The 407,029-nt window shown below is 35.6% G+C and overlaps 76 protein-coding genes, 7 long non-coding RNA genes, 2 other non-coding genes and 12 pseudogenes across 221 annotated transcripts; 43 read left to right on the forward strand and 54 right to left on the reverse strand.

The window, feature by feature from the left end:
- Positions 1 to 11,467: 11,467 nt before the first annotated feature.
- LOC104730453 (tetraspanin-20) lies at positions 11,468 to 13,273 on the forward strand. The gene is made up of 6 exons (XM_010449617.3): positions 11,468 to 12,054; positions 12,180 to 12,279; positions 12,371 to 12,451; positions 12,547 to 12,651; positions 12,741 to 12,926; positions 13,010 to 13,273. Exons 1-6 carry the CDS (start codon positions 11,729 to 11,731, stop codon positions 13,049 to 13,051), a joined length of 840 nt encoding a protein of 279 aa, XP_010447919.1. The 5' UTR covers positions 11,468 to 11,728; the 3' UTR covers positions 13,052 to 13,273.
- Positions 13,231 to 17,939, reverse strand: LOC104730452 (uncharacterized). 4 transcript variants are annotated; one of them, XM_010449615.3, is made up of 7 exons: positions 17,532 to 17,873; positions 17,159 to 17,225; positions 16,572 to 16,719; positions 16,300 to 16,379; positions 14,435 to 16,147; positions 14,182 to 14,335; positions 13,231 to 14,090 (listed from the first exon to the last, which is right to left on the reverse strand). In XM_010449615.3, the coding sequence occupies exons 3-7, from the start codon at positions 16,708 to 16,710 to the stop codon at positions 13,417 to 13,419; spliced, it is 2,760 nt and encodes a 919-aa protein (XP_010447917.2). In that variant the 5' UTR covers positions 16,711 to 16,719; positions 17,159 to 17,225; positions 17,532 to 17,873; the 3' UTR covers positions 13,231 to 13,416. The 4 variants fall into 4 exon arrangements, with proteins under 4 accessions (XP_010447917.2, XP_087335685.1, XP_010447916.2 ...); XM_087479559.1 differs by having other exon boundaries at positions 16,300 to 16,390; positions 17,532 to 17,818; XM_010449614.3 differs by lacking the exon at positions 17,159 to 17,225 and having other exon boundaries at positions 17,532 to 17,939.
- A 1,611-nt stretch (positions 17,940 to 19,550) lies between these two features.
- Positions 19,551 to 19,937, reverse strand: LOC147930209 (uncharacterized). Its single transcript, XM_087476768.1, has one exon. The coding sequence runs from the start codon at positions 19,935 to 19,937 to the stop codon at positions 19,551 to 19,553; it is 387 nt and encodes a 128-aa protein (XP_087332894.1).
- Positions 19,938 to 25,013: 5,076 nt separating this feature from the next.
- LOC104730455 (photosystem I reaction center subunit IV A, chloroplastic-like) lies at positions 25,014 to 26,222 on the forward strand. The gene is made up of 3 exons (XM_010449618.3): positions 25,014 to 25,484; positions 25,842 to 25,907; positions 26,006 to 26,222. The coding sequence occupies exons 1-3, from the start codon at positions 25,221 to 25,223 to the stop codon at positions 26,111 to 26,113; spliced, it is 438 nt and encodes a 145-aa protein (XP_010447920.1). The 5' UTR covers positions 25,014 to 25,220; the 3' UTR covers positions 26,114 to 26,222.
- Positions 26,223 to 26,380: 158 nt separating this feature from the next.
- On the reverse strand, positions 26,381 to 28,126 carry LOC104730456 (protein LOW PSII ACCUMULATION 1, chloroplastic). The gene is made up of 4 exons (XM_010449619.3): positions 27,729 to 28,126; positions 26,871 to 27,449; positions 26,737 to 26,787; positions 26,381 to 26,649 (listed from the first exon to the last, which is right to left on the reverse strand). Exons 1-4 carry the CDS (start codon positions 27,956 to 27,958, stop codon positions 26,511 to 26,513), a joined length of 999 nt encoding a protein of 332 aa, XP_010447921.1. The 5' UTR covers positions 27,959 to 28,126; the 3' UTR covers positions 26,381 to 26,510.
- A 58-nt stretch (positions 28,127 to 28,184) lies between these two features.
- On the reverse strand, positions 28,185 to 30,220 carry LOC104730457 (glutaredoxin-C5, chloroplastic). Its single transcript, XM_010449620.2, has 5 exons — positions 29,798 to 30,220; positions 29,464 to 29,537; positions 28,805 to 28,879; positions 28,610 to 28,636; positions 28,185 to 28,451 (listed from the first exon to the last, which is right to left on the reverse strand). Exons 1-5 carry the CDS (start codon positions 30,076 to 30,078, stop codon positions 28,375 to 28,377), a joined length of 534 nt encoding a protein of 177 aa, XP_010447922.1. The 5' UTR covers positions 30,079 to 30,220; the 3' UTR covers positions 28,185 to 28,374.
- A 5,797-nt stretch (positions 30,221 to 36,017) lies between these two features.
- Positions 36,018 to 37,785, reverse strand: LOC104730458 (putative indole-3-pyruvate monooxygenase YUCCA8). The gene has a single exon (XM_010449622.3). It carries the CDS (start codon positions 37,658 to 37,660, stop codon positions 36,377 to 36,379), a length of 1,284 nt encoding a protein of 427 aa, XP_010447924.1. The 5' UTR covers positions 37,661 to 37,785; the 3' UTR covers positions 36,018 to 36,376.
- Positions 37,786 to 57,791: 20,006 nt separating this feature from the next.
- LOC104730459 (myosin-14) lies at positions 57,792 to 68,029 on the reverse strand. 18 transcript variants are annotated; one of them, XM_087479563.1, is made up of 40 exons: positions 67,910 to 68,029; positions 67,574 to 67,710; positions 66,987 to 67,112; positions 66,725 to 66,868; positions 66,491 to 66,636; positions 66,226 to 66,382; positions 66,066 to 66,124; positions 65,778 to 65,937; positions 65,342 to 65,491; positions 65,123 to 65,259; positions 64,867 to 65,013; positions 64,652 to 64,753; positions 64,336 to 64,393; positions 64,142 to 64,243; positions 64,018 to 64,055; positions 63,804 to 63,930; positions 63,533 to 63,703; positions 63,319 to 63,450; positions 63,128 to 63,237; positions 62,987 to 63,047; positions 62,704 to 62,881; positions 62,413 to 62,618; positions 62,139 to 62,258; positions 61,748 to 61,846; positions 61,389 to 61,601; positions 61,142 to 61,281; positions 60,945 to 61,044; positions 60,825 to 60,869; positions 60,663 to 60,740; positions 60,399 to 60,569; positions 60,072 to 60,224; positions 59,786 to 59,986; positions 59,560 to 59,688; positions 59,400 to 59,470; positions 59,217 to 59,316; positions 59,062 to 59,118; positions 58,876 to 58,932; positions 58,693 to 58,773; positions 58,410 to 58,492; positions 57,792 to 58,307 (listed from the first exon to the last, which is right to left on the reverse strand). In XM_087479563.1, the coding sequence occupies exons 4-40, from the start codon at positions 66,800 to 66,802 to the stop codon at positions 58,196 to 58,198; spliced, it is 4,329 nt and encodes a 1,442-aa protein (XP_087335689.1). In that variant the 5' UTR covers positions 66,803 to 66,868; positions 66,987 to 67,112; positions 67,574 to 67,710; positions 67,910 to 68,029; the 3' UTR covers positions 57,792 to 58,195. The 18 variants fall into 18 exon arrangements, 17 of the variants coding, with proteins under 17 accessions (XP_087335689.1, XP_087335693.1, XP_087335688.1 ...); XM_087479567.1 differs by having other exon boundaries at positions 61,389 to 61,523; positions 67,910 to 68,000; XM_087479562.1 differs by having other exon boundaries at positions 60,825 to 60,884; positions 67,910 to 68,000.
- Positions 68,030 to 69,257: 1,228 nt separating this feature from the next.
- On the reverse strand, positions 69,258 to 72,330 carry LOC104730460 (uncharacterized). 8 transcript variants are annotated; one of them, XR_015575306.1, is made up of 13 exons: positions 72,125 to 72,304; positions 71,974 to 72,043; positions 71,780 to 71,869; positions 71,614 to 71,691; positions 71,422 to 71,496; positions 71,281 to 71,333; positions 70,910 to 71,060; positions 70,542 to 70,657; positions 70,328 to 70,454; positions 70,128 to 70,225; positions 69,911 to 70,049; positions 69,764 to 69,816; positions 69,258 to 69,445 (listed from the first exon to the last, which is right to left on the reverse strand). XR_015575306.1 is itself a non-coding variant. In XM_010449628.3 (13 exons), the coding sequence occupies exons 1-13, from the start codon at positions 72,274 to 72,276 to the stop codon at positions 69,362 to 69,364; spliced, it is 1,284 nt and encodes a 427-aa protein (XP_010447930.2). In that variant the 5' UTR covers positions 72,277 to 72,330; the 3' UTR covers positions 69,258 to 69,361. The 8 variants fall into 8 exon arrangements, 4 of the variants coding, with proteins under 4 accessions (XP_010447930.2, XP_010447931.2, XP_010447928.2 ...); XR_015575305.1 differs by having other exon boundaries at positions 70,128 to 70,228; XR_015575304.1 differs by having other exon boundaries at positions 71,974 to 72,049; positions 72,125 to 72,295.
- A 978-nt stretch (positions 72,331 to 73,308) lies between these two features.
- Positions 73,309 to 74,288, forward strand: LOC147930210 (uncharacterized). The gene is made up of 3 exons (XR_015574070.1): positions 73,309 to 73,795; positions 73,952 to 74,098; positions 74,189 to 74,288. It is a non-coding gene; the product is annotated as an uncharacterized LOC147930210 (long non-coding RNA).
- Positions 74,289 to 74,383: 95 nt separating this feature from the next.
- On the forward strand, positions 74,384 to 74,912 carry LOC147930211 (uncharacterized). The gene is made up of 2 exons (XR_015574071.1): positions 74,384 to 74,507; positions 74,611 to 74,912. It is a non-coding gene; the product is annotated as an uncharacterized LOC147930211 (long non-coding RNA).
- A 5,731-nt stretch (positions 74,913 to 80,643) lies between these two features.
- Positions 80,644 to 81,939, forward strand: LOC104733249 (meiotic nuclear division protein 1 homolog; annotated as a pseudogene). Its single transcript, XR_015573649.1, has 7 exons — positions 80,644 to 80,688; positions 80,800 to 80,920; positions 81,042 to 81,080; positions 81,180 to 81,287; positions 81,369 to 81,431; positions 81,515 to 81,566; positions 81,710 to 81,939. The product of XR_015573649.1 is annotated as a meiotic nuclear division protein 1 homolog (transcript).
- A 1,214-nt stretch (positions 81,940 to 83,153) lies between these two features.
- LOC147930212 (uncharacterized) lies at positions 83,154 to 84,326 on the forward strand. Of its 2 annotated transcripts, XR_015573932.1 has the most exons (5): positions 83,154 to 83,177; positions 83,357 to 83,419; positions 83,508 to 83,549; positions 83,732 to 83,809; positions 83,885 to 84,326. It is a non-coding gene; the product is annotated as an uncharacterized LOC147930212 (long non-coding RNA). The 2 variants fall into 2 exon arrangements; XR_015573931.1 differs by lacking the exon at positions 83,154 to 83,177 and having other exon boundaries at positions 83,301 to 83,419.
- A 1,777-nt stretch (positions 84,327 to 86,103) lies between these two features.
- Positions 86,104 to 87,163, reverse strand: LOC104730462 (uncharacterized). Its single transcript, XM_010449631.3, has 2 exons — positions 86,681 to 87,163; positions 86,104 to 86,517 (listed from the first exon to the last, which is right to left on the reverse strand). Exons 1-2 carry the CDS (start codon positions 86,764 to 86,766, stop codon positions 86,268 to 86,270), a joined length of 336 nt encoding a protein of 111 aa, XP_010447933.1. The 5' UTR covers positions 86,767 to 87,163; the 3' UTR covers positions 86,104 to 86,267.
- A 958-nt stretch (positions 87,164 to 88,121) lies between these two features.
- On the reverse strand, positions 88,122 to 89,501 carry LOC104730463 (ammonium transporter 1 member 4 pseudogene; annotated as a pseudogene). Its single transcript, XR_015575097.1, has one exon. The product of XR_015575097.1 is annotated as an ammonium transporter 1 member 4 pseudogene (transcript).
- Positions 89,502 to 89,887: 386 nt separating this feature from the next.
- Positions 89,888 to 91,961, reverse strand: LOC104730464 (RPM1 interacting protein 13-like). 2 transcript variants are annotated; one of them, XM_010449633.3, is made up of 3 exons: positions 91,456 to 91,961; positions 91,073 to 91,159; positions 89,888 to 90,980 (listed from the first exon to the last, which is right to left on the reverse strand). In XM_010449633.3, the coding sequence occupies exons 1-3, from the start codon at positions 91,720 to 91,722 to the stop codon at positions 90,060 to 90,062; spliced, it is 1,275 nt and encodes a 424-aa protein (XP_010447935.1). In that variant the 5' UTR covers positions 91,723 to 91,961; the 3' UTR covers positions 89,888 to 90,059. The 2 variants fall into 2 exon arrangements, with proteins under 2 accessions (XP_010447935.1, XP_087335487.1); XM_087479361.1 differs by having other exon boundaries at positions 91,461 to 91,496.
- Positions 91,962 to 93,273: 1,312 nt separating this feature from the next.
- LOC104730465 (putative acetyltransferase At3g50280 pseudogene) lies at positions 93,274 to 94,852 on the reverse strand (annotated as a pseudogene). Its single transcript, XR_015575096.1, has one exon. The product of XR_015575096.1 is annotated as a putative acetyltransferase At3g50280 pseudogene (transcript).
- A 7,592-nt stretch (positions 94,853 to 102,444) lies between these two features.
- LOC104730466 (putative acetyltransferase At3g50280 pseudogene) lies at positions 102,445 to 103,731 on the reverse strand (annotated as a pseudogene).
- A 616-nt stretch (positions 103,732 to 104,347) lies between these two features.
- On the reverse strand, positions 104,348 to 105,012 carry LOC147930213 (uncharacterized). Its single transcript, XR_015575309.1, has 2 exons — positions 104,721 to 105,012; positions 104,348 to 104,604 (listed from the first exon to the last, which is right to left on the reverse strand). It is a non-coding gene; the product is annotated as an uncharacterized LOC147930213 (long non-coding RNA).
- A 1,096-nt stretch (positions 105,013 to 106,108) lies between these two features.
- Positions 106,109 to 107,687, reverse strand: LOC104730468 (putative acetyltransferase At3g50280 pseudogene; annotated as a pseudogene). Its single transcript, XR_015575307.1, has one exon. The product of XR_015575307.1 is annotated as a putative acetyltransferase At3g50280 pseudogene (transcript).
- Positions 107,688 to 108,857: 1,170 nt separating this feature from the next.
- LOC104730467 (tyrosine decarboxylase 2) lies at positions 108,858 to 113,682 on the reverse strand. Of its 2 annotated transcripts, XM_010449638.3 has the most exons (13): positions 113,498 to 113,682; positions 113,089 to 113,344; positions 112,252 to 112,324; positions 111,893 to 112,123; positions 111,474 to 111,637; positions 111,246 to 111,386; positions 110,986 to 111,045; positions 110,584 to 110,748; positions 110,405 to 110,461; positions 110,121 to 110,185; positions 109,899 to 110,022; positions 109,595 to 109,732; positions 108,858 to 109,484 (listed from the first exon to the last, which is right to left on the reverse strand). In XM_010449638.3, coding segments are annotated over exons 1-13 (1,623 nt in total). In that variant the 5' UTR covers positions 113,500 to 113,682; the 3' UTR covers positions 108,858 to 109,337. The 2 variants fall into 2 exon arrangements, with proteins under 2 accessions (XP_010447940.1, XP_019088908.1); XM_019233363.2 differs by lacking the exon at positions 110,405 to 110,461 and having other exon boundaries at positions 113,498 to 113,631.
- A 1,279-nt stretch (positions 113,683 to 114,961) lies between these two features.
- On the reverse strand, positions 114,962 to 117,796 carry LOC104730469 (cysteine-rich receptor-like protein kinase 46). 2 transcript variants are annotated; one of them, XM_087479578.1, is made up of 8 exons: positions 117,339 to 117,796; positions 116,830 to 117,145; positions 116,611 to 116,736; positions 116,386 to 116,516; positions 116,076 to 116,286; positions 115,743 to 115,989; positions 115,529 to 115,645; positions 114,962 to 115,392 (listed from the first exon to the last, which is right to left on the reverse strand). In XM_087479578.1, exons 1-8 carry the CDS (start codon positions 117,759 to 117,761, stop codon positions 115,353 to 115,355), a joined length of 1,611 nt encoding a protein of 536 aa, XP_087335704.1. In that variant the 5' UTR covers positions 117,762 to 117,796; the 3' UTR covers positions 114,962 to 115,352. The 2 variants fall into 2 exon arrangements, with proteins under 2 accessions (XP_087335704.1, XP_087335705.1); XM_087479579.1 differs by having other exon boundaries at positions 115,082 to 115,396; positions 115,499 to 115,645; positions 117,339 to 117,771.
- Positions 117,797 to 117,974: 178 nt separating this feature from the next.
- On the reverse strand, positions 117,975 to 119,203 carry LOC104730470 (photosystem II reaction center PSB28 protein, chloroplastic). Its single transcript, XM_010449642.3, has 2 exons — positions 119,003 to 119,203; positions 117,975 to 118,606 (listed from the first exon to the last, which is right to left on the reverse strand). Exons 1-2 carry the CDS (start codon positions 119,070 to 119,072, stop codon positions 118,122 to 118,124), a joined length of 555 nt encoding a protein of 184 aa, XP_010447944.1. The 5' UTR covers positions 119,073 to 119,203; the 3' UTR covers positions 117,975 to 118,121.
- A 2,335-nt stretch (positions 119,204 to 121,538) lies between these two features.
- LOC104730472 (MDIS1-interacting receptor like kinase 1-like) lies at positions 121,539 to 125,205 on the forward strand. The gene is made up of 2 exons (XM_010449644.3): positions 121,539 to 124,528; positions 124,618 to 125,205. The coding sequence occupies exons 1-2, from the start codon at positions 121,903 to 121,905 to the stop codon at positions 125,031 to 125,033; spliced, it is 3,042 nt and encodes a 1,013-aa protein (XP_010447946.2). The 5' UTR covers positions 121,539 to 121,902; the 3' UTR covers positions 125,034 to 125,205.
- LOC104730473 (auxin-responsive protein IAA11) lies at positions 121,714 to 127,304 on the reverse strand. The gene is made up of 5 exons (XM_010449645.3): positions 126,704 to 127,304; positions 125,949 to 126,217; positions 125,708 to 125,840; positions 125,553 to 125,614; positions 121,714 to 125,451 (listed from the first exon to the last, which is right to left on the reverse strand). The coding sequence occupies exons 1-5, from the start codon at positions 126,967 to 126,969 to the stop codon at positions 125,435 to 125,437; spliced, it is 747 nt and encodes a 248-aa protein (XP_010447947.1). The 5' UTR covers positions 126,970 to 127,304; the 3' UTR covers positions 121,714 to 125,434.
- A 961-nt stretch (positions 127,305 to 128,265) lies between these two features.
- LOC104730474 (ABC transporter B family member 23, mitochondrial) lies at positions 128,266 to 131,250 on the forward strand. Its single transcript, XM_010449646.3, has 2 exons — positions 128,266 to 130,221; positions 130,634 to 131,250. The coding sequence occupies exons 1-2, from the start codon at positions 128,635 to 128,637 to the stop codon at positions 131,108 to 131,110; spliced, it is 2,064 nt and encodes a 687-aa protein (XP_010447948.2). The 5' UTR covers positions 128,266 to 128,634; the 3' UTR covers positions 131,111 to 131,250.
- A 2,969-nt stretch (positions 131,251 to 134,219) lies between these two features.
- Positions 134,220 to 137,132, forward strand: LOC104730475 (protein PHOSPHATE STARVATION RESPONSE 1). The gene is made up of 8 exons (XM_010449647.2): positions 134,220 to 134,486; positions 134,925 to 135,525; positions 135,624 to 135,813; positions 135,915 to 135,991; positions 136,074 to 136,116; positions 136,203 to 136,260; positions 136,343 to 136,412; positions 136,574 to 137,132. The coding sequence occupies exons 2-8, from the start codon at positions 134,932 to 134,934 to the stop codon at positions 136,805 to 136,807; spliced, it is 1,266 nt and encodes a 421-aa protein (XP_010447949.1). The 5' UTR covers positions 134,220 to 134,486; positions 134,925 to 134,931; the 3' UTR covers positions 136,808 to 137,132.
- A 6-nt stretch (positions 137,133 to 137,138) lies between these two features.
- On the reverse strand, positions 137,139 to 140,775 carry LOC104730476 (protein NPGR2). Its single transcript, XM_010449648.3, has 6 exons — positions 140,285 to 140,775; positions 139,646 to 139,926; positions 139,273 to 139,540; positions 137,981 to 139,185; positions 137,755 to 137,908; positions 137,139 to 137,660 (listed from the first exon to the last, which is right to left on the reverse strand). Exons 2-6 carry the CDS (start codon positions 139,910 to 139,912, stop codon positions 137,338 to 137,340), a joined length of 2,217 nt encoding a protein of 738 aa, XP_010447950.2. The 5' UTR covers positions 139,913 to 139,926; positions 140,285 to 140,775; the 3' UTR covers positions 137,139 to 137,337.
- Positions 140,776 to 142,930: 2,155 nt separating this feature from the next.
- On the forward strand, positions 142,931 to 143,833 carry LOC104730477 (14.7 kDa heat shock protein-like). The gene is made up of 2 exons (XM_010449650.3): positions 142,931 to 143,094; positions 143,293 to 143,833. Exons 1-2 carry the CDS (start codon positions 143,034 to 143,036, stop codon positions 143,643 to 143,645), a joined length of 414 nt encoding a protein of 137 aa, XP_010447952.1. The 5' UTR covers positions 142,931 to 143,033; the 3' UTR covers positions 143,646 to 143,833.
- Positions 143,834 to 144,465: 632 nt separating this feature from the next.
- On the forward strand, positions 144,466 to 146,107 carry LOC104730478 (uncharacterized). The gene is made up of 3 exons (XM_010449651.3): positions 144,466 to 144,633; positions 145,059 to 145,439; positions 145,530 to 146,107. The coding sequence occupies exons 1-3, from the start codon at positions 144,579 to 144,581 to the stop codon at positions 145,904 to 145,906; spliced, it is 813 nt and encodes a 270-aa protein (XP_010447953.1). The 5' UTR covers positions 144,466 to 144,578; the 3' UTR covers positions 145,907 to 146,107.
- A 1,537-nt stretch (positions 146,108 to 147,644) lies between these two features.
- On the forward strand, positions 147,645 to 149,398 carry LOC104733250 (thioredoxin-like fold domain-containing protein MRL7, chloroplastic). Its single transcript, XM_087476770.1, has 5 exons — positions 147,645 to 147,660; positions 148,139 to 148,508; positions 148,783 to 148,831; positions 148,984 to 149,095; positions 149,181 to 149,398. Exons 1-5 carry the CDS (start codon positions 147,645 to 147,647, stop codon positions 149,273 to 149,275), a joined length of 642 nt encoding a protein of 213 aa, XP_087332896.1. The 3' UTR covers positions 149,276 to 149,398.
- Positions 149,399 to 152,328: 2,930 nt separating this feature from the next.
- Positions 152,329 to 154,082, forward strand: LOC104730481 (thioredoxin-like fold domain-containing protein MRL7, chloroplastic). Its single transcript, XM_010449654.3, has 4 exons — positions 152,329 to 153,141; positions 153,404 to 153,488; positions 153,648 to 153,759; positions 153,845 to 154,082. Exons 1-4 carry the CDS (start codon positions 152,414 to 152,416, stop codon positions 153,946 to 153,948), a joined length of 1,029 nt encoding a protein of 342 aa, XP_010447956.1. The 5' UTR covers positions 152,329 to 152,413; the 3' UTR covers positions 153,949 to 154,082.
- A 63-nt stretch (positions 154,083 to 154,145) lies between these two features.
- On the reverse strand, positions 154,146 to 156,439 carry LOC104730480 (magnesium transporter MRS2-6, mitochondrial-like). The gene is made up of 4 exons (XM_010449652.3): positions 155,479 to 156,439; positions 154,996 to 155,402; positions 154,653 to 154,907; positions 154,146 to 154,580 (listed from the first exon to the last, which is right to left on the reverse strand). The coding sequence occupies exons 1-4, from the start codon at positions 155,747 to 155,749 to the stop codon at positions 154,302 to 154,304; spliced, it is 1,212 nt and encodes a 403-aa protein (XP_010447954.1). The 5' UTR covers positions 155,750 to 156,439; the 3' UTR covers positions 154,146 to 154,301.
- Positions 156,440 to 156,624: 185 nt separating this feature from the next.
- On the reverse strand, positions 156,625 to 159,560 carry LOC104730482 (long-chain-alcohol oxidase FAO4B). Its single transcript, XM_010449656.2, has 4 exons — positions 159,066 to 159,560; positions 158,699 to 158,974; positions 157,186 to 158,612; positions 156,625 to 157,110 (listed from the first exon to the last, which is right to left on the reverse strand). The coding sequence occupies exons 1-4, from the start codon at positions 159,273 to 159,275 to the stop codon at positions 156,771 to 156,773; spliced, it is 2,253 nt and encodes a 750-aa protein (XP_010447958.1). The 5' UTR covers positions 159,276 to 159,560; the 3' UTR covers positions 156,625 to 156,770.
- Positions 159,561 to 162,335: 2,775 nt separating this feature from the next.
- LOC104730483 (uncharacterized) lies at positions 162,336 to 163,821 on the forward strand. The gene has a single exon (XM_010449657.3). The coding sequence runs from the start codon at positions 162,336 to 162,338 to the stop codon at positions 163,710 to 163,712; it is 1,377 nt and encodes a 458-aa protein (XP_010447959.1). The 3' UTR covers positions 163,713 to 163,821.
- Positions 163,749 to 165,322, reverse strand: LOC104730484 (CRIB domain-containing protein RIC7-like). 2 transcript variants are annotated; one of them, XM_010449658.3, is made up of 3 exons: positions 164,736 to 165,322; positions 164,457 to 164,569; positions 163,749 to 164,344 (listed from the first exon to the last, which is right to left on the reverse strand). In XM_010449658.3, exons 1-3 carry the CDS (start codon positions 164,794 to 164,796, stop codon positions 163,901 to 163,903), a joined length of 618 nt encoding a protein of 205 aa, XP_010447960.1. In that variant the 5' UTR covers positions 164,797 to 165,322; the 3' UTR covers positions 163,749 to 163,900. The 2 variants fall into 2 exon arrangements, with proteins under 2 accessions (XP_010447960.1, XP_087333784.1); XM_087477658.1 differs by having other exon boundaries at positions 164,457 to 164,563; positions 164,736 to 165,306.
- A 423-nt stretch (positions 165,323 to 165,745) lies between these two features.
- On the reverse strand, positions 165,746 to 168,793 carry LOC104730485 (uncharacterized). Of its 7 annotated transcripts, none has more exons than XR_015575310.1 (12): positions 168,549 to 168,725; positions 168,244 to 168,408; positions 168,049 to 168,144; positions 167,865 to 167,968; positions 167,543 to 167,742; positions 167,302 to 167,424; positions 167,128 to 167,216; positions 166,935 to 167,040; positions 166,744 to 166,841; positions 166,306 to 166,564; positions 166,120 to 166,203; positions 165,746 to 166,037 (listed from the first exon to the last, which is right to left on the reverse strand). XR_015575310.1 is itself a non-coding variant. In XM_010449660.3 (12 exons), the coding sequence occupies exons 2-12, from the start codon at positions 168,352 to 168,354 to the stop codon at positions 166,023 to 166,025; spliced, it is 1,272 nt and encodes a 423-aa protein (XP_010447962.1). In that variant the 5' UTR covers positions 168,355 to 168,408; positions 168,549 to 168,793; the 3' UTR covers positions 165,746 to 166,022. The 7 variants fall into 7 exon arrangements, 4 of the variants coding, with proteins under 4 accessions (XP_010447962.1, XP_010447963.1, XP_087335707.1 ...); XR_015575311.1 differs by having other exon boundaries at positions 166,306 to 166,612; XR_015575312.1 differs by having other exon boundaries at positions 166,306 to 166,612; positions 168,244 to 168,323; positions 168,549 to 168,699.
- A 19-nt stretch (positions 168,794 to 168,812) lies between these two features.
- On the reverse strand, positions 168,813 to 172,361 carry LOC104722028 (casein kinase 1-like protein 6). 2 transcript variants are annotated; one of them, XM_010449664.3, is made up of 14 exons: positions 171,891 to 172,361; positions 171,709 to 171,749; positions 171,364 to 171,433; positions 171,092 to 171,240; positions 170,910 to 171,005; positions 170,683 to 170,753; positions 170,525 to 170,586; positions 170,386 to 170,449; positions 170,212 to 170,296; positions 169,984 to 170,110; positions 169,811 to 169,893; positions 169,664 to 169,727; positions 169,441 to 169,574; positions 168,813 to 169,321 (listed from the first exon to the last, which is right to left on the reverse strand). In XM_010449664.3, the coding sequence occupies exons 1-14, from the start codon at positions 171,976 to 171,978 to the stop codon at positions 169,013 to 169,015; spliced, it is 1,443 nt and encodes a 480-aa protein (XP_010447966.1). In that variant the 5' UTR covers positions 171,979 to 172,361; the 3' UTR covers positions 168,813 to 169,012. The 2 variants fall into 2 exon arrangements, with proteins under 2 accessions (XP_010447966.1, XP_087335706.1); XM_087479580.1 differs by having other exon boundaries at positions 170,386 to 170,586; positions 171,891 to 172,296.
- Positions 172,362 to 173,438: 1,077 nt separating this feature from the next.
- LOC104730488 (uncharacterized) lies at positions 173,439 to 175,946 on the forward strand. Its single transcript, XM_087479582.1, has 3 exons — positions 173,439 to 173,691; positions 174,055 to 175,325; positions 175,590 to 175,946. The coding sequence occupies exons 2-3, from the start codon at positions 174,097 to 174,099 to the stop codon at positions 175,699 to 175,701; spliced, it is 1,341 nt and encodes a 446-aa protein (XP_087335708.1). The 5' UTR covers positions 173,439 to 173,691; positions 174,055 to 174,096; the 3' UTR covers positions 175,702 to 175,946.
- Positions 175,947 to 176,568: 622 nt separating this feature from the next.
- On the forward strand, positions 176,569 to 177,466 carry LOC109128060 (5-methyltetrahydropteroyltriglutamate--homocysteine methyltransferase 1 pseudogene; annotated as a pseudogene). The gene is made up of 2 exons (XR_015573650.1): positions 176,569 to 176,802; positions 176,909 to 177,466. The product of XR_015573650.1 is annotated as a 5-methyltetrahydropteroyltriglutamate--homocysteine methyltransferase 1 pseudogene (transcript).
- A 5,596-nt stretch (positions 177,467 to 183,062) lies between these two features.
- Positions 183,063 to 186,658, reverse strand: LOC147930214 (uncharacterized). Of its 3 annotated transcripts, XM_087477945.1 has the most exons (7): positions 186,451 to 186,658; positions 186,310 to 186,367; positions 186,019 to 186,227; positions 185,863 to 185,910; positions 185,606 to 185,767; positions 185,455 to 185,503; positions 183,063 to 183,327 (listed from the first exon to the last, which is right to left on the reverse strand). In XM_087477945.1, exons 4-7 carry the CDS (start codon positions 185,870 to 185,872, stop codon positions 183,267 to 183,269), a joined length of 282 nt encoding a protein of 93 aa, XP_087334071.1. In that variant the 5' UTR covers positions 185,873 to 185,910; positions 186,019 to 186,227; positions 186,310 to 186,367; positions 186,451 to 186,658; the 3' UTR covers positions 183,063 to 183,266. The 3 variants fall into 3 exon arrangements, with proteins under 3 accessions (XP_087334071.1, XP_087334070.1, XP_087334069.1); XM_087477944.1 differs by lacking the exon at positions 183,063 to 183,327 and having other exon boundaries at positions 185,188 to 185,503; positions 186,019 to 186,224; XM_087477943.1 differs by lacking the exon at positions 183,063 to 183,327 and having other exon boundaries at positions 185,188 to 185,503.
- Positions 186,659 to 196,297: 9,639 nt separating this feature from the next.
- LOC104730489 (NAC domain-containing protein 46-like) lies at positions 196,298 to 200,770 on the forward strand. The gene is made up of 3 exons (XM_087477519.1): positions 196,298 to 196,833; positions 198,773 to 199,038; positions 199,914 to 200,770. Exons 1-3 carry the CDS (start codon positions 196,623 to 196,625, stop codon positions 200,493 to 200,495), a joined length of 1,059 nt encoding a protein of 352 aa, XP_087333645.1. The 5' UTR covers positions 196,298 to 196,622; the 3' UTR covers positions 200,496 to 200,770.
- Positions 200,771 to 202,383: 1,613 nt separating this feature from the next.
- LOC104730492 (12S seed storage protein CRC-like) lies at positions 202,384 to 204,647 on the reverse strand. The gene is made up of 4 exons (XM_010449667.2): positions 204,108 to 204,647; positions 203,634 to 203,965; positions 203,090 to 203,527; positions 202,384 to 202,937 (listed from the first exon to the last, which is right to left on the reverse strand). The coding sequence occupies exons 1-4, from the start codon at positions 204,409 to 204,411 to the stop codon at positions 202,533 to 202,535; spliced, it is 1,479 nt and encodes a 492-aa protein (XP_010447969.2). The 5' UTR covers positions 204,412 to 204,647; the 3' UTR covers positions 202,384 to 202,532.
- A 1,043-nt stretch (positions 204,648 to 205,690) lies between these two features.
- On the forward strand, positions 205,691 to 207,146 carry LOC104730493 (prohibitin-1, mitochondrial-like). The gene is made up of 5 exons (XM_010449668.2): positions 205,691 to 205,864; positions 206,121 to 206,237; positions 206,401 to 206,571; positions 206,655 to 206,867; positions 206,952 to 207,146. Exons 1-5 carry the CDS (start codon positions 205,691 to 205,693, stop codon positions 207,144 to 207,146), a joined length of 870 nt encoding a protein of 289 aa, XP_010447970.2.
- A 530-nt stretch (positions 207,147 to 207,676) lies between these two features.
- Positions 207,677 to 210,169, reverse strand: LOC104730494 (NAC domain-containing protein 73-like). Its single transcript, XM_010449669.3, has 3 exons — positions 209,110 to 210,169; positions 208,815 to 209,004; positions 207,677 to 208,489 (listed from the first exon to the last, which is right to left on the reverse strand). The coding sequence occupies exons 1-3, from the start codon at positions 209,257 to 209,259 to the stop codon at positions 207,909 to 207,911; spliced, it is 921 nt and encodes a 306-aa protein (XP_010447971.1). The 5' UTR covers positions 209,260 to 210,169; the 3' UTR covers positions 207,677 to 207,908.
- A 1,185-nt stretch (positions 210,170 to 211,354) lies between these two features.
- LOC104730495 (receptor-like protein kinase 5) lies at positions 211,355 to 215,101 on the reverse strand. Its single transcript, XM_010449670.3, has 2 exons — positions 212,150 to 215,101; positions 211,355 to 212,065 (listed from the first exon to the last, which is right to left on the reverse strand). The coding sequence occupies exons 1-2, from the start codon at positions 214,737 to 214,739 to the stop codon at positions 211,668 to 211,670; spliced, it is 2,988 nt and encodes a 995-aa protein (XP_010447972.2). The 5' UTR covers positions 214,740 to 215,101; the 3' UTR covers positions 211,355 to 211,667.
- A 1,341-nt stretch (positions 215,102 to 216,442) lies between these two features.
- Positions 216,443 to 217,365, forward strand: LOC104730496 (protein DMP7). 2 transcript variants are annotated; one of them, XM_087479586.1, is made up of 3 exons: positions 216,443 to 216,657; positions 216,758 to 216,870; positions 216,954 to 217,302. In XM_087479586.1, the coding sequence occupies exons 1-3, from the start codon at positions 216,580 to 216,582 to the stop codon at positions 217,258 to 217,260; spliced, it is 498 nt and encodes a 165-aa protein (XP_087335712.1). In that variant the 5' UTR covers positions 216,443 to 216,579; the 3' UTR covers positions 217,261 to 217,302. The 2 variants fall into 2 exon arrangements, with proteins under 2 accessions (XP_087335712.1, XP_010447973.1); XM_010449671.2 differs by having other exon boundaries at positions 216,443 to 216,870; positions 216,949 to 217,365.
- LOC104730497 (uncharacterized) lies at positions 217,339 to 225,740 on the reverse strand. Of its 2 annotated transcripts, none has more exons than XM_087479584.1 (4): positions 224,851 to 225,740; positions 219,259 to 219,294; positions 218,209 to 218,639; positions 217,339 to 217,919 (listed from the first exon to the last, which is right to left on the reverse strand). In XM_087479584.1, the coding sequence occupies exons 1-4, from the start codon at positions 224,977 to 224,979 to the stop codon at positions 217,484 to 217,486; spliced, it is 1,032 nt and encodes a 343-aa protein (XP_087335710.1). In that variant the 5' UTR covers positions 224,980 to 225,740; the 3' UTR covers positions 217,339 to 217,483. The 2 variants fall into 2 exon arrangements, with proteins under 2 accessions (XP_087335710.1, XP_087335711.1); XM_087479585.1 differs by having other exon boundaries at positions 219,259 to 219,299; positions 224,854 to 225,388.
- LOC147930215 (uncharacterized) lies at positions 223,116 to 224,738 on the reverse strand. Its single transcript, XM_087478627.1, has one exon. It carries the CDS (start codon positions 224,736 to 224,738, stop codon positions 223,116 to 223,118), a length of 1,623 nt encoding a protein of 540 aa, XP_087334753.1.
- LOC104730499 (26S proteasome non-ATPase regulatory subunit 2 homolog B) lies at positions 225,618 to 231,534 on the forward strand. Its single transcript, XM_087479583.1, has 23 exons — positions 225,618 to 226,217; positions 226,511 to 226,611; positions 226,763 to 226,883; positions 226,978 to 227,037; positions 227,211 to 227,321; positions 227,493 to 227,558; positions 227,734 to 227,855; positions 227,954 to 228,068; positions 228,168 to 228,242; positions 228,335 to 228,493; positions 228,598 to 228,705; positions 228,784 to 228,885; positions 228,978 to 229,118; positions 229,203 to 229,307; positions 229,391 to 229,612; positions 229,706 to 229,819; positions 229,901 to 230,116; positions 230,199 to 230,258; positions 230,350 to 230,463; positions 230,559 to 230,644; positions 230,733 to 230,841; positions 230,926 to 231,104; positions 231,215 to 231,534. The coding sequence occupies exons 1-23, from the start codon at positions 226,101 to 226,103 to the stop codon at positions 231,285 to 231,287; spliced, it is 2,676 nt and encodes an 891-aa protein (XP_087335709.1). The 5' UTR covers positions 225,618 to 226,100; the 3' UTR covers positions 231,288 to 231,534.
- A 304-nt stretch (positions 231,535 to 231,838) lies between these two features.
- LOC104730500 (PAMP-induced secreted peptide 1) lies at positions 231,839 to 232,413 on the reverse strand. The gene has a single exon (XM_010449675.3). The coding sequence runs from the start codon at positions 232,306 to 232,308 to the stop codon at positions 232,090 to 232,092; it is 219 nt and encodes a 72-aa protein (XP_010447977.1). The 5' UTR covers positions 232,309 to 232,413; the 3' UTR covers positions 231,839 to 232,089.
- A 1,811-nt stretch (positions 232,414 to 234,224) lies between these two features.
- LOC104730501 (uncharacterized) lies at positions 234,225 to 237,572 on the forward strand. Its single transcript, XM_087479587.1, has 16 exons — positions 234,225 to 234,430; positions 234,519 to 234,608; positions 234,707 to 234,818; positions 235,061 to 235,088; positions 235,202 to 235,300; positions 235,390 to 235,459; positions 235,559 to 235,593; positions 235,675 to 235,749; positions 235,838 to 235,933; positions 236,036 to 236,099; positions 236,204 to 236,257; positions 236,361 to 236,446; positions 236,546 to 236,671; positions 236,791 to 236,896; positions 237,036 to 237,124; positions 237,230 to 237,572. Exons 1-16 carry the CDS (start codon positions 234,365 to 234,367, stop codon positions 237,390 to 237,392), a joined length of 1,359 nt encoding a protein of 452 aa, XP_087335713.1. The 5' UTR covers positions 234,225 to 234,364; the 3' UTR covers positions 237,393 to 237,572.
- Positions 237,573 to 237,739: 167 nt separating this feature from the next.
- LOC104730502 (uncharacterized protein At4g28440) lies at positions 237,740 to 239,245 on the reverse strand. Its single transcript, XM_010449678.2, has 2 exons — positions 238,835 to 239,245; positions 237,740 to 238,241 (listed from the first exon to the last, which is right to left on the reverse strand). The coding sequence occupies exons 1-2, from the start codon at positions 239,106 to 239,108 to the stop codon at positions 238,051 to 238,053; spliced, it is 465 nt and encodes a 154-aa protein (XP_010447980.2). The 5' UTR covers positions 239,109 to 239,245; the 3' UTR covers positions 237,740 to 238,050.
- Positions 239,246 to 239,339: 94 nt separating this feature from the next.
- LOC104730503 (reticulon-like protein B18) lies at positions 239,340 to 241,665 on the reverse strand. Its single transcript, XM_010449679.3, has 7 exons — positions 240,860 to 241,665; positions 240,612 to 240,765; positions 240,445 to 240,519; positions 240,220 to 240,361; positions 240,055 to 240,124; positions 239,895 to 239,960; positions 239,340 to 239,806 (listed from the first exon to the last, which is right to left on the reverse strand). Exons 1-7 carry the CDS (start codon positions 241,389 to 241,391, stop codon positions 239,466 to 239,468), a joined length of 1,380 nt encoding a protein of 459 aa, XP_010447981.1. The 5' UTR covers positions 241,392 to 241,665; the 3' UTR covers positions 239,340 to 239,465.
- Positions 241,647 to 243,785, reverse strand: LOC104730504 (putative aminotransferase TAT1). Its single transcript, XM_010449680.2, has 6 exons — positions 243,397 to 243,785; positions 242,943 to 243,282; positions 242,641 to 242,859; positions 242,329 to 242,544; positions 242,147 to 242,240; positions 241,647 to 242,052 (listed from the first exon to the last, which is right to left on the reverse strand). Exons 1-6 carry the CDS (start codon positions 243,720 to 243,722, stop codon positions 241,889 to 241,891), a joined length of 1,359 nt encoding a protein of 452 aa, XP_010447982.1. The 5' UTR covers positions 243,723 to 243,785; the 3' UTR covers positions 241,647 to 241,888.
- Positions 243,786 to 247,001: 3,216 nt separating this feature from the next.
- On the reverse strand, positions 247,002 to 249,131 carry LOC104730505 (S-alkyl-thiohydroximate lyase SUR1-like). The gene is made up of 7 exons (XM_010449681.2): positions 248,759 to 249,131; positions 248,293 to 248,638; positions 247,983 to 248,201; positions 247,789 to 247,848; positions 247,564 to 247,719; positions 247,299 to 247,392; positions 247,002 to 247,202 (listed from the first exon to the last, which is right to left on the reverse strand). The coding sequence occupies exons 1-7, from the start codon at positions 249,106 to 249,108 to the stop codon at positions 247,078 to 247,080; spliced, it is 1,350 nt and encodes a 449-aa protein (XP_010447983.2). The 5' UTR covers positions 249,109 to 249,131; the 3' UTR covers positions 247,002 to 247,077.
- A 1,115-nt stretch (positions 249,132 to 250,246) lies between these two features.
- LOC104733251 (S-alkyl-thiohydroximate lyase SUR1-like) lies at positions 250,247 to 255,992 on the reverse strand (annotated as a pseudogene). Its single transcript, XR_015575171.1, has 7 exons — positions 255,630 to 255,992; positions 254,871 to 255,210; positions 254,560 to 254,778; positions 254,207 to 254,266; positions 253,973 to 254,128; positions 250,478 to 250,572; positions 250,247 to 250,371 (listed from the first exon to the last, which is right to left on the reverse strand). The product of XR_015575171.1 is annotated as an S-alkyl-thiohydroximate lyase SUR1-like (transcript).
- On the reverse strand, positions 250,907 to 253,153 carry LOC147930216 (uncharacterized). Of its 2 annotated transcripts, XM_087479454.1 has the most exons (3): positions 252,982 to 253,030; positions 252,556 to 252,873; positions 250,907 to 252,384 (listed from the first exon to the last, which is right to left on the reverse strand). In XM_087479454.1, the coding sequence occupies exon 3, from the start codon at positions 252,377 to 252,379 to the stop codon at positions 250,907 to 250,909; it is 1,473 nt and encodes a 490-aa protein (XP_087335580.1). In that variant the 5' UTR covers positions 252,380 to 252,384; positions 252,556 to 252,873; positions 252,982 to 253,030. The 2 variants fall into 2 exon arrangements, with proteins under 2 accessions (XP_087335580.1, XP_087335581.1); XM_087479455.1 differs by having other exon boundaries at positions 250,907 to 252,654; positions 252,763 to 253,153.
- A 7,886-nt stretch (positions 255,993 to 263,878) lies between the features above and the next one.
- On the forward strand, positions 263,879 to 264,656 carry LOC104730507 (uncharacterized; annotated as a pseudogene). Its single transcript, XR_015575313.1, has 2 exons — positions 263,879 to 264,305; positions 264,510 to 264,656. The product of XR_015575313.1 is annotated as an uncharacterized LOC104730507 (transcript).
- LOC104730506 (putative protein phosphatase 2C 58) lies at positions 264,567 to 266,819 on the reverse strand. Its single transcript, XM_010449682.2, has 5 exons — positions 266,333 to 266,819; positions 265,623 to 265,871; positions 265,243 to 265,519; positions 265,011 to 265,165; positions 264,567 to 264,914 (listed from the first exon to the last, which is right to left on the reverse strand). Exons 1-5 carry the CDS (start codon positions 266,363 to 266,365, stop codon positions 264,777 to 264,779), a joined length of 852 nt encoding a protein of 283 aa, XP_010447984.2. The 5' UTR covers positions 266,366 to 266,819; the 3' UTR covers positions 264,567 to 264,776.
- A 2,129-nt stretch (positions 266,820 to 268,948) lies between these two features.
- LOC104730508 (uncharacterized) lies at positions 268,949 to 269,648 on the reverse strand. The gene is made up of 2 exons (XM_010449683.2): positions 269,376 to 269,648; positions 268,949 to 269,274 (listed from the first exon to the last, which is right to left on the reverse strand). The coding sequence occupies exons 1-2, from the start codon at positions 269,553 to 269,555 to the stop codon at positions 269,113 to 269,115; spliced, it is 342 nt and encodes a 113-aa protein (XP_010447985.1). The 5' UTR covers positions 269,556 to 269,648; the 3' UTR covers positions 268,949 to 269,112.
- A 3,035-nt stretch (positions 269,649 to 272,683) lies between these two features.
- On the reverse strand, positions 272,684 to 273,567 carry LOC104730510 (uncharacterized). Its single transcript, XM_010449684.3, has 3 exons — positions 273,313 to 273,567; positions 273,042 to 273,205; positions 272,684 to 272,944 (listed from the first exon to the last, which is right to left on the reverse strand). Exons 1-3 carry the CDS (start codon positions 273,523 to 273,525, stop codon positions 272,905 to 272,907), a joined length of 417 nt encoding a protein of 138 aa, XP_010447986.1. The 5' UTR covers positions 273,526 to 273,567; the 3' UTR covers positions 272,684 to 272,904.
- A 924-nt stretch (positions 273,568 to 274,491) lies between these two features.
- LOC104730511 (uncharacterized) lies at positions 274,492 to 275,302 on the reverse strand. The gene is made up of 3 exons (XM_010449685.2): positions 275,062 to 275,302; positions 274,807 to 274,973; positions 274,492 to 274,676 (listed from the first exon to the last, which is right to left on the reverse strand). The coding sequence occupies exons 1-3, from the start codon at positions 275,281 to 275,283 to the stop codon at positions 274,634 to 274,636; spliced, it is 432 nt and encodes a 143-aa protein (XP_010447987.2). The 5' UTR covers positions 275,284 to 275,302; the 3' UTR covers positions 274,492 to 274,633.
- Positions 275,303 to 275,558: 256 nt separating this feature from the next.
- On the forward strand, positions 275,559 to 277,627 carry LOC104730512 (ADP/ATP translocase 3, mitochondrial-like). Of its 3 annotated transcripts, none has more exons than XM_010449686.3 (4): positions 275,559 to 275,689; positions 276,030 to 276,534; positions 276,626 to 276,997; positions 277,077 to 277,627. In XM_010449686.3, the coding sequence occupies exons 2-4, from the start codon at positions 276,061 to 276,063 to the stop codon at positions 277,371 to 277,373; spliced, it is 1,143 nt and encodes a 380-aa protein (XP_010447988.1). In that variant the 5' UTR covers positions 275,559 to 275,689; positions 276,030 to 276,060; the 3' UTR covers positions 277,374 to 277,627. The 3 variants fall into 3 exon arrangements, with proteins under 3 accessions (XP_010447988.1, XP_010447990.1, XP_087335720.1); XM_010449688.3 differs by having other exon boundaries at positions 275,624 to 275,743; XM_087479594.1 differs by having other exon boundaries at positions 275,635 to 275,847.
- Positions 277,628 to 277,874: 247 nt separating this feature from the next.
- Positions 277,875 to 284,122, reverse strand: LOC104733253 (transmembrane E3 ubiquitin-protein ligase FLY1). 6 transcript variants are annotated; one of them, XM_087479593.1, is made up of 16 exons: positions 283,889 to 284,093; positions 283,513 to 283,751; positions 282,896 to 282,968; positions 282,641 to 282,768; positions 282,371 to 282,547; positions 282,187 to 282,253; positions 282,034 to 282,111; positions 281,771 to 281,928; positions 281,616 to 281,675; positions 281,428 to 281,521; positions 281,002 to 281,169; positions 280,255 to 280,583; positions 279,975 to 280,091; positions 279,737 to 279,889; positions 279,343 to 279,412; positions 277,875 to 279,143 (listed from the first exon to the last, which is right to left on the reverse strand). In XM_087479593.1, the coding sequence occupies exons 2-14, from the start codon at positions 283,651 to 283,653 to the stop codon at positions 279,788 to 279,790; spliced, it is 1,692 nt and encodes a 563-aa protein (XP_087335719.1). In that variant the 5' UTR covers positions 283,654 to 283,751; positions 283,889 to 284,093; the 3' UTR covers positions 277,875 to 279,143; positions 279,343 to 279,412; positions 279,737 to 279,787. The 6 variants fall into 6 exon arrangements, with proteins under 6 accessions (XP_087335719.1, XP_087335718.1, XP_087335717.1 ...); XM_087479592.1 differs by having other exon boundaries at positions 277,875 to 279,152; XM_087479591.1 differs by having other exon boundaries at positions 283,513 to 284,122.
- On the forward strand, positions 277,976 to 279,341 carry LOC104730513 (pollen-specific leucine-rich repeat extensin-like protein 3 pseudogene; annotated as a pseudogene). The gene has a single exon (XR_015575314.1). The product of XR_015575314.1 is annotated as a pollen-specific leucine-rich repeat extensin-like protein 3 pseudogene (transcript).
- Positions 284,123 to 287,367: 3,245 nt separating the features above from the next.
- LOC104730514 (early nodulin-like protein 3) lies at positions 287,368 to 288,359 on the forward strand. The gene is made up of 2 exons (XM_010449690.3): positions 287,368 to 287,650; positions 287,728 to 288,359. The coding sequence occupies exons 1-2, from the start codon at positions 287,464 to 287,466 to the stop codon at positions 288,162 to 288,164; spliced, it is 624 nt and encodes a 207-aa protein (XP_010447992.1). The 5' UTR covers positions 287,368 to 287,463; the 3' UTR covers positions 288,165 to 288,359.
- A 2,254-nt stretch (positions 288,360 to 290,613) lies between these two features.
- LOC104730515 (uncharacterized) lies at positions 290,614 to 292,905 on the forward strand. Of its 17 annotated transcripts, none has more exons than XR_015575355.1 (6): positions 290,614 to 290,813; positions 290,967 to 291,077; positions 291,202 to 291,263; positions 291,366 to 292,156; positions 292,250 to 292,321; positions 292,611 to 292,905. It is a non-coding gene; the product is annotated as an uncharacterized LOC104730515 (long non-coding RNA). The 17 variants fall into 17 exon arrangements; XR_015575358.1 differs by having other exon boundaries at positions 292,732 to 292,905; XR_015575346.1 differs by having other exon boundaries at positions 290,655 to 290,813; positions 290,954 to 291,077; positions 291,184 to 291,263.
- A 4,077-nt stretch (positions 292,906 to 296,982) lies between these two features.
- TRNAK-UUU (transfer RNA lysine (anticodon UUU)) lies at positions 296,983 to 297,054 on the reverse strand. The gene has a single exon. It is a non-coding gene; the product is annotated as a tRNA-Lys (tRNA).
- A 6,415-nt stretch (positions 297,055 to 303,469) lies between these two features.
- On the forward strand, positions 303,470 to 308,220 carry LOC104730516 (uncharacterized). The gene is made up of 2 exons (XM_010449691.3): positions 303,470 to 304,725; positions 305,016 to 308,220. The coding sequence occupies exons 1-2, from the start codon at positions 303,708 to 303,710 to the stop codon at positions 305,048 to 305,050; spliced, it is 1,053 nt and encodes a 350-aa protein (XP_010447993.2). The 5' UTR covers positions 303,470 to 303,707; the 3' UTR covers positions 305,051 to 308,220.
- Positions 308,221 to 311,411: 3,191 nt separating this feature from the next.
- On the reverse strand, positions 311,412 to 311,482 carry TRNAG-GCC (transfer RNA glycine (anticodon GCC)). Its single transcript has one exon. It is a non-coding gene; the product is annotated as a tRNA-Gly (tRNA).
- Positions 311,483 to 317,700: 6,218 nt separating this feature from the next.
- Positions 317,701 to 320,098, reverse strand: LOC104730517 (putative L-type lectin-domain containing receptor kinase VII.2). Its single transcript, XM_087479595.1, has one exon. The coding sequence runs from the start codon at positions 319,946 to 319,948 to the stop codon at positions 317,900 to 317,902; it is 2,049 nt and encodes a 682-aa protein (XP_087335721.1). The 5' UTR covers positions 319,949 to 320,098; the 3' UTR covers positions 317,701 to 317,899.
- A 509-nt stretch (positions 320,099 to 320,607) lies between these two features.
- On the forward strand, positions 320,608 to 321,648 carry LOC104730520 (uncharacterized). Its single transcript, XM_010449694.3, has one exon. The coding sequence runs from the start codon at positions 321,080 to 321,082 to the stop codon at positions 321,557 to 321,559; it is 480 nt and encodes a 159-aa protein (XP_010447996.1). The 5' UTR covers positions 320,608 to 321,079; the 3' UTR covers positions 321,560 to 321,648.
- Positions 321,649 to 324,370: 2,722 nt separating this feature from the next.
- LOC104730522 (mannan endo-1,4-beta-mannosidase 5) lies at positions 324,371 to 326,928 on the forward strand. Its single transcript, XM_010449697.3, has 5 exons — positions 324,371 to 325,524; positions 325,610 to 325,807; positions 325,906 to 326,028; positions 326,117 to 326,328; positions 326,419 to 326,928. The coding sequence occupies exons 1-5, from the start codon at positions 325,162 to 325,164 to the stop codon at positions 326,819 to 326,821; spliced, it is 1,299 nt and encodes a 432-aa protein (XP_010447999.1). The 5' UTR covers positions 324,371 to 325,161; the 3' UTR covers positions 326,822 to 326,928.
- Positions 326,833 to 327,626, reverse strand: LOC104730521 (uncharacterized). Its single transcript, XM_010449696.3, has one exon. The coding sequence runs from the start codon at positions 327,624 to 327,626 to the stop codon at positions 327,024 to 327,026; it is 603 nt and encodes a 200-aa protein (XP_010447998.2). The 3' UTR covers positions 326,833 to 327,023.
- A 648-nt stretch (positions 327,627 to 328,274) lies between these two features.
- On the reverse strand, positions 328,275 to 331,082 carry LOC104730523 (uncharacterized). The gene is made up of 3 exons (XM_010449698.3): positions 330,041 to 331,082; positions 329,526 to 329,813; positions 328,275 to 329,408 (listed from the first exon to the last, which is right to left on the reverse strand). Exons 1-3 carry the CDS (start codon positions 330,182 to 330,184, stop codon positions 328,353 to 328,355), a joined length of 1,488 nt encoding a protein of 495 aa, XP_010448000.1. The 5' UTR covers positions 330,185 to 331,082; the 3' UTR covers positions 328,275 to 328,352.
- Positions 331,083 to 332,488: 1,406 nt separating this feature from the next.
- On the forward strand, positions 332,489 to 333,601 carry LOC104730524 (uncharacterized). Its single transcript, XM_010449699.3, has 2 exons — positions 332,489 to 333,130; positions 333,323 to 333,601. The coding sequence occupies exons 1-2, from the start codon at positions 333,005 to 333,007 to the stop codon at positions 333,437 to 333,439; spliced, it is 243 nt and encodes an 80-aa protein (XP_010448001.2). The 5' UTR covers positions 332,489 to 333,004; the 3' UTR covers positions 333,440 to 333,601.
- A 134-nt stretch (positions 333,602 to 333,735) lies between these two features.
- Positions 333,736 to 334,717, reverse strand: LOC104730525 (GPI-anchored protein LLG3-like). Its single transcript, XM_010449701.2, has 3 exons — positions 334,486 to 334,717; positions 334,340 to 334,399; positions 333,736 to 334,241 (listed from the first exon to the last, which is right to left on the reverse strand). The coding sequence occupies exons 1-3, from the start codon at positions 334,565 to 334,567 to the stop codon at positions 333,895 to 333,897; spliced, it is 489 nt and encodes a 162-aa protein (XP_010448003.1). The 5' UTR covers positions 334,568 to 334,717; the 3' UTR covers positions 333,736 to 333,894.
- Positions 334,718 to 337,553: 2,836 nt separating this feature from the next.
- Positions 337,554 to 339,399, forward strand: LOC104730526 (E3 ubiquitin-protein ligase RMA2). Of its 5 annotated transcripts, none has more exons than XR_015574529.1 (3): positions 337,554 to 337,792; positions 337,883 to 338,076; positions 338,650 to 339,399. XR_015574529.1 is itself a non-coding variant. In XM_087478439.1 (3 exons), the coding sequence occupies exon 3, from the start codon at positions 338,655 to 338,657 to the stop codon at positions 339,240 to 339,242; it is 588 nt and encodes a 195-aa protein (XP_087334565.1). In that variant the 5' UTR covers positions 337,565 to 337,792; positions 337,993 to 338,076; positions 338,650 to 338,654; the 3' UTR covers positions 339,243 to 339,399. The 5 variants fall into 5 exon arrangements, 4 of the variants coding, with proteins under 4 accessions (XP_087334565.1, XP_010448008.1, XP_010448007.1 ...); XM_087478439.1 differs by having other exon boundaries at positions 337,565 to 337,792; positions 337,993 to 338,076; XM_010449706.3 differs by lacking the exon at positions 337,883 to 338,076 and having other exon boundaries at positions 337,690 to 337,792.
- A 571-nt stretch (positions 339,400 to 339,970) lies between these two features.
- Positions 339,971 to 342,454, reverse strand: LOC104733254 (uncharacterized). The gene is made up of 4 exons (XM_087478440.1): positions 342,129 to 342,454; positions 340,458 to 342,047; positions 340,235 to 340,366; positions 339,971 to 340,146 (listed from the first exon to the last, which is right to left on the reverse strand). Exons 2-4 carry the CDS (start codon positions 341,832 to 341,834, stop codon positions 340,093 to 340,095), a joined length of 1,563 nt encoding a protein of 520 aa, XP_087334566.1. The 5' UTR covers positions 341,835 to 342,047; positions 342,129 to 342,454; the 3' UTR covers positions 339,971 to 340,092.
- A 2,012-nt stretch (positions 342,455 to 344,466) lies between these two features.
- Positions 344,467 to 346,861, forward strand: LOC104730528 (expansin-B3-like). The gene is made up of 4 exons (XM_010449708.2): positions 344,467 to 344,838; positions 344,975 to 345,275; positions 345,860 to 345,989; positions 346,286 to 346,861. Exons 1-4 carry the CDS (start codon positions 344,676 to 344,678, stop codon positions 346,487 to 346,489), a joined length of 798 nt encoding a protein of 265 aa, XP_010448010.1. The 5' UTR covers positions 344,467 to 344,675; the 3' UTR covers positions 346,490 to 346,861.
- Positions 346,862 to 349,103: 2,242 nt separating this feature from the next.
- Positions 349,104 to 349,619, forward strand: LOC104730529 (uncharacterized). The gene has a single exon (XM_010449710.3). The coding sequence runs from the start codon at positions 349,233 to 349,235 to the stop codon at positions 349,494 to 349,496; it is 264 nt and encodes an 87-aa protein (XP_010448012.1). The 5' UTR covers positions 349,104 to 349,232; the 3' UTR covers positions 349,497 to 349,619.
- Positions 349,620 to 350,013: 394 nt separating this feature from the next.
- On the forward strand, positions 350,014 to 351,731 carry LOC104730531 (uncharacterized). The gene has a single exon (XM_010449712.3). The coding sequence runs from the start codon at positions 350,283 to 350,285 to the stop codon at positions 351,516 to 351,518; it is 1,236 nt and encodes a 411-aa protein (XP_010448014.1). The 5' UTR covers positions 350,014 to 350,282; the 3' UTR covers positions 351,519 to 351,731.
- LOC104730530 (external alternative NAD(P)H-ubiquinone oxidoreductase B1, mitochondrial) lies at positions 351,724 to 354,794 on the reverse strand. Its single transcript, XM_010449711.3, has 9 exons — positions 354,471 to 354,794; positions 353,914 to 354,172; positions 353,609 to 353,815; positions 353,280 to 353,530; positions 352,873 to 353,197; positions 352,490 to 352,753; positions 352,284 to 352,405; positions 352,077 to 352,196; positions 351,724 to 351,984 (listed from the first exon to the last, which is right to left on the reverse strand). The coding sequence occupies exons 1-9, from the start codon at positions 354,548 to 354,550 to the stop codon at positions 351,897 to 351,899; spliced, it is 1,716 nt and encodes a 571-aa protein (XP_010448013.1). The 5' UTR covers positions 354,551 to 354,794; the 3' UTR covers positions 351,724 to 351,896.
- A 906-nt stretch (positions 354,795 to 355,700) lies between these two features.
- Positions 355,701 to 357,282, reverse strand: LOC104730532 (uncharacterized). Its single transcript, XM_010449713.3, has 2 exons — positions 356,845 to 357,282; positions 355,701 to 356,535 (listed from the first exon to the last, which is right to left on the reverse strand). The coding sequence occupies exons 1-2, from the start codon at positions 357,263 to 357,265 to the stop codon at positions 355,847 to 355,849; spliced, it is 1,110 nt and encodes a 369-aa protein (XP_010448015.2). The 5' UTR covers positions 357,266 to 357,282; the 3' UTR covers positions 355,701 to 355,846.
- A 49-nt stretch (positions 357,283 to 357,331) lies between these two features.
- LOC104730533 (uncharacterized) lies at positions 357,332 to 360,300 on the forward strand. Its single transcript, XM_010449714.3, has 6 exons — positions 357,332 to 357,818; positions 357,917 to 358,591; positions 358,926 to 359,375; positions 359,459 to 359,631; positions 359,711 to 359,894; positions 359,987 to 360,300. The coding sequence occupies exons 1-6, from the start codon at positions 357,426 to 357,428 to the stop codon at positions 360,077 to 360,079; spliced, it is 1,968 nt and encodes a 655-aa protein (XP_010448016.1). The 5' UTR covers positions 357,332 to 357,425; the 3' UTR covers positions 360,080 to 360,300.
- A 34-nt stretch (positions 360,301 to 360,334) lies between these two features.
- On the forward strand, positions 360,335 to 361,315 carry LOC147930217 (uncharacterized). Of its 5 annotated transcripts, none has more exons than XR_015575316.1 (4): positions 360,335 to 360,547; positions 360,696 to 360,766; positions 360,875 to 360,937; positions 361,033 to 361,315. It is a non-coding gene; the product is annotated as an uncharacterized LOC147930217 (long non-coding RNA). The 5 variants fall into 5 exon arrangements; XR_015575315.1 differs by having other exon boundaries at positions 360,336 to 360,547; positions 361,030 to 361,315; XR_015575317.1 differs by having other exon boundaries at positions 360,372 to 360,547; positions 360,860 to 360,937; positions 361,030 to 361,315.
- A 94-nt stretch (positions 361,316 to 361,409) lies between these two features.
- Positions 361,410 to 363,810, reverse strand: LOC104730535 (protein ULTRAPETALA 1-like). Its single transcript, XM_010449715.3, has 3 exons — positions 362,900 to 363,810; positions 361,912 to 362,236; positions 361,410 to 361,827 (listed from the first exon to the last, which is right to left on the reverse strand). The coding sequence occupies exons 1-3, from the start codon at positions 363,108 to 363,110 to the stop codon at positions 361,653 to 361,655; spliced, it is 711 nt and encodes a 236-aa protein (XP_010448017.1). The 5' UTR covers positions 363,111 to 363,810; the 3' UTR covers positions 361,410 to 361,652.
- Positions 363,811 to 365,270: 1,460 nt separating this feature from the next.
- Positions 365,271 to 366,348, forward strand: LOC104730536 (uncharacterized). Its single transcript, XM_010449716.3, has one exon. It carries the CDS (start codon positions 365,445 to 365,447, stop codon positions 366,213 to 366,215), a length of 771 nt encoding a protein of 256 aa, XP_010448018.1. The 5' UTR covers positions 365,271 to 365,444; the 3' UTR covers positions 366,216 to 366,348.
- Positions 366,349 to 368,455: 2,107 nt separating this feature from the next.
- On the reverse strand, positions 368,456 to 369,086 carry LOC104730538 (putative cell wall protein pseudogene; annotated as a pseudogene). The gene has a single exon (XR_015575219.1). The product of XR_015575219.1 is annotated as a putative cell wall protein pseudogene (transcript).
- Positions 369,087 to 369,980: 894 nt separating this feature from the next.
- On the forward strand, positions 369,981 to 371,866 carry LOC104730539 (uncharacterized). Of its 2 annotated transcripts, none has more exons than XM_010449720.2 (6): positions 369,981 to 370,553; positions 370,631 to 370,851; positions 370,937 to 371,117; positions 371,204 to 371,289; positions 371,380 to 371,471; positions 371,549 to 371,866. In XM_010449720.2, the coding sequence occupies exons 1-6, from the start codon at positions 370,476 to 370,478 to the stop codon at positions 371,734 to 371,736; spliced, it is 846 nt and encodes a 281-aa protein (XP_010448022.1). In that variant the 5' UTR covers positions 369,981 to 370,475; the 3' UTR covers positions 371,737 to 371,866. The 2 variants fall into 2 exon arrangements, 1 of the variants encoding a protein (XP_010448022.1); XR_015575217.1 differs by having other exon boundaries at positions 370,177 to 370,553; positions 370,941 to 371,117.
- Positions 371,867 to 373,676: 1,810 nt separating this feature from the next.
- On the forward strand, positions 373,677 to 375,015 carry LOC104730540 (ethylene-responsive transcription factor ERF054 pseudogene; annotated as a pseudogene). The gene has a single exon (XR_015573857.1). The product of XR_015573857.1 is annotated as an ethylene-responsive transcription factor ERF054 pseudogene (transcript).
- Positions 375,016 to 376,093: 1,078 nt separating this feature from the next.
- On the forward strand, positions 376,094 to 390,047 carry LOC104730544 (uncharacterized). 50 transcript variants are annotated; one of them, XM_087479612.1, is made up of 61 exons: positions 376,111 to 376,209; positions 376,329 to 376,401; positions 376,577 to 376,631; positions 376,741 to 376,831; positions 376,950 to 377,004; positions 377,095 to 377,160; positions 377,253 to 377,377; positions 377,617 to 377,678; positions 377,981 to 378,052; positions 378,138 to 378,206; positions 378,325 to 378,406; positions 378,760 to 378,833; positions 378,912 to 378,989; positions 379,103 to 379,184; positions 379,276 to 379,447; positions 379,540 to 379,633; positions 379,729 to 379,821; positions 379,892 to 380,035; positions 380,134 to 380,247; positions 380,340 to 380,416; positions 380,513 to 380,567; positions 380,760 to 380,830; positions 380,922 to 381,047; positions 381,138 to 381,172; positions 381,337 to 381,450; positions 381,530 to 381,549; positions 381,625 to 381,725; positions 382,051 to 382,141; positions 382,247 to 382,311; positions 382,392 to 382,519; positions 382,613 to 382,691; positions 382,818 to 382,902; positions 382,997 to 383,113; positions 383,212 to 383,252; positions 383,339 to 383,388; positions 383,498 to 383,599; positions 383,687 to 383,801; positions 383,909 to 383,988; positions 384,106 to 384,171; positions 384,320 to 384,397; positions 384,468 to 384,551; positions 384,675 to 384,775; positions 384,882 to 384,971; positions 385,036 to 385,163; positions 385,254 to 385,316; positions 385,465 to 385,590; positions 385,682 to 385,739; positions 385,889 to 385,974; positions 386,070 to 386,135; positions 386,229 to 386,286; positions 386,429 to 386,477; positions 386,574 to 386,694; positions 386,789 to 386,820; positions 386,983 to 387,098; positions 387,251 to 387,337; positions 387,427 to 387,531; positions 387,704 to 387,773; positions 387,883 to 387,944; positions 388,045 to 388,141; positions 388,236 to 388,336; positions 388,443 to 388,811. In XM_087479612.1, the coding sequence occupies exons 25-30, from the start codon at positions 381,355 to 381,357 to the stop codon at positions 382,499 to 382,501; spliced, it is 483 nt and encodes a 160-aa protein (XP_087335738.1). In that variant the 5' UTR covers positions 376,111 to 376,209; positions 376,329 to 376,401; positions 376,577 to 376,631; positions 376,741 to 376,831; positions 376,950 to 377,004; positions 377,095 to 377,160; positions 377,253 to 377,377; positions 377,617 to 377,678; positions 377,981 to 378,052; positions 378,138 to 378,206; positions 378,325 to 378,406; positions 378,760 to 378,833; positions 378,912 to 378,989; positions 379,103 to 379,184; positions 379,276 to 379,447; positions 379,540 to 379,633; positions 379,729 to 379,821; positions 379,892 to 380,035; positions 380,134 to 380,247; positions 380,340 to 380,416; positions 380,513 to 380,567; positions 380,760 to 380,830; positions 380,922 to 381,047; positions 381,138 to 381,172; positions 381,337 to 381,354; the 3' UTR covers positions 382,502 to 382,519; positions 382,613 to 382,691; positions 382,818 to 382,902; positions 382,997 to 383,113; positions 383,212 to 383,252; positions 383,339 to 383,388; positions 383,498 to 383,599; positions 383,687 to 383,801; positions 383,909 to 383,988; positions 384,106 to 384,171; positions 384,320 to 384,397; positions 384,468 to 384,551; positions 384,675 to 384,775; positions 384,882 to 384,971; positions 385,036 to 385,163; positions 385,254 to 385,316; positions 385,465 to 385,590; positions 385,682 to 385,739; positions 385,889 to 385,974; positions 386,070 to 386,135; positions 386,229 to 386,286; positions 386,429 to 386,477; positions 386,574 to 386,694; positions 386,789 to 386,820; positions 386,983 to 387,098; positions 387,251 to 387,337; positions 387,427 to 387,531; positions 387,704 to 387,773; positions 387,883 to 387,944; positions 388,045 to 388,141; positions 388,236 to 388,336; positions 388,443 to 388,811. The 50 variants fall into 50 exon arrangements, with proteins under 50 accessions (XP_087335765.1, XP_087335724.1, XP_087335723.1 ...); XM_087479608.1 differs by having other exon boundaries at positions 388,454 to 388,811; XM_087479599.1 differs by having other exon boundaries at positions 387,037 to 387,098; positions 388,454 to 388,811.
- On the reverse strand, positions 388,782 to 392,102 carry LOC104730543 (diacylglycerol kinase 6-like; annotated as a pseudogene). Its single transcript, XR_015575320.1, has 13 exons — positions 391,888 to 392,102; positions 391,435 to 391,672; positions 391,058 to 391,174; positions 390,849 to 390,977; positions 390,675 to 390,760; positions 390,458 to 390,572; positions 390,323 to 390,371; positions 390,096 to 390,178; positions 389,853 to 389,920; positions 389,665 to 389,739; positions 389,500 to 389,587; positions 389,293 to 389,409; positions 388,782 to 389,197 (listed from the first exon to the last, which is right to left on the reverse strand). The product of XR_015575320.1 is annotated as a diacylglycerol kinase 6-like (transcript).
- Positions 392,103 to 394,078: 1,976 nt separating this feature from the next.
- Positions 394,079 to 395,594, forward strand: LOC104722095 (transcription factor MYB41). Its single transcript, XM_010440199.2, has 3 exons — positions 394,079 to 394,368; positions 394,469 to 394,598; positions 394,857 to 395,594. Exons 1-3 carry the CDS (start codon positions 394,236 to 394,238, stop codon positions 395,449 to 395,451), a joined length of 858 nt encoding a protein of 285 aa, XP_010438501.2. The 5' UTR covers positions 394,079 to 394,235; the 3' UTR covers positions 395,452 to 395,594.
- An 895-nt stretch (positions 395,595 to 396,489) lies between these two features.
- On the forward strand, positions 396,490 to 398,597 carry LOC104730547 (putative GPI-anchored protein At4g28100). The gene is made up of 2 exons (XM_010449728.3): positions 396,490 to 397,574; positions 398,064 to 398,597. Exons 1-2 carry the CDS (start codon positions 396,978 to 396,980, stop codon positions 398,382 to 398,384), a joined length of 918 nt encoding a protein of 305 aa, XP_010448030.1. The 5' UTR covers positions 396,490 to 396,977; the 3' UTR covers positions 398,385 to 398,597.
- Positions 398,598 to 403,296: 4,699 nt separating this feature from the next.
- LOC147930218 (uncharacterized) lies at positions 403,297 to 405,895 on the forward strand. Its single transcript, XR_015573626.1, has 6 exons — positions 403,297 to 404,515; positions 404,645 to 404,705; positions 405,002 to 405,153; positions 405,284 to 405,386; positions 405,479 to 405,550; positions 405,689 to 405,895. It is a non-coding gene; the product is annotated as an uncharacterized LOC147930218 (long non-coding RNA).
- The last annotated feature ends 1,134 nt before the right edge of the window (positions 405,896 to 407,029 follow it).

The following is a 407,029-nucleotide window of genomic DNA, read 5'->3' on the forward strand; positions in this document are numbered from 1 at the left end:
GCAGCCGTTTATTTCGTTAAAAAACATCACGGTTGTTAAAACGACAGCGTTTTGCTTCGGTTTAAAACAACACGAAGTTTAAAAATCATGTTGTTTTACAGACCAAAAACGACATACCTCTTCAATCTTTTAATAAAACTTAATTTGGGAAAAATCAAAATTAGGGTTCATCCTTCAATTTGGGGAAAAAAGGAGAGATAGTTTCGTGAGATGTATGAGGGTTCATCGTTGTAGAAGTTAATCATGATTAAATGGTCAAAGATAGGCTAAAGGGATTCATGAAAAAATATTTCTCTAGGAAATTCAAAGGCCAAGGTAGAGTTCTCGGATCTTCTTCTTCCTTTGCACCTCGACCAGGTTTAACTCTTCCTCCTAACCGGTTTAGCTCTTCTTAAGCTCCAATTCCGACTCCTAGACCCAAACCCAATCTGAATCCCACTTCAATGTCGTGGCCTGAGAAACCCATATCCTCCACTCAAAGGATAGTGGGTCTACAAGAAACCCGAATTATAATCTGGTTCGTGTTCTCCACGAGACGGGTTCAGTGCTTTGATAGCGTCTTTGCACAGATCCCAGAATGGTTATCCTCTGAATTGTTGGTGTGTCTAATGTATAAAATCCATTCACATAAGAGAAATAAGTCTTTTTGTTGTCGAGATGTCTGGGAACACTAGTGGAGAAATTTTTTAATTTGAGAAGTATCATAATGATAATCTGAAATTGAGAAACTTGTGGTTGTGTTATCTGCAATCGATAAACCTGAAATATCCATAAGGATGAACCCTAATTTTGATTTTTTTCCCAAATTAAGTTTTATTAAAAGGTTGAAGGGGAAGGGTGATGAAAAAAAAAAAAAAAATTGAAGGGGTATGTCGTTTTTGGTCTGTAAAACAACATGATTTTTAAATTTCGTGTTGTTTTAAACCGAAGCAAAACGCTGTCGTTTTAACAACCGTGATGTTTTTTAACGAAATAAACGGCTGACACGTCATCTATACAAAGAAGGGTTATATTGCGGGTTACTTTAAAGATCATTGTATTGACTTGCATTTATCCAATTTGGAGGGTTGTTTTGCAAAACAAAACTATTTGGAGGGTTTTTTTGCACAAAACCCTACTTTAAATTAAGGAAAGTTAAATATTTGGCTTGGTTTATATTTTTAAAACTAGAGTAATTATATGTCGGTTTGGGTTAACAAATGAAGTGGTTAGGGTTTAGATTTTACAATTAAAACGAAATTATATGTCGGTTTGGGTTTACAAATGAGGTGGTTAGGGTTTAGATTTTACAATTAGAATGAAATTATATGTCGGTTTGGGTTCACAAATGAGATGGTTAGGGTTTAGATTTTACAAGTAGAACAAAATTATATGTCGGTTTGGGTTCACAAATGAGATGTTAGGGTTTAGATTTCACAATTAGAACGAAATTATATGTCGGTTTGGGTTCATTTTGATGATTAGGGTTTAGATTTTACAAGTAGAACCAAATTATATGTCGGTTTGGGTTCACAAATTAGATGGTTAGGGTTTAGATTTCATATATGTCGGTTTGGATTTATTAAAAAGCGGTTTAAGTTTTTAATTTTATAATAATGTATACAGATTTTATTTCCTTATTTTATAAGGGGGTGAATGGAGAGGTTCACCCCTAGGGATGAACCCAAGTATTGTTCAACATTATATATAGACATAACCAGATTCAACCGAAGTCAAATCAAACGAAAAACATAGCTTGGTCCAAAACAATAAATGATCAGCTGGCATCAAAAAGTATCTAACACACTTAAGTATTTTGTATGAATATCTATTTATATATATGATATATGTAAATTTATTATTATCATCCATACATATTTGTATTTCCAATTAAACAATAGCTTCATAGTATATTAAAGCCTAAATTAAAACAAGTTGTGATAATCAGGGTTTATTTTTTGGCTTGTTTCAACACAGAGAAACACAGATTCGTTGAAATAGGATCATAAAATAATCCAATCTCGTCTCCAACAGCAAGCTCCATCAATCTCCATAATCCTCCAATGTAATATAGATCAGACTTATGATTGTACGCGAAGATGACATCGTGCTGGCTCCCCGTATCGTAGTCGTCAATCTTGATCTTTATAGCATCTTTTTTCACTCTACTAATAATGGACTTGCCCAAATTTCTCAAAATATGGTTCTCAATATCGTTGTTATTATCAAACTCCAACGAACCTTTGCTTTTCTCGGTTAAGATCTTCCTTATTTTCCACAGAGATGTTTTGTTTTCTTCACATACATTTTTCAAAGTAGACGAACTCGATGACTTTGCCATATTTTCCTTCTCTTTTACTGTTTATAACCTTTTCGATTATGTTGATTATTTCTTATTGGATGATGTTAACATTACACACGCACATATATATATGAGAATTTTTAGATTAGGTGTGCGATACTCATTGATTTAAAATTAATTAAAAATATGATCTATGATTTAATATCATCCATCACTGATTTTTGAATTAATTACAAGATGTTTTCTAATATCTTCCACTTAATTGAAAATCTTCTAAAATTCCAATTTCTCATTTAATTTTATAAATTAAAGAACAATACATATACTACCTTTTGATTTTAAATAGCTGATATGTAATTTTTTTTTAATACTTGCATATCTTACAAAAATATACTTGACTTTTATAATTCTGCATTATCTTACAGCTTTGTTACTTTTAGTTATCTATATATACATTTTTTGAGATATTTATGAAATAAATCCTAAAGTTCATACCTATTTACAAGCATGCCATTGATATTAATTATCAATTTGTTTTTCATTTAATTAATTAATATTAAGTTTCTATTTTTGAAAAAAAAAATTCTCATCCTAAATAAATTTCCAAAACAATCAGTTATTAAGTTTCAAATTATATTCATTTATTATCAATTATTTTATATTTTTTGATAATAACTATAATTCTTTATCTATATTAAAAATACATTTTATTTTTTTGAAAATAAGAAACATATCTAATTAAAAAAAATTGGTAATTACACTTAAAATCTTTTATGGTTATAATTTCTTAGTTTCTAAATTAGACAATTATAACAAAAGATAGTTAATGTGATAGCTAAATTCTCAAAATTAAAGCAAAATGATAATATGATTATGAATACAATTATTTTAGAGAATCTAATTATTTTTAAAAAAACTCTATAAAAATATAAATGGTTTCCTATAATTTTTGTTTTAATGTCATATCTTATTATATGAAGCTTCATGTCAAAATTACTCATTAACAAGATCATAACACGTGTCAATTGTATCATTCAGATGTTGACACATGTCAATTCTAAATTTATTAAAATTTTCAAAAATAAAAATGTAAAAATTCAAAGCCTACCAAAAAAATATTTTATATAAAATTAAAATAGAGAAAAGAAAACCTAATTTTATTTAAAATCTTTTAAACAAAAAGAAACCTTTGTAAACTTCCAAATGTAAAACAAAAGTTTTGTTTTTAACAGTTTTAAAAATATTAAAAGATAATTATAAGAAAATTATAAAATTTAAACAGATTTAAAATTTAGAAAATATCATTATAAGAAAATTATTATATATATATATATATATCATAAAATTTGAACTTATAATATTGTTTACTTATTTTAATTTTAAGTTGCTAATTTTACAAGAAAAATTAGTACTTTTTATATAAGATAAAAAAATGATTGTGAAAATTATACAATCAATTACTGTTTCTAAAAATGTAAATATTCACCTTTACATAAAGAAAAAGATTGTTGAAGTAAAAAAAAAATAGATCATCTCATATTTTTTTCACCAATCAAATAATTTATTCAAAAATAGTGCTATTGTAATATATAAGATAGGAGTATGTAAGATTAACGTATACGTTTTTGTAACTATATAAATGTTAAAGTGAAAAACATATAATAGGTTATTTAATGTGTTCATAAAGACAATTTGTTGGTAGTAGTAAAGACTATAGAGTGTATTTTAACAGTAAAATATATTTGTGTGTACAAATATACTATTAGTGCCTAGTGGTAATGTAGATAGTAGATTTTTATATGGGTATACATTAGTGTATTATAGCAAAAAAAATAATTATTTTCTATAACTAAAAGTTTATCTCTTTACTTTTATACTTTGTTTTTACTTACAAAAAGAATTAAATATATATTCTTTGTTAAATTTAATTTTGTTTAATAACTTTGAACTCATCTCCAACTATTTTCTTTAACTGAAAATGTATCTATTTACTTCTTTTTTTTCAAACAAACAATAAATTAAAAGAAATTTTCTCGGTTAGTTGTCCAAGCCGGAAAAAGGGGTTTACAAAAGAAACTTCAGAGATAAGAGAACACGAAGCACGAGCAAGACAATTCGCCTTCGTATTTGACGCATGCGGGATCCAAGAGATGGAGAATAGTAGGAAGGACTCCAGGGAGTTAAACTCATCGAACATGTTGGAGAAGGACGGCCAATATTCAAAGGACTGCACCATAGTGAGTAACTCAGCACAATCAGTCTCAAAATATTAACAAGCGATCCCTGCAACACGTATCCGCTCCATGGTCCACAATAACGCTTTTAACTCTGAATGCAGGGGGAGGGGCCCCGTCTTAGACATTTGGCCCTCAACAACAAGGTTCGCTCCTCACCAACGCAACACCACCAGCCCAATCTTGAATGCACATTGGTTGCTTTCCAAGAACCATCATTTTGACAACAAGGTGAAGAAACCTGGACATCCGAAGATGGAGATGGAGCTGACATAGCCGCCGTAAAAGAGAGCGCATCTTCCCAGGCTAACTTATCGTCCAAAGCCTGAGTAATTATATCATTCGTCTAGATCTCTAAACCTTGAAAAACTTTTTTATTTATGGTATTCCACATTGCCCATAAAATTCATGGTAATTGAAGAAGTTGATAATGATCACCCTGTTGAGAGGCATCCCTCCAGAAAAAAAAAATCCAAATTCCAGTATACCTACTCATATGGAAAACCTTCTGACGAGACCGGAGTCGGAGATAAACTCTATACTTCAAACGAGCGAGAGCATTCAAAGAAAACTTGATTAATAATAGTCTCAACCGCAGAATCACACCTTTTACACCAAATATCACATTAGACACCTCGATTTATTTTATTACTTTTATAGATAGTTTTTACTTATTAAAAATATTTACTTTATATTCTTGTTAAATTTTATTTTATTTTAAAAACTTTAAACCGGCACATCGGGCGGGTCCTTATATAGTCTTCCTATAATATTGAATTCAGATTTTTTTGTCTTTGATTATGATAGCCTCACGATAACCAAGTGGTTTTTTATGCTTGATTGGTAATCTTTAGCCAGATGGTTTCTACTTAACAAAAAAAGTTATATTAATTAAAGACAAAATGTGATTTTGAGAAGAGAATTCTTTATAGATAATAAAATTTCCATACAATTCAGATTGTTTGTAGAAAATAAGTGTTCTACATAAATTCGGTTAAATGTTATAGGAGCAAATGCCATTAATTTCGGTGTTATTGTTCTACATAAATTCTGAATTTAAACAATCATTCAAAAAAAATTAACTGTATGATTTTAAAAGGTAACAAACATATTTACCATTCAATTTGATATCTTATTCAAGGAATAATAATCATATATACAAAAGTGGAGTTTCAGTCTCTCCTTATTGGTCCACTTGGCAATGCAATTTTAACAAAAAAAAATTATATTAAAACACAAATTTAAAACAATTAATTTTCACATTTAACTCACATAATATAAAACTGAAATCTTTATACCTTCTCCCTATAAATTATGCATTAACTTTATTTCTCCACTAAATTGTATTAATCAATTGTATTAAAACAAAACAATAAATTAGAATTGTAACTCTCATTTTTCTAAATGTAATTTTTCATCATTTCTCTTCCTATAAATACTCATTACCTTATTCTCTTAGTCTATTACTCTTTCATTCTCTCATCTTCTTCCACTACTCTCAAATCTCTTTTTTGTTTTGTTTTGTTTTGTATTTTTTTTGTTATTGTTGTTGTATGGGTTATAAAAAATCAAATCAAATATCATTGTAAAAGCTTAGTTTTAGAGTTTGTATGATATGTATATCTTATATATTTATTTTAATCTTTTAAAATGTTTATCTCTATTTTCTATTTTATATTAACATCTTATAAGTCATTATTTTCATACTTCCTTACAATATTCACCACACAATAATATCATAAAGTTGAAATGATCCATATATAATTATCTATTATGTCTATGGTTATCTCACATACTCATGTATCATTTTAAATAATTTATAAAGATCAATATAATATTTAAAGATCAATATAATTATCCATGTATCCATTTATAAAGACTATTTTGTTTTGTGATCCAATTGTTAAATCTGCAGAGATCAATATAATATAGATATATTTTTTTATGATTTGAGGTTTTTAAAAACAAAAAGAACATGATTAAACAATTGGTTTTTTGTGTCTTTAATCAAAATAAAAAATGATCCAAAAAACAAAACATATTCAACTGGAACTTAAATATAAACATAAAATATAATTTTAAAATATCATTTCACTAAATTCTCTAAAGATGAAACCATTAGTATGAAATCTAGTACTATAAATTAAATTGATGAGTGAAAACCAAAAAAATATAAGTTATCCTTGGGATTTTAAAAATTATTGAGATTGAAGAATTCATATAATTTTATAAGAAAAAAAAATTATATTAAAACACAAATTTAAAACAATTAATTTTCACATTTAACTCACATAATATAAAACTAAAATCTTTATAGCTTCTCCCTATAAATTATGCATTAACTTTATTTCTCCACTAAGTTGTATTAATCAATTGTATTAAAACAAAACAATAAATTAAAATTGTAACTCTCATTTTTCTAAATGTAATTTTTCATCATTTCTCTTCCTATAAATACTCATTATCTTATTCTCTTAGTCTATCACTCTTTCATTCTCTCATCTTTTTCCACTACTCTCAAATCTCTTTTTTGTTTTGTTTTGTTTTATTTTGTATTTTTTTTGTTATTGTTGTTGTATGGGTTATAAAAAATCAAATCAAATATCATTGTAAAAGCTTAGTTTTAGAGTTTGTATGATATGTATATCTTATATATTTATTTTAATCTTTTAAAATGCTTATCTCTATTTTCTATTTTATATTAAAATCTTATAAGTCATTATTTTCATACTTCCTTACAATATTCACCACATAATAAGATCATAAAGTTGAAATGATCCATATGTAATTATCTATTATGTCTCTGGTTATCTCACATATTCATGTATCATTTTAAATAATTTATAAAGATCAATATAATATTTAAAGATCAATATAATTATCCATTTATCTATTTATAAAGACTATTTTGTTTTGTGATCCAATTGTTAAATCTGCAGAGATTAATATAATATATATATATATTTTTATGATTTGAGGTTTTTGAAAACAAAAAGAACATAATTAAACAATTGGTTTTTTTGTGTCTTTAATCAAAATAAAAAATGATCCAAAAAAACAAAACATATTCAACTGGAACTTAAATATAAAAATAAAATATAATTTTAAAAATATCATTTCACTAAATTCTCTAAAGATGAAACCATTAGTATGAAATCTAGCACTATAAATTAAATTGATGAATGAAAACCAAAAAAATATAAGTTATCCTTGGGATTTTAAAAATTATTGAGATTGAAGAATTCATATAATTTTATAAGAAAACTAATTTAGTTTGTCACTTAAAAAGTAATATTTTTATTTTGAAATATTATGTGTAAGTGTTGAGTTTATATCAACAAACAACCAAATCATGTGAATTTTGATTCAGCCACTTGGTATTTCTTTTATTTTAGGTTATAAAAAATTAAAATATTTATTTATAATTAAAGACATGTAACTCCATTTAACTCAAATGTAACTCCTATCCAATAATTGTACATTAATTCATTCCTCCTACTAACTTATTATCTTTCAAGAGAAATTATTTTTGGTTAAATTTTAATATTTATATTTATTTTGGTTGGCTAAACTTATATTCATATTTTGGTTGGCTAAATTAATATATTTCTCATGTAAAATTATTGTTTATAATATATTTCTCATTTCAAAGTTTAAAGCAATATATCATATATATATATATAAGTAAGGTTTTGGTCTCTCCTTATTGGTTGATTTTCATTTAATGTTTTCTAATTTTTTTTCATTTTTTCTTTGCTTTCTAATTGCTTTAAACAATATTTAAGATCCAATAAACACAATACATTTAACTCACACATTAAAATAAAATTATAACTGAAAATAAAATAAATTATGCATTAATCATATTCTACCACTCAATTCTATTCAAACACAATAAATTACTATTGTAACTCCATAGTTCTAAATGTAACTTCCATAATTTCTTATCATATAAATAAGCATTCTCTCAATCTATCATTCTCTCATATTGACATTTTTTTACTATCTCATTTTCACATTCTCTCATTCTCTTCTACAATACCTCAAATCATTTTTCATTTTTTTTTGGTTATTTTTGATTTCTTATTTTTGTTGTATGGGTTGTAAAAAAAAATGAAATATCATTGTAAATTGTTAATGCTAAATTTTAATTTTAGAGACTACATGATATATATTTTACATTGTTCTTATTTTAAAAGATTTATCTCCTTTATCTAATTGGATTATTATCTTATAAGTAATCATTCTCTCTTCCTCTCCCACCAATATCAAATGTTGTTATATCTCATATGTGTTGTAAGAGTTTGATTCTATATTTTAATTTAGAAAGTATTATATATATATAGATATTACATTGTTCTATTTTTTAAAGATTCATCTCCATTATCTAATTTAGATTACCATCTTATAGTAAACATTCTCTCTTCCTCTCCTACCAATATCAAATGTTGTTATATCTCATATGTGTTGTAACTTGTAAGAGTTTGATTCTATATTTTAATGTAGAAAGTATTATATATATTTAACATTGTTTTCAATTTTTATTTTATTTATATAAAAAATATTTCTTTTATATTTCTTGCCTTTCTAATCTATTCATATTTATTTTTTAAATTTGCATAGTTAAATTTAAATTCACATATGTTGGTTTTAACAAAACAATCAACTTTATATGAGAATTAGATGTTCCTATTCATTTTTAAACGATCAATGTGTAACATATAAGCATTTTGTCTTGCAATCACAAGTTCCATTTCCATTGCTTAACTCCATGATTAAACTATAATATATGTTGTCCTATTTGTAGGAATAACAACATACTTATTTAATTTATTTAAAAGAGCAGATGATTAAACGAAATAAACATTTCTCCAAATTTTATAATTCAATCAGTGAGTGTACTTATTACTATGAAAAACTTTTACATTTAAGTTCATAAAATCATATAAGAAAACTAAAATACTATATCACTTCAAATTTGGAAAGAAACACTTGGTATTCCTTTTTAAAAAAGTCAAGACACATATAAAAATTTATTAATATTTAACTCACTTTAAAGACATTAAAGGTCATTTAACTCAAAAATAACTTCTATCCAATAATTTCATACATTCCTCCCACAAATGAAAAAAAAATATATATATATATATATATATGTTCAAGATTGTATTTAAATATTACATAATTTTTTAGTTAGCTAAATTTATAGTCACATATATACAATATATATACATAAGAATTTATATTACTTATTAACACCATAATTCGACCCATTATTTGCTTAACTCAATATTGGTTTCAAAGCCAACTAAAGAAAAACAGAAACGATCTTATTGATATTAGACTAAAACATGGGCATACAAACATAATTACTTACACGGAAGATATTTTAAAAAAATAACTTATTATTGCAACATCAACGTATGAAGGATTTACATAAGCAGTTAATTAGAAAATCTATAATACAATAAATGTATTGGAAACAATATCAGTCAATGATAAGATTGGATCCTCAAAAGCAAGAAACAACATCTTCATAATTCATAAAAAGTAAACGCCACAATTATACACATCTGAACGAAATGGTATAAACATATAGTGTATAAATAAAAGTGACAGCAAAGCCCGTATATGCCTAATTAAAACGAAATAATACAAAAGAGAAAACGAAAAAGACCAAAAAAAAAACAAAAAAGTGCCAACTACACCACAACCCACGCGTTACGTGGGGAAGCAGCTAGTAAAATATAAAAGATATGCTTGCTCACATATTTATTTTTATTTTTATTACGTATTTAAAACTAATTTTTACATTTTCGAGTTTCGTATGATCAGTTTTTACAGATTAAAAATCTTTGAACTTGTTGTCTGACCCGCCTAGCGTGGCGGGTTTGGACTATAGAACCAACACTAAAACTATTAGTTTATCTCATATATATTATAGATTTGTAATCATAGTTTTGAAAATTAACTTATAAATTATTTAATATATGAACTATAAAATATTACACATACTATAACACATTCTTAATATTCCAAAAAAAAAGAAATAAATAAATACACATAAAAATATACACTAACATACTATATAGACATATAATTCTCTGAAAACAAAACAAATTTAGGATTGTATATTCTATCTAATAATAAATTCAATGTAATTAGGTTATAAACTTTATAAAACGTGAGAAGAAGAAAAAAAATTCTAAACAAAATTCTAAACAAAATTCTAAATTAGTTAGACAAAAGTTAATTAATTGAGAATTTAAAAACTAAAAATAAATTAAAAATTATTATTTATAATACAATAATTTATAATTTAGTCCCGCAGTATACTGCAGGTGAAATCCTTGTGGACTTCAAAAATCCTTAGTTTTTCATTTTGTTTAAAAACAAAAAAAAAAATACATGAAAGTTTGAAGTAATCACCTAAAAATACGATTTATTTATCTTACGTAATAAAGAGAGGAAAAACACAAACAATAGCACATGATGACATGACATCTCTATATATATGGTTTATTGCAAAAACATAATAATATCAAGAGATCTAAAACAAAAAGCCAAGGCCGTCCAATTATACTGCCAGTTTGCAAACACTAAACATTTATGTACTCAAATCAATAAATAAAAAAGGAAATAGACATAAAAAAAAAAGGTTGTAATAAGTTGGTTTTATAATAAGTGGTTGTCTGTCTATATCTGTCATCTAACATTCACATGCATACTTATTAAATTTAAAACTCCTCTCATCCTCATACCGTTGTTGTTATCATCGCCATCAGCATCACTCACTCGTAAGCTGTAACCTCTGGACTCACTTTTAAGTCTCTTCGTAATGAGCTTTCTTCTTACCCTAAGCCCATTTATTATATAGCCCACTTCCTTTGTTCAGCCTCATCAACTGCAAATCACTTCTTAATAAATTTATTAAATAATAATTAATATTTTCGGAAAAAAAAATACAACAAGAACACGACACCGTTTTGGTATGTTTCTTAACTAACAAAACTACACTAATTTAGTAATTAAGCTTCTTCGGATTATTCTCTCTTATCTGTCAAGAACAGCTTTTTTTATACTTTTTTTTTTGTCTCAAAATCATGTCATTGTTCCATCAATAAGTTCGAGATCGCTGATCAGAATTTGTGTGTTTTTTTTTTTTTTTTTAAATTTCTGGTGTCTCATCATCTCCGATCACGATTAGTTAAAAATGCGGCACAATTGCTGTCATGTCTCGTTCGCTTCTATTCTCAAGATCCTGAATTTTCTCCAAGCTTTCATCGGTGTATCGATCATAATCTACTCGATTTGGATGCTCGATCAATATAACCATCACCTTCCCCCCGTTGATCCTCCTCCTTCTCAGCCTCCCGCGGCTTCATCTCCTGATTCTTCTACCTTCTCTTCTACTTCAGGAATTGAGATCAACGGTGATTCTTTGAAGAATCCGATGAGTTTCGTATCGGGTATCGTTCTCGGGTCTGGTACTGATTCGGGAAGTTTCAACCTCCGTTCCTTAGATCTTCCTGCTCCATGGTATTTCAAAAAAAGTTTCCATTTTTAGGGTTTTCAATTTCAATCTAATTTGACTAATCTTGTATGATTCACTGTGTGACCTTCTTATCAATTCATGTTTGTGTTTTTTTTATATTTCAATGCAGGTTCATCTACTCTTTTATGGCGATTGGGATATTAGTCTGCATTGTCACTATCATTGGTTTCATTGCAGCTGAGGCTATCAATGGCTGCTGCTTGTGTTTCGTATCCTTTTTACAGGGCTTCTTCACTTTTATGCTTGTGTTAATATTTTTATTCAATTGGAATGTGTTTTTAATCCTTGATACGTTTTTAGTATTCTATCCTCAAAACTCTTTTGATCATAATTGAAGCGGTTCTATTGGGATTCATAGCTATTGACCGTCAGTGGGAAAAGGTGAGAAGGTGTTTTTATTTCTTACATTTGAGAAGCTTGTTGTATCTTCTTGTGTGTTGTTTTGTTAACGGTCTTATACTGGTGTGTCTCTTTAGGATCTTCCTTATGATCCAACTGGAGAACTTAATAGCCTTCGAGCTTTCATTGAAGAAAACATTGATATTTGCAAATGGGTTGGCATTGTTGTGGTAGCGATCCAGGTAACAAAAACTCAGTTCTGACGTTTTGAGTTATTTCATGATTCTTTTTATGTTTTTGTATTCATTCATTCAATGAGTTGGTGTTTCAGTTTCTGTCATTGCTACTGGCTTTGGTTTTGAGAGCTATGGTTTCACCCCGGCAGTCAGAGCTTGATGATGAGGATGATTTTGAGAATCCTATGAATAGAGCACGTGACAATCTTCTTGGTCCACAGGCAAACCAGGCATCTTCTGCTAGCAATATTGACAATTGGAGGTCCCGTATCAGAGAGAAGGTAAAAAAACTAAGCTTCTTGGTCGTTTGAAGATTTAAGCTTCTCATTCATTGTCTTTACATTCTTTCTTTTTCTTCTTTCAGTACGGATTGATCAACGGTCAGAGCCAGACTCCACCAGCTTAACTCAAAAGACCTAGCAATTGCGTATGTCGATCAGTACTTTGTTCCTCTCTCTCAACTTTCGAGTGTGCATAGATAATTACGCAACTATGTTATTGTTTGATGTTTTTTTGTTTGAAACTCTGTTTAGAATGGCAACATAGCTTTTCATTTCGGTGTGTCTGTACAAAAACGTAACGAGATTTGTGTTATAAATGGGAACAACTGCTTATTGATCTGCTTCAACAATGGCTACACAGCATTTTGTTTTCTCTCTCAATCGTTACAAAAAAAACCGAGACACAAATCTTCCCACAGACAAAAAAAATTACACTTAACACTATCTTACATTTTTATTGAACGTAGTTATATATATTGCACTAGTCTCATCATCGTGTAAAATCGATAACGGCTTCCTCTATGAGATCTTGCAACAATCTCCTCTCAATTTCAATCCCAAAGTCGTCTATTTCAACTTGTAAGCTATGAGTCCATGTCCTCCCGACTATCTCATTCTTTACTAGACTCTCTGCAGCCAAACTGTTTGCGTCCATGTCCTCTCCTGAGTCAAGCTTGCTAGGCTCATCTAAGACCCAGTCCTTTAACTGTTCCCACACATGTTCCATGAGGTCAAAACATGGAGAACCATTGCCCGTGCTTGTAGTTGTTGTTGTTTCTGAAATGATGGAGTTAATACAGTCGAAAATGAGTTTACGGGTTGATCGTTGTTGTCTACGTTTGCCTTCATGGATGAACTCTTTGATGTTGTTGTTGTTATCAGGGTTCGTGTATTTCTCTCTGAGTGAAGGGTCTAAGGGACTATTTGGCAAGTGCCATCGTGAGATGAGCGGGTCATGAGAGACGGTGCAACCTCTGCTGAAACCTGCAGCTGTCAAGAGCGTTTCTATAAAGAAGTACCAGTCTTCATCCTCATGGACTCCTACCACTGCGGGTTTAGATATGTTGTCTGTGCAAGAGTCATCATTCCATGAGAGGATCCTAGCGATTGACCCGATTGGTGGTGACTTGTCTATTAGATTAGATTTAAGAGACATTGCCTCTCCTGTTGAGAATGGAACATTTGGATTAGCGTAAGAGGGAAGTTAAGTAAACATGAATCTATGAAAAAAAAGCTAAGCAACGGAGAACTAAACCTTGATTCGTCCATAGCTTGGTTGAACCAGAACATTCTGGATTGTCAACATTTTCCTCTTCAAATGGCGGAAACAAAACAGAAATTGGACTTGGCTGGTCATGGTTTTCACTTGTATTCCCAGCAGCTGGAGGTTTTGGTGTAGTCACTTCCTCCTGAAAACAAAAATCAAAATGGTTGATGTTTTAAGCATGAATGTTCAAAGTCATCCTCCTCGAGTACATTGCGAGAGGTTTAAAGAAACGGTGGGATACCTCGCCTGGGTTTATACTTTGCTGTTGTGATGATTCAGGAGGGTGACAATCTCTAGGAACCAAACAATCTTCGCTGGTTTTCCCGGTAAGCTTCACAGAAGATGGTGTTGCTAACTGAGACGTAGAGCTGTACTGAGATGTATCTCTTTTCTCCTTGCTTGCTTTATTATTCTTAAAGAAGAACAAGTTCGAGACTTTCCATGAAGATTTCAGGCTTCCCGTCTTAGTAAGCTCTCGTGCTTTGGACATCCCCAAAACAGATGTTTCGCCGTTGAGTCTAACGTCAGAGACTGATTTTGACCTTGAAAGGATATTCAAAGAATCACTTGCCATTTCCACTTGACTTAGATCACTAGTTATGCATGATGTTGACGCCCTTGTTGCTGGTGCTACTTCGTTGATCTCTTCCTCGGATCCAGTTGTCACTTTGGTCTCTGAGAGTGCAAGCATTTCCCCTAGAGTGCTTGAGGCTCTTGGAACATGTTTATGCGGTTGATTTCTTCCAGTTACTGACATCAATGCCCATCTTTCAGAAAGTCGTTTTTTGGCTTCTCTGCAGACAGATGACTCTGGAGAAAATGAAGCCCGGCTGAAAGAGGAAGGAGAAAAAGGACTTTCAAACCTATTTGGACAGTCCCATGAATGCCTAGAAGCTGGTGACATGATCTCTGAATCGCTAAGGTTTCCTACTAGATCTTCATTTTCAGACTTGTTAAAGGAACTGTCATCACCGTTATAACCATTGGATAGGACAGAAGAAGACTGAGTCTCATTCCTGTGGTGACACATCAGATTTTCGCGTACTTGACGAGTAATTTCCTTTGCTACTTCTTTAGTCTCAACATCTCCAGGCTCATCAAAATACCTCGGAGATGATGGGGATGATGAAACAGCCTTTATATCTAGAGACTTCCCTAGACTAGGCTTCAAGACGACAATTCGAGTTGGCTGTACAGGGTACTCCTCAGTTCCCCGGTTGACATAAGATGACGAGTAACCAAGATCACGGTTTCCCCATCCAGTTTCTTGACTTGATGAAGCCAATTTTTTAACTTGCTTGGTCTTCCTGCCTTGAAGCACAAACTTTTCAGTTTCAACAGCCTTTGAAGGTCTCAATACTGTGATACGCTTTGCATCTGGATGAGAAGGAACATGGTGAAAGTCAGAAAGGTTCTGCTGAGAGAATGAATTTGATTCCTGGAGAAACTCAACAAACAAATCCTTGTTGGAGCTTAAAAATTCAAGTGCATCTTGGAACTCTTTAGATTGGTGAAGATTGTCATCTGTTACAAGGCGTTTTGCTTCAGTGAACTTTTGACGAACAAGAGCCATCTGTTTCTCAGTCGTACTTTCATCAAATCTTCCTTTTCTAGGCGAGCTATCCCTTGAGCGACTCACCTTCTGAGGCGACTGCCACATTTCATACACGTCTTTAAACTCTCTACTGAGATCCTGATACTTTTGGACCTCATTATCCATAGAAGACACTGAATGATTCGGCGAAGCGTATGAATAGCTTCTGGATTTGCTTCGCTGTGTAGCAGCAGTCTCAAGATGCATCTGGGGAAGTGTTTCCAAACCCATCAACTTAGCAACCACATTAGTTGGGCTCTGTTTTTGTTCGACATCTTTTGACATTTCTCGAGCAATGAGTTTCTTCATCGGTGTACCACTTACTTTGTTAGAAGCACTTCTCCTCAAATCAGACATAATCTGTGCAAACGTTGCAGGCAAGAGATATCAGATGCCGTGACCATTATATTAAACAACAACTCGTGCAAATAAGGACAACAATCTGAATATAAAAAATTCTGTGTTGCTGACAATGGCATGCATAACATTTTTTATTATTTAACCAAACTTACCAATTCAGCTTCTGAATGGCCTTTATAAGAAGGGCTTGGCATTCTGGTCACATCAGATCGACTCCTTGACAGAGAGGATCCTGCCAATGAACTACATCATATTAATAACACAAATAACACATAGGTGAATACAAAACTCAGACAGAGATAAATTAAGGATAATAGGACATAAAACTTGGTCCAGAAACACATAAAAAAATGCACTAGTTGTAATAATAACACAGACTTGCATTGGGTGGACAAGCCAGTCACAGGAAGGAGATAGTCATTACCATCACGATGTGGTTTATCTGTAAGCAACTTATTCCCGTTAACAGCTGTTCCTAGATCAAATAGATTAACCATCTTCCCCAAGCATCCTGGAATCGGACTTTCAATATTTTGAACCTTTCTGCCTCGGAGTTCATTCATTTTTGGTCCCTGCAGTTACACAGCTATAAGTTATTTATCTGAGGTTTGTATCCCATCAGTGAAAAATGCACTTGTCACTTGAATTAAAGCAGGAGTCCTAGAGAGAGAGAGAGAGAGAGAGAGAGAAAGAGAAGAGTTACAAAATATAAACCTGCCTAAAAGACCCAGGAAAAGGGAAGAGAGAGAGAGAGCAGAAGAACATAAAACTAGTAGCAGCAAAGAAGAAACAGGCCAAGGCATAACAAAACAAAGACTTTGGTAAAGAAGGAGGAATAAGATTCTGTAATCAGAGGGGGACATTTGATAGAGTGTCTGAACAAAAGGAAAGACAAAACCAATTAACCAAAATTTTCACATGACCTATCACAATCAAAAGACAAGACACTTTTTTTTATATATGCTCTGAAGTCTGAACACAAAGCACCCTTGTGAATCAAACTCAACTCACCCTTTATAAACAACTCAAATTCCGAGAATGGTGATAGAACAAAAACAATCCTCAAGGCACTCTGGATCTGCATTAACAAGATTCCCCAGCATAAGTAAATCTATCTATGAGCTCAAATTTGTCTCTCCCCCCCCCCCCCCCCCCCAAAAAAGGAGCAACATTTGAGTAATAAAGGCTAAAACTTTGACAAAGAGAAGAGTGAATTCAATCAGAACTCGAAGAAAGCAAAAGCAGAAAAGAACCTAATCGGGACAGAGAGAGAGAGAGAGGGTAAAGATCAGAATCTAATTGAAGTAAGAACAGGGAAAAGCAAACAAAGAAATCGAAACGAGAAAATAGGAAAAGTGAGATCAGAGAGAGAAAAAGGAGAGACCTTTAAACAGTTTAGGGAGCTGACTGAGCAGAGCAGAGCTAAGCTAAAGAGAGTAGATACATCGGGAACTCCGCCGGAAGAAGATACCGCCGGAGATGATGAATGAATGAAGTTGCCAAATTTGTTTCCGTGTCTCTCAAAATCTCTCTCTCTCTCTCTCTCTTTCACGCGCACACCGACTGAGAGAATCTCACAACGTACAGACAAAACAACGAATCAAGAGAAAGAAGGAGAGAATGGGGGAAGCTGCTTTGTACTCTCTCTCTCTTTTGTGTTCTCTTCTCCCCAATTATTAAACTTTTTTTACTTTATTTTTTGTTTTGTTACAAATTGAATAGTAATATTGAACTGAAATAATCAAGTTTTTTTTATAACCACATCGGGAAATCAAAATTTATTTTTGGTTTTTTTCATTTTTTGCAATAAGTTCCAACTAAATAAATGTACTCTTGACTCTCAGGTTTTGTAAGTTACGGTGAAAAAAAAAAAGTAGGTAAAATTTTGTTGGTATGTTTTGAGGGTACAACAAAATTTGTTTATGTTTTTTGTAAGTTACAGTATGTTTATGTTTAGGTAAAATTTTGTAAGTTACAGTATGTTTTTTGTGACACACATAAATTTGTCCATACAAAACGATTGTTCATGTTTCATAATATTCCTTAGACTAAGATTTGGTCGTTAAGTTAAGAGTCATCATTTTTTGTGATACGAAAAAACTCACAGAAGGGTTAAATTAATATTCTAGTAATGATGTAAGATACGACAAAAAAAAAAGTAGTAGCAGTATTCAATAGTATTTGGAACTATGTATTGTAGTATTAGTGAATGATGGCAAAGACGTATGGAACATGAAAACTTTTCACATGTGTAGTAAAGAAAAGAAAATAGAAAAGAGATGTGTTTCTTAAACTCCAATGATTAACAGATTAAGGGCTAAAAAGCAAAAATTAGATTACATGATCATATATTTCATCTATTTCTACTTTTGGTTGCACGGATAGTTCGTCCCAACTTCACAATCACAATGAATGCTTTTGATGAAAATCTGGTATGGCACACCAACCAAATCCCTTTGCTAGCTTGTGCTACTTTCACAATTACTACTATAGTACCGGCCGTGTCATTTTTATTCATATACATTTGCATTTCAATGCAACAATTCAATTGCGATAGATATATATATATGTTTCCCACTAACGAGTGGAAACTTAATTAGCTTACGCAGAAGCGAATAAATATAACTTGTCCTTCTCATGTATGGTCGAGTGGGCAATGGAATGAATGACGATCCATTTCTTTGTTGTCAGATTATCGTTGGTTATGGATATCGGTTTCTCCATACAATTTATTGTTTTCTATACAATATACATTCTCATAACCAATAACGTGAGATCGAAATCAAGATAATGTGTAGAACATACGTAAGCCATGTAGTAAATTATGCAGTCATAAAAAGAATGACTATATAATACGCGAAACAAGAATCGATATATGGTTTCGAGCCTTCGACTAATAAAAAGATAACGACTAGACTACTATCGTTTTATTATTGGTTCTACATGTTTTATATACATTAATCAAATTGGGACCAAATAAAAGAAAATCTGAAATGGACCAGCCAAAATATACATCTTTAATATCAGTTAATAAAAGGACAGATAACAGAAAAGAGAATTAAAAACATAGAGTTCGACAGAACATTATGGATGGCTTTATCATTTATCAAGAAAAAAAAAACATTATGGCTTTAACTGATAATAGAGTAAAAAGCTTTGCCTATTCACGATTTTTTCAGCCACAAAATTAGAAGGCTCTTAAATCCACCAAATATAGAACCATAATGATATGTTGATGGAAATTTGATATAATCTTACACATTTTAGTTTTAAAAAATTTATTTTTCTTTCGTTTTTTTTTGAATGTAATGTTAAATTATATTCAAAGAAAAAGATACTGTTTACAGAGCTTGTGTATAGAAAGTCTTAAACAGTTTTGAAAAATGAAATCAAGAGAACATATCTAGTAAAATCTGGCAGCAAACCAAGCTTGGATGCTAGTATCCTCGCCTTTCATAGTGCTTAGCCGGTTCCAGACGTTTTTATCAATCAGCTTGACTAACTTCTCCACCGTAGTAGGTTGGTCTTCATGACGCCGACCATTCCTCTCCAACCATAGCAAGTGTAAAGTGTTCTGAAAAACATAACCAATAAGAAGCTTTGTGGTCTTGTCCAGATCAGTGCCTCCAAGCAAAGCCATGATTTCCTTCCAGTCGACAGTATACTTGTTCAAGAGGATCTTCTTCACTAGCGGTTCCCAAACCTGTTGCGAGAAGGAACATTGAAAGAAAAGGTGTGCAGTAGTCTCCATGGGACAGCTACAGAACACACAGCCGGTGTTTACAGCCATTTTTCTTTCGTTTTTGTAAAATAAATAACACTTTGACTAAGTTGGTTATGAAAAGAAAGGATGAAATATGTAGATGTCTTTTCATGAAGATTTATATAGTACTTGACTTAACATCTTACGATCAAAAACTAACTTTGAGGCCCTTGTGTACCTTTGAATATAGCGAGTTTATTAGTGACGGGACCCTTTGGCACTCCATGTGGGTTATATTAAACAGCGTAGCCAATCACATAAGTTGGGGAACACGCCAGTTGGATTTTGTATTTTTAATAACTGTTGTCCAAACGTGTAATCTCCAACTTTTTAGTATTCGTTTCACTATGCTAATGAGTAATGACTAAGATACTATATATATTTGAAGATTATAAAGACAAAAATCAAGTAGTAAATCTTGAAAGAATCAGAGAAGAAAGAAAACAGCATGGCCATTTGTTGGCACTAAATAATTGGTTTATGGACAAAAGTAAGACAATTCACTTCATGTGATCATGAGTTCACACCACTAGACAGTCTACTCTCATTACAATAGTCAATAGAAGACCAACCAACCCTTTTAATATAAGACCGATACATACAACTAATAACTTGTTTAAAACATGAAGGTGCTAATATTTTAATCTTTTATGAAACGATGTTTCATGTTTGTATCCGTTTTAAAGCTTTTCTTTTCTTTTTCTTTTGGTAGTTGTGTCTCGTATATCGATCGCTATATATGCATGAACTAAACAATGTCGACAATCTAATCGAGTTAGCGGGTTAAGTGATTAGTAGTAATATGCATTACTAGTTTTCGTAAGAAAGTGCTAAATAATAGTATAGTTTTTGTGTTCGTGTCCTATAACTGAGAAAATATCTTATAGATAGTAAATTCTTGGTGGCTAAAATAGGAGATAAGGATCTCATTTTCAAGAAGAAAAGGAAATAAGAGATAAAAACTTGTTCGTATTTACCTAAATATATATGTGCTGGTTCTTAATTCAAGTTAGTCAAAATAGTACAAAACCACAAAAAAAAAAAAAAAAAAACTCAGCGTACTAATGATAAAAATTTACTATATTACTATAATAGAGGAAATAAAAGATAATGAAACCACGAATGTAAACCCGCGGTACACCGCAGAGCTATAGTTTTATTTAGGAATGCATAATATAATTTATTTTTTATACTTTTTATATATGTAACTAATATGTTTTATATTTTTTAAATGTACTATAGTTTTACATAAATATATTATGTATTGTATAATTTTCATTGTGTATATTTATTGCTTTATTATATAGTTAAAATATTCTTATTGTTCATATAATTTACTTTAGTCAACAAATATACTGTTTTTATGATTTTGTATATTTATTTACAATATATGGATAATAATATTTGAAATTATATATATATTATACTATAATTTGACTTTTTAATTTAGGTTGTTACATCTGTATATCATTTTAACACCTTTGTATTTATAGGATCCAAATATTTTCATAATTTGAGTTGAGATCAAATTAGTTATTTGGTCAAATGTGCTAATTTTATTTTTCAGATATGATGTCTTATCACGATTTATTCTGCTGATTGAGGGCCTGACTGGTTCAAACGCTGCGGTTGCGGTTGCGGTTGCGGGAGATTGCGGAAGCGGGCGATTGCGATTTTAAGCGTTATTAAGCGTTTTGAACGACTGGTTTAGCGGTTTAAAATTGGTGCGTTTGCGGGAGGTTTACGACTGGTTGACCGGCGGGTGCAATAGCTGTTGGAACATAATAAATGTGATATATAATTATATAAATGTTTTAAAATATCAAAAACTTTATTAAACTTGATTTATAATTAAAATTCATTAAAAATACTAAAATAATTATTAAAAAATAAATAAATTTCATAATGAAATACTTATTACTTTATGCATTTGGCTTTTTACCAAAACTTTAATCAAGTAATTTGATAAATGACTAAACATATGTTTTAGATCGTAGATCTTTTTTCTTAAATCTCACACACTCAATAAGTTCTGTGGGGTAGTATTTGCATCGGTAGTAATGATCAAACGAGAGTTGAGAAGAGTCACTCGTGATTTGTTTTTATTTTTCGCAAATAATCTTATTTTCTTAAAATTCTGATGAAACATCATATTTATTTAGATTTTTTTGAACTTATGTGTGATGTGCCATTAAATTTACATCAAGTTTTCTGGATTATTGTTAATTGAAATATTATTTTCTTTCAATTGTTTATTTTTTTAATATTTTCAATCGTATCCGTACTTCATTTTCTCTCATCCTTAATGAATAAAATAGTTAGGTAAAAAATATATAAAAAATATATTTCATTATCATTGATCTGTTTCAAGTTTTTTCTCAAAAAAAAAAAAAAATTTTGAAACGCAAACGCCCGCAACCGCAAACGCTTGCGGGAACCAGCTTTTGGAATTCAGCTGTTGGGAGTGATTAGGAGCGACTGGGAGCGATTGGGAGCGATTTGTGTGATTGGTCCCAAACGCTAGCAACCGCCCGCAAACGCAAACGCAGCGTTTGCGGGAGCTAGCGGGAGAACCAGTCAAGCTCTGAGTATTAGCAAAATTACATAATGAACCATCCTTTCCATATACTTTCTGGTTAATCTGTTATGTAAAATTCGATTTGGACAGATCATTTATTAATGTTTTAAATGGCATGAAGTACGATTGTGTTGATACCAGCAGGTTTGTTATCTGAAAACATGTAAAGCTTCTATTTTACTAATACTATGGGTTATATTTAATCGAATTTTAAGTAAGTGATGTTTTTAATATTAATCTAACCAATACTTATGTGTTTTATGTCAGAGTTTTCCCCAATGGTGAAATCATCATCAAGTGGAAACATGCAGTAACCAAGAAATAAACACAGGTCAGTTCTCTATGTATTTTTAGCATATTATATAGCTACGATGTAATGCTTATATTTTACTATGGAAATGGTTCGGGAAAACGTCCTGGTTCCCCATGAGAACTATGATATCGTACCAGATGGAGCCCGATCTTTACCCCCGTCCCAGATGGCTCTCATGAAATTCTTCTCAATCTATATACCCATATATCGGGATGTTATCGGTTTAAAGAGTGAACCGATACGAAACCGTTCATACCAAATAGAAAACCAAAAATAAAACCTGACTGATGTTAATAATCCGACCCGAGACGATACATCTATAACACATCTATAACTCCATTAAAATCCCCAAATCCTCAAACCCTAAAAGCATAAAATTCTTAAATCGATCTTTGCAGTCGTGCAAACTGTTGTTCATACTCATACTCTATCCATCCCAAAGCCTTTCTCCGAGCAGCTTGACATTGTGGCCTAGTAGCGGATATCTTCCACCTTTCCATGATAATCTGTTCAATCCTCAAAGGCTTGTAATGATCCGGTTCCTCTCTAATCTTATCGAGAAAAATTCTAGCTATGACTGGGACCTTAAACATCTCACACTCGCCATTGGGGGTACAACAATGCTTATCAATGTATTTCGTAATCTTCCACAAAGATGCGTTTGGAAGAAGTGCAGCAAACACTTTCCACTCACAATTGCCCTTATCCCCAACACATCTAAACCCGAGTTTATCTTTGTCATATCTGTATTGCTTCAAATTGTAACCAGTATGTAGTGCATAGTCCAAGACACTCTCCTTGAATGCGACCCCATTGTAGAAGGATTGGTCTTTCCACAAAGTTCCATCACCACGTCCGATATCCGTAAACACCCTCTCTGGACCCGCACCACGACCACGACCCGCACCACGACCACGACCTTCTTCCTCGTCGTCACTTTCTGGGTACGTATCATGACGAATCGACTCTTCAGCATCGGTAAATTCCTGAGCAAGCATATCGACGTGAAATTCATCTCGATCCTCTCCTTCTTCATCGTACTCTCGTTCTCCAACACCATCTCTTTGCCCAATACCATCTTGTTGCCCAAAACCAGATCGGATTATTAAATCCATCGATTCAATTTGAGAAATCGATGGTGAAATTTGATTTTCTAGGGTTCGTCGCGAGAGAAAACAAAAAAGAGGTTAAAATGTGATTTTAGGGATTTCTCGGTTGAGGGTTATGTTTCTAATCGGGTCAAAATCAGGTTTTAATCGGGTCGAAATCAGGTTTATTTTGGTTTGTAAACTTCGTCACTCGGTTAATCAAATAGTAAACCAATTAAACCTATAGCAATGGTGAAATAGATGATATCTTCTATTCTCATGGAGATACAAAACGTAAATTACAGATATATGGGTATATAGATTGAAAAGAATTTCAGGAGAGCCATCTGGGACGGGGGTAAAGATCGGGCTCCATCTGGTACGATATCATAGTTCTCATGGGAAACCAGGACGTTTTCCCAAATGGTTCATTATATAGTTATGATGCAATCGAAAAAGTTATTATGAATCAGAAATGGAAATTTTTTATTGAAACAATTGAATCATTTAAAGAAAGAGCACTTATTTGCGGCAAACCATGTCACCAAACTAAGAAATACCAAACTTGGAAAGTTTTAACATGGAAAGGAATAAAAGTAAAAAGCAAAAACTATAATGTAAATAAAATGGGGCTTAGTTGGAGAGAGTTATATCGTCGACCCAAAGTATGAATTTCAAATAATTAATATCAGTGGTATGATTGTAAATAAGTTTGAACTTCAGAATTTATTTTATATATGTCTTTAAAAATGTATATATAGATATTTGAGAAATTTTTGCTTGGATAGAAATTTGCAGCAAAAAAACACACACACATTTAAAATAATAACGATGTTGCTTTAGTTGACGAATTTGAAAAAAATGGCTATGAACCCAATTTGAAAAAAGCAGGCATGTATCTTAAGATAATATGTTTTGGCTTATCGATTGATTTACTGATTAATTTAATTATAATGAGAGTAATTATGGATTAAGTTTTTTTTAAAAATTATATCGTAGAGAATGAAAGAAAAACTAATTTTTTACAGGTTGCAAGGAAACACTAAAAACAATTAACCCAAAAAAAAGAAAAGGAAAACACAATTGTAATAACGAAATCTGAAATAAGAGTAACGTAATTCCACGTCATGACATTATCTTTAAGAACAGATATGTGATGTACACGTGGCAGATCTCAAGTGGATGGAAACGATTCGTTTAACCCAACCACAACTCATCTCTTCCTCTTTTCTTAGCCTTTCGAACATATTACTTTGGCTTTACTACCACAACAAAACAATCAAGAACCACTCTTTCGTGTCGCCAAAACAATCAAGAAAGAAAAAACAAAGATGGCCATGGCGTCAGCATCGACGGTGTTTGTTCTTCCGGCCAACGTCACCGCGGCCGGTGGCGCTTCGTCGTCCAGGAACTCCGTGTCATTCTTGCCCATGAGAAGCGCCGGTTCTAGGCTTGTAGTCAGAGCAGCCGACGATGCCGCGACTCCGGCTACCTCTTCGTCTAAAGATGCTCCTGCGGCGCCAGCTGCTGCTCCGGCTGGAGCTGCTGCCACCAAACCCAAGCCACCTCCGATTGGCCCTAAGAGAGGGTCTAAGGTCAGCCATCCTAAACCGTCTTAACATCGCCATTATCTATGTATATCACTAACATACGCATACGCCTTAGCTACTTAATCTCGATCAATGGATTCATTTGTAGGCTTATGTAGGCTTTACCAATTACTCAACTAGGAGGAATCGTTAATTGTGAAATTGTAGCTTTTGTTCATATTTTGCTCATAATTAATCTGTTTTTGTTTTACTACCAAGAGATAAAAACATTATGACCGATCCTAGTTGCTTGTATTAGTGCCGTCACAATGTCATAACTTTTGGTTCAAATCTACTAGTGTAGTGTTTGTGACTTTGTGCGTGTGTGCCGGTATCTAATACAAATATATTGGGGTTTCGTAGGTCAAGATTCTAAGGAGAGAATCCTACTGGTTCAAGACCGTTGGATCAGTTGTGGCTGTTGATCAGGTAAACGCATTTAGTCTCAAATTCGTCATACGTTTATATCTTTGATCACCACGCCGGTTTTTACAGATTTTTTTTGACCCTGGCTATAAAATGTGCAGGACCCTAAGAGTAGGTACCCTGTTGTGGTCCGGTTTGCGAAAGTGAACTACGCCAACATATCGACCAACAACTATGCATTGGACGAGATCGAAGAAGTTGCAGCTTAAATGAGAGAAATAAAAAAACTCTTGTGTATTCTATACCATCCTATCCGTTTGTAACTTGACCCGAACCATATGTACCCAAAAGTTTACAAATTATTTCTCCTCATCTGAATCTCTCGAGCCAGTTTTCTTATTTTTCACAGAATGTATTTGGAAAATTCTGTTGACTCTCATTCTACTCAGGGTTAGATGATCTCTTAACCATCCTCATAATAAACATTTTGAAGCCACTCGGTAAACTCCTATATACTTGAGCTGGTCTGACTCAGATTGATCGAAAAATCGTATTTCAAATCAATTTACTACAAAGTGACAATTTTGATTTCATAAATCTGTTCATAACTACACTTGTATGAGACTAAGAAACATATAACTTTGTATCCCTAAGTATTTAGAGTATTTACACTCTACCATCCATACCATCAAGAAGACCGGTCCAGATTCCCTTAACCGGAGGAAGCTGTGCAACAAAGGCTTGCCATGGAGGATAACCCACTCCACTTGCCCTTACACGCCCGTCCAAACGCAGAGACAAATACCTAAAACCAACATTCATATTCAGCTCAAGAACCGGTGCAAGATTCAGTTTTAAACTGTTTTCAAATCAAATGCAAGGAACTACTTACACTGGAGAGTCTGAAGATACATTAGCAAGCTTCTTTTGCTCAGCTAACCACCTGCTCATACAAAAGAACAGAGAGATCAAGACACACCTTCAAGTTCCATTCTTTCAACTATCTTTATGTGGAAAAATTCTTACTTTTCCCATTCTGGGACAAAAACAGGAGTCACTCGCCACAATCTCTTCCTTCTCTGGCTCGATTCTTCATCCGCAATGTCAGTCTCATCAAAGTCCAAAACCGGCGTATTCCCATCCGTAGAATAAGCTACCACAACCACACCTCTCTCCACAAGCCCTTGTGTGAACTCTTTACTTCTATTAAACGCTTCTTCGATAAACTCTGCAGGACCAGAGCAGATGACAAGCCTAGCAACCCCTCTCAGATCTCCTACCGAGATAACTTTATTGTTCTCTTCGACCCTCATTTTGAGTTTTGCAAGATTCTCTTCTCTTGAGAGCCTAACCATTTGTGCATTCTTGGTCTTGTTTTCTCGGAAGTAGAGGAAAGCAAAGAGAGAAGCTGCACCAAAGTCAATTCCCAAACCTTTTATGATCTCAAGAACTTCGCCTGATCTAGCCGGATTTGCAAGTGCACCAATGAGCCTAGAAGTGGCTATTAGTCCTCCTAGTGAACCACTAGCTATGAAGGCAAGGTAGAAGAACATACGGACTGATCTGAACGGAGACAGAACCTCACTACGTATTCTAGCATCAGCACTGAAACCATAAACAGAGATAACTAACTGTTTCATTACAACAAAAGGGTTTCAATAAAAGTGTCCAAATTGTAACATCTCACAGAAAAAATGGTAGCAACAACAATGAGATAACACTCTTGCGTTTATGCAGTTGTTCACTTACTAAAGGTTCAAACTTTCATCAATCTCACTGAGCATATTCCATACACTTAACTGATTCAACAACAACACAGGTAGAACCAGAACCCAAACCCATTTAAACTCAATTTAAAACGGGTTAGAAGAATTCGAATCTTACCTGATTTCGGAAGGCTCGTCTGCAGCAAAACACACGGTATTGAAAGACAAAGGTTGATGCTTTCTAGTTATTGTCAATCTAGGCGTCTTAGGATAAAAATCAAGTCTTTCTCTGTGATGATGATGACGGGAAAATCTACAAGGAGAGTATGATTCTTTTGCCGGATAAAGAGCTCGTTTACTCAGACGACAATGGTAGATGTAAGTCTGAGACGAGACCAGAGTAGCCATTGGTCTCCCTAAGATTCTATTCTCTGCAACTTCCTCTGTTCAGAAGATGACTTCTCCTTTCACTCTCTGGATCATTTTTGATTTTTTGTTTTCTCTATCTACCTGTGATCCTAAACTTGCCACGCTTCTCAGCTTCAACATTTTTGTCTTTTTGGATTCTCTTTATTAGGTAACTTTTTTCTTCTTTATTTACCGGTTCTAGTTTTTTTTGGGATTACACTTTGAAGGCTTGAAACTGCGTGTTACCAAGTGGTGATAGTAAAAAAAAAACAAAGAGAGATTAACAATTACATGACACAGTATATGTTATGTTAATTACTTATTGTATACAAATGATGATAAAGAAAGATATAAAATTGTTTTGAGTTTCCAAAAGCTCCCATATGCAAAATCTCCAAACCAATTTCATCATCTCCTCAGGTCTGACCGTTTTTACCGTTGGCTTCAGCTAACATCAGTTCCAGATCTCCTTTCCTGTTAAGCTTCACTGTCTCTGTAGTACAACAAGAAGAAGATAATGCTGAGAATTGAATTGAAACAACATCGAATATTAAGGAAAAAAACACCAGTGAAGTCTCAGAGAAGTAGAAGGAACATGTTCTCCTAAACTGCGTAATATCTACCAAGAGGCGAGGGGGAAAGAGAACGTACCTGTGCAACCACCAACGTGCTTGCCTCCTGTTCATTAGGACAAAAAGATTTAGACACTGTTATGTGTTGTCATAAACAGGAAACTATCTTGTTCACTTCTTTAGAGCATACAAAGGTTTCATCTTTTGAAGCAGAACATTAGGAAAACAGCATTCAATGCAGATATGATCGATGTAAAAGGAGTAAACTACTTACCAACAAAAACATTAGGAACAGTGTGTTGCCCAGTAAGTCTTTCCAGTACCTTTTGCAGCTGTGGCCCTTGTGGACCTAAAATGAGCCAGAGATGGTTTAGTCAAACAGAACTAAGCACATAACAGATAATATTCTGCTGTCCAAAATCACCAAATCTTTAGACAATTGTATCTTCAGCTGTTTTCAGAGAGACACATAAACTACCAAGATATAGGTAAAGACTAGTAATTCGACAAGAAACAAAGGCAGAATATCACAAACACAAAAGGCAGACAAGAGTCCCCATAAAGTAAGTTTCTAACCCATAGTTCAGAAACAGGAGTTACAGCTTACACAGATAAAGTTATGAACCAGTTCAAATCTGAAAAGTAAACCAATTGAAAGGTAAACAAGACTTTGATTCTTTCAACGAGTCTAAATGCCACAACATAATCTAGATCAGTAAAACACAAATGAAACCAAATCCAAACGATAAAATGCAATACTAATAATAATGGATACTTCTAATTCTCAACAACTAACAAGCATTACTTCATCCTCTATCAAAAGCCATGACATAAACTATAAGTTTACTAATATCATAATCATATCAATTAATCAAGCTAAGCTGACTAAATATATGACAAAACATAGAAGATGTAAAGCAAATGTAAACATACCAAGTTGATCCAATTCAATAACCAGTGGCTGAACCCCAAGTCTCTTGAACAATGTCTTCACTTCAGAACAGTATCTTCAAAACAACACCAAACACCAACAAATATATATATGTTCAAAAAGTAAGCAAAAGAGTCATAATTTGTGAGAAAGGTCAACAGCAAACATTAAGATCTGACGATCAGCAAAACCCATAACTAAAAGGAGTAAACTTTACAATGATATTTAACAAACCCATTCTCCAATTAAGAAAAGAAGCAAGAAAAAAATTCCTAAATTTAGATTATCTGAGACTCAAAAACTGAAAAAAGAGAGAGAAGTGAGAAGAAACCATACGAGCACCAAGTTTTGGAGTAAACAACAACAGTGTTCTCAGTCACTGTTTTCTTAATGTTCTCCTCCATTCTCGATCCAAACGAAGAAGAAGACGACGCAGCCGACGAAGACGAAGACATGGCTCGAACAGAACATGTCTGTTTTAGACATCTCTTGAAAGGAGATCCGACAGATACAAAAGAGAATGAATAAGAAGAGGAAGAAGAAGAAGAAGAGATTGAAGGAATCGGATCCAAAGACGACGATGCAAGTTTCAATGTGTTAAATGCTGTGACAGCCATGGCGAGTTCTGAACCTTAAGAGATTTCTCAAAAATTCTCAAAAAGACAGATTCTTGGAGTTGGAGCTTCTTCTTTGCGTGCTATTTTGTCTCCTCCGTGACTTGTCCTTCTTTTTCTGAAATTTCGTGAACCAACAAAAAAAAATCTGAAACTAATATATTTTATTCTGCGGGATGTACTACTTAATGGGCCTTTAAATGCCCTTTAGTTTATTACTAATGGGCTTTGAACTCTTCTTATAAAGCCTATAAGACCCAGAAGAATAAGAGGGAGATTGCATGCATACTATATAATAAAAGCGTTTTGATGATACATACATACAGTAACTCGTAAAATTATTTAGTCCTCCAATCCATAGTATATAAAAATTTCAACCACTATACCACAATTGCTTAGTAAAATTATAATAACTCGTAAGACATACGATATCTGAACGTTACTTTGAGTTTTTATTCTTTACATTGAGTTATTTCAGTTTTTACATAAGGAATTCAGTATTTGATCGACTAGTATAATGGTTGGCAAGTTTTGTCATTTTACACATAAAGGAAGGCCAATAACAAAATTCGTGAGAAATTTATGATATAAGAAAACAACTCATCCAAGGACCTACCTTGATAAGATCATGTGGGGACTTTTGACTAGTTGTAATGTCATGGGTTCGAATTATTTTCATTTGTTGCTCAATTTGTTTTTGTCCATATCCCACCAACATTTTTCTTCATTCATTTATAGCCCAAATCTTTGTTGCAATAACATACAATCATACACATATACGTAATGTATTATATATATGCACACATACTTGATAAGTACTGTACATGATATATATTAAATATTATTATTATATACGTGCACACACACACACAAAATAACTCGCTTTTAATTATAAACATTTGTATTAATAAAAGTGACTTAAAAAATTGGCAAGTACTCTCATTTGTACAAAGTTCCTTTGTGTTGTCCGTGTCCATCCATGTGTATTTGCATTTTATATATTAAACATTGGCAGTTTGGCACAAATCAAAATACTTTAGAAAAATCAGATATATGGTCTCTTTTCGGAAAATGAACATCTAAATATCCAAATTCAACTATTTAAGGTATTTAGTTAGAATTGTGGTTGTGGGGTTTCAGACATTATATTCTATATTTCCAAATTCTTTTACACAGACTAAAAATTGATGTACTAATTAAGATTTGTATTTGCTTATACAAAATCTTATAATAGAGAAGAAAACAAATCTTGTAAGAAAACTTATTTTACACAGAAATATCAAATTTCTGTATATAGTTTTAAGAAACTATAATGAGGGAATGACGGAATGTTAAACATAATCGGAATGAATCTCGAGCCGGATTGGAACTAAATTGCCCATACTACATAGATGTGTGTGTGGGGTTGCAAGTTCATAAAAAGTGATATAGAGACATGGGTACTATAGTGTTCCACTCGAAACTTTACCATCCCAATGATTAATTCCAGTACATTCGAATTCTTTCTCTTTACGTACCTATTTGGAGTAAAGAACTAAAACTTGATAAACTATATATATATATATATGTATCTTTCTTTTTGACGCTTATCTAAACAAATTATATGGAAAACGTTCGTAGCCCTTGTGATATACTTGTATAGTTAGTTGTTAGAGACGTTGGTCCTCTACTTCAATAACATACATTGTGCAGTTTTACAAAAAAAAAAACATATACATTGTCTATAATTATATTTTATTGATGTATATATATATATATATATATATGTAAACGTTGAACTTGGAAAAATCAGTTACGTACGGAAATTAAAATTTCAGAGATTGTATATATGTGTGGTGAAATGTTAGTTTTTCTTGGTATCTTCTTTCTTGTGTTTAGCGTAGAAGATTGTTTCTACAAGTGGTAGTTCATCTAACAGACATAGGCATGTGAAAGAAAACAAACCCTAGTTTTTTGCAGACTTCGGTAATGTGTAAGATGGACAATATGGGCCCTTGAACATGAGTGATTTCTCCATTGGAGAATTTGTGATCATTCCCATGTGTTACCCATTTACTCTTTGTCACTGATATCTTTGAAGCAAATTAATCTCAAATCATTTGACCCATATAGACATGCCTAATCGTATATACCATTCAAAAGTAGATGTGTCGATATAATGTTTGAAAACATAATTATTTGGTCGAGATAGTTCAAATCGGTCTGATTGACAATTTTAAATCAAAGTCGTACAAAATCTTGTTACGCAATTTCGGAAAAAGTAAATGAAATTGTGAATGTAAGTGGACATATATCTACCTATGTGATGGATTCCTAGCTAGCTAGGTCTTCATAACCAAAATATAACTAGAATATAAGATAATGCCTATCAAGCGCTAGGGCTTTTGCTAAGGTAATGAAAATAGATTGAGACTACGTGTGAATATGAGGTGACAAGTGACAAGTATGGTATGGTGATGACTGATGTCAAAAAAAGAAAGATGACAAGTATGGCAAAAGAAAAGAAGAAAGCAAAAAGATAATGGTCACTCAAATTCAACATCTCTCAACTTGTAGTTTCTAAATAGGTAACATGCGGTGAGGGTACATGAGGCTAGATGATCACTCCTCCATGGCCTTTGAATAAAATAGACTTCACACGGTGTACACGCCATTATACTTCCAAGATATTATAGACATTTCCAGTTCAAGTATTCTGGTGGAACTTAAAATTTACCATTTATGGAGCTAGTTATATTCTTTTATGGGATTATATAATTGTTATGTCCTCAAATTTTCAATACCTACCTACGTAAATAAATGAATAATATTATATTAGACTTTTTATAATCCAAATCAAATATGTATATATAGTCTGAATTTATTATTAATCAAAGTCAGTTTTATTGTATACAAATGAAAAAAAAATCGTAAACTTTTGTAATTGTCGAGTTTGGCGTGTGATTTATCGATCGCGATACATGTAATATAATACATTTTCCTTTGAATTTTCCATCATAGAGGATAATGTTTTCGTAGAATAAAAATAGGATAACAAATACCAGCAAGAAAAAATAAGAATTTGTTGAAAACGAAGTCTTGAATTGTTATAAATTCTATATATATCAATAATAATGACAATAATAATAAATGTACAAATGCTGTGGTCGAAAATGGTTTTGAACTGCTGGCTTTATCCTTTGACGTTGGACATAGGCCGATCTACATTTGATGTGACATTGTAAGATCTCTTTTATTAGTGGATTTTAAATCTCTTCATTGGACCCAACACATGTGGGTTTTTAATGTCATCACAAAATTTATTCACTTTTTCTCTTTGTTTTTTCCCCTCAGACATTTCACTATATAATATAATATATATGTATCTATATATAAATATATTGTTTTCTTCTCCCTGGTTTCGAATTTTGAACAACTGTTTTCTCTAAATTTTGACCAGTTGTTTTTTGCTCTACAATTGTTAGTATACTTTAAACTATCATTTTATGTTTTTTTCTTTCTTCAAATTTATCACAAATTAAAAATATATATACTTTAAGAATATAGCATGCAAATGTAGTTTGGAAAAGGACATTCTTATTTTTCTTTAACAATGCTTCACACTTGAAATTTTCCTTAAGATAGGATACGATAAATATTAAAACGAATCAGATCCACCAGGTTTATAACAGACTGCATATATGTTGTTAATCAGCAAATGCTTATAATATAGTGATTCACTGATTCTTCTGTAACATTGGTCGACATTAGAAAATGTTCTATATGATGCATATGATTGGCAACTAAAATAATAATACTAGTATAATGATTTTTTTTTTCTGGGGGTCAAATTGCATAATGGTTGAAGGCTTTTAGATGAGTCCTAACTTGGATCGAAGGAAATTTAATTACCTATTTAGTTTCCGTGCAAAGCGGGAAATCGATGCATGAACCACGACACTAATAATTTCATTAATGACTGACTCGAACTAAAGTGGGATTTAATTATGTGTTCTGTTTATTAGGTTTTATCACCTAATTAATTAGTTTCAACCCACCAAAAACACATAGAGATCACATGTATTTGAGAAATGAGAATCATCTCTAAAATTGTGTTTTGACAATTTTAGTTACTTACAAAATTCCCATTAATTAAGTATTTTTTTTTTTTGGCAGTAACAAAAATACATTATACCGGATTAATTTGACCTGATGAATGGTAAAAAAATTATAATAAAATGAAGCTGTGATGTGATTATGTGTATAGTAGCTAGCTGTGATGACCTATGTTCGTGAGCTTTCGTATTTTGCTCTACTCTAGATTTGTTGCGTAGTTCATTACTATTATTATTATTATTATTTTTTTCTCCGAGATTTTAAGAGACTTGTCAATTGACCATAATAATTACTACAAGAATTTTGTTTATGATTTTGTTTCTGTTTTCAATTCATACAACACTGAAAGTTAGTTCATGTGTAATATTCCCACAAAACTGAATAATTAAAGGGAAAAATGTCATTTAAACCATGAACTTTCAAATTTTGGCCATTTAATCCATGAACTTTGTTGTAGGCCATTTAAAACATCAACTTTTGTTGATTAGTTTTTTTAAACATGAAATTTCTTTGACCAAGCCAAAAAAGACATGACGTTAAATCCGATAATTGACTTACTAACAGACGTTAATATGCCGTTAATTACTCCGTTACTAACAAAACGACAACGTTTTAATAGAAGTTTTAGTTCGAAAAATGTCATTTAAACCATGAACTTTTAAATATAGGCCATTTAAACCATGAAATTGTCAATGCATGTCATTTAAACCATGAACTTTCAACTTTCTGTCATATAAATCATAAACTTGCCATGGGCCTTTGGTGAAAACTAGACAACCTGAAAATTTTGGTTACTGTAGCAAACCGAAAATAGAAAGCCTAACCGTTCGGTGCAATTGATTTGGATAATCGTATTTCGGTTCAATTTGGTAATCGGACCGATTGGTTTATTAGAAACCACAATATATAAACCTAACCGGCTAAACCGTTTAACCCTAGTTTAGTTTCTCTCTTCTTTCTTCGACTCTGTCTCATGATGCGATTCTGAAAAAGAGAAAGAAGAACATCAATTCATCCTTCTTTTTCGATCTTTGTCATATATTTTGTGTCTTTTTGTATTTGTCTTGAGTCTTCTTCATTTATTAGGACACTACACTAGAGTTTAAAGGATTGATCATCTTCTTTTAGGACACTACACTAGAGTTTGAATGATTGATCGTCTTTTTCATGTATTATGGTTTAAATGATATAAATTTGAAAGTTCATGGTTTAAATGACATATATTTACAAGTTCATGGTTTAAACGGCCTATATTTAAAAGTTCATGGTTTAAATGACATTTTTTCGAATTAAAACTTCCATTAAAACGACGTAGTTTTGTCAGTAACGGAGTGATTAACGGCATAGTAACGTCTGTTAGTAGGTTAACTATCGGATTTAACGTCATGTCTTTTTTGGCTTGGTCAACGAAATTTCATGTTTAAATAAGCTAGTCAGCAAAAATTGATGTTTTAAATGGCCTAAAACAAAGTTCATGGTTTAAATGGCCAAAATTTGAAAGTTCATTGTTTAAATGACATTTTTCCCAATAATCAAATCAGTTATTTGTAAAGTTTTTCCTTTGCACTTCCAGAATTTTCTAAGTAGAAAATGACTTACGTCGCATGTTTTTTTTTTCAATTCCTTTATCACCTAAAAGAGGGTTTTCATGATGTTTCAACAAGGCCATAGTAGAGAACTAGAATCCGCAACTCTGAAAATGATTCATAGCAATGATAGCATCAAAGTTTTATCCAAACTACTGTCCAAATTAAACATGCTTGTTCAATACCGACATGGTCTAAAGAGAGCTTCTCTGATACATGAAAAGTAAAAGAGCAGGGCCAAACTACAGAAAGATGGTAAAATTGAAATCAAAATATTTTTGGCTTAAAGAATATCAGAAAAGTGTACACAATATAGATTGTTAACTATGCAAAAAGAGGAAAAACATAGACTTGTACAAAAGAATCAAAGAACCCACCCCAAAAAAATGAATTGTTAAAAAGTATATAGAAAAGAACAAGTAAACAAAAAAAAAAGGAAAACAAAAGGCCACATCTTCCTCTGTTTACACAAAACGCCCAAAACAAACAAGTGGAGGAGGTAACAAAAAAAACACGCACAACACCCTTTGATTCGTTTTGGGTCTTCAGGAGAGGGCTCTTCTCATTTCTGTGATCTATCTCTGCATGTCCTAAACTCTAATCTTTTTTTTTTCCTAAAGTTAGAACTGTTGAGAGATACATCTTCGATGAGAAGCCGTTGAGCGTTTTGTGGGTTGTTTTGTTTCTAGTTTCCAAACAGAGCCTATGTCTTGTGCGATCCTAACCGCATCCATTGACGCACCTGAGAGCCCTTTCTTCGTAAACCCAACTGCATACAATCCTGTCCTCCCTTTCCAACCGTTGTTATCAGCTACTGTCTTTGGGAAACCATTCTTTGCAAAGAACTCACTCTCTTGTAGCCAATATGGGACGTTACTACGATAACCAGTAGCGAGGACTACTGAGTCCACGTCTAGTTGTTCTCCGTTGACAAGTTCGACTTGGTTTCCGTTAAACCTTTTGATCCCTGGAACCACATCGATCTTTCCTGATTTGATCTTCTCCATAGCTCCGATGTCAAGCACGGGTGTTTTGCCTTTGACACTCTTTAGCTCCATCGGACCCATCTCGGGTCGTTTCAACCCGTACTTCTCGATGTTTCCAAGCACCATCCAACTCAAAACCATTAGTATCTTGTCCACAAGCCATAGAGGAAGCCATCTTAACATCTTCATTGCAAGCTCGAACGTGGATTTACCCATTACTTCCCTCGGCATCACGTGAAGGGAGCTTCTCACGACCATGGAAGGCTTAGCGAAATGGTTTGCTAGGTCAAGTGACACTTCCATGCCTGAGTTTCCACAACCGACGACCAGAACTTTTTTCCCGGCGAACTTCTCGCCGGACTTGTAGTCACAAGCGTGAATCACCTCGCCGGAAAACTCGGAAAGTCCCTCAATCTCCGGCATCACTCTTTCCGCATTCTCTCCAGTGGCCACCACAAGCCACCGGCAAATATACTCGACCTCCGTCCGAGTCGACTCGGTGTTCGACACGGTCTTGACTCGCCACAACCCACTGGTCTCATCGAACCGAGCGGTCTGCACACACTCGTTGAACTTAGGGTTGATCTCGAACCGGGTTGCGTAGGACTCAAGGTAGTCGATGAACTGACGCTTCGTCGGGTACTCAGGGAAGTCCTCCGGGAAGGGCATTTTCGGTAATTGACAAAACTGCTTGGGAAGGTGAAGCTTGAGACGATCGTAAGTACGTTTTTGCCATAGAGAAGCAATACAGTCTGCTCTCTCGAGAACAACGAAAGGAACGTTTTGTTCATGTAAACAAGCCGCGGTGGCTAAACCCGAAGGTCCTGCTCCAACGATGACAGGTCCATTGACCCAAATACACCGGTTAGGTGTTGAATCTTGATGATCATGATCCATCAAACGAAACATACTCTCCATTTCTTTTTTTTATATAAGTTTCTTTAACGAGTTTTAGAGTTAGAGAAAGTTTTTGTAAAAGAAAAGAGAAAGTGAGAGAGAGAGATAGAAGCAATAGAGGTAATTGGAAATGGTTATGAATTTGGAATGAAGATAGTGTTTGAAGGTTATGGTGCTTATATAGAAGAATAGATCATCCCATGTGGCGTTGAATATTTTTCCACTCTCGACGATATTTATTTTATTATAGTAATATATAATCATGAGCTTCTGATATTTGTTTTTTTTTTAATAATAACAGAGTATTTGTGAGTATGATTGCTTAAGAGTTGTACTTAATTTATTTAAGAAAAGCTAATGGGTGTGTGTGTGTGACGGTTGAGCACTTGTAATAAACAGTGGTAATGCTTGACGACGAAGTAATAGTGTCATACTAATATTTTTTTTTGGTATTGGGAAATACAAATTTCTACCGACCATTTGGTGTGTGTTACTATTATTACTTAATTACATCTTTTAATTAGTAACTATACTAGTAATATTATTGGTTAATAGTAATACTATTATTAAAAGAGAGAATGAATGTGGAAGTGATGGAATTAGGGAGCAACGATGGTGACTGTTGAGAGAGAAGTGATTCTTCCAAGGAGGATGAAGCCACGTGGGAGATGACGTGGACTGGAGAAGCCACGTGGAGAGGATGAGGGAGCCAAAGCTCTGTTATTATTTTTCTCTTACATTGTGTGGAACCAAATGAATAAATCCACATCAACCCCATTCCCTTCAATTAGAGAGCTTCTTCTAGCTCCACTATTATTATTATTTTTGGTCCCGCCATCTCCACATTTTTCCAATTTTTTTAAATAATATTTTAATAAAACTATGATAAATTTTAGGTACGGAAAATGTGATTTTACTAACAACATATATATCCTTTTATTATTATGTTAAAGACAAATCTCACATTTTTTTTATTTTAGTTAGATCAATAACCAACTAAAATCTTCTACATTGATATCTTTACTACAAGTTATTGATCTAGTGCTCTCACTACTGACTATCACCTCTGTCTATAAAAGATTGATTTTCTAGTTCCACAAAAATTGATTTTTAATATATTTTTAACTAATTAATAATAATTTGTAAACTTCAAAAGTAATCACTTTATGAATTGTTTTTAGTTTATAATTAAATAATCAGTTTTAGTGAAAGAAAATAATATATTTGTTAATAATTAATACTCATTATTTCTTAATTTGTGTGAAAAATTTTAAACATAATTTTTTTAGGAACTGAGAGTAATTTATAATACTAGTGGATGATCATTGTGGACACTTTCAAATGATATGAGAAAAAAAAGTATTTAATTTTTGCTTCTTGTTTACTCAAAATCTCGACCTAAAGAAGTATCAAAATTATTTTTAGTGTAGTGTTTTCATATTAAATTTTAAATTAGGCAATAGAGCCCATCAAAATAAAATATGTGATAGGTAGTATTTGATTAAGGAAGCCTTTTATTAGCTTTAATAAAGTTGGAAATTACACGATTTTAACTTTTGTAACTAAAGCTATGCTAGCCAAGTGATGGTGACTAACTCAAGCTAGAATCGTAAAGATTTTTTTCCTCTTCATTGGTACTTGTAATCGCAATTGTAAAGTGCATTTTCTTGAAAGTAATCAAGCAAAAGCGACTCATATTGGTGGCTGGCTATGAGTTAAGTTTTTGAGTTTGTCAAAAGAAACTTTCTATATTATAATAGAAAATCAGAGGATCCCACCAAAACCCACTAGAAGGATTGTGGGAAGAAGAAACCTAAAATTAGAGATGTAAAGCCATGTGCATGGAACCTTGGTTTCCATGGAGTTTTCTCTTCTTTTCATGTCATCACATTTTGGAAGCTTTGAGTTTGGCATATCCACATATAGACACACTCACCAATATCCATGCTCTATGTGTATGTATATGCTTAAATAATAAACGAAAAGATATACACTCATTAAACGTTATTAGCTTCCTTTTTAAAAAAAAAACGTTATTAGCTTAACCGGTTGAAATTGTTATTTTCATCGTTTTCGGATCGGACTTGAAATCTCGTTCGGAAAAGAGATTCATACATTCTTTATAAACTCATCATGGTATTAAAAAATGCATATGCATTCACCTTTTTCATATAGAATATTAGGGTAAGCACTTTAGGATATGGGTTGGGTTACTAGAAAAGCTTATTAGGTATGAATCAATGTATTATCATCGTGCATTGAGTCACGACCACTTATAGTTATTAACCTTTTTTTTTTTCTTTCTAATCACGATAAACGAAATGTACCAAACTCTTTTATTAGAATTATTAATTACAATATCATTGTGTTATAACTTAAAGTTGATAGTAACCATAGATTCAGAAAGCTTTAATTATTTGTGTGATAGAGAGAGCGAAAGATTGCTCGATCAATTCTCTCACGAATGTCGATCCCTTTATTGTACGAGTTTTTGTTTTTGTTTTTTTTTTTTTTTTTTTTTGCTTTTGTATACTTATTTTTGGTTTTTGTCGTTGTTTGTAATGAATTCGCGTTACTTCACAGGCCAGCTACTATCTTTTTATTTTATATGCCAATTTAATTAATCCGAGGACATGTTCTATTTTAGTTTGGAGAAAATAAAGTTAAAAACACTAGCTAATATTAAAAAGACTATATACTGTATATGTACTAACATATTCAAGCTGTAGAAAAAAAAGGACTCAACTATTCATAACAATACTAAAATAAATATTAGCAAACGTATATATGTTTAATCAAATACGTGAAAAATACTCAAATACGCAAATAAATAAATCTAGTAGATGTTTGTTTCAACTATTGCTTAACAAATTAATGTATAGCTAGCTTTCGTAGTTAGTTTGTAAATTATTTGATAAACGTGAAATACTTGAGTCCGCGTAAAAATTGTCGTTTATGCATGCATGATTTTAAGCTGTATATATAGCATACTACAAGGTTAAAAGAAAGAATTAACGAAAATTAGTTAGAAATATTGAAAAGTATTAGCATAAATAAATATGGAAACGATAATCAATCATATGGATAGTCACGCGTAAAGAAAAAAAAGAGAAGGATGAAATCATTGGAATACGAAAACGAATCGTTTCATCACAATTAGGCGTAAAGTGAATATGCAGCTCATTCGCCGCAGAAAGTTTTTAATTTAACTTATTATTTTTTTTAATCATAAGAACATACTATACAATTTATTATACATTTCTCATCGCTTCCTACAAGGCTACAAATGGCGGTGCACTCTATCTCAAAGTATTACTATATTATGGTATAACCTTTACGGTTGGTACGTATTAATTAAGTTATTCAAGAATTACACAATACCTTTTGGTTTGTGAAGTTGTTTTTTTATTTCATGTTTGATTTGATTTTTACAACAAAATTGATCAGATAATAAACTGAAAATAACATTTTTTCATAACAAAATCTCAAAATTTATGATTCCATTAAGAAGTTAATTAGTCACATAATATCTAGCTATTTCTAGTCTAAATGTGTAGATGTATAATCATTCACCACTTTTTTAAACTCATACTCCCTCCATTTCAAAATATAGGATGTTTTAAGCAAAACACGCATATTAAAAAAATTTTACTTTTAATAAGTTCAACCAATCAGAAACAATACTACATAATATAAAATACTATACTAATCTAAAAGTTACATTGAAATTTTATATATTATGAAACAAAAAACTTCTCTAAAATATCTTATATTTTAAAACAGAGGGAATATAATACATTTTGATTAAACTAAAACATAAATAATCACATAATGTCCTTTGTAATTAGTTTTTAAAGAATTGTGATCTTATCTTTTATTTAATGATTGTGATTTTGTAGTCTGCTGGATGGTGTTTATAGTTTAGTGTGTCAATCTGTATTTTATTTTTTCCATACTGCTTCTGACCAACCATTAGTATTAAAGAGAATATATGTACTACTACTGCTTATAAAATACACCTATAGTAAAACAGATATGAAAAGTGGGTATTTTACTACCATTGCACAAAATGTAATTTAGGATTACGCTCAGAGCATAATTGTAAAGGGAGGGGCCATTCCCGAGATTAGAACAGCTTTTCCCGATTTAACAATTGATTTTGCAACGATAAAAGGACTCTTTTTTATCTATTTCTTTTTACTTAATTTATCTATATAGCAACTAGTATATGCTCATTAGACCGCATTAAGTAGGTTCCATAGAATCATCTTCGCAATCCGATGATTTTGATTGGTCACATGTATAGTAGTATACTACTAGTAGAGAACAACTGAATAACATAAAAGAGTTCACCTTTGCGAAAAAAAAAAAAAAAAAACTTAATAGAGTTCACTACTTCATTGAGTAATTGTAATCACAAGATATTTCAAAATTCCAATGTCTTTTTTTTTCTACAGATGTAAAGGAATAATAGTAAAATGAGCTGTGAAATGATAAAATAATATGAGACAGTGAAAATAAGAATAAGAATAACTAGCATTTAAGGAGAAGAAATAAGAATTACAACAGGTCACATGAAATTAAAAACCTTCAAAAGAATATGAAAATATTAATAATCATGTAGAAAGGAACAAGAGATCTTGAAGAATCTATAGGAGCCAAATAATAATATTTATTAATCCATTTTATTACATCTCATATTCTCATTATATACAAAAAATGATTGGCATATTAGAACTCCATAGATTTTCCAAGATCTTGTGAAACTAACTCCCCCATACATAACTCAGAAGTCAGATCTGACTAGCATTATACCTAATATGCATATACAATATATATATACACACACACTATACAATTAGTGGTTTAAATAATGGACAAAACCTCATAAACTTCAAATTCGAATATATGGATTGTTATTTTGAACTGTTCTTCTAGATCGTAATACATATATGGATTTTATTTACACAATTATATAGTTTTGTTGAGAGAGTTTGAAGACAGGAGATCTTGATAAAGATTATAGGCACCAAAACCTTAGCAACATTATAACACATTTTAATGAATCCGATTGGTACCACGTTTCAAAATGTTATCGCTTCTATTTATTATGTGTCAAGTAGCTAGAAGGAGCAGATCTCAGCAGGTGATTGATATGAAACATTTGACAGCTTAATTGGTCTGAAAGTTTTGACCTTCAGTGAACTGTTAGAGATTATTATAGTTGATATCTTTGTTAGATAAGTCTCAAGCGTCTGGTTATATGAGAATTTGTGCTGATCAAAATATCTATCAAAGTCATTAATAATTTATATTCTTATAATAAAAATAAATACTAATTCGTAACGACGGGAACATATCAAGGTTTCCACCAAACAAATCTTTTGAACTTGACCAGGGGTGATCATACTTCATTATGAACCAAAACATATGGTGTTTTTCTTTATTTGTGCATTTTATCTACATCATTGACCAACATATGATTAGTTGAGGTAGAATTATAATCTATAACTATTTTAATATTTTATGAAGAAATTAAACATTACTTCAGTACATATGATATAGCAAAAAAGAATTCTTAACTCGTATTACTCTGTTTCTTCTGTAAGATACAAAAAAGGTTATAATAAGACACATAACTCACTAATGATATTAGTACATAATTGATATGTAATCTTATAGGTATGATATGCTCAAAGTAGTTGAAACATTTTTATAACAAAGAAAAGTAAAACTAATTGAAACATATCGAGTTATTGGGTGGAACATTCAAGATATAGTGTGCGTCATACCAATATCATCGAAGTTGTCACATGCTATAGAATATGAATTTTTTTTTTAATAAAGTAATTAAGAAAATTATAACAATTAAACAACCTATTTGTCACACTAATTACCACACTATTTATACAACCAAAACATACGAAAAAGATTCTTGCCTACGTAGACGATTCTCAACAAGAAAATAATCACCGCATGTTGATAAGCTTTGAAGCTTAAAGACCAAGTTATCCTTACAATGGAGAGATAAGGATAAGAGAAAGTCTCAAGATATATTCAAGTTAGAATTAGGAGTTATCTAGTTCTAAGTCCTAATAGTAATAGGAATATGAAAGCCTCTATATATATATCATATGTTGAGTTGTGACCATGATATGAGATTAAGAGAGAGCTTCTAAGTGTTTAGTTTTGAGAGGAAATTTTCTAAACATAATAATAAAGGAGAGTGATTCTTTTATAAAGTTCTGTTCTTAAATCTTTTATTTGGTATCAGAGCTAGGATTGAATCAAAACCAAAGGACCGGATCTTTGATTCAATATGAGCGAGCTGGCTACTAATACATGACAAAAGGATGTTGAAAAATCTGTCTCGATTCAATGTCCGCAACTCACATCTTCAAACTACACAGTTTGGTCAATGAAGATGAAAGTTATACTACGGATTCAAAAGGTTTGGGAAACCATTGAACCAGGTTCTACAGATGCAGATAAAAATGATGTTGCAATAGCCTTATTGTTTCAATCAATTCCTGAGTCTCTTATACTGCAAGTTGGAGACCTTGATTCGCCAAAAGCTATTTGGGAATCGATTAAATCGAGAAACATGGGAGCTGACCGTGTTAAGGAAGCTCGATTACAGACTTTAATGTCTGATTTCGAAAAACTACGGATGAGTGATTCAGAGAAGGTTGATAGTTTTGCTGGAAAGCTATTGGAAATCGCAACACAAGCATCATCACTCGGACAAATAATCGATGAGTCTAAGATGGTGAAGAAAATTCTTAACAGTGTGCCAAGAAATAAGTTTATTCATCTTGTTGCCTCTCTAGAACAAGTATTGAACCTCAATACTACAAGCTTTCAAGAGATAGTTGGAAGACTTAAAGCTTTTGAGGAGAGGGTACAAGGAGAAGATAAACAAGAAGAAACACAAGGAAAGCTGTTGTTTGCAGGATCCGATCAACAAACTCAGTCAAGCTACCCTCAAAGCTTTAATAACTATCGAGGCAGAGGCCGTGGCCGTGGAGGCAGAGGCCGTGGCCGTGGAGGCAGAGGGTACAGAGGACGCGGCAGAGGAAGGTATAACAGTCAAGATCGAACTGATTACCCCACAAATCAGAACCAAACCCAGGAGAAAAAGGAGAAAACGATAACATGTTTTAGATGTGACAAGGTTGGTCACTATACTTCTTCTTGTCCCGAAAAACTACAGAAGATGCAAGAAGCAAATAAAGTCGAAACAAATGAGACAGAGAAAGCTGATCAAACTCTGTACTTACATGAGGTCGTTTTTCTCAATGAAGATAAGCTCATCCCGAATAACTACAGTAAAGAAGAGGGTATGTGGTATTTAGACAATGGAGCGTCTAATCACATGACTGGACATGAGACTTATTTTGCAGAACTCAATAAGAACATTAAAGGTAAAGTAAAGTTTGGGGATGGATCATGTGTGGAAATAGAAGGCAAAGGATCGATCTTATTTGAAAGCAAGAACGGTGAGCAAGTTCTTGTGACTGATATCTACTTTATCCCTGATTTGAAGAGCAACATCCTCAGTTTAGGACAAGCAACTGAGATAGGGTGTGATGTGCGAATGAGACATAATTACCTCACAGTTCACGATCCAAGCGATAGGCTTCTTGTGAAGGTAATGAGATCCACGAACAAGCTATACAAGGTTAGTCTCAAGATTGGTAGACCAACATCACTACTTACTAGACTTGAAGATAATACGTGGAAGTGGCATGCTCGCCTGGGGCACATTAGTTTTAAAACCATCAAAGCTATGTTCCAGAAGAAGATGGTTTACGGTCTAACGGAGGTCATAGAAGAGAAGATGCTATGTGAATCTTGCTTAGTTGGTAAGCAGACCCGCCAAGTGTTTCCCAAAGCTGCCCTGTTCAGAGTCTCACAACCTTTGGAACTACTTCATGCGGATCTTTGCGGTCCTATTTCGCCTGCAACACTAGCAAATAACAGATACGTCTTTGTTATCATTGATGATTTTTCAAGATATATGTGGTCTATCTTGATCAAAGAAAAAAGTGAAGCTTTTGGAAGCTTCAAAGGATTCAAGAGTGTTGTAGAAAAGGACCTTGGAAGAGCAATTAAAACTCTTAGAACAGACAGGGGGGAGAGTTCACTTCAAAAGAGTTTAATGATTTCTACATATCTGCTGGGATAAAAAGAAATCTTATTGCACCTTACACCCCTCAACAAAACGGTGTGGTAGAAAGGAGGAATAGGACGTCAATGGAGATGACTAGAAGCTTACTTAAAGCAATGGAGATTCCGAATTACCTTTGGGGAGAGGGTGTTCGCCATGCTACATACTTGATAAACAGAATTCCAACCAAAGCTCTAGATAACATCACTCCGTATGAAAGCTTGCGAGGAAGGAAGCCCAACATTGATCATCTAAGAGTGTTCGGCTGTAAGGCTTATGCGAAGATTGATGGTGCACTTCTTAGAAAACTTGATGATCGTTCACAGTCACTAGTTCACCTTGGAATTGAGCTAGGATCAAAGGCTTATAGGTTGTTTAATCCATCTACCAGAAGGGTAGTGGTAAGCAGAGATGTAGTTTTTAACGAGAAAACTACATGGCCTTGGAATACGTCAGTTGCAGAGACGGATAGGGAGCCAGGAATGTTTCACATGCGATGGGGAGAGGTGGAGGATGCTGGAGAAGGACCTTTTGTCACAAATAATGACTTTGATAATCATGAAGAAGATGAAACAGAGAGTGTATCATCGCAAGAAAACAACAGTGACAATGAGGTAATTGTTACTCAGAACTCGCAACAACAGGAACAACAACAACCTCTACGAAGAACATCTCGTCAAACCAAGAAACCGAAGCACTTAGAGGACTATGTGCTTTTCTCGATGATTGAAAGTGAAATACTCCTATTTCTTATCAACGATGAGCCATGTTCTTATAAGGAAGCTAAAGGCAAAACAGTTTGGAGGATTGCTTGCAAAGAAGAGATAGATTCGATTAATAAAAACAAGACGTGGACTCTCGTTGACAAACCAAGAAACGTGAAGTTGATAGGACTCAAGTGGGTTTTTAAAGTCAAAAGAAATGCAGACGGCTCTATTAATAAGCACAAGGCAAGATTAGTGGCAAAAGGCTATGTCCAAGAAAGTGGGATTGACTTTGGAGAAGCTTTCGCACTAGTAGCTCGTATAGAGACTATACGACTCCTAATTGCCTTGACTGCATCAGATGGATGGGAGATACATCACTTAGATGTAAAAACTGCATTTTTACATGGTGAGCTAAAAGAAGAAGTGTACGTTGATCAGCCAGAAGGATTCGAGATCAAAGGGGAGGAACACAAGGTTTACAAGTTATCTAAAGCCTTGTACGGCTTAAGACAAGCTCCACGAGCCTGGAACACAAAATTGGATCAAATTTTGAAAGAGATGGGTTTCAAAAGGTGTATTAAGGAGACTTCTGTTTATCGAAAATCAAAGGATGGTAATCTGCTTCTAGTTGCTGTCTATGTGGATGATCTACTTGTGACAGGCAACAATCTAGCGTAATAAAAGAGTTCAAGGAAGGAATGTCTGCAAAATTTGAAATGACTGATCTCGGTAAGCTAACCTACTATCTCGGCATTGAAGTAAGTCAGGAAGAAGATGGGATCACTATCAAACAAGAGGGTTATGCAAGAAGAATCTTAAAGGAAGCGGGTTTAGAGAGCTGTAACTCGACTTTGATCCCAATGGAATTCGGACTGCAGGTTTCCAAAGCTCTTGATGAAGCAGAGATAGAGCCAACTCGATATCGAAGGAACGTTGGTTGTTTGAGATACTTGTTATATACTCGTCCTGATCTAGCGTTTGCAGTTGGGATAACAAGTAGATATATGCAGAGTCCTCACAAGTCACATGGTGAAGTTATGAAACAGATACTGAGATATCTACGCGGAACAGCTTCATATGGCTTGAAATACAAATGTGGTGGCTTAAAGGAAATCATAGGTTACAGTGACAGTAGTCACAACATTGATCAAGATGATGGAAGGAGCACGACAGGTCACTTGTTTCTTTTTGGAGACACACCAATCACCTGGTGTTCGCAGAAGCAGGACACAGTCGCAATGTCTTCATGCGAGGCCGAGTTTAGGGCTGCAACAGAAGGAGCAAAGCAAGCAATTTGGCTCCGAGACCTCTTGAGTGAAATTACAGGTTGGAAAAGCAAGCAGATCATGTTGTATGTCGACAACAAGGCACCTATTGCTCTCGCAAGGAACCCTGTTTTCACGGCAAGAGTAAACACATTCACAAGAGGTTTCACTTTATTCGTGAATGTGTTGAGGGGGAGTTAATCTATGTTGATCACATCCCTGGAGTTGATCAGAAGGCAGATGCATTAACCAAGGCATTAGCAAGAGTACAGTTTCTGGAAATGAGAAGACTGCTAGGAGTTCAAGACATTGCAAAGAGTGATTCAAAGCTTAAAGGGGAGATTGTTGGATAAGCTTTGAAGCTTAAAGACCAAGTTATCCTTACAATGGAGAGATAAGGATAAGAGAAAGTCTCAAGATATATTCAAGTAAGAATTAGGAGTTATCTAGTTCTAAGTCCTAATAGTAATAGGAATATGAAAGCCTCTATATATATATCATGTGTTGAGTTGTGACTATGATATGAGATTAAGAGAGAGCTTCTAAGTGTTTAGTTTTGAGAGGAAATTTTCTAAACATAATAATAAAGGAAAGTGATTCTTTTATAAAGTTCTGTTCTTAAATCTTTTACCGCATATAATTTTTTTTTATAGAGAACCGATGGTCACACACATCAAAACTAATATCGTCCTTGTTTATCTCTTTTTTTCTTAATTGGAAACAAATCTCTGTTTTTTAATTTGACCTTTAATTGAGCGGCAGATTGAAGATGAACGATTAATGCTTCTTATAAAGAACCAGCATATTATTAAGTTATACTTTAAACTTGTAAATATATATTTCCATCGAATGTCTGAAACTACATCGATCATTGCAAACGATTAGTAATCATTTAATAAAGTTAAACCCTGTAAATACAGTATTTGATACCGTGACAGGGCCATTGCACCTGGCGCAACCTAAGGTTTCTCATGTGGCACCCCAGGTTTGTATTTTATTAGACTTTGGGTTTTCATATTATTAATGGTACTCACTATGTAAGATTGTAAGTATATTTCAGTTCAAAATATAACAAAAATATTAAAAGAACTAGAAACTAGGTACCGCCCAACTTCGAATGAAGAGACAGATAAACCAATAGACTCAATCCTCAAGGATTTGTGGTCCCGAATTTTATCATGTTTAGCTGTAAACCGGAATTAATGTAGTTAAACCGTCAGTTGGACCAAAGCTATATGTATATCTTATTTGATTTTTTTATTTTTAATAATTAATCCAGCAGACTGATCAAATATGTATCGTCTAATCATTTATGAAAAAGGTAGTATATATATTTATGATACCTTCGAAAATGCAAAACATTAATCTTCAGTACATCATTTTTATTTATGGTGTTTTATTTCGCATTTAAATGGTTATAGTTTTTTTTAGTATTGTTTTTCATTCATTTTTGCTGAAAAAAAGACGACGATATAGCAACATTTTGACTGAATCTATATATATATTTGGATAAGTTTCAAAAGGTTCGAAACTAAAAATAAAGGCCATGAAGATATAGGAGTTTATATATGTCCCTTTATACTTAGATGTTAATATCCATGCCACATATATTTTATGGTGGATTATTTCATATAATAATATCTTAAAACTAGTAGGATTTTTGATGAAAGCAAGAAAGATAAGAACGTAATTTGATTGACATTATAGATTAATTAAAAATTTAGAAACATGTGGTTAGACTTAATGAGACGTGGTGGATGGTGATTAACTTCAGGTCCATGGAAGAGTTTTCTTGCATGGTACATGACTTATATCCACAATTCCACATGCTGTGCTCATACAATTATATAAACATTATGTATGTTTATATGTTAATATGTTTATATATAACAGCGTGGCGAAATGGGTATCAACCATGTTCTTTACTCCCACATTATGGTAACCAACTAATGAATATAAAGTTATTTTTTAATTTACCACCCTGCATGCAGATTATTTAAGAGTTTGTTTTTTTTTTACCATCTTTCGGCTGTATGTTCTCTTATTATCCAATTTTGTTCTGGGTCGACAACGTTGTTCTTAATTTATATGTTAGAATAAATATATTGATCCAAGTTCTAACTTAGCATTTGCTAAATATATTAGGCTATTTTTTGTTGGTATCAAACTTTTAAATACAGAAATATAGAGATAGAAATAATTCAATCATAATATATGAAGGATTTTAGATCAGATAAATAATTTATTTTGATGGTGCTAGCTAGTTACGATAACATGTCTCACAAATGTTATTGGTTAGAATAATTTGTTTTAGAAAAATAATAAATCTACATATGATATGACTATTGCAACTTTGAAAGCAATCCGTATGCATGTTATATCATTGAGGTTATGCAGGTATATAGAATATTGTTTATGGTTTTAGTTTAAGTTAGTTGGACCAGCCGCCATTCATCCAATTTTCCCTATGAAGAAACTTATAACACTTTTTAATAGATTATACAAATTTGGGAGAATTATTATTTCACAACAATTTCTTTTTTTATCAAGATATTATTCCGGTTCAAGAAATAATGACTGAGAAAGGAATAGTCGTTACATTATGCATTGGTTTTATAATCGTCCGAGAACACTAACAAGAGTGGATGGACATGAACCGAAGGAAAACTATAAAACTCTTTAAAAAAGAAAGAATTATTCATCTCGATTCTGTTAGTTAGAGAATCGAGATGAAGTTTGGAATGCCAAAAACTTGTCGACGCACAAAAAGGATAATGCATGAACATTCATGAAGAGACACGTCCTTTCACCATTCGATCAACCCTTGCGATGCTCTAGGGACATTTGTTTACTTCACTAATCTCATTTTATTAGTTTTCTATTAGGACAAATATATAGTACATATATGGCATGAATCTGAATGTGCCACATGCAAATACTTCGTATACTATACGTCCCGGGCATAACGGTATATTTCTTTTTATCGCCGTGACACTTCATATATATGCTATATATAAGTATTTAAACTATGTATGTTTGCGTTATCGTCGTAAGTTACACGATTTACGTAAGGAGTTCATCAGCAGAGACCGTCCATAACTAGACATGATATTATAATCTGATTTAACTTAAGGTCAAATTAGAGTCCATTTGCCTAATCCCGTAAGGCCATAACTAAAAAGTTGGACATGTGGGGATAAAATTGGACTTTCCATAACTAGCAAGTCAAATTTCTTACGTTTCTTTTCTTGTTAGAAATAATGTTCATAATAAAGTCTTATGAGCAAAACAGTTAAATAAACAAATATTTTCAAACACCATGCAGATTAAGCATTCCAAAGATATTTTATCGTTTTGGTTGGCACAGAGAACTGACTTTACGAAATGAGAACGACTTATTAATTGGGTTTAAAAGCTTCCGCAACATGTATGCATGCATGCTTTGTGACACATGAATATTATAGACGATAATTAACCTTTTTTCTTTTTTTTCTTAGCAATGTTCTTTTGAGTAACACTTTAAAAGTCTCAAAATAATTTGGTGATAAGTATGTACTTTGGTATATATAACTTGCGAATCATGCATGATCCATTACTGCAAATAAACAATATATAATTGCAATTTGCAAATAGTTTCTGAATTCTGATATACTGTGAAAATAATGACACAAGTAGTAGTGGTACTATAATTAATTGTATGACCCATAATTGTATTATTATGTTATAGTCCATCTTTTTAAATTTCTTAACCGCCACAACGTTGTAGTTTGACTCTATAAAGAATATTCAATGAATATGTATATATATCCATAGAGTCAGATGATAAACTAAACAACAGAAGCTTAAAGTCAACTAATATTTTTATTCATCTTAAACATTCCTTACAATTGTTATCAAATGAACCCGCGTCTAACTAATGCAATTCCGACATGTTAAATATATCGATCAGATAATAATCCTCGCAACTTAAAAGTCAACTAATATTTATTATATTGGGAGGAGATTGGTCCAGTTGAGTCTACGAGTAATAATGAAACATTGATGATATTGATCCATATAGGAAGAAAAAACAAAAAATGAAAACTTGAAATGTACCACGACCACGAGGGAGATGGTGTTTACCATGCCATATCGCAAGAAAATTATTACAAAGGTTTTATTTTATGGTCCCTCGATCTGGTTAGAAAAAAATCAATATGGTCCTAGAAAGATCTAAGTGGACTCTTTTTGAATAAATTCACTAGCTTAAATTGTATTCCATTACAACTGTGATGTAAATATTGTTTTGAGATACAAATTTTAATACACGTACGTATAAGATCATCTATATTTAAGGATGCCCTTTAACAAAAAAAAAAGTGTCATTAATCTTTCTGTATGTATATATATAGTTATCGAAATTTAATCAGCAAAGTGTTAAGCTATCAAAAAGAAAAAAGAGAGAGCATATATACTAAAAAAGTTGAGATATAATAAAAAAAATTACATACATTAAGTTTTATTTGTCAATATAAAAAATATGATTTTTGTTAATACTTCTGATTAGAAAACGATCAAATCAAGCCCAAAACTTCGTGGAGATGGCCAGATGGGTTCAGTCGAAGTTAATGGATCCTCTACTGCTCGAAGTAATTTATTGATACTTAAATCCAAATATTTTTTCTTAATTGTAGAAGACGCATGTAAGAGCTACAATAAATTAATAATTATAATAATTTTGAGTGGTATCTGGTATTAATTTTATGTATAAATGTACTTGTTGTGCCAGAAAAGAAGTGGAAACACGAACACATTAATTGACATTAAAAAAAAAAAAAAATTGTTGTGCAAGGCAAAATGAGTTCCGAAACTACAAACATTATCGTATGGGGCATCATCGTATTCATCATCGTCATGTTGGGTTTTGTGTCGTGGCGCATTAGCTTCATATTACGAAAGAATAACACTTGTAGTGGTTGTGGTAATGATTAGGTGAGTTAATGTTTTTTTTTTTTTGGTTCCGAACTCGATACACAATCATTTGAAGATTAATGGTTTTGAAGATACAAATTAATGCATTTGAAGATACACAATCACTCGATTTCGTTCCCTTTTCCGTGTGTGTTTCAGTAGTCAAATAGGAATCATTAATGGTTTTGAAGACACAAAATGAGAGTCGGGCAACCGATTAAAATTTGGTGTAAAGAAGATTTCGTTAATAACAATTTTATTATGTTAGAAAAAACTAATGACAAGTAGAAAATCTTGAAACTTAGCATATTAATATTTTTTACTGTTAAATAGCTCAGGTGTTAGTTGCAACAGTCACACGTATGTGGGTAATTTGTGACTGTTTTGTAACTTTTTCGTCAAGGTAGTCCCAGCTTGCTACTATATTTATGTGACTTTTAAAGCTTCAGCCAAATATAATCAATTTATAATGTTTACAAACACTCAAATTACAATACTAAATAATTTCAATCAGTTTAATGGGTAAAACCATAAAAGATTTTAAGTTTAATGGGTAAAAACAGAAAAGAATTAAGTTTAATGGGTAAGAAATTTCAAAACTTGACTTATCAAATGCGTCTCCAATTCTGTTTCCGGAGGTGTTTTCTTTTGTTTAGAAAAACAAAGTTAATTCCCTTTTCCCAATCTTCGTAAAGTACTTAGCTCAATTTGTGTAAAGTTTCCTGTTTTTTTTTTTTTTTGTAAACGCGTTTTGATTTTGCCATTCTTATGTTGAGAGCAAAACCCTTTAAGAAAACCCAATTAATAAGGCCTCAAACCCAAGTATATATATATTTAAATTAAAGTGTTACATACCAAACCCTAGATAAACCCGTCGTATCTAGATCGTCAATCGTCTCCGGCGAAAATAATTAATGGTTCTCGGATGGGTAGTCTCAAGCTACACCTCCGTGGCTGAAGCGATCATGGCTCTCTTCTCGTCTGGCGAAAACTCTGGCTCTCGAAATATCAGGCAGGAAGAGTTTATCAAGACAATTGAAGAAGAGATAGCTTCTAGGGGACGGAAGTGGGCAGAGCAGATGGATCATCTCAACAAGACGGTTGCAACAAAAGAGCAGGTAAGCGTCGATCCCTTCTTTAATTGTGGAATTGTTTTTCAAGTCTGTCTCATAAGAATCTTTGCATACTCAACGAATTGAAGACAATCATCAATCTTTTTAGGGCAGAAATCAGAAATCAGCCAACGAGATGCTAAAATAGATGCGACTCTGCAATTAGTGTTGGAGAGGTTTACTGAGGTGTCTAAAGGTTCAAGGCGAGACGGACACTAAAAGTTTTAATTTAACTTAAAAGGGTGTTAAAATTGATTTGTTTTCAGTGTTGTTTTTATTATTTTCTTCTTCTTTTTCCCTTTCTGATGACTTCTATATATATTTAGAACAATTAATGTCTTTTATAGTTTTATATAATCTACACTGATGTCTTATGATGATCTTTGGTTTTGCTTAATTTAATAACACATGCATCAAGTAATCAATAGTCCGTTTACAATATTTTTAGCCATTAGAATATCATATATATAGTCACTAGCACAGTAGCGTATATCATTGGAATATTACATACCAAACCCTACATATTATTATAGACCTTAACTCGCTCATTGTTGAGTACAAAATCAAAATCAAAATCAATAATATTCTGCACGTACGGAACCCGTCTCAAATCTTAACTCTTTCTTCAAACTTGTACCCGTCGTATCTAGATCGTCAATCGTCTCTGGCGAAAACAATGGTTCTCGAATGGGTAGTCTCAAGCTACACCGCGGTGGCTGAAGCGATCATGGCTCTCTTCTCGTTTGGTGGCGAAAACTCTGGCTCTCGAAATATCATGCGGGAAGAGTTTATCGAGACAAAGACAATATTTCAAAAAGTTTCAGATATGTGGGAAGAGGAGATCGAGAGATGTGAAGAGATTCGAGCTTCCGTGAGCTGTCTGAAGGAGGAACTTAAATTAGTCTCACTCGATGATCTAAGGAATGAAGTAAGGAACACATCGTATTTCTCTTCTCGTATAGGCCTTAATTATATATATTACAAGGACTATAACTAAGTTTTTAGTAGGGAGTATGTATAAACTATTTACTTAGTCCCGAACTGTTTATTCACATGTAGATTGGGGTTTTGTTACGACCTAGCTCAATTTCTTCTTCTATGGGTTCGTGTACTAGTTAGTTGTAGTTCTGATTACACCAAAAATTATTCTAAAGTTAACCGTACGCGATTCTTGTTTATGAGATTACCTCGTCAACTGTTTAATGATCATTAAAGCTTTATAAATTTTGCAGGTCAGGGAATGGAGAGCGGAAATGAGAGCACTTGCTGCTGTTGATCAGCAAATCATGCTAAAACTCCTGGCTCACCATTGTTCAAATACGGGTGAGCATGATATGAGCTTGGTGAAAGAAATAGAAAGCGAGTTTGGTGAAAGAGCTACGTGATTCTTGTTTATGAGATTACCTCCTCATCAATGCTTTATGTAACTCAAAGGCTTCTATTGGAAAGGAAAAAAAACACACATGTTATTAGCGCTTTGATTTGGTGACCGGGTGTTTAATTTGATAGGATTTTAGCGTTTTTTTTTTTGTCTGACTGCTATATTTAGAACAATGTCTTTTATAGTTTTATTTAAATCTCTACACATACTGAGTGATGATCTTTGGTTTGTTAAATTTAATAACACATGCATCAATCAATAGTCCGTTTATTTTAGCCATTAGAATGTCTTCTGATGAGGCAAATCTAGTGGAGTCCTCGTGATAGTGTTAGCGGGACGAGTGAGTTCTTTGGCCGAGATCTCGAGCTTAGGGAGGCCAAGGGACAAGAATATAGTTGGACTAAAAGGTTGGTCCAAGAAAAGAGGAGAGAGAGTTTGGTATTGATTTACTGTTGTTGTAAGCTTGAAATGAGTTAAGGATAAGGACCTAGGAGAATCTAAATATACAAGAAATAAGGTCAAAGTATGTTTAGAAGAATCTATTATACAAGTTTGGGAGTTATCCAATTGGGTTTTGGTTTTGGTTTTTCCTATATAAGAATGTGCTAAATTGTGGCATAACTTATGAGTTTGTGAGCTTAAGATTTTGAAATATTTTCGTTAAAACACTTGTTCTCTGTTCTTGGTTTCTACATTTTCGAGTATATGGAGAATGGTAGCGTAGATAAGCGGATACTTGATTGTAACGAGATGTAGCCTCAGGGATGTTTGGGTGGGAGTCAAAGTGTTACGTAGATATATATAAATGGCTTTATCATCTGTAAAAGCTTTCTTTTGAAGTTCACTAAATTTATCCTTTGAAGTTTCATTAGGAAGCAATTTGTGGAAAGTTTCCTGTTTTTTGTAAACCGGTTTTGAATTTGCCATTCTTATGTTGAGAGCAAAACCCTTAAAAACCCCCAAATAATAAAGCCTCAAACCCTAAGTATATATATACATATTTAAAGTGTTACATACCAAACCCTACATATTATTATAAATCAATTATATTCTGCACGGAACCCGTCTCAAATCTTAACTCTTTCTTCAAACTTGTACCCGTCGTATCTAGATCGTCAATCCTCTCCGGCGAAAACAATGGTTCTCGGATGGGTAGTCTCAAGCTACACCACCGTGGCTGAAGCGATCATGGCTCTCTTCTCGTCTGGTGGCGAAAACTCTGACTCTCGAAATATCATGCGGGAAGAGTTTCTCAAGACAACTGAAATTAAGATAGCTTCCATGGGACAGAAGTTGGAAGAAGACTTGATCGAGCTTGAAAAGAATCTAGATTCCATGGATGAGAAACTTAAATTGTGGTCAGAACGTAAATTGATCTCAGTCCATGATATAAGGAAGATGTTCGATGATATAATTAAGAAATACAATACCGTAGTTCCGGGAAGCTACGGAAGAACATTTGCAAACGAGATAGCTCCTTTCGCTCGGACGTTGGAAGAGAAGGTCGCTTCCAATGAACGGATGTTGGAAAACGAAACTACATTAATACGACTAGAAGTAAGTTTTAGTAGGGAGTATATAACAATTTAATTAGTCCCGATCTGTTTATTCACATGTAGTAAGTAGATTGGGGGTTTGTTACGACTTATTTCTATTTGGATTTAGCTAGCTCAAATTTTCTTCTATGGGTTCGTGTACTAGTTATAGTTGTATAGTAGTTCTGATTACACGAACAATTATCTTAAAGTTAACCGTACGTGATTCTTGTTTATGAGATTACCTCGTCAACTGTTTTATAAGTTTAAATCTTGCAGGTCAGGAGACAAAAAGCGATGGTCAGTAGAATGATAACGATAATAAGAGAATACCAAGTACGTGATTCTTGTTTATGAGATTACCTCCTCAATAATGCCTTTTTCTTTGATATACTTCTACTTAATGCTCACATGATATACAATTTTTATATAAAAAAACAAGTAATCTATTTACAACCATCATATCTTTTTTTTTTTACTACAAATTAACCACTTCACATATAATCAAATCACTTTTCTTAAATCTTATATATCTAAAACATTTTTCTCTTCTTTTTTTTCCATTAAAATTTTAAATCTCAGGATGAATTTCACGAGTTCGTGTGCCAACGTCGTCTACAGCAACTACGTCCAAATTGCAGACATTCAAGGCGAGACGGGCACTAAAGCTTTTATGTAACTTAATTAAAGGTTTCGATCGCACTAAAGTTATTAGCGATTTGATTTGGTGACAGAGTTAGTTTTTAGTGTTTTTTTATTTATTCCTGACTTTATATTTAGAACAATGTCTTTTATAGTTTTTATTTAATCTACACTAATATGATATTTCTTGACGTTTTATATGAGCGATGATCTTTGATATATATTCACTATACAAACCACTTCTAGAGTTGTTTTTTTTAACAACCTCCACTTCGATGGTTTTTAATGTTTTTTGCTAACATTTTCTTGATTGATTTTCCTATAACATTTTTTTAGCCATTAGAATGTACCAAAGCCAGTCATCCTTATACCCACACCTAAGTTGTTTCCTTTTGTACAAACCAAAATATGAGTTATTATATCTTTGCTATAACAACTGGTGCACTTCACCAGATCTATAAAATTCACCAAAAATTAAAACTAAAGTTGAACCAAAACGAAGAAAGAAGAGAAACTGCACAAGAACAAAACATAGAGTTCCATGTCTCTTCTCTCTTCCTCCCAGACAAAATAATATAACAGACCTTAAGGAACTTCTGGGATGATCAGAGACGATGAGTAAAAAAAAAAAACGATATGGAGAATCAATCAATCTATGTCTCGCCATGACGGTGATGAATGAAAAAAAGAATATGGGAATCTCCGGCACATGTTGTTTTTCTTCTTCATCATGCTTCCATTGGTGTGATCTTGAAGGGAGAAGTACACCTGCAGCTTCTTTTGGTATTTCACCGTTATAGTAAGAAACTGAAAGCTGGGTTTTCTCCAAGTTCTTCAGCTGGTTTCATTTCTGCAAAATCCTTCTCTTGCATTGAACTCGATAGATCATCAGCCGAGAAAGGAATGCTGAGCAGGCCAAAAAAAAAAGAAGGAAAATTGGTCTTGATCCTAAGAAGTTTAACAAAACGTCTAAATAGAGTTTGGATTTAGGGTTATTTTGTCACGTACCTAGAATCTTCGTCTAACAAGAAGGCATTACTGTCAGCGTTGTTTGATTCTTCTGTCATAAGCACTTTCATGCTTGATATCACCTGTTCATGAACATGAATTTAGCAGAGCTGACCAGAGCAAAAGCATAAGAAGAACAGATTGAGCAGGAGAAAGAGAGAGAGAGAGAGAGAGAGAGAGAGAGAGAGAGAGAGAGAGAGAGAGAAGAGAGAGAGAGAGAGAGAGAGAGAGAGAGAGAGAGAGAGAGAGAGAGAGAGAGAGCTATTTCTGCAGAAAAACTTACATCTTGGGATACACTTCTTGTGTTGTAGCTGTCATCCCAGTACAGTGTACATATTCTGTAAAGTTGCTGGACACTAAGGATCTGCAAAATTGAACACAACGTTCAAATTTAGAATTATCTTCTATGCACGTGCACAGTATCCATCTATTATCGAGTAAGGGTCAAGCCGATGGAAGGACTCACAGGGCATAAATCATGTGCAATGTCATCGTATGAGATTCTATACTTCTGATGGATGACCTGTTGGTAAATGCCAATTCAAAGGACAATCATGAGAGGTGCACAAACCTATTACCACCAAAATGTTGGAAACGTGGAACATAGAATAGATGATTTTTCTTATAATCAGACAAGTGTAAAAGAACATACCAAGAATCCAACAGCTTGCCTGATATGTTTAAGTTCATCCCAAGATGAGCCAGCATACTGCAGTTAATGAGGACAGGTATAATGAGCCAAATTGTGCTACACATAAATCAATCAATAAATTCACAAAACTAGAAAGGAGATTCACTAGGAAATACTTCTTCTTTTGTTTCGGCGCACCACTCCTCTAGCAATGCTAGACCAGATTTTACAAATTCTCCGTTGCTAAATGTACAACATTCTCGTCGCAAAAGAAGGCTACAGAGAAGAATGAACCCTGTTATAATAATGCCTTATATAGACATGCCTAGTTATTGATAGACAATAAACCAATCTATTACCTGTTAAATAATTGGACATTGATGAACGAGAATGTCTGAGTAAATATATTTTGGATAAGAACAGGAGGAACCTGAAAGTGGAAAAAACTATCAAGAATTTCCAGACATTAAAGAGAAAGAAAACGTAACTGGAGAAGACGAGTTTTATTAATTTCCATACAAAATTCTCCTTCAATGTGCTTAGAATTGCGTTCAAGCCTTCATTAATCCCCTTCCAGTGGTCTAAAGGAGAATCCTTGCCCATTGACTTTGCAGATCGTAACGAACGTCCTGTTGATGTCCGCGGCGCCTAAAGAGGTCCATTCATATCAGACAACCACATATGTATATTTCAGGAAAAGAAGACTAATAGTAATAATGGTATAGAGAACAATGATTTAGCCAACCTGGATGCAAAGGGAAAGCAAACTTTGCAACTCATTTTTCAGGTTATCCCGAATCATTCCAAATATCTTTTCAACGTAAGCTGTAAGCTGCTGTTTGAAAAGCAAAGCTGGATCCTTGGCCACAACAGGACGAATCACTGCAGCCGCTGCAGCTGCTGCTGCTGCAGAAGTCTCGGCAGAGGAAGGCGCTGAACGGAAACCCTGGTATTTTAGAAGATAATGTTTCAGAAAAGTATTAATTTTGGAACAAAACTTCATTAACATAGAAAAACAAAGGCATATATACCATGGCCATTCTTCCAAACAAGGAGGTTGAAACAGGTGGTTTTTGCTGTGGAGTGGCGCCAGTCGCACCCGGTTTGAGACTTTGTTGGATCATGAACAACAAGGTTGAAGTATTGGACAACCAATAAGCCAAATGATCGTTGTCATCTTCATCCTAAAAGTAATGATCGTAAAATCTCAATGTAATTATTATATGTAATCTACGTTTCAAAGTTAAGAAACACCAGAGTACCCTGTTTCAAATAAATTGATGATAAAAGAAGAGCAAAATACCCCATCCTTGTGTAATAATGTCTTAATAAGAAAGACTTGACATGTAATTTAGTACCTCAATAGCAGAACCAATCATTTGAACAAGACGATCAAACACACTAGTCCTTTCAGCTTCAAAGGATTTCCAATGAAGAAGACATTTGTATATCGTAAATGCCGCTACAGGCTTCCCCTGGTTGAATCCAATATTATTTACTACGCAGTTGATAAGAGCATCAACATTCTCCTATAGCACGAAAAATCTCGCTCTTCAGTAAAAAAAGGCACATCTGATAGATCAGAATTAAAGACAGAATGGAGTAATTCAACTAAAACATACACGTTGACGATCCAAATGATACTTCCGACTTCTTGCATCAGATTCTTGGGTTCTTGCCAGTGTTTCAATCTCAGATCCCTGCAGAGATGTCTTTTTTAAGGACATACAAACAGATTGAACATAATTTAGGGCAAACGAGATAAAAGGCAAGACACGACTTACATTGAGCAAACTTTCTTTGCTACTAAAATGACCATTTTGTGAGGCCTGCAAAGAGGAGAGCTATACTTTTAATTATTAATGATTGTGAAGCCACCCAAGTATGTATCTGCTCAGATATACCTTAACCGGAGTCGGAGGGAGATGTGCCGATGTCTGGATGAGGGATTTCTGCCTCAATATTTTGTTCTCAGATTCCACATCCAATATTTTTTCTTGAAGTCTGCAAATGAACATGTGTAAAATATGCTTAATGTTGATTGAGTGCCAAAGGGATCTTGGTGAATTCAATAAGATACCAAAAGATGTAGAGTGAGTACTCGTGCACAGTAGTTTTCAAATTAACAATAATAGTTTCAGCCTCTAAAGCCTGCTTTAGCCTCTCCTCGCTTAGTTTGCTTGTCTCCTCGAATTTTTTCTCTGTTTCATCAATCTTCAGGTCTAGTGAACTTACCAGGGACTGAAACAAAATGAGAAATAAAGGAAATGTGAAGCCTTCCTTGAGATATTTCACAGCTTTGACATCCTTAATAGACGCAAAGAACTAAAACAAAGCTAAATTCCTACCTTGAGCTTCTCATTTTCACTAGTTAGCTTCTCCACTAGCTCTGTGTCAACTACAGGAACCTCCTGCAACACAGGAACAACTTCTGCCGTATTTTTAGCAGCTTCCAGTTCCTGTAAGAGCTTGACTTTGGTTTCCTGGAATTGAAGTTGCAAATCATCAAAAGCTGATCGTAGTTTTGCGTTTTCTTGTGTTTTACTTTCTTCCATGTCCGTCTGAATCGTTAAAGCCACAAAATAGATGACGGATATGTTATTGTTAAGTATCTGAATCCAGTTATTCGAGAGAAGGGCTTTTGGAATGAAAATACTACGATGATAAAAGGTACGCCAAAAGATATGAAGAGTGCTTTATTATTTACCCTCATGCGTTTCTCTAGCTGCAATCTCCATGTGAGTTCTTCTACTTGCTTCTCAAGCTTATTCTTGGCCGCTTGAAGGGCTCCCGTTTCCTTTGCAGCCTGCAAGAAAAATGAAGGCATCGTTATTGCAATTTTTCATATTTTGGGAAAAGCTAACATCTTCTGCCTAAAATTCGCAGACCCTCAAACGAAAAAGATAACTTCCAGCAGTTGCGTCAAAAGAGCTAGCTCAATTATAAAACCTCACCTAATCCATTATGTAAGCTCATGCATATATCCATTATATAAGCTCAACTTAAAACAAACAATATCTGAAGTGTTGCAATTGCTATAGCCTATACATAATGAGCTGATACAAAAAAAAAGAGAGGATACACAATAGAAAGCTCACCGTCTTAAGCTTACGCAGTTCTTGACGGGCTAACCTTGCTCTCCATGCACTTTGTGTTGTAATTGTTGCTTTCTTTAGCCTCTGGTAGTGCAACTTGGCCAGGAATTTGCGGCAATGGCTCTGTTATATACAAAGAGAACAAACTCACAGTCATGAACTTCAAAAGAAGTTGGGAAGAAGAAGGAAATCCCATAACATCTGGGAGATGAACCAGAAAAGCAAGAAAAGAAAAATGTAGCCATTCACAATCTTCCACCAGAAACGTGTACAAGACCTGTATCATAATTGCCGCCTTGTTCTGCCTTTGGAACCGTAGCTCGTCACGGGAAGCCATACCGCGAATTCCTGATTGAATGGAAACAGCAGAAAAATATAATTCTTTGTAAGACTTCCTAGCAAGGTGCATCCGTATGTCTCTCTGAATCTTCAAAACAGCATCCTCTCTCCGCAATCCCTCAAAGGTACGTCGAGAAAGTTGACCTATAAATCACAGAAAACAAAGCAGAGAATGAATAAATAGAAACATTTAGTAAATCGGATATTATTCTTCAAACTTTAAAAGTACCTCTGCACACAGCCTGCATATTTATTGCAGCCTTGCGAAGCATTGTAAAAGTTTTGCGGGTCAAGTACGCGCGGAATTTTCTCTGGATGCTGCTGGCTGCTGTGCCTAAGACCTCATTCCTCCGAGCATCTAAGTCAGCCATCTGTCCAGCCCTGAGGAAAACCTTCGTCTTACCAATCTGAAAGAGCATCACAAAAGAAGAATCAGTCAGACGCTCTTCATCAGAATTTTAAAGCTCAGCCACATTGCAAAGTATTTAGAATATGGTGCTTCAAAAACGTACCTGGTATCCTTGGAGTGCAACTTTTTCAAGAAGTTTCTTGCAGGCAGCTACATCATCAGAACTAGAACGCAGGCCAACCAAAAGTTAGAACGTTTTGAATAGCTACTTAGTTTCCAAACTATATATTGAAGAGAGAGGAACCTCTTATCCAAAACTTCAGGTGCAAGGATGCTAAATCTGTCTAGGAACTCTTCAAATCTTTTTCTTGTAGGAAATCCAGCACAGCTAATCCTGATTGCCTCCATCACACCCTGAAAGATATGCATATTCAGAATTTTAAAAATGCACGTACAATCACGTTTATCAGAGAAAACAAAGTACGGAAATCTCACCCCACATCGTAGCTGTTGCAAAACATTTTGGTTCTCAAAGATCAAAGGCTTCAGAACATTATTGGGCTTCACGCAGCGAATATAGTGAGGCTCAGTAGTACTCAGGGTTTCAAGCAATGTCACCAATTGTTGCTGCATTAAGTAAGAAATAAGCTTCAGTAGTCATGAGATCAAATAGAAAATAATTCGCTTAAAACTACCTCATTTACTGCACCTTAAATCGTGAACCAATCGAAGAGAACTTCGATTTTTTGTTAGCATCTTCCGCAAGAAGAGGAAAGAGACATGCAACAAATGCGCACCTCGAAGCATTTAGCAGAGCCTGGTGCTCGGCAACAACATAATCTTTGTTCTTTTCCAGGAACTGTTCGGTCTGATAAGTGACCTGAAAATAAGAGGTAGTACTTATTAGGGCATGAAAAACTAGTTTTTGGGCATTAACGCATTGTACATATTTAAACATCAAAGCAAGTGTGTATACTCACATCACCAGCATAGTGGCAAATTGTGAAGTCAGTACGAGCTAATTTTGGCTTACTGAAGTGCTTGTGATCTTTGAACGTTTGATACATCTTTTCAGCAAATGTTTCATGCGTTGATCTTGGGAACATGCTGCAAGATACAGGTACGAAATTTAGATATGAAAGGAGAAAGAGAAAACACGTGTAGAACAATATCAATTCAAGTTGTTAGCCATACCAAGCTTCATCCAGGAGAGCAATGATACCACCACGTTTCTGAGCATGACAAAATAATGATGAATAGTGTATTATAAATAATACTAAGTAAGATGTAGCAGATATAACATGGTGAAACTAGTAACCTTTTCAATAAGGTCCAAAATATCTTGATTATCTACAAACTCAATGTAACTCCAATCAATTTCTTCTTTATTATATTCATCTTGTTCCATTTTGAAGACGTGCTGCCAGAAAAAAAGAAAACGTGGATCACTATTAGAGAAAATGCGGGCTGAAAAATAGCAGCAATCCGAATATGAACAAACCTCAGACAAACCTGATTAAAATGTTGCTGAAGTTTCTCATTGGTCAAATTGATGCAAAATTGCTCAAAACTGCAAACTGCATGCAAAATCTATTTGATATACAGTATTCACTTCCCTTCCGTTTCATAATATATATGTAAGAAAGGAGAGAATTAAAACTACCCTTTGCATAGCTTACTAAAACAAGAAATCCATAGAAAACAAACAAAACAACAGGACTATCATGTGAAAGTGCTGAGACTTATTTTTCTATCACGCTAAGTTCCAAAGTGTTTCTCTAAACTGGTTCCATTCCCTTATCAAACAAAAGGCATACCGCTTAAGCACCTGTTTGTCTTGAAACTCTCAAACCCATATATATCCAGCACTCCAATCAAATATTTTGAATTAGGATCTTGTCCAATTGAGTTATTGATCTTGTTCACAATCCTGAAAGACAAATAGAGCAAGTTAAGAAAGTTTAATTAAACTAAGTTTGCAATATGCAAAGAAAGAGAAGCATCCAGCAACCCAAATTCTGAATGTGTTAAAACTAGACATACCAATCAAACAATCTTGAGTACACAGTTTTTGCCAATGCATCTCTGCTGAGTGCTGCAGATTCTGGATCCAGACGTTTCGTAATGGTTTCATCACGTGTCACAATTACACGTTTACAAAGAGAATCTTCTAGTGCCTGCTCATCACACCTGACGAAATTCAAGGAGTCAGAAATGACTTCTTTATTCAATATTCAATGAACCAGTTTCAGGAAGGGTTTCACATATTAAAGTCATAGATAATCAATTAGTTACTCACATGAAGAGCTCAGCTGCAGTCTTCAGATGGTAGTTGGATGTCTCATCTTTCGGGGCTGACGAGTCTGCTTCTTTTCCTTTTCCAAATTCAACATTACCTAGATGAAGAATAGCAGCCACAACTCGAAATATTGCTTCCTGACATAAAATTATATCAAAAGATACTCATACATATGTCGATAGCATAATTTTTACCAAGGAGATGACAAAACAAAACTACCTGCTCCTCTGAATTTATTCCAACAACATCCATTGCCTTTCTAGTTTCACGATACTCCTTCGCATCATCCATTCTCTCCAACTCAATACATTGAGATTGATTCAGGTAATGAAATTTTCTTGGATCCGCCAATTTCCATTTTTTAATGTCCTGATTAAATAATAAAAGGAAAATGAGAAAACATCAGGCAAGAATTTCGACGACACCTCCTTCATGAAGACTGCGCAATCCTAATGATGCTTCTAACAGACTTTTAATCAACGTGAACCAGAAAATCCAAGCAATTGAGTTATTTACTAAAGAATATTAACATAGTTGGGAGTACAGAGCAAATTCTGATCCATAGCTATTTCAAATACCAGATCAGATTGTGACATTCCCAAAATGAGAAGAAATGCTTGGAAGAACTTTATAAGGAGAGAGAACCCATATGTACCTCAGGTGGTGCAGCACAAAGCATGTAAAAACAGTGATAGTTCCTCTCAGGATCAGAGACTTGACAAACCCGCGATCTCTCTAACAAATAAGTCCTGATAGCAGCTCCTGATATTCTTCCCCTTTGATCGAACTGAATCTCCACAAATTTACCAAATCGACTGCAACATATAACGATTATAAACATGAATCAATATGGGCATAAGGATATTCAACACAAAAGAGAAAGAAAAAAAAGTACATAAGCACACACACATGCATATGAAAACATATATTATACTATATAAACCTTGAATTGTTATTCCTGACAGTCTTGGCATTTCCAAATGCTTCTAGGACAGGGTTAGACTGCATACAAAGAAAACATCAACATATCTAAGAATGATTGTCAATTCGACTTCACGAAAACAATCCAGAAGGTCTATACTAAAAGATATGCTATGGATAACCTCCAAAACTTTCTTTTCGACAGTCCTTCCTTCGGAAACAGCTCGACCTCCCATGTCTGCCAGATATTGCATAAGCAATTTAGTAGTCTCAGTTTTTCCTGCTCCACTTTCACCACTTACCAAGATTGATTGACTAATGCCCTGATTTTTCATTTGTCTACCCCCAATGTAAACAAGCCAAAGAATGTCAAACAGGAGAGAACCAGTACCAAAAGGAGAGAAGCAAAAAAAAAAAAAAAAAACTCCAAAATTACATGGCAGGCACCTGTAAGCTGCATCTGCAACTGCAAACGGGTGGGGGCTCAGTTCACCAAAGCCTGCCCCTTTATATTGTTGCATCATATGGTTGTTATAAAGATGCGGTAGTCTTCTAAAAGGGTTTACAGCAATCAAAATATTCCCTGTGTAAGTCTGGAAGAATATATACATATACATATCAGCGCAAATTCCTAACAAAAGTGAAAGACAAATATTGCCACCTTCAGATAGGAATACTCACATATATCTCGTTGATATCAAATCTTGATTTCATATTTTGGAGGACTCCTGGTTCATGTAAATATGCTAGCCTAGTCATATCATCCACTCCAGAAGCTGGAGCTTCAATATCTTTTGGGTATGCATTTGAAACTTTAATAGCCACCTGAAAAAATGTAACGAAGTAGAGCTTAAAATAAACATAATCCTCACCAAAAAAAGAAAAAATCGAAACTTGAGAAGTTGATGCATATTTTTGATGATTCGAAAAGGTGAAAACATACCGTCCTCCCTGAGGTACATAGGACCTTAATATCATTTCCTTTAACTTCGATAACTTCACCGTCTATTCATGCCACCTCTGGATCTTCAACCCAAACGGAAGAGCCAACATTAACTGTAGTACAAGCCTGCAAAACCCAACAAGTTCCCAACTCTATTTTTAAGTTACAAACCATATTGCAATAGAAAAAAAAAAAAACAAATCAAAATCATAACCCGAGAGAGAGCATCTAATGAGGGAAATACAGAAACTCATAACATTGAAACACCAAATCAAAAGATTCAAATGAATTCAAAGATGACTATATATCAAAATTGAAACGTGAGGTTCATCTCAACAACTCTAGTAAACCAGTCCTGACAGATTAAAATCCTGGTCAATGATGAATCAATGAAAAGTCTTTACCATCCCTGATTTCTCGGATTTTCACCTTAAGAAGTCTACATATCACAAAAGACCAATCTGTGCATGATGAAACCAAAGATACGAAGAATCGCCATAGAATCAAAGACAAGACAACTCCGAAATTTTAAAACTCCTCTATAGAATTGTGAACGGAACAAAAAAAAAAAATAGAAATTACAATACCATTTTCTTAACCGGAGATTTAAACCGATCAGAAACTATTGAGCTTGGTGTTGGATCTAAAAACGCATGAGAGATTCCTCCGATCGTCCACAAACGCAAATGTCAGTATGTAACTTACGGCAAGGAGGAAATGAACTCTGCAACTCCAAACCCCCCCCCCCCCCCCAGATTATATTATATCATTCAACAGAATAATACAAATACCCACACACACACACACACACACAAAAAATGCGATTGAATCTAATGGAAGTGTATCAGAAGCTTAGAAACATTCAAGCGAACAAATAAATTCAAATTGGGTCGAGAAGAAGAAATCCTAATAAGCAAAAGCACCTCTTTTTTGTATTAGACGCTTTCGTCGTTGTTGTTTTTTTTTTTTTTTTCTTGTCTCTTTTTTTTTCCGATATATCAGAGCATTAGTCATAAAGTCTTTGAGCTTTTACTTATTAGCTTATTAAGGTGAAGTCTTTTCCGAGAGAGTAATTAAGGTAAGTAAGCGTTAATTTACCATTCAATTGATAAGCTTCCCTTAATGACTTTTTCTCTTTCTTTTTTCCATTAATTCTTAGATTAAAAATACTAAATTAATTTCTTTAAACTAGGACTAAATCTCCTAGATACTATTATTATCTTTTTAAAAGATATTTATACCATAAAAAACGGCTACCATGGCTAATTATAATTGAACTTGTTATGAAAAAACGGTCTCTTATAAATTATAATCTCATAATGAATATTTCAACCACTGTCTGTCATAATCAATTTACTTGTAACGGGACATTTTCGGATAATATAGCATCGTACAAATTACAAGAATATTCAACAAGTGGATTAGTAAACAATGTCATCTTTGATCTTGTTGCCCGATTAACAAAACACAATGTAATAATCTTGTTTCATGTTATCATGTAACAAATTGTACAACTTGCTGACCAGAGATCCATACCATGATCTATATATTTTCTTCATAACTAATAGATAATACACTTTGCGTGGATTGTTGATTGATTGAAGAAAAAAACAAAAGTTACGTGCAAGACCGCTTCATATCCTTAATTTACTTCGAGGGGATGCATGGAAACGAAGAACTGGTACTTGGTAGAGTTGTTGTCATTGTCAACAACGCAAGAAGGACTTTTGAGGAATATCATTCTTAGTAATTATCTTTGTTTTCACTCAAAGGAAACGACTTCCAAAACCTATGGTCAGGTCAGCTATTGTCTTTTTTTACCATTGGACTGTTCCCACTTTCTTTTGACATACTAACATTTGCTTCTTTCACAGTTCACACGGCCGATCATCTCGCCGTCACTAAGCTCGTGATAGACACGGCAATAGGCTCCACATTGTTGGCCAATGAAAGGGGCGCGTGAACTCAACATTTATGTTTATGATTTTGTCGTGTTTAAAATCATCGGCAAGTTGAGAGAGCAAGTGACGACACACGTAGAAAATGGAGCGTGGGCGTGGCAATCCACCGTTGACTTGGAGCAGTAGTCGGGCTTGTAGCGCTCGGTGCAATCCTAGCCGTTGATAAAATAAACGCATTCACGGACGCGATTAAATTTGAAGCGGTCACATTGCTAGCATTTAGTAGTTTAGATTAGAATAACACCACTTCGTATATGTTTCGTTTTTAATAATTGGACACATTAAAGTCAAACCTAACCAGAATATATTATTTGACACCAAGTCTTTTTATTTCATCCAATAGAACATTTAGAATACTGAAAGTGGGAGTTGGAGTAAAGTGACTCAGAACTTGACATAGGAACACAGATAGTGTCAAACCAGAAAGGGTACAAGTCTAGGATCTGTACGGTGAGGAAGACCAGTGCGAGCTCCCAAAGCTCGGCAGCTGCAACCAGCCTGCAAATATAAAGCTAATTGTTACGAAGATCGGAATGAAAATTTTATGTGTTCCATTTGGAAAACAACGGGTTTCGGACTGAAGGTGATGGTTCGATGAGGTTGGAAAAAAACATTGGAAACAAGGGCCATTTATACGAGTCTCAAACTAATGGTAACCAGGGAATTCACATGGCGGCTCAAAAGTTCGAGTTTGGTCTGGGTTTTGCCTCGGTTTTCCAAAACATTCCAAGATTCACATTATCTAATGTAATGTTGAAGTTTCATATGCATTGGTTGGTTTAAACAAAACAGAGAAGTTCAGTTTTGAAGAGTTACCACTTGAGCAGCGAATGGTAACATTTTCTCTGGGGGCATGCCAGCGCATATGGCTACAAAACAAGGAAACAAGTAGAGGTCGGTCAGTTTTGGGTTTTGAGTTCTGTTTTCTGAGGGAGTGTACAGGAATCTTTGCAAATCTTTTACCATATAGAACGGCTCCTATGAATGCATCCCCAGCACCGGTGGTGTCAAGAAGCTCGTCTGGAGGAATTTTCTCTGCTGTTCCGAGAAACAATCTTCCACTCACTGTTCCTATCCCGTCGGCCTTCAACTTTGTTGTCTCCTGCATGAAAATGTGTGGATGGTTGGATTGTCTTCATTTAGGTGAGACGTTCTTTAAGGAGCTATAACTTTTAGTTACCGATGAAACGCATGTTGGAAATGTTGTGGTTGAGTCTTTTCTATGTGTCAGTGTCTCCACCAAGCTCTCGATATCCGTCTCCTGAGATTGTAATACTTCTGCTGAACTCGACAAAGACAAAAGATATTCATGACCTGGGAAAAGGATAATGCAAGACGTTTTGATTTCTAGTGAGTGACATGAAGTCTCAAGTTTTGTACCTTTTGAAGCTCTTTCAAGCATTAAGCATCCTTCTTCACCTAATGTCACGATCACAAATTTCAGTTTTGGCAATCTCAACAACATGGAAATGAGTGCACCAGGAGTTGAAGACGCCTCTGTCCATACCTGCACAATGTGAGAGACTAAGAACGTGTGGCCTTAAATGCTGAGAAAAGATGCCGGAAAACGAAGAACAAACCGAGACTAACTTGCCTGAGGGAATTTTGCTGTGCAGACAACGTAATCGGCGAATTGCAAGAGATCATCTAATCCATCTCTTTTCTTCTCTGCATCAACTAGAATAGGTATCTTCTTGCGACCTGCCTGCTCTGGATAAAAGCAACAAGCACAGAAGGAAATGAACATGTAGGTTGTGTGGCATATTATGTTTTTGTAGACAAAAGATAAAAGAGATAATCTTGTGAAATCCTCATACATCATGAACTTCGTGACGACTACTCTTACAAATCAATTTACTATTTGCATGACTAATAAACCCTTGTTTTGGTGTGCTTGGGGGAAATCAAGAAACTTGTGAAGCCTAAAAACTCATTAGAAAGGGTAAAGAGATGCATGCTTACCTCTTTTGCAATCACCAAGGCCGTTTCGTGTAATCTTACATCAAAGTATACAATGTTTGCTCTGTCTAGAGCTGATAACATACTAGATTGAGAAAGGTCAGCCGGTAACATGGGTGGGTCTCCTGGCGTGTGAATACAAGTACGGGTTTTTCTGAAAAACATAACCATTGAAGATCTGATTATATGCAGACAAATCAATTCCAAGCTTACAAGAACCATTTCATTATATAGCAGTCAGATTAAATATTGCTTGAATACTTAACTAGTAGATTTGACACAAAGAAGTCAACATCACTCCTATGTTGTAACTATTTACGAAATGAAACAGGTCCTCAAATTCACAAACAACATCAGGGAAAAGAAACGCTCACGTTTGTTTGTCAACAATGATATAGGTAAATGGTGAATTGCCCTCTTTAGAGACCTGCCACAAGATCATCATGATTAGGAAATTGAAGACAAACTTTAGCAGTAGGAAGAATACACAAGATCAAAAGATTGAGCATTATTACCACAAGAAAAGAAGTATCCACACCATCCTCTTCCAGCTCTTCCAGCATACCTTTTCCTTGAGAGTCATTCGCTACCTAAACATGTATTCCATTACTAATCAATAAGCATCGCTACACTAATGCCCTCTACTCGATTGTTGAATCTTTTCATGCCAAATCTATCAATTCAGAAAAGGAGAGAAGTCAACGGACCTTACTAATCAGTCTCGAAGTCAAGCCCAAACGTGCTGCACAGGTTAACGCGTTTGCAGCATTACCCCCTCCTTGCACCTAACCATATTTTCAAATCTCTAAACCTTAAAATCACTTCCAAAACAGAAGACCATTGGGAGGGGAGAGGAGGGAAGACTTTACTTACCTTCAAGCTAGTGCTTCGGATCTTATCGTCAGGTTGAGGATAAGAATCAACCGTCGCTAAGAAATCTACAGCGATGCCACCACAACCAAGCTGCCAAAAAAAATCACACGAACAACGACCATTCAATTCTCCTATAAGCGTGATTCAAGTCAAAAAAAACCCAATCACGAGAGTCGAGGCTTATAAGAACTCACGACGATAGCATTATCCGGCGGAGAAGGAACATAATCGATGGAGGAGGAAGAAGAGGACATTCTAATAGACCTGAAACTGAATCAATCAGATACTCGGTAAAGGATAAAAGTACACAACTGATATGCTCAGAGACCGAGAAATTAGAGTTACCTTGTGAATTGACGGGAGACCGGAAGAGATAGGGCGGAGGAGGAAAAGAGAGGAAGAGGTGGGAGACGAGTGAAGCAGAGCGTTCCTGAGAAACACAGAGAGGTTGAGTGAGGTGCCATGTGTGTGTCAGGTGGCAGGCGGAGGTGGCTCATGGTTGGAATATCCAGACGCTGTTTCTAAATTTCGGGTTGACCCGCGGTTTGATTGGTTTGAAATTGAATCAATCAAACCTTTTAGTTGACTTAGAAGGTTTGGAAAACAAAAACAAAAAGCTTTTCCTTTTTTTCCACAAAACAAAAAGCTTTTCCTATTAGGAAAGTATTTAACTGAAAATTTCACAATTAATTAGGTCCCATTAATTATATCGTATCCATTTCAAAATATGTTGCATCACACTAATATACAATATCTATGTCTCGCAATATACAGCAAAATTTCTATAAATTAATAAATTTTGTTGGTCACAACCAATATAAAAAATAACAAAATTTGATAAAATAATAAAATAACAAATTTTTTGAAATCTTCATATACAATATGGTCTCAATAATATTATAAATTAATAATCATAAATATATATATTTATATAATATATATAATATATATATATATATGATATAATAATATATGCTTTAAAATTTTGAATTTTCTCCTATAGATCATATCTATAAAATAATTATTATGTTATATTTTCAAATTATAATGATATAATTTACTCTATAACATGTCATATAAATAATTTCAATTTTTTTGATATGCATCATTTTGATAGTTATATAGGCTATTAAAATACGACAACTGATATCATTATTCATAAATTTGTCTATAGTATTTATAATTTATTGTTAGTAATGTTTTCTAGATATTAAAATTCAATTCAAAAACCATAAAATTTATAACATCCAAAAGTCTAATCTTATTTTGCTAAAATTGTCTCCATTCACAATTTTTAAGAAGTTAAATAATATAAAAATATATCTATAAATTATTAATTATTAATCTATATATATAAAGTTGCCTTTTCCTCTCTTCTTGTGCAGCCACCTCAGCAAACTCCAAATTCATCTTAGAGCATGCCACATCATCTAACTCTTTCTTAATGCAACAATTAACAACTACAAATTAACCAAACGACATCTTGCAAAAAAAAAAAAAAAAAAAAACAAAACAAAAAGAAATCCGCTAAGCATATGAAACGTTAGCCTCAAAACCCATTGTCTCCCCACATGGCCATGATCTCCGTTTCAAGCTTCTCTCATCTCCTGTGGCTTCCTGGCTTCTCAATTTATATCCCACCAGATAAGTTACGACTTCACTAATCTCATCTTTAGTTATAACTTCTACGTGCAATTTTTCTACGCTGGAAGACCACATGTAAGAAGATATGGCCTTTCTTCTTCTTGCTTCCTCTTCAGTTTATGGGCTTTTTAAATTCACGTCCTGTTTTCTCATGTTTACTGTTTTGTTGTCTCTCTAGCTCATGGAGAAGCATTGGGTTGGAGGTTGATCAACAATCTTAATTCATGTTTACTAGATTTCAGTGTCTCTCTTAGGTGTCAGAGAAGTTTTGGTTTTTGGATGATATGATGATGTTCAAACTCACACACTCAGACCATTGTCGATGATAGCTAGCTCTTTGAAGCCGAATTCTCAAGCACACAAGAGTTCGTGGTAAGATCTTTTTTTTTTTTTTTTTAAATTAGGGATCTTTCTTGCTATTGCATAGTCATACACCATAATTCTCACTGACTTTGTCTAATTGCATGAGAATAAGTATAAAGATAAAAACAAAAAGTGTCGTCATATATTTTCTATAATGATATACAGAACTTTCTCAGCAGCACTAAAGCTCAAAGCCCTCAAGCCTCAACTGAAAGAAAGGTTCAAAGACTTAGTTTACCAATACAGGACAAACAATTTCAACGAGAGTTTATTGGTTCAATCAGCCACACTTGCTTATTTTAATCAGTTTAGGTGATTTATCATGATCCTATTATTTGTCTGCTTTTATTTTCTGAAACGGTTAACGTTTCATTTTTCTTCTAAAACTGTTCCACGTTAAAGGTTATCAATCAACTGGTAGTTGAGACTTGAGAGACGTCTTTACTCTAGATGCACACAGAAGATGACAATGGCCATAACGTAATTAGCTTTGGTTTCATGGTTCGTTTCGTCTGAACTCTGAATATATATATGTTTAAAAGAGCACACTTTATTTTTATTTTTGAAACTTAATACAAGCTAAAAACATAGCAGTTCCAAAGTCTTTCTCGCGAAAAAAAGTTTAGTTAGACCATTTCCTTATGCATGTAACATATGCTGCTTCAGGGGATAACAAGATTTCAAAGCCTTTAATCAACTACACATTTCATGAAACGTGAAGGTAATAACAGATTTGCAGGTTTACATTAGTTTTTATTTGGTTAGATTAAGAAGAAAGCAAGTAAAAACATCTTATATTAAAAGTTAGTTCTCTGGTAATGCAGGCACAATTTCTGCATTCTTAAGTTGTCAATAAAGTAAAATAACGAACAGAGAATACTCTATAGCCTGGAGATTATACTCTATGGCCAAGAATCTGAAAGATTAACATGAAAGCGATAAAGCAAATACATCATGCAACCATACGATCGTACCGACGCAACACAAATTTATCATATTTTAACTATAAAAATCTTAATAATTCTTATCAACATATTAAGAAATATATGTAAATAACAACTTCTTAACTAGAGAAAACAAATAAAAATGAAGTTCCATACCAGTTCCTTAGTGTTGTAAACATGGTAATGTTCTAATATTTTTATCTTACAAAGTTAACAAATGCACTTCATATTGTAGGCAAAAAAAATTTAGTATATTGAAAATATGGTTTGTATTACAAAAATAAACATGAAAAAAAAATCAATATTTTTTATTCTGTTGGATACTATCCATAAACATAATTATAAGATATGGTTTACAATTTTTATTTCTACAACCTGATGAAAAATATTCTAAAAACAATGAAAATGCACCCCAAAAAATATTTAATTATAAAATAAAAGAATGTGATGCCAAAAGTATTGAAAATATAATTAGTTTGCATTAGAAGCAGCAATAAATTTGGAAAGGAAATAAAGATTGTAGAAAACTACTTACACAAAAATAAATGATAGCAAACAATAGTCATATAATTATTCTGTTGGGTTTAAATTGTTTAATAGATAAATTAATTTGGTTTAAATAGAAAACAAAAAGGAGGCCATAATTATGTCCCATATAAATTACTATGTTAATTATATGGTGTAATTGTATCATATATATATATAAAAATAATATCCATTCACCCTTTAAAGTATATTTCATTTTAAACAAAAAAAAATAACACAAATCCCGTGCGTAGCGCGGAATATTTAAATATCTATATATATATATAAAGTGTAGTTTCCTAACTCCTGATGCTGCCACCTCAGCATACCCCTCTTTTTAATAAGTCCATATTTTTGAAATAAGCCCATATTTTTGACATTACCCACTAAGCAATTATTATTTATTTCTATCATATTTTTGTAAAGGCCCAATTCATTTTTCCAATTTTGCGACATTATCCACTAAGCCGTGTTTTTTTGGCTCGCGGAATAAAACCCCTTTCCACGATACTCCACAGCGTCGTCGTCTGTTGTGGACCTGAAGCGTCCCTGCCCTTCTCATTCTTTCATCTCGGTTCACCTAATGGTTATATTTGAAATAAATGTTCTCCACTCCTCCACACCCTTTCGCTGTCTTCTCTCTCTTCCATCTCCATTTTAACGTTTTTCTCTATTACTGTAATTCATCCCGTTCAATGCTCGCTCTTTCAATTCAAGACCCACTACTCTATCTTTAATTGGTGTAAGTCCTATATAATGTCTTCTCCTCCAATTTCATGCTTCATATATTTTTCTTCGTCTCTTTAATTTCTCCTCACTAACATGGATTCCCCAGTCGTTTCATTCAAAAATCTCAAAGATGGGCGCCTTCACCAACAGATCATTGGAAGAATGCTTCATCACTGGCCTGATCGCAATGTCAAAAAAGGAGGCCAACTCATGGGCGTCGACGTCCTACTCATTGATGAGAAGGTTTTTTCCATCTTAACTAGACTTTTCATTTATTCGTTTTTTACAACTCTATCTAATTTGAAGTTTTTCTCTAGAGTTGTGTCATCCAAGGATCGGAGATCCATGGATCACAGACGGTATCTCCCCATGTGGTCGATCAATGTGACCCACCTTTCAAAATTAGAAAACTCGCTACGTGATAGGGCAATATATATTTTGTCCGACTTTGAAGTCACAAGAAGCAACTCCCGTTGTAAGCTAACAGAATCCCCTTTTTCAATACGCTTCACACCAACCAAAGGCAACACTTCACAAATCAATCACCAAAGACAAAGAAGCAAAGAGATGAACACACCTTTAATAAACTAAAGAGATTCAAAAATAGGAATGCCACAATATGATAACCGTAACACTAAATTATATAAAAAAAAAAAACGAGCCAACAAAAAAACAACCCAGACTTTATAAAATTACAGCAAGATAAACAAGAAAAATAAATTTTCCCAAAACACAATTCACATCAACTCGAAACTCAGAGGACAAAACGGATAGAAAAAAAATTACAACTAAGAACACAAAAACAACTCACAACTTAATTAGGAAATCTAAGGAAGCCATCGCATTTTCATATAAACAAATTTGCAACCCAATTCACATTTACCTTTAACGAAATCAACAGGGGATAACCAAATATCCCCCTACAAATGCGAAGCGAGTGGAAATCAACCAAATACGCAAACCCTAAAAAAAATGAATATTCAAGGGAAAACGATTACGAAAGGGATGACTGAAAAAAATGATTACGAGCATCAAAAAAATAAGTTCAATACTCATATTGTCCTCTAGATCGCAAACATTGCTCTTCTCCTATCCATTCACGAGGACATCAAATTTTGAAAAGGAACAAATCCATTACAACCTCAATAACATACAAATAATGATCCAATAGACCAACAAGCCTTAAAGAAAAATTGGGTCCGGCTGAAACAAAGAAAAATAGACCAAAAAAAAGAAATGTAAGTTATTGATTTTATTTATTTTTCTTAATAAAATCCACAACCTTTTTCACACTAAACACTAAAATGACAAACAATAATAAATTAATCACAACTAAAAACTACAGCCAAACAACAACTTCAACTACACAATGTTAACTTCTAATTATAATTTTTTTTAAAAAGCATTAAAAACATACAAGATGATCTCAATTTTAAAAAAAAATAAACAGCAAACTAAATTATACTTACTGAAAAACCTATTTTTATAGAAAAATAACCAACAAAACAACATAAACAACCAAAATCAAATAAAAAACAAACGTAAAGATGAATTTACGTAACCAAAAAAATAATATACATAACAAATTCCGGAATACACCTTAATCTAACTACCGCGCGTAGCGCGGATCAATTACTAGTTTACACTATAAAATTATGTGATGATTGAGTTTTTTATTTGCTGGTGAATTAGGTTACTTGCTGGTAAATTTAAAATAATGTCTTTCATTTTAGAACAGATCCTAAGTAGGATACAATTTCTTGATTGATTATTCTTTTAACATTTTTAGCCATTAGAATGTCATGTAGTTTTCTGGGTAATTTTTGTGCTGAATGCTAAGAATCAAATAATGGTGACTAGCATATTTATCAGCATAATTGTGTAACTATTTAACGCATATGATGTACTGCATTTTTTTTTAATTGTGGACGAACACCATGTAGGTTAAGGAAGTAATGTCAATGGTAAAAGCAGGCAGGGAGGAAGTGCAAGTGATAACCGAAGAATGATTACGGCCTTTCTTCGTGCAGCTGGAGCAGCCTTACCAGACGGAACAATCATACCAGTGGCTCCAGAGGTGGAAGGGGAAGACAAAAAGTGAGGAATGCCGAACAATAACTCGGATTATATTATATTCACAATTCGGAATGTAGAACAACAACAATATCCCACTTATCTTTTCTGAATTTTGAGTATTATATTAACAACTCGGAATGTATTATTTTTTTTTTAATGTGGTTATAATTTACTGAGTTAGTAATAATTTTTTTTTTTTTTTTTGAATAAAACTGAGTTAGTAATAATAAGTTGGAAAAATGTTTGTCAGCTACTTGAGGTATACCCCAACACATAGCCACACATACAAACAATATAAATGTTTTCTTAACTATGTCAACTATTGTCATCACATAAGGACATCCATAAACAAACATAGGTTATGTGTACAACACCATAAACATTCTACTCCGGTGGTTAGTTCGCCGGAATCCGGCGTTGACCAGTATTGACCAATATTGACCAGTTTTAACCGATGTTGACCAGTGTTGACCGGCGTTGACCAGAAAAAAAAAATTCAAAAAAAATATTTTTTTCTTTTTTCCTTATAAAATTATTTTTTCATGTATTTTTGATAAATAAATAAAAAGATAAATGATTTGTATAATTACAAAAACAAAATATAACAACAAAAAGTTATACAAAATAAAATCTTATATGACAAAAAAGTAAAAATTATATACCAAAAAAAAGTAAAAATTATATGACAAAAAAAATTGTGGTATATCTAGTAACTAATTTTGTTAATACAGAAAATATACAAAAATAATATAATAAAACTATACCACCAAAATTTTATATGTAGTAGATTTTTTCATAAAACTATAACAAATATATACCTTTTTTTTTCAAAAATCATTTTTTATTTTGTATTTTCAAAGTTGGGGATTATAAATATATATATATATATATTTACTTATTTATAAGATTATATCATTTGAAATATATACAAGACATTGCCAACTATTTCTTTATTTTTAATAAGAAGAAGAAAGGAAGAAAATAATGAAAATTGTATTTATTTAAATGAAAGACATATATCTAGAAAATACTTAAAAAATAAAAGTTGTTTTTGTAAAATCAAAGGTTGGTCTTGTAAAATCAAAGGTTGGTCTTGTAAAATCAAAGAAATAGTTGGCAATTCCTTGGATATATTTCAAATGACATAATCTTATAAATAAGCAAAAAAAAAAAGATATATTTAAAATCCCTACCTTTGAAAATTCAAAACAAAAAATGATTGTTAAAAGGAAAAGGTATATATTTGTTATAATTTTATGAAAAGATCTACTACACATAAAATTTTGTTGTATAAATTTTTGTTGTTATATTTTGTTTTAGTAAATTATACAAATCATTTATCTTTTTTTTTATTTATCAAAAATACATGAAAAAAAAGAATATTTTTTTTTGATTTTTTTTCTGGTCAATGCCGGTTAACACTAGTCAACGCCGGTTAAAACTGGTCAATATCGGTCAATACTGGTCAATGCCAGATTCCGGCGAACCAACCACCGGAGTAGAATGTTTATGGTGTTGTACACATAACCTATGTTTGTTTATGGATGTCCTTATGTGATGACAATAGTTGACGTAGTTAAGAAGACATTTATATTGTTTTAATGTGTGGCTATGTGTTGGGGTATACCTCAAGTAGCTGACAAACATTTTTCCTAATAAGTTATAAGATTTACGTTGACTTCGTTGTTATAAGAGGCCATGCCGTTTTGGTATCTTATAATTCAACTCCGTGTCGTTTTTGATGCAATTCAAATTAACTGAAAAAAATAATGAAACAGAAAGCGAGGGATAAATAAGCCGCTTAATTTTCAAGTCTTCTTCAACAATTTTCATTTCGAAATTTCTGAGAGAGAGAGAGAAAAGAGAAGAGAGAGAGAGGGTAGAAAAGCTTCAAATCCTTTGGATTACATTCATCAGGAGCAAGAGAACACACGATGGTAATATACTCTGGACGATTGATCTCCTACTCTCTCTACTTGTGATTGATTTTGTTTCGCATAAGACCCCTCTGTGATTCGTGAATCGTTCCGGGAAGATCGATCGAGTGAGTGATCCTCCGAAATTTTATGATCCATAGTTATCGTGCTCATGATGAGCTCAGCTTGTGTTTTCTTCGGTTTATAAGATAAATTTTTGATGGTTTCGATTCGACCTATTTGTTTGAATGTTTTGCTACCTTCGATGTGTGTTTCTATTATTCTTCGCGAAACTTCATATAAACTTTTCCTTAGTTTGGATCCGTAGCTCTGTTTCTTTCTTCGGTCGTATAGTTACAGATTTGTTTGAGGAATTTTCACAAACACTTGGTTTGCATGACGCGATTCCACTAATATTTGAAATCAATTTAGAGTGTTTGGATTTTGAAATTTCGACTCGATTTCGTCTTACAAACTCTGGAGATTTTGAAAATTTTCTTAATCTAGTTTGTCGTTTCAACTAAATCGCTGCTTTCTATTGTTGATGATGTTCAGTCAAAGAAACGAGGGCTTTCGATGGAGGAGAAGCGGGAGAAGATGCTTCTGAAAACTTCTCCCGCCTCTCCTCCATCGAAAGCCCTCGTTTCAGACTCATAGCCCTCGTTAACAAGCATTGCTTCAGATATTCTATGAGTCTCAAGACTTCTTCCTGGTGAGCACTTTTTAAAAGTTTTTTACTACTTGTTAACTTAGCATTAGCATTGAACTAATGGATTTGAAATACCAGCTATGGATCTCTCTACTTTTGTTCATATTTTTTCAGCTCAAGGAACTTGAGAAGATGGGGCCGAAGAGAGCAGTAATTAGTCAGTCAGTGAAAGATTGTTGTTATCCAGAGTTTAGTCGATGATGATCTTGTTGCCAAGGACAAGATTGGAATTTCTGTGAGTTAGCTTTTGTGTTCTTATGTTGGCATCTTTTCACATCTTATTTCATTGGTTTCCGTGTATAGCCTTTGTTGCTGTTATATGTCGTTTGACAGTTTTCATAATTGTCCACATGAAGATCTACTTTTGGAGCCTTCCCAGCTGTGCTGGCAACCAAGTGAGCTACCGTTCTCATCCTGATATAACATCATAATGATACTTATTAACTTGAGTGAAGCAATGTTTGTTGATTTCTGATCTCATTCTGAATGAACAGCTTAGGAGTATTCGCCAGAAGCTTGAAACTGATCTTCAGGGTAGTAATAAAAGGCTAGCAGAGCTTGTTGATCAGTGCGAAGCCCTAAAGAAGGGAAGGGAAGAAACCGTAAGTAATTTTGGTATTGCAGAATTAATGATTGGATAACCTTGCATACTCTTTTCACCATAACTGCTGTTCTTGCTTCAGGAGGAACGAACAGAGGCCTTGACGCAACTTAAGGATATTGAAAGGAAACACAAAGAGCTGAAGGTCAGATTACATTTGGCCATCTGTTTGCATAGAGGTGTTCAACATTCTTAGCACGTTGCTTATGGTTTCTTCTTCTTATGCAGAACGAGATGGTACAATTTTCTGACAACGATCCGGCTACCTTGGAGGCAAAGAGTAAGTTCTGCATGATACGTTACTTTTGTTTGCTGTAAAATGTCCTAAGTCCTAAGGTTATCCCGGTCCTCGTGGCAGAAACAAGAACCAGTCTTGTGCTTTACTAGCAACAAACAACCTAAATGTTCTTTTTATTTTGACAGGGAATGCAATTGAAGTTGCTCACCAATCAGCTAAGAGATGGACAAATTTTTCATTTCTAAAACTTGGATATTTATGTTCTTAAGTTTTAAACTAGGAAAAACTTATGTTTCCTTGTTGTCGTAATAAAATATTAAAACAGAAGGCATAGGACATAGCCGACTGATACATGGAAAATCATAGGCATTAAAAATCTTATATGGCCACAAAACTGTGGTGAAAGAGTTGGTAATCCGGAGTTTTGACTTATGACTTATCTGGTCACAAACAATGACAGACCGTTGCAACCTTTTAGGACTACTAATAAAGAATCAGAAGATTTTGATTTTAGCTAGAGTGTCTTTAACTGTTATGCTGTAAAGTATTAAAACTAAGCTTCATCTTCTACTATCAGCTTCATGGGATGAGCTCAAAGGGAATGCAGATAGCTCTACTGACGACTTTGATTACATAGAGCTATCTGCATTCCCTTTGAGCTCATCCCATAAAGCTGATACTGCAAGGCAGCTAGTAGAAGATGAAGCTTAGTTTTAATACTTTGCAGCATAACAGTTAAAGACACTCTAGCGAAAATCAAAATCTCCAGGCCAATTTTGGATGGCTGTATTACACAATTTCATATTCTTTATTAGCCGTTTTTTTCAGTCGTGCGCAGCACTTATATTATACACCTCCAGGCCAATTTTGGTGCTCCCAGAAAAGGAAATAGGCGTAGACTTTGTACTTTCGGGTAGTTTGTGTTTCTGTGTTATCTTAATCGCAGGTTGTCTGTTTTGACGATGATGATCTCAAGCTTTACAAAATTTCTATAAATTAATAAATTTTATTGGTCACAACTAATATAAAAAATAACAAAATTTGATAAATAATAAAATAATAATTTTTTTGAAATTTTCATATACAATATGGTCTCAATAATATCATAAATTAATAATCATAAATATATATATCTATATAATAAATATATATGATGATATAATAATATATGCTTTAAAATTTTGAATTTTCTCCCATAGATCATATATATAAAATAATTATTATGTTATATTTTTAAATTATAATAATATAATTTACTCTATAACATGTCATATAAATAATTTCAATTTTTTGATATGCATCATTTTTATTTTGATAGTTATCTAGACTATTAAAATACGACAACTGATATCATTATTCATAAATTTGAATATATATATATATATATATGGCATATGTATAAGCGGATTTGTCTATAGTATTTATAATTTATTGTTAGTAATATTTTCTAGATATTAAAATTCAATTCAAAAACCATAAAATTTATAACATCCAAAAATCTAATTTTTTTTTTGCTAAAATTGTCTCCATTCACAATTTTTAAGAATTTAAATAATATAAAAATATATCTATAAATTATTAATTATTAATTTACACTATAAAATTATGTGATGATTGAGTTTTTTATTTGCTGGTGAATTAGGTTACTTGCTGGTAAATTTAGAATAATGTCTTTCATTTTAGAACAGATCCTAAATAGGATACAATTTCTTGATTGATCATTCTTTAACATTTTTAGCCATTAGAATGTCATGTAGTTTTCTGGGTAATTTTTGTGCTGAATGCTAAGAATCAAATAATGGTGACTAGCATATTTTGGTTCTTTTTAACAGTGGAATTTGGTGTCACAGTTGAGCGCTAAAATGATTGAAAGCAAGCCAAGGTTCAGACTACAGGTTTGTGATATATACCTACTACTCACCTCTCTATTGTAGTAGGCTAGTTCTTCGATGGTGTCTAACTTGAAAAACTGTGTGTTTGCAGATGTGCACCCAGTCAAGAGAGGGACCTGTTTCGTGCCTTCTGGTATGTCAGAACGTCTTAATTTGATACTCTGGATTTGTGATAGAGTTGAAACTTCTCTTTGTTATGCTTGTCTGTTGATTTCTTTTGGAGTGGTTCTTTCTTTCTGGTGCTGAACCTGGATAATGCTAGTATCTTAAGAGTTTTTTTTTTTCCTTTTCTCATGTTGCGATGTAATATGACAGGTGATGCGGGATCCTAATGGAACAAGCAAAGGCTCGGGGTTTGTTGCTTTTTCAATTCCCGAAGAAGCAACTGAAGCTGTAAGTCAGTTGTATTGTCTTGCTGAGTTATTAAATGCTCTTTTTGGTTCATATTAACAGTTGAATTCTGTATAGGTGTCACACTTGAACGGTAAAATGATTGAAAGCAAGCCAAGGTTCAGACTACAGGTTTAGGCTAAACCCTAAAATCACTTCCAAAACAGAAGATCATTGGGAGGGGAGAGGGGGGAAGACTTTACTTACCTTTAGGCTAGTGCTTCGGATCTTATCGTCAGGTTGAGGTTGGTTGAAGCAAACCTTTTCGCTGGGCTAGAAGGTTTAGAAAAAAAGAAAAAAAAAAACTTTCCCTATTAGGAAAGCATTTAACTGTAAAATTTTCCAATTAATTAGGTTCCATAATTTCGTATCCACTTTATAACATGTTAATCATATGTTATTTGGTTGCCCAAATTATATTAACTAGCTAATATATAATAAGTTCTTTTAAAATAAACAAAAAACTAATACAGTAAAACCTCTATAAATTAATAATATTGGGACTATGACATTTTATTAATTTATAGTGATATTAATTAATTTACAATGTAATTAAAAATTTTAAAATAATAATTATTAATTTATAGATATGTATTTTTATTGTTTAAATAAGATTATAATTTTGGATATTATAAATTTTATGATTTTAGAATTGAATTTTTCATATTTAGAAAAGATTATTGACCATAAATTATAAATACTATAAACAATATCACTTACACACATGATATACATAAATTCAAATTTATGGATAATAATATCAATTGTCGTATTTTAATAGCCTATAAAACTATAAAAATGAAAATGATGCATATCTAGATATTTGAAAACTAAAAAAAATTAGCTATTTTTATGACATGTTATAGAGTATTTTATATTATTATAGTTTGAAAATACAACATAACAATTGTTTTATAAATATTAGCTCTTGGAAAAAAAAATTAAAGCATAAATTATTATATCAGCATGTAGATATATGTGTGAAATTATATGATTATTGATTTATGATATTATTGGAACCATATTTTAAAAGGAAATTTCAAAAAAATTATTATCTTATCGAATTAGCAACAAAATTATTAATTTATAGTGTTTATTAATTTATAAAGTAATGATTTATAGAGGGTTTACTATAGCAGTATACAAGTAATCACTTAATAAGTGATGTAAAGTGAATAAATAATTATATAAGTTTTAACAACCTAAGTTAAATTAATTTAATTTTAGCATATAATTTACTAGCAATACAGGTAGATGTTGGACAAGTCATTCTCTGCGTCCTTTATATGGTGCTTAATTCCATGGCATCCTCCCAGTGGTTGTCATTGCCAACAGTTATTGTGTTGGTCGTATGTTCACCAAATACTCCAGTAAATGCATAGCATGTTTAACATCTACCCGACAAACTTAATCAGATGTTTAAAGTTTCGTTTACATTTTAAAATATGTTGAATGATACTATGATAGTATCCAATATCCATGTCTTGCATTATATATATTTATATTGTTTTCATGTTTGTTTACACAAATCTAAATCGTTAAATTTAGATTTTATATTTCATTATATTTGTTTTAAAAGGAGTATGTCTTTTGATGATGTTATGTGACATCATCGTTTTGAATGGTAACAAGTTGAATAATTATGATAATGATAGTAAAATATTTATAGTGGTACTTACTTGATTACATTAATACTATCAACGCAACAACGATTAGCTTTTAAACTTAAAAAGCAACATGTTTAATACTAACCAGCATTAGTTTCATGACTAATAATTTAACTAGTAGTATCATTACCGCACATTATGAATTATTATGATTGATTATTCTGTAACATTTTTAGCCATTAGAATGTCATATAGTTGTTTGGGTAATTTTTGTGCTGAATGCTATGAACCAAATAATCCAAACAGTAAAAACAGAAAATATTGACGACAAAAGTAATGGGCTCGCTCAGAACTCAGAATGCTTTTAGGCCCATTGATAATAATATTTTCACGAGTTGAGCATCTTTCTTTATCAGAAGAAAACCTAAATTGTTTGGTTTAAAACTATGAGATGTGATTTACCTAAATAAAGCTAAACAATATCGAAATTTGACTGGTCAATGGATCTTGAAGAATGTAATTTATTATTGTAGAAGCAGTTAAGGGACAAATAAAGAAGATCAACTCTTGTTGACTAAGAGAATCCAACGTTTACGGTTTCATTATTTCCAAACATTTGAATTAACTTATATGAGTACTCCTATAGATAAGGTTTTATTAGTGGTGAAGGCTTTAATTATAGAGATGCCATTGCTAATGCACACACATGTATATTTCTTATTAGAAATAAACGACAAAAAAAGAACATCAAATACAACAACAATTACGAATCAAAATGTTAGAAATACAAAAAAAAAATAAAGAATCACAAAAGAAAAAGGAATTTAAAAAAAAAAAACAACTAAGAAGAAGAATTAATGGTGGAGAAAAATGTAGTGTTTGTCAACAGATTGAGATACATCCCAAGTACACGAAAGTCCCTTTGGAAAAGTGACAATATCACCTGCCCCAAACTCTACACACCATTCAACTTCTGCAACCGACGACGGTGATGATGATGATGATGGTGGTGGTTTAGGGTAAACCTTAACTCTACCCCTCAAAATGTAACATATCTCTTCTGCTTCATATATCAAATGGTATTTCCCTGGTGAGCATCCCCACCTTCAACAAACAACAAAGAAAAAAAAGTTCCAATTTGATACCGTAAGTGGCAAATTTTTCTAATCTTATAATCTCATGCAAATTAATTAATTTGCCAAATCGATCTCACACCATTCATTAAAAGAAGTAAGAAATTGAAACAAAGGAGAGAAATGGATCTTACTTGGGCCATGACTTGAACTTAAGTTCGTCAAGACGAGCTTGAGATGGTTTCTTCTCGACGATGATTCTTGGATTTTGATCTGTCATCCTCCTTTTTCTTTTAATCAAAGTGTCTTTATTTTCCAAAGAGAGGAGAGAAATGAGAAACGTAAAGAGAAGATAAGTATGAGAGTGTGTGTAATAATAATAGTTAAGCCTTTCTTTTGATGTATTTATTCAGTCAAGAGTTGGATCGATGGAGTAAGAAAGAGAAAATATATAATTAATTGACTAGAAAAAAAAAAAAAAAGAAAAAAACAGATTGCTCCAGTAATGGATATGATGATGATGATGATGATGATGATGATGTTAATCAATGATAAAAGGATAGACTTAGATACTCTATGAACCAAATAGGTCTGTGAATCTAAGATTACAATGATGAATAAATAGACAATAATATGATATAAAACATTGCCATAGTTTCAACTTTCAATTGTTATCTTTAGTTGACTGATAATAAAACACCATAAACTAAAAAAAGTTAAGGAAAATTTGTTATAAAAAAAAAAGATCATCTAATTCTAACTTATAGATATGGTAGTAATTAAATTTAACTCTTTTTCACAGATTCATAATCATATTTTAAAGTAAACATGCATGTGTGTATCTTGGATCCACTGGGTCAAAGGTTTGACTGAAAATCTAGTATGACCATCACGTGGCATAACTTGACTGGGGTGTGGATAGTGCAGTATCTGACTAGATAAGGGAATCAATGGTTCTCGAAGATACCGACATTAATACTCAAAGTCTGAATTTGTAGCCCACTTTTTACTTTCTTTTGTCTTTTACTTGATATATATATACCTTTGCAAATTCATACAACATCACACCTAATATGAAAGATCACAACACTACTCAAGGATATTAAGGTTTGACAGTTTTCTTGAACTAAAAAAAGATTGGTTTAACCCTTCAATAAATCATATGTTGGAGTGATTTTTACATATTTTTTTGTTTTTGTTTTTGTTTTTCTTTTTTTCTCCACGTTTTATTTGATATATAATTAATATTTTGGCCATTTATATATCTCTTTCAAATACCCGTGTGTGTGTTTTGTTTTTTTATCAACTTTACTTTTTTTTTTATTGTCGTCTTTATTTGCATAAGATGATGAATCATGTCCTTTGTACTTGTGTCTCATTCGGACGTGTCCTATAATATTTCTCATTTTTTAAATTTTGATACGTTTTGAGTCAATTTAACATATTTATGGATACTTAGATAGGTAGGCATGTGAATACTGCGTACCATTTGTACATCTATATAATGAACCATTTAAATGTGTGCAACTAGAATAGGTCCTGGTAGCTACTACCTGGACTACCCCTAATATTAACTACAGAGGCCCATTCATTTAGTTAAAGGTGAAATCCAAAATTTGACACAGCAATTAGAAGTAAACAGCGAAACTAATATACTTTTTATTCCCATGCGTTACTAAGATCACAAAGCTAAATAAACATTACTAAACCAAACAAAAATCAAACACCTAATTGTTGTCCTTCACCCTCCTTCTTAACCATGATCCCATTCTTGATCTCATCTTCTGTGTACATATACGCCAACCCTCCATGACTCGTCGGATCCACTCCGGCGATCTCATCCTCCGCCGGTATCCTCAACAGTTTCAGTTTATGTAAAATAAAAAACAGAGTTCCCATCGTCAAACTAACCCAGAGTTCCCATCGTCAACCAGCTAACGTAGTCGTCACGGCAGTTCTACCAACAGCGCTCCATTGTCCGTAAAACGAGTTCCCCGGAGACGCACCATACGATTTAAAAATAGTACCGAACGAGCCAGGGTTGAAACCATACCATCCAAACCATAACAGAAACGTTCCTAAAACAACCAACGTGGCGCTATGACCACGCAACGCAACCGGTTTACCCGAATGACCAAACCTACCAATCCGTGGTCCTTCGATGTAAGCTCCCCATAAACCGGCAATACCTCCAACCGTATGAACAACACCAGATCCAGCGAAATCAATCACACCTGATTGAAACAAAAGGTTCTCAGATCTAGCTGGAGAAGCCCAACCATCAGAAGACCAGAACCAATGCGAGACAATAGGGTAAACAAGACCCGTAAGAAACGACGAATAGATCAAATACGCAACGAACTGAGTCCTCTCTGCGATGGAACCGCTCGTGATCCCAGCAGCAGCGATGGCGAACGTCCATTGATAAAGAAAATAAGGATAATCAAAAGAAGGTTTAGGGAAATCATTCATCCCGAAGAAATGTTTTCCGATGAATCCATTAGAAGGAGATCCATAGGCGAAGGCAAAACCGAAGAGGTAATAGAAGAGACCTCCGGCCGCAGCGTCGATGACGTTGGTGAGCATGATGTTCATCGTGTTTTTAGCGCGTACAGATCCAGCACAGAGCATGGCGAACCCTAGCTGCATGGCAAAAACGAGGTAAGCAGAGAAGAGGAGGAAAGTGTTGTCGATGGCGTAAGACGCGTCTGTGAATTTCCCGGCGACTGTATCGAATCTCCCGCAGATGTATTCAGCTGCTGCTGCTGCGGCTGTTGCGTTGGCTCCACCTGATAGTAAAGGAATCAAATCAGAGGCGGAACAAGAGAGACTCGCCGCCATTTTTTGCAACGTGTAAGAGAGGATTTGATAATCTTTGTTTTTGAGAAATGAAGAAGATACAGAGAGAGAGAGATTAGAGTTTATAGAGGTTAGAGAGATTCACGAGATTCTGTTGAATCTTTATTAGTGGGGGAGAATGTTTGAATCTTTCAGATTCTTTTCTTTTTTTTCATTATATTTACTACTATAAATTTAGGATTTGTTAACAGTTTTATTCCACTATTCTAGGTGTTAGCTTTGACTTTTCTTCTTTAAAGGCAAAAATTTCATACTTTTAATTAAATTACTGCTGCTCTTTTTCCAAAGTTCAAAAATATATTTTGTGTAATGTGTGGACTATAATTGCCAAACCAAAAAAACAAAACAAAAATTGTGGACTATATTTTTTAGTTAATTTTTTTTTTTTGGGGGTAACATTTATGTCTCTGTTAGTATCTTTGACTACCATAAAAGTTGAAGTTACGTTATTTTAATGGATGAATATTGGGTGAGTAAATACAATGTAATTAATTTGGTTTAATACAATAAAAGAACTATTTAACAGGATAAATCAGGAGCCGTTTTTAAAAAAAAAACTTCATCAATTTAACTTGTACGTTTCTAAAAGAATTGATGAATTTATTTATGTATATGGGTATGAAACTCCTAACCAGAAACTCTCGATTAATACTACTCTGTACAGATTTAAGCCTATAACTGAGTTAGGAAAATCTAGGACTAAATCCTAAGGTCTCACTTATTCAAGAAAGTTTCGAAATCGAATGCGGCTGTAGTAGCATTGTCTTGTCCAGACAACGGACACACCATTGACGAGTCGTCCAGGAGCCAGTCTTCAAACTCTGACAGTAATTTATCATTACTTGTTCCTGATTGTTTTTGTTGTTGTTGTTGCTGGTTCGCCGCCGGAGGATTAGGAGTCATTGACGGTACTACATTTGTCTGAACATTACCAGAATACATATTCCGGTTAAAATGTCTTGCCATCTCTTTCATGTGAGAAACTGACAAATTTGAAACATAACCAGTAACGATCCTCTGCTGTGAATTGTCTTGTGAAGCAGTGGGAGGTCCGTGTGTAACAGGTAGCTGCTTGTAAGCCTTGAACATTGCTTGTAAGCCTTGAGCAATGTTCTGTACACCGTTGTTTTCCGGATGAGAAACACCTATACTTAATCTTCGAGTCCGCAATGGAACGGAAGGAACAGCTTGAGGACTTGGATTACCATTATAAGAGCCGCCGCCTCCTCTGTTTTTTGGTAATGACTGCACATCACGAGGTTGTGACCCGGGATGTTTCAGAAGGGTTGTTTTTGATTGCCTAGTTCCGTGACCGCGTCTGGTGTATGTGTATACGTTTGGGTGAGTCGCAACCTTAGTAGTTGTAGTAGAGCAAGCCTGGATTCCAGACTGAGTTACAGGGGTAGACGAGTTTCTTGGCATCGGTAATGATAGAGGCCGTGAAACACGTTTACATTGTACTTTGGTCAAAGCAGGTTTTGAAACAAGCCGGGGAAGTATCTTTCCGGTCCTGAGAGATTCCCGTTGATTGTTCCACATCTGATCTTTATCATTGGCATGACAGTGATCAAGGATGGAGAAGCTACTAAGCCAGTAAGTACACGGAGCTCGGGTATCACAAACATAACAGTGACACTGTAAGAAACAAAGCAAAAAAAACCAATAAAAGGAATTAGCAAGAAAGGCATCAAAAGATACCAAAAAAGACAAAAACTTTACATTCTCACCATCTCACAGAACTGCTCGTGTAATGTGGAATTGAATGGGTACTTAGCACAAGCGTGACGCGGATGCGGGAAGTCCCTACAAGCTATCTACAAAACCAAAACAACTTCCTTAGAGATGTTTCTTACAAAAACCGTATAAAGACTGAAACAGAGCAAAACTAGTTTTAATGATTTCAATATTCAAACTATATACACTTAGATAAAAACTTAACATTGAATATTGAAGAATCCAATACTGAGTGGCTGCACATATCAAAACTCAAGTTTCTATCTACGGTAAAAGAACAAAGATTCCTAAAAAGTTCCCAAGTTAAAGTTCTTCTACTCTAGCCACAATAGATGAATCAATTCAAAATTAATGAAGTAAAAATCAAAACTTTTACCTCACCCTTTTGTCCTACAACAAGGACTTCATCGGTTCCGCAAGTGTCAACCACATTCTCCTTAGCGGTAGGATCACAATCCAAAATCACACAATCGTCATCATCACCGTCTTTGTTCTTCACCATTAGATGAGACAAATCAGTACTTTTGGGCTTCTCATCGGAAAAATCGAGAATTCCGTCAAACGAACCAGAGTAAACCACTCGTTTATCATCATCCTCTTCGTCTGAACTTATATCTACCACGATATGATTCATCGAAGTCATCTGAATCCAAACAAAGTTTTTTTTTTTTTCAAAACAAATAAACGAAATTTAAAGAAGAAGAGAGTTCAACAATGCAGGTCGCATGTTAGAGGAGAACACATGACTCGTTTTGCTTCATTGAGAATCATTGACATGAGCCAGGCGCAGAGATGATAGGAAAAAAATAAATTGGATTAGGGTTTTGAATCGGAGAAGATAGCAATTAAAAAAAAATTAAAAAAGTTTCCATATTTTGAGGAAGAGCGTAAATATGTCAATTAATTTTAAAATAAGGCCAGGCCCAGATCCAATAAACTAATCTCGTTAACCAATCCCGATAATTCCGTACTCATATGCTTTGTAATTTTGAATGATACGATATAATATAGTATTATTTGATGTTTTGTGTATCATTAACTCTCTTAATTCTAAATTTGTAGCAACAATCAAAGCGTTTTCATTAATTTTATTCCAATTACAAAGAGGGACTTTATTGAACGAAATAAAAAGATGACAATGGGTTTCTTTTAAATATATCCTTAACAACGGCGAGTCGTAAATATTTAGGGGGTGTATTGAAACAATGATTTTGGATGATTTTTTGAGATTTAGGAAATTTGGAATTTTGATAGATTTTAGGGAAGTTGATATGATTTATGGTAAAATTCTTTCAAATCCCACCTAAAACCATGAGATTTGGATTTTTGTATTTTTAACTAAACAAATCTCTCAAATCCTCCAGAATCCCTAAAACTTATTAAAATCCAAATCCACAAACTGTTTTAAATAACAATGGATTTTAAAGTAGATTTTTAAATCATCAGTTCAATAACAGTGGATTTCAAGAGACTTTTTAAAATCCATGATTGAATAACATATGATTTGTAACTTTTACACAAATCACTTAAAATGTCATGTTGAATACACCCTCCCTTTGTTGTTTTTATCTAAACTTTGTTAGTTCTCTCATTCTTTTATGAATGTATATCTCTCTAATTGTTACACCCTCTGTTTTAGTTCTTGTTTAGAGAGAAACACATTTCACTTTAATCTTCTGTATTGCTTCTCACACTTGCACCCATGCTTTGCACCATACTTCTAGATCCTAAACTCTCTTACACAAGCAACCTTAACAACTACAACAATTATTACACTTAGCCCCTGCTCCTAGCTATGCTTTAGACAACTAAACAACTCTAACTATTCACTTACTCTAACTTAACTAGACTTAAACCAAACATACAACAAAACATGAGTTGGGTCTTTCTTCACTAATAACCCACTGTCTCTTATTACAAAACAGCACAAGTCCACTTCTTCTTCTTGTGTTGACTTGGCTTCTTCCTCTTTGTCCTTGACCTATCTTCTACCTCAGTTGAGTTTCTTCTTCTTCTTCTCACTGATTAAAGCTTTTTTTCATTTGCTGCATGATTTTATCAAGAACTCTATTCTCAACACTCCCACTTGAGTTCTTGAGAGGTTGCCACTGACTCGAGGTCTTAGTCTTAGATTACCAAACTATAATCTAAAAACTACGATGTAATTAACTCTTATCAACCAAAACCAAACATATCAGATAAAATTCACATATTATTCAAATTCAAGATACGAAATACATTTGAGTTGACGTACGGAATAAAAAAAAGATACATGCATATAATTTGGATGATTATACTTAAACAAGACATGCATGTTTCAAAAACTCAGCATCAGATGATAACTTTGCCAAAACACTAGAGGATAAACACGTCTGAATCTCGATGTTTCCTGGTTCGATTCCCGGATAAGCAACGAGTTTGCCATCATGAGTAATCCCTGGTCCAGCTCGAGCCACGATAGGTTTACCCCAACCGAAATCATTTCCATACACATTGAACCGAGGAGAGCTAGTAACGGCTATAGAATTGGTCACAGTACTGACATCTAGTAAACTCGGGTTCTTGACCCAATCCGCAGCAAACTCTCTGAACTCTTCATTCGTTTGCGAAGCAACACTTTTGTTTATTTTCAGAGCAGCCCAACCAAGGCCATTGTTAAACATCTCCTCGACGGTGGTCGTCGTAAGAGCGGTCCCGACCATATTCCCGCAACAATCTTTCTCAAGTGGAGGGTCTAGCCTTCGTCTCAGATCCACCATTAACCCGCAACAAATCACTTCTTCCGGACTCAAATCACTGTTTCTAACTATCGACCGCCACATATACGCCGAAACCGCTTGAAGCGAGGAGATTTTACGGTCATCGGGACTAACCTCGCCGTTGGCTTTAGCTTTGAGCTCAGAGATGTTTTCACTCGTGAAACGGAAAATCTTCTCTTGTAGTAGTATCGACGATGAAGTACCAACAACGTCCAGTGTCTCCGGCGTCAATGAGGCCGGCATTCTAATCGGATACTCAATCCCGTCGAGAAACCATCCACGGTGAACCAAAGGAGGAAACGTTCTCCGATGATCGGAGCCGTTAAAGCAAATCTCCGACCAAATATTGGAGAAGTTCCAAATCGAAGTACCGTCGGTAACAAGGTGGCTGTAACCAACGCCGATGAAAACTCCATCTTTAAGTTCCGTTACTTGAATCGCGATCAGTGAGTCAGAGATACCTTCAAGGCTTTTAACTCCGGTGCACGGGAAAAAACGTTTCAAGAACTCAGGGACAGTACCATCGACAGGTTCTAAAACATCACTCATGGAAATAGAGCTAGCTGAAGCGTGGACGAATCTTACACCTGAACCATTACAGTCGACGTAAAACGACGACGTTCCATCGTCGTCGTTTTCGATCTTCACGAGACGACTGGCGAATGGGTAGAAGATCTTCAATGCGATAGAGAGAGAGGATTTTAACCGAGGGATTATGTTGGTCTCCGGGTCAGAGGGTTGAGGGAAGAGGAGACCTTTTTGTGAGTATTCGGATCCAAGAAATAAGAGATCCCATGGAGTAAGATGGATCTTAACCCGATCCGAATCCTCGTTGTAGCTCTCGGGTCGAACTATGCTCTTAGAGATCACTTCAACTTCTTCTCCATCTCCCATTTTTTGTTTATTATCTGAAAATGTTCATACTGCATTTTTATTTGGTAGTGTTAAGTACATTTATTAATACTATTATGATTTATGAGTGTTTCACCTAGGATTACAAAAATATGCCGTGTAGACGTTATCTTCTTATCGTATTGGCTGGTTTTGGATACTATGTTATTTCTTTGTCGTAGTGTGTTTCACGTGCATAAAAACTGTGCCACATACAGTGCCGTGCTTACAGGGAAGAGGAGGGAAAGAGGAAAGGGCATCTGCCCTAAGCCACCAAAAAATTTAAATTTATTAGGTCACAAATTTTTTCTGTTTAGGCTTACGTATTTTAGCTGTTTAACATAAATCTATACTATTAAAACAGAAGTATTCTCTAGAGTAAAAATGAACCATGACTTAGTTTTGGTAGGTTTTTCATTAAAAATATTACATAATCACAAAATTTAATCTAATTAACCTATAGTTTCGATTTCTTTAAATGACAAAAATACCCTCGGTCGATTGCTTAAAAAATTGCCGGGTTGGGACGCGGATCCTTACATATCCGACTACAGAAGGAAAAAAATCTGCGGATCTGTTTGTACTCCAGAATAATATTTTTCGGATCCAGTATATTATTTCATTCAAGATTAGTTATTTAAGATCCCAAACAGAGTTATTCGTTATAGGCAAACACTCTGATTTCATTTTCCTTTAAGGTATGTAAATGAAAACCATAAATTTTAATTACCAAAAATTCGGATATTTCCTTAATTACCGAGATTGATCTTAACAGATAATCTTTTAAAAGGAATATTTAGTGATTCAATTAAAATCTTTAAAAACGAATATTCAAGTTACCAAATCTGACTAAATTGCTTGATTTCTGATATTATAATATTTCCTTAACAAAATTTTAGTAATTAATTGTGAGTAGTATAGATAGAAAGAATTAAAAACGCAGAAATTATATATATGTAAAGTTGTAAACTAATTTACAGAAAAGGTGTATTGTATATCCCACATCGACTAAATATTATGGAATATAGTTCATAATCACTATAAATATGTGACTAAAATGTTTTGAGTACAAATGAGCAGGAAGCTTGATTTATCATGTATCCAAATTTAACAGTTTAATTTGGTTCTATATTTGAAAATATTTAAACTTTTAAAAAGTAAACATATTATAATATATTTACGTTTTAAAAAAAAGTTTAAGATATTATAAATATTTAAATTTTTTATACAATGTTTAAATTATTATAAATATTTGAACTCCGTCGAAAGTTTAAAAATATTATAATATATTTAAAGTCTATAAAATATTTAAGTAATATTAATATTTTAATTCTTAAAAATTTAAAATATAAATTTTTTTTGAGATAAATCCGTTAAAACATGTATTTTTATTAAACTATAAATTAAACCATTGAAGCAAGGTGTGTCTATCCTCTTACAAAACTACTATCCGATATTGCAGAGTGTTTATTCTTTTACAAAACTACGTACTATCTACTATTGTGGTGTGTCTGTTTCCGTGAAAAACTACATTTTACAAATTACTTACTCTATTAGGATTTCCAATTTACTGTATAACTCCAAATATACAAATAAATACTATATAAACAAAGAAAATAAATTAAAATAAAAAACTATATTACAAAAATACAATTTACAAAAAAATAACTAACAAAATATATAATCCCGTGCTGTAGCACGGGTATCACCTAGTATGTATGTAAAGTGGGTGTTTTATTTGAGAAGTCCATGGCATTATAATAAAATAAATATGTTTTATGTATAAGAAAATTTCTGCACATACAATAAATATGTTTTATAGTTATAGTTATAACTATAATATAATACTAATGGAAAAATAGTAATAATAATAATAATAATGGAAAAACAATTAGAAAAAGATAACTGAAAATAAAAGAAAGGTGTGTTTGAAAAAATATATAAAAGTTGTGGCTTAAACTTTATTTTATAATCTTATGATTATTGTTATCTTTGAAATAATAATTTTTTATTTTAATATTTTTAATAGCAAAGACCACATTTTTTACACGCCCTAGGCCACAATTAGCAGCACTGGCCACATAAAGATCATCTGCTTATAGATTGGGTTATACTTATAATATTAACAGTTTATAGGCTACAAAGGCGCAGATATAGATTTCAACCAGAGAAGATAGCAATTATGAAAAAAAGTTAAAAAAGAAATTGCATATAGTGCTTCTCACACTTACACAGTTACACCCATGCTTTGCACCATAAACTCTCTTACACAAGCAACCTTAACTACGACAACAATTATTACACTTAGCCCGTACTCCTAGCTATGCTTTAGACTAACAACAACTCTAACAATTCACTTGCACTTGCTCTAACTTAACTAGACTTAAACCAAAACAAACCATAAGTTCCGATCCATAGTTGAGCCTTTCTTAACTAATAGCCCATTGTCTCTTATTACAAAATAGCACAAGTCCACTTCTTCTTCTTGTGTTGACTTGGCTTCTTCCTCTTTGTCCTTGACCTATCTTTCTCGACAACGCATCTTCTAGCTCAGTTGAGTTTCTTCTTCTCTTGCTTTTCTTCTTCTTCTCTTCACTGATTAATGCTTTTTTCCTTTGCTGCATGATTTAACCAAGAATTCAATTCTCAACACTCACTCTTGAGTTCTTGAGAGGTTGCCACTGACTACGATGAAACTCTTATTAACCAAAACTAAGCATATCGATACAAATTCACATATATATTATTCAAGATACGAGATCCATTTGAGTTGACACAAAAAAAAAAAGATACATATAATTTGGATGATTATACTTAAACAAGACATGCATGTTTCAAAAACTCAGCATCAGATGATAACTTAGCCAAAACACTAGAGGATAAACACGCCTGAATCTCAATGTTTCCTTGTTCGATTCCGGGATAAGCAACTATTGAGGATTGTTCGGTTCAAATTAATTAGTCGGTTAGCTTAGTTGGTTAGCTGGTTATCTCAGAATAGATATTTGTATATATTACAACTCACATGTACATTTTATTGATTAATTGAATGAAGAAAGTATTCAACAAACTTTTCCTTTCTTCTTCTCTCTCTTGTTCGTCATATGGTATCAGAGCCATCTGAGCTCATTTTTTCTTCGATTTTGATCTGATTTCTCAAGTTACGAGCTCTCATCTTCGTCACCATGGTGACTGCAGTTCGTGCGAATCGGAAACCAGCTCGATCGAAGGCTTCTACAAGTTCCGCTGCTCGTAGATCAACCCGATCCACCTCCGATGTCAATGATTCTCCCCCGATCTCACCACCAGTGACCGATTCTCAGGTTTCTGGGGTCTCGCGAGTTGTTGCATCATCTGCGATCGTTGATCCTACTCATTCTCCCTTCTTCTTACACAGCGCAGATCATCCAGGTTTGAATATCATCTCTCTTCGTTTAGAGGAAACGAACTATGATGACTGGAGTTATGCGATGCGTATTTCACTAGATGCAAAGAATAAGATCAAGTTTATCGATGGATCTTTACCTAGGCCTCTAGTTACAGATCCAAACTTTGATTTGTGGTCTAGATGCAACAGTATGGTCAAAGCATGGTTGCTTAATGCTGTTTCTCCTCAGATTTATCGTAGCATACTGCGTATGAATGATGCTACAGATATATGGCGTGATCTCTATGGTCGTTACCATTTGACCAACCTTCCACGCACATATAATCTTACTCAGGAGATTCAGGATTTGCGTCAAGGTTCTTTGTCCTTGTCAGAGTATTATACTCGGTTGAAGACATTGTGGGATCAACTCGATGGCTCAGAGGAGCCAGATGATCCTTGTGTCTGTGGTAAAGCTGCTCGTCTGCATTTGAAGGCAGAGAGGGCAAAGACGGTTAAGTTCTTGGCTGGTTTGAATGAGTCTTATGCTATTGTTCGCAGACAGATCATAGCAAAGAAAGCTCTTCCTCCACTTGTTGAGGTCTACAAGATTTTGGACCAAGATGACAGCCTGAAGACGTTTACTACTGTCACTCCACCTACAGCTTTTCAAGTGTCTCAAGTATCTTCGGATCCTGCACTCTCTCCTGCTCCTACTATCTTGTATGTTCAAAATGGTCCAAACAAAGGTCGACCAATTTGTTCTTTCTGCAATCGAGTGGGACATATTGCAGAGCGTTGCTACCGTAAGCATGGTTTTCCACCAGGATTCACTCCAAAAGGGAAGTTTGGTGAGAAATCACAGAAACCACAGAATGTTCAACCAGTTGCTGCCCAGGTTTCCTTGTCTCCTATGCCTGCGAAACAATCTATTGAAGGCATGATTGGTAATCTCTCTGAAGATCAACTTCAAAACATCATTGCTCTTTTTAGCTCTCAGCTTCAACCTTCGACTCCGGTTGTTACTCAGGCTGAAGCAAGCACCTCCCAATCGCCTCTAGATCACCCTGGTATCTCTTTCTCTAACCCAGTCTACTCTTTTATTGGTATATTGGCGGTTTCTAAACACGTTTTATCAAACGACACATGGGTGATTGATTCTGGTGCAACTCACCATGTGTCACATGAGAAAGATGTTTTCGTATCTTTAGATACTTCTGTGGAGAGTTATGTGAATATGCCGAATGGACAGCATATTAAGATCAGTGGAGTTGGCATGGTTAGGTTGAACAAGGACATTCTCCTTACCAATGTCTTGTTCATACCAGAGTTCCGTTTAAGTTTGATCAGTATCAGTTCTTTGACTGACGACATAGGCTCTAGAGTGATCTTTGATCCTACTTGTTGTGAAATACAGGATCCTACCAAGGGGGTGATGATTGGTAAAGGTCGCCGTATTGGAAAACTCTATGTGCTTGACACAGGCTTCTCATCATTTTCAGTTAATGTTGTGGTGGATGTCGGTGTGTGGCACAAGAGGCTTGGTCATCCTTCTTACACCAGATTGGATGCTATCTCTGCAGTTTTGGGCACTAAAGGACAGAAGAATAAGAAGCCTGCTTATTGCCACATTTGTCATTTGGCTAAGCAGAGGAAGTTATCTTTTCCATCTGAGAACAACATTTGTAATGAGAATTTTCAGTTGTTACACATTGATGTCTGGGGACCCTTTTCAGTGGAAACAGTTGAAGGATATAGATATTTTTTAACTATAGTTGATGATCACTCCAGAGCAACATGGGTTTATTTACTCAAGAACAAAAGCGATGTTCTAACCGTGTTTCCTGCTTTCATCAAACTAGTAGAAACACAATACAATTCAAAAGTGAAGAGTGTTAGATCAGATAATGCGAAGGAATTGCAATTCACAAAGCTTTATCAAGATCAGGGAATCATTTCCTATCATTCTTGTCCAGAGACCCCTGAACAAAATTCGGTTGTAGAGCGTAAACATCAACACATACTGAATGTAGCAAGATCTTTGTTCTTTCAGTCGAATGTGCCGTTGACTCTTTGGGGGGATTGCATCTTGACGGCGGTTTTTCTCATCAATCGGACACCATCTCAGTTGCTTTCAAATAAAACTCCGTATGAAGTTCTCTCTGGTAAGATGCCTGACTATACTCGTATCCGGTCGTTTGGGTGTTTGTGTTACACTTCAACCTCGCCTAAACAGAGACATAAGTTTCAACCTCGGGCAAGAGCCTGCATTTTCTTAGGCTACCCTGCCGGATACAAAGGATATAAGGTTATGGATTTGGAGAGTAATGTGACATATATATCTCGAAATGTTGAGTTTATTGAAGATGTCTTCCCATTGGCAGATTCTAAGAAGCTTGAGGTTCCAAATGTGGACTTCACACCAATGGATTCTTTGTCTTCAGGTATTTCAGATCCTCAACCTCTTTCACCACCACAAATTTCTCCATCTCCACCACAAATTTCCACTTCGAGAATTAAGAAACCACCAGCTCATTTGAGTGATTATCATTGTTATTCTCTTGACAGTGATATTGCTCATCCTATTTCCTCCTTTCTTTCTTATTCACAACTTTCACCATCCTATAAGAGTTATATAAATAACATCACTCAAATTCCAATCCCTCAATCCTATGCTGAGGCAAAGAATTCCAAGGAATGGTGTGAAGCTGTTGATAAGGAGATAGGTGCAATGGAGAGAACAAATACTTGGGATGTTACCAGTTTGCCTCCAGGTAAGAAAGTGATTGGATGCAAGTGGGTTTTCACCTTGAAATTTTATGCAGATGGCAGTCTTGAACGTTATAAATCACGTTTGGTTGCTAAAGGGTACACTCAAAAGGAGGGTTTGGACTATAATGAGACTTTCTCACCGGTTGCAAAGATGGTCATCGTGAAATTGTTGCTCAAAGTTTCAGCCTCGAAGAAGTGGTTCTTGACTCAACTTGACATTTCCAATGCTTTCTTGAATGGTGATTTAGATGAGGATATCTATATGCGGTTACCTGAAGGATATGCAGAGATTAAGGGGGACCCTATGCCTAAGAATGCTGTTTGTCGTTTAAAGAAGTCTATTTACGGTCTCAAGCAGGCATCTCGTCAATGGTTTCTCAAATTTTCAGAGTCTTTGCTTCGGTTGGGTTTTACTAAAGGTCATGGGGATCACACCTTGTTTACTCGGAGTTATGGTTCTGATTTCCTGGCCGTTCTTGTGTACGTTGATGACATTGTCATTGCCAGTACCTCCGAGACTGGAGCTCGTCAATTAACAGAGGCTTTGAAACAGAGTTTCAAGTTACGTGAACTTGGTCCCTTGAAATATTTCCTTGGATTGGAAATTGCCCGTAATACTTCTGGAATTTCTATTTGCCAACGGAAATATGCCCTTGAACTTCTAACCACCTCTGGTATGTTGGCTTGTAAGCCAATGGATGTTCCAATGATTCCACATCTCCAATTATCAAAGACTGATGGTGCAATTATTCCTGATAAAGCGATGTATCGGAGTCTTGTTGGCAGGTTGATGTATTTGACCATCACTCGTCCGGATATAACTTTTGCAGTGAATAAGTTGTGCCAGTTTTCTTCTGCTCCTCGCACATCTCATCTCACGGCTGTGTATCAGGTTTTACAATACATCAAAAGCACCATTGGCCAGGGTGTCTTTTATTCTGCGGACCCAGATCTCCAACTTAAAGCTTTTGCTGATTCTGATTACGCAGGTTGTAGAGACAGTCGACGTTCTACTACCGGTTTTACAATGTTCTTGGGATCATCTCTCATATCTTGGCGCTCCAAGAAGCAACAAACGATTTCCCGCTCTTCTGCTGAAGCAGAGTATCGTGCTTTGGCTCTTGCTTCGTGTGAGATGATGTGGATTACTACCTTGCTTTCTGATTTGAGGATCAAGTCACCATCTTTTCCAATTCTCTTCTCAGACAGTACAGCAGCAATCTATATCGCTACCAACCCTGTTTTTCACGAACGCACGAAACACATAGAGGTGGATTGCCACACTGTTCGTGAAAAACTAGACAAGGGTCTTATCAAGCTTCTACATGTACATACTGAAGATCAGGTTGCTGACATCCTCACCAAACCTTTGCTTCCTCATCAGCATGATCATCTCAAATCCAAGATGAGTCTTCATAACATATACGTCTCATCTTGAGGGGGACTATTGAGGATTGTTCGGTTCAAATTAATTAGTCGGTTAGCTTAGTTGGTTAGCTGGTTATCTCAGAATAGATATTTGTATATATTACAACTCACATGTACATTTTATTGATTAATTGAATGAAGAAAGTATTCAACAAACTTTTCCTTTCTTCTTCTCTCTCTTGTTGGTCATAGCAACGAGTTTGCCATCATAAGTAATCCCTGGTCCAGCTCGAGCCGCGATTGGTTTACCCCAACCGAAATCATTTCCATACACATTGAACCGAGGAGAGCTAGTAACGGCTGTAGTATTGGTCAAAGTATTGACATCTCGTAAACTCGGGTTCTTGACCCAATCCGCAGCAAAATTTCTGAACTCTTCATTCGTTTGCGAAGCAACAGTTTTGTTTATTTTCAAAGCAGCCCAACCAAGGCCATTGTTAAACATCTCCCCGACGGTGGTCCTCGTAAGAGCGGTCCCGACCATATTCCCGCAACAATCTTTCTCAAGTGGAGGGTCTAGCCTTCGTCTCAGATCCACGATTAACCGGAAACAAATCACTTCTTCCGAACTCAAATCACTGTTTCTAACTATCGACCGCCACATATACGCCGAAACCGCTTGAAGCGAGGAGATTTTCCGGTCATCGGGACTAACCTCGTCGTTGGCTTTAGCTTTGAGCTCAGAGATGTTTTCACTCGTGAAACGAAATATCTTCTCCTGTAGTAATATCGACGATGAAGTACCAACAACGTTCGGTGTCTCCGGCGTCAATGAGGCCGGCATGCGAATCGGATACTCAATCCCGTCGAGAAACCATCCATGGTGAACCAAAGGAGGAAACGTTCTCCGATGATCGGAGCCGTTAAAGCAAATCTCCGACCAAATATTGGAGAAGTTCCAAATCGAAGTACCGTCGGTAACAAGGTGGCTGTAACCAACGCCGATGAAAACTCCATCTTTAAGTTCCGTTACTTGAATCGCGATCAGTGAGTCAGAGATACCTTCAAGGCTTTTAACTCCGTTGCACGGGAAAAAACGTTTCAAGAACTCAGGGACAGTACCATCGACAGGTTCTAAAACATCACTCACCGAAACAGAGTTAGCTGAAGCGTGGACGAATCTTACACCTGAACCATTACAGTCGACGTAAAAAGACGACGTTCCATCGTCGTCGTTTTCGATCTTCACGAGACGACCGGCGAACGGGTAGAAGATCTTCAATGCGATAGAGAGAGAGGATTTTAACCGAGGGATGATGTTGGTCTCCGGGTCGGAGGGTTTAGGAAAGAGAAGACCTTTTTGTGCGTATTCGGATCCAAGAAAGTAGAGATCCCATGGAGTAAGATGGATCTTAACCCGGTCCGAATCCTCGTTGTAGCTCTCAGGTCGAACTATGCTCTTAGAGATCACTTCAACTTCTTCTTCATCTCCCATTTTTTTGTTTTCTTTATTTATTATGTTTGTTTTTGTTTATTATCTGAAAATGTTCATACTGCATTTTTATTTGGTAGTGTTAAGTTCATTTATTTTTCATAAAGAATATCATTCGGACACAATACACATAGATTAAGAAAATTATATAAATTTCTATTTTACCTTTTATAAATACACTAAAACAAAAAAATTTCTAGTTAATAAGGTGAAATAGTAGGAATAAAAATGAGATTTAATATTAAAAACTGCAATGAAAATATAAAATAACATTTTTTTTGTAACAAAAAAAACTGTGTCATAATGACAATTTTTATAAAACGAGAGTATGATTTATGAGTGTTTTACTTTAGGATTAAAAAAATATGCCGTGTAGACGTTATCTTCTTATCGTGTTGGCTGGTTTTGGATACTCTGTTATTTCTTTGTCGTAGTGTGTTTCACGTGCATTCCACTCACCAGCTGGTGTTCCAATTCCGACCAAAAAGAGGCACAACACTATTAAGATCAATCATATACTTATCCTCTCTTTGTGTGGTTTAAATTGTATGTGATTGAAACAATAATACACATTGGTGCAAAAGGATGTGAATGGGCCAATTGATTTTCTTATATCACATTGGTGCAAAAATATTATTTTATTTTATTTTATCTAATTGTGTCATTTGATAAGTTTTATTTCAAATACAAAGAAGGACTATATTAAGCCAAAAAAAAAAGATGATAATGGGTTTCTTGTAAATATTCTTAACAATTGCCGTTGCGGTTAAATTTGGTGGCATGTTTTTGTATAATCTGCCATGCTTCAGTGACATGTTTGTCCTCTGTTAACGGTGCACCAACGGCGAATCGTAAAATGAACTTGCCCGATAGTGCCTGTTGATAATATTTAGTTAAATGTTAGTTTTCATTCAGTTATATGCATTCTTACAAAAAAAAAAGAAATAATGAGATTTCGTTATTGTCATTATATCTTTATATATAAAACTCACCGTGTGAGAGATGAAAATCTTGCCGGTGGAGTTAATGGCGGCAAGCAGTTCACAGTTGCGTTGGTTACACTTGTCTTCATCGCCGTCAACAGGCACAAGGCGAAAGCAAACGAGTGAAAAGTACTGAGTAATGACAACTTTTAAAGTCATAATTAAGAAATACAAATTATTTTATCTATTTTTAATAGGTGGAGACTGGACTTGTTTGTAGATGTTGATGGGATGACTTATCATATATAGATGTGACGTTCATTGATGTTTTGATGAACCTATTTTTTCATACGAATTGATTACCTCGAAATGTGGATACTGAGTTACATAATCTTCAAATTGCTTAGCCAGATTGACATGTTCTCTAATAAAGTTTCTCAAGTTCTCGGAACCATAGAGCCGTAAAACCATCCATAACTTCAACGATCTGTAGGAATCAAATTCGTGAATACCATGTGCTTCTGTAATAATTTGTATATAGGTTTGCGTTAGACTTATATAGGACCAACAAATATAACATCAAATGTAATCAACCTGAATCTCCGAGAGAGAGAGAAATTTGCCAATCTTTATAATTCACGACGGCATCTCTTTCAGAAATCTGATATATCCATTAAAATAAAATTATCATCTCATACAACATGTTTTCACCATCCTAAAAAAAACGTTCTAATGATATATGCTGATATACATCTATTGAACAAACTCTAAGAACAACTACTAATTTTTGTTCAACATTTTAATTATCAATATGTATATACATGTATATATATGATATATGATGCGCTTTATTAGTAGAATCTTCAATATAGAAAGATGGTTTTTTTAGGTTTGCAAGGAAATGATGATTAAGAGAGACCTTGACCTTATATTCTAGATACTCAGGATTTGTTTTCAGAGCATCAATGAGAGCGTATCGATCCTGTTTGATTCCAATATACACAACAATAAAAGAAAAGAAGTCCCTATATAAATTGACTATTCACTTACTCTAACTTAACTAGACTTAAACCAAACATACAACAAAACATGAGTTCCATATATAGTTGGGTCTTTCTTCACTAATAACCCACTGTCTCTTATTACAAACAGCACAAGCCCACTTCTTCTTCTTGTGTTGACTTGGCTTCTTCCTCTTTGTCCTTGACCTCTCTTTGTCGACAACGCATATTCTACCTCAGTTGATGAGCTTCTTCTTCTCTTGCTTTTCTTATTCATCTCCTCAGTGATTAAAGCTTTTTTCCTTTGTTGCATAATTTAATCAAGAACTCAATTCTCAACACTCCCACTTGAGTTCTTGAGAGGTTGCCACTGACTCGAGGTCTTAGTCTTAGATTACCAAACTATAATCTAAAAACTACGATGTAATTAACTCTTATCAACCAAAACAAAACATATCAGATAAAATTCACATATTATTCAAGATACGAAATACATTTGAGTTGACGGAATAAAAAAAAGATACATATAAATTTGGATGATTATACTTAAACAACACATGCATGTTTCAAAAACTCAGCATCAGATGATAACTTAGCCAAAACAGTAGAGGATAGACACGTCTGAATCTCGATGTTTCCTGGTTCGATTCCCGGATAAGCAACGAGTTTGCCATCATGAGTAATCCCTGGTCCAGCTCGAACCGCGATAGGTCTACCCCAACCGAAATCATTTCCATACACATTAAACCGAGGAGAGCTAGTAACGGCTATATAATTGGTCAAAGTATTGACATCTAGTAAACTCGGGTTCTTGACCCAATCCGCAGCAAACTCTCTGAACTCTTCATTCGTTTGGGAAGCAACACTTTTGTTTATTTTCAGAGCAACCCAACCAAGGCCATTGTTAAACATCTCCTCGACGGTGGTCGTCGTAAGAGCGGTCCCGACCATATTCCCGCAACAATCTTTCTCAAGTGGAGGGTCTAGTCTTCGTCTCAGATCCACCAGTAACCCGCAACAAATCACTTCTTCCGGACTCAAACCACTGTTTCTAACTATCGACCGCCACATATACGCCGAGACCGCTTGAAGCGACGAGATCTTCCGGTCATCGGGACTAACCTCGCCGTTGGCTTTAGCTTTGAGCTCAGAGATGTCTTTACTCGTGAAACGAAAAATCTTCTCTTGTAGTAGTATCGACGATGAAGTACCAACAACGTTCCGTGTCTCAGTCGTCAATGAGGCCGGCATGCGAATCGGATACTCAATCCCGTCGAGAAACCATCCACGGTGAACCAAAGGAGGAAATGTTCTCCGATGATCGGAGCCGTTAAAGCAAATCTCCGACCAAATATTGGAGAAGTTCCAAATCGAAGTTCCATCGGTAACAAGGTGGCTATAACCAACGCCGATGAAAACTCCATCTTTAAGTTCCGTTACTTGAATCGCGATCAGTGAGTCAGAGATACCTTCAAGGCTTTTAACTCCGTTGCACGGGAAAAAACGTTTCAAGAACTCAGGGACAGTACCATCGACAGGTTCTAAAACATCACTCACCGAAACAGAGATAGCTGAAGCGTGGACGAATCTTACACCTGAACCATCACAGTCGACGTGAAACGACGACGTTCCATCGTCGTCGTTTTCGATCTTCACGAGACGACCGGCGAATGGGTAGAAGATCTTCAATGCGATAGAGAGAGAGGATTTTAACCTATAGATGATGTTGGTCTCCGGGTCGGAGGGTTGAGGAAAGAGAAGACCTTTTTGTGAGTATTCGGATCCAAGAAAGTAGAGATCCCATGGAGTAAGATGGATCTTAACCCGATTCGAATCCTCGTTGTAGCTCTCGGGTTGAACTATGCTCTTTGAGATCACTTCAACTACCTCATCTCCCATTTTTCTCTTTTTTATTATGTTTGTTTTGTTTTGTTTTTTATCCGGAAATGTGCATACTACATTATTATTGGTAGTGTTAGTACATTTATTTATACTATTATTAGTGTTTCACTTAGGATAACAACAAATATGCCGTGTAGACGTTATCTCATCTTTTTGGCTGGTTTTGATATTCTGGTTTTTTGTATGCCGTAGTGTTATTCACGTTCACAAAAACTGTGCCACATATACATTATCTCCTTATCTTATTGGCTGGTTTAGATACTCTATTACTCTGGTTTTGTATGTCGTATCCGCAAATGGCAAATGTGCATACTGCATTATCATTGGGTAGTGTTACTATTAGTCTATTATTAGGGTTTCACTTGCATAAAAAAGTGTGCCATGCAGACGTTATCTACTTTAACTTAATTACTGGCTGGTTTTTTTTATACTCCTTCCGTTTCACAATAAGTATCATTTTGACACTTTTTTTTTTGTTACAAAAAGAGTGTCAATTTATGTTTCCAATACAAATTTTAATCTTAAATATATTTTTTATCCCTATTATTTGAGCTTATTAATTAGAAAGAGAAAAAACTTTAGTGTATTTATAAAGGATAAAACAGAAATTTAAACAATTTTCTTAATTTGTTTATATTATATCAAAATGACACTTTTTGTGAAACAGAGGGAGTCTTATTTGTTTGTCATAGTGTGTTTCACGTGCATAATAAATGTGCCATGTAGACGCTATCTCCTCAGATCTGCTGGTTTTTTATTTTATTTATTGGGTTATTATAATATTGACGGTTCGTAGGCCGCAGATATTAGGAAGAACAAAATTGAATGGTTTTGAATCGAAGAAGATAGCAATTATGAAAACAAATTGATTCAAAAAAAAAAAAAAATGAAAACAAATTGCATAGTTTGAGGAAAAAGGTAAATATGTCGATGAATTTAATAGTAAGGCCAGGCCCTGATCCAATAAACGAATCTCGTTTCCCAATCCCGATAATTCCGTACTATGTATCATATCATATGGTTTGAATGATACTCTATATTATTTGATGTTTTGTGTATCATCAACTCTCTTAATTTTAAAATTTGATTGAAGACACGTTCAAAGCGTTTTCATAAATTTTTATTCCAAATACAAAGGGGGACTTTATTGAACGAAATAAAATAAGATGGGAATATGGGTTTCTGTTGACATTTCAGGATCTTACTCTCACTTGTAAGATCAGTTTCTCTCATCTCTCTACTTCTCTTTGTGTTTGTTTCACTCTCAGTTTTATTTAAGTGAAGAACAAGAAGCTTAGAGAGATAACATAAAAGACTAAATTTTCTTTATTGGATCTCAAAGATACTTTCTTACAACACACACATCATACTTATACTACTTCTACTAGTTGCACCTCCCACATGCTCCCATACTTAAGACCATCATGACTCTTACACATTAGACCACACTCCTAGTTACTAACTCTTACACATCATAGGCTTGCTTTCTTACACACAAGCCACACTACTACAACAACTCTCAACAACCACTCTTACACACTTAAACTCTTAACAACTAAACACAACAAAACACAAGTCCATTATACTTTAACTTAAATGGGCCTTTCTTCATCTCTGCAGCCCATTACAACAACACACAAGTCTATGTTGACTTTGCTCTTCTCCTTCCTTGACTCCTCTCTTCAGGTCGTCTCTTCTCCGACAACATGAGTTTTGCTTCTTCTTCTTTGTTCTTCGACTCACTGATTTCTTCTTTCTCTTTGTTGCAGATTTAATCAAGAACTCAGTTCTCAACAGTTTCTTTTAAAATATTCTTAACAATTGCCGTTGCGGGTAAATTTAGTGGCATGTTTTTGTATAATCTGCCATGCTTCTCCTCTGTTAATGGTGCACCAACAGCGAATCGTAAAATGAATTGTCCCGATAGAGCCTGTTCATGATATAATATTTAGTTAAATTTTAATTTTCATTCATTTTCTTGGGAAGTAATAAATCAGTACTCTTACCAAAAATTATCTTCATATATAAAATAAAACTCACCGTGTGAGAGATGAAGATCTTGCCGGTGGAGTTAATGGCAGCAAGCAGTTCACGGTTGCGTTGGTTACACTTGTCTTCATCGCCGTCAACAGGCACAAGGCGAAAGCAAACGAGTGAAAAGTACCGAGTAGTGACAACCTTTAAAGTTATAATTTAGACATAAAAATTATTTTATCTATTTTCAGTAGTTGGAGACTGGACTTGTTTATAGATGTTGATGGGATGGCTTATCATATATATATATAGATAGATGTGACGTTCATTGATGTTTTGATGAACCTATTTTTTCATACGAATTGATTACCTCGAAATGTGGATCCTGAGTTACATAATCTTCAAATTGCTTAGCGAGATTGACATGTTCTCTTATAAAGTTTCTCAAGTTCTCGGAACCATAGAGCCGTAAAACCATCCATAACTTCAATGATCTGTATAAACCAAATTCGCGAATAGTATACACATATGTAATAATGCGGTTAATGCATATACGTTTGCATTAGGCTTATGTATATCAAATGTCACTAACCTGAATCTCCGAGACAGAGAAATTTGCCAATCTTTATAATTCACGACGGCATCTTTTTCAGAAACCTGATATATCCATTGAAATATAAGTATCATCTCATACAACATGTTTCACCGTCTTAACTAATACAACGTTCTGATGATGTATGATGATGATAGGACAACTATTAATTTTGTTCAACATTTTTATTATAAATATATGATACGCTTCATTAGATCTTCAATATAAGAGGAAGAGGGTTCTTTTAGGTTTGCAACGAAATGATGATTATGAGAGACCTTGACCTTATATTCTAGATACTCAGGATTTGTTTTTAGAGCAGCAATGAGAGCGTATCGATCCTGTTTGATTCCAGTATACACAAAAAATAAGGATATAAATTGACTAAATAGAAACAATAACTGAATAAAAAAACTTAGATTATAATTATTTAATAGATTAAGGAAAAAGAGGTAAAACATACCTTAACCCAAAGGGGTGAACAAGTTTGATTAGCAAATAACCATTTATGAGCATTCATGTTAAAGGAGTCTGCGTTTTCAACCCCGTCAATAAATTTTCGATATTCTGGACATATACACGCATTCCCTGCATAAGCTGCATCCACGTGCATCCATATCCCATATTTCTAACAAAACATACACAATTTGGTTTTCAATGACATGTACTAATTATATATATATATAGTCAGGCACCCAATTTTTTTATTTATCAAATTAAATTTACTTATTCTAAATTCAGATGTCTAATAATTGCGGTTGTCGAAGCAGTAGTGGTGATTATTGCGGTGGATGAAGTTGGTTAGAAATTTAGTGATGCAGTCCACAAATTAGTTGATTATTTATCAGATATTATGTTTAAGTACCTTTGCAATTTTCCCCAATGGGACCAAAGGATCAACCGCCGCTGACGACGTTGTGCCAACCTGAAAGCCACCACACTTTTATAGTTAGCAATGGACGGAATACCCTAAATTATAAAGAGGTAGGTACACAGTATATATATATATATATATATATATATATACTTAATTTGCTGTAAATGGTAATAAACTATTTATATTCAACACATGCATAATGTGGATTTTAAGTTTGAGTTAAAAACTGTGGGGTTATAAGTAATTACAGTAGCACAAATGAAGAAAGGGATAAAACCCTTAGCGAGATCATGAGAAATAGCTTCTTCAAGTGATTCTGGAAGCAAGCCATAGTTCGTGGACGAATCAGTTCTGAGCAGCCTAATGTTATCTTCATGTATCCCACCAATCTATAAGTATCATCATCACAGTTAAAATGATTAATTAATCAGTAAATTAGTATTTTAAAACGTAAAAAAATAAATATTACAACCAACCAGACAAGCCTTTCGGAAACTAGAATGGGTTTGATCAGAGGCATAGACAACAAGTTGTGGAAGTACTGTTTTGCCAACTTGCTTTAAAATTCTGTCTCTAGCAGCTAATACTACGACAAGCACTGCTTCACATCCTGTCCCTTGGATCACTCCTCCTCCATGTCCTTTTTCAATCATTCAATCATTGAAATTATTATATTGGACACAAAGAAAAATGCATTAAAAACAATTCTTAATTATTAAATCATTTTAAGATCAAATAACAGTTTAAATAAAACTTTCTATTAATCAACCTTTTGTTCTATTATCTTTTTTTTTAACTCCGTCAAGTTTTATATTTCTTTAGTCCATTAAGCTCGACGGATGTGTGAGTGGACTCTTTCAATTTTTAGAAGAATGAGATCAGATTAATGACGAACCTGTGGAGAGAAAATGGTCGGGGAGTTGTAGCAATTTAGCAAGCCAATCAAGAACGATGATTTCGAGCTCAGTAGCGGCCGGGGAAGTTTGCCAGGTGAAACCAACGACGCTCAGGCCGGCGTTGAGCATCTCTCCCAAGAATCCGGCCACACTCGTGCTTGATGCATAGTAAGCAAAGTAACTCGGGCTTTGCCAGTGAGTTATTCCCGGCATTATCTTTTTTGTAACGTCTATAAATTAGAATTATGACCCAAAAAAAGAAGCCCATTTAAGTAACATATGTATATGATTACTAACTTTGCTCGTTAACAACAAAAATGTTACAAATTATGCTTTATAACAAAATATTTATACGTACCGTCGAGAAGTTCGTTCAACGATTCAGGTTGGTCAGGTGCTGAATTAGGCAACATGTCACGGAGATAACCAGGCTGCGTCGAATAACCGACAAAGTATTAATTATATTTAAAACAAAAAAGAAAACGTATTAAATATTTATACATACATCCAAAATATTTAACAGTACCTGAATACTAGATTTTAACCGTGATATAATATATGCATACAAAAACAATTAATACGCGGGAAATTTAAAAAAAAAAAATATATTTTAATTTTTTATATATTTAGTTTGTTTTGTTTAGTTAAATAATAATTTTGTTTGGACTGTCAATTATTAGAATAAATAATTTTGTTTGGATTGTCAAATTAGGTCTAATTAAGTAGTTCCAATAATGGAGTTTCTATGAAATGTTATTTTAGGAAAATTGTTAAGGGTTAATGTTGTAAATAAAACAAATTAAATAAGCAAAACTTAACAGGACGTAAACCAAAATGTACTTCAAAAATGTTAATATAGATACAGTCTCTAAAGATTTAATAAAATAGGTTTGAAGATTTTTATGGGATAAAAAATTTAATGCATAGAGTTGTTTTTGGAAAAATCGAAATGTATAAATGTTGTCAAGCTATTTATGGTAATAAACGTATCAAATTAAGTCGATTTAAATAGTTCCATTAATTGAGTTTCTACGAAATGTTATTTTAGGAAAATCGTTAGGGGTTGTAAATAAAACAAATTAAATAAGCAAAACTTAAAGACCGTAACCTAAAATGTACTTAAAAAAATGTTAATATAGATGAGTGGTCACATTTATAGACACGTAGTGAAAAAGTTGAGAAGATGATTGGGAACCTGAACTTGGGAAAGAACAGGGAAATCTTGAGGCGAGTCTTGAAGGTCTCTGTAATAGTCAGCAATAAAATCAACCATTATGTGACCTTGCTCTCTCAGCAATTCACTGTCCATTGGTTTCATCTTTATCACATTTGCTCCTTTAACTTTTTCGTTACCATTGCCATTGCCGTTGCCGATGCCGTTACCATTTCGAATGCCGTTGCCGTTGCAGTTACAGTTGTCGGTGCCGGTGCCGTTGCCGTTGCCAAATTCCCTGTCATGCATGTGTACGTTGGATTTTTACAGAATATAATTTTCTTTTTGAAATTTCATGCATATATTTATATATATGTGTAACACATTAAATTAGAAACGATAATATATTATTTTTTACATAGAAAAGGTAGAGATTAGAGGAGATGCTTACATCTTGAAAAGGTACTGGCAGCTATTGTATCCCTAAGAATCTGTGTGTATGTTTTTATCAAGGAAGCTTTGTAAATTGCATGACTCAATAGGCTCACCTTTGAGGGTTTATATAATATAATATGTCACTCTCTATTATCATAATTGTAGAATTTATCATAATATTAAATATATAATAATACGTACACTTCGAAAAAAAATCGAATAAACACTTATAACACATGCTTACACAGTTGCATCTTTTTCTACTTTTGGTTTTTCTTTAGATTTTTTTTTTTTTTTTCGTTTATGGTTTATTTATTTATTCATAAATGATGGACACCACACAAATTATTTTCTTTGTTAGAACATTTTGTACTTTTGTAACATTCTCGTGTCTTTTCTTTAGATATTGGCATTCTTCTTCTTTTCCCATTTTGGGTAATTTACTTAAATAATACTATTAACCAGTAGAATAAGCCAAAGTAATATATGATTTTAATAGTACATTCTTTCGTCAGCTTATGGGTCACACTCATACAACAATGTCTTTCACACTGATGATGGTATGTTGTTTAATTCACATCCACTACTTTGTTTATACAATGTATTTTTTGTCAACCTTCTCCTATAGAGATCTATAGATCTAGAAGCTCACAATATTAATAACACTATATTCTAGATCTTCTATATCTCCATATAGTGGTTTGAGTTCACAATACACTTTTCATCGTCACCAACCCCGTTTATGTAAACGGTTCTCCAGGCCATATAAAATAAAACAATGTACAATAATAAAGTTTTAAAACGATAGCTACAGTGTCATCAATGTAGTACTAATTAAGTAAGAGAAATCTTAAATCGCATATTACAAACTTGAAATTCCCCTCTCAACATATTTTCTCAGAAAAAAAGAAAAGAAAAATTAATATGAGTAATAGCTACAGTGTTAGATTGTAATATGAGTAATAGTCGTTCCCTATACAAATTGCAAACATAACGTTTCCATACAACGTACGATACAGTTGACCAAAAAGAAATCATACAATGATGCATTCAAAAAAAAAGTAGGGGACTAGGGACAGAAACTAATCATGTTAAGTGAGATTTCAACAAGGGTCAAATAGATGAACTCTTCACCATGGCCAGGGTATGGGGGACTATGGGTTGGTGGACGAATCTGTTTGGTCTGTTGAGATGTTAATGGTATATGTTTGTCATTTAAAGTGTCAATCTATATTAGGCAATGATGACTAAATCGCCGTGAGATATAGATGACTTAACGGTAACCCACAAAATGAATGCTTCAAGGAATCAAGGGGCAATGGTGTGGTTGAAGTTCATCTACGTTAGAGGTTTTATCCTCCACTTTAATTTTTAGTATATAATAATGATACCAAACCAGTCTTATGCCTATTTTGTGATTAATCATATGTAAGCAAATACACTAGGTGCATTCTCATATATTTATAGTTGTTCAAATAAATAATAATGGGATAAACTACTTCAAAATATATTTTTAATTTATCTGTACATATAACTTAGAAAGAAAAGGAACATACTTACATACTGTTATTGACTTACTGTACGAAGTACGAACTATATATAAAAAGATTTTTTCTTGTTTTAGTTTTTTTTTCTCCTTGTAATATGTTATTAACAATAAGAAAGTGAGGATTTATATAAATTCTACATAGAATCATGAAGGAAAGGTGGTTTAGTAGGAGTGGGCAATACAACATCTGTGGAACTAACCATTTGTATAACCTTAGACATCGTTGGACGAAGTTGTGGAGACTCTTGTGTGCACAACAAACCGATCTGCATCACTCTCTTCACTTCTCTCTTATCTGTGTCTTCTTCCATATCTTTGTCTATCATCTCCTCCATCTTGTCTGAAGCAAAACATTTCCAAACCTGTTCAAAAAATTAAGGGGTAAATTAGAAAAAATGGGTCATGAAGGTAACTCGAAGTAGCTAAGAAGTTTAAAGATTGATGTGATGAAGATGGAGACTCATTTGAGTAACTAAGGTTTCAAGGGAGTTATCAGACCGGAACTTATTGTTTCGAAAACCGCTTGTTATTTCGAGAACAAGGACTCCAAAGCTATAAGCATCGATTTTATTGCTTAGTCTTCCGTTGCTAATGTACTCAGGAGCCATGTATCCTCTGTTAAACAGCCATGAAGTTACCTTTTCAGATTATGAATCAGACCAATAGTGGTAAGGGCCTCTTATACATAAGTTCTTGCGTTGGAAAGACTTACAGAGTGCCCGCGATTGAAGAAGGAGAAGGAGAGGAAGAAGGGAAGTCTTTGCCACCTTCGGGATAAAACTTGGCTAATCCAAAGTCTGAAATTTTGGGTTTGTATTTTAAGTCTAACAAAATGTTGCTAGCTTTGATATCTCTATGAATGATCTTGCATGTTTCGTGAAGATACTCTAACCCTTCTGCTGTTCCTAAGATAATTGTCCGCCGCTTCTTCCAGTCCAGCTCTTTCTTCTTCTCCGGGTCTTTACTTCCATGTCAAGCAAAAAAAGTTTAGAAACTTTGCAGACAAGTAAGAATATATATAAAAGTGTTTTAAAAGGGATCTTACTAAATAGGACATGATCAAGGCTTGTATTGGCGAGGAACTCATAGACAATGAAACTATTCATGTTAGTGAAGCAGCAACCTAAGAGCCTGACCAAGTTCTTGTGTTGGCATCTACTAATTACATCTATTTCATTATGGATCTCTTCCCGTGGCGTCTTTCCTGTTGTATGCAGCCGTTTGATCGCAATTTCTCTTCCGTCAGACAGAGTTCCCTGTCCAAAAAAAAAGACAATAAAAAAGGCTTTTCTAATCAGTTACGTTCACATAGTAAAATGTAGAGAAGAATAGTTATATATAGCGAAGAGAGAAACCTTGAAGACTTCTCCATATCCTCCAACGCCAAGCTTGCAACTCTCATTGAAGTTGTTGGTTGCTTTTTTAAGAGTCGAATACTCAAAGCTCATCAAGTGTGAGTCATTACGTATAGACACTGACTCCTTCTCTATCCTTAGATGTCCAAACAAATGAAACTTTTTTAGTCTTAGTTCCTGTGAGATAACCACACTTTGACACAATATACCACTCAAGGAACTTACCTTTAAGCTTCTTCTTTGGACTATCTCGCATATAGATGCATTTTCCACACCAAAATCCAGCTGCAATAGCCAAGACACCCACCATAGATAGATAGAATATGTGCACTATGATTTCTTTGGTCAAAACTACAAGAAAAATACACAAGAAATGTTGTCAAGATCATCAAATTACTGATTCACAATTTGAAGAAATCACAGAATAAATATACAAATACTTACTCATAAAAAGCAATTCACGTTCGTTATAGAAAGTATAGTTAGAGTAACGCAAGTAGCAGCCTGCATTCAAGGCAAAGCCTTCATTGGAAGGTAAGCAACTAGACACCGATAAAGCTCCATCTGCTAAGCATAATTTACACAACTCATCGTCTAGCGTTCGCCAACATATTCCCAATCCGTAAACCATTAGGTCACGGGTGCCCATTTTAGCCACCGAGAAACCTTGATTATATGGAGCCGTCTCAACAATGGATTTGGTCACTTCCTTTACGAAACCTTTGAATTCATCAGACTTCTCCTTGTCACTACTACATATCTAAATTCCCAAAATGGTCGACATATTAGGATTTATCTTCTTGATATTCCTACAAATCCGATCTCTAAATCCTAGCTCTTAGTTATGTATTAGACAACATATGTATAGGTTTGCAACTCAAATTTACATATCATATGTATAGGTTTGTATTAGATATGAGATTTCTAACATAACATACCATCTAATCAAATACCTTGGTGTCCTGATGAGAAACAGGCTCGTGATAGAAGCTGTAATTATCAGCCCTAACGAAACAACCGTCCAAGTGAAACCAACCACCGGTGGCCGGTATACATTGAGAGAGGAGATTGGTGGCACGTGACCAACAAAGAATACATTCGTCCGGTGAGAGATCGCTAACACACTGCGACAGAACGAACATCCTCTGCGGAGGATCTCCGTGTTGATGGATCCCGAATTTGACATGCCTCATATCATCTCTGATGCCGTCAAGATTGAGCTGATATGATCTCTTGTAAGCCTCGACGTCGGAGACGGTGCCGTTATTGCAAATCCAGCCGAGGACATCGATTCTAGAGATGTTCACGGATAATGACGGATTTAATAACGTTAACAGCATGAGAACGACCAAAGAAGAGATGAACGTTAATGCCATGATCAGAGGAAACGATACTTTGATCTGTCTCTCTCCATAATAAAAGTTCCTCCTAACGACTCTTGGCTATATATATTAGTAACCAAATTAAACCGAATATGCTCTCAAGTTTGGTTTAGCTTCTATTTTTAAAAATTTACACGGTTTTGGTCTACTTGGACAGAACACACACAAACAGCTTACGTATAGATTGATATCAAATTCAATCAGAACTAAAGAAGAAAACGAACTATATATAATGCATATACCATTGTGAGTTGAAGAAACTCAAGTAAAGATCAAAACTAGGGAGAGTTAAAGATTATAAATTTAATGTAACATACACAATTTATATATGCTCATTGGAAAAAGTCTCACACCTCATTGTGACTTCTTAACGAACTGCAAACCATTCTGGTCAGAGTACCGTTCCATAAACCTCATGAACCTATCCCACTCTTTCGGTGTTCGCATGATGTGCTTCGCCACAATCCCTTCAGGTTTCCCATTCACGAATCTAGCGTTCACATCCGTCGACTGAATCACACCTTCCTCATCAATCATGTACAATCCTGTTATCTCCCCAACTTCACCGCTCGAGTCAAAGACTGATGGCTGGTCGAAAGAGAAGAGTGCCATACCGTTACTTCCGTCTCTTGATCGAGTCAGCTTAACGTCAGGGATTGTCATCTCATCTGTCCCTTGGATGAATTGGAGAGCCGGCTTTACCATCATCGTGATTGGGATGGGTTTCCACGGTCTTAGCGCTGTTCGAGATGAGGGTTGTACCCGTGGGAGAGACACAGGCGAGCCAGTGAACGATGAGCCTTTGATTGGTAGAACAGAGCATGAAGATACAACAATGCCTGCAAAACAGAACGGATCAAAATGTGTTTTTTTTTTTAAGTACATACTGTAAAAATCCAATCTTTATCCACATGGACCGCATCTCAATAAAACATGAACCCTAATCCCCAATTACTCAGAACACACTTTGTCTCATGATCAGATTACAGCAAATTACAACCTAAACCCACTTGTTCCTCGAATCGAAGCTATCATGAGTTCGCCAAGAAACTCGATTTATACCGATTCGAATCCCATGAATCGATTTAGTTTGAGATTATCATCACTCGTTACAGTTTCGGAACCAGCATTGTAAAGTTTCGAAATTTTTGTAGTTAAAACCATAATCAACCTACATGCAACACGAAGATTCAACTACAGAACTCAAAGATTACAATTTTATGGGTTTGGCGTACCTGAGCGAGGAACATCTCGAGGAGAATGAGTAAGGGAAGTTAAAGACCCAATAGACCGAACACAAGCCATTACTGTTGATGTCTGTGTGAGGAGATTAAAGAGAGAGAGGACACAGAAGAGAGATGTAGAGGAGGAAGATGATCCTCTGGTGTGGTGGCGGGAGATTAGTGACGTGTCACTACCAAGGCCGTTCCTTTGATTGGATACCGTCATCGTTTCAACTAATGGGCTTTTAATTTAGGCCCATTTTGTCGCATAATAAGCCGGTTTCGGGAAACGGAGAGTCTCTTGCTGTCACAGAGGGTTTTGTACAATGCATGAGACACAGGTGGCACATGCGTGCAGATCGTAAAAGAAAAGCTGGACTGTGATGCCATAACGAATCCCATCCCATGGCCATGTGACGAATCGTCAGCATACATACTTACTTCTTTAATTATATAATTAGTGGAGTATATTGTATATGTTATTTAATAATATAACCCACGAACCACCATTTGCAAAAGAGTTTTATGTATGTGTGTGGTGTGGGATTAGGTTTCTCTCTCTAATAATACATAATTTAATATTTAAGTAAGTCATTAAGGTGTTTGATCCACATGCATCCCATTAAGCCTTTCAACCTATTGTAATTTGAACTTGTAATAGTAGTTATCTATTTATTTACGATCTATATACTCTATACATTACACTCTCACATAACCATCCAATGTTCTTTTCGGTAATAATGATTATGGGACTGAAGAAAGTGTATTACTATTACTACTAGACTACTAGTTATGATAATTAGTTTAGTAATAGTAGATAATCATAGAATTAAGATGGAAATGAAGAATTTAACTAGGGATCGGAATGTTTTCTTCTACTAAAAACTACAAATAATATAAGAAAGGAAAAGACAATTTATGTTATAAAAAAGAACCGGGCCACATGAGTGCATGTGAAGCGACAGTTTCTGTTTTAGTCTCGAATAAGAAAGAAGGATGGAAACATGAAATCAGTAAGAGGAGGAGTGGGTAATTGTTGGAGTATTAACAATAATTTGATTTGATGAATCATGAATATATATGCGTGTGCATATCTATGCATGCCATTTCCCACAATTCATTTTGTATGTTTAACTTATCTTTTATTTCTCAAATTGACTTGCTTTTATCTACCCTCGAACCGTTCTTGTCCTCTTGATATGCATATATATTTGTAGTTTACTTTATTTTTCCTTAAAAATTAAGATTTTGGTTTGAGTTTTAAACTCCTTCTTGTTCTATTGAGTTTGTCACGGACACACGGTTAATTATGATTTATTTACAGTTATAGATTTTTTTCCTTCTACTTTTATCAAAAGTTTAAAACTGATAAACATATGCTACATAATCTAATGAGGCACTCTCTATATATGAAGATTTTTTAAACTCTCTTTTAACTTACTTTTTATTTTATTTATTGTTTAGCAAAAAAAAAATTTACTTTTTATTATTCCGTCTTCATTTACTTTTTTTTTGTTCCTTCTTTACCTTAAAGGCATTGACACTGACTTTGGGTGTTGTACATGCTTTTAGTTTTAGACATCATGTGGTAGAAAAGTTTATGAAATTAGAAATTTTAGTTATATTAATCTGAAGAACGTTTCAGAAAGTAGCATTTTAATGAGGGACAATTTGCTGATACATTCAAGTATTGGTCAGTAACCTAAGTTATAAGTACTGATCATCAATCCAACTTTTTTTTTTATTTAGTATATTTATTTGTTATATCCGGTTATCATTGATTACTGATATCTTATTATATACATATATTTACACAACCTGTAACATGGAAAGATTCTTTTATCTACTCAATCATGCAAACGAAGGAACAGTAACAAGCCTGCACTCTCTCAGTAGTGGCATACATTATATAATATACATATATTTGTTACGCATCATGGTAACTATGATTGAATATGGCGATGAGGTGTGTTCGGGTTTATTTTAAATTGACGTAGAAAGAAACTTTACCAAATTCAAAAGGGCCAAAGAAGAAACCGTGAGAGATCGATCGTGGGATCATCTTCATTATTGCTTGATATTAAAATAATTATTTGGACCTATCTGAAATTAAAATATGTTGAGAAGGGCATAGGATCATCTATTCATCTTCATCACATGTGCAGGTCACCCATTCTGATGCTTCCAACGTTCACCTCGATGGCTACATCCTACATTAACAATGTATATCTAAATCACGGATTTAATCAATTAATGTGTATCGAATATATGCTAAGAGCTAAGTTCAAATGGTATATATATTTTTTACCTTAGAAGGCAAGCATGAAAAGAATAAAAGAAAAAGGAAAAGGCGAGAAAATAGATAAAAGACATTCTACAAAAGCTGAATTAGAATGAAGTTAAGCATAAGCTACCTCTATGGCACACACCAAGTGTATTGTATTAAAAAATATTCATTAGATTAGTATTAGTATTAAGATTAAGCTTAAGCTATCAATGGCACATTCACAAGTTACATATACAGCAAATCAATAGTTGACTAAAATTTATATTAAAACACCGAACACATTTTTGGATTAGTTGTAATTGTGAAAAGAAACACATTCTCTCTTCACATGTTCAATGTCTTAAGAAATTTCTGAAATACTTCCAAGATCTTGTTTTATTTTTTATTTTCTTAGAACATGGTAACCCTACCATACCTTTTGATCACTAGATCCACATAAAACCAAGATTCATTTTATATATTTCACATAATATATACAGACAGAGCAAGCATATATACTTGCCGAGTTTCTTCTTATTATACTCTTCTTTCCCCCCTCCACCTCCTTGCATGTTCACGAGTCTTGTTCTGGGTAATGAACTAAGGAGACAAGTTTCAGTCGAAGCTGCTGAGACAGAGGAAGAAGATGAAGATGAAGATGAAGGTTATGGTTCTCTTCCTTTACTACTGTTACATTGGTTCAACTTCCTCTGTTTTAGCTTCCATCGACAATGAGGTCTCCGTTTTGCTCTCGGTGAAATCAACTCTTGTGGATCCTCTCAACTTTCTCAAAGATTGGAAGCTTTCAGCAACCGGCGATCACTGTAACTGGACCGGTGTTCGGTGCAACTCCCATGGCAATGTTGAGACTCTTGACCTTTCGGGAATGAATCTCACGGGCAAAATCTCAGATTCGATCAGACAGCTGAGAAGCCTTGTCTCGTTTAACATCTCATGCAACGGATTCGACTCGCTGCTCCCGAAATCAATCCCGCCTTTGAAATCTATAGACATCAGCCAGAATTCATTCTCAGGGAATCTTTTTCTATTTGGCAATGAATCAGTTGGACTCGTTCACCTCAATGCCTCAGGTAACAATCTCGTTGGAAATCTCACGGAGGATCTTGGGAACTTAGTCTCTTTAGAAGTTCTTGATCTCCGGGGCAATTTCTTTCAAGGGTCACTTCCAAGTTCATTCAAGAATCTACAGAAGCTGAGATTTCTCGGACTATCCGGAAACAATCTCACCGGTGAGTTACCAAGAGTTCTCGGCGAGCTTCTTTCACTTGAAAGCGCCATTCTTGGGTACAATGAATTCGAAGGTGAGATTCCACCGGAATTTGGGAACATTAACAGCCTCAAGTACCTCGATTTGGCCATAGGAAAGCTAAGTGGTGAGATTCCGTTGGAGCTCGGGAAGCTCAAGTCACTTGAGACGCTTCTCCTCTACGAAAACAACTTCACCGGGAAAATTCCAAGAGAGATAGGAAACATTACAACGCTAAAGGTTCTTGATCTCTCCGATAACGCATTATCCGGCGAGATTCCAAAGGAGATAACAGAGCTGAAGAACCTGCAGCTACTGAACCTGATGCGCAACAAACTCACCGGCTCCATTCCCCCCGCGATCAGCAACCTTGCGCAGTTACAAGTCCTCGAGCTCTGGAACAACACGTTATCTGGCGAGTTACCAAGCGATCTCGGGAAGAACTCTCCATTACAATGGCTTGACGTTTCTTCAAACTCCTTCTCCGGTGAAATTCCTTCCACCCTATGCAGCAAGGGCAACCTAACCAAGCTCATCTTGTTCAACAACACCTTCTCCGGTTCAATTCCAGCGACTCTAACAACTTGCCAGTCGCTAGTTCGTGTCAGAATGCAGAACAATCTGCTCAACGGTTCTATTCCCATCGGCTTTGGCAAGCTTGAGAAGCTACAAAGACTCGAACTAGCTGGTAACCGTCTCAGCGGAGGGATTCCAGGAGACATATCAGATTCAACTTCGCTTTCTTTCATTGATTTCTCAAGAAACCAGATCCGATCCTCCCTCCCTTCAACAATCCTCTCCATTCACAATCTACAAGCGTTTTTAGTCTCCGAGAACTTCATCTCCGGCGAAGTCCCCGACCAATTCCAGGATTGTCCTTCACTCTCAAACCTCGATCTCTCATCAAACACTCTCACAGGTACTATCCCTTCCAGCATTGCTTCATGCGAGAAGCTTGTAAGCCTCAACCTAAGAAACAATAACCTCACGGGAGAGATCCCAAGACAGATCACAACAATGTCAGCATTAGCCGTGCTCGACCTCTCCAACAACTCCTTAACCGGAGTACTCCCGGAGAGCATCGGAACATCTCCAGCACTAGAACTCCTCAACGTCTCCTACAACAAGCTCACAGGTCCAGTTCCTATAAACGGCTTTCTCAGAACAATAAATCCAGATGATCTGAGAGGTAACACCGGTCTATGCGGCGGCATTCTTCAACCGTGTAACAAATTCCAAGGATCATCATCAGGTCACAAGAGTTTCCACGGGAAACGAATCGTCGCCGGATGGTTAATTGGAATCGCAACGGTTCTAGCTTTAGGGATTCTCACCATCGTTACGAGAACTCTATACAAGAGATGGTATACTAACGGATTCTGCGGCGACGAGACGGCGAGTAAAGGTGAATGGCCGTGGAGACTAATGGCGTTTCATAGATTAGGGTTTACAGCTTCCGATATCTTGGCTTGCATCAAAGAATCGAACATGATCGGAATGGGAGCTACAGGAATCGTATACAAAGCAGAGATGTCACGATCGAGCACAGTCCTCGCCGTTAAGAAGCTATGGAGATCCGCCGCCGATATCGAAGATGGAACCACCGGAGATTTCGTCGGCGAAGTAAACCTATTAGGGAAATTGAGACACAGGAACATCGTGAGACTCCTAGGGTTCTTATACAACGACAAAAACATGATGATCGTATACGAATTCATGCTTAACGGAAACCTCGGAGACGCGATTCACGGCAAAAACGCCGCCGGGAGGCTTCTCGTTGATTGGGTTTCGCGTTACAACATCGCGTTGGGTGTAGCTCACGGCCTCGCTTACCTCCACCATGATTGTCATCCTCCGGTGATTCACCGAGACATCAAATCAAACAATATCTTGCTCGACGCGAATCTCGACGCCAGAATCGCCGATTTTGGCCTCGCGAGGATGATGGCGAGGAAGAAAGAAACCGTTTCAATGGTCGCCGGTTCTTACGGTTACATCGCTCCCGGTATGATTTTAATACCGTACCGGTTATTTAATTTGGTTACGATCCGGTTTGGTTATTCTGTTTGTTTATTTATTTTGATCATGTTGCAGAGTATGGATACACATTGAAGGTGGATGAGAAGATAGATATATACAGCTACGGGGTCGTGTTATTGGAGCTTTTAACAGGAAGAAGACCGTTGGAGCCGGAGTTTGGGGAATCAGTAGACATTGTAGAGTGGGTGAGGAGGAAGATAAGAGACAACATATCACTAGAAGAAGCATTAGATCCTAATGTAGGAAACTGCAGGTTTGTTCAAGAAGAGATGCTTTTAGTTTTACAGATCGCTCTTCTTTGCACCACAAAGCTCCCGAAAGACAGACCTTCGATGAGAGATGTCATATCGATGCTCGGAGAGGCTAAACCGAGGAGGAAAAGTAACAGTAATGATGAGAACACTAGTCGTAGCTTGGCTGAGAAACATACATCAGTTTTTAGTACTTCACCTGTAAATGGCCTTCTTTAGGACAAGATTTATGAAGAGAGAAAGGCCGATAAAATTGATTCGTTTGATTCGTGTTCTTGTATGTAGAAAGAAGGGAGAGTGATCTTGATCCTCTTATTTCATTTTTTTTTCCATGTAGAATAACTTTGCTTTTGTTTTTACAGATCATATTAACTTTGTGCATTGCTCTGAACTGGTTTTGCAAGACAAGGGGTTTTGTTATAGCTTTTGAAGTGTGTTGATTTACAATGAGAACATATAAACTAACTAAAAAGTAAAAATTGGCAGAGCCAAAAAAAAGAACTGTAAAAGGGAGAGAAGAAGAAGAAGCTTCTTACAATGTTTTTGTCTTCTCTTTGATCTGTGATCTGTCTTATTACTGCTTTCAAACATAAAGGGTTCTTTGTAGATTATTATTTGCTTCATAAGATCATTTGAGCTGTAATCATGGAATACACAAACAAAGGTCACAATAACAAAAAAAGAAGAAGGAAGATTTCAATAAGGATACCAGGATTTGATATAATCAGTAAAATGTACCTTTACCAGTAGCCTCTGATGTTTTCATTATTCGAAGCCTCCTCACGGAACCAATAAACATCCTAGACACAAGTAACACATGGGTTCAGCATCCAGACGTTTGAGCTTACATAGGACTCAACATGGCAAGCATAAGAATATACATGTATACATACCCCCACGGAACATCACCAACAAGCATCCAATCTCCTTCCTTATCTTCATATGTTAGTACTAAACCAGAAGACCCATCCGGTAGTATCTTGACCGGTGTTTCCATGCGACCATCAGTTTCTCGTGTGCGTAAACCTGATTACAGAAAGAATCACTATTTCAATCTCAGACTAAGGAAAAAAAAAACACAAACTCAAAAGCAACCAAAAAAAGAAGAAGAGCCACAAGATTCGAAAAGGACACCTGTTTTGGGTTTCAGAAACATTTCTTCAAGAGTGTTAGACAATGATTCATAGCATTTATGAGCATTCAGATCAATTTTTCTTCCAATTGGAATGCCATCCATAGTCACTTTCACAAACATGGAATTTCTCATATTTGTAGCATCAGTTCTATTCTTGTTTACTTCTTGACGAATCTCAGAGTTCTGATCTTCAGAGGCTGAAACCTTTGTTTGGTTAACCATACTGTTCATTCTGTAAGTCCTTATTGGTGGCCATCCTACAACTTGCCTGCAAATTTTCATAGGCATAGGGTAAATCACAACAAGACTAAACAATTCAATAGCCTGTCCAATTATCTCACACGAACCAGGCTCACATCAACACAAGTTTACACAAAAAAAAAAAATCAGAGAGCAAGAGCATCACTCTACAGGATGATGAACCAGAACCTCTCCATTCCAAAAGAAAGAAAAAGAAAAATTCACTTTCCCTCTACTACAGAATCTAATAATAAAGAGATTGTTCATCTATAGAGATAATGATAGTAAGATTCAATTACCACAAACAGTGACCAATCCAAACTCTATATGATCAGGAAGACACATTCAAAGTCATCTAGGTAAATAAAGGTCGAATTTTTCAAGATAACAGAACATTCTGTCTAATCATATGATTGATCAACATGTAAATGCCTTTTTCTAGAAATGGAATGGTTAAAATTCTAAAGGATAATCAAAAAAAAAAAAGAAAGGAAAGAAAGAGAATCTCACTCACCCACTAGTTGCGGCCATGGAATCAGCTGTTTGCTTGATCCCAGCAATTACGCTAGCTCTGCTCAGAGAAGAAGATGATGAAGAAGAAGAGGAATCATTAGCGTAAGCAACCCTACAATCTGGATACCCTTTTCGACCAAGGCTCAAGGTAAGACCGAGCTCAAGCTGCTCATTCCCTACAGGAGAAGAAGAATCCTCACAAGAAACGACGAGATTTTCATCGTTAGATAAAGCCGAAGCTGATCCACTCACGCAACCGGCTTCCATTTGAATTCCAAACCCAGAAGCTTAGAAAGTGTAACAGAGAGATTAATCAATCAATTAGTGGTTGGAGATTTAGATTGAGAGGGGAAGGGGGAAGAAGAGATGGGTTGAATTTGAAGCAAAGTTTGAGAGACTTTAAGTAAGGCAGAAACAGTGAGAAAGAAAAAATAAAAAGGGAAACAAAGGATGAACAAGAAGACACGACTGGTGGGTTTTGTCTCTTTTTCACTTCCCTAACCCTTTTTTTTTTTCTTTCTTTCTTTTTTAGTATTCTTCTTTCTCACCCAAAAAAAATATCATATTGTAAGGAAAATAAATATTGTTTGGCAGAAACGAAATAAATTTCTCACTTTATTCCGTGAATATATTAACTTGAAACTCTTTTTGTTTTTCTTCTTTTAACAATATCCACTTATACAATTTCTTTTTAAAAAAAAAAACTATATGTGGACTAATCCCATTCATTGTGTTTAAAGAATCTTTTACCATTGAAATGGTAGACAATTTTTTATTTTTATTTATTTATTTTTGGTAAATGTTTATAGTGAAGTTATGCAATCATGTCATTTATATATATAAAAAACTAATAAACTCAGCTATTTAACATAATTGATAGTATACCCTAATAAAATATAATTAGATTAGTATATTCTGAACAATAAAATGATTAGGTGCCAATGACAAACATGATTTCAAAGTGTATAAAAATGGTGCAAAATGTTCAGATGTTTTTAGTTGGTATATTGACTCCATAATCTGATATAAGATAGATCGGATAGATTTCAAACAAAACTATGATATCAAAACGGTTGTATCCGTGGGATTAATAAAAACAATTAAAAAGTTAGCTGGAAAATAAAAGAATCTCATAAATAAAAAAAAACTATATATATATATCTATATCTTGCTCTAAAATAAATAAAAGAAAAATAAGAAGTGGGGGCTCACATGTCAGCTTCAAAGGATTCAATCGGACGGCTAAAAATAAAGATACTTAGCATTAGATGGCTACGTGGAACCCACGTGAACAGAGGGGGGGACTCGTGCCCACGTCCTTTGGTCCATCTCTTCCACATCCGACGGTCGCTGATTACTTCCCTTGATTTAAAGCTTCATCACTACTATATTGTTTTTAATTTAATCATAGTGGCAATCTAATCTTTAATCACGTAATTAAAATTGAATATTTAAGACCAAAAAAGGAGTTTAGCTGTCTATTTTTAGTGGTGTCCGAATAAAAGCCCTTGTCGTCTGGAGGGAAGACATAACCGACCGTTGCTTTCTTTTACTATTTCAATTAAACCGTTCAATTTTTTAATTTAATTGAGAGAGTTGAAAATTTCGAAAGTGTGTCCGTGTTGTTAGTTGTCCATGTGGGTCTCCCCCGCGATGAGAGATTCGCTGCGGTGTGCACCACCGTAATTAAAAACGTATCTGATTCTCTCTCAAAAGCCCAGTGGCTATCAAACCAGGACCGGTTAACTCCGAGATAGCTAATTTCATAACTTTAATCAAAATCGATAAACCGGATCCGGTTATTTCCGAGTTTGATATCTTCTTCTTCATCTTCTTTCTTCTTCTTGAGCTACTCTGGTACAGAACAAGAACAGAGAACACAAAGAATCGATTTGGACCAAACTGTATGTGATTCTTTTGGGACAAGAAGCGATGATGAGAGGATCTCGGATCCTCCTCTGTCGCGCTTCTCTTTCTTACCGTCTTCGCTCCGATCATCATCATCGTCAACATCAGAGTTTCTCTAGTTTCATCAAACGTAACTCAACTCGGAGATCACCATTAGCTATCAATGCGTTCCTCTCCGATCCATCGCCGTCTCAGGTCAACGCTCGAGTTTTGTTCTTCTCCACTTCAGCTTCAACTCCAAATCAAGATCCAACCACCTCAAAACCTCATAAACAAATCAACACGACGTCGTCTCAGAAGATCCTCCGCACGGTTTCGAGCTACCTATGGATGAAAGATGAGCCAGAGCTACGATTCAGAGTCGTCGCTGCTTTAGCGTGTCTCGTGGGAGCTAAGTTCTTGAACGTTCAAGTTCCTTTCCTCTTCAAACTAGCTATCGATTTGCTCTCTTCGTCTTCATCTTCGATCGCCGATTCAAATCCTTACCTACTTGCTGCTTTCGCTACTCCTTCTTCAGTCCTCATCGGCTACGGCATTGCTCGATCTGGATCTTCAGCTTTCAACGAGCTTCGTACTGCTGTTTTCTCCAAAGTATCTCTCCGCACGATACGATCCGTATCAAGAAAAGTTCTCTCGCATTTACACGATCTTGATCTTCGTTACCATTTGAACCGTGAAACTGGTGCGTTGAACAGAATCATCGATCGTGGTAGCAGAGCGATTAACACGATCCTCTCAGCTATGGTTTTCAACGTTGTTCCCACGATCTTGGAGATAGCTATGGTCTCGGGTATATTAGCATACAATTTCGGAGCTGCTTTCGCGTTCATTACTTGTCTCTCTGTTGGATCATACATAGCTTTCACATTGGTTGTGACGCAGAGGAGAACCAAGTTTAGAAAAGCTATGAACAAAGCTGATAATGATGCTAGCTCAAGAGCTATTGATTCTCTTGTAAACTACGAGACTGTTAAGTATTTCAACAACGAAGACTACGAAGCGAGAAAGTACGATGAGTTACTTGGAAGGTACGAAGACGCTGCCTTGCGAACTCAGAAGAGTCTTGCCTTCTTAGATTTTGGACAGAGTTTTATATTTAGTACAGCTTTGTCAACATCAATGGTGTTGTGTTCTCAAGGGATTATGAATGGTACGATGACAGTTGGTGATTTGGTGATGGTGAATGGTCTTCTCTTTCAATTGTCTCTTCCTCTTTACTTTCTCGGTGGTGTTTACCGCGAAACCGTTCAGAGCCTTGTGGACATGAAATCCATGTTCCAGTTGCTAGAGGAGAGATCCGATATCGGAGATAAAGATATAGACACAAAGCTCCCTTCTCTTGTTCTCAAAGGTGGAAGCATTAGTTTTGAAAATGTACATTTTAGTTATCTGCCGGAGAGAAAGATTTTAGATGGGATTTCATTTGAAGTACCGGCAGGGAAAAGTGTCGCCATTGTTGGTAGTAGCGGAAGTGGTAAATCGACGATTCTTAGGATGATATTTAGATTCTTTGACACAGATTCCGGAAATGTAAAGATCGATGGTCAAGATATAAAGAAAGTGAGATTAGAGAGTCTTCGAAGCTCCATTGGAGTTGTCCCTCAAGATACCGTAAGTAGCCATTTCACTAGAACTCCATAATCGTTATCTAACACAACAGTTAATGCAAGTATGCTAGCATATATTTATATACTGTGACAACTAAGGTTTGATTGGTAAAATCTATTCTAGGAAAGTTATAAACTCCTTTGTTATCTAATCATGATATTTTACACTCCCCTAATGCTTCTTATTAAGAAGTTCTTAACCACAACTAATTAATTATCTTCATTTTAATGCAAGTATGCTAGCATATTTTATATAGTGTCACAACTTAAGGTTTGATTGGTAATAATATTAGAAGTGCTTAATCATAACTAATATTATACATCTTCATTTGAATAAACCATGTTGATTTCATGGTTACACTAACATAGGCTAAGGTATAATCATAGCCTTAATTCACTACTGACATTATTGGCAGGTGCTTTTCAATGACACAATATATCACAACATCCACTACGGAAACCTTTCAGCAACAGAGGAAGAGGTGTACGATGCAGCTCGACGAGCTGCGATCCACGATACGATCATGAGATTTCCGGATAAATATTCGACCGCAGTGGGAGAAAGAGGGTTAATGCTGAGTGGTGGGGAGAAACAAAGAGTAGCACTCGCTCGTGCCTTTTTAAAATCACCTGCGATTCTGTTGTGTGACGAAGCGACAAGCGCACTCGACAGTAACACCGAAGCAGAGATAATAAAAACACTCAGGTCGCTAGCGAGTAACAGGACTTGCGTATTCATTGCACATAGACTGACTACTGCGATGCAATGTGATGAGATCATTGTAATTGAGAAAGGGAAAGTGGTGGAGAAAGGGACACACGAAGCGTTGTTGGTGAAATCAGGAAGATACACCGAATTGTGGAGACAACAAAATAGTAAACCGGAGGGTTGAATTGAATCTTACTTAAGAAAGCTATAAGTGTTGTAATGTTGACCTTACAGTATTTTGTTAGTCATCATATGATTAGTAGGGTTGTTAACAAAACAAAGGGAAAAAATTTGGACGGTTTATAAAAATTTGCATTATGTTTACTATATGTGTAAATCGTACCGCCCGGTCCCGAAGGTAAAAATAGATAAATATGACATGTCTTTATTATATATTTGGTCACTCCTTCCTTTAGTTTAGCATTTCTCTTGAATTCTAGCTAAATAATGATGTCTTATAAAATAAGATAACATCCAATAACAATTGAATTTAATAGACTTAAAAAAACAACAACTTGAATAACACTAGAATCTAAAAGATTTTAAAAGAATGATTAAATCCCCACAGTCCAATAACACAAGACTTTAAAAGAATTTATAAAAGGTTTGATCGAATAACACTGGAATTCATTATTCTATTAAATTCTTTCACATCTGGCAGTTACTCATGAAGAGAGTTGCTCAGATAAAATAATATGATAATTAGAAAGAAGGGAAAAAGTAGAGAATCGTTTCTTGGATTGCTTCCATAAGAAACGTTGTTCAGATAAAATGGACATATATAGTCTTTTTAATGGATACAATTAATAAAAAATAAAATATATATATATTTAATTAAAATATTTTTTTTTTAAAGCAACCTTCTCTATGTTGCTGGGCTAATGATGGTCTTAGTACTCCGTCAGCGTGTTTTTTACAAAACAACGAATTTAGGTTTTATTTTACCTATAACAAGAAACACCCGATGCAAATATATGTTATTGGGCATTTAGCCCAACGTTATGATAAAAACCTAGTTCGTTATATATCGCTCTCTTTTCTTCACATATCCGTATCCACCGTCCGGCCGATACGCCATTGTTAAATGGGCTACTCCAAACCCTATAATAAATGGATATGCATAACATTTATAATGATATTAATTTAATAATTATACATTTATAGATATATTTTTAATTATTTAAATTTATAAAAAATTTGAATAGAGATAATTTTAGTAAAATAAAATTAGACTTTCGGATTTTATAAGTTTTGTAGTTTTATAATTGAATTTGTAATATTTAGAAAACATTATTGACAATAAATTGCAAATTCTATAGAGAAATTTACTTATACACATTACGTACATAAATTTAAATTTATGAATAATAATATCAATTATCGTATTTTAATAATTTATCAAACTATAAGCATATCTAGAAATTGATAACTTTTAAAACTTTTAGCTATTTTAATGATTTGTTATAAAGTAATTTCTATCATTATAGTTTGAAAATACAACACAACAATTATTTATAGATATGAGTTCTAGGAGTCACATATATTGTTATATCAACATATATATATATATATATATATATATATAAATTTACATGATTATTAATTTATGGTATTATTGAGACTATATTTTACATGAGAATTTCAAAAAGATTATTATCTTATTATCTTATTAAATTTTGTTATTTTTGACAATGACTCGATTTGGAACTAACAAAAATTATTAATTTATATATTACAGTAAAACCTCTATAAATTAATAATGTTGAGCCTGTAGAAATTTATTAATTTATAGAGGTTTTATTTTATCGATAAATTAACAATTATTAATTTATAGAGAGATTGTCCATATTTGGTAATATTTTTTTAAAAAAAAAAATTAAAACTAAGATTTAATTGTTATAAATAATATTTTATATAATCAATTACAAAGAAAATAACAATTCTCATGTTTTGAAGAGAAAACAAATAGTTTTTGACATAGTAGAAATATTAGAAATAAGGTCTAACAAAAATTAATGTTCATATATATACATATATTTTGATAATTTTATATAATTATTAATTTATACTATTGTTGGGATCATATATTTACAAATAATTTTCAAAAAATAATATTATTTTATTATATTATCGAATTATGTCCAAAATTATTTATTAATTTACAGAGAATATTAATTTTTCTAGTATTAATTTATAGAGGTTTGACTGTATTAATATTATAGGTTAAACTATATATACCTTTTAAATTTGTTTTTGGTAGTCCAACTCCGAAGTCCAAACACAAACATGAGTGGCTAGTGTTTGTTACACTATCTTTCATTGGATTTTTCATTACTTTGTCTCACTTTGATTATCAAGCAGAACAATGATTCTCTACAATTAGTAAATTACATTAGGCTGATAAGTAAATCAACACGAACCAACGAGAATCTTAAACAAGATATCCGAACAAGCTCATGTTATAAAACTGATGTGAAGTTTAACGTATATGACAAACAGAGCACCGAAGCACCCCTCAAAACAAAGAAAATAATGATATATGAACACAAGAAGATAAACTAGAGAAAAGTTTTCAACACAAATGTATGCATATGGTAGAATCAAGTCTAGAACTAAAGCCGAGACCACCATACCAACATGCATATGTTGCAATATTTGACACTTGCATGCATAAAAGTAAAAATGAAATAAAAAATAGTAGTAGTATGCACAAACATGCGAAATTAAATGAAATTTTTATGGAAAAAAAAAAAGAGAAGAATATTTGGTGGAAGCTACTATTTTTTATTTCATTTTTACTTATATGCATGCAAGTGTCAACCATATCAGATACGATGTAGCCCATGAATCCTGTGAAACTCGAGACTAGCAAAAAACACCAGAGAAAGACAAAGTCGCATCCTGATGAGAGCGTGAAGTTGAAAGCTCCCGAGACTTGGAAGATCTCTTGCTGCTATAATTCCTTGCAATCATCGAGCTCCACTTCCTCATCATCATCTTTGGTTTCTCTCTCGATCTCGTTCTCGTTTTCGCTTTTTAGGGTTTTTGCATTCGATGGCGATAATAAGCTGTGATTTTTTTCTTTGCCAATCTTAAAAAAAAAAAAAAAAAGCAAATTTGGGCCTTAAGTGGGCCTTATAATCGAGTGGAAGGAGCAGAGAAACTAAAAAGATTAAAATAAAATAAAAACGAAAAAGACAAAGCCCAGTTAAAATGATTTAGATGATCCAATAAACAACGTCCACGTATGTTCAGACAAGAGAGTAATATTCACGCGATGTTACAACGCGCGTGAAGAAACGACGGCTGATCCATCATCCCTTTTGTTAAGACAGCCACCACCACCTCGTTCGTTCGTTCGTCGAGGCAAATTTTTACAAACAAAGAGCGAAGGAAGAAAAAGAAAAAAAATCATCACCGTCAACTTTGGCTCTTGCGGACAAGATTGATTCCTCCGATTTCTCTCAAAAGGAGGGATTTTTTTGTTTTATAATCAATTTTATTTCTCGGATTCGATTCTTCTCTCTGCTCTGCTCATACGTCCTCAAATGAATCTCTAGGTGAGAATTTTCGTTTACTTTGGTTCTGAATTTCATATCTTTCGAGCATAATTTGCTTTCTTTGTTTATGATTGGTGGATTCGGATTCGATTTTAGGTGTTTGTTTTTTTATTTTCGAGCGAATTTGGTGTTTGGTTCGATAATGTGTTTGCTTTGTCGTTGATTCTCGATGCTTGTGTTTTCTTTCATTATAATTAGTGTCTTCTTCGTTCTCACTTGGTCGATTCCTTCTTCTACGCTACATTTCGTGGAAATAACAACAAAAAAAAAAAAACTACGACTTTTATTTAACATCAGTTAGTGAAAAAAAATCATATATGCTCTCTCACGAGTTTAAGTCTTATGCTCTGTTTCGTTCTTCTGTCTCTATTTCTTAGAGAGATCGCATCTGTGTTTAACTGAGGTTTTCCATACTCTATGATATTTTTGTTGTTGCAGGACAAGAATGGAGGCTCGTCCAGTTCAGAGATCAGGTTCGAGAGACCTCAGTAGTAATAATAACCTCGCCCGCACTTCTTCTATTCCATCATCATCTACACCAAAACCTTCAGCAGCAGAAGATGTTTTTATGAGATCAGAAAACAACAACACTCAGTTAATGTCGAGGCCTTTAGGACAAACCTACCATTTGCTTTCTTCAAGTAACGGTGGAGCAGTTGGACATATCTGTTCTTCTTCGTCTTCATCTGGTTTCTCTACTAATCTCCATTACTCTTCTATGGTGTCTCATGAGAAACAACAACACTACACTGGAAACAGCAGCAGTAATGCTGCTACTGTGCAGACATTGAGCAACGATAGTTCTTGGTGTCATCATGGTTCACTGCCAGGAGAGTTTCTTGATTTTCCTGAAACCCACGCGGCGATTCAAAACAGCAGTCATGTTGAGGATGGTGGCATTGGTGCTGCGTTTGATGACATTCAGAAACGAAGTGATTGGCATGATTGGGCTGACCACTTGATCACTGATGAAGATCCGTTGTTGTCTACTAACTGGAATGATCTCTTGCTTGAAACTAGTTCCAATTCAGATTCAAAGGTTGTTTAAAACTTCTTGTTCCACCAAGTCTTTACTTTTTTCTATTTGATATCCGTATTCTCATCTTGTTTTCAATTTGATACACTTGACTGTTTCAGGACCAGAAATCACTGCAAATTCCGCAGCCTCAGGTTGTTCAGCAGCAACCTTCTCCATCCGTGGAGTTACGACCTGTTAGCACAACATCTTCGAACAGCAATAACGGAACGGGCAAGGCTCGTATGCGTTGGACTCCAGAGCTTCACGAGGCTTTTGTTGAGGCTGTGAACAGTCTTGGTGGCAGTGAAAGTGAGCATTTGTTTTTCTTTGCTTTCACACAAATTTTGTTGAGGCTGTCAACAGTCTTGGTGACAACTCTTTTCTTCTGCTTAACTCATATGTATACGCAGGAGCGACTCCTAAAGGTGTACTGAAGATAATGAAAGTTGAAGGCTTGACTATATATCATGTCAAAAGCCATTTGCAGGTTCTTACTAATATTTTCCTCCCTACTCATGCTGCTACATGTATAGAATTTGTCTTCTAATAAAAGATATTGTTGTTTTCAGAAATATAGGACAGCTAGATATCGGCCAGAGCCATCAGAAACTGGTAGATACCGAACTCGTTCTCATCTTACTTGATGATTTATTCTGTAGAAATCAGTTTAAAATTTAAAGTCTCTTTGATCATTACAGGTTCGCCAGAGAAGAAGTTGACACCGCTTGAACATATAACATCTCTTGATTTGAAAGGGTAAGGTTTATTATCTCTGGTGACATCGCAAGTGCTACACCATTATAAACAGATTCTCACCTGGTACATATTTATACTGCAGTGGGATAGGTATTACAGAGGCTCTGCGACTTCAGATGGAAGTACAGAAGCAACTCCATGAGCAGCTCGAGGTATGTTATAGTAAATGCATTGCGAGCTTTGGTTTCTGTGTCTGTGTTGTGAGCTTTTGATAGTGTTTGGATGGTAGCTGAAAAAGAGTAAAAATGTGAAACCTGATTCTAAGTATTCCAAGTTTGGATAAAAAGAATGTGTTCTTCTCCTGTGCCTGCAGATTCAAAGAAATCTGCAACTCCGAATAGAAGAACAAGGCAAGTACCTGCAAATGATGTTCGAGAAGCAAAACTCGGGTCTTACCAAAGGGACAGCCTCAACATCAGATTCTGCAGCCAAATCTGAACAAGAAGACAAGAAAACTGCTGATTCAAAGGAGCTTGCAGCAGAAGAAACCAGGGTTTGTGAGGAGCCAGAAGCTCCACAGGCAAAGCGCCCCAAAACCGACAATTGAAAGAATATCTCGTGCTGGACAAATTCAGAGTTCAACAGTGAGAGATCTCTTGGTCTTGAGGTTCTTCAGGACTTCTCTCTCTACTGTTTGGACTATTTTTCTGATGGAAGACTCTCAACTCAGCTGTGTAGACAAACAACAGATCCCCAAGGAAGAAACTAAAATAAAGTAAAGATTTAGTTTGGGAGAATCTTCAACATTCGAATGTTAATCTAAATGCTCAACTCATCATCATTAGTTTTACCGATACAGATTCTTATGTTAATCTTTTTTAGAATATTAAAACCTTGGAGGTTTCCTCCACAAAGTGCCTCTTTTATAAAAACCTGGCTTACAAGATTAAACTCACCAATCCTATATTAATCTTTGTTTAACTGTGTATTACATAATGTTTATAAACTTGACATCAAATGATACCACACATACATCTTTATATCTTCTATTCATCTATAAAAAGAACAAACACAAAAAAATCAGAAAAGGAGAATTCATAACCAAAATACAAAAAAATATGATTTGAGACGGCAAAATCATCTGAATGACTCCACTGGCATTGTTTCCTCCAGTGTAACAGCAGCTTGAAAACAATCCACAGCTTCTTGCATCGAAGAGACGGATCCTTCGGCTTTAAACATCTTTCCAAGATTGTACCAAGCCGAGTGGTTCAGCCTATCAATCCTTAGAGCCTCCATTAGAAAGCTTCTTACAACCGCTATGCTTGTTCGGTTCCCAAGCTCCAGTACGATCTCAGCCTTCGATATTAGGCTTGGGACATGCATCGGATCGATGTCTAAAGCGGTTGTGAACGCCTCCATTGCTTCCTCTATTTGCCCTTGCCTCTTGTACAATACACCTGCCAAGTGGTATGATGAACAAGTTATCAACCATACCGTCTTGATGTGTTTCAAATAGTTGTTTCTAAATCTCATTTGGGAAGAAGGTGATACCTTCGGTGTGGTATCGAACAGAAGAGTAAGGCGCGATGAGTCTTGATTTCGAGAGACATGACTCTGCATCACGCCATTGTGAGAGGTTGATGTAGATATGAGCCAGATCATGCCACGTCCCAAGCTCCAGACTCCTCAATTCTTCTACATATCCCTGCAACGAATTAACCTGTCTCAGGGTTTATCCTGCACTGTTGAAGAGTTTGGAGGAGAAATGAGAAGTTACCTTTGGCAGCTTCTTTGCAGAATTGAAGCTTTTGCTCTGAACCTGAAGGAGTGCGAGAAGTTGAGTGTAAGTCTTAATTGCATCCTTCACTTCTCCTTTAGCTAAACGAAGCTTTGCCTTCAAACGCAACAGCTTCCCCTGTTCCCATTTCCCTGTCTCGTTAAGCGCAGCATCCACTATGGTCTCGGCGTCTGAAAACCGCTTCTGCGCAGATAAAACCCGAGCCAAAAGCAACCACACTTCAAGATCCGACTCTGCTCCTAGTTTCAACGCATGTTTAGCATATGCTAACGCAGAATCAAGCTTCCTCTGCTCTGTATGCTCTAAAGCAAGACGGTACACAACTCTTGGATTTGTCATATCCGCAGATTCTAGTGCCAGAATCCCCTCAGATTGCCTAGCCATCCGCTCTGTCTCAGTAACCGCCATTCTCGAGCTTTCAGTGAGTGTAATCCCTAACACGAGACGTGCTGCTCCATCTAACTGACTGCACTCGTTCCCCAAGTTTTCAATCGCTCTGCGTGCATAATCTAACCCTTCCTCAGCAAGACCAGCTCTCTCACCACATATCTTGGAAGCCATCAGCAAACCTGAAATCCGGTTTGGATCCTCCCGTTCCGAAAACAGCTTCCTCAGTAAACCGAGTGCAACAAGACCTTCCCCTGCACCTTGGTAACACAGAGACAATGTATGATAAAGTTCCCTCTGATCCATGATCTCGGGGCTAAGCTCTTCCAGTTGCTTAGCAAGAGCAGTAAGATCTCCTGCGATTGTAAGAGCGAAGGAGAGATGGTCCAAGATTGCTGCATCCCACGAGATTCTCTTCAGATTAACTTTCATGAGAAGTAACATCAGAAGAAGAATAGCTTCTTCCACATTGTTCCTCGGAATGAAGGAGCCCTCAGTCTGAGAACGCAGGTTCGGCGGCACTGCTTCTTCCCCTGAATAGAGGAGAAACACAGCATACTCTTTCTGAATTCTCGCCGTGGTTTCTGGATCTATTTTCCAATGATTGAGAAGCGCTCTTCTATACGACAAGATAGCATCACGCGGTGAATCAGCAAGCTTCCACAATTCAGGAAGCAGCTCAACCGCTTTCATCAACGTCTCCTGCAACTTTATATCGCCAGTCACATTTTCTGAACCTCCTTCCGATAAAGAAGCCTCAACTATATCAAGAATAACTCTGCAAGACTGCGCAGCCTCTGCAAGAAGAAGCACCAGATGTTTCAGTTTAGCCAAGAAAGACCAAACAAAAAAAGATGGAATCAAAAGAAAAGGTTGGTTACTACCTTGGAACCTTCCAAGACGCTGGAGAGATTTCGCTTTGAGATAAATGGCTTCGAAAATCAAACTAACAGCATGTTTGGACATAGAAGGTGGAGGAGTAGCAGCAAAGCCGCCTTTAGACCGTCTTCTATGTTTTCGTTCTTCTCTTACTGTTAGAGCAGTTTTCATCTTTACAGTAATCCCATTGATATCTATCCCTTCAAAGACTCGCAATGCCGCTTCTATATTCCCTTTCTGATACTCAATTCTTCCCAAAAGCGCTCTCGCCTCCTTAAAACAACATAAAAAAGAAAAAAAAAAAACACAATTAACAACATGACTCGGCTTGTTTGGATCAACAAAAAGCTCATGAGTGATCATAGAAAACGTTCGGACCTCATAGTTCAAGGAACTTGTCTCACGCAGAGATAACTCAGCTTCTTCGATATTCCCATTATCTAGCTTCTTAGCAGTCTCGCTCTCCGCAACTGATAAACCTGAGTTTCCATTGTTAGATAACTCAGATTTCTTGTCTTCATCCTCTCTAAGTCTCATTTGTTCACCAGAACACAAACACTTCATTCTGATCTTCCTCAGACTTTGTCTTAGTTTACGCAAATGCAACTTTTCAGGCCTAGTACTAGTAATCTCCTTGTTCTTCATAGCTTCTCAACGACCTTCAAAATGACACCAGAGACCATTGGTTAAAATCAACAACGAGAATCAAAAAACAGAACAGAAGAAACAGGGGATGAAACATTCACATTCATGCAAATATGATTCAGTTACTACCACAGACAGAAAAATCAGAACTTTATTATACAATAAAAAAAATCTTGATTATCGAATTAACGCCAAGAACTCAAATCCATGAAACACAGTTCAATTACCCAAAAAGCTCGAAAATTTAAGAATGAGAATTGAAAATAAAAGGATAAAAACCCTAAATCAGATCGAATCGCATATGTATATACCAAATTGAAGAAGTGATAAGAACGATCATCAAGAGAGAGAGGAAGGAGAAAAAGAAGAGACCTTTGATATCGAGGGAAAGAAGAAGAGAAAAGAAGAAAAGAGACAGCCATGGCCGCCTCGAGATTCTTGAGACTTATTCCAATTCGAAGCAATCAAGCAAAGGGGCGAAGGAAGGAAACAATCAAAAGAAAAGAGAAAAATCTGATCTTTCTTCTTCTTTTTTTTTTTTTAATTCTTCAGCCTTTTACTTTTTCTCTCTTCTACTACGCCTTTTTGCCTTTGTCGCTTTCTGTATCGTTGTGAGTGAGTTTTGGGGTTTGCCTCTTTGTTTGGTGTTTTCTTCACTAATACCCAAAAAAAGGTGAGAAATTGGGGGACTGCAAAATGTGAAGAAGAAGAAGAAGAATGAATGAATAAGTGCAGAGCGAATAAAAAGAGCAGATGTAATTTTTTCGAAGCTCTCTCTTAAGGACACGAGATGTGTTTTAGACTTAGTTATTACAAAAATAAAATAAAATTAAAAACAAAGACATTTATTACCTTTTTATTTTCTTCCTTTTCTTTTTGTTTCCATCTTTAATTTTAATTATTTTGTTTGAAAATGTCTTTTGAGAGGGGTCCCTTGATTTTTGGTTTTCATTAATTATTTTTTTTTTTATTTTGTTTCCATCATTAATTATTATTTCGATAATTTCTTTTTATTATATTTTCATAGTGGTCAGCTAAATAATTAAATTGCAATATGTATAAAGTGGATTTATATAATGATGGAGCATATGAAATTTAATAATAATATATATTAGTAATTCTGTGAATTAGCAAATAGCGATATTTTACTAATTATATAATTAATGTACTCTAGTATTAACATTAAAAATGAATTGAAAAATACATTTTTGTTATTTTAATATTATCAATATGTGTGGTGGAGAGGGAGTATTGACTCTGGTTAGGTAGATGTTTAGGTGAAAATAGTTGGACTTTATTAGTAGATTTTTACAGGAACTTAGCTAGCTGTCATTTTATGAAAATCTACTTCCAGAATTGAAAGTTCATTATTGTATATCATACAGTATATGGGTTAATTAACCCCATTATCCATATACTTTATATTTCCTTTATTCAATCTTTAATTCATGAATATTTGTCATAATAACAATTAGGCAGACGAGACGACCAACGACAAAAATTAATAAGTACCAAAGAAAAATTTGAATATCAAGAGTTTTTAAGACCATGATGACTTGGTTAGAAATCTTATCTTCCTCACAGTGGAAATAATTGCATACTTTAAATGAAATTGGTGCGAGGTCCATTTTAAAAAAAAAAGTACATCTATGTGTAATCATTTTACAGTACTTTGGATGTTTATAAAATATCTTCTTGTTTTTTGAAAAAACGTAATTAGTAAAATTAGTCATGAAAGTTCCATTTACAAATATTGATATGTCACGCACTTCACATTCGTTATGAAAAATCCTAGCAAGATAAAACAAACATCCTCACAACCATACCACTTCCGGTGGATGGATAATTCGGAACCATCAGGGAGAAGCCATGACTTGGGGAGCAGCTAAATTACCAGTTTCAGAATCGGTTTTGGAAGCAGAAGCAAAAGCCCTCTTATTGGCACTACAACATGCGTGGATACGAGGGTATACTTCCATAATTTTCGAGGATGATAGTGAACTACTGATTAAAATATTGAATGGGCAGTATGTGAATGCGGTAATCTTAAATTTAATCTGTGATATTCAATATTGGAGGTCAAAATTTCAAACATCTCCTTGTACTTTTGTTAAGAGATAATGTAATGTTGTTTGCTCATACATTAGCAAAATTTGGATGCCAAGATGTCAGTTATTATGTAGAATCTTGTACAAAGCCTGAATGGCTAATCGAACCACTATGTAATGACTATGTTTAAGTAATATAATTCTTATTTGAGTAAAAAAAAAAAAAAGATAAAACAAACACATTTTAATTACAAGATTCAAATTACATGTTGCACATGGAACCCAAAGCTAACCCCAACTTGTAAAATATACTTTGACATCGCACTTTTTAATGGGCCACGAGTCTGAATGCATGTGAACCAATGATTGTTTAGTGACCACGTGTAAGTCTTTGATTTGTGAATTCCGTATGATCAACAATTTAACCATGTCATCTGTTCAAACATATAAATTTATTTCTTCTGTGTTCCCCTAGACCAAAGTTTTTGGCATATCGAGTTTTCCATAGTTAAGAGGTAGAAAAGAAGTTGTTCTTTTAGTTCACGGGTTTCGAATGCGGTCCATAAGTGTTGTGTCCTCGAGAGTCGAGACTGTCATGGTACTACTAATACATTACAAAATACTATAATAAAAAAATTCAGAATGAATACCACAATGGTAAGTACTAATAAGTAGTAAGAAAGAAACACAACAGCAGATATGAGATGCCACTAGAGCAACTTGATGACAAATCACAAATGTGTATATAGCCCATATAGGAGAAGAAATGGTAGGGAAATTAATACAACAGTATGATGTAACCTACTTAGCTCAATTTCAGTATTTCACCAAATCAACGCAATTTCGAATACGGGACTACTAGGAGGGCTCAACACTTATTGGGCCGATAAATGGGCCTGATGATAGGTGCTAACTCCAGACCTTTCCCAAACGTTTTAGGCTATAGTCCTCCTCTCTCGGCTACTAAAATAGCAAGTAGAGAGAGTAGAAGAGAGAGAGTCTCATCAGTCACACACAACTTCCTTTGCCTTCCAAAAGAGAGAGAGAGAGTGAAACAGTGTCGTTTTGAGACAATGAGTAGGAAAATGAAATCGAACGCAGGCAGCTCCGCCGAGAACAGTTCTCCGCCTCTATGTAAGTAAAGTTTTCATCTTTCGCTGTTATTTTCTTATATAATAGGTTAAAAATCGAAACTTTTGGATAAATCTGTACTCTTTCTAGCTGTAAGGTTAAAAATCGAAACTTTTGGACAAATCTGTACTCTTTCTAGCTATTAGGCTAAAAAAGTCACTAATTTTTGTGGTGTTTGTTTGGTGTGTAATGTTAATGTAGTGAGGAACGCATTTCAGAAAAGTGGGAGTCAGGCGGCGTACGAGGTGATCGAGACGAAGAACGCGTGCGTGATGAGAGCTGACTTGCCTGGGTGTCTCGAGTCAGACCTCACATACTCCGTCGACACCGTCGGCAACAGCGTCCACTTCTTCGCCAACGAACCAGCCATGCCCGAGTACGAAAGCGCCGGACGAAAGTACGGAGGCTCCATGGTGGTCGACAACCCAGAGGCGTTCGACGTGAAGAAAGCTAAGGTGAAGCTTATCAACGGAGTGCTCTGGATCACCGTCCCTAAGTTCCCCGGCACAAAGACCTCCGTTGGTGTCGTTCAGAAGAAGATCATTCGCACCTGATTCGTGATTTTGGTTTGTGGTCTAGCTAGCCTAGCTAGCGTCTCTATATATCTATCTATCAATAATAGCTTGCTCTCATGCAGCGCTGGTTTATGTTTATCTAATTTCTTTGATGGTTTAAGTACGCTCTTGCTTGTTGCTTCTTCTTTTTGTTTTGGTTTTAATCTTACATTATAATTTAGTTATAATCCATCAGACTATATAGATTATTTCCATGATCAAACTGGATAAAGACATAAACCTTTTGAGAAATTTTTGAACAATATTAATGGAATCGCCTAGATCTTTTATATATATGTATGTTAGGTTTTTTTTTTTTCAACAAAATAAAAGAACAAATTAAACTTTTAAATTGAGTTGAGAAGAGAAAAAAACTGGATAAACACTAATTAATAACAACGGTTGAAAAAATAAAGAAGGATTGACAACAGCTCATAATAGTTTTTTGCCCATGAAGATAGCTGACGTCAGCGTCTTCTTCACTCACTGTGAAAAAATGAGATTGGCATGGAACAGTTTTACTTTTTTTTTTTTTTTTTTTTGTCGTATGTATAAAACGAAAGCATGGGACACAGCTCATAGAGTTAGGTGACGTCAGCTCTCTTTCTCTACCGTAGAAAAAAAATACAAAATTCAAAAGGGAAAGCAACTTCTTTTGTTTCTTTTTACCGAGAGATAATACATTTAAGTTACTGACTAGCGTGTGGACGTAGTAAAAGACCAGTCAAACTTTCGCGATTGAATTGAAGACGAGAAAAAGCCAGCTGGAGCGTGCCACGTCACAGATCTGTACTACTACCCTCATGCTCATCATCATGGTGCTAGGCTTCGTCTATATATATCAACACCAAAATATAACAAACAAAAAAACGCCAACATAGAACTCTAGCTAGACGAGAGAGAAAAGAATTAGAAGAAAGAAGAGAGAGAGAGATGGGTGAGCCAAATGCAAAATTGTTGGACTTGTCAAGAGTTCCTAAAGTTCGAGGTATCTCTCTTTCTTCACTCTTATCTCTCTTTTGTTTTCCTTTTAATTACCTTACCAGCTATATAGTCTTAATTAGATTTCCCCCAAGAACATTCATGTTATTTTGTCTTTTAATCTCTCCAACAAAAAATGTGGTTCTTTTATCTAGAAAAGTTTTCTCCTTTTTCTTGTTTACATTTTTGTTGTGCTTGAACATTAAAGCTAGTTCTTTTTTTTGTTCATGATAGTTCTGTACTGATTTAATTAGTTTCTCGTTCGTTCTCGATGGTTCTCTGTATACATACATGAAATAGAAGTAGATCGAGTTATAATAAGTTTCTATGTTTGATAAATGTCTTTCCTTTAAATTGTTCTCTCTCTCTCTCTCTGTATGCTTTTCTGCTTCTTCACCAAGTTGTTGACGTAACGTTTTTCCATATTTCCAGAGGGATTCTACGCGACGAACAATCAGTTTCAGAAAGAGGGTCCAAAGGGTTTCATTGAAGTGAAGGTTTTGGAGAACGACAAGCTCTATGTTCGTGTGCACTTGCCTGGTCTCCCAGACGACGCCGTTCGCGTCAGAGTTGACTCCGTTAGACAAAAGGTTGTGTTTTTCTCCGGCGAGACGGTCATCAACAAGATGGAAGGCGTGCGTGAGTACTCTGGAACTGCCGGTCTTGGCTGTGACTGCTGCGAGATCACTGGCGTCGACGATGTCAAAATGAAAGATGGGGTTTTGAGGATGATTCTCTCAAGGGTTAAGGTCAACAAGGATGCTCAACACAACAACAACAACAAGTGTACTCTCACTGTGCCTCCTTTCACAGGTTCGATCTCTCTCTAAAGTGATCACCATCTTTTAATTCTTGTTGTATAATAACACAAACACACACGGATCTAATATTGTTGTTGGACAGGCCAATCCGGAATACGTTTGGAGGATCATCCGTATATCGTGAAAGGTCGCAAGGATGCACTTTTCTTTGCACCAATAGGGGAAGGAGGATGTTTCTTTGCAGTAGACTTGCCAGGTGCTTGTGGGGATGATGATGTAGTTGAAGTTTCTGCTGATGAGGATACAGTCGGTTTCAAAGCTGAGGTCAAGAACGTTTGTGAGAATGATGAGAGCGCTCGAACCTACCTCGGAAGCATGAAAAGTCCTTTTGGTTCCTCTGATCAACCTTTGAATACCACCCACGCCATCGATTGGGATGTAAGATTTGGTGTTCTCATGATTCTGGTTATACCTCTTGGCGACATCCCCACCATCACCAACAACAACAATGACGCCTAAGGAAGAAGCCCTGTTTTAATAATCCCATCTCCCTCTGTTCTGCTCTACGTACTTTGTTTTCATTTTGGGACTATTAGTTGCATTCACTAGTACTTTTATCTGTTTTAGTTGAGACAATAATGGTGTTTGAGAGAGAGTGAGACTCGTTATGGATTTTTAATTTGTGTTTGCTATGGAATCAAGAGTGTGATTCATATGTCATTTCTTTTCACAATCTTAACTACTCTTTTCTAATTTTCTTTTGTGTTGATGATTGATCAGAACCCCTAAAGCTGATATTGACAATTCTCTTAACTACATGGAACATTGGAACACTACGCTCCTCTGTTTCTTCATTTGCTGAATATAATGCCCCTAATATTTAGCTCCCTAGGTTTTGCATTTTGCCTGTTTATGAACACAAAGACCATTCCTGCTGCTTGGTTTTGCATCTCTCACCAATGTACCGGAAGAGATGGATCTTTATATCCACATTGATCTCCATCATCCTGACTTAATTGATTGATTGACCCCGTACATACTAGTTAAAGAAACACCCACTATATATGTTCTTGGGAACTCAGTAAATGCTAAAGTCATACCCGTGCAAGAGATACATGAAGCCTCTTAGAGGTGGGTGTATCAGCAGCTAAAATGTATTGAGTTACTTCTCCTAGTCTCCCACTGGCCAATAATGATACACTTTGTATGTACCAAAGGCTATACTTTGATGAGTCTTGCTTTCAAGGATTTCAACTAAAACAGCTTCTAAGAGGCTTTTCATTCATGTATCTCTTGCACGCTTATGATCTTACCATTTACTGAGTTGCCAGATTCTCATTAGGGCTAAAGAAGCTGCTCTATAGCTTCTTGTTTATACGTGAGATGAACTGGTGCTCTTCTTTTTACTCTTGAAGTTGTTCTGTGGCATCTCATATCTCTGCTGTTGTGTTTCTTTCTTACCACTTACCATTGTGGTATATTCATTACATGATCATCTCTTATTTTGTTGTTGCAGACACCAATCATTGTTTAGTGACCACGTGTAAGTCTTTGATTTGTGAATTCCGTATGATCAACAATTTAACCATGTCATCTGTTCTAACTTCTAACTATATAAATTTATATCTTCTGTGTTCGTAGACCAAAGTTTTGGCATATCGAGTTTTCCATACATGTTCTTAAACATCTATACCATGCATCTGCAAACGTAATAATATAGACCGCACACTTATGCAGTGCAGGCCCTGATGCCAAACGTATTATCTTGATAAGAAAAAACCAAAAAAAAAAAGAGAGAAACATATCAAAAACAATCATAACAACACTTTTCCTATTTAATAAATAAACGTCTTAGAACATATGTTATTTCATTATGTTTCTCCAAAAAAAAAAAAAAGAGAAACATATCAAAAACAACCATATATATAACAACTTTTTTTTCATCTTTAACAAAGTAAAAAAAAAATAGTTAAGTGGTAGAAAAGAAGTTGTTCTATTCGTTCACGGGTTTCGAATGCAGTCCATAAGTTTGTGTCCTCAAGACTGTCATGGTTGGTTCTACTAATACATTACAAAATAAAAAAAATAAAAATTCGAGTCACTAAAAAACTGATATATAGTATATTAGACCGAAACATTTTAGACAATTGACGTACCTCGAATTAATCCATCATTATTAGTATTCGGTGGTGGTGATTCACAATCACGCTCCTTATCTTGTTCACAAAGGTAACCTATGAGACGACAAAGCAACACGATGCAGGTTACCGCGAGTAACACAATCATTCCCAAAACAATCTTCTCCATATCTTCTTCTTCTTCAGTTCGTTCCCCTTAAACAAATTATTAGGTTTTTCAAATCGTGTCTCCTTCTTCTTTCTTGCAGACAAATTATATTTATATGGACACTTAGTCTATGTGGTAATTACTGTTATCCAGAAGTTTAACATTTTGAGGTCATAAAAGGAGTGTAAACTTTACATTTTTGTGTCTTACAATTATGGAAAGTTTACTTCTTTTATCAAAGGTATATCTAATACGTGATCAAATCTATACTGTACATATATACTGTAATATATGGATGATGTGATCACATACATAAAAGAGAGAAAATGCCAAAAATATACCAAATCCTTTAATTATTGCCCAAAAAAAAAGAAGTTCATCATTGAAGTTTTAATTACGGTTTTCATTTCGGTTTGCTTAACCGTTATTGATTTAAATCTGTTATATTTCCCAATACTTGGTTAGTTCAAAACGGCGTCGTTGTAGTCGTCTCCCTTATTAGACGATTTTTAAAAAACCCAACTTTTCTCAAAACACTCTCTTCGTTTGAATTTGGGGGAAAACAGAGAAGTGAGTTTTCTCACTGTGGCAAGAGCTTTTATGCATCTCACCGGATTGAATTCGAGCTCCTCCGATGTGAATCGCATTCCACTATCGGTTCGGAGTACTTCGATACACATCCAATCAAAAACGTGGTTGGAGAAGATGGTACTGAGATTGATTGGGAAGGTGAGATTGATGATAGCTGGGTCAAAGAGATCAACTGTTTGGAGTGGGAAAGCTTTGCGTTTCATCCTAGCCCACTCGTTGTTCTCGTTTTCGAACGATACAAAAGGTAAATAAAAGCTTTGTTTTTTCATTCACGAATTTTCACAAACACTTGGTGTGCATAGAGGAAAGGTTTGAAAACTATGAAAGCTTTGTATTTTTAGTTTATAACATGTTCCAGACTGTTATTATACGTTGATATATCCATTTTGGAGTTAGATTCCTTGTGTATGGAGACATAACATACTTTGAAGTCTCAGAGTGAGCATAATGTATTATGATAGGGTGTATGATGAGTGAGCCATTGGAATAATCATTTGAATTGATGGGTGTGTTTATAGGGCTAGTGATAACTGGAAGACATTGAAGGAGCTTGAGAAAGCGATTAAAGTATGTTTGAAGAAGCCTTCTCTAGTTTGCTGTTTTTCTTTAGCATATTACTCTCTGTGTCCAATGAACTGTGGTCTCATTGTCTCTTTTATGGATGTGATTATACATACGTTGTTCTCTGTTAACAAGAATCACCATGTTTGATGAAACAGGCGGTTAAGATTGACCTGAACATTGAGACAGATTTGGCTTATGCTCTTAAAGCTAAGGAATGCCCACAGATTCTCTTCTTACGTGGAAACAGGATTTTGTACAGAGAGAAAGGTAATTAGATGTGTTGCTAATGCTGTTTTCATTTTGTGATATGTATGAGCAATGGATTAACAAACCGTGTTTGAACTTGATGCAGACTTTCGCACGGCGGATGAATTGGTCCAGATGATTGCACATTTCTACTATAAAGCAAATTGGGTCGACAAGGCTAAGGTAACCCCGTTGTGTTAGTTTGCAACGGGAACAGAGTACTAGTTTTTCTCAAAGGTCAGTCTAGGAAAGGAGTACAAAAAAACTTCAAACATATAGATTGTAACATTTTTGTATGTTCTATGCAATATAAAGTTGTCAATCTTTCTGTTCGTAGTATTTACCTAAAACGTTGATTCGTAAGCTCTAGTACATATATCAAAACAGGGAAATTGTTTTAGAGTAATGTATTAATTCAATAATCCATAACATAAAGATAAAGAACCATTAAAACCATAAGAAAACAAAAATAACACGAAAGAGGATTAGAAAATGGACGTTGTGTTTAGAGTCTTAACAGTCGAGCAGCTTCTTCCACTTGGTGTAACCAATGATGGCCATGAAAAGCACAATGCAAAGCGCAGCAACACCCCACACGAAGTAACCAAAGACGTTAGGTGTGTTATACAATGCAATCGGTATGTTCATACCGAACAAGTTGACCACCAATGTCCCTGCAGTTATTGCAAAATTGGCTATATTCACCAACAGCAATAGGTTGAACATTCCGTTACGTCTACTATTCTGTAGTATTTTCACGTAGTCTTCCGTGTCGTCAATGTGCTCCTTCATCTGCCAATTTTGTTTTGTTAACAAATATATCCAAAATAACCAAGACCGTTCATAGAGGTACATTTACTACTTACCATAAGAACTTTGTTCCGCATTCCCTCCACTTGTATGAAGTATGCCTCCAGCAACATCTCCACATCATCAGCAAAATCTTCGTCAGTTACCATGCCAGAGCTTTTGTTTGATGTGAGGCGTTGAAGATTTGATGGGGCGACAATGCTATTTGTATAAATCTGTGTATATGTATATAATTATTATATATAAATTTGATAACATACATTGTACCGTGGTACCGTGGTGACTAATAACAACACTAATACAAATTACCAAAATACATATTGTAATCAACCTAATTTCTATATTTTTTTAAATTATTTGCTTTATTGTTCTTTGATAATTTGATTTTTTTTTGGAACTGTAAAATTTTATTAGTTTTACTTAGAATTTTGTAGATTTATTTTAAAAGTTGACATTGTGTGTTTTTTTATTGTTGTTGTTTGTTGTGAGAGAAGTGAAGATGAAGATGAAGATGAAGATGAAGTTGAACTTGATAGAAGAAGATAAATGATTCATTTATCGTATAAAAAATAAATCGAGTCAAAGTATTTTGAGTTGGCATTTTGATTTTGAATGGTAATTCACAAATGTGACAATGGTAGTAAAAGAGATGAAAAATTGGTTCAAAAAGTTAGATGATAGATATTGGAAATTCATTATAGCGTACACATATCACAATAATCAATGCATTTAAGTATCCTTCTTTATTTCTTTTTACGTCTTTATTAACTTTTTGAATTGTTTTTACATTAGATATTACATTGATATATCATCATACTAAGATTAATTTTTTAATATATATTTTGTGTGTTTGTTAACAACATACACATTGTACCCTAGTGACTCAATAACAACACTAATACAAATTACCAAAATATATATTATGATCAACCTAATTTCTATACTTAAAAAAAAAATTTGTTATTGTTCTTTGATAATTTGATTGTAAATTATCGTTAACAATTGTCATTTAAAAAGTAAATCAATTCAAAGCATTTTCAGTCAACTTTTTTTTTTTTTGAATGGTAATTCACCGAAATGGAAATAGTAGTAAAAGAGGTGAAAATTTGGTTTAACGATAGATGATATAGATATTAGCAATTCATTATATAACTTACACATATCACAATAATCAATACATCTAATTGTCATTCTTTCTTTCTATTCCACGCCTTTATTAATTTTGTGAATTGTTTTTTTTTTTACATTAGATGCTACATTGATAAAAAAATGGGTAGTTTATTAAGTTATGCATTTTCTACCAAGAGTTAACTCAAAGACGATATTGCTCTTCTGCAGTTTAAACTCAACAATGGGCAGATCCTCTACTTTCGATTTCTTATGCTCAGACAAGGGATACAACCCTGTCACTGCAAAGAAGAAGAACGATGTCCACTCACCGTGGCTGAAAGCATCCGAAGAAGAAGGTATGATGGTCTTGGAGCCAAGATCTGATCTAGGGCCTCCAATCCTATCAACCTAATCTCCTCGACCTCTTTTCGGTGAGTTCATCTCCATTCATTACCTTGCTCGCCAAGTCAGACCCTACTTTCACCTCATCTTCCTTCACTTCTTCACACTCTTTCACCTCTGTAACTTCACCACAAGAGGATCCAGACCCTTCCTTTGATGTAATTCACCAAAGTGGAAATGATAGTATAAGAGGTGAAAAATTGGTTTAATGATAGATATTGTAAGCTTATTATTAGGTACACATATCAATGCTTTTAATTGTCTTTTTTTCTTTTTTCTCACATCATTATTAACGTTGTGGATTGTTTTTTGTTTTTACATTAGATGCTACATTGATAAATCATCATACTTAGATTAATTTTTATTTTATTTTGTGTTTTGTTAACAACATACATTGTACCCTAATAACTCAATAACAACACTAATACAAATTACTAAACTAAATATTATGAACAACCTAATTTATATATTTTTAAAATTATATTTGTTATTATTTTTTGATAATTTGATATTAGATTTTTCAAATCGTGTCTCCTTCTTCATTCTTGCAGACAAATTATATATATGGACACTAGTCTATGTGTTACTGTTAATCGTAAGTTTAACATTTTGAGGTCATTAAAGAAATGTAAACTTTACATTTTTGGTTCATAAAATTATGTAAAGTTTACTTCTTTTATCAAAGGTATTCTAATTTGTGATCAAATATATATTGTGAAGATATAAACCATATATGGATGATGTGATCACATAAGTAAAGGAAAAAATGCGAAAAAAATATACCAAATCCTTTAATTTGCCAAAAAAAAAAGTTTATTATTGAAGTCTTAAATTACGGTTTTCATTTCGGTTTGCTTAACCGTTCTTGATTTTAATCTGTCATACTTGGTTTTAGTTCATAAAGTTGAAAACGGCGGCGTTTGAGTCGTCTCCCTTAGAAAAACCCAATTTACCAAAAAAAGAAGGGTCCCAAAAAAGAACTCTTTCTGCGTTTGAATTTGGGGGAAAAGAGAGAAAATGAGTTTCCTCACTGTGGCTTGCTCCGCGCCAAGAGGTTTTGTGCATCTCACCGGCTTGAATTCAAGCTCCTCCTCCGATGTTAATCGCATTCCACTATCGGTTTTTCCGGCGGCTCTATCGTCACGGAGCGTGAAGCCTCCGGTTTGCCTCGCCGCTGTGTCGTCTGATTCCGTACCCGACCCTGAATCCAGAAATCAAACTCGGTCACGTCGTCAAAAGAAGGAAGTTGTCACGCCAAGTGCTGAAGACGATAAGAACGATAAGTTTCCGACAAAGGTCCCGCGTAAATCGAAACGCGGGCGGCGGAGCGAAGCAGACGCCGTGGAAGATTTCGTGAGAAACTCACTCGAGCGGACGTTCTCAACGATACGTGAGCAGAACCCTGAAGTTTTCGAGAACAAGGAGAAGGCTAATTTCATCAAAGACAGAGGCGTTGATGAAGACGACGACGAAGAGGATGATGAAGAAGAAGATAAAGAAGAGATGGTGGTGGAAGAGGAAGATCCAGATTGGCCTGTAGATACAGACGTTGGATGGGGAATCAAAGCTTCGGAGTACTTCGATACTCATCCAATCAAAAACGTGGTTGGAGAAGATGGGACTGAGATTGATTGGGAAGGTGAGATTGATGATAGCTGGGTTAAAGAGATCAACTGTTTGGAGTGGGAAAGCTTTGCGTTTCATCCTAGCCCACTCGTTGTTCTCGTTTTCGAACGATACAAAAGGTAAATAAAAGCTTTGTTTTTTCATTCACGAATTTTCACAAACACTTGGTGTGCATAGGGGAAAGGTTTGAAAACTATGAAGGTCTTGTCTTTTTTACTTTACAACATGTTCCAAACTGTTATTATACATTGATAGAGCCATTTTGGAGTTAGATTCCTTGTTTATGGAGACATAACATACTTTGGTTTTCAGTTCAAAGTCTCAGAGTGACGAGAATGTACTACCGTTGGAATAATCATTTGATTTGATGGGTGTTTATAGGGCTAGTGACAACTGGAAGACATTGAAGGAGCTTGAGAAAGCGATTAAAGTTTATTGGGATGCTAAAGATCGATTACCACCACGGGTATGTTAGAAGAAGTCTTCTCTAGTTTGAATGTTTGTTTATCTTTAAGACTTGTGCATATTACTCTCTGTCTCCAATGAACTGTGGTCTCATTGATGTGATTACATGTTGTTTAATACTGCTCTCTGTTAACAAGAATCACCATGTTTGATGAAACAGGCGGTTAAGATTGACCTGAACATTGAGACAGATTTGGCTTATGCTCTTAAAGCTAAGGAATGCCCGCAGATTCTCTTCTTACGTGGAAACAGGATTTTGTACAGAGAGAAAGGTAATTAGATGTGTTGCTAATGCTGTTTTCATTTTGTGATATGTATGAGCAATGGATTAACAAACCGTGTTTGAACTTGATGCAGACTTTCGCACGGCGGATGAATTGGTCCAGATGATTGCGCATTTCTACTATAAAGCAAAGAGACCTTCGTGGGTCGACAAGGCTAAGGTAACCCCGTTCTGTTAGTTTGCAACGGGAACAGAGTACTAGTTTTACTCAAAGGGTCAGTCTAGGAAAGGAGTATAAAAAAACTTCAAACGTATAGATTGTAACATTTTTGTATGTTCTAATGCAATATAAAGTTGTCAATCTTTCTGTTCGTTCGTAGTGCTTACCTAAAACGTTGATTCGTAAGCTCTAGTGCATATATCAATACAGGGACATTGTTTAAGAGTAATCTATTAATTCAATAATCCATAACATAAAGAACCATTAAAACCATAAGAAAAAGCATATTAAAACCAGAAGAAAAACAAAATTCTTATAATGACTAAAATAACACGAAAAAGGATTAGAAAATAGACGTTGTGTTTAGAGTCTTAATAGTCGAGCAGCTTCTTCCACTTGGTGTAACCAATGATGACCATGAAAATCACAATGCAAAGCACAGCAACACCCCACACGAAGTAACCAAAGACGTCAGGTGTGTCGTACAATGGAATCGGTATGTTCATACCGAACAAGTTGACCACCACTGTCCCTACAGTTATTGCAAAATTGGTTATATTCACCATCAGCAATAGGTTGAACATTCCGTTACGGTTACTATTCTGTAGTATCTTCACGTAGTCTTCCGTGTCGTCAATGTGCTCCTTCATCTGCCAATTTTGTTTTGTTAACAAATATCCGAAATAGCCAAGACCGTTCATAGAGGTACATTTACTACTTACCATAAGAACTTTGTTCCGCATTGCGTCAAGTTGTATGAAGTATGCCTCCAGCAACATCTCCATATCATCAGCGTCATCTTCATCCGTTACCAAGCCAGAACTTTTGTTTGATGTGAGGCGCTGAAGTTTTGATGGGGCGACAATGCTATTTGATGCTACCTCTGCTTGCTGCAGGTTCTGGATCCACTTCCTTGTTAAGTATAAGTCTGCCATGTCATCCTTGTCATCTAAGTATTGTTCGATTTCATCTCTCACCTAGACAATGTACAACAGCTTTATGTTTCCGTCCATCACACTCACACAACATTAGAGTATCATGGGAAAGAGGTAGTAACCATATTACCTTTTGTACACGGGCTAGCAAGTGGGTGAGATTACTTTTTAAACTTCGTAGGGATTGAAGATCCTCGATGCTGACCTTCTTGGTTAGTTGATCAAGAATAGACCAAGCTTGTGTCTCAAGAGCTATCACATTGCTGTCGATAAATGAGCAGACGACCTCGAGTGCAATCTCTAAGACCTGAACTTCAAAAGGAAGCTCACTCTCTAAACCCACCCCATCATCAGGAGAAGATTGTACGATTGCAGAAGCTTGCTCTGGACCTGGACCGTTCCTCTGAGGAAATTGTTGCTTGAGTCGGTCACTGAGTGTAAGAACTTCAGGACGTAGAGGATCCAGCAAAAGAACTTCATCCGCGGTAACTATTCCCTTTATGACCTCTAGATTGAGGATTATAGCCTTCTCTCTCGCTGCAGAACAGAACATAGATTTGTTATAAGTAGTCAGTGAAAAAAAAACAGAACAAACAAGCTTCAGAACGTGTACCGAGAATTTTAGTAGAGTGAGAGAAAGCAGTTCTTAAATCCTTAGGCGACACGGAAGCACGTTTGATGATGGTGATCTTGTCACATCCAACCACTTGAGAGGCTCCAGTCCGATCAAACCTCATCCACAGATAAGCTTCTCCCCTTTTCTTCTTCGATTTCCCCGTCCCTCCCACACTTGATTCAATAGGCGAAGGAGGCGGTAGAGATAAAAGCGTTTTAGGCATCTTCACCGCCGCACCCTTCTTCCGGTAGCGGTTGCTCGACCCCATCGACTTCTCCGCCGCAAGTCAGAGATCTGGCTGATCAGCTCTGCCACTTCTTCTCGGCTTTCTCCTTTTCCGATGAACCGGAACCGGAGTAGGGTTTGTATACTGTGTGCCGTTTCGGTTTCGGCCATGCGTGTGTTGCACATCTAGGGTTAGGAGTGTTAATTGATGTTAACCTTTATATACAGGTTATAGAATTAAAAATTAAACTTTAAAAAGATTTTTTAGATTTTTTTAAGAATTTGTCAAAGAGTTTTGCATATGGTCATAGCTTTAATTAAAAGATAATTACAAACTCTTGTAGAATTATTCTTCAAGATCTCGCATAATTCGTTATACTCTTGTTGAGTTTATATTCTCAAAACACAAAACATCTAACAACACCATATATAAAAATATAATTGTTATTAAGGATATATAATCTATTTAATTCAAAAAAAAAAAACAATGTAGCTTTAAGAAAAAGCATATTACATCAAAGGCAAAAAAAAAAAAAAAATTAACACCACGACGGATAACGCTCGCAATTCTCTTTAAGATATTTGCGAAGCTTTCCACACCAGCACGCCATAAGGGCCGTCAGGATGACGAAGAGGACGACGAAGCTGGCTAAGACATAGGCACCAACACTACTCATATTGTTTCTTCACAACTCAAACGAATTTTTTTCTCTGTTTATGTGTTTTCTTCTTTGATAAGACTATAGGGATTGGATTATATTTATAGACAGGCGTTTGTATGTTAATAAGGAAATTCATATATATTTTACATTTTCATTAAAGTTCACGAAATCTTCCGTAAATATTAACTTTACATTTTTTCGACAAAATTTGGACATTCTTTTGGTTTTCCATATTTTGTTTTCACTAATAAGGAAATAAAGTGAAAAGTATAGTTTAATGATAAAATTACAAACAAGGGTTTTCAATTTTTGCTTATTCTCTCGGACACAAATACAAAATCACAAGTAACCAAACCATTGATCAACTCAACTAAAGACTCTGTTCTTCCTTTCTATTGTTCTCTATACTTTGCTTTGCTTTACAATCGAGTTAACTATCCTTGTGGAGATGCAATAAGCAGTAGACTGAATGGTGATCATTGGGTTTACCCCAACAGCTGAGGGCAATACACTTCCATCACAAACAAACAATCCCTCTGCTTCCCAGCTCTCACCGTTCTCATCCAATGCACCTTCCTCCTCGGTGGCTCCCATCCTGCAACTACTCATCTGGTGGGCTGAGAAGTATGACGTCCAATACTCCCCTTTTGTGCTTACTCCACCAACCGCATCAACTTCGTCTAGAAACTCTTCCATGGCTTCTCTAGTAGTTCCCTCACACTTCATCCTCTGTCCATCACTCCTGTAGAATCCAATGGGGAAATTATAATACTTGAAAAGAGTTATACGTGATAAGTTGAACTAAACTATAGCATACCTATATGTTCCGACTTCAACTGCACCTGCTGCAATCAAAACACGCAAAGCTTGTCTAAGCCCTGCCCTCAGATTCTCCCTATCTTTCTTGGTCGTCCTGTACGTAACCTCGTTTTCTTTCATAACCTCACCTGAGCCGATGTCCCGAACCAAAGCAAACAAATGAGCTGTTCTTCCGTACTTCATCATCCGCTCTTTAAGGTCTGCTCCTGAAACCCACGGGCTCAACCCTGCATATGAAGCTGGTCCTATCAATGGATTCTCTAGTATTGCTTTGCACCCTGATTCAGCATCATTCATATAATGAAGGGACGTGATGATCCCTCCCTCGTACATTTTCCCAGAGAAATCAGAATCTTTCTCCGGGAAGTATCCCCATGTCATCAAAACCGGGTGCAGCCTTAGGTTCCTTCCAATGTTCTGGTTCTTTAGCCCACTCGAAAGCATCAGAGGCGGTGTCAACAGTGATCCCGCAGATGAAACTGTTACTCGAGCTTCGATTATGAACTTCTTCCCAATCTTTCCTCCTACAGAGCTCGCAATGACTCCCACACAACGTTTCTGTCTCTCCTTGCTACTACTATTGTTGTCTACTAATATAAATCTCTCAGCTTTGATGCCTGTCAGGATCACTGCACCATTCTCTACAGCATCAACAAGCCAGGTTCCGTCTGTCCCGTTCTTGTGTCCTGCTGTACATCCGTACCCGCACAAGCCGCAGTAATGATCCTCACGTGAGTTTCTTGGAACTGACTCTACCTTCAAACCGAGTCTCTCGCACCCTTTCCGCAGAACCTGGTTCTGAAACCCTTCTTTGACACACTTTTCCGTGACACCAATCCTTGTCGTAACTTCATCCATTGCAGTCTTGTACTCTTTGCTACCAAAGAACTTGATCTTACTCCCTTCCGACCATTCCTCTAAAACATAATCCGGGGTCCTTATCGATGCGGACCAATTAATCGCTGTACCTCCTCCAACAGCTGAACCAGCTAAGACCATAAACTTCCCATCAACAGTCGTCAAAAACCCTCCTTTCTCATATAACTCAAGCATAGAAGGACCTTCAAGACCCGAGTAATCTTGAGCTGTAAAGTAGTTTCCTTTCTCTAGAACCAAGACTTTTAATCCGGCTTTAGCAAGGTTTGCAGCTGCAACACCTCCTCCACTTCCCGAACCAACTATAACAACATCACATCTGATCCTGTGCACATTCTCATCATCGTCTCTAGCGGCATGAACACCTTTTCCAATTAGAGTTTGTGTGATAGTAATGTCACTCTCATGCAACGTCTCAATGATCCCTGACTCGAGAGGTCGTCGCTTCTCATCTGCTTCACTCTTCTTATTGCTGTTACTTGAAGAATCTTTAGTGTCTAAGCAAAACCCTATGGCTTCTAGTGCAGGATTCTTCAGATTCTCATCTGTCTACGAAGAAACAAAGGAACAAACTCATTACTAATACTCATTGCTAACACCTAAACTTAAATATTTTTGTGTTTTGTTTTGCTTACGTGTGAGAAGAAGTAGAAGAGGGTGTAGAATTTAGCAAGGAAGAAAGTGATACGAAAGGGAAGTAGGAATCCACTCTGTCTCGACCATTTCCTCAAGATCTCTTCTCTTCTATCCAATGGAAGCTCAGAGAATTTGAGGACAAAAGGCCAACTCTTGTCAAGACAGAGAGAGCCACAAAGCAATAAAGTTCCAAATCTGAATGACAAAACCATCAGTATGATTCTCAAAACCTTGACTGCTTCTGATCGTCCGTTTTTTACTATCATCTCAGCCACCTAGAGAGAGAAAAAAAATCCAAATATGACAACAACACCAAGACCAACCCAAGTATCTATTAGTCAGAGCCAGGGAGAGAGAGAAGAGAACCTCGTCAGTGAATGGTGGTTGAGTAGAGGAGACGACGTTGAAGGAATCAAAAGACTGTTTCCCGGAAGGAGGGAGGAGAGTTTGACAGATGACGGCGAGAGATTGAATCTGAGAAGGTGAGAAGCCATGGTTATAGCCTTCTTCTTCTCCTCTATTCTTGGATCTCAACAGAGCATGTCCTCTGTTTCTTCTTCTTCCATCTTCTTCCATGTTATTTTGTCTATACTGTAACCAACTTTGTCGGAGGAATTTTTGAGTTAATGATATGGATTAGGATTTTACGGAGAAATTTGTGAGAGGAGAGCTTATTGAAGAAGAATCAGACAAGTCTTATCAGAAAGTCTTCCTTAGTTTATGTCCTTTGTGGGTTCCAGTTCCTTTTTTTTTTATGATGGAAACGAGTTTTTATGATATAGTACGTTTTGTAGGTTAGACTTTGGTCTTCGAGTAATAATGTGACATCTTTCCTAAGTTTTTTTTTTCACGACCTCTCTCGAATGTGCTTTGTCTTTTGTCCCAAATATTAAAAGACTTATTTTCGAATGTGTTTCTTTTTGTTTTACATGAGATATTTTAGTTTCTTTTCTCATTCAATTATTCTTATTCAGCATAGGATATAAATGTTTTGGTACGCCCGAGAAAACTCTCTACCATTCCCAAAGAGAGTCTTGTGACAGTGTTTATTGTTGTGAATATATTACTACTAATAAACACCGCATAGCGACAAGTTTTTGTTTTCTGTGTATATATATTGCTTAAACTTTTTAATCAGGTCCATCGAGTTACTTTGTTATGTGTCGTTTTTACATCATACTTTTGGTATCACCCACAATAAATAATGAATCTGAATCACTTCATAACCGTTAAATTATCCTAAGCAGTAAAAATAAAAAAAATAAATGTATAATGCATTTATTTTGACTTTATCAGTTTTTTATGAGATCAGGCTCCATGTCCAAATAATTACCCCCACTAGACTTTAATGAACACTATCAAAAATTAAACCACTTAGATAAATAATTAGCCGTCCACCTGTCAAACGTGGGGTAAGCAAGGATGACCACGCAAAGCACGATCGCCACAATCCACAGAGGGTGACCATCGAGCAACAACGTCGCTGCAAGTAGAGCAAGCGTACCTATGGTCAGCACTCGCTTCAATCTCATCAGTTCGTTACGTTTATTGACATAGTATTCACTCGCTTCATGTCAGCACTCGCTTCAATCTCAAGCGTACCTATGTGCTCCCCCACCTTCCAAAACATTATATATATAGCTATAGGGTTACAAACCAAATTATCCACTAATTGTTTTTTTTTCCACTTCCAACCATGAATCGGAATAAGAGTTTGTTTAGTGAACAAGACAATAATACAGAACTTGATTTGTTAATTACTAGTACTATGTTTAAACTAGTAATCATGAGAATCAAAACACTATTTTAAATTGATGAGGAAACAAAAGGCCGATCATGCATATATCTCAAGAACTAATTAATGACGAAATATATGTTTTGAAGTCAACCTAAAGCTAACTCACACCAAGAAAATCAACTAACTCATTGAGACCTAAACGATCCACTTAATTGAGAAACTGGCATCTCATAATCGAGTAAAACGTCAAAGAGAATAAGAAATCAAACCTCATCACTATCATCATCATAATCAGAAAGTAAGGGTGAATGAAGCGTCTCTGTATCTGCAGCCATAACAACAAACTCAGGGGATCCTACGAGTAAAGCGTCTACGTAACTGAAAAGCAAGATTAGGAAATCTCAAACCCTAAATATGTATACATAGAGACGATCACATAATTTACAAAAGAAATAGGGTTTTAGAGAGGACAAGGTTATTATCATAATATAATGGGCCTTCGTGATATACCTCGACCCATATTGTTTTTGTAATCCTTTATGCACTAATTGTAACCGACATACTGTATATTATTTTTATAAAATATTGTAGTATTTTTTTTTTAAGATTGGAATGGATATATAGAAGAAGTCGTCGTGTATAAGAACGTTGCATAAAATATCGGAAATATAAGAGAAATCATTAAACTGGTTTCAATACTTATAGGAAAACAACGAGGACCAAGAACAACTGCAAAAGCAGGCATTGTACATTTTTGTCGTACAAAAGAATTTAAACAGTGACAGCTATTAAAAAAAAAAAACTTTAGATAAGTAAAAAAAAAGAGAAGGTAATAACTGAAGGAAGTGAAGGGGTCTGAATTCTGAAACACTGGGCACAGTGTGGGGACAAATGGAGGGCAGGAACCGGAAATAGAAAAAGGCATGCGTGAGACCACCAGACTGTGCCGTTTCCGGTAAAGAGAGAGCGAGACATGTGTCAACACCATATTGGAAGACTCCTTAAACACGTCGCTTTCGTACGAACATATACACTGTTTCCCTTCGGCGGCTACGGCGCGTCTTTGTCTTCTCTCTCTCTCTCTCCGCCGTTTGCCCCCCCTCTCCTCTCTTCTGTCTCTGTTACTTTGCATCCAGCTTTTTGTTTTATTTCATTTTTTTTTTCTTTTGTCTTTTATTTTCTTTCTTCCTTATTTATTTATTATTATCCCTTATGCATGCAAGTGATTTATTGTGCAGCTTCTTCCCAATATTATTTTAAAGTTTGGAATTTGGTAACGAAAAAAAAGTGGAAATGGTAATTATATAGTTTTAATATACTTCTAAAATAAAAGGGATTTTTGAAGTTTGACAATCAAGTTAAGAAAAACTGAAAAAGAGAGAGATTATTATATAAAGGGTGGTTTTGGTCAATGTGCAACAAAAATCGAAATGGTGTCGTCTTCTGTCTCTCACTGCAAATTTCGTCCCGGTTTGGTATGGTCCCAACATGCTTTTTTTACCCACGGAACGTGAACCTTTGTACCGTTTCCTCTTTGTTTACTATCTTACCCCTCCCTTCTTTTTTTTAACCACAAATCTTTTTTTTTTTCTTTTTGATGAAACAAGTAGTAATGTGAATGTGAATGTGAATTGTTAATACTACAAAGTACATAGATTGGTAAAAATGTTGTTGTTTTTAATCTAGCAAATAAAAACAAAAATTGTGGTTTCTTTTAGAAACAAACAAAAAGAGATTCATTAAATATCATTTGGTTTTGCAACTAGGGGTCTTTATGTAATTAAACAGAAAGAGACATTACGAGGCATGAACCCATAAAAAGGTACGTATCGCTCGTTAGCAACAAACCCAAAAAAACAAACAAAGCTGCGACCTCTTTTTGCTTTCTCTGTGCTTTCATGGCGTCTTCACGTCCCACCCTCTCTCTTCTTCTCCTCCTCCTCTTTCTCTTTACCGCTACAATCATCACCACCAGCCACCAAACCGAAGACGACGACGACAGCAGCTCTTCATCACCTCAACTCGCTCTAAACCCATCGGAGCAAGAAGCGGTCTACCGAGTTCTTGACTCAGTCAACTCAGCCATCTCATGGCGAACCATCTTCCCTGACGACCTCTGCGCTTCACCACCAGACGGCGTCGTTTGCGATTACCTCTACGTTTCTCAAAACGGCGTCGCGACGTCCGTCCACGTCACCGAGCTCCACTTGGGCTACCTCTCTGACTACACGCAAAACCCTCCTTGCTCTTCCAACTCCACACTCGATCCTCTCCTCTTCACTTCTTTTAAACACCTTCGTAAGCTCTTCGTCTACAAATGCTTCACCGTAGCTCGCGTCTCGTTACCGGATTCAATCCCGGAAGGTTTCGGCTCTGTTCTCGAAGAGTTAGTATTCATCGAAAACCCATCTCTCGTCGGCGAGATCGGAGCCATGATCGGTAATTTCACCAAGCTGAGAAGATTAGTTCTCACCGGAAACGGGTTTCACGGCTCAATCCCGGGTCGGATCGGCGATTTGGCCAGTCTAGAGGAAGTCACACTCTCCAGAAACCGCTTGAGCGGTGGGTTTCCGACGAACGCCACGTCACGTCTTAAGAACCTTAAAGTTCTAGACTTTAGCCATAACTTTCTCAACGGAAACGCCCCTGATTCAATCGGAGACTTGACGGAGCTTCTCAAGCTAGATCTCAGCTTCAACGAGTTCACCGGAGAGATCCCTTCCACCGTCGGGAAACTTAAAAAGCTCGTCTTTTTAGACCTGAGTTATAACCGTTTTGGTAACTTCGGCGTTCCTCTGTTTCTAGCGGAGATGCCCAGATTGAGAGAGGTTCATCTGAGTGGGAACAAGCTCGGTGGGCGTATACCACTGGAGATTTGGAAGAATCTGAAAGGTTTATCTGGAATTGGGTTGTCGAGGATGGGTCTTCAAGGAAACATACCAGCTTCAATGGCGTCGAGTCTTAAAAATCTCTGCTTTATAGCTCTTGACAACAACAACCTCGACGGAGAGATCCCTGAGGAGTTCGGACGTCTGGAGTTTGTCGGAGAAATCAACTTTGAGAACAACAACCTAATCGGAAAAGCTCCGTTCGCTGATAGTTTCAGAGACAGAGTCGGGAGAAAACTCAAATTGAGCGGGAACCCTAGTCTACACTACGGCAAAAGATCTGATCCTCCTGTCCCTGGACCAGCTCTCTCTTCATCAGCGGCGACAAGGTTGTTGGTTTGCTTCCCAGTGGCGTTATTGGCTCTTTACATTTCAATGAAACAGTAAAAAAACAGAGAGAGAGGAAGATGAACAAAGAACAGATTAGGGGAAAAAAGTTTTAATTTTTGGTTTGTAATTATTAGTTTTCTGGTAATGAAGATTACTTTGGAGTTAATCTTTAACAGTTTCTATAACATTTCTTTACTATTACAAAACTTACAAAAAAAGTCTCTGTTTTTGTTTGTTTTAATCAATCAAAACCCATTTCTGTCATCTTCGAATTGAGGCATAGATCTAACGGAAGCAGTATCAGACATATAATCCGACATTTTATCAGTTTCTGATTTTCGAGATGATCTCGATGACCCTCCTCCTCCGTTACCAGCTGCTTCTTTAGGTTTCTTCCTCTTTGACTTCTTTGGGATCTCAGGTTGTGACCAAGAAGTATTTTCATCCTTAGTTCTCCTAGACGATGATGATGATGATGATGTGCCTTTGTTTGAAGTCCGACGTTTGGTCTTGTCTGATCTCTCTTTCGTTGGAGAACCTTTCTCTGACGATGACTTTCTTGTGGATTTTGGTAGTTTTGGTAAATCTCTGGATCGACCACCGTATTCTGATTGACATTTCACTGAGGAGTCGTCTTCTCCTAATCCTTGACTTGATTCCATTCCCGGTGAACTCTTGAAATCGTTCATCTTCCCACAGATTTTTTTTTTTTTTTTTTTTTATAACAAATAACGTTACAAATTTTAAAGATATATGTATTGTAATGAAAGAGATAAGGGGGTACGTAGTATAGAGTAGTACCCAGCTAGGTGCAGTGGCATTATCCGATGGTCCATCCCAACCAATGTGTGCAACATGCTTTACGTCCGTTGGATTTCCAATTTGCATCTCTTGTTCCTTTTCACCTTCTATTGCTTAATATCATAATTTTTTTTACATTGCAGTTACATTAGTTCCATCAAATGTAGTAGTAATTTTATTGAATGTCAACTTGCTACGCTTAAATGTGTTTGTCTCATAGTTTCACATTCAAGAAATTATTGAATACAAAAAAGGAAGGAGAGAAGAATAGAAACTCACCAAATACTTGAGATATATATCGGAGCCCTTTCAATAGGCTTTTCATCTTGGTACTTGACATTAACTGTGAGTTGCATAGGATCTCTTCTCTTTGTGGGAAACAAATCTCTATCCTATGTTGGTTTTTCTTTAATTTTTTACAAAACGAATGAGGAAGAGCGGTAACGCAATGTTCATGCAATAAAAATATCCAAAATCCCTAGCTTATTAAACAAGTAAAAAAAAAAAACTACAAAAATGATCTTTATATATTTACAAAGATTTTTGTGACGATAAAACTCCTAACAATTGAAGGGAGGATGAAATGGAAATGAGAATCTAATGGTTAGCTCAAGAATCCACAGTTTTCTTTAGAAAATAACAAATGACCATCTTGAAAGTTTCATGATCATGCATGTTTTTGAAGGAACATGAAATAAAAAGAAGAATATATAGAAAAATAATTCAAACGAGAAGAAACTATTGCAACTTCATCTAAAAAGATCTACAAAATTCCTGATAAGACCTAAAAGGGTTCACCAAGATAAAGATTTGAAAACAAGGGGAAATGTTTCTTGAAAGAGGTGTGAATAGAGCAAAATGGCTAATGAGAAATGAGGGGGAAAAACAAAGATTGTTTAGATTGTTTTCCTTAACTCAATGGTTTAGAATTTTTGAAAAAGGAAGGGAGGAGATTGATTTTGTTAATTAGTTTGTACTATTTTTTTTTTGTTTTACATACCTATTTTTGGAATATGACATTTTTCTAATGGTTTAACCATTAACGTATTATGTATTTTTGTGTGCTTTTCTTTTTTTTGTTTGTTATGGCTATGTTTTTTGCATTTTGTCGTATTAAGAAAACTTACGAATCTTGTAAACGTCATACTATTTGAAAATTTAGGAGCTCTTAACAAGATTATTTCGGTATACCGTATAGTGTGGATACAAAAATGACACTCATTCTTGCCGCAATAGATTTCTCTTGCTAACGTGCGTGTGTGATTCATAAACGATGTGCTCATGATACATCAAGAAGTTCCTTCTTTTAGAAAAGAACGGCACGCATGTTTAGTTTCTTTAAGCACACGGTATCAACAAACGAATATGTAAGATATACAACCGGGAAACTCAAATGCATAGAAATATAAATTACAGAAGTGAAAGAACAAAAGAATCAGAGCATTCTCAACGATCCTTCCCACAAAATTTATCGGCGTCCACCGGCGACCCAATCTCAAGCCAAGATAGATATTAAGATCGGTAGAACAAAACCAGAAAATGGATGGTTAAAGGTTAGGCAATGTCCTATTGCCTATTAGCCTGCAAGAACAATATAAACATTATTAGCAAGTAAGAAGTAGAACAAGAATTAAAAAGAACATGAGTAGAGAAAAATAGTAACCTTTTTCAGGAACTTTTCATGAATCTTCAATGCTTCTTTACAAGCTTTCCTCGCGTCCAAATTACCCGCTATATCGCCCAATATCTGCAACCAACCGAAGAAGAAAAACATAACTAAATCGCCATAATACTCGAGAAAGAGTTGAAATTTCTCAGAAGGTGTTTTGGCACAGAGAGAGAGAGAGACCTGAACAACGTCGTCTAAGCCTTTAGCTTCCTTCAAGAGACGTTTGTTTTTTGTTTCAAGAACACTTGCCACTACGAAAACAGCGAGCGTGTTGTGTTGCTCGTTCTGTCCACTCTTTACGTATTTCCTCTCAAACTTTCCATACTTCTTCAGTAACCTTGGATCCTGTTCTGAGAAGTTGCCTCTGTTCTCTGGTTTCTCGTATGATGCAAACAAGTTTGGATTGTACTCCATAGCCCACATCAGCTGAAACAAAATTCTATCTCACAGTCTTATTATCAGCTCAGATCAAGATACACTCTAAACCCTGAAAGAACATGAATTGAGTTCTCTCAGGTGAACGGAAATCAATTTTCACATCCCCTGAATTAGTTTATGACATTAAGAAAATGCGAATGAGTAGTAACCAAAGTGGAAACAAATACAGAGTCTTGTTACCTCCCAAAGGTACAAAGCATCAAGGAAGGAGAACTCTCTCCTGAACAATACCATCAACATTCGTATAGCAAACAGATACTCTCCACCGTCGAGATCCTCTGTCATGGGAAAAAAAAGTATAACGTCTTCACTAACCATGAGAAGTGCACGAGAGAAAACGTAGCTCAATGGAAGGCAAAAGGAAGGAGTACCTAGATGTTGATGGAGCCGAGGATCAACGGTTTTAATAACCTGTGAGAGCATACCCAGCTGAGTCTGAACTCCCATTGATGTTGCCGTTGTCCTGAAATTTTCTCTCTGCAATTCAAGAAAACCAAAAACCATGTAAACAACAACAAAACCCAGTGATGACACAAAACAAGACAATAAGCTTTAGATCTTTACTAGTCTTCTCATTGCACGCTCAAAGCACCAGAAAGCGTCGGCTTCATCTTCGAGTAGGATTATCATTGGGGAACATATGTCGTTCATTCCTACACAAAATTGGTGATTAAATCCCTTTGCTTTCATATGTTCACCTGTATTAAAGACTCAGCATTAACAACAAGGTGGACTTACCCTGAACATAGCCAATATCAGGATTTAACCATGTGTATATGGAAAGAATATCCCATAGTCTTGCTTGATTACTCTCATTCTCATAAAAGGAGAGATACCGATCTGTTCTAACAACATCAAGACCTGTAACATAATTATAGCAGTTCTTTAAGATCACTTGCCATATTTATGAGTTCTGAATTCTGATACTTATACAGAATGCTAAAGAACGTAAACTTATATATGAGTAGGTAATAGTTACCGATTTGACTCAACACAAGCATCCACTGGAGCAGACGCTTGTCTGTTATAGCGGTTTTTACAAGCCATCCTTGATTTTCTACTGATGATTCTTCTAATGGCTGTCCATCTTCCGCAACAACCGCCATCGTAACAAACTTTCCACTACCAATAAGAGGAACCATTTGTCGACATTCTTCTTTCCAAGCATAATACTGCTCCCTTAGATAACAAGTAGAGCAATATGAAGTGCAATGTCGAGAGGAAACAAACATTACTTCAAAAGAATCTACCAAACTAGTGCGCATTCAGTAAAAGGATAGCACACAAGACAATAATAGTACCTTCTGTGATTCCTCAATATGTTCCTTTCTTCAAAGGTACTGTCCGGATCGTAACCACCTAACAAAAACTCCCAAACCTCTCCTTTGATCGAGGGATGAATCCCCTGAACATGTATCCCACCAAGTAAATAAACAAGGCTGTAGACTCAAACAAGAGAGAATATAAAACCAAAATATGACTTACCCCTCGCTGTATACGTCGAAGAACTCTTTCCATATCCAAATGTCCATCTTCAGTAAACGCAGCATGCCATCTTCTAGCACTTAAAGTTTTGCCAGCCTGATCAAAAATCCCCACAATGACAAAGACTCAAACTTTGAAACAAGCTTTACACACATCAAGAACATGGACTGGTATGAAACAAACAAAAAGACAAACCCTTGATTTGAATCTGGTCCTCGGAACATCTGCTACACATTCTGATCTAACTGGATAGAAACCTTGCAAATCTTCTCCTCCTGATTTCCACATGTATCCACAACAAATCATTCAAGATTTCACCTTTTTTGGTTTTTTGGGGGTCAATCCAGATTCAAAGCAAACCTATATATAATTAAATTCATCAAACATCAAAATTGACCCTAGAGAATCTCTTCTTTCTTGTATGCACCTTAAAAGTCAAAACTCTCCAACAACAAACAAAGAACAAAAACAGGAACTTTTTAACGCAATTAAGTTTGTACCTTGCTGGATTCAAAACAATGAACTAGAATTTTAAATCGATCTCCCTCTGAGTCATGGACACGATCACCGACGGAGCTGCCGTTAAACTTGACGCTTTCAAAGAGACGATGACGATATAAACGTTACTTTGTGTAGAACACTTGAAACGACGTCGCTTTTATGAAGAATAATGTCATACTTGTCCCCTCTCTCTCTCTTTTTTTTTTGTTTTGTTACAAAAAGAATAAAATTAGTTTTAGAGTTCAATGGCATTAAGCGTAGAATTAAAGCTCAAGAAGTTGTCGTGATTACAATTAAAAAGCGTGTAAAAATTGATACAAAATCCAGAGAATGACAATAATAATTATAATAATACATGAAAAATTGGGAGTTACGTGGAAACGGAGAGGAGGAGGACCAAACAAACAACATATATATGTAAACAAGAATCCAATTTACAGATAAGAAGAGCCCATTCAAGGCTTCATTTGCGGATGGAAAGAAGCTCAAAGCTTCTGAGAGCCTCGTCACGTGCTGTCCTAGAAGCAGCCACTCTGTCTCGGTTAAAAGCAGAGGCTGTCTTTGATTCGTATCCACTCACAGCAGCAGCTGCTGCTTGTGTTCTCTGAAAGACAGATGGTCTCACATTCCCACCACCGCTTGATGCCACTCGGCTAGACTCCCGGCTCTCTCTTTGTTCTCCTGATGAGCTCGGCCTACTACTCGAGGCTACTGCTCTCCTTGAAGCACTTCCGTATCTTGAAGTGTTTCTTCCTTTCTCAGATACCATATTCTGACAAATAAAAATGACATATCAAGAATGAGCAAATAGTTAAGATTCATTTCATGCACATTCTTTTATCAGAATTGGTGATTGTATATAAAACTGGGATGGTTATATTGTTTTTTTACCACAGCTGGTTTCATTGAAGGAATCTCGTCAAGAGTTCGATGTCTGGTATGGTTTTGATGGGGACTTGGTCCTCTAGCGTTCCTTCTAGCAAATGCTTCGACCGCACCTGAGAATTTATCGCGGATGTTCCCTACTGTAAGAGTATAGACAGGATCACAAAATCAGAACCGACAACCTCTTATCTGAGGAGAGTTATATATTTGGAAAAAGTTTTAGGATTACCTGAAATCCTTTCAGGTTTTTCAGCAGACGGTCCCGCAGCCATCCCTGGTCTGCTGGTTCGATGCTAAAGAAAGAGATCAATACATCAAAGTGAGTATAGACACTTGATACTCGATAGAGAAATTTACAGACAACATGTGTACTCACCCTTTCGTGGGAGCTGGAGTGGGATCTGGAACTCTGAGGGTGTTTCAATGCAGTCCAGTCGAATACATAGTCAAACTGATAACCTGATACCGTGAATCCATTTTATTATCAATAAGAGTGGAACATTTATAGAGATATCAACAAGTAAAAGTTTAGCCACAGAAAATGCAAACCTTCACGGATAAACAAGTCTCGGAATAGCCTCTTTAGATATGAGTAGTCTGGTTTGTCTTCGAATCGTAAAGACCTGCAATATTGAAAGTATGATACGAATTCCGGTGGATGTGACTTGCATAAGACCTGTTACAAGTATAGTAACAAACAGTTAACCTGTGATCTATGTGACAATGAGATAGAGATCCAGTCAAGAGTGTCTAAGCCATAGTATGTCGTTACCATACCTCTATAGGAGTTGAAACTTTCTTCTCGCTTATTCTGTCATACTTCTGCTTCTTTGTGCCAGCTTTTAGTCCTTGCCATGGGAGGCTGAACCAAGAAAACCCCAGAAAAAAAATCAGACCAGAACAAGCACGTGCAAAGATATAGTAAGACAAAATAGGATCTCTGTGCACAACCTTCCTCTCAGGAAATACATGAGCACGTAACCAAGAGACTCCAAATCATCCCTCCGACTTTGTTCTGCCAAACAGCCACATTTTTTAGGAATTGTATTACACAAATTTGGAGCAAATCTCAAGTGGGTGAATTGCTTACCAACTCCAAGGTGAGTGTTGACACTAGCATACCTAGCTGTCCCAGTAAGGTTCTTATTTTCCCTATAATGAAAACAACATGAGTATATCTGTAAGAATTAAGTAAAAATAAAAAATGAAAGGTCTATATAACGTGCCCATGAAAGCACTATAAATCACCTATAAGGGATGTGCCTATGTGTTTGAAGATCCCTATACTTCTTTGCAAGGCCAAAGTCAATGATATACACCTAGATACAAAATCAATCAGGACATGATTTCAGCATACAAAAAAACAAAATTATGCTTCTTGTACGGTAGGAAATCTAAAGCAGAAACTCAAGTTTAGTAACAAAGAAGAAAGATGGAATCTAGCATAACAGAAAGTGTACACAAAAAAAAAGCACCTGGTTTGCTTTGCGACCAAGTCCCATTAAGAAATTGTCAGGTTTTATGTCACGGTGAAGAAATCCCCTTGAATGCATGTACTCAACTCTGCTAATCTACAAAAAAATCAACAAATACATTATTTTTCTTCTGCCTTGACAAAGTGAAAGCAGCACCACACCACTTGATAATTAATACTAACCAGTTGATCTGCAAGCATCAAAACTGCTTTCAAAGTGAGCCTCCTATTACAATAGTTGAACAAGTCTTCCAAACTCGGCCCAAGCAGATCAATGACCATCGCATTGTAGTCTCCCTGAACCCCAAACCACTTGAGGCTAGGGATGCCACCTTTAAATCCAAGAAATGCGATATCAGATGAGCACAACAGCTAAAGCATATATTTTTTTTAACATATAGCAGCAGCTACAGATTTTGACCAGAAAAAGTCATATCAGAGTTGTAAACACTTACTTCCTCCTTGTAAAAGCATGTATATCTTCGACTCATAATGAAGTTGGGGATGCTTAGTTTTCGCAGGCTCCTTCAAAATTTTTTACAAAACGTTAGATATAATCCGTTTGTCTAATCCCCAAGCAACGAAATATATATATGAGTATTTTTGATACTTAAAGAAGCTATGGATGATACATTAGCTGATAAACGCACGCAAATGGGACTCTATTGATACAAATTGACGGGAGAAAGCTTAAAAAAAAATTCCAACTTTTACTCGTCGTCTCCTCAAAATCTTAAACCACATGAGATTGATACAAAACTAATGAGAAAGAAAAGATAAAAGATATGAATAAATAATACCAGCTTAACAGCTACTTCCTCTCCGGTTTGCAGACTTACAGCTGAAAGAAATATACATATTCAAGAACAAGATTCAAATCAAACGTAATCCAAAAAAAAATTGAATACTAACAAAACAACACATAAGAGAACAGATCACATTAGAAACGATTTAAACAAAAAAAAAGGAACGATTTTGATACCTAGAAAAAGCTCTCCAAAAGAGCCACCACCGATCTTCCGACCAAGCTTAAACTTGCCCCCAATTACATTATCCATTTTCAAGTCCATTCAAATTTTACCTTCTCTGTTTTTACAAACCCGATTAAGAGCCCTTAACTTAGAATCAACAGCACCATTTCCAGATCGAAAACAGGTCAACGGGACAAGAAGAAGATGAATATATGAATCGTCTCTCTCTCTCTCTAATGTCGTGGTCGTGGGGGTGACTCAGGGCGTTGAAGAAGAGTTGAATCGCCGGAACAAACGAATCAGACAAAAAGTCATAGACAAGGCAAAAAAAAAAAAAAAAATCAGACAACCCAGATTGATGATTTTTTTTTTTTGTCACATTCCCATATCAAAAGGTGACGAATTGATTTCTTGGTGAAAAAAAGTTGACCCAGTAAACCATTGTTGATGATGAGAGAGAGAAGGAGACAGATATGGGCCTCAAACTTTTTTTACTAGGCCCAATCCATAGATAAAGGGTCAACTTATTATGAAAAAAGTGGAAATCTCGAAAAATCATCTAAGGGGTGTATTCAAGTTGACATTTTAAATGATTTGTATAAAAGTTACAAATCCTATGTTATTCAATCATGAATTTTAAAAAGTCTCTTAAAATCCATTGTTATTGAAATGATGATTTTAAAATCTACTTTAAAATCCACTGTTATTCAAAACAGTTTGTGGATTTGGATTTTAATAAGTTGTAGGGATTTTGGAGGATTTGAGAGGATTTGTTTAGTTAAAAATACACAAATCCAAATCTCATGGTTTTAGGTGATATTTCAAAGAATTTTACTATAAATCATATCAACTTCCCTAAAATCTATCAAAATTTCAAATTTTCTAAATCTCATCAAATCTTCTAAAATCATTATTTCAATATACCCACTAAGTACTATTGCCAAAGACCTAACTTGTGATGGAGACTTTATGCATTTTTCCTTTTTATAAACTCTCACGGACACATTGGTCTACACAGGTTACAATCAAGGTCCCAAAAAAAAAAAAAAAATAGTTGTTTTTTAATATATAAACAGACGAGATAGTAGCTTTTGAGAATTATTAATTATGACATTAATACCAATCATAAATGCCTAATAATTCATGCTTAGGGTTGTAATGTTATGTACCTATGCGTATGTTGTCTTGTCCTTATCATAGAAGCGACGTTGTAGTCACTGGGCCTGATCCACTTGTCTAAGGCCCACTTTGCTACGTGTGATATTTTGGTAGTGTGTAGAGAGAGGGGGAGAGGGGATTTTTTCTGCTGCTGCACACATCAAATGTGTCTCTCGACAAAGGCTATTATTGGTCACAGATGAAGTCACGAAGAAGGTATACTTGACCAAAACGTCTATGCTCTGAATTATTAATTGGGGTATAAAATCATGAGACAACATACGCATAGGTACATAACATTAACAGACAACATACGCATTTTTACACACTAACGAGGAAATTCTGTCGTATTCGTTGGTTCAATATATATAACCCACACCACCACCCCTAACAATTAACAGTGCTCAACTATCGAGTAAACCAAATATTTGAAAGGCCCATGAAAGCCCACTAGAGATTTTGAGACTTCGGGTGGCTTTTTTTTTTTTTTTGGTTTTCCCGTGGCTGTGTTGTTTGCTAACCGTCCGGCTTCACGACCTCAACCTCGTAACTTCTTCTTCTTCTTCTTCTTCTTCTTCTTCTTTTCCTCCGTCCCGCCTCAGTTTCCCTCTCGCATTAATTCTCTGAATTGCAATCCCATCAATCTCCGGACCTGTAAGTTCGTTTAATTTTTCGTCGATTTCTTCTGGATATCTATCTCTCCTTCAAAATCATCGAGTGTCTTCGTGTTTTAGGTTTTGTACGATTTAGGTTTGTATAGCTGCTGTCGTCTTCGTTTTTTTTTTTTTTAATTTCATGTGGCTGATTTAGATCCCCTAACTACGTCGATCCAAGCTTTCACATATAACTCAAGATTTTTTATAGGAGATCGATCCCCTTTTGCCTTTTCTCGAGCGTCCTTTGTTTATTTATGTTTCTGTGCTTTATGTGATATATAGTGCCTTTTCCTGGTGAAATCACTAATGATGCTAAAAAAGCTTGAATCTAAAATCCTTTGTATTATTTTTTATGCTGCAGAAACAGATAGCTTCAGTTCGGGGTTACTCTGCAAGTGCAAATATGTCTGTCACGGCGGGGGTGAGTAGTGATGCTGCGATTGCTGTAAGGGAGAAACTACGAGGTGGTATTGGACAGACTAGAGTGAGAAGGTATTGGCCTGGAAAAGCTCCCGAGTGGGCTGATGAGGCCGAAGATGATGATGACGATGTTAGGATGATGCAGACGACGGTTTCTGTTTTGGATAGAGCTTTTCCAAAGAATGATGATGATTTAGGGGTTTCTTCTAGGAAGGATGATCCAAGGCTGCGCCGTTTAGCTCAGACCAGAGTTGAAGACCGTGACCAAGTTAGAGCTGATCATAGGCGGATTAGAAAGGCTGAGGTTGTATCTACGGAGGAAGAAGAAAGGGAGCAAGAGGATAGAGATGATGATGATGATGATGATGATGATGAAGATGCCTTGGAAGAAAGAAGAAGAAGAATTAGAGAGAAGAATCTTAAAAGAGCTCAAGAGGAGGCTGCTCTACTTCCTTTAGAAGAAGAAGATGATGAGATACAAGAGGAAGAAGAGGATGAGGAGGAGGAGTCTGAGTACGAGACTGATTCAGAGGATGACATGCCTGGTATTGCCATGATCAAGCCTGTTTTTGTACCAAAAGCTGAGAGAGATACCATAGCAGAGCGTGAGAGACTTGAGGCTGAAGAAGAAGCTCTCGAGGAATTAGCTAAGAGAAAACTGGAGTTGAGGAAAGTAGAGACAAAGCAAATTGTGGTTGAGGAAGTTAGGAAAGATGAAGAGATACGGAAGAACGTGCTGTTGGAAGAAGCAAACATTGGAGATGTGGAAACTGATGACGAACTCAATGAAGCTGAGGAGTATGAAGTCTGGAAGACTAGAGAGATCGGTAGGATCAAGAGAGAAAGAGATGCAAGGGAAGCTTTGCTGAGAGAGAGGGAAGAAATAGACAAGTTGAGGAACATGACTGAGCAAGAGAGGAGAGAATGGGAGAGGAAGAATCCGAAACCTTCTTCAGCTCAGCCTAAAAAGAAGTGGAACTTTATGCAAAAATACTACCACAAGGGTGCCTTCTTCCAGGCTGATCCTGATGATGAGGCAGGTTCTGCTGGCACTGATGGTATATTTCAGCGCGACTTCTCTGCTCCAACTGGAGAAGATAGGTTGGACAAATCCATTCTCCCCAAAGTTATGCAAGTCAAGCACTTTGGTCGTAGTGGAAGAACTAAATGGACTCACCTTGTCAATGAGGACACAACAGATTGGAGTAACCCGTAAGTTTGTTTATTTGCTTTCTGCGTTTCTTTTCTTGCATTTTAGTTAGGATAGACTCTTGATATGAAAATATAGCTCTCATTTAGGCTTCTGAAATCTGATTTTATATAGCATTTGCTTAGAAACATTAAGCTGAGAATTGAACTGAATCTTTGTATGCAAATGTAAACTGGGGGATATGTTGGGAGAATCTTGCATATGTTCTTTCGTTTAATGAGCTGCAGATTTTGACAATTTTGCTTGCGTAATGAATGATTGTGCAGGTGGACTTCCAATGATCCTCTACGCGAAAAATACAACAAGAAAATGGCAGGCATGGATGCTCCTATTGCAAAACCAAAGGGGAGCAAGAAGATGAAAGATTGGGAGACTTAAACCCGCACCAACATTCAGTTGAGTTTATTCCAAAACGATGTAGAAGTGGTATGTAGTAGTCAAAATCATCTTAACATCTTCTTACTCAGTTATGTCTGTGACAACCATAAGCTCGTGGCCAAGAGACATCTGGTCTTTTGTATCTCGGATCATGTTAAGTGTCTGCTTGTATTACGAATTTTTGTTTCCATGGTAGCAGTCTGATGGGAATTTGAAGACACCGTAACAAAGATAAAATTTTAACATTTGCCAAGGAATGATTTATAAAACATTTCTGAGTACAGTAAAAATTGTAATGAAGAGCACCTCGTAAAGATTATTATTATCTTTAAACTCATATAAAAATTAACATGTCACATGTAATGTTTGTACTTGTAACTCAGAAGTCAAAACATTGCATAATGGAGGCTGCCCATATTAGACGATGGAGGTATGGTCTCTTGAGTTTGGCCAATGTTCTTCTTCTATATAAACGAACCATTTTTATTCATGTAAACACACACACACACAAAACAAGTTTCAGCAATCTTTGATTTTGCACCCCACATATATTTTATATGTTCTTGAACTAAGAAAATAGTAATGTAAATACTATGTGAAAAACAAAAATAGCTTTCAGCCTTTCACAACCATTTTTTTTTGCTTCAACTCCAACAAATGTAAGAAATCGGAGCTTGGTAACAACAAAAATGGTAACCAGCAGAAACTGTTACGAAAGCTATTTTATAAATTTACACATTGTATTTTAATTACATCTTTTTTTTTTAGTTTAAGCACAATATAAAATATGTGTATTTATGTGCTTGAGTGTATCTTATATAAATTGCAAATTAGAATTGGAATTTTTATTTTTTATTTTTTTTTTAAATCATAGTGCCGAAAGTAGCCAACTTTTGTAGGCACGAAACCTGTTACCAGATCGCTTTGGCCATCAAGGACGAAGTCGAGGATCTTGAGAAGGGTGGAATCGGTGTCATTCAGATTGATGAGGCTGCACTTAGAGAAGGACTTCCACTCAGGAAATCCGAGCATGCTTTCTACTTGGACTGGGCTGTTCAGTCTTTCAGAATCACCAACTGTGGAGTCCAAGACAGCACCCAGGTTTGCTTCAAAAAACAACATACCTACTACCTAGTCTCGCGTAGTGTAACGCTTTTATGGTTGCTCATTATTTATATGCTTCTGGTGGTTTTTTTTTTTTTGGCAGATCCACACTCACATGTGCTACTCCCACTTCAACGACATCCACTCTCCAAGAATACCATCTTCTGAGGAAATCGCAGACAGGGTGTGAACAAGATGCTTGCTGTCCTAGAGCAGAACATCCTTTGGGTTAACCCTGACTGTGGTCTTAAGACCCGTAAGTACACCGAGGTTAAGCCCGCCCTCAAGAACATGGTTGATGCCGCCAAGCTTATCCGTTCCCAGCTCGCCAGTGCCAAGTGAAGAAAAGTTTTGATTTGAACAAGGAAACGTTTTTCTCTTTCTCTATAAAATGCTTTGTGTTTTATTTGGTTTTTAATAACTTTCTTAAAAAGAATATTTTAGAAGAAGTTAGATTATGATGCATATGGTTTTTTTCTCGTCGAGAGAGAGAGGATATAGCATCTAATCAAAATGTGTACGCATGTCTATGTAGTCCACGTTGTCCAGTTACCCGAAACGTCTGAATTTAGTGTTTTTTTCTTTCAGTTTTATTATAGTATGAGTGAAGCTTGTAAATTACTCATCATTACTTTTTATTTTATTTTTATTTTTGTCGCAATGGTATCTTGATTAGTTTCAGCTAAGGAATATGCTTAAGTTTGAAGATCTTTGACTCTTTTTTTTTTCTCCTTGATCGTCGTATAGGATAACCTAGTTTAGTAACACTTATTAGTCGCCATTTTTATTTATAATTTATTTATCTTTGAGGGGATTTCGGATGGATCCGGACACATTTATGTCATAATCGTTTGATAAAGTTATTAGTAGTTGCGTTTCCTTGTGTAATTAATATTCGTGTGTCATTCTGTTGGTTGGGAGTTATACAAATTAAATATATTTACTTTAGTAGTATATTTTATCTAATGTCGTGGGGGTGACTCAGGGCGTTGAAGAAGAGTTGAATCGCCAGAACAAACGAATCAGACAAGAAAAAAAAAAATCAGACAGAACCCAGATTGATGATTTTTGTCACATTCCCATATCAAAAGGTGACGAATTGATTTCTTGGTGAAAAAAAGTTGACCCAGTAAACCCATTGTTGATGATGATGAGAGAGAGAGAGACAAGGAGAGAGATATGGGCCTCAAACTTTTTTTTACTAGGCCCAATCCATACAAAAAGCCTTCACTTATTATGCAAAAAGTGGAAATCTCGAAAAATCATCTATAAGTACTATAGTATATTTGATTGCCAAAGACCTAACTTGTGATGGAGACTTTATGCATTTTTATAAACTCTCACGGACACATTGGTCTACACAGGTTACAATCAAGGTCCCAAACAAATCTAAATAATACTAAACAGACTAGAGAGTAGCTTTTAAGAATCATTAATTATGACATTAATACCAATCATAAATGCCTAATAATTCATGCTTAGGGTTGTAATGTTTATGTACCTATGCGTATGTTGTCTTGTCCTTATCATAGAAGCGACGTTGAAGTCACTGGGCCTGATCCACTTGTCTAAGGCCCACTTTGCAACGTGTGATATTTTGGTAGTGTGTAGAGAGAGGGGGATTCTTTCTGGCTTTCTGCTGCTGCACACATCAAATGTGTCTCTCGACAAAGGCTATTGGTCACAGATGAAGTCACGAAGAAGCGTCAATGGGCATGTCTATGTAGTCCACGTTGTCAGTTACCCGAAACGTCTGAATTGAGTTTTTTTTTTCTTTCAGTTTTATTATAGTATGAGTGAAGCTTGTAAATTACTCTTCATTACTTTTTTATTTTTATTTTTGTCGCAATGGTATCTTGATTAGTTTCAGCTAAGGAATATGCTTAAGTTTGAAGATCTTTGACTCATTTTTTTTTCTCCTTGATCGTCGTATAGGATAACCTAGTTTAGTAACACTTATTAGTCGCCATTTTTATTTATAATTTATTTATCTTTGAGGGGATTTCGGATGGATCCGGACACATTTATGTCATAATCGTTTGATAAAGTTATTAGTAATTGTGTTTCCTTGTGTAACTAATAATTCGTGTGTCATTCTGTTGGTTGGTAGTTATAATACAAATCAACTATGTTTTTTTTTTTAATTTAAGTACTCCCTCTGTCTCATATAAATTGATGTTTCAATAGTTTCACACATATTAAGAAAAAGTTAAGCTTTTTATTTTTAAACTAATTTATAATTATTTTATAGTAGAAAGAGAAAACATAATCCACTAAATATTATGCCACTTGAAATAATTTATGCCACTAAATAGTATAAAGTAAAAATATAATTTTAGTTTTTTTTATTTAAAAATCAATCTTTTAGAGACAAAAAATATTCTTTAAAACATCAATTTATGTGAGAGCAGACAGAATAATATTTATTTCATACAGCTTTTTTGGTACCAAGACTTAGAGACTTGGATATAATATGTTTTGTATTTTTTGTTTTCTTAGTAATTCTAATTCTTATAGACACGAATCGAAATAAGGTTCGGGACACAATCCCAAATAAAGAAAAAGGTACCGTTTAGATTGATTGTAAGGAAAAGAAAAATCATAGTACATATGGATAAAAGTAACCCGACCCCGAGAGATTGAGTAAATTTCTCAATTAAGAAAAGTTAATAAGTGAAAAAAAAAAAAAAAAAAACTTAAAAAACAACAAAAGATTCGTTAGTGGTCCCATGAGGTTGAAGTTCGAAAAGCGAAAACAATATCTAAGAAGTGATGTCTCTCTTTTATTTCTCCTTTCTAACTTTATTAGATTTCTTCTTCTCCTTTACCTCTCTTCGGTTGGTCTATAGCTTTCAAATGCTATAGGCTTAGGCGAAAGACACACACAAATATACATACACACAAATAATACACATTATCTATATAGTGGGTACGTATTTATTATATAGCTAGGGCTAGCTCTAGTGTTTTGATGAGATGCTTTAGGCCTATCGATGCATGGACCTTATGCTATCCACGTTGTCCCATCTATCTCTCCTTAGATGATTTATATGAATTCAGCTTTTTATGGCTGCAATCCCTACGAGACAAACTTAAGCTAATTATTGATACGTAACTGTCATATAATCTACTTGTGATAATAATAAGAGTTTATTTCGTGGAACTAATTAATCTACATATACGATAAAGTATCTTTAAGAAACTATCAAGGACGTTAAACATTTTTGTTAATTAGTTTTGCCTGACATACCTTCATATATATAACACAAACAGTTGATTGAATACAAACTCTATATATAAACATAATACCAGAATACACAATATTATAGTGTATATATATATGCTCTATTATCTTTTTAAGTTTGGCGCTAAAAAACCTTAATTGTTAACTTTACAAAATGCTTTAAATGTACTTCCTCATAGAATGAAGAAATCAACCAATGATAGATTTAGATACCTTGATGTTTTATCAAAAAATAATAACACAATTAATGAGACTTTGATGTTTTCAGTTGTTTATGGATGATTGATTGATGCTCGATGCAGTTGATACATCCTATCATAAGATCAGAATGTAAGATTTGTGAACCATAGCAAATGAGATTATTCAACACATGTGATGAAATGGTCAGTTTGTTTAAGTCATCTATCAGTATTCTCTTTTTTTTTACGTGCATTCTAAATATATCTTGTGGTACTTTGTCAAAGTCATGAGTTTTTAATCCAAAACAAAATGAGCAATGAATAACTAATTAATTTGTACACCAGAAAATATATGTTAAATTAATTAATGTAGTATACTCTTTACTAATATCTCAAGTTCCATCTTATTTTCCATCCGCTTATATATATGCATGCATCTAGTAATATTACTACACAGATCGCATATAATTTGACCTCAATTGTTATTTGACGTTCAAATCCCGCATATGTAAGAGGGTATATGAATACATTATACATGTTGCAATTACAGTAGTTGGCTAAAATGCAAAGATATATATATATATATATATATATATAATACTATATCATTTCATGTGATTATGATGGAAAACCTGAAGAATTAAATTGACCACATATATTTTTATTATCCTAATTTTTTATTGTTATCGTAAAGGAAACTATGAATAAGTCCAATAGCATTGCGGCGGCAGAACAAAAGAAATATTAATTAATCATAAACTCAAAGTTCTCGATCACACGCTTCTTCAACCTCCCCCAATCAAACTTGCCCCTCTTTCATCAACACTATTTTCTCTCCCTATCTCTTCTCCCTGCTAGTATTATACACTGTATAAAATTTAAAAGAAACTACTAGACTTTTGAAATAAGAAACTAGAAAGATGTAGTTCTTATAAATATCTCTCTTATTTATTTACTTATTTTATTTTCCTATATACAAAGACATATGAATGTCACTTACACTGATTAATTACAAACACATACTTATTTTGTGAATTATACTGGCGCACGTTATCCATGTGTCGGCCTTATAAGCATCCCAACTTACACGTCTACTTAAATTACACTAATGATTGGTGTGTATATATATATATATATATATATATATATTATTGTATATGGGGAATATTGATACAGTGGAAACTCTATAGAAAACCCTTAATGTTAGTAAGCAAAATAGGTTTCAGCTTTATCTGTGTCATAACTTGGCCCCCGTTTGTTTTTTTTTTTCTTGGTGCAAAAGGCCCCCGTTTGTAAAATGAAATTATACATGCATCAGCCTTTTTTTACATAGTTAGTAATACCATTTCATAACATATAACGTACTAGTATTTTAATTCGTTATAAAATGTATCGTCAAGAAGAGTATAAGACAGAACATTTATCTTTTCTAGTTATCTATATTAATGTTTATCTGGTGGTTAAATCATGAATATGTATATATTTGGGAAAAAAAAAATAACAATGAAAAAGTTAAGTTTTTTTAAAAAAAAATAAATGAAAAAGTTAAGTTAACGAGAGAAAAAAAAACAATGAGAAAGTAGCTTTTTATTGAGAGGGAAAAAAAAAAGATACCATTTGGTGATCCATAAAATTACGATGTCTCGCTTTATTCTGACAATGAAAGAAAGTATATTAAAGCATCATGCATAAATTATTCTATACGATTATTTCTCCAAAGTTTTTTTTGTGAGCCTTTCGTCAATTGGTGAGTCTACTCTTTCGTATATGTGGTTTTAGTAAAGTTATAAAGTCACACGCAGTAAATCTATTTTTTAAAAAAATTGTTAATAAACATAACATTTTCCTTTTTATTTTAATTATTTATAAACTTAATCATAATCTCTTTTACAAGAACATAAATTGCAAACTAGTAGCAAAAATGTATAGAGTTCAATGCATTATGAGATTGATGTATATATGTGTATATATATATATATTGCGCTGCCAATCACAATCGAGAATACAAGATGCTTATTACTTGTAGATAACAATTTCCCATGTTTCTAAGTTATATCATTCCGAATCTTTTGATGTCAATTATACAAATTTCATCTGTATTCTTTTTTCCTTTTTTCACGTATTTTATTTATGTTTTACTAATAATATCGAGAAATTGACATAAAGTCTAGATTAAGAATTGTCTCGTGACTTGTACACACATCCTGATATTAAGTGTGTCGTTTTCATTTCCCTGTTTTGAATTATCATTGTTAAATCGTGTTTTTAAGATAGAGCTTACGTGGTTTCATATACGATGAACATCTGGTTACTAGAGAGTATTTGTGATCTAATTACCTGATATTTTTTTTGTTAGGAATCACATTATAAAAAAACAACAAAACCTAAAATGATATAGACTAATCTTTAAAGTATCAATTGATTTTGAGTTGAAAATTTATAAACTAATAACTTTATAGTAATGATAATATAAAATAAGATGGATTAAAGAATTAAAGGACTCTTACAGAATATGTCGTTTTTGGCTCATCATTTTTTGGATTTGTCATTTTATTTCGAATATTTTAGAATTGTTACTTTTTGCCACTTTAAAATGTTGAATTTTTTATCCATAATATACATACTAAATAATAAACACTAAAAACTAAAAAAAAAAATAGAACAAAAAAAAACTCAAACATAGAAATGTAACTTTGTGTTTAAAATCTTAATAAATAGCAAATCCATATATAAAATTTTAACCAGCAAAAAGCTATCTATAAATACATTAAACCAGATATTTCCTCAAAGAGAAACATAAACGTGGCAACACGTGGTGCCACATCAAGAACTGTTGTTGGGTTTGACAAACACAAAACAAATGGGCCTTAATGGGCCAGACGAAATTGGCATTAAGGAAAGGAGAATAAGATTCTGGAAATGATTTGGCCCAATGCATACATGTATAAGTGTGTTTCATCGATCAATAAAGTGGAGGTAGGTGAGAGACAAGACATCAAGGAGAGTTCTAGAGAAAGAGAAGAAAAGAGGGTTCTTCTTCAAGAAGCTTTCTCCTTATTTGTTGTGTTCTTGTTCTTGTATCCTCTTGTGTACCAAAATCTGTAAACCAAAGAACATCACAAGTTAGTGGTGTGTGTAACCTCTTCATATAGTGGAAGTTGTGGGAGACAATTCCCACCCGAGACGTACGGGTTAGAGGCCGGGAACTCGGTGATCAAATTCTCTTGTGTCATCATGTGTCATGTTCAAGTTTTAGATATGTGAATCTTTAATCGGGTGTGAGGCGATGAGGGACCAAAAGCAACAATTATCCTCACAAGTGGTATCAGAGCACAGGCTCTCTGATTCATAAGATCTAAAGGAGGAGGAAGAAGATGACAGTTAAAGGTTGAAGTCATCTTGTGTGGAGGATAACAGATTCTCAGGTGAAGGTTGAGTCTGTAGCAGAGATCTCAGGTTAGGAGATCAGAAAGATCCTCTAATGACACGACACAAGAGAGTTGCATCAAGGGAGAGTTATGGTTATGGTTCAGGTCCAAGTATGCCAGCATAAAAAAAAAAAAAAAAAAAAGTTGGAGACTAGTGCAGAAGACACAAGATCTTGAAGGCGTTCTTGATCTGTGAAGACTAAATCAACGGTGAGTTGGTTTAAGGTGGAGTTTCTCTGCAGTAAGTTCGATTCAAGTTTAAGAAAGCATGGGTTAAGGTGACTAACTCAAGGCTGTGGAAAGAGGAATCGAATAATCATCCAAAAGGCTCAAGTCGGCGCTGCCATCACAAGGTATTTGTGATGTTCTTTACTGAAGTTTCAGGATACTCAAGGCTGCTTAAGTTGAAGGAATCTTAGCTTGGAAGAACACAAGGAGATAGACTGAGTTTAACAATGGAGAAGTCAAGATTTTTTGCTGTGAATCAGATTGTATCTTGCTTGTCTGGTTGTTGAAAGTCAGTAAGTTTGGTGTTCAAGAAGGATGTTGAAGATTCAAGGAAAAAAATCAGAGCAGATGAGTATGAGGCTAGAAACTGCTTGAGGCAAAGCAGGTCGATAACTCTGAAAGAATTCAGTAAGGTTTGAGAGGTGTTGGGTGAAGAGTTTTAGTCTCAGGTTTAATGGAGGTCAATGCATGGCTGCATTGACAGAAGGAAAGGTTATACTTGTTTTCCTTTGGCATCACAAGAAGAGAATTGAGGGCTGGTTGTGAAGCAGGCATTGATGTGTTAGTGGATTCCCAAATACTAAGGAAAAGTATTGTGTAGAATGGTGTTTTACAGCGGTAAAAGGGTTGTCACAAGTGTGGTGTGACAGGAAGTTGCTGTAAAAGGGAAGTCTTTGGTGTTATGGTTTAGCAAATTGATAAGAGATTGATATTGAGTTTCCTAGTGGAGAAACCTGCTAGTAAAAGAGGATATTTAAGCACAAGAGCTGAATGAAGGTTGTATCAAAAGTCTTCCAAATGGGATCAGTTTGGAGGCGGGTTCCATCAGTGATGATGATGGCGGTACAAGATGGATTCAGGCTATGGTTGTTGAAACAAAGGCAGTAAGCTCAATCTCAGTTTTGCTAAATGTGGTGGTTACAGCAAGGAAGTGTGGCAAAGGCTGTAAGCTGGTGATGAGTGTAAGACAAGTTCAAAGGAGGCAGCAATGGTTTTGAATTTGTGAGTGTGCACTGATGCAGAATAGTTTGAGCAAAGGATGAGCAAAGAAATTTGTGTCGAAAGTCTTCCTAGCTAGGTGGAGTTAGGCGGCGTGTTCTGTTGATAACAACAGCGGTACAAAGTGATGCTCAAATCAAAGGTGCTCAAACAGATGAAGAGTAAGTCAAAGACTGTTTCAAGGAAATGAAGCATGAGTGACTTAAGAGTTATTTCTGCAGTTGATTCAACAGGAAGTTTACTTGTCAGCAAGATTCTGTTTAAACAAGATGTTTGGATCAAGGTTTGTGTCGAAAGTCTATCTAGCAAGATGGTAGCTTGATGGCGGGTTCTGTTAGGCTTAACAGCGGTACAAAGAAACGTCCAAGGCATAAGAGTTTAAACAGAAAGGTGTTGGAATCATGGATTGTCTTAAGGGCTGAGGCAAGTATGATTCAAGTTTCTGGCAAGTGGTTTACTAAGGGGTTGAATCTAAGATCAGGGCACATGTGACATAAAGGAAATCAAAACAAGGTTCCACAGCAAGTCACGGTTCCAAGAAATCCAAGGGAATGGAGAAAAGAAAAGGTACCTGTGAGTAATCAGAAGTCGCAAGGTGTAGACTCTGATTGTAGGTGGAGCTGTTTTGAAGAAAGAAAAAACCAAGTTAAGGTTTCATGGTGTCTTACAGAATTAAAAAAATCCAGAGACAAAAGAAAATGATTCAAGGTACAATTGTTTACCTGGAGTCATTGGAACAGCAAAAAGGACGAAACAGATCGTCGGAGTTGCTGCAAAGGAAGGAAAATGCAGAAGTGTGAGGAAGGGAAACAAGCCTGCTATGATCTCCTCAATGTCGTCTGAAGGAAGATACAGCTCCAGGTAACCCCAATCGACATTATACGCTGACAGGAAGAAGAACAGAGAAACAAGTCAGCTTTGGGAAATTAAAATTAAAACTATGTCGATAAAAGGAGATTAGGAGGGTTAAGGGAGTTACCTGTAGGCATCTGGTATTACTGTGAAGAGACTTAGATTCCAGGTGGAGCTGTTGGTTAAGATTCAAGGAACAACATTTTAGTTCTTCATTGTTAGTTCTTGAATTTGAAAGTATGAGCCAAGAAAAGGTGACCGATAATAAGAGGAGTTTGGTTACTTGTGGAGACTGGAGAATCAGTTGTCGAGAGTTGGAGACTGATTCCAAGTGGAGTTTCTGAGATGAAAATTCAGAAAATCCAAGTAAGGATTTTGGTGGCTCAAAGGGGGAAAACTCCAGCAGCTAGAGAGGAAGATGATTCATGGTTAGGAGATTACTTGAAGTCATCAAGGAGAAAGAAGAACATGGGATGTTCAACACTAGAGCTGCTGTGAGAGTAGACATGAAACTGAAGTTAGAGTTTCATGAGTCTTTTGGAAATCGGAAGAGACAGGGCTGTGAAGGAGTTACCTGGAAAAGGTTGTGGAGCCATGATGGAGAGTAATTGGTTCCAGGTGGAGCTCATCACCTAAAATGGATTCAAAATGGCAATTCTCAGAAGATCCTAATCACTAAGTGTCAGGAAGAGACAAGAGAGAGATTAGAGGGTACCTGAGCTGGACGGTGACGGCGATGGCGTGATTCGCGGGTGAAAACGGAACAGCTCGGGAGAAGAGGCATGGATAAGAGACAAAGTTGATGTCTCGGGTTCTACAAATTAAATCACCAAAGAGGAAAGAGAAGAGCTCCACCGGTAGTGATCGCAGCTGAAGGAGATTGCCAGCGAGAATGGTGGTGATACATGGTTCATCGAACCAAAGTTGAGATAATGTCTCTTGATTCACCGGAATTGGGAGCCGCCGTGAAACAGGTGGAGACTGAAGCTTGGCTTCGCCGGAAAACATGCAGGGATGACCGGAATTAGCCTCCAATTCCGCTATACCATGGGGAAGTAAGAAGCTACATCTTCTCCATGTCGAGAACGAGAGGGCTCGGTGAAAGAAAAAAAAAAAACTGGTTGCCACCGGAGAAGAGAGATGCTCACCGGATAAGGAGGCGGAGTTTGTCGGAGGAGGTTCGCTGAAGTTTGGCTTCACGAACAGAAGAAGAGGAGAGGTTGGTTTCAGATTTCTTGTTGTCGATGAGTGTTTTGTTTTGTCAAAAGGTGGAGATTGTTGTTGGGTTTGACAAACACAAAACAAATGGGCCTTAATGGGCCAGACGAAATTGGCATTAAGGAAAGGAGAATAAGATTCTGGAAATGATTTGGCCCAATGCATACATGTATAAGTGTGTTTCATCGATCAATAAAGTGGAGGTAGGTGAGAGACAAGACATCAAGGAGAGTTCTAGAGAAAGAGAAGAAAAGAGGGTTCTTCTTCAAGAAGCTTTCTCCTTATTTGTTGTGTTCTTGTTCTTGTATCCTCTTGTGTACCAAAATCTGTAAACCAAAGAACATCACAAGTTAGTGGTGTGTGTAACCTCTTCATATAGTGGAAGTTGTGGGAGACAATTCCCACCCGAGACGTACGGGTTAGAGGCCGGGAACTCGGTGATCAAATTCTCTTGTGTCATCATGTGTCATGTTCAAGTTTTAGATATGTGAATCTTTAATCGGGTGTGAGGCGATGAGGGACCAAAAGCAACAATTATCCTCACAAGAACCATCCCGAGCATTTGATAATTTTTTTGTCTTCATCAACATTTTTCTGCCTGTTGGCCCTTTTTATAATGGCATTCTAATTATCTATCATTTCACTAACCTGCATGATATTTATATGATGATATACATTATACATACCTCTACCGTTATATCTAGGTACATACATTTCGCTTTTTATTTTATCAACACGTTACCTTAATTTCATTATTCGTTTGCGACTCTCAGATCATTTTTTATATAATTTCTTATAAAAATTCAAATGTATTTCCCCAAAGATTCTTGATTCCCGGGTTGATCACGGTCAAGAAGCTCGATCAGACGTGTCCGCTCTTGTCAGCTTGTTAAACATAGGTTTATCCCTTTATGGCTTGCATATATTCCTATTAAGTTCGCATGACCGCCTTTAACTAAAAGTGAGTTTGGGTCCATGCCATCATTAAGGTTCATTTCAGTAGCATGTCATGGCGTTACGACCTAGTAATCGTTAAGCGAATAATGATCAATCTGCCATCATGGTTTATAATTGTAAAATAATAATAGTTAGATCTTTAATCAACATAATGCAAACGTTACACAAAGGCCGGCTTACCTCTTTAATCCTTATTATCGGCTTTGTGTTCGCTATTTTATGCTTTAGTCACATTTGTTGGTTCATTCCAGCATTTATCCTAGATGGAAAACGAGGATTATACGTTTTTTTACAAAAACAAATAAAAAATCATATTTATAGATATATATATATATATATATACTGTATATAATTAAAATTTATGTTTAATTTGTATTTAATGTTGTAAAATTCTCATTCATACATCTGTCGCGTTCTTTTCCTACAATGATTAGAGATTATGTTCCAATCAAGAATTTATTTTCATATATATGACAAAAATAAGACAGGACAAAATATTTTGTCCACTTATTTGATTATAACTTTAACATTTATGTAAGGAAATTATAGAGAACATATTATTCAAAAAAAAAAAAAATAGCATAGAGTACCAGTATGTATATATATCATGTGTCAAATGTTAGTTCTTTATCACAATCAAAACTATTTCTTTTGAATCATATAATTAACTAACTTAGTGAGAGTTTTAAAATATGCTTTTGAGATACAATGAATGTTCTTATATCTATTGGAGTCATTAATTATTAGATTCCATGAATTAATACTCCCTCCGGTTTTTTTTACTTGTCGTTCTAGAGCTTTGCATACAAATTAAGAAACTAGATCAATGTTCTATTATACCCTTTCTTTAATACATTTTTTAATTTTTTTATTGGTCAAATCATTTAAGTAGTTGGAATAAAATTGGTACTTTTGTCAAACATATGCATTGGAAACCTAAAATGACAAGTATTGGAAAACAAAAATTTTAGTCTAGAATGACAAGTAAAAAAAACCAGAGGAGTACCACTTTGGTTGTTTTTTCTTTTTTGTGTGTTGAACTTAATACCCATTAGATAGTTACAAAATATTTTCCTTAATATGTGCTTCTTTAAGAAAGATGTTGATGTAAGTAGAAAAAAATCGACACATAAAGCATACAGAAAAACAATCACCAATGGTCATAAAGTCAAAGTAGAATCCAACGAGTATCGCATCTAATAGCATTCTTTCACTTGAATACAAATAAATATTGGTGTATATGGTATCTTCTCTATTCCAGTATTTGGCTTTTTTACATTAAGAAATAAACAAAAAATCATCGGCGAATTTATTCTGTATGAATTCATATTTTGGCCCTCAATGCGACGGCCTTAATATAGTCTTACTAGCTCTCACCCCACATTATTCCGTTGATATTGCGGTCAAAAGCAGAAAGATCGATGTTTGATAATACGATTTATGTTACTTTTGTATATTAGTATTGGCTTGGTGAACTCAACTGTATAGTTTGTGTCGTATCTCATAAATGCGGAGATCTCACACCGCATAAAAATGTGTATTCGTAACAGAATATTATCATATCAGTGATCATATGAATGGATATCTGACTCATGTTAGCATACACTATGCCTCTAAATTTTTTTGTAGAGACATTATAGAATTAAGAGAGTGGAGTATTTGACTAAATTATTTGTAAATGATTTAATGAAAATTGAAGGCATAACAGTAAATATAATGATGAATTATTAATAGATTTATTTAGAGGCTACAAAGAGAATATACATAAAAAGTCTAGCACGAGTCAATTTCAACAAATGGTAGAAAACGAATCATAATGATATTAGGATTTGGTCTGCAATCTGCAGGAATAGTAAAGGCATGCCATGTGCACTTATTTAGAGCACATATATACTATTTGATCCTGACCTTGGTGTTTTAAAAATGGGAATATGTTATAATATTGTTTTCGTATTCCTTGACACTTTGACAGCATGTACTTTGCTAAGCGAGCATTTAAAATTTGCCATGATGTTCTTACCAAGCGTTCATGACATAACCATGTTTTCTTGTTCATTCATTCTCTTCTTCTTTTGTTTGGCAAGCCTTGTTCATTTTGTTTTTAAAATATCTGTATATATACATCTTAATAGTTGGCAAAATGATTTGTCTACTAGTTAGATGTAACCCTTTTGGATATCAAAATCTAAATAATGAATTTAATAATTTAATAATTACAAATTATATAACGTAATCAATTAACTGTATCTCTCAACAGATTTATTCAGAATCATACAAAGATATCAAAAATATTAAATAATACATAAACTTTGTTATATCTAAATCATAATCTTGTATTTTAATGCTTAAAGACTAAAAGACAAAATTTAACATTATATTTCTGTAAGTTGTGATTAATTTATGGAGGTAATCCAAAATTTCATACAACAATTAATACTAAAATACAACAAAAACATAGAGTTTTGACAATATATAATATCTATATATATGAAGAAGAAGGCTGCTAAGGAATACGAAAGACGAATAATTAGATCACGACAAAGAATGTTAAATCCGTCACTCTTTCTCCAATCAAACACACATAATCTTCCTTACTTGGCAATAAACTCTTCCCCTCGAGTTTACCCCCCTTATTCCCATCATTTTTCATCAATAATACATTTCTCGAGACTCTCATATACCTATGCGCGTGTATATGTGTGCACATCATTCATGCCGTGGGATTGGTTTCTCCGATCCATATATATACGTGTTCATATCGTGTATATTTTTCTTCTACTATCATATGTATGCTATTGTGTTGTTACCCATGGGGCCAATATATATGAATGATTTGATTTTAATTTATAGGTGAAGTCTTATAATTAAAGCATCTATATATTTAATGTTAATTATTTTTTAATAGGGTGATGTATGCTCAACAAAACTAGAACAATTGATATGACTATTTTTAATTTATATGAAAATTTATTATTATTGAAAAAACCCTCGAAGGGATTTTCAGAACTAAAATTAAGTTAGATTAGGTATCATGTTCATGTTTAACCTGAGAGTCTACTAGCTTCAACGTATTGCAAGTTTTATGCTCAAGAACTTGAAATATTTTTTTTTTTCAATCGACTCTAGCTAGTAGTTATGATCCTTGTTGTTTAGCTAACCGCTCTTATATTATAGGTATAATATAATTCTAACATGATGTATACCTGCACTCTATAAGACACGCCCATTGTACAAGAAAACATGATATGATGATCCGATGTTGAACTGAAAAAAAAACTCTTTTTTTTTTGCTTGCCCTATTGTTAGGTAGCTTTCCTATGTCCAAAGAAAAAAATGTAGCTTTTTCCATCCGAGAACAAAACAAATACAAAGGCATACTTTTAAAAAGGAGTAATGAGGACCTAAGTTTTAACTTATCGTCTAGATTAGTATAGTTGTCGATATGTTAACCGAATTTTGTAGTAAGCATAAAATGTTGTACTGTTTTCTATTGACCTAACATCAGTTAAAGAGAATCCCAGCATAATCGGTAAGCCCCTAAGCTCGGTTAAATTGTTTATATATAGTACATCGTTTTGGTAATTTTTTATTTACTACATGACAATAAATATTTAATATGATTCTCTAATTAAAACAAATAGTTTTTCCTGAAACAGATGATTTTTTACCATGTAGATTATGAAATGTTTGACCCGGGATTCCATTAATAACAAAATAACAATTTAGTTAAATACCGGTTGAGCCATCATAATTCATAAAGGCACTAATGAAACTTTTGTATGAAACGTTGACTTAATTTCCTAAATTCTAAGCAATCGGAAATGTCTCGAGCAAATGGAAGGACGTGTGTAACCTAAGATATATACGGCTCACCAATTTCCCCGCCGCATTTGGCTCGCTCTAATTAAGGGTTTGCATGGAAAAAACTAAAAATTGATATGATACACTAAAAATCTACAACTCATAGTCTCTTACCTTGACGTATAGAAAACAAAAACATAAAATCAAAATTTTCAAATGATTTGATCCTATGATATATACATATATATATATATATATATATATGCTATTCATCCTGTGCATGAGCAAATTTTGATCGATAGTGCAAACTGTAAAGGACCTTTTCCATTTCATTGGTAGCTTTCCTCCTTTATGTTTAGAGTTAACGTTGAACCATCTAAAAATGTTGAAACTTGATCGCATAGAAAACAATTTGTTTTCCAAAACTCTATTACCCTATATATATGATCCACCATGAACATAATTATAGTATTAGATACCGTTTCTAAAACAAAAACAAAAGAGAAGGTCTCTTTGTATCCTATAAACAAAACTAACCGATTTTTTATGATATGAACCAAACTAAAGATCTCATAATAATTTTAATATAATTTATGTGAACCTCTCATTTTTATATCCTGAAAAAAAAAAAAAACTGAATCTGAATCTGAATTTAAAAGTAGCCAAAAAATTAAAAACTAGTCCTAAACCAATTATTTGAAAATTAAGTATATTTAACCAAAACCTAAATACTAAATACTAACCAAATCGTTATTAGATGATATTTATTTTGGAAATTGTTACTGAAAACACAAATATTTTAAATCTGTAAGAAAAACCCCACCAAATAGAAATTCGGATACAACAACACGCGATTAGTAATCTTCAACTGAAATTTTTTTACTAATACTTAAAATAATAATTAATCCACTAATTATATCATTGGGACATCATTTAAGTATATACAACTATTTATAGAGAGTGATATAGGATCCACCATAAGCATATAATTATTAAAGATCCAGCGCATCAAAAGGTTTCCTCATCAGGAATAGACACAACAAACCTCAAGGATAGGCCTTTCTATATATATTATCACATCTGATCCATAGTATAATAATATGATCAGATTTACAAAAAAAAAAAAAAGTATAATAATATGATTGTTATTTTCATAACTCATATTGATTTCGTTTCAGCTTGATTTTATTAAATTATAAACAATCCAAGTTATTTATCAATATAAAAGAATGAAAGGATGGTTTGTTCAAAAAAAAAAAAAAAAGAATGATGATTTAGTATGTGATACCATCTTAGTTTAGAAGACCATATGATCGAGTATATATGATTTTACCAAGATTCTACTAAATTAAAGTCACCTACAAAAATGAAGGTAAGATCGTGGTGTTGTCTTTGTGACCCATTTCATTCTTCTATATTGATGCCAAAATATATATGTGTCTGTGTACTGTGTACAGCTGCCAATAATTATGAGAAACATAGGAAACATAATGACAAAATTGAGTTTTGTCCACACCTCAATTATTGTGGCAGTCTCTGAAATAAATCCAAGATTTTCCGAAACATCAACAAATGAGTTTTGTTCGAAGATCACTGTGTCTTCTTCGGTTTGATCATGTTCATCATTAGTGGGCCCTTACTCCCATCAATTGTTTCTATTTCCAAAAAATTATATCTGTTTTCCTAATTAATGTATAAATGACGTGTATGTATAATATACACATACTGTATAGTTAACTTTGATACATCCATAATTTTAAAATAATACTAGTATTATTATTTTATTGTTTTAAATTTATATATCTCTACTATTTTTTACATATACTACCATCATTTTTAAAAGTAAAATATTAGTATTGTCATTGCCCAAAGAATGCGACGTGATTTTCATGAAAACAACAATCTGTTATTCCGATTAGGTTAGTTTAAAGTACAAATTGGTCATAAATTGCGACAAAGAGGTGGCTACAATTCTGTCTCAAGTTACTACCAGTTTGTAGTTTGTACTGATCATTTGTGATACATTAAAAAAAAAAAAGATTACCGTTGTGAATTAAAATATGCTACTAAGTAGTGAGTGATGATTTGAACCCAAAAAAACAGTGCAATGAATACATATTTACGATTTATTAACCTCACTATATATTGACTCTACGGTCTGTTGCTTCTCTTAATTTTACAGAGTGCACTGGTTCGCCTGATAATGTAGAGATTGAATCTCTGAGATTCTCTAAACCAATAGAATTCTATATTTGAAAAGTTTTCAACTATCCTAAACTTTAGAACTTAATATAAGATCTATTTTTGAAACTCAACTTTTCAACCGTTTTAAAATTCACATCATGCATCTCCAACATTAATATTTAATATTTATTGCTAATTTTACATCAAATTCATGACTACATTTAAAAACAAAAAAATTTGATTCGCGTTTTTTAACTAATTCTAGTGACGCCTATAATTCTAATAAATTATAAAAGAAGTATTTTTATATTAAATTGTTAAACAATTGGTGGTGAAAGCTCCGCGAATGGGTTGGTGGGATGGTTTGTATTATAAATCATTACTAAGTAAAAAAACTAAATATTTTCAATGATTATTTTTGAAGTTTACAAAATATTAGTGCTACTTAAGTAAAAACTACAGAAAATCAATTTTTGTAAATTATGAAAAAATTATAAATCGTCAATTTCGTATGAACATGAGGGATGATTATAGTTTTACGAAACATTCAATGATAAAGAACGAAACCATGAATAGCGATCACCATAGAATAAAGGCATGACCGCAGACGATAAATAAAACCTACTACCGACTACCGAGTCGGAGACAAAAAGATCACACAGTTTTATCATGAGTCGGGGAAAGAGCCCAAAGAAGCATGGTAAAGTATATATTAGTGTGTAATCGAGCCTTTAAACTATTTTATTATGATGGTGTATATTATATAATCGTGCATTTTATATATAGTTGACCTGGTAATTATTGATTAATATTTGGTACGCATACATTCTTACATATTGGAAGTATATTGTCTCTAACGTTTTAAATAAATTGCCCTCTCGTCACATATATATGCCACATTTGCATGTTAGGCGTAGATTAATTGTCTAAGTATTAATTGTCTAAGTATTAATGTCAACTTATTAATTCAAATGATTCAGTGTATTTGGTCTAATCTAATTGATACTCCATTAAAATGGAAAACTAATTCAGTTTTAAATCAACCAATCCATTCCATAGAGTTAATTTTTATATTCATTTTAACAAGGTCCCTATTTCATTCAAATATCGATAAGACATGATTTTAAGAAAAAATTAATCAAAAAAAAAAAAAAAAAACTACGTGGGGAAAAAGGAAACTATACGTGTAATCAGCACCAACATTATTACGACGTAGAATATAAGTTAGACAAAAGAGAAAAAAAAAAGTAGCTTGTAAATTTCCGGAAGTTTGCAAAATCCGTCCCAAACATGAATCGTTACAAAAAGAAGTTTATCACTAAAATTAACTTGAGAAAAACTAAAGTAAAAATCAGTATTAGTTATAGAGATCAAAATAAAACATTTCATAGCCCATAAAAGGGACTCAGACTCTACATAGAGGGGATATATCTCCGGGAGCTTCTCATACCTACATACAGTGTTGCCATCCGCCGGCACTATCCAACCATGTTACCCATGGAGTTAGTTTTAGGAAAAAGTCAAGCATTGTAAGGTGTAAAATTAATTCCCTAGTTAACAAAATTTCCTTTAAGTAAGAGGTATATATGTATATTCTTGCATGTTGTTTACAACTTTACATCATGCCTTGCCAATCCCTTTTCCTTTGAATTTGATTTCAAATCAGAAAAAAAAAAAAAATCCCATTATTTGACATACCAATTAGGTCCACATGACTATAAGAGGATCACCAATGACCACTTAGAGTATAATGTTATATTTCCTATAAATATATGGCCAAGAATAATTGATTTAACACAGGAAACGTAAAGTATTCGTGGCTAATTAGACTACTTGATCGTTGGCAGCAACAAAATTAACTATATTATGACTTTCCTAGTGATGTATTTGATATGAAAAAAAATAAAATAAGATTCATACTTATTTTGGAATACGTATCACCAAATTTAAATCTTTAGTCTAAACCTAACTATTATAAAACAATGTTACGAATTTCATAAAAAGTTTCTTATGATATGTGTGTGTACTTTTTATTAAGTAATTTTTTCATAAAGCTAAAACTCTAATTACTTTTTTTTAGTAGTTTTCAGGATAGGATGCTATCAATGACAAATGTACGAACTAATCTGAACTAGTGATCGATCTACAAACGGAATTTACCGAATATTTACATTTAAAAAAAAAAAATGTTATCTAAGTGTAAACGGTTATATGAACAATAAGAAAAAGAAGGGAAAAGTTTGGTCTGTTTTCCCTAAGTGGATAACAATGAAACCAAAAGAGAATATTGGATAATAGTGTCCCATGAGACACCTCACAACTAAGATTTCTTGTGACTTTGGTTTTTCTTGAAACTTCCCACCATAACTAACTACATATATTACACAAGCATGGACCCAACTAATCTTACAATATTGTAAGAAACTCTAACTTGTCATCTTCTATCCTTAGCTAGCTACATGCATGTTATATATTATTCTATTTCCATCATATAAGCTAATTCCCCCTAACTATAAATATATACATTTTAAACATATATATGTATCTCTAGCTACCCTCTCCCTCTCTCTCTCTCTCTCTCTCTCTCTCTCTCTCTCTCTCTCTCTCTCTCTCTCTCTCTCTCTCTCTCTCTTTCTCCCTCTTCCTCTAACCTTTGTCCATGCCCTACTAATTCTCCTAAAGGTTTTTACATTTACATATAGCTATTAAGCAAAAAGTATTCACATAATGGGTTTGAAAGATATTGGGTCCAAATTGCCGCCGGGCTTTCGGTTCCATCCAAGTGATGAAGAGTTGGTTTGCCATTATCTTTGCAACAAGATTAGGGCCAAATCTGATCAGGGTGATGTTGAGGATGATGAAGTTGATGAAGCCTTGAAGGATGCTACTGATCTTGTGGAGATTGACTTGCATATTTGTGAGCCATGGCAGCTTCCCGGTACGTAACATAATGATTCTATAATTCTGAAATTTAGTTATATGTGTACCTTTGATTGCTAATTATGTGTGATGTGTCTATGAGTTTGTGTATACACATATTTATATGTGTATATATGCTCTGTCCACTCCTGGTTTTGGGTGGGTTTTAAATTGCTTTTGTAAAGATTCTTGAAACTTTCAATCGAAAAGATTATGCTTGACATTAATTGAACATAAAGAAGAAAACAGATTCTTTAAATCAGATTTGTTTCTGGGGATCGATTAATTGGTCATATTTATATATAACATATTTGTGCTATACAATTAGAGCTTACTTATGTGAATTAGTCAGATACTATTGTACATGTATACACACATATATACATACACGTGCGTATAAATACGCGTCCCTGTCGTTATAATGATTGTACATATATATACAGATTTTATATATATATATATATATATATACAGATTTACCATATGATTATAATTGAAACCGAATCTTCTTAATGATTTGAAAGATTAAAAATACTTGATTGTGTCAACTGAAACGGGGTATTCACATAGATTCTAGATTTTTTAGACTCACTATAATTGCATTAATAATACTTTGAGACATGCATTATCCGGAGTGTCTTAATTAGTTGAGATGCATGCTAGCTAGTTTTTAAAAATATAATGTTTAGATTATTGATAAATAAAAGTCTGGAGGCTATACAAAAGGAAAAGATAGATAATTATATGTCCTCACCGGTCGTTATAATATATATATATATATATAAGAGTCTATATATAATCGATCCTTATAGAATTCTCGTAAATTATATTACAAATTATATATAGAGATATAGTAGTATATATTGTTTGTATGCTTATAGTGAATATCATTTTTCTCTGTGGTTCTTTTTTATACCTTGAGAAATTGTTGAAGCTTTTTAAAAAGGGGACCGAGAATCCTGTTGTCATATTTTGTTTCTTAACTTTTTAATATTGTTTTCTTCGTAATTTTGACTTTTCGGTACTCTGTTAAAGATAACTTGCCGAGTATAAAATCCAAAGTTTGTTAATTTGTTGCATTAAAGAATATTAATTAACATGTAATCAGAGAATAAACAAAAAAGTAAGCTTTGTGTGTAAACACGAAGACCTTTTTTGCACTATATCACAAGCAACTTTAGAGACTCAAGAAATCTTAATTATAGTTACTTTCATGACCACCACGATCTTGTTGTGTAATTATTGAATATATATTAATATAAATAAACAAGCAATATATACTATTAAGGATATAGTTGATGATAATTATGTCTACGAAAAAGAAATTGTGGTCTATTACTCTTCTTCTCAATTAAGGTAAAATAAAGGAATCTTTTGTTAAGTAGTCATCACATCCCCGTTATCTTCCTGATCATCTTCTATTAAGGATCAAATTAATGCGAAACGGATAGGAGGAATGTTTGAGAGAGCAATAATTTCCTCCGTTGAAGTCAAAATCGTAATTATTTTTTGCCAAAACTAATAATACAATGTCTCCCATCCTCTGTCTTGTCCACATCACAAGTCTTATGTCATCACATTAACCTTTGACATATCACTGTTTATATATGGACGTTTGAAATAGCAAAATAAAAATAAGTTTATAGGTACTTTTTTTTTTTAGTATTTGTTTATGATATCCGGTTTTAAAGAAGAATAGCGTAAATTTAAATTTCTAAATAAAATTTTTATAATGTTTCTTTCTGATTTAGAAAGCTTAATTTATTTACTTTTGTTTTTTCCAATCTAAATGCTAAAATAATTAGACTCATATAAACAAATCATTAAGAAAATAAAATAAAATTATGAACTTATAACCAGACAAACGTTTGTGATTTACTCTATAATTTACATAATATTCAATATTTAGGATATAATTTTATTCTTACAGTTTTCTACTCTTGGTATGTTATGTAAAGATGTGGCAAAGCTGAACGCAAAGGAATGGTACTTCTTCAGTTTTCGCGATAGAAAATATGCGACTGGATATCGCACAAACAGAGCGACAATAAGCGGATATTGGAAAGCAACAGGAAAAGATCGAACAGTGATGGATCCACGCACTAGACAATTGGTAGGGATGAGAAAAACACTTGTGTTCTACAGGAACAGAGCACCAAATGGGATCAAAACTACCTGGATCATGCACGAGTTCCGTCTTGAGTGTCCTAACATCCCACCTAAGGTACTTGATTATTCCTTCTCTCTTTGATGCTACTAACCATAATTAGTATAGTCATTATTTCATAATAAATACGTCTTAATGAGCATCACTTGCAACGTGCCTAAACTCACGATGACATGTGTCTATTCGTGGATGTCCCATGCTGCCATACATAGATATAGTAGATACACCAAATTAATGGTACCAGCGTATTGGTCTTTTATGCCAACAGTATTTCTTAAAGGAAAACGGGAGATATCAGCAGTTTTTTTTTTTTCTCTTTTTTTTTAGTGCAAAATTATACTGGTAAGCTCACTAGAAAAATATTAACTTGATCAAGCCTTTTTTGATTTTTTTCTCTAAGTTCATCAGAAATCGTCATAATCCATTACTCTATATTTATGTACATGCATCCGATAGAATTCATGAGATCTATCTCAATATAAACCGAAAAATATATGGATATATATCTTTTTTTAAACTAAATAACTGGATGGATTATGGATAACCCTTATGGTTATATCATCAAGTTTTTTTTTTATTGATACTAGTATTTGGCCATTTTCACGCTCAATATATATGAAAACGTGAATATATCTCATATAGATAAATATAAACCAAGCATTAGTGTATGTATATATGAATGCATGGCTGTGCATGGCATTAGCGCATGATGAGATGGCAGCAAGTACAAAGAATGACACATATATGCAGAAGAAAACAATAAATAAATGGAAGAAAGAGACAAAAGTGACTTTAATGCGTGTTTGGTTATTTGCATGCACGAGACCGCACGTAACGTAAAATTTCATGCATTTTTATATACACAATTATATGATTTTATTTTTATTTTTATTGACAATGTCCTCTCGTTTTCTGTCGGTATGGGGACACAGGAAGACTGGGTCTTGTGCAGAGTGTTCAACAAAGGCAGAGACTCATCACTACAAGACAATAATTATAACAATGATCATCAGACCCAAAGGCTTGAAATCATTGACGCTCCGAATCTTAATTACTCCCGTAATTACAACAATCAGTTGCCACCTTTATTATCGTCTCCTCCACGTCATCAGCAACAAGAGAAGATGAAAATCCAAGTTTGTGATCAGTGGGAGCAGCTAATGAAGCAGCCTTCAAGGACCACCGAACATCCCTATCATCAACATTGTCTTCATCAAACCGTAGCATGTGGTTGGGAGCAGATGATTATCGGTTCACTGTCCTCATCGTCGAGTCATGGCCCTGGTCACGAGTCCTTGATAAATCTGCTTTACGTCGACAACAACAGTACTGTCAACATCACTGATGATGATCATCAAAATTATGAGAAGATTTTGTTGTCACCAGATATGACGAGTTTGGAGCATGACAAGACATGTATGGGATCATCGTCGGATGGTGGTATGGTTTCTGATCTTCATATGGAATGTGGTGGCTTAAGTTTTGAGACCGACGATCTCCTCCCTTTTCATTGAACATACTATTCAAGGGTTTGGCCGATTTGTTGATTCATGATTTACAACTATTGCATCTATAGATTTACATTATTATGCATATGAATTGTGTGGCATTTGGGTATAGGGTTTGTGATTCTAGGTTTCTTAGGAAATTGTTATAATTAGCTTGCTTTTAGGTTTTCTTCATTTTTCATTTTAAAATTATATGTAATTCCTTTGCCTATGACTATTAACGTCATTATTAGTCTTCTTTGTTGTAAATATATAATATTATAGATACTCATTATTTATCATCGGTCATCTTACATTTTCAGATTATATTTTCTTTTAGAGTTTGTCATTTGGTTAATTAGTTTTTTTTTTACATTCCCTAGCAAACTATATTAATTTTAGATTTACGAAAAAAAAGTTCAATCAAAGATAGGAGCAGTGTAAACGAGAAAAGATTAGCTAATTATGCTTTTTCTTTGCCTCTTGGCTTTTCTGTGTTAGACGAATGGCCGGATGCGGTGAATTCGTTGTTGTTGGAGGATTTGAATGGAACTTCGGTTCCTCATCATGTTCGGATGTAATTCTTTGTCTTAGTTTAAATAAAATGTAGGAGGTCGTTGCCTCCTCTCACTTACCAAAAAAAAAAATATATATTCCTTTTACTAAAAGAATATCTAACTGATTGAGATGTTTTTAGAGTACCTCCATTAGTAGTATATAAGTTAGATACTCTTATTAAAAGAAGAAAGTGAACAGAAATATGTATCTTTTCATTAAAACATTTGAATAGTCGTCTGTATATAATTAAAAAAAAATCTGAAAATTTTAAATTTAAATAAAAAGCTACATAGTATTTAAATTGATAAATTAGGTTGGTGCTGCTCTTAGTTTTGTTAATAAATTAGGTTGCTAGTAAATAACGTGTAGCCGTGAATTTTGTACTTGAGTTTAGCTAAAAAGAATCTCTTCCAAGCTTATCTTCTATGTCTTCAGTAATTCGTTATCGTTTTACAATTTAAAATTTTAACCTTATCCAAACTGTTTAAATTTTGACCAAGAAAAAAAACGTTTTTTAAAATTAATAAAATATAAGATATATTTTTTTAATTTGTGTGAAAAAAGTGTTTGAACACAAAAATATTTTGAAATGAAGAGACTAGCTAGCTCAGCTTTAGAAGCTAAAAAAATTAAAGAGTGAGGAATCTTGAAGTGTCAAAATCCAATATTACTTTTCTCTTCAAAAGTCGAAACTAACAAAACCTTTTCTCCGGGAGAGTAAATTAAAATCAAGGTAGAGTAGATGAAGGTTATATGTAATGATGATTAATAGACACAAAATGAAAAGAGAACAAAAGAATTTTGGAAATTCCATTTCCGACGTAAAGCAAAAGATACGCATACGATTTAACGAAGATTGTTGTTTGGACTTTGGGGTTTGGACATCAATCACGTGACGGAACTTTAGTTCGTTTGGGCCGTCCTTCAGGTCCATATAAACTACAATGCCGTAATTTCAAACAAAATGTAAGATGCGACGACAAAAAAAAAAAAAAAAAAAAAATGTAAGATGCATGAAAACAACTCTATTTGTACTACGAAATTCGGACTTTCTACCATATATTTCTGATTAAAGAAAAAAATCAGTTTAAATAAAGATAAAAGAAAAAAATTTCTACAAAAATTTATGTTTTGTGGAAAGAAGAATCCATGTAAAATCAATAAACAAAATGTAAGATGCATGAATGCAACTCTATTTGTACTACAAAATTCGGACTTTCTACCATAAATTTCTGATTAAAGAAAAAAATCAGTTTAAATAAAGATAAAAGAAAAAAATTTCTACAAAAATTTATGTTTTGTGGAAAGAAGAATCCATGTAAAATCAATAAACAAAAATAACTGGCGCAACGTTGTATATGTAACTCGAACCTTTCCTTTATTTATGAAAAGAAAGAGTTATTACAAGTAAGTGCCGCAGACACATAGTTTACACAGACGCTAAAGGCAGTGGGACATGATTACAAACTGACCATACTTTTATTAGGAAAAAGAAAGACGATTTATTTAAGCCTCGACGATCTCCTCGATATACTGTTGTTGCCTACCTGAGGATCGAGTTAAGGTGGTCTCAAGGGTGTTAAACTTGATCCTCCTAGCTTCCTCAGGAGACACCTGGAAACCATTTGATATGACCTCTAGTGGCAATCCCCTCAATAGCGAGGTTCGACCTGCCAAAGTGCTGATCATCGCGTTTTCATTAGTCTTGAAAGAGATCCACTCGAAGTTGTTTCCGTGGGACTGGACGACGTATGCGAACCCTTGTGGAATGACCACGAGTTGTCCCTTCTGCAACTGCTGGTCCAACACATTCTGTCCGTTGTCGTTCACAACTTGGATCCTTCCTTGTCCTCCAGTGCAGTACAAGATCTCGTTTGCGTTCATGTTGTATTTCGGAAGCACCATCGCATTCTGCAACATGTGATAAGAACATGTGATCAGTCATCGGTAGCCTACGATTTTATTACGTTTTGCTAAAGAAAATAAATTAATTAAAAAATTCTGACGAAATTATTAACCACGTAAATATAATAGATTAGATAAATATATAATGTAGTACTTACATCCTGGATAACGCCACGGGTGGCGCTGAGCCTGATGTACTGCAAGATGGGCAAGGTATAGCTGTTGACGCTGGTCACACGACCAATGTTGGGCTTGTACACGTCAGCACGAGCAGGGTCGTCAATGTTCTCGTGGGCCCTCATGCTGCAGATAGTCTCCTCAAGGCCGTTGTCTTGTGGGCCACGTGGGCGTCTCCTCTCTTCACTCTCGTAGGGCTGTCTCAGAGGCGGCCTCACGACCTGGAAAGGTCTCTTAACACGAACGATGTTTCCTCGGCTGTCTTGTTGGTTCTGAAGCTCCTGAGCCAACTGAACGTCGATTTTCAACGCCTGAGCTATGATCTGTGCGTCGAAGCTGCTCCACATGTTTTTCTGTTCTTGCTGTTGCTGCGAACCGCCAAAGCCACCCTGTTGGTTGTTCCCGGCCAAATGGAACACCTATAACATAGAATCAACAATTGCAAAACATGTAAATATTAGTTAAACTGATACGGTGGTATAGATCTTCTAAAACTGAATGTGCGTCTTGTGTATATATGATTACTCTAGGGTTGCGGTCAAGTTGGTTTTGGTAGTTTGCAATGTCTATAAGAGCGATGATGACAAGTGGCTGTTCTCCGGTGTTGTAGATCCAGTGGGCAGAGCCTGGAGTGATGGCAAAGACGTCTCCCTGTCGAACATGTTCTACCTTCTGGTGCATGTCACGGAACCCTTGTTGTTGCTGCTGTCCTTGTTGCCCTTCTCCTTGTTGTCCCTGTCCTTGCCATGGCTGTTGTTGTCTTCGTCCTTGTTGTCCTTGTTGCTCGCCTTGCATGGGCTGCGAGTCCATGAAGGTCTCCGCACATCCAGGGACCACTCTTCCGCTAATACCCCTTCCTATAATATAAAATAATTTTATATATAGAAAGAAAGAAAAGAGTTATCGTACAGTGAATCAATTGTATATCTCATTAATTAGAACGTGAGATATACAAATTTGACTAGAAGGGGTATTATGTATGTAGAGATTGATAAAGACCTTGAACAACGTAGGAGATTTTTGGAGAAGTGAAGAAGGTGGGCAAGTAGAGACCGCCTTGTTCAATTACATAACGAGCTACGGAAACACCAGCACATCGGAGGTGAGGGTGGTTGTGATCCCAGTACTCGATCTGACCGGCCTCACTTTTGATAGTTTCGGTGGCTTCAAGAACATCTAGGTTATCAAGGTTACACTCGTTCTGTAGCTGAGGAGGAACCCGAAGAGATTGCCTCGCAAAGCAGCCGTTAAGGACGAGGAGAACCCGGAACGTCGCAACGAGGAGATTGCTGAGCTTAACCATTTTCTTTTTGTTTGTTGTGGGAGATGATGGATGAAGAGAACGGGACTTATCAGGAGTTTATATATTGTCAAGTGAGCTCAATGTTTGTGCCACCTAAGATTGGGTTTGCATGGGGTCATGAGTCTATGTTTTTTACACGTCAGTCTGTGAGCTCGAGCAAGTGTCTCTTGACGTTCATGCGCGTAGCTCACTCTCCGCATATGCTAAAACACGACAAATTCAAATGTATCTATCTCATTTTTAGCTTCGTTATCCATCCGTATAAATAGAAACTCTACTGGATTTATCTATAATCATCGTCTTAGAATGGCTTAACCATGATATGTAATTTATCTTAAACGGGAGAAGAAAATCTAACTTTAACAATTAACACATCGTTACATCACCGCTGTCCCCAAGTATTAAATATTTGGCGATGTGATCGAAGAGCGTACTAGATACAGCCAAAATATTATTTTATTAATAAAATAAAAGAACTTTAATGAAAGAAATATAGAGACAAGAGGTAAACAAGGTGACACATGAGAGAGACGCGGCGACACTAGGCGTGTTTGATCCGTTGTATCTGCTGCGGACTTGACTCGACAACTGTTCGGTTGCATGTGTTAGCCGCGATGACAAGTGTCTTATATTCTCTACATGGGCTTTATCAACACCAAACCCAATAAAGTATTCTTCTTATTCACAATTAAGCCCATCTAAAATATCTAATGGACTATAACGTGAGCCCAAAGGTTTTTTTCCCGAACAAAAAAAAAAAATGTGACACCGTCCTCATTTCTCCAATAGAAGCGAGGGAGCTTAAACCCTAAACCCCCTTTCTCACGATTTTCCCCTTTCTCCAGTAGTAAAGTTTTCCAGGTACGTGTTTCTCGCCATTTCGCTTGTGTATTTTGTTTTAATGGGTGCGTATCAATCGATTCTTCTCGAAATTATAGTGAACAATTGAATTTTGGAGGTGGGTGAGTGAGAGAGAGTTTTATGCTCGAAGTTCTTAATCACTTGTTATTTATTATTATGCCAAAGATGCGAGTACCACTGTTTGATTAGAACTTAGAAGTATTTTTGAGCATGTGGGTTCGTTAAATTTGCTATCTTTATGTTTTGGTGTGCTGAATCTTACTTGATTTGGGTACTTTGAGTCTTTTTGGATGATATAGAGTTTAAAGTTGCATAAGTGAGTAGATCTGAGTTAGAATTTTGAGTGCATGTTTGTTTATTCTGTTTCTCCACACCTGGATATTGATTTTGATTTGTTAAAATTGTTTCAGAAAGAAGGATGAATCTCAACGTTAAAGTTCCGAAGATACCAGGTGGTGGTGCCATTTCTGCGTTGCTTAAGGTTGGGATTATCGGTGGGCTTGGTCTCTATGGTGCCACACACAGTCTCTACAATGTTGATGGAGGACATCGTGCCATCATGTTCAATCGTTTAGTCGGTGTTAAAGATAAGGTTTGTCACTTTTTTCTTCAGATTGGGTCTTTTGGCTTTGTAGTGTATGTATTTTTCCTGATGAGTTCTTTTGCAGTTTGTGACATTTGGATGAAATTGTCTTGGTTGATCTGTGGTCTATTAATCCCCAGGGATGATTTGTTGTCCATGTTTGGTTTATCACTCATAAAATTTTGTTGTTCTGCTGTTCCCATTGAGCATAATAACAGTCTTCTTAATTCACAAGAATGTAGTTAGTAACCTTTTTATTACACAGGTTTACCCTGAAGGTACACACCTTATGGTTCCTTGGTTCGAAAGGCCGGTCATCTATGACGTTCGCGCTCCACCCTACCTTGTTAAGAGTACATCCGGAAGCCGTGATCTCCAGATGGTACTCTGCTTCAACTCCTCCCATTTTCAGTCACTTTTGTTTTGAGGATTTAGAGAATGTGAAGTCCTTTTCAACCATTATATGGTTTGCATATATGCCATTGTGGTGTAATGTCGACACACAACTTCGTGAGCTTTAAATTTGTGGGTTTTGAAACTTTCAGGTGAAAATTGGGCTAATGGTTCTCACGCGTCCCATGGCAGACCAACTACCTACAATCTACATGAGCCTTGGTGAGAACTACAGCGAGAGAGTTCTGCCTTCTATAATCCACGAGACTTTGAAAGCTGTGGTTGCTCAGTACAATGCAAGCCAGCTTATTACTCAGAGAGAGGTATACAAGTGACTGTAAATATATGATCATCTTTTACTCTTTCTTAGTGAAGTTTTCAAAGATATTTTTCGTGTTACTCTTAGGCGGTCAGTAGGGAGATCAGGAAGATTCTGACTGCACGAGCAGCAAACTTCAACGTTGCGCTTGATGATGTGTCCATCACGACCCTGACATTCGGGAAGGAGTTCACGGCTGCTATTAAAGCAAAGCAGGTGGCGGCTCAAGAGGCTGAGCGCGCTAAGTTCATTGTTGAGAAAGCTGAACAAGACAAGAGAAGTGCAGTTATCCGTGCCCAGGTAAAGAGAGTTTGTCTACATTTCCACTTATCTAAAATCTGAGACCGAAATTGTTGTGTGACAAAATCGTCATGGCTTGTGTAGGGAGAAGCCAAGAGTGCTCAGCTCATTGGTCAAGCAATTGCAAACAACCAAACTTTCATAACGCTCAGGAAGATCGAGGCTGCAAGAGAGATTGCGCAGACAATAGCAAACTCGGCGAACAAGGTGTACTTGAGCTCAGACGATCTGTTGCTTAACCTACAAGGGATGAATTTGGATGTGGATGCAAAGAAGTAGAGAGGTTTCTTAAGTAAAAACCTATGTGGTTCATGTCGTCTTTTCAATTCCTCAGATCCTTTGGAACAAAAGCCTGATATGTACCACCAAACACCTTTTAAAGTTGCTCTTGGGATCTCTCTTATCTCAAGGTGAAAATTAATCTTCAAAAAAAGAAAAAAAAAACTGTTTGCTGAATGAGTTAATTGTAATAAACTTGTCGTTTGGGGTGAAAATATATATGAGATTTGCATTTGGAGTTAAATGGCAATATCGCGCGAATGAAGAAAATGGTATATTGTTAATGCTTTTATTAATTTTTCAATAAAAATGATCTTGTAGATGTAAAACCAAGTTAATTGATTAGATAGACGATGTCAAAAGTATAAGAATTAGGGTGTCAGTTGTCTAATGCACATAAGAATTAGAGTTATTGAGCTATCAGACCACGTCCAAAGTATGTTGGTGCTATTTATGTTAATCCACCCACATGCATATCTCTGCCGACAAGATATCAAAATGAATGAATGTACCAAAAGACAAGGGAGATCTTTGTACATTCTTTTTCATTATCGTCCAAGGAATTTAAATTGTACAAAGCAATAAAAAGGGTGAGAAAAATGTTTTATGACAAAAGAAAAGACAAGTTACGTATATAAGTTTGCACAGTAAATTTAAGTTATTTTCAATGTATGTATGTGTAGTAGTATGAAAGTATAATGCTTAGATTATATACCCTTTCTCTTATTTTACGACGGTCGATATAAAATTGATTTATCTCTTTTAAGGGATAAAAGGTTGAGCGTCATGAACCAAATGGTTCTGTACCCCGGTCTGATTAAACGAGATAAGAGCCGGAATATTGTGATAATACTCACCGGCTCCGGCCGTTCCTCCTCCACCGCCGTTGCTCTTGATGTTACCATTGTTTTGATGAAGATGGTAATGAAGGTGGCGGCCACCACCTCCACCGAGGCCGTGGAGGTAAGGACGGTCCTTAGCGGTGGCTGCTGCAGCGACTGAGCCACCACATTGGCGTGGTTGAGTCTGGTAAAAGACTTTGGAGACAACGAGCTCGCCTTCTTTCTCTTCCTCGTTGATGCCAAGATGATATTGGTGCATCACCCAATTAGTCTTCTCGGGCTTTTTTTGTTTGCCGTAGTTTGTGTAGAGCACTAGGATTTTCTTGTAGCCTCTCACTCTTCCTCCGGCGAGAACTGGCCGTGTTTTGCCGGTTTTGTGCCAACGTGTCTCCCCACCGACTTCGGAATCGGTGTGGACTTTACGTCGTTTTCTTGTTCCCGTCGTGTATGCCTTCGACGGTCGGTGGAAGAAATGACGGACCGTCCCGTCCTTGTTCACTCCTATATAGTATATAGCATATGTATTCAACGACTAATTAGCATTCATCAAACTTAATTAAATTTAATAATTGGTTTAGTTACATTTTCTTTTATTTGACCATTTTATCAAATATGATTTCATTATTTTCATCTAATAGAAATTTAAACATTTAAGTCTATATGTATATAAAAAAAATAGATATGTAATCAATTTTAAAAAGTATCATAAAAGTTTTATGTTCTTTTTCCATGTAAGATAATTTATTTAGATTATATGAAAATGAAAATATAATTATATGCTCATTTAAATAACAAAGTTATTGATGATTTAACAACATAGAATCACCTGGCAATTTCTCAGGATGGGTATAACAGATGCCGTTTTCACCATCGATGGTACGGATAAACTCATCGATGAGAGGATGAAGCTTTCTTGCGTCGTCTTTTACCTTTCCTTCAAGATGCTCCAGTACCTCTTGATCCGTCGGATCAAATTTCACTCCAGCGGGTAGTCCCGGCAAGTCATGGATCCCAGCCTACGTAAATCGGGTTTTTTATAATTACTCATGATCAGCTACTATACATGATCGAACAGTTTCTAAATGTAGAAACTTGATGTAGCTATTGAGAGAAACAAGAACCTGTTCATGAAACTTGAAGTTATGGCCACAAGAAGGACAAGTTTTGTGGCTTGACACCGGTAATGAGGCTCTCGGAGACTCAGCCGACGTCGGGGAGGGAATGATTCTTTCAACGGTCTGAACATCGCTACGGTCATTGCACCAAGTCATGTTGTTTTATGTCTTCAAGGTTCCTCTTGTGCATATCGCTCTTCTCCTCTTCTTTCACTGCTCACAACTTCGTCAGAATAAACAAAGGCATGAGAGAGAGAGGGAGAGGAAGAGAGGAGGGAAAAAAGAGTTAAAGATAAAGCATATATGTTGTTTCCTAAGAAGAACTCTTTGAGGTTATCTTGAGAAGGAGGAAGGAATTGAATTCTTGTTCATCACTTTTTAAGTTGAGTTAATTGTCCTTTATTGCACTTGATTTTAACTTTGTACTATCCATGAGAGAGAGATGAGGTAAGCCTAAAAAATATATTATTTAAGCCTCATTTTATATTGTGTACAAATGTACCATACACTACATATAGTAAGAAATAATTATATAAAGACTTAGATTTGTTTAATAAGTATGTAGAAACATACATGCTAAGTAACAATGAGAGGAAGAGGTACACCTACAACTCAACTTGAAAGTGAAGTGTAATATATAAATGTAAAACTCTCAAACGTTTACTTTTACATACATGTAACACTGACAAGTTATTGGAAGTTTTCTTCTTGTTTTTCTACAAGTATGCATATAGAAATGACATACTTAATTTGTATCTTCTAGAGTTAGTCTTGAATTAAACAGATTTAAGTTTCTTTCTAAAACTGTAATGTGATATTCTTAATAATAAATGAATGAATGATCAGAATTAAGAAAAGAAAGAAAAAGAGATTGCTTGGGTTTTAAGTTTGGTTTGGCTTCTACATCGCATGTATGGTGTGTGAGAGAGAAATAGACAAAGACGACTGATCAAACAAAAAAATTATATGAAAAATAAAATCTTGTGAGAGAATATATATATGTGAAGGTTCCTCTTTTTTTTTTTGACAGTGACATTCTTAGTTAGGTTTGGTTCTACCGTTGGTCGTATATATTTTGTGTGTGCGCCAATCTTTATATATATTCAATATATTAATTTGGTAATTTACTGATATTTAGGATCTAAAAACGAGTATGAGATGGCGTGTGTTTGAGGCAAGGTTTTGTTGCTGGTCTGTGAGGGCTCAGACGTGATATGGTAGAACAAAACATATATAAGAAAGAGAAGTTAAGGTCCAATGTCACCCTAGAGTGTATGTAAAGATATTGTTCCATAAGCTTATACTTATAATTCACACATGATCTGTGTATACATATTTTTCTTGTCTCAACGTCTCCATCATTATATACAGTCTACTGAAGTCATATACTGATATATATATATATATATATATATAAGTTTAGTATAACATTAAACTATTTTTTATTGATATTAGTTTCTGATGGGTAGTGTACGCATCTAATATAATGTTAAGTCGTGAAGAAGTATAGTATAGTTAATTTCATATTTCCCCTTTAATATATTATTGTATGTTTCAACTTTTGTGAAATAATATTCTAGGATAAAGTTAGAAGCGATATCGATATGAGTTAAAAAAGAAGTTAGAACTTAGAAGCGATATATGCGTATACTTTTTTTATTTTATTTTGAAAATCTTACATGTCAAAAATTATTATTACGATAACAATCTCAAAAATTGCAAGAAAATTATATTCCTTGAAATGTACAAATTAAATCTTTAGTGCTATGTGGAAATATGAATTAACATTACACTTTCAGTTGCGATAAGATGAATATATATAAAAGTAAGAAGCTATATTAATATTGATAAAAAGAAAAAGAAAGTTTAAAAGCCAGTCATTATTCTATTTCTTCACGTAGACTTCTCATGCATAACAAGGAACCTCAACCTTTATTTTATTTTTTTCTCTTTGTCGTCTGTTTTTTTTTTTTTTTTGTGATCTCCCTTGTGAGTTGTAAAACACATGGTATACTACCTATTCTAATCATCAAGCTAAACAAAAACTATGTAAAAATGTTCCACTTCTGTGTCCGTTGGGATATTTTGTGGTTAGCTTGTTGTTTTCATGGATGGATAGAAAGCGCAGCAAGGTGACAATCAAGAAAACCAATCACATTACTGACATGTGTTTGTCTATGCTTGGATATTTCGTATATATCATTTGTAATGGCATTATCAGTTACTTTAGCTTTCTAAAAATACAATGCAATTTGAGAAAATTATAATGGCAATATGGCATATCCGTTTACAAATTAGTGCGGCTACGGGCCCGAATATGACTAAATGAAAGGTTGACTATTGGGTAGACCAACCAAACATAGGTTACAAACATTTCGTTAATTTGGATAATTAATATCCAAACTTAGTAATAAATCAACTATAGTAGCTTTATACTAGCATTATCAAGAGCTATCACCTAATTAGAAAGCTCTACTTTTCTGTTTTTGATATCAGTTCACCAAGCATCACAACATCAAACCGTTATCCCCGGCCCAAAGCAAACTCGGCCCATATTAGAATGCTCAAACGCTGTTCAAGTCTTCTGTGTAGTATGGCGAGAGTTTCCCACCGCTCTTAGAGCGTTTAGACGCGTTTGGACTGCTACAAAAGACAGCACCAGAGACCTCTTGCAGCATGATCACTACTTTCCTCATTGAAGGTCGGTTTAGAGGGAGAGGACTCGTACAAAGAAGAGCAATGTGAATGACTTTGCTAATCTCTTCTTTGAACTTGATATCGAGTTTAGGATCTATCACGGGTTCTAAACCGCAACGGTCAAGTGTAGTGCACACCCATTTCCCCAAATCTTTGTCTCCAAGTTCTGTATCTGTTGGTTGCTTCCCTGTAACCAGTTCCAAAAGCACCACACCAAAGCTGTAGATATCGCTCTTTTCATTCACCCGAAGTGTGTATACATACTCTGCGAAATTTAGAACTCCGAATATAAGTTCGACTGTTAAAAGAATGTATCATTCAGTTCAGATGATATTGTATTGGTTAATACCTGGTGCAATGTAACCGCAAGAACCAGCGATCCCAGACATAGCTTCTGGCGTATTAGAACCACTCATCTGACCAATTTTGGCAATCCCAAAATCAGCGACTTTGGCCCTGTATTTTCCATCAAGCAGTATATTACTCGACTTCACGTCGCGGTGCACAATGGGAGGAACACAATCATGGTGCAAGTATGATAAACCCTCAGCAGCATTCACAGCGATTCTCAACCGCTCTGGCCAAGCCAACAACACCCTGCCTTTGCGGTCACTGTGCAACACATCAGCTAAGCTCCCATTAGGCATATACTCGTACACCAACAACTTACAATCACCAGAGCTGCAACAACACCACAAACGCACAATACTCTTATGCCTAATCGTTCCCAACGTCTCGACCTCCGCAGCAAAAACATCTCTATTCAACGAATCACTATATTCATCTCCTCCATTAACAGTTTTGTTAAGTTTCTTCACAGCTACAACTTCTCCACCACTAAGCTCCGCTTTATATACTTTACCAGAGGATCCAAACCCGATTACATTCCGTTCGTTAAGACAATCAACGATCTCGTGCTCGCTGAAACGAAGCTTGTGAAAGGATCTCCATTTAGACGCAACGAGTCTAGAACTCTTCAAAGCTCTAAGCCTTTGACACTTGGCAACGAACATAACGATCCCAACAACAAGAACCAAACCCGCAAGTGTGAAAATCAATAAGAGAATCCAAACGTAGCCAATGTTTCTAGACCGTGTGATCTTCCTACAAAGACCATCAACGTCAACGCATAAACCAGGGTTTCCAATGAAGTCATGCGCGTAGATTTTGTTCGCGTACAGAGGAGGAACGTCACCAAAGAGACTATTATACGACAAGTTGAGAACGTTAAGCTTCAGATTCTGCAGTTCCACCGGAATCTCACCGGAAAACTGATTACTTGAGAGATCAAGATAGTTAAGAACAGGCAAGGTTCCAACTTCTTTAGGAATCTCACCGGAGAGATGATTATTAGCTAAATTAAGCTCATTTAGATTCTTCCAACCACGTATACCTCTAGGAATCTCGCCGGAGAGTTGATTTTTACTGAGATCAAGCCTACTCAATTGCTTCAACTTCACCAAGCTACTCGGAATCACACCATTGAAACCATTCTCCGCTCCGGAGAACTCTACCAGTCCCTTAAGCGAACCTACTTCGTCAGGGATTGAACCTAAAAATCGATTCTTTGAGATTCGTATCGTCGATAGATTCTTCGCACCGGAGATCGTCTTCGGAATACTTCCGGTGAATGAGTTCTCAGAGAGTTCGAGTAGTGACAAGCGAGGCAGTCCCCAGAACTCGTCAGGTACGTGACCAGAGAGCTTGTTGTTACTTACCCGAACCCGAGTCAAGCTCTTGCATTTTCCTAGACTTTGCGAGATTTCTCCGGTGAACGAATTGTCTATAAGAATTAGATACTCAAGCTTCCCTCCGCCGCAGAGATTCGCCGGTATCTCGCCGGAGAATTGATTGAACGAAAGGTCTATATACTGTAACGGCGAGTTTACCCCGAGTTGACTCGGTAAAGTTCCGGTGAGTCTATTGTTGAAGAGCTTGAGTTCGTACAACGTTTTGGAGCGAGTTATACTCTCCGGTAAGGGACCTTCGAGCATGTTCTCGAAGAGGTTAAGTGACTCGAGGTTTAACAGATTCAAGCCGTTGGGTATCTTCCCTGTCAGCAAGTTCGTCGACGCGTCGAATCTTTTTAGCGACGTCATGTTGCCCATAGATTCCGGTAACTCGCCTGAGAACGAGTTGTTGAATAGTTCGATTTGCTCGACGCTTCTTAGCTCTGTGATCCAACTTGGGATTGAACCGGTGAGTTTATTGAATGTCAAATCCAAGTTAACCAAACTGGTCAATTTGGATAGAGCTGGAGGTACCGGACCGACGAGGTTGCAGCCGGCGAGCCAGAGGATTTGAAGGTCCGTGAGGTTTCCGAGTTGACTCGGGATGAGACTCGGAGAGAAGAAATTGTAAGCGAGTTTGAGTTCTTTGAGAGTCGAGACGTTACCGAGTGTGGGAGGGATTGTACCGGAGAGGAGATTACCGGCGAGGTTTAAAGATTCAAGCTTTTGAAACTCTCCGAAGGTGGACGGAATCGTGTCTGATAAGTTGTTACCGGAGATATCGAGGAACTTGAGGTTTGGGAGATTGAAAGGGAGTGACTTTGGGATGGATCCGACAAAGAGACTCTCTGACAAATCGAGATGTTCGAGATTACGACACGACGTGAAGTCATCGTCGGAGAGAGAACCGTTTATGGAGTTGTCGTAGAGAGAGAGGAAGGTTAGAGAAGGAAGAGTGCAGATGATGGATGGGAAAGGACCGATGAGCAAGAAGCTGGAGAGATTGACGGAGACGACGGATGACAAAGCGTTGCACTTGACGCCGTTCCATTGACACGGCGTGACGTCGTTGTTGGACCATGAAGAAAGGGATTGGGCTGGGTCGGTTAAGCCCAGTTTGGCTTGCCGGAGAATGGTGGCTTCTTGGTTTAGTGATAGACTTAGATACGTAGAGGAGAGACATAGAAGGAGAAGAAGACAGTAAAACATTTTTTAAACAACAAATAAATGTTATTGTTCTTTCATGTTTTTGGATTTGTGAATAAAAACGATATTATGGGACTGGTAATTATAAGGATTTGTGGAAGCAAAGAGAGAAATGAACACTGTGACAAGACGACATGTGTGAGATATAATTTACAGTGAACATATACAATTGTTCAATTGAAAAGAAAGAAACAATGGTCACTCTCCAAGTCAACTGAAATGCTAAGATGGTCAACATGATGGAGAAACATGGGCCATATGATGCTGGATCTATGTTGACTTTTCGAGTTTGGCCATAGACTCTTCTGGATTGGATTAATCCTATGTGTGAAGTGATGAGGATCTAAATGTGTTATTTTTTTGTTGAACGTTTATTATTATTATATCCTATGATTGCACTGTATATCAATCTATAAAATCTGTTAAATTGAAAACCTTAAACACCTACGATCCCAACCCTATATTGAAAATGGACAATCTTTTGTTTCTATAGTGATGCTTCTTCATGTGCGTTTGTAAAGCCGCGTGCGTGTGTGTATGTAGACAAGGTCAAATTTGGTTGGTCGGGAGAACATGATCCAACAGTAGATTTTGTTAGATTACTTTCATTTCAAATAGGAAAAGCAACAATCACACTTTTGATTTGTTTTGAAAAACTACGAGATTTAAGGGGGAGAAAGAGAGAAAATGATGGATCTTGTCTTTTAATATGTGATCGAATATCACGAGTTTTGGCGATGGTACAACGCACTATACAATAATGATGTCACCTTAATCCAATAATGTTTTGAAGAGTCTTGGTCTCCCAACGATAATTACCACCACTCTTCCTAGTTTGCATTCCCTTTACGTCTCCTCAACTCTCAAGTAGTTTGCCTTCTTTAATTGCTTTAGACCTTTGGCCTATATTCACATAACGTTATTCTCTTAAGTTCTGTTAACTTTTGGAAGCTTAATTGTTAACTAATTTTACCGTATACCCGAAAAACCACGTTAAAAAAGTCATAGTACGTGATAAATTCCCATATATTAATATCGTTTTAAGAACCCATGTTTCATATCATCGTATACGTATGGTTTGGGTGTATAATATATGAGCAGTGAGATAGAGGATAATGACGTATTCGTTTTTGAACAGTTATAAGCATATACATTAATACATACAAGTGAGTTGCACAGGTCCATTTCACAACCGATAACCTCATTTGGCCGAAGAATAAATTCGTGCATAGACCAATTTAATACAATTTCTTTATGGACCATCCGTTATACACAGATTATAATTAAGCCACGTCTTTGAAGAGCACGAAACTTTATTATTTCGTATTTTTGGGGCTTCCCATTTTAAGACCACTGAATTATTTTTCTATTTCAAGAAGGGCATAAGTGATAACCATTGTATTCTATTTTATTTTCATGTAGTTTGATAGACTTTTTGGTTCGTGTAAATTATATGAAATCACCTGTAGATTTTTATCACATCAACATCATAAAAGTATATATGTCTTCATAGCTAGTTTTATACTAAGGAAACGGTTAGTTAAATCCTTTCTGTTACGAAAACCCATATACTGCATTTCTTGTTTCGTTACTTAAATAATGACTTGGTTTTTACGTTTTTTTTTATTGCTAATCCTGACCTGCAACAGAAACATAAAAATGGAAGAACAGAATATCAACCTTGAAACTTGAACAAACAACTCAAACGGAAGCAGCCACAAAAAGAAAGAAAGAAAGAAATCGAAATCCATAAAATCTTGTGCAATTCTTTCAAATCAGAATAACCATATCATCATAGAGACAAAAACAAAAGGGTGATTAACCACAAAAAAAAAGATCAGTGATGGAGGAGACAAAGCAGTCGTTGATAGCATCCTTGCCGGCAGCACCAAGAAAACACAAGTCGAAAGCACAGAGAGTTGTGAGGAAAACATTCAAAGGAACTACTCAATTGTCAAATCTACTCCCGACCGGTTCGGTGATGAGTTTTCAAATAATGTGTCCGGTCCTAACCCATCAAGGTCAGTGTCCCACCATCACTAGTCGCTGGCTCACTTGCTTCCTCGTCTTCGTATGCGCCATCTCTTGCTTCATCTTCTCCTTTACCGACTCCATCAGAGACCCAAACGGCAAGGTATAATATACATATCTCTTGTCACATTTACATACCATCCATAACATTAATATGACATATCAGAACTCAATGTTGTAGGTTAGGTACGGACTGGCGACATGGACAGGGCTATATGTGGTGGATGGTTCGATTACTCTAACGGAGGAGGAGAAAGAAAAGTATAAGCTGAAGATTCTTGATTTTGTGCATGCAATCATGTCAATGCTAGTTTTCTTCGCTATCTCCATGTTTGATCAGAACGTAACCCGTTGTTTATTCCCTGTTCCTTCCGCCGAAACCAGGGAGATCCTTACCAGTTTACCATTTGTCATTGGTGTAATTTGTGGTGGCTTCTTCCTCGCGTTCCCCACACGCCGTCATGGCATTGGATCTCCCCTCACCAAAGAGTAAATTTCATACTTTAGACAAAAAAGACGTAAAGTTTTTGCGACCTTCAATTTTTGTTTCTAAATGACATGTAACAGAATCTTTAAAGAATTATTCTTTTTTTAAAAAGACTTGTTTTAACAACACAAAATTAATCCAAGAGGGAGAGAATTCCCTATAAATCGTATATAACCAAATGATCCCAATCTCCACAAATCACAAGACATAAGCTTTAATCATCAGTTCATCACCCAAGAAGCTTCTTAAACCCAGCTTTCTGTTCTGCAGTCAATCTAGCTGGAAACTTGATATTGAACTTGATCCTCAAGTTCCCTTTCTTTGTCTGATCTTTCTGAAGTGGCATTCCCTCTTTAGGAACCACCTCTTCATACTCTGCATGGATCACATTGGTAACCGGGATAGCAAGCGTACGACCATCAAGGGTCGTTATGTTTGCGGTGTAGCCTGTTAAGGCATCAGCTAGTGATATCTTCTGTGTGACAATCAGATCGTTGCCCTCACGAGTAAACACTGGATGAGGTTTCTCGTCGATGATGAATACTAGATCCGCTGGAATCACACCCGGATGCTCATTGCCTTTCTCTGGGAATGTGATCTTTGTGCCTTTCTTCCACCCTGGTTTCACTCCAATCGTTAGAATCTCTTCCACTTGCATTGCCTTGCTGCATTTCGTAGAAGAAAAAAAGAAGCAGACAGACTTAGATACTGTCATCAAAACAATAACTAAGGCAGAGGAAGTTTATATTCAGCATTGACCAATTCCTTTCCCATGTTAAAACGCAATGCATAATGTTACAGAAACTAAAAAGCTTGAAATTTTTGTTTCATATGTGTTCATACTTGGGAGGTTGTCATTTAAATCTATGCCTTATGTTGACTAGTAGATAAGATAAGCCAGATACAAAAACTTTGCAAGTGTGATAAGATTGGTATCTAAGTTTGATAACTTACCCGCTAACATCTACAATCTCCCTGGAGATCTTCATCTTCTTGGTGGTTCCTTTGTAAAGATCTTCAAGGCTACAAGGTAACTTGTTCTCGATAGGAGCCACTTTCCTAGCTGCAGGAGCGTGATGATGGTGATGGTGATGATGAAGATGTCCAGCTCCACCTCCATCACCAAACATATCATCACCAAACATGCGGCTAGAGAACCTCTGCCCTCCACTGCCACCACCTCCACCACCAAACGGGGTCGAGAACCCGAAAAACTCAGCGAATATATCATCCGCGCTTCTGGGGTTGAATCTGAAAGATGAAGGTCCATCTCCTGTTGAGAAGTAGGAAGCTCCACCACCAGCATTGGGAGGTGGCACGTTCCCTTTTAACCCTTCCTCACCGTACTGATCATACACAGCTCTCTTTTGAGGATCACTAAGAACCTAAAAACAACTCACATCCAAGACCAACATTAGCCACACATTGAAAACAATCTTAGTGAGACTGTAGTAATAAGATCAGCATAGGAATCACAAATTACAAACTTTGGGGATCCTAGTGGCTAAACTCGATTCGTTCCATAAGGCAGTGACCGACCTCACATACTCTAGTTAGCCCAAAAATAAAGCAAGTGTCTTTTTACTTTCAAGACCAACATTAGCCACACATTGAAAACAATCTTAGTGAGATTGAGTAAATAAGATTAGCATAGGAATCACAAATTACAAACTCTGGGGATCATATTGGCTAATTCGATTCATTCCATAAGGCAGTGACCTCACATAATCTAGTTAGTCCAAAGATAAAGCAAGCATCTTTTTTACTTTCATACTATGATTCGTAAACACGAAACCTGGAAACCCATAAGGCAACACAACATCAAACCCTGATCTTCTACTAATTGCATATCAAATCAAAAAATTAGAGACAAGTTCGTGGCTGCCGACAGAATCAAAGGGAGGAGCAAAAAAACTCTGTAAACTAGGAATAAAAATCAAAACTTTGGGAAGCAAATCATAGTTTTAATAGAGAGGCAGTGATGGTTGGAATCAAAAAACGTACATCGTAGGCTTCAGAGATCTGCTTGAACTTAGCCTCAGCGTCTTTTTTGTTTTTTTTTTTTTTTTTTTTTTTTGTAAAACTGTGAATTTCATTAAATGAAACTTTTGCAGTGTTTTACAGCATCGATCTATAATCTTGAGACCATCCCTTGCCCAAAAAAATAAAAACAGGAAGGGTCTATCTATTGTGACAATGAGTAGAACAGCTAATCATAATTAAGCCAGATTTGCAGGAGATTTTTGAAGTTCCTGCGAAACTGTTTTGCCAAGATCGCATCCCGGATTTGTCGGTCTAGTGCTTTGAATAGGACTAGAGCGTCAGTGGAAATAGTATTGTGGTATCGACTGTTTCGTTCCATCCAGATTGCATAAAGTGTGGCCTGAGCAACGAGTCTACGCAGAGTGCGAGGAGTCGTATTGTCTTTGGTGTCTAGCCATGTCGAGAAAGCTACCCAAGTGTGGAAGGTAATCGGACCATAACCAAGTCGCACATTTATCATCCTCCAGAGTTGTTCACTTACCTCACAGTGGAGAAACAGATGATCCCTGGATTCCAAGTAGGAGGCACATAGACAGCAGCTAGGATCAATTTCCATTCCCCAATTGGCGAGCCTTGCTCTTGTGGGGAGTCTATCTAGGTGCATCAACCAAAATATGAAAGCCTGCCTCGGAACATGACCTTTGTACCAAACCTGATCAGTCCACTGTTGGGAGGCCGAGCGTTGACGTAGTATTTCCCAGGTCCGCTTAGTGGAGAAATTGATAAGCTCAGTCTCCTCTACCTTCCACACATAAGAGTCAGACTCCAATGAGAGAGGGAGGTGAATGGAGGTCAGGTGTATATGTAAAGCTTCAGCAAGAGGAGAGCGAGCTGGTCTGAGGTTCCATCCTGCATGATTACAGGCGTCCGAGACATTAGCTGTTAGGGGGATCCCCGTCTGAGTAGGCCCTGATGCTCCCATAAAGTCAATCAGTGGTCCAAGGGGAGTCCACCAATCAAACCAGAAACTCAAGGAATTACCGTTACCCAAGACACCTCGAAGAAACTGGCGCGCCAGAGGACGCAGGTTGAGGATAAATTTCCAAGTCCAAGAGGTTTGCTTTTTAGCGTCAATATGCCAGAAGATATCTTCTTTGATCTTTGTGTTTCTCAGCCATAAAGCCCAAAGAGAGTCTGTTGCTGGGAAGAGCCTCCAAAGAAGCTTAAGACAAAGAGTTCTATTCCAGTCAGTGAGTAATCTAAACCCGAGCCCACCCTCCTGCTTGGGACGACATATACTTTGCCAAGCGACTTTGACTGAACCCTTTTTATTAACATCACCGAACCAAAGAAAGTTTGAACATAGACTTTCAATTTTTTTAAGGCAGCCTTTGGGAAGGATGAACGCTGACATCCAGAAGTTGATCGTACCATAGATCACAGAAGATATCAATTGTGCTCGACCAGCGTAAGAGAGAGCTCGGGAAGGCCAGGAGGTGAACCGGTTTGATAACTTTTCAAGAAGCGGATGGTATTCAGAGATCCTAAGTTTACGATGCATGAGGGGCAGACCGAGATATCTGATGGGAAGAGAACCAATCTTGAAGCCTAGAGATGCAATCTCCGAAGCTTCAACTTGGTTCACACCCGCAATAAAGAGCTCAGTTTTAGTAATATTCATGGAGAGGCCTGAGATGGAAGCAAAATCTTCCAGAACTGCAGCAATGTTACTCAACGAGCTCTTCATACCATCAAAAAATACCATGATATCATCAGCAAAGGCCAAGTGGGTGACCTGCGGATCACTGGCATTTGGATGAACTCCTATGCGATTGTTACCATAGTTTGTTGAGAGCATCTGAGAAAAGACTTCCATGGCAATCACAAACAAGTATGGCGACAGGGAGTCTCCTTGTCTCAAGCCCTTGGCTCCCCTGAAATATCCACACAACTCCCCGTTTATGCAGATTGAGAAGCTCGTGGTGGAGATACACTCATTAATCAGCGAGATGAAATGTTTTGGGAAGTTCATTGCTTCGAGAGTATTGATTATGAAGCTCCAATGAACTGAATCGAAAGCCTTTTTGAGATCCACCTTTAGCATCCCTCTGTTGGATATGTTTTTCTGGTTGTAACCCTGTACGAGTTCTGTTGCTAAGAGGACATTTTCTACAAGCAGCCTACCTTGAATGAAAGCCGATTGATTGTTTGAAATCAGGTCAGGGAGAGCTTTTTTCAGTCTGTTTGCGAGGATCTTTGAAACAACCTTGTACACGGTATTGAGACAGACTATAGGCCGGAAATCAGAAGGTCTTTGAGCATTTGGAGACTTTGGGATTAGGGAGATGATAGTAGAGTTCCATTGCTTCAGGAGCTTGCCTGTGTGGAAGAATTCCAAGACTGCCGCAGTGAGAGAATGACCTACTGTGTCCCAGTGAGCTGTGAAGAACTCTACACAGTAACCATCTGGGCCAGGAGCTTTATTCTTAGGAAGAGAGAACACAACATTCTTAATCTCAGTTGCGGTGACAGGCGAGGAGAGAGCTTGGATTGTGAGGGTTGAACAACGCTGAGGGATTATGGCAGCTAAATCCTGAACAGTGACCGTTGAATGGGCCTGCTGCTCACCAAGGACCTTTTGAAAGTATTCAATTACCAGGGTTTGAATCCCTTGACTAGTATCCACAATCTGATCATTTTCATCAAGGAGGAAAATTATTTCATTCTGGGCTTGTCTTGTGAGAACTGACCTGTGGAAAAATCTTGAGTTCTTAACCCCTTCCTCCAGCCAACATATTCGAGATTTTTGCTTCAAGTAAGCTTCCTCCGCTAACGCTAGGGTACACCATTTGTGGTGCGCATCTTTTTCCTGCTGTATTAAGTTCGGGGAGGGAGAAGAGAGGAGTTTCTGTTGGCAGTTCAGCAGATCAGAATAAGCTTCCTTGACTCGCTTCTCAATCTCTGAATAGTGCTCCTTACTGAACGCTTTGATAACTGGCTTTAACTCCTTAAGCTTCTTAGAGATTTTAAACATTTCTGTCCCTTCAAAATCTAGACCTTCCCAGTAGAGTTTGATCAAAGAGGAAAAATCCGGGTGTTGATTTAGGAGTGTGAGGAATTTAAACGGCTTTTTCCTCTTAGGCTTGTGACAATCAAGGAAGAGGCAGCTGGGGCTGTGGTCTGAGAAACCCGGTTCCCCAAAGACGGCCAAAGAGGATGGAAAAACTGAAAGCCATTCATCGTTTACAACAATCCTATCAAGCTTTTTAGCCACGAAGCCCACATCTTGCTTGTTAGACCACGTGAAAGTATTACCACAGTAGGGGAGATCACAAAGGGCAGAATTTGTGAAACATCTAGTGAGGTCTTGCATACCACTGGGGAAGGATTGAGGAGCCGCGTTTGAGTGTTCTTGAGGCAGTAAGACTTGATTAAAGTCTCCTAGGACAGTCCAAGGCTTGTTATCAACAGTTGTGGAAGAAGCCAAGTCTTCTAGTTCCTGCCACACCTCTTTCCTAGCGGCACTACTGACTGAAGAAGCGTAGATAATAGAAACCACAATATCCAGGGACACGAAAGGCAGCTTAACCAGACAAGTGATCAACTGCAACGACTTACTGAGAATGGTTACTTGAACCGAAGGATGCCAAATAACCCAAATCTTACCAAGATCCGAATATTCATAATTACCGACAAAAGACCAGCCAGGGAAAACGCTTGAAACTATATGCTGCGAGTTCGAAGGGCTGACATGGGTTTCTATAAGCCCACCAAAAAGAGGTTGATTATTACGCAACCATTTCCTAAAAGTACGCCGCTTTACAGAGTCATTGAAACCTCTAATGTTCCAACAAAAAATATCCATATAGGAGGAACAGTTAGAGGTTTGGAGGGCCTCCAGCCCTAGCTTTACACTGTTTCTGTCGCATCATGCGCTTTGAGACAACCTTCAGAAACCTATCTGACTCTGCATCAGGGTTGTCATCGTCGTCCGAGAGACTGTCTTGACTAGAGACCGAGTTATCACCATCGGGATCTAGCTCTTTAAAGGACTGATGGGAGAATAGGTTTGATCTAAGATCGATGCAAAGGTCCCCTTCGGAGCGGGTTGAAGATTGGGGCTTATTTGAAAACTGTTCCTTAGGAGGGATGGGAGGCAGATTTGAAGCCAGCGGTACCGCCTTTTCAGGGAGAGAAACGGAGGAGCTCACTGGTAATTTAGATATCACTGGAGGGATTCCTTTATGGTTCTCAGCAACCGGAAGAGGGTTTGTATGACCAATACCAACAATGGGGAGTTGAGATTCTATTGGCCGCTTTCCTTGTTGTTTGTCTTGTTTGTCTTTTTTTGCTCTTGGACAAGTGAGGGTGGGATGTTTTGCAGAACCACAAAGAGTGCAAGTGACAGGGGCCTTTGAACATCTTGAGATAGTGTGTCCCACCTTTTTACAATGAGCACAAAGAGATGGGAGCCAGGGACTAGATACCTGAATTCTCTTGATCTGACCTGATTCAAATCTTGCATTGACCGCTTCTGGAAGTGGTTTCCTTGGATCAATGACTGTGTAAACCTTTGCAACTTCAATGTTTGTCAAGTTTTCCGTTTGGGGATGAAGACAGATTGGATGGCCCACTAGACCCGCGATGTATTCCAGACCTTCTCTGTTAAAGAATTCCAAAGGGACTCCCACAAAATCAAGCCAAACTGGTACCATAGAGAGCTCGGGCTTAGTAGGTTTTACTTCCGGAGACCATTTTGCGACAAACATTGTTTGTCCATCAATTTGCCAAAGACATTGGCTAAGAATCCGTCGTCTCACGTTTGGACAAGGGACCCGAAAAAGGAAGGAGTTTCCTTCCATTTTTGAAGCAGTGATATCCCTACGCTGGCGACTCCAGATGCCGTTTACAATCGCTTGGACAGCCCCTCGTGGTGGTGACTCCTCGTAGAACTGACCCAGAATAAAACTATCCCAAGCTTTCCTGTTTTTTTCAATAACAGAGTTTGGGATTGTGACACAGGATTCACCAGAATCGAGTGTAAATGGTGTACCTTTCTTTTCCAACTTCTTCGTACTTCCGTTGACCAGGTCTTTCCAAGGGAATTCAGACTTAGATGAGGTGTTGGCCGGGGCATCCGAGGTGGTACCCGGAAGAAGCTTGTCTGTGGCCGTACCATTAGAGGTAGCAACGACAACGTTTTGAGTTTGAGCAGCCACAACAGGTGTGTCAATTGTAGCTGAATTTGGGGAATTAGGGTTTGCGATTTCAGCTACAGTATCCTCTTTGGGAGAGGGGTTGCAGGAATCGGAAACTTCTTTATTAGCCGAGACTACCGGAGACTCAGGTAATGACTTAGGGGAGCGGATCTGGGAGGATTCAGCACCGGCTGTATTTTTGGGGACAGGCGATGAAGAAATCTCTTTGGGGGAATCGGTGGACGAAAGGGATCCAGTGGGGATCTCCTTAGATGATTTAGGTTTAGGCTTCTTTTTGGCCATGGTGGCCGGTGGGAGCCAACGCCGAGATCGGCGAAGGTGGGGAAAGAAGGAAGTGGGTCGCGTTTTTTTGGGAGGGAAAAGTCAACACTTCAGAGAAAAGTCAACCTTCTGAAGCGTCTTTTTTGTTGTTAGGGTTCTTGTCGGGATGCCATTTCATAGCGAGTTTTCGATAAGCTTTCTTAAGGTCATCGTCGCTAGCGCTTCTATCAACCTGTAGAACCTTGTAATAATCAACTCCCATCTCACCTTCACCTTCTCCTTCTTCTTCTTCTTCTTCTCTCTTTCGCTTCTTCACTTTTCCTGAATCCGATTAACCATAAAGGTCTTTGATTGATTTTTTTCTTCTTATTCGTCTTCCGTCTCTCTAGTCTCTTCGTCTTTGGGGTTTCGATGGCTCTTTAGTAAGAAAAATCTTGTGGAAGGTTCGAGAAAACACGATCTTGTCTTTCCGTTGACAAGGAGGTGACGGTGTTTGTTTGTTTAATCACAGCTTTGCCCTCTTTTGGTTCTTCTTGCCTTCACCATTCTTTTTTTTTTCTTTAATTATCGGTGAAGTTTTAAAGATTCTCCATTTAATTAAAAGGAACAAAATCGAAAAAAAAAACAAGTAAATGTTATTATTTCCTTTTTCATTTATGTAAAGTAGTAATAAGTATTTGAGTTGGACAACAATTGCGAAATTTATCTAAAATAGCCGTGTAGACTAATACATGTAACGTCTTTTAATAAATGTTTGTTACTATTATTCTGTTGTTCGAATTTTTAAATCCCATCCATTTTGTTGCTATTGTTTCGTTCTAATTTAAAATTTGATCAAATAAATAAAATGGATGTTGTTGGGATATTTTATTTATTTAATTTTGTGTGGACTCAGCATTCTTTTTTTTTTTTGTTTTCTTCCTTGTAGATCAATGAAATCTAATTAATCTATAGTTAGGTGGCACAAAAAAAAACATAAAAATTTAGATTTTATTATTTTAACCCCCAAAAAAAAAGAAAAAAAAAAAAGAGAGAAGACAAATATAGAAGAAAAGTAAGGCCCAATGAAAAGCTCGATAATATATGGGCTGAGCGGCTGAGCCCATAACAGAATTCTTGATCGAGGGGTAATCTTCTCCGGTATAAGTGTTACAGTGACTTTTTTATTTATTTGGTAATTGTCTTTTCTACAGAAGAACCTTATTTTGCTTTGAGTTCCACCGAAGAAACAGAAAGGCATAATTCTTCTTCTTCTTTAGTCTCTCAACGTTTAATTTTCCGACTTAGGGTTTCGGCGAGAGTTCATAACTACTCGATCGGTTCGGGTTTCGATTATCATTGTTTGTATTCGTCGCGTTTGATCGGGTGACTAGTCTGACTATAATGGCTCCAGTTCCGGATCCGAACAATGTTGGCGGTGGTGCCAAGCGTGATGAAGCTACGACGAAGGTTCCTTCTAAGGATCCTAAGAAGAAGGATGATAAAAAGGAAGATGATCTGGTGAGTTCTCTTTTGGAATCGTGCTTAGTTGAAAACAGTTTTACTTGGAATTTTTTTTAGTATCGGAAGAAAAATTTCACGATTAAGCCGTAGATTTTTCCCAGATTTAGGGTTTTGCTGATAAGCTGTTCATCGCTTCGGTAGATTGAATGTCACATTGTTATTTAGAAACCAGGATTACGAAGTTCTGGGGAGATACAAATTCTTGTTGGGGTTTATTATACTCTATACCATGTATGGCTATAGCCAGTTTGATTACTAGCTGACTCGGTTTGTTTTTTATGTAATTGCAGTCTGAGGAGGACTTGCAACTAAAGCAGAACTTGGAGCTCTATGTTGAGAGAGTTCAGGACCCAAATCCTGAGTTGCAGAAGGCTGCTCTTGAAAGCATGAGGTAATACTTGTATCTATTAACATTCGCTGGATAATCTTCGTTGGATTTTGTTTTATGGATTTATGGTACTTCGTTTAACTACCGTGTTCATGTTTATTTTTCCTTCTTATTTCGTAGTCTAATTTTGATTCGGTCTTTTTTTGGTTTGTAGGAAGGAAATTCGTGACTCAACAAGCTCCATGACATCAGTTCCAAAACCACTCAAGTTTCTCCGTCCTCATTATGCAACTCTCAAGGAATTTCATGTAACAATGGCGGAGTCTGATCTCAAGGTAGGCTTTCAAACATTTTAAGTCGTTTCTCATCTTCACCTTCTTGCTCTTCTATTGAGTATGGATTATAAGATCGTATTCGCTGTTTTTGCAGAAAATGTTGGCTGATATACTTTCTGTTCTGGCATTGACCATGTCTGCTGAAGGTGAAAGGGTACGCTTTCTTGCTATTGTTGTAGGAGTTTCTTACCTATTCCTATTAGCGTCACTCTCCTTTTTGTTTTCCTCTTATGATGTGCCTTACCAGATTTGTATTTCATGGTTCTTGGTAAAGTTTGACAAAGTTATTTGTTGCTAATCCTTGGTTATACTATACTCTTTTTTCAGGAAAGCTTAAACTATAGGTTGACTGGATCAGAGGGTGACATTGGATCGTGGGGTCATGAGTATGTCAGGAATTTGGCCGGAGAGATTGCAGAAGAGTATACGATGCGTCAGGTTAGAAAACAATTTTGGTCTTTGGCATTGTTCTTTCACTCGTGAAGTCATGGATAATCTTTGGTTTTCTCTACCGGCCTGTTGATGAATTTTATGGCAGTGGGCTTTCAATTTTGTTTAGAATCGTTACTGAAATATGATTATATATGCTCATTCTTTCTGTTGTGTCAGGGTGAAGAGTCCTCTATTGAAGACTTAATGGATCTTGTGCAGCAAATTGTTTCATTTCACATGAAGGTGAGATCCTTGTCAATGTTTTCATAGTTATTTTTCTTGGTTCGATGACCCCTTCCTTGTAATGAGAAGGGGTTTCCATTGTATATCTAAATTAATAAATGTTCCATTGATAGGCTTGAAACTTGCACCTCTTGTTTTTTCCCATCTTTGAAGGATTCCATTTTGTTCTTTGCAGCATAATGCCGAAACTGAAGCTGTTGACCTTTTAATGGACGTTGAGGATCTTGATCTCTTACTTGAGCATGTTGACAGCACAAATTTCAAGAGGACATGCAACTATCTCACGAGTGCAGCAAAGTAAATCCAATATGCGATTCACCCTCATTTATGGTTTTAGATCACCCATACTGTTATTTACATGATCAGTCCCTTTGATGTTGTATGTTTTTGTTCAGGTATCTTCCAGGACCAGATGACATGTTGGTTCTGGATATCGCTTACATGATCTACATGAAGTTTGCAGAATATCCAAACGCTCTGCAAATTGCATTATTTCTTGATAACATGCAGGTTTGGGTTCTAATCTTTAGATAGAACTTACTATACTCTTACTGAAACATGGGGGCAGCTGGGAAAACCTCTCCTCTGACTTATGTATCTTTCTGGCAGTATGTGAAGCAAGTATTTACCTCATGTACCGATCTGCTAAAAAAGAAACAGTTCTGCTACATGATTGCACGTCATGTAAGTTCTTAATAATTTAAATCAGCATAACGGTGCATACCCGATGATTAATTTTCTTGTATTTATTTTTCTGTTGTTATTTCTTCATGCAGGGTATCACCTTTGAGCTTGACGAGGAGATGGTTGCAAATAACGATGACAAAGATGCCCTACAAGATATTGTTAACAACACTAAGTTGAGTGAAGGATATCTGACACTTGCTAGGGATATTGAGGTCATGGAGGCCAAGACGCCAGAAGACATCTACAAGGTATATCAGTTTTATTGAATATTATGCCTGTTACTGGTTTATTTGGTTACATGATATGTTCATGCCGGTGCCTCTTACCTTACCTGTTCACTAAAATTTGGCAGGCTCACTTGCTTGATGGCAGAGCTAGCGCTGGTCCAAGTGTTGATTCAGCTAGACAAAATCTGTCTGCGACTTTTGTGAATGCATTTGTAAATGCTGGTTTCGGTCAGGTATGATTACAGAATCTTATGTTGTGCAAAATAAGAAGAAATTTGGAACCTGCCTTTTGATATATTTCCATATTGCAGGACAAATTAATGACAGTACCATCAGACTCAACGACTGGATCGGCTGGAAGCTGGCTCTTCAAAAATAAAGATCATGGCAAGACCAGTGCAGCTGCTAGTCTGGTATGCCTCTTCGTACTTGATAAATTGACTAACCTATGTTCATATATTCGAAGTAAAAATTGTATCACGACCTTGTTGTTTCACAATTATAGGGTATGATTCATTTGTGGAATGTGGACGACGGACTAGCTCAACTCGACAAATATTACCATGTTAATGATAATCCCGTCATTGCTGGAGCTCTGCTGGGAGTTGGGATTGTTAATTGTGGCATTAAGAATGATTGCGAACCTGTGAGTTGATTTCATTTTTTATTCTATGGGAATGTGTGTTCATTACTTTTTGCCATGCATTCTCACTCAGCCTCTCTTTCTCAGGCATTGGCCCTTCTTGCAGATTATATTGACAAAGAGGATTCATCTGTCCGAATTGGTGCTATTATGGGTCTTGGGATTGCATATGCGGGTTCCCAAAATGATCAGGTGAATACATTTTATTTTCTTACCTATAGTTCTAAGTTGAATGTTCTGTTGACAAGACAACAACATGCTCGCTGTTTGAATAGATAAGAAGCAGTTTGTCTCCAATACTAAATGATGCAAAAGCACCTCTCGATGTGATTGCGTTTGCTGCACTTAGTTTGGGGATGGTTTACGTTGGTTCGTGTAATGAAGAGGTTGCGCAATCTATTATATTTGCTTTGATGGATCGGAGCGAGGCAGAACTGGGTGAAGCCCTCACTCGTTTCTTGCCTCTTGGACTTGGACTTTTGTACCTTGGCAAACAGGTAGGCAGAGAGTCGTACTTGATTATTTTCTTGTTCGTGTACCTGATCATTATTTCCCGCTTATTAGTGTTAACTTGTTACAATATCGAGCAGGAAAGCGTGGAGGCTACTGCAGAAGTTTCAAAGACGTTCAATGAGCAAATCAGAAAGTATTGTGATATGACACTTCTTTCATGTGCATATGCTGGAACTGGGAATGTCCTTAAGGTATCTGATCAAGTGTGCTAGTGGTTGAATTAGATTACTCACTGCTTTCTAGTTTAGTCGCTGACCCTTCAAATTATTTAGGTACAAGACCTTCTGGCTCAGTGTGGAGAGCATCTGGAGAAAGGTGATATCCACCAGGGTCCAGCTGTAATTGGATTAGCAATGGTTGCTATGTCTGAAGAATTGGGTCTTGATATGGAGATACGTTCTTTGGAGCGTGTGCTTCAGTATGGAGAACCTGATGTTCGGCGTGCAGTGCCTCTGGCTCTTGGTCTCCTATGTATATCAAACCCAAAGGTGAATGTTATTTTTGTAAAACTAATTTTACTTTTCTACTTAAGAATACTGCTGTTACTCTCTTAACTTCTTTATATTCCAGGTGACTGTTATTGACACTCTGAGCCGGCTAAGCCATGACACAGATCCAGATGTTGCCATGGTGAGTTATCTTTTTGCCACATGGTTGAGTTAGTAGTTATTTCATTGACTTGCTATGCAGCGGTAGATTGATGTTTCATCTGGTCCTACAGGCAGCAATTATCTCCCTTGGTTTGATAGGCGCTGGAACCAACAATGCAAGGATAGCTGGCATGCTCAGAAATCTCTCCAGCTATTATTACAAGGATGCCAGCCTTCTCTTTTGTGTAATGTGTTATCATTATTTTATTATATTTTTATGCAAGGAACTTAGTTTCAACGTATTCTAGGTTAGTTCTCATTGTGTTAAGTCATAATGCAGGTGCGTATTGCTCAGGGGTTTGTGCATATGGGAAAGGGTCTATTAACTCTCAGTCCCTTTCACTCTGAACGGCTGTTGCTATCGCCGTAAGTGGTAACGTATATTTTATGAATATTTGGCTTTCATAGTTGCACCCTGTGAATCCTAAACAAGGGTGTTGTGTTTTGTACCCAGAACCGCTCTTGCTGGTATAGTGACATTGTTGCATGCATGCCTTGACATGCAATCCATCATACTGGGGAAATACCACTATGTGCTCTACTTCATTGTTTTGGCGATGCAGGTGAGTGCAATGTTCTATCCATGACTTTTTGTAATGGAACTAAGCAATGTTTATCTACTAACACAATGCGGTTTGAGTGTGTAGCCAAGGATGATGCTTACGGTGGACGAGAACCTGAAGCCTATCTCAGTGCCAGTGCGGGTAGGGCAAGCAGTTGATGTGGTTGGACAGGCGGGTCGACCGAAGACAATCACTGGGTTCCAAACACACTCGACACCAGTTCTCCTTGCTGCTGGTGAGAGAGCCGAACTCGCAACCGAGAAGTATGTTGTTCCTCGAAACCCCTTGTGTTACATTATCATACTCGAAACAAAAACTCTGTTTTACATTTCAGAATCTCAAAAATCTGTTTTTCTTTTGGTGGGGTTTACAGGTACATTCCGTTGTCACCCATATTAGAAGGTTTCATCATATTGAAAGAAAATCCAGACTACAGAGAAGAGTGAATCCAAAGTCGGAAGTGCGAGCGAGCTTATTGAAGATAGAGAGAGCCTTTGAATACTTTCACTGTGGTTTTATGTGCACAAATTAGTCATTTTCTTAGTTTATTCGCGTCTGTTCCCAAGAAATGGGTTCACAGTCTCCTTTTCAAAAAGAAAAATCGCTTAATTGCATCATGTAGGAACTTTTTGTGCACTTCAACATTGGATAAGTTTTTCAAATCCAAATTTTTAACCTGGTCTTACCCTTAAATCGATTACTTTTACTTCTTATTCCCTATAACTGGGGAAGAAAAGTAAGCTTGGCATAGTGAGTGTGGGCTCTTTGGTTTGATCCCCGGAAACTTCTACTTCATGCTTTGTGCGCACTCCAACTTCAGTTTATGGCATGCAAAGGCTCCTCTCCTTGTCTTGAGGATTTGGCAAAAACTTAGTAATAAAAAATGTAGAAAGGTGACCCAGCCGGCTACATATTACATATAAGGCGTGCACGACTCACTCGTTTTTCCCTTCTGTCTTCTTCTTTTACATAATTTTCGTTCCCAACAACCACATCGTTAAACCAGATGAATCAAAATCTTATTAAAATTAGCAGCAACCAGCAAAAGTAAAATCATGTACAAGTATATTGAGGGTTTTAGTTTCTGTGTCACTACATATATAATAAATTTTGCCTAAAAGAACTCAAAAAAAAAAAAAAACAAATGAATGGAATACAGTATTTCACCGTTTGTTCTGGTATACACATATGGATTATATCGAGATACATTAATCTCCTCCAACCAGAAAAAAAACTAAAGAAAGTAATTTAATGGCCTCGACCTCTTGGACTCGGACCGGACGCCAGACGTTGAAACCACGAGTCCACCGTCGACTTCATCTGCTCCACCGTCATCCTCGCACTTCCGTTATCAGATTTGTCTGTTAGAACCCTCCCCGCCGCAGCTGGAACCACCACGTGTTCTACCACAAATAACGCCACCATCAACACCACGATCAAAACAGTAGACCAACTAACTCTTCTCATTTTTATCTTACTTTTTCTCTTCTTTTAAGTTGTACCGACAAAGTATTACAAAAAGTTCCTGTTCTTTTTTTTTTTTGGGTTTGGTTATTGAAAGAAAATAGGAGATATGGTTATGTGGTAATCAAATAAATGAGAGGGAGTACGTGTATATATACATAGTTACGAGGAAGCGGTCATGACTCGAGAGTTCGTCACTAAGGTCGGATTCCCCCGGCGCTAGCTCAAGATTGGCGTGTTGACCAAGTATTAAATTATGACTTGAACGGGTCGCCGTGCGAAATTTACATTTATACCCATTTTGGTGTCACTCTTTCGAGTTTTGTGTTTATTATATAGTCAATGCGAATTTTTGTAAAAGAAAGTATACTAAAAACAAAGTATACTATTATTATTCAAAAAATACTATTAACCAAACTAACAATTACCAACGTGCACTTTTATCATATTAATCTGTTTTAGTAATATTTTAGCTATTAAGATTGGTTTTTCGATCTGCTAAGATTTTTTTTTTTTACTTTCTATTCATTGAACGACATTGCAATATGTTTAAATTCCAAGAAGTTTGCACATTTTTATCAGGAAAATAAACATAAACTTTAATTTTAGTTTCGAAAAGTTCTGGTTGAGTTTTGAAAACTTAACGCGTAAATCAAGATTGACTAATTAAAGTACCGCATGAGGACCAATTCACAGTTTCACTTTCACCTAAATAGTTATTCTCTTATCAGTTTAGGTTGGGGATAAAGTATTGAAAATTAATACATGAATGTATTTTAAAACTTAAAAGTACTTATAAGTTGTGTTAATACTTAATAGGTGTTTGTTAGTTTTGATCATATATTACATATATACAAATGAATTAAAGAACCAAGTAACAGTACATGTGCTTGGTAGGTCGGTTTTTCAGTTTAAAAGTACTTGGGAAATATCATGTGTTTTTTTTTTGTTAAATAGAAAATGCTACAGATAGCTATTGTAGTCATACAAGCATATCTATTTAAAAAGTGAGTCTTACAGTTCACCTATTTTTTTTTTTTAATGTGTATCTAAAAGACTGTTTAATTTTTATATAAAAATCTTGAAATTCAAAACATGCGATTATGCGAATATTGACTTGTACGAATTCAAGGGATATAGTCTTGTGCTACTGCTACCAAACTAGTAAAAAAGTCCGATGGTAATGATATATATTCAAAGCTCATGCATTTTTAGTTAAGCAGAAAATTCTTCTTCGTTTTGTTTACGAATTAAAATGTCTTTGGATCGGGTCAAAATAGTTATATAAAAAAAAGAGTTTAAATCAATTGTATTTCCATCGACTGTACTCGAATTAGTGTTCTTGTAAATAGGTTTACCTTTGACAGAATCTTATGAAACACCAACCAATTTAAAATACATTTTTGTATAATATAAATATTATATTTGAATCCAATTTATATGACTGTTTTATTCATCATGTGAGCTATAAATAAAATGTTGTTGAACATCCTGTTAAGCTTACTGGATTTCAAACTATCTACAGTTAGTATAGTATATAACTACTCGTAGATCTTCTCTTACATCAAACGTTAGATTCATAACATTTTTGAAACTCAAATTAATTGTACTAATGAGTAGATAGAATGACTAATTCAGATGTTACGTTGTCATTCATTAATTAGATATCTGTCGTTATGATTTCTTCTAACAGTAGTAACAAAAATATCTGAATATTCTACAAGACTACAAATCTTAAAGATTAGTTTGGACTTTATATCCAATTATATTAAAAGAAACTAAAATAAGTTTTGCAATGAGACAATTATTATTGGTTGGGTTGGGGTTTAAAAACATTAGCTTTTCAAAAGATTTTGGGCCATCATAATAAATTAGAAACGGCCCATTAATAAACAACTAATTGTTTAATTAGGCCCATCACAGAACCAGTTCAGTAAGCTGTGTTGTCGTCTTCTTCAACTCCTACCAAAACCCTTCTTCCTCTAGGGTTTCTCTGTCCGGAAGCACATATTTCTCAGTCTCGATCGCGCCGTGACCTTTCTTGTGTAAGTCGTAAGCAATGAAGATTAAGACGTTATCGCGACCGGTTGATGAATACACTCGAGAAAGAAGTCAGGATCTTCAGGTAATTACTTTCTGCATATCAGGATTCAGTTTTTTTTTTTTTTTTTTTTATTGTCTTATAGATTCTTATCAAATTCTGTGATTTCCAGAGAGTCTTTCACAACTTTGACCCAAGTCTTCGACCTATGGAGAAGGCTGTGGAATACAAAAGAGCTCTTACTGCTGCCAAATTAGAAAAGGTTTTTGCAATTGCTTATCTCCCTTGAAGTTTCAGTGATTAGGTTTGTGAAAATTTCTTAAAGTTGTGTATGTTTTTTTGTTTTTTCTTGGTGTGTAGATATTTGCAAGGCCGTTTGTAGGAGCAATGGATGGTCATCGTGATGGAGTCTCGTGTATGGCTAAGAACCCAAATTACCTCAAGGGAATCTTCTCAGCTTCTATGGATGGAGGTAAAGTATATTTTTACCTTCTTGTTTTCTCCAAGTTGTTAACTTTTTTGTGGAATCTTTGATGGTGATGATTTGATCTATATTGGATTAGTTGGTGGTAGCATTAAAGCATAGGGATTTTGCTCAAAGTTTGGTGATTTTAAGTTTGCTATCACTTGGCAAAAGTAATTTGTGTAAGCTGTCTGTTTGTGTCCTTTATAATGTTACTTAAATTGATACTATATTTGTTTTCTTCTCTGCAGATATTCGTCTTTGGGATATCTCTTCAAGGTTAAAATTCTTGAAAACTAAATCTCTTCTGAACTAATTTGATCTTCCTTTAGTTTTTTTCTCTGTATAAACTGTGTTTTGTGTGAATGAACACTGGAATTTGGAACATGCAGGCGTACAGTTTGCCAATTCCCTGGTCATCAAGGTGCTGTGCGTGGCCTTACAGTGTCAACTGATGGCAATGTACTGGTTTCATGCGGAACTGATTGCACGTAAGATATGATAAGCATTTATTGTTTTAAAGTTTCCAGTCTTTGTTAAGATTTTATGCCGCCAAACTAAGATGAATGGATTTCTGCAGTGTTCGTTTGTGGAAAGTTCCTCGTCCTACACTTGAAGATTCTAGCGTTTCATCTGAAAATTTCATTGAGGTACTTCTTATAAAATCCTTTTCTTTCTTTGTAATAATGTATTATTATGTGCTTGCTCTTACTGGTATCTAACTACAAGCTTATTACACTTGTTTTCAGCCAGCTGCGGAATATGTCTGGAAGAATGCTTTCTGGTAGACTTCTTAAAACCTCATTCAGTTTCTCATGATTCTATCGGTCCAAAAAAACGTGAGCTAATTTTAATTTATTTCTAGGGCTGTTGATCATCAGTTTGAAGGTGAGCTTTTTGCTACGGCAGGAGCTCAACTGGAAATATGGAATCACAATAGGTACTCAGGCTCCTTGCTAAAAGAAATCTTTGGTGCATGTTATAATTTAATCTAAACAGTACTTATGGTTTTACTTTTTTGTAATTAGAGCTTCGCCAGTTCAGAGTTTCCAGTGGGGAACAGACTCTGTAATATCTGTTCGCTTTAATCCGGGAGAGCCTGATATATTGGCTACATCTGCTAGGTAATATACTTTCTACTTTATACGTTTATCTGTTATGTGATTGTCTGTGCTAGACCTTCCAGAGCTTTCTCTAACACTGTTAGAGGATTTCTCATCTTTCAGCGACCGTAGCATAACCATATATGATCTCCGCATGTCTTCTGCAGCAAGGAGAATCATCATGATGGTATAGTTGAAACTTGTTCAGCCATTCTTGTCATATGAAACCATTTTTACTCTTCAAACTTAAAAATCGCAACTTTGGTCTTGGAATTGCTTTCCTTTTGGCAGACAAAAACAAATTCAATTGCATGGAATCCCATGGAGCCTATGAACCTGACAGCTGTAAGTGATAATCATAAAGTGAAATTTCCTCTGATGGGTTATGCTAAATCAGCCTTTGTCTTTTGCTATTGTGCTAATTGCATCTCATGTTGAAACTGAATAGGCTAATGAAGATGGAAGTTGCTATAGCTTTGATGGTAGAAAGATGGACGAAGCCAAGTGCGTGCATAAAGATCATGTTTCTGCAGTGTAAGAATGAAGAATGATAAATCCCAAGTATCAGCTATAATATGTAACAAGATATTATCCTAATGCATTATGATTTATCTAATTTCATCATTTGTACAGGATGGATATTGACTTTTCACCAACTGGTCGTGAATTTGTTACTGGTTCATATGATCGATCCGTGAGAATCTTCCCATACAATGGAGGTCACAGCAGGGAAATCTACCATACGAAGAGGATGCAGAGGTACAATCTAGTAAACAAATCTGTATATACTTGAAATTCAGATGTTCTTCTGGTGTACCAGCCTTGTTAATTTGTTTTAGTCTAAGCTTTTTCTATACTTAATTGCTTTTTTCTTGTAGAGTATTCTGTGTCAAATATAGCTGTGATGCTACATATGTATTATCGGGCAGTGACGACACCAATCTCAGGCTATGGAAGGCAAAAGCATCAGAACAATTGGGAGTTGTAAGATTCTGTGAATTTTCTTGTTACACTAGCATTAGATTGATTTATACAAAATAAAAACCGAAAAAGTTACCGCAGACTAAGCCATGATAGTGCATCACTGCATATTCTCAATGTTGATTGGTGTTTTGTGTTGCAGATTCTTCCAAGGGAACAAAAGAAGCATGAGTACAATGAGGCTGTGAAGAACCGGTACAAGCATCTTCCAGAGGTCAAGCGCATTGTGAGGTACATGACAAACAAAAAACTGTGGTTTTATCTCATTATTCTGACTTTGGAGATTGTCAAATGATAACAGTATTAACATAACGTTTTGGATATTGTGAAATACAGACACAGGCACTTGCCAAAACCAATATACAAAGCATTGGGGATCATCCGAACTGTGAATGATTCCAAGAGAAGAAAAGAAGACCGAAGGAGAGCTCACAGTGCTCCAGGAACAATTGTCACAAAACCTCTGCGCCAAAGAAGAATTATCAAAGAAGTGGAGTGAGTTTAATCTATCTTCTTTTTTTTTTGTTCCTATCAAGGATGATGATGAGACGTTAGGTAACTGTTGTATTGGTATAGTGAGGTAAGATAATGCCCATGTCGGGTTTTTTTTTCTCTTAACTAATCATTGTGTTCATGAATTATTCCTTTTTGGGTGTTATAAAGCTCATCTTCAAAGTAATATTTTGATTTCAAAGATTTAAAGGATACTTAACAGAATAATGGGTACTTAGAATTATGTACCGTAAGTAGATGTAATACCGAAAGAGTTTAGAGAGTGTACACCCCAGGGTCGACTAGTTAGTTCAGGAAAGGGCATGTCAAACTTATTATGAGATGCCAAAAGACTTAGGAAAGTATAGGAATGAAAAACTTATTTTACTGTATTAGATAGTGAACAAAGCTCCCAATGGTCTTTTAACTTACATAAACACAAATTAAAAGGAACAATTGCAATACCGCAGACTCGATAGTTTTTTCAGAGCAAGATCCTGACCGCATATTTTTAGGGTAAAAAAAAGGAAGCATTCCTACAAGCATCTCTCTGGACCAAGTCATACAAACTTCATAATCTAAAATCAAAGACCTTCACGGTAGAAAAAATCAGAACCCAACACTCTCTCAGGGGTTAACACTTGCGTAAACAGACTAAAAAGAGATCACTGATCACCAACATTGATCAGTTCATATTCAACAAGAGACAGATTGTTATCCTCCTTGACTGAGAAAGACGCGGGTTCAGTGACTTCAATGCGCCCCCATTTATCAACTCCTAGCCTCATTGTACCCTTGAACATATCAATCCTTGAATTGCGCAGAATCACAGTTGCTCCTGGCTTCATAAGATCAACTATACACAAAGAAAAGAATCAGTACCATCATCAATGTAATCAGTAGACCAAAGTAATTGCACAATAACTAGTACAACACTAGCTATTATACAGGGAAAGCTATGAAAGTTTTGCGAGATAATGTAAAACATTCAATTGAACATAACTCAACATCACCTTTACTAATGGCAAGACGGATACACAATATACAACTCCAGTCAAATTTAAGGAATGACTATACAGACCTCAAGGCCAAACGACTTTTCAATTGCACAAAGACATGACTAAATGATACTAGGCTTGAACAGACCATTCACAGTTCACAGTAGTTCCCTACTTCCATTTCCATATTCAGACACAATGATAGCTTTTTGAATTCTTTCCAGAAACTGACAAAGACACATTCCTATTTTCAGATACAACAATAGCTAGACTACCAGAACCCATTTTACCATTTGCTCAAGAAAAGAAAAAAAAAAAAAAAACAAAAAAATTGACAAAGAAGATAAACGAGTAAACAACAAAGGATCCGACTTTATAACTCTAATAAACTATGGTGTGCCGTTTCTATCTCTTAAAACCAAAAAAAGAAAAGAGAAAGAGTGAGAGTAACCTTGGTCGTTACGAGCAGTGAAGAGGATACATCCAGTTTCGTCACCGATGAGACACTCAACGATTCGACTGGGCTGAGACGGCCTACTCATAGAACTCGAAGGACGAGCCTTCCTTGCAACAGGAACCACGATATTAGCATCAATGACCTTCACAGTCAAAGTGTGACCAGTCGTTCCAGGCTTTAGCTGTTCCACCTTCACAAACACTGGTTTCCTCTTCACCGTGGTCGTTGTCCCCGTCGCCGCTACCGCCGCATTCCCAGTACTCGCCATCTCTCAAACTACAAAACCCAAGATTTCGCGTTCGCCCTAATCGCTTAAATCGAAGAGAAAAATAAAAACTTTTAGGGGAAATGAAATGGGAATTTAGGGTTTATAGAGAACGACGACGATGTGCTCTCTCTCGCTCACTCCCGAGACTGACTAGAGTTTTAATCACCTACTTCTCGATACCATGAACTTGCCACGTGTCATTTTATCATTTGATATTTATTACTTATAACATTTATGAATCTATATGCTATTTAATTTTTATTCATTAATGTATCATTACAACATTACAAAAGTCATATTCGCTGAAATTGAAAAAAATGAAAACTGAAGAGACACTCACTAGTTAGTTACTAACTACTAATCTAAAGCTTTCTTTGGTGCTTCAGTTTCTTCTGCAACTACCACCAACGCTTGCTCTTCTTCCTCTGTTGTCTGTGGTGGTGACGGTGACTTTTCCTTTGGCAATTTTTGTTGCTCCGGTTGAGTTTGTTCTTGATGGTTCTCCTCCACTTCCTTGGAATCTAACTGGAGATGATTCTGCCGTTTGTATCTGATTACTACCACTATGATAAACACTGCTATAAAACGGGTCTTGAGACTGGTTAGGTTCCAGAATGCAGTAACCGCAGAGCCTGCCACGAACTTCTTGTGTGTGCAAATCCCCCAAGCTTCTACTATTCTCTTTTGTGCACTTTCAACTACACAACATAGCAAAGAGATCCGTTTATGTCACATTGGATTTGGACACATCAAAGAGCAATGTACAGTCTGTTAATTAGAGTTTACCTTGTCGACTAATCTGACTCGCATAACATGAGTATAGTTTTGGAACTGTGAAGCTGAGGAAGAAACCTGTTTCAACAACAGTGAATACTCTTTAGTCAATTCTACTAGATTCAACTACAAGAACACAATTAGATTTGATTTAGTGTTCCAACAATCATACCAAAAGCACATAACCTCCACAATGTTATGAGGTAACCATACTCAGCTCCCATTAGAACAAACGGTGCCACCTGAAATCAAAGTTAAAACCGCATAAGAAGGACTAATCCAACATTCATTACAGAAAAGTTTTACGAGTATGTTGAAGTTTTTGTAAAACACATACTTTGAGTGTCATTGCAGGTTCGCCAGAGAAAAGCTCGCTCATCTTTGAAATAGCTAAGTTGGTGATGGGAAGCATTCGTCTTGCTACTCGTAAGACATCCTCTTCACTCAGTTTAACCTCTCTCCGCGCTTCTTCAGTTACCCTTCAAGGTAAACAAATGGATAAAAAAGCTCTTCAGTACAAGCTGATTTCAATATGTACTGTGTGACCTTAAAAAGTATGTACCTTTGGCGAAGAGTGTTTGACAGGAATGATACCCCAAGAAACAAGAGTCCAAGATAGGAGATCGCTGAAAAAACACTTCAAACCAACAAAAGTTTTATAATTACTTCATGAGTGTGACAAATGATTGAAGCTAGAAACACAAATCTTGCTAATTTTAGTCAATGTACCTAAAGTTGAATCCTTTAGCAGCAAAGCAAGAAGATAGGAAACATATACATCCAAAACCAAACCAGAGTGTTGATTTAGCAACATCTCTCCACATAATCAAATCACTTATATTCTCTCTAATCCGCTCCAAATCACCTTGGCTAACATCTTCACCTGATTAAGCAGCCACAACACACAATTGTTAAGCAAAGTATTCATTCATAGTAGAACAAGACACTGACTGAACTCACTATAGTAAAGAACTTACTCAGATTTGAAGATGGAGCAGGAGAAGGTAACAAAGTAACAGAATCTTTCTTCTCCTTCTTAGACCGACTCGTCTTCTTATGTTTCCTCGGTGTCTGGCTTTTCTCATCAACCAACCCAACAATAGTTTCCTTACTATCTTCCTTCGTTTCAACCATTACCCCCGACCTCCGTCTAGCTCTCCGGCAATTCCTCGGCGATGCACAACTCAAATTACCATTTTGCCCTCCCTTAGTCCTACACCGCCGTGCAGCCACAGCCGCATCCGCAGCTTCCATATCAAACCGATTGCTCAAACGGGTTCTCGATTTACGAAGTGGAGAAGGAGACAAGAGTAGGATTTCGCGAAGAGTAACAGGAGAAGATGGCGAGTTGAGAGAAACAGGTGATGGGTAAGGAGTACCGTTGCTCTTCGGAGAGGAGAGAACCAAATCGAGAGATGGAATATGCGACTTGACGAGTGTGTTGTTGGTTCGAGCGAGACGTGACGCGGATTTAGGGTTTGAACGGAGAGAAGGAGGTGTAGTGTCCATTATTATGAAGAAAAAAGGAATGATTATTTCGAATCTGAGGTGAGTAAATGAGAGGAATCTCTGGGAATTTATTAGGGTTCTTGAAGATCTTCGACAAGTTTAAGTTTTTTTTGTTTTGGGTTTGTTGAAAGGTCTCTGCTTTTTTCAATTCAAAGAAAAGAAAAAAAAAGAAAGGTCTCTGCTTTTGTTTTCCGGCCACTGTGGATCAGAGAGCCGTTGACGAAGAAAGCAAAAAACAAAAAAAAAAAGACAATCTTTGAAAACTAACGGCGGTAAAGTGGGTCCGTCTCTTTTAACGGCAAATATATCATTGGGATATTTTCTCTACTTGAATAAGATTAAAATAACCAAAATAGTTTTGTTACTATTTTGAAATGCTATTGATTAAAAGCAAGAACCCTCTTTGTTGACTCTTTATTAGTATTACACTAAAAAAAAGTTTACAGCTTTTATTTTGGTTTTGTTGAGTATAGATAGTCTCTGTAGATTGAGTTGTTTTAGATTTTGCCATTCTGGCTTGGCTTCAAAGCTTCAAAAGAAGACTTTGTTTTCTTGAGATGGCGTTTGTAGAAGCCATTGAGCCTCTCAAGTGCATCTTCCAGCATCTGAGCTTCTACTCCTAGTGTTATCCTTATCCAGTTCTTCAATCCCAAAGCCACTCCTGCAAAATTTCAAGATTCAATCTTCAAACTTTGAAACAAATCATTTTCAAGATTCAGTTTTTTTTGTGTACTCTTTTGATTGTGTTTAGTTACCTGGTAGTAAGACGAGGTTTTCTTCTTTGGCTAGCTTCATACAGAAATCCATGTCGTCTTCGATGTCCTCCAACAATGTGAGGTGTAGCTTCGTCTGCAGTTTAATCATGGCCTTTTTTAAGAATCACAGTAATTGATCAAGAGTCATGAAAGAGTATAAGAGACGTTGGTGGTGGTAGTACCAGTAAGTAAGTGCATGACTCAGGTTTCTTGTTGCAGACCAAGCAAGGAATGTCTTTGAGTCTATCGCAGACCAATTCCAGGTTCTGTTTCAACATCGAATTCTTCTTCGCAAACATCTTTTTGTTGGATTTCCCTAGAATCTCGGGAAGTGCAGCCTGAACAATGGTTGTAACATCTGGAGTTATGTCAAGATTCTGTTGGATGGACTGTACCATCTGTTACATGAAAAAAAAAAAAACAGAGTGATTACTTGTGACACAAGCTATAAAAAAAACTCTAGTTAGAATGATAAGTAGGTTAGAAAAACAGACCCCTGTGGACTTGAAAATGCCTTTGGGATCATTCAAAACGGTCCAGCCAATTCTCCAACCAGGAACAACAAATCCTTTCGATATACCGCCTAAAGTGATAACAGGAACTATCGATGAGAACGTTCCCATTGGAAGAAATTGATTGTCTCCGAAGATTGTTTCGCAATACACTTCGTCTGTGATCACCATTATTCCCAGCTTCTGAGCCGTCTCCGCCACCTATAAACGTTTCATTCATCATCAGCACCATATTTTCAAGTCTCACGCTAGTCAAAACTATAATTGTAATCATGAATCAGGACCTTCTTAAGATGATCGTAAGAGTAAACATTTCCACAGGGGTTATTAGGGTTTATGATAACCATTGCGACAGTGTTCTCATCTGCCATGGCTTCGATGCCTGGGAGATCAATCTCCCATTCTTTCTCGGGAAGGAGATCGAACTTGCGGACCTCAAGTCCACTAAAGACAGCACGAGCCTCGTAGTGAGGGTAACTAGGCCGCGGGAGAAGGATGTTGGCGTTTGGTCGAGCCAACGATTGAAGCACTACTTCTATCCCTTGGTTGCATCCGACAGTTATGAATACATCATTAGGCTTTACCTTGTTCTTCAAGTCTCGGTTCACGTAATCGGCAACAGCCCTAATTAACAAAACAGTCAATGAAAATACTTAGGTTTTGAATGGTTTGCTCGTGGATGAAACAAAGTAATTCGACAATCGACACTAAGAGTAAAGGAAGAGAGAATAATATTACTGTCTAGCGGGGAGAATCCCGGCGGCAGGGCCGTAAGAGTTACCCTTGCCGGAGCGGACAACGTCAACAACAGCGTTCTCAACGTGGATGGAGGTGCGGTAGCATGGGTACACAGAAGGGTCACCGTGTGCAAGGGGTAAAAGAACCTTTCCCACTTCAGGGCTGCATTCAGCGAAGAGCTTGTAGACTATAACTCTCATCGTGACGCTGGAGGCTTTAGCTGCAGTGTCGCTTCCCCTGAAACGCCAGACGCTGATATCGTTATCATCTTGCGTCTGTGTTTCGGTTTGAAAGGTAGGAAGTACGAGGTTGCTGTTGCGGTCCATTGTTTTAATAAATATAGCTGGGAGTAGTGTGTATGTAGTAGATATTTAAATCTGATGGTGTTTATGTGATGAAGTGGCCAACAAAAGTATTTATAGAAGAAGTAAGAAGAAGAACTATCGGAAACTATCTTTAGTTAAAAAATACTAATTATACAGTAGGCAGGGTAGACTTTGTCTAAGTCAGAGAATTACGAAAGCAAAGTAAATTGAAGTAGCAGACTTTATGTACCTTTGAATTGGAATGATACCTTTGAATGAAGATTTAATAATATAAGTAGAAACGGTACATCACTAACGTTAGTGCGTAACGACAACATCAAAATGCTATTAACGTGAAACTACCGTCGTTAGTGTTTCCATGAAACAGAATATTAGAAGAAAATTACTTAACGTGAGAATATCGGTATTTATCTGTGACCGGTTCTACGTATTTAAATGTCCTACGTAAAAAGACTATTCTTTTTATTTTATTTTTCGTATAAAATAAAATAAATATTATATAAAAATTTCACAAAACATTTACATTTACCAAATACATATATCGTTTGTAACAAAGCAGTAACATTAGAGTTATATTTTATTTTTTTTGGTAGTTGTCAGGGCCTGTCCGAAGGTCGGTGACGCCTAAAGCAGACCAGAAAATAATGCCCGTTAGTCCCAACTAATATATATTTTTTTTTTTTGAAAAAGAAAAAATTGTTAACACACGAGGTTCGAACCCGTTACCATTTCACGCATAGCATAGGTTTTTACCAGTAGATCCTACAACCATACTTAACTAATTTTTTTTTCTTTCTAGTTTTTATGTAAAAGATCACCCAAACGTCCACTCGTACCCTTAGAGACTCATCACCACTCATGCTTTTCTACATGTTTATCCTCAAACAGTCAAACTGTTCCCTTTTTGTTAAGTTTAACATACAACGAAAAAGTAAAACTGTAGAAAAAAAAAAATACATGGAGAACAGGGGAAGAATGGTAAACGGCGGAGATTGGCGATATAGAAGATTAGGAGACGAGAAAAAGAAGAGGAAACGTCAAAAAAAAAAAGGATTTTTTTTTCGTTTTGTTTACTATAATACTAGGAAATTTATATAAAACAAAATACTTTGGATTAGACAAAATAGGGCAAAATTCGATTGGATTTAAGGTTAGGGTGGTTTGAAGCCGTGACAATAGAGAAAAAATCAAAGTAGAAAACCATTTCACTAAAGAGAACTATAATGTGAATTTGTTGCCCTTAAAATCTTTATAATATTTGGCGCCTAAAACCTTTGCATCATGAGCTTTAGGTCAGGGCCAGCTCTGGTAGTTGTTTAACTTTTTCTTCTAAAACCAAAATCTCACTGATAAATTTATTAACAACACACAATCTATATATAGTTTGTTTTAATCTAAAGAAGATTTGGTAAACTTAAAGCCACAAATATGGGTAAACGAATTTCAATGAAAATTTCATTATATTACTCTTTTTACATGAAAAAAAACATACAAATATTTGTCTAAAAATAAATACCCTATGATATTGCCATATTTGTCCACCCCACCGACCTAAAAAATCATGACAGTTTTTGGAAAAGTTAGCCGTCAGTAGGATCACACTTATCTTTTCCATTCCTCTGTGTATATAATAACACTCTTATCTTTTTCATTCCTGTATATAACTATATTATAATTATAAATTCCTTCTAACAGACATTATTAAACAATCAACGCTGCAACAACATATGATAAATTATTAATATAGTTTCATCAAATGATCAGGTGTAAGTTGTCAGCAAAAAGCTGTAAATTAAGTAGATGTATATGCAGTGGTGGACCTATGTAGAGTTTAGGTGGGTCAACTGACCGGGTAAAATGTTGAAATAGTATTGTTTTACATGTAAAATTGTAAAATTTCAGTAGTATAATTGGTTTTCCATTAATAGGTTGACCCCCCAAACCTCGGTTCGACTCTCCCTTACTACACCGATTGTCTATTTTTTCTATTTAACTAGCTTTTAATTTTCTTTTTGACCTGGGTAAAATTTTCTCCTGGGTCCGCCACTGTGTATATGCTTTGATAGTTTAAGACCTAAATAAATTTGAAAATTATGTATCATTTTTTAAACATCAACTATAAAAGGCATTTTAAATATAGTTTTATCCTCAAATATTCTTTATTCTCAACTACATATTTAATATTTTTTAAAATATATATTATTGATTATATTCGATGCTATGCACCGGTATAATTTACCTAAAATGCTAAAACTAAAATTTATCAATATATTGCAGTCTTGTCAAACTGCCCAACTGGACTTTAAAAATATTTAGTTTAGAAAAGAAAAAGAGTATTGGGTTTGATTGGTAACGTAATTAAAACTGTATAGAAAAGCTGTAAGCTTTTACGGAATAGTGCAAAGCTGTAAGAAAAAATTGTACAGGAAAACTGTACAAAAAAACTGAGTTGGTAAATTTTTTGTGATTGATAAAAAATTAAAACTGTACAAGTGGTAAAGCTTTGTTTGTGTCGCCAATCAAAACCGAAATCTTAATAGAGGATTAGAGAAAAAAAGCCAAAAATGGCTGAAACCTTTAGATGACAAATATAATAATTGATAACAATGAACGATTATGAAAAATAATATCAACGATGCAAATAAAAATACTCATTTTAATGCGAATTTCAGAAAGTTTTGGTCAATTAGAAACTGCTTTAAACCAATATCGTGATAGAAAGGACATCGATGGAGGCATGGAACCGTTTCCTTACACTAGCAATATCGATTATCGTGATAGAGAAATTAAACGTATGTGGAGGCATTGAGTAGAACGGTATTCCTTACTCTATCGTAGAATAATGAAGAACTGAGGTTTTGGCACATAGATGTGATTCATACGATATGTTGACGAAGATGAAAGCCACCTGTCGTATATTGCAACGAGTCATAAACATAATTCATACGAAGATATACTGACAGGTGACTTTGACTCGTTGCAAAGATGACTTTGTCACATAAACATGCATGATTCAAATTAAGTCAAATTTTATATTATGAGAGATGAATGGTGGTAAATGAAAACTAAAAAAATTATACTTATGAATTTATGATACGTTCAGTTTTCTTATATATATATTTTTAATTTTAATAAATTGTCACATGTCAAAAGATTTACTGGTTATGTGTCTTGTACTTCTTCTTTTTTTTTTTCCCTCAAATGTAAAATCAGAATTGTACTTGAAAAGATAAATGATACATCATGTTTTTTTTTTTCTAATTGAAAACAAACACAAGCGGAAAAGTAAACAAACAGAGAAATAGTACAAAAATACAGAAAGATAGTGTCAGGTTCGGAGAATGTTGCTGAGTTTTTAACTGAGTCGTGTTTTAATATGGCGAGCGTAGAAGCCTTTGAGCCTCACGAAAGCATCTTCTAGCATCGACCTCTCCACTGCGATCGAGAGTCTCACCCAACCCTTCAGTCCTAATACCTCCCCTGCATTATATTCCAATATATATATCCCTTACATTTTATATGTATAAAATTTTAAAAATATCTGAAATATTATACAATAATATTGATTATTATTACCAGGTAAAAGGACGAGATTCTCCTCTCGGGCCAGCTTTATGCAGAAATCAAAATCATTCGTGATGTCCTCCAAGAGGGATAGATCCAATCTTGTCTGCAATATATATAATCTACGTTAGGATCTTATTATATGATTATTTGTTGTTGTGTGGTGTGTATGTAACATTCATTACTAGTGGTGTTTACATAACAAAACAATGGTGTTAAAATACTTAAGAAAATTAATACTTTAGAAAAGCTGTATTTGATAAAGAGAAATTGGTACCACTAAGTAAGTACACGACTCGGGTTTCTTGGGGCAGGTGAGGCAAGGAATGTCTTTGAGAGCATCGAATGCGAAATCTACGTTTTGACTTAGGGTCGAATTATTCTTTTCGAAGAAAGATTTCTTCGTCTTCTCCAAGATGTTTGGAAGTGCAAACTTCCAATTAAACAAGGCAACACATTAGCTATTGCATTTGTGCACGTGTCATGGATCATTAAGACAAACCTGTAGAATTGTTGATGGATCTGGACTTATGTCGAGATGTTCCTTGATGGATTCAACGACCTATTTTGACAACAACGTATTGTTTGATGTTTAAATATATACTCACGTTTACAAAATGTTTTACCATGTCCAATAAGACAATGTTTACTTCTAAGTTCTAATAACTTGTGACGGTTGAGAAATTGAAAACCGACCCCGGTGGTTTTAAAAACGTTGTCGTGATCATTTATTGCGATCCAACCAATCCGCCACCCCGGGACGAGCCATCCCTTGGATATGGACCCCAATGTAATCACAGGAGCAATAGATGAAAATATCCTCATTGGGACAAATTTATTCTCTCCATAAATAGTTTTATTATAAACTTCATCAGAAACCACCATTATTCCTAGCTTTCTAGCCACCTCAGCTACCTATATGTCATAATAAAATGAGAACATAAGCAAAATTTTGTTCAAAGAAAGATAATCCTAATTAAGTTAGGTAGTTTCACCTTTCACGTACCTTCTTTAGATGTTCATATGTATAAACATTTCCACATGGGTTGTGAGGATTAATTATCACCATAGCAATGGTGTTTTCGTCTGCTAAGGCTTCGACGCCTTGAAGATCTATCTCCCAGTCTAGATCGGGAAGGAGATCGTATTTGCGAGGCTCCACTAGGCTATGGATTGCGTGACTGTTGTAGAGGGGATATATTAGAGTCGGGATCAAGATATTGGCCTTTGGTCCAGCGAGGGCATGAAACAATGTCTCTATCCCTTGGCAACACCCCACCGTCATAAATATGTCATCTGATTTCATCTTACGTGGAAGGTCCCACTCCCGGTTCAGATAATTTGCAACCGCCCTAAATTAATATTAGCATAGTTACACATGTTACAGTGAACATAATAGAATTGTTGTAATAAAATCTGGGAAATTAAACTAAATATCGTTTCAAATTTATTTATTAAATGAAACTAATTACCTCCTTGCTGGTAAAATACCGACCCCCGGGGCATAAGAGTTGGCGGAGCCAGACCGTAAGGATTCAACCACCGCCTCCTCGGCATCAACGGAAGTGTCGAAGCAAGGGTACACGGAAGGGTCGCCGTGACCCAGGGGCAAAATACTCTTTTTAACGTCTTTGCTGCAGCAGTCGAATAACCTAAAAAGAGTACCTTTCATTGAGACACTTGCTGCTTCCTTGGCCGCTTTGTTGCCTTTGAACCTCCAGACACCACCACCGATGCCTCCGTTCTCCGTCGTCTTGCGTGCAACGTCTTCCTCTTGATCCATTTCAAATGAAGGAACGAACAGGTTCATGCGTTGACTCATCGCTCCGATTGATCTTCTTTCTCTTGGTTTGTTTTTTTCTTTTGTGATAGTGGAGTCATATGATATACCTATATATATGCATGTAAGCATAGACTATAATATCATTTTGATTATATCTATATAAAGAATAGATTAATTCGTCATGTGCTAGTATTATTGGTACGTCTTTGGATCTCTTCATGATATTCAATATACAAAATTAAACTGTTAATTCCCCTTTTATATATAAAAGGAAACTTTCATTGCCGACATAGGTCCTTTGATTGTTGTCTTTATTGATACTTTAGGAAAACTATAAATATATACCTCGTAAAATGAATGACTGGAGTATTAGTTAGTAGTAAGAGATAGAAGAATGGCCATATATTGTTTTACAGAACGAAGTGTAGTTTTTGTCAAAAATGGAACTATTTTAAGAGATCAAAAAAGGTTTTTGATGTCCACGAGAATAACAACCGGATCTGCCCAATGGTCTGACCAGTTCAAGCTACGAGGAACATTGGGATCTCACTTCTAACGTATTCTGTATAATTGATTAATTCTGAATATTATACTGTAATTATTTGTAATTTTGGACTTTTTATGTTTTTACATACGATTATACGAATTAAATTATTACTAATACAACCTAAAACTTAGTTGAATGATTTGACATAAACTTCGGTTTACAATTTTCGAAAACCAATTTTATTTTCTCTTCGAAACGGAAATTTAGATCGACATAATTACAAAATTTGTAAAATGTTTTGTGAAATCTGTGAATTTTTTTATAGGAATATTGGATATAATTTATATTATGAGATAATTGGTGGTAAATAATATAAAAGTTACATGTAAAATTTTTGATACGTTCAATTTCTTTGTTATATTTATTTTATTTGTTTTGATAAACTTGCCGCAAGTCAAAATTGTATTATATGACTTATCATTTTTTTCTTTTGATATAAAGGGTCAAGAGAAATAAGAAAAGAAGACTAATCTGGATATTCCAAAGATAAAACGACGTTCCAACGGTCAAGATAAATCACGCACACAGAAAGCCAAAGTTCCGAACACAATCCAAAAAGTAAACAAACAGAGAAATAGTACAAAAATACAGAAAGATAGGGTGTCTGGTTCCGAGAATGATGCTGAGTTTTTAAGTGAGTTGTGTTTTAATATGGCGAGCATAGAAGCCTTTGAGCCTCATGAAAGCATCTTCTAGCATCGACCTCTCCACTCCGATTGAGAGTCTCACCCAATTCTTTAGTCCTAGTACCTCCCCTGCATTATATTCCAAATCAGCCCATATATATCCCTATACATTTTACATGTATAAAAATTAAAATACCTGAAAATATTGTACAATGTAAATAATATTGATTATTACCAGGTAGAAGGACGAGATTCTCCTCTCGGGCCAGCTTCATGCAGAAATCAAAATCAATTCGTGATATCCTCCAAGAGGGATAGATCCAATTTTGTCTGCAATATATATAATCTACGTTGGGATCTTATATATGATTTTTTGTTGTTGTGTGGTGTGTACGTAACATTCATTACTAGTGATGTTTCGGTTACATAACAAAATATTGGTGTTAGATACTTAAGAAAATCTATTGTAATCGTTTTTATCTTTTTTTATGCCAAGAATCAAGATCACTCTCTTTGTAATAAAATTAATAGTTTAGAAAAGTTGTAGTATTTGACAGTGGCGGACCTAGAAAATTTATTCGCTGGGGGCAAATATATAACAAAAATTTAAATATTAATATCTTAAATCACATATAAAATTGTCATATGAAAACTCTCAAATATCTTATAAAACTACCCTACGCTCATTCAACATCTGAAACCTTTCTATCACTTTTTTATTTGTGACAGAATCAAGTAACTCTTTTTCAATATAGCAAACAAGACAATCACTTAGAAACTGGTCTCCAATTCTATTGCGTGTAGTCGTCTTCACCAATTTCATTGCCGAAAAACATCTCTCAACACTTGCTGTTGCAACTGGTAAAGTTAAGACCAACTTCAGAAGCCTGTAAACCAAAGGATGTGCAAGATGCTTTTGGGTTTTTACCATTAAACAAGAAAGATCTCCAAGACTTTTCAAGTTTTTAAATCTTTCATCTCTGCGTACATTGTCAATGTAGATATCAAGATGCTGCTCAAGACACAAAGTCTCCCCATAACTAAAGTCATCTGGATAAAACTTAACCAACTTCACCAACTTTTCCTTGTCAAACTCGCAAAATGAATCAAGAGGACTTAAAGAAGCCATACATATAAGTAGATCAGTGTTTACCTCCGTAAAATGATCATTGAACTCCTGAAGCTGTAAGTCTAGAATAGTGTAGAAGCAGTTAACCTTATAATGATGCAAGTTGGTTATATTGGTTTTCCTTCTTGGTTTCCTTAGATCAACAAAGACGTCTTCCATGACAAGCATTTCAGCATTATGTTTCTCGCAAAAAGATGAAACTTTATTCATAAGTGAATCCCATCCATTATCCCTAAGCTTTTGCAATTCTCCCTTAGTAGATTCCACCAATGACATGGCATTCAAAATATCTTGATCTTTCCTTTGCAAAGCCATTGACAAATTCTCAGTTAATCCCAAAATAAGTAGCATTAGTTGCATGTAGAACACACAATCAAAAGTGTGAAAGTACTTGAGAAGACCATAGGCTTGACGTTTTTTGGAGTCTTCAACGCCTTCATTTTGGATATACTCAAGAACCTCAATGATAGTAGAAAACAACTCAACTAATCGTTCCAATGTTTTCTGATGAGAACCCCATCGAGTATTTCCAGGTCTTTGAAGCGAAATTTCTTGATTCAATCCTGTACCAGTGTTAATCTCACCTCTACTAATTCCTTCCTGCACTTTTCTTCGATAATTTTCTCGAATCATATCTTGCCTTTTGCAAGAAGCTCCAACTACATTCAATAATGTAGAAATCATATCAAAAAAATCACCAACCTCAAAGTGTTTTTTAGCGATAGCAACCACCACCAACTGGAGTTGATGAGCAAAGCAATGAACATAATAAGCAGCATTATTTTCTCTAACAACCAATGCTCTCAAGCCATTAAATTCCCCCTTCATGTTGCTTGCTCCATCATAGCCTTGCCCTCGCAGCCTTTTCAGGCTCAACCCGTATTTAGTAAACAAATTATCAATAGCAGACTTCAAAGATGCAGATGACGTTTCTTTTACATGAACAACTCCAATAAACCTTTCTTTCACTGCTCCGCTCTTATCAACAAATCGGAATACAACAGCCATTTGTTCTTTGTGAGATATATCTGCAGACTCATCAACTAACAGACCAAACACACCATAATCAATTTCTTCAATAATTGACTTCACTACTTCTTCTGCAAAACAATTCACGATCTCTTTCTGAATCTTTGGAGAAATCATCTGGTTATTTTTTGGAGCATTATTCAAAATAACCTTACTTATAGCATCATTTTGTTCTCATGTGTATTTCACGAGTTGCAAGAAATTTCCTCTATTGGCAGATTCTTCTGACTCATCGTGACCACAAAAAGACAATCCTTGTCGCAACAAATATCTGGAAACATCAATTGAAGCATTTAAACGAATGTGATACTCCTTCTTCACCAAATCGTCTTGCTTAAACAAGGCATGCACAATAGACTGACCTTGCTTCATCAAGTTATCACACTTTTCAGCAGCACAACAATGAGAACTGTTGGATGATTTACCCATATGAGTGTCTAACCTGTCAGGCTTATTCCAAGTACAAAACCCTTCTTTCACAAACGCATCATTCCCACCTTTCTTTCGTACATCATCTTTAAATAAGTAGCAACACAAACAAAAAGCTCTCTCTGTTGATACACTATACTCTAGCCAAGTACCATACTTCTCAAACCAAGCTGGATTAAATCGCCTCATTGCATTACTCATCTTTGTTTTTTTAAAAGGATGATCATAAGGTTGACATGGACCTCTAACAAGATATCTGCGTCTTATCTTGTCTCTTTCATTCGGATGATAACTCATTATCTCTTTCCTCTCAGCAGGATCCCATGGCAAATCATCGACATTGGTGTTGGACGTTGAACCAGAAATTGGTTTGAAAAATCGTTGCATATTGGTAATTTATCTATAAAACAAAAATATTTCACTAGTTAAAAATTAGAAAAAAATACAATAATTTATCACCACAGTCGACAGTCATCACAGGAATTCAGTAAAATAAACTACTTAAAGAATACATTAAACTATCTCTCAAAAATGATGAATTTTATATTCATTGAATTATGAAAAAAAATTCCATAAAAGCATAATCATCAGTGTTTGCCAAAAAAAAAAAAAAAAAGCATAACCATCGATTAAACATATATCTGCCAATAAAAAACAGTAATTCAAATACACTTATAATGTTTTATCGTTCTGAAATAATATAAACCAAACAATAAAAGTGTCGAACTGTTGATAAACAGTTATAAAGGAGCAAAGAAAAAATAATTTACCAGTTTTCTGTTTTTTCCTCTGCAAAACGCTAGGACGTGAAAGAGAGACGACAAAAAATTAGTTTAGGGTTTTAATTTGTAAAGCTAATTAGTTTTAGTTTACAAATTAGGCTTTTATTTATTTTAAAATATTAATAATGTGGGCTTTTGGCCTTCTAAAAGGTTTAAACAAAAGATGGTTGGACCATTGAAACAAAAGTTAATTTTGCTTTCGATGATGGGGGCAGCTTTTTTGTTTTTGGTGGTGGCAATTATTTACATTTATAAAAAAACTAATAAAAACTCATATATATTTTTTTTTTACTGGTGGCAGCTGCCACCACCTTGGTTGCCGTAGGTCCGCCCCTGGTATTTGATAAAGAGAAATTGGTACCACTAAGTAAGTACACGATTCGGGTTTCTTGGGGCAGGTGAGGCAAGGAATGTCCTTGAGAGCATCGAATGCCAAATCTACGTTTTGACGTAGGATCGAATTATTCTTTTCGAAGAAATCTTTCTTTGTCTTCTCCAAGATGTTTGGAAGTGCAAACTTCCAATTAAACAAGGCAACACATTAGCTATTGCATTTGTGCACGTGTCATGGATCATTAAGTATCATAAGAAAAACCTGTAGAATTGTTGATGGATCAGGACTTATGTCGACATGTTCCTTGATGGATTGAACGACCTATTGACGAGAAAGTATTGTTTCATGTTCAATTAGACTCACGGCCAGGCCAGTGTAAAAATCGAAAAAATTGTAAGAGTTTCTGTTCATTTTTTGAAAAATTGACCTAAATTACATATAATTTTTTTTTGGGTCTTAAAATACACTATTTTATATTAATTTAAAGTGGTCCCATTGCACCTCCCTATCACCGGCACTGCTACGGCTACAAAATCTTTTACCATGTCCAAATAGGACAATGTTTACTTCTAAGTTCTAATAATTTATGATGATTAAGAGATTGAAAAACCCACCCCAGTTGTTTTGAAAACGTTGTTGGGATCATTCACTGCGATCCAGCCTATTCGCCAGCCGGGAACGAGCCATCCCTTGGATATGGACCCCAGTGTAATCACAGGAGCAATAGGTGAAAATATCCCCATTGGGACAAATTTATTCTCTCCATAAATAGTTTGGTTATAAACTTCATCAGAAATTACCATTATTCCTAGCTTTTTAGACACCTCAGCCACCTATATATAGTTCATAATAAAAATATGAACATAACAGAACTTTTGTTCAAAACATTTAAGTTAATCCTAAGATAGCTTCAGCTTTCACGTACCTTCTTTAGATGTTCATATGTATAGACATTTCCACATGGGTTGTGAGGATTAATTATCACCATAGCAATGGTGTTTTCGTCTGCTAAGGCTTCGACGCCTTGAAGATCTATTTCCCAGTCTAAATCTGGAAGGAGACCATACTTACGAATCTCGACTAGGCTATGGACTGCGTGACTGTTGTAGAGGGGATAGATAAGAGTCGGGAGCAAGATATTGGCCTTGGGTCGGACGAGGGCATTAAACATTGTCTCTATCCCTTGGCAACAACCCACCGTTATAAATATATCATCTGATTTCATCTTATGTGGAAGGTCCCGGTTCAGATAATTTGCAACCGCCCTAAGTTTATATAAGCATAGTTGCACATGTTACAGCAAATATAATAGAATTTTTGTGATATACAATTTTGGAAAATGAAACTATAATTGTTATAAAACATCTAGATCTATAATATCTCAAAATTGTAGGTGCGTTGCCTGAGCAAGTTCCGTCTAACCGCCTTTTTCAAACACTGGCCTGTATTGCGTTTTCTTTTTCTTTCAGATCCAATTATTAATTTAATTTAATGTGTTTTCTTGTTAATATTGTGTTTGGTTCAACACTTCAACGTAACATCAAACTAACTATAAAACTAATGTACTTTTTATCGGAATTCTTTTTGTGGAAAACTAAGCACAAACACAAGGCATATTCACTTAACATACTAATAATTAAAGAACTTAGATCAACTTTGTCATATATAGTAACTAATATATTACCTCCTGGCCGGTAAAATACCGACCCCCGGGGCATAAGAGTTGGCGGCGCCAGACAGTAAGGATTCAACCACCGCCTCCTCGGCATCAGCTGAAGTGCGGAAGCAAGGGTAGACGGAAGGATCGCCGTGGCCCAGAGGCAAAATGGTCTTTTGGACGTCTTTGCTGCAGCAGTCGAATAGCCTAGCAAGTAGCAAGGGTACCTTTCATTCCAACACTAGCTGCTTCCTTGGCCGCTTTGTTGCCTTTGAACCTCCAGACGTCGTCGCCACCAATGCCTCCGTTTTCTGTCGTCTTGCGTTCATCGTGTTCCTCTTGGTCCGTTTCAAATGAAGGAAGGAGCAGGTTCATGTGTTCACTCTTCATCGCTGCGACTGCTAGTGAACTTCTTCCTCTTGGTTTGTTTTTTCTTCCGTGAAAGTAGACTCATATATATAGCATTATCAAAAGTCAAAACAAACAAAACAAAAAGAATAAAAAGAACAAAGTGGACTCATATATTGTAATTGAATATGCATGAAACATAAATTAGATTATTGTTTAGATGAGAATAGATTAACCCGTAACATATATTATGTACATGATTATTAGTACGTCGTCGTTATCTGTTCATGATATTCAATATGTAACGGGCCATTCTGGCATTCCCGAGGTAATTTAACTTTATTCCTCTTTTAGTTAGTGGTTCTTTTTTTATTAAGGGTCTTTAATTATTATTGTTACGAAAACAGACTGTGTGAATGGCTGGCTATCGGGGACTTCCACAGTATGTTACTAAAAAGATGTGATTTTAAGTTGTTATTCGAGAACGTGATCTCCAAGTTCAGCATTCGAGAACGTGATCTCCAAGTTCAGCAAAATCTCACATTTATCTCCTTCTTGAAGTCTCTTTCTATTTTGTATATGAATGTATATTTTAGATTCCTTTTGTGAATCGACTCTTGTATTGTATATAAGAAAACACCAATCAATGGAAGAACAGAGACAAAGAGACAGAGTTTTCCCGTTAGCTTGTGTTGTTTTACATGGTATCAGACTTTTAGTTCTAATAACTAAATCTGAAAACACGCAATGGTTACGGGATCGAACAACGATTTGAAAAACATTGTCCAGAAAATTGAGAGTGTTGCACCAGTTTATCAATTGGCTGCAAATGAAAATCCTGGTGCCATCATCGCACAAGTCCAGTTCAATGGAGAGAACTTTGATGAATGGGCACAAGCTGTGAGAACAGCCCTTCGTGTGAAGAAGAAGTATGGGTTCGTGGACGGCAGCGTGCCCAAGCCCAAGGTGGATTCACCGGAATTTGAAGATTGGATCTCGGTGAATTCAATGGTGTTGTTGTGGATCTTGAACACGGTTGAACCAAAGGTGCGGAGAACACTGACAAACAAGGAGGATCCGCAGGAGCTCTGGAAGGAAATCAAGGATCGTTTTTCCGAGGGAAACGGACCAAGGTTTCAGGTAGCCCTGGGCATTCGGATTTTTGGTTCGGATCGGATCGGATTATTCGGGTTTCGGATTTTTCGGATTGGGCTGTATAAAATCCGTTTAGAATCCGACTATATTTCGGATCGGATCGGTTCGGATTCATTCGGATTCGGATCGGTTTTCCATTTTTTTTCAAAATCCGAAGCTAATCACAAAGTTGAGGTAGCTCAGATGGTTTCAGCGTGTGTCCCTTTACCTTTAGTTCTGAGGTTCGATACCCCTCTCCAGATATTAAATTTTTTTAATATCTCACGGGCTCGTACAGAAGCCCAAGTATAAGCCCAAAAGAAATATAATGTCTAAACCCATAGAAATTAATTATGTATTCGGTTTAGCGGATAACCGATCGGATTTCGGTTCGGATCGTTTAAAACCGAAATCCGAATTACAATCAATATAAAAACCGATCGGTTTTTCTGTTAAAACCGGATCCGATTTAAATCGGTTTTTTCGGATCGGTTCGGTTTGGTTTTTTTGGTTTCGGATTATATGCCCAGGGCTAGTTTCAGGAGATCAAAGCAGAGCTTGCAAACTGTAGACAAGGTAATCTAAGTGTAATTGATTACTATGGAAAGCTTCAAGTGCTTTGGGAGGACTTGATGAATTATGAGAAACAGTTGGTGTGCAAGTGTGGAGGGTGCTCGTGTAATCTCAGCGGGCAACTGGAGAAAAAGAGAGAAGAGGAACATATACATCAGTTTCTCTTGGGTCTTGATGATGACATGTATGGGTCAGTGCGGGCGTCTATTATTAGCACTGATCCGATTCCTAACATGAATCAAGTGTATTCAAAGGTGAAATCGATCGAGAGGATCAATATAGTGATGAGAGGAAGAGATACGAAGGAGGACAAGTTGCTTTTGTGGCACGAACCAATGGAGGTGGTGCAAGTGAAGGCAAAAGCAAATTGACTTGCATTAAATGCAAGAAGACCGGACACACAGCAGAGATGTGTTTCAAGATCATTGGTTACCCAACTTGGTGGGGAGAAAAATCAAGAGGTGGCGGCCGCGTAGGAGGAAGAGGAGGCGGTCGTGGACGTGGGAGCGTTCGAGCCAATGTTGTGTCTGTTCATGATGGTGGAGAGACAAGTATAGAAACTGAGAAGAACGGGTACACAGGGTTGAGCAATGAACAATGGACAACTTTGATTAAGTTGTTGGAGGAGAAACAAGGGTCAACCTCTCGTCTAAGTGGTAAGTGTATCTCTATGGATTGGGTACTTGATACGGGTGCGTCTAACCATATGACAGATTATGAGGATTTGGTTAGTGACTCTAAATATATGTTGCCTTGTGCTGTGGGGTTGCCAAATGGAGCATATAGTATGTCGAGAAAGAAAGGAACCGTTGTTTTTGATGATGGGTTTAAGCTTAAGAATGTGTTGTTTGTCCCAGATTTGAAGTGCAATTTGATCTCTGTTTCCCAACTTATTGCTGAGTCAGATCTTGTGATGCAAATTGCTAATAAAGGATGTGTGATTCAGGACCGTATAACGAGGAATCTGACTGGAGGAGGTGAGCTCAAGGATGGGCTGTATTTCTTTCGGCGTGTGACTGAATTTTCTGCTTTGCGTATGAATAAGGATGGAGCTGAAGATGTGTGGCATCAAAGGCTAGGACATCCATCTAATTATGTTTTTGATTTGCTTCCTACTGTTGGTGGTAGAACTAGGGATTTTTCGACTTGTGATACTTGCTTAAAAGCTAAACAATGTCGTGATACGTCTGTTTCAAGTGATAATAAAAGCGCCGATGTTTTTGATATGATACACTGTGATTTATGAGGGCCTTATCGAGTTCCTAGTATTTGCAATTCATATTATTTCTTAACCATAGTGGACGACAAGTCAAGGGCTGTTTGGATGTATTTGATTCATGACAAAACACAAGTAGGAAGAAACTTGAGAGATTTTGTTGCAATGATCCATAGACAGTATGGAAAACAAATCAAGATTGTAAGGAGCGACAATGGAACAGAATTCACTTGTCTCACTTCAGAATTTCGTGAACAAGGGATTGTTCATCAAACAAGTTGTGTAGGAACGCCACAGCAGAATGGGAGAGTAGAGAGAAAACGTAGACACATTTTAAATGTGGCAAGAGCTTTGTTGTTTCAGTCTTCATTGTCAACAAAGTTTTGGGGAGAAAGTGTGTTGACTGCAGTCTATTTGATAAATAGAACACCGAGTCGTCTATTGGGAGGAAAGACACCGTATGAGATATTACATGGGGTCTCTCCTAATTATGATAATCTTAGAGTCTTTGGGTGCTTGGCATATGCGCATAATCAAAGACGACGTGGAGATAAATTTGAGTCAAGAAGCAGGAAGTGTCTTTTTATTGGTTATCCATTTGGGAAAAAGGGATGGAGCCTTTATGATTTGGCCAGTGGAGAAGTGTTTGTGTCGAGAGACGTTGTGTTCGTTGAGAATACGTTTCCTTTGTTGACTGAGAAAGTAGAAGAAACATGGAGACAGGAAATGGAAGATTTTGATTGTGTAATAGCGGGAAATAGAGAAGCGGAGTTTGTTGGAACAGACATAACAAGGAACGCAAAAATTTGTTGTGATGTCGAAGAAGAGGATGTTACAACGGGTGAAGAACAAATAGGCTTGTTGGAAAAAGAGACAGAAGTTATTGTTCTACCTCGATCTGTTGCTGCAAACGGAGATGTTGAATCTCAAAATCAGTCACATGAGGAAAGTGTTGGTCTCTCACATTCTGGTGTTGACAGTGGGATCGATGAAGACGGAGCTCCTCGTAATAAAATTTTAGAGGCAGACCCAAATATTGCAGAAGCACCTGCAGGAGAACAGAGGAAAAAGGTCAGAAAATCTACTCGATCAAAAACTGTTCCTGTCAAGCTAAAAGACTATGTTTTACGTACGGGGGCTGAGATCGACGTGAGTGGTGATGAAAATAATTTTTCTATTATGAAATTTGTTGATATTAGCGAGTTTTCAGCAAAACACAGAGCATTTGTTGCAGCAATCACAAAAGGGATCGAACCAAAACACTTTCGTGATGTTGTTGCAATTAAGGTGTGGTGTGATGCGATGCAAAGTGAAATCGGTGCTCTAGAGGTAAACAAAACATGGGAAATAACAGAGCTTCCTCCTGGGAAGAAGGCTTTGGGGTGTATGTGGGTCTATAAAATAAAATATCGAGCTGATGGAGAAATAGAGAGATACAAAGCTCGATTGGTGGTGCTTGGGAACAAACAAAGAGAAGGGATCGATTATTCTGAGACCTTTGCACCGGTAATTAAAATGACCACCGTACAACTGTTTCTAAGTGTGGGAGCAGCTCGACAATGGGAGTTCCATCAAATGGATGTGCATAACGCTTTTCTACACGGTGACTTAGAGGAAGAAGTGTACATGACGTTGCCTCCGGGGTTTTGTACGACGGAACCAGGTAAAGTGTGTCGACTGAGAAAATCGCTTTATGGCTTGAAGCAAGCTCCAAGATGTTGGTTTGCAAAGTTTCGGTCATCTCTTATGGATTACGGGTTTGTTCAGTCTTACCATGATTATTCATTATTTTCTCTTCGTAGAGGGGCCTCAGAAATTTATGTGTTGGTTTATGTGGATGACTTGATCATTGGAGGAAATGATTCTAAAGGAATTGCAGAGTTTAAAGAGTACTTGGGGAGATGTTTTTACATGAAAGATCTTGGAAACTTGAAATATTTTCTCGGCATTGAAGTTGCTAGAAGAAGTGAAGGTATTTTCTTGTGTCAAAGAAAATATATTTTGGATATTGTGAGTGAAGCAGGACTGTTAGGAGGGAAACCTGAAATGTTTCCAATGGAACAACAACATCACTTAGCTCTTTCCGATGGACCGTTGTTGGCTGATCCGGCATGGTATAGACGGCTAGTAGGACGGCTCATTTACCTGTTAGCTACTCGACCAGACTTGGCATATTCAGTGCATGTGTTGTCTCAGTTTATGAAAGAGCCTCGTGAGGATCACTTGAACGCAGCGTTGAGAGTGGTTCGTTATTTGAAAAATACAGTGGGACAAGGAATATTTTTGAAATCGGATTGTGATTTGCAGCTGCATGGTTGGAGTGATTCAGATTACGCAGGATGTCCGCTCACAAGACGTTCTTTGAGTGGGTGGTTTGTTACTCTCGGGGATTCATTGGTGTCTTGGAAAACCAAGAAACAAGACATCGTCTCACACTCCTCGGCTGAGGCAGAATATCGGTGTATGTCTCTAACTACAAGGGAACTTAAGTGGTTACGAGGTGTACTTGGTGATTTTGGAGTTTCTCATGATCAAGCAATGGATTTGCATTGCGATAATCAAGCAGCTCTGTATATAGCGGCAAATCCCGTGTTTCACGAACGAACGAAACACGTCGAGGTTGATTGTCACTCTGTAAGAGATGCGATTCAAGATGGGTTGATACGAACAAGGAAGGTTCACACAACTGATCAACTAGCTGATGTGTTCACTAAAGCTTTAGGCCGGCGTGAATTCGAGTCTATCATCGTCAAGCTTGGCATTTGTAATCCATATGCTCCAGCTTGAGGGGGGGGGGGGAGGGGGGTGTTATTCGAGAACGTGATCTCCAAGTTCAGCATTCGAGAACGTGATCTCCAAGTTCAGCAAGATCTCACATTTATCTCCTTCTTAAAGTCTCTTTCTATTTTGTACATGAATGTATATTTTAGATTCCTTTTGTGAATCGACTCTTGTATTGTATATAAGAAAACACCAATCAATGGAAGAACAGAGACAGAGAGACAGAGTTTTCCCGTTAGCTTGTGTTGTTTTACATAAGTTTTTTATTCTTGTTTCGCAAAGATGTTATTTTGTATTTTCTATGCAAAAATTTAAACAAAATCTTTATTGAAAATCTAAGACAAAATCTAACATAATGTTGTATAAATAGAAGTCAAACTTTTATAGGATCTGTGCCGTGCTTACAGCCACCAAAAATTAAAAATTTGTAAGGTCACATTTTTTTTCGATCTAAGCTTATGTATTTAAATTGATAAGATAAATGTGTATGTAAAGTGGGTTTTTTTGTTTGAAAAGCCCATGACAACATTAATAAATCTAATATATAAGGAAATTTCTACATATGTTTTATACTCTAAATCTAATAATAATAATACTAATAAAAGATTATTAAGAATAAAGGAAACTACTTGTAGGGTTTAAGAATAGTGAACAATTGATAACCTATTTTGCTCAAGATGTGAGTGTTTGTGTCGTCTACTCGTCTCATAAACTTTTTTTGCTTCACTTTCTTTAGCCATAATATCTATAGAGAGAGAATTGGTTCGAGAGCTTGATTATGTAAGTTTGGTGAATAATTTTTTAGGAAAAAATGATAGAAAATTATGACTTAGAATTTTGTTTTCCTTCAACGTTATTGTCTTTAAAACAATATTTTTTTTTTAATATTTCTAATAGTAAAAGCCACATTTTACTTACCCGTTCTAAGCTACAATTCGTTTTAGCATGGCACAAGTTTTTTTTATGAACAAAATTTTATATTCATTAAAAAAACTCTTTATTTTATTCTAATATTTTAAAGTTATTGATATAAAAGGTTATTTAACGCATTAGCAAAAACAGAGAATAGAAATTGTAAAAAATTGTGTGAAAAAACATCTATATTATTATAAACACTCGAAACAGAAATTAAAAAAAAAAACCCCTTTGTTTCGAGAATAGTTGACTAGTTGTTGTAAAAAATGGAACTATTGAAGCTGTACGCGAGGAAAACAACTGGATCCACTAAACCAAGTTAATAATATCTATTATGATTATCTGCGTAGTAATTAGAGTTAATTAAACAAAGTTGAATAAATTCAACACAAAGAAAACCAAAAAAAAAAAAAAAAAAAAAATTCAACACAATTACACAATTCAACATATTTCGGTATGAACTTATTTTTGTTTTGATTTTTTTCTTGTCATATGTAATTCACAATTTCACACATACACTAGCCTGTTCAAACGAAATTTATAACACATTGGCGACACTAGTACAATAATTATGAATCTAGTTTCAGATTTCTTTTTTGAATTATTTGTATACGTTTCACAGCTAAAAACAAATCTCATGCATTAGGGCGGGTGTATTCAATTTGATATTTTAAGTGATTTGTGTGAAATTTACAAATTCTATGTTATTCAATCATGGATTTTTAAAAGTCTATTAAAATCTACTGTTATTGAACTGATGATTTAAAAATCTACTTTAAAATCCATTAAAATCCCTTGTTATTGAACTGATGATTTAAAAATCTACTTTAAAATCCACTGCTATTCAAAATATTTAAAACAGTTTTGAGAATTAGGATTTTAATAATTTTTAGGATTCTGGAGGATTATGTAGGATTTGTTTAGTTAAAAATACAGTAATCCAAATCTTATGGTTTTAGGTGGGATTTGAAAGAATTTTACAGAAAATCATATAAACTTCCTTAAAATCTATCAAAATTCTAAATTTTCTAAATCCCATCAAATTCTCCTAAATCATGTGTTAAGTTTTTAACTTTGGCCATCTCATCTCACAACTTGGCCAACTACAAAAATTTTTATTTACGTTGTTGTCTCTACCAAATATCTTAAATCATCAAATTGACCAAAATCACCGTTTTCTCTACCAAATACGAGAAACGCTTAAATCACCGTTTTGTTTTTAAATAGCTCGCACGCGGCCGAAGACCAATTAATCTCTCGCATGCGTTACTAAGTTGAACTTTCTGTTTAAGTATTTAAGATAGGGTCACGTTTACGTTTATTAGGTAGATAGATATAATAAGACCAACCCACACAAAAATAAAACAAAAAACAAAAATATTGGTGCATGGCTTGGATGATGATGAAAGTAGCGTTCGCGATGACGTGCGTTCTGGTTGCAGTCACAACTGCCGACGCAGTGTACCGTTCTTGGCCTCCGGAGTGCGTAGACGTGGCGAACGTGATGGTGGAGCAGTGCAAAATGTTCTTCGTTCATCAGGAGTCTCCACCCACAGTCGAGTGCTGTCGCTGGTTCAGTAGTCGCCGTGAGAACGCGAAGGAGAGGCGAAGGCTTTGCCGGTGTATGGAGTTTTTGACAACAGCCTTCAAACAACTCAGGCCAGACGTTTTGGCTCTCTCAGACCAGTGCCATTTCAGTCCTGGCTTCCCCATGTCTAGAGACCACACATGCGCCTGTAAGTGTTCATTGCTTTGTACCACCAAAACTTTTTTTTTCTTCTCTGTTTTTGAATTGGATTTTTGGTATGGTTTTGGATGAGCCAAACCAGATCATTTTTTTGGTGTCATTGGATATCTCTCTAGTCAAAAGTGATATGCTTGTTTGCTTTTTGTCTTAAGGTTGACTATATAACTCGTTTCTTATTTCTCTGTTTCTGCAGAGCATGGGAGACTCAAGGAAAAGATGATGACACGGCCTAGAAGACGAACAATCTTACTTTTGTATTTTAAAGTGTGTGGCGATTTCTTATTTCCGTTCATTTGTGAAGAAAAGCATGCTTACATAATATATTACATCTTCTGGGAAACCTCATTACTGGGTTTTTACATACACAGTTCGAGCATATATATATCTCTATCTTGCAAACTCAATGGTAAACTATAGACACAAAAAAAGAAAAGAGTCTAGAAAGAAGAAGGAGAAGGGATTAGTGGAACTTTACAACGATACAGGAGATGTCGTCTTTGCTCTTCTTAGCTATAGCTTCCTCTATCAAGTGCTTTGCAGCTGCATGCGGATCTTTGATACTCTTGATCGCATCAACTGCTTCTTGGTTCGATAATACCTGTAGTTAAACACCGACCATCATGTTAGAATAAGTATTAGTAACAGGTTAACCCACGGTTAGAACCAGAGCAAGATACTAGGTCATTAGACTTACCTTCCAAATACCATCACTGGCGAAAAGGATGAATTCAGTGTGATCATCAATTGCCTGGTGTGTTATGTCCGGTTCTGAGCTCAGATGTATCTTTAAGCTCTTATCTCCAAACGCTCTAGCAACTGCTAACTGTCCATCCACTCGTGGAACATCCCCTGCAACGTTAATCATATATTAACATCTCCCAAAGAAACCGAAAGCGTAATAGTCACAGGGAATTACATAGCTTTACCTGGAATATTCGATACAAAGCCGCCTCGTTTCTCAATCTCTTTTTTCTCCCTACTTGGCTCATGATCGACTGAGAGCTGATGCGCAACGCCATTCTTAGACATCACTGCTCTTGAATCTCCAACATTAGCAACAACTAGCTTTCGACCATCAATTAGAATTCCCGTTACAGCCGTTGATCCGCCTTTACCAAGCTTAAGAGATTGCTGCAGTATCACTGCATCTGTCGATTTGTATGCATTCCTTATAGCATTCTCAGTGTCAGTCCAAAAATCCTTCTGAAAGAAACACACAAATTATATATCAGTCAGAATAATTCACAAAAGGATTTGCCTTTTAAGCCACCCAAAGAGATTTCTTGACCAATATTAAAGATTTTACCTCTTTTAGAATGTTGTCAAAGAGATTAGTCTGTAAGTATTTGGCCACATCATGACCCAAATGACCTTCAAAGATAGCAAACAAACCCAATTCATGGCCTTCAAGTTTCTTGAATTCAGAGACTACATAGTCCTCCATAGGATGGCTAGACTTGCCCTTCACACAGTAAAAACCATGTGTGATGTTCTTCCACATCTTGCTTTTACCTCTTCCCATATCAGGAGCTGATCCGCAGAACCCAGCCTTTAACTAAATATTTTCACACAGCAAAAACAACAGAGTTAAATAATACTGCAATCACTCAAGATCCAAAACAACTGTCTATCCACAGATCCTTCAAACCAAATCAGTGATCACCCATGAAAAAACCCATAAGCACAACAGAGATCTATACACAGATTACAGAGCCACCTCTCAAGTTTGGGTTTTTATCAGTAAAAGCTAACAGGTGTGTACAATTTCGTCAGATTCATTTATACCCATGAGCAGGACAAAGCAAAAATCATAAATTTATCAAGGAATCAAACTCGAAACTGCATTAGTTAATCTTACTAACTCACTCACTTAAACCCTATTCTATTCCTCAAAAGAAAAAGTTTCAAGCTTTACTAATAGAGAAATAGCTAACAACAGAGAAACTGGTTCCAGAGAAACAGTAAACACTAAAACGAGATTCAGATCAAGGAGATCTCACAGTTAAAAGCGTATACCTTCATCTTATGGAGAATATTACTGCCTGCCATTTCTTAGAGACGATTCCTCTGTATCTATCTGTGTGATGAATGAATGACGCAAAAAAAAAACTGGAGAGAGGAACAAGACTTTGGGTTTATAAAAATGGTTTTGACTTTTTGATGTCTAAAGAAATGTGAACTGCTCTCTCTCTCGGTGACTGTAATCGGCTGCTGCGTCCTCCAATGCGGACGCGTTCTCTCCCTACGACTTTTCTTCTTTTTCCCCCTCTTGTTCACCCCCTTTTGCTTATGTTACTATTATTATTTTTCTTTACCATTAATTAAACTTTTAATTGCACCCACTAATACATTATATTATTCTAATGACGTCCATTTTATCTAATACTACAAAAGCAAGGTTTATATTACATTCTTAATTATTTTTCTAGATATGGTTGGTTATCTAAATAAAATATAATCCAATGATATAGTTGGTCATCTAAAATAATTCACAGTTGTCCTTAACTTAATCTTTGTTAATTTGTTTAATAAAGACGTCCTTTTCATTTTTATTTGTTGCGAATTGCGATTGATTATTATGTTATGCGTACATTTTGGTTCCTTATTAATTAATGTAGCAAGCAAGTACGTACTCCTACCATCCACCACCATATAGTATATACTTTTGTTTTCATTTTCTTAATTCTTCCATAAATTCTTGTCGGCTCATTCACTAGATTCACCTTTCAGAGAGTCTTCTTGGCTCCTTCCAAGGTCTTTCGTCATCCGTCCAATTTTTTCCACATCTTAGATCGGTTTTTTCACGTCATGCAATTAATAATGTATTCATATTTTTTTTAATGAAAATGTCAAGCAATTAGATTATCACATTTCATTGTGACTGATGAAACTCAAATATATGGTCATTATTTAAAAACGTCAATCATCTCAAGATTTTTATTCAATGTTGATCATCAAGAGGATAAAGATCTTACTAACAATCACACACATAAACGAGGGGGTCAAAGAGTTGGTGATTTGTCTAATCAAGATTTCTTGATTGATATGATCACACTCACATAACATTAGGAATCGAAGAGTTTAGTGATTAGTTTGGTCACCCCTTTTATTGATTGATTTATGAAACATTTATTTTTAACAGTAGTATGTTTTAACATTGTTTTCACACCTATTTTATGTGGATTGGTATTTTATTTTGTTCTTATCTTCGAGTCAAGCTTTGTCAATATGGACGACTAAAAAGACCAACTTGCTTCATTAATTAACTTTGGATATCATATGATGGAAACGTTTATTTTGAGAGAGTTGGGTGGTAGGTAACATATAAAAGTCGTCATTAGAAAAAGGGAAAATTATAAATAAAGGATCTTTTTCTAAAACTTACTTTGGCCATCTACGCTTTTTTTTCAAAAGTTTGGTTAAATAGGTTTTATGATATAAAATTAGTTAATTATGCTTTTAATTGTTTTTTCAGATAAATTTTGTTGATTTTTTGTCCCCTGAAATTAAGAAAACATCAATTAATCGGTTTTTGGGGCTTCATCGAGTGGGTCTAAATTGTTGTTTTGGGTTTTGACAAAGTAAGGGAAATTGATCGATTGGAAACCAATTAAGGTTAAAAAAATTTCCCAAAAGGGCTAATCGATCACGTTAAGGTATAATGTCGATTTTTCTTAATTTGTTTATCTTCTAAATAATTTAGAATACGCATTCTAAAATGTATTAGAACAAATCTAAACAATAATTACGAAATCTTAACCATAAATTAAGAATATTTAAAATTATTCACTTTCCTTATTTAATTTATTTTATTTCTATTTTAGGGTATTCTAAGGTTTACAGATTACAAATTCTAAAAATTTCTATGATATATCTTCTACTTCTTTTAGTATATAGGGTAAAACGTAGAAAACAAATTCTGAATTGATGTAGAATGAAGAAAAACGTAGAATACATATTCTTAATTTTGTAGAACATATAAAATTCAGGTTCTGAAATTTTTAGAACAAATTTTCCGTCTAAACTTCTTAGAACATGTACAAACTGTAGAATGAACAATCTAAATGTTTCAGAAAGAGAAAAAATCGTAGAAAGTCTATTCTAAACAATTTAGACCAGAAATCAACAATTTACAAACTGATTTTTGACACCCAAAACTTTTTTTTTTCAAATTTTTTTTTTAACAGTTGTATACTAACATGGGTTTTCTGTTTGTTTATTGGTTCAAATTTTTCAAAACTTCACTATTTCTATTAGTAGGGGCATTTTCGTCACAATTGACAATCTTGAAAAAAAAGTGTAGATGGCCAAATTTTTGGAAAAAACTCCTTTATTTATAATTTTCCCTTAGAAAAATGGAAGACAAACTTTTTTTTTTGTCATTAATTATGAAAAGCAGAGCACCACTGTTTTCTTTTTTGTAAGTGGACAATTAATTTATTTAGTTTCAATAGTACTGAATAAATTTACTATTATCTAAATAAATATGAGAATTAGTATAAAATTGCTAATTGCTCTATTTTTCAGTCAGACAGAAACAGGGACATTAAAAAGGAAGTGAAGATAATGGAATCTTGACAGAAGTGAAGAATCCACTAGAGGCAGAGATACATGAGAGAACAGAGGAGATACAAAAATAGATTCTTTCTTTTAAATATTTCTTTTGTTATTAGATTTTTGATTAGGATATAAATTAAAAACAAAGGTAAAAAATGCTACAAAACTAGTATAAGATAAAAGGAAAGTAATTAAAGATCAAAGAAACTATCATCATTCTTAAAATGGCTAGATATCTATCAAAGATTCCAGCTCAACACATGTGATTCATCTTGAGTTATATTAGGGTCTGGGTTTTGTGCGCAAGGTACACATCTTACTTTCCATATTACCTCTAATTCAGGGCAATCGCACCGTATCCTTACCTCTTCCTTACCATTTTTCTTCTTCAATCCCTGCAACTACATATAGTAACTTCGGTTATACTGATCCCACTGGTTTAAAGAACCAAGAAATTAGAAAGGAAAAACAAAAAAGAAAAGGAAGAGAAGAATAAATTTACAGTAATTGGAGACGTAAGTTTGAGGACGTTATTCAAACGGCTCACTCCTCTACAATACTGTGGAGACGGCTGCAGAGGTATTCCCTCAATGAAGTTCTCGAACATGTCCCTGCACTGCTCTTCCTCGCTCATGGAAACCGCGGACGTGATCAGTATCATAAGCAACAGAGCACGATGCATCTTAAATTATTCTCTAACTAAAATGATTATTAGGGCGACTGATGAGTACTAGACAAGGTATTAGATGATACGTGTTCCATCACAAATCTATATATGTATTATTATTGGTTAATTAGTTTATATGGAAATTATACTATGGTTAGTTTTAAGAAACATGCAATTCTCGTGCTTCCTTCCGTAAGTAATCATGCAATTTGTATAGGTTAATTTGTTAGACCTAACCAACCACAGTCCTTATTATTTTTCCCAACTTTATTTTTGTAAGTACTGTAGTATAATGCTGAAAAGGTCTCTAAAACTTCTTTAGGTCTGATATTTATGTTATGACTGATGAGGAAAATGCATGATTCTTTAACACTGTTGCCTGAGTTATTTTAACAAGATATATAGGTTATAAGGGTGACTCATATATTTCTATTCACTGCTAAATCAAGCCAGAGCCGGACTCAGATGTTACAAGTAATGACGAATTATTTTAAGCAACTTTAAATAATTTTAATATTTAAATTAAAAATTTGTAAACTAATACTAGTAGTTATTTTTAAACGGATAACTAGGATTTACCGGTGGTATACCACGGGACAATTTTTTATATTTTTTGTTTGTTTTATAAATCAATAACCCCATGCATTCTAAAGAAATTAATTCGAATATTTCGTTATAATTAAATTCGAATATGTTACTATAATTTCGAATCAATAAATTAGTTCTTCTATTTTTAACTATAGTAAATATAGAAAATCTGTAAGAAATAGATTTCATTAAAAGCGAATATTTGTTATCGAAGAATAGGAAAGTTTTTGATTTCGACTAAGATAATAATGAATGAAGATGCGATTAGTGTAATCGGTTTTTTAATTAAAACCGACTCTGCAATTAGGATTACTCCAAAAATATTAAAATAGATTTTATTATTTTTATTCATAACCAATACTATTAATTATTTAAAGAACATATACGAACTATCGAAATAATGCACAGTGACATACACATAATTTAAAATTATGTAGTAAACCTCATTTCATCCATTGTTAATAGATTTAATAATGAGTCTTTATATTGTAATTAAAATATATTGAACCAAAACCAAAATAATTAAATCAATCAGACCCTAACCAACTTGGTTCTCTAAGTAAACTAACCAGAGTACCAGATCCTCTTAAAAAAACCAACTCAAGCTTCTTTTCAACTCTTATCACACCGATTAAGTTTTTTTTCTTTTGTCGACAACACGATTAAAGTTCTAAAAGACAGATTTTGGGGGTTTTCAATTTAGAGTTCTTATCGATGGTAGGAACAAAATCGAAAAAAAAATCCCGACCAAGTCGATGATAGTGAAAGAGTATCAAAATCAAACAAATAATTGTTTGGGTTGAATTGATTGGAGAAAATATGATTGTTTATATTATTTGGGAATAATGTTAAAAAGCTGTTAATTTTTTGAGGAAATTAGCATTGAAGTAGAGATAATTTACAGATAAAAATTCTCGATTAAAGATTTTATTTGATTAAATGCCTGATTTTAGGTAGATATATTTCCGTATACGTTTATTTCGGAATATATATCTATAATTAACTACTCCGATTAATTAAAGATTATTTAGGATGTTATTAATTAAGGATTATTTAGGATGTTATTAATAAGGATTATTTAGGATGTTATTAATAAGGATTATTTAGGATGTTATTAATAAGGATTTAAAGCATGATCCGATTAGTGCAATCGGGTTTGTTTGTATGAATTAAAACCGATCCGTTTTGAAAAAAAGAGGATGACACAAATTTTTAACTTCAAAAATGTTAAGATAGATCAAATTTTAAGTTATATTTATGTGTTAGTTTTGTTTAGTGCAAGATAATATAATTGTATTTTACTGTTAATTATAGGATTTAACCTGCAGTTTTCCGTAAAATAATTTGTTCTCTACATTATCATAAATTACTCAATTTAATATATATAATATTCTAATATTGATAATGCTAGCAAAATAATGAAATGATAAAATTATCCGTGTAACACCAAATTAATGATAATTAAATTAATATTCATATTGATCTAAATCCTTCGCACAATATAACTCCATCGCATGATATTTTAACTTTAAGTGTAAATATTCGTTATATATTAAAATAACTCAAATGTAAATTAATCTATATCCGAGTATACTTGTTTGGTTAAAAAAATCCTAAAGCAATTTTTAAAATATATATCCGCTTATAAAAATTTAATTCACATCATATGCTAAAAAAAAATTAAAATTTTATTAACTTTATGTGTTAAATAGTAATTCAAATAATTAAATATAACATTAAATCAAAGTGAAAGGAGAATTATATTTTAATCTAACATATTGCTTTAAATTAGGTAGATAGATTTTAGGAAATTTGAAATTAATATTATCAAATAAGAAAATGATTGTGTTTGGTTGTAAGGATTGTAAAGAATTTAGTTGGGACTTGTTTAGATATAAAGAAAAAAAAAAGAAAAAAGCACAAAAAATATACTCCAAAAATGTTAATATAGATATTGTTTTAAATTAGGTAGATAGATTTTAAGAAATTTGAAAGTAATATTATCAAATAAGGAAATGATTGTATTTGGTTGTAAAGATTGTAGAGAATTTAGTTGGAACTTGTTTGGATATAAAGATAAAAAAAAATAGCACAAAAATGTACTAAAAAAATGTTAAGAAAGATTGACTTTACATTCTTTTTCTTAACTTTTTCAGAATTTCAAAATTTTGTGAATGAGTCATTCGGCCTATTGCACAAAAGTCCAGTCAAAATATGTATTTTGGTTTAATCTCTTATTGTTAGAGAACTCTATGAGCTTATTCATAATTGACGTTAAACTTAGAAATATTAACGTCAGAATATTAAGACGCTTTTTAAACCGACGGTATTGATCTTACGTCACTTTATACCGACGTTAAGTAAGATATTAAATAATGTAATCAGCCGTATTTTTTTTTAGTGTAATTCTTTGTAAAAGCTTTCGTTCTGTTATACTACCAGTCTACTATATTTAAGTGTCCACGTTTCTATTCTTATCCGTATTTGGTATGACTATGATCGTCCTTTTGGCTATGTAAGTGTAGAAACGTTGCGAGATCAAGAAATTTGGTCAATCGTTAAAGCAATTTATGGTTTTGTTTATTAATGGACAATGCCCACTTTTTTCCATAACAACGGTTGTGTCACTTACGGAAATTAAATTCTATTTACTGGTGTTACACTAGCTAGGCACCATTACAAGAAACTCAAGTACATATCCTTTTAACTATATATTGCTGTTACAAGGCTTCCCATTCCAATATTCATACATATATATATATGTATATCCTTGCAATTAATTTAATCTTTCAACGTCGAGATTCTTGGCACTTAACCTGTAACAAAAAAAAAACCCAGTTAATTTGCTCATTTATGCATAGGAAAAGACTACACCAAGCAATAAAAAAATGTGGGGAGGAGAATGGAAATAACCGAGAACAGTCCATAGCAACGGAGATGGGGAAGCTGAGAGTAAGAGAACAACGGAGGGGAAGGTTACTAATGGCGTTGGGGAGAAAAGGAAGATGATTTGCATTTGCCATTATCTCTATGCACACACACACTCTCTCTATCTCTCTATGCTCCTCTCTCGATCCCTACATTAGTCATTAGAAATAATTAATAATATAATTCATTAACGGTGAAACCGTGAAAAAGAAGTAACCAAAATCGAAGAATCGAGATAGAGAGTAATATATATAACTGGAGGGGGTAACTTGACGCCGTTGTTCAAGTGGCGCACGCCTCTGCAGCATTCTGGAGAAGGTTGCTGGAACACTCCCTCGACGAAGCCCATGCACGGCATGAAACTCACGAACACGTCCCTGCACAGCGCCATCGGATTAGTGTCCTGAGAAACGGCGGTTTTCATAAGAACCAAGAACGTTACGATCAGTATGGTACGATCTATCGTCATTGATCTTTTAATTTTGACTGGGTACACTAGCGAAGATGAGATGATTTGGGTGCGATCGCACTATATATAGTAGTTTAGTACTAATCAATTTGTTTAGTTTAATGAACTCATGTACATCTCATGCTTCCTTCTTACTCGGATTAGTTCCAGTTGATGAGTTTTCTTGAATCTTTTGATATAATTTAAAATTTTTTCTTACATATATATGTTTAACATTCTATGTATTTCTTTAGGTAATTAGTAGGTTATAATTGCATGTAATTCGGGTTTATTTATATTGCATGCATTCCATGTGTGAAATGTGTGAGGTGTCATACTGTCATGTCATCTAATATTAATACATGCATGAGCCGATATCATTGCCTATAATCTGGTATCATCAGGACAATTTTTAACTAGTTTTGGATCACAAATTCGAACCACATCACCTTGATTGTCTATAAGGTCTTGTCCGTATGAAAAGGAGAAAAAGATATAGCAACCTTATTAACAAGTCTTTACTATCTTATAGATTCAAAACATCTAAATTAATGTTTTACTATAATTAAGATGTACATTCAGTTTTAGTTCATTCAATAAATAAATAATTTGGGTCTTTAGCGTTGCGCTGTGAGTGGATATATTACCGTCAATCCTCTATAAGAAAGAACTCTAATATTATCACCTCCTCTTTGTAAAAACCTCACTATATATGTTCTAATATATTTACCATTTTTAAAAATTTCTTTTTTAAAAAAATAACTTATGTGTCGATGATGACTTTTCTATTCGGCTACTCATGTCCCATAATCGGTTAAGAAATGACCAAGTGCGAGAAATTTGGTTGTAAACACTTCAGTTTACGATATTGTTGCTTAAATTGATGGACAAAACTCTCTTTTAATGGTTAATCAGGTTATGGTAATTAATAATTATGAAGTAGAAGCCAGTTGATGAATGTAATGCACGTATACACACAAGCACTAATTATTAAAGAAAACACTATTTGCTTTTGTGACATAGTCACTAATACAATACACTCTTACATATAACTTTTAACTATATTGCTGTTGCATGCTACAAGTCATCCCTTAACAATATTCCTGTGTATATCTTGAATTCTTGGTAGTTAATTTGAGATTTCAGCGTTGAGATCCTTCGTGTTTCTAAACCTGTAACAATAAAAGTATCAATTTATTAGTTCATACATCGAGAAGAAATGTAACAAAATGCCATTTTTTCTCCCAAAAAGACTAAAAAACTAAGCAAAAAAAAAAAGAAGAGAGGAGAATGGAAAATAACTGAGAACAGTCCATAGCAATGGAGATGGGAAAGCTGAGAGTAAGAGAACAACGGAGTGGAAGATTGCTAATGGCGCTAGGGAGAAAAGGAAGATGATTATTTGCATTTGCCATCATCTCTATGCATGCACACACTCTCCTTGTCTCTCCATTCCCATGTATCGTTCCCTACGTTATTCATTAGAAATAATTAATTAATGGTGAAAAGAAGAAACTGATCGTAATCGAAGAATCGAGAAAGGGAGAGAGTAAATACTGGAGCCGTGAACCTGACGACGTTGTTCAAGTGGCTCACGCCTCTGCAGCAATCTGGAGAAGGGTTCCGGTATATTCCCTCGACGAAGCCCATGCACGGGCCGAAATTCACGAACACGTCCCTGCAAGGCTCTATCGGCGGAGGGGGGTCCATTGGATCACTGTCCTCTTGGGAAACGGCTGTCTTCATCAGGACCAAGAACGCCACGACTAGTATCTTCATTGATCTGTTTAACTGAGTACACTAGCGAAGGTGAGATGATTTGTGTGAGATCACACTATATATAGTAATAGTACCATATAACCAATTTGTTTAGTTTTAATGAACTCATGTATTTCTCATGCGCCCTTCTTACTCGGATTAAATTTTGGGTTCATTTAAAAGAATAGAGGATAATATCAAAAATAGTCGTGACGACTCGGGTCCCTTAAATTGGGCCCAGAAAGAAACGGGTCAAAGGAGTCCAGTAGCATTTTCGTAATGTTAGATAACAATATGCCCTTTTTCGTCTTTTCTCATCTAGGACCAGAATCATGTAGAACCTCCTCCTCTCGCCTCTTTCAAGAGCTCTCTGTCTCGTTTAAGGAATCAGTGATTGTTTTGGCTCTATCGACTCCAAAAATTCTAGGTTTATCATTGATGATTCTCTTACTGCTCTCTCTGTTTTATTGCTCTGCTTCTCGTGAGAAATTATGCTTCTTTATGCTACCTCGTTGCTTTAATCTTTAGAAATGGAGGATTTCATTTGACCTGCTACTAGGTTTTGGTTGTGGTGGTATTTGTGAAGTATGTCGCATTGTAGTTGATAGATTGTAATGGTGGCTTTATAGAAAAGTTAACTTGGAAATGGCTTCTCTGTTTTTGTTCCAGTTTTGGTTATGATCATTGTCTTGAAGCATGTATAAGTATATAAATGTCGAGAAAGCAAGAATCTTTGGTGTTTAAATTGTTGTTTTGTTACTTTGCAGATCACCTTTTTACTTCGTTTTACTAAATACAATGGATGGAGCAAAGCATCCATCTGTGTTTCAGAAGCTTTATGGACAACCTTACTTGATAAGTAGGCTTTCGCCGAGTGTGCCAGCTCGTGAGTACGGCGTCTCTGATGCTTATGTCAATGGAGGTTTGAAGAGTCTATTGCAGTCGACTAACCAAGGCGTTGGCTTTTCTCTTCTACCACATGGTTCATTGCCTGTTGTATCTGTTCAAGCCCCTAGTGAGAAAACTGGCACTGGTTTCTTGATCGATTTCCTTATGGGAGGAGTCTCAGCTGCTGTTTCAAAGACCGCAGCAGCGCCTATAGAGCGTGTGAAACTCTTGATTCAGAATCAAGATGAAATGATCAAAGCTGGCCGTCTCTCTGAGCCATACAAAGGAATCAGTGATTGTTTTGGCCGAACAGTCAAAGACGAAGGAATGGTTGCTCTTTGGAGAGGCAACACTGCCAATGTTATCAGATACTTCCCCACTCAGGTGTAGTTTTTTCTTCTTCTTCTTCTTTGGCGTTGTATTACGGGTATAGATGTTGAGATGGGTGTGTTAAGCAAATATTTCTGTTTTGCAGGCTTTAAACTTTGCGTTCAAAGATTACTTCAAGAGGCTTTTTAACTTCAAGAAAGACAAAGATGGCTACTGGAAGTGGTTTGCAGGGAACCTGGCGTCTGGTGGTGCAGCTGGTGCATCATCTCTGCTATTTGTGTACTCTTTAGATTACGCTCGTACCCGTTTGGCCAATGATGCCAAGGCGGCAAAGAAAGGTGGTCAGCGGCAGTTTAATGGCATTACCGACGTGTACAAGAAGACTATAGCCTCTGATGGCATTGTCGGCCTTTACCGTGGTTTCAACATCTCATGTGTTGGAATTATCGTGTACCGTGGGCTTTACTTTGGATTGTATGATTCCTTGAAGCCTGTGGTTTTAGTTGATGGTCTCCAGGTACAAAAACAAAGAAAACTCTTCGTTTCAACATATTGAGTCCTCTGTTACTGTTTACTCATTCCTCTAAGCTGTACAGGATAGCTTCCTTGCGAGTTTCTTGCTGGGATGGGGAATTACCATTGGAGCTGGACTTGCGTCTTACCCAATCGACACAGTGCGTAGAAGAATGATGATGACATCAGGTGAAGCAGTGAAGTACAAGAGCTCTCTTCAGGCCTTCTCTCAGATCGTCAAGAACGAAGGGGCCAAGTCACTCTTCAAGGGTGCAGGTGCCAATATCCTCCGTGCTGTTGCTGGGGCTGGTGTGCTCGCCGGCTATGACAAGCTCCAGCTCATTGTGTTGGGCAAGAAGTATGGCTCTGGTGGTGGCTAAATGATGAAGATAATGAAAGATAAGCCCTTAAGGTCTATGAGTGAATAAGTCTGTGTTCCTAAAAATGTTGCTTTACGAATACTGAATGAGTCTACTCTGTGTGCAGTCGTGGTGTACTCTGTGTAAAGTCGTGCCCCTTTGGCCTTAGTCTTAGTGTAGTTCTGTTGACTTTTCTTGACAAAAGAATAATATAAAGAAAAACCACTGGACACAGACACAGTTCGTAAATAAAATAAAACCTGTTTTTGTTATCAGTTTGATTGTGGATAGTATTCACTGAACACGTACATGCTGAGAGATCCGAAGAATTTAAATGTAATGTTATGCCTATTTTTTGTATAATTCAGATAGGCTTTTCTTGGGTTGTAAGCGAATGCGTGATCTAAGTCCAACACTAAGATTTGGTCTTGAAAGGTGTCAATTTCAGATCCCACTTCAAACCACTTCAGATAGCTACAAGTAAGGAGGTGAGTCCTTTTCCTTGATCTTATACCACCAGTAGATTCATCCTCTGCAATAATTACTTTAAAGAATGAAACATAAAAATGTCTGTCTATATAAACCAACATACTTAAAACGAAGGATCTATAACTTGTCTTTCAATGGCTCTCTCTCTAACATTTCACGTCCTTATCTCAGTTCTTGTTCATCTATCTCTAGTATCAACTGAAAAGCATAGCCATCACCACCACGCAAGTCACACTCTTCACCCACATACCCCAAGCCCTAACCAGCAGCTTCAGCAAGCGTATCATGCACTTCAAGCATGGAAGAAGGTCATCTATTCCGACCCAAAGAACTTAACTGCTGACTGGGTTGGTCCTTCAGTCTGCAGCTACACTGGCATCTTCTGTGCCCCATCCCCTTCCGATCCAAACACTCTAGTTGTTGCCGGAATAGATCTCAATCACGGTGACATCGCTGGTTTCCTGCCTGAAGCCATTGGCCTTCTGTCTGACCTTGCTCTCATCCATCTCAATAGCAATCGCTTCTGCGGCATCCTTCCTAGTTCGTTGGCCAATCTATCGTTACTCTATGAGCTGGACCTCAGCAACAACCGCTTTGTAGGTCCTTTTCCAGATGTCGTCCTTTCACTCCCTTCTCTAAAGTACCTTGACCTTCGTTACAATGAGTTTGAAGGCCCCTTGCCTCCAAAACTCTTCAGCAATCCCCTTGACGCCATTTTTGTGAACAACAACCGGTTAACAAGCCTCATTCCTCGAGATTTCACTGGAACAACCGCCTCTGTTGTCGTCTTTGCCAACAATGATTTTAGTGGTTGTCTACCTCCAACAATAGCCCGCTTTGCAGATACCTTGGAAGAGCTTCTCCTAATAAACTCAAGCTTATCTGGGTGTCTACCCCCTGAAGTCGGGTATCTCTACAAGTTAAGAGTCCTGGACGTGAGCTACAACAGTTTAGTTGGTCCTGTACCTTACAGTCTCGCTGGGCTAGGCCATCTAGAGCAGCTGAATCTGGAACACAACATGTTCACTGGCACTGTCCCTCTTGGAGTCTGCGTTTTGCCCAGTCTACTGAACCTTACTTTCTCTTACAACTATATCAGTGAAGAAGAAGGCATCTGCAAGAACCTGACTTCTAGAGGAATAGCCGTCGATGATCGCTACAACTGTCTGCCTGACAAACCGCTTCAGTGGAGCCAAAAAGTATGTGATGCTGTACTTGACCACCCCATAGACTGCTATGACCACGAATGCTCAGCCATGGCTCCTCTGGTTGCTCCATCTACCGCAGGACCTTCCATTGCTCCTGGTCCATCTGACACATAAGGATTCACTTGTATGCGCACAATGACAAGATGTTATGTATGCAAAGAAGATGAAAGAACAAGAAATGTGTGAAAGATTTAGTTGTGGGGTGAAAGAATATGCACTAAGATTGTAAAATTATACAATTATACAGAACACAAAGTCAATCCGCGGTATCTAGCCGCAGTTACAGATTCCACCTTTACTCTATTTTCATCTAAAAATCTTCTAAACCTCTCCAAGGACCTGAAATTAGAAAACCAGCTCCACCTGTTTCAGAGACAAATTTTTTTTGCAGCAGTTAACTTCGTGATTTTGAGAAAACTCACACTCTAAGAATGTTTGACAAATTATTCTGACAAAATAGGAACCAAGAAACCTTGAAAACACTAAAATAAAAGCATGATTCCTCATAGGCCGACCATTTACAGAGCCTGAAATTTCTCATTCATAAAATCACATTCAAGTTTGTTAACAATAAGTTTCCTTCAGACAGAACCAAAACACAATCTATATACCTAATAGGCAAAGCAACTACCAAGAAAAAACAGATTAAAAAAAACTCAGGTTAGGAAGTTCATTTTGAGTTGTTACCCGCAATAAACTGAGTGAAGCAGGTACATCCTAACAAACCGAAAACATCCTCTATGCTGGAGGAAGAGAACGCCGACAAGTTGGGCACTCCATTTTTATATCCATCCATCTCTGTAAGCAGCCCGAGTGGAAGAAATGTTCACATGGAGTTACCTGTTCTCAGAACAAACACGCTAATGATTATGTCTGTTAGGGGAAAAATAATGTAGTTATGAGAAGCCAAAAGAAACTGCTGTACCATGCAATCACTGGTATGCTGTCTGAGATCAATAGCGGTCATGCAAATAACGCAATCAGTGTTGCGGCTTACGTCCCGATTAATTCTTCGGTGATAGTTGTATTTCTCTGGTAGCATCTGAGTATAGGCGTAAACGATAACGAAAGAGATTAGCTGTAGGCAGAAACAATTTAACAAATAGGAAAGAGACCTAAAATATCCAAATTAAACAGAAACCGTAGTGTAAACCTATATAATGAACGTTCCATATGTAGTTTACATGGAAAAAGAACAAACTAACCTGACGGGGAACAAAGCAACGTGAACCAAAATAATGCTGAAGAAGAAGAACGACAGCTTGCAACCCCATGAATATGCACAAGCATACGCACCAGAACTTGTTGGGCTCTACACGCATGAAGTTGTGTGGGCATCCAAAAACATATAACGGTATAGCTAACCGTGTAGCTGTCATACCCAAGATGTAATAAGGGTGCAGAGGCTTTCTTGAATCCCGGACGACATTGGCAACTATCTGTGGTATCCAAAATGAGTACATGAGAAGAAGAATCGGCTGCATGTAGTTGTGGAACTGGTACATTATCAAAATGCCTCCAAGAAGAATCCCATCTGTTATAATATAGTGATAATGATGAAACATCAGCGTTAACATCTCAATTGCGTCAAAGATTTCAGCTAAATGAAAACAAAAGTCACATAAATGGTGAGGAAGTTTAGTGCACAAGATTCAGTGCAGATAATAGTCATTAGATTCAAGTTAACTTACATTGGCAAGTGAGTGTAACCAAGCAGGTATAATTAGGAAATTTTGAGGAGACAAGTAATACCATTTTTTCCCTACCAAGGTTAAAATAGAGTTTCCTAAAATGCAATTTTCTTATCGGGAGATTATATTTTTCTGTGTTAGATGTTTGAAAGAAAGAGGAGAAGAGAATCAAGCAGTCATATGACTCATATCATAAAAGTGGAGGAAGACAAGAGTTTGAAGCTTGAATTGATAACAAAGACCAAATAAGGAAGTACTCACAGAAACGGCTGTACAGAAAGGACAGTTCTCGCCTCATTGTTTCCCAACCCTCTCCGCTGTTGGAAGGACGGGTTGCTTTCCATATCGCCAAAAGATATCTCATCTCAAAAATCGAAAAGACTACGAATTTGAAGAACGCAGCGGTTGCAAATGCATTAAACAGAGATTCTGCATGAGAAAAACATATATCACAATGTCAACTAGCATACGAGCCAGTCAGACAGCAATAGAAATTCCAAAACAATGAATGTGTAATTTATCAAACAGATGCATTAGCAACAAAGACTATTATCAAATTGCAGGGGAAATACACAGTAAAGAAAAAAAGCTATCAAAAACATGTTACATGAAAAATGAAGTCATATATGAGATTTTAAAAACATGGCATCCTTCAACGCATGAGTACAGTTATAAAGATAGACATACCGACTAATATACCGGCCGTGAGATGTAAAAGGCACAAATAAGCATCCATGATCGCTTGTTGCCCAATCATCACAATAGATACCTTGGCAGCACCCTTGAATACACAAGAACTTCCAGAAGTTAGTTTTTTAATTCATTCTGTACAAGAATAACAATAATAGAACATCTGGTTTACATCAGTATCTTACAGATTGTGTGTTACCGTGCTCCATCTGTCGGATTAACAAAAGAACCTGGAGGAAAGAGACCTAAATGCAATAGAAAGTTAAGGAACACGCTAAAATTGCACAAGCTCTCAGCATTATCTTATGAAAGGGTGGACGACTATTTAAGTAAAGGATACAAAAGTAACCATCAGTGTATAGTTCACAGCCTTGTTATAGTAGACTTCGACGTTTACAGAAGTTGCATTCAGTAACAAAGGCGAGAAACAATCTCCGTCATCGCCTACCCCAGGACTTTCCATCAATCCTTCCATGTGATAATAATTTTTGTCTCCATCTACCAAATTATGGAAAAGCTCCTCAACATAAGACTAAATGTGACTAAGGAGACAAAGAATACGCCAGAATCAACTCGATGTCTATAGTTAGAAAGAATGCATACTATTTTCACTAGAAGCCACACGGGATACTTGAGCTGCTATTTCGATATTACAGTGCTTCTCCATTTCATTTACTGGAGCTGAAGTACAAGAGAATTGAAGATCAGAGTCGCGGAAAAGTAAACCACACAGGAAAAAAATAGGATACTGCTTACAAATTTTGCGTCTCAGTAATCTGTCTCTTGGAGATTCTTGAAACACTTGAGAAGAGAAAATTCCTAGCTGTCCAACAGCAGAAAGTCGACACTAGTAAGCTCTTGGAACATTTAAACACATCAAACCAGCCATCACAAGAAAAGCACTATCATAACTGGGTCGAACTAGAGTCTTATGCATTACCAAATGATAGGGATTTGAGAGAAGATTATTGTCTTCTTGCCCTGAGTCACTCTCCTTGCCGCTATTAGCCACAAGGCGGAGTTGTCTAAAAGGCCATATATATACACCTTCGAGATTTATTTGGGCACCACCCACATTTTGTTCATTGTCAAATACGTCATGGAAAACAACAACACCCTGTTCCATGAACTTTGTTAGAACCTCAAATATTGCATGCTACACAGTCAAGGGAGATCCCAAAATACAGACTTTAGAAGCTGAACTGTTCACCTGAACATAATGCACACCAGTTATCTTTGTCGGAACTGCCACTAACTCAACCACAGAATTACCATTTTCTTTTTGAAAGTCTTGAAACTTTGAAGAGCTATTTACGGAATTCAGAAACTTCCAAGTTCCTGAAAAATACCCACAATAGACCTTTATATTCCATACGGAGTCTAAAACATAAAGCAGTAGACATATACCCACAACACAGTAGACAATCCTGAAGTGGTAAAAAATGAAGAAGGACATGCAACAAACCTCTATATGTTCCTGTTATATTCCACGCGGAAAACGGTCCTACTTCAGCTTCTTGTTTTCTACCAAAGAGCCACTGCAAGTTCATGAAAACCTCTCAAATAAGACCACTACCCAAACATTGCCTCATTTACTCTGAAGTACTGGTATCTTGTTCACTTTGCACAGTCTGCTAAAACCACTAGCAATACAAAACCCAAAACTGAAAATGTCATCCTAGATTCCCCACTACCAATGATTCTACTTCTGTAACAACTAACCAGCTTCTACCTAAGAGGCTAAGGCACCATTATGGCCTTATGGGTCTCATCTCACCACACTATCGAAATTCGAAAGATTCACCAGCCGAACAAAACTTGGATACTAATGGGCTAAATCAAGCTAAGATTAGATAACATAAATTATTTCCAGCTTACTCAATCAAACAGTATGATCAATGTCCTAATATCATTTTACTCTGATCAGCTCAATTTTGCTAGAAAAAAAAAACAAAGAAGATAATCTCAAACTTAGATCATACTGTTTGATTCATCAATTAGGACCAATCATTCAGCAAATCATGAGCACAAACAAGTCAATGAATTTTGAGAAATCATCAATGAAAAAAAAAAAACACAAACCTCGTCGCTCCATGATCGAGTTTTCTCCCTAATGGGTCTCAATCCATCCGCTTGTTGAGAAATCGCCGTCAACCAAATCAATAAACAGAAGAGAACCTGACACTCGAACCCTAATCCCAAAACCTCCAGCTTCTTCTTCATATCACTCAAAAATCCTTTCTTTTATGACTTAACCACCCAAAATCAAAAGATACGACTGGATCAGAACTGATACGAGTCTTGCTCCAAAAACCACATCACTGAAGAAAATAACCCATTTTTAGGTCACAGAAGCAAACACAGAGAAGAGAGATGAAGTCAAAACAAAAGGATTGGTGCGCTGTATCAGACAAGCAGATACAAAGATGTTTACAGATAAACAACAAACAACAACAACCTTGAGAGATTTGTAATAACAATTATTAAAAAAAAAACTCCAAATTGAAATTAGAAATTTTGTTTCTGCGGTCGTTGAAGCTTCTCAATCAACGTACTCTCTCTCAATAACTCTCGTTTGTTGAACAAGTCGAAACCTTCTTTTTTTTTTTTCTCTGATTTATTTTTGAGTTTTTTACTTTATTTAAGTTTTTTTTGGTTCTGTTAAAAACGAAGGTTCAATGTTTTTAATTTTAATAGATAAAAGATGTTAGTTGAAGTTTCATATTCTCAGGTCTTCTTCCTTTACGCCTTGAAACATCTTGTTTCCCAAAACATACAAAAGAAGACTAGAATACCAAAATTTACGTTTTTCCTTGGATTAAAACATAAGTAGAAAATATTAATTATGATCACTTTAGGAACATTTTTATTAATTAGATCCTTGACCCCTTGCTAAGATTCCTAATTCCCATTATAGAAAGTAAAATTCTTGTAATATTGTCCAACTAGTTCAGCTTTAAAGTTAGATATGAGAAAGTGTGTAAAAATTACCAATTTCTCTAATTAGGAGAAATGATATTATGCACACTACTAATCTAATAATAGAGGACTAGCTAACAACCCGCACATAGTACGTGCGGATAAATCGATCAAATAAAATTATTATTTAAGATCTAAAAATCGTGTGTGTAAAACAAAATATATAACTAATTTTTATTTTATTTTATTCAAATTTGCTATTATTTTGTGTAAAAATATATTTCACCCGTGAAAACTATGAATTTTAACGTGGTAGAGAAATTTGTATAGACTTTATTTAATAAAATATGTGTAATTATCAACTTAAGAAAATAATTTGTTGTTTCTTAAAGAACAATAATATAGATTCAAATTAAATGGCTACACATAGTTTTAATTGATGTAATGAATTTTGATTTAAATCTATAATGGCATAGATGTAATTAGTATAATTAATGATGGTTATTTGCTAAAATGTGGTTCGAGCTCTCTGACGATGACACATCAGCATTTTTCAAGAATGCTTCTCTGTTAATATAAACAAGTGAATTATTATTTAGGAACTAAAGTCCTAGTCATAATAATAGGTTTGCTCATATTTCTGTTTTATTTAATTTGCATTTAATTATTTTGTGTAAAATATGTTTTACCCGTGAAATATGGAAAAATTTTAAACATAGTGGAAAAAGTTTTGATAAAATGTTATTAGTAATGCTAATCTGTTTTTTTGTGTTTTAAAAAATCAAATTAATATATTCTTTATTTCACATTATTATCTACATTGATATGCCAATAAATAGATAAGACAATATTTTTAGAATAATCAATTTAAACTAATCCTAAGTTTAAAAATACCATGAGAAAATATATTAAAATTGTAAATAATATTTTTTTCTCCAAATGGTAAATAATAATAATAATAATAAAGTGTAGTAGTGGTGAAAATTTATAGGAAAAAATGAATGTCTAGGGGTTTCAAAAAATTCAGTATCATGTTAAGATCGCTAAATCACCATTTATTATTAAATTATTAAAAATTCAATATCTTATTATTATGATTATTGCGATAGTTATTTTTGATAAAAAAATTAAATATATTTGAATAGTCATTGGAATTTTTAAATAGGACACATATTTTTTTCAAAAATTTAAATTGGTGAATAAATTTAAAATTGTTTATGAAATGCTATTTATTTTTAAGATTATTGTGATAATTAATTTTTAAAATATACTTGAATAGTCATCAGATTTTTTAAAATTGGAGAATAAGTTTTGCATTTCAAAAATTTCAAATAATGAATAAGTTTTTAATAGTTTGTGAATGTAATTAACTTATAATTAAATATGTTATGAAAATGATAATTAAATGATTACCTATATTTTATGGTCTTAATAGTCGATTAAGTCGTTCATTTTTTTAAACTAATATAAAAACATTATCCTATATATTCTAATGACATATTTATGTAAATAATAATGAAAAAAATATTTTCTTATATATTTTAATGACACATTTAATAAATCAAAAGTCTTGTTTTTGTAAATATGTTTATCTTGAGATGCGTAACTGCAATTAATTTTTCAAATCGCTCTGGCGACGATACATCAACATTTTTAACAAAGTGCTTCCCTATATTATATACAGGGGATATAGGGGATTATAATGATTCTTCTACTACTAATTGGGCTTCAATAGTAGACCCAATCTATTTGAAATGTGTAAAGCCTTTCTTACAATATTAAACCCAATCTATTTGAAAAAAGCCCACTAAAACTTTATTAATATTGTACTAGGTTTTCACTCGCGGTACACCGCGTGACTAAATTATAAATTCTTGTATTTTAAATAATAATTTTTAATTTATTTAGTTTTCAAATTCCTAATTAATTAACTTTTATCTAATTAATTTATAATTTTGTTTAGAATATTTTTTCTCCTTCTTACGTTTTATACAGTTTAGAACCTAATTACATGAAATTTGTTATTAGATAGAATATAAAATTTTAAAATACTTAGTTTCATTTTCAATAATTAAACTGAGGTATATACCTATATGGTATGTTAGTGTATATTTTTATGTGTATACAAACTTTTTTCGGAATATTAAGAATGTGTTGTAGTATGTGTAATATTTTGTAGTTCATACACTAAATAATTTATAAGTTAATTTTTCAAACTATGACTATAAATCTATAGTATATGAAATAAACTAATAGTTTTAGTGTTGGTTCTATAGTCCAAATCCGCCATGATAGGTGGATCACACAACATGTTTAAATATTTTTAATTTGCAAAAACTAATCATACGAAACCCGTGAAAGTAAATTATAGTATGTGAGGTTAAAAGTAATTTTATCAAATCAATTTTTCAAATTTTTATCAAGTAAAGAACAATATTTGGGTAATACAAGGGGTGAACCTCTTCATTCACCTCCTTCTAAAATAAGGAAATAAAATATGTATAAATTTGCAATTATGTTTGTTACCTTTTAAAATATTTGGTTTCTATTTAAAAAATGGAATATAGGTAAAATTAATTTGTTTATTAAACAAATTATTTAATTTTAATGGCATGTTTGTAAATAAGTGCCAACTTCAAGATTTATTTTATAAATGTATATATAGATTATTGGGTGTATATATAAAAAAATTATATATAGAGTAGAACAATATGTAACGTAAGTTTGAATAATAAATATAATAAATAATAAAGGATTTCAGTTTTTTAATATAGATGGCTAAAGAATTATAAAGATCTGAGTGAAAAAATTGGTTGTTTGTGAGAAAGAACGTGAAAAATTAAAGTTAGATAGCCGTTAAGTCCATTGCATGTCGAGACGTGTAAAGAAAGAAGAGATGAGAGAAAAAAAAAATCGAAACGCTTCTAATTAATTTGCATTTCTCTAGGTAATTGATGCACTACACTGCCAAAAGCTTGAGCTAACGGCTACATCTTCTTTACTTTCACCATAAATAAGCACTTCTCTTCTTGAGGTTGCAAATAAACACAAACAATTTATAGAGAGAGATAACCTTCTAATTAAGAGAGAGTTGATAAGAGTTTTGGATCAGAGATGGGTTTGGTCAGGAGGTTCGACTTTGATCTTTACTTGATCATTGTGATGTTGATGGGTTTGGGGTTTACGATGTCAAATGGGTACAAGTTCTATGTTGGTGGGAGGGATGGTTGGGTCCTTACTCCTTCCGAGGATTATTCTCTTTGGTCTCACCGAAACCGGTTTCAAGTCAACGACACTCTTCGTAAGTCTTTCTCCTCTTCTCTTCCATATAGACAATGTGTCAATACTAATGGAAAAATAATTTTGATTTATACAAAGATTTTAAGTACGCCAAGGGAAAAGATTCAGTGTTGGAGGTGAGTGAACAAGAGTACAACACATGCAACACGACTCATCCATTGACTTCCCTCTCAGACGGAGACTCTCTCTTTCTACTTAGCCACTCAGGTTCCTTCTTTTTCATCAGTGGCAACTCTCAAAACTGTCTCAAAGGCCAGAAACTAGCCGTCAAGGTCTTGTCCACCGTCCATCACAGCCACTCTCCTCGTCATACCTCTCCCTCCCCGTCTCCGTCACCTTCACTGTCTACAATCCATCAGGGTTTGTCCTCGCCGGGGCCTTCTCCAGGACTGGAACCATCATCTGATTCACACACTCATGTTCCGGCTCCAGGGCCAGCGTTGGCTCACAATTCGGCCGGTATGTTTGGTCCGGGGTTGGTGGTTTTTGTGATTATGATAAGTTCTATGTTTTAGGGGTTTTTAAATTGTCGCTGGTCATTAAATTTGTGAGAGTTCCCTCTACAGTTGAGTTTCATATTTACCTGCAATTCTGCATGTTTTGTTGTTAGTATGTTTGAAGCATATGTAACCATTTTTAATGTGTTTCCCCTGTCTCGTAATTTGTTCTTGCTTAAGAGAATATTTAAATAGAGCTTTTGTATTACTTAATTAGATGCGAATTTTTTTTCTTTTATGTTTTAATTATGATCATGCTATAGCTATACGTACGTATCTGCTCATGCAAAACTTCTCCACATACTTAAATCTTGTCGTTGAAACATAGTTTTGTATATTACGAAATTAAAAAAAAAGAAATTGTTACCGTACCCGGCCCGCTTAATTATGCGAGCTTATTGAGCTACATGCCATATCAATCCAGCAGTGAGCGACCAAGTTCAGTGCTATTCTTAGTGACCGATTGAGATATGATCAAACTCTTTTTAGTTACAAACAAAAAAATTAAGCAATCAACTCTAGAAAACATTGAATAAGTTATGGAGTAAGAACCGGGCAAACGACATATAATAACCCACTTGAAACCAATACCCTTTTAATAATCATTTTCTCTACTCGATCTCGATAAAGCTCTATTAATTATCGCTGTGATCATCCCGGCAGCTGCAGCTCCGGTGCTGGTGAGAGATTTGCATCGACGGTGGGGAAGAGAAGAGAACAATGGCAGGATTTGAACTGTAGAGCCGCAAGATATATTTAGCTATGGTGCGTTGAAGAAGAATAACGTACCGTGCAACGACGTGGTCGTTCCTATTATAGTTGTGGACCGGGCAAAAAGGCTAATCCATACAAACGAGGTTGTAGTGTCATTACACATTGTTACCGGTTCACAAGCTAGTACCATTTTTCTAATCGTTTACTTAGATAATTATGTTGCTATCACTAAGAGCACCTCCATTGCATATACTAGCAGGATGTCTTTAGAAATATTAAAAAATTGCAGTTACAAAAATATCTCCTATTTAATAAAACGGAAGTACACGACTTTAAATTGGTAGACTATATAATATTAATATAGGTTATAACTAAAATTAATTATTTGATAGGTTATATGGATTAATAATTTGATAGGTATTTAGGATTAGGTTCCTATGAAAAAGAATATTCCAAAGAATAAAATAAAATCTCCAAAGAATATTCAACTAACCTATTTAATAAAACGGAAGTACCAACTTCAAATTGGTAGACCATATAATATTAATATAGGTTATAACTAAGATTAATTATTTAATAGGTTATATGGATTAATTATTTGATAGGTTATATAGATTTAGGATTAGGATCCTATTAAAAAGGATATTCCAAAGAATAAAATAAAATTTCCAAAGAATATTCAACTAACCATATCTAGGTAAAAAAATCCCAGAAATTAATAGAAATTAATCACTTTTCCGCAGATTACAAGTGATTTCCGATTATACTAAAAATAAAATCTTACCTAACTTTGTCGGAAAATTTTAACTGACCAACGGTAGAAATTTGAATATTTAAGTTCATTTCTTATATTTCTTTTGTTGAATTGTATAGTTTTATATACTATAATAAATTTTATAAATAATTTAATTTGGAATCTTTAAAAATAGTTTAATTTGATATTTTTAAGAATATCATAAATATATGATAGATCAAAAAGTTAAAAATTAAAAACACTCTAATTTGTTATAGCGCAGGTCAATAATATGTCACTATAATATGAAAAAAGTTTCAAAAAATATGGTTTCTTGCTATAGCACGGGTTAAAATTTTAAAAATATGATTTTTGAATTAAATTTAAGTTTGGAATAATATTTTTTGGTAAGCTTTCTCGGTCATGATGATTTTGACAAACATACATTACATATTTGGTCCTAAAATTAATGTACGTTATACTATATGTTAAGTCATAGAATTAACAATCAAAATACAATATATAATTTTAAATACTAAACAAAATTAACAAACAAAAATTATTTTTTTATCACGTAACTTAATCTGCGTTATACCACAAAATCTAGATATATTAGAATATATCTTTCAAAATAGATGTTATTTTCATAAGTCATATTCAAGATATGATTTCATGGCATAGTGTTCTATTTAAAAAAACATTTTAGAACAAATAAAATAATCACATATACGATACCAAACAAACAAAAGGAAGAAATTTCAACCCGTACTCTAGCACGGATCATATTCTAGTTATTAATCCCTACTATTATTTTGAAACACAGTTTATGGACTAAACCTTCGTTTTGTAAGAAATTACAAGGGTATGCCATTGGAGATATGACCAAATATTCGATTTTTTTAAAGGGTAACGACAAAATTTCACACCCCTCTAAACGGATAAACACGCGGATCCTAAACGACCCGTTTTAAGAATTTGGATCCTTTTATTTAATCGTGACCGTTGATTCATTTTTATCCTGTCCGTCGATTTAAAAAACCTAAAAAGGTGTTTCTCTCTCTATACTCTTTGTCGCCGTCAATCACTTACACAAAACTTTTTTCTTTAGCCTCTCCTCTCTCGCCGTCTCTCCCAAATGGATTTTTTTTTCTTTTTGTCGACAAAGTCGAAGAGATGTAGTCATGTAGAGGAAGAGAAGACGGCAAGATTTCATGGCTAAGGTTTTTGTTTCTCTTTTAACTAAATTTACATTTTAAGTCTATGTTTTATGAGTAAATTCCAAGTTTAATTGGAATTTTGTTTCAGAATCTTGATTTGTATAATGATTTTGTGTTTGTCTGATCATCATCACGATTTTGAGATGATAACCTCAGTCTCATTAATTCGCAATAACTCAACCTTAGAAACATGCGTGATTCATCTCTCCGGTCAAGTAAGCCTTGCTCTGTCGCCGCCGTCAATTTATGGTTTCATGCTCGCAAGAGGTAATATACCGTTATTAAAGATTATGTTTATGCAGAAGATTAATTCTGAACTAAATTACTTAAGGCAATAGAGAGTTTCATAAATGTTTACATGTATGACATGTAGTTTTTTTGGCCATGGAAGGTGCAGAGGATTTCCTTAGAATATGAAACATTTCAATATTATCAAGCTCTGGATGTGAAAAGGTTAATTTCATTTCTTTAAGCCAAATTTATAAAATATATATTCTACCACTTATAGAACAAACGTTGAGGTTTAACCTAACTTAAGGGACTTTTTGTCTCTAGGATTAGAGAGGTGACTTATAAGAAGAGAGGTGAAGATGATTCGGTGATCAATTTGAAGAAGAAGAAGAAGATATCGACTCCGAACATGAGTCCAATCCTCAGCCTAAGCCTAATTACGCTTCTATAAATCTCTCCCTCTTCTATGTCATTTAATTCGCCATGTTTTTTTTTCTTTTCAGTTTTTGCATATTCATGGGCAATGATTTTTTTTATCACACGTTGGACTGATTTCATATGCAATGGTTTTATTTAGGTGAATCTGTATGCAAGCTATTATTAGTCCATATTTTACTCCGTTTTCTTAGTTTCAAGTATAATCTTCTTCTTGACCTTAGTACACGTTGAACTTAATTCACTAAGGTTAGTTTTATAAAACATTTTACTTTTAATAGTAGGGATTGGTGATGGTTCACTATCTGTATATTTATACATCCTTGAATGGTTTTAGATTTGAAAAACCGATACTTATAAGTAAACAGATCCTTATGATATTGGTGATGATTCGGTTTGTCTAAGTTGTATATTGCATGTTTTGGTAAATTAATTTGCAGAGTTTGGTTGTATCAGTTGCAGGTTCTGTTTCTAAGTTGTAGGTTTATTTTGAAATATAATTTTGTTTGGTTTACAGGCTTGATGATTCACGTTTACAGTTGAAATTTGATTTGCTTTAGATGCGTTTACGAAATGCTAGGAAACATGATGAGGAACTTGACACAAGTGGGACAACAATTCTCGAGAGTGCATCTAATTCCATGAAACGATTTGCAGTCCATCTAGCTCATCCTCTTAAGGTTTGAACTCTTTAACCAAATCCCAAAATCTTGATGTGATATTTCTCTTATCTTCAATCTTTGAAAGGTACTGATTTACTTCTGTAACTTCAGCAATGCAGAGTCCTCCGGGTTGGAGAAGAAATCGGGATACACATACCACCACTCCTCACCATTTTCTTTGAGGTACGTATTACTATTAAATTCTTTTTGTTACCTTTTTCCTGAACCATTGTTAATATTTCTGGTTTCTTACCTTTTTGTTGTGTAAGTTTGCAGGTTTTAGTTAATTATTTTGTAGGGTTCGGTTAATTAATTTGCAGATTTTGATTATCTAAGTTGCATGTTTGGTTTGTCTAAGTTATATAGATTGCAGGTTTCGTTTGTCTATGTTACAAATTGTAGGTTTTTGTGAATTAATTTGGCTTTATAAGATGCAGGTTCAGGTTTGAGAAAATGCAGGTTTTCTTTGCAGGCTTGATGATTCATGTTTGCAGATGAAATTTTATGTCCCATAAATGCTTTTCAAAATGACTAAATGAGGAACTCGACAGAATTGTTACATTATATCTTCTTAGCAGACTTCAACAATGCAGGGTTCTCCAGGTTATGAACTGGGGAAATTTACAAGAAATATGTCAATGGTCGAATATGTGGAGCTGTAAGCTGCTAGCAAAAAGACAAGTTTCGTTTTTGTTTTTTTCCATTATACTCATTCTCTCTGTTAAATTATTTTGGAAATCATTAATGATATTTTATATTTTGTGTGATCCAGTTATCAAAATTGAATTTTGATCCATATTTTGTTGAAAGTGGGATTCTATATGGTTAATGTTGTTATAATGTTTTTGTACTCGAATTAATTTGTGAAACCAAGACTTTTTGATCTGGGAAAATCATTTATGATCATGTGTCTTTTGTCGACAATTTCCTGAGAAACCGGTTTGGACGACCTAAGAAGTAGCTTTAACAGAGAGAATTATAAGAATATGTAGACAAACAAAACCTTTAATGGAACAGGCAAGTTAACCCGGTCTTTTAAATTTAATCTGTCAATTTACTGAGAAACCGGCTTGGGCGACCTTTAATGGAAAATCGTTAATGATCTGGCTCTATGGTATTATTTTTATATAAATGTTTGTAGAACGGGTTAATTATTTTATCACTTTAATACGTTAAAACTGAACTTACAATTATTTAAACAAATAACTATATAAATCTTTGATTTTAATATATCAATGTTTAAAATGTTAATAAGATATGTCAATTAAAGTATATAAACAAATTTATTAAATAATTTTTATTAAGATTAAAATTATACTGTTCAACCATTAAAAAAACATTAAACTTTACAATTTATGTTGTCTACTATGTAATTATTTAAATGAAAACATTAATGGAATATAAAATTTCTAACGGGATGGATCGAGACGAGATGGGATAAGACTGGACTGGACGAGATTTAACATCCCATTAAAAAACTTATTTTAACATTTTCAATAAAAGCGGGCTTTGCTTGATTATTACGGATGGATTGCAAAAAAAAATATATTTTCGAGGTGATGAAGATGATGATCATATTTATTTTCGGTATGAGTAGCGGTATTCTACATATACACTAAAATATTGACAAAACACCGTAAAAGAGTGGCCAAGTAATTTTTATGGAAAATTCTAATATTATAGAATTAAAATTTTACAATCTAAAAAGGGTTATTATTTGACTGAATATATGTTATACCAGTGTGTTTTTGAGTAATTTAATTAACTAATTAAATACATATACTTTTCAAAAATTAATAACTGAAATTTGAGAAAAGGTTCATTCTATTCATGGTATTAAGACGAGAAATAATATGTAAACTGAAACGGGTAATTCACATAATGAGAACCAATATATTAAACAATTTTTTTTTTTTAAAAAAGGTCTTAAATTTTAGATAAAAATAGGAAATTAAAAATATAAGTAGATAAAATTCAAATGTCAAGTTTTCACTTATTTTGAATACGGATTGACTATGGAACATATAACTAACTATTTTGGAACAAGCAATTTTAAAATTTTGGTATTTTTGAAAATAGTTATATAGTTTTTGAAAATTATAATTTTTTGATAATTTCAACTTACTAAATAAAAATATATTCAACGAAGAACTCTGGTATCCCATTTTTATTATTACCCCATCTCTTTTAGTAAACATTGTGTAACGATTAATAATTTTTTTAAAAACGAACATTAGACAAAAAATTATGATTGATACGAGACGAGACAGGACTAGACGAGACGGGATGAGATGAGACGAGAGAGGATGAGTTGTGATGTGAGGAGATTGGACAGGACAAGACGTGTTTCCTGTTCCAAAGTAAATACGTTTAGGTTTATTTAAAAAACAATCACATTAAAATAACGCATCTTTACTACAATACCTGGATTAATATAATTCTTAGTCAACACCTGAATATTTTGTCCCGTGCTGTAGCACGGGTTACTACTCAACAAGTGACAATGAATTTTTCATTACCAAAATGACAATTGCTTTGGCTATATAACTTCACTAGAATTCCAAAATTTTAATCTTGACATTTTTTTTAAAAAAATGTTAAAACAGAGAGTTGTCCTTACATAAGTTAATTTTCCTATCTTTTTCTGTCTATCACATAAAATATAGATAGTAAAACTTTTACTGAAATGTTAGTATTCCACTTATGAATTAAGCCATTCAATGTTTTTTTTTAAAAGAAATATATTATTGGAAAATTATTTACCCTGTTAATTAACACCAATATTAGAACACTGATTTGAACATGCTTATATGTCAACCACATGTCCTAATATGAAAAAGGGAAATGACAATGATCAACACAAAAATAATCACTATATTACATACTAAAAAAAATAAAACTATAATAAGAGATGCGGCGAGACAAGACATGATAAGATGTGATGTATTTTCTGTTACAATTGAAAAAGACTATATAATTTCAACCGAAATCTAATTAAAAGACGATTGAAAATATTTAATCATAAGATTTATTTAGTTTTTAAATATACTCTTAATATCACCAAAATTATCTTAATGTTTCTGCACATAATTATATAACAGAATGTAAATTAAATTATAATTAAAAGTCCAATTTATTTATGGCATTACGATGAGAAGTAGTGGATATAAGACATAAATGAGTAATTTGTATAATAGAAAAAATGGTACTTAAACGATTTACAAAAAAAATGTTGACTCTGTGACATGTAAATAATTACTTTGAGACGGGTAATTTGAGAATTTTAGATATTTTTGAAAATATTTGAGAGTTTATGAGAATTACAATTTCTACTAACTATATAAATTAAACATTCAAATGGAGAATACATGTATTTCGTATAAAGTTTTTAGCCAAAATTTATTAATAACATTATTATATGGATAATTATTTAAAAGAAAATGGTTATGGGACATAAAAATTATAACGGAATGGATTAGGACGGGATGGGATGAGATTATACAAGATTTAACACCCGTAACCAAATTCCTTTAATATTTTCAACAAACACAGACTGTGATTATTATGGATGGAATGCAAAAAAATATATATCTTCCGGTTGATGAAGATCATGTTTACTTTCAGTACGAGTTGCACTGTTCTATATATACACCAAAATATTGACAAAACACCGTAAAAGTGTGGAAACCTAATTTTTATGGAAAATATTGATATTATACAATTAAAATTTTACGACCTAAAATGGTTTATTATTTGACCGAATATATGTTTTACCAGTATTTTTTATGTAATTTAATTTACTAATTAAGTACATATACTTTAAGAAACAATAATTAAATTTTGAAAAAACCCAATTTATTTATGGTATTTATTAAGAAATAGTATACGTAAACTGAAACGGGGAACTTTGGTATTCCATCTAAATATAATTTTTGAAAATTATAATTTTTAATTTCAACTAAAATAATAAAAAAATATTCAACAGAGAACTCTGGTATTCCGTCTATAAAACTTACCCAATCTCTTTTTGTAAAAACTGTCTAAATATTTTATATACAAGATAACGAACGTAAGACAAAAAATTCTGATGAATACGAGACGAGACTAGATGAGATGAGACAGGATGAGATGGGATGGGTTGGGATGTAAGGAGATGTGACAGGACGTTTTTCATTACAAATTAAACATGATTAGGTTTAATTTTTTAATTTACACATGTGCTGTAGCACTCGGATTAATATATTTTTTAGTCATTTATATGAAAATATTTTGTCCCGTACTGTAGCACGGGTTACTACCTAGTTAAATGTAAAGAATCACTAAATTAAAGACATCCTTCTACTAGAGACATTTTAGACATTATATCTTAAATTTGTAGACACTCACATTTTAAAATAACATTTTATTAGTGGAAGACCCCGTCGTGTGAGATGTGGGATTGAGATGGTCAAATAGAAGCAAGCTATTGTTTTTTGATTCTTTCTATTCAAGAAACATTCTCAGCTTGTTTTATATTAGTACTTTTTTGGTAGTCTAAACACAAAATTCAAAGGATATCAAAACTTTACAAATAACGAAGACTCTACATTTGAATCTCTTGTTTGATGAAGACTACATTTCACTACATTCCTATCAATTCAAACACGTTTTGTTTATATAAGTCAATTCTAACATTTACTTAGCTTTAATATATTGATTAAGTTAAATTGTACAAAGTAGACATGGTTTATTATCTCGGTTTGGTTGTTACTTCCTCATCCTCTTAAGTCTAGACTAAAACAGAAAGTAACTATAACAAAAATAGAAAGAAAATCATATACGTGTGAACAAAAAATTAATAAAACCGCCGTCTGTGGGGATCGAACCCACGGCCACGTGGTTAAAAGCCACGCGCTCTACCACTGAGCTAAGACGGCTTCGGCGATTCAATAAACTTTTCTTATTATATATACTGTATTACTCTTTAGGTCCTTTGCAAAGAACCTCTAAGAAATTTTTTTTAACGTCATAAATAATCAAACAATACAAAACATAACGATAATGATATAGGAATATTTGCATTCTAACACACTTTTCTAAAAAAATTGTATTCTAACACATTTTTGGACCACCACACACTTTTCCTATAGTGTTTTACTTTCTTACCCTCTAACTCTTTCTCTCTAAACACATTACTTCTCAACACACATCTTTCTTTTATTTTTTATTTCATTTATCTTTCTTTCTCACCTTCTCTAACTCTCTCTCCATTTCCAAATAATTTTTATGTTATTTGTTTATCTTACTCTCTTGCTTTGATATATGTGTTTGAATAATCTTGAGTAGTAGATAATAATATATATATTTCTTAGCCACATTTATATTTTTTTAAAATTTTGCATTTCGATATATTTATCATCTACAAAACCAAATCCAGATGCTTATATGTTTATGATTATTTAGTTTCATGTTCAATACATATAATATCATCCATCAAATCTTTTTCATATGTTATTGATCATCAGTTTTATGTTTTCTAGTAAAAAATCTTCATATTTGGCTACATTTGTTACAATTACTATGAGATTAAATTTATGATCTAAAATTTAAGATTTAGGGTTTAGGGTTTAGAGTTTTAGGGTTTAGGGCTTAGAGATTTAGGGTTTAGAGTTTAGTATAGGATATAATGAACGGTTTCATGCTTAGGTTTTTAAGGGATATGATGATATTAAAATTGTTTGGTAGTTAACAATGACTAATTCACCAAAACACAAGTAGTTTTTAGTGGACGTGTATAATTTAGCGTCCACTTGGACTTGATTTTATGGACATGAAAGATTAAAATCGTTTGATAGTTTACCATGACTACTTTACTAAACCACAAGTTGTTTAACTAATTAGGTATTCATATGTTTTTTTCTATGGTCATCCAAAATAAGTATCCATCTATGCATGTTAACCATCCAAATAATAGCGAACAACATCAATGAATTTGGAAATTTATAAAGAATGTAATGCAAGAAGTCAAAATTTTGCCCTAATTTAAGGTTCAGGGTTTACAGGTTGGGGTAGGTCAATTTCATTTTTTTATAGTAAAAAATCTTCATATTTGACTACATTTGTTAAAGTTTCTATGAAATTAAAGTTATGATTATGGTTTATGATCTAAGGTTAAGGTCTAAATTTTAGGATTTAGGTGTTAGAGTTTAGGCTTTAGGGTTTAGGATTTAAGGTTTAGGATTTAGGGTTTAGGGTTTAGAGGTTTAGGGTTTAGGGTTTAGGATAGGATATAATAAATGGTCTCATGCTTAGTTTTTTAGGAGATATGATGAGGTTAAAATTGTTTGATAGTCAACAACGATTGTTTACCAAAACACAAGTAGTTTTTAGTGGACGTGTATAACTCATCATCCATGTGGATTTGGTTTTAGAATAAGTATCCACATAAGTGTCCCCAAATAAGACATTAGTATCAACAAATATGTATCCACATAATAAGACATTTTTAGCATCGACATAACAATTAACAAATATTCAACTATAATTGGATAATTCGATATTCATATATTTTTCTCTAATCATCCAAAAGTAAGTATAACCATCCACATAATAGCGAACAATTATTCAAATATAAATAAATAATGTATAACTAATCAGTATCCATAGCACCTCATCCACATGACATCAAATTTTCATTATACAAACCTAGTTTTTAAGATACCAATACAATCCGCTCCATACAAATTAATGGAAAACAATTTTGTAAAGAATGTTGTCCACATAAACAATACATAATGGACACCATTAGAGATAGAGGTTTTTGGTTTAGAGTTTAGGATATGATATGATGAATGGTTTCATGCTTAGGTTTATTGGGGATATGATGAGGTTAACATATTATGATAGTTAACAATGACTACTTCACCAAAACATAAGTAGTTTTTTGTGGACGTGTATAACTCATCGTCCATGTGGGTTTGATTTTAGAATAAGTATAGTATCCACAAATAAGTATCCACATAATAAGAAATTGTTAGCATCCGCATAACAATCAATAAATATTCAACTATAATTGGATAATATGTATTATAATGATTCATTTTAAATATAGTAAAATGGATCTCAAAATGTAGAAAAAATAAAATTATAATGAATAATAAAAACAAAATCAAAAAAATATGTCATAATAATTAAATAAAGTGATTACAAAGAGAGTAGGAGAAAAAAAAGTGAAGAATAGAAAAAGAAAATGTGACAGAAAATCTTGTCTATTGAATTTTAACTAATAGTTTCAATCGAATGGTTCTTATTATTTATGACAAATACATTCAAATCTACTTTTTAAATTTATTAGTTTGACTCATGTTGTGGTCTGTTGGATCAAATTTTTAGTTAAAATCGGACGGACTATAATACAACTGTTTTTCTCTCTCTAGTTATACCTCAACTCATATGATGAGGGTTAAAATAGTTTAGAACTTATGTGAAGTTGGCAAAAAGTGTCCTATGGACAAAAAGTGTGTCAAATGAACATACTTTCATAGAAAGTGTGTCTCAATGCAAATCTTCCAATGATATATGCTATTATGCTAGTGAAATACTTTTCCAGGAAACTATATGACATTCATTCTTCTAATGGCTAAAAATGTAAACAAACTATTGATTGATGCATGTGTTATTAAATTAAATAAAACCAAAGATCATCACTCAGTACTGCCTTGCTGCTGGCCACGGCTTTCACATACCTGAGTAACCATGTTCACCAATAATTGCTGAGTTGCTTCTAATTTAGCATCATGTTCCCTCATTTCTGCCCTCAAAAGGTTGATGCATTCAATCATGTATGCATTCATTTTGTTGACCTGCAAGCAATGGACAATAAATGAAGTGATCAAATCTGCTCTTCTGTAGCCATTGTCTTGTTTAGATGATCCAGCATTTTACCCATGGCGTTAGACTCTGAAAGAGAAGGCGCAACAGTCGCTGAAAGAGAAGACGCAGACTTCAACATCTGGAAGAACTTTGCATAGATTGCATCCAGATCTCTCTCCCTCAACCCAAACCATTGCTTTAAATAATTCCGACCATTGTTTAATGTTCAACCATGTATAACCCTACATTGGTTGGAAACATATATTTATCTCTTTTTACTTTTGGGATGGTGGATTACAATTACACATAGTAAATAATGCAAGTTTCTAAACTGTATGATGCATCTAAATTTGAAAAGTCATTTTGAAACTTGGAATAATGTATTAGATTTGACTCATCAAAAGATTAGGCCAAAGGTATAGATAATTAACAATTATTTCATTCAGATTGTACATGCCATATTAAAAATTGTCTTAGCATATATGATCCATCCATATTCATTAAAAAATGTATTGAAGAAATCTTGTACTCCCTCCATATAGTATCACTTGTCATTCTAGGTAATTTCACACATATTAAAGAAAAACAATTCAATTTTCTGTTTTACTCTTCAATAATACATTATTTCATTTGTTTTAAGTAATTAATAAGCTAAAGTGAGGAATAAACTAAAAATGTGATTGATACGTAAATATCAAACGACAAGTAATATAAAACAGAATTTTAAGTTTAGAATAACAAGTAAATAAAAGTCAAGTAAATAAAAGCGGAGGGAGTATTAAATAAATAAAAAAGTAACTGATAATAATAATAATTGTTTTAAAAAATAATAATAATAACTTTTTTTTATTTCGATTGGAAATAATTACTTGTATACTTTTATGAAAGGATCACTTGTTATTAATTTTTTTTTTTTTGGTTGAAAAAATGTAGTTATTATCTAATTACGGTATACAAATTCATGCTGATAATGATATATGCTACTTTGTTAGTGACACTAACAATATTCAGCGGCCCACGGGAAGTACTTAGCTTATCCAGAGAACAATATGACATTCGAATGGCTAAAAATGTAAACGGACTATTGATTGATGCATATGTATCATGCATTTGTTCACTACAAGAAAACATTGTTGATTCCGACCAAATTTCCGACCGATTTATTAGTCAGTAAATTTTTCGACCAATTTTCAACCGTTAATTGACGGATATAAAATTTGGTTGTGAATCAGTTGGTAATTTTCAACCTTTTTAAATGATTGGAAATCGGTCGGTAAATTCCGACTGATATATCCGTCAGTATTTACCGACCGTTTTCCGACCAATTTTCCAACTGCTTATAATTTTTGGTCGAGAATTGGTCAGTAATTTCCAACCTTTCAAAACGATTGGAAATTGGTCGGTAATTTCCGACGAAAACTCCAACAAATATATCTGTCGGTTTTTACTAACCGTTTTCCGACCAAAATTATTCTAACAACCCTAATTAAAGGCAACCCTCATCCTCTCTATATTTTCATTTTGTATCTTCTTTACTCTATCTCTACGTTCTTCATCTTCTCTGGCCAAATTTTTTTTTTTTTTCTAACCAAAATCTTTCAAAGCAGATGAATCAATTGATGGTACTGAAGTGAAGGAAGACAAGTCTCGCAGATCCAAGCAAGCTTAGGTTATTTTTTCTTCCATCATAGATGTTTAAATATTTAGTTTTTTGAATTGATTTCAATTTTGTTGATTTCATAAGAACACCAGTTTAATTAGGGTTTTCAGTTTCATTTATTTTGATGTTCTACTCAGAGAATCCAAATTAGAAACTTTGATTTTTAAAATCAAAATTAGGGTTTCAAAATGAACTGGATTTTTTTTTCCAGATCTATGGTTTAGTTTTTTTTTTGTTTATAGAATCAAGAATTAGATTCTTGGGTCATGTACTCTCTTTTGTGATTTTACGTGCTCTTTCTCTTTTATGCAGATTTGGTCATGAAGTCAAAACATGGAGAATTCAAGGTAGAAACCATGTGTGAAACTCCATTGAAGAAAAAGAAAAAGAGTAAAGTAGATCCAAGAAGAAGATGAAGATGAAACTCAAGAGTAGATTAATAATTTAATTTAACTAAGTGTATTATTTTAATTTCTTTTGTTGAGATTTCAAAACTATATATTTTTCTGGTTTTAATTGACAATTTGACTTATTTATTTAGCCTTTCTAATTTTAATTTGATATAAAAATTCTAAATATCAATTATTAGCATCCATACGTTTTAATACTTTTGGTTGGAAAATACTTCGGTTGGAAAATCGTCGGTAATCAGTCAGATATTTCTGACAAATTTTCGACCGTTTATTACCAACGAATTTTCAGCCACCTTTTCGGTTGGAAATTTCCGATGGATTTCCAACTAAATAAATTTTCGACCAGCGATTTCCGACTGATTTACTGTCGTTGTTTAATGGTTGGAAATACTTGTTTCCGACCGTTTTTCGACTGATTTGACCGTCGAAACTGCTATGTTTTCTTGTAGTGGTTATTAAATTTAACAAAACCAAAGATCATCACTCAGTACTATAATTCGATCAAGAAACATAACACATTAAATAAAACTTTAAAAAAAAAGACTAAAATTCCATCAATTAAACACCCTATCACCAAATCAAAATGCTAATAACATGGGTTTTTTTTTCTTTCCAATAGAAGCTTTTTAAGTTACAAAAAAGCTTTAGTGCCCGTTTCACCTCGAATCTCTTGCAGCTTGACGTAGTTGCCCGAGTAGCTCGTGGATCTCATTCTAAGATTTTAAATTTTCACGGAAAAAAAATTGTTTCAGATAAAAAAGATTTAGGGGATTTGTAGTAAAAAATTACGATGGTTGTCGTAACTTGTAAATAGATTACTTGGTTGCTTTTAAGATTGTATATCATGTGAACATTAATTAGAATATTAGAAGTATATCAAAGAAAAAGGCATTGATGAGGAGGTAATCTCATAAACAAGAATCACGTACTTGGTGGTCTTCTCTTATTATCGTTATCATTCTACTGACCGTCGCTTTTTGTTTCCCGACCTGCAAAATTTAAACTTATAAAACAGTTGACGAGGCAATCTCATAAACAAGAATCACGTAGGGTTAATTTTAAGATAATTTTTGGTGAAATTAGAACTACTACAACTATAACTAGTACACGAACCCATAGAAGAAAAATTGAGCTAGCTAAATCCAAATAGAAATAAGTCGTAACAAACCCCCAATCTACTTACTACATGTGAATAAACAGATCGGGACTAATTATAACGGGATTCTCAAATCATATCCCGCATGTTTGGTTAAGAGATTATTTACTTTCCATAATCTTTAGTGTATATTCGTAGAGATCTGTAGCATTTACGATATGGATACGTTCTCGTGTATATATGTCTATGTAATCCTCTTTCAATAAAAGATCATCGATTCCATACTCTGTTCCGTTCATGGTATCAGAGCTAGAAGCACAAATTTTTTCTTTCTTTTGTTAACTAATCATGGCTGGTACGAACCCGACGAACACAAACTCGACGACCCCGAACCCGACGAACACGAACTCGACGACCCCGAACCCGATGAACACGAACTCGACAATCCCGAATCATGCCACTGTGGAGGTACGCCGTACAATATCTCCATACGACTTGACTGCTGCCGACAACCCATGAGCTATCATCTCTCATCCGCTGTTGAAAGGGATGAATTACGAAGAATGGGCGTGTGGTATGAAGACGACACTCTGTTCTCGCAAAAAATTTGGATTCCTCGATGGATCCATTGCTCGACCAGCTGATGGATCATCCGATCTTGAAGATTGGTGGACCATTCAGGCGCTGCTAATCTCCTGGATCCGGATGACCATTGATCCGGTGTTGCGTTCCAATATTTCTCACCGAGACGTAGCCAAAGATTTATGGGATCACTTGAAGAAACGGTTCTCCGTTACCAATGGTCCCCGTATTCAGCAACTCAAAGCGGAATTGGCTTCGTGCAAGCAACGAGGACTTACCATCGAGAGCTACTATGGCAAATTGAACCGGATCTGGGATAGCATTGCACATCACAGGCCATTGCGTGTGTGCAAGTGTGGGAAGTGTGACTGCAATCTCAACGCATTGCAGGAACAAGATCGAGAGGAAGACAAGGTTCATGACTTTCTCTCGGGTCTTGATGAAGTCTTTAACACGGTGAAGTCGACTCTGGTTTCACGTATGCCGATTCAACCTTTAGAGGAAGTGTATAATATTCTTCGTCAAGAGGAAGATTTGAGGAACAATGTTAAAAAGGAGGATAATGTGGCTGACATCACCGCCTATGCGGTCCATCAACGGGGTCGCGTTTCTTCATCCGTTCGTGTTGATGATGGAACAGCCGTGTGTAAACACTACCACCGTAGTGGTCATTCATCGGATAGTTGTTTTGCTGTTGTGGGTTATCCAGAGTGGTGGGGTGATCACCGAAGGAGTCGCATGGTACAAGGACGAGGTCGTGGAAATTATTCTGGTGGTTCATCGGGTGGCCGTGGTCGTAACATGACTTATGCCAATGTGGTTCACGTGCCTCAAATGCCACCTCCAGAACGTGCAAGTTACGTAATCACCGATAAAGATCGTGATGGTGTTAGTGGACTTGACGACAAACAATGGGAGCGTCTCATGAAGCTTCTCAATGCTGGAGGAACTGCTGGAGCAAGCTCTAGTCATGAAAAGGTTTCGGGTAAGTATTCTACTCCCTCTTGGATTTTAGACACAGGGGCATCTCATCATTTGACGGGTAACTATGATGTTCTCACAAATGTGCGACCCATGGAGCCTGTCCTTGTCATTTTGGCTGATGGGAGGGAGCGAATATCTTGCACAGAGGGAACAGTTGTTTTGGGGTCAAATCTGCTTTTGAAATCTGTTTTCTATGTTAAAGAATTTCAGTCTGATCTCATCTCCATTGGACAACTCATGGATGAGAATAAGTGTGTTGTACAGATGGCTGATCAGTTTCTTGTAATCCAGGACCGTGCTTCGAGGATGATGATTGGTGCGGGTAAGCGGGATTGTGGAACCTTTCGCTTTTGTAGAACGGAGTTGGGTGCGTTGGTGACTGATAAAGCGGCAACAACATATGAGCTATGGCACAATAGGATGGGTCATCCGTCTCCAAAAGTTATTGGTTCACTTCCAGCTGTTTCTGTTGTTTTTGAATTTTCCAATAAAGTTTGTGATGTATGCTTACATTCCAAGCAAACAAGATCATGTTTTCCAGTTAGTGAGAATAAAACTTCATCTCCGTTTGAGCTAATTCACTGTGATCTCTGGGGTCCATATCGCACCCCTTCTTCCTCTGGTGCTCGATATTTCCTCACACTAGTTGATGATTTTTCCAGAAGTGTGTGGATTTATCTTCAACACGACAAAACCGAAACATCCTCCAATCTGAAAAGTTTGATTTCTCTAGCTGAAAGACAGTTTCAAAAACAAGTTAAGCGCATAAGAAGTGATAATGGAACAGAATTTACAAGTATGAGCAGTTATTTTCGAACTCAAGGGATTGTTCATGAAACTTCTTGTGTGGGAACTCCACAACAAAATGGCAGAGTTGAGAGGAAGCACCGTCATATTTTGAATGTTGCCCGCGCTTTGCGTTTCCAGTCCAGTTTGTCGATTGATTTTTGGGGAGAGTGTATATTGACTGCTGGATATTTAATCAATCGAACTCCTAGTTCGGTTCTTGGGGGAATCACGCCGTATGAGAAGCTCCATGGTACACCTCCAAATTATGATCATGTGAAGGTGTTCGGTTGTCTTTGTTATGCACACAATCAGTCACACAAAGGAGATAAGTTTGCTACAAGAAGTCGAAAGTGTGTATTTTTTGGCTATCCTTACAGTAAAAAGGCATGGAGACTTTATGATCTTGATAAACATGAATTTTTTTGCTCTAGAGACGTGATTTTCAGTGAAACGGAGTTTCCCTTCGCAACTCCTCCCGTCTCTGTCGCTGAAAAAGACTCCGATGAGGATAATGTTGAGCTATGGGCCACCAATTTATTGGGTCCACTGGTAGAAGATCCACAAAGGCCACTCGGCCCATCAACAAATTTAAGCCCATTTGAGGTTGGCTCTTCTCCAACTACGATTCCCTCATCACCCGATCAGTCGTCTTCATCTTCACCTTTGCACGAATCCTCCCCTGCTGCTCCGACATCCCCCTCGCCATCACCTACCACAAGCTCTCCGACTCCAACGTCGTCGCCCTCTCCCGTCGTTAATCCTTCAACATCGTCTGTTCCTACCGATGATGACGATGTCCACCAACCAGTCGTCATTGAACTGCGGCGAGGTCTCCGACCACGAAATCCACCAGCGAAATTACAAGATTACAAAACGTACAACACACAGACACGACTATTGGGTAACTCTACTTCTCTTTATCCGATTTCGAATTATGTGAGTTCCCATCGGTTTTCTTCAACGCATCGAGCATATTTGGTCGCCATTGGGGATGCGGTAGAACCACGGTCATATAAACAAGCTGTAAAGAGTAAAGTGTGGACCAATGCTATGGGTCTGAGATTGGAGCTCTCGAAGAAAACGAAACATGGACAATTGAGGATTTGCCCCCAGGAAAGAAAGCGATTGGATCAAAATGGGTTTACAAGATTAAACACAAATCTGATGGTTCAGTTGAACGTTACAAGGCTCGTTTGGTTGCTCTCGGTAACAAACAAGTTGAAGGAGTTGATTACGGTGAAACCTTTGCTCCGGTTGCGCGAATGTCCACAGTCCGAATGTTTTTACAAGTTGCTGTTGGGAACAATTGGCCTGTGCACCAGATGGATGTGCACAATGCCTTTCTTCATGGAGATCTTGTTGAGGAAGTCTACATGAAGCCACCTCCTGGTTATCTCATCAACGACGACAACAAAGTTTGTAAACTGCGCAAATCATTGTATGGATTAAAGCAAGCACCTCGCTGTTGGTTTGAGAAGTTAACCAAGGCTTTGCGACAGTACGGTTTCGTTCAATCTCTCTCTGACTATTCCTTGTTTACGTTTGACAAAGGTGGTATACGGATCAATATTTTGATCTATGTTGATGACATGATTGTCTCGAGTAACTCTGATGAAGCTTTGCATCTCTTTAAAGGCTACTTGGCTTCTTGCTTTAAGATGAAGGATCTTGGTCCTTTGAAGTATTTTTTGGGTATTGAGGTTTCTCGAAGTATCAAGGGGTTTTATTTGAACCAGCGAAAATATACTTTGGAGCTTCTTGACGAAGCAGGGTTGTTAGGTTGTAAACCTGTGGATTTTCCGCTGGAACAGAATCACAAGTTGGGTCTCTCCACCTCGCCACTACTTTCCAACCCCGAACAGTATCGCCGCTTAGTTGGAAAACTGATATATTTGGCAGCAACAAGACCGGATTTAGCTTATTGTGTTCATGTCTTGGCACGGTTTATGAAAGCTCCACGGCATGATCATTGGCATGCGGCTTTACGAGTTCTTCATTATTTGAAAGGTAATCCAGGCCAAGATATTCTGTTACGTGCTCAAAAAAATTTTCAAATCACAGGTTGGTGTGATTCCGATTGGTCTGGATGTCCTCTTTCTCGTCGATCTGTTAGTGGTTATATTGTTCAAATCGGTAGTTCTCCAATATCATGGAAGACAAAGAAGCAAGATACAGTGAGTATGTCCTCCACAGAAGCAGAATATCGGGCAATGGCATACATCACCAAAGAGCTTCTTTGGTTCAAACGGGTTCTTCGTGACCTTGGAGTTCTCCATGATCAACCGATGCGGCTATGCTGTGATAGTAAGTCCGCAATCTACATTGCCACAAACCCCGTTTTTCATGAAAAGACAAAACACATTGAAAATGACTGTCACTTTATCCGGGATGAGATTAAGCGAGGTGTTCTTTCGCCAGTTCATGTACCCACCACCTCTCAGCTTGCCGACATTTTCACCAAACAACTTGGTCAACCGGCGTTTGAAGCTTTCCGTTACAAACTGGGCATTCACAATCTCCATGCTCCAGTTTGAGGGGAGGTAACGGGATTCTCAAATCATATCCCGCATGTTTGGTTAAGAGATTATTTACTTTCCATAATCTTTAGTGTATATTCGTAGAGATCTGTAGCATTTACGATATGGATACGTTCTCGTGTATATATGTCTATGTAATCCTCTTTCAATAAAAGATCATCGATTCCATACTCTGTTCCGTTCAAATTAAATTGTTATATACTCCCTACGAAAACTTACTTCTTGTCGTACTAATGTAATATACTTTTCCAACTTCTGTTCTATGGAAGCGACCTTCTCTTCCAACGTCCGAGCGTACCGAGCCACAAGAGCCATCTTGTTTGCAAATGTTATTCCGTAGCTTCCCGGAAATACGGTATTGTATTTCTTAATTATATCATCGCACATCTTCCTTATATCAAGGACTGAGATCAATTTACGTTCTGAAATCAATTTTAAGTTTCTCATCGATGGAATCTAGATTCTTTTCACACTCGATCAAGGCTTCTTCCCACGTCGGTCCCCTAGAAGCTATCTCAACTTTCAGTTCCCTCAACTGCAAGATTTAGACTTAATGATCATTAAACCGTTCACAAGGTAATCTGAATCACGTAAACAAAAAAAAAAAAAAAATTGGTGTAATCAGAACTACAACTAGCTAGTACACGAACCACATAGAAGAAAAATGGAGCTAGGTCGTAACAAAACACCAATTTACATGTGAATAAAACAGTTCGGGACTAATTAAATAGTTATACTCCCTAGTAAAAACTTTCTAGTCCTTGTGATATAATTAAGGCCTACGAGAAGAGTAATACGATATGTTCCCTACATCATCGACTGAGATGAATTTAAGTTCCTCCTTCAGACAGCTCACGGAAGCTCGAATCTTTTCACATCTCTCGATCTGCTCTTCGATCTGCTGCTCTTCCCACAACTGAAACATTGTCTCGATCTGCTAACTGATCAATTTCAATATTTTTCTTGATAAACTCTTCCCGCATGATTTTTCGAGAGCCAGAGTTTTCGCCCCCAGACGAGAAGAGAGCTATGATCGCTTCAGCCACCGCAGTGTAGCTTGAGACTACCCATTCGAGAACCATTGTTTTCGCCGGAGACGACAGACGATCTAGATACGACGGGTACAAGTTTGAAGAAAGAGTTAGATTTGAGACGGGTTCCGTGCAGAATATTATTGATTTCGATTTTGTTCTTAACAATGAGCGAGTTTAGAGGTCTATGATAATACTAGAATTTGTACCGAGCAAGCGCGGGAATTTAATTTAAATCTTTTTATATTAATATAAATTTTTGAGCTCGAATATAATCATTCAAAATTTTGAGAGTAAATCTTTATAAATATATGTCATGTGGTAATATTAGAAAAAATAAACGACATTGATGACTACTTCAAGATCTTTTATCATTAAGAGAGTTTATTTCTTATTCATATATTTCATTAAAAACATTTTTTAAAGGTTTTGATGTTGATCTTTCAATACTTAAATTTGGATTAGAAGCATTTGATTCAATTAACAAAACATCAAATTTTTTTTCCTTTTTGATCATGTTATAAAGTAATATTTCACTTTTAATTTGATGTTTCCTGTTTAAAATTTTATAAATACAATTACTGAATTTTTTTTATTCTTCCATAATTTTAAATTTTACTTCCATTCTACAACTCAATAATACACAATTACATAATTTTTTTTGTTCTATCATAAATTTAAAATTTACTTCCATTCTAAAACTCAATAATACATTTATAATTTTAATTATGATCAGTTTAATAGACAATTTTAATTATATTATTACCACTAATAAAAAATATAGTATTGTTTTCTTATTTTAACATTTTATTTATTTTACTAATTATATATTTTATTTAAACTTTCTATTAGTTATAATTAACATAAATATGCGCTAAATGAATATTTTAAAGTAAAAAATTGCTTAGGTGATATATAATTACAAGATCAATGGAGATTCTAATCATAGTTCTTGTCTTCTTGCTAAGAAAATATTTTATTTGTCTCTTATAATTATGTGTCTTAACCATATGATGCACGTACATGTAAAAGAACTAAGCATGCATAAACGATACATGAAAAGTTAGGTACGAATTGGTAATAATATTATTCCAAATTTAGTGTTTTCCTTCATATATATCGGGTAGATGCTCTATTCTTTTCTTTCGTTTTTTATTTTTTATGGTTGAATAATAAAATAGAGTTTAGTTCACATTGCTGAACTTTGGATGAAATATTATAAGGTTGAATCCACAGAATTTAAAAGTAGTGATGGCCTACAGATTTTGGATTAAATCTAGTGGATCAGTTTGTCATTTGTATAATTGTTTAAAGACTTTATTAAAATCTGTAAAGCCCACAAAAATTAAAGAGAATGTGGCTGACCTGGCAGCACCAGGAGTGAGTAAAGTGAACTTTATATATATAGATGTAGGGTTTGGTATGTAACACTTTAAATATATATACTTAGGGTTTGAGACTTTATTGGATAGACTAATTGAGTTTGTTTAGGGTTTTGGTGGGTTTTTTTTTGGTCGGGCTTTTAATGAAACTTCAAAGATAATTTAGTGAATTTCAAAACAATTAAGCTTTTACAGAGGATAAAATTTTCGGAGGATAAATGCATGGAAGCAAGAAAATATATATTAGTAAACTTGGATGAGTAGAAATCAGGATCGATCAAGTATTCAAGTATATAATACAAACTATAAAGTAAGATTTGTGGGAAAACTATAAAGTAATAATGCACAAACGCATTTGTTAAGTCAATACCCCGGTGTCGCCTAACAATCATAGTTATAGTTATTGCAACAATAGTAAACGTGGCCGAGGAGATGAATCTGAAATCCCCTGAAATCGGGTCTCTAGAAGAAAGATGCTCAACTCGTGAAAATATTATTAAAGCCCATTACTTTTGTTGTCAATATTTTCAGTTTTTACGGCATTTCAATCTCATAATTTTTAACTTCTGTTCTGATACATGTATAATGATTAATGAATGATACTGTATTAGCTAAGATAACATCACATACAGAATGATAATCTAGGATTACATGCGGAACTATATCAGGATTTAGGACACAAAAATGCATGGAGTGAAATTTAGAATCCATCCTGCACTTGTCAACATTAATAGTTTATGTTGCTCTGTATTGATTTCTTTGGTAACCAATTTTGGACTTTCAACGCTTCTAACTGTGCCTTCCACTGAAAACTTCATAACTCCAAAAAAATTGGTCTCGTCTCATGAACTACTACTTCGGTTTCATAAGTTAGAGTGCCCACTGCTTATTAGTCGTTTAACTTTTTTTAGTTGTGCCCACAAAAAAAGGAGACACAAAAATAAACTTTGCACCAGCCGGGAATCGAACCCGGGTCTGTACCGTGGCAGGGTACTATTCTACCACTAGACCACTGGTGCTATGTTGTACGTTTCAAGAAAATAAAACATGATATCTCAAATAGTATACGACTACAATCCAAATCTCAGTGTAGAAATAGCTACAACCCCAAACAAAAATGTATTGATTCATGCAATTTTTTAGTCAAGATTCATACAATCTTTATATACAGAAGAATTACATAACATGTATAGTACACAAATTCAATAAAAATAACTCTCACGCTAGTTAGTTCCTCATCAATACAAAAGTTCTGCCTTTCTGGCTCACACTCGCTATCAAGATCCTAAAATTACAAACCGATCACCAATACCAAAAATTGGTTTAATTTGGTATTTAAAATTAATTAAACTATGTTTAGTTTGGTTTTAGTTAACTCATCAACCATTTCAACCCAATTCATTAAACTCATAAACCATTTTGATCCATCTATACTAGTATTTTTGCAGCAGTTTTTGCTCAAAAATACTTTTTGGAAAGTTTTTACATTTAATGCATTGACTTTAATATTAGTTACTAAAACTTCAAAATTAATTATAGCTAAGATTTTTAAAAATAAGAAAATCTTTCTACGTTATTCAAACATAAATATATGATTCCCTTTTATTTTTATTTAAATTTATATTTAAATTATCTTGAATTATTCTATGATACATTTAGTTAATAAAAATTGTGATTTTTTCCTGTATATGATGTAATTTAAATTTTTAAAAAAGGACATATATTACTCAATAGATGAATGAAAAATACGATACAATATCCCACATCGTCTAAAAAAATCGTACAATAGTTTAGAGTCATACTTTAAAAGAGACCAAAATGATTCTGAATACAAATGAGTAGAAAGCTTGATTTTATCAGGCATTCAAACTTTAAAAACTTTTATTTGGTTTATTCCGGTTCTTTATTTTAAAGATTTTTAAAAGATTTAATATGAAAAATATTTAAAACTTTTAAAAAATTAAATATGATAAATATTATACTGTATATACACAATAAATATTAAAAATTAAGATGATATAGTGTGAGTTAAAATATCTCGGGACAGGGTTATATAGCGGAACGGGGTTTATATAGCCGGACGGATTTTATCGATATTTATATAAATTAAAAATATCATTAATTCGGTGTTACACGGGTTAAACATCATTTCATTATTTTGTTAACACTGTCGATATCAGAGAATAGACATATCTAATTAAATTGATTAAATAAATATTATATATAAAAAATATATTGCAGTATTATATGATTTATTTAAAAATTATTGTATAATAAAAGCATATTTATCAAACAAATACAACTTATAATTTAAATATTTTAGTGCAAATAATTTTGTCTCGCGGTGTACCGCGGGTCTTAATCTAGTTAATCCATTAAAACTCAAACTATCAATCCAATAAGGTTTTAGATTGGTTTAATTTGGGTTGATCCATAAATTTGGAACCATTTTGACACTCCTACTTCTTCCATAGATTGGATTACTCCTTTTATACATCATCCATCCATCATATCTTCCTTCAGTTTTCCTAATATCCTGCTTCACAACAAGTTACGCAGACCTACGTCCAAATATCTTCAGAAACCGTGTGTACCAACTACTTGTGGTTCTTGGACCCCTATTGTTCTGTGTTCGTGGGAGGCATCTAAAACTCGATGATTGGTGGCAGACTCGATCAGGTTCGCATGCACGGTCTAGAATTGCTCCAACTCCTACAAATCTGTCACGCCTGGTGCTCTGATTTGGCTGTCTTCGATGTCCAGATTCAGAGTTGCACATCGGAAGTTGCTCTGCTCCAATTTCTATAATTGCATCACTGTTGTTGCTTTGAATTGCTCGACGTTCAACCTCACTGATGTAGACCGGAATTTGTGGTGCTGCAAGACCTGCTCCCATAGCATAAGCATAACCTCTAGTTTCCACTCTTAAAGCATCCACATTTGCATTGAGGCGGTCCAGTTGTGCATGATTTTAACTTTATTAAATTAGTGCACCAGTTTATTAACTTAATAGATTGAACAACTCGGTTTAGCATAAACTGAAAAACGATTGTTATTTTATTTTCTTGTTTTTGGTATGAGTATGAGCAATGTATTTCGGTGAATGGAGATCTGAATGATTTATATTAAAAGCTTGGAAGGGTGTTATGTAAGATTTTATTTTCAACTGCACGATAAAATCTTGGAAATCACGATTAAGTATGATTAATTGCCAAGATTTTTTTTTTTATGCCTAACAGTATATTTTTATGTCGAACCGTATATATTTTGTAATAATGAAGATTGGAAAATATTATTTTTTGTAAATTATAGAAATCATTAGGATATTCTCTTTAAGAGGATTCTTTGAAATATTCTTGAGTATATTCATATAGTCCACGAATTGACCAATTAATCTGTAATTTTTTTACGTAACCAACTTATATTTACTCTATAATCTATTTTGTAACCAACTTATTAAAATTATAAAGTCTTAAAAAAAAATTGTGTACTTTCGTATTATATAGGAGATCGCCTACAATTACTTCATTCAGAATGTACAAATTACAATCTATCGAAGAAATCTTCTATTAGAAAGAAAAAAAAAACTGCTCTTTTTAATTTGGTTGGAAAATAGTTACTTTATTTTTTTGGGCAAAAGGTTGGAATATAATTTCTTGTATACTTTTTACTAAAAGAATCACTTGTTATCAGTTTTTGTTTATTTATTCTTTTAACAAATTATTATTAGTTACTTAATATAATGTTGGCAAAAAATACAAAACATGTAGAAATAATATTATTCATAACTAGGATATGTTTCTAATCATATGGGGTGTTTTAGTTTGGCTGAGTGATATGATCCTGAGCTGCTACAAAAGTGTTGAAGAATATAGTGCGCCAAGCGAAACCATCTTAGTTAGTAAATTAAGCCTATATATATTGAGGGAAAAAAGCCGAAAAATACCTCATCTATTTTTTATTTGGACGTTTAATACCTCATCTTTTTGTGTTGGAAGAAAAATACCTCGTTTAATTATTGTTGGCTTAAAAATATATAATGTTTAAATTGTTGCCAGATTCTAACCCGCGGTATAACAGTCTTTATCGGGCGTCACAGAACATTAAACGGCTGTTAAAATGAAATCACACGTGTCTATATAGATATATATATTTCGTTAAACTTAATCAAGCAATATATAGTCTTAGTGTAGTGGTTAGAAGTGAGTTGGTTTTGTCTCCTAGCCAGGGTTTGAACCCCCGAAATTTTTTAAATTTTTTATTTTTGTCAAAAGAATTGTTGAAGAAGAGTGTTTTGATTCTTAAAAGTCTTTCTGTCAATACTCGCTAACAACTATTCTGTTTTGAGATTTTCCGAATCCGATCTGACGAATCAAATCTGATTTTTAATTTTTTCATCTCCAGAATCTGAAGAGTCATACAAACTCTCCCCAATGATCATCCTCGCCGTTGTTTCTAGTAGATACATCGACGATTGGCTAAGAGGAGAAGAAGAAACCGATGTCGTTTATTAGATCGGGAAAACCATTTGTAATGGATGGATTTGAAAGTTTTGGTTTTAGTCGGCCACAAGGTTAGGGTTGCGATTAGTGAAGACGATGAAAAAAAAGAAAAAAAACATCAAAAAGTGTAAGATGGTGAACTCGAACTCGCGTGCTAAGAGTTCAGTAAGACAAACGGTACCACTAGACCATGTTAACATAATCAGTAAAAGTAATACAAAAGTTTTATATATCTATATAAACAAGTGTGATTTCATTTTAACGGCCGTTTGATGTTCTGTGACGTCCGTTAAAGACTGTTAAATCACGGATTAGAATCTTGCAACAATTTAAACATTATATATTTTTAAGGGAAAAATGTCATTAAAATCCCCAAGTTAGCATTTTCATTGATTTAAAGCACAAATTCTGGATTTAGAGGTAAAAAACACCAATCTTTTGTTGACTTCCAAATAATTCGCAAACTCTTGTTGACCTGTTGAGGCACAACGTTATGTGGCTAAATGGAAAAATTAGATGGGGTTAATTATCTGTTAACGAGATCCGTTAATAGCAAAACGACGCTGTTTATAACACCCTAAATCCTCCAAATTGAGAAATTGATTCTCATTTTCCCTAAATTTCAAACCCCAATCGATAATCTATTTTCTTTTTCGATTTCTCTTTTCTTCTTCGAGTTCAACATATGAGTTCTAGCACAGAGATATCAGTAGTAGCTTCGTTTGATCGTGAAGTGCCATTGAAGTGTGTTTTTGGAGCCCGAGTCATCAGTTGAATTTGAAGAAGAAGATCTAATCGAAGAAGAAAGGAGGAATCTCAAATTAGGGTTTGTGATTTGGAAATTTTGGGAGGAATTGATAATCGGGTTCGATTTGAGGATGTAATTACAGAAGAAAATGACGTCGTTTTACCAACTAACGGATCTCGTTAACGTCTAATTAACCCTGTTTATTATCTCCGTCTGGCCAGTTAATGTTGTGCTTCAAACGGCGAAGTCAACAAGACTTCATGATTTAAATAGAAGTCAAGAAAAAAGTGAGGATTTTTTTCAACAAATGAAGACTTCGTGATTTAAATCAACGAAAATGATAACTTGGGGATTTTAATGACATTTTTTACATATTTTTAAGCCAACAATAATTAAACGAGGTATTTTTCTTCCAACATAAAAAGATGAGGTATTAAACGTCCAAATAAAAACTAGATAAGGTATTTTTCGGCTTTTTTCCCTATATATCGAGTATAGTAACCAGCAGGACTCCTTATGTCCTTCAAGTGAAGGGAGGAAGTTAATCGACGAAGTTGATAAGATGTGAGTATGATTCTCCTTTATTGCTGTGGCCTGTGACCACTATGAATCTGTGCAGGTTTGATCGTGCATGTTTTATGGCAACATCTCAATCATCGGTAAGGTCTCAAATACGAAGAATTTAAGCCAGATGGCAAGGATTCAGCCTTGAGCAAAGTGCTGATAAGTTTATCGAATAGGCAAGATTCTTCTTGTATAAACCTCAATGCCATGAAGCTCTGCACTCTTTCTGGTAACTTCCGTACGTGGATGATTTATGTCTTGCTGCTGACTTTCTGCAGCATGCAAGGACCTGCTTAACTAGATGTAACAATATGTGGACGATGAGTTATGGTTAAGGGCTTAAGGCAACAACTAAGTAAAGAGAAATCGTAAGATTGCATGAAAAAGGGTCTTTGAAGAGCTTTTTTAAAAACTGTTGTAGGAGTTAAAGAAGACACCCCTGCTTTATGGACTTGAGGAGTGAGGACAGCCTTAACTTTCTGACGCTTTGGGATAATCTTCTGCTCTTCTTCTTTACCATTACCCAACAGAGCAGGAGATGACAATGGTGATGAAACAGGCTCTTCACCCGCCTTTAATTGTCTTGAGGTAGAAATTCCCTGTAAACATAGAACTTCAGATCATAGAACAATGAAGTAGGTCCTTGAATTCTCTCCAGATGCATGCATAGTTCCGAAAGATGAGTCTTTTCGCCTAATTTACACATAGATAATACAAGTAGTCATCCCACTAGCATACACTCTCACTTCCCTTTATTTCAAAATTCGAATCGTAATGTAGAACTCAGGCAACAATAATAAAAGCAATCAGTTTGCTATTATCTAATTACAGAAGCAAATTTCTCAAAAGAGGAAACCAAGAAACTCTACACTCTAATTATAAAAAGTATTACCAGTTGCTGTAGGTGTGATGATATAGTGTCTTGAGGAGTAGTTTGGTCTCAGAAGACGCTGCAAGTAACCTAATTCACCAGCAAACAAAAAAACTCAATCATCACTCTCACTCAACTCAAACCACAAACACACTATACCAGAACAAATCTAAGATAACACCTCCTACCACTACAAGCACATCAATTTCAGAAATGATTTTACTTTCTAAACTCAACGGTATCAAAATGGTAGGTAACATTCGCTACCTTGTGAGACAGGGTATTCCAAATTTCCGAGTCGAAGAGTAATTTGCTGTAGAAATGTGATTGTTCTTCACTCTTCTACCAACTTGACGAATAACAGTTTTTAAATTCCTCTGCCAACCCGCCATTGTTTTCCACCCAAAACCCTCTTTTAAAAAATATCTCTGCTCGCTTCTTCTTCAGTAGTAAACGTGGACGAGGGAGATGAATCTGAAATCCCCTGAAATCGGGTCGGTACCGTGGCAGGGTACTATTCTACCACTAGACCACTGGTGTTATGTTTTACAATTCAAGACAAATACACTTTGATGTCTCATAATATTAAACGACTACAATCCAAATCTCAGTGTAGAACTACAACCTCAAACAAAATATACTGTTTCATGCAGTTTTTAGTCAAAATTCATACAATCTTATATACATAAGAATCACAGAACATGTATAGTACAAAAATTCAATAAAAATAACTCTCACGCTAGTTAGTTCCTCACCGTCCATGAATAATGGAACCATAACTTTGGAAGGAATTAGAATAAGCAGACGAGTTCCTCACATCTTGGATTGTGGGATGTTGTTGTTGTCTGCTTCCCTCACCAGTTTCCAACAAGTAAGAGCTCTTCACTCTCTCCAACAAGCTCATTTCCCTTTCACCACCATCCTCCACTAATCTCCCTTGTTCTAATATCTGCACCACTTGTCTCATCTTCGGACGCACTCTCGGATCAGGATGCACACACAACAGTCCTATTCTCAAAGCCATCTCTACTTCTTCGGTCTTGAACCTTCCATTCACCTTTACTCTCTCGTCTAAACCATCAACCACTTTGTCTTTCTCCATTAGTCTCCATATCCATTCGACTATCCCTTCTCTTCCTTCCTCTATTGGTCTCCTCCCACAAACTACCTCCAACACAAACACTCCAAAGCTATACACATCGGTCTGAGCCGATGCTCTCCCTGTCTTAACCAGCTCAGGCGCCATATAACCTGCTGTTCCAACAACATGTGTCGTGCTAACCATCTCTTTACTAGTGTTCTGCAACTTAGCCAACCCGAAATCACCTACCCTCGCGTTCATATCCTTGTCAAGCAACACATTGCTTGACTTTATATCTCTATGTAACACCTTTGACTCCCACCCTTCATGTAGATACAACATCCCTGAGGCCACATCTCTTATCACTCTCATCCTTTCCTCCCAATTTAACATCTCGTTACAATCAAACATCCGCTTATCTACGCTACCATTCTCCATATACTCGTAAATCAATACCAAACTCTCTCCTCCTTTCTTAGACCAACCTTTTAGTCCAACTATATTCTTGTGCCTTAGCCTCCCTAAGCTCGAGACTTCGGCCAAGAATTCACTCGTCCCGCTAACACTCTCACGAGGGCTCATCATTATTCTCTTAACCGCCACTTCTTTGCCTTCCAACACTCCTCTGTACACCTTAGAATTCCCTCCGTATCCGATCATGTTCTCCTCCGAGAACCCTTTCGTTGCTTCCAAAACGTCTTTGTATTGCACTCTGTGAGGCCAATACTCTGTTTCCCAATCTTCCACGTCTCCTTCTAGTCTCTGCCTTCTCCGCCTCCTCACAACGTAGAAACAGAGGAACCCAATAACAGAGAGTAATAACACAACACCACTAGAGACCCCAGCAATGAAGCCTTTAGACTTTGAAACAGAGTCATCTGGCAGTTTAAAAGAAGGAAGATTCCTAGTGATCAAAGCATCACCAATGGAGAAATTGGAGTTGCTAAAACTCCATGAAAGAATCCTATGGCTCTGCACTAGCTGTCCTGTGGATGCGGTGAATCCAACGAACATATCATCAAGTAACACCCCAGTAAGATTCAAGGGTATGCTTATGAGTGGTCTAATGGGTTTCCTAGTGCCAGCTCTAGCCATAGTTACATTGATGGCTGACCCATTAAACTCAATCCACGCCTGGTAATTCTCACCACTGTTAAGCCTCAGCTCCGTGAATCTCTCGCCGTCTCTACCTCCATAGAAACCAGCAACTTCAGAAGAAACAGAGTTGAGGGAATTGACGTCGACGCCGACGTGGTTGTCGTTGATGTCGTTGAACTCTTGGTTAGCGAAAACATCAAACTCTACGGCGAAGATTCGGTTGTTAGTTGCGCCGTTATTAGTCAAGTTGAAGAGGCCGAGATGTTGAGAAGAACTCGCGGCGGATGTTTCGGAGAAAGGGAGGAAGACGAAGGCGAAGCCGTGGCCAGGGGAGAGGTGTTTGTAAGGAGCCATGGAGAAGATGAATGATGTAGCGAAAGGTAGAGGTACGGCAGAGGCGGCGGTGGAGATTCTTGAATGGTATAGACCACGTCCAATGGAGAAGATGGTTTGGTTGGTGAGGGTGAGGATCGACGGAGGAGAATCAACGGTGGCGGAGCCGACGAGTAGTGTGTTGTTGGTGGTGAAGTTTGAGTTGTAAACGAATTGGATGCATGAGGTTGATCGGAACAAGAATTGTGTTATGAAGAAGAAGATAAAAATAGAAACTTTAGAGACCATGGTGAGAGACAGAGAGGTCTTTTGGGTACAAGTCGTGTCGTTTTGAAAGAAGTATATGGGAAGATGAAGAAGAACAAGAACAGCTTGTCAGAAACTCAAAAAGAGAATTATTATGTTTTTCTTTTGTGACGGTGTCTTTTATATATTCAAAAGAGCCAATTATTCAAATAGATGGTATGAACTGGAAAGGATCCATTCCAAGAGTCAAAATTATTAACAGGATAATATATTTGATTGACAAGATGGTGACAAACAAATAAAAATACGCCACAATATCAGCCGTGATAATTTGGTCTTTTGTAAATTTTGATAATTTTCCTATGCATTTGGAGTTTTTTTTTTTTTATTGTATTTTTCTTGATGCGAGCCACTTGGAGTTAATGGTGAAATTGGACTTGGTATTTTGCTGTCAACATTTATGGGGTATGAATGACCTTATTGGTCAAAGAAGTCAGCTTTGAAATGTCAATATATTCAATTCTTTCAAACATAATCGCACATAACTCGAATTATTCGTTGTTAACTGTAAGCATCATACAGTACTAAAATCTAGTCAAAGGCCTAACAGTAACTATCAACTACTTTCTTGAATTGTTGAATTCTTGGTATCTCTCATTTCATAATTAACTTTAATGTACATGATCACATTCAACTTTACACTAAAAAAACATTGCAGTCCCATATTCTTCTTTTGAAATGTAATGTGTGTTAAGTAATGTCGCTAACCCACTTGGTTTATAAAACGCTACGTTTTTGAGAGATGAGCCAAAAGCACGAAAAAGAAAAAATGGACACAGAGCTCTCCAACTGTCAGTTTGCAGGAAAAGGCAAAGACTTTAACTGGACCGCTAAGACAAAAGGCACGTGAAGAACACTACCCAATAAGCAAGAGCGTGCTATTCACGTTACGACAGATTCGACTAGGGTTAAGTAGAAGCAAAAAAAGAACGTTCGATCACTTTCCTTTTCTCACAATTCTTCACCGCAAACACTCACCCCCAAAAAAGGAATCATAAGAAGAAGAAGCTATAGACAAAAGAAGGGTATTTTACTATTTACCCTAAACTTTACTTTACCAACCACAGACACAGAGACACAGAATCATAAGATCAGATCTGGTGGTTTCAAACAATGGCGGACAAGGAAGAACAAGAGACGATGACCTCGTACAAGCTGTTTCTGAGAGTTATAAGCAAGAGAAGAACATGGGCCTGTCTGTTTCTTGTGGTCTACGCGATCCTCTTGTCTTCTTCGTGGAATTCGCTGAATTCGATAGTGAATTGGTACGGTGATAACCACCAGACGTCATCTGGTTTGCCTGCGCTTTACGCCTCGGTTCTTTTAGGTGCTGTGTTCGGAGTTCTCTCGATGGCGGCGGCGCTGTTCATAGCTGTGCCGGCGATCGTTGTGATCTGGATATCGGTGGTGGTGTCGATGGCTTTCGCTGGGAAATCGAGGAAGAGAGTGGTGATCGAAGGGAGGAAAGTGACGAAAGAGATCGCTGGTTTTGTGTTTAGGGTTCTTCTTAAAGAAGGAAACTTCGTGGCTCTTGTTTGTGCTCTTCTTGCTTACTTCGTCTTCTTTAACTCTTACTCTTTCACTTCTTCTTGATTCAATTTTTATTTTTTGTTGCGTTTTGTCATTAACGAAAACATCTTACAACTAATATATCCAAATCGATCTTTAATTTCCTCGTTTAATTTTTTTTAGTTTTAACAAGATTTGGTGGTTTCTTGAATCTGAAAAATATCGATCTTCTTTGTTGGATTGATGTGTGTGTTTTCTGATGATGTCAGATCGAATGCTTCCACGTCACAATACCGACACGTGAAGTTATTTGTCACTTCTTTTGTTTATTTCTTTTAGAGGAACACAGATTCTTCTTTTGGTCTCTCTGTTTGTCGGTCGTTCTCTGTCTCTGTCCGTAGAAGAGAGCTTCTCAAACTCTGAACTATAATATGGTGTTGAAGGCCTTTTTTGGTGGGCTTACCGGTTTTACCATCGATAGCCCATTTGTTGTAACTTCCATAGATTAATGGAGAACTGTTTAGTGAAAACGTTAGGTATATTGGTTTCACTAATCTTGTTCCTGAAGTTTTTGGTCTCTTAAATTTCCTAAGCCATGGTTTTATAGCTTTATTTAACAATTGAAGTATTTGAAAAAGTCTGAGATGACTCATGCTAACTTGATATATTATATGGTACTAACAACTAGATCATTTGTCAACATTTTTTTAATATACTTTTAAGACGTTTAAATTACTTTGTATAACTGAATTTTATTTTTTTCTTGTCAAACAACTTATATATGATTTAAAAGATGACAATGACCCAGAAACTATGAAACATATATATTGTGACAACAGAGGAGAAGATAAATTGTACTTGAAGGAGGAAGTGCACGTGATTAGGTATGGTCCAGAGTCCAGACTAAAGTTGTTTGGTGAAAGCTTATAACTAAGTGATGAGTTTCACCTATTCTTCAATCTTCATCATGTAGCATTAATAACAACTGTTAGAACCGTAGAAGGTGCCCAATCCAAGTCAAAGGATAGTTTATAAAACAAGTGAGCGAAATAATTATGCATATTTGACAAAAAGGATATATATGTTGAAAACATGTTACCATATTCTTGATCTATAATGAATATAATTCTCAAGAATCTTTTAGTATTGTCTTAGATTTTGTTTGCATTTCTCTTCACGTGTTATTCAATCTCGTTGCTTATGTTCAATAAAAATCCTTTACCATTATATTATGAATGACTCTACAGTTCCGGGTGTTAAAGAAAAAACTAGAAAAGCGTCACCGACAACATTCAAGAATATTTTACTTCTGTCTATTATTTAATTATATACCGCAGTCCACACCCTTTACTTGTAAACTTGTCGATTAGTTAACAATACATGTCGGCAAAAAAAAAAAAAAGTAGTTAAGAAAACATTAGAGAAGTACAAAAGCGGAGACGATTGTGATGAACTGGTTCACAAATTTTGTTATCGTAATTTAATATTTAGTTTTGGCTAAACTACAAGGATAAAAATAAAATCTTTCCACAAATGTAGTTGTCATGCTTATCTATAGTATATGCTATCTACCATCATATTCATTATAAAAAAAACGTGGGCAACACCTCGAATGATTTCATTTTCATCAAAGAGACATAGATATATGTAGGGATGTTGTCGTGGGTTTAAAAATCCAGCCCAACCCAATTGTGGGTAAACCCGTGGGTATCCGAATTATTTATCTTATGTGATGTATTTTGCATTTTATATTACATATAATTTTATCTTTAACTTTTTGATACCAAATGTGATTTATATTATGTATTTTGTGTATTTTACTATATCTGTAACAATTTTCAAAAATTTATAATTTTATATAATTTAAATAAAGAATAGCAAATATATTAAAAAGTTTTGTTTTAAATAGATAAAACAAAATTTATTATTATATATTAGATAAAACTAAAGTTTTGTTCATAATTTGCTTATTTCATATTAAATTTAAATAAATATTTAAAAATGAGAATTTGCATTTTTAGTAGAAAAATGACATTTTGCAGTTTTGGCAGAAAAATATGACTTTTTAGTTTTGGCGGAAAAACATAATTTTATGGCTTCGGTGGGAAAACGAAATTTTGCAGTTTTGGCGGAAAAACGAGATTTTACGATTTTGGCGAGAAAACGAGATTTTGCGGTTTTGGCGGAAAAAACGAGATTTTACAGTTTTGGCGGGAAAACGAGATTTTGCGGTTTTGGTGAGAAAACGAGATTTTGCGGTTTTGGCGGGAAAATGAGATTTTGCGGTTTTGGCGGGAAAACAAAATTTTACGATTTTGGCGGGAAAACGAGATTTTGCGGTTTTGGAAGTAAAACGAGATTTTGCGAGTTTGGTAGGAAAACGTGATTTTGCGGTTTGACGGGAAAATATAATTTTGCTGTTTTGGCGGGAAAACGTAATTTTGCGGTTTTGGCAGAAAAACGAGTTTTCGTGTTTTGTGTTTTTGGTAGGAAAATGTGATTTTGCGGGTTTAGTGTAGGTGATTAGACTTGACAAAAAAAAGTATAGGTGATTAGAAAGAAAAAAAAACCCAATGGGTACCCATAACTGATAGGGTAAACCCGTGTAAGACTTTATAGTTTTGGGTACCTGCCCATTTTTAACCCATTTAATTTCTTAGAAAAAAAACAGATCCCAAAACCCAGTTTTAAGCATGGGTTTCGGGTATCCACTGAGTTTTTACCCACTTTTAACATCCCTAGATATATGTTGACTCTATGCAGAAGCTATGTCTGAATGAGTTGGTAATAATAGTATGACTTAGTAGTAAAGGGAATGATATTGTAAACAGTATAATTTCAGAAGTGAAAATTATGAAAAAGGGTTCATAGTTAAGGTATTCACGTCACATGAATGAACAACAATGAACATTTCTCAAAAGTCTGAAGTTGATGACACTCCAACGCATGTGACCTGTTTTATATACTTTTTTTCTTAGAGAATTCAAATGTTTTGTTAAGTCTCCTTTAGTTTTATTATGTCTTATAAAAAGTTAATTTCTGTGCTTTCTTCTCTTCTTTGGTAGGTCAATTTCTGTTCTTTTCTCTTCAATTACTTACTTATTTTATATATACATCAGTAGTTAAAATATCAAATTTCTAGGAAGATACTGTTTTTATAAGTAATTACAATTTAACAAAATCATAGTAACTTTTTGTAGAAAACAAAAAACATCACTATATGCCTTGTCCCTTTTGACAGGTAAAATCCAAATACCTCTTTGAATTCTTTCACAAAAGATACACATCAAATTACTTCATTGCAAAGAAAAAAAAAACATAGTATTACAGAAAACTACAGTAGTTTGGGGTCCATTTTTTTGTTTAATATATAAAATTTGTGTAGAATAAACACAATTAAACTAATCCAAATACAAAGATATATAGAGATCTGTGTCTCTGTGGTTTCATTCAATTATTCAATTCATAAATATATTTTTCTGCCATTTTGTTTCAATTAGGAGCCATTTTTTTTCAAATCTGGTCAATTTATTATTAAAGGATTTGCAATTTCCATCTGGGTTTCATAAAAAAGTTTGGATTTTGCGACTCATCCACTGAACAAAGCCTCAGACTTTTTTTCTTCTGGGTGGCCACCGACTCTATTCTGAGGATTGAAAAAACTTCTGGGTTTGTGGGAGAAGGGCATGATGGTGGCTGCAAGGAACAGGCCAATGCTACGAATCCTAGGTTTTTTCATATGCGCAGCTTTCATCTATCTCACATTTAGGGATTTGTGGTTGAATCACAAGAGGAAACCAAAGTTAGGGTTTGTGAAAAGGAACGGAACTCAGTTCGTTGTTGATGATATGCCTCTCTATGTCAATGGGTGGAACTCGTATTGGTTCATGGCTCATGCCGTTGATGAACAAAGCAGAAACCTTGTCGGTGAAATGCTTGAAGCTGGTGCTAAAATGGGTCTCACTGTTTGTCGTACTTGGGCTTTCAATGACGGTGGTTACAACGCTCTTCAGATCTCTCCTGGCCGATTCGATGAGCGAGTCTTTCAGGTATCTTTTATCTTGTTTCCCTTTGAATTAAGCGTCTGTGATGTGTCTCTTGTTTTAATGGGAATTTGTATAATGTTTGGTTTAGGCTTTGGATCATGTAATAGCAGAGGCGAAAAAACATGATGTTAGGTTGCTGCTTAGCTTAGTGAACAATTTGCAAGCTTATGGAGGGAAGAGTCAGTATGTGAAGTGGGCATGGCAAGAAGGTGTTGGTCTTAGTTCTTCCAATGATTCCTTCTTCTTTGATCCATCTATCCGCAGTTACTTCAAAAATTATCTTAAGGTAAATGGTCTTTTGCTGCTGCTATGATTCAACATTGGAGAGCAAGAGCCTATATGAAGGGTTAAAGATTGAATTTTTATTTTGCTGATTTGTTTCAGGTTCTGCTCACTCGGAAGAACTCAGTAACTGGAATAGAGTACAGAGACGATCCTACGATTTTCGCTTGGGAGTTGATCAATGAGCCACGATGCACTACTGATGTCACTGGCAAAACTCTCCAAGTGAGTCCCTCCATTTCACCTAGAATCAATCATTCACATTGTTTCTTATTCTGCAGATATGTTAGTGTGTTTCTTTGTGGGATCACAGGACTGGATTGAGGAAATGACGGGGTACATTAAATCGATTGACGACAAGCATCTCCTCACAGTAGGCTTGGAAGGTTTCTATGGTCCTGAGAATCCAAAACGGCTGACTGTTAATCCAGAACAGTGGGCCTCTACGCTTGGATCAGACTTTGTTCAAAACTCTAATTCCTCAAACATCGATTTTGCATCTGTTCATATCTACCCTGATCACTGGTAAGTCAGCTCTGGAACAAAGAAGCAAGATTATGATTTGACTGAGCAGTTCCTACAATCTTACTTTGCTACATATATATGTATGGGCAGGTTTCATAATCAGACCTATGAAGAGAAGCTAAAGTTTGTTGTGAAATGGATGCAATCTCACATTGAAGATGGGATGAAAGAGCTAAAGAAGCCAGTTCTATTCACAGAGTTTGGACTCTCGAACCTGACCAAAGACTACGAACCATCACAACGAGATAAGTTCTACAGAATCATCTTCGATGTAGTTTACAAATCAGCCAAGAGAAGGAAAGCAGGAGCAGGGACATTGGTGTGGCAGCTATTCATGGAAGGCATGGAAACGTTTGGTGATGAATTTGGCATTGTTCCACATGAACAAGACTCTATCTACAAACTGATGATCGAACAATCTTGCAGGTTGGCTAAAGTTACAGGACGTCGTAATGAACATAAGTTGAAAAAACTTTGTTCTCACAGACATTGAGAGAGAATCACTTGTAAAAAAACTGTTATCATTTTTTTTCAACAGTGAAAATCTGATTCTCAAATTTTGTTGTATACAAAGAATCAATCAAGTTACTTTGTTTCGAATTCATGGAAAAAGCAGAGAAGTTCATATTTTATAAGCACAAATACAAAAAAAAAAAGACTATACTACTCTTCAGATCTAAACACTACGTAGAGATTTAAGAACTAAGCTTAGCCAATCTTGGTGATGTCCTCGTTGAACTCGTCTTGTTCACTTTCTTCTTCTTCTCCTTCAAAATCTTCTCAACCAATTCCGATTTTATCGATTTCTTGTTCACTTGGGGATTGTTATCTTCAGCGACTTTATCAAACTCATCAGAGAGCTTTCTCCTGATACTAACCACACCTTCGTCTTCTTCAGATCCGACCTCTTCATCATCAGAATCGTTCAGATCTAAGTATCTCCTTCGTTTGACAACAACGGGAGGCGGAGGAGGAGACTCAGAACCAGATCTCTTCTTCTTCTTCCTCTCAGAAATACCGGATTCGAGTTTGACAGGGGTAGATTTCTCAAGCTGAGCACGGAGCTTGTTGACGTTTCCTTCGATTCGGCCTTGGAGACGGAGACGAGTGAAATTGAGACCACCCATGGACCAGTGAGCGTCTCTCGCCCATGTGAGGAGAGGATCTAGAACAGAGAGCGGCGGATCAACACGGCAAGAGTTGAACTTGGGATTATCGAAGAAACGAGGTCGGGGGAGCCCGTTGCCGTAGAACTCAACTGGTCTGATGGAGAGATGTTTCTTCACCGGCGTCATCATCTTATTGATTTTATGGAAGAGACAGAGATTGAAAGAGAAATTGAGAGAGATCGAGAGATTGAGAGATGGAGGATGATGAGTTAGTGATTGGAGATTGGGGGAATTAGGGTTTATATTGAAGATGAGTTTTGGCGGGTGTGGTTTAGTGGCGCCAGACTCTAACCGCGCTGCTTGAAAAATAAAAACTTTGCCGCCTCTTCAATTTTTGCTTTCGCGCAGTTCTTTTCTCAGTTGATTTGGTTTTAAGGATTCGCGCAAATCTATTTCCTTTCATGGGATATGCTTTTTTTATTTTATTTTTTGACAATCATGCTTTTTTGACTTTGTTGGTATAGAAATATTGATTTCATAATTATCAAATTAAAATTAGAAGCTTGCCCTTTAAAGAGTATTTTCAAAAACATTTATGAACGAGATTCGATATAAACCAAATCTGCGATCAAACACAAAGCTGCTCTCGATGCACACAAGATTGAGTAAAAGATAAGCAAGCACTCATCACAAGGAACATTGAAAGTAAAAAACATACACATAATAATAGGGCTTTTTTAAGAAAACGTAAATTGAGTCGCTTAAGAAGAATACACAACAGACCCAATCTATTGGCCCCAATAAAACTAGGGCCTTATAGAGTAACTCAAGAACAAGGGAGGACAAAGCACAGTTTTTATTGTAAAAACTAAAAAGATACAAGTAGAGAGAAGGAAGAGAGATTATGAGACTTCATCACCATCCTCCTCTGGGAGGCCCTCCTGAGGACTGTCCACTCAATCTGTCTAGTAGGGCGTTAAAGTCGATGGGTTGGCCACTCTCCTCCATCCGCTGAATCACGGCCATCACATGGTCTCCTCTGAACCCCATGCTCACTAGCTTCTCTATCAGTTCTCCGTATTTTGATCTCATCACAGGTGGTGCACCAGTGTTACCGCCACCTGCCTGGTGAGGCTGGGGAGCGTATCCACCACCTTGTGGACCTTGCAAGTAATGGGTCTGTTGCTGTTGCTGCTGCTGCGGTTGAGGTGGTGTGTATTGCATTCGCCCACCTTCATACATGGCATTGGCATACCCGGCAGAAGGAGGAGGAGGTCCTGATTGTAGATACCCATCGCCTGTCTGGGGGCTATAAGACATCTTTGTCTGCTGCGGAGCCTGTGGTGGTGGTGGTGCACCGTATCCGTAAGCTTGCATAGACTGTTGTGGAGGTCCAGAGTATGGTGATTGCATCTGCATGCTGCTTGGCAACGATTCTACAGGGGATTGGTTGCTTGGTGGTGCAGGCGGGTATGTTTGGTAGGTTCCACTTGACGGTGGTGGCCTAGCCTGTGGCTGGGGAGGCCAGTTTTGCTGGTACTGCGGGAATGACTGAGTTTGGGCTGAGCTTGGGTGGGATGGAGCAGGAGGTGGAGGCATGTACTGACTCTGTGCTGGTGGTGCTTGAGGTTGTGATGGTGGAATGGGAACAGGTGCAGGTGCAGGTGTGTTTTGAAGCTGTGGAGGAGGAGGAGGCATGTAATACTGCTGCTGCTGTTGTGGCTGCGGCTGCTGCCCTGGCGGTTGTGGGGCTATTTGGTGAGGCAAAGCAAGTGCAAGCTGCTGGTTGTGTGGATCTGATGTGTTCTCGCTCTTCTTAGGCTCTGGAACAGGAGTGGCTACTCGATCCTCACCATGCTGAGAGTGAGACGAAGAAGATGACTCTTTCTGCACAAGTTGAAGCTTTGCTAGCTCTTTCTGAGTGTCTGCTAGCTCCTGTTTATCTCTGAGAATCTGGACTGACCTATGCACCTACAACAACAGAACATATATCATGGTTATCAAACTTCCAATGCTGATCATAGTCCTAAAATTTAAAATTAACAGAAAAAAAAAAAAGGATTCATAAACATTGCAAAACACACAAACCTCTTGAAGATGTTTGTCCAAAGATCTAAGCTTGACATCAGCCTCCTCGTGCTCATGAGTCAACTCCGATCTCATTTCCCCAATTGTCTTATCAAGGTTATAGCAGTAAAGTTCAAGCTGAGACAAACGTGAGCTGATACCTTCAAGAAAACGCATCATGTTATCAGCATACTTCTTCATGGTTCTTTCGACAGTGTCAGTAAGGTCTTGGCTCAAAGAGTCCTCCGGTGGGCTGTAAGAGCTTGTCGGAAAAATCGAAGACCTAGCCATCCTCGTTTTATGAAACTCCTGCAAGCAAAAACATGAAACGACAAACTAACTCAGTAATCATCATCATCAATTTGAAATACAATTTGCTCTTCCGGTTCAAACAGAACCTAGCTACTCATCAATCACAATCTATCTAGCAATCATATACCAAATCGAAACCCTAAAATTCCCAAATACCAATGATTGAGCAAAGCCTATAGACTAAAATTACAGAACGGGAAGAAGAAATAGGTAAGTGAGTTCACCATGTTTGAAGCAGCGATGGAAGGATCGGAGTGAGGACCATTAGAAGAGTCCTGGTTGGTGTAGTCGGAGCAGAGGATATCATCGGAGCCAAAATCGAAGCCTTTAGATCCTGAGTTGACCCGACCCGAAGATCCAGACGCCATTTGAATCCGAATTCTTAGAAAAACTAAGATCGAGAGAGAATTAAAATCAAAGGAAATCTCGATTTAGAGATCAAGTCTTGGGGGAAAAGCAAAAAAGAAAGAAAAAAAAAAGGTTGCTTCTTCGTTCTCTTCGAACCTTTGAGAAAACGCAAGCAGGAGAAAAACGTTTTTTTTTGGTTTGTTTAATTACAAAAAGAAAAGAAAAGTCCCAAGTGGAGAAAAAAAAAAAATGGAGTTGTTTAGTTTTCAGACTCGAGAGAGAGAGAGAGAGAGAGAGATAAGGATGAAGGAAGAAGGAAACAGCCAAACCGACTTTACTCTTTCTTTCTTTATTCTTATTTATTCTTTTAGTCCCTAAGGATTTTAATGGTTTTGATTTTGCCCCTTTTGTTTTAGTTAAGATAATTACATCCTTTGAATTTAAGAACTACGTCGTTTCGCTGGCGCTGTGGTTTAATATTCTCTAGGTATATATATTCTTCAGTTGGTTATGTGTCGATGAGCGTTTGGAGAGAATCTCTTCTCGACTTCAAAAGGCGTATGGAAGATCTAGTTCGTAGAAGAAATGAGGGAAGTGAGGCATATAACGTTTCATTCTTCAGCATTTCAAAAACGTTATGTAAGAAGAGCCAGTTTCCTAGAAGAAATTGATGAAATGAGGCGTCTCGGACTCACAGATCATGGAGGTGTCGATCAGAAAACGCTGATAGGACCTGAATGAAATGGAGATTCGATTTTGGCTGAATGTGATTACATAGTTCAGAAGGGATTTGAGGACCAGAGCTGCTTTTAATTTCATGATGCATTGAGGTAACTTGGAGGAACACCAAGTTTTGATTGATATAGATGAGAAAGGAGTGTTAAGGGATTGGTTTTGATGTTTATATGGGGGTCTCTTGTCATCGAATTGAAAGTGACAGACGAGACGATATAGTTTTGGTGCTCTTTGATTCCATAGTGACTATGTGCAGGAAACTAGCTTCTCAACGTTGACACTATTCTTCCTTGATATCTTTATGGATAGCAAGGTTACTGTTTGGAGAGTCTCTTGGTCTTGTGTAAGCCTAGCAAGTAGCATCTTATTTGTCTTGTCTTGTCTAATCTCAGCATCTTCTAGGCATTGTCTCCTGCTTGTTTTTGGGATCTATAGTAACATTGGTCAGCTAAACTTTTCTGAAGAACATATTCTAGTTATCAGTTGTATCAGAAACATGAACCGGTTATGATTGGACGTACACCAAGAGTGGTTTTGTTGGATCAGGATGATGTATCTTAGCATCTGCATATCTGTGACTCAGAGATAGTTGGGACAAACTCTTGTAAAGAACTTGTTTGAAGCTGTAATGAAACTAGTCCTCAGGATTGCCCTGTTGCGTTACTTACAATGAGTCCACAACATATATACCCTTTAAATTGTTTCGTTCTTTTCTTGGACATCTTTGTAAGATCTTATTCAACATATTGAACTCCTCTGGGCAGATATTCCACATTCACTTTGGTCAGAAAATGTTTTTACATTCTTTTATCTTGATCACATTTTTTTGGGGACACCAAATATTTTACATTTAAGAGTAGAACAAGTTGTTTGGTTCTTGGTCTTGCGGCATGATCAAATGATTCACGTTAAGATACGGATATGGACCGAATAAGTTTTTTGGCCGGTGAGAAAAGTAAAAGATAGATATGTGGACAAGATTATGAGAATGCGCAAACGATAAAGTAAGTCCTCCAAAAGTAAAGTTTAATTATTAAGAAACCCATCCCTACAGAAAACATAGCCGCAAAGCGCTTTTTATTTGTATCCATACATCTTCTATGAAAACTTTAGTAATTAATTAACAACTTAATTGGGGGGATCCTATACGCTACCATAAGATGCTAAGTAGTACGATAATGTGTTTGTTACCATGTCAGAGTTTGATGGGTTTAAAACATTTCACTACTCTGTTTCTCTCTTCAAAAATAGTGACCGGGCATAATTTATTGCTATTGAGCATAGGCTGTGTCAATTGTCATGTCTTTATCAAAGAATAAATGTGTTAACACATAGTATTAAATTTGACACAGACAACATCTCACCAGAAAACCAACATGGATTTGTTAAGTTCATATCCACAATTTGCATATGGGATTAGGTTCTCAAAAGACAAAAAATAATCAGAACCACTTGTCCAACACCCTTGTTCCCCCGTCGTACTATTAGTGTCTTCAACCTTATCTTATGAACATTTCATTTTCTCGAACCTTATCTTATGAGGCATAGAATAGCAACAGTAAATAACGAGAAAGAAGATGGGTATACTTGTCCAATACAAGAAAGCTGACTTCTTTACTACATGCTCAAAAAAAAAAACACCAACTCACAGTTGCAACAATTGTCCGGACACGTGGGTTACTTTACCAACCAACGATGGACCCATTTTCATTTAAACAGATCAACCAATCATGTACCTCTCTGTGTGGTTCTAACTTCAAAGGTCTCAAAGTACATTTATTTTTTCCAATTTCTCATAACAATTCTTCTACTAGAAGGTAAATCTTTTTTTCTTTCTAAATTACGATTACCAATGATCTTAATCGTAATTAAACACGATGAAAACATACTTAAGATACATGGGAAAAGGGCAAAATGGTATAGATACGTAAAAATGGTCAACTAGCATTGCGTATATAAACCGTCGGCTATAGAAAGCAAACACCTCAATTTTTTTTTCCCACATTTTTCTCTCATCTGTCTACGGTTGCAAATTTATCTTATTTAACACAGAAACAATAAAAAACAGAGTCCACGAGTTTGGGATAATTTTGTTCACCCGAGACATGAAGAAATCTGGAATCATTGTTGCTGCCTCAATCTCTGTTGCTGCTTCAGCCACCGCTATCTCTGCTGGCTCTACCAACACCTCCGTCTCCTTCTCTTCCCCGGAATCTAATCATTCCCGTCAGGTAAAACAAAAAAACAGAACCAATCTCTTTGTTTCTCGGTAGCATCAACGTTCCCTCCTCTGTTTTTGCTCTGTTTCATCAAGTACTCTTACAATAAGTAATCTCAAACAAATTAATTGAATAACAAGGTTGGATAAGAGGTTTTGTTTTCATGGATTCGGAAGTGTAACGAGTTATGTATATTCTGATTAGGATTCAAAGGGAAAACAGAGGAAGAAGGAAGGTTCAGAAGATGGAGGAAGTGACAAGTTTGCTCCAAGGTTTGATGGGTTACGATTCATCGAGACGCTTGTTACTGCTCACCGATAATCTTTGCATTGTTCTCATTTGGAATTGTTTACCCTATTGATCTACAACAAAAAAAAAATTACTGATTTTTTAGTGTTTCGGTGCTTTGGATTAAAGTGTTACTGTACCCACCAAGACAAGAAGCATGATTTATGTTTATGAGGAGTTCATGTTTCTATTTAATTACTTTTTCTTGCTAAATTATATTCTACTGACCTTTATAAGGCCTTGGAGATTATTTAACTCAGCCCATTTATGTTCAAACACACATGTTCTTGATCCACAAAAACATGTTGTTGAATGCTAGTTGTATCATGTGTTTGTAACAAACGGTTTTATTTACTTGGCGCAACCAAAGAGTTTTAGGCTTTGGGGACCATCCATAAAATATGTGCTCACACAACAACTAACTTGACATATATATAAGATTGTAGTTTATATATAACTCATATCTTGACATATATATAAGATTGTCTTTAGAAGAGGCAAAACAAGATAAAAATGGTGATTAGCAATGCAAGTCTCGGAACAAGAGGGATCAATGCATGGGAAGATGATGTAGTGGGCTTGACGTCGGTGCAATCGAGGCCTTCTTTGCCTTCTTTGCACATATTAGCGAATATTCCAGGAGGATAACGACCGTAGAGATTGATGTAGCTGAACATTGTGGAAGCACAATCTGTCTTCTCATCGTTAAGAGCTTCCGCGAATGGGCAAGCAAAGTCCTTGAAGGCTGAGCAGCATACCTTGGCCGGATAATTTGGTCCTTTGCATTTACTCGTTATGACTGTGTAATTCTTGGTCGCAAAATCTTCTTTGCACGCTGTTAAAAATGTTATAAACGCAATCATTGACCATGATTTTTAAAACACACAAGATTATGATCAGTATGATACAAATTTGTGGAAGTTAATTACTTACTTGCCTTTGCCTGAAGAAGGGCTCGGCTTGTAGCTTGGTGTGACTCAAGTTTATTATCAACTGCATGCACATAGAAATATCAGATTTTGTCATAACAAATTTAAACAATATTTTAATAAACAATATTAAAGAATTGTGTAAATTACGAGAGATGTGGAGAGACAAGGCAAATCCAGACAAAAGGAGGATTGAGAGAAGAGAAACCAAACAATGATGAGCAATCTCCATGTTTATGTTTCCTCCTCCTTTTTTTATTTCTCTTTTGTCACATTTGATTTTTTTTCTTTCTAAACTTCTTTGCTTTTTTTGTTTTTTCGTGTTTCCTTTAAAAGTTATAGGAGGAGAGAAAAATGTTGCGGATATACCGGATCATTGGTTAGAAGAACCAATAGTATGAATCAGTTCATGCAAAAACAAAGTTACCGTTAACTAATTTAATCCATTGAGAAAAACCAAGAAATGTCATAGAGAAGTTTAATACTACAGTATAATTAATTTTGGTTCAACTACCAATGGCTGATATCCATAATAAATTGAGAACCGCCCATTTCCTTGGCTCAGTTCTCCGGTCCGGATCGTTAAATGCAACTTGCTCCAATAATTTCATATGATAATTTGAATACATTATCACGAACGTGTATATATCATTATAATATTCATATATTTATACGTTTTCTAAAAATAGTATTTGTATATTTACAAGTTACAACTGTATTTAACCCCAGATATAGAAAGCTAGCTACAACTGTATCCCAATTTTGTTATTGTCGTTTTTAAAATGATAAATGTATTTTCTCGGGATGTTTTGTCAGTCAATCGAATAATCTATCTATCTTACATTTATATTAACATTTTTGAAGTACATTTTGTGTTATGCCCTTTAAGTTTTGCTTATTTAAATTTGTATTTACAAGATTAACCCCTAAAAAAATTCCATAAACAATATTGCAGAGAAACTCAAATACTAAATTTTCTTAAATCGACCAACATTTGTTACATTTATATTGCCATAATATCTTAACAATATCTATACATTATGATTTTTCCAAAAACAGCTCTACCCATTAAAGTTTTAATCCCATAAAATCACCAAAACTATCTTTAGAGATTTTGTTTGTATAGACTTTCTATAGAAATTTTTGCTTTACATATTTTGATTGTAAAATGTAGATTTAGTCATCTACATTACTTGACTTGAGGTACTTAGGGGTTTGATTCCTCAGATTTCTCACATTATAATAAATAAAACTAACTAATTATCCCGTGGTGTTTCTATAAATTGAAGTACATTTGGTGTACTTTAAGTGATACTTATTTACAAAGTTAATCCTTAAAAAATTGCACATACAAACAGAATCAATTAGATTCCCAAAATGTCTCTACAAATTTGGTTTATAATTTCCTAAAACAATTTATATATTAAGAAATTTATTACACTTAATAACATATACCAAAAATATCTATACAATATTTTCTTCTTTTAAAAACTCTAATATTCAGTAATAACTATATTGTTTCATATGAACAATTAAAACTTTAATGGTTATTAATATGCTGATAAAAAATGTAAAAATAATTATTTTACGGGTTAAATCTAATAAATTAGAGTATTTATAATATAAAAATTAATATGTGGTATACTGCATAATAACTTTTATGGATATAATTATTTCACGGGTTAAATCTAAATAACTTTAAACTTACGGATTAAATTTAAAAACACTAAAAATTTAAAAATATAATAATGTAAGAATAATTCTTTCACGGGTTAAATCTAAAAGCAGTAAAAATTTATATTTTTATAACCATAAGGATACAGTACAAATGTAACATTAGTATAAATAAAACTAAATAATTGTCGCGTGTCTGTGGTATACAACTGATCAAATTTTATAATTAATTAAAATACAATTATACAATCTTAAACACTAATCAAAAGAAACAAAATTAACAAACAAATACAATTTTTAAAAATTTAATATTTTTTTGTTGTAAAAATATTGTCCCGCGGGTTAAAATCTAGTTATGTAATGTAACAATAAACAGCTAGGGTGAAAATTATCTTTCTACTCTGTATCGGTTTGATGAAGTAAATTCTTAGTTTCTTTAAGTCTTATATGTTAAAACAAAAAAAAAATAGGTAAATGACTGACTTTATATCGAAAAGATTTTACCATTGTCCAACACATGGCTGCATGATATCTACATTCTACATTATTGATGTTTTAGATGAAAAAGCATATTGTTCATTTTTTTTTGTGAATTAAACCGAGATTTTGTTTTTACGTGCTTTGGTATATCGTTTTCTAAAGAAATACTTTTCACAATAATGAATATAGTGAAATTACGTAAGTCGGACGCAACAAATAAGTGATATAATTTTGGATGATTATATAATTTGCGTAATTGCTCATGATAAAAAGAGAGTATTACAAACGAAACTGTAATTGATAGTTTTCCTCTAAAAAATAGTACTCGTAGACTACAAATTTATATAGTGCTATAAGTTATTTATTCAAAATTATAAAAAAAATTAAAATGTGATAGTATATACTCCTATATATAGCACATATAAACTCATCTAACAACCTTAATTAAGCTTCATGATCATAATCAGACATAACAGTGACGAGACAACGTATACGAATTTAAGGCAATGTTTTACTATAACTGGATTTTTTGGGGTTGCCTTCTTCTGCAATTAATATATATAGTATATGTGGAATATTAAATATGGTCTGGTGACACCAATGGCTCCTTTTGCTTCCGTGACGTGTAACCTAATTATCTTTGTGGTTTATAAACTATTCAACCATTGGTTGAATATGACCTTTAATTAAGGCTTTCATTTAAACTTTTATCATTCTCCTCCTCATATTCCAACTTTGATTAAACAACTTACCAAAAAATTCCCATTGTTATTCATTCAACACCTAATAATTACAAATTCTGAAAGTAAGGCACCGAAATAAGTAGAATTTTACAAATATTACATGATTTTTGTATGATGGTGTAACGGTGCAGCCATGGAGCACCACGTCATAGAGCTTTGGGCAGTATCTACTGTTGTGTTGCCAGAAACAGAAGCTGCCAACTTCTTATCTTTTTTTTTTCAGAGCCAAATTCTTATCTTGTGAAATATGATATTTTTTTATGGGGGAATTTTGCAATATTATTATTTTTCCCCCTATAAAGTCATGGTCCATTGGACTCATGGGGACATTTACCATATTTCCACTTGTTTTTTGTCAACAAAATTCTATTCAAACTGAAGAATTAATTTTCTATAAATATACTTAGTTGTGAATATATTATGGTTTATATTATCTTGTTTACTTTTTTAAAACGAAGCTGATCCGTTGCTGACCTTTTCATAAAATATAAAAGACAGAGGCTGGAGAAAAAAAAAGAATGGCGTTTCGTTACTTTATCTACTTATTAGTATAATTTTAGGTAAACGTTTCTTCTCCTGATTTTCATTTTGCACCTTACAAAACAAAAATAATACAAATAATTGTGTGTGTGTGTTTGTGTATATTATAGGGTCTCGTGCTTCTGCACCACCCTCGATCTAATATTCTTCTTACCCATTCTGTGCTTCTCTCTAAACCCCAAAATAAATCATTTCCTCTGTTCTCTTCTGGCCATTGTAGCATAAACCAATACAAGCTCTCTCTCTCTCTCAAGTTTCCAAAGTCTCTAAAGATCCATCGGTGCTTTTACAATCTCTACAACGAGTACGTCTCTTTCTTGTTTTATGTTGTTGCGTGTGTGTATATATAAAGACATCAAACTAATAGATCTGCACTTTTTTTGAGTTACTACTCAAGAAAGATTATTTTTTGTTTTTTGGTAAACTGTATCAGTTCATAGATCATCATACGACTCAACTCTTTTGTAGATGTGTTTTTATTAGTTTGTTAACTTATTATCACTTGTTTCTGTTTCATCAACCACTCCGTTTCTTTTTTATTATTTGGCTTTTTTGTTTTGTTTTTCTTATAAGATAACGTGTTGTAGGATTTAAGTGAAAACAGAGCAAAGCTTTCGAAACCGAAAGTGATTAATTAGGTCAAGTCTTCATAACTTCAGCCTGTCAAAGAATAAGATCCTTACCTTCTTTTTGTTTTTCTAATCCTTTACTTTACGTTGGTGTGTTAAAATAAGTTTAGTTTCAAGATCGATCATGATATTTGTATATACACAATTCTCTTAAGATCTATATAGAGTTTAGTGTTTTACAAATTAGGTGAAATCTCATTAAATAAGCAAACCACTGAGTGAATGTGTTTTTGTCTTGTGTGTTTCAGTAAAAATGGAGATAGAGAACGAAGACAACACAACATTAGGTGATTCTGGAGGAGGAGACTTCGACTGCAATATATGTTTGGATCAGGTCAGAGACCCGGTCGTGACTTTATGTGGCCACTTGTTTTGTTGGCCCTGCATTCACAAGTGGACTTATTCCTCCAACAACTCAAGACAACGCATCGATCAATACGACTGTAAGAGGGAACCCCCGAAATGTCCCGTCTGCAAATCCGATGTCTCCGAGGCTACCCTTGTTCCCATCTACGGCCGAGGACAGAAAACTCCACAGTCCGGTTCAATAGTACCAAACAGACCATCCGGTCCGGTTTACAACGTAAGAACAGGGGTTGGTCAACGTTTAGGTGAAGGGGAGAGTCAACGGTACATGTATAGAATGCCTGATCCGGTGATGGGTGTTGTATGCGAAATGGTACACCGGAGGCTATTCGGTGATCCGTCTTCAAGCAACGTGGCTCCTTACCGTGACACTAATGTCCGGTCGAGGCGACGAGCAATGCAGGCGGAGGAGTCACTAAGCAGAGTTTACTTGTTCCTACTTTGCTTCATGTTTATGTGTCTATTTCTATTCTAATTATAAATATACATATGTGTATATATATACACCAATTGGAATCAGTATGCATATATATGTAATAAGAGTGTGTATGTGTATATGTGTAAGAGTTGTTGATTCCTTAAAATTGTATAATGAGCACATTAATAAAGTCCAAATAAAGTAACGACACAAATTGGCTTGCTTCTCTATGCTCGATTTATTTATATGTGGATATGTGATGATGTGATGAGAAGATGAGAGAGCGTGGGTGAAAAAGGAGGCTTATCTTCAACTCAAGATAGATCTGTGCACCCAAAAAGATGATAGTGGCATTAGAATGCGACACAAATGATGTTGTTTATGGTCGGATTACGATCGTTTAAAACAAAAATAAATTTTTAAAATAAGAATATAAGGGAAAGGGGGCCCCTAGATTTGATTGATAACGGCGTATTAATACTGTAAGATAGAAGAAGTAGAAACTTTTAATTTCAACTATGTGTTTTGGTACGAGTCTTTCTTTATACATTAAAAACGTTGCCAAGAAAAATTGGTAAAGTGAGTGGATTGGGATTGGAATTAGCTGGTTTCATTAAAAGCATAGACTAGTCTGAGATGAGTTATGGGTTTAGGGTCTGCACGAGACAATCCCTCATTCACGGGATCCATTTTTTTCTAACTTCAAAAGTTGCAATTTAGGTTTTTTAAAATGTTCGAATTTTTCTTGTCGGTATCTAACGACCATAATAGAAAAAAGAGTGAAATGGGCTTCAAAGTAGTAATCAATCAGAGATAGTAAACAAAGTAATTGTAAATTTACAGAGAACTGTAAAACGTGAGAGACGAAGCCCTTATTTACATAGGAGGAAATGAGTTGTTTCCTACATTACAACTCCACTCGGTAGAAACGAACCAGCTTCATCATCTGTACCCTCTCCTCCTGCATTTCATCCACATTTTTATATTTTCATTTACCACCCAAGTTAAGACGATCAAAATGGTCCAATTTGTGGTGCTATAATATTTACCTGAACCGGAACCTGACCAGACTCATCAGGCTGCTGCGGAAAATGAAATCCTGTTGAGCAATTCTCCAACCTCTCCGGATTTTTCACCCATGCTTTTCTACCTTCGCTCACTTTCACCTGGAACCTCCATGTCTACCAAATCATATACAAAAATATGTAACGTTAGATTCAAACACGTTAAGAAAACTGCTCTTTGAGATAGTGGAGTGTAGCACACATATACCTGAGAAAGCGGAAACGTGTCTCTCTCAATCACACCTCCTTCAATGTTTATGCCGGTACCTTGGCATTCTGGACAGAACACCGAAAATATTTGCCAGCTGACGTCGTTTGCCAACTGATTCCACTTCACACCAGTCTGACCATTATGCTTTGTGCATCTCTTTTTGCCTTTTCCACTCACCATCTTGCTCCCAAGTATTTCACTCTCACAGAAGAGAAACCAATGTACAACACAAGACACGTGAAAGAGGTGAAACGCCCCCAAGAGGTTTCTGCTGCCGCACACAAGATTTCCTGTCTTTAAGTTAAGTATTGCTGCCGCATCTTTTCCTGGAAGCATCTTTTGCTTACAGACTTCACATATTCTTTCTGAAAATATCCGCTGTTGTCTCCTCAGCTCTCGTCTTACCGTTCTGTTCTTCACGACTCTCTTGCTCATGAGACTATCATCATAATCAGCAATTAGAGCTCTTGAAGAGTTTGAATTACGACTTGAAGAAACCTCCTCAGAAGAGTCATACTGATTACACAGAGAATCACTGGTGTCCTCAGGATCCGAAAAAGACTTCTTTCTCTTCCTGCAACTGTCCTCGCCGTTACATGATTCTGGCGACTGACTAGATGTGAGAAGTCGGCTCGGATCGTCGAGCAAACCCAGCCTGCCCAAATTGTAGAAGTAGGAGAACGTGACGATAGCAAAGTCATGATCTGGGACCGTAGCCTTCTCCTCATCAGAAGGACCCTCATCTCCTAACCACTCGCACCATAGTTTATCAATCCAAGTTGTGCGTCCTTTGCTTTCAAACAACCTGGCAGCTATTCTTCCAAAGCCAATGAACTTTGCTTCCACATCAAGAGTTTTCTCCTTGATCAGCACACCAGAAATCATCAGATTATCCGCACAGTGACTAGGTTCATCATCAGAAACCTCAGCAGGCTGGTTATCTCCATTTGTTTCAATGACTCTGTTCTTATCATACTCGACAATAGCAAATCTTTCTTCATCACCGCAATGCTGCAACTGACAGGGAACATCTTCACCACCAGCGATTGAACTTTTATCTTCTTCTGCTCCAGTTGAACTATCAAAGAAAAGGACACCATCACTGAAAGGCCAAGGATTCGTTCTAAGAAGTGTGATCCTCGCACATGCCAATCTCTCCTTGTGAAGGTTACCATTCAAGTGTCCAAGCAAGATTGTGTCGCTGTAGCATGGAGCAAGACACAAAGTGCAGAAGAATACGAAACGTTTGCCATCCTCACGTAGCTCAATGTACGTGTGCCCTTGTAACCTAAGATTCTTCAGAGTAGTTTTAGCCAATTGCTCTTTCAAATTGACACTAGTCTTTTGTAACCCTAATTCTGTCTTATCAGCCATTTTCAGAGATCCAGCAAAGACAAACACAACTTCACGATTTCAACAAAACCTAAAAATAAAATAAAATCCCCAAATTCCACAAGACTGAAAACCCTAAAGTGTTTGAGAGTTCGAAACAAACCCCAACAAGTCACAATTCCCACTAAACACAAACTTCTAAACCCGTAAATGAACAAATTGTGGATCACTGACCTATAAAAAAGACACTACGAGCTTCGATTGGATCTCGGAATTCAGATGCAAAGTTAACAAAAAAAAACAAACCAAAGGGAAGAAGAAGAGACGAATCAGCACAAATTGTTTCCACATATTCGAGGCACACTCGGAACAGGACTTTTAGAGAATCGTTTCATTCGAACACCGGCGAAAAGGTCAACGCGAGCAATGAAACGATGAAGATGATGGAGAGAAGAACGCGAGTCCATCGCTGCCAACATTTTTATGTATAATTTCACGCGGAATTCGCCAACACAAGAAGAAGAAGAAGAAGAAAAATCTCTCTCGAAGGAATCTGAATTGACCGGAGAACGGAGAAGAAACGACGGAGAGTTGAGCTAATAGAAGAAAGAAAGAAAAAAAGTTTTTTTTAACTGAAATTGAAGAGAGGAGGAGGAGGACTCGTGAAAATTAATTCTTGTATTTAATAATATTCACGAAAAAGCAGGTGTGCGTCATTTACTAACCGTTGGATTAAAGATGGGCGGTTGAGATGTAATTTGGAGCTTTTATTATAGGTGTGGGAGATTCGAATTTTCCGAAAAGAGATGCTCTCGTCCCGAGATGAGATTTTTGGATAAAGTTCAACATGATTTTTTTTAGTTTATTAAATGAGTAAACTAATTCAACTTTTTTTTTTAGTTCGACTCCTTGGCTTTTTATGCTTTTCGGTATTAAACCCCTAACTTAAGTTATCTTCGACATTTTACCCCACATATTATATTACTACACACGCAACATTGTTTTTTAGTTGTGTTATAAGGCCTGCCTTTAAATTGGGCCGAAAGTGATTGTTAGGTGGCCCAAACGGAGAAGAGAACAAAGGTGAGCGAAGTTTTAAACCGGCTTGTAACGAAGCAGAACGAGACATGGACATTCACTCAATAAAATACTCATTACGAAAAGATAGAACCAATCCTGTTTAGTCGTCACTTGTTGTCCGAGCTGTCTGCAAACAAAGGAAACTATTTTAACAAAACTACTTGTTGAAATGGTTTGTCATAGATCTGTTAATCGCTATTTGAAACTAGGTTCTACTACATTTAGTAATTAAGTTTATAATGTTGGATTCAAAGATCGGTTATTTAATTGGTAAATAGTACTATTAAGTCAAAGTCTGGTGTAAATTGGAACAATGGTAGAGAGGGTTTGGTGGGAGCGAGGAAGAATGATCTGATTCTGATGTGAACTATATAAGATTCGAATGTACAGTTAAACCCGCCTAATTAATTATTCATTTACTTCATGTGAATCAGTTGTACATTTTGACTTTTAAACACCACTCTTTCACATTCTATAATCGTCTAATAGTACTTAAATCAATAATTAGTAGAGTATTTAGTACACAATTGACGAACTGATTCTGATTTTTCTGTGTAGTAACTAAATGAGGCAATGATTCGAAAACTCTGATTACAAAAAGACTACACATGGAGAGAAATCTTTGAAGTAAAAACTTTGCAAGCATTATTTGAGTGCATATATACATACACCAAACAAATCAGTCATGTCTTTTTTTTTTTATATTTTTTGGCACTACGCTTTAAAATACCACCATGTCTACATACAATCATTTTTATACAAACCGTAATTGACGCTACAAATATCTCCTTTTAAAATTTTATTTTTTTTCCCCATAGCTTTAAGAAAGTAACGTCACAGAAATGTAGGGTTGTATATTATAAAAATAGATGAAAGTAGAGTAGTCATGTGCATTGTGATAAAACAATCAAATCGTGGTTCCACTTTCATAATTATAATCCGGCCTGAATGAGAAATAGTTATAATCTATTTGCCCCACCAAAGTTAATACAAACAACAAAAACAGAAAACCTAATTTGTCATTAGTAAGCTAAGGTGGTTGTTCGTTACATCATACAAATTAGCGCAAAAACCGTTGGTATTATTATAAACCGTTGGTAGTATATTTTCATATATTTATAATGAAATGATTGATGCGGTGTGCACACGAGATTGGCCATCAAGATTTCGTTTGCGTAATATATCCTTTACTCTATTCAACTTTTTTTTTGTTTATTCAACTACATTACTCTATTCAACTACATTCAATTATACATATAAACATTACTATATAGTATAAATGTTACTGAAAAAATTAGTATTTGTTATCTTCGTAACCAAATAAACATCAATAAATGAATGAAACATATCTATAGAAGAATTGAAGATTGAGTCAGGTCTGAGTCTCTCTTAACGGATTCTTATTCTCTACCACAGAATCATGCCGGAAATTTTCAACGGTCGAATCTTTTAAATTACGAAAACACCCTTTTAGGTCCCCTCCTGACAATGACACGCTGGATCGTGCGAAATCGACGCCTTAACTGTCGGTGGGGTCCGACTCCTAATGGCATCTTACCGTAAATAACACCTATGGCTAAGGGACTAAACCGGTATTAAATAAAACTTTACAAAACAAAAAGAGAAACCACAGAAAGCAGTTTGCTTCTTCTACCTTTATTTGGTCTATATAATAACAACAACAACACTGACATATCAATTCTTACATAACTCACTCACTCTCTCTCTCACTCACTGTCGGTAAACTAACTTCTTCACCTTTTCCGGCTCCGATTCTGCTCCGGAAAACAACTTCGGCAGAAAATGCAGCTCTCTCTGGTCATGTTAGCTACACTCTGCATTGTTTTCCTGCAGCTTCTCGTTAGCTCGTCCGGTTTGGCTACGACCCATCGCCACGTGTCTAGCTCTCGTTGGCTTCCCGCAGTCGCTACCTGGTACGGAAGCCCCAACGGCGACGGCAGTGACGGTAATTATATAACGCATTATTAATTAATTAATTACTTAATTAGCGTCACACACTCACACTCTAGACTAGTAGTGATAGACATTATAAACAAATTAAATAATTATTAGTTTATATACTACCGGAATTGCGTATGTAGGAGGAGCGTGTGGGTACGGTACGTTGGTGGATGTGAAGCCGTTACATGCGAGGGTTGGAGCGGTGAATCCTATCCTCTTCAAAAACGGTGAAGGCTGTGGCGCTTGTTACAAGGTTCGGTGCTTGGACAAGAGCATTTGTTCCAGGAGAGCTGTTACCGTCATTATCACTGACGAATGTCCCGGCTGCTCTAAAACCAGCACTCACTTCGACCTCAGTGGTGCCGTCTTCGGCCGCTTGGCTATTTCCGGAGAGTCTGGCCCTCTCCGTAACCGTGGCCTCATCCCCGTCATTTACCGCCGGTACGTATATATATATTTATCCTCAATTTATTTTTGTTGATAAAGATATAGTTCTCAATATTATTTAATGCTTATGCTCATTCAATAACTAACTCGTGACAGTGCACGAGCAGTTTAAAGAAATACTCCCTCCGTCTATCAAAGACTGAAGTTTAGTATTTTACACACATATTAAGACAGAGGGAATATATGATTAATTTATAATTTATTATTTTCACTTTTTCACATTTCCATTTTTACACTCCATACACTTTACAACATCAGTAATCATTAAAACAAAAATTATTAAAAATATTCAAAACATCAATCTTTGAGAAACAAATAATTTTTTCTAAAACTTCAATCTTTGTGAGACAGAAGGAGTAGGAATTATTTAGGTAATGGGGCTAAACAGGGTTAAACAATTAGATTTTTTTTCACAATTGGGTGTGAATGTATTAAACAAAAGAGGCAACTTTAACGGCGATCTCGTTTTTTATGGTCCCAACACCATTTTTGACCATTGACCATTTTGATCTGTATCAATCTCTTTTTTCTCACTGATAATATATTTTACTTTTCTTCTTTTGCATAATAAAATAAAGGACGGCATGCAAATATAGAGGGAAGAACATAGCGTTCCATGTGAATGAAGGATCAACTGATTTTTGGCTATCTCTGCTAGTTGAGTTTGAAGACGGAGAAGGTGACATTGGCTCCATGCACATTCGCCAAGTAACTCTTCTTCTTTTCTTAATAACCAAACTGCACTCACTTCTTTAACTTTCCTTTTTTCTTACCACAAAGTCACTTCCACTTCAAAAGTCTTACTTTATTTATAGTACTAAATAAGAAAAAAGGATGAAAAGATCTTAGTGGAGTGAGCATAATGATGAGTCTTTATTGACCAACTAGCTAGAAAAGACACACCACACCACTTAAAAGTCTTCTAAAAAGTAACAATAAAACAGACTCAAAGTGTAAAGACTAAAGACTTATGGGTTTTCTCGTGTTCTGAATGTTTGGTGCAGTCAGGAGCTAGGGATTGGTTAGAGATGAAGCACGTATGGGGGGCCAACTGGTGCATCGTTGGAGGACCACTCAAGGGACCATTCTCCATCAAGCTCACCACTTTGTCTGCCGGTAAAACACTCTCAGCCACCGACGTTGTCCCTAGAAACTGGGCTCCCAAAGCAACTTACACTTCCCGCCTCAACTTCTCCCCCGTCCTCTGAACCAACTAATCTTCTACATTGTCAAAGACTATAAGATTCCTACTACTACTTGTGTGATTGCTTTTTTTTTTTCTTTTTCGAAGAGAGAAACAGAGAGTGACTGCTAGCCGTGGGATGACAAGAAAGAAAGTTCATCCTAATCCAACGGCTCTTGCGTTCTCTCCTCTTCCTTGTATTGTGGATTTGTGTGTTGTTTGCGTGTGATGTGTCGGTGAGAGTGTTAGGAGTCAGAGTAGCCATCTCCAAAGGGGAGATTGAGCTAGGAGTAGTATATGGTGGAGTCATGTCTGTTTTTGTTTTTATGTAATTCTTGTCACTATCTCTTTCTATTATGGGACATGACATAGTATATCACATGAATATTTATCACTATCTCTTTCTATTGTGGGACATTACACAATAATGTATCATATGAATATTCAGCACACTACTTTAGAGAGAGCATTGAAATTTGAAATTGTACCAGAATCTCCAGAGTATCTCGTCTTACGTTTCTCTCTTAAAACCCAATTACTATACAATAGGCCCGAAGCTACGTTCCACTGCTGTTTCAGAACTGCGTCTTTGGGTTTGTTCTTAACTGATTTTGGCTCCTCTCTAAACCATTGTCCTGATATCGGTTTTCACTTTTAGTATATCTTTCCGTTTTTATTGGAGTCTTAGGATGGAGGAAGTGGCATTATACGTGGTGGATCATTCGTCTTGAGCTTCAAGAAACTCTACCACATTCTTGATTAGTCATCCCAGGTTTAGGACCTTAACTAAATTAACCATCACTGAAGGTTACTACTTGTTCTTCTCTCTGTTTTGCTCAATGTTGGAAACCACACATGGGATGATTGCTTTCCAGCAGTGCTTGTCAACTTATTTGTAGAACTTATCTTGGTTAGCCAAGAAAAGCTGCAAGATACACCAAATCCACTCAAGTGTTACATCCGGCAGTATCCCTGAATAAAACAAAAAAAAAGTGAAGTCAGAGCAATGTGACAGTTTACTGCATAACCTTCTCCCTTTTCACGGTCATGAGCCTTGTTGGTCTCAAGTGATGTTCTATTCCCTTTTCTTATTCCAAGCTTTCTTGAGTTCTTCTGCTTCATCTATGATCTGATCACGCATTTCATTCTCTCCCCAATGTGACATGGCGTTCTAACTTGACCAACTAGAGCCAAACATCAAGATCAGACATTGAGATATAGTCCATATATGCTTAAAGTCATGGTCATGACTCATGATTATAGTCTCATCAGATTATAGAACTGCTTATATCCAAATGCAAGAAGATAGATAGTTTGAGAAGACAATAAATGTGATGATATGGTTATAACAAGAAGAATCAGACATGGCTAATCTCTATTATCACAAGATTGATATCACTTATAAAAAAAATACAATCAGAATCACCGAAGAAGATTAAATCTGAACTACATACACATAACATATTACGCAGGTTCTTAATTCAAAACAGATTAATGGAGGAGGCTTACAATATTGGAAAAGATAGAGATAGTGTATAAACGAGGAGGATCTTAACACTAGTTGTGTTAGATGAAGAAAACAGACGTTCGTTCATCGTTACGTTTAAAACTTTGCTTGGTAAAGAAGGCTTGGAAGATCTAGTTAATCATAATAAGAAGTGGAGTAAATCAAGAACAGAGCACTGTTCAGCGTAGAAACACTCTTCCTGAATCTCGTTATGGATCTGGAAGCATCGGACTCGAACATTGCGTCAGCTCCATGAGGAAGGAGATCCAATTTGTAAGCCTTGCGGTAAAGAGAAGCCTTCACGGGGTTGATGGGCCGGAAAATCTTGGTCATCAAAACTGGCCAAGCTTTTTAAATGGGGATGCATGTTTTTTTAGCCTTTGCTCTAAAACGGCGTCGTTTGTTTTAACACCGGAAAAGGATAACAGTACTAATCTCTCATTATAAAGTTGCAATCTCTCTCAGCATTCATTATATCCTAGTTAATGTCTTAATGAGAGTACTTTTTTGTTCCACTTCCACAAACGAAAGAACTCTGATTGGTTGTATTGTATCAAAACCACTTAGCAATAGAATTGTTAAAGGAAGACAAGAAGCAATTGATGTTATAGCACGTGAAGACGCACGTGACGACCCAATAAGCGGTTTACACGTCAACGAACCCCCTCGTGGTACTCTCCGCCCGAGTCCTCTTCTAGGAGGGCATCCCCCCCACATAATGTAGCCAAAGTATTGTTTTGGCCTACCCATCGCTACATTACATTTTGAGTATAAAACAAAACAAACAAGAGACAATTTACATTAAAAACTCAAATTATAGGAAAAAAGAGTGGGGCCTACACGGGGGGAATCGATAATTGAAGCAAACAAAGGAGGGTGATGGATGACTCATCTTGAGGATAGGACCCTCTAAGGTCGCCACTTGGTACCTTCCTTACTCAGCCACTTTCAATTTCTCTCGAGATTTTCACGAGTAATCTATCTATCGCTCTCTACATCGCTTTACAAAAACCTGGATCCCACCCACTGATCCATTCCACGGTATCGCTATTTTTTTTTTAGATATTTTCAAAGTTACATATTTACCCTCATTCTCATACCCCTCTGGCTATAAGTACCAACCTCACCTCTGCTTTACCTTCCTACAAAAATCATCCATTTACAGAAAAAAACAACAAGAGCTTCTCAAAGTCTTTCAAAGCTTCTCAAAAGGTTTCTCCAATTCACGAAGATATTAATTATATACCAAAAAAAAAAAGACATGAGTTATTTGAACAAGATTTGGATGGCAGCATCATTCGTAGCAGTTCAAGGAAACGCCGATCACGGCGTCAAGTTGAAAAGCGGAATCACCACCGCTCACCGTCTCCAACGCAGACTTTCCTCCGATCTCCGTCCTCTCGCCGCCGCTGATCTCGCCGGAGACAGTATCCCATCTGAAGAAAGACGTCGTAACTCTTCTTCAACTACTCCCGATGAGTCTCTCCGCCAAGTCATGTACCTCAACTGCTGGGCACAAGGCTAAAATTCTTACATTTTCGATCTCCCATCTTCAGATGATGGTGATGGATACGCTTATGATGAACGAACCCCGCTTGAGTCAGATTCTTGATGCAAACTGTATATATAAGTTTGGTTTCATCTCTGATGGTTGACTCTCGCTACCTGCTCATGTACTCGCTTAGCTTGAGTCATGTTTTTTTTTTCTTTCTGGATGCAACTGTATGTATATAGTTTTGGTTACATCTATGTGAATATTAGAAATGTTTGAAAAAATCAAAGCAAGCGTTTCGATTCGATTATGCAAAACTCTTTTTTTCTAGAATCTTGATTGCGATTACCACTTAACATTATCCACAGTGAAATGCGATTATCTCAATTTTTAAATAAATTAATAATCCCAAAAGATTCCAAAACCATCGTTATCCAATGAGACAGACAAGTCAGTCACTCCATAATGTTATTTATTTTTTTAAGGTGGTTGTCATTATTGAGAGTTTTGGTCTATTATTATACCAAACGAATAATTTATTCACAGGCCCAAATATATATAAGGAAACCACTGGGCGATATTGGCCCAATAGCCCATCTATGTAACCGAAATCGGAGCGTGTCAGGTTCATCAAACGGTTCAAATCACACGACGCTCCTCACTAATGGAGAAAATAATGAGTAACGTCTCTCATTCATTTCCCAACGGTCAAATAAAATCCTCAAGAAATACTCTCAGCTTCTCCTCCTCTTCTCCATCTTCATCTTCATCCTCAAAGTCTTTCTCATCCAAAACCCTGATTCGATTCACTTCAAGAAAATGACTTCAATCGAGGCTAGAGAAACGATTGACGCTCCTCCAAAGCTTCAGATCTGGAACAACGCCGCTTTCGACGACGGAGATTCCCAGATTACTTCCGCAATCGAAGCTACTTCTTCTTGGTCTTCTCACCTCAACGAATCATTCAATTCCGATGGTAGCAAAGAGAATCATTTCTCAATTTCGGTTTCCTCTTCCCTCCAATCCTCAGTCTCGATCACCACCGATCAAGAAGCAGCTGCTCCGTCGGCGAAATCCAAAACCGTCAAGTTCAAATCCGGAGCGGATCGGTGTAAACGAGACATCGATACAGAGATCGAAGAGGTAGAGAAAGAGATCGGACGGTTATCGACGAGATTGGAGTCGCTCCGGTTAGAGAAAGCTGAGCAAACGGCGAGAAGCGTTGCTATAAGAGGAAGAATCGTCCCGGCGAAGTTTATGGAATCTCAGAAACCAACAGTCAAATTCGATGATTCGTCTCTCCAAGGAACCAAATCAAGAAGAGGCGTTAGTCTTGGACCGGCGGAGATATTCAATTCCGGGAAGAGATCCGAAACCGTGACTCCGATTCAATCGGCTCAGAATCGACGCAAGTCTTGTTTCTTTAAGCTTCCTGGTATAGAGGAAAGCAAAATAACGAACAGAGGTAATAATAATAAAGGAAGAACGAGTTTGAGTCTGAGTCCAAGATCTCGTAAAGCCAAGACGATGACGACGGCGGGTCAGAAGCAAGCAGCGACGACGGTGGGATCAAAGAGAGTGGTGAAGAAAGAAGAAGGTGTTCTTTTGTCAATCCAGCCTAAGAAGCTATTCAAAGACGATGAAAAGAATGTTTCTTTGAGGAAACCGTTGAAGCCAGGGAGGGTTGTTGCTAGTAGGTATAGTCTAGTGAGTAAGGGTGGAGGAGAGAAAGATGTGAGGAAACGTTCGTTGCCTGAGAATGAAGAGAAAGAGAATCATAACAGGTTGGAGAAGAGAAGAGCTTCTGATGAAAATAGCAACAAGAGTGAAGGGAGAGTGAAGAAGAGATGGGAGATTCCGAGTGAAGTTGATTTGTATAGCAGTGGTGTGAATGATGATGATGAGACTCCTATTTGTGAGAAGCTACCTAAGATTAGAACGCTTCGTCGTCTTGGAGGGAGCCCTCGTGATTCAGGTGCTGCTAAAAGAGTTGCTGAGTTACAAAGCAAGGATCGTAATTTCACTTTTTCCCAGCTTCTGAGGTTTGAAGAATGAATGAACGTTCCGGTTTATCAAAATTGAACCTCAACTCTTGTTGTGGTGATTTGATTGTGAATTTGGTTGGTTTTGATTTCCTTTTCTTCTGCTTTCTTGCATCTGAATTGTAGAGCAAATAATCTTTGTTGGAATGCTTACTGTCTTCTCTAAAATACACAAAGATTGTGAGTTTTGTTATCTTTTGTAAAATGAAGAAAGATTCTTTCAAAAGGTTTTGCTTTGCCAAAAACAAACAAGAAGGTTATATAATCACAAGGATGGCGCCACAGCTTTGTGAGATTTACACAAAAAAACAAACAACAAAGAGATAGACTGAATCTTTGGTTTCCCCTTAAAGACAATCTCACAAACACATAACAAATTTGCAGTAATGTCTCAGATGCGGCTTGAATCCCTCCCGAATATGTACCTCCTTGTCCAGTCTGACACCACCAGAGCCCTTGTTCGCCAGCTAACTTGCTTGCTGCATTCATCACATCATTTTTGTTTCATATGTTTCAACGCTTAGTTCTATACATCTGCTATAACGAATAATAAGAGTTTCTCACTATTTACCTTGCATAAACAGAATACCAGAGCCACTGGGTGCTTTTTCCAGCTGACACCCAGTCTCCAGGTAGTTCAGCAGCTGCTTGGTCCCCTCCCAAGGGAGCAAATTGTCCAAAGTGCTTGTACCTGTAATCAAGCAAATAGGTGTTTCATCTCTATATCTTGAAAAGTTTATGAGGATGCATGGTCCTGAGTTCATTAGATTAGACATACTGGAAGGGGCGAAACTGATGATGCCCGCCAGTTCTGAAGCGCTTAGGACCTTCAGGTTGCTCTTTACACTGCTCCATCCTGTTGAAGCATTTTGCAAGATAAGCACCTTGCTGAGCAGCGACCTATACAAAACAAAAAGCACATCATTGACCCAGATTTCCTAGACAAAACCCATGGTTATACGCATTGGTCAAGGCACCAAGTACCTGAGCAGTTGCAGGCAGGGTCTTCATCTGTGAATCAACCTCCGAGAGAGCCAATTTGAATGCCTCGATGTCTACTTCTTTCCTTTCATTTCCTTCAGAATCTGCCAGCAGATCGTTAACATTCCTCATATGCTTGCTTTTCAGGTATAGCTCCACCTGCGGGTACCTCACAAGGATATCATCAACCACGTCTCGCAACTCTTCCATGGTCAATGTTCCAGAGTTGTCCACATCTGCAGCTTTGAATATGTTTGCAATATCCTCCTAAAGTAATCACAACATCTATCAAGATTCAGCAAGCATCAACAGTCTAACGGTACGACATCAACATATGAAATAAAAGGGACAACATCAACAGTCAAATGAGTTCACAGAGTACAGACCTTGATTTTGCGTTGAGCTATAGAAGCACAATCGCCAACTGCATAAACATTTTCACATCCTTTCACTTGTAACCACTCATTAGTTGCCAACGCACGTCTGCCTCCTTGATCAACTTGCTCCATGAAGTCGCTGATAACCGGACGGGTTCCAACTCCAGTGGACCACAATATCAATCCATGAGGAAGACTTACGACTTCTCCACTTGATTTGATTTTCACAGTGATATCTTTATCAGACACAGAAAGCACACGCATTCCTGTCTGAACATCAATACCATCTCGCAGGAATTTTTGCTCAGCAAATGAACTGATACGTTCATCAAATCTGCAAACAACCATTTAGTCATCAAACTTAAGCCTGGCTGAAGAAATGGCGAAAAGGATCCACAGTGTTGTTTTCTACTTACGAATTCAAAATATGATCTCCAGATTGAATGAGTGTTATTTTCACGAGCTCTTTGACTGAGGGGTATATTTTGGTTACATCCTCTCGAATAAAGTCATGTAGCTCAGCTGCAAACTCCACACCAGTAGGACCTCCTCCCACAATAACAAAATGAAGCTTTCTTCGTCTTTGTTCCTCAGTGAGACCAGGAAGGAGTGCTTTTTCAAAGCAATCTATCACTCCTCTACGAATCCTCTGTGCATCCTCTACTTCCTGCAGTGTTTTTATTTATTTATATGAATTGAAGTATGAAACTGGAAGAATTATAAAAATAGAAACCAATGAAGTTACCTTGAGAAAATGGCAGTTCTCACGTACACCAGGAGTGCCAAATGTGTTGACTTGTGCTCCCACTGCTACGATCAAGTAGTCATACCCGAGTGAAAAGTCTTGGCTTGCTTCAGGATCATCCTTGAAAACTGGTCGACAGTGAACCTTTTGGTTAACAGGATCGATCTTAAAACAATCTGCTTCCCACAATTCAATTTCCCCATTTTTCTGCAAACAAACAACAAAAGCTACATAAACTTAGCAGATGATGATGATGCCTCTCTCTCTCTGCATACAGTTTGAAAGAGAGATCCAAAGTAACATACCTTCTTAGTTATATTACGAACAGACTCCACAATGCTTCTAGCTTCAACAGTTCCACAGGTTACGCTAGGCAACAATGGTGTAAAGGCAAAGTAGTTCTGCGGAGACACAACCTGAACATCGTAGGAAGTTATATCGAGATCTTTAAGGAAAGATATACCAGCCCATCCAGTCCCAAGCACAACTACTTTCTTCTTCTTTTGCTCTTCCTTTTTGTTAACTTCTGTATTAGAATCAGAGTATGCCACTATACTTCCACCGCTGCAAATGTGTAAAGAATACACAACACACCCTCAATGAGCAACTCCAAAAAGTGATATTTCCCAAAGGCACAGGTTTTGTTCACACCAAGTAAAGAAGTAGCTAAAGATTTACAGAGCAAGCTAATCAGAAGTAGTTCTATACTAACGGTTTTTTAAGAAAAAGACTAAGATAAAAGGCGGTAAAGATTCTAAGATACAACGGATTGAGAAAACGAAACAAATAAAGCAAAGAAAGGTCCCGACTTTTCGGAAAGCGATGAAAAAGTTAGAATCTTAGGTAGTAGAGACAGTGAAACCTGAGAGTGCTGAGGAGAAGAAGCTTAGAGGCAAGTGGGGCAGATCGAGAAACTCTTCCGAGAGAGGAAAGTAATGTCATTTTTTTTTCTGGTTAAAGCTTGGACAAAAGAGGGTTGATTCTAGGGGGACCAAGTTGAAGAGATCCAGGAGAAACAATGGAGATATAGCTATGACCAAGTTATTGAACTTTGACAGAGACTTTTTTAGAATCCTGATGTACTGGATAAAAAAGTTTATAATTTTAACTACCGACTGATTCACGTCTTAGTTAATTTTATTTTATAAGTTTGCAATCCATGTAGAACTTGTGACAAATTCTAATCAAACTTAAAATCATTATCGATTTTAATTTTAACCACCAACCCCAAGGAGGCATTATCTGTAATTCTGTATTCTGTAATTTTTATTAACAAACCCATACCACAGGCACAGATTCAATATTTTTTTCAGCAAAACGAGATTCGGTAGATAGGGTCAGTTTAAGTCGAAGTCTCTCGAGAGACGCAGATATTTAAAACCCGACTAATTCAAGCTGTCCTCGTTTTTAGTTATAACTTAAGCCATTCGACCCCATTTCATATTGGATATGAATATATACTTGTTCAACCAGCTTATGAACAGTCAAATAGTTTAAAATCACGGGTGTTCCAAATGATTCTGATAACAATCTCTTCAAACAAATGATTCATATATTTGTTTTGGTTTTTTTGGTTTCTGGTTTTCCAAACCAAGTCCAGATCGGGAAACCAGAAAACCAAAAAGACTAAAAACGAATATATGAAAAAAAAAGTGAATTTAGCGGATAATTTTAGAGGCTAAACTATGATGAACAAGTATGCCTCCACGTTTTAGCACCGCAACTCAATATATGCCTCGATGACTAGCTTTTATTTTCGTGGATTTTTATATAGAAAATAAGCTAAAGGTGATGTGAGGCAATTATATATAAACAAAAACGCAAAATCCTTTCTCTCCAACAAAAACCAATACATAAAAATCACAAACAGAGCCTCCAACAATAATAACCAGCAAAATGAAAAACAAAGAACAAAGAAAAAGCGGACGAATGAGGTTTGAAGAAGAAGCTGACTCTATTATATAGGGATCATCGCGAAAGCCCTAATTATAGCTGTAATCTATTTGGACTGTTTCTAGCTAGATATAGCCCACGACCATTCCACTAAATGGGCTTTATTTATACTAATGGGCCGTATTATTAACAATCATTATTTGATCAGCAAAATAATCCTTTTTCTTGTATTATCAGAAATTTCTCGAAATTTCTCTTCAAACATTGGGAGAGCCGGAGAGAGGTACAAGTACAAACACAAACTAGTTTTGATGGTCTCTAAAATTTCTTTGTTACAGCAGAGAATCAAACAATCATCCAAGTCAAGTGTCTGTATCCAGCCCATTTTGCAGCAAGCCGGACGCCAATGGCTAATGCTGCAGCCAACAAAGGTATTGGTGGTGCCTTCCTTAAGTTCTGTGTCTCTTCCTCTGAGGAGGTTTTAGTTGAATTGTGATACATGGCTAGAGCCAGATACCCTGTGATGGCCACCACTCTCACCCATGGCTCCCCTACTCCTGCTAAAACAGCTGCAGAAGGAAGAGCCGAGGTCACATCGTCTCTCTTCTTTATCAACCGGGAATAACCATACAAACCCAACAAAACAGTCCAGAAGAATGGCTCTGAGATGTAACTCTGCACAGCTGCGTACCCAACAAGACCCGCGATAGTTACCACATACGGCTGCTTGCTGATAGAGTTTGGCGCAACTGCTTCTCCTATAGCAAGCACTGAGGATGCAAGAAGGATCACTGTGGTTAACTCTCTCACAGGCGTGTAAGCCACAATCCCAGAGTAGAACGCACGGATACTGTACATTGCAGTCTCAATAAGGCTGATAAGAGAAGTGATGGGATCGCCTATAAAGTGGAAGACAAGAGCCAATGCAAACTTGGAAAGGTCTCCCACAAACCCAAGGATAGCAAAAGCTGCCTTTCTCCAGTTGGATAACTCAAACAAGACTGCTCTCCACGCATACATAAGAAACCCTAGCGCTGCAACAGATGATCAACATGTTACTTAATCATATCCAAAAGATCATTCATTCATGTTACTAGAATTTATTCCCCTAATCCAACTATGCAACAAGGTAATATACACAAGAAACCTCGAACTAATAAACTATGTTCAAATAATCCATACGAAATTAAAACTAATCAAACTCTGAATCAGAAATGCTCCAGCAATTGAGAACAGAACAACATCAAAAATGGAATTTTTAAATTCAAAATTTGATCTTTCCGGTTTAATTCGAGTTATTAGAACAAGACCACTCAAACTAAGGTAAAGGTAATGAAAAGTACCAACAAACCAAGGCCATATAACAGGGCTGTCCGGAGCTTCTTTGGTCAAATATCTGAATCTATCAGGCATCGTGCTCTCTCGCCTCGCAAATCGCTCTGCCTCATCTTCAATCCCACCGTTTGGTGCATTTTCTTTCTCGCACCTCGTCGAAACCCTAAGTCTAACACTCGGAAACTTCCCCGGAACCCCTAAACCACGGAGACTAACGCCGGCATTTGAAAACTGCGGCGGTTGAGCAAGTGTGAGCTTATTACCACCATTAAGATAAGAAAGACGCGACGAAGGAGAAAAAGGAATACGAGAATTGCGGCAGAAGATGGAAGAAGAAGAAGAAAGAGATGAAGAGAGAGCTGAGAGCGTCATCGTCGTCCTGAGCTTCTCAAGCTTTTCCCCAAGAACAACAAATACTCTATAGCTCATAACATCAGTCAAAAATGGGCCATTAAATATTGGGCTTAGGCCCAAATATATTCTTACTCTTACGGCCCATATATAATAAGTGAAGAAGAAGAAGGAGAAGAAGCATTAAGCGTTTGCCCTACCGTTACCAGTCCCCGCCGAGAATCGTCTAGCAGCAGCCATGGCCGACGTAGTTCAGTACCGCCTCGAGCGGATGGTTGACGAGCTTGATGATTTAGAGCGTAGAGGAATCTTCACTCGTTCAGAGATTGCTGAGATCGTGAAGCAGAGACGTAAGTTCGAGTACCGATTAAAGCGTCCGAGCCCACTCAAAGAGGATTTCATAGCCTATATTGACTATGAGGTGAAACTCGACGAGCTTCGTCTGCTACGGAGGAAAGCGGTGAAGCGTGACTCTACGAAGAGAAAGAAGAAATCGGTTTCTGATTTCGCCGGTGTGGCTAGGATTGTGGAGATTTATAGATTAGCTACTATGAGGTATAAAGGAGATATCAATTTGTGGTTTAGGTATCTCGAGTTCTGTAAACAGAAGAGACATGGTAGAATTAAGAAGGTAATAATAAAGCTTTCGAATTTGATGAGATTTTTTTTTGGAAGATAACAGTTTTGTTAGGTATGTGCTGATGATTTGATTTGTGTTTTTATCTTTAGGCCTTGGCTCAAGCTATTAGGTTTCATCCAAAAGTTGCTGGAGTGTGGATATATGCTGCAGCTTGGGAATTTGATAGAAACTTGAATGTTGCTGCAGCTCGTGCTCTTATGCAGAATGGTTTGAGAGCGTGTTCTAACTCTGAAGATTTGTGGGTTGAGTATCTGCGAATGGAACTTACTTACTTGAATAAGCTGAAAGCTCGTAGAGTTGCCCTTGGTGAGGATAAAGGAAGTTTGGTGCGTGACACGAAAAGTGTAGAGGATGAGAAGTGGAAAGATGAAAACAAAGAGTTGTTTATGTCGCTAGATGAGAAGGAAGGGAATGAAAAGGAAGAAAGTGACGACGACTCTAATGTTGAAGATGTTGAGGATGGGACTGAGAAAGTTGACTTCTTTCGGGAAAAAGGGTCTAATGTTCTTCAGGCTATCTATAGTGGAGCTGTTGAGGCTCTTCCTTCTAGTTTTGACTTGAGGAAGCGTTTTTTGGAGATTCTAGAGGCAACAGACTTGGCCCATTCAGATGAAATCCGGAATACGATTCTAAGTGACCTGAAGCGTGATTTTTCAAAGGACCCTGAATACTGGAATTGGCTTGCTAGACATGAAATGAGTGGTTGCATTAGCAAAGAGAGAAGCTTAGAGTTTGCCAATCCTCAAATGCAAAAGGCTATTCAGGTAAAGCTCATGTCCACTTATGTATATACTTAATAACTAGGGACTATTAATTTCAGTAAATGCCGAAGTCTGTTGAAATTGGCAACCTTAGTTGTCTTGAATGTTGAAATAGAATATATAAATCGAAGTTTAGACTTTGTTTTCCTCGCACTCCTTTTTGTTTGAACTTGAACTCAAATTCCCTCGTTTGATAATGTCGGAGAGGATGGGAGGGACATTGGTTATGGGGGATTTGTCTTTAGGACTGTCCTATCTTACTCTAGCACATTCTGTATTGGCTGACTAGTAAAAATAGAATATCTGATAGGGCTTAAACCTTGTCTCCTGAATGCAGGTTTTTGAAGAGGGCTTGCAAACTGTTACTTCAAGTTCTATGTTTGAAATTTATATCAAGTTTTTGATGGAGGCTATTGTACAGTCAAATGGTGACGATGATGAAAATTCCCTTTTGGCTAATCCGGTTGGGGACTACATTTCACATATCATAAACGTGTACCAAAAGGCTGATGAAACGGGGTGTTTGACTGAGGTGCTTGCTGATGAATATGTTTCTCTGTACTTGAAACTGGGAAAGACTCATGAAGCCCAGAAGCTAGCAGAAAAACTTTGCTCTGGAAAATTTAGTGCATCAGCTAAGTTGTGGCTTTCAAGAGTTTCCATTGAAATAAGATCACTTTCAGGGAACTCAACTCCTAGTAAAGCAGAATTGCAGACAGTCTTTGAGCTCCTTTCAAATGCTTGGAAGAACGTACCGATCTCAGAATCTGAGAGCCTGTGGCTAATGGTATGTGACTAATATATTTTCTAGACAATACCCTAGTTTGTTGATATATAAGACTATCCTAATAAAATGCTTTTATATTGCAGGCTTTTAAGTTCTTTGCTCATCAGGGAACTTATTTTGACAAGCTTGTAGAGATGTCCATCCTAGCAGTGGCCAAAAACCATGGGAGTGACCAGGTTTTTTCTCTTGCTTCCACGGTGGTGAAATTTGTTCTTGAAACAAAAGGGAGCCACAGTGCGAGGAAGATATACAAGAGGTGAGTCACTACTCCTACTCCATTCCCAATGAGTCACACATGCCAATTTATTCTCACCACTGTTGCCGTAAATTCGCAGGTTCTTGGCTCTTCCCGGTCCGAGTCTTGTTCTATACAAAAATTGCATTGAAATAGAGACCAACCTTTTATCACTAGGTAATAAAGATAGTCTCAGTAATGCCCGGAAGCTATATGATTCTGCTGTTGCAAGTTACAGTCAAGACGTGGAGCTGTGGAAGAATTACTACTCATTGGAGACAAATGTAAAGTGGATTCTTAACACCATGACTAAAAAATCCATACTTTAACTTAATGTTAAGTACTCTACTGACCATGTATCTGGTGTTGATTGCAGATGGGAACGTCAGAGACGGCTAACGGAGTGTATTGGCGAGCGAGAAAGACTCTCAAGGACTCTGCGGATTTCGTAGTTGGATCTGATTTGTAGGTAGAGCGTATTCTGTGGATGTTGGTTTCAATTATGCGATTTTAAATTATGTGATCCTTAAGAAGATTTTGGTTGTAAAAGAGCAGAAGACTATGTACTGCTTTATGATTCTAGTTCAACACTAGACACATTTTTGATACAAAAACTGCTGAAAAACATGTTGCCAGCCTGAGTTTTTTTTGGTTTCACCTTTCATATGAATACTATTTTGTTGGTTCTAACACGACCCCTTTAGCCTTATCTTTCTAAGGTCGAAATCCGACACCGTTTAGAGTCCAACTAAAAAAATCACTATTACTCGGGTCTTCTTTCGTTGTTCACTTGATCGTCCCTTTCATTTGGGGAGAATCAAACCTGCATCAGATTCGAGCTCGATGTCGTTCTTCGTTCGCCGTGCCACGAGGTTAGCTCAGATTCAATCTCAATCGGCCTCTATTACTCAACGCCATGGTCTCGCCAGTGCCGCTGGTACTCTATCTATGATTGCTTTGGAATTGCTTATTTGATCATTCACACACAAAACAAAAAGAAAGGTTGAAACTTTGGGAATGTGGCTGCTTTTTTTTCGTTTCTTCTCTCACTGCATGAAATGTTAGATATATATATTAATGGTCAGGTGATCATGGAGCTGCTAAGGTTAGCTTTTGGGAACAGCCCATGAACCCACGAAACTGGAAAGAAGAACATGTATGTATTTGTACTTATCTAGTAGTGATATGATTGATTTGTGCTTGTAGAGAGTACCCAAAACGTAAGTAAGATTGATTCATGCTTTTGCAGTTTGTACTTATTTAGCTATCCGGTTGGGGTCTGCTTTTCTACAGCGGTTACAAACTCTTCACCGGAGACAAAAAGGAGGTTATACTTATACACTCATTGGTTCTATTACTATACCGCTCATTTGCTGCATCATACTTCGTTCTTATTTATTCCTCTTCTTCACTTTGCAGCAGCCTGTAAATGCTAATGCTACGCAATGAGAATGAAGTACATATCTAATAAATGGAGCTCTGTTTCTGATGAATTTACGATTAAACTAGTTTCTCCTATCCTCTTTGCCTGGTGACGACGACTTGGTGGTCTATATGTTAAACCCAACTTGTTTGTTAGCAAGGTTAATGATAATAATACAAAGTACTTTACATCACCTTTTGTTTGGGATTCCATTTGGTAACTGTGTTCGAAATAAGAGCTCAGGGCCTTTTGGGTATTAAGAAAATGTCTCTTTCCATGTCCCATCTCCTAAATCACAGACCGTAGTAGCTGTGCCATTGACAACTTCGTCTCACAAAGCTGTCAACAGCTAATAAAATAAAGGGTAACAACAAAATATTAATAACACTTTTATGTTTTTTTCTCTGCCACTAGCCAAAAATCAAGACATGCACTAAACTCAGGCATGCTCGTCTGCATGTTCTTCTTGGAAATCAACTTTTTTTTTCCTACTTTTTTTCAATTTGCTCCATTCACAACCATGAAGATAAGATAAATAAGTTTGGAATTTTAGGATTCAGTTATTAAATGCAACGAACGAAGTCTGAGACACTTTTTTTTTCTTAGTTGACTGCCTTCTTCAAGCTTTCACATTGCTGGTGAAGTCGACACAAGTCTGGCAGGTACAATCTGAGAAACGGCATAACTCGCAGCCAAAACAGACGCAGGATGTGCAGCCTTTGCAAGTAGGTGAACGTGTGCAGCCTCTGTACACCTTCCTGCTCCCTCTCTCTTCCTCCCCCTCGCATGTTATCCTGCAACCACCACACCCATTCATTATTATAATACCATCATTTGCACACAACTTAGAACACATACGAGGAATTAACGAAACCTACTTGTCGTATGGAAAATCTGAGCATTTCCAGTTTGGATCGGCCATTGCATTGTGGTGCACGCGGCATTCGTCTCTGCTCCTCAACCTGAATCTCCTCTCTTTCCCGCAATCGTTGCATCCAACAAACTCATCTCTGTGGCAAACTTTTCCACCCTGTGATTTGTTTGATCTGCTGCACTTCTTTGATGCTTCATTGTAGTATTTGAGCAGTACTGTCTTTGACAATGGAACCTTTTCACCTCCCATGATAACCCACACATTGTTCTTCCACTTTCTAGCCGTTTCTCTTCCAGAATGCTTCTCAAACGCAGCTGGTGTCAACTTGTCTACAATCATGGAATCAAAACTGTTCAAGTCAGTCAGATCACTTTTTTCGAAAGATAACTCCAAATGTGCATCCATAGGTGAAAAGCTAGAGATGGGTTTGGTAGCAACAGGAACTAGTGGCAATGAGGTTGCATCAAGCTTTGAAATCAGAGGTATACACGTATGCACAACTAAGAGAAGCATATCGTATGTCAATAAAGCTACCATTCTGCCAATAACAAAGAGACGCAAGAGCATTACAGTAACACAGACGGCCTAAACATAACAGTAAAGCAAATCAAGGACCGATCTACTACACATCATCGACCGTGAATGTTATCAAACGTTATCCAAAGACATGGTAGCTAGTTTAACTGCTAAGAAAGAAAAGAGCAGTCTTGTTGATAAAGATGTAATCATGCTAAAGACCTTAACTTTACAAGCCCATTGTAATATTAGCTAGGCAGAGACCAACCAGCACCACCTAAAGAACACAATGAAGAGAGAAAGGCCAAAGCTTTCTTAAATGTTAGAAGACAAGTCAAGAGAAAAACGAGAGGCATCAAAGTTTTAATCTTTACACACATTCACATGTAACATGCACAGAAATCAAAACCCATTTCCCCAAAACCATCAGAAAGACACACGAGAAAGAGACGGAAGAAAGAAAAAGAGAGAGAGACCTTCATCGCAGCCAGGTGTGCATTCACAGGTGATTTCAAGGTCTCCGCTTGGGAAAACCCTAAGTCTAGCAACAGCATCGCCGTATCGGTGACTGGTACAACCACACATGACCTCAACGTAATCGCCACCAACATTGACCCCACTCATCTCCTGTAGCTCCTCTTGCTTGAACAACATCGACCCACATTGTACCTCTTCCTCGTTCGCCATCACTTCTCTCTCTGAGATTCTATCTCCCTATAAGCGTATGAGAAAAAGGAGAGAGAGAAGGAAGAGGAAGGGGGTTAGAATTAGTAGATGAGAGAAGAATGAAAGGCCTCGTTTTGGGGTATAAAAGGAAAGCCCTAAAGGAGCACGCATCTCAAAAGCCGCTTAAGAGAGAGAGAGATCTGATAATATATCAAAGCAAAAAAAAAAGCTTATTAAGGGCTTTTCGGGAGAAGAGAAGAGAGAGAAATAAATAAGAAAAGAGTGCGCCTTTGTGTTTAAGCCAAAGCCTCCCCCTTTGGCTTTCTCTTTGCCTTGTGGATTTTGGGGTTATAGAGAGAAGAATACAAAAGGATGTGGAACTAGCTGGCCAACAAAACAAAACTCGTGGGGCATGGGACCTTTGGATTATACTATATACTATTTTATTTTATAGTATTTTGTTTATACAGGGCTATGTATAGTAGTAGTATCAATATATATATCACCTACATAACAGTGTAGGTGATGAGAGAGAATGTAGATGGCTGATAAGAGCAGATTCAGAACAGAGGCGGTGGTGGTGGGTGAGAGAGAGATAGAGAGAGAGAGAGGCTTTGATAAGACACAAGAGAGAAGAAAGAAGTTGAGGAATAGGGTTGTGTCAAGTGTTTCAGGTCCTCTTTTGATTTTATAATGTCATAACTCCTTTTTTTTCGTTTGTACTTACTTCTTCTCACCTTCTTCTTGATTTTGTAATTTGAAAGTCCTTTTTTTTTTTTTTTTCTTTCCTTTCTCTCTTTGAGGTTCTGCAAATTCTTGGGCTCTACTACCCTTCCATCAGGATTCATGGGTTACCGAGTCATCATTTCTCCCCCTATTGGCTATTTTATATATATAAAAGTTGAGGATTTGTATAAAGTTTGGTTCTTTAATTGAAAAAAAAAAAGAGTTAATCAAGCTTGTTGTCTATAAAACAACTAGTAAACCAAGTACATGACGACGACGTCATTGACATCTATGTCTGTTTAGGTATTCTGTAATGCGCTCTAACCCCAATGTCATATCTATATTTGTAATGTATATGTCTGTGTTCGAGGAACTCATTTTTTAAATATAGATGGAGACTAGTGTTAATATGTAGACTATATGAATTGTATGTATATGGTATAGTATGTTGTTATTATCTCAAGTACATAATGGATGGGGTTGCACACAAAAAAAACATAATGTACATACAATATAATGGTTAGATAAAAAATGTCGCCAAACAAAAAGGAAGACAATGAAATAATCTTTTTTGAGGGACATGAACATAAATAAGTTGTTCATCAAAACATTTGTTGTCTAACATTTAAGACTCTAATAAGTAGGAGTAGGAGTAGGAGTAGTACTTCTTCCTTCCTTGAATTCCTAGTTGTTTCCCAAAAATATGTGGCGGATGGGAATGAACTTATGGAGGAGTCTCAAAGCATTTATTTCCTGACAAATAAATGGGCTTGGGTTTTACAAAATTTATGAGCCTTGGCCTTTTCTGATTTCTACTTTCTTGGTTTTCCTTACTAATATTGCTACTCAATCTCTTTGTTTGATTTGTTGAGAATTCGAGTAATGAATTTTAAAATCCGACTTATGTGTGTTTAACCTTATAGTTGAACTTCTCATATTTCTTTTTTTTGGCATATTTAAAATAATGTTATACATAGCTGAATATTTTATTTAGTTTGCAGCAACAATGTTATTTGTTAGGTCCTTTCCATTTCAAGTTTTGGTAAACACAAAAACCAACAACGGATTGGTCCGTTCTTGTTTCAAAAATGAGGTAAGAAATGATGGCCAGTTCAGTTCTTATCTAATTCTTATAAGTATGACCCAAGTTTACGTACTTCATAACATGTCATTGTCCGTGGCAATCGGTATGTCCTGGTTGTGTGGTTAATTTGTCCCAACTATGATGGGTCACTATCAAGCGAGATATTTGTCCATCCTGCATACTTTTTTTGAATATTTTTTAAGCCTCTTTACACCAAAACAAAACAAAACAAAGCACTAGCGTTCTTTTGTCTTTACAATATGAACGAGACAAATATAAGATTCGAGCTTAATGGGTCTGAGCTGATTCAGAATTTCAGATACTAAAATCTTATAATATTGCGGCTTAAAATATAATTAAAAAACGAAATAACACTTGAAAAAAGCATAATGGATCCCAGAGTGAGTCTGGGCCGCCATAATGAAAATAGGCCCATTAAGAATAATTAACCAGTATTTACATCTCGAGAGAGTGAAGTAAGAGTTAGTGAAAGAAGAGGAGAGAGACACATTCATTAATTACTAAAAAAAAGTGTAGTAAGAAAAATGGGATGCTGCTTTAGTACCGGAAAAGTCACAGCTCCACCACCAGTCACCGCCGCCGCCGTTCAGATTCCTCCACCCATTGAAGAAGAATCCGTGAAAGAAGTCGTGGTTCAGACAGTATCTGTCTCCGTCCCCGTACCTGTCACAGTTCCGGACATCGTTCCCTCCGCACCTGCTGAAGTTATCTCAGATTCAGAACCTGAACTTCCTCATCCTCTCTCACCACCTCCAGCTCCGGAGATCTCTCAAAGCAAGTCAGACATTTGCAGCGTCTCTGTCTCTCACAGCTACTCAACCGCTACTACTGCTACAGCTGCTTCCATCCTCGAAGACGACGCTCTCAGCAAACCCCACCGTCCTCTTCCTCCTCCTTCTTCTTCTACCTCTCGCCGCAATAGGCCTGACAGAGTCCTCAGATCTCCAGGAGATAGACATTCTCCCCAAGGTGGGAAACAGCTCCGTCCTAGGTTAGTCCGAGAGAGACAGTCTCGTCAACCAAACCCTACTCACAACCGGCGAAATGCAGATTCAGGTCCACTCCCACGGAGCGGGTTATCCGATAACCACCCGAGGCGTCGCTCACAGTCTCCAGCCACTCGTGCCCCGAGTGCTGCAAGGAGAAGCCCCATGAAGAAACGAGTTGGAGCTCATGAGAAAGACGGAGCAACAACAGAGGTAAAGAAGGAAGAAGAAGTTGAGGTAAAGAAGGAAGAAGATGGAGAAGCTGTGAAAGACCCTGAAGTATCAATGGAATGCTTCATCTTTCTCTGATGAATCTCTTCTTCTCACTAATTTCATCATTTAACTCTGATGTGATTGATTGATCTTAGTTTTTTTTCTTTCTTTCCCCTGTTTTGATTTGTAAATTGCGGAATGTATCATATAACCAAATCTTTTGCGGATCTTTTCCTTTTTTGTTTGTTTATTGTTCATTGACTAGTAAAAGTAAAAGGAGAAGCCTACGCACAACGCTTCACAAATTCCATGGCTTTATTTTATGGAGATTGCTGCTCTTTTTCTTTGCTCTGAGATAAGCAGACACAGAGACAGAGAACACTGTTCTGTTTATCACTCACTCGACTACATAAAGACTTGTCTTTTTTGCTTCATAAAGAAAAAAAAAAAGTCCTAAATAAGAGTAACCACTAGTGGTAAAAATCAAGAAGGTCTTGGTTTTGAGAAAGAGCTGCTTGATGATGAGGACTGAGGACATGGCTTAGCAATGAACGTTGGGATATCTTCTCCAGGCATCAATACTGATATCTCTCTCTTACATACATCCATCTACATACATACAAAACACAAAAGATTATAATACTACATGACATCATCATCCCACACAAAAGACAACTAGTGTGTAGACAAATCCTCTTAACATATACTACTATCTTATTTTCCTACTCTGCGTGTATATATATATTCAAACCTCGTTGCATGAATCAAGGGGTTTTGTATCCCCATAGAATAATTATACATTTAATGTAATCCTTTTTTTGGACTTTGCAATATTTTGTAAGATACGACAAAAAAAGAGCTTCCTCCTCCAGCATAAACCCTGCTAAATAAATCGCCATCTGCATATTTATACACACTAATCAAGCAAATCCTGACTACTTACAGAGTTCATCGAACTTATTCTATGCATCGGCAAGATTATTTTATCTTAATTTCACCACTTAACATAGTTATTTGGGATGATCACCTCATTAGATGCAAAGATAAACGAATGATCAGTTTGTTCACTTGAGTAAAGAGACTTTTAAGTAAAAATCAACACAACCAAAAACGTAGGCTAAAAAAGTGAAAGAAGAGAGTTGAGTGGGAAAGTGAAGAACCTTGGGGGAAGAAAAAGGAGGAAGCTTTGAGTCGAGAGGTGGTAATGTAGGAGTTTGCTTAAAGAAAACAAACTTCTCGAAGATAGCCATTAAGACGAAGAGACAGATTAAAACTGCGGTTGCCACCAAACAAAACGGTAAAGCACTCACCGATCTCTTAAAAGGTCCTTCTCCTTCTCCCTCCGCTGCTAGAGGAGCCTCCGTTCCTAACTTACGATGGTCGTATCCGCCGCTCATTTTTTAAACTTGAATGAGAATACTAGCTAGTGAAAACAGAGGAAGAAGTTAGAAAGAAGATTATTGCCAAAGTTCTCACATTACTATTTCTATTAGTTGACTAGTCAACAACAACACTCAACATTTCTTACTACATTCGTATTTAGGGCTTTATTCTTTGATGATGGGCCTTCCCTAAATGGGCCTATCTTGCTCAAGTTATAAATATCTCATAATACACGAGGGACGAGTCGATCGCAGAAGAAGAGCAGAGCAAATCTCTCGGAATCCCGCGAAAACTTGATCGGCGTATATCATCACGGAGACAATGGTGAAGATTGTGCTTTGTGCCCATTGATGAGGATGAGATAGAGGGAAAGAAGAAGATGAAGATGAAACACCGAAACCATGGATCCACGAACTTCTTCGTGTTCGTTGATTACATTTTCCTCTTTATATTTTTCTGCTTCCTTTGTTTCATCATCTTCAAGGTATTGGGTGTGTGAGAACCAACCTTTCATTTCCTTTGGTTTGATCATGGTGATCTTGTGGGCAAATCATTTTTTTGGTTTGACGCTATGAACACGGAAACTTCTATTCGCATCCCTCTGTCCATAATCTCATTGTCTTGTTTTGTTGTCAGAGTAATACATTTTTGGTTACAATTTTCATTGGTTTTGGTAATGCTGCGATGATTTTTGTGAATTTCATTTCTTCTTTTATCAACTTACAAATCTTTACACTCTGTTAAAGGGATTATTTCTTTTTTTTTTTGTTACTTTTGAACCAACTCATATTTTGTAACAAAAATGATTTGATTAGAGAGACTGTAACCTCGTATAAGGACTAAGGAGTATAGGTATATATATATATTTCAACTTTGTTTGTCTACATTTCTTCCTCTTCTCGATCTATTCGTTTCTGGCTCAAAAATATTTGCAGCAATGTGGAGTCATTACATTTTATTTCGTAATTATCTCATTATTTTTAGATAGTATATGAGCAAAAAGCTCTGGAGTTCAATCAATACAATATTTCTTTCTTTCTTAAGTAGAGAAAGAGAGAGAGAGAGATCACAACGATATGAAATGACTAGTAGATTTATAATGTATACCAGAAGAAGGTATCTAGCAGATGCTTATATTTGTTGACAGGTTGAAGAAAAAACTCATGGTTGAGGCATTGGTGGAACTTGATCTTCCATTGAACTCGGACTGCGAGATTTATATCCAGTGTTTGAGGCAAAACGACTAGGAGGAGTTGGATAAGAGGTGGTTGGGGCAGCAGCAAGGGGATCTTTGTAAGGAAGGAACGGTAGCTTAGGTGTGGGAGGCTTCAAGAACCTTCCAAAACCAGGAATGAGACCAGATGGTTGGGGCACCATGTTCACTAGAAAGTCTGAATGTTTGCTCTCACTAGGAGCGGGGGAGTCGGAAATGTAACGCATTCCGCTCACTTGCTCTGTATACCCAAGAAGCACGCTTACCAGAACAATTGTGGCTGTCAGTGTTTTCAGGGTAGAAGCCATTGTGTTGTGGTAGTAGATGATAAAGATAAGAAGAGCTTCAATGTTTGGTTTGTGGAGGGAAGAAGGTTGTGAGAGTTGTGTGTATTATAGACTAGAGTGAAATGGTTCAAGCTAATTATGGGTACATTAAACGAACCGTATACAAAGTGCATTATTTGTTAAAGAGAGAGCATAAAAAGTCTGGTGGCATCTTTAGTATTGGCGGTGAGTTAAATGCATGATGAATGATCAGTCATCCCATTCCCCAAAAATGCCTAAATTAGTAATTTTTGGTTGTGTAAACCCAAACTGATGGGCTATTAAACTGTGTGCAAGTACAACCAGGTCGCTGTCTTCTCTCTCTGCAGATTTATTTGGCTTTCACTTACAAAAAAAATAACCGAAGAATGAGTCAGCGAGACGACGGCTTCCACTTTGAAAGAGTTTGATCTGTTTTCTTTTTCTTTTGTTCATTCAAAGTTGGTAAAAGAAAATGCAACCTTCAACTACTTTGACCTCTTCTATAGTTTTCGTCTCGGATTAAATATTTTTTCTTCTTTATGTTTTTTGTTTATTACATTTCACGTACGGCTCATTAATTTTACAGTTGTTATTAGAAGTAGAAAAGAAACTCAATAAAAGTCAAAGAGTCTTATCCGTACTTTTTATTATCCCCAATTCCCCATGTCTTACTATTTGAATGTGTCAAACACTCAAACTTGTATTGTTAAGTATTTGGTTTTAACCAATTGTTTGGTTTACAGCATTTGCCGACTGATCTTGTCACACATGTCCTTTATTTATGTTAATGATTCTTTTAACACCATATGAATTATATAAAAAGAAAAAAGGACATGAATGAGTCATTGACCTTGTTTCTCTGTTTTTCCTTAGAGTATTGTTATGTGATCGATCCAGTTTGAGGATGTGTCCTAAAGAAGAAGACTTTATTAGGGATCTCGCTCTGTTTTAGTCACCGAAACAATAAACTCAAATCTCATCCGACAAAGTTAGAGAAACGAACATATTAAAATGTAAATGAAAATAAATGGAGAAGGTGGAGAGTTGTGAGAAGGACAGGTGAATCTACCAATAATCTCCTGCCTTAGAAGAATAGGTCACATGGAGTTTTGGCTTTCTATATATTAAACCTATTTCCCAACTCTATTTTTTTCTCTCAAAGTAGATACATTTACTTTTACCATTTCTCAAAACAGAGTCCCGTTGTCGTTTTTTTTTTTTTTTCATAAAAACGTTTGTCTCTTTTCGTTCAGTCTTTTGCGGGATCTCTCGGTTTCTGACATTGCCGTGAAAGTCTCAAATGCTTGTCTAATAAAGCAAACATTTTTTTGTCCGAAAACTGAGCTCTTTGATACGTACAGAGAAAGAGAATCCCGCAAAACTCTCTCCTCTCTCTCTCCTTCTCTTCTCTGTTTTTGTGGGTAGAGTTTTTGGTTCTTTTCTTGGATCATAATGGGTTTTGATGAATCCAACCTAGACCGATTCCTACGCTGCACTACACCTATCGTCCCTTCTCGTTCCCTCCCAAAGGTTCACACTTTTTTCTTCTTCTTCTTCAAACAATTCTCTGAAAGATCTGACTGACATTGTGTGTTTGAGTTTGGCAGACACAGATCAAGAACCTGAATCCTCTGTGGTACCCGTTGGAGAGCGAGAGCGTGGAGTATTTCAGGTTGAGCGACTTCTGGGATTGTTTCGACGAGTGGAGCGCTTACGGTGCAGGTGTCCCCATTGTCTCGGAAACGGACGAGACATTGGTCCAGTACTATGTTCCTTACCTCTCTGCAATCCAGATTTTCACCTCTCATTCTGTTCTCAGTGCTTTAAGGTAATGATCATTTATGCCATTTTCAGAAACATAAAAACAAGTTTTTATGAATCTAAGATGTTGCTGCGATGAAATGATGATTGAGGGAGAACACAGAATCTGGGGATTCAGGGAGCGAGACATGTAGCGAGGAGTGGAGATGGGAAGGATGTTCTTCTTCAGAGGAAGGGTTTGATCATCAAGAACCTCTTGATCGCCTTGGTTACTCTTACTTGCAGTATTTCGAGAGATGTACACCTTACTCCAGAGTCCCTCTCATGGATAAGGTTTTGATTCTTTCCTTGGAGTTGAATCTTTAAGTACTTTCTTGATCATTTTTAAAATGTTATATGAAGTCTTTGTCTGCTTTCAGATCAAAGAATTGGGAGAAAGACATGCAGGGTTATGGTCATTGAGAAGTGTTGATCTGTCTCCTGCTAGTTGGATGGCTGTTGCTTGGTCTGACTTTTTCTTCTCTGTGTGGTTTTCAAAAAACAAAGTTAAGGTTAATGTTTTTCAAATGGTGATGGTGTTAAATTATATACGTAGGTATCCAATCTATCACATCCCCATGAATAGAAACATTAAGGACTTGTCTACTTGCTTCCTCACTTACCACACGCTTTCTTCATCTTTCCAAGGTGCGTTTTCACTTTCCTCTTGGATGTGTATTAACGTATAGTACAATCATGTCTAAAGTCCCATGGCATTGAAACAGATGTGAAGAAAGAGGAGAGGAAGAGGATAAGTGTGAGTGCATTTGGGATGGCCACTTACAAGATGCAAGGGAGGCTATGGGACAATGATAGATTGCTTTGCCTTAAAAGCGTAGCAGATTCTTGGCTAAAGCAGCTAAGGGTCCACCACCATGACTTCACCTACTTCACCACTACTCCTCATTACTGATACATTAGTGTTTTAGATTCATACTTGGTTAACAATCTAGTTTTTGTTGTTTAAGAGTAGCACATATCAATAATGTTGGATGTCATTTGGGACTATTTGGAAATAATAGACATTGACTTTTTCATCAAAATGTTTTTTTAATCTTAAGTTTGGTTTGGGGGTCTGATTGATGATGATGGGCTCAATACATTTACTAATATTTTGTGGCTTAAACGCAAGTTCCCTTGATTTTGGTGGTTCTTTTATGAACAACTTGCTAATTTTTTTTCATAATGAAAAAGAAAGTTACACATACCTATAGAAGTTAGAACGGTCATAACATTCATGATATAACACGGCAAATGTATTTAATGGACTAGCACTAAGTCTCTAGTCTCTCTAAAACTTTGTACCATATACATATTTGTTAACAAGTATCTAGAGTATTCTACAACAATAATGTTATAAGATATTTACTACTTGGTATTGTTTATTGGTTTATAGATTGTTTCTCAAGATAACTCCAGATCATGTTATGGTTTCTTTTGGATTTTTGTCCAAATTTGAGTAAATTTATTACTGGCCCTTAATTAAGTTTGTTCCGCGATCAAATTAATTTCCGTATATTTTACGAACATAGATGATTACTTATCTGAAGGAGTTATTTGCATTTTTTTATGGAATTAGACAAATTAATAGCTTTGTGTAATTTTTTTTGCTACTTTGTGTTAATCCCATGGAATATTAAAACTTGTTATAGCACGTTCTGATTGACCTAAACTGAAGTGTGTTGTCCAAATAAAAAACGTACTTGTGGAAATATCTATAGATGATAATTGATTAAAACAATAATGCGTAATAATTTTTGAATAATAAAAGAACGTTATATGTACTATGTGTATATATATTTATTTTAAAAAATGATTTAAAACTGTTGTAGTGGCATTGTTTTGGTCAATCATTTGTTTTAGTATTGGTAAAATATTTCGAAGATATACGTTTCGATGCAAATTCAATGTCAGTGGCCCATGAGTCTCTTAAGGTCGAAATAGGTTTTATTTGGTATATAGATTTTTATATCCATGTACGTTATACTAAAATTCGGTGCAAGTTTAGATTGATGAATTTTGGGTCAGTTTGGTTCGATTTCGATTTTATTTTATATAGATACGCACGTGATGAGATAATATGTTGAAATTAGTTACCAAAAAAGAATGATTTTGTCTAACAGATGAAGTTCCTCTAAGTTTGTTTTTTTTCAAACATGGTCGGTCTTGTGAGAGTATCTTTTTGAGAGGGGAGGTGGGAATAATAATAACCAAAAACATCACAATAGAAAGTGAAAGATGAGTTTGACCAATCACCGACCCGAAAGATTGAAGAAAACTATAATAATTAGGTACTACTACGTTGGGTTGGTTGTCAGCAAATGGGGTTTACTCTTCTTATTGAGGATATTATCCTTTAGCCGCGGCTAGCCGACCATTACACCACCAACATCAATTCTTTTTCCATTTACAATTTGCATAAAACCTCCATAATAAAACTCTTAAGAAAATTATCAATTTTTTTTTTTTTTTTTCACAGTCTAATCTTATCTTTTAAGCTTGTAACTTGTAAGTGGTGGTGGCCTTTATGAAACTAATTAGATAAAGTGGAAGGAGAGATAGGAACTTGGAAGCATGAACTAATGAATGTGTTCACCGTCCAAAAAAACAGAGGATGCCACGTACTCGTACGGACGTGAATGTTTTTTTTCTTTCTTCATCTATGCGCGTTGTATTCTTATGTGTCAATCAATATCACATTTTCTTTTTTTTTTAAACGCTAATTTCTCAACTTCCAATTGGCCAATGAATTGGAGTGAAAGCAAAGGAATAACCCCAAAAAGATAGTATTGAATAGTCAATAACTAAATACATAAATACAAAAGCGGTTGACAAACAAAAAATAAATATCTAATCTTGCCCTCATATATAAACCAATGGTAGAGTCGTCCCTCTCTTAGCAATAAGAACAAAACCACACAATATTCTCTGTTTCTCTTCTCTCAAAGTTTTATTTCTTCCACTGCTCTCTGTTTTGACAATTTTTTTTTTATATACAATCGTGTAAGCTAAGGTACCAGAAGTGAAGCAGGTATGGACTTTGATGAGGAGCTAAATCTTTGTATTACTAAAGGTAAAAGTATTGATCATTCTTTAGGAGAAGCTTCCTCCACGTCTCCGAGATCTATGAAGAAGATGAAGAGTCCTCCTAATCGACCTAAACCTTATCTCCAGTCCTCTTCTTCTCCTTATTCGTTGGGGGCTTTCCCTTTTTATCTCGATCCGACAATGCAAAATCAACAACACCAATTCGGATCATACGTTCCGGTTGAGCAACAATATGACCCGACAATGCAAAGTCAGAAGCAAATGATATCGTTTAGTCCTCAACAACAACAACAGCAGTACCAGCAGCAGCAGTATCTGGCCAGGTATTGGAGGGACACATTGAATCTGAGCCCAAGAGGAAGAATGATGATGATGAACCAAGAAAGTGTTCAACCCTCCAGCGCAACCAAGCTATACAGAGGAGTGAGACAACGTCAATGGGGAAAATGGGTCGCAGAGATCCGTAAGCCACGAAGCAGGGCACGTCTTTGGCTCGGTACCTTTGATACAGCTGAGGAAGCTGCCATGGCCTACGACCGCCAAGCTTTCAAGCTGAGGGGTCATAACGCAACGCTTAACTTTCCCGAGCACTTCGTGAATATGGAAAACGAGCTGCATGATTCAAACTCTTCGCCGCATCAGAAACAAGATGAAACGCCACAGCCAAGCGAGGTTAACTTGGAAAGCAAGGAAGTAGCAGTGGCTGATAATGAGAGAGAGGAAGGCATGGCTGAAGCGTGGTACAATGCAGTCACATCAGGATGGGGTCCTGAAAGTGCCCTTTGGGATGATTTGGACAGTTCTCATCAGTTTTCAGAAAGCTCATCTTCTTCTTCTTCTTCTTCTCTTTCTTGTCCCATGAGGCCTTTCTTTTGAAAAAGGTTCTAAGCCCACATTGTAGGTTTTTAGTTTAGGTTTTTGTGCTCATTGGCATTTGGATGGAGACAGTTTTGGTGATCTCCCACTCCACACATGACACATCAGTTATTATATATCTCTACTTTCTCCCTATATATCCATTGTTATCATTAGTCTTAATATATATGTGTGTATGAGTGTTTAATTATGACTACATACATAGATGTCCTCTTTGTTCATCGAGTTTGTTTGTTTATCTATAATTTTACAAGTTGACACCGTCAAATATTCTCCAGAGTTTATATTCATTGACCTCTGCCTATCATGGAAGATATTTGTGCATCTCTGATTGTGTCTTAGAGCGTCTCCAAGAAGTGCACTCTGGGGAGGCTAGGGCAAGTGAAACCTCCAAAAGAACTAGAGAGGGTTGGATTTTAATGAGCAAGAAACAAGACCCAAAAGTTTTAAGACCAACAATCATTAATGTATGCTCTGCTCTCCCTTCCTGTGAATTCATCTTGGCTTTTCTTGGGTCAAAATTGATTTGAAACCGAACCGTTGGACGTAAAAGTAAAACCAACATTATTTGTTTGAGAGAACCGGATCTGTTTTCTTTGGACAACATTTTTTTTGGTTGAAAAAAGATTAATAGGGTAATAGTTTTCTCTCTAAAATTACAAATAGCTTTTTTCAATATTAGAAAATAGGATTTCTTTTTTTTTTTGGTGACGAGGAAGAGTAAATTTCTTTTATTTGTTTATTTTACAAATAAGAATTTTCTTCATTTTTTTTTTCACAACAATGTAAATAAATAGTCTCTCTGATTAGTGATTATAAAATACTCTCTCATGGTAGTAATAGACCCAAGCTTGAGATAAAAAATTAATTTGAAAAAGGATAACTAGAAAAATCATGGAAAGTTACTACGATTATGTAACAAAACCAGGTTATTAACCGGTTTATCTGGTCACAGATTACATACAAAATCATCAAATCCAATTCTACAATCGTTAATATCAAACGACAACGTTTAGTAAAATAGCAATATGGCGGCAGTAAAGTAGTAAGCCCAGCCCATTAAATGTCGGTCCATATATTGCAGTATTGTTGTCAGTTTCGTTGTTTGGTTAGATTTTCGTCAGTGAAAAAAAGATACTAAATTCAAAAAAGAAAATAGATTTTGTTTTTGTTTAAAAGAAAAAAAGAAAGTAGAGAAAAAGGAAAGAAAGGAGTCAAAGATGTTTGACTAAAGGAACTATTTAATCTGGAGCGTTGAAAATTAAGATGATGAAATCGTGACCGTCATAAATAATTATAGACTTCTTTCTTCATCTATAAATAATGCTTCTTCACTCTTTCCAAAGTTCTATTTTCCTTTTTTGTTCTTCGGTGTGGTGTGGTGTGATACTCTATTCAACAATCTCCCTGATTTTGTTTTCAAACGGATCATCTTCGCTACTTGTGATATTCTTATTCTAGGGTTTGGTGGTCTCTGTCTCTCTCTCTCAAATCTCAATTGCATTGCTTCGATATTTGCTCTGTTATTCTTCTTCTTCTTCTTATTCTTAACGCTTCCATATATCTTTTGTCTTTTTGCAGATGAGTTTTAGAATCGAATTTATGATGACCCGATCATCGATCGCTTCTACCCTTCTGAATTCTTTCCCCTAGGGTTTGGTCTCTCTGATCTCAACTGTTTTTTTTTTTTCTTGTACTGTGCATACCTTCCAATTTAATCACTTCTTCGCTCTGTTATAATATCAGACGCAGAGCGTCTCTGATATTTTTTGTTTTGGTTCCCTAAGTAACTAAACTAAGTAAGTTTCTTATTCGTCCTCTTATTGCAGGTGTTTTGATATCGAATTTATGATGATCCGATCACTCATCATCGCTCCTCCTACGGTTTGATTTCTAAAAATCTTATTTTTGTCACTCGTTTTATCTAATTTGCTCTCTCTCTCTCTCTCTCTCTCTCTCTTATGAATTTTCACTTTGTTTTGTTTGATTTTAGGTTTATGGAGGATATATATTACGCTCTGATTGGTGATTTACTTTGATTGATCGTTTGTCAAGCGTTCGTCTTCTCTTTTTGTTCTTGGCAGGTTGTTTTATCTCTTTGGATGTTTAATTCCCCACACTTCTTAATTCCTATGTATGCGATTTTCTTGTTGTTGTATTATAAGCTAACAAAAATATATCTTCTCTCTCACTTTGATGCAGATTGCACAGTGGGGTTTGCTCTGTTGTTGAATCTTTCTCTTCATCATCTGTTTTGGTAAGTTTCTTCTTCTGATATATATCTTGTGCTAACATCTTCTTCTTCTTTCCCCTTAATGACTTTATGAGATTTGTTATTGTTGGTGAGGTTTGATCTCTCGGTGGGGTGATGGTTCTGATGGATCCTTGTCTTCTCTGCGCGCTACATCTTCAGGTAGTGTTCTTCCTCTTACCAAATTTGTTTTTTCTTTCTTTCTTTGTTTCTATATAAGTGAAATTACATATATCTTTTTCTCTTTGATGCAGACCATCGTGTTCTCCTGTCTCTTTTTAGTGTTTTTTTTTAGATTCTTTTGATGCATACAGACATTCAGGTAATCATTCAATGACCTGAAGTCGCAGCTACAAGAGTTAACTCTCCGGAACAGCAGGTTAGTGTAGACCACCTTTACATATTTTTTTAAAGATGAAGTCGTCAATTATATCTTCTGATGCTTGAGGTTGTTCTTAAATCCCACTACTTACATTGAATATATCAAGTCCTCATCCTTCCCGTTCTAAGTGTGTTGGCTTGGTGCAACAACTTTTTTCATTATTTCAGGGTATACACTTTGAGGGGCTTGTCTTGTGTTTGATGCTAATCCATTGGTGTTCTGATCTATGTAACCAGGGGCTGCAACAATCTTGCTCAGCGATTCAGATAGGCTTCAGATGCAAAGCTCTACAGACCTGGTAATTTTCTAGCTCCTTTGTTTTGTATTTTTTTAGCTTTTATTTGCATCTCTAGCTCATTTCAAATGCTTACTAACCTTCACATGCAAGTTTGATTTATTAATATTCCAATAATGCTTGAGAGAATGGTCTTTATTTTTCTGTTTTCTCTTTCCCTTTAGTAACCTGATGCACAACGCCCTGTCTCTTTCCCCTTTTTGCTCTGTATCTCTAATGCTGCACATATTTCTAGCGTTTGATACTTGTTTGATCTTATTATTATGTTCATCTTCTTATTTTACCTCTTGGATCTGTTATTTTAGATTGTGGAGGATGCTTTTCTCGGTGGGTGATGGTTCTGATGGATCCCTGTCTTCTCTGCGCTACCTCTTCAGGTAGTCTTCTTCCTTTTTTGCCTATCAGTTTTTTGATGTAATATTGGCTAATTGTTGCTCCTCTGTTGCTTTTGTATATTCCCAGATGACGTTCTTGCTGTGTACACGACATTCAGATGAGAGATCGATGATCCGCAGATTATCCCCTATGCGAGTTTGTTCTTAAACTTTGTCCCTTTTTAACTATTATTTGTATTCAATGTCTTTTTAATGAATCTATATCTCTCTTTGATGCCTTTTTGTGTGTGTTTTTATTGCACATATTTTACAAGCCGACATCATTGTTCGTGGTTATGCTGATTGGAATTCTAGGTTTGCCTTGAAGGTCTTAGACCAAGTCTCCCTAAGCCAAAGGTACACTCTCTTCTTTTGACACTCTTGTAGTGTTCTTCCTCTTAATTTATGACTTAATTTCTTTCTATATAAGTGAAAAAACTTCTTTCTCTCTTTGATGCGGATTACGAGGAACTAAGGTTTCTGTGTGGGAGTGCGTTTGATTTCTAAGTTCAACTTTCAGGTTACCTTACATCTATACACCTTTTTGCCTTATCAGTTGTTTTATTTAATTTTGGCTAGTTGTTGGTCCTCTGTTTCTTGTGTGTTTCCAGATTACGTTGCTGTCATGTCTCAGTTTATCTTGAAGGATTCCTTTGCTCTGTCGTTACTTCATGTTGCCTCTTTGACAGTATCCCTTTGTTATATCCCAGACAGCATCAAGAACATGAAGCCTCTTTGACAGGCTTTGATGGAAACAAACTTCTATGTGCTACGTCTTCAAGGGGTTTTGTTCTTCCTCTTAATACATCTTTTACTTTCGTTTTTTGTTCTGTTCCTTACGTTTCTTTGTTTGTTTTTGCAGGTGTTTTGGAACCCAATTATGATATGATCATGGCGTAAACTTCTCCAGGCTGCTACGTCTTTAGGCACGTTCTCACAGGTTCCTTCTTCTAATTAAACCCATCTCTATTTGATTATGTCTTGTCTCTTTGATTCGGTGGTTTTTTTCTAATTACATGTTATTAACTTCTCGTTTTTGTTTTGTTGGTTTAGATTTGTGAAGGATGGTACGATTGATCGGTGATGGATTTGACTGATCGTTGTCACTCTAATTCATGTTGATTTTTCTTCTAGGGTTTGGTTTCTAAAATTGAGTCGTTCAAGGCCTTTTTTTATATTATGTTTATGCGATTTTTAACTCTTCTTCGCTCTGTTATATATTTTAGATTGTGGAGGAGGATGCTTTGATCGGTTGGTGATGGTCTTGAACTTCGATAGATCATTTTTGTCTTCTCTGCGCTACATCTTCAGGTAATCTCTTGGACCTTGTTGTTGCTGTTTTCGTTGTGACCATGGCGTTTCTCACTACAACTAATCTCATCTTCAACTCCGACCAAGGTATACAAATTTTTGTGATATTCAACTTCTTAGCTAAGACTAGGTAGGAGCTCTCTTTCTATCTGACGTTTCTTCTAAATTAAATTGTGCAGAAGCAGATCCGAGATGGTTTTGAAGAATTGGAAACTCTCATAACATACCTCAACAAGTTCGTGTTCTTCGTAATCCTCCTGCTTCACCATCTGTGTAAGTAACATTCACCACCTGACACCTGTTAGATTATTTCATTATATTTATATAATTCTCTTGTCTTCTAACTCTCTGAATCTTTGGTGACCTAGAGATATGGTGCAAGCCAGTGTCGTTTTGCAAGTGTGGATCGGAGGACCTTGCTCTGTCCATGATAGCAACGATCCTCTCTCTCGGAACAACCTGTAAGTGGTAACATTTTTTTTCTGCTTCTTATCTGAGTCATTGCTTGACCTACTTAGTTTTGTGTGGCAGATCTTATGCAATTTGCAAGGAGAGCCCACGAGAGGATAATAAGAGTCAGATGAATTTTATTTAAAGAGTTAAAGAGATGTTGGAGGACAACAGTTGGCTCATGCGTTCAATCCGGAGGGATCTGTGCTCGCTGCTGGTGCAGAGGTAAAAAAAAACTCTTAGATGCAATCATCTCTTTTTATAAATGACAGAGAAATCAACTTTAGTGGATCTTATGCATTCTCTTTTTTTATGCATTACAGGATGGGACTTTGAATGGCCTAGCTTGCATGAAAATATTGCTTAATGGTGGTCCACTTTGCCGGATTTCGGAGGTGAGTGCTTCTACTGCTGTTCTCAGTCTATCAAAGGAGAAGGTTAGTTGGGTTTTGCTCTTAACTTTTAACTTTATATACAAACTTTCAACATTTTTGTATTGGATCTGATGTGTTTAAATACTGAAATGCAGGTCGAGGTGTTTGCCTCCTGTAGATTTTACGGAGACAATGCAGCCAAATGAAATTCTTTACATTGCTGCAAACACTTGTGAACTTATATTCTGGCACTGCAAGCTTTAAATTCTTCCACTTTGTTTTGTTGTTTTTGTACAAAAGCTAAAAATATCTTCTCTCTTTAATGCAGATTGCAGAGTGGGGTTTTCTCTGTTGTTGAATCTTTCTCTTCATCATCTGTTTTGGTAAGTTTCTTCTTCTGATATATCTCTTTGCTACATCTTCTTCTTCTTCTTTTTCTTTCCCCTTAATGAGTTTATGAGATTTGCTATTGTTGGTGAAGTTTGATTTCTTCTCCAGTGTCTTATTGTGTTTTCTACTTTCTATTGTTTGATCATGTTCAATGTGATTTTTACCTCTTGGATCTGTTATTGTAGATTTTAGAGGATGCTTTGCTCGGTGGGTGATGGTCTGATGGATCCTTGTCTTCTCTGTGCTACCTCTTCAGGTAGTCTTCTTCCTCTTAACCAATTTGTCTTTTCTTTCTTTCTTTTCTTTCTATATAAGTCAAATTACGTATATCTGTTTCTTTGATGCAGACCATCGAGATTAATGTGTGTGAGGAGGGTTTGAAGAGAAGGAATAAAACATTGTAAAAGTGAATGGTTTGCGTATGGAGCTAGAACCATACAAGGAGATTGTGTCTACTGCTTTGTTTAACTCAGGTTACAGTTTCAAATACTTGTCTTACCAGTCCACAGTTCTGTAATTGTGGATTTACTTCAGATTTTTGTGTCTTCTTTTTTTTCCTTCAGGATGCAACCATGCAAGGTTATTGGTGGGATGAGAGGTATGACTGGATTGCTTTGGGAAACCTCATTGCTTTATCCATATGATAACTCTTTCTACTTATAATTTTACTTGGTTAGATCATACATTTTGAATATATCAATTCCTCATCCTTTTCGTTCTAAGTGTGTTGAGGTGATGCAACTATTTTTTTCATTATTTCAGGGTATACACTTTGACGTGATGCTAATCGATTGGGGTTCTGATCTCTGTAACCAGGGGGCAGTAATCTTGCTCAGCAATTCAGATAGGCTTCAGATGCAGAGCTCTACCGACCTGGTAATGTTCTCCTTATAATTGTTGTTGCATATAAGCTCTACCGTCCCACTTTGCTCATAAGTTGTTTTTCCAATTTCAGGACCGTCTGAAGAAACTCAAGTCAGAATATATTTCTTGCTATATGGCTAACAGACTTTTCATATGACTCTTTTCTTCTACAATTTTTTTTTGCAGACTCCAGGACGTGAATCTATTGCAGCCAAGCTTGTGTGGAAAATTTGACATAGCAGGTGAGTTAGAAGTCTTTAATGGTGGACAACAGATTGACTCAGCAGGTGAGCTATAAGTCTGTATCTATCTGCACATATTATCTTTCTGTGTCCCTGCATGTGAGATCATGTAGTTTCAGCTTTTATTTATTTATGCCACAACAACTCGTACTCGTCTGTCTTAACATCGATTAAATTTTACTTACTTCCCATGCTTGTTCGTAACATATAACTCTGCTTTGTTTTTTCTTTGATGGTCTCTGTCTGATTTTGCAAACCAATTCTTTTTAAGGTGCTGCAACTTGAGATCTTTGATTGAAACTTTATCTTAAGATATGTCTTTTTGTGAATGATGTTTTTTAAGTATTCTGATGATGATTTCAATTTACAGCTTGCTTATGGACCGACGTGGTTATATATGGGGAAGAGTACACTCTTAAATCATTACAACATGATGACAAAGTAACACGGATATGCGACAGGTTTTTTTCTTGTTCGATCATCTTTTCTTAAAAGTTTATATTATTTATCTTATCATTGTGTTCATCTGATTTTAACTCTTGGATCTTTTATTTTAAATTGTGGAGGATGCTTTGCTCGGAGGTTAATGGTTCTGATGATGGATCGTTGTCTTCTCTGCGCTACATCTTCAGGTAGTGTTCTTCCTCTTAATCTTTTTTTTTTCTTTCTTTCTGTATAAGTGAAATTACATATCTCTGTTTCGTACATGCGGACCATCGTACATGCGGACCATCGAGATTAATGTGTGTGAGGGTTTGAAGAGAAGAAAAAACATTGTGGAAATGAATGGTTTGCGTATGAAGCTAGAACCATATAAGTAGATTGCGTCTGCTGCTCAGGTTACAGTTCCAAACACTTGTCTTACCAGTTTATGTTTCTCTACATTCTGTAATTGTGGATTTACTTCAGATTTTTGTGTCTTTTTTCTTCAGGATGCAAGCAAGGTTATTGGTGGGAAGAGAGTTATGACTGGATTGCTTTAGGAAACCTCATTACTTGATCCAAATGAGGGTACTGATAACTCTTTCTTTATAGTTATAATTACTTGGTTAGATCCTACGTCTTGAATATATCAAGTCCCCATCCTTCCCGTTCTAAGTGTGTTGACTTGATGCAACTATTATTTCATTATTTCAGGGTATATACACTTTGAGGGGCTTGTCTCGTGTTTAGTGCTAATCGATTGGTGTTCTGATCTATGTAATCGATCACTGTTGATAAGGTATGGATTCCTACGATTTTTATCTGCTCTGTTTTATTATGAAGGCTTTCTCTTACAAAATATTGTACTCCTTTTTTATGTGGTATTTGTGAAGGTACTTGGTGGAATGGAAGGGATGACTGGATTACGCTAGGAAACCTTATTGCTTGTTCGTGCTGTCTACACACATTCAGATGAGAGATCGATGATCCACAGATTCTTTCCTACAAGAGTTTGTTCCTTAACTTTGTTCCTTAACTTTGTTCCTTTTTTTTACTAGTTTTTATATTCAGTGTCTTTTTAATGAATCTATGTCTCTCTTTGATGCAGATCGTGGAGGGGGAGTGATATGATAAATTTCGTACCTTTATGTGTGTTTTCATTGCATAACCACAGGCTTACATCAAGAGTTGTTGTGGTGTGTGATTTGAAATTTCTTTTGTCTTCTAATTCTCAGTTGAAGCATTATAATGGTGACGAGAGAGCAAACAAGTCAGAGAGAGAGAGGTATGTATTCTTTTCTTTTCTTATAAATTCTATGATTCTGACTTAGTTAGTGACTTTAGTGTGTGTGAATATAGTTTTGTATTTGTTTCTTTTTGGTTCTGTGAAACAGGTGGGCGTTGATTGATTTATTTGACTCTTTCGTTGATGATTTTTTGCTGAAGAATGAAGTAGATTCAGAACACAATCGTCGTTAACGTGCTTGCTTATAAAGGTAACAACACCAAACTGGTTCTACTGATTTGATCGATAAAATTTGCTTTAAAGTTGTTGTTGTTTTTGGTTTCTTTTTCTTTTTAAGGAGATCATCATTATTCAAGCAAGCTAGAGACCATATGTGTACAACTAATTCCATTGAATGACACCATTCCATCCATGAGCCAACAACAACAAGAAGAAGAACACCTCCACTCCAGGTTTTGTTTCATAATCATCCTTCACTTATGTCTGATTTTTGTGTTATTATCTGATCATTGTTAATTTTGCAGTTTGATTTAAATGGGAATTTTATTATTTGTTGTAGGGACCCTGAGAGACGAAGTGGAATTGATAATGGTGCTGTTTGTTCCTGTTCTCCTAGTTTTACCCACCACATTGCTATAGGTATGTCTGATTTACCCTTATTTATGACGTCAAACTCTCTTTCTATGTGAATTCATTATCTTCATAAAGCTCGTCTGTACATTTATGTGTTTGTGTTTTGATTGCATATATTTACAGGCTGACATCATTGTTCGTGGTTATGCTGGTTGGAATTATACGTTTGCCTTGAAGGCCTTCCCAAAGGTACACTCTGATATGGTTAATTTTTCTTCTCGTCTGTTATTTTTTTTATTATCTTCTGGTTACCTCACATCTATACACCTTTTAGCTTTATGTTATGATCTCTTTGTCTCACTATCTATTTATGTGGGTTTTGGTTGCATATCCACAGGCTGACATCATTGTTTGTGGTTATGCTGATTGAGATTTTAGGTATGTCTTGAAGGTCTTAGACCAAGTCTTCCCAAAGGTACGCTCTCTCTTATTGACACTCTTGTAGTCAGTCCATCACTGATCGGTTGGTTTTGTTTGCCTTGAAGGTCTTAGACCAAGTCTTCCCAAAGGTACACTCTCTCTTCTTATTGACACTCTCTCTTCCCAATGTCCAAGAAGAGCACCTCCAGGTTTTGTTTCATATCATCCTTCACTTATGTCTGATTTTGTTTTTATTGGCAAATCCTCTTTTCTTCTCTTCTCATTTGAACTACAGTATTTATTACCTGATGATTTTGTTCGCTCTCTCTCAGGTTCCGGGCCAGCCAAAACTGCAGCCAAGCAATATATGTCCAAGGAGATGGCCTTGTTAGCCTTCAATCGGGCTCTTACTTTAAGCGAACTAAAACCAGAGGTTTGCTTTTTTTACATCTTCGCATATAATTTGGTCTCATCCCTCCTCACTTCACCATGTTGTTTCTTGTTGGATTTGTCTAACTTTCTTATATCTGGTGTTTTAGGATCTCTGATTCTTGGTGTGGGTTTTAGAAAGAGCAAAGAGCAAGTTGAAGTGCTGTCAAAAGAGTTGGCTCATCGTCCGGCTGTGCCAGGTTTGCAGTTCATGTCTCTGCTCTGTGTTTTTGTCACCTCTAGTTTCATGAATTAACATTGCAGGATGTACAAGTATTGTAGCATCATTCCATTAGATGATTCTTTGGGTTATGCTGCAAAATTTTCACACATGCTGGGATATAATAGTCCTCAGATGAAAGAACTCATGAGGCTTATGTCACCATCCACAGGTTTCTTCTAGCTCTCTCTGTTTCTACATGTCAATTTTGTTTCCCTTATTATATGATCCTAAGGTACAGTTTTATCTCTTTTCGATGTAGGTGCCAAGCAAAGAGCAAGTTGAGGTGCTGTCAAAAGAGTTGCTCATCATGCGGCTGTGCCAGGTTTGTAGTTCATGTCTCTGCTCTGTGTTTTTGTGATCTCTACTTTCATCACTCATCAAAGCTTAGCAAATAAGCCGATGCTAATTATAAACTAGTGTTATGATTGTTTCAAAGATACCTCTAGTTTATGCTTCATTTTACATTGCAGATTATGTTTACAAAGTTATTGATGCTCTGCCTTCGACAGTCCAATGACTCAATGTGCTAGCGGTGTTATGGCCCTTCAGGTGGATGGCTCCCATAGTATATATCTATGGTCCAACTACTCGGCAAGGTTTATTCCCTGACCTTTATTTTATTGGCAAATCCTCTTCTCTTCTCCATTGACTAACTATCACCTGATGATTTTGTTCTCTCTCTCTCAGGTTCCGAGCCAGTCAAGCAATGGCTCCTATATTGAAGGAGATTCTGCCACGATCCAAGGTTCGTTTGTTTCTTCTCTTGTGTTTCTTTGTGTAATTTTACATTTACTCCCTTGTTTTTATCTCCCACCATATGTGCTTCTGTAACTGTTGCATCTGATTAAATAATTTGGTAACTGTGATCGTGACGAGATATAATTATTAATTTAGGCTTTGAGTATTATTACTGGTTGACGACAGCTGAGCGTTTTTACTTACTGATTGCAAAACATTTCAATGTCGTTATTGTGGATGAGGCAAGTAAACTTTGTCGTACAGTGTCTCTTCTTAATTGTGTAACCTGGATTAAATTCTTGGATACATTCTGATTGACTCTTGTTATACTTCACAGGATATATAGATGGCCTCCATGAATTGTGGGTCCTTATCTATCTATGGGTCCAATCACTCGGACAAGGTTTCTTCTCTGACCTCTATTTTATTGGCAAATCCTCCTCTTCTCTTCTCCATTGATTAACTATCACTTGATGATTTTGTTTATCTCTCTTAGGTTCCGAGCCAGCCAAGTAATGACCCCTATCTTGAAGGAGATTCTGCTACGATCCAAGGTTTGTTTGGTTGTTCTCTTGTGCTTCTTTGTGCAATTTTACTTTACTACCTAACTAATTTATTTGTCAAATACTTGCATCTGTGCGTCTGTACAAGTAATATATCTTAACTGATACTTGACAACTTCTTCCTTTTTATCAGTTTACTAGGAAACAGCCGGATTAACAGTTAACGATCATGTTCGTACAAGGTTCGTGAGTTATCCTCTTTATCTTGGCTTTCTTTATTTTCTCTTTTCTAGGGCTATTCATCTGTTCTCACGGTTCTTTTGTTTCATATCTCATAGGAGGCCTTTGAAGAACGATTGCGAGAATATCATGTGATGTGTACATCCCTCGGCGGTATTTCTGTCCCAGCTCTTGACAAAAGATTGTCTTTGGGACTAGTTCCTAGCCCAATCAATTCTGGTGATGTGTTTGTTTGACTGCATATCTCTCTATGTATTGAAGTGTTCATATGGTGTTAATCTTGATGCTCAACTGAATTCAACTTTATTTGCAGTCACAGGGAGACACAATAACTGGTGGTGACATGTAAGTTTATTGGTTTATATACATAGTACTCCACCTCCCATGCTGTTGTGTATGTTGGTTGTGGAGTGAGAGGAAATGAAATGGCTTTTATTTCTCCCATTCTGAATCTGCATATTGTTCATACAATTCAGACATTTGATCTGATGGTTTCTCATAAATTAGGTTCTTATGGACTTCCCACATCTGTACGTGATGAAAGTGTTATTGTTGGTGCAGTTTCACCTCCTGGATGAGACTTTTCAGATCATGTGGCTTCTGCTTCCGTTGGTATTATGCATGTAATAATTATGTCGTTCATGGCTGCTTCCCTATCTTACATTGTACATATACATATTCATATCTTGATTGAGATAAACCAGATGGTGTTTGGTTTTAGAACTGCCGCAGACTCGTATTAGCATTGTTTATGTTTATTTCTTTTCTTCTGCAGGTCTTCTGGGGTTTGGACAAAAAGCTTGCCCAGAGAAAACATTTTCCTTCTATTAATTTGTTGATTTCCTACTCAAAGTATTCAACGGTATGCTTACGTGTTCTTAGTTTAAACTTGTCTTGGTTTACTATTTCGAATTCTTGTATATAAAAAGTTGCTTTTCTTTCTTTCTTCAGGCATAGGAGTCTTTCTATTAGAGGTTCGATCCAGATTTCATCTAAATCAGGACAAAGGCCAGAGAGGTGTTGCAAAGGGAAGACGGTCTTAATGAAATTGTCCAGGTACGTGTCACTTATCCTTGTATAAGAAGTATCAATGTCGTGACTAGTGACCTCTTGTCTCAGCTATATATACATTTTAAGGTTTGGCATCTAAACTTGACTTGAGTTATAGACGAAAATCAGTCTTAGAGTATAATTCTTTCTGAAAGGAATTTCTTTGATTGCCTTTCAGGATATGACCATGGTGTTTTGCGTAAAACGGATCCAAGATATGTGTACCGAGTCCCTACTCTGCAAGTGAGGTATCATGTTTTCGCATTTACGAGACTTTTAATCTTGCTGGAATTTTTTTTTGATGTCTGGTTAAAGTAGGAGTTGCTCAATAGCATTCTTGTTTCTGATTCTGCTTAGGTTAGCAAAGGTGCGGTTAACTATGTTCTGTTGACAAGGGCCACAAGCCAACTATTTTGGAGGTACATTCTTGATAACTGCAGTAAACTTCCAGCTAAATTAGAAAATGATGAAATAAATCCATAATCCATTTTTTTTTTCCTGAAATTTCTTTGGGTGCAGGGATCAATGTTGTGGAGGAAAAGAGTCACAACAATGGCTTCAGAGCATCCTGAGGTTAAAGTGAATCAGATGCAGTGCTTCTTGGAGCCATTGGAGGGTATGACTTCTCTCTTGTCCCAACTTATGTATTTCGCTCTAAATTTTGTTTGGGAAATACAGTTTCTCATATTTTCATGTTGGTATGATTTAAGGTACAAATGGGATAACAATGAAAAGCATCTGAGGCCTGAGAAGGGGTTACTTCAGTTGAGCTTCGTGCAGGTCTCTTAAGTCTTTGCAAGTTCTGCCTCAGGTAACCATCCTCATCCTAATCTCAGAAATTTCTAAGTCTTTGCAAATCTGAGACCTGCTATACCTTTGCTTTGATTGTTGAGACATCATTACACGAAAACCTAAAGATTTTGCACAGTTCTTGGCGAAGTCTATCCCTTGCTTTGAAACCCAATCTTCAAGTGTTTGTTGGGACGCGACCACAAGGGCCACACAGTAACTGTAGAATGAATCAGCATGCATGAAACATAACGTTTTCAACATAGGGACTTATACTGAGAGCATCTTACTTCTGCGGAAAAAAAGGAGTCTGTTTAATTAGCTCACCTGGAGATAAAAGTCAACTTTTGGACATTCTAGAGAACAGCCGCATAACTGTGTGATTTTGTTATGATTTGGATATCTGAACATTAGGATTAAGAACAGGGGACAAGAAATAGAGGTTGGTTGATCGTTAGTAATTAATATACGAGCACAAGAAAGAGATTTGATTTAAATGTTTCTAGTAAATTCTGGAACAAAAAACCATCCCAACGAGATTAGAGTTTTAAATTAAAGTCTAAACACAGAAGCCACATAAAAAAAGGTGGAAGATTGTTTTAAGAGTCAAATATAACAACTGAATATCTACGAAAAGAAATATCCAAGAACTTTGGATCAGTCATCTTCATCATCACTAAACCGGGGTTGTGGAAGAAGACTCGTTCATGCTTTTGGAGCAGCAATTTTGGGTTGCAAGCATGTTGACTTGTCCATGATGTGAGATCTCTATCATCACAGTTTCATCATCCAGTGGAAGTGGTTGTTTCCATGGCTCTCCATCCGTTCTCATGTATGCATGCTTCGCTGCACTTTTCTTAAATTCAAACCGGATTTGGTTTGCCTATACAAAAACGCGCACACACACACACACACATGTTGGGTTTAAAATGTGGGCTTACTCACAATTTTGTCTTATACAACTTTAAATTTACTTACCTGTGCAAGTCTTGTCCCATGACCATTTGGAGTGAGCAGAACAAGACCATGCCAAGCATTTCTAAACCCAACTATTTCGATGAGTCCATCGTCAACGAATGGTGGAGTTAGGCTTCTCTGTTGAGACATCCACAAAGAAAGTAAAACATTGTTTTTAGTAGATTTAGATTATATTGAAGCAATGTGAAGAGAATGTTAAAAGCATACATCACGTTGTTTCTTGGGATTTGGTGTTCCCCAAGGATCTAGTCCTCCAGAAAAGCTAGGAAGATTCAAACATACTATGGACCTAATGCTGCCAGGACAAAGATCAATGTTAACTAATTATCATTGTACAAGAAGCCTCGTATAACCTTCTATTTATATAGTTACCTTTTGGGAATGTCAAGGTCATTCCATTGTCCATTTTTGTTACAAATTTGAACCTTTGCAAGGTGAGCTATGTTTCTGCACGCCATATAGTATTAGAGCTTTCATTGACTTCTTTCTGTTTTCGGGGTTTTAGATCCCAACAAGAGAGGAAACAACTAATGGATAAGCAACAAGAAATTGATACTTACAGTGAAGAAGGGTGAACAAGAGAGGCAAAAAACCATCCTTGTGTGCAACTAAGCTTAAGGTATGTGCTCTGGAACGTCATGTAAATCAATTGGAAACATTACTTGTTAGTTTTTTTTGTTATTTTAGTTTACACTATAAAATGTAATCGCGTGAATTAGGCACAAGTTGTCCCATTAATGAAAACATTAGAGCCACATCACTTGATCAAGACAAGGTTAAAAAAAAAAAAAGGGTATGTAAACCTGATTAGCCAGCTGGTTTTTAAACTTTTCTGGGTGACGTTTTCTCTGGGAATGAAATTCATGAGATACTTGAGCATCCATTCCTGCAGTAAGATTGATTAAATGGCTGATATTGTAATGACAAGTCATATTTACAACTAACTTATAAATCCAATGACATGATATCATTTATCTACAGTGCTGTTTATGGAGGGAAAAAAAAAAGAGTAAAGAGCATAAATTCTTACCAAGGCTAAAGTAATTCCAGAATCCCCCACGAAATGTTTGGTAACCTTCCTGGAAATTTTGAAAATTCTGATCATAAAATTAAGTAGAAAAGGAAGAGATGGTGCGTCCCAAGAGAAGATGATAATATATCTTACCATATATTCTTGATCTGATGGTAAAACACTATGAAATGCATGCGGTAGCTCAAGAGGTGGCATAGGATTACAAGAGCCTTTTTCCGGTGCCTTCATCCTCACAAGTACGTGCCAACTTAATTAAGATGAAAAAATGAATACATATATCAACCCAAATATTAAAGTATATAATTTGAAAATTATAAGAGAATATATGGAATATATATGTGTTAAGTACTTGTCTATCTTCATCTCTTTTGCGTTGATCACTTGATCCAAAAAGGACTCCACGGAAGACCTACCTGTTCCAGGATTTTTCTTACCCTGAAGATGAAATTTTATAAGACTTTGAAAACATATGATGGTGACATTCATGTGAACCAGTCTAATATATATGAACATTTATACTAACCCATCCAAATGCAAATGGAAGGTTGTTTCCTGTACCCAAAGGAACCGTAGCAACTGGTGGTGGATTAGATAATTTAAGATCAGAGACAACTCCAAGGAGCCAACCAGCTGTTCCATCTCCCCCTGCAACCTGATTTAAAACATAACTCATGCTCTATAATCACTTAATTATAAACACTATTTTTCTACATACCAAAGAATATAACTCACGATTATTTTCAACTTGTCTCGAATCTTGCAAGCGAAACCATCGTCCTTTAGCCTCTCTAGATTAAGATAAATTCTCTGCAGCACCTTATCCGGAGTCTCTGCCTCTAGATCAAAAACCTACACAACAAACGTGATATAGTATATGATTTAAGTAATTCAGACCATTCTTTTCTTTTTATTACATCAATTCAGACCATTCTTTTGTAATTTTAATATTTGTAATATTTCAGTAAAGTTTGATTTTAGGGTTTTAGGTCGAAAAAAATACAGGATTCCGTAATCAAGAAGAAATCAATTATTCAAGATCGTTTTCTAGATTTTTCCAAAAGACCAACGAATCGTTTAATTAGCTAGGGTAAATTGATATAATTAAAGACCTGCTTATCGTTGAGCAGAGTGCGGTAGGTAAGGATGAGTTCAGCTCCTAGTTGACCTCCGCTTTTGGAGTTGATGAATACGAGGATCGGGCTCTCCGGTGGAGTACTACTACTAGGTTGCACCAAAGGCTCGGCTTCATCAGGTGAGAGAACGTACGAAGGAATGTAGAATCTCTTGAGAAAATCTGATAAATTCTTGTATTTTTCCATGCTCGTCGTCATATATAAATCAGCAGTACTATTATTCACATATAAAAATAGTTAAAATCGACAATGTTAATCATGCAAAAGATACGATCGAAGAAGCATCAGAACAAAAACCATCATATATATCTAGTCTAGAGGGTTGAAAAAAAAATATAAAAAATAAATTAATTGTGTCTGTATGTACAAATTAAACTAGGAATCTTGAAAGCGTGAGCTTATATGGAGGATCCTGAAGATTATATTTACCAAGATTTGTTTTCCTTTTTTTGGTTAATGCTAATTAAGAGTTTAAGACAAAGTGATTTTTTTGCTTTGATAGGTAACATTACTACCACTAATATTAATTGCCTGTCTGCACACTCTAAAACGTCATCTTTCACATGCAATATCTAGTTACTGCTGACTATCGTCAAAAAAAAAAAAATCTAGTTACTGCTGACATGGAGATAGAGTGGAATCCATTGTCTATTTAGCTTTTTTTTTTTTGGTACTAATGTTAAGTTTATTTATCATCTTTTATACATTCATTAATAGGTAACCAAACCCACAAAAAAAAAAATTTGCTAGTATTAAGTTATATTTCATACCAGTTAATTACTAGTTTAATACATTAATTTATCATTTAATTTATACAAATTTAATTTAGATAATTTAGAAATATTGTTTTTATCATCAAGTTGTATATATCTTTAGTATTTACTTAGAAATATTGTTTAGATAAATCATTAATTTATACAAATTTAATTTAGATAATTTAGAAATATTGTTTTTATCATCAGGTTGTATATATTGTTTTAATGTATCAAAGTGATATTGTTGTTGACAAAAAAAAAAAGGTACATTTATCTTTAGTATTTACTATTTACTATTACAAACCAATTACTACTACTTTCATATATTTATATGAATTTATACATATGTAGATATCCTACAAAGATTACTTTTTGTCATCATGTTTTCTAATAAGGTAAATAAGGTTTAAACGCTATTAATACATTGCAAAATTATAAGTTAGATGGAAACAACCTGGCAACAATAGCATAACATAAACCCATTACAATGTAAGGCTTAAGTCCATTAGTAGCCCATTAATTAAAACGCTGTGGTGAGAGGCCTTGTTCGAGAATCTCCTAATGCGATGACTTGACACAATCTTTGACTTACATCATCTCTGACGCTGACCGATTTTTTTGTGTGCTAAAACTCTGATGCTATTGCTGACCAATCCAGAAACATAACCTAAGAGTAGATGAAAATGATGCAAAAGAGAAATGAAAAGGACAATCACACAACACATTTATTTTTCCACGTGTCTCATTCTTCATGAACCCACACATTGCTATGTTAGGAAAGCTATGAAAATATTCTTAAAAATATGGACAAAATAGCTTTGGTGTGAACCTCCGGAGAAGCCTGTGTGGTTCTCTTGTGATAAAAGGTGATGATGATATGGTTATTCAAAGTTTGTTGCACAGCTTTCCACCAACAATTTAACAAACAAAAATAAAGCTTCCCTCTTGTTTTGTTGTTATTTTATTTGCTTTTTGAAATCGTTCTAAGATAATGCGGACGTGGATGGCTATTCGGAGAGACCCTTCCACAAGCAATCTCCTACAATTGAACTTGGAATTACGTTGTATATAAGTAAAATGTTACAATTCGCCATCATCATCAATTTTGAAAGCACAAGGCACATGACATTAACACGTTATTTGAATTATATTTGATGAGAATATCCAACTACTTTACCGTCCTCACTCTCTTTACCTTTGAAACTCTAGGCTCTATGTTACAAAATTCAACGCAACATATATTATCAAACTTAACTTTCTCCAGGGTTTTTTTCTTAAAACCAAACATGTATGTAGAAGTCAACTGACCTATATTAACATGCAAAGTCAACAAGATCCTTTTTGTTTAAGCAAAAGCCAATAACTTAATCCATGAACTAAAAGCAAAACATGTGAAATTATTAATGTGCTTCAATCCGACTCTCACGACCATAATCTAAATGCGAATAGTTACTGCCATCATTAAGGTCTATTTTAATCTCCTACTTACATTCGTTTTTCTATATACAAGAGTACGTTATTTCGCTCCAAATTAAATATTAACATTTGTGACTTATGATTAGTTGTAGTGACAGAGTCACAGAATCTAAGTTAGATAGATAGATTGTAATAAAATACTATGCACTCTGTCACGTGGATCGTTTCTAGAATATACAGTAAAAACCCAAAAAAAAAAAAAACTATAGGCGATATGAGGTCTAGGCAAGGTTTGTATTCTTCCTTTTGAATGTATTATTGTGGCTCAAAAGGACGTGGCATATTATGTACATGCCAAGTGGAATTGACCTTCGCTCCCCTCCTCATTAACTAAGTTCTCAACATTTCGTATCGCCTATATAAACAAATGAATGGAGAAGGTATGAGTCCATCCAAACATTGACATTTCAAAAACTCAACTCCTCTTTTAAGAAACTCCCCTTGGCTCTTCGATCCCTTTATCTACAAGACAGAACCAAACTATTACTCGAATCTTAATTAACGTCGATATATCGTTGTATACATCTTGTACGAAACAAAACAAAGATGGGAAGATCACCTTGTTGTGACAAGAATGGAGTGAAGAAAGGACCATGGACGGCTGAGGAGGATCAGAAACTCATCGATTATATACGATTTCATGGTCCGGGAAATTGGCGTATTCTCCCTAAAAATGCTGGTACGTACATAGACATATTCAGTAATATTTTTGTTCTAACATGATATATTCTCTATAAAATTGAACCACACACTTATAATTTGTATTGTACTAATTAAAGGACTTCAAAGATGCGGGAAAAGCTGCCGTCTTCGATGGACCAATTATCTAAGACCGGACATCAAGAGAGGAAGATTCTCCTTTGAGGAAGAAGAAACTATCATTCAGCTGCACAGTGTTATGGGAAACAAGTAAGCTTCATTCACACCATAATCATTTGTTTCAGATTCATAATCATCAAACAGCTTTTGTATGTTAAATTAATGAAAAAAGTGAGAACGTACGTTTGCATGCGGAGCGTACATGTCAAATGTAGGCCATCAACTCCAATAAAACTATTATTAGTACTTTACTAGTACGTATTGACCTATATTAGAATAATAAAAAGGACTTTTATATTAATCAATACATTATTGTCACTAATATTAAATTGATAAATTTTATTATAGGTGGTCAGCAATAGCAGCTCGTCTACCAGGAAGAACTGATAACGAAATAAAAAACCATTGGAACACTCATATCCGCAAGAGACTTGTAAGGAGTGGCATCGACCCTGTTACTCACTCCCCACGCCTTGATCTTCTTGATTTGTCCTCACTTCTAGGGGCTATTTTTAATCAGCAAAACTTTTCATCAGTTGCAACACATGCGTCTTCTCTGCTTAATCCTGATGTATTGAGGCTAGCCTCTCTTCTCTTGCCACTTCAAAACCCTAATCCAACCTATGCATCAAACCTCAGTCAGAATCTTCAAACTCCTATCACATCATCGGAATCGTCTCAACCACAAACCGAGAGTACTACAACCCCAACAAACAATAATGAGATTTCATCTTTCGAGCCTATGAACCCGAGACTCGACGACGTTGGTCCTGCAGATGTATTACCACCTTTGTCAGAGAGTACTTTTGACTTAGACTCGCTCATGTCAACGCCAATGTCTTCTCCACAACAAAATAGCATTGAAGCAGAAGAAGCCAACCCTAGCACTTTCTTCGACTTTGGTTTTCCAGACGATTTCATCTTAGATGACTTTATGTTTTAATTTACTATATATATATATGCATATCCCTTATACATCATCTTTTTTTACACCTTTGATTCTTTGTTGTATTCTTTCTTTGGTTGGATGTATAAACTTTTTTTTTTCTGTCAAAGATAAATTTATATCTATAATTTTTTTATGAATGTGTAACGTATTAGAAGATTAATTAGGAGAGCTATCTTAACTCTGGTCCATAAGTCGGAGGAAACAAACATAAAATTATAAGCGTCAATCAAGTTAACGAAATGGCTATAGTCCTATAGACAGTTGTCTATCATTCGCCGCGGATAACGAATGAAATGAGCAAAACACATCAAAAATTGTTCCCAATATTGTTTTGTTCGAATTATATTAATAAGTATCGGTCAAATTAATTAGATGAGTCAATAATGAAGCCCACTTCAAGGTCCATTTTAAAACACTTAAAAGTTGCTAATATGGCCCAATCTAAGGCTTATATGTCGGTTGAACATAGTCAATTCAAAGTTGAGTGGATTAGTTTAACTTTAAACGTATTATATAAAAAAAAGTTTTTTCTTTTTTCAATTCCAAGCAAGAGGCAAAGTGTGGAACAGTAGTTAAATCTAAGTTTTATATATAGATAGATACTTTACAATTTAAGGGATTGTGGTATTTGGTATGGGGCAAGTAAGTAAAGCAAACAAAGAACGTGTGAAAATGCACTAATTGGTAGAATTTGGAGCTTAAAAAGATGAGAAGATTAGGGGAAGAGATTAGTGAAAGTGGGGACTCCTTTTTTCTCGCCTTTTAGGGAGTTTTCACTTTTTTCCTTTCTGACGGACCGTTTCCCTAGGCGGGCCTCCGGCTCATATTCCTACTAACCCGTTTGAAAAAAATGTTATTATTTTTATTTTTTTGTCAATGCACAAAAAGCGAATCAATGATTTAATATATGATTGTAGTAGGTTTTTTGTGTGTTTTGTCTTTTAGAAAATGACCCTTTTCTTCGTGTGAGTATGCTTCATTCGCATCTCACCTCACCTCGTTATGTTTCTCTCCACCATTCATATTTATTTATTTTCTTTTCCAACTCATATCTTTAATACTCTTTCACATATTTTTTTTGGGAGCGTTTTACGAAATTAAAAGCCTACATGCAAAAATACATGACTAATTTATATCTATAGATAATAGATGGGTTATGAACTAACTATATGTCTATACATTATAATGTAGTTAAGGATCTTAGTACATTTGCCAAAAAGACAAGCCTTAAAATTTCCGGAGCTAATCACAGTTTACAAAGGGATTATAGACTATAAACCAAACTAGAAACTGCCAAAGTCAGGAATCTCTTTGTTTTTTTCCTTTCTCCCATCACATCTCTCTCTCTCTCTCTCTCTTCACAATAGTCCTTTGGACAGAACAAAAGAGAGAGAAGATAGTGAATAATGGAAGGCTGCTTTTCTTCGTGAATCTCAGAATCTAAAAGACTGTGAGAGAGAGATTTGCTAAAACCACTTTCAATTTCTCTAATTCCACTTCTCTCTCTTTAGCCATTTAGAATGAAGAAAAGTTTCACTTTACTCATCCTCCTCTTCCTCTGTTCTCTCGTCTTCCCCACAGTCTTGAGCAATCTGCTCGTTGAACCGGTCCAACCCAACACTGTACCAGCCTTCCCCGTCGAAACCCAAGCTCAAAGCTGCCGTCTTGACCTCTCCGACGAGCTTTTCGGAGGCGTTAAAGAAGCCTGCGGAAGAAACCTCGACCGGAGCCGATGCTGCCCTGTTTTAGCCGCGTGGCTTTTCGCAGCTCACGCTCGCTCTGCTCTACAGCTACCAGCTCCTGCTCCGACTCCCGAATCTTCTGACCCTGACGAACCCATGAAGCCTGACGACTCGCAGAAGTGCGTCAACACATTGCAGACCGCGCTTTTGACTAAACAAATCAAGATCCCTCAGCCTAACTCCAGCTGCGATGCAATCTTGTGCTTTTGTGGCATTCGTCTCCACCAGATTAGCTCACTCTCTTGTCCCGCGGCTTTTAACGTCTCCTCCGGCTTCAAAAACGCAACTCCCACCGCCGCCGTCAAGAATCTTGAGAAAGAATGTCGGAACTCAACTTACTCTGGTTGTACCAGATGCCTCGGCGCTCTTCAAAAGGTCCAATTTTTATTTTTATTTTTGGGTTAAAGTTCGAATTTTTTTGCATTTCCGTTATATTAAATTTTCATACTTTATGTCCCCCTATACTAAGAATTCTCACACAGCATTTAATGATTTCTTATCCTTAAAAAGCATAATAAATGTTTTGCTTTCATTTGCGTGAAGTCTTCTTCAGTATGTTCATTACTGTCACTCTCTATCCATGAGTAACATGTTCACCACCATATTACTAGCAATTACATTGTTATCTTTGAACATTATTGTTTGTTATCTTTGGCTATCCTTTTAGGTTGCAAACAATTGGTGATGTGCTTTTTCAGAAACTTTTTTTTGTTTTTGTTTTTGTATAACCCAAAGCACTGAAACACTCTGAAACCCTTCACTTTCACACGCAATATTTTTCCTTTAATAATTTTAATTATTTTTTACTTAAAAATCTTGTTGTTTTTTTTTTTTGATTTGGTTTCAAATTTTGATGGATTACAGCTAAAGGTTAGAGGAGGAAACAAGAAGACAACAACAGAGAGAGGGAGTAAGATGATGAGCAAAGATTGCCAGCTCATGGGACTCACATGGCTACTGGCTCGTAATAAAACGGCATACATCCCCACAGTTTCAGCTGTGTTGAGAGCCATTATGTACAGTCCACACCCACCTCACCTCAACAAGTGCAGTCCTGACCAAGAGAACATGCCATTAGCCGTTGACTCACTTCAGTTTCAGAGGAGCCTCTCTTCATCATCCCATCTTGTTGGTTTTTTACCGTTGTTACCCCTATTCCTCTGTTTCTTTCTCTTTCTTCTGTGATTTTTAGTAGTCTTATTTTTGGTCGGGAGGGGTTAAAGAGAGTCACGTGAAGCTACAAGACAGATTATGTGTGTATGTAAATGCTGTGCGCTCTTTTTTTTTTCTTGGTTCTGCAAACTCTAACCCTCATTTTTTGTTTTTTAACTGTGGTTTTGTCCAATTTAACACATTGTCCGAGTCTTGAAATTTTAAAATCTATATTGAGACTAGAAAGTTGTCATTTTGGACTATATAAATTATAAGATCCTCTATCATGTGCTCTTTAATAAACAATTAGAAGAGAGCCTTGTGTAATCGAATCCCAAGGACTATACTAACTAAGCATGTTGGTCGTCTCTACTAATGCGAATGTATTCACCCAAAGTCAAATCCAAAAGGCATTCACCCTTTTCTCCATATAAATCTCCTGTTTTTTAAATCCCTAGGCGCTAATCGGGCGATTGAGGTGGGCCTAGCGCCTAGCGAGAAAATCGAAAATTAAACGAAGATTAATCGGTAACTTGTTTTAGGGTTATTTTATTAAATTAACAATAAAATAAAAATATATTTTACTAAATATATGTATAATTCTGTTTAGGTTAAAAGGAAAATATCAAATAAAATATAAAACTATAGTATTATCTTTAAATTATGATAAATACATAAAAACATCATTTTAAAAGGAAATTTTATGATTTTGTTAAAAGTTATAAATTAGTTATTGTAAAACATATTAGGTGTTGACTGGTTCAGCCGCTACTTCCCGCAAACTTAGCGTTTGCGGGTCGTAGCGTTTGCTAGCGATTGGTACCAATCACACAAACCGCTTTTAATCGCTCACAACCGCTTTAAACCACTGAATTCCAAAAGCTGCTTCGCAAGCGTTTGCGGTTGCGAGCGATTGCATTTAGATTTTTTTTTTGTTTTTTTTAATAACTTGAAACAAATCAATGATAATGAAATAATTTTTTTATATATCTTTTACCTAACTATTTTATTCGTTAAAGATGAGAAAAAATAAAGTTTGGATACGATTGAGAATATTAAAAAATAAACAATTGGAAGAAAATAAGATTTCAATTAACAATAAACCGAAAACCTTAATGTAAATTTAATGGTACATCACACGTAAGTTCAAAAAAATCTTAATAAATATAACATTTCATCAGAAATTTAAGAAAATAAGATTATTTGTGAAAAATATATTAAAAAAAACTCACGAGTGACTTTTCTCAAATCTTGTTTGATCATTACTACCAATGCAAATACTACCCCCACAAAACTTATTGAGTGTGTATTTAAGAAAGAAGATCTACGATCTAAAGCATATGTTTGTCATTTATCAGATTACTTGATTAAATTTTTGGTAAAAATTCAAATTTATAAAGGATTAAGTATTTCAATATGAAATCTATTTGTTTTTTGAATAAATATTTTAGTATTTTTTAATAAATTTTAACTATAAATCAAGTTTAATAAAATTTTTGGTGTTTTTAAACATTTATATATTATATATGACATTTATTAGGTTCCAACCGCTATTGCACTCGCTGGTCAACCAGTCGTAAACCTCCCGCAAACGCACCAATTTTAAGCCGCTAAACTAGTCGTTCAAAATGCTTGAAACCGCAATCGCCCGCTTCTGCAATATCCCGCAACCGCAACTGCAACCGCAACGTTTGAACCAGCCAGGCCCTTAATTTGTTAATTTAAATGCCAAAATAACAAAAATATTAATGTTTGATTTTTATTTGGTTCTTAAAAAAATTGGTATACAAAAAATTAAGCGGAATTAAGCGGAAAATAATTGGACTAGACATGAATAATCGGATAATCGATGCTAGGCGGAGATTAGTCATTAATCGAGGCGGAGAGGGTGGACCTATCGATTATACGAGGCGTAATCGGTGTAGGCGGAGATTTTTAAAACAGGGGTTACCCTCATCATTATCCTCACGTACAAATTCTTGTAGATAGAATTTTTTTTCATTCCTTCCCTTCTAGTACCGATATTCCATGATTTTTAAACCTCAAGAAAAACTCTTGATCAGATTATTTTATCATTTGATTGAAGTAAACATGTTAAAAAAAAAACAAATCATAATTTCATAAACAAAACTTCATATTGTAAAGATACTTTTGTAAAATATACGCATAATGCAGGAAAATACCTAGTAACAAAACTAAAAGCAAAAAAAATCATATTCCCTATAGAAGCCTCATTAATGGATTTCTTATCTTATTTTGATTTTTGAGAGAAATACTTGTGTTCAATGTTATTGCATACAACATCACTTAAATTTATACTCAATGCGTAAAGATATATTTCCTCTAATGGATTTATTATCTTCTTTTGACTAATATGAGAGAGAGACAAATGTTTAATGTAATTGCATACAACATCACTTAAAAGTTATCCTCAAAGTGGAAAGTTATATTTCCTTTAGTTGCCCAACTAATAGATTTCTTATCGTATTTTGACTAATGAGAGAAAGACTAATATGATTGCATACAACATCATTTTAAAGTGTAAGGATAACTTGTCTTATAATACATGCTAAAAGGGACCTATTATAAACTTTCAAAATATATATTTTAAGGTCTAACTAATGAAATTCTTATCTTATATTGACTAATAAGTTAGAGAGAATAATGTTCAATGTGATTGCAAACAACATCACTTCAAGTTTTAAAAATAACTTTCCACAAATTACATTGCATTGTATGTGAGAAATTACTTAGAAATTAGAAAATTAAAAAGTAAGAGATTCATTATTCTTAAAAGCCTAATTAATGTATTTTTATCTTCTTTTGACTAATGGAAGAGAGAATAATAGGCTTGTATAAATATCTAACAAAAGTCCGAAACAAATCTATCCCTCAAGAACTTGTAACTTCGATCTCTCTTCCTGTTTTTCGTTGTCTCATGTAATTTAACCCAATGCTCTGACAACCACTCTCATCTATTCATCCATTTTCTCATCAAGTTCCGATAATAATAAGTTGTTTAATTTTTTCGAGTCACCTAAGAGAAATTCCAAAAGGGTACATGTTTCATATTTAGTAATTGATAAGATTTGAAGTATTTACTATATTTTCCTTGCAATTGATTACTGTATCAAAACATCAACCTTTTTAATTCAATGCTAGGTGCTTGAGTTTATGTAAATTCATGTTCTATTTTGATTTGTTGTCCAAAGATTAAGATGTATTTTGTTTTACGAGTGGTAAGGCATATAGAAAAATATATAAGTATGTGGATATGTCCTTTATGCATTGTTAATTTAATTGTATGAAAGCTTTCAACTTTGGATACTACTTAGTGTGATTTCAGTTTCTCTGTATGTTTAAAAGTTGTTTCTTATCAAAAATTTATTTATTTAATACTCTTACTCAATTTGAGTATATCAATTCATGAATACTTTAAAAAAAAAACAGTTCATGTTCAATTTGATTTACTTTATCGATCCAATTCCATGAGTATTCTATGTGGGCAGTTTGACAAATAGAGGAGGACATAAGTACCTTGGTGTATCCTTTATGTGAGTTTTGTTTAAGTTTTCAGACAATTTTGGACTTTATAAACCATTTATATCACATTGGGAAGTATTAAATCATATAATATTATTTTGTGTGTTCACATAGGTGTCATGTAATCATTAATGTTCTTAGAAAAACTAGAGGATTATATACTACATTTTGATTACAGGGACATGTTAGACTTCCCTTCGAATATCAAATATAAGATAGAAAAACATAATTAAATGATAATTTTGCTGCTTTAATAAATATGTGAACCATTTATTTTTTTTCATTATGTCGATGGTATGATTTTAACGTGATAACTTTCATTTTGTTGTCCTTATAACAGTTTCTAAAATGTTCATGCTTTGTTTTTTACAGGAGGTGATTTAATTTTTTTGGAAAGTGGAGATAACAGAAATGATAACACCGAATTTAGGCTCTCCATACTCCATCATCATGCAAGATTCTTGAACAGATTGGTTTGGAAATACAGTTGAGGTTGCAATGTCCGGTCTCACCATGTCATATTCCAAAACAGATAATCGAAAACAATGAAGATGATGAAGAGAGATTTTGTGGAAAGCACACATATATATATCGAGCTAGAGCCATCACAAACAGTAATTATCATTTAATAGAATGCTAATATAACTTGATTCAATACTTGTATTAAGAATCTTAAGGAGGGGAAAAACTCATTGGAACATTAATTCTACAACTTTAGTAAATGTATAGCTCTTTGCGTTTGTGTCGCTTGTATAAGGAATAACTAGTCAAGAAAGTATTCTACGAAAGCCACGCGCCATATAGAAAAATCATGATGACCAATTGTCATGGCATGTGACCTTCACGGAAAACGTTCGCGACTGATTTTCTTATTCAAACCTCATGTCCCAAATAGGTATACATAATCCAATTTTCAAAATATTAATTTCATAATCCATTGTTTCCCCTCTTTAGGACTCTCAATTAGATAGTGAACCTAGTTATATTGGTAGAGTTTTAAATGATAATTATTATTTGTTATGACTCTAGGTCGATATATATAGGTGCTTTTCACAAAAGCTCTGTTTATCATCTTCATTGTTTTTGATTATCTGTTTTGAAATATAACATGGTGAGACCAGTCATTGCAACATCAACTGTGATTCCAAATCATTATGTGCAAGAATCTTGCATGATGATAGAATATGACAAGCTTTCTGTGCATAGCAGAAGGAAAAGAGTTGATCTGTAACATCTGCTTTCTAAAATTGGGATATGAGCAAACCAAAGGATTGAGATTTTAACTAATTTTGGTTTAATTAAATTTTTGTTTAATCTAATTAAACCAAAAATCCCTAATCTCCTCTTATTGTCGGCGCCTCCTTTCCTTTTTGTGCTATTGTTGACATTGTTATCAGAGAGAAGGAGAGAAAGAGAGATAACTCTTGGTTATTTCGTGTAAAGGAGAAATAGAAGGAGATCAAGCTTTTTCTTTAGAGTAAATAGAGAAACAGAACTGTCAGGATATGGGAGAAGGAGGATCTGACTGTTCAAATCGTTTCGAAAAGTATTTAATTTTGGTAGGGTTGTAGATAAGAGATTTTCGTACACTCTCCTTTTTACAGAAGTGAATTTGAGTTAATATTCTAGGAGATATCGGCAGTTTCGTGGGGCGTTTCTTCTCAGTCACAGATTGAAACCAGCGGGTGTTTTGGGATCGATTTCAGTTTCATTTGAGATCTGATCGTGCTGAAATTTTGTGGGAAGCTTCTGGACTTCTGGACCTTGCTTTTCACCAGAGGGATTGGAAAGTTAACGGAGCAAGTTTGGTTGTTCTTGGATATTTGAGAGCCTCTTTTTTTTGTTGTAGTTATTTTCGTGAATCACTTGTTAAGGTGAGTGCATGACCATGGGCTTATCTGAGTAATTGAGTTGTATGACTTGTTTTGTGTGATAATGTGTAGGTGTGGTGCATGTATTATTGGGTTTTCTGTTTAATGAATGGTTTGTTATGTTTTATTTGTGGTTGTACTAGTACTCTTGATTTGCTTGTGTGTATAGCTCGTAGATGGGAAGATCGCCTCACTGAGTATTTCTGGTAATACTCACGCATCTCATTGTGTTTGTGGTGTAGGTAAAAGCAAGGTGTGATTGTGGGATCATAGCAATGAAGAGGAGAATTTTCTAGGGACTTAGTTGTTATGCTTTGGTTTCTGCTAGGTTGCTAGAATTGGAATATTGGTGTTAGAACCATGGTTTAAGTTGCTAGTTTTTTGATCTATGATTCTGGTTAATTATTGGTTTATTATTCTTGGTATTTTGCGCTGCTTATTTAGTGATTTGAGTTTTTGCATATTTAAATAAATATTTTTGGATTATTATTTATTATTATTATTTATTACTTATTATTAAAAAAATGGGTTGGATTGTTTCATGATCAAAGAAGGCCTTCTTGTCTTGCAAACCCGGAGGTAAATTCATCATCATTTTCCCCTGTTTTTGCTTGAAATCTTTTTTTTTTCTCATGTATTCAACATTTTGGTATAATGGTCTACACTAAAATTGTAACATTATTTTTGTTTGGCGGAGAGATATTCTAAAACAAGATTTGGAGATGTTTTGGGCTTACCATAATTCCACAGGTAATTCATTTATGTATTGCTAAGAGCATCATCACAGAAAAAACATATTTATATAAAATAATTAGATCTCAAATATTTTCTAGCGTTACCCAAAATCTCTGAGTTATTTTCGTGAATACATGGTTATAGGAAGGTTGATTTACCTCAGACGAGGATCAAACGAGTTATGAAATCCAATCCTCAAGTCAAGGTTTAAAAATTCACATATATTATCTCTTTCGATAATCCTATGATTTTTATTGATTGTGCTTAGAGTTTTTCAAAATTTCCATTCTGATAAAAAATTCTCTTGTTAAATTTAGATAATGTTATTGTTAATGATTTTACTGTTCAACTAATCATGAAATAGGGGTGACAGATAAAAATATGTGGGTTTATTGATTTTATTGGAAAAAAAAATTTGTTGAGTGAAATAAATTATTTTTTTTCATGGTCAGCTGGAATAGTCCTGTTCTTTTGGCTAAAGCTTGTGACATTTTCATTCAGGAGGTAACCCTCCGTGCCTGGAGACAGACTCAATCACACTCTCGCACCACCATCCGAAGTTGTGTGATATATATGAAGCCTTAAAAACTTCAGTTATTTATGATAAACTGGCTGATCATGAATTTTTTGAAAAATGTTCTATCAACCATCAGGTTATATTCTCATCTTTTGCAATATTACCTTATGAAATCAACCAAATTTGTGTTTATGTTTTGCATAACGTATGTTATCCATGTTAATTATGCTACTATTCTATTCTTAAACTATTTTTTTCTATTTTAGGGTATGTCGCCACAAGGTGTCGTACATGGGCAACTGAATACACCTGCAAATGTGGATGTGCTGAAAATGAAAGCTCCGATTGATATAGACCAAAATTCAGCAGGTATATCAATTGACTTTTTGATTGGTATTACTTGAACAAACAAGATGATGCAACTCTAAGTTAGATATCTCGTCTGTTTCTTGGATTTTCAGCAAAGCTTTTACAATGTAACTGCTGATGATTTTATCGAGATTGGAAAGTTTAAGCTCCACCCTAAGCTCCCGGTGATTTTTTTTTTTTTGAACTTCTATATGCACAACAAACTTACAAAAAAAAAAAGAAAACCGAGCTAATAACAATGGATTTCAAAAACACAATAACTCATAAAGCATTTCGTTGTTCTTATGGCTTTGATTTTGCAGTGAAAATTTTCTTGGTGGAAGCCGTTACGGAAGAGAAACTCAGCTGAAAGATGGAGAAGACATATGAAGAACAATTCACCCAAAAACCATGTTTTTGAATATGATTCTTGTGAGAAATTTGGTTGAAATGGGTAGTTTTACCTTTAAATATTTAATACTTCTTATATGTATGATTAACTTGTGCCCAAAACAAAAGTTTTATGACCAGTAAGCCATAACTAATTTAGAGAATTAAGTACATTTTTAAAAAATATACAACTATCTGCAAGTAAACTACACCACTAGACTAAATAGCTTGCAGTGAACTGCTTGTAACTTTTCATGTAAATGCAATCTAAACGTTTTATATCACTCTTATAAAAGATAAGAATATTCCAGCTTGTAACTTTAACTATTTTTCATAATTATAATTAGCACATACCTCATTGTTCAGGTTAGCTGTTATGCTTTCCTAAATACTAGACCTGGTTGTAGTGGTAGCGTGATCCGATGGCAATGATGAATCAAAACCTCCCACTGGAACCTGGTGGTTTTGATGAACTGAAACCTCCGACTGGACCTATTGATTATGATGAAAGTTAACCTCCTACTGGGCCAAATCCTGGTCCAGATTCTTATGCCTATGATGATGTGAATCTCCAATGAGTTCTAATCCCGGTGCAAATTCTGACCAGCCACTCTACTAGACAGAAGAGACATATTTGATCAACGTGAAAAAGGTTCAAATCAGAAATTGAATTTAGAATTTGTTCTTGTAGATGATTGGCCTCGTATTTTGTAATATCTAATATTGTACTATAAGCTATCTTTACTCGGAAAAAAACAACGTTTGTATGAATACAAAAACACCATATGCTGTGAGAAAACGGGTACATAACATAAAACATGTTATAGTACAGTATGTTGGTATTTCAGTGGATGCTCTGCAACAGCTACTGCCTTTTCAATGTTCTGAAACTGAGCAAGCACGACTTCTTAGTACAGTCACCGTAGAGGAAATATGATTAGTTTTGTTTGCCATGCCCAATGATAAATCTTCCAGACCAGATGAGTATACAACAGAGTTTTTCAAAGCAACATGGGATATGTAGGTTTGGAATTCATAATGGCAGTTCAATCTTTTTCGAGAAGGGTTTGTTGCCAGAAGGGATTAACTCTACCATATTTGCCATTATCCCCAAGAAACAAGATGCAGCAGAAAGGGGAGATTACAGGCCCATCTCCTGCTGCAATGTGGTCATCTCCAAAATCATAGCTAACTGCCTCAAAATATTGCTCCCAAAGTTCATTGCAAGTAATGAATCTACTTTTGTGAAAGACAAATTGTTGGTTGAGATGTGT

Source organism: Camelina sativa, chromosome 12, assembly GCF_030686135.1.
Source record: "Camelina sativa cultivar CO46 ecotype springtype chromosome 12, ASM3068613v1".
Classification (NCBI taxonomy): Eukaryota; Viridiplantae; Streptophyta; class Magnoliopsida; order Brassicales; family Brassicaceae; genus Camelina; species Camelina sativa.

Excerpts from the sequence above, each read along its gene's own strand:
- LOC104730497 (XM_087479584.1), bottom strand. The coding sequence starts at position 224,979 with ATGGGAGTTGATTATTACAAGGTTCTACAGGTTGATAGAAGCGCTAGC. Across the intron at positions 219,295-224,850 it reads CTAACAACAAAAAAGACGCT|GAGGCTAAGTTCAAGCAGAT; the intron begins TCAGAAGGTTGA and ends AAAAAAGACGCT. Across the intron at positions 217,920-218,208 it reads GAGATTGTAGATGTTAGCGG|CAAGGCAATGCAAGTGGAAG; the intron begins GTAAGTTATCAA and ends TACGAAATGCAG.
- LOC104730512 (XM_010449686.3), top strand. The coding sequence starts at position 276,061 with ATGGATGGAGCAAAGCATCCATCTGTGTTTCAGAAGCTTTATGGACAA. Across the intron at positions 276,535-276,625 it reads TCAGATACTTCCCCACTCAG|GCTTTAAACTTTGCGTTCAA; the intron begins GTGTAGTTTTTT and ends TCTGTTTTGCAG. Across the intron at positions 276,998-277,076 it reads TTTTAGTTGATGGTCTCCAG|GATAGCTTCCTTGCGAGTTT; the intron begins GTACAAAAACAA and ends TAAGCTGTACAG.
- LOC104730478 (XM_010449651.3), top strand. The coding sequence starts at position 144,579 with ATGGGTGAGCCAAATGCAAAATTGTTGGACTTGTCAAGAGTTCCTAAA. Across the intron at positions 144,634-145,058 it reads AAGAGTTCCTAAAGTTCGAG|AGGGATTCTACGCGACGAAC; the intron begins GTATCTCTCTTT and ends CCATATTTCCAG. Across the intron at positions 145,440-145,529 it reads CACTGTGCCTCCTTTCACAG|GCCAATCCGGAATACGTTTG; the intron begins GTTCGATCTCTC and ends GTTGTTGGACAG.
- LOC104730489 (XM_087477519.1), top strand. The coding sequence starts at position 196,623 with ATGGGTTTGAAAGATATTGGGTCCAAATTGCCGCCGGGCTTTCGGTTC. Across the intron at positions 196,834-198,772 it reads TGAGCCATGGCAGCTTCCCG|ATGTGGCAAAGCTGAACGCA; the intron begins GTACGTAACATA and ends TGTTATGTAAAG. Across the intron at positions 199,039-199,913 it reads GTCCTAACATCCCACCTAAG|GAAGACTGGGTCTTGTGCAG; the intron begins GTACTTGATTAT and ends ATGGGGACACAG.
- LOC104730536 (XM_010449716.3), top strand. The coding sequence starts at position 365,445 with ATGGGATGCTGCTTTAGTACCGGAAAAGTCACAGCTCCACCACCAGTC.
- LOC104730482 (XM_010449656.2), bottom strand. The coding sequence starts at position 159,275 with ATGGAAGAAGATGGAAGAAGAAGAAACAGAGGACATGCTCTGTTGAGA. Across the intron at positions 158,613-158,698 it reads TCTTCTACTTCTTCTCACAC|ACAGATGAGAATCTGAAGAA; the intron begins GTAAGCAAAACA and ends GTTTCTTCGTAG. Across the intron at positions 157,111-157,185 it reads GTTGAAGTCGGAACATATAG|GAGTGATGGACAGAGGATGA; the intron begins GTATGCTATAGT and ends TGGATTCTACAG.
- LOC147930216 (XM_087479455.1), bottom strand. The coding sequence starts at position 252,517 with ATGATTTCTCCAAAGATTCAGAAAGAGATCGTGAATTGTTTTGCAGAA.
- LOC104730476 (XM_010449648.3), bottom strand. The coding sequence starts at position 139,912 with ATGAAGAACAAGGAGATTACTAGTACTAGGCCTGAAAAGTTGCATTTG. Across the intron at positions 139,541-139,645 it reads CAAGTTCCTTGAACTATGAG|GAGGCGAGAGCGCTTTTGGG; the intron begins GTCCGAACGTTT and ends TGTTGTTTTAAG. Across the intron at positions 139,186-139,272 it reads GCGTCTTGGAAGGTTCCAAG|AGGCTGCGCAGTCTTGCAGA; the intron begins GTAGTAACCAAC and ends TTCTTCTTGCAG.
- LOC104730499 (XM_087479583.1), top strand. The coding sequence starts at position 226,101 with ATGGCTCCAGTTCCGGATCCGAACAATGTTGGCGGTGGTGCCAAGCGT. Across the intron at positions 227,856-227,953 it reads TATCTCACGAGTGCAGCAAA|GTATCTTCCAGGACCAGATG; the intron begins GTAAATCCAATA and ends GTTTTTGTTCAG. Across the intron at positions 228,886-228,977 it reads CCAGTGCAGCTGCTAGTCTG|GGTATGATTCATTTGTGGAA; the intron begins GTATGCCTCTTC and ends TCACAATTATAG.
- LOC104730500 (XM_010449675.3), bottom strand. The coding sequence starts at position 232,308 with ATGAGAAGAGTTAGTTGGTCTACTGTTTTGATCGTGGTGTTGATGGTG.
- LOC104730452 (XM_010449614.3), bottom strand. The coding sequence starts at position 16,710 with ATGAATGAACTCCGAGGCAGAAAGGTTCAAAATATTGAAAGTCCGATT. Across the intron at positions 16,380-16,571 it reads AGATAAACCACATCGTGATG|GATCCTCTCTGTCAAGGAGT; the intron begins GTAATGACTATC and ends GTTCATTGGCAG. Across the intron at positions 14,091-14,181 it reads CAAGCTATGGACGAATCAAG|GAGAGGCAATGTCTCTTAAA; the intron begins GTTTAGTTCTCC and ends CATTCTCAACAG.
- LOC104730485 (XM_010449660.3), bottom strand. The coding sequence starts at position 168,354 with ATGATTTGTTGTGGATACATGTGGAAATCAGGAGGAGAAGATTTGCAA. Across the intron at positions 167,743-167,864 it reads ATATTGAGGAATCACAGAAG|GGAGCAGTATTATGCTTGGA; the intron begins GTACTATTATTG and ends TTGTTATCTAAG. Across the intron at positions 167,425-167,542 it reads GCTTGTGTTGAGTCAAATCG|GTCTTGATGTTGTTAGAACA; the intron begins GTAACTATTACC and ends ATTATGTTACAG.
- LOC104730532 (XM_010449713.3), bottom strand. The coding sequence starts at position 357,265 with ATGAGCTATAGAGTATTTGTTGTTCTTGGGGAAAAGCTTGAGAAGCTC. Across the intron at positions 356,536-356,844 it reads TATATGGCCTTGGTTTGTTG|CGCTAGGGTTTCTTATGTAT; the intron begins GTACTTTTCATT and ends CATCTGTTGCAG.
- LOC104730505 (XM_010449681.2), bottom strand. The coding sequence starts at position 249,108 with ATGAGTCAACGCATGAACCTGTTCGTTCCTTCATTTGAAATGGATCAA. Across the intron at positions 247,849-247,982 it reads ACGTTTTTAAAACCACCGGG|GTCGTTGAATCCATCAAGGA; the intron begins GTCGGTTTTCAA and ends TTGTCAAAATAG. Across the intron at positions 247,720-247,788 it reads ATCCATCAACAATTCTACAG|TTTGCACTTCCAAACATCTT; the intron begins GTTTGTCTTAAT and ends TTTAATTGGAAG.
- LOC104730520 (XM_010449694.3), top strand. The coding sequence starts at position 321,080 with ATGGCGGACAAGGAAGAACAAGAGACGATGACCTCGTACAAGCTGTTT.
- LOC104730533 (XM_010449714.3), top strand. The coding sequence starts at position 357,426 with ATGGCCGACGTAGTTCAGTACCGCCTCGAGCGGATGGTTGACGAGCTT. Across the intron at positions 358,592-358,925 it reads AAATGCAAAAGGCTATTCAG|GTTTTTGAAGAGGGCTTGCA; the intron begins GTAAAGCTCATG and ends TCCTGAATGCAG. Across the intron at positions 359,376-359,458 it reads CTGAGAGCCTGTGGCTAATG|GCTTTTAAGTTCTTTGCTCA; the intron begins GTATGTGACTAA and ends TTTATATTGCAG.
- LOC104730477 (XM_010449650.3), top strand. The coding sequence starts at position 143,034 with ATGAGTAGGAAAATGAAATCGAACGCAGGCAGCTCCGCCGAGAACAGT. Across the intron at positions 143,095-143,292 it reads GAACAGTTCTCCGCCTCTAT|TGAGGAACGCATTTCAGAAA; the intron begins GTAAGTAAAGTT and ends ATGTTAATGTAG.
- LOC104730511 (XM_010449685.2), bottom strand. The coding sequence starts at position 275,283 with ATGAAGATACTAGTCGTGGCGTTCTTGGTCCTGATGAAGACAGCCGTT. Across the intron at positions 274,974-275,061 it reads TCGTCAGGTTCACGGCTCCA|GGAACGATACATGGGAATGG; the intron begins GTATTTACTCTC and ends TGAATAACGTAG. Across the intron at positions 274,677-274,806 it reads ATTGCTATGGACTGTTCTCA|GTTTAGAAACACGAAGGATC; the intron begins GTTATTTTCCAT and ends TTATTGTTACAG.
- LOC104730502 (XM_010449678.2), bottom strand. The coding sequence starts at position 239,108 with ATGGCGAGTACTGGGAATGCGGCGGTAGCGGCGACGGGGACAACGACC. Across the intron at positions 238,242-238,834 it reads CACTGCTCGTAACGACCAAG|TTGATCTTATGAAGCCAGGA; the intron begins GTTACTCTCACT and ends CTTTGTGTATAG.
- LOC104730526 (XM_087478439.1), top strand. The coding sequence starts at position 338,655 with ATGGAGATAGAGAACGAAGACAACACAACATTAGGTGATTCTGGAGGA.
- LOC104730459 (XM_087479561.1), bottom strand. The coding sequence starts at position 66,802 with ATGACTAGGCTAGCATATTTACATGAACCAGGAGTCCTCCAAAATATG. Across the intron at positions 65,492-65,777 it reads TTTGTGCTGCACCACCTGAG|GACATTAAAAAATGGAAATT; the intron begins GTACATATGGGT and ends TTATTTAATCAG. Across the intron at positions 58,493-58,692 it reads CAAGAAGTGTATCCCAAGAT|GTGATATCAAGCATGAAAGT; the intron begins GTAAGTTTTTCT and ends GTTCATGAACAG.
- LOC104730524 (XM_010449699.3), top strand. The coding sequence starts at position 333,005 with ATGAAGAAATCTGGAATCATTGTTGCTGCCTCAATCTCTGTTGCTGCT. Across the intron at positions 333,131-333,322 it reads AATCTAATCATTCCCGTCAG|GATTCAAAGGGAAAACAGAG; the intron begins GTAAAACAAAAA and ends TATTCTGATTAG.
- LOC104730458 (XM_010449622.3), bottom strand. The coding sequence starts at position 37,660 with ATGGAGAGTATGTTTCGTTTGATGGATCATGATCATCAAGATTCAACA.
- LOC104730469 (XM_087479579.1), bottom strand. The coding sequence starts at position 117,761 with ATGGCATTAACGTTCATCTCTTCTTTGGTCGTTCTCATGCTGTTAACG. Across the intron at positions 116,517-116,610 it reads TCCAAAGAAGAAGCTTAAAG|AGAAGGAGTCAGTGTCTATA; the intron begins GTAAGTTCCTTG and ends ATCTAAGGATAG. Across the intron at positions 115,397-115,498 it reads TCCCTTGAAACCTTAGTTAC|ACAGGTTTGGAAATGTTTTG; the intron begins TCAAATGAGTCT and ends TTAATTTTTTGA.
- LOC104730484 (XM_010449658.3), bottom strand. The coding sequence starts at position 164,796 with ATGTCAAGTACCAAGATGAAAAGCCTATTGAAAGGGCTCCGATATATA. Across the intron at positions 164,570-164,735 it reads ATATATATCTCAAGTATTTG|CAATAGAAGGTGAAAAGGAA; the intron begins GTGAGTTTCTAT and ends TATGATATTAAG. Across the intron at positions 164,345-164,456 it reads ATGCCACTGCACCTAGCTGG|ATGAACGATTTCAAGAGTTC; the intron begins GTACTACTCTAT and ends ATCTGTGGGAAG.
- LOC104730474 (XM_010449646.3), top strand. The coding sequence starts at position 128,635 with ATGATGAGAGGATCTCGGATCCTCCTCTGTCGCGCTTCTCTTTCTTAC. Across the intron at positions 130,222-130,633 it reads GAGTTGTCCCTCAAGATACC|GTGCTTTTCAATGACACAAT; the intron begins GTAAGTAGCCAT and ends CATTATTGGCAG.
- LOC147930215 (XM_087478627.1), bottom strand. The coding sequence starts at position 224,738 with ATGGCCAAAAAGAAGCCTAAACCTAAATCATCTAAGGAGATCCCCACT.
- LOC104730535 (XM_010449715.3), bottom strand. The coding sequence starts at position 363,110 with ATGGCGAACGAGGAAGAGGTACAATGTGGGTCGATGTTGTTCAAGCAA. Across the intron at positions 362,237-362,899 it reads CACACCTGGCTGCGATGAAG|ACAAGTTGACACCAGCTGCG; the intron begins GTCTCTCTCTCT and ends CCATGATTGTAG. Across the intron at positions 361,828-361,911 it reads TCAGATTTTCCATACGACAA|GATAACATGCGAGGGGGAGG; the intron begins GTAGGTTTCGTT and ends TGGTGGTTGCAG.
- LOC104730470 (XM_010449642.3), bottom strand. The coding sequence starts at position 119,072 with ATGGCTTGTGTTCGGTCTATTGGGTCTTTAACTTCCCTTACTCATTCT. Across the intron at positions 118,607-119,002 it reads TCGAGATGTTCCTCGCTCAG|GCATTGTTGTATCTTCATGC; the intron begins GTACGCCAAACC and ends TCTGTTTTGCAG.
- LOC104730472 (XM_010449644.3), top strand. The coding sequence starts at position 121,903 with ATGAAGATGAAGATGAAGGTTATGGTTCTCTTCCTTTACTACTGTTAC. Across the intron at positions 124,529-124,617 it reads TTACGGTTACATCGCTCCCG|AGTATGGATACACATTGAAG; the intron begins GTATGATTTTAA and ends ATCATGTTGCAG.
- LOC104730501 (XM_087479587.1), top strand. The coding sequence starts at position 234,365 with ATGAAGATTAAGACGTTATCGCGACCGGTTGATGAATACACTCGAGAA. Across the intron at positions 236,258-236,360 it reads AGCCTATGAACCTGACAGCT|GCTAATGAAGATGGAAGTTG; the intron begins GTAAGTGATAAT and ends GAAACTGAATAG. Across the intron at positions 236,672-236,790 it reads CATACGAAGAGGATGCAGAG|AGTATTCTGTGTCAAATATA; the intron begins GTACAATCTAGT and ends TTTTTCTTGTAG.
- LOC147930209 (XM_087476768.1), bottom strand. The coding sequence starts at position 19,937 with ATGGCTGTAAACACCGGCTGTGTGTTCTGTAGCTGTCCCATGGAGACT.
- LOC104730462 (XM_010449631.3), bottom strand. The coding sequence starts at position 86,766 with ATGACAGATCAAAATCCAAGAATCATCGTCGAGAAGAAACCATCTCAA. Across the intron at positions 86,518-86,680 it reads AAGTTCAAGTCATGGCCCAA|GTGGGGATGCTCACCAGGGA; the intron begins GTAAGATCCATT and ends TGTTTGTTGAAG.
- LOC104730510 (XM_010449684.3), bottom strand. The coding sequence starts at position 273,525 with ATGACGATAGATCGTACCATACTGATCGTAACGTTCTTGGTTCTTATG. Across the intron at positions 273,206-273,312 it reads GCGTCAAGTTACCCCCTCCA|GGATCGAGAGAGGAGCATAG; the intron begins GTTATATATATT and ends TGACTAATGTAG. Across the intron at positions 272,945-273,041 it reads GTTGCTATGGACTGTTCTCG|GTTAAGTGCCAAGAATCTCG; the intron begins GTTATTTCCATT and ends TTTTTGTTACAG.
- LOC104730523 (XM_010449698.3), bottom strand. The coding sequence starts at position 330,184 with ATGGCGTCTGGATCTTCGGGTCGGGTCAACTCAGGATCTAAAGGCTTC. Across the intron at positions 329,814-330,040 it reads CCATCGCTGCTTCAAACATG|GAGTTTCATAAAACGAGGAT; the intron begins GTGAACTCACTT and ends TTTTGCTTGCAG. Across the intron at positions 329,409-329,525 it reads TGGACAAACATCTTCAAGAG|GTGCATAGGTCAGTCCAGAT; the intron begins GTTTGTGTGTTT and ends CTGTTGTTGTAG.
- LOC104730516 (XM_010449691.3), top strand. The coding sequence starts at position 303,708 with ATGAATTACGAAGAATGGGCGTGTGGTATGAAGACGACACTCTGTTCT. Across the intron at positions 304,726-305,015 it reads TAGTCATGAAAAGGTTTCGG|GACCGTGCTTCGAGGATGAT; the intron begins GTAAGTATTCTA and ends CTTGTAATCCAG.
- LOC104730517 (XM_087479595.1), bottom strand. The coding sequence starts at position 319,948 with ATGGTCTCTAAAGTTTCTATTTTTATCTTCTTCTTCATAACACAATTC.
- LOC104730496 (XM_010449671.2), top strand. The coding sequence starts at position 216,580 with ATGGAGGAGACAAAGCAGTCGTTGATAGCATCCTTGCCGGCAGCACCA. Across the intron at positions 216,871-216,948 it reads TCAGAGACCCAAACGGCAAG|GTTAGGTACGGACTGGCGAC; the intron begins GTATAATATACA and ends TCAATGTTGTAG.
- LOC104730544 (XM_087479598.1), top strand. The coding sequence starts at position 381,355 with ATGCTAATCGATTGGGGTTCTGATCTCTGTAACCAGGGGGCAGTAATC. Across the intron at positions 381,451-381,529 it reads TGCAGAGCTCTACCGACCTG|GACCGTCTGAAGAAACTCAA; the intron begins GTAATGTTCTCC and ends TTCCAATTTCAG. Across the intron at positions 381,550-381,624 it reads GACCGTCTGAAGAAACTCAA|ACTCCAGGACGTGAATCTAT; the intron begins GTCAGAATATAT and ends TTTTTTTTGCAG.
- LOC104730456 (XM_010449619.3), bottom strand. The coding sequence starts at position 27,958 with ATGGCTACTCTGGTCTCGTCTCAGACTTACATCTACCATTGTCGTCTG. Across the intron at positions 27,450-27,728 it reads GACGAGCCTTCCGAAATCAG|TGCTGATGCTAGAATACGTA; the intron begins GTAAGATTCGAA and ends TTATGGTTTCAG. Across the intron at positions 26,788-26,870 it reads TTTGTCCCAGAATGGGAAAA|GTGGTTAGCTGAGCAAAAGA; the intron begins GTAAGAATTTTT and ends TTGTATGAGCAG.
- LOC104730539 (XM_010449720.2), top strand. The coding sequence starts at position 370,476 with ATGGGTTTTGATGAATCCAACCTAGACCGATTCCTACGCTGCACTACA. Across the intron at positions 371,118-371,203 it reads GAGTCCCTCTCATGGATAAG|ATCAAAGAATTGGGAGAAAG; the intron begins GTTTTGATTCTT and ends GTCTGCTTTCAG. Across the intron at positions 371,472-371,548 it reads GCTTTCTTCATCTTTCCAAG|ATGTGAAGAAAGAGGAGAGG; the intron begins GTGCGTTTTCAC and ends GCATTGAAACAG.
- LOC104730483 (XM_010449657.3), top strand. The coding sequence starts at position 162,336 with ATGGCGTCTTCACGTCCCACCCTCTCTCTTCTTCTCCTCCTCCTCTTT.
- LOC104730525 (XM_010449701.2), bottom strand. The coding sequence starts at position 334,567 with ATGGAGATTGCTCATCATTGTTTGGTTTCTCTTCTCTCAATCCTCCTT. Across the intron at positions 334,400-334,485 it reads CTTGTCTCTCCACATCTCTC|TTGATAATAAACTTGAGTCA; the intron begins GTAATTTACACA and ends ATGTGCATGCAG. Across the intron at positions 334,242-334,339 it reads CCTTCTTCAGGCAAAGGCAA|CGTGCAAAGAAGATTTTGCG; the intron begins GTAAGTAATTAA and ends CATTTTTAACAG.
- LOC104730453 (XM_010449617.3), top strand. The coding sequence starts at position 11,729 with ATGCGGCACAATTGCTGTCATGTCTCGTTCGCTTCTATTCTCAAGATC. Across the intron at positions 12,452-12,546 it reads TTGACCGTCAGTGGGAAAAG|GATCTTCCTTATGATCCAAC; the intron begins GTGAGAAGGTGT and ends GTGTCTCTTTAG. Across the intron at positions 12,927-13,009 it reads GGTCCCGTATCAGAGAGAAG|TACGGATTGATCAACGGTCA; the intron begins GTAAAAAAACTA and ends TTCTTCTTTCAG.
- LOC104730514 (XM_010449690.3), top strand. The coding sequence starts at position 287,464 with ATGGGTTTGGTCAGGAGGTTCGACTTTGATCTTTACTTGATCATTGTG. Across the intron at positions 287,651-287,727 it reads TCAAGTCAACGACACTCTTC|ATTTTAAGTACGCCAAGGGA; the intron begins GTAAGTCTTTCT and ends ATTTATACAAAG.
- LOC104730530 (XM_010449711.3), bottom strand. The coding sequence starts at position 354,550 with ATGACATTACTTTCCTCTCTCGGAAGAGTTTCTCGATCTGCCCCACTT. Across the intron at positions 353,816-353,913 it reads TTCGTAATATAACTAAGAAG|AAAAATGGGGAAATTGAATT; the intron begins GTATGTTACTTT and ends GTTTGTTTGCAG. Across the intron at positions 352,406-352,489 it reads CCCTGCCTGCAACTGCTCAG|GTCGCTGCTCAGCAAGGTGC; the intron begins GTACTTGGTGCC and ends TGTTTTGTATAG.
- LOC104730475 (XM_010449647.2), top strand. The coding sequence starts at position 134,932 with ATGGAGGCTCGTCCAGTTCAGAGATCAGGTTCGAGAGACCTCAGTAGT. Across the intron at positions 135,526-135,623 it reads GTTCCAATTCAGATTCAAAG|GACCAGAAATCACTGCAAAT; the intron begins GTTGTTTAAAAC and ends TGACTGTTTCAG. Across the intron at positions 135,992-136,073 it reads ATGTCAAAAGCCATTTGCAG|AAATATAGGACAGCTAGATA; the intron begins GTTCTTACTAAT and ends TGTTGTTTTCAG.
- LOC104730547 (XM_010449728.3), top strand. The coding sequence starts at position 396,978 with ATGAAGAAAAGTTTCACTTTACTCATCCTCCTCTTCCTCTGTTCTCTC. Across the intron at positions 397,575-398,063 it reads GCCTCGGCGCTCTTCAAAAG|CTAAAGGTTAGAGGAGGAAA; the intron begins GTCCAATTTTTA and ends GATGGATTACAG.
- LOC104733253 (XM_087479591.1), bottom strand. The coding sequence starts at position 283,653 with ATGAAGAAGAAGCTGGAGGTTTTGGGATTAGGGTTCGAGTGTCAGGTT. Across the intron at positions 282,969-283,512 it reads CTCGATCATGGAGCGACGAG|TGGCTCTTTGGTAGAAAACA; the intron begins GTTTGTGTTTTT and ends ATGAACTTGCAG. Across the intron at positions 282,254-282,370 it reads TCTCAAATCCCTATCATTTG|CTAGGAATTTTCTCTTCTCA; the intron begins GTAATGCATAAG and ends GCTGTTGGACAG.
- LOC104733250 (XM_087476770.1), top strand. Across the intron at positions 148,509-148,782 it reads GTTTTCGAACGATACAAAAG|GGCTAGTGATAACTGGAAGA; the intron begins GTAAATAAAAGC and ends GTGTGTTTATAG. Across the intron at positions 148,832-148,983 it reads AGCTTGAGAAAGCGATTAAA|GCGGTTAAGATTGACCTGAA; the intron begins GTATGTTTGAAG and ends TTGATGAAACAG.
- LOC104730494 (XM_010449669.3), bottom strand. The coding sequence starts at position 209,259 with ATGACTTGGTGCAATGACCGTAGCGATGTTCAGACCGTTGAAAGAATC. Across the intron at positions 209,005-209,109 it reads ACTTCAAGTTTCATGAACAG|GCTGGGATCCATGACTTGCC; the intron begins GTTCTTGTTTCT and ends CGATTTACGTAG. Across the intron at positions 208,490-208,814 it reads CCATCCTGAGAAATTGCCAG|GAGTGAACAAGGACGGGACG; the intron begins GTGATTCTATGT and ends TATACTATATAG.
- LOC104730473 (XM_010449645.3), bottom strand. The coding sequence starts at position 126,969 with ATGGAAGCCGGTTGCGTGAGTGGATCAGCTTCGGCTTTATCTAACGAT. Across the intron at positions 125,841-125,948 it reads GTTTCTGAAACCCAAAACAG|GTTTACGCACACGAGAAACT; the intron begins GTGTCCTTTTCG and ends TTCTGTAATCAG. Across the intron at positions 125,615-125,707 it reads GTTGGTGATGTTCCGTGGGG|GATGTTTATTGGTTCCGTGA; the intron begins GTATGTATACAT and ends ACTTGTGTCTAG.
- LOC104730460 (XM_010449626.2), bottom strand. The coding sequence starts at position 72,276 with ATGAGCCACCTCCGCCTGCCACCTGACACACACATGGCACCTCACTCA. Across the intron at positions 71,334-71,421 it reads TGGATACTTCTTTTCTTGTG|GTCTCTAAAGAGGGCAATTC; the intron begins GTAATAATGCTC and ends ATCTTGTGGCAG. Across the intron at positions 70,050-70,127 it reads TTCCAACATGCGTTTCATCG|GAGACAACAAAGTTGAAGGC; the intron begins GTAACTAAAAGT and ends ATTTTCATGCAG.
- LOC104730529 (XM_010449710.3), top strand. The coding sequence starts at position 349,233 with ATGAGTTATTTGAACAAGATTTGGATGGCAGCATCATTCGTAGCAGTT.
- LOC104730508 (XM_010449683.2), bottom strand. The coding sequence starts at position 269,555 with ATGCATCGTGCTCTGTTGCTTATGATACTGATCACGTCCGCGGTTTCC. Across the intron at positions 269,275-269,375 it reads AACTTACGTCTCCAATTACT|TTGCAGGGATTGAAGAAGAA; the intron begins GTAAATTTATTC and ends TACTATATGTAG.
- LOC104733254 (XM_087478440.1), bottom strand. The coding sequence starts at position 341,834 with ATGGCTGATAAGACAGAATTAGGGTTACAAAAGACTAGTGTCAATTTG. Across the intron at positions 340,367-340,457 it reads ACACGTTTCCGCTTTCTCAG|ACATGGAGGTTCCAGGTGAA; the intron begins GTATATGTGTGC and ends ATGATTTGGTAG. Across the intron at positions 340,147-340,234 it reads CTGGTCAGGTTCCGGTTCAG|GAGGAGAGGGTACAGATGAT; the intron begins GTAAATATTATA and ends GATGAAATGCAG.
- LOC104730457 (XM_010449620.2), bottom strand. The coding sequence starts at position 30,078 with ATGGCTGTCACAGCATTTAACACATTGAAACTTGCATCGTCGTCTTTG. Across the intron at positions 28,880-29,463 it reads TATTGAATTGGATCAACTTG|GTCCACAAGGGCCACAGCTG; the intron begins GTATGTTTACAT and ends GGCTCATTTTAG. Across the intron at positions 28,452-28,609 it reads GCACGTTGGTGGTTGCACAG|AGACAGTGAAGCTTAACAGG; the intron begins GTACGTTCTCTT and ends GTTGTACTACAG.
- LOC104730506 (XM_010449682.2), bottom strand. The coding sequence starts at position 266,365 with ATGGCAGGCAGTAATATTCTCCATAAGATGAAG. Across the intron at positions 265,872-266,332 it reads ATATTCTCCATAAGATGAAG|TTAAAGGCTGGGTTCTGCGG; the intron begins GTATACGCTTTT and ends GAAAATATTTAG. Across the intron at positions 265,520-265,622 it reads TTGACAACATTCTAAAAGAG|AAGGATTTTTGGACTGACAC; the intron begins GTAAAATCTTTA and ends TGTTTCTTTCAG.
- LOC104730504 (XM_010449680.2), bottom strand. The coding sequence starts at position 243,722 with ATGGACCGCAACAGCAACCTCGTACTTCCTACCTTTCAAACCGAAACA. Across the intron at positions 242,545-242,640 it reads GCATTTTCAAGTCCACAGGG|ATGGTACAGTCCATCCAACA; the intron begins GTCTGTTTTTCT and ends TTCATGTAACAG. Across the intron at positions 242,241-242,328 it reads AGTCATGCACTTACTTACTG|ACGAAGCTACACCTCACATT; the intron begins GTACTACCACCA and ends ATTAAACTGCAG.
- LOC104730503 (XM_010449679.3), bottom strand. The coding sequence starts at position 241,391 with ATGGACACTACACCTCCTTCTCTCCGTTCAAACCCTAAATCCGCGTCA. Across the intron at positions 240,520-240,611 it reads GCTAAAGGATTCAACTTTAG|TGTTTTTTCAGCGATCTCCT; the intron begins GTACATTGACTA and ends GTTGGTTTGAAG. Across the intron at positions 239,807-239,894 it reads GAGTCAGATTAGTCGACAAG|TTGAAAGTGCACAAAAGAGA; the intron begins GTAAACTCTAAT and ends TATGTTGTGTAG.
- LOC104730531 (XM_010449712.3), top strand. The coding sequence starts at position 350,283 with ATGACTTCAATCGAGGCTAGAGAAACGATTGACGCTCCTCCAAAGCTT.
- LOC104730455 (XM_010449618.3), top strand. The coding sequence starts at position 25,221 with ATGGCCATGGCGTCAGCATCGACGGTGTTTGTTCTTCCGGCCAACGTC. Across the intron at positions 25,485-25,841 it reads GCCCTAAGAGAGGGTCTAAG|GTCAAGATTCTAAGGAGAGA; the intron begins GTCAGCCATCCT and ends GGGGTTTCGTAG. Across the intron at positions 25,908-26,005 it reads CAGTTGTGGCTGTTGATCAG|GACCCTAAGAGTAGGTACCC; the intron begins GTAAACGCATTT and ends TAAAATGTGCAG.
- LOC104730493 (XM_010449668.2), top strand. The coding sequence starts at position 205,691 with ATGAATCTCAACGTTAAAGTTCCGAAGATACCAGGTGGTGGTGCCATT. Across the intron at positions 206,238-206,400 it reads GAAGCCGTGATCTCCAGATG|GTGAAAATTGGGCTAATGGT; the intron begins GTACTCTGCTTC and ends TGAAACTTTCAG. Across the intron at positions 206,572-206,654 it reads AGCTTATTACTCAGAGAGAG|GCGGTCAGTAGGGAGATCAG; the intron begins GTATACAAGTGA and ends TGTTACTCTTAG.
- LOC104730464 (XM_010449633.3), bottom strand. The coding sequence starts at position 91,722 with ATGACTTCGATGAATCATATCGTGGTAGATATAAGTTCAGACGAAGAG. Across the intron at positions 91,160-91,455 it reads TTGTAGGACAAAAGGGTGAG|ATAGCTTGTAGGGACTTCCC; the intron begins GTAAAAGTTTTG and ends TTGGTTTTGTAG. Across the intron at positions 90,981-91,072 it reads ACGAGCAGTTCTGTGAGATG|TGTCACTGTTATGTTTGTGA; the intron begins GTGAGAATGTAA and ends TGTTTCTTACAG.
- LOC104730495 (XM_010449670.3), bottom strand. The coding sequence starts at position 214,739 with ATGTTTTACTGTCTTCTTCTCCTTCTATGTCTCTCCTCTACGTATCTA. Across the intron at positions 212,066-212,149 it reads TTGCGGTTACATTGCACCAG|AGTATGTATACACACTTCGG; the intron begins GTATTAACCAAT and ends TAAATTTCGCAG.
- LOC104730528 (XM_010449708.2), top strand. The coding sequence starts at position 344,676 with ATGCAGCTCTCTCTGGTCATGTTAGCTACACTCTGCATTGTTTTCCTG. Across the intron at positions 344,839-344,974 it reads CAACGGCGACGGCAGTGACG|GAGGAGCGTGTGGGTACGGT; the intron begins GTAATTATATAA and ends TTGCGTATGTAG. Across the intron at positions 345,990-346,285 it reads GCTCCATGCACATTCGCCAA|TCAGGAGCTAGGGATTGGTT; the intron begins GTAACTCTTCTT and ends TGTTTGGTGCAG.
- LOC104730481 (XM_010449654.3), top strand. The coding sequence starts at position 152,414 with ATGAGTTTCCTCACTGTGGCTTGCTCCGCGCCAAGAGGTTTTGTGCAT. Across the intron at positions 153,142-153,403 it reads GTTTTCGAACGATACAAAAG|GGCTAGTGACAACTGGAAGA; the intron begins GTAAATAAAAGC and ends GGGTGTTTATAG. Across the intron at positions 153,489-153,647 it reads AAGATCGATTACCACCACGG|GCGGTTAAGATTGACCTGAA; the intron begins GTATGTTAGAAG and ends TTGATGAAACAG.
- LOC104730492 (XM_010449667.2), bottom strand. The coding sequence starts at position 204,411 with ATGGTTAAGCTCAGCAATCTCCTCGTTGCGACGTTCCGGGTTCTCCTC. Across the intron at positions 203,528-203,633 it reads AACTTGACCGCAACCCTAGA|GTGTTCCATTTGGCCGGGAA; the intron begins GTAATCATATAT and ends TCTATGTTATAG. Across the intron at positions 202,938-203,089 it reads CCCGTGGCGTTATCCAGGAT|AATGCGATGGTGCTTCCGAA; the intron begins GTAAGTACTACA and ends CACATGTTGCAG.
- LOC104730522 (XM_010449697.3), top strand. The coding sequence starts at position 325,162 with ATGATGGTGGCTGCAAGGAACAGGCCAATGCTACGAATCCTAGGTTTT. Across the intron at positions 326,029-326,116 it reads TCACTGGCAAAACTCTCCAA|GACTGGATTGAGGAAATGAC; the intron begins GTGAGTCCCTCC and ends GTGGGATCACAG. Across the intron at positions 326,329-326,418 it reads CATATCTACCCTGATCACTG|GTTTCATAATCAGACCTATG; the intron begins GTAAGTCAGCTC and ends ATGTATGGGCAG.
- LOC104722028 (XM_087479580.1), bottom strand. The coding sequence starts at position 171,978 with ATGGACTTGAAAATGGATAATGTAATTGGGGGCAAGTTTAAGCTTGGT. Across the intron at positions 171,241-171,363 it reads CATGCTTTTACAAGGAGGAA|GTGGCATCCCTAGCCTCAAG; the intron begins GTAAGTGTTTAC and ends TTGGATTTAAAG. Across the intron at positions 170,297-170,385 it reads ATGTATTTCCTGAGAGGAAG|CCTCCCATGGCAAGGACTAA; the intron begins GTTGTGCACAGA and ends TTCTTGGTTCAG.
- LOC147930214 (XM_087477944.1), bottom strand. Across the intron at positions 185,504-185,605 it reads TGCTGTTCCAATGACTCCAG|CTCCACCTACAATCAGAGTC; the intron begins GTAAACAATTGT and ends TCTTCAAAACAG.
- LOC104730480 (XM_010449652.3), bottom strand. The coding sequence starts at position 155,749 with ATGGGGTCGAGCAACCGCTACCGGAAGAAGGGTGCGGCGGTGAAGATG. Across the intron at positions 155,403-155,478 it reads TCACTCTACTAAAATTCTCG|CGAGAGAGAAGGCTATAATC; the intron begins GTACACGTTCTG and ends TCTGTTCTGCAG. Across the intron at positions 154,908-154,995 it reads TGCTAGCCCGTGTACAAAAG|GTGAGAGATGAAATCGAACA; the intron begins GTAATATGGTTA and ends TACATTGTCTAG.
- LOC104730467 (XM_010449638.3), bottom strand. Across the intron at positions 112,124-112,251 it reads GTTGAACGAACTTCTCGACG|ACGTTACAAAAAAGATAATG; the intron begins GTACGTATAAAT and ends TCTAATTTATAG. Across the intron at positions 111,046-111,245 it reads CTTTCTTCATTTGTGCTACT|GTTGGCACAACGTCGTCAGC; the intron begins GTAATTACTTAT and ends GGTGGCTTTCAG.
- LOC104730488 (XM_087479582.1), top strand. The coding sequence starts at position 174,097 with ATGTCTGTCACGGCGGGGGTGAGTAGTGATGCTGCGATTGCTGTAAGG. Across the intron at positions 175,326-175,589 it reads ACAACAGATTGGAGTAACCC|GTGGACTTCCAATGATCCTC; the intron begins GTAAGTTTGTTT and ends ATGATTGTGCAG.
- LOC104722095 (XM_010440199.2), top strand. The coding sequence starts at position 394,236 with ATGGGAAGATCACCTTGTTGTGACAAGAATGGAGTGAAGAAAGGACCA. Across the intron at positions 394,369-394,468 it reads TATTCTCCCTAAAAATGCTG|GACTTCAAAGATGCGGGAAA; the intron begins GTACGTACATAG and ends TACTAATTAAAG. Across the intron at positions 394,599-394,856 it reads CACAGTGTTATGGGAAACAA|GTGGTCAGCAATAGCAGCTC; the intron begins GTAAGCTTCATT and ends ATTTTATTATAG.
- LOC104730521 (XM_010449696.3), bottom strand. The coding sequence starts at position 327,626 with ATGATGACGCCGGTGAAGAAACATCTCTCCATCAGACCAGTTGAGTTC.